The 488,414-nt window shown below is 39.2% G+C and overlaps 4 protein-coding genes across 20 annotated transcripts; 3 read left to right on the plus strand and 1 right to left on the minus strand.

The window, feature by feature from the left end:
* Positions 1 to 47,600: 47,600 nt before the first annotated feature.
* On the plus strand, positions 47,601 to 351,155 carry CERS6 (ceramide synthase 6). 5 transcript variants are annotated; one of them, XM_070580068.1, is made up of 11 exons: positions 47,601 to 48,244; positions 135,428 to 135,533; positions 147,226 to 147,356; positions 216,592 to 216,649; positions 273,068 to 273,118; positions 276,958 to 277,050; positions 293,618 to 293,746; positions 296,555 to 296,661; positions 341,547 to 341,703; positions 342,270 to 342,293; positions 344,771 to 351,155. In XM_070580068.1, exons 1-11 carry the CDS (start codon positions 48,075 to 48,077, stop codon positions 344,921 to 344,923), a joined length of 1,179 nt encoding a protein of 392 aa, XP_070436169.1. In that variant the 5' UTR covers positions 47,601 to 48,074; the 3' UTR covers positions 344,924 to 351,155. The 5 variants fall into 5 exon arrangements, with proteins under 5 accessions (XP_070436169.1, XP_070436170.1, XP_070436174.1 ...); XM_070580070.1 differs by lacking the exon at positions 47,601 to 48,244 and adding an exon at positions 86,518 to 86,654; XM_070580069.1 differs by lacking the exon at positions 342,270 to 342,293.
* Positions 351,156 to 369,550: 18,395 nt separating this feature from the next.
* On the plus strand, positions 369,551 to 435,340 carry NOSTRIN (nitric oxide synthase trafficking). Of its 9 annotated transcripts, none has more exons than XM_008544418.2 (16): positions 369,551 to 369,997; positions 381,875 to 381,960; positions 400,258 to 400,341; positions 403,226 to 403,288; positions 403,490 to 403,571; positions 405,977 to 406,039; positions 408,595 to 408,693; positions 414,290 to 414,415; positions 421,746 to 421,844; positions 421,940 to 422,065; positions 425,997 to 426,105; positions 427,000 to 427,088; positions 429,886 to 430,011; positions 430,946 to 431,060; positions 432,208 to 432,297; positions 435,129 to 435,340. In XM_008544418.2, the coding sequence occupies exons 1-16, from the start codon at positions 369,971 to 369,973 to the stop codon at positions 435,263 to 435,265; spliced, it is 1,521 nt and encodes a 506-aa protein (XP_008542640.1). In that variant the 5' UTR covers positions 369,551 to 369,970; the 3' UTR covers positions 435,266 to 435,340. The 9 variants fall into 9 exon arrangements, with proteins under 9 accessions (XP_008542640.1, XP_008542649.1, XP_008542656.1 ...); XM_008544427.2 differs by having other exon boundaries at positions 369,710 to 369,997; positions 430,949 to 431,060; XM_070581533.1 differs by having other exon boundaries at positions 369,727 to 369,997; positions 403,172 to 403,288.
* Positions 435,341 to 448,322: 12,982 nt separating this feature from the next.
* On the minus strand, positions 448,323 to 462,211 carry SPC25 (SPC25 component of NDC80 kinetochore complex). 4 transcript variants are annotated; one of them, XM_008544392.2, is made up of 8 exons: positions 462,029 to 462,166; positions 461,418 to 461,472; positions 461,067 to 461,217; positions 460,904 to 460,969; positions 455,100 to 455,246; positions 453,699 to 453,803; positions 450,359 to 450,457; positions 448,323 to 448,610 (listed from the first exon to the last, which is right to left on the minus strand). In XM_008544392.2, exons 3-8 carry the CDS (start codon positions 461,203 to 461,205, stop codon positions 448,486 to 448,488), a joined length of 681 nt encoding a protein of 226 aa, XP_008542614.1. In that variant the 5' UTR covers positions 461,206 to 461,217; positions 461,418 to 461,472; positions 462,029 to 462,166; the 3' UTR covers positions 448,323 to 448,485. The 4 variants fall into 4 exon arrangements, with proteins under 4 accessions (XP_008542614.1, XP_008542607.1, XP_008542624.1 ...); XM_008544385.2 differs by lacking the exon at positions 461,418 to 461,472 and having other exon boundaries at positions 462,029 to 462,211; XM_008544402.2 differs by lacking the exon at positions 461,418 to 461,472 and having other exon boundaries at positions 461,067 to 461,214.
* Positions 462,212 to 474,877: 12,666 nt separating this feature from the next.
* On the plus strand, positions 474,878 to 482,230 carry G6PC2 (glucose-6-phosphatase catalytic subunit 2). 2 transcript variants are annotated; one of them, XM_008544369.2, is made up of 5 exons: positions 474,878 to 475,139; positions 475,715 to 475,824; positions 477,807 to 477,918; positions 479,926 to 480,041; positions 480,837 to 482,230. In XM_008544369.2, exons 1-5 carry the CDS (start codon positions 474,922 to 474,924, stop codon positions 481,346 to 481,348), a joined length of 1,068 nt encoding a protein of 355 aa, XP_008542591.1. In that variant the 5' UTR covers positions 474,878 to 474,921; the 3' UTR covers positions 481,349 to 482,230. The 2 variants fall into 2 exon arrangements, with proteins under 2 accessions (XP_008542591.1, XP_008542597.1); XM_008544375.2 differs by lacking the exon at positions 479,926 to 480,041 and having other exon boundaries at positions 480,837 to 481,001.
* Positions 482,231 to 488,414: the final 6,184 nt, after the last annotated feature.

Genomic DNA, 488,414 nt, shown 5'->3' on the forward strand with positions numbered 1-488,414 from the left:
CTCCCTCTGAGAGTCATCATGAGGTCCTACTGTTCATATCTACATGTCATCACAAACACGCTCCTTTCAAAAATGGGGCTGAACTTAGGACTGCTGTTCTATCTAGCCTGATTTTTTTTTTTACTTGAAATTGTGTCACTGACGTTTTTCTAAAGCCTGCATATGAATTCTCACCATTCACTTTTGGTGGGAGTGGGGCGGGGTGAGCAGCGGGAGAGGACAGTTACTGTAGTGTAGTTTGTCTTATTGTGGCCCATCCAATTGGCGGCTATTTAAGGTGACTTTCTCCCCATGCTTTTACTACTAAGACAATATTTGATGAACATCCTTGCACATCAACAATGCCCTGAACAAAGAAGTTCAAGTGGAACGTACTGAAAACACTTTGCCACACCATGAGAAGGGCTCCACGATTATTCAAACTGCTAGTGTGCTATGTTTCCACTGGCTTTTTGTTGGTGATCTTTCAGTAATTTTTGGCCTTCCTATTTCTTCTTTAATACATCCTATGTTTTAGGGTCCCTTTGAGATGTTTTTATAGAGTTTTGCATAAACTCCAGGTGTATCAGTCAGGTTTCTTGATAGCAAAAACAGAAACTCATTGACTCTACAGAAAATAATTTAGTCAAAGGATATAGGGTAGCTGAAGGAACAGCCAGCAGAGCTGAAAACCCAGCTTGGAAACTACTCAGCCAGCGCCCTAGCCATAACCACGTTAGCAAACTGGCCATGCAATGACTTTGTTGTTGAACACCCATCAATACACTATGTACACTGATGCTGAACTCAGACGCTGGGCCACCGTCACTGTCTCCCCCAATTCCTCCTCTCCCCTCCCCACCCATGAAATGGACATGGCTGCTAGAGCCACTGCCTCCACAGCAGGTCCTCTCTGGCCCTGATTGTTTGGGTCACAGTCTCCTTTTAAAATCTGGTGCAGTGTGTCTCATGATTAAGCCTCGGTTAGGGCCACGATCCTAGATACAAGACAGCTGGGGAAGTGAGTCTTCAGCATTTTCAGCTCCTACTGTGGGAAATAGACTCTGTCTTCTATGAAGCTTTAAGGTGCAGAAATCTCCAAAGATGGAAAATGATACTCAGATGCTCAGCAAACAAAAATAATTGTGTGTGTCTACTACATATGACAGTGGGCCGTCAGCTTCTTGACTTTTTCTCCAATAGCCTGATTACTAGGCTTGATGGAAACCACTCTTATTTTTCTTGGGCTAAAGTTAGAAGCTATGGTGAGCCAAGGGAACCAGACAGCACATTTAATCACAGGAGAGAATTCCAGAACTTTTTTTTAAACATTGATTTATTGTATGTTTCAGATAACAATTCTTTAAATTTAAGAAGAAAATGTGTATTTTCAGATAAAATGATATGCCATCTTAAACATGCTTCAAAATCATATGGAAGGATGTTAAGAGGATGAGATATAAATGAAACAAGATTGGCCATGTGTTGATAGTGGTTGAAGCTGGGTGATGGGCATTGAGGATTCATTAAAATGTTCTCTTTAATTTTGTACCTATTTGAAAATTTCCATGAAAGAATAAAGAAGAAGAATTTGTGTAAAGTCATATTTATTCAGGGATATATTAATTTCAATCACGTTAGGAAGGCAAAGAAACCTCAAGTGGTTTTCCACCAGAGTTCAGCCAGATCATTTCCATAGGCATCATCTTATCTGTCATGATCTAAGAACCATTTGGCTTCTACTTGGAATATGATAAGATGGATTCGGTTACTCCTTAAGCTTGGTTTTTCCATATGATTAAAAAAGTAAATAAACCTTTAACTTCTAAAGGAAGCAACTACCACAGATTGGCTTTCTGTCATTCAAATTTACACCACTAAGCTACAAAATACTTAAGTCTTTCCATTCTTTTTAAAACTAGACCTTCCTTCAAAAACAGTATTCACGAAACTCATAGTTTCCTCCACCCATTTCTATTTCAATACCCATTCCAAGAATACTAATACCAAAGCAACTATTAATTGCAAGCATTCTTTATGGGGAAAATATCCAAATTTTCTAGTCTTTTCTCCATTTCAGTTCAGGTACTAATGCAGAAAGATCAATTTCTTCCTTGTCATGAGCACTGTCTTTCTAGCTCAAGAATTTTATGACCTGATACAGAGATGAACATTCTGTTTTTCTGATTCTGGATTGAAATTTGACACACACTTTTGTCAGGAGAAAATATTTTATACATATTGAAGACGGAAAAAAAATAGTTTAATCTTCTTGTGTTTTCTTTGAAGAGAGAGGGAAGTGATTTAATTTGGACAGGGATCATGCTTATAGGAATTCTGATGAAAAACATTCATCAACGAAGAGAGAAGTGAACAGATTTTTTAAATTTCAATACTATTTCTTGTCTTTATTATTTATATACTTTGCATTTGATTAATAAGAGTGTAGGTGAAGTTGAGAATGTAGGAATTTTTTAAGTAATACCATCAAAGGCTGAGATGAATCTTCAAAACTGTATGTTAACAAAAAGCAGGAAGGTAAAGGATATATGAAAATACTTTGCAAAAATATCGTCTCCATATATGATTGCCCACAATCCTATATTCACAAAGTAAAAATTGCTTCAAAGAGGCTAACCCGTACATCAGTTGCTCTCTGGAGGAAGAAGGCCAGAAAGGATGTGGTTGTCGTCCGGTATGTAGATTTCCCCTTGAGGCTGAACTGGTTTGTTTGCAAAGTCAGAGATGATAAAATTATGGAAGATCAGAATGTGAAAGAAGAGGAGAGAATTTGGAAATGTCAGAAGGTGGTAAAAGGGCCATGGAAAACCCCTGCTAACATTTTAAACCCTACATTTAAGTTAAAATGCATTTAAAGGACAAATTAACCAGTAAAAGAGGTCACCGAAAAAAATTATGCAGTTGAGACAGGTGAGGAATAGAGTAGAGCTAATCCAATCTTGACCTCCAGGACAGACAAAGATGGAGTGGCACGAAATGTAGTGCGAAGACCATGAGCTTTGGAATCAGACACATCTGACTCCAGCAGTTGCTGGCTGCAAGTTATTCAACTTCTTAAAAATCTTGGTTTACTTATCTTTAAAGCGGAGAGAATAACTTTGCCTACATTATGTGACTGTTTTGAAGATCATATGTAATGCTCAAAGCATAGCAAGAGCTCACCAGAAGTTAGCTATTTTATTCCTATTATTATTATTTCTGGCTTCTACATTGGCCTCTGTATTGTTCCTTGCCCAAGTGGGACACACTTGTGCCTTGAGGCATTTGCACAGTATGTTCCCTCTGTTTGTAGTCTTTTTCCTCCAGATGTCTCTGTGGTTCACTCTCTCAGATCTTTCACAGTTTTGTTCAAATGTCATCTGACCAAACTATTTAAAAATGCAAACAACATTCCATCCTCTTTTCTCATTCTGATCTTTCTTAACCCTACTCTATTTTTTTTCTCCGCAGTGGATATCACATTCTAATGCTGTAATATCTATCTATTTATCTATCTAGCTACATGTTCATTTTCTCCTCACTAGAATGTAAGTCCAGAAGGGCAGGATTTTTATCTGATTATTTTTACTGATGTACGCTTAGCATCCAAAACAAAGCCTGGCACATAGAAGGTGCTCAATAGATTACTATCGGGGAGGGAGTGATCAACTTTGTCACATAGTGCTATCATCAAAGTAAAATGCTACTGCACTCTCTTTTCCTATTCCATTGGCTTTTGGGGGACTTAATTTTCCTTCAAGTTTTCTCTTCATGTTTATTTTTGATCTGTTGTACCTTTATTTTTCATCAGGAATTGAGCATCATGCTATTCATCCTCTACGTGACCGTGCTCATTCACTCCTCTAGTAGACTACCATTTTACAAAAACCGTTCATTGCACTTATTGAGCTTTTGAATTGATTACTAGGAAAAAATGATTGTTGCTTTCCTATAACAACAGAATTAAGACAAGTCAATTCAACAGCAACACATCTGTCCATTGCCACCCTCCTTTCACTGCCAAGAGAACTCCAAATTTCTAACTCTAGAACTGAAAACACATCCATTTTAAAGGAATTTGGAATAGGTAGAGAAAGAGGGATGGAGGGGCTGAGATGCAATTGCAAGAGGGCAATAACAATTGCCAACCAATTTTGGATTGTTTACTATGTCCTAGAAACTATAGCTAAGACTTAAAATACATTATTTTATTTACGAACCCTTACAACAAACTTATGGTGAAGTACTATTATTATTTCAATTTTACGGACGACGAGATGAAACTTAGAGAACTTCAAGAACTCCTTTAAGGTCACACGGTTGGCAAGAGGTAGGGCCATGCTGCAAATCCCAAGCTCTCTGACCGCTGAACCCGTGCCCAACCACTGTGCTGTCCTGATGCCTTGGGGGATGGAAAGAAGAGAGTCAGATGGCCTCAAGCGGAGAACTAGGAGAAGGTATGACTCCACCTCAGACAATTTTATTACAACCAAAATGCTGGTAGTTTTGCTATCTCAGTAATTAATTCATGAATGAATGAATTCATTAATCATTAATTAATTAATCATTATTTACTGAGACTCTAACAAAGTGCAAGGCAGTGAGATGGTCTTTGAATGGGCACAAAAACCTATTAGACATGATCCCTGTCCCAAGTTGAAGAAATAAAACACAGACTTAGTAAGGTAATGATGCAAAAGAAATATTAACAGCTTAATTCATTAGCGCAAGAGTTGGCAAATTTTTTACCTAAAGGGCCAAATAGTAAATATTTTAGGCTTTGTGGGTCATATGATCTGTGTGGCAATTACTCAACTCTGCTGTTGGAGCACAAAAGTAGCCATAAATGATACATAAATGAATGAGTGTGGCTGTGTTCCAATAAGACTTTACTTATGAAAACAGTTGATGGGCTGCAGGCCACGGTTTGCCAATCTTTTTGTTAATGAAAATGCTGAGACAATACATGGTACCATTCTGAAAGAACTTTTGGGATAATAGGTGTTCTAGGAAGTTCAGAGATGGGACAAAAAGTGAGGTCAAGGAAGAATTAGGGAGGAGAGGACAGAGAAGGAAGAGGAGAATCAGGAGATAGTAGTGTCATAGAAACCTAAGGAAAGGGACAGTGTGATTCACTCAGAGACTGTGAAGACTTCAGGTGGCCCTCAAAGGATGAGTAGGATTTTTGGAAAATAGGAACCTCGTAAAGAAGGCATCAGTGAGGTATAGTTGCCCATTGAGGCTTTTTGGATCAATCTGGAAAATAAAGACTTATGGGGAAGAACATGGTTTTGTGTGGAAACAAGCTGGCTCTGAAGAGCCTGCATCTGAAAGTGAAGAGGACAAATGTGGGTGCCCACCCCTCCCTCCTCCAAGATGGTAGAAGGCCTTTTCCATCTCTCCAACTCAGGTGTGCCTGACTCGCTTTTCACCATCCCACCTGACCTCCGGTGGAGCTTTTTTTCCCTGTTGCCTTAGATTGTGACAAACATTTTTCTCTCCATGTTTGTATCTTAGAGCAGCCAACTTTACCTGGGCTGTATTTTAGACAACCTAGATTTCTTCCTATTGGTCAGTGGATTTTGTTGCCCCAAGGGTTTTCTTTTCTCCTCGAATTTTCAATTTCTCTGAAGGAAAACACAGCCAAATTAAATAATACTCCTAGGATTTTTGATCTTTTTGTAGCTACTTCATTCTCAAGCAGTTATTTTATACAATTATAGGATGTTAGCTCTAGAAAGTTTCCTAAAATCATTTAGTCTAACTCACTCATTTTATATTAAAAATTAAAAATAGGGCCCAAAGCGGGGGAAGGGATTTTCAAAGTCCTCATGATATTTACCACATGGGATGGGTTGTTTTTGCTTTTTCACTCTTTTTTTCTTTGAGGGGAAGATTGGCCTTAAGCTAACATCTGTTGACAAGCTTCCTTCTGTTTTCTTCCTTTTTCCCGCCCATAGCCCCAGTACACAGTTGTGTATAATTGTAGCTTCTTCTGGTTCTTCTATGTAAACCACTGCCACAGCATGGCTACTGGCAGATTAATGGTGTTTCTGTGCCTGGGAACCAAACCCGGGCCACTGAAGCGGGGCGTGCCAAACTTTAACTGCTAGGCCATCAGGACTGGCTCTTTTTTTACTTTTTAATATTTTTATTGGGAAATATAATACAATTATATGCTAAAATACAAAGCAAAGTATAATAATTACTGAACACACGTATAATCACTAGAATAAAAGTAGAACAATGCCGGACCTTTCCCAAATACACTCTCATACCTGCTTCATGAGGCACTAGATTGACTTTTGTTTAAATTGTGGTAAAATATAGATAACATAAAATTAACCATTTTAATCATTTTTAAGTGTTAAGTTCAGTGACATTAAGCATATTCACATTGTGGTACAATTGTCACCACTATCCTTTTCCAGAGCTTTTTCGTCATCCCAAACTAATACTTTGTACCCATTAAACAGTAACTCTTGGGATGGTCTTGATGAAGATTTCCCAGGGGCCAGCCCTGTGGCCGAGCGGTTAACTTTGTGCTCTGAGCTTCAGTGGCCTGGGGTTCACCAGTTCGAATCCTGGGTGCAGGCCTAGCACCCCTCATCAAGCCATACTGAGGTGGCGTCCCACATAGCAGAGCCAGAAGGACCTACAACTAGAATACACAGCTACGTACTGGGGGGCTTTGGTGAGGAAAAAAAAAAAAGAGGAAGATTGGCAACAGATGTTAGCTCGGGGCCTATCTTCCTCCCAAACAAACAGAAAAAAAAAAAAGAATTTTCCAGATTTCCTGGAGCTCTAATCTTTCCAAAGATAAAAAGTCTCAAGGCAACATAGTGATTTGTGCATATATCACTTGAAGGGAGAGAGGTGGGAGTAGAACATTTGAAACTACTTGTGGTTTGAGGCTATTTTGATATTTAGAGGATTTTGAACATCCATGGCAGGCTTGAAAGAGAATTAAAGCTGAAAGTGATACTGGTTTTTTTTGTTGTTGTTGGGAAAAAAAAGAAAAGAATCCAAATGCCTATCTGGGAAGTGTCCATAAAGTGCCCTTTCAGGGGCTCTCTAGACTCAGAGCACATACTGCACAACACACCCTCCCAGATCCTAAGGCTTCCCCTTGGGGTCCTGAAGTTGAAGCCACAATCCCTTAGTACCCGACTGCAAACAGACTACAGCAGAATATGCTTTACAATTTAAAAACAGCATTCTTCGCCCCGGCTTCTCAACCTGTTCTTACTCTGAGCGAAGTGATGGAATGTTCACAACTCCCCCATCTGAGAAGTTTTTCATCACAGATAGGAACTGCTATTTTTCTCTGCTAACCTTATAAATAATGGAATCTTCTCTTCTACTTACAAAGTCGAGGAGCAGAGAAAGGCCCAGACTGGGAAGAGGTTAGTGAGAACTGCAGGCAGTGCAAAAGCAAAGATCACTCAAGCTGGACTGGAGGTGTTAGGTAGAAGAGGGTGGGGGGCAAAGACCACCTTCCTCCCACACCCATTATCCCCCAGAACACGTGCTTTCAGGGGAAACCTATTACAGGGAATATCAAAGGCAGCCTGTAACCTGAATAGGAGACTATCCAAATGCATGGCCATATTCTTATAATACTATTTGTCTTAGATATAATTATACATACGTTCACGTGAATACAAAGAATCAAGACAACTATCATGTCGTTATCGTGACAACTCCATTCTGAAATATTTTCCCTCTGCGTTAATTAAACCCAGGCTACAAACTTAAGAAAAAGTGAAAAACCAAAGGCAATTGAAGGCCACACCCATGCTGGCGTGAGAGACCGTGTCCATGTGTTGTGTTATTCGGAAAACCAAAGCATCCTCTCTCAGGGAGCTGAGGTCCCAACTGTCTCCAGACTGAAGAAGTTTGATTGCATTTGATGCCTGAAGAAAATGGAACTTCTGTCACATTTTAAAAGGAGTTTCAATTCTTCTGCTGAGGTACAGAAGAGGCCTGGAGCCGCCACTATCCTCATTACTACTGGTAAATTTCAAGTTTTCTCTCTCTTTTTTTTAAAGAATTTATTCCTTTTCCTTTTTCTCCCCAAAGCCCCCCTAGTCCATAGTTGTATATTTTAGTTGTGGGTCCTTCTGTTTGTGCTATGTGGGACGCCACCTCAGCATGGCTTGATGAGCAGCGCCATGTCCGTGCTCAGGATCCGAACAGGCGAAACCCTGGGCCACCGCAGTGGAGCGCGCTAACTTAACCACTGGGCCTTGGGCTGGGCCCTTGAGTTTTCTTTGAAATGTAAACTATCTCTACCATTCTCCAGGACCCTCAGTTTCAACCTTTGTCATTACCGAGTCACCATTTCTCCTATACTGCTCATGGTCCATCAGACTCCAAGTCTTGTTGCTTTTACTTCCTAAAAGATTCTTGCATCTGCTCTCCTTTTTGTACCCACTGCCACAACATTTTCACTCATCAGACTCATTATAACAACTTCCTATTTCTCGTCTTTTTATTTTTCGTATTTATCAGACTTCTGCATTATTAAAGTTGTCTTTCTTTGGCAAAACAACCAACCCAAACCCAGAACTGTATTTTCTTTAAGCCTTTCCATTTTTAAAACTTGTTCTCAAGCCATTCTTCTCTTATCTCGCCCATATTACATCATTATTATATTGTCATTATCATTGATATTAATATTATTTTTTCTTTATGTGACTCAGATTTTGGCCATTTAAGCTAGCAAGGAATCAGTTTGGAAATACACTTTTCAAATTTGATACTGATGAATTATGGCCCCAAACCTGCTTCCTGAGAAGGAATAAAAATATATAACAAAAATCCGGAGTGTAGCAGAGGTGGTGAAAGGCATCTGCATTGCTAGAACAAGATGTTTTTTGCAGGCAAAATTATCATCATGTAGCTAACTCAAGATCTAATGGAAAGAGACAGATTCAGAGGTATTTGAGAAGACCTCTGTGTCAGAATAAGGCCTTCATGTTTTTAAACTTGAGTTCAAGTTTCTAATTCATTTTTGCAGTCACAATTTTGACATCATAGCGTTTTCCTTACTTATTTCAAAGTCTGAAAGACTTTGCCAACAGTATGAAAGGCAAAAGGCATCTATGATACTACAGTATGTTTCATGAAGAATAACAATTAAGCCATCCTCCACATATTTGATAGTCAGGCTTTGATTGCTCTGGGCCAGGTCTTTATTTTCCTGCATCCTGCATGTGAGTTTTTGACAGATATTTTTTATTTCAAGAGGCAGTCAAGTGCTGGATTTTGAATTCCATTATAGAAAATGCTTAATTCTTGACAACCAGATGATTTCTTTACATAGCAGCCAGAGTAAACCTTTTTTTTTTTTTTTTTTTGGTGAGGAAGATTGGCCCTAGGTGAACATCTGTGCTAATCGTCCTCTATTTTATATGTGAGATGCCACCACAGCATTGCTTGAGGAGTGGTGTGTAGGTCCACACCCAGGATCCGAACCCATGAACCCCCTGCTGCCAAAGCAGAGTGGGTGAACTTAACCACTATACAACTGGGCCAGCCCCCAGAGTAAACAGTTAAAAACAGAAATCTGCCCTGTCATATCTTCTTTAAGGAGAGCTTCAAGACTTTGAACTGGAACACAGGACCCTGGTGGCCTGGCTCCTCTCTACCACTTGCTGCCTTCCTCCCTCTGCTCTGGAAACCCTGGTCTTCTTTCTCCAACGGGGAGATCTCACAGCTCTCGCACACTGCTATTCTTCTTTGTATAATGTCTATTTGAACTCCAGGTATTTTAGGTGAAAATACTACTTTTTCAAAGAGACCTTTCCTGACACCTCCTTCTCCAATCTAAATCAAGGCACCATATTTATATTGTCTCATTGTAGCTTAAACTTTTCCTTCAAATCCCTTGACACAAATCGTCACTGTAGAGTACGCTGAATGATTCTTTGAGTAACGTCTATCTCCTTATATCAGCCAGATTTGATCAGAGAAATGGAACCACCCTGGGTAATACTAAAAGTGAGATTTATTATAGGGCTTAGACCTCATGAAATTGTGGGTGCTGGTGAAGAAGTCTACGGAAGGCTATCGCCTTGCCTGAGGAGGTGGGCCTGAAGTCTCCATAGGATCAGCAGGATTAGCAGTCAGGAGGAAATTCCAGGCATGAAATGGGGAAAGCAAGGACAAACAAGATCCCAAGAGGGCAACTAGAACCCACACCCATCTCACACCACCTCCGTCTTACTCTCTTCAGGCTGCTCTTATCAAAATGCCATACGCTGGGTGGCTTATAAGCCACAGAAATTTATTTCTCACTGTTTAGGAAGTTGGGAAGTGAAAGATGAAGACACCAGCAGATTCAGTGTCTCCCTACTTCTCCTAAAGAGAGAAGACACCGTCTTCTCTCTGTAACCTCATGTGGTGGAAGGAACAAGGGAACTTTCTGGAGTCTCTTTATACTAACCCCCTCCCAAAGCACTCATCTCTAAATACCATCACATTGGGGATTAGGTTTGAACGTATGAACTTTGAGGGGACACAAACATTTAGTCTGTAGTAACCCCAACCTTGATGATGTAGGAAATGTGCAAAGCAGCTAATGCTCTTCACTGTGGAGATGCACGTATGTCTGGTCCAGCACTCGGAGAAGCTGAAGGAATTGATCAGGCAGGAGCAGCTGCTGCCTGACACCACCCAGGTGAACCAGCAGATCGTGACACGAGTAAGTGCAGCCGCGCCTGGTGCCTTCCACCAACTTTCAGGGCTGCTTCTCTCCTCCCAAATCTCACGAAGATATTTCTGTGGCCAACCCTACACTAGAACCATACATGAAAGGGAATTCTGAGAAGCATAGTTTCAGCTCAGGTGAACTGACAATACAAAACTACCCACTCCCTTACTGGTCTCTAAGTTTCATGACGGCAGGGAAAATATTTGCTTTGTGCCCAGCTCCCAGAATGGTTTTCAATACACGATAAGTTCTGAACAAACTGTCATTCAAAGGGTGAAATTTTTAATGAACAGATTCTATTTTTGTCTATGAACAAAATGGATTTGTTCATCAAATCATCCTTTGAATTACAGCTTATTCAGGACTGAATTGTAAAGTGTAAACTGTAATTGTGTAAAATCACAAAATTGACACACTTTGAATACGATGCTATTTTGGCAGTGCATTTAATAAAGTTAACCACTGTTGGTAGTCCAGTAATCAGTGCCAACAAATTTGCAGCTACCTCAAATTAGTTTTGAATATAAATATGGTAAAATAAAATTAATTAATTTTAAAAGGTCACTACAGGCAATAGGCAGCTGATCCTTTTCTTAATTATAACATATTTACTTTTAAGAAATAAAAAACAAAATGCTTTGACAATTCCCTAGAACCTTCTCAAGATGTAATGGATGGCAGAGGTTACCCTTAGTCAACTGTGAAACACTGTTTGGAAGTAACCTAAACTTCTATAGTTGTGTTGAAAATCAGGAACTTTTGGTGAGAAAGTGAATCAGAGAAACAGAAACTGTCTACACTCCCGTTGTCAGATTTCCTGGGACCTCCCAAGGAGCAGTGATGTGAAAGGCGGAGTGGGTTTGTCTTTTGGACTATTGAAATCCCCAGGGATCTGGTGGTCCCCACCCAGAGCTGGCCTTTGACTTTATCTTGGGTCTTGCCAAGTCAATGTTTGACAACTTCTGGGTAACAATCATTGCTCAATTGTGCTTTGGTTTAGCAGGACACACTGAAGACAGTGAATGTACAATTTCCCACAGATGAAAACTGTAGAAAATACCTACTAGGTGGTGTGTTTATTTTAGTAACATTTAGTTTCTAATTTTAGAAAACTCCCCTAATTTTTTCTGATGTGTCAGTGCACCAAAAGAGAAGGAAGGGGAATCACGTGGCATTTTCTCAGTCTTAAGGACTTCAAAGAAATCCTGTGGCACATCCCCTTAACCAGGGGAAGGGATTCAGGGGAAAGCAGCCTAGTAATGAACACTGAGTGGTTATACCAGCGTTAGGCGAGTTTTAAACAGAGAAAGACCCTGGAACGTCATCAGCTCTCAGACTGCTGTTCTTTTAATCATTCATTCATTCCGCAAATAATTTTTTAAGTATCTACAATATACTAAGTACAGGTTAGGCCCTAGGAATATAGCAGCGAGTTAAACAGATAAAATCCCCCGCCTTTATGGAACTTAAAGCCTGGGGACTGACTCAGGAAACAACCTCACAGCTAACTGTATAATTCTCATACAGGGTGCAGGGAGAGGGCTGACAAAGGGGTCTAATTCAGGCTGGGGTTCAGAAGGTCTCCTTGAAGAAACTATATTTTATTTGCTTTCTCAGATACTTAAGAAACTGAACTGGCAAAATTAAACGGAAATGTTTAAATGGACGCCATTAGACTCTACTTTTAATTCCATCCATCCATCCATAAAATAGTTGCAAACTTTCTAAAGAAATTATAAGCAAATTGAATCTAAAATTTGTTAATGATAATAAAGTAGTACATATTCCAGAAATAAAATAATGATCAGTAGCTGAAATCTATAGGCTTGTCAATGTTGTTCATCATATTAATATATTTTTAAAAAATAATTTCAATGGCTACTGAAAAAACATTCTAGAAAAGAAAAATGCTTAGTAAATTAGAAAAAAAAAGGAAATTACTTAACCTAATGAGAGAAGGATATTTAAAAAAATTCTTCAGCAAATATATTTAATGATAAAACATTAAAATTAATTCCATTATAAGGCCGGCCCCATGGCCGAGTGGTTAGGTTCGTGTGCTCTGCTTCAGCGGCCCAGGGTTTCGCTGGTTCAGATCCTGGGCGGGGATGTGGCACCGCTCATCAAGCCATGCTGAGGCAGCATCCCACATGCCACAACTAGGAAGACCCACAAGTAGAATATACACAACTATGTACCGGGGGACTTTGGGGAGAAAAAGGAAAAATAAAATCTTTAAAAAAAAAAAATTAATTCCATAAAAGTCAGGAGACCACAACTATTCGACACTGTCCTAGAAGTCCTAGTCAATGCAATTAGAAAAGAAATAAGCAGTATAAACACTAGAAAATGTATCTGTTAGACGAAACATCGCTCAATCTGTTGTGGTTTGTATATTAAAAAGTTAACTACATTGTCCACTTCTGAAAGAAGAGACAAAATTGTCATTATTTGCAAATGATATGATAATCTTATCAAAATCCAAGGCAAAGAATGCAAAAACTATTTGAATGAATAAGATTATTCAGAATTTTTTCAGTAGGATAAAAAAATCTACATGAAAGAACTCAATAGTATTTCTTTATACCAATTTTTTTATACCAAGTTGTTCACAACAGCAGTAAAAATTATAAAAGATCCATAAGTTAATTTTTCAAAAGTTAAATTTTTATAGAGAAATTCTAAAATTTTTTGAAGGACATAATAAGAAAATTTGAATAAATAGAGATTATTTTTCAAGGATGAAAGAACACACTTTTATAAAAATATCTCCTCAAATTAAGCTATAAATTTAATAAAATCCAATAAAAATTACCGAATGATTTTTCAGCAAACTTGACAACCTGAACCCAAAATTCATGTAAAGGAATCAAAGTACATGAATAGCTAAGGCAATATTTGAATAGAAAATATAGCAGTGACATATTTCTTTTTTTTTTCTTGAGGAAGATTGGCCCTGAGGTAACATCTGTTGTCAATCTTCCTCTCCCCCCACCAAAGTCCTACTACATAGTTGTAAGGCCTATATCCTATACAACTATATCCATTATATCCTAGTTGTAAGGCCTTCCAGTTCATCCATGTGGGATGCTGCCACAGAGTGGCTTGATGAGCAGTGTGTAGGTCTGCACCCAGGATCTGAACCAGTGAACCCTGGGCTGCTGAAGTGGAGCATGTGAACTTAACCAGTATGCCACTGGGCTGGCCCAGTGACATATTTCATAAACAAAGAAAGAAGCAGTATCCAAAAGGAAAAACTGTGGTAAATTTGACATTAAAATTAAAATGTCAACATAGTTAAAGACATTGTGAACAAAGTTAAAAGAGAAGCAATCAACTGAGAAAAGTCTTTTCAGTAATAATAATAATTAGCAAAGGATTAATATTTAAGTTATATATAGAATTCCTACAAATTAATAGAAAAAAGACAACTTGATTAAAAAAAGACAAAAGATATGAACAGGCAATTCACAAAAGAGACAATCTACATGGCCACTGCATTCCTGAAATAATACCCAACCTCGTTAATATTAGGAAAACATAATTTAAAACAACTCTGAGATACTATTTTTAACCCATCACAGTGGCAAAATTTCAAAGTCTGAAAAAATCATTATTGGTAATGATTTGGAGAAAAATATACTCTGCTAGTGGGAATATAAACTGATACAGACCCTTTGAGGACTAATCTGAGACTATGTAATAAAATTGAAAGTATACATAACCTACAGTGAACTAATTCCATGACTCAGCACACCTGCTAGAAAATACTATCTGTGCCAAAAGGAGAAACATAAGGATGTTCGTGGAAGCACTGCTAATATTAGTAAATAAGTGGAAAAACCTTAATGACCATTAATAAGGAAATGGATGAATGAAATGTATTCTATCCATGAAATTCAATTCTCAGTAGCAGTTAAAAAGATCTTTAAACCTATAAATATCAACATAAATAGACATCAAAAGCAATGCTGAAAAAGAAAAGCAAGATGGAGATTGGTACATACAATATGATATTATTTATATATATTCACCATATACAAAATAATATTACATGCATTTTACGTTTATCTTTTACGTATGCATAGCATTTAAATACAAAGGCATATTATATGTGTACATAAGTATGTGTACACATATTTCTATGTGTGGAAATACGTAAAACTATGTGTAGATTAACATAAAGCTATTTGACAACAGACTGGAAGGAAACAGACAACACTTCAAACACATCAGAAGAGAGTGGTCTGAGGAAATAGCCATGGAGATAGGGTTTAAAGGAGGCTGACCTTTATCTGTGTTGTTTCTTAAACTAACAACTAAAAGACTGAGAGTCAGTGAGATGAAATGTTACCAATGTTTATTTCAGAGTGATTGAATAAGATATTTGCTATGTTACTTTTTGTAAATTTTTCTCCTTTGACTCTCTTAAAATTAAGCACAATTTTAAAAATGCACTTATAAATTCCTTCTCACACAATGTAAACATATAGGTCAAACGCCCAAAGTGTCTTTGGAATGTTCTTTTCTAAAGATCTCTGATTAGACTTATCAGGTCATCTTTCTGTTTAGGTATGGAAAGGAAAATAGAAGAGAAAGCCCCAAGGCCAAGTTCACTAGGGGAATTCCCCAAGTTCTTTAGAAAGATCTGATTCCCACGGTGGGGGGGGATCCCCAGACACTTCTCCCTACATCCCCGCAGACTCCTCCGACCGGCAGAGCATAGACATGATGCATTAGTGAGCAGAGAAGGTAAACAACAAATGAAACAGGAGATGCCAGCTCCCCTGAGGCTTAAGAAAGATGTCACTTATAGGAATATTACACTCTTTCTATGTAAGATATCAAAAAGCTGAAAAGCTCTGGTAAGGCATAATAATGGTAGAAGAGGGAAAGACAGAAGTCTACCCTTCCAGAAAGTTTTTTTGTGCTATGCCAGTCCATGCTAACATCAAACACTGGGAACAATAATAGACTACTCAACCTAGCATCCATTGCATATTGTTAGAGGATTATAGCGCCTCTTGGAGCCAAGGGAGGTTTGGGCCACTGTTATTTTTTTGAAGCTCCAGCTCATTAAAAAATGATGAAATAATAAAATAGACTTATAATGATTGTATTATACATTAAGTGTTCACAATGAACACTAGTGTTTTTAGTACATAAAATAATAAAATGTAAGTATGCTAGTCATCACAAATACAAATCACAAAAATAATATCAATTCATCGTGCACTATGGACATCTGTTCCAATGACAGAACAAAAATGTAAAGTTCTATAATGAATGTCTTCGTCTTTTAATACCGTGAGTTTCTCTGTGGCTACGTAATACCTCAATAGAAAATAAAGCTCAAAGTCTACAGTTGAGTTCCTTTGTGAACAAGGGGTCAGGCCCAATTGTCTTTCTTTTGCTATCCTTCTCCTGTCTCCTTGTTTTAAGTTCTGCTCACGGGGGACCACTTGAGAGGAATGACGGTATCTTATAAGTCAAGAGGATGAGGGGAACGAGAGCAGGACTTTAGCTAGACTAGTGGAGGAGTCACACACACTACCAGGCAAATAGATGGAAAGGTCGAGTTCGGAAAGGACGATATAAAGCAGGAGGGGCAGGAAGATGCCGTAAGTCCAGCCAAGTCAGATGCTTGGAGCAGAGACTTGTGTCTGCTCTGACTGCCCCGGGTAGAGCCTGCCCCGGGAATGATGGTGGGGTGCCAAACGAATGGGTGGACTGAACTTTAAACCCCCTTCTCCATGCAACTCATGGTCTGATCACTAGGTTTATTCTCATATTGCGCTTCTCTAAAGGCTTTTCTTCTAAGTCTTTACAACTGTCAAGTTAACATTTAATTTGAGAAATTGTTGAAAATTGCCACTTTCAGGGAATGTGCTCAGAGACAAATACATATCAAAAGCAATGCTGAAAAAGAAAACCAAGATGGAGATTGGTACATACAATATGATATTATTTATATGTATTCACCATATACAAAATAATATTGCATGCATTTTACGTTTATCTTTCCCTATGAGGCTTCCACCCCTGAAAATACATACATTGCCATCAAACTGAGCTTCTGACAAAGTCTGGAGAAGGCATGGCGAGGATCCCATTCTTAGATTAATGGAGGAGGGCCTAGAAAGAGGGAAGAGTGAAGGAACTGGGAGTTCTGGACAAATAGAGACAAAATCCCAAGCCAATGCCTGTGAGCTATGCACTGAGGATCTAGGCACTGGGCACCAGCAGGTGAGGGTGGAGCCTGACACTCAGCAAGGTTTCCCTGTGTCCTTACAGCTCAAGACCAGAGGTGGTCTGAACGTGGTGGGCCTCATGAGCAGGTGGAGGAACCATACAGTTCCCATAATGTACACATCTCTTATGAACGCATCCAAAGCAGAAAATACATCACTAGCCTCCATTAAAAGAAAAAGTGTCATTAAAAGTATCATAAAACTCTGAAGTGTCAGCGCCTACAGGGATTGTCTATGAGTAGACTATTGGATATTCTGGCCAAAGGGTCTTCACAGCCATTTTTCATTTGGCGATATTTTCTTCATCTGGAAACCCAGAATGGTACACTATTACTAAGACAGAATGGAGAAGAAAAGTCTAAGGCATTCCACTCCCAAGAGATAATTTATATAACTTATAACAAAGAAAAAGAGAATGAAAGCATAAGATGTTCTTTAGTCTTGGTCTTTTGCAAGGTCAAGAGAATTGTTTCATGCTTGCTACTTTCTTATTAGAAAGTAGAGAACATTCTCCTCCTAATGCTCCCAAATGAGAAAGGAAAAGTTGCAACTGATGCCATTACTGTGTTGGGAGGCCTGTAACGTCAAAGAAGGGAAGAGAGACCCACTTATGTCCCCAACATTTCAATTTGATGAACTTTTGTTGTCGGCCCCTTCTCACTTGGGGAAGTGGGACAGAGGAGGAAAGTGGGAGAGAGAGAGCAGGGGGAAGACCCTCCAGGGATCAGGATGAGAGAAAGCTCACCCACAAAAAGAGGAAGCCAATAATTTAATATAATCTTAAAAAGAGAATAAAACAATCTTGATCAAAACAAAACATAAAAGCAAACTATTTTAGTTAATTTGGACCCTGCTAAGAAGAAAGTCTCCCCTGACCTTTGGCTAAAAAGTCCTCTAAAAGAGCGGGCAGCTTGAAAAGGAAGGCTGTTTTTCAGGGAAGGTGGTTGTACAATCACAGAAAAGTTAGCCGCTAGTCGGAGTTTAACAGAAAAATCCCCTGAAAGTCTGAAGTTTCTCCTTCTGTGTCACTTTGAGTTGCTTTCATCTGTCCCCAACGCCATTCAGATTAATCAATGGTGAGAGGATGTGGGGCTATTTCTGTCCATTAATTTATTGATTTCTTTTCTTTTTTTTTTTTTCCCTGCTGAGGAAGATTAGCTCTGAGCTAACATCTGAGCCAATGTTCCTCTGCTTTTTACATGTGGGTTGCCACCACAGCATAATCATTTCTAATTTTTAAAAAACGTTATAAACAGGGCTGGCCCCGTGGCCGAGTGGTTAAGTTCTCGTGCTCCGCTGCAGGCGGACCAGTGTTTCGTCGGTTCGAATCCTGGGCACGGACATGGCGCTGCTCATCGGGCCACGCTGGGGCAGCGTCCCACATGCCACAACTAGAAGGACCCACAACGAAGAATGTACAACTATGTGCCGGGGGACTTTGGGGAGAAAAAGGAAAAAAATAAAAGTAAAATCTTTAAAAAACAAAACAAAACAAAACAAAAACGTTATAAACAAAAAACTAAAGCAAGTAAAGTCCAATGATAGTAAAAGGCTTAAAAATTATTTTTCAGGGCCAGCCCTGTGGCATAGTAGTTAAGTTTGGCGCACTCTATTTCAGCAGCCTTGGTTCACAGGTTTGGATCCTGGGCACAGACCCACACCACTCAGCCATGCATTTCAGAGTCAAATGCAATAATACTTATTGCTTCTAATGCAGAATGTAATTAATAACAATCTGCATTCGTTTTATTATATTTGTTTTCATTTTAAAGGTTAATATGTTCATTATAAAATAATTTAAAATATTAAAACTTGATAAACATAAAAAGACATAATAGATAATACACAGAAGACATATAAGAAAATTTTCAGAGAAATGAAAATTATTTAAATATTATTTTCTTGTAAGAAAGTAGCAAAAAAAACCCCACAACTAAAATATATACAACTATATACTGGGGGGATTTGGGGAGAAAAAGCAGAAAGAAAAAAAAAGTAGCAAAGTAGCAAAGATTCTTAAATGTGTAATGCCTAATGAAATAAAATAGGCATTCTCAAGACTTTGGCATAGGACTGTAGATTATTACCATGCTTTGAAATACAATTTGACAATATATATCAGAAGCCTTAAATACATTCACTTCCAAAACCTAACATTAATTACAAAAAAAAAAAAAAATTCAGCCATCTTAATTTACATCTCTGTCTTTCCTTTATGAATTTCTACTCCTTTGTCGTAATAGTCATGACTCTGGACATCCTGTTAGGATTCCAATAAATGTTTTCTGATTTTTTCTAGTTTCTACATTACATCACTTTTGGAGTAATGCCTATCTTTGAGCCTTCATCAAGGAAGGGTCCTTATTTTCATAGACTGCAAAGTGAGGATCATAATAGGATCTACTTCACAGCATTATGTAAATTAAATGAATTTTTATGTGGAAGGTCGGGGTTGACTGGCTGGTGGGAAGATTTCTATCAGTTCATCCTGAAACTGAAGCCCAAGCTCTTGATTGTCTGTGAGGCTGGTATGATGGAGCAAATAGGCTGTTTCCCAAATTTCCTCACACTGCAGTGAAAAGTAATCATGGACAAGTCAGGTTCTGAGCATGCTCTGCTGCTAGGAGCATGGTGGAGACCTTCTGGAGAAGAGAAACTGCAGGATGGCCAAGGCATAAAGGCTATGACTTTGAAGGGAGACATTTCTCTGTTTTTGCTAGGGGATGTTGGCATCAAAAGGCAGGGAGCAACCCACTGAGGCTGGGGCAGTGACCCCTCTGTTGGGGCTGGTGTTGTGAAGATCCTTCAGGTAGGAAGGAACTGCTGAGCTGTGAACTTAGCCATCTTCCACAAACTGTCTCAATTTTAGGTCTTATTTGCCCCACTTCTTGGACTCTTCCTAGATTCTGGGTCAGCACAGATTTGCCCCATCACCAAGGGCCTGTAAAGATATATTGTTCCTTCTCATCTATCCCAAGTGATCCCCTTTTAATTAGGGTTGGAGTTTTTCAAAAGAAACTTGAATTGACAACTAGAAGAAAAAAAATCTAACAAACTCAAAACACATAGAACGGGCTGGTTTATGGCGTTTCTATTAAGATTTTCCTTCCCCCTCTACCTCCCTTCCTCCTTTCTTTACATTATTGTTTTTACTTTTTGCCTTTTCATTTAATAAACTTGTTGGGTACTACCATGCTGGCCAGTGGGAAGTCAGGATAAATAAGAGGCTTGACTTTCTTCCCCTAATTTAGCTACAGCTGAGCCAAGCAGGGGCTTGACTGTGGCAGCTCACAGCACACCAAACCCTAGAGGCATTTTCTAGCTTCACTCCTGGATATGCAAGTCTCACTTCTGCTCATTTTAGTCCACGTCCCTCTTTGAGGTTCTCAGTATCATTCCGCCTAACATTTTTCTATGACATTTGTGCAGTAGCTCAGCAATGTACTGGCATTACTCCTAACTGCCACCAGGTTGAGTCTAATGCTGGATTCCACAGTTTATACATATATTATTTATGTTCAATAAATTTACTGTGAAGTCAATTTTGCTTTCACTATAGAAAAAGCACCCTTAAAATAAAATGTAACGTGTTTAACCATTAACCAACTACTAGATCTTGCATAACACAAACATTTGTATCCTGCTTTATAATTTACAAAGTGTGTTCACATTAATTATTTCTTTTGACGTTTCCGGTCGGTCTTTGAAGTCACTATGGCAGGTGTTCTTATTTGTTATGCTTTATAGATGGCAGAAAGGTTGGGTTATATGGCCAAGGTCACAGAGGTACTAAGCAGAAGGATAGAGATGTAAGGCTTGATCTTTTGCTTTTCTATCCCAGCAGCTTGTTTAACATTGTACTGTAATGACATGAATAGAGAAGAAACAGCAGGTGCAGGGCCTGTAAACATTGAACTAAAGCCCCAGTATTATAAATCTCTACTCAGTTATCATCCCCCTTATTGCTTTAAGGAAACTGTTGAAGTTATATTCTGGGTGTACCATTCACATTTTCCACAAACTGTATGGCTGGGAACCACAGAGCATTCACCTGTCAACTTTGCAGCTTTAGATGAAGTGTCAATTGCCATTGTCACCTTCAGTTTCTCTCTCAGTTTCGTATTCTTTCTTTTTTGTCTTATTCTGTACCATGAGAGATTGCCCCCTTACTTTATTTCCTTGAACAATAAGGATCCTAAAAATGACACACATCTAAAATGATATGTTAACACATGATTGTTTCTTCATCAGTAAAGAATAAAATTTCCCTAGTAACCAAGTTGCTACGTTCTCTTAGGAAGCTCAGCCATTGTCACTGAATGCTCAAATCTATCTTTTCTTCTTAAATCCAAACCAATTTTTTTCCTTATGGGCAACTTAAGGATTATTGTAAAATAATTTTAAAAACTAGTTAAAATGTGATTTCCTTATAACCAGCCACTCACAGACTAATTCACCACAAGCCAGAGAGATTACAAGTGAACTTAGAAAAAAAATAGTAGTCATAGCAATTTACATTTATTGAGCACTCAGTGATTCACAGACACTCTGCTAACCATTTAAAATTGCTTACAGCTCATTTCATTGTCACAAGAATTTTACACAGTAGATACCTTTGTTATCTGCATTTTCCAGGTAAAGAAACCAAGGCTTAGAGAAGTTAAGGAGGCCAAGACCAGAGCAGGCGATGGAGCTGGGGTGTGTTTAAATGTGGATCTGCCAGAAGACAGATCTAGGTCCTCCCAACTTGAAGTGTAAGCAACCTCAGTCTTTATTCTTCTAACTCATTAATAAGCATCCCGATCACACTCCTTTCATTTTTTCAGCCATCATCACTCCTCCTTTGAATGTTGCTTTATAGTAGGGAAAATCTGTGCAGGACCACTCAGGGAAAGCAGAGTCTAATAGATTCATGCTAATGACTTGCTCTGCAATGCTGGGCTTTTAGGGAGTTTTGATGTCAGTAATTTACCCTCCATATTCTCATAATCTTATGATGTGTGTGAGAAAAACACCTCACGAAAGAAAGAAACCCTATGCACATTAGCCATCACTCCCCATTCTCCTCATTAACTTAAAAATTACAAGAGGAGCTATCAAGACACAGCGTAGCTCACAGAGTCTCATGAAGAGCTGAACAACCAGACCCTAGAAAGAGCAGGCAATACAGGAGCCCTGGGAGTCTGAGCAGAAGAAATGGTGGACATTTTCTTCATGGCAATGCCAACTGATGCTCGGCACTCACATCTTCTTCCCTGTGGGTCTCTGCTCAGGTGTCAAATTCCAGGGAAGGAAACTCAAAACAGTCTGGATTGTCTTCTGCATATAATATCCCCTCTAGCGTGACCACCAGGGGACCTCTGGTCAGGGATGCAAGTCACAAAAAAACAACCAAACAACAACAACAAAAACCCAGATGTCCAACACAATGTTTGTCTGGGGGAACAATTTCAGCGAAGACACCATGCTGCATCTGGGAGTGAACGGGAGGTGAGAAAGTGACAGTACAGGAAGTCTTACCCTTTCAACAAGTCTATGCAAAGGGAACAAAGAGTAAATTGGCAGTGTGAGAGGTAGAGGTAGGAAAGGCTTTTCGTGTGTTTGTTTGTCTTAAAATATGCTACCCATGAAGATGTTTGTAGGCTGAGACACTTGGGGAGACAAAAATGAAAGTAATTAATGGAGCAAGTCACAGCAGAAGGGAGGTGAGACTGATGTTAGCAACACAGGAGGAGAGCTTAGCTTTGAAAAGTAGGAGGTACGCTTTTCTAAATGGATGGAGGTTTGCAGGGTGAGGGGAAAGGAAAAATTTTCAAACCAATGGCTGCTATTCCTCAGTGAAAGATACACAAAGTGATCTGCAGATTGAGGTGTCTGGAGAGGGGGCTTGAGGTCGGTGGAGAATGTCTGTGACATCTGCTATAGGGTCCAGTTCACTAAGGACAGCAGAGCAGAGAAGACGTCTCACCAAGCTTGAAACCACAGAATGCTTATTTTTCCTTTTTCTTTCCATTGCCTGTTTTGGTTTTTGTTGTTTTGACATTTTAATGCTTGTTGGCCTCTCTCCCAATGGGTGAACGAAGAGAGAAAATAGAAATGGGAAACCAAATGTCGCAGGTCAGACTGGGTGACCACACCTTAAAATTTCTGCTCAAGGTTGTTAGATTTTCATTGGTCTCTCGTCATCCGTGCTTCTCCATAATAATCCCTAGACTGTGGATGTTGGTTTGTTTTATCATTCTCTAGGACTTGGAGCCCCTGATTCAGAGAATGAAACAAGAGTGTGGCACATCCTCTCAAGTATAACTTTGTCACACAAGTGTGCACCAGGTCGGCAGTACCTAAGTACCAAGTACCAAGGAAGGTAGTTTATATCATTTTAAGGCAGAGTTGTCATAACAGCCAAAGAAAAGTGGCATAGAGCCCATACTTACCTTCCATACCTGCAAAGGGCATCCTTGGCAAGTCAAAATATCTCTTGATTTAAGGCCAGGTGACCCTGGGTGAGATGTCAAACAAGATCTGCCCCCTTTGAGTCCTTTAAAACTGAACCTCCACTCTTGGCTTCAGAATGGCTTGAACCCAAGCATCATAGCCCTTCTAGATAGCACAGCCAGAAGACAGAGCACCATTTTAGATTGCACTCTGTTAGAAGAAGCCACTGGACGAGGAAGGAATTAGGTCAGGCAGATCTGAGTTAGAACCCCTATCCCACCGCATCCTAACTGTGTGTCATTAGGCAAGCTACTTACTCTCTCAAATCCTATTTCTTCATAAATATGAAGACATAAGAGAGTAATTTGAAGATTAAATTAAATATGTGGATGAAAGCATTAAATAGTGAGCCTGGCGCATATTAGGTGTGCAAGAAGTGTTGGAAAAAATGCAACATGATACCTAGCTTGATTAAAAGTTGCAGGTGGGGTGATTCTTAGAATAATCTAAAAGATACTTGTGAAATTCCTCTGTGGAGACAATGCAATACAAATTCAAAGTATAAGACGTTAGCCTCTTTACCAGAAAAAACAATAGCAACAACAACTACAGAAATAACAAACAACAAACGAAAAAACCCATAGGCTCCCGGCAATTCATAGAAACAGGTTTGTGCTCCTAAAGACTGAGATTCAAATTGACAAGAATGGGGCCGCGCCATGGCTGAGGGGTTAAGGTCGTGCTCTCTTCTCCTACAGCCCAGGGTTTTGCCAGTTCGGATCCTGCGTGTGGACCTAGCACCACTCATCTAAGCCATGTTGAGGTAGAATCCCACACAGCACAACCAGAAGGACCCGCAACTAGAATATACAAGTATGTACTGGGGGGCTTTGGGAAGAAGAAGAAGAAAAAAAAAAAAGATTGGCAACAGATGTTAGCACAGGGCCAATCTTAAAAAATAAAATAAAGAATAAATAAATACATTGACAAGGTCATTGCTTTTTGATAAAGCAATGAAAGTAAATACAAAAAAAAAATTCAAATAACCCCCATCAAAACCACTTTGATTACATCAGACCACTGTTAACAAACCCTCATAACTTCTGAATGCCATTCCTGTCCTTTCCGTGCTTCTTTCACTAATGACTCCCCGTGATACTCGGCTATAGTGAACTTGAATTTCTTGTCCTGCACTTGTTTTCCCAGTTCTGCATTCTTGCTCAAGTCATTCTCTCTCTCTCTCTAATTCCTTCTCCCATGCCTACTCACAGCCCTAGCAATTTCCTCATCCTTCGAAACGTGATCAAATCTCACCTCCTGTGTAAAGCCTTCCTTCTCCATCCCTCCTCAGTGGGATCACTCTTTGCTCCAGTATCCCATGGTACTTCTCTTCTGTAGAACTAATTTGGCCAACTAGAGTGGGCCTTTGACATTCTCATAGGCTGCTCAACCTCTGAACTCTTCTCCTATTTTAGGAAGCAACTCCTGCCTCCCACTATAAGAGCTGAAGATGCTCAGATGCTTTCCCAGCCTCAGGGTGGGTGAGGCTGAGCCAATCAGATGCACTCACCACAGTTTGAAGTGGAAGCCAGTGGCGTGAAGGCACAGTTCCCATGCAGTCCTCAAGCAGTGGAGGGTGCTGCCTGTGGAGACAGCTGCGTTCTTTTTCCCAGTCAGTGACAGCAGCAATTCCAGCAGTGGTAGTAGCTGCACACACTGATTCATCTGTGCCCTTTGGAGGCAGTGGCAGGGTCTTCACCAAACTAGCTCCATGGCATGATTTGGGGCACCGCTCATGACTGATTATCTCCAGGCCTCATTCTCCAGATTTGCTGGAGATTTGAGTCTAAGAATAGGAGATTTCAGCATAGTATAAAACAGGAAACAGTCTAAAATGGAATGCAAGTCCTCTCTGAGAATTGCTCACTGCTTGTCTTCTTCAGAATCATGCCACCAACCATGTTAGCAGGCCCTCCTTCTCCTAGGTCTCTGACCACAGAGGGATTTGTGGCAATATTTTTGGATGTTCCAATGTCTAGGGGGTAACGCTGACATTTGGAAGAGGGGCAGAGACGATAGGATAATCCCACACGAAGAAGCATTGTCTGGCATCTCATACCACTTTCACAAGTCCCCTGGACATTCATGTAGGTAAAAATAAATCCTGTTTATAGTTATCTGAATTTAGAATGTGACTCTGTTTTACACATAAAAATAAAATATTTGGGGCTTTTCGAGGGAAGGTTGCATTTGGTTTGGAATCTCCCCAAGAGTCGTTCACTATGTAGGGACATCAGGTATGGATGGCAACATTGCTCAATGCAACACACAGAGGTTCAGAGCACAATGGTCACCGCTGCATTTCCTGGATCCTATGATTAGCCCAAGCATCCGACTCCTTCATTATGGGTTCTCTAGTGTCTTCTTGGCCAAGCATTTGAAAACTGAATACATATACATATTTTTATGTATTTCATAAATTACTTCCTTTTTATTTCTCTTTGTATTAGAGGTATGGGAGTACATTGAATTTTTATAAAAGATTATTTGAATTTAATTTCAGAGTAGCCAAGGTGGCAGTCTATATGACTTATAAAAATGAGCTGTTTGATCCAATAGGGTTGCAAACCCTGGCCTGAAAGCCTGCTCTTATTTTCCCACAGTCCCCTCCCACCCATTTGTTACTAAAGCTCCATTGGTGTAGAATTTAAAATATTGTTCAATTTTTTTAGATAACATATTTTCTTCCTCTTATGTATATAAACACCTTTAGAAAATGGCTCTACTCTTGCTAAGCTACAACCATAACATCTTGGGTTGATGTTGACTGAAGGTTTAAGGGCCCATTTCAAGTGCTGATAAAAGGGGGTGAGATAGGCTTTAAAACCAGCAGGCTCCTGGGAGCTCGATCCTCTGGAAACTTTATTGCATGTAAAGGGCATATGGAGACCCAGCCCACTCTCTGGTCTTACAAACCTTCCCTTCAACCCCAGAAGCCTAAAAGAATTGGAATATAAATCAGTAAGCGATTTGAAAAAGAAAAAAACGAGTCATATTATACCCTACTTTTCTGTTACAAACCATCAAATTCCACTTGGTGAACTTTTGAGCAGAATGAGCTACTCGGCAGTCACCTCCTAGTGAGAACACAGAGAGATTCTTCAGGACGAGGTGTCCTCAGCTTGAGTCTAGATTTCAGATGAAGCCCTGCTCCAGCCAACAGAGCCCAGAGGCCTCCTTACTTGTTTCAGGCCTCTTCTTGAATGATAGTAACTATGAGCATGATATTCCAGGGAGAATATTTCTTGACATTTAAAGAAATCCTAACATCTGGACTTCATCCTATTTTATTAGTGGCCTTTCAGCTGGTGATGATCTTAGTCCCTCATGTTTTTGCTGGAAACCAAAGAGCATCAGCAAAATGCCTTTTCAAAACCGTATCATCTCAGAATGCAGAGGCAGCATCTGAGGACTTTCTGAATTGAATCCACCTGTATGTACTGCAAGGCTGTATGTACTTAAAAGGTGAGCTATGATTTTAAAGAAGACTGAACTTGAATCACTTGGAAATTGTATGAATTAACATGATTTCAAAAATCAACAGCCTGAGACTTTGAGTTTATCATTCAAGAAATCCTCAACAGGAGGTCCATGGGAGTGATGCAAAATGTCCTGGAGATTTTATTCAAGAGGAGATAATGCATATCAAATTGAATCGTAAAGTCCTATACAAAGAAAAAGTATTTTAGGATATGCTACTAATTGTCATAGCCACCTAGGAAATAGGAAACAATTTAGTACAGATTCACAAACAATACAGTAAATATACTATGAAACTATATTTCCATACTGTAACAGCTACTCATTGAAAAATGAAAAAACTGGGCACTTCCTTAGGACACTACTTAATAAATGATTTTTTTTCTTATTTATTTATTTATTATTGTGGTAACATTGGTTTAGAACATTACAAAATTTCAGGTGTACATTGTTATATTTCGATTTCTGTATAGATTACATTATGTTCACCACCCAAAGACTAATTACAATGCAGTACTAGACACACATGTGCCTAATCACCCCTCTCCGTCTCCCCTCCCGCCTTCCACTCTGGTAACCACCAACCCAATCTCTGTTTCTGTGTGTTTGTTTATCATTGTTATCTTCTACTTATGAGTGAGATCATACGGTATTTGACTTTCTCCCTCTGACTGACTTCACTTAGCATAACACCCTCAAGGTCCATCCATGTTGTCACAAATGGCCAGATTTCATCATTTCTTATGGCTGAGTAGTATTCTATTGTGTGTATATACCACATCTTCTTTATCCATTCATCCCCTGATGGGCACCTAGGTTGCTTCCAAGTCTTGGCTATTGTGAATAAAGCTGCAATGAACGTAGGGGTGCATGTATCTTTATGCATTAGTGTCTTCATGTTCTTTGGATAAATACCCAGCAGTGGAATAGCTAAATCATATGGTAGTTCTATTCTTAATTTTTTGAGGAATCTCCATACTGTTTTCCATTGTGACTGCACCAGTTTGCACTCTCACCAGCAGTGTATGAGGGTTCCCTTCTCTCCACATCCTCTCCAGCACTTGTTTCCTGTCTTGTTAATTATAGCCATTCTGACAGGAGTGAGGTGATATCTTATCGTAGTTTTGATCTGCATTTCCCTGATAGTAATAACTGATTTTTAAAATGGATTCCATCTGTGTGATTTTTGAATCAATCAAATTTAAGACAAGTGGCCAAAAAAAAGTTATTTTTTGTCAAATACGCCACCTTTACACACTGGAAATATTTACTCAAGATGTGTTTCACGTGTGTAAGTCACACTGGAGGGCTTTAAAGAATCCTTTTCCACTAAGTGTCAATTATTGCTCCATTATTTTCAGATGGTTGAGTCACTTGGTACCCTCTCATCCTCGGCTGTTTATCTCATTTTCTTTTCTCAAATGTTAACCGGAAAGTGATGGGGCTTTGTCTCTGACTTTTTGTTTTCATAGCCCCCACAGCAATCTCTCTTTCTTTTTCTTCCTTGTCAGTTAAGTAACTTTGACCTCAAGGCTCTTTTTCAGTTCTCTGAACAACTTGCAGCTCCTGAGACTCTGCGGTGTGAAGATGACTTTCTCTTTGTGAGAACTACCTATGCCTTGATGTGGTACAGATACTTCCCTTCCCGGAATTCAGTGAGGCACAATAACTTGTTTGCTTGAACTCACACTTTGACTCAAACATTCATTATGTATGTTATTCTGGAGATGTTGGGAAATGCAAAGATGAGACCAGCTCGTTTCCTGGCCTCAAGAAACTTAGGTCACACTAAATAAGAAGGAAACTTGCTAAATGCTATAGAACTGCACAGCTCAAGACAATAGCCACTAGATCTTGATTATTGAGTATTTTAAATGTGGCTAGTTCAAACTGAGATGTACTGTAAGTATAAAATGCACATTGGATTTTCAAGATTTAGTACAAAAAATGCAAAGCATCTCATTAATATTTTTATATTGATTACATGTTGATGTGATAATATTTTGGATATATGGGGTTAAATAAAATATATGATTTATTTTACCTGTTTCTCTTTACTTTTTTTATGTGGCTACTAGAAAATTTATAATAACATATGTGGCTCACATTATTTCTATTGGCCAGGATTGCTATAGAAGTCTAGAGACAAGTGAGAGAGTACTTCTTCTGTGTGTGTGTGTGTGTGCGTGTGTGTGTGTGTGGTGGAGGGCACATAGAAGGGGAGATGCTAAGCAGAGAACTGCCTGAGAGGAGGTGACACTTGAGCTGAGTCTTAAAGGGTAAGCAGCCTTTGCACACGCAGAGTGGAGAAGGGACCTCAGCCAGCAGTAGAGGCAAAGCCAGGTAATGGGTAAGGCATGGTCTTTGGATCACATCTCAGCTCCTCTCTTAGAAGCTGTTTCACCTCTCTAACTCTCAGTTTCTACGTGAAAAAATTAGGGCTCGTCATACCTGTCTCATAAGAGTGATTGTGATAAGGATTATAATGAGGTAATGCATACAAAGAGATTAGTATAAGTGCTTAGAACAAGAAAAAGCACTCAATAAATGGTATCTAAATTTACCAGTATGTGCGACATCAGCAGGGTTAAAAGATGATTTAAGGGATGTTAAAATGACATTTAACCTAAAAGCCATTTTCTCGGTTACTATGCCAGGGACACCACAATTAAGGTCTTGCCTCTCTTCTCAAATCATTACTTATGAAGTCATTGCTTGTAATCTGAGTAAATCCCAAATTCCACACAATACATATTCAGGAACAGAGGAAAAAAGATACATTTTCCAGTTGATTTTCACTGTCCTTATTCCATTACTGACTTTATAATATTTTATAACCTTTTTGTTTGTGTGTGTGGGGAAAAAAGTTTAGAAATATAAACAGCCATTGTCTGTCCTTTTCCTGTTGATATCCTTGGTCATTGAAACCCTAGGAAAATATTCTATGGCCCACATTTATCTTGATCAAAACTGTGGATGGAAACTAGAGCAAATTCTGAGGATGATGGAGTTGCAATTACCTTAGTGATGCAGGAGAAACTTGGCATATCCCCAAGTTCCCATTAAAGCAGTCCTTACAGAAGGGCTTTATGACGGTCTAATACCTCACTCAAATATTCCGAGAAACTAATATCGGACCTCCACATGACACGTTACTCGGAAAGTAGTTGACTAGAGAGGTCATTGTAATTACTCAGAGAAGATAGCTCCTCTTAAAAACTGGTGCTTACCACAGGATGGTGGATTAACAATTGTGAGGGCCCCAGGTAAGACAGTGGCCCCAACAAACACATTCTAACTCCCATCCTGAGAGTCTGGCTTCAGGATTTTAAGAGTACCTCTTCCAGACAAGTGAAAACAAATTCTAAACATGATTTGATTCAAGTCAAACCCCATTGACCTCTGGCTTCTACACTGGGTTCCTCGTACATTTCAACTTCTCTTTCCCCTGGTTATCTGGTAAGAGAGCCAGAAAAGGGTGTCTGTTGAGAGCCCTCATTCACCTCTAAGTTTTGCTTAGGAATTACCTTTTTTGTTATAATAAAAGGATCTAACATTATTTAGCACTTACTGTGCTAAGCGTTAACTATTTCTTTTAATCCTCATGTCACCACCATGGATTACATACTATTACCCCAAATTTTAGTTCTCTATTGTTGCATAACAAATTACCACAACATTTAGGGGCTTACAATGACAATAACCATTTATTATCCCATGGTTTCTGTGGGTCAGGAATTCAGACAGAGCATAGTGGGTTTGATTTATCTGTACCATGAGGTCTGAGGTCTCAGCTGGAGGACCTGACCAGTGCGCTCTCGAATCATCTGAAAGCTCATTCACTCACATGTCTAGCGATTAATGCTGGCTGTCAGCTGGAGGCCTAAGTGGGGATGTTGATTGGGGCACCCACATGTGGACTTTCCATGTGGCTGGGCTTCCTCACAACAGACTGGCTGGGTTCCAAAGGCAAGCGTCTGGAGAGAGAGAGACAGAGAGACAGAAAGACAGAGGGAGAGAGAGTGCCAGGCAGAAGCCTATTGCCTATTATGACTTACCTGGAAGTCATATCACTTCTGCAGTTTCAAAGTTCAGCCCAGAGTCAAGGGGAGGGAATATAGATGCCATCTCTTGAAGAAGGAATGTCAACGTTGCTTCATTAGAACATCATGTGGGCATGTGGGATAGAATACATATTGGTGCAGCCATTTTTGCACAGCTTTTGGAAAATACCATCTGCCACGCACCTATATCTTATAGATTAAAAAACAGCCTTCCAGACAGAAAATAAATTGCTTATGATCACACAACTAGTAAAAAGAAAAGCCAACATAGAAATCTGCTGGTTTCCAGAATCCATTCTCTTTAAAAATCCATATGTTATTCTATCTACCACCCAAATTCTTTCCAGCTTTAAATTAAAAAACTTGTTTTTAAAATAATCTATTTCAAATACATAAATATTTACTTATTTAAACAGTGTGCCACAGATTTCATAAACCTGGAGCAGGGGATGGTAACATGAGGTCACAATAATTTTAAAGTCCAAGTTATAAGAGCTCAAGCCTCTAATAATTCAAATCCTTAGAACTCACTCTTTCCCCAGAAAGATTTCCCCTTCTTTCCCACTATTTCTATGATTCCTAAAGATGCTCAGCAACCCGTCTGTCCTCCAGGTCACTACATAACAGCTACGTTTTTGTTTCTTCTGCCGATGGTGGGGCTCCTGAGAATATCAGTGGCAAGGAAGCTGGGTCTTCCACTCCAGTAGCTGCTGGGGGAGGCAGGGGAAGCTGGTTTTGCACAGAGATGCGAACAATGACCCTGTCCCAACTCTGGGTCACCCTTTGTTTTGTCACCTGGGCAGAGGAGCAGCATTGCCTTTCCCAGGAAGTGGCAGGGTCTCATGAAAGCCATCCTTCAACTTCACCCCTATATCATTCTCATTTTCCTGTCGCCAATGCTAACAAAACTAAGCAAAACAACTCCCCTCACCCCACTCCCAACCCCAGTGCTATCTAGAACAAGCAATAATTCAGCCTGGATCTCCAAACTCATTCCTGCAAGGGTTAGAACGATTTATATTTTTCCTTTCCATGGAAAAACTGCAACAAAGTCTAGAGGAAGAAGCTCGACTCAATAACAGAAGAACTTACACACCAAACACAAGCTTGGAATCCAAGGGCCATACACGGGTCTTCCAATTATTGGTGACCTTGTGGTTTTTGGCAAAACAATGGGTAGACATTTCCTTTTTATGTGTATATCTCAAAGAACTAGTGACATAGTTTTCCCAAAACAAAAGAAGGGTTCACCCAAGGACAAATTCTCTGTTCAAAGCTGTGAAAAAAGTTTTCCCAGGCTTCTCTCCACTCCATGAAGGCCATGTTTTGGTCACTGCTACAGCTCTCTTTGCAAGAAGAGAAATTCTTCCTGAGACATAGCCCAGAGATGGGAGCTCACTTGTAGGAGAGGCAGCAGAAGGCTTTACATTCCAGCGCTGGCCTTCCTTTTATGGTCTAAAGATAATAGTAGTAGTAGCAGTAGCAGTAGTAGTAACGAACATGAGGAGGAGGAGGAGAGGAGGCAAGAGGGGAGAAGGAACGTATTGAATTCTTACTAAGTGCCGGGAAGTGAGTTAAATGCATTCTTCTAGTTCTGCCAATAACTAGGTGAGGTAAATACTGTTATGTGAGTATGTAAAAATACCCCATTTTTTCAGATAAGAAAACTCTGGCTTTGAGAGAGTGAGTTGTCCAAGGCCATATAGCTCGTAAGAGGCAAAGCTGGAATTTATATCCAAGTGTTCTTACTCCTGAAATCTTAGACTATTCTTATCAACGGTCTCCCACCCCAAATTAGCTGTTCGCTGTTGTTTTCCTAAGAACTCCAATTAGACCAAGCTTTATTAAACACTCACTATGTGCACAAGTCCACCTGAGGCCCTGGGAATGATAGAGATGAAATAGGAACTAGTCCCTGTGCTGAGGGGCCAGTGGTTTAATGAAGGAGAAAACACACATGGCGGGACGGCTCGCAGGGTCCTCTGGTAACACCAAGTAGAGAGGGATTCATTCTAACTCTGATGGGATCTGGGAAAAATTCCAGAAGGTGATTTTTGAGATGGGAATTCATTTACAAATACAATTTTGATAGGTAGAGAAGAAAGGGAAAGGCATTCTAAGCAGGGCAATAATATGAAGAAGAAAAATAAAATAGAAAGGCCCATTAAAATACATGGCATGAGAGGGGAAGGTTGAGTGGTCAGGGGATGGGTGCAAAGTTAGGTGGTTTGGATGAGAGCCTCAAAGATGGATTAGGGAAGAGCAATGGGAAGCCAGTTGTGATCCGCCCTGCTTTGCCCATGAAGGAGTCGGGATTTGTCCTACAGACAAGGAAAGCCACACAGAGGCTTTTATACAGAGTGGTGGCAGAATTATTTAGGGGTTTCAGCTCCCAGACAGTTCCTATGACTCCGCTAATGGAGAAGTCTTCTGGATTCACCTCGCATCCTGCCAAACCAGTTGGGTCTGCCCAGGAGGAAGGCTGGATGCATTGGACAGAAATCGACGGAAACCTTGTCTTTTATCTCCAGCTTTCTATTGTGTTTCCTTGAGTTGATTTTTGAAGCTTTGTCCTTAGGCTGGCTCTCATGGTGCTTAGATATCCTCCAATGGTGCAGGAAAAGGTAGGCTGAGATTTGTCCTTAAATTCTCAACCCAAGGCCAAATGTTGACCATGGGCAGTCATTCCTGGAGGGGGCAAAGGTTTGCAAGGGGCAAGAATGTGTGTGGGAGGAGAGCAAATCAACCCCTTGCCTGAAGGTGACCTAGGGAAGGATAGGGGGATGGGAGAAGGGTTACTTCACTGTTATGGCCTTTTCCCTGGGCCTTTTCTTTTCTTTCTTTCTTTTTTTTTTTTTTTGAGGAAGATTAGCCCTGAGCTAACTACTGTCAATCCTCCTCTTTTTGCTGAGGAAGACTGGCCCTGAGCTAATATCCATGCCCATCTTCCTCTACTTTATACGTGGGACGCCTACCACAGCATGGCTTTTGCCAAGCAGTGCCATGTCCGCATCTGGGATTCGAACCAGTGAACCCCAGGCCGCCAAAGCAGAACGTGCGCACTTAACCGCTGTGCCACCGGGCTGACCCCCCCTGGGCCTTTTCAGTAGCATTTGTTCATCTTTTTATTTTTAGCCTTAAAGAATTGTGAGAAATCCCCATTATTTAAAGCATAAGATTTACCTTTTCTAAATGATTTTGTTATTCCTTTTGGATACTGAGGAGAAGGGATCTTCTTCACTGAGGTCTTTAAAGAGTTGAGTCCTAGTTAATTAGCATTTCTGAGAATGGTCTCAAGCCAGAAAATCGATGCCTGCAATGAGCAGATTATCTCTTTACCTTGGCTAACCTAGGAAAGCCTGAGTAAATGATTCTACCTGTGCTTTCTGCTAGGTTAGAGCAGGTGAACTCAGACCTTGCAAGTAGATAAAGCAGGCTTTACTTGCCTCAACGAAAATTTCTTTTTTCAAACGGACCACAATTTACAAATGATCTAATTCCACTGAGCTGCTATGTTTCCCCTCAGGAGTTGAGTGGCTCTGGAGTGTAGCTTGAAGGTTAGTTCACTGGTGAAAAGAGTTATTGGTTTGACACTTGATTAGGGAGGTATAGAAGGCATAGAAAACCATATCCACACGTAGAAGTAAGTTAGATTAACTGAGGAGATATACATACACGCACACCTATGCAAACTGTTCACCAAGCCAGCAGGGTAAACTCCTCGGTTCTGTGGCCCAGGCAAAGAGGAGAGGAGGAGGAGAAGCACAGGTATACATCAGGACACAGGTGGGCCCAGGGGCCAGGGAGTGGGGCCTGTGCAGGGCCTTTGGCCTACCCTTCCTAAGTTTATAAAATGCCCCCAATGTGGACATTTGACTGTATCAAATGTTGGTCAACACAGGGTTAGGCCTAGAGTTCCAGAGAGCCACTGACAGCTGCAGAGGGAGAAGACATTCCTTAAGCCCTCAACGTTTGTGCCAGACTATACCACCCATTGTGCTCTATGAATTCATGTTTTTTAAACAGATTTTATAATTATCTTATGATGGCACAATTATATTGCAATGTATTTGTGTATGTTAATAATGTTAACTTGAAAAGTTTCTAAAATGCCAATTTTGTAATTCTGTAGAGTCATTTTATTATTGTTATTTATTTTAATATACTGAAAGCCTCAAAAATTGAAGTGAGCAGAGCCTCACTTGACCCCCCCTGGGCCCTGGGTATGCGGAAGCTAAGGAGGTTCCCCTACTTGTTTCCTTGGTCCCAGTCATGGAAGAAAACACCTGCAGGGCTTGGAAGCTGCGCCCATTAACATGAATTATGCATCAGTACTTAAGCTGGCCTGTTTTAGGTCCTGTTGTGCACTGAACTGCCCATCTTCCCTGATGCATTTTCTCATTCGCAAAGCATTTAAGGGTTGACCAATGAGCACTTGTTAAATCTACTCAAAATGAGAATCTATGTGGAGGAGACAGCTGAGACGAGGGTTGAGCTGAGAACATTCCAGCCCAGGAGAATTGTAACACTGCAAGTCCTGCCAAGTGCTCAACTTGGACTCAGTTTTGACTGATTCTGGTCAAACTTACCTGACTGGAGAGCTTCAGTGTGAAGGTTTGTGTGCGTGCAGGTGACTGTGGATCCATGCATGGTTGTCCTGACTAAATATATGGATTCTGGGTTGCCTACACAGCACATCCAGCTCCTTTCCTAGCTGAGGCTCCAGAACAAGTCTTTTTTTGATTATTAGAGAGAAGTAAGTTTGACATTAAAAAAAAATTTGCACTTCACTGCTTCATCAATGATTTACTGAACGGTGCTCATGTGCCAAGTGCTGCTTGAAGCATGGGGTAGAGCTGTGACTGAGGGCCAGGGGCCTCCTCTCCCACAGCCCACACGCTCGAGGTGGGAAGACAGTGACAAACTAGCAAATAAGTAAACCCACAAGATTTCAGATGACCCTGGGTGATGTGAAGACAATAAAAGGGAGGATGTGATAGAATGATTGGGCAGCAGTTTTGGTTGTGTGGTCAGAGTTGGCTACCAGAGGAAGTGACATTTGAGCTTAAGGCATTTACCCACATTTAGAGCTTTTTATTGTGTCCCAGAGCTATACAGAGCTACCTTATTCAAGAAGAATTCCAGGAGAAACAATAGTTACCTGGATAATATTCAAGTCCATTACTTAAGATAAACAGTCTTAAATATGATTAGTTATCTCTCAGTTCAACCAATATCCTCTGAGGACATCTGAATTTTACTTTCCTGGAAAGAGCAGGTTGCTAATGGGAAAAGTGTCAGGGCTGGCCGACTGCTCCTGGTGGTGAGAGCTCAGATAGAATTACCTGGTGTCAATTACAACAGTTTCTCTCTCTTCACTTTTATTGCTATAAAGAATTTTTTCTGGAAAGTTCTTTTACGTGAGAGATGATGACATCAATGAAACTGATTTTGCAAATCACCAGTGAAAATTTGTCTTACTGTTTTATTGTGACATCTAAAATCTTCCTCTCTTTGGCCACTGCTATTCCCGACAAGTAGGAGAAATACCTTCAAAGTGGATGTTGACTCAGTATCGAGTGGCCCACTGCTATTTAAAGATGCAGGGCATTTCTGAGCTTTCCATAAGGGAATAATTAAACCACTGCAGGTAACAAAGAATTAATTTTGAGGAATATTAAGCACCCTTAATTAGCACATTTGAGTTTCAGTTCCCCACAGGGAAAATATTCTCATGGCATCTTGCCATGTCAAAGCTTCTAAAACTTCTCCCTAAACTTAGAGCTGAAGTCCATTTTACAATGCAAATGAGAACAGCAAAAATCTTTTAAACCAAATCATTTGTCAGCATTTAGGAACCTCCAGGGCCTCTGGATTTTGTTAATAATTCTGTGCAACCACTGGGGAGGCCTTCTGAAAAATATATAGCTGGTAAATTCAGAGTACTCAAATCTTCTAATAACCCACCTCTATGCAGATTTTTGAACGTTTATTTTTTCTTTAATCCTGATTCTGCTGTATTTTAACTGCATTTTAAAGTTTAAGTGAATTTAGAGATCACAAAAATGCGAGACAAACAGAACCACCTTAGCCTAGATGCATCTATCATATGCAGTTAAGTGCTAAAATATCACATGCCATTGGGGCAGCAGAAAGGATTACAGTTTATTGGCCTCAAATTCAATTAAATGAGATCAATGAATTCCTTGGAATATTTATGGTATGATTTTCCTATCTAGGCATCTATGCTGCACGGAATTTAATTTAACAATGAAAGAAGGCAGATCTGTTTTGTTATTATGTAGATTTATTTTTTGTTTAATTTTAGGGGAAAGACTTTTAAAATTATGTGTACTTTCCAAATATGAGCATGTAGAGTTTAATTTAACATATGTTAGTGATTGCCAAGTAATGATTATTTTAGATTGGACATGAACATTTGCCTTAGATGCACTTCTGAAGACCAAATTAAATGATGAACAATTATTGCAAAGGAAGGTTATCTTTGAAATTCCACCCTTCTTTTTGGATCCACACATGAGAACAAACTTAAACTCTAACAACTAATGAGGGAAAGGAAGAACACAATCATTTGAGCTAGTTTCGGTTCTCAAATAGTAGAAGCCCTCAAATAGAGTGATTTCTGAGGTCTATTTTCTCACTATTAAAAATAGCACAGGGGCTGGCTGGTGGCATAGTGGGTTAAGTTCACGTGCTCCACTTCGGCGGCCTGGGGTTCACAGGTTCAGATCCCAGGCGTGGACCTAGCACTACTTGTCAAACCATGCTGCTGTGGCATCCCACATAAAATGGAGGAAGACTGGCACAGATGTTAGCTCAGCGACAATCTTCCTCAAGCACAAAGAGGACGATTGGCAACAGATGTTAGCTCAGGGCCAATCTGCACCCCTCCCTCCAAAAAAAGCACAGAAAAATGTTCAAAGTGCTAGGGAAGGACGCTAGTAACCAAAAGAAACTGCCAGTATAACCAGGTGGCCCAAGTCCTTTGATCTTGTTTTCCAGTGGGATTCTGCAGGTGGCCAGCACTATATTCTGATACGGCCCTTTGAACACTTTAGGATTTTATATAGGGTGAAGCAAAAAGTGATTTATTTCTTTGGACTTTAAAGTTTCTCTTTCTAACTTTTGAACATGCTTCTAACAGTAATTACCTCCTGCTTTTTCCTTTTCTTCTCCATCTTTTCTCTTCATTCCTTCCTCCCTCTACCTCAGAGAGAGTAGAAATTTAGCCCTGAAGATGTCCTACATATTAGTGTATTGCCCAGTGTCTTCCTCCAGCTGAAGAAGCTTCTCAGGGCAATCTTGTTTTCATTCCTTCCCTTCTCTGCATGGTGCCTTACATTATCTCCAAAATATTAAAAGTAACTTAGAGGACATTCATTTCCAAGGCAGTTTCAGACAGGAATACCTTTTCTAACATTACTTTTTTTCTTTTTTTATGCTTTTTCTCCCCAAATACCCCCACTACACAGTTGCATATTTTAGTTGTGGGTCCTTCTAGTTGTGGCAGATGAGACGCCACCTCAGCGTGGCCTGAGGAGCGGTGCCATGTCCGCGCCCAGGATCCGAACCGCCGAGACCCTGGGCCCCAGAAGTGGAGCACGCGAACTTAACCACTCAGACACTGGCCAGCCCTTCTAACATTTCTTGACCTCTGCCTGAACACTTCCCATCGCAGGAAGTGCTGCTTGATGAGGCTGCTGATTCATTTTTGGCCAGCTTTGCACATTTCTTCTATGGAGATAAAATTAGCCTTATAAGTATTTCAGCTAGCTATCCAAAGTTCTGCCTTCTGGATTCACCGAGATCCAGTGAAATCATGCCCCGCCTGACAGCCCTTCTAACATTGGAACACATATATCCAGTCTCCCACCAATCTTTTTTCCTCTAGTTTCTGCCATGGTTCCCAGGGTGACTGGGCTACAGCTGTCCTAGAGGACGACACCTGGTCCTTACACTTGACTCAAATTCCAATTTCTTGACCTCCTGAGATTTAAAATCCACCTCTACAATTTCTCAAGTTCTCTTCAGCTTACATTCTCCGGCTTTGTTTGTATAAGCTGCTTGAATCAAAACCTAGTCTCTTTATGAGATTCCACAAAATGTCACTGGTTTTAAGCAGTTTGTGTCTAATATGTTTACAGCAGCTTAGTAGCAAAAACATCCTGAGGAATCACACACCAGGATGCACAGGCTTCTGACACTCCCTCCATTCTTGTCTCTCCCTTCCTTACCTTGTCGTCTTTGCTTTCTCTGCTGAGTGCAAGCTAATTTTACTAATCTCAGAAATAAAGCCTTACTCATTCTCAGATGTGAAAGGCTCAGCCTGCCTCAAATCATCTCAGCAGAGTCTGGGACTTCCTTCCCTGAAGCACTGAAATTTTCACCACATTGTTACAATACATAATAATAATATTAGCTGCCTCCATCTAAATGTTTAACCTTTAATATTATCTCATTTAAATCTTACTTTAACTCCATGTGGTAGATAGTATTATTCCCTTTTACATGTGAAGAAACTGAGGTTTCAAGAGGTTAAGTAATTTTTCCAAGGAAAAATAGGCTATTACTGGCAAAGCTGCCACTTAAACCTACATTTTTTTTTAAACGCCAGAGTTAGCACATTTAACATGTATACTAAATGTCTCCTCAAGATTTCCATATCCCTTACCATCTTGATTGTTATTCTCTGGACAAATACCATTTTTTTATTTAAAAAAAGTATTCCTTTTAAAATGTCGCCTCCTAGATGAATACACTCCTTTAGGTGTGAAGACAAGGAATTAACTGGAGATTGCAAATACTGGCCAAGAGATGTGTTTGATTTGGCCATGCGTTGTTGTTAATTAAAAACAAGACACAACTAAACTAAAAAAGGAGACAGAGAAGGAAAAGGAGAATTTGGATGCCTGTATAATCTCCAGTCCACCCCTTTTTTTCTTTCACCTGGCCTACTCCATTCATTTTGTTACCTGTCTCTCTCCTAAAGACATTTGAGTTTGCAACGCCTACTTTTTTTTATAACATGGCATATTCTTGCCTTCCATCTTGGATTTGATAGTTACCATTGTAATTCTTCTCAAACAACTCAACAGGTCTATGGTTCCTGGTAACTCCTAACCCTGCTGTGGAATGCATGTGAATTGCCTGCCCTCTAAAACCACTGTTTGGCATGAATTAATTTAACTAATGAGTACACATAGCTAACCACCCATTTTCTACATCTAACATGGACTTTCTGTTCTCTACTTGTCTTCACATTTTAAGTTTTATTTAGGCAACAATATGCTATAAACTATAAGGTCGTTCATGATCTGTAGAATTCACGATGACTGTAGCATTTAAACATCAAAATTTTTTTCTGTCTACACAGCTGACAAATGATTCCCATGATGCCTACCTGTTAAAAAACTTTTCAGGGCGGCCAGCCTCCTGGTGCAGTGGTTGAGTTCCTGTGCCCCACTTTGTTGGTCCAGGGTTCACGGGTTTGGATTCCAGGTGCATACCTACACACTGCTTGCCAAGCCATGCTGTGGTGGCATCCTACACACAAAATAGAGGAAGATTACACAGATGTTAGTTCAGGGTGAATCTTCCTCAAGCAGAAAGAAGAAGAATGGCAATGGATGTTGGCTCAGGGCCAATCTTCCTCATTCCAAAAAAATTGTTTTTTCAGGGCTGTCTGGTCACTCTTTTTATGTCTAAATTGAAAGAAGCACTGAGTTTTCCACAAATTACTAGGCAAGTGGTTGAACATTCTGTAGGCAAGTTATGCTTCTTTATTGCTGTTCTTGCTCACAGAGGAAAGGAATGCCTGGATGACAGGGAATTTCACTCAGAGGTGTTCTTAATGCCTTTCTGTAGAAGTGATTAGTCAAATACAAAGTGCTGTGTTTGGTTCAAGGTGATGTGACTAGATATGAATCTTGTCCTTGAGTTCTAGGTCCATCTAGCCAACATAAAGATACTGTCCCTATTTTACAAATGTGAAAGCTAAGGAGATTTTTGTAGACTCCTCATGCTAATGTCTTCACTAAAAGATTTTCTAATAGCCATAGGTGTGCCAAAATGGAATGGGTCAGTTTGTTAAGTAATAAGCTCCCTGTCATCAGAGATGTTTAATCATGGTTTGGATGGGCACAGAGAATGAACTGTACTCATTGGCATATAAGGTCACTTCCAGCCCTAAAATTCTCTTCCTATATAAAGCCAATAATTTCAAGCAATGTTTTAGGTTACTCACTCTTCCCACAAGTTAGCCAGATGATTGGTTGAGTTCTCTGTTTCTCTTTGGTTATAAAAGCCTTCGTGTAGTAGAAAGTTTTCCACTCAGGCTTTCTGGCTAATAAATGAGATGCCCTAGTGCCTAAATGTTATTCACCTATACGTACACTTTGAAAATGCCACCATGGCTGACCATACCTAGATGAACACATCTATGAAGTTACAGACATGTAACTAAGGTGAGTGTGATTCCTAACTGGGCAGCCCACAGTCAGATCCCCTGGCTGTGTCTCAGTTTTCTTTGTTAGTTTCACAACACATTTGGCACGCTTAAAATGTTAGTGGGATGCTGACATAACATTAGTAGGCTAAAGAAAATTGCAAGGGAGAAGATTAACATTTAAATAGATTTTGATTATTAAAGAGAAGACAGAAAATTCAGCAGTGATTTCGTTTCGCTAGGAATACAAGAGTAATTGATGGTTGTCAGTATCAGAAAAGGTTTTCCAGAGCTAGGAACTGTCAAGGCAGAGGAGGGAAGAGAGATCTTCAGCCCTCCAACACTTGACAGTTGTAAGAAAGACTGTGGGCACAGGCAGGAGGAGCAGTCTTGCTGGAGAACTTCCAGCAAATAATAAATATTCAAGTCCTGTCTAGGTTACACTCTTTAACTTAGCCTGACTCCAATGCTGTGAGTTAAACATTTATATCCATTGCTTAAGATGGCAGGAGATGCTGAGTTTTCTGCACTGCTATGGGTGATTTGCATACTATGTGGGATGAATCTTGCCTACTTCTGGCCCAACCTCCTCCCTGGAAACTAATGAAATGAACACCAGTGTTCATTGGTGAACATTGAAAACCCAAGACACTACTACCTGGACAGTGAAAAACAAGTGTAGATTTAAGGATAGTTTTGCCAACCACAGCAAGGTTATATATTCATGAGAAATGACTGCAGAAATGAAGTTTGGCAATATTTCCATATCACTTCCAGTGAAAAACAGGTTCCTTTAAAATGAATTGAGTGTTTGAATTTGATCCTTACTTTTAGCGCTGTCCTGTATTTTAAGCAATAAGTAACTTTATTTGTATATTTTAGAAAACCTACAATAACTGAGCATGTATTGTGTACCAGACATCATACTATAGAATTACTTATATGCTATTATCATAGAACAAATACTATTCTCACTAAAATAAGTAGGAGTATTCTTTTGCCTCATATTAAAGGCCATTTGTAATTTGGCTTCTCAGCTACATTTTGTTTATTGCCCTCAGCAATCTTCCTCATTTTCTTTTGCTCATACCTTTTCAAAACCTACTCACTCTTCAAAGTCTGATTCCATTTCTGCCTCTTTCTCAAAACTTTCCTTGACCTCTTCAACACAGAATGTCTCCTGCCTCCTTTGAGCAGGAAGCCCTCTTTATCTGCAAATCTTGGGCACTTATCGTATACCGTCGTCCAGTGCCATCTTGAATGGTGCTGGTGTGTATTGCTATCTGGTTTTTCATGTGAGCACATCCTGTTCCCTAAATAGATTTTGTGTTCTTTTTGTAGAACAAGCACTATAATTTTGTGTTATGCAACTCATAGAGGAAATTCAACTAAATTTCTGGCTGTTCTCTTGCATCTAAGAAGAGGACTCAAATGTATGTAGAAGGATTAAGACCTGGGTGTGTGCCTAAAATGAGAACGCTCAGCTTTGTTGATATTCTGCAGTTGCCTGGAAAAAAGAGGGTGCATTCTCAAATTCATTTCATTCTCAGGACCCAAAGCACACTTTCCTAATGTACAGTGTAGCAGTCTCACCCCCAACCCCCAATGAAAACTTTTTTTCACTTTTTTAATCTCTTCTATTTACAGGCTAACTATTGGCTTTCTCACTGAGCTACAAACATATCTGATGAATAAATTGTATTTTGGTTTCCTGGGGCAACAACTAGATGTCTTTTCTGCATGGGGATAAGGTACCCTCCTTGGGAGGCGTGCTGTGATATGTCTTTGCTGTGACCAACCTTTCCCAAGACCTAAAGTGAGGTCTGCATAGTTTTGAAGACATGTACTCTTAGAGTAACGTTTTGTATAGCGGGACTCTTTTGGATTAAAAAAACAGCAACCCAAGCAAAAGGAGAATTTTTCATGAAGATATAAATCTGTTTCATGGAACCTAAAGATGAGAAAACAGTTGGCCCCCAGGAGCCACGTGGAACCTGGAGCTCAGATGTGTCTCTTACCATCACTTAATTCTATAGGTCTTTTTATTCTTCTCCCTCATTGCGGACTAGCTTCTGCTTTCTCTATCCATATGATGCAGCATGGGGGCCTATGGCTTCCAAGTTGGAAATCCTGGAGTCCAAGTGTACAGAGGAAGACTGCCTTGACCCGTGCCCCAATACCTGAAGGAGGACTTTAATTGCTATCTTGGGCCAGGAGTCTATCCCTGGAACAATAAAATGTGGTCGGACAAGGAATGATATTTTACTCTATTGTGTTTCTGGGGTAATCCTTTGGATGGAGGGTGGCAGGAAAGAGTTGCTGCTTGGACGAGATTTGCTGGACAGATAAAAGAGCAGAGGTTTGCTACACCATATATGTGTATAGAGGTGAAGAGTTATAGGCATTTTCTCATATGTTATCTCACTGGAGCCTCATCACAATCAGGTGACATGGACAAGACAGGTACTATTGGTACACAACTTACATGGAGGGCATTAACATGCTCTTAGAAACTAAGTAACTTGTGCAAGGTTCACAGATAAGTAGTAAATTCTGTTTCCACTGTCCAATAAAACCTAGTTTTCAAAATGTTCCTGAAATCTCACCACCTTCTCAAAGTTGACGAATAGGAGAGCAGCACTATCTTAGTCTGGCTCCTCCAAAAAAAAGAGCCGTTCTAGGGAAGTGTAATTTCAGGGAAGCAGGAATGAGGGAGGAGAAAAGTGAGACAGAGACAGAGAGAGAAGAATTATAGACCAGTGAGTTACTGAGCTGGTCACCACTTTGAAACAAGCTGATTGCTTTGCATCACAGGATATCTTCAGAGAGGCTGTTTGAAGCTATTATGTGTGTCCCAGGGGCAGGGGAGGGAAAGAAATAAAAATTTATCCACTGGCTTCCATTTGCCCATGGTCAAACTTCAAGCCGTAGGGCATTAACTTACTGACACTTCCTATTGTACATACTTGGGGACACAGCAGGACCTGCTGGACAGCAAAGAAGTTCTGGGGGGAAGAGGCAAGATACTATCAGATATAGTGTCAAGATACTATATCACATGTGAGTGACATGAGAGACCAGGGTCAGTTATGGAGGGGATCGGCCTGTACCAGAAGGCCAGGCCCCACCATGACATGGCTTCCGCCCAAAGGTGGCAAGAGATCTTAACAAACCTTCTTTCTATGGCCTCCAAGAATGCAGTTGGTGCCAAGGCATCTTCCTGGAGGGTCATCAGAAACACTGAGTAGCTGATTCCATGGTCTCAAGTGGGGATAGTGACACCTACCCCATGATGAAGACTCACTTCCCTACCACACTCCAGAATTGATCAATCCTTTCTTTATGCCCATGCTATTCTTCACATGGGTTACATAAACATTTTTTTTTAAAGATTTTATTTTTTTCCTTTTTCTCCCCAAAGCCCCCCGGTACATAGTTGTATATTCTTAGTTGTGGGTCCTTCTAGTTGTGGCATGTGGGATGCCATCTCAGCGTGGTTTGATGAGCAGTGCCATGTCCGTGCCCAGGATTCGAACTGACGAAACACTGGGCCGCCTGCAGGGGAGCACGGGAACTTAACCACTCGGCCACGAGGCCACCCCCTATATAAACATTTAACACAATTATTTATTCAGATTTTTTCCTCTCCCAAAGGAGATTTTTTATGAGGTTGGAGTAATGCTGACATTAATTCAATAGTTTATTGAGTACCTACCACATGCTGGGCACTATTTTAAGTGCTAGGGATAAGAACAGTGATGGACACAAATCTTTAACTTTTAAAGCTTACATTTTAGTGTGTGCATGGGGAGACCATAGAGAAATAAGAATATATCGTGTTTGGGGCCAGCCCCGTGGCCAAGTGGTTAAGTTCATCTGCTCCACTTCGGTGGCCCAGGGTTTCACCGGTTCGGATCCTGGTTGTGGAAATGGCATGGCTCATCAAGCCATGCTGAGGCGGCATCCCACACGCCACAACTAGAAGGACCCACAACTAAAAAAAATATACAACTATATACCGGGGGGCTTTGGGGAGAAAAAGGAAAAATAAAAATCTTAAAAAAAAGAAGAATATATTGTGTTAGATGGTGATTAATGCTTTGGAAACAAAGCAGGAAGGCTAGATAAGAAGAGTGAGGCTGGGGAGTGAGGGTTGTAGATTAACCAAGGAAGGCTTCACTGAGTGAGCGACATTATAGATAGAGCAGACATGGATATTTGGGGGGAAAAAGTTCCAGAGATAGAGAAAAGGAAGTGCAAAGGCCCTAAGGCATGCTAGGTGTTTTCCAGGAGGCCAGTGTGACCAAGGCAGAGCAAGGGAGTGGGAGATGAGAGAGGAGAGAGTAGATGACGTCAGAGAGTTAATATGGAGCTAAAGATTTTAGGACATTGAAATGACTTTGGCTTCCACTTGGGGAGGGATGGGGAAGCAGTAAGGCTTTAAACACAGAAGTGATCTTACTCACATTTCAACAGGATCACTCTGGCTGAGAATACAACGTAGAAGGACAAGAGTTGAACCTGGGAGTTGGGACGCTGCTGGGGTAACTCAGGTGAGAAATGTTGGTTGTTTGGACCAAGATGGTAGCAGAAGAGGTGGTAAGAGATGGTGTGATTCTCATTTAAGGATGGACCTGACAGTATCTGTGATGGACTAGAAAGGAGATATGAGAGAGAGAAGGAATAAAAGATGGCTACAGGTTTTTGGCCTGAGCAAGAAAACAAGAAGAAAAAATGTTAGGGGGAAGGAAATTTTGGGCAGGAAATGGTCCTTAGACATCCAAGTGGAGTTGTTGAATTGACAGTGGATCAAGGAAGAGTTCATGTCTAGAGATATAAATTTGGGAACCATCAGTGTGACGTTGAAAGCCATACAGATGGCAGTGAAAGCCATGGGACTGGATAAGGTCACCACGTGAATGACTACAGATAGAAAAGTGAAGAGAACAAAAGACTGACTCGTAGGCCACTCCAACTTTAAGGGGTTAGGATGGCAAGGAGTAACCAGGAAGGAAACTCAGAAGTGGCCAAGAGGTAGGAGGAAAACCAGAAGAAAGTGGTTTCTGGAAGTCAAGACAAGAAAGTGTTTAAAGAGGCAGGCACTGGCCAACTTGGTCAAATGCTACTTCTGATAGAGGTGCTGAGAACTGATCTTTGGGTTTAGTAGCACAGAGATCCCTGGTGACTTGGAGCAGTTCAGTGCACCAGAGAGGGGCAAATGCCAAAACAGAAATTCGTGAGAATGGAGGGGAGAGAAATGGGAAGCAACAAACATAGGCAATTCTTTAGAGATTTGCTTTAAAGGGAAGGAGTGAAAAGATAGTAATAGATAGCTGGAAGGGGAGGGAGAGTAAAGAAGTGTGTTTTAAGGCCCTGTTTTTATGCCTCTTGGAAAGGCCCAGTGGAATTTATTGGCAGAACCAAGCAGAAAATGAATGGTTGTGAGGAAAATGAACAGAACATCTTCTGGAACCAGATCTGCATAGGCCACTGAACTGATCCACCTATGGTTTCTGTATCAATGAGGAAATGTGTTGGGGGAGTGACGGTGCCTGGGTTAGGCCTTACAGGTCAAATGCCTTTAAGATTTCACATTCAAAAGGCAGAAATAATGGGCCTGTCAAGGAGCAGAGTGGATGCTCGCCACTGATCAGCGAAGCCAAAATGTAGTCCGGCTAGCGGCATTTTCTGAGAGGTTCACTTAGAGGGGCGATTTTACAAAATGCTGCAGTTGCTACCATCACCAACTTCGTCATCATCATTATCAAATAGCAATTAAATGCCTAATTTCTCCTACCATCCCATAATTAAAAATAAAGGGCCCTGTGTCCTAGCGGAGCTGGTTGTGGTGACAAGCAGTAGTATAACGAGGCTGCAGGTCAGAGATGGGGAAAGACTCGCACGGGGCAGAAGCAAATGGCTCTTGCCACTATCCTGTCCCAGTTCCTGATTTTCACCCTGTCTCTCCAAGCGCTGGCGCGGATGAGTCTTTCCCTCCTACTTCTTCCTCCTTTGCTCTCTGCGCCCCCTACTTCTCCTTTTACTGTTCTCTCTCAGGTTAGGGGTGGTTCTGAAATCGGCCCCGGCCTCTACCTGCCTCCCCACTGCCTGTGGGCACACGGGAAACGGACTGAGACCCCTGAAACTCCAGTGGGGCAGGAGCCGGCGATCTGAGCATGTGCGAGCAAGGCTTGGGTCCGGGGCGGATTTGGAAGGCTGTCGCCAGGTGGCTACCCTAATCGCAGAGCGAGAGCACAGGGAGCGCTGGGCCGGGCAGGGGTCCGAGGAACGGTGCCCCTGCGCCCAGGGCGCAGCAGCTGCGCCCTGCCCTCTGGGCGTGGGCAAGCTGGCCGCGTGTGCCTTGCTGCTTGACGCGAGGACCAGCCAATCAGGACGAGCGGCCCGGGCTGCCATGTGACAGGCGAGGCGGCCCCTTTCCCCAACGCGGCCAGAGGGAGGAGAGAACCGGGGCTCGCCGCGAGCCTTCGAGAGCAGCGGCCGCGGAGGAGGCGGCGGCGGCGGCGGTTCAGTCTTGGGCCAGCCGAGCGCGCATCCCCGGGCGCCCTGCGCGGCGGAGAGCTCGGCTGGTCGCAGGAGCTCAGGACAGGAGTGGACAAAGCAAGATGGCAGGGATCCTAGCCTGGTTCTGGAACGAGAGGTTTTGGCTCCCGCACAATGTCACCTGGGCAGACCTGAAGAACACGGAGGAAGCCACCTTCCCGCAGGCTGAGGACCTCTATCTCGCCTTCCCCCTGGCCTTCTGCATCTTCATGGTACGGCTCATCTTCGAGAGGTAAGAAGGGCTGGAGCGCTCCTCCCCTCCCCCTACACACACACCACACACACACCCCACACACACTCGCGCGCACACGCACACTCGCGTGCTCTGTGGCGCACGCACCCGCGCCCCAGCGCTCGCGCTCACGCCTCGCAACCTTTGTGTTCGGGCAGGGGTTGCTGACCCCTCAGCCACGCTGCCGTTCTGGTAGCTACGGAGGGTCTGGCTTGCCTACGGATTTCCTCCGGGGCGCCGGGGAGGGACCGCGGAGCGTTGGGGTCGCCCCCCGCACTCCTCCTTAGCCCACTCCCTCCTCCTCGCGGCGAGGGCAGGCGAACAAAGGTGAGCTACGGCCGGCCGCGGGACCAGCCGCACTCCGCGGGCTCGCCGCTCTCCTCCTGCGGGCACGCCGCGCTGCCGGGCAGGGCTTCCCCGCCGGGGCTCGCCGCCACCCACCTGACAGCCAGGAACCTTCCGGACGCGCGGCCCGGAGGGCGGAGGAACCACGCACACTTCCCATCCTTTCACCTCTCCACACGGAGTGTTGGGACTGTGCTTCAGAAGAATTCGCCAGGGACTCCTTGGCATCTGGCCGCTATTGGGTTTCCATCAGGGACACTGAGTATGAGGCTCACAGTCCTGGGAAATAGGTGACAATAGTTTGTAGGTTTCCAGTACTCCAGGTCATTGGCGGTTTCTTTAAAAGAGGATATGACAGGACGGGTGCACAACCTGCAAAATGGTGATATTAAATTGATAGATGCTTCCTATGAATAACCATAAACTTATTTTGGTACCAGAACGCGTTTAAAATTTTTTTTAAAGAATTATCATATTATGATTTGTATAATCCCCCGTTTTGTTTGGATAGCTCCATTGTGTCATGAACAAACTTGTGTGACTCCTCGTTGAGTCAGTCTTAGTCGCTAAAGTAGAGTTTGCCTGCTATGCATTCTTCGGGTGCTATTGAAACAAAACCCGGGCAGCAGCACACACTTCTGTCTTTTTCTCAGCTGCAGACCTCGCCTCCTCTCCCATTCATCAGCAAAAGCTGAATTTCTTAGATCACAAAGTAGAGTTTAGGCTACATTTCTCACTTCCTCTCCTCCTCTCTTCCCCTGCTCCCAACTCACCTTGATTTTGTTTCTTAAGCTTTTGCTCTGTTATTTTGTTTGCTGTTTCTGTTTGTCTGAAATCACTACTGAAGATGACAGAATTTGTCTTTTGTGTCATTTGTTGCTGGAAATGGCAACAGACAAAGCTCCATGGGAACAAAAAGTATCTTTTGTTTAAGGAAGGTGTATTTTTCAACGGGCAATATTGTGTTTGAGAACCAAGTCAGCTGTTGGTATGTGGAGATTGACATGCAGGAAGAAACAGATTTAAAGACCTATTTTAAAACGAGTGGAATCCAGCACTGGAACTTGCTGTGAAAAAGTGGGTGTGTTTGCAGGTTTAGAGTTGCTTCTAGAGCAAATGTTTACTTAGAGAAAATAGGAACTCATATCTAACTTGCATTCTCTCCAAAGACAGCCTCTCTGGAATAGCAGGTTGCTCTGTGTTGACACATAGTAAAGACTACACACACAGTTGCTGGATGACATCTGATCAATCCTGCCTGATCAAGTCTGGTTGTGCTCACCTTTAGTTAGCTAATGCACTTGAGAGAGCTATGCAGTCTCATGTTTTGGAAAATAAAAGCATGTCAGCTAATGACCTGTATATGGAAAGCTGCATTTTCCTGACATCCTTCTTCTCTACGCTAATTCCAGGGTGTTCACTGGGTTGGAAAAAAATAAATTTATTAGAGAATGGAGATAACTTGGTACCTAGACTCTCCCTGCTTTTAAAAACAAAACAAAAACAAAAACTAATGTAAGAGTTGGAAATTGGAAGTTCGTTTTCCCTCTTGAATATTTTTTTCTTCCTTTGCATAATCCTGTGACAGAGTTTACACAAAAGGGGTCAGCTGCTTTCAACTATCAGTCACAGCCAATGTCCTCATACTGATGTGTAGAGAGTTGGTCAGTTTTTTTCAGGCTATTGATGAAAGTAGAAGTGATTCAATGGCCTGTATGGAGAGTGAAAGTTTATGATTAGTATTCAGAATAATAATCCAATATGGCATACACCACAGGATGCTACTGACTTTTGGAAAGGTGTCTACTTTGTTTCTTCCTACAGTAGTGACAGCTCTGTCTTTAATGATTCAGACTCTCTCCATTCTCTGAAAATCCAAGTGTATAGTTCTATCCAGAATGACAAGTTCTATATGTTTCTCCTCTTCTCAAACCTAAATGACACATTCTGGCAGCCAACCTGTGGCCTTCATCTCAGTAGCATCTATCAAGGGCCTAAATCAATATAATTGAGCCAGCCAATATGGTTATCATTGGGACGAGTCACTCTCAGTATCCTTCTAACGTGTTCATGAATCTTTTTCTTTTGTGTTATTGTATAATGTATAACATGATTTAAAGAAGCCTGTGGAATCCCTTTGTAAAATGAAATGCTTTTGTAACAGGAATAATTCCCCCAGTTTTCTATTCCTTTTAGGCTTGTATTGTCATTTATTTCAAAGCTGAGAACATAGCTCATTATCCAAGATCTTTATTTCCATTAAATGGAGTCTGAAATGCCCTTGTTGAGGCTAAAATTGTGAATTTGAATGCCTTCCCCTCAGTCTTACATATTTCTGTCTATAAAGGGAAACACGAAAGAATTGACTGAATTGGGCCTTGCCCAACTGAACAGTCCTATCTTTTTGTTTTCACCCCCACTGTTGGTGTGTTGACAGTGGTAGCATTGGTGGCCAGAACAACGCCATGTTATAGTACCATATGGATAACAATATGGAGACCCAGCATGGTTGGTTAAAAATGGAGCAGCCTAAACTCCATGACTTTTGGCTGAGTCTTTGAATAGCTCAAAGCTTGGTGGTTTTTAGCATAGTCTTTATACTATACTTCGCTCTTGGTAGGGGCCTAAAGGGCCACTGTAGATATTGTTTGATTGATAAAGTATCTGTTGTTAAAAAAAAAAAGCTGGATGGTTTCCCCTAGAATGAAAATTGTAGTGTATACCATTATATTACGTTGTTGGCTTGATGACAAGGAAAAAATATTACTTAATGATATAGCCTTATCATCTATTTGATGAATTTTCTTGATTTGATGCTTGTTTAGGCTCAGTAAGCCATTCTTTAGAATTCTAATAAATGCTTCTTCCAAATTCATCTTTTCAAAAATGTGTGTTGCTATGGTATTCACAAATGTTGAATTAAAGTTCTGCTAAATTTCTGTTTGGGAATAAAAATTCTTTGAGTTATCATTATAAAGGGTAAAGTTAATGAATTTTCTTCCTTGTGGCTTTAGGAGAGAGATACAGAAGGTATTAATTGAGAATCAGAATGTTCAATTCTGGTCAAATTTACCTCAAATTGGGGCAGCTACCTAGTTTATCTCTGCCTTATTTTTGCATCTATGCAGTGAAGCAGTTGGCCTGTGCGATCTAAGGTTGCTTTCACCCTCCAATTATTTAATTCTTATAGGTTCTTTCTATACTTGAAAGTTACTAATTATTAGCTCATGAAACTTTGAAGCAGGCTAAATGTCATTTTCTGAGGTAGAAATAAGCTGTCTAAGAATAAAGAGATTTTTTTCATACAAATATTCTAGCCAATGGTTTTGTTTCTTGTATTTTTCAGTTACGATTTGAGTTAAGAGAATCATTTCAACTACTATTCTTTTGTGCTCCAAAAAGCTACAGTATTTCAGGATAACCAACAAAGAAGATTCTACAGAGAAAGCCATTGCTCACTCTCAGACCTTTTTTAGATGGACACCAGAGTAGACCCAGCACCTCTTGTGATGGCGAGATAAGAAATGAGAAGCTCATTCCCGTCCGGTTGGCTCTCAAAGTGAGAGCTGTGAGAGCTGTCGCTCTTGAGGAGGCTGACACCAGTCTTGCCTGGCTCATTCAGCCAAGTAATAACCTGCTGCCCCCAAACTTTCAAGGCACAACAGTGTCTCAGTTGTGTCGGAGGAAATGCCCGGCTGGTCGGCTTTTTCCTATGGGTTCACTTAATATTTTTGCCTTGCCGGCAGCCTTGGGTGAGGTTCTCTAAGAGAGGGGAGGGTGAGAGAGAAGATGAATGAGAATGTATTCTTGATGGTTAGAGGGGAGAGGAGAGGTGTGAGTGAATGACTGCCAGGAAAAAGTGGGGTGTCAGGTGAGTTTCATTAGTGAAGGATGTTCCTATAAGGTACCTTGTAATGAAGAGACTGGTATCATCAGATATATTTTAAAAGAGTATGCAATGGACTGAATGGTCATGTCCTCTCAAAATTCATAAGTTGCAATCCTGATGGCCAAGATGATGGTATTGGGAAGTGGGGACTTTGGAAGGTGATTAGGTCTTGAGGGTGGAGCCTTCGTGAATGGGATCATTGCCCTTCTAAAAAAGGCCCAGAGGACATCCTCGCCCCTTCCACCATGTGAGGACACAGTAAAAAGTTGACCATCTATGAACCAGGAAGATTGTCCTCACTAGACAAATCTACAGGCACCTTTATCTTGGACTTCCCAGTCTCCAGAACTGTGAGAAATAAATTTCTGTTACTTATAAGCCTCCCAGCCTGTGGTGTTATTATAGCAACCCAAATGAACCACGACACAGTATTTGAGAACAACTTGCATACAAACGCAGTTTTTCTCATTCAATCAGTCCTGGACATTTAACTTTATAAATGTACCTGTTTCACTCATTAAGTGATGGTGCGATTCAGATGAAAACTGTGGATACCTGCTTTGCCAGAGTGGTCCAGGAGGCAGGAGTTGGGGTCTAACACAGTTAGGTCACCTCCTATAATTTCTAACTGGGAGAGGAAAATTGGATTACAATGCATATTTTGTTGGAAAGCAACCTAAAATCAAAGAGATGGTATTCTCTGCAGAACTTTAGTACACCTTTCTCATCTTCCAGAATAAAAGGTTTATGTTTACAGGGTGGAGTAGTGTAGCTATTTGAAATAGGTTGATTTATGGAGAAAAGGCATTACGTTACTCTTTATAGGCAGTACCTTATAATGGTGGGGAAGGCAGTGACATAACTTTACGTGATCCCAAATGATTCAATGTCATCAAGGATTAATGAAATTAACATCTTGAGTTCACTTATGACTTTTCTGTTGAAAGGATCTGAATTCTCTCTGGACAACGTTAGATTTTTTTCTCCTGCATTCCAGTTTATGAGATATTTTGGAAGTGGTTCGTCTTCTGTAATGGGAAAGGGCAGGTGGCAGTGGAAGGAAAACGGAGTTTCAGGTGAATTTCTTCCATCATAAACCAGCGCCATGGCTTTATAAGAGATCACTGCACCCCTCAGGCTTTCTTCACCTGTTTTACTCACCTAATAACATTTTGTGGGTGAGCAATAGAATCTAGGTCCATATTGTACATGGAAGATTTTAAATGTTTATTATATGCTCTTAAATTCCTTCTTCTATCACCAGGCAAAACCAGATTTTCTAAATCTATTGGTCATCTATTTCGTACAAAGCCATGACTCTCAAAATTTTATTTTATTTTTTTTCTCTTCATTTGATCAGTTAATTTCTTAAATACTTTTGAGTCAGGATACTAAGGCTCCAGATTTTGTTTGCTGGTGTCTAGTTATGTCCTTTAATGTTTTTAGGGAGCTATTCTTTTTTCTTTTTATTTGTAAAAACAAGAGGTAAACGAGATTGCCACTTGTAGCACAAGGAGCCTACTATATTAGTGATGCCCTGAGAATAATTTTTTCTTTTTGGTGAGGAAGACTGGCCCTGAGCTAACATCTGTTGTCAATCTTCCTCTTTTTGCTTGAGGAAGATTGTCCCTGAGCTAACATCTGTGCCAGTCTTCCTTTATTTTGTGTATGGTATGCTACCACAGCATGGCCCGATGAGTGGTGTGTAGGGCTGCACCTGGGATCTGAACCTGTGAACCCTGGGCTGCCGAAGAAAAGTGTTAGAACTTAACCACTGCACCACTGGGCTGGGCTCTGCCTTGAGAATCTTTATTCCTAAGGTTTTAGTCTTTGGTATCTCCTCCCACCCTTTGAAAAGATATGATTTCATAAGCTCTTTTGCTGTCACTCTTTCCTGCCACCATAATCTTCATTGACTTCTCCAAATACCTATGCTATGGCGTGATGGAACACAAAACGGTGATTCTCACAACATCTTTTTGGGGTGGCTCATGGTTGACGTGAGCTAGGGCACATGGTCCGAAGCTGTGATTTGGAGCTCACCATTTGTTTTGTTTTCATTTGACTATTGTGAATAACTCCACTTTGTAATGAATAGCTTTTACTTTAATTTTGAAAGTAATAGTAACAACTAATATTTATTTCCTAAAATGAGTTTATTACGTTACATGGTTTACTTCATTGAATCTTCTCTGAAGCCCTGTGAGGTAGATATTAATTTTCCCAATATTTCACAGATAATTTTAATGATTGAGAATTTAGAAAATGCACCTAACTTTACACAGGATAAAATAACAAGGTAAGCATTTGAAACCAGGTTTCTTTTTTTTTTTTTAAGATTTTATTTTTTCCTTTTTCTCCCCAAAGCTCCCCCGGTACATAGTTGTATATTCTTCGTTGTGGGTCCTTCTAGTTGTGGCATGTGGGACGCCTCCTCATCGTGGTTTGACGAGCAGCGCCATGTTCGCGCCCAGGATTCGAACCAACGAAACACTGGGCGGCCTGCAGCGGAGCGCGCAAACTTAACCACTCCGCCACTGGGCCGGCCCCTGAAACTAGGTTTCTTGATCTAATAGTTTTGGTGATCTCATATTTTAAATATAAGGAGATCATATTGTTTATATATATGGTTTCATTTGCCGGTTTTTGCTATTTAATTGTATAGCATTTTCCATGTAATTAAACTTACTCAAAAATATTTTCAATGACTGTACATTATCCAAACCACGGAGATACCTTAATTCCTTTAACCAGTCCCATATTATTGTTGGACATTTAGGCTGTTTCCAGTTTGTGATATAAATCTTTCAATTCCTGATGACTTCCTAAGGAATGTTTCCTAGAAGTGGCATTTCTAAGCCCAAAAGGATGAATATTTTAGTGTTCTTGAGAGATACAAATTGCTAAATTGGTGTCCAGAAAGATTATATCTATTTGCACTTCCTTATCAGCATACAGATTATCATTTGAGGAAATTTTTGCTTTGAAAACAGACGAAAATATTACTGTTGCAATGTGTGTTTTTATGTTATTCATGATGAACTTACTTCAAATATTTATTAATCATTTGTATTTTACTTTTTATTTAGTTTTCTATTGGGTTGAGCCTCCCAACTTTTTTGGGGGAAAGTGGTGGCCTTTGCATTTTTTTTTTTTTTTTAACGCAGAATGGTCTTGTCTTGGTCTGTTTCTCTGGTCATGTGTTTATGCTCTTTTATTTCTTTCTGCTTCCTGCCTGTCCCCCACAACCTAAGTCATCATCAGGGGAAGCTTCTCGGATTCCACATAGTAGAAGAGATGCATTCAAGAGGATGAGGTAGATAATATCCTGACTGTATTGTGGAGAATGAGGCAGAGAGAAAGGGCTGGGAGGAGGTTTGAGGGATTGAGAATGAATGGGTTCTTATGAAGGAAAACTCAGAGAGAGCTTAAATTCCTTTATATTGTCTCTCTGAACGTTTGCTTAAAAGTGACTTATTAGACTAATTGTTAGGGAAATGCAAATCAAAACCACAATGAGATACTACCTCACACCCATTAAGATGGCAGCTATGAAAAAAATGTTGATGAGGATGTGGAGAAATTGGAACTCTGTGCATTATTGGTGGGAATGTAAATTGGTGCAGCTGCTATGGAAAACAGTATAGAGGTTCTTCAAAAAATTAACAATAGAATTACCACATAATCCAGTAATTCTACTTCTGGTATATGCCCAAAAGAATTGAAAATAGGCTCTCAAAGAGATATTTGTACATTTACAGTCATAGCAACATTATTCACAATAGCCCAAACAGTGGAAGCAACCTAAGTGTCCATGGACAGACGAGTGGATAAATAAAATGTAGTATATACGTGCAATAGAATATTATTCAGCCTTAAAAAGGAAGGAATTCTGACACATGTTACAACATGAAAAAACCTTGGGGATGTCATGCTAAGTGAAATAAGACAGTCACAAAAAGACAGATATTGTGATTGCACTTATATGAGGTACTTGTGTAGTCAAATTCATAGAGACAGAAACAGGAGCTGAGGGGAAAGGAAATGCAGAGTCGTTGTTTCATGGGTACAGAGTTTCAGTTTTGCAAGATGAAAAGAGTTCTGGAGATGGATGGTGGTGACGGTTGCACCAGAAAGTGAATGTACTTAATGCTACCAAACTGTACATTTAATAAAGCTTAAGATGGCAAATTTTATGTTGTGTGTGTTTCACCACAACTAAGAATAATAATAAAAAAAAGAAAGATTTACTGACTAAAAAAAATAATAAGTCACTTACTAGAAATAACCGATTCTATTTTCTAGGCTTGAGAGTTTTCTAGTTAGCAACAAACTTTCCCGTCCTCTTGATCTCAGTTCCATCGAGCACTGTTTTTTGTTTGTTTGTTTTTAAATGCTTAATCCCCTTGGGATCTAGGAGAGCCTCTCTTCTCTCCAGAATCATCTGGCCTGGTGGGTGGGAGGTGAGGGGTGATGGCAGGAAGGTTCAAGTCCAGAGAGCACTTAAGTACCCTGGGCCTTTTAGGAGGGCACTTCAACCAAACAACGTCCTTGAAGTCCGTTGGTTAATATGGCAATTTAATAATTGTGAATTGGTGTCACAGAACAGGAGAGCTCAGTGTCTCTAGGAAAGCACACTGCGCAGTCTCAGAGGATGCCCAGGATTAAAGTAAAGGCATACTAGTGAGTACACAATCCATTTAAAGCAAACCGGGATGATGGGATAAAAATTCCAGTTAGGCAGTGGCCTGGGCCACAGATAGAACCTATGGAAGCTTTGGCTGTGGAAGGAGATCAGATCTGACCCTCCTCCCTACCTTTCAATTTAATTTTACCCTCATTTTGTAAGGAAATGATTTAAACTCTTGAAAATCTAAACATGGTTTTACTCAAATGCTGCGTATTGTAAGGCAGTTGATTGCAAGCATTGGCAGGTATATATTGTTGCAAGTTTATACTCATGTGTGATCATTGTACAAAACCCTGCTTTCGGTAATTCATTCATGAGAGTATTTGGGGCAGTTTTTTGTTTTGTTTTGTTTTTAAGAACGTTCTTTTCTCACTACTGGCCTTCAAAATGGGCTCCTCTTGGACCACTCCTGCTTCCCATTCCTTCTTCGGCTATTATTACCTCTGAATTGGACTGTGGGGATTGCTTTTGGCAGGGGTGGGGTTGGAGATACACAAATGGCTTTTCATTGCAAGAAGGATGCATTCCTTTGCTAGGCAAGCTTTTTCACACAGTGACCTAGGAATAACATTTGTTTGTGATTTGCCAGTGTGGACATAAATGTCACATCTTATCTTTGAGGTTTTCAGGTTACAAAGCTATTGTTGCTGTCCTGAAGCTGTAATTGGGATTCTTTCTCTCCTTCTCCCTCCCACTCCCCCTCTCTCTCTCCCTCCCTCTCTATCTCCCCCTGTCCTCTCCCTCTTTCTCCATCTCTCCTTCCCTTCCTTCCCTATTATTGTCGGTACAGATCCTTTGCAAACAGAGGGAAGTCTTGAGAGCAGTGGAGCAGCACTGTTAAGGGTGGGGGAGGGGACAGAGAAAACCATCCAGAATCTTGTCCAGGGACACCGTTTGGCAAGTATCGGAGTAAAAGCTGCCAGCTAGTCTAAGTGGCCCTGTAGATCTTGTCTTTATAGATCACCATTCAAAGCAGAATAAAGCAACTTGGTGGTTTAAGCAGAGTGGCAGTTTTGGACACAAGAGCTTGAGTGAAGGGAAATTGAGAACCACGCAATCACTCACTTAGGCATTATGGAGATGAAGGGAATAAAAGGGCTTCGTGCGTCACTGGGTGCGGGTATCTTGCACCCGCTAGACTCAAGGGTGACAGTGCATTTAAATTATGTTACTGTCTTGTACATTTATTGTAATTAATTATAAATGTATATTCCTAACTAGAATTAAAAGGAAAACGGATGGGGTATCAGAAGGACTTTGGAACCTGGGTTTAAATCGAAACCCTGCCCTTTATCAGCTATACAGTAGTGGACAGCGTACTCTCTGAAATTTGGTGTCCTCACTTGTAAAATGGGGAATATGCCTACTGTGTGGTGTTGGAGGACTGTGTGCAAAAACATATTTAAAGGGGACGCAATAAACACTGGTGCTTAAAAATACATTTTGTATAAAAAATAATTGATACCATAGTACAGTATTTAGCACCTACTTGAGAAATAATATTGTGTTATTTAATGTGATTTGATGTGTTGGAGGTGTGTGTGGAGGGGTGGGGAGAAAGTGCAGCTTGTGGAGGGAGTAGGACCTGTTTATATTTTTGATCCTAGAACTGGAGGATTTACTTGTTCTGTTGAAGAGTAAATATTTAGAATTTTAGACGGGCATTGAAGCCCTAAACTCTTTAGTACCATGCCTATTTAGGGAGGAGAATGCTGCTAAGCCTTTTTTTCTCAACTGTTAATAGTGATGTGGATTGTAGGCCAGAGACTTGCTTGCATTTGGTGGCAGAAAACTATTTCTAATGGTGGGATTTTAGACAAGTGATGGGAAGCTGTGTACCAAATGGAGCCTGAAGCCTCCTCTGGAGGCTGTGCCTTTGGAGAGAGCCCAGGAAGATGGTCTTCCACCAGGTAGAGTTCTCTCCAGGAAGCTGCCTTTCCGTGGAGGGATGCCTTAGGCAAATATCCCGATCTATCTCCCACCACTCCGTCAGGCCCTGATGGTCCTTTTTTACTGCATGTAGTCCCAAGGGAAAATTGATTGGGTAGTCAATCACTAGTAATGGCAAATATCACATGTGCCATTTATATTGATTTAAGACCTGGACTGAATTCTGGCCATGCCACTTACTAGTCACAGATCTAGGAGCAAATTGCCTAATCTCCCTGTGCTCAGTTTTCATCAGACACTCATAAGGTAGTTGTGAGGATTAGATGAGATAATGCTTGCATGTGTTTAGGGCAATGTCTAGTTCATGGGCACGGTGATTAGTTACTCTTCAGGTTTCTTCAAGGCACACTCCCCGCCCCCCCCACCCCCCCGCACACACACACAATCACTTTCTGAGTGTTTGTTGGAATCTTGATTTCCAGAAAGGAAACTTTACCCTTGGACTTCAGAAACCTTTTGCTAGCATTACCTTTATGTCATGAACATGTAGGACAGACCGCGTTCCTGCTTTTCGCTGGTTGGGCCTGCCGGTGTAGTCCTTTGAGTTCTACTTGTCCTGTTATCCTCCTCCTCTTCTGTCTCTGTCTCCCTCTTTTTTTTCCCTCCAAGGAAAATTCTGGTTCTTTCAATTGTAGTTGGCAGAAGACAACCCTAGCTGCTTAGTGAGGAACTGGGCCCTGTCCACTTGACACTCATATAGTGCTCTTTGTTGAGATTGTATGTTAATATTTAGACAGCTCAGAAATATTTTTTCTAATATGAGCCTCCCAGAAAAAGGAAAGCCTTGAGATTGACATTTATTGATTTTTCAGAATTTTAAGCCTAGTGGATAGTGTTAATTTGATCCTTAAGTAAAAAGAAATTTAGTCTAGCGTCCTTGGGATCGTATTTATGATGATGCAGACATTCAAAATTAGCAGAAAATAATAAATATATGTATTTTTTTCTTAAGAGAAACAAATCTACACCCCCAAATTTGAACTTCCGTTGGTGTGAATGTAGCTAACTTAGCCTTGCCAAATTAGTTCAGAGAGGATTTGCACCTGCTTCAAAAACTTTAGGCACTTTTCCAGCTCTGCACAGCTTAAATATAATTTGTAAGTAGTTTGCCATGTAAATAATTTAATAAGTTTGTTAATTTTTTAAGGCATCAATAAAGGACATCTGACATTTGTGGTGGGTTGTCTTTTAAATGAGGAAGTAAGGCAGAGATGAAACCACAATGCTGTAGAATGACAAATTACCAAAAACTGCCTCTGTTTTAATTGTTATAGTTTAACAGAGTCATAGACTTTCTACTTAGAAAGGAAATTGAAAACTCATTCTTTCAAAAATATATAGTCCATCATGCGTCAGACACCAGCGATGTACCAAAGTGGGGATAATGGTGGGAGAGTCTGCCCTGGGTGCGTGGAGTAAGGGGGTGTGTTACCTGTAGGTTAAAAAACAACAACGAAATTGACTAAAAGTTGGTGTGCTTTTTGTTAGCACCATGTGAAGCCGATTCTAAATATAGAATTGTTAGAGGGAAAAGAATACGCCTTCTCAGCAGGGCACACTGCTTCTTCCACCACCCCTCCCCCGACCTCCTGGGATACCACTGCCAGACGCCTTTTCAGGGCACAGATGTTCTGAAAACCGCACTTTGAGAAATACTTAGTGCTAAGAGTCTCCACCTCCCATTCTATATATTAGGACTCTGAAGCCTATAGCGTTGAAGTGACTTGCCCTGTGCCACCTACCGGTCCTGGCAGAGTCTGGTTGCTGTGGAACACTGCTGTGAAGAGCTAATGTAGAGGGACCAACTGGCCCCTGTTTATCTGGGACTGTCTGGGAAACGCTCAGTCCAGGAAAAACTGGAACAGTTGGTTAGCCCACCTGATTGTTCACCCTGTTAAACCCACATTGGTCTGGTCACCAGCCAGGGATGTTTTCTCAATAAATATGGCTACTCTGCCTCTAAGGTGAATGAGGGTGGTTGTGGAAAGAAGCTTCCTGGGAGATGGAGATGAGTTGCCTGCCCCTGTCAATGTACTATATCTCATGGCTTTTCTTAAAGGTGATTGAAGGGCTCCCCATTAAGTGTGGGTTGGAGCTCCTGAGGGCGGAACTCATTCTGTAGATACCCAAGGCCAGTTCTTGGCGTGGTAATTCCTCCTGAGCACGTTTGTCCTGTGTTACTGAGACCATAGACACCGTTTGGTTTTCCTTCCACTTTCTCCCAGTGCGTGTTAAGCATCCACCCTTACATGGCTGCTTGCAGAACTGTAAAGGGACTGGGGAGCGAACAAGAATAGAAATACAGATGGTGGTTGTTACCCAGTTATTTCTGAGGAGTGTTCAGGTGGTCAAGTGGTTTTCAGTGTATGTATTTTATGTTCATGGTTTTGTTGAGTTTTACAATGTGTAAAGCTTACTTTTGCTAGTGTTAGGTACCTGTGGTCTGTGTGAAAGAACTGGGCTCCTGAAATAAACATTGCAGCAGACTATATCTTTGAGGTGAACAAGAGAAGAGTTAGGAAGTTCCAGGGCCCTGACGCTGCCTCCCTCAGAGGCAGGCTGTAGCTACGGGTCGCTAAGCAGGCAGCCAGGCTTGCCAATGTCAGTACCAGGGCCGTGCCCCACCCCGCCACACCTTGTCTGTCCAAACCTTGGCACAGAGTCAAGCCATATAGGATCGGGCAGAAGGCAACTAGTCACCAGTTTAAGACCATGGCTTATCACTCCTTTTAACTACTGGCTCCTTTTTGCTTAGTGCTTCCACGTCTGTTTACCTCTGCCTGTTGTTCAGACTCTACTCTGTCTTCAAATGCAAAGTAGCCTAGGTGAACTGAATCTTCTGATTGGCTGACACCCTTACCGTTTGGCCCTGAGCCCTGGTCACCAGCTGTTCTGTTATTCCTCACGTTTCCCAGGGCAATAGTGAGTTTGGGCCAAATCCACTTAGAAGGATAGTCAATAAGAGCAGTCACCTCACACCTGGCTAACTTTAATTTTTTAGTGTTTAAGAAATACGTAATAAATAATATGGAATAAACATTCTTTCTGTTTTCAAAAGTGACTTCGTGGTTTTAGACTTTTTTCCTGATAAAAATAAAAAGAAATACATTTGGTTAATAAGTTCCACAATTGTAAAACAAAAGTTTATTGTTTGTGAAACAGTTTTTCCCTTTTTCAGGGTTGAACCTGAGATAAAAATGTTGCATTAAAAGCAGAACCAAACCTGGTGAGCCCTTCTCTCCATCAGTCCCCATTCCATTTTCCAGCCAATGTCTAATTCTTTACTCAGGGGTCAAATCTAAGGAATTCAGTCCTTTCAAATTGTCTAAAGCTTTTCTGAATTGGATGCACTTAGCTGCTGGAAACTTCTAACTGCCCTATTTTAAAAGCCAGCCTAAAAGAGTTAGGAAGCTGCTCTGAATGGGAACTGCTAAAGTAAATAGTGTATGATGATACGTTTTGAAAGTTGACACAGATTATACTTAACTTTGCAGGTGAAACTAAATGCAGTCTTTTGGTCCTGAGGCTCAGTGTTTAGATTTGTAGAGAGACTAAGAGTGAGAGCTAGAGAGAGAGAGAGAGAGAGACTGACTCTCTGCAATGTGTGAACAACAAAGGGGAGTATGGAACCCTGAGTTTGGCTTAAAATTCCATCTTGGTGGACCCTCATGGGTATTTGCTATAAACCCAACACTCAAATGTGTAGTCCTCACTTGCTTAACAAACATTTATATGGCATTGTTAGAAAAGTGCTTTATTTTTCTAAGGTAAACTTTGTATTCTGTATGTGTAGCATACATAGAGAAACATGCACAAAAGTAAACTTAAACATATTGCTCGTTGATTTATCACAACAAAGTGAATACACCCAGGTATTCACTAATCAGAACCCAGATCAGGAAACAGAACATTCCTAGCACCCCAGAACCTTCCCCCTTATTAGTTTTTACTCATTTTTATAAATTAAGGAAGAATTATTTGCAATGTGAAGATGAAAGCCAACTTTAACTCCTAAGCTATACAGTAGAACCTTTTATTCCACTTAAGGTCGTTGGTTCCTTATGGAGGAAAACATAAGCTCTGGTACTTGGAACTGTCTTTCTTCTCTTTGTGTTAAGTTTGTGCACATGCTTGGATATGCATGTGTGTGTTTATATACAAAATTTTATTAGTATGGGGCTATAAAATTTAATAAATTAAAGAAATTATTTAGAAAGGAATGGGAAAAGGATGTGAGAAAGTGAATGAGAGAAAGAACCATAGTCAAAACGCCCATTTTCTTTCCCATCTTATTTAATTAGTGAGAATGTTTTATAAGGATAGGCATTAATAAAGGGACAAAAATACAATGTCTTTACATCTTTTTTTAATTTTAAACAAATTAAGGATGTTAAGCAGGGGGTGGGTTTATAGGTTTGTTGAAACGCTTCTGTATCCTGTTCCTTGAATGTAGATCTGAGAAGATGCATAGTTTGGGACAAGGGAATAGTAGCTATCATATACTTTGGATTTGAAGAAGTCGTGTATTTTGAAGACTAAGTATTTGTGATATAGAAATACTGTATTAGTTGTGAAAATAGTATCTTAAAGGCTTACTGTGTTTCATAGTCTTAAAATTATACTCACCTTAAAAACGTATCTTTTAATCAAAATTTTTCTTATTTAAGAAAAGTTTTCTTCTGTTTCATCTTTGGATATGTCTTCTGTTCCATTTGTTCTTGTCTCTTCAGGCATACCAATTATATGTATGTTAGATTTCTTTAGTCTGCCTTTCATTTCCATCATCTTTTCTATACTCATTTTAATAATTTTTTTATGTAGTTTTATTAATTTTCCTCAAGTCTGTCTACCAGCTGTCTTTTTCACTCATGTTTATTCTGTTGCTGTTAATGGTGCTTTAATCTTTCTTTTTTTTATCTTTCCCTTCTCTTCTACTGCTATCTCTGTTTTCGATTTCTTTTTTTCAGTTTTATAATCACTTTTCTGAATCGTACTCTCTCTTTGACATTTTTTTTTAAATGATCATGTGCCCTGCAATTTCTTTAAAATTTTTAAAGATTTTATTTATTTTTATTTTTTTCCTTTTTCTCCCCAAAGCCCCCGGAACATAGTTGTGTATTTTCGGTTGTGGGTCCTTGTAGTTGTGGTATGTGGGACACTGCCTCAGTGTGGCTTGATGAGCAGTGCCATGTCTGCGCCCAGGATCCAAACCAGCGAAACCCTGGGCCGCCAAAGCCAGCCCCTCTTTAAAATTTTTGTTTGAAGTCTTCCTGTGTTCCTGTGTGTAATTCTTTCTCATTTGCTTTTTGTTTCTTATTCTTTTGCAGTTTTTATGCATGGGTTGTACTGGTTCCTCCCCATGCCTTTTAGTCCCAAAACACAGAAAATATTGGATCACTTTCTGCTTATTTCTGTAGAGAGGCTACCTTAAAATCATCTTGTTAAAATCTCCTATTGTTTTTGGACTCATAGCATAATAGAATGGTTTCCTTTAAAAATAATGTTTCATTGGGGCCAGCCCCATGGCCGAGTGGTCAAGTTCGCGCGCTCCGCTTTGGCGGCCCAGGGTTTCGCTGGTTTGGATCCTGGGTGCAGACATGGCACCGCTCATCAGGCCATGCTGAGGTGGTGTCCCACATGCCACAACTAGAAGGACCCACAACTAAAGTATACAACTATGTACTTGGGGGATTTGGGGAGAAAAAGCAGAAAAAAAAAAGATTGGCAACAGTTGTTAGCTCAGGTGCCAATCTTTAAAAAAAAATAACAATGTTTTCATTGATAAAATCTTCAGTATGCCATGACTACTATTTCATATGAGTCTTAAATGTTCAAATGACACTAGAGTTGAGGTATAAATTTTCCAGGGCTTTTTTGATAGCTGTGAGGGATGTGGTATACAATATTCTTCCAAATTATGCGTGCTAGTGATAGTGAGTTTTTCACATTAGTTTTAAATGAAGCTTCTGATTTTTTTCCCCCCAGTTGTCTTGGAGATGTAAGAAGACAATATACGTTGACTCTTTGGGTGCAGTATTATCTCAGCAGTAACCATTTGTTAATTTCTAATGAATTAATTTTAATTTGTACATTTAAAATATTTCAGTGTCTAACATGATTAATTATGCTACAAACAACCAGTATTCAAATTATTTTAAACATTTAAAATTATAAAACCTCTTCTTTCATTTTTAAAGTCATTAAAAAATTTACCTAGTGTTCTGTGTCTATAATCTCATTGGGAAATTCCCTATGCAAAAAAACCACAACAATTTTCCATTTTCACTGTTTCTTTAATCCCACTTTCTTCCCTAGATGTGACCAATATTAGCAGTTGATATGTATATTCTTCCAGAACTTTTTCAGTTCATTTACCCTCCCCACACACACAGAAATATGAAGTTTGTTTAAAACATAAATGATAAACTCTTTAAGTCCTGCTCTGAAACTTTTTTCCACAGTTAGCATTATGTCTTGAAGATTTTCCAAGATCAGTGATGTAGACCCACATTATTCTTTTCCATATGATGGCACAGAATTCTATTGTTTGCACGTTTCTTCGTCCATTTAACTGTCTGTGCATGCTATTAGAAACAATGCTATAACATCATTCTTGTACAGACTTCTCTGTACTCAGGCATATTTCGCTAAACTAACGTGTAGAAGTAGAATTGCTGGGTCGGTGGATGTACCAACTAAAATTTTAATAAATACTGCTAAAGCCTTTTAAGAAAAATTATAGCAGTTTATTCCTCCCCCTCAATACTGAATGAGAAAGCCTCCCCACCCTTACTTAACCTGCTGCAGATTTGATGTAATTTGGACAAACTGTCCTGATCTATAAAGAAAACAGCTGTTTTAACATGATGACTTGTGCAAAGAACAGCAGGTTGGGGCTCTGGCTAGGAAGGAAATTTAATAATATCTGCCATGAAAAGACATTTTACCACTCTTTCTGTACCTGAGAAATGGGAATAATAATCATAAAATACAATGAGAAATTCATTCAAATTTATAATTTTGGACTTTATGACATTTACTGCAACCATTTGTTTAACAAACATGTATCTCATATATTTACATCCTTTCCAACTCATTGCCTTACGCTTCCTTAGCTAACGGGAATGGTGAATGTTTTGTTATATGTTCTTTTATGACAAATAAAAGTCAGTTATAGGTATATTAAATGTTATTACCTTGCGTAAGACATCTTGAATGAGGGAAATCTCTCCTTGTTTGAGGTTTCCTAATAATTTATTATCTGAGTAGTTACTTTATGATTAAGCTATTCTGAAGGTAGAAAAAACAAGTCACCAAGTAACAAGTAACCAAGATTCAACAAGTAACTAAGTATCTAGAACTCAAGAGAAGATTTTAAATCTAGAACTAGGTTATTCTTCAGTACAGCTGACTCCCAACCCTGTCCTGCTTCCCAGTCATCATATTATCTCATCATGCCTTTCTGTTTAGGGAAAAGTTATGTTCTTATACCTACAGAATGGCATATATTAAAAAGTTTTTCCTTTTATGACAATGTTCAAATGTACAGAAAAGCTAAAAAAAGTGCCACCTCAATTCAACGATTGCTAACATTTTATCTTGTTTTTCTTCTTCTGTGTGTGCAAAGTAAATTGTAGATATTGTGACACATCACTCTTAAGTTCTTGCACATACATCTATCCTCTAAGAATAAAGACATTCTAGGTTGGATTTTTGAAGGTAACTCTTTGAAAATGAATTTAACCGTGTGAAATTTATTAAGTGTTTTCTTTCTTTTCAAAATGTATTGCTTCAAAACTGTAGAAAACTTGTTGTTTATGGATTTGGTAAAATTATAAGGTAAAGGAAGATCATATATTTAGATTCAATGATTACTTTTAATGGATATTTAAAAAATAAGGCTAGAAGTGATACTCAAATGAAAAATGAGTGGGTGATTATATGCAGTATTTTGCCTGGTATTTCATGGCAGTTGTGTCCAAGAGTTTGAGCAGGAAAACCATAAGATCAGAAGAAGTAGCTAAGTAGTTATTCATTAGGAATATTTCTTGGCTTTAGAAAATCAACGTAAAGCACATTGGCTTATAAATCAAGTTGTTAGACTCATTTGCTTCAGGCAAACGTTTCTCAAGATTACTGGCTCCTGCCCCTGATAGTGTGTGGTGGGAGTGTTCACACTTCTGTGGGTCATGTTTGGTCTCTCAGCTTGGTGGCTTCAAGGCTCCACATCAGACATTTGGCAGACAGCTACCATCTCTGAACGCAAGCCTAGACTCACCATTCCTGTTGGTTAAGTGAGCCTAAGGCAGAGTAGGAAATGGGGTAAATATATGAGATAGAAGTTTGTTAAAAAAATGGTCAAAGTAGATGTCACAGGGTTAAAATTATAAACTAAAATAAACTTGTATTTTATTGTTATTATTTCCATTTCTCAGGGAGAGAAAGAAAGAATAGCAAAAGAAGTTAGCTCATCTCCCCCAAGCCAATTCTTGGACAGAAAAAGGATCTCACTGCATAAACTGCTCCTTTCTAGAATCCTCTTTTTCTTATCATTCTACTGTCATCACCTTGCCCTGTGTAATTCTTGGGAAGGAAACTGATTTAAAAAAAATCAATACATTCTTATTGTGGAAAAACTGTCAAATGGTAAAATATGGTATTCACTGAAAAGGACAACTCCTTCCTTAGATATGACCATTTGCAGCTGTTTTCTGGAACTTTTTCTCTGCATATCCAAACATACATATTTCTCTAAAGTGTTATTTACTACAAACTGTGTATGCTTTTTTGTACTTTGTTTTTTACTTAAATAGTTGTGTAGAATTTTAACATATGTATAGTATATATATTACATACAATGTATTTGTCATAATTTAGTTAACCAATCCCCTATCAGTGTATCTTTAGTTCATTTCTAATCATATGCTATTAAAAGCAATGCCACAATGGCTATTCAGTTTTAGAAGACAAGGTTTTAAAACTGAGTTAAATCTTTATAAAGATTCTATGCACAAATAAAGAAATTAGTTATTTTTCATATATATTGTGAATATTTGCGCATGTTTTTTATTTGTCTTTAATTTGACTTTAATTATGATTTTTTCTGGACTGAAGATTTTAATTTTTATGTGGTCTGATTAATCAAGGTTATCCCTTTAGAGTACTTTCTCGAGATAGTTTCCTTGGAGAATAACCCTCCTCTTACCCGCCTGAGGCTCTGAGCCTGCTGCCCACATTCTGAGAGCTGAGCAATGAAATGGACCTTAAGGTCCTATTTGGTTTGCAGATTATCACTTAGTTCCCTGTTGGACACTGTGCTTAGTGTCCCCCAGAGGTCAGTCAGATCCTCTGGGACTCAGCCTCTCCAGGTGTAGACCACCCCACTCTGCTGGGGCTGGGAGAGCAGTCACCTTGCTTCAAGGACCAAATCAGGAGGTCTGCCTGTTCTTAGACAGTCTTTGGACCAGTCCTTCTGCTCACTGACTTCCAGAGGTGTCTAGTGCCTAAAGTTCTTGAACATTTCGGACATTCTTTACTCCAAAGCCTCGCTACTCAAAGTGTGGACCCCAGACCAGCAGCCTCCATCCGTATCACCAGGGAGCTTGTTAGAAATGCAACACTTCAGGCCTAACCCCAGACCTACTGAATCAGAGGCTACACTCTCTCAGGATTGCCAAGTGGTTCTGGTTCTTGTGCACATAAGAGTGAGATGTCTTTCTTTGACTTCCGCTGTTGGCAGGCGGTTAGGCTTCAACTGTCTCCATTTGGCTGGATCAGGTACCACTCAGTCTTCTGCTTTCCATCTTTCAAAATTTTGGGTGATATCTCTTATCTGTTCGTATTGTCTTTTGTCCTTTTGGAATTTTACCTCATTTATTCTTTATAGTGATTTTATTGGGGTTTCAAGAGGACTTAGAGATTAAAAACATACTTTATTTACCATGTTTAATGAAAAATCTCTCTCCTAGTATTTTATTTTATTTTTTAATGTTTAAATCTTTGATCCATCTTGAATTTATCTTGGTGTTGGAAAAGAGAACTCTGGATTTGTTTTTTTCCCCTTAATGGGCTACCCACTTGTGCTGACGTGATTTATTAAATACTCTATATTTTCCTCTTTGATTTGAAATGCTACCTCCATCATATACTAAATGTCCACTGAATTTTGGCTATTTTAATTATTGTAACTTTATAATATCTTTTATTATTTGGTAGTACTAATTCCTCTTCAGCTTTAGAAGACAAGGTTTTAAAACTGAGTTAAACAATTTCTGTATTTCCCATTAATTTTAATCTTTATTTTTATTCATTCCATTTTTATGTTTACTTATTCAAATGATAGGGTTATCACCATGTTTTTATTTCTAAGTAGATTTTTAAAATATAAGTAGATATGCTTTTTCATATGTGTGTGTGTGTATATATGTAATTTTTAAAATAGACTTTATTTTCCTTTCTCGCATGTGACAAATTTGAAGCCATTCCTAGGAGAATCTATTCCTCCCTATCTTTTGAGAAGGGAACGTGTAAGCACTGTTAAATGCAGTGGAAGGCTTTATGGTATGAACATGGTGTGACAGGCAGCTAGTGTGCTGTGATTACCCCGACCCAAACGGAGGTGTTAAATGCTCCCTCAGATCTTCACTAGTGGGTCAGCCCAAAGCATGGATCAAGCATTTGAATTCTACCACCACCATTTATTGGAGCTGTGACACTGGATAAGTTAAAGAATGTCTTTGATCCTGTGAGATGGAGATCTTATTAACCTTTCAGATAGTGAGGATTGTATGTAATGCAGTAAAATGCTTAACTAAATCCCTGGCCCATAGTAGGTACTCAGCTGATGGGTTCTGCTTTGTTAAACTTGTAAGAGAAGTCGATACGGATGCATCTTTCAGAATGTTTTAATCAGTGAGGGCAATGAATTGCTCACTCAGCTATGCCAGTAGAAGAGAAGTTTCTATGGGAATCTTCCCCATAGTCTTTGTCTTAGAGTAGGTAATCGAGTTTCAATTGTCCATCCTAATGGAGGAGAGAAATGACATGAGTAACAGTAGATAGGATCTTAAGCCTTTAAACATATCTGAGAATTCATTTGGCAGTTACTTTTGCAGAGAACAATAATAGAATTTCATAGCTGGAAGAGAACTTTGAGATTACAACACCCTTTAATTTTACGGTTGAGAAAGCAGATCTAGAGGGTTAATGACTCACCCAGGATCACATAGTGGTGTGATCTTAGTGGTAGATGTAGAATCAGAAAACAGATATGTTAACTCTCTGTCCTGTGTTTTTCATTAACCTTTTAAGATTACATTTGCTTAGGTACGCATCCAAAGCCACCTATGTGCCTGAGGACTGATGTCTGGGCCCTCAGCCAAGTGTGGGATAAAGGGTGCGTGAGCTTGGAGGGACGGAAACAGTTTTGAGCTTTTGTTCTCTGAGTTTTTTCAGAGCCAGATACTCTCCTCTGACTCACAGGCACAGCTTCAACTGTGTGATGTTGGGGTGTGGGCCAGTAAATTTAGGGTGAGAAGCTAGGACTGGGGAAAGTCATCCTTAACAGAGTAGATATACATCAAAGTCAGAATATAAGGGAAAGTGGGAACCCTCAGCTAAGCCTGCATTGGTTGGGGACATAGTGCCTGTATTAGAAGTCCTGGGTAGGGTGTGGATTCCATGCCAAAAAGACAGGCAAGAATAAGGACCACATATATCATAGGCAAAAGCAAGTGGTTAGAAGGCCAGGCTCACTGATGGTATGTAGCAGAAAGCATGTAGGAATGAAACATCACTTCAGCAGAAGCTGAGCACTAACCTGAATCCCACTTTGAGAGGTGCCTGAAGTGGGGATCCTGTCTTGGGATAGCTCGTGGTTTGAAAGAGAGAGAGTTATAAGCCATCAACATCAAGCAACTTTGTAATTGATCAACTATTTTTTTAAAGATTGGCACCTGAGCTAACATTTGCCAATCTTTTTTTTTTTTCTCCTACTTCTCCCCAAAGCTCCCCAGCACATAGTTGTATCTTCCAGTTGTCGGTCCTTCTGGCTGTGCATGTGGGATGCCACCTCAGCGTGGCCTGACGAGCAGTGCCATGTCTGCGCCCAGGATGTAAGCAGGTGAAACCCCAGGCTGCCAAAATGTAGTGCGTGAACTTAACCACTCAGCCATGGGGCCGGCCTCTGACCAACTATTTTTGCCTTTACTCAGGAGTTTTTTGATAGGCTGGTCAGGTGGGATCAACTGTAGCTGGTTGGAGTTTCTAGATGTAAATGCTGAATGGAGTGAATAAGTTAACTCCTAAGTAATTCCTGACCCATCGTCATTAGCTCTTGGTCCAAAGCTGGCTTTCATATAGCTGGATATCATACAGCTCTCTAACTCCCATAGCTTTGCTTCATAGTCTCACAAACTAATTTTGCTTTTGACTTTAGTGTTGAGAAATAAATGCTTAGTGTGTTATATAAGTAGGAATAACATTGAAATCATGGCCAAGATGAAAGACCAGTTGTTTCCCCCAAATATGGGTTTACTTATTGAGCTAATAAGCCATTCATATGTAAATAGGAACGTTTATTGTCTTGGGTCTTCATGAGTTTGAAATAGTACCAGCATGAATACATTTGATTTAGAAGTAGTTTTGGTTTAGAGGTTATTTCCTATTAGAAAACAAGAATTTAAGCTTAGGTTGAATTTTTGAATAAGCTTAGAGGAATCATTGACAGCAGTTTTCTTTCTTTCTTTCTTTTTTTTTTTTTGGAAGATTAGCCCTGAACTAACTACTGCCAATCTTCCTCTTTTTTTTTTTTTCCTGCTGAGGAAGACTGGCCCTGAGCTAACATCCATGCCCATCTTCCTGTGTTTTATATGTGGGACACCTACCACAGCATGGCTTTTGCCAAGCGGTGCCATGTCCACACCCCGGATCCGAACCAGTGAACCCTGGGCCGCCGAGAAGCAGAAACTTCAAATGTAATTGCTGCTCCACCAGGCCAGCCCCGAAAACATTTTTCAAAGACACTCAAAAATTCTTTTATGGAGGCCTTAGAGATCCCATAAATATTAACAATTTTGATCTGTAGAATTCATAGTTGGAGCATACAAGTGTTGAAATAAATTATGGCATTTAAATTTGAATCATAGTGTTTTAGGGAAAAAAATTAAATGAGGTTTTAAGTTTGGACTTAGAGAATCTTTTGTTAGGTTTATGTTGACAATTGAAATGAATGAAAATGAATGTTAATTTCTCATTTGCTCTCTGGATTTAAATAATTAGTTATGGTGGATTAAATCAATGGACTTGGAAGTCAGTGGGAGAGAAGCCACTAAAAGACAAATGAGTGAGCCTGTGCAGTTGTTGAAGTTGTTGGCTCAAGGGGCTTTGCTGCTGCACCTCCCGAAGCTGAAGTAACCCCTGAAATAATCCCCCACCATGTGCCTCTAACCTAGTTCAGAAATGTTGGCTTCCCAGAAGATTCACAGTACATGTTGTGCCTTTAGCTTTCTTCTGCACGATGAGTCATATTCTGAGTAGTCTTCCTTCTGTTCTGCTGTAGTGCATAATTCATGCAAAAAATCTGATTTCAGCTGTGTCAACTTCAAAGGGTTGCAATCAGGCATATATGGAAGGATTTGTTCCGAGAAGAGTTTGTGTTTTTCATTTATACAACAGGAGACTCAAGACTATCTTTGGTCACTTTAGTGGCAAGGAGCCGAAGCCAGCTTTTCAGTTTGCCAGCCTTATTTAAGCCTTCTGTTTTCCTTGGATCTCAAGAAGCTCTCGGGGATGAAGGCTATGTATATTTGATGTAATTATCGGGTTTATCTTTGTAAGAGCTAATCTTTGAATTGAAATAAAAACAAAACTGCCCGATGATTGGAATAGCTGCTGACAAAATTTCCAGATATTATGAAGTTTTTTGATGTTTTCATCTGTTGTAAACCCCACCATAGCCTAATAGATGATGGGATCATGTCTGTTTTATAAACACTTAACGTGATGGTCTGGACAGTATAAGAAGTCTGAAGGCAAAAGTAAAGGAAAACGGTAATAGGTTAAAAAATGCCCAGTTCCCTGGAGCAGTAGTGTGGCTGCAGTCTTGCAATAGCTGGAGTGGTCGTGGTGTCAGGATCAGTAGCATTTATTGCAGGTGTGCTAGGTGCCAGGCACTGTTCTTAGAGCCTTACGTGGATTAGCTCATGTAATCCTCACATAAACTCTGTGAAGTAGGTACGACTTTCACTTCTATTTTATGGATGTGGAAATGAGGCTTATGGAGGTTCAATAATTCATCCAAGATCGTGTAGCTAATGTTTCTTTTACGAAGACCGCTTAGAGCATTACGCTTGGCATCAACGGTGGAGGCTCTGTTAGTTACTGGTTGGCTGATCTTGGACTGGTAGCTGGTTACTTAGAGTTCTCTGAGCTTCAGCTTCATCCTCTGCAAAATGTTGCGGGGACTGGAGAACCTGTCTCGTAGGGTTATTGTGGCAGCTAAATTACATAATGTATCTGGAGGTGTTCTGTAAACTGAAAATTGTTATCCAATATAAGATGGAGGTATTGTGATTATCAAGAAAGGCCAAGGGGCCGGCCCAGTGGTGCAGCGGTTAAGTTCGCACATTCTGCTTCAGCAGCCCGGGGTTCGCCGGTTCGGATCCTGGGTGTGGACATTGCACGCTTGGCATGCCATGCTGTGGTAGGCGTCCCACATATAAAGTAGAGGAAGATGGGCATGGATGTTAGCTCAGGGCCAGTATTCCTCAGCAATAAGAGGGAGATTGGCAGCAGTTAGCTCAGGGCTAATCTTCCTCAAAAAAAAAAAGAAAAGAAAGAAAGAAAAAGAAAGGCCAAGCCCTTTGGAGAGGGAAACTTTGATTTTTTTTTTTTTCACTGAGAAAACAGACTTCTTTGTATGTTGGTTCAGAGTTGGCACTGGATGTGAGTCTTCCTCTTGTCTTAGGGAACACATGAAGGTCTCATCCTTGCATGGTAGAGAGGCAGGGATCAAAAGGTGAGAGTCTTAACCAGCCCTTAGAGTATTATGAACACGTGGAGCTCCCTGAGACACGCTTAACTAAATAATTGGTTCCAGTCAACTTAGAGAAAGGAAGACTTGTTTCCATAGTGACGGACTTCTAGAACCATGGCTTTCAAACTTCATTGGGCATCAGAGTTGCCTGGAACGCTTGTGAGAACAGATGGCTGGGTCCCACCCCTAGAATTTCTGATTCCGTAGATTTGGATTAGAATTGCATTTCTGACAGTTTTGTTAGTAATGCTGGTACCACTGACCCAGGGAAGACACTCTGAGAACCACTGGTCCAGAATATGTCCGTGCATTCAAAATATTGTTTAAAGCTATAAGTTAGGCCCTGCTTATTAAAAACACAATCAGGAGAAAATCCTACATGTCATTTAACACAACAGAAGTGCTGCTGTTTTCAGTACTAGGCTTTTTACAAATCTTAAGAGGCAGAGAAGAAAACAACTCTCTGCTTTAACCACATCAGTAAGGTGATAGGTTCCTTTGCAGACTCATAATCGTTAATCTTCCTGAATGGAGCAATCTCCTTAACAGCTGAAATGCTTAACTACTTTTTGATGATGTTTTGGGGGAGAATTTGTACTCACGTATTTTTCAAGGTAAGTGTATGTAAGGGCTTTTTTCCTTCAGATAAGAACAGGGGCTTTGGTGTCTTTTAACCCCAAATATCTCTCTTTTGAGGCGTTTCCATTTAAGGACTCATAAATTGGTATTTCTGGCCACGGTGGAGAGTCATCAGAAGCTGCCCTGGCTCCAGCTTTAGGGGACGTGAAAAGAGGGCTATTTTCCACAGATACATCCTTGGGGGGGCTGAAATAATGCTTCGTGACTGCTCACAGTGGAATAGAATGTATTTTCTTATGGCAATAAACAAATGAACAACTAGGCGTATTGGAAGTTAATGAGAAAAGAAGATGTAGAGAATGATAGGCAGGCTCTCATTAGGTGGTTTTCTATTTCAGCTGTTTGCCTCATAATACAGTTAAGGCTTATGAAACTGGAGGAAATGAACATATCCTTTGGTGCCATTTAAAAATCTTGACCCATAAGCATGAACCAAAACCACAAAAAAATGACACACTGTCTTGCTTAAAAAAAAAAGAATAGATTTGATTTTTTGAGCAGTTTTATATTTACACGAACGTGAATGGAAAGTACAGAGTTCCCATATATCTCCTCATCCTCCCCTCACCCCCTTGCAGTTTTCCCTATTATTAGCATCTTCTAGTACTGTACTTTTGTTATAATTGATGAGCCAGTATTGATACATTATTATTAACTAAAGTCATAGTCTATATTAGGGTTCACTCTTTGTTTCGTACATTCTGTACCTTTTGACAAAGGTGTAATGACATGTGTCTCCCATTATGGTATCATAGAGAGCACTTTCATTGCCCTGAAAATGCCCTGTACTCCATCTCCACCTGTTCGTCCCTCCCTCACCCTGAATCCTTAGCATCAGTGGTCTGTTTTCTGTCTTCATAGTTTTGCCTTTTCCAGAATGTCATGTAGCTGGAACTAAACAGTGTATAGCCTTATTTCACTTACCAATATGCATTTGTTTCCTCCTTTTTTTTTTGTAAACTTTAAAAAAGTTTTTATTTGGAAATAATTTCAAGTTGTAAGAACAGCACAGGGAACACCTGTGTGGTGCTCCTCATGCAGGTTCACCTAAATTGTCTTCTGTTGGCTTCGTCTCCTGCTTTATGTATGTATATGTGTATTACTCATTTTTTTCCTGAACCTAATCACCTCTTAAGAATAAGGACACTCTCCTAAACAATAAGTACAGTTATCAAACAAACAAACAAACCCTCATCTCTATCCAATCCACTGTCTGTATTCCAGTCTATGAATTAACCTCACTCTGGCCTTAGTGTCCATGCATTTTTTTCTCTAGCACAGTATCCAGTCTAGGATGATATAGTGATTTTGTTTTTTCCAGCTTTTTTGAGATATAATTGACTTATAACATGTTTAGTTTTATAAGAAACTACCAAACGGTCTTCCCAAGTGGCTGTACCATTTTGTATTCCCACTGGCGATCGATGAGAGTTTCTGTACCACATCCTCACCTGCATTAGCAGCGCCAGTGTTATTAGTGTTTCGGATTTTAGCCATTCTAATAGGTGTGTAGTGGTCTCTCATTGTTTTAATTTGCAATTCTTTAATGACATATGTTGATGACAGTCTTTTCATGTGCTCATTTGTGATCTATCTATCATTTTTGGTGAGGTGTCTGTTCACATCTTTTGTCCATTCTTTAATTGGGTTGTTTTCTGATTGTTGAGTTTTAAGAATTTATTGTACATCTCGCATACCAATTTTTTGTCAGATACGTGTTTTGCAAACATTTCCTCTCTGTCTGTGGCTTGTCATTTCATTCTCTTAACAGTGTCTTTTGCAGAGCAGAGGTTTTTTAATGTTAACGAAGTCCATTGTGTTTTTGATATTGTATCTAAAAAGTCACTACTAAACTAAAGGTCACCTAAATTTTCTCATATGATTTCTTCTAGAAGTTTTGTAATTTCTGCATTTTACATTTAAGTCTATGATCCATTTTGAGTTAATTTTTGTTATAAGTGTCAGGTCTGTGTCTAGATTCATTTTTTCCCCTTGCATGTGGATGTCCAGTTCCAGAACCATTGGTTGAAAAGATATCTCTTCTCTGTTGTATTGGCTTTGCTCCTTTGTCAAAGATCAGTGTACTCTATTTGTGGGGATCTATTTCTGGGCTCTCTACCGCCTTGATTTTTAACTGCAAATTTGTAGCAGTTGCTTTGGGTCTCTCCTCCTGTCCATCCTCCTTATAGTGCAGGTCAGTATTTATATCCATTATTGGTGACAGTCCCTGCTTGTTTGTGTAGTTAGCATTTCTCTCCTCCGAACACTCCTTGTGATGTAGTGAAAGGAAGAACTGGTATTTTACTTCTCTTTGTCTTTATCCACTTATTTGTCACTAGCTTTCATTGTTAAAGTCAAACCTATTCTAGTAAATGAATTTAATAAATTCTATACAGTTCACTAGTGATTTTTTCAGTGTGGTTTCCAGGAATGAACTGCATCATAAAAGTGAGGGATGCCTATATCGATAAAGTTCTTTTTGTCTGTCTGTTGCCTCATTTGTAAAATAGAAATAGTACTCCTCTTACAGAGAGCAGAGTTATTGTTGATGTTTTTAAAAATCAGATCACAAAATATATGTGAAAACACATGACATAGGGGAGGGCAGGGTTCAGTTCTTTACTTTTCTCTGTCCTCATTTTATACTTTCTCCTAGAAAGATCAATCTGTTGTTCTAGTTTTAATTATAACTGAAAACTTAGCATTGCAGACCCTGATCCATGTGTTTTAGACAGTTGATGAATTTCCATTGCAGAAGGTCCTACCCCCTTGCATGATCATCTCTTCCTCCTCCTCCCTTCCTCCCACTCCTTTTCCTGTCCACTCCTCTCCTCACCTCTCCTCTCCTCTCCCTATCTCCTTAAAAAGTGACTATTGGAGAGGAGGTGGGGTGCCTGTAAGGCTGTAATTTCACAGTGAGAATGTCTAGGTACAAAATATTGATTGGAAGGACATCTATCAGGGATAAACCCCAAAACATTATTTCATCCTTATAACGTAAGATGCAGTGATAGACATGATCCACTTAATACTGTTGCTAATCTTTGTAAGTCTATAAAATTTTAAGAGGCTTATCTGTCTATGTTTTATACAGCCTTATCCTTGCTTTAGGCTTGCTTACTCAAAATCTACATTTAGTTGCTTCTGAAAATGTTTTTTTCTCAAGCTTCTTGTATGGGTTTTCTCTTCCCCAGCATTTTCTAAACCACCTAAATTGTAACTTTAGTGAGAATCCCAAGCCATTCTTAAAGCCTATGAAATCTTCTGTGTACATAGGGAACTTAGCACCTTTTCCAAACATGTATCTTAGATCTATTTGATATTTATATCAAATATATATATTAATAAGCTGTTGCATTAATGTTGTCTCTCTTAGATGGTAAGTTCAAAAAAGGCAGGGGTATGCTGATATATTTTGTAAATCATTGACAGACACAGCTTAATACTTTGGACATGGTTGTATGAGTAATGAGGGAATAGCCTCTGTAAGTAAATATGTTAATCGAGGGGTTAGAGATTAGGAGAGGCAAGATTAGGAGACTGGTTGAAATTAATATAGCTATCTAGTTTTCTTTTGATTATTGTATACATGGGATACTTTTTTCGTCCTTTGCTTTCTTTTTTATAAGTAAGGTCTTGGCTTTTTTGTGTTCTTTTTTTTGCTGGGAAAGATTTGCTCTGAGCTAACATCTGTTGCCAGTCTTCCTGTCTTTCTTTGCCCCCCAAGCCCCAGTACATAGTTGTATATTTTAGTTGTGAGTCCTTCTTTGTGAGCCACTGCCGCAGCATGGCTACTAACAGATGGGTGGTGTGGTTTTGCACCTGGGAACTGAATCTGGGCCACCAAAGTGGAGTGTACTAGACTTTAACCTCCAGGCCATCAGGGCTGGCTCCATCCTTTACTTTTAGCTATCTAGGTCTTTGTATTTAAAATGAGTTTCTTGTGGGCAGCATATAATTGGTTCTTATTATTTTGAAAAATTCTGACAGTCTTTGTATTTACATGGGTGTTTTAGATCCTTTACATTTAATATAATTATTGATATGATTGGATTTGGATATGCTATTTTATTGTTTGTTTTCTGTGTGTCCCCTCTATTATTTGTTCCTCTTTCCCTCCTTTCCTGTCTTCTTTTGGATAATTTGAATCTATCCTTTTAATATTCCATTTTCATTTATCTATTGGCTTTTTGGATCTGTCTCTTTGAAAAAAATTTTTTTTGCTGGATGCTTGAGGGTTACAATCTACATACCTAAACTTTCATAGTCTGCTTAGAGTTAGTATTGTACTACTTCAAGTAAAATGTACAAACCTTACGAAAACATAGGTTTCTTTATCCTCCCCCACTCACTTTTATGTTATAGTGATGATATGAATTATATCTGTATATATTGAAAGCCCTACTAAATGATGGCATAATTTTGCTTCCAACAATTGTATACATTTTAAAGAACTTGGGAAAAGTAGCCTTTTGTATTTTCCCAGATTTTTACCATTTCCGTTGTTGTTCTTTTTTTTTTTTTTTTTTTTTTTTTAAAGATTTTATTTTTTCCTTTTTCTCCCCAAAGCCCCCCGGTACATAGTTGTGTATTCTTCGTTGTGGGTTCTTCTAGTTGTGGCATGTGGGACGCTGCCTCAGCGTGGTCTGACGAGCAGTGCCATGTCCGCGCCCAGGATTTGAACCGACGAAACACTGGGCCGCCTGCAGCGGAGCGCGCGAACTTAACCACTCGGCCACGGGGCCAGCCCCTCCGTTGTTGTTCTTGATGAAGATCCAGGTTTCTTTCTGGTGTCATTTGCCTACAGCCTAAAGCACTTCCTTTAGCATTTCTTTTAGAGTAGATCTGACAAAAATGAATTCTCATAGTTTTCCTTTGTCTAAAAATGTCATTATTTAGTTTTCTTTCCTGGAGGACATTATCAATGGATATGGAATTCTAGGTTGGCCGTTTTTTCCTTTTGGCACTTTAAAGATATTGTTCCACTGTCTTCTGGTCTCTCTAGTTTCTGATGAGAAATCTCAGTCATTCAATTTATTGTTGCCCTGTTTATAATGTGTCATTTTTCTCTAGCTGCTGTGACTGTGTTTTCTTTATCTTTGCTTTTAAGCAGTTGATTATGATGTGTCTAAGGGTGGTTATCTTTGAGCTTATTCTATTTAGAGTTTATGAGCTTGCATTGATAAATTTGTCTTTTAACAGTTGAGAAGTGTTTGGTCATTATTTTTTCAAATAGTTTCTCTGCCAATCTTTTTCTCCTCTTTTTCTGGAAGTCCAGTGACACGAATACTACAAGTTTTTAATATTCTCCTACAGGCTCTCCCGAGGCTCTGCTTATTTTTCTGAAAATTCTTTTCTCTTTGTTCTTCAGATTGGATAATTTCGCTAACTCTTCAAGCTCACTCACTCTTTCCTCTGTCATCTCTGTCCTTCTGTTGAGCCTTCCAGTGAATTTTTTATTTCAGATATATTTTTTATTTCTACAGTTTCCACTTGCTTATTTTTCTGGTTTTTATTTCTCTGCTGAGAAAGTCTATCTTTCCATTCATTCCATATCTTTATGGAGGATATTTTAATATGTATCCTATGGGTCATCTCAGGGTTGGAATCTGATTGTTTTTTCTCTTAATGTTGCTCATATTTTTCTAGTTCTTTGTATATGAAATGCTGTTGTTGGATTGTATCCTGGACATTGTATATGTTATGCTATGTAGATTTGGGGTCCTATTGTAATCTTCTGAACAACATTGTTTTTTGTAGGCAATGAAAGCAGTTAGATTCAGACTGCATTTCTGTCTCACCTTCTGTGAGTGATCGTTCTAATATTAGTTCACTTTTCAAAGCCTTTGCTATTCAACTTGCTTTCTGTCCCATGCATGTGCCTCTAGTCTGAGACTTGGGTGCTGGTTTCAGTCTTAGTTCAGTTCTTGGAGCCTTTGTGATGCTGCTTTGAGTCTGTCCCATGAATGCACAGCTCAGGGTGAGGCTGGGAATTGTGTTAGTTTATGTAGAGAATTGCAGGATTCCCTTTGCCACCTTCTCTCCATGATTCCCTCCATACTCTGCCCTGCAAGGGTGCTTTTCCCAGGTGCCTCTGGCCAGAAAGACAGGGTTTCATTTGGAGATTTACCTGCTCACGCTGTGGCACTACTGCTCTGTTGCTCTCTGTGGAGCTCTGTGACAGGGTCCTGCTCCAGCACAAAGCTGAGAGAATAGAATAAAATAAAATGAAATAACCTGGCAATTCACCTCCTTTAGATAGCTTCTCTAAGTTTTGACTCTTCTCCACAATTTACATTTTTTGTTCACTTTTCAGAGTCCTCAGGCAGTTGCCTTTTGTGTTGTGTCCAGAGCTGTTATTAGTAAAAAGCAAGAGAGAAAGGCAGTAGTGGGCTTACCCCATCATAGAGGAACTGGGGCTCCCAGCTTCTTTTTGTTTGTGCTTCACCAAGGATCTCTGCACCTCGAAGGGGAGAATATATGATGGTAGTGAACACGATGCCAATATATTTTGCAAAAGAGCTTGCAAAAAAATCTATATTTTGCTAATAAATGATGGTTTGGCATCACGGTAATGTAAATCTGTAATTTCCTTTCTTCAACTGTTTTATAAGATATGGGTTGTATTAATACTCTGTGCAGGGGGGTAACGTTTTCTGAGAGGGAAATTTGAAGTCCAAAAGGAATAGGGGGATATAGAAGCAAACAGTGTTGAAGAGGTGAGGATAGAGGCTTCTAGTCTGCGGGGAGTTCCTCATCACCCTGAGCTTGGAGTCTGACCGACTCCAGCTAATTGCCACTATCACCCTCTCTTCTCAAATGGCTGTTGGAAAGAAAGCAGGGCTAACACTTGTAGCAAAGAAGATTATAAGGAGGAAAAGAAGATTAGGTCTAAAAGTATTTAAAATTAAGGTGTGATTCTACCTTCCTTGAAATAGGACTTTGAGCCCACATTTGGCTGTATTTCAGCAAGAAAATGGTCTTTTAGTGTTTACTTTGAACTTAATTTAGAGGGACAACTTGGCTTCTTTATATTTGACTTTAGAATGTGGTAAAAGCAACTCCTATAATCCTATCACTTTCATTCATATATTAACTGTATTCTATTTGTTCTCCTTATTTAACTTTATTGTGTTTTTTTTTAAAATCATGAAAGTGCTAAATTCTTATTTTAAATATTTCAAATAAGAAGAAAGTATATGAAGCAAAAAAGTGAAAACTTACCCCCTGGGGGTAAGTATTGTTAATAGTGTTTCAGGAATTTGCTGGTTTCTTTTATTGGGATGGGGGACATAGTTGAAATTATTCTATATTAAAAAAACTTTTGTCCTGTCACTTAAGATGATTTTATATAGCCTAAACATTTTCACCATTTTTTCGTATCATTTAAAGACCTTTCCTTAAATGTAATTTTGTTTTAATTTTTAAAAATTATTTATAGGAAACTATTGAAGGATAGAAGGTGAGTGTTAAAATTTCCTCTTATCTGTCTTCTCATTTCCACTCCCTAGTGGGAGCCATTAACAATACTATTCCTTTTTGTGTGTTTCAGAAATGTTTTATGTATAAAAATATATTTATTATTCTATAAAGCAGCTTATACTTTATCCATTTTTTCTTTTTCTGAATATGTAAATATTATTAGAACATAAATATTTCCGCATTTGTTAAAGACTCCTTGCAAACATAATTTTTAATGACTGCAAAATTTATATTCTCTTGAAATTGCTTTCCATTTTCCTTACAGTACTTTTAAAATGAAGGGATGGTGTTTTTAAATAAGTCGTAAGAGCCTCTCAGACCCATCTTATCTGAAACATCTGATCTCTTCTAGCCATTTTAATAAGATAACTTGTGAAAACACCTGGTCTGGACCTTGGAATGAAGTCATTAGATAAGTTTATTCTTTTGCCTCCTTTTTTTTTTTTAACTCTCAGCTACCAGGTGAGGGCGGCTGCAGATCAACAAGGATAAGCATCAATTTGAGATGAATGCTGGTAACCAATATGCATGACGGTCTTATTGTGAACAGAGCGCTTGGTATTAAATGGCTGTTGTCAAAGCGATAAGATAAGGCTCCTGCATTTTACAAGACACTCAGGATAAATACTTAAACCTCTCATCGTGTAACATACAGAAGAGATTAAATTGATATATTGAGAAAAGAAAACAAGTTGAGGAAAGGATCTAGAAAAAAATCAATTAATTTGTTACTAGCAAGAGAGTGGTGTCAGGACTGCTCAAACTAAGGATGAATCCTGCCTCTGACCTCCAGCTCTCCTCTTCCAGGCGGAACTGCCTCATCTCTACAATGAGAATATGATTAGTTATTTTCTAGGGTTTTGTGAGGAATCAGTGAGAGCTCAGTGAATGTTTTCCGTCATCCTTTACCTTCTATGCTCTGATGCCTCATCACTTTTCCATTGCAGCAATTCGGCCATTGTAGTTAAACTGTTATCTACTGTTTGCTCTTTATCAGTCCCTCCTGGCTGGGAGGTAAACTCTGGAGAGTGCGCAGACATGGGTCTATCTTATTTCCCAGCAAATTCTCAGTGCTTATCTTTTTTTTGTAGAGCTCAATGGTTAAGTGCCTGAACTCTGGACTCAGACAACCTCAGCTCTCACATTTATTAGCTCTTTGACCCTGGGCTGGTTACTCAGTTTTCTTATCTGTAAAATGAGGACAAAAATGTTGTCTATCTCTTTGGGTTATTATGAGGATCAAATATGTTAATATTTAAATTAGAACATGTGCCTGACACACTAAATGCGTGTTAAACAAAATACACAATAGTTGCTCAACATCTGTTAAATGAGAGAAGAAAAGGTCTTTATTGGCCGTCTCCAGTGAGCTGGGTGGAAGACAGTTTTGCAGATGCTGTGTCCCCTGGAATATTGTCATTTTTTGCTTCGGTTCAGTCATGGCTGTGGCACATAGTGTGGCGCTTGGGATAACTGAACTCTCATGAATAAAGTGTCCTCATTTGGAGCAAACTGACCCAGAAATGTAGTCTTATACTTGTTATGGTCTGACTCTCAGATGTCTGAATTATATTTAGTCAAAGCCAATTCTAGTATTTTATTGATAGAACAGTAAAAATTAATTGCTTTTATTTTACTCCTCTCTACTTTCAAAGTGTTTTATTTTAAGACAAAACAATAACAAATCACCTGGGCTTTTCATGTTCAAGTGCTTAACTCAGCAGGGGTCAGAAAGATTACTGAGAGTTGCAAAAATGCAGAGTGTGCTTTTCCGCTGTCAGATTGTCCCTGTCCCCCAGGTCCACTGTGTGCTTCAGGGTCTATGTATGGAAGCAAAAGCATGTCTGTTAAAATGATCAGACAACAAAGACAGCAAAATAAGCAGAACAAAACCTTCCAGAGGGACCAAAGGGCCAGTCCTTATAGGTCTTGAATCTGGTTGCAATGTCTAAAAATAGTTTTGTGTTTTGGAGTATGATATCAAGAGCACTGAAATTTGAAATTGAGAAAATTAAAAAGAATTCTTCTCCCAAAGTAATTTTGACTATGTCCTACTCATTAATTATGACAATATATGCTTTGTAGTTTCCAGTGTGTTCTCACATACAGTATCTTAATCTTTGAGGGGGGACCTTATTGTTTCCATTTTGATTTTGCCCTCTGCATTCATCCAGTGCCATGGTTATGTTACTTTATTTATTTACATTCACCTGCTACAAAAATTCAATATATACAAAAGATATTTGGCAAATCTTAAGTCTCCATCCCTCTGTGTCCCCCAACCACCCAGTTTGTCTTCCTGAGGCCACCATTTTTTATGTATATCCTTTCATTGGTATACTTTGCATTTATAAACATACACATACATTCTTCCTCTTGTCCCCACCACCCTTCATGAAAACTAATACCATATTCTCTGTTGAGAACCATGCTCTTTTCACTTATCATGTATCATAAAGATTGTCCCGTGTTGGTGCACACAGACCTGCCACATTCTTTATGCCAATTGCTTAGTGTTCCACTGATTTAATAAATCTCCCACTAGAGGACACTTAAGTTGCTTCCATTCTTTTGCTATATAAAAACTACTGCCGTAGATAATCTTATACATACATCATTTGACACATGTGCCTTGGTATTAGTATAGTGGTTTTAAACATTATTTGGTTGACAGAAGACTTGGGAGCTGTAATGTTCTTTGCAGAACAGCACTATGAAATAGTAAGATATTATATAAAATAACTAAGGATTTGTGCTAGAGTAGAGATTGTCTTATCCTAGACTAGTATAGTGAAATGGTTGCAGGTGCTCCAGGTTTAAGGTAAAAATGTTAAGAAAGCCCCTTGACCCCATGGGAGGGGGTCCTAGTCTGTTGGGTCCCCATACTATCGTCCACACCCGGGACACTCCTCCACAGTGTGTGTTGAATTGATAGTGGGCACATCACTTTATTTCTCCACATCTTACCTGCCTGCTCACAGGGTGGCTCTTGGAGTCCTATGAAATATAAAAAAAATTTCTTTGTATACTTGAAAGGACTGAGTGTAAGATATTGTTATTTGTATAGTACTTAGTTATATCGTGTTTCTCATCTTATTTGTTCCTAGTAGCAGCCCTAGATTTTAGAGGAATCTAGCATGATCAGAAAACACATGTTTCACATAGAAATTTTCTAGATTAGCTTGAGGTTTCCAGTTAAATTCTGAAAGGAAAACTTTATTTTCAGCTTCATGGCTGCAAGGTGGAGTTTGGACCCAACCCAGACTTTTTCTGACAGTTTGCAAGCATCATTTTCAACATTGATTAATGTACATTAGATGGTGATATTTTTAAACTATTAGGTGTTTTCCTCTGCTAAGAATCCTCAAATGTGTGTGTGTGTGTGTGTTGACCTTCTTACTGCTATTTGCACTTATTACCTCTCAGGCTGAGAGCTGTTAACTCATGCCATCAATATGCCTGCCTCTAAAGGTCTCCTGTCCCCACTCTGCCATTTCTAATCCAGTGTAGACAGAGAAATCAGACCTGGATATTCATAATTATGTGTAACGTATAAATACACTGCTGTGAATCATGGTCTAAAGAGCACATGGGTTGCCTGGAAAGCTTCCTCTGAAGAAAGCCAGTTAGAATACTTTTTAAAGGAAATAAAGTATAGTAGACAGAGCAGATATTCTAAGTATGGAGACGGTGACTGAGTTGTTTGTTAGAAACAGTTGTATCTAGTCATAGTAGAAGTCATTTACTTGGATTTAAAAATTCAACAAATGTTGACTGAATACCTTTTATGTACCATGAGGCAGTTAGTAAACCATGAACAAATAAAATGTGTGAGGTGTTGGTAAGTACCATAAAAACAAATAAATAAGGAGGGAAGGAAGGAAAGAAAGAAAGAAGGAAGGAAAGAAAATAAAGGAAGATAGATACCTGAATACATGCCTGAGAGGAATGGGAGGACTGTAGGTAAGCTTTTATGTAGGTGGTCAGGAGAGAACTCTCTAGTAAGGTGACCTTTGAGCAGAGACCTGAAGGAGGTGGGGGAGCCAAAAGTAAGTGCAATGGCCCTGAGGCATTGCTTGACCTGATCCACACAAAGGGGGTCAGTGTGGGTGCAGCAGGGTGAGCCATGTGGAGAGCAGGAGGAGGTGCATGTGGCTGCAGGGCTGACTGGGTAGGGCCTTGGAGACCCCTGTGAGGCCATTGGCTCTTGCTCTGAGTCACATGGGAAGGCATGACTAGGTTTTGAGCAGCCATGACCAGAGCTCACAGACTGGCTGCGGTAATGGAGCTCAGATGCCAGGAAAGCAGTTAGGAGAAGACTCATGAAATCCAGAGGACAGATGACGGTGGCTTCGAAATATCGGAATCTAAGGATGCTTGAGTAAGTGGAGGAGAGCCGCTAGGGAGGCCCTTGTGAATAATGATGGAAAACTGCAATTGATTTTAAATGGAAGGCTCCTGGTGCCATGCAGGCCTCCTGTGCCCTTCCTGCCCCAGGAAGTACTTCCCAATGGGCTAGTCTGCTAGCCACTGTTTTCACTTCGTCGTTTCTTCCCTAGCAGAGGAAACCTCAGAATAAAAATATTTAAATTTTATTTATAGGCTTCCATTTTATAAACATCACAATTCTGAAAATAGTCATATTGCTGAAAGACTGGCCAGCATTTGAAACCCCTTTCTAAGATTCTCAATAACCTCCTTTCAAAATTTAGGGCATTTTTTCCTTTCTAATTGCCCTCCACCTTGACTCCTCAAAGCTCCTCTTCTGCTTCCATGATTCTGCAGCTTTTTAGGTCATCCTATTGCTATGTTTTCAGTCTTTCTTTTTTCCCTCACCCTCAATGTGTGTGTCCACTAAGGTCACGCCCTCTACCTTTTGCTCTTCTGTTTTTTAAGTAGTCTCTGGGTGAATTCGTTACCTCTTTAGGTTAAACCATCCTTGGGCAGGGGTCACGGATCCCCACCTCCGGCTCTGACATGTCAGCTCTATGTTGGTCTATATTTTATCAAAACTTGCTCCTTGTCCCCATTTCTCTTATTGGTACTTCCATTCTTCTTGTCTCAAAACAGAGCCCAGCCTGATACATTTTTCTGCTCCGTTTCTTTCCAATCTGTTTTCAAATCTTAGCCTTTTTTTGGAGTGTCTTTCAGGTTTATACTTTCTTCTCTCATAATAGATGCTACATAGCCCCAGTGTTACCATTTTATTTCTGGATTCCAGCCACAGCCTGTGAGTGGCTAATTTTGCTTCCAGCCTCCCTCAGCTCTAGTCCTTCTGACATAACAGTGGTATTTCAGTCAACAAATATTTACTGAATGCTTATTGTATGCCAGGCACTGTTGTAGGCACTGGGGATATAAAACAGGCAGTTAGCCTACCCTTTAGGAGCTCACATTCTAGAGTGAGGAGCAGACAGTGAAGTAAGTATTGTAGAGGAGGAAGACGTTTCCTCTACCCACTCTAGGTCCTTCTGGCCAGACAACGAATTAAATTCACATGGGACAGAATAACAGGTGAAAATTAAACAAAGCATTATAACATGTATACATGGGAGACACTCAGGAAAACAGAGCAACAGACCAAAAGGGCAGAGGTTCCCATCTTAAATACCACCCTCAGCTAAAGACAACGGAGGATGTTGGGGGTGGGAGGAGTCACTTATGGGAGATTACCAGAAAAGCACAGTAAACAAGAGTAAGGTTGCAGATTTAAGTCCTTGCCTTGTGCATTGATAAGAGTTTCTAGAGATAAGGTCATCCCCGCTTCTTCCTGGTTCAGAGAGGGAGATACCTTTACAGATGGAGATTACCTTTACAAATGTAAACGTGTCTTGCAAAGGGTAACTTCTACTTTTGAGAGTTTCTCTCATGTCTGCAGTTTTTGAAAGTAACCAGCCCAAAATAATCCTCTTACCAAAGAGATGTATCTTGGGGTGGCCAATTCCAATCCCCCATAGTATGTAGAGAAATACAGTCCACTCTCTGTATCCACAGATTTTGTGTTGGTGGTTGCTTGAATCTATGTATGCCGATGATTATGGAGGGCCTACTGACTGTATGTATTTATTGTACTACACCATTTTACATAAGGGACTTGAGCATCTACAGATTTTAGAACCAATACCCCACAGATATGGAGGGACGACAGTATATATGTTTGTTGGTGTTTGTGCTAAGAGGAGGAGAAAAAAGACAGGGGAGAGGGGTAGGGGTAGGGGTACAGAGTGTCAGATTGGGAAGAGATTTGCAGTTTAAAATGAGGTGGTTAGGAAGGTCTCACAGAGAAGGTGACAAAAAATTTTTTTATTGACATAAAATATGTATAACAAAATTTTACCATTTTAATCATTTTTGAGTGTACAATTCAGTAGTGTTAGTATATTCACATTGTTGTGCAATCATTATCACCATCTATCTCTAGATCTTTAGCCTCCCAAACTGAAACTCTGTCCCCATTAAACAATAACTTTCCATTTAGCCCTCCCCCCAGCTCCTGGTACCACCATTCTACTTTCTTCTATGTAAACTTGACTACTCTAGGTACCTCACATAAGTGGAATCATACAATGTTTGTACTTTCTTGTCTGGCTTATTTCACCTAGCATAATATCTTCAAGGTTCATCCATGCTGTAGCGTGTGTTAGAATTTCCTTCCTTTTTAAGGCTAAGCAATATTCTATTGTATGTGTGTAATACATTTTGTTTATCCATTCGTCTGCTGGTGGACATCTGGCTTGTTTCCACTTTTTGGCTCTTGTAAATAATGTTGCTATGAACATGGGTGTACAAATATCTCTTTGAGTCCCTCCTTTCATATATATCTTTGGGATATATACCTAGAAGTGGAATTGCTGAATCATATGGTAATTATGTATTTAATTTTTAGAGGAACTGCCATATTATCTTCCACAGTGGCTGAACCATTTTATATTTCCATAAGGTAACTTTTGAATGAAGACCTAAGGGGGTCTTCATAGCTAGAGAGGCAACATAGACTTGTACAATAAATGCTTGTCGATAGGTTGATTCTGTACTTGTTAGTGAGGTTGATTCTATACTTGTTAGTGAACATTTTATGGTAGTTTATATAGGCGATAAAATTAAGTAGGTCTCGATCACACCTGTTTCACTAGAGTGTCTAAATTAGCATTTTAAAAGCCGAAATCCAAAGGGCTGTCTTTATATTTGCTGTACCATTTTTTTTTTTAATTAGCTTGCCATCGTGGAGACCGAAGCATGCCAATTAAGCGCTTATCCAATTATTAGAGCTTCAGAGAAAAGCAGTGGATTAGGAATTCTTCATGTTAATGTTATGAGTTACTTAAAAAAAATTAACCACAATTTGCAAAGTTTTAAAGCATTTAAGATAAATACATTCATTTAAGTCTCACATCAAACACTGCAGGAACTGAATTCTACTCAATGTGAGTTTTCTGCTAGCTCATGTCAGTTCATGCTTTCTAACTATATACACTAACTTTAGATCCTAGGTATATGCCATTATTTTGTGTTACATTATAGGGCCTGGAAATGATTCAGTGGGTTGTTATGAGCAAGCCCTTCTGTATCAACATAATTAGATAATAAGCATCTTGCAGCCACTACCAAGAATAAAAAATTGTTAAAATTTTGCCACTTTAGGTTATCTTTTATCATAAAGGAAATAGGACATCACGGATAAAATTTACTTGGTCCTTCGTCTCCCGTCTCATTCCTCTCTCCCATCCTAAGGTCAACCACTATCATGAATTTAGTGCCTCTCCTTCTAGTCTATTTCTTATACTTTTGCATATTTAGGTATATAGTTATGAATTAAGTACACTATTATTTTATTACTATTTAAAAAGTTTACCTAAGTGTTACTGTAGTTATCTCCACAGAAACAGGACCAATAGGAGATCCATATATGTAAATAAAAAGATTTATTATAAGGAATTGTCACATGTAATTATGGAGATTGAGAAGTTTCAAGGTCTGCAGTTAGCAACCTGGAGACCCAGAGAGCCAATGGTGTAAGTTCCAGTCTAAGTTTGAGTCCAACGGTAGGAAAAGACCGATGTCACAGCTCAAAGACAGATGGAAAGAGAGAAAATTTACATAAACGATATAGTTATCGTATAACCTGCTTTTCTGAGGCTTCTTTTGACATGGATCTAAGTTATTTTTTTTTTTAAAGATTTTATTTTTTTCCTTTTTCTCCCCAAAGCCCCCCAGTACATAGTTGTACATTCTTCGTTGCGGGTCCTTCTAGTTGTGGCATGTGGGACGCTGCCTCAGCGTGGTCTGATGAGCAGTGCCGTGTCCACGCCCAGGATTCGAACCAACGAAACACTGGGCCGCCTGCAGCGGAGCGCGCGAACTTAACCACTCGGCCACGGGGCCAGCCCCCGATCTAAGTTATTTTTTAACTGCTACATAGTAATTCTGTTTTATGAGTATAGGATTTAATTTGTCCGTTTACTTTTTGATGAATAAATGTTTTTGTACATTTCATCAAGCATATAGTAAGAACTCTCTAGAAGGAGCAGCCCCCTTTGGCAGTAGGCTGTTATTGAAAGAGTATCGCACATTTACTGAGTACATTACGACTGAGTGAGACACATCAAGGTGTAAGAGGTAGGGCGCAAGTGTTCCAGACACTGAGGGACGCAGTAGGAGCACAAGGACCGGTTGCTGCCTTTGAAAGGCTCTGAATCCAGTTGATGAGTCAGACTCCAGGGATTCATGGGCTAGACTTCCAGGGACTCCAGGATAATTTGCTCCTACTTTTGCTACTTATGATGCCGTTAACCAACAGACTCTTTGTCTTAGTTCAAACTCCTCAAAAAAGAAGATCTAATTGGGCAAAAATATAGTAAATTTCACAAGGAATGTAATGTTTCATTTTAAAGCAGATTTGAGTCAATTAGAATGCTAACTTTCCCTACTGTAGAGTTTTAGTGGCTAAAAAATTAGGCTCATTTCTATTATTGACATCCTTCTCTTCAATTAAATATATTACTTAGGTTGTAATATATATTTTTCCCAATGGATTGATTTTGAAATAATTAATTTTGAAATAAATTCAAACTTACAGAAAAGTTCCCGAATGGAACAAAGAACTCCTTTACCCCCAGATTCCCCAATTGTCAACATTTTACTGTTTTTGCTCCATGGTGTGTGCTCTGTGTGTGTGTGTGTGTGTGTGTGTGTGAGTGATCATTAGTCTTTTTCTTAACCTTTTGAGAACAAGCTGCTGACATGATGTCCCGTCCCCTCTAAGCACTTCAGTATCTGTCTCCTCCAAACAGGGATGTTCTTCTATATAACCAGTACACAACACTCCAAATCAGGAAGCAAGCTTTTGTGCTACACCACCATTCACTTCACAATGTAACATTATAAACTCAACAATGGCTCTTTTCCCTTTCTGGTTCAAGATCCTGTCCAGGAATATGTACTACATTTACTTTTCATGTCTCTTTAGGCTCCTTCAGTTTGGAAAATTTCCTCAGTCTTTCTCTATCTTTTGTATCCTTGACAGCTTTAAAGAGTACAAGCCTTTAATACTGTAGGATGTAGGATCTTTCTGATATTTCCTCCTGACTAGGCTCAGTTAATGCATTCTGTGCAGAATGCCACAAAAATGATGGTGTATTCCTCCCAGGGCATCATAATGGAGTCACAAGATGCTGCTTTGTCCTACCACTCGTGATATTAACCTTAATCACATGGTCATGTTGGTGTATGCCAGGTTTATTCATATTAAATTTACTATTTTCTTCTTTGTAATTGATTAGTATTTTAAGGGAAGATTTCCCCAAATGTTGCTAACATTTTGCCCCTCACCACCCACCAGCATCCATTGACAATTCCCACCTGAATCAACCACATCTTTATGACAGTTGCTGAATGGTGCTTCCTATTTCCATCAATCTTTTTGCATTTATTAGCTGGCATTCTGCTATAAGAAAGATCCCCACCCACCCACCCACCCCAGCCATTCCTTCCTTCCTTCCATCCTTCTTTCCTTCTCTGGGAGGGTTCTTTCAGGTTCGTAGCTATTGGATATTTTAAGTTTGATATTCTTGATACCGTACCTTAAGTACTCTAGAGAATACGTACTAGGTAATTTAACACACATGTAACAAGTGGCCTGACATAGAGCTCGTGCCATCTATTCTTAGACAGTTGCCTATTTAAAAGCCTGAAGGCACTTGGTTTTGGTTTCTTATTTGCTCTCATCTGTCTTCTATGATTGACCCTGATCTACTGTGTTCTAAGTGTACGGTAGAAAAGAAAGATGCCTCCTGCCTGGGAAAACACCGAGCTGATAAATCTTTTCTCACTAACTGCTGGCCATAGTTTGGAAAACATCAATTTACAATAGGATTGTGACTTCAGTGTTAAAATAAATTCATAATTTCAGGGCAGTTAGTATGATATCTGCAAGAAATCAGCAAAATCTATGTAAAATAGCAAAGCCTTCTGAGTTGAAACAATTGAGTTGTGCTAAGTTAAAATTGACAAATGATGCATAAAAGTTCGGTTTTCTTGCATCCTCAAGCCAGCATGTTCTTTCAAATCAAATTCATTTTCTCCCTGGATAAGGCTTGAAGGAACACTTCCAACTCTGCCTCCAAGTCACCCCTTTCCTTTTAAGCTTCTGTCCTTCTTTAAGCACCATCCTTTCTGTACCCTTTCTGTAGATACCTTAGTGTCTCAAATCAGGTTACTATCAAGTGTTTTTAGATTTAGGGGCCATTTTGGTCCTTTAGGTAACTTTATATGTCTCTTACCTATCTTGGGTTGATTTCGGAGTTCACTTTTTAGGTGGTAATTTTAATGGTAATCCCTCTTTATTGCTATTAGTGCTTTGCAGACGTACTGGCTACAAAAGAATTCAGACTGACTCACTCTTGGTAGAGTCTTTCTTCATCCTCCAGGACTGATTCTCTACCCTCACCTGGCTTCTGAAAGTGCCTCTGCTGACTTGACCAAATGCTCTCTTTTACTGAACATAAAGTCAACATTTTTAAACAGTTTCACCACAAATGATATTTCTTAAATTACTTCTTATAAAATGACAACAATAAAACACATGGAGAGCAACAAACAGTTTCTCTCTTTTTATTGTAAAATCACCTAAGCTAAAAATCACCTTTAATTCTATCCCATTAGGACAATTTATTTCATTCTTGAACACATTCATGTATTTACAGCACTTATTTTCCACTTATATTTTCATATATTTATTCCAGTCTCCATATTGGAAAATAATGGGTCTATGAACCAGATAACATTTAGAACAGTGATGACCAGACCAGTGTTCTGGTCCTGCTTCCATCATTAAGTAACTCTGATTCTGGGAGAAGTACATGCTCTGGGCCTTAGGGTCTTCATGTTGGATTAAGTAATCTCAACATCTGGCTTTTATGGCCTAATTATATTTTGAATGTTGGAGGAGACTGTAGTAACAGATGATGAATTTCATATTTGTAGAGTACTCAGCTGTACTGATACAGTGTAGTGTAAAGACTGTTTTGAGGGCAGACCAAAGGCTTTCCTTCCAAGGACAACTGCGTTTAATAGATTTGTATGGTTTTAGTTTCCATACTGTTTATCTCTATTTCCTCCTGTGTTAAAAAAAGGGTAACAATAGCACCATACCCCTAAAATATAATCGCACGAAAAATTAAGAAAAGGATCTTATCTTAAATATGTAAGTAGAGTACTTGATATTTTACAATAATTGGTAGAAACAGCAATTATTTCTATAGGAAAAAATATGCATATTGGTAGATAGAAAAAAAGACATTAGCTTCACCTAATCACAGATTTATCCCTCAGCAGATTTAAGTAATTTATGTAAACATTTCCTCTTATTTTACTGTGTATCAAATGCAGATGGAGAAATTTTTTCTATTCAAAATGGATGGGATTCTTGCACAGTGAATTTACTGAAGACAAAGCCTAGAGTCTGATACTATGTGTTCAAAGAAGCATTCTTTTTAGTCCTTCTCAGGAATTCTTAAGTGGTTTAGACAGCAGTTTTCATGCCATATATTTAAATTAAGAGAACACAGAGGCTCCTTAAAGGCTAAATTGCTGGCACCCAACATGAAGAAAATGTGAAAATTGAACTTAAGCTATTGTGTGAAAATTTTTTTTTTTTTTGAAGATTTTATTTTTTTCCTTTTTCTTCCCAAAGGCCCCCGGTACATAATTGTATATTCTTAGTTGTGGGTCCTTCTAGTTGTGGCATGTGGGACGCCACCTCAGCGTGGCTTGATGAGCCACGTCTGCGCCCAGGATTCGAACCGAGGAAACACTGGGCCACCTGCAGCGGAGCACGCAAACTTAGCCACTGGGCCACGGGGCTGGTCCCTATTGTGTGAATTTTTAAAAAATAGAAATGAATGATATATAGTATATGTCTTTTAGCTAGCTTGACAGTTTTGGGGGAATAGTAGTAAGATCTTTCTTCTTTAAATTATTTTATTTTTTCAATGTAATACGTACGTGTGGCTAAAAAATTATCATACAGAGAGCTTACTTATAATAAAAAGCAATATTTTCCAGGTTTTTTTGAAGTTTTTAAACATATATAAAAATTGAAAGAATAGTATAATAAGCATCTATTCCCTTCACATATATTCAAGTTAATATCTAATTAACTTTTTGTTACATTTGCTTTCTCTCTCTCTGTATATATGTAGTGTATATATATAACACGTGTGTATGTGTACATATATGTGTTGTATATGTTTTTCTTGAATCTTTGTTTTCTTAATCTTTGTTTTCTTAATCTTAAAAATAACTTATAACTTATAGATATCATGATATTTAACCCCTAAATACTTCAACGTGTATCTCCTAAGAATAAAAACATTCTCCTCCTTCATAATCGTGATACTAGATCACAGACAAAATTAATAATCCTATAATATCATCTAATAACCAGTCCATATTAAAATTTTCCAAATTGTCTCCAAAAAGCCTTTAAGCTTTTTATTTATTATTTTTTTTAAACCTGGATCCCATCAAAATTCCCACAATGGTGATGAGAGAAGCAACCACTTTAAATTCTTTCAACTGTTTCTTCTGGAATTTACCTCCAAATCACTAAATAATATGCTTATAGAGGTACTTCTTAAATAATCAAGTGATACCTAATACGTTGACATTCTGCTCTAATAGCCGAGGATTTAACTTTTTTATGATTTCCCAACAGTCTCTTCCCCCAGCCTACCTATGTCGTTTTTATCACTATTTGTAGTTAAATCAATACTCAGTGTTTATATTATCATCCATCTGTAAGTATTGTTCTATAAAACCAAGAATTATGATACCATTTCCTTTCTTGTTTAGCTTTTTTCCTTATTCCTGGAGTCTATGATTTTTAAATTTATAGTGCTTGCTTTTTCTACCATCAGTATAGCCAACCTTTATTAAGGGCTTCAAGTGCCAGGTAATTTCTAAGTGTTTTACATGCATTGACTAATTTAATCCTCACAACAATCTGTGATATGGGGATTATTACAGGTGAGGAGCTGAGGAATAGAGATAAGCTAAGTGGATTGTCCAAGGTCGTACGTATAATTGCTAAGTGATGGAGCAGGGATTTGAAGGGAGGCCAGCTGGATAGAGGCCATGCTCTTAATCACTTTTCTATTCTCTCTCTCCACATATTCAAACAGAATATTCAGTTTCTCAAATCTCCTTTATTCTTCCTGCTTCCCTCCATCCTCCTTTCTAGTCCAGATTAATTGATTTTCTAGATCTGCTACACAGCTGTCTTCTTTTAGGTATTTTTTTTAGATATTAATTGTTGTCTTCGTTTGTCTCCTGGTTGGATCCACTGTTTCCTTGATCCTGTCCCTTCCTCTTTTCGTGGTTTACATCTGCATTTTGCTAGAGCACGTCAGTAAATAACTTCCTACAACAAGATGTTTAAAAAAGTACATCTTCTGGATCCTTGTATTTCCTCCTTTTATTTGCTTTTCTTATCTATCTGTCGTCTCCCTTTAAATTGATAGTTTGTCTAATTGGAAAATTCTGGGCTAAAAATCTTTTTCTTTTGAAATTTTGAAGGCATTGCTCTGTTTTCTTTTCGCTTCCAGTGTGGGTGATGAGAATTCTTCTACCAGTCTCATTCTCTCTCCTTTGTATGTCTTATTGGTGTTCTGAAGTTTCACAGTGTTGGACAAGACTTGGTTTTGTTTTGTTTTGTTTTTTTTAAAGATTTTATTTTTTTCCTTTTTCTCCCCAAAGCCTCCCGGTACGTAGTTGTATATTCTTCATTGTGGGTCCTTCTAGTTGTGGCATGTGGGACGCTGCCTCAGCGTGGTTTGACGAGCAGTGCTGTGTCCGCGCCCAGGATTCGAACCAACGAAACACTGGGCTGCCTGCAGTGGAGAGCGCAAACTTAACCACTCGGCCACGGGGCCAGCCCCTTGGTTTTGTTTTCCATCATGCTGAGCATCTGTGGGCTGTGTCAGTCTGAGGACTTACAACCTTTAGCTCTGGGCAACATCTGGTGTTGTTTCTTTGAAAGTGTCTTCTTTTCATAGTCCTTGTTCTTTTCTTCTGGAAATAAAACTCTTTCCAGTTTACTGGAGTTTCTTAATTAATTCTCAGTGTTTATTTCATACTTAAGAGGGTTTTTTTTATTGGAATATAATTTATATATAGTAAAATATATCATTTTATTGTACAGTTCCGTAAGTTTTGACAAATGCGCATAGTGCTATAACCACTATCACAATCAAGATTTGGGTCCACATTAGGCAAAAGGTGGAAGCAACCCGTGTGTCGCTTGGTGGGTGATTAGATAAACAAAATATAGGATATATCTACATATATCTCATACAATGGAATTTTATTAAGCCGTAAAAAGAAAGGAAATTCTGACACGTTACAACATGGATAAAACTCGAGGACATTTTGCTAAGCGAAATAAGCCAATCATAAAAGGACAAATACTATATGATTCCATTTATCTGAGGTCCCTAAAGCAGTCAAATTTATAGAGATAGAAAATAGGATAGTGGTTACCAGGGCAAAGGGAGGATGAGGAGTTATTGTTTAATAGGTAGAATTTCAATTTTGCAAGATGAAAAGAGTTTTGGAGATGGGTGGTGGTGACTGTCTTAACAGTGTGAATGGACTTAATGCTACAGAACTGTACGTTTAAAACTGGTTAAGATGCTAAAATTTTTGTTGTGTGTATTTTACTGAAGTTAAAAAAAAATGAGATAGGACAATCTCATCACCCCCACCCCGCAGTTGCTTCTCTCTCATAATTCTAAAATGACTTCATCTTTTTCGTCTACATTCTGGAATATATCCATGACTTTTTTTCCAGACCTATTAGTTTCTTGTAAAATTTCAGCAATTGTAACCATATGCTAAATTTCAAAGTGTTTTCATATTTTCTGATTGTTCCTTTTTTAAAGAACCTTGATCATATATCATGGATACAGTATCTTCTTGAATTTCTATGAGAGTATTCATTAAAAGATTTTTTTACAGTTCTCTTTTATTTTCTTCTGCTTCTTCTGGGAGGTCAATTTGTTACTGTTGGTTTATATTTTTCTCTCATTTTTATTTTGCAGTCTTTCCTCAAATGTTTAGTTCTCTTTGGTTGTCCCACATATTTGAGATTGGCACAATAAAAAGTTAATTGTCAGCTGTGTGTACAAGAATGCAGTCTGCTGACTTTTTCAAAAATAAACTTTTTATATTAGAAGAGTTTTAGATTTACAGAAAAAGTGTGAAGATAGTACAGATATTTCTACTATGTCCCAACTACTGTTTCCCCTATTGCTAATGTCTAACATTAATGTGGTACATTTGTTACAATTAATGAGGGGATATTGATACATTATTATTAACTAAAGTCCATACTTTATTCAGAATTCCTTAGCTTTTTTTGTCTAATGTCATTTTTCTTTTCCAAGATCCCATTCAAGATGCCATATTACGTTTAGGTGTCATGTTTCCTTAGGCTCCTCTTGGCTGTGACAATTTATGACTTTTCTTGTTTTTGATGAGACAGGTTTGAGGAATGTGGTGGTGAATTTAAAACCTTCAATTAGGGTTTGTCTGATTTCTCATGATTAGACTGGCCTTGTGGGTTTTGGGGAGGAAAACCACAGAGACAAAGTGCCATTCTCATCCCATTGTATCAACAGGTTGTACCACTGTTGAGGTTCACCTTGGTCACCTGGCTGAAGGAGTGTCAGCAGGGTTTCTCTGCTGTAAAGTTGGTCCCCCTTTTCATACTGTTCTCTTTGGGAAGAAGTCACTATATGCATCCACACTTAAGGAATGGGGAGGATCTATTGACAGTTAATTCCCCAAATGCTACAATTTCTTCTTAGAGGATGCTTCAGGTTTTTTTCTGGAAGGAGACACCAAGTTTTGGTCATTTTCTGGGCGTTCTGCTTACAAGGGTTGGATGGGAAAGGAACTTCTGTTCTGCATACAGAGCTTCACGTAGTGCTCGATGTCTAATCTCCCTCTACAGCACCTGTCTTTGCTAAGTCCCGAGAATGAACTTCTCTGGGGCTGATCAGCTCTTGTCTACCCTACTGCCATCTCCCTGGGAATACTCCAGGCTATGGTTTCCTTTGCTTGCCTCCAATGAGTAGCTCTCTTAATCTGTCTTACAGAAATTTGTTGTTGAAAATTTTTGCTCATAGTTCCTCCTCCCTTATCTCAATTGTTTTTTTTGTTGGTTCTATACACACCATTTTCATTCCTTTCCTATCATTTTAATGGGGTCATGGATGTCAGAAGACATGAAAATAAGAGATCAACCCACCATTTTGAAAATGAAGTCTTTTTTGAAAGTTGTGATTTTAAAACATAAGGTAGTATAATTACTACCTTTCAATATTTGTAATTTATTCTAGGAATAATAAAAATATAACATTATAATAGTTTCCTGCCAGTGGTGTAAAAATATCATTCTGATCCTCTAGATTGAAATGTGAAAAAATAAGATAGAAAGTGTTATGGAAATTGAAACTAGCCTAGTCTGTGTTGTTGGTTTTAAATTGTCTGATAGGTTGTGTGTTGTCAGGAAAAAGGAAATTTTGGAAAGGGTTTGAGAAGAGGACGAATAAGGCTGAATGGAACAATTGCATTGAGGAAGAGTTTTCCAAGTCTAAACTGGCATAGATGGAAGGAAAGGAATAAGAGAAGTATGAAGTTAAACGATTGCTGGTGGGATATAAAAATATCTACTATCTAGTCTTGTGAACTTTAATAAAGTAAGATTTTTTTGTATTTTTAAAAACTATTTATTTTGGATAATTTTAGATATACTGAAAGGTTACGCTAATAGGGTACCCTTCACGTACCTTCCCCCTTAACATTTTGCATATTCATAGTGCATTTATCAAAACTAAGAAATTAACATTGCTATAATACTATGCACTAAACTACAGACTGTACTTGTAATTCATCAGTGTTTCCACTGATGTCCTTTTTCTATTCTAGGATCCAATCTAGGGTATCACATTGTGTGATTAATTTATCTTTAAGTCAGAAAAATTTTTATTTGAGCCACATGCCTGTCAGTGAGCAATATATAGCATACATATGTTTATATTCCTGAGTTCTGTCCCTTTCAAATGCTCTTTTATGTAAATAAATTATAATTGCTCTGTATTTATAACTCACTGATTCTGAATGTAAGCTTTGGGTGGGCATTCTCAAAATGAGTTTTGTAACATTGAGGAGAAATACTTCAACCTTATCTTAAAAATTCTGATTCAGGAATTGTTTTAGTTTTAACTTTTAAAAGAATACATTTTATTTATGGTATTGTGGGTGGGACATGGACATGTATATGGTGGTGCTCTGTCAGTGTATAATGCTTCAGGGCGTTCTCATTTGTGAAAAGTAGGACTTGGTAACTAAATTAAGCAAGAGGTGGAACAACCTATTTAAAGGCTCCATGAGAGTCAGGAATTCTGAGTTCTAGTCCCAGATCTGCCATTTATTGTTGGATGCTAATATGTAAAGTTGAGGAAAGTCAGAGTTGTATTAGACAACTCTGTGCTGGAACTCACAGATGGTGTAGTCTCTGCCTTAGTCCTGTGTTTAAATCTTTTCACAATGCCTGTGACCAGATATGTTTTGGTCGAACGCTTCTAATGATGAGTGTTCTGGTTATCTAGTTATCTCTTGCTATATAATGACCCACTTCAAAACTTAGTGTCTTAAAACAACAATTTATCATTATTTCTTATGGTCCTGGGCTTGATTGGCTCAGCTGGGTTGTTCTTGGTTGGAGTCCTCATGCAGTTGGAGTCAGTGGAAGGCCCAGGCTGGAGATATGTGAAGGCTCCTTGAAGTCACACATCTGACTCCTGGGCTGGGAGAGCTGGAACAGCTGTGGGCATTTGGGACAACTCTCCTTGAGATCTCCAAATGGCTAGCAAGGGCATTCTCAGGATAGGTAAGTTTCTCACCTGGTAGTAGACTTCCCCCCAGGGCTACTGTATAGGAAGTGGGAGCTACCTGTCTTTTAAGCCTTGGGTCCAGAAACTGGTACACTATCACTTCTGATGTATCCCATTGATCAAAGCAGTCTCAGAATCTCCCAGATCCAAGCAGAGGGAACATAGACCCCCATCTCTTGAAGGGAGGAGAATCCGAGAATTCGTGACCGTCTTTAATCCTCCCACCACAATGGGAAATTCATTATCTCCTGAGGAGCCCATTGCATTTATAGAGCTCAAGATGTTTAGGTGAGATGACATCTGCTCTCATACGGAATCCATATCCTGATGAAAGTTATAAGGTAAATTAGGCCCAGAGTGCTCCAGAATTCTTTGCTCTATTAAATTACTTGGTACTCTCCCTTAGAAGCCCATTTCTTAATACACACACACACCCCCTCCCCAGTTGCCTTGGTGATACTGTTGATTCCTTAAATTGTAACACTCGGAATTCAAATCAGGTAAAGTGTAGCCCTTACCTATAAACAACTAAAGTCAAGTATAAAGTGAAGTGCATAAAGTGACCTGTAAGTGCTATGATCAGTAAAGTGGGGTTCATAGGATGAGGGGCAGTATTGCTAGACAGGAGGAGTTAGGAAGAGTTTCAGACAGAAGTAAAGCTTTTAGCTGAGTTTTAAAAGATAATGATAAGAAAAATAAAAATAATAATAGTATACAACATTTATTGAGCATTATGTGTTAACACTACTCTAAAAATTTTATGTATATTAACTCATTTAATGCTGACAATGGCCCTAGGAGGTGGGCATTATATTATCCTCATTTTACAGTGGAGAAAAACTGAAGAACTGAGAGGGTAAGTCACTTCCCTGAGGCCACACAGCTGGTACGTGGCAGGGATTCAGTCCCAGGCATTCTAGCTGCAAGAAAGTAGAAGATGGGGATGGTGGGCTCTCCAGAAGAGGGTTAATGTTCCCACAGCTGGGGCGCAGTGTGAGGGCTCTAGAGACTGGTTCTGGCTGCCAGATCTTCCAGCTTCCTCCCTAATCTACCCTCATCCCATGCTAAGAGAATTTAGGGCAGCTTCTATTCCTTTAAAAATGCTGCTTTAACTACCAGGAATGTCTTTTTACTTTCCTTTCATGCTTTTTATACTTCTTTTCTTAAGACTCTGTTTAAGGCCTTTTTGTTAATGAGATAATTCTGAAGACTCCAGTTTATGTTGATCAGTCTTTTTCCTCCCTCCCTTTTCCTTTCGTTTCTTCCACTGAACACATCATTATTGTGTGCCTACCATGTTCCAGCTCTGGGCACTCTGAATATGAGGAAGAGCAGAAAACACACTAGACCATCCAATCATTGAACAAAAAAGGGAAAACTTACAGTGGTCCAAAGTATTATGAAGGAGCAACATGAGTGAGGAAGGTTCATGATCAAGAGTTTTATGATCTTTATTACTCTGGGGTATTTGAAATTTGTTTGCATTTTATCAGTCCTGAACACACATATTTGTGTGTGCACTCATCACATTCGCACACTTGAATGCATACAGCCACACATGCTCATTACTGCCTTTTAAATTTATTTCCACCAATACTAGAATGCTTAGTATTTTGTGGGTTGTTTATACAATGGAATACCAAACAGCAATGAAAATGAATTTACTCTAGTGCACACCACATGGATAAATGTCGCAAAAATATATGGTTTCATATGTTTTCTCATGGTGTCTTCAAGCATCAGTAGGCAGTTTCAATATACAGTGGGTTCTATAATTTCAGATACCACAATTATTGATATCTAGAGAGTCAGCCCCACCTTAAAGCTTCTGAAATTCCTAGCTGCCCTTTGTGGTGAGGGCTCCAGTGTTTTGGCCAGATGGCTGCACTCAAGACTTGTCCAGAGGGAAACCCATGGCTGGGCCATCCAAGGGACCAATAGCAGCAACCTGCTCACCCAACTGGGATGGCACTGGGGAGCGTTAGGGATAAAGGTCTGTGGTGAGTCATGTAATGTGGGGCCAGAGGTCACTAGAGCCAATTGCTGAGGTCTTTGTGTTTGAACTCCCAGGTCTGGGTATTTTTAGAGAAGGCAAATTCTGCTGCTGTGGGGATTCCCAAATTGGCAAAGGGCCAGCAGAGAGGGGCAGCAGGAATCTGAGGCAATGGAACACTGGGTCAACAAGGGCGAGTCCCTGGTGAGGTGCCCGGCTCACTTGGCTTGCTGTCCCTGGACCGGTCTCCATGTTCCTGGCTGTTGTTTCTGATGCTGCTGCTGTTGAGCAGAGTATATTGTTGGAGATACTTGCTCATCCACTCTTTGCACTTACCTACCGCAAGATCACCTCCTCCCTTTCTTGGGTGGTTGAGGACTTGCTCTTCTCAAACGTCTACATTTGTTGCTACTTCCTTCCGTAGACAGTGGCTTCCCAATTCTCTTCTTTCTTTTGGGAAGAAATGACTGTAGGATACCACTGGGAAACAGTGGAACTAAAATATATTTATGTATTCCTGGCTTTGTTTTTCCCCATTTGTAAGCTTTTCAACGGATGATTTCCGAAAATGTTGAGTAAAAACTTGAAAACTGTCTTCTTTCTATAACCTTGAAGTTTTCAGTTTATAGATGGTGCTTTCGTGGAACAACATCTCTTATCTCTTATTGTTGCTTCTGTTCTTGATGTCTGGAATGTTGTTTTGAGTTTTTAGAGTCACTTAAAATTAATACACTATGTTACTTCTATAATTAAAAGATTAGGGACTTCAGAGCATGCTTTCACATTGATAGGAAAAAACCCCAAATTCATGGCAAAAGTTGAAAACCATATTTCTACGGGGGAAATACTCATTGTGTGCAGCATGCAAAGCTTTTATAGCTCTCTAGACAGACTTTGCTTCCTGTTGCTGCATCAACAGAAAGAGCTCTGGGCTTAATAGCCTCATCCCTTAGCCTTATCCCTTTTAATAAGCCATAATTTAGCCATTCCTCCTGAAACTTCTTTACTGCAGAACAGGTAATAAATTTTTTCCAGCCTTGCCAGTGAGATGATGTATGTTTTTCACCTTTCCGTACTTATTTTTTTCTGACTCAATAATTAAGAGTGTTATTTGGCACTGTGTCAGCTTGAGACATTTTCTTGGAATGTGGGCTCCGTGAGAAGCTGATCAGATTGTTCTTACTTAAAGGGCTTGTTGCCCCAAAGACTTGGATGAAAGCGGAATCCTGAGAGCATTCTAAGTGGAAATCGTGTTGTATCATTTTTGCCTCGTGGGTCTGATGGTGGCTTCTGAAGAAATGTAGCTGCTGCTGTCAGCCCTCTCCAGAGCAAGAGAGGGAAGAGACAACTGCAGGATGGACTCAGAGGCAACACTTTTATGCTTGTCCTGTGTAGGCAGAAGCTTCCTGGGCTGTAATTTTGTGATCTTTTCCTTAAGAAACGCAGCATAAAACTCACTTTGGGGTTGGAATGCTGAGTTTAAATCTTACACTTACCAGTTGGTGCCACCTTGAGCAAATAAGCCTCTCAGGGCCCACCTTTTCTCATTTGGAAAATGAGGTTAATAGTACTTAATTTCTTACCGCATGATTGTTGTAAAGACATGAAGAGTCTAATGTAATGTATGCCCTGCAGGAAGTGGTTCCACTCTGCCATGGTTCCTTCCTTCCCTTCTTCTGGAGAGGATGAGCTCTGACTTCAGACACAACTTCGATGAAATTCCTCTTGAGCTAGCTACATGCTGTATAACCTTTGGCAAGGTTTTTAACCTCCCCGAGCTGCAGTTTCCAATCTATAAAATGGAGATAAATATACATACGTTTCAATGGTGTTGAGAGGGTTTTGTGAGATAATGAATGAGGGTGATCTGGCCTAGTAACTAGGTAACTTATCCACAAACCATCTTATTTTCTTAGCAACATACTTTCCCTGTTAGTCCTATTTCCTTCTCTCTCTTCTTTATCTTCCTTTGTTTCCTACTCCCTGCCTCTGTTTACCCTTTTCTCTTTGCTCTTGATGCTGTGAGACCTTGGGTGTGAGGTGGAGCTGGAACAGCAGTTGGAGTGAGAGAGGCAATATTTCAATCATAGATCATCTTGCCATCAATTTGCAGCTTTGCCTTCTCTTCCCTTCAACCCACTGCCCCCTACAAAGTGCTAGGTCTAAAATGAAGTGAAAATAATCTGTGCTTGGTACTGCATTGTTATTCTCAAGCACAATTTTAAAACTAATGGAAAAAGATAGCAACTTATACTGTTGTCATTTTCAGTTTGACCATATCCTTTGAGGAGTCTGGAAAAAATTAAAAAGTTTTTTTAAAAAGCTTTTTGACATTTTAGTTACTAGCAGCCACAGACTATCAGGCCAGTTTTTTAAACCAATTTTTGCTCCCTCTGGCCTTAAAAATTTCCCAAAGAAATGTAGCCATCCAAGTACTTCTGGAAAGGTAGATCTGGTCCCTTATACCACCTCCCTTCCTGGGGTTGTCTCTTTTCCTTTTTCCACTGCTGCCCACTGTTATGAGATACTCTTCCCCTCTGATGGGGCTTGTTTTTCCCATATTTAATTGGATCAAACTGTTTATAATAGCTCTCTCCTTTATCGATCATATGAGATTCGGGATTGGGTAAAGCAAAAGGCATGGGTGAGACACACACCCTTAAGTCTTGGGGGACTGTCACCCGGCACACACACATGTACACGTGCACACACACATGTTACATATATATTCTTTTCTGGTGGGGAAGATTGTCCCTGAGCTAACATCTGTGCCAATCTTCCTCAATTTTGTATGTGGGAGGCTGCCACAGCATGGTTTGATGAGCAGTGTGTAGGTCTGCATCTAGAGTCAGAACCTGTGAACCCTGGGTGGCTGAAGTGGAGTGTGCGAACTTAACCGCTATGCCAACGGGCTGGCCCCGTTGTAACCTTTTAACCTGAGAATATGAGATACGATTACACATTGAAGTGGCTTTGGGGAAGATTTATTTATTTATTGGGCAAGAGTTGATTGCTTGACAGGTGTACTCTTCAAAGCTACTGAAACCGATGTTATAGGGTGGAAGAGAAGAAACTGCCTCTTGGATTAGTCATACTTCCTTTTTTTAAGAAAATAGCTCCTTAGTTAAAGAGAAAAAATAGATAGTAGAAAGTGGAAATGAGTCTGTTTCTAGTAGAAATTAATTTCTTTAACTAATGAGAAGAGGAGAACCTTCTAGAATGGTTACAGAACTAGAAGGGACGCGCAAGATCATCCAGTACTTAGTTTCATGGTTGAAGAAATTGAGTCACAGTGAAGTAAATTGCTTGGGCAAGATATCAAGCCTGACTTTGCAGCACTATCGGAACCAGACCAAAGCAGACCTGAGTTCCTGTTCTGACTCTCTACGCCGCCGTGAGTGGACTCCAGTAATGAATGCGTGCCTGCCTACACATGCATGTGTGGTGGAAAAATAATTTAAACTGCTTTGTAATTGATTTCTGACATTGGAAGCTGGACAAGAGGAATATAATGAAAATTTAGTATTTTAGACATTTTCGTTGAGTAACCTTTAAAATTATTATTTCCATGAACACGAATTTATTTACTTATTTCATTAAATATTCAATTGTCTATATTTAAGCATAGTAGTAGAGCATAGTCCACAATTTAATAATTGAGAAATGACAATTATATATTTTTTTACATTTATATTTTTAATGCAGAAAAACCTAATTATATTGCTTCAGTTCATAATGTCTGTCCAAGCCCAGGATATAAATTAATAAAGTCATTTTTTATTTTCTCCTTAAATGTAGTTTTTGATAATTGAACCACGTGATCACTGTGGGGAAAAACTTTATAATGTGAAAAATTTTTTTAATTTAATGATGGTCCTGCTTCAACATCTTTCAAAGCATTAGAATTCTAATCACCAAGGGACAGGGGGTTGATGAGGAAAGTGGGGACCACTCTAAGTTCATTGCTAAACATGTTGGTAAAATAATTATTCTCCCATTTTTCTAGGGCTTCTGGTTCTCATGCTTTTGTCTCAGAGGAAAGTAATTGGACCTGTTAAAAGGACAGCTTGACAAGTAATTTTAAGAGACATACTTTGAGCATTACTAGCAGCAGAAGGAATGCAGTATTTTAGAAGTCGGGATCAGTAGGTTCCAACTTGCTTGTGAAATTGGGCTACTATTTTTAAAAGTACAAGTTGTGCCAAGAAGAGAATCTATAATGAGGTGATTTTGTTGGAGAAATTGTACTGTAGCTGACATTACTCTCTAGCTTTCAGAGATTCTATCCCTGGTGACTTTTTTGGAGAAATACCAGCTCATAGAGGTGTCTGTCTCTTGCAGTATACAATAACAAAAAAGAATAAAGAACTTAAACCCTTTTTGCTGAATAGTCTCCAAATGGAACTGGAACTTCAGTATCCAGCAAATGTTTGTATTGACAACTTAAGCGGCATCTCGAAATTTTAAACAATGGGCCAAGTCTTCTGTTTTCAGTAGTTTAGCCTCCTTCTTGCAGGTATATTTTCCAGAATATTCAAAACCACTTACATTTTCTTTGCCTAGAGGTTTGCCAGGTGGTAATGGGTTGTGGGACCTGACCCATGGGAAGAATATAGATCTAATATATCATAAAGCTCAAAAGTGGACGACCCACCGTGGAATAAAGTCATAGGATGAGAAAGAATCCTAGAGGTCACTCAGGATCTAGATGATCTAGAGATCTTTCAGCTTCTGCTTGAATGTGTCTAACATTAGGCAGCTTAATAATAGTAATAAAATTATATATACTATATAATGTTTAATGTATAATAAACAATGTTATTTTTAAGTTGGTAATAATTACAGTAGCAGCTACCATTTTTTTGATTGTGTGACTGTTCATGTGCTGTGTACATTATTTCATTTAATCCTCCAATAGCCTTATGATATAGCAACTGTGTAGCAATTAAAGGCACATATTGTGGAGCAAGATCATCTGAATGAATCTCAGCTACATATTTGTTTGCCATGTGACCTTGGGCAAGATATTGAATTGTGCTTCAGTTTCCTCGTTGGTAAAATTAGGAATGTAATAGTACCTTACTTTTAGGATTGTTTTGAGGATTAAATGAGTTAGTTTGTGTTAGGAGCTTGGAAGCATGCCTGGCCAGAGCTGTTGTAATAACTGTTCCCATTTTGGAAATGCAGAATGTAAGCTTTAAGTTGTTAGTTGGTATGTGACCTTAGCTGGAAAGAGATGGGACTCAAAGCCGGGTCTGCCCACCTAGGAAGCCCATACATGTTCTTAACTTTTAAGCATACTGCTCCTCCTTGTCGTGGCAGCCTATTTCACTTCTAAGCAATTCTTAAAGAAGTCCCATTTTATATTCAATTGAATTCTGGCTTCTTTTAGCTTTGCACTGTTGGTCTCAGATTATCAAAATATAGTACTTTGTTCTAAAAGATGAGGAAAAGAAAAAGCATAAACTTGAACTATTTCTGCCTTTCATTACCGTTAGCTAATGAGCTTAGTGCTTGATGGTTGTTCTTTGGACTCTGGAAATCTTGTGATTTGGAGAAAAGGGAGGAACACCCAGTTTGGAAGCCTCTCATATAAGCCCAAATGAACCAGAACTGGGTCTCTTATTCAGTCACTTTCTTTTCCTGGTAAAGGTCAAGCTCAGGAGGATGATTGCCAAGGTCAGGAAGATGCTTATACAGTGGATGGGAGTGGTGGCTGTGGAAGTAAAGCTGTAGCTACAGTTTTAAGGAGAATGTCGAGACCTTGAACACCTCTTGTTGTTGGCTGTTAGGGCAAAAATAACCTCAACTTCTATGGAAAGGAAGAGACACAGATGTCTTTTTTTGGTTGTTAAAGATTCTGCAAAATTTTTCCTTGAAACTGGGATTAATTTCAAAAACCCATACTAATAAACCACAGAGATTGTGGAAGTGTGAGCAATTACTACCATCTTGATTATTTATTGGAAGAAGATCTCTAACATTTTGAGGGGAAGGTGTTCTTTCTACTTCTTATTTGGCAGGTATATACCAAATAGTGTAGCCATAAATTCCTCTGAGTCTAAAGAAAAAATTAAGATGCATGTCCTTCATGCATTGAAATGGCATGTTAGTGTACAGTGGCAATATAGCAGAGGGAGTATTCTTATGAACAGTTCTGCAGTGAATGATTTTTTGTGCTTTAATAACACATAACCACGTTAAAGGACATTAAGGGATGTGTCATAATTTAGTCATTGTTGTTCATGCTGTTATCTTTCATTTATTCTCCATTGGGAATCTAATTTAGGGCCCAGATCTGAAAATTTAGCTTTATTTTTTCTTCTCTGTGCTGTAAAGCAGAGCCACTGCTACCACATAATCCAGTTGTCTCATCTTTGGTTGTTTAGACCTGCAATACAGTAAATTCCTGGAGGGTGGGGAAGAGTTCTTTGGTTCCTCTTCTTAACAATAGCTTAGGGCTCAGTGTCTTCTGAAATTGTGGTTGAACTAATTATATGCTAAGATCATCATTAAAACACTTCCTCCGAGAATATAAAAACAGCTTTGCCTATATGTGAGAAATGATTCTTGAAATCTGTGAGATTTCTGAACAGTCCACAGGGAATGCTTAAATGACTTACTGTATACTTTGTTGGAAGCCTATGTATGTGTATTTTTTATTTTTTTATTTGTTTATTTTTGTTATGTATGTGTATTTGTCTCTCTCTCTTCCTGCCTCTTGCCTCCCCCTCCTCCCATTCTCTATCTTCTCCTGCCCTTTTATGACCGACATCTTCCAGGGCTCAAATCTGGGTACCTATACCAGAGCTCTCCAAGCTGTGTGATATAATCCCTAGGTTTCAAACAATATCCCTCTGCCTAATGTTCCAACAGCTGAATCTCTAGAGTCTTTGACTACTTAGTCTCTTTGCAGCCCCATAGTTCCAGCTGTCACTAAGTACCAACATGTTGAAAAGTGATAAATTTCTCTCCCTGAAGAACTGATGTCTTTTTTTTTTTTTTGAGGAAGATTAGCCCTGAGCTAACATCTGCCACTAAGCCTTCTCTTTTTTCCCCTCCGGGGAAGACTGGCCCTGAGCCAATGTCCATGCCCATCTTCCTCTACTTTATATGTGGGGTGCCTGCCACATCATGGCTTGACAAGTGGTGCATAGGTCCATACCTGAGATCCGAACCAGCGAACCCTAGGCCCCCAAAGCGGAACATGTGAACTTAACTGCTGTGCCACCGGGCTGGCCCCTGATGTGGTGTCTTTCTAAGTCAATTTTTTTGGTTAGCAGATGGGAATGTCTTCTGAGACTGACCATTGGTATTCTCTTCTAAGACTGACTTCTCTCCCGAATGCCATTGTTCCCCATGCCCCTTCCCAACCCCGTGTTAGGATGCACAGTCAGTTCCCAACTCTGGCTGCACAGTAAAATTCCCCAGGGAGCTCTTGACAAAGTCAGTGCTCAAGTCTGGTGCCACTTGAGTTGTCAGTATGTTTTAAAATGCTCCAGGAGATTGTAATGTGAAGCAGTGCTGGGACCACTGCAGTAGATATTCAATAAATATTTGTTAACTGATCTAACAGTAATTTTATATAGATCATAAATATGAGTTAATGTTTTGGTGTTGGTTGATATTTATAGAATGCTGGCCTCGGTAGCATTTTTCAAATAGTCTTAGTGACCGTAGATCATAAATCACAGAATCTTGGCAATACTCTTCCATAGACAGAAAAATATATTGGGAGACGAGGAGAAGATTTCTTTTCAAAGGGATATTGTCTTAAAATTTTTAAAGTAAGAAATAAACATTTATGACATACTTTCAATTACATAGTATAGATACATTTTGGAAAGAATTCCAAAATCTTTTTCTCCCTGCTACAGGAATACAATTTGTTTGCCCATGTTTATGAAAGCATTAAAATACTATATCCTGTTGCCTATGGATATACAGATTTCTATTTTCTGTTGATTACTAAATCAAGTTTGACAGAATTGGTTCAAGCTTAACTCTTCTGGGAAATCAATCTGATCTGGTAGACAAAATTTAAGAATGACAAGGCTGTACAGTCATAACATTGGAAAGCAGCAGAGGAGATCTAGATAGATGATCCGAAGCTGGGATCAGGGACCAGCCTAGGTGCTAGTATAGCCTGGTAGCTGGTAATTTATAAATTAAATGTTCCAATCTAACAGTCAGTGGTGGGGCAGTGGGGAAACTGACGCCCTTCTTTTTCTCACGTTGATTTGGTTCAAAATTGGGCTGTATTTTTCTGTTCTCTAATGGAAAGAGAGAACGCCTACCCCTGGAGGCCTGATAGATTTGTCACAAGGATTTCTGGAGATAAGGAGTACAATAGTGGCTGTGAACAACTGGCAAGCACGTGGAGGAGGAGGAGGCGGAGGAGGAGATGATGATGATGATAACGGCTTCCAGGGATACTTCCAGCAAATGACTCATGGGACTTCTCAGGTGCATTTGAAATGAGGTACTTCTAGGCAGCATGTTTCTGGTTCTTCTCCCTGAGTCAGAGGTGAGATGAGATGAGATGAGATGAGGTGAGAGATGAGATGTTGTCATGTTAAACTAATAAATGGCATTAGTTAAGGCCAGAAGTTGAAAAGAATTCTTCCCTCAGCTTGGGAGCTTCCCCCTGGAAGGTTTCCAAGGTGTAGGAGCGAAGAGATCACTCATCTCTGACAGGAACAATGGGAAGATCAAATTAAAAATGGAATAGCCTTCAGAACCCTTCAGGCCCTAAGGGGCTTCACTGAGCATAATTTTCTTTGAATGGAAATAGAAGTTTTTAATTTGTTAGAAGCAATTTTTCAAAAGTAAAAAATGAGGCATATAGAAGTTGTTCTTGCCTTTCCAGCTCCTTCAACAAAAGCCAATTTTAGTAAGTGTGTTATCTCTAAGGTTCCTGTGCTGGGGAGTGACTGATCTGAGAACACTGAAGAATTTATTGTGAGAATGATGTTTTGGGGGACTTTCCCTGGTTTGGATTCTTGTCATCAAATTCAAAATTTTCCATCTATATCTTCTGACACAGTTGCATAGCATGGGTCTTGAGTACTCAAAAGGAGCCACAGACTATGGCAATTATAATCCCAGATTTTGAGAGCTGTGTAATGGGTATAGGGAGCAGAGAGCTGGCTGCCCGAGCAGGTTTTTGTGGGGTTTCCGGTACAGTGCAGCTGCTTCATTGAGGGCAAACTATGGACTATTTTGAAATTTACAAAGTTTCTTTTAAAGCAGATGTCATTTAGAACTGCATGTTTAACATTTTTTCCTCTTTGTTACTGTGTTTACTCTTCTGAGCAAACATTTCCCTGTTATTTTTTTAAAAAATAATTTATTAGTATGCTAAAAGTGTTAGTATTCGGTGGCAGTTAAGAAGTGGTTTTCCTCTCTAATGTAGGTGAAATTTTGAGTTAAGTGGGAAAACATAGTAGCAGTGAGATATCAAGAGCTTTTATGTGTTTTCTAACTACTTGAATGAATGAAACTCAATTAAGTACATCTTAATAAATATTCAAGTATTTGTTGTATACTAGGAATAACAGCTGTGTTAGTAATGCTTTTGGCTGTAAGTAACAATACTTGATTGACATTGGCTAAATGAAAAAGGGTTTGATTATCTTCCATAACGAGAAGCACAGAGGTCAGTGGTTCTAGTTTTGATGCAATAGCTTTACACAGCCAGTGGAGATCCATGCTCTTTTTACCACTCTGCTCTGCCATTCTCATTGTTTGGTTTTTGTCTTTAAGCTTGTCACCTCTTGATACCATTATGGCTGCCACTGCTCCAATCACTACCTTTTACAACAAGGAAGAAAGAGGCTGAGAGTGAAAATAAATAGTTCTTTTATCAGGGAGGAAAATTTCTCTTAGTCCTTTTCACACCCATAGTAGCCACTAGAAAAACAGAGAAAGCAGATATTTGGAGAATAAGAATCTGATTTTCATGACTGTCTGAAATGAGTCATAATTCATAAGTAGCCTTTCCAAATAAAAGAAGTGTTTTATTTGCAAGAAAGGAGGGGTGATTGCTGGGTGGGAGACCAATACTGTGTACTATTGCAGCCTGTGCCAGCCTTTCAGAGAAGAGAGTGAGCGAGCTCTGGTCATCAAGGATCTCACTACCCGATGGTGGGGAGATGACAAGTGACCAAATGAGCATAGTGATCTGTGGAATAAGAACAGAGTCAAAAAGGTGCAAATATAATACTGTTACAGGAAGATTTAGAGGGAGGTGGAGAGGTTCAAGAAAATCTGAGGGAAGATGGCATTTGAATGGGCACTGAAGTTTTTAACAGGTGTAGTTGGGCAGCCAGTGGCCTTCAGACATCTGCAAAGCCAAAAGCCTTGGGTTTGTTTAGCAAGTGTCCCAGGAGGGTAACAGTGGTAATAGTGGAAAGCATTTGAAACCCAAACGTGCCATGGTGGTTGCTGCATTACTGCATCAGACAGCAGCAGAGAATGAAAGTGTAACTTAATGTGTTCTGAATGCCCGACTGATGTGTCCCAGGTGTGGTGCTGGGTGTTTCTCCAAATAGACAACGTTCCTCAGTGGACATGCTCATGTTTTCCCCTCTGTGTTCCGCTCGTTCACAGGCCACCCCAGACTGCATTTACAATTGGACTTTGAACTCATGTATTTCTGAGGTCTGTTTGTAATCTGTAGGTACAGGCAGTATTTTTTAAGTAGAAGGAAGTTCCAAAGGACCTTAAGTCACAGGTCCAGCTTTCTTAATATGATGTGATAATATCATGCAGTTTAATGAACTGTGGTAGGCTAAGAATGCTGGTGATTTACATTAGCTTCATTTTGAATGATGTTTAATAAACCATACCAAGTTCTTTTTGGTATAGTTAGAGCAATTATTGGGGTAGTTTTTCTGTATGAAAATTAATGAAAAGAAGTGGTGATTGTGAAAGAAATGGAGCTAAGTCTTGGTCTTGTCTAAATTCTCCGTCCAGATTGCCCATCACTGCTCCATTTTGTGGTCAAACTGAAGCCTGGAGACTCAGGTGGAGAAAGAGTTGAGAGACCCAAGTGACGTTTCAAAGAATGGTATTTTCAGAAGGAAAAGACCTATGTAATAAAAAGACAAAAAATAATATTATTGATACAGCCCTCTGGGGATTGGATTGACCATCAGCCCGGTGAATGGGAGGGCTACCAAAAACTTAGTGTTAATGTAGCTCCTGATGTGGACATTTGATTCTAGAATGAGAAAGATTTTACTCTTCTCTGAGTTAATGAGATTTTATGTATGTGTAATATATATATAAAACATATATTTTATGCATTTCTCTGTAAAAGGGACTTATTTTAACATAGTTACAATGCCATTATTACACCCAACTAAATTAATCATAATATATGTTTTCATATGTTAACATATATTTTACCATGTTATTTATATGTACATAACATATCTAGACTATATCTATGTATTTATGTCTATGTCTGTGTCTATGTAGACATTTTCCCTGTAGAAAAGATTTAGAACTTCCTAGCTGTCTTTGAATGTTGTAGGATTGTCATGTGGAAGAAAGTTTGAGATTTGTTGTCTTTATTTCTCTTGGTAGGAAAGGCCCAGTTGGTAGAGTTAAGGAGAGACATTTGGGTTCATTTCTAAGGAAGAATTTTCTGAGAGCACTGCCCAAAGTGAAACTGCTGCTTTAGGTGCAGGAGAATTCCTTCATTCCTTAAGACCAGTCTGTTCAAGTCTAGGCTAATGCAGTGGTTCTCAGGCTTCAGCGTGCGTCAGAATTACTTGGAGGGCTTGTTAAAACCCAGATTGCTAGACCCTACTCCCAGAGTTGTTGATTTAGTGGGGCTGGGCTTGGGCCCCAGAATTTGCATTTCTAACAGCTTCTCAGGTGGTGCTGGTGCTGCTGGTCTGGGAATCACAATTTGAGAAGCACAGGGCTAAAACATGCTTATCAAACTAAGAGTCATTCGTGCATAGGAATCATCTGGGGATTTTTGTTAAAGCGCAGAATCCGACGCCATTGGTCTGCGATTGGACCTGAGATTCTGCATTTTTAATGTCTCCCAGGTGATGCCAATGCCCCTGGTCCATGGTGCATGAGTCACAGGCCTAAAGAACCCATCAGGCCGGAGGAAATTTAAACATCCAGTGGGTGGTAGACCAGAAGATAGGACTCTGAGCTCCCAGGAAATAATTTTAGTTTATAAATCCCCTAAGGGGACAAAGAAAAAAATTGACTTTTGCTTAAGTTTTTTTTTTCATGGTAAAATACTCTTTTCTTAGAATTATCAGACCATAATTACTAACATTTTATGACCCTTCCCTGCAGGTCCTTAAATAAGAACTCATTTAACTCACTCTATAAGCTCTTGTCCCCTCAGGAAAATGCCTGGTTGATTGAATTCGCTACCAGAGCTTTAAATGGAAATGACCTTCATGTTCTTTTATTTAATTGAGCTCTGATGTTTACTTGCAGATTTGGTTATTTATCATAAATGTTCCCATCAAAGAATTTTGAGAGTTTAATACCATTATGTCCACTCATTCTACTTTCTCATGATGCCACTGGGATGGGGCCATGGAAGGATTACAGTAAATCAAGAGATTACTACTCTTTTAGAAAATAACATGAATCTATATCCATTGCTTGGCTAATGCAAGCTTGCATTAAGAAAACGCAATGTCTCTCGTGAGGAAATGCATTCCCTTATCAAGAGCCAAGTGCATATTTTATCTCTTTTCTCCTATTTACTCCATATGAGTAAACTATGTTTTTGCCTTTGCTGCCTTTCAGGTTTTTCTCGCTACCTCTTGTTTGAGCTGTCTTTGAATCTAATCTCATGAGCTTACATCACTTTTTAGATTTAGGTTTTCTGGCATTAAGGGGATATTCTCATAGAATCACAAACAGTTCTTAACCAACTGGTAGTACAAGATGAAGATCTCAAAAGAGAAAAGCTGATTATTAATAGCTCTTTAACCTTTTGATATGTTATTTTTCTCATACAAAGGGAAGGAGACCAGCATTTGCCTGCCTACATGCCAGGCGCTACTTTACATCAGTGTTTCATTTAATTCCTATGGTCCAGGTGGTATAATTGCATCATAGGGAAACTCCCTAACGATGGTGAAACAATGAAGCTACTATCTCACAGCTAGTAAGTGGTTAGATTCAGGATTTGAACTCTGGACGGCATATCTCCAAAGCCTCTCGCCTTCTTTTTATGTGATGAGGCTTCCTAATATGAATAGGAAATTCATTGGAGCGCAGATGTTCCCACATCATGTACCAGTGGCATGACAGCAGAAGGTTTTGCATGAGAGAGGGAGAAAATAATGTCCTGGCCAATCAGTATCTCTTTAGTTTCTTATCCAGCACCTACCAACAAACTGTATCGGCTGTGCTATAGATATCAACTGAAGATAGATTCCCGGTTGGCAGGAGTAGCTCCAGACTGAAGATTGTGAACATGTGAAGAACATTCTGTGCTGATTATTGAGCCATCATCTCTCAGCTACAAACCCACCTTTCTCATTTTGTTGGTGGTGTTGGGACTGAGGCTCTAAAAATCACATTTCTCCTTTGCCAGCTCTTTCCCTCTAGTTTCTGCCAATACACTAGAGGGAGGTGGCATGACTGGAGGAGCGAGACCAGACATGCTTATCCTGTTTACCTCCTTTCCTGAAAGTGTCACTGCAGTGGCAATTCTTCACCCATTAGAGGTTGTTTTCAGCGATTGATTCTAGTTTCTGACTTTTCCCCAGCATTCTCATGCCCCCTCAGAGGCATCAACCTCATTTGGGAACTGCCCTCTCCTTAGGGGTCTGGGTCCAGCTTTGGGTTCCTTTCCCAACTTCTACTCTCTGTTTTCCCACCCGTAGGGCTGGTGGCTGCTATTGCTTCCTCTGTGACCTCTCAGGGTTACATTTGTGTCATTTAGTACTCCTGTACCAGTGTAACTAGTTCCTTATATTAAATTCTTTGTGTTAAAGTACCTTGTAGTCTCTGTTTTCCTGACTAGATCTTCACGAATACATGCTCTCTGAGAGAAGTGTGGCATGAACACCCACTGCCTGAAAAGCACACTGCCCATTGCTGACATAAGAGAGTTGGGCAGAAGTCTTAGAAGAACCTGAGGGATTTGCAAACAAATTTGTGAGGTTCACATTTTCATAGCACAGTTCAATCCTGCAGTAGCTTGTTATGTATGAGAAAAGAATAGGTAATGGAAGCTGACTGAGAGAAGCTGTGTGTTGTAGCATCAGTTTTGCCTCCAGGTATGGGAATGACGCCTCTCTGGGCCTCACTTTCCCCACCTCTAGATCTTAGGTAATACTAATTATGAGGCCAAATGAAGTGAATAGAATTAAGAGTACTCGTAAAAAGTATGTCTTTGAATTACAGTAAACTATTGTGATGATCAAATAAATATTGTAATGCTATCATTAGACTTGACCTTTGTCTATGTGAAGGAGTTTGCTGAGACCATAGGAGTCTTTAAGTGATAATAGGGTGGGGCACTGAGAGGTGGCTGAGAGACCTGTCACTGAGTATCTGCTTTGTCTGGCATTGGGCTCAGTGCATTACACATGCTGTCATTCAATTTTTACCATTTTATAGTAGACTGATTTTGCTGTTGTTGAGGGTCAACTTTTTTTTTTTCTTCTGGGAAGATTAGCCCTGAACTAACTGCTGCCAATCCTCCTCTTTTTTGCTGAGGAAGACTGGCCCTGAGCTAACATCCCTGCCCATCTTCCTCTGCTTTATATGTGGGACTCCTACCACAGCATGGCTTGCTTGCCAAGCTGTGCCATGTCTGCACCCAGGATCCGAACCGGCAAACCCCAGGCCGCCGAAGCGGAACGTGCGCACTTAACCACTGCCCCACCTGGCCGGCCCCAGGGTCAACTTTCTTAATTATTCTCTATTCCTGCCAATGTGTGAAGGGTGCTGCCTTCGTTCTGTCTCATTTTGTCTGTTTTTCACAGTCATCCTTGTTTGTGAAACAGGCACTTGATAGGTAATTGGTATTAAATTGTGTTAAACTGTCAAATTCTTCTTGGGAATTTTAGCGTATTGGTAGATCATGAGCTTAAATGAAAACCTTTATGAAACTCCTCCACAAATTGCTGATTTTGTTTTGAAATTCCATGCAGTCCTTGTGTTATTAGTAATCCACCATCAAACTGAAGGGCACTGTCCTCATTTACCTCTACACACACCCAGAAATCCTCAATGCTAGACCAGGAGTAAAACCAGGCATCGTTCATTGATGACCAAATTTTGTGGTTTTGAGGCACCAGTGGACAATCCTTGTGGTACTGATATCTAGGCCAAAAGAAGTGTTCACAGACCCGTGGGCATGTGTAACCAACTAAAACCAGTGCAATTCTTGGAGTAGGATAAGAGGGGTCTTTATTGGCATCCACCTCTGACTGACCCCTTAGTTTTTAGTTCAAGTCACTGAAACATTGAACTCTTTTCTTCTTTTGTAGAACAGTGATAATAAAATCTGTTTGCTTATCTCTTGGGGACATTTTGAAGATTGACTGAGATAAAGTGTGAAAGCATTTGGTGAATTGTAAGGCACCTGGCAAGTGTAATAGAATTAAAGGATTAATGCATTACAGGAAGGCCTGGAACTCTCCCAAACTTAACATTTAGCTTTAGGGCCAATTTTGAGACAAATCTGTCAGTAACAAGGTCCTGTAAGACAATCTCCCCAGGGCTTGAAAGCCTGCTTCTTGCCACTCTGCTTTCCTCAGTGGGTCATCCGAGGAAGATGAGGGATGCTTAGACCTCATCACAGAGCGAGCACGAGGACAGTGACAAGCAAGGTATCTGTGAGTGCCGAGGGGTACAATTAAAGGGAATTCTGAGGCACTCTGGCAGAGCTCTTGATTTGTGCGATGTGTCAAAAGCTGACAGACTGTGCAGGAAGCAGCAGTTAGAGATGGAGTTGCCGAAATTGCAGTCAATGAGTTAAAAAGGATTAGCTGACACAGTGACAAATTCTGTAAGGGTGCAGTCATATCCCTCAATGAGAGGTCCAGATAGTATCATTCTCAATGTGCAAAGAAGAACAGATTAAAAATAAAGCCTTACTCATACATTTGAAGTATTCCCAAAAGAGTCATTGACAATTATGGTAATTTTATAAGCATCGTAATGAAAATATCAGCTTACTCCTCGTGGTAATGTCTTAAAGACTTTCCTAACTAGAAGGGTATTTTCATATATAAATATACACTATATTGTTTTTCTTCTTATAAGTTTCTTTGATGCCTTTTATTTTTCATTGTTCAAGATGACACATTTATTTGAATTTTTGAACTTCATCTCTCATGGCTAGATTCTGTGTTTCTTGAATAGTTGAACTCATGATGAAATATCTGAAGTCTAGAGTTTTTGTTTATTTTTTTTTCAGAATTCTGGAAATGAGTAGCAAGGAGAGGCAGTTTTGACGTTTCTTAGGTCGACTTGGGTTTTCCAAGGATCTCAGCTCTCAGTTTGTGGAACTTGATGGCCTCCCAGTCTCTGATTGGCCCCTCTGATGAGGCCGGGGAGGACTAGGCTGGCAGGCTCCTTTACTACAGTTATTTGTGAGATAGCTATAATTTTTGGACACTTCTTGTGAATTTTTCTTAACAACAACACAACAAAAAAGTCTCTGCCAAAGATGATTTAATAATAAAGCAGTGATTGTCCAAGGGGCTCTTCCGCTCTCTTAAAGAATAGAACAAAGTTAGATTCAGGAATGAATCCTGAAAATCCTAAAAAATAAAAATTTAAAGTTAGAAAAGAAGACAACGGATGAGGAAAGTTTTATAGGATCCAGACCATTTATTCTTGAAGAGAGAAGAATGTAGGATGACTTAACCAGTATTTTCAAATATTTGAGATTATTGACTGTACCGTCTCAGAGGGCTGAGAAAAGAGGAAATGGGTTTACATTTCAGCAAGAAAAAGTCATGCGGGAAGGACATTTTGAGTCAAGCGTGATGAAAAACTAAAATAGGACACCAAGGGAAGGTTTTCTTTTACTTTTTGTTTTGAAATAATTATAGATTCACAGGAAATTGCAAAGAAATGTACAGGGAGGTTTCATGCCCAAAGGAAGTTTTTGAATGATCTCTCTAAAGAAAAAAATCTGGCTTGCAGGAAGGAGGCTCAACCAGCTGACATAGTCAGCTCTTACTTTTCTTGGCTCTTACGTGAATTTTTGCCGTCCTTATGTTCTTCCCATAACTAGTTTCACATTACAAGTTACTGACCAGTACAGACTAGAGATCCTTCTCACGCCTCAAATGTAGGCATCCTTTGATGAACATTTAAGACTGGCCAGCAGTTATTGAATACTTTCCAAATGTTGAACACTGTGATATGAGGTTTATATTCATTCTGTCAATGCTCACACAAAATTTGCGAAGTAGTTTTTATTGTCTCTTTAAATGAGGTAACTAGGGTTCAGAAATATTAGACAGCTTTCCAACACTCCAAGTTCAGAGCAGATTCACTGGGATATGGATTTGCTCTAAAGGAATTTTTCTTTCTACTACATGGTACTATTAGAAAAAAACCATATTTTTTCCTAAGAAGAGAATTGTCGTCTGCCCACACACCATTGTGTGCCGTCTTCGCTTGTCTCTATCCCTTTCCAGTTGGTCTCAAGATGCCAGTGATTTAGAAATATTTCTCAACGTGAGACAGAGTGTACTTATGATTTTCATCCTATAGATGAGGAAATAGAGAAGTTCTGTGGCATCTCTAGGCAGAAGTAGAAGCAGTTTTTTTCTGGTGGCATCTCAGAATTCTTGGCATATTTATTTAATGTAACATTTTTCTTGAAGTAATTTCATGCAGTTTTGTATCTCTTGGTCCTCCCATTGACTTGAGTTTCATCCTTTTCTCTACTTTACAAGGTATACTGAAATGGCATTTAATTTTTATTCCACCTACTATTCTCTCCCATGTCTCAGTCACAATGGAGTCCTTTGCTTAAGAGCTCCATGGAATTAGCTGAAATGCAGCCATCTCTTGGCTCCCCATGTTTGATTTTTGTGCCATTGTGTCATTGAGGTTTTGAGTCTTACCTGGTGTAGAGACCATCCTGTGCATCTCTATTTTTAAAGATATTTATTTTTTATTTTTGGTATTAAAAGTTTTTCACTCTCATTTTAAGTTGCTGAAAATATAGAAAAAGCATAAAAAGGATGCTAAAGTAAGCCATAATCCTCTTACCTGGCAATTGGCATGATTAACCTTTTAGTATATCTTCAGCGTCTTTTATATGTCGGAAATTTATATGTATGTATATAAGTAGTCATCACATATACATTGCTTTACCTCTTGCTTCTGAGCATTTTTCTATGTTATTAAATATTCAATGAAAGCATTTAAATGTTATTTACCTTTAAAATAAAATATCAACTTTAAACACAGCAAAGAGCAATATTATTTAAGTGAAATGAGTTTATTTGGGAATAACAGAGAAAGTGCAATTTGGAACAAGCAAAATATGGTGAACCATAGGAAAGTCTAAAGAGACAAAAGGGCGGTCAGCCTTTATTAGGTTTTAGGAGGGAGTTGGGGAGGGCTGTTTTAAACAAGAGTTCATTGGAGGAGAAGGAGAGTTCAGAGTTGTGGTTTTTCATTGACTGCAAGGAGCTGACAGTTTGTTGTTACTGAGGTATGGAAACCTCTCTTCCTGCTGACTGTACAAGTTGAGATGAGTGGTACCTGCGTGAGAGTTCTCCCTTCATGGTTTCCTGACTCCATTTTATTTATTTTTATTTACTTTTTTTTATTGAGTTAATGATAGGTTACAATCTTGTGAAATTTCAGTTGTACATTAATGTTTGTCAGTCATGTTGTAGGTGCACCACTTCACCCTTTGTGCCCACCCCCCACCCCACCTTTCCCCTGGTATCCACTAAACTGTTCTTAGTCCATAATTTTAAATTCCTCATATGAGTGGAGTCATACACAGATTATCCTTCTCTAGCTGGCTTATTTCACTTAACATAATTCCCTCAAGGTCCATCCATGTTATTGCAAATGGAATGATTTTGTTCTGTTTTACAGCTGAGTAGTATTCCATTGTGTATATGTACCACATCTTCTTTATCCATTCGTCTGTTGCTGGGCACTTAGGTTGCTTCCACGTCTTGGCTATTGTAAATAATGCTGCAGTGAACATTGGGGTGCATAGGACTTTTGGGATTGCTGACTTCAAGCTCTTTGGATAAATACCCAGTAGTGGGATGGCTGGATCGTATGGTAGTTCTATTTTTAGTTTTTTGAGGAATCTCCATACTGTTTTCCACAGTGGCTGCACCAGTTTGCATTCCCACCAGCAGTGTATGAGGGTTCCTTTTTATCCACAACCTCTCCAACATTTGTTACTATTAGTTTTAGATATTTTTGTCATTCTAATGGGTGTAAGGTGATATCTTAGTGTAGTTTTGATTTGCATTTCCCTGATGATCAGCGATGATGAGCATTTTTTCATGTGCCTATTGGCCATCAGTATATCTTCTTTGGAGAAATGTCTGTTCATGTCTCCAGCCCATTTTTTGATTGGGTTGTTTGATGTTTTGTTGTTGAGTTGTGAGAGTTCTTTATATATTATGGATATTAAGCCTTTGTCAGATATATGACTTGCAAATGTTTTTTCCCAGTTAGTGGGTTGTTTTTTTGTTTCAATCCTGTTTTCATTTGCCTTGAAGAAGCTCTTTAGTCTGATGAAGTCCCATTTGTTTATTCTTTCTATTGTTTCCCTTCTCTGAGAAGGCATGGTGTCCGAAAAGATCCTTTTAATACTGATGTCAAAGAGTGTACTGCCTATGTTTTCTTCCAGAAGCCTTATGGTTTCAGGTCTCACCTTTAGGTCTTTAATCCATTTTGAGTTTATTTTGGTGAATGGTGACAAAGAATGGTCAATTTTCATTCTTTTACATGTGGCTTTCCAGTTTTCCCAGCACCATTTGTTGAAAAGACTTTCTTTTCTCCATTGTAAGCCCTCAGCTCCTTTGTCAAAGATAAGCTGTCCATAGATGTGTGGTTTTATTTCTGGGCTTTCAATTGTGTTCCATTGATCTGTGCACCTGTTTTTGTACCAGTACCATGCTGTTTTGATTACTGTAGCTTTGTAGTATGTTTTGAAGTCAGGGATTGTGAAGCCTCCCGTTTTGTTCTTTTTTCTCAGGATTGCTTTAGAAATTCGGGGTCTTTTGTTGCCCTATGTGAATTTTAGGATTCTTTGTTCTAATTCTGTAAAGAATGTCATTGGGATTCTGATTGGGATGGCATTGAATCTGTAGATTGCTTTAACTATGTTTATTCTTCCAATCCATGTACATGGAATGTCTTTCTGTCTCCTTATGTCATCATCCAATTCTCTCAGAAAGGCCTTGTAATTTTCATTATATAGGTCCTTCACTTCCTTAGTTAAATTTACCCCAAGGTATTTTATTCTTTTTGTTGTGATTGTGAATGGTATTGTGTTCTTGAGTTCTTTTTCTGTTAGTTCATTATTGGAGTATAGAAATGCTACTGATTTATGCAAATTGATTTTATATCCTGCAACTTTGCTGTAGTTGTTGATTACTTCTAACAGTTTTCCAATGGATTCTTTGGGGTTTTCTATATATAATATCATGTCGTCTGCAAACAGCGAGAGTTTCACTTCTTCCCTTCCTGTTTGGATTCCTTTTATTCCTTTTTCTTGCCTGATTGCTCTGGCCAGGACCTCCAGTACTATGTTAAATAAGAGTGGTGATAGAGGGCATCCTTGTCACATTCCTGTTTTCAGGGGGATGGCGTTCAGTTTTTGCCCATTGAGTATGATGTTGGCTATGGGTTTGTCATATATGGCCTTTATTATGTTGAGGTAGTTTCCTTCTATGCCCATTTTGTTCAGAGTTTTTATCATAAATGGCTGTTGGATCTTGTCAAATGCCTTCTCTGCATCTATTGAGATGATCATGTGGTTTTTATTCCTCAGTTTGTTGATGTGGTGTATCACGTTGATTGATTTGCAGATGTTGAACCATCCCTGCGTCCCTGGTATGAATCCCACCTGATCATGATGTATGATCCTTTTGATGAATTGCTGAATTCTGGTTGCCAAAATTTTGCTTAGAATTTTTGCATCTATGTTCATCAGTGATATTGGCCTGTAGTTCTCTTTTTTCGTGGTGTCCTTGTCTGGTTTTGGTATCAGCATGATGTTGGCCTCATAGAATGTGTTAGGAAGTGTTCCATCATCCCTAATTTTTTGGAATAGTTTGAAAAGGATAGGTATTAAATCCTCTCTGAAAGTTTGGTAGAATTCCCCAGGAAAGCCATCTGGTCCTGGGGTTTTATTCTTTGGGGTGTTTTGATTGCTATTTCAATCTCTTTCCTTCTGATTGGTCTGTTCAAATTCTCTGCCTCTTCTTGAGTGAGCTTTGGGAGATTGTAGGAGTCCAAGAATTTATCCATTTCCTCTAGGTTATCCATTCTGTTGGCATATAGTTTTTTGTAGTATTCTCTTATAATTCCTGACTCCATTTTAAATGAACTTTCCTTTATTTATTTTTACAAAAGCATATAAATGTACAAACCTAAACAATAAAGAAAGGTATGGGGGCTGGCCTGGTGGCATAGCAGTTAAGTTCGCACGTTCCGCTTTGGTGGCCCAGGGTTCGCCAGTTCGGATCCCGAGTGCAGACATGGCACCACTTGGCAAGCCATGCTGTGGTAGGTGTCCCACATATAAACCAGAGGAAGATGGGCAAGGATGTTAGCTCAGGGCCAGGTTTCCTCAGCAGAAAGAGGAGGATTGGCAGCAGATGTTAGCTCAGGGCTAATCTTCCTCAAAAAAAAAAAAAAAATGTATGAAAGGCAAATTAATCTTCTTAATACCAAAAGATTATCACCCTTAACAATTTCTCATTACTCTTCCTGGTAAAAATGTTTTTTAAGCACGCAAAAGGGATATTATCCTTGTTCTGTATCTTGTGTTTTACATTTCCCAGTATGTCTTGTAGCACAACAAATCTACCTCATTTTAACAATTTTATGGAATTCCGTTGTATGGATATGCCATATTTCATGTGTATCCTTCTGATAAATATTTGTTTCCTGTCTTTTTTGTTATTGCAAGCAATACTGGAATAAACTTTATTTTTAAAAATGCTAGCATATCTGTAGGGAAAGTTTTTAGTAGGATATGTAACTAGTAACACCCATAAGTGCTTAGGCATTTTAACAATTTGCTAAATACTGGTAAATTGCATTTCAAAGATTGCACCCAGTTCAGACACCCACCAGCAGTTTACCAGAGCACCTGTTTCCGCTTCCTCCTGTCAGTATTGGAATTTATCAAAATTTAACTTTTTGGCAAAGGTTACAGGTGAGAATGATAATATGTTTTGATACCATTTCTTTTTAACTGAGTGAGGGTAATCATCTTTCCATTTGTTTATTGGTCATTGTTGCTTATTTCTGTGACCCACCCGTTTATATCCTATATGCGTTCTTTACTAAACTTCCATGAGCACTTTGTTGGTATTCTTGTTTCTCCAAATCCTCAGCCATATTTCATATTATCAGATGCAGCCTGAAGGATGTGAAATGGTATTGTTGCATTTTCCTGATGAGATTATCTCTTTGTATCTTTATTGATATTTCTGTTTTCTCTCTGAAAATTGCCTATTTTGCATCTTTTGCCCATTTTTCTGCTGATCATCAAAAATCTTTAAAGATTTTTTAAAGAAATGCAAAAATTCAAGATGTAGAAGAAGAGTCTAGAGATTTTCCTCTTCAAAACTTTATAGCTGGTTTATTTGAAGCTCTGGAAATATTATCTAGCAAGAGTGACCCAAAATTCAGGTTAGAGATCAAGCACATTGAAGACTGGATAGTTATCCTGTGATGAAAGTTATTGCCATGGTCAATCTGAAGAATTTAATCCTTCAGACTCACCTTTGCTTGAATCTTTATTGTAGGAACATTTTGAGACTTTGACCAGAGTTTTATACTGTCAGAAAGGGTCCAGTGGCTGTTTCCTGAGAGAGTCATCGAAACAGCAAAAAAATAAGAACAATATAAGTCTATGTAATCATTAAATATCATCTTTTACAAGGATCTGTAATTTCTTGGGAGAAATATTCAAAACAGGAAATAAAGCAGATTACTTAATATACATAGTGTAATGCAATTTTGTTTAATAAAAATATGGTAAAAAAAGTTCAAAAAACGTGGTAGAGTATGTGTGTGGGAGGTAGCAGAAAAATGCTCAAATGTTAATAATGTTCATCTTTGGGTGATGGCATTCCTGGTGATTTTTAATATTGTTACAAGTGCTTTTTGTTACTTTCACACTTTCTATACAGTACACCACTTTTAAAATCCACAAAAGTTACGAAAATGAAGGCTCAGTAGAATTTTGATGGTTAATTAATAATTTCTTGAGTTCTTGGAGAGTATGGACTGTTGTACAATTTGTAATTGTCTTGGCCCTGTCCATAATTCTCTTTTACTGCTAGGTTCATTATATTTTTATGAGCTACACTTTTTTTCCACCTGGGTTTTACAGTTGCCCAACAACAAAGGAAACACAAGTAGTACAATGCTAAATTCCTCTGATAAAACATAACTGTTCTTCTTCAGATTTAATCCTATCACATGCTTTATTTTATAGTTATCATTTTAGTCTATATTGCCTCACTTTTAAAATTACCATTGTAGGGTGCGGACATGGCACCACTTGGCAAGCCATGCTGTGGTAGGCGTCCCACATATAAAGTAGAGGAAGATGGGCATGGATGTTAGCTCAGGGCCAGTCTTCCTCAGCAGGAAGAGGAGGATTGGCAGCAGTTAGTTCAGGGCTAATGTTCCTCAAAAAAAAAAAAAAATTACCATTGTATCATAAATTTCCATGGTCCACATAGTTTATATAAGTATCCTTTTAAATAGCTATGTGATATTTCATGGGGTGTTTGTGCTCTAATTTTTTAAAAATTAAACATTGGAGTCACCCTAGGATTTATTTCTTGAATCTCCTCTCTTACTTATTTGTGCTCATTTTCCAGGTGATTTAGTACAAGTCTTATGGCTTTATATGTCATCTGTGTGTTGATGACACCAAATTTCTGTCTCTAGTCCTGAACTCCAGACTATGTCAGCTGTCTACTTGACATCTCAGTAGCTTAAGAAGCCTAACCTCACACTTAGCATGCCTGAGATTGAACTTGAGATCTTCATCCCAACCCTCAAACCTACCCCTATCCTTCCAGATGCTCAGGTCAAAAGCCTGTCGTCATCATTTGTTCCTTTCGTTCTCTCTCATCCCATATTGAAACCAGTGAATCCTGTGGGTGCAACCTTCAAAGTAGTTTGAGGATCTGATCACTTTTCACTGCCTTTCTTACCACCACCCTCTTTGAGCTGCCATCATCATGTCTTACCTAGATCACTGTAGCAACCTCCCAGGCCTCGCTGCTGTTATCCTTGCTCCCCTTCAGTCTGTTCTCAACAGAGGAGCCAGTGACTCTGTTAAAATATGTCAGTCACTTAGGTTTTCTTGTCAGAGTCCTGCAGTGGCTTCATGCCTCACTCACGGTGAAAACCAAAGTCCTTCAAATAGCCCACCTGGTGTGATGATGTGGCTGCCTGCTGCTCTCCAACCCCACTTTTCTCCTCTTGCTCTAATTAACTCCCCTCTAGCCTCATTGGCCTCTGGATATGACTGCAACATCTCAGTCATACTCCTTCCTCGGGGCCTTTGCCTTGACTGCTATTCCTTCCAGAATGTTCTTGGCCCACTTATCTTCCTAGTTTATTTTCTTACCTCTTTCAGGAATCTGCTCACTTTCTCAGTGGCCTTCCCTGCTCAGTCTATTAAAAATTGCAAACTCACCTCATCCTTCTTAGCAGGCCTCATTTTTCTCTATACACTTTTACTGTTTGGTGTAACATAATCACTTTATTTATTTTTTATCATCCCCATTAGAAGGTGAGCTCCATAAAAGCAGGGATTTTGTTCACTGCTGCATCCCCACCACTTAGAGCAGGGCTGGTGCATCATAGGTGCTCAGTGAGTTGTCTGTTAGTGAATCATTAAGCTATTTACCATTTTTCCCTATTAAAATAACAATACATGAAAATCTTTACATTTATGGCTTTTTTCCTTTGTTTGACAGATTTCCTTAGATAAATACCTAAAAGTAGGATTACTCAGTGAAAGCGTATGACTGTATCACAAATATTTTAACAATGCCTCTTTAATCAGCTTATCTTTTCTTTTTTTCGGGAAAGGGAAAAACATTCTTTTTATTAATAGATTATGTTAGGATCAACTGGGTCTAAATTTTGTCTGAGCTGTCTACTTTAAGCTTTAAGACCTTGGACAGATCCTTTAACTTCTTTGAGATTTAGTTTATATTTTTGTAAAATGTGACTAATATTTACTTCAAAGAGTTGTGTTAGGCCAAAAAAAAGAGGATGAAACACTGCAAACCACTTGACACATAGTACCTGTCAGTAAATATGGCTCCTGGCTCCATACTGGCCTTCTTCCCACTAAATATTTGTCTCCTTGAAGCAGTTTTATCTTATGTAGGATTGTAGGATACACAGTCATACACATAGGCCTACTCACTCGGATATATGCACACATGTGCCTAAACACGCACCCACACATTAGCTCTCAAAATCCAATCTATACTGTTCTCTTAAGTTTTGAATTTTTAATACTTACTGTGATCCTAGCTATGGCATGCCCATTACTGATGAGTGTCGGAGTCTGTGGAAGGGCTGGTAGTCAAGCAGTGAGTTCAATCAATCACCTCTCCCCATTGTTTCTTTCTTGAATGTTCGCTTGTCCATACCTACCTTTCTTTCCAGCACAGTCTGGAGTGGGATATGTATTATTTCTCATAATTAGATTTAAGTATTTCATCTGTTATTAATTGGTTGTGATTAATTTCAAAGACCTTCTAAGTACTTTTGTATTTATCAATATATTTGCCATTTCTGATGTTCTCTGTTTCATTCCTGAAGATTTAAGTTTCCCTCTGGCTTTGCTTCCTTCCAGCCTAAAGAACTTCCTTTAGGATTCTTGAAGTGGGAGTCTGGTGACAGCAAATTCTCTTAGTTTTCCTCTCACCTTCATTCTTTGAAGACTAGTTTTGCTGGACATAGAATTTTGGGGTGACAGTTTTTTGTTTTTGTTTTTGCTTCCAGCACTTTAAGGATATTGTTTTACTGTCATTTAGCCTCCATAATGTCTGGTGAGAAGTCCATTGTCTTTCAAATTATTGTTCCCTATAAATAATATGTCATTTTTGTCTGGTGACTTTTTAATATTTTCTATTTATCTTTGATTTTCATCAGTTTGACTATGATTTGTCTAGGTTTTCTTCATTTTTTTTTTTTTTTTTTGAGGAAGCTTAGCCCTGAGCTAACTACTGCCAATCCTCCTCTTTTTGCTGAGGAAGACTGGCCCTGAGCTAACATCCATTCCCATCTTCCTCTACTTTATATGTGGGACGCCTACCACAGCATGGCTTGCCAAGTGGTGCCATGTCCACATCCGGGATCCGAACCAGTGAACCCTGGGCCGCCAAGAAGTGGAACGTGCGAACTTAACCACTGCGCCACTGGGTCGGCCCCACAGGTTTTCTTCATTTTGAACTTATCTCTTTTTGAGGTTCTTGAGGTTCTTGAATCCATATGTTTTTTCTTTTATCAGATTTGAGAAATTGTAAACTATATTTTTTCTAATATTTTCTTCTTCTTCCCTACTGTGTCTCCTTTTTTTTCCTGACACTCAAACTACCCAGGCATTAGACTTTTTGGAATTATTGCACGGGTCCTCAAAGTCTGTTTATTTTTCCTTTTTTTTCTTTCTCTTTTTCAGGTTGCGTGGTTTCTATTGACTTATCTTCGAGTTCACTGAATGTCTTTGCATGTTTTTTCCCCTAAGAGTGGACGTATTTTCTTCACTCTTTATCAACATATTACATTGTATCCTGGATTTTGACAGTTACATTTTGGAGATTCTGGATTTTTTTATATTGCTCTGGAAAGCATTGATGTTTTGTGTTAAGTGGCAATTTGCTTAGCTAGATGCAAATTGTAGCCTGTCGTGCCTGGAGTAGACAGTGGCCTCAGTCTCCTTTCAGTTCTTTAAACCTTGTCTCCTAGCTGCGTTCACTTTTCCTTGTACATACAGCATTCACGGGTCAGCCAGAATCACGCTTAGTTTATACAGAGAATTAGGGGTTGGCTTCTCTGGCTTTTTCCCTTTCATGATTTTCTGGTAACTGTCTATTTTCCCCGGGCTCCTCCCCTGGTTCCTGCAGCTAGAAAGAGAGTGTGTTTTCCTATCAAAGTTTTATCTGCTGCTGTGATTGTCTGATCTCAGAGTAGAGCTGTGAAAAAAAATAAATAAACAGACAGGGAGCTCGCTCTCTGCTGGTTTCTGCTCCAACTTTTGACTCATCTCCGAAGTCCGCTTGCTTTTATTCAGTCTCCAGAGCCCTCAGGAAGTTTTGTTTTGTTTTGTTCAGGGGAGTCGGGATGTTGTACAGAGTTTTGAAAGATGAAAAATCAATTTGCTGTGAGCTCGCTCCCCCACATCAAAAACAGAATACCCCTTGCAATTTTTTTTAATTGAAATCTTTATTGAGATCGTTATAGATTCACATGCAGTTGTTAGAAGTAATACACCAAAAGTCCACACTTTACCCAGCTTCCCCAATGATAACATTTTGTAAGCCTATAGTATAATGTCACAGCCAGGATATTGATATGGATACAATCTCTTGAACTTCTTCAGATTTCCCTAGTTGTACTTGTACTCATTTGTGTGTGTGTGTGAGATTTCATTCTATACAATTTTATCACATGTAGGTTTGTGTGTCCACCACCCAGCCTTCCAACCACACTGTTTTGAAAAATTTAGGAAATGCTAGAATTAGAAAAGACTGAAAGTCTCTGGCCATGCTCCCCAATGAAGATGACTGCATAGTTTTATGTAATTAGAAATGACATTTGCCCTGTGAACATCTATTTTTTTTATTAGTCTCCTTTCCCATATTGCAGACATGTTTGAGTGCATTCATCACTCCATGTTTTGTGTGTGCCTTTAGCCACACCACAGCCCGGGGTTTACCTCAGTGCAGAGATGTTCAATTCATGTTTAAAATACAAATCCATGTTGCACAGTAGAATTGAAAAGTAGGAATGTCTTAGGTGTTTTTTCTGCTTTTAAATGGAGACTAGTATTTTTGAAAGCTTACATCCTTATTATATTTACTTTCAAATATGTTATTCTACATGAAAATACTTCATAGATGTTTGATCTTTTGACGGTGGTGTTGCTGCTTTTGATAAAAAAGTAATTAGGTGAGCGTTTCCTGGTAGAGGTAATCATCACAGCTTGAAAGTACGTATTTCCTTTCATCCATTCTATTTGTAGGTACTCTCATCTGGCCCCTCTCTGTCTCTGTCTCTCTTTTAAGACAACCCTTTTGAAAGGCATCGTTTGTGAACTTACTTCTGTTAGAGCTAGCACTGGAAAAGAAATTGTCCAGCTTTTCTCTAATGGATCATGACAGTAGGTGATAAAATTATGGTCATTGTGCCATGAGTTTTTTTTGTTGCCTAATATGCTCTCTGAAAAAAAAAAAATATGCCAGCAGTGATTCACAAATTCTTTGGAGAATGAACACAAACAAAATTTCTATATTTTCATCTACCTTATTAGGAAGATGAAGAGAGTTTCTTCTCTCATTTGGGATTTGAAATTGTTTTCTGCCTATCTTCTGAAATTTGTTAAATCTAGGAAATTAAGTGTTTGGCTATCCATACTAGATAAGTTGAAAAGAGAACACCTAGTGAGGGGTTGGTGGAGCCTACACAAGTTCTCTCTAGGGCAGCTTTGACTTCATGGGGACAATGGGAATTATAGAAATAGCTTCTCGTATCAGAGTGATCAGTCTTCTAGCCTTTGAGTCCCAAATGAGGACCCTGAGTGGATGTGGGTATTCAAGGGGCTTAAAATGTACAGCTTCTGTGGAAAAGATAGGAAGGGCACCTACCACTGTATTTTAGCTGGTTCATTCATTCATTCATTCATTCATCAAATATTCATTGATTGCCCACAGTATGCCAGGCATGTACATAAAAATATTCTATGACATAGTAACTTATTCCAGAGAATTCAAGTGGTTTGATTTATTGTGCATACTCACCATGGGCCATTTAAAAAATGTAGAGAGCGTCAACCTTTAAATTGACTTAAATTCTGTTAAATTTGTCTGTCACTCCTTGCACCCAATCCCTACCCCCAAATCGTCAGAATTTGGAACTTAGCCTGTCTAGTAAATCAAGATGGGGAGCTGATGATAGCATTGACCTTTCTGGGAAAGAAATATGCCAACCTCTGCTTCCCTTCCCTTGGAGGCAGAGGCTTCTCACCTCTCTCACCCTCTGCAAAGTGGAGGTGGTGATAATCTGGCCTCATCTGGCCAAGGGAGGATTAGATGAGCTCATGTGCCAGGCTCCAGAGATGCAGGCTTTCCCTAAAGCCATTCCTGCCTTCCTGGAGCCCACACGCATTAGGGAGAGGGACACACATGTTCATACCAACTATCCTGTGCTAAGTGGGAGCACAGCACGCTAGAGGGCCATGGGGATGGGTAGGGGAGCTGGAAAGGTTTGGGCCCTGAGAGAAGGCCAGGTGTGGATGAGCTTGGAACATGGTGGCATTGCTTGTGTAGACTCAGTGTGGATCCATCCCGGGCCTGGGGCTTGATGATGAGTGTCACTATAGTTTATTGTCCAAATGGGGACACTTTTTTAAAAAAATTATTGTGGCAAGATATCAGACAGAGATGCTTTTTTCCTAAAGCTGGTGCCATTAATAATGATCCTGGGACAACCAGACTGTGAGGAAAAACTGAGGCAAGTGGTCATTCTACCTGATGACCCTTATCTTTTTCAGTTGCCTGTCTTGCTCTCTGGTATCTTCTTTTTTGCTTGATACTTTTAGGACTTGTTGGATATACAAGACTTGATGCAGTGTAGTTGAAGCTGAGTGGGTTGCTGGGCCCAGAGAAGTCATGGAGTGTAATGCTATGGTGTGAAACCGTACACATGGCTCACATCAAAGATTTTAGACAAAGAGACCATGTGACATTATGTTTTAACATATATATGTGTTTGTATACACGTATAATTTATGGACATGTGTAATTATTACTATAATTTTTTACATATGAAGAGATTGAGGCACAGAGGGATTAATTTCTGTAGCTAGGGTTCCACAGCCAGATAGTAACAGAGATGACTCCAACACTATCCTTTGGACACTGCTTTAAAAATCTGTTTACAGAGCGTCATGTTTATTTGATAATTTTGATTATCAAAATTTGATGAGTTTGGTGATCAAGGGGTTTGCCTTTTTCAAGATGCTATTGCACTAGTTCTTGACATTTAGAGAAGAGTTTTTAAAAAGTTGTTTGAAGCTTAAAATGAGGAGGAGAGAGGTGTGAAATGTTCTGTTGTGCAACAGATGCTAAAAAAATTTTTGAATTCTTTGTAAGTTACTAGAGGATGATATCAAAGGTGGGGAAGTTGCTTTTGAGTAGATTCTGCTGACTGAATTTCTTGGCTGTCATACTGCCCCTCCCCACGTATTGTTGTGGGGCACACAGAGGAGGTCTGTTAGCTTGTCAACAGTACTCAAAATAATGGTAGCAACAATGAAAACATATTTACTGAAGATAGCCAGTTGATCAAATTTCTTGACTCTCTCTTGCATATACCCAGGCTCTGTTGCATATTCAGAGATGAAATGATCAGCCTCTGCATTTAGACTCTTCACTCTTTAGAAGAAAGAAGACCATGTGCTAGACCAGGAGGATGTTACAAGGATGATGATAACAAATTCCAAAAGGGAATTCGAACACAGTGTTTCAGAAGTTATGGGAATCGGGAACATGAGAGAGGGCTAGGGAAAAATCCAACGGGGAAGAGTGGAAGGCAACCATTAGAAAAGTTGATTTTGGCTTTTACGCCAAATTAATTTTGCTATTTTACCTTTTTTTTTTCCCCACTTTTGCTGGACTTCATGTCTTTTCACATCCCTCGTTATACCTTGTGATGAAAAGGCAAATAACCACAAAGCAGGAAAGAAGTTCTGGATTCTCTTCTGTGGTCATTACCCATCAAACTTCATTTCTTCCCACTAGCTACAACCATAGCTCCATGATTATTGTTCATAGTGAATACCGGAGTTATTAGAAAAAGATTACACTTCTCTTTAAGAAGGTAGGAGAAGAGGCAATATACCTTAGAAAATTTTACATTAAAAAGAATTGAGAATGCAAATGTTTTGGGAAAAGTCCAGTTTCTAGAAGATTTATGTACTAGGAAAGGGTAGTTGTTCTTTCTTTCTAACTTTGTCCCAGAGGGCCCAGTGAAACAGTATTATATTGCATTTTCCATGTATGTCTTTTCTAGTTTAGGCTTGCATGTACAGTATTCCATTTCCCTGTTTGAATAAATGTCTTCTCTTTAACTTGAAATAGAACTCAGTAGGACATTATGTGGTACTATGTATGCAAACTTCATTAGTCACACTTAAAAAAAAATTCCTTCTTTGTCTGCTCTTCTTTAATCTTATCGACTATTATTAAAGAAGCTTCATGTAAGATTTACTCATGATCTGTTTTGTACATTTATCAATTGTTGCCTTTGGCCAACATTAAATTAATTTGGGTAATACTTTCGTATAATATTATGTTATTTTGTATTAGTAGAAAACATTAAATGTCACTACTGAAAAGAAATATTTATAGAACCTCATTTCCTGAACATTTAGTCTAAAACAACTCTTAAAGTTATAAATGCTTTTTCTTTTTAAAAGAGTTTTAGACATGTCACCATAGTTTTGGGGGCCTCATGCCCTCTGCCTGAACTCCTTCGATGCTTCATTCACATATCAAACACAACCAGAAATCAAGCTAAATCTTCCCATTCTTCTTGACATAGCCATTTGCTTAGGATAAAAACAGTGCGGTTGATGTCTGAAATCATTTCAGACTTTTCAGCTTATCTGAGAAATCATGCTGTTTGACATTCTTCGTTACTTCTTATGAGAAAAAAAGCAAATAACCACAAAGCAGAGAATTTTACAAATCCATGAGGAATTGGAGTTGAGTATAGCACACTTTGATTATGGAGACAAAAATGGCCAATTTTATGACTAGGGGTGATCAAAAACACACTCTACATGTGTAATCAGATGGTTAGTAAACACTTTCTCACAGTGAAAATATAACATGACTGTTGCTAGTCAGGCGTTAGTAAGGAGAGTATAAATTATATCACTTTAAAATCGTGGTTCATTTTGTTTATATATCTTACTTATGCACTTATATTTGTCTTTGGATAGTTTTTTATCGTTCAGTTTCATTGGAACTTGAGGATCAGGAGGTTTAAATGTTTTAAAAGGATTTCTTTTTTACTGTTACTGCTGGGGGACTAAAGGAGAGGAAAAAAGTTGAACCTGCTTTATAGTTACCGACATTGGAATATTGGCAATGTCCACCCATAAAATCTTATCAGCACTTTATTGGGAAAATTGAGTAACATATAACTGATAATAACTATAGAAAGAATAATTTCTGACCCTTTTTTTTTTTTTTTAAGATTTGTAGCCAAACCATGTGCTATAGCCCTCAACATTCAGGCCAATGGACCACAAATTGCCCAGCCAAATGCCATTCTGGAAAAGGTCTTCACTGCGATTACAAAGGTATGATTGTCCTTTTCTGGGATGTGAATTGTCATGACCACCATTCTCAGTCTGCAGTCATTCAATCCCTTCTCTCCTGGCTTTGAGAACTAACTTGCCCAGCCTCATGCTGGAAGGCATGCTTGTGGAAAGCATGCAAGCATTGTGATGAGACCAAAATGGGTGGAAGCTGAAGAAATGTGGGCATGTTTGAGACCTGTTTGTTTACTCTCCAGTTGATTTCGAAAGCTATCTGGGAAGAAGTCTAGATTAGATAGTTATTAGTCTCATTCCGTGCCTCTTTTAATCTGACATGACGTGAAGCACTATGTAAAACAGTTGGATGGCACTTTGCGGAGGTGAGTGGGTAGAGCTGAGGAATGTAAATAATGTATGTGTGAGAAAAAGTGCCCGTTTGCTTTTAGCACCATCCGTATGTTCTCGCAGTTGTGAGACATAGACAAATGTGCACAAAAAGGGGAATAATTGAAGGAGAGAAGAGTTGCAACGTGAAGGAGTAAAGAACAAAGGTCAGGATAGTTCTAAGTTATAGATTCACTGTGGAGAAAGTAGGAGAGGAGGTATTCACTCTTGTGAGAGTTAAAGTCCAAGCCAAGAGTGGAGAGAGGAGAGCAGGGGAGGGGAGGGAGAAGAGATGGGGAAAGGTTGCCCCACCCCCTCTCCAGCTGATAGCTCCATGAGAAAAAACGGGGAGGAAAAAGACCAAAGTCCAAAACCCAAGTCTAAGGCTGTGAGAAAATAAAGCAAATCACAGTCTCCAAATGCCTTTTCTTATATCTTTCTCTTATCTTACTCTTGCATGGACAAGAAGAAAAGAACAGAAGTGTAACATTCTATGAGAAGTATTGTGTATTTGTGTATTAAATGGTTGGTTCATTTTCCCTCTTTGGTTTTTCTGGGAGAGTTACTCATGCGTTTAAGATGTGATTTGACAATGTTAACCAAATTTTATTCCTTTTTTAGAATTTGTGTTGCTAACCATTTATTTCACTTGTCTCTTGTCTTAAAACCATTAATTCCAATATTCAAACACTTTTTAAAAAATTTTATGGTCTTTACCTCTGCCAAAATTCTCTAGGGTTTTTCCCTCTATTCTTTTAAAAATAGTATATTTTTCCTGGAAAAGTGGAATAAAGCACCAGGTGTTTTTTAGATCTCTGCTAGGAAGGAGAGAAGAGTGAGTGGCATTTGAGGAAGAGCTCTTCTGCTAGTTTTGTGGGATGATTTTAGATTGCCAAATTCCACCCTGAAGGGACACATATACTACGGTATTTAAAGGAAGAAAATAATAGGAAAAAACTTGCATTTTCATTCAACATGTCAATTTGCTGCAGTGAAACACCTTTTTCTCTCTAAAAGAGCAGATGTGTAGGGAATTGTCAGGTTAATTTTTTAACGTGATTACAACACATTTGTATTTATCTTGTGAATTACTCTAAATGCATAATAAAATGAGTTTTCTACCCAAATATTATGTCTCCCTTTAGAAATCCTGCAGTGAACATTTTATTTCCCTTGCCTTATGTTTATTATGGTTACTGGCGAAATTTCTTCTATAAAGGTAATAAAAGGATTTTGTAGCCAGGTTGACTGCTCTGGAGAATACTTGCTTCTAGCTACTTTAATGATCAGATTCTTTTAGTTTCCACAGTGATTCTTTTGAAAATTTTCACATGATTAAAGCAGAAGCCTCATGTTTTAAATATAAATGCAGCAAAGTTGGAACTGTTTTTCCTTGAATTCTTTGTAGTTCTCCAGTGTTATTTGTGATATAAGAAAGTAGCAAGTCAGTTGACTGGAATAGAAGTAGCAGGACTTGGGGCGTTTGAACAGTGTCTGTATGTGTTGGAGTGATCATTCAGCATTCTGGCCTTAACCATGCTTTCAAGTGACCTTTGATGAAGGCCATGATTATCATCTTTCAGATGTGTAGGGATGTACCCTCAAAACTTACTACTTACAGGCCTAGCTACGTAATTTGTGGGGACCAGCGCAGAATGAAAATCTGGGGACCCTTGTTCAAAAAGCATGAAAAAAAGAGCCATTAAAAACATAGAAATATAAAGCTTTTCCCTTTCTGCCATTGTCTCTCTCCTCTCTTGTCCTGTCAAGGTGTTATTTTATTTGCTATTTAATGTCATGCTCCCTGAGGCATGGGGATACTCATGGGGCAAGTACAGACCCTCACAAGTGCCTGGGGACCCCACTCTGACTTAAGGCACACACAACCCACTGGCTGGCTATTGGGCTGACATGCCATGCCTTGACCAAGGCAGAGGAGTTGAGGGTAGCTTCTCCCTTTCCATGGGCCTATTGCCCTAACCCGTGGTGGATAGGTGACCTCTAAGTGTATTGAAATCTCTGCCAGGACACACTAGGTATCCAGTTTGGGGGTGGGCAAGACGCTTATCTCCACCGAGTCACCTTCCAAATGCACTGAGGTGCTGCCTGCCCATGGTGCAGATGGCTGCCCCCATGCCCCACCTTGAGAGACCATGGGGTGTGCACACCCAACCCAGCCCTTTCTATGCTTGCACCCAGGGTAGCAGCAGTCACTAGGCAGCAGTGGGAAGGGAAAGGCTGGCAGGACCTGAGGAGCCAGGGAATTAGGTTACCCAGAACTTGTTTAGGGAAAGTGGTAGGACTGTGTGTGAGCCAAGACTCCAAGCCTCTGACACATGCTTCCGCATTCCATTGGACTTCACATTCAGAACACAATTTCCATAACAAAAGTATTAAGAATTTTAAGATAGCGGCCACAGAACTTTAAACCCCAAGTGTGGGCCCTTCTGAATGTGTGACTGCACTAGTCACATGCCCTGACTATGTAGTTCTCATCTGTGAAATTAGCTGATAAATTTGAACCCCTTTATATTCTTCAGCAGTGTTTCCTCTTGAGGTAACATCTGTGTGTCTGTCTCTCTCACTCCCTTCCCCCCCCAATTCTAAAATTTAATAAACATTTCAGAGAATCTACCCCTGTTGCAAAATAATTAGACGCATTGATTTTTTGAGTCAGTCAGACCTGAGTTGTATATTGGAACATCAGCTGTGCTGCCTCCTGCCATTGTGGCCGTAGGCTGTAAGTCTGTCGGTTAGTAAATGAGGGGGAAGCTGTTTGGGCCAGGGGTTCCCACACTTTGCATTAGGATCACCTGAGGAGTTAGAAGCAGATTGCTGCATCCTGTTTTAGAGATTCTGATTCAGCAGACTTGGGATGGGGCTCAAGAACCTGCAACTATGGGTTGTCGCACTCATTCAAATGAACAGAAAGATTGTTTTTCTTTAGTGGGTATTTCTGAGTTCACGTGTCTTAACTGATTTATCCAGAATTATCTAGGCATATATATTCTTAACATCTGAGGATTCTCCTGCCATATTATTTACATGTATCTAAAATCCCAACTACTTCGCTTTTTAAATCAAATCAGTTCCTGAGCCATTGAGCTGTCGATGCAAATAATCCATAACCAATCTATAAATGAAAATTGGGGTGAGTTTATTCTGAGCTAGATTTGAGGACTAGCTTAGCTTGGGGCCTTCCTTCCCCAAGGAAGGAAGGGCACCAAAGAAGTGGGGTGTACAGAGTGGTTATATACCCTCAAAGAGTATGTTTCACATATGATTGAAATGTTCCTTTTACAATAGTCACCAGAGATTGCTCTCTCAGCACAGCGATTGATGGACACACCAGGTAGTAGGTCTGCTGTCTTGGTGGACACAGCAGGAAGCAGATCTGTTGTCTCCAAGGGGTGGTCACAGGTGAGCTGGGTGGTCACAGTGTGGGTGCAGCAATCAATTCCTAGCCTAAGGAGAGATGCTTATCCTTAAGGAAATGCTAGTATGGGGGAAGTTGCACCTTTATCTTAAGGGCATTTGTTCTTGCCTTTGGGACATAGCAAATGCTTAAATCAGATATTCAATGCATGCTCAGTGGCCGTGTCAGGACCTTTTGGACAAACAAAGTCAGGCTGAATTAGGTTTACACCAAATGGCTTCCTCATGTACTCCAATATATCCTATTGCTTGCCATTTGTTTGTCAGAGGGAAGAATATATGTCAGCTATGAAACCAGGTTTTGTGATCCAGAGAAATCATGTCATAATCTACTTTTGGTATGTTTCACTATATTTTAGAAATTACAGGCAGATTTCCTATAATTTGTTCTCCCTCATTCTCCTCCTATGCCTGTCTCCTTTCTTTCCTTTTCCCTCCCAGTACTGATTAGAGTTAAGGTTATTAAAATTAACTTAGATATTTCTAGTATAAAAATGTCTATATAAGTCAGCATTATTTCTTTCTTTCCCTGGAAATGTTTAAAAAAAGAAACTTTATGAGGAACAATAAAAAATACCAATAATAAAACATAAACACAAAAAAAGAAAGAAAAAGGAAAATCTCACAAACTCTATTTTTGGCAAACTTGGAGATACGTTTCTCTGGATTTCAAAATATCTATAAAGGCTAACAAAAACAGCTGGGGTTGGGCGGAAGCCAAGTAGGAGGAAGTGAAAAGGATGAAGTGTGCATGGAGGGCTCAGGGGGGCTAGATTTTAGGAAAAACAGCTCCTGAAGCCAAGGGAGACAAAAGCTTTCTCCACTGTTTGCAGCGCTAGGTAGAGGAACTGGTGAGCAAGGCTGGCAGGTGCACTCCTGGACTCAGTTTAATTCAGAGAAGCAGAGGAGATACACAGAAAGCGACACGGATGGCACATTTGTAGAAAGCAGTCCACCTGGGTGGCAACTACACTACAAGAGAACTTCCCCTGCTCCCCATAACACTAGGGGCTGGTCAAGAAAATCCAACTCATTCAATGATGAGTAATGAAGAAGGAAGCCACCCAGCATCAAAGTGAAGACAAAGAAACTATACCAATGCTTATTAACAAAAATTGTCACTAGAAAAATGAGGCCACATGGCAAATGAAAATTGTGATCAAATATTTTATCATAAATTTAAAAGAAGAATGAAGCAATAACTCTGTGAAGGAAGACCACACACACAAAAAATATAAGAGCTAAAGAAAAAAATAGTTGGTCAATAGGAAGAGATGCAATGTGAGTTGGTAGGTTCAGGAAAAAAGTACTAAAACCATCACAGAAATGAAGACAAAACTGGAAAGAACATAGGAGACACTAGACACTGCAGAAAACTCAGCAAGGAACATGGGAGATAAAAATAATAAAACTGAATTAAGTGAAACAAAAAAAAAGCTACAAATAATTAGATATAAAAGCCAAAACGGTCTAGCATCTGCATAATTGGAATCACTTAAGGAAAAGCAAGGTAGAATAAATATTGAAAGATATAATTCAAGAAAATTTTGCTAAATAAGTGCAGATTTACTTTAACATGTTAGTGAAAATGTAGTAAAAATTGACGTAAGAAGTCTAACACCAAGATTTATATTAAAATTATTAGACTTGAAAAGTGAAAGAAATAACTCTTTGAGTAGCCAAGTAAAGATCGAATCACTTATTTAGGAAAAAATATCAGCATGACTTTATATGTTCTCTATAACAAAATTCAACAGAACAATATTTCCAATATTTTCAAGGAAAATGTGGACTAAGAATTTTGTGTTTAGCTAATTTTATTTTTTTACTGCTGAAGACTAACAGATTTAAACATGCAAAAATTTGGGGGATTGTTCCCAAGAGTCTTTCCTGAAGAAACTATTAACTCATTAATTTCAGCCGACCAAGAGATAACTGGGAATGTTGGTGAGTTTCTAGTATATTTAAACTGTCAAACTAAGCTGGAAGGAAATGTGAGGATTAGGATGACAGAGCAGAATCTGAACATTAAATGCTCTCACAATGTAGAAATGTACAACTAACAGTAGTTTAGAGGGAGGGAAAAGAAGGTGGGAGGCAGAGTAAATTCACTAATTGCTCCTAGTAGCTAGGAGTCAAAACATATCAGTTTAAGCAGCCAAATTGAGTAATAGAAGTGCAGCATATTTAACAATACAAGAGTAAACTCTAGGAAGATAAAATTATTGACTAATATTGGGTGGAGGAGGAAAAGGAAATACACTAGTTTTAAATATTGCTCATGTGGAATTGTTACTGGATGAAAAACAGAAGTGTATTATGGTTATATGGATAACCACTAGAATAAAAAGTACCCACAAAAAGGAAGGAAAATAAAACAATCTATATTTGGTTTGATAAAATAATTTTTTAAAATTTTTAAAAAATTATCAAAACATAAAGCAAAACATAATTAATGTGAGGGAACTATAAACAAGCTTATCAGTTATATCAGTACATAAAAATGAGTTTGACTCATCTAATAAAAAATAGTTCAGGTTTGGGTCACCGAAGTCATAAGAGATCTCTTCAGATAAAGTAATTACAAATATTGAAAATAGGAGTATGAGTAATGTTATACAAGCAAATGTAAATAATAAAGGAAGTAGGGTTTCTATTTTTATGTAAAACTGGGATTCAGGCAAAAAAGGATTAAATGAAATGAAGAATTGGCTTTTTATTGCTAAAGGATACAATTCACAATGAAGACAAAATAGTTATGAATATATATGCATTGAATAACATTGTATCCACATTCTAATAAAAAAGAATGAAAGAAGAAATAATTTAATAGTAAGAAATTTTAATTTACCTCTGTGTCATGACAGATCAAGCAGACAAAAACTATAACAGAATATAGAAATTCTAAGAAGCATAATTAATGAGTAAGATCTAAGAGGTATATTTAGAACCTTATATTCTGAACATAGAGACTATATTTTTTTTAAGTGTCTATTAAATATTTACAAAAATTGACCATTTATTATATGCAAAATGCTAATAAATTTCAAAAACAGGCACAATTTAATAATACTAGAAATCAGAAAAGAGAAAGCCTCTTGCCTTCTTAATCAACTTATGTGTAAAAATACAATTTTACAACATTTGGAAAACAGCGATGATGAAAGTGCTACTCCTATGTATTAGGCCAAAGCAGTGCTAAGATGAAAACTCACACACACATATATATATATAAATAGCTAACCACTTACTTAAACAGTAGAAGGAGAACAAAAAATTAAGGAAGGCAAGCAGAAGGAAGAAATTCATAAAGATAAATGCAGAAATTGAGTGAGGAAAACTACCAAATTGAAAATTAATCCAAAAGTAGCTTTTCTGTTTAATTTTCTTTTTTTACAGAAAGTCACCTAATCCAATAAAGGAAAAAAAGGCACAAATTCATGACATAATAATTAATTACATAGTAATCAGCAGTCACAGAAATGGAGGATAATAAAAAGGATATATTTCTATTAACATGGCAGATAAAATATAAAAACTTGGATAAAGTGTAAATTATTCCAGGAAAATATAATTTACCAACTATAATTTGTTTGATAAGTGTGTATATGTATGTGTGTATGTGTGTGTATGTGTATGTATGAAGATCAAAATCAAAAAGCTAAACTGCAAAAAGTACAAAGCTCAGATGCTCTCATAAGAAAGTTCTAACACAGCCTCTTAAGAGCAGATAATTCCAATGCTATTTTAAACTATATCAAAGCATAGAAAATTCAGAAAACCATCCAAATTCTCTTTTTATGAAGCAATAAAACATTAATATCAAAGTCTGAAAAAGATTTCACCAAAAAATAAGACTAGAGACCAATTGTACTTATTAATATTGAAAAATCGCAAATAAAAAATTAGCAAATGGAACAGAGCAGCACATTAAAAGAATTATTCATCATCACCAAATAGGGTTCGTTTTGGAATCCGAGTCCTTCCCTGTCTTCAGTGTTAAAAGATTTATTTATATAATTTATCATATTAATTGATCTAGGGAGAAAAAGTACATGATCATCTCCATGGAAGCTGAAATCTAACATAATTTTGGTTAAAATAAAATTATCTAACTAGGGATAGGTAGTTTCCTTTCCATGATAAATACGTTTGTATATCCGCCCCAGATCTGGCCTTTGCTTAGTGAGAATCATAGCAATATTTCCACTGAAGTCTGGAACAGATAAGGATGCTTGTTATAACCACTGTTCTCCATTGTGCTAAGTTGTACACTGAATTAGCAAACAGATAAGAGAAAGAAAATAAAGGCATAAAAATAAGGAAGGAAGAGGTAAAGCTATTGCTCTGTGAAGATTTCTTCATTCATTCAAGAACTATTTATTGAGTCCCTACTATATTCTAGGTATTTGTGAAAAAAGATACTAGAAATTTCCCTTGTTTATAGAGTTTACGTTCCAGTAATATGCTATTATATGACTGTATAGCAGGAAAATTAAAGGAATCAAGTGAAAAACTACCACAAACAATATGAAATGTTATTGCAAAATTAGTACCTATATATATATGCAAACTAAAGTAGTTAGAAGATAGAAGAAAATTCCTTACAATAAAAACCGAAAAGATAATATCCTAGGAATAAATATAACAAGGATGTGCAAGGCATGTGAGGAAAACTTTCAAACATTTTGGAAAGAAATAAAAGACAAATTGAGTAAAGATATTAGTTCACTCTATATTAATTTAAGAACTTGGTATAATCTCATTTAAAATACCAATAGACCATTTTTAAATTTTGAAACTAGACAAGCCAATTCTAAATTTCATAAAGAAAAGTAAATAAAGATATCTGAGTAAGCTAACTATATGTACTGGCACATGAGCAATAGAACAATGGAAGAATGCATTTGATTTCTCATGAGGAGGTGAACAATGGTACCAGGCTATCTGGGTGGCCATTTGGAAAGAAAGTTAGATTCATACCTCCCACTGTATACCAGGATATATTCCAAATGCAATCACTATTGAATGTAAAAATCAAATCTGTGAATGTATTACAATCCAGACTATAAATGGGAGAGAATTTCTTGAACATTTGGGATAGGGAAGGCTTTTCTAATTATGACCCCAATTCGGAAGCTGTAACAGAAAAGATTGATAAATTCCTGTTTTTTAAACACTTAGACAAGTGAAAAACACCATAAGCTAATTCTAAAACAAATAGACTTTGGTACAAAGTGTGCAACCTATGGTACAGGTTTAATCACCTTAATAAATGAAGAAATTCTACAAATCAGTAAATACCTACAAATCAAGGAAAAAATGTGCAATAGATATGAAAAGACTGTTCATAAAAAGGAAGTACAGATGTATTTTAAGACACATGAAAAGATGCTTCTCATAAAAAGAGAAAATCAAATTAAAAATATAATGAGGGTCTGGCCCCGTGGCCGAGTGGTTAAGTTCGCGCGCGCTGCAGGCGGCCCAGTGTTTCGTTGGTTCGAATCCTGGGCGCGGACATGGCACTGCTCATCAAACCACGCTGAGGCAGCGTCCCATATGCCACAACTAGAAGGACCCACGACGAAGAATATACAACTATGTACCGGGGGGCTTTGGGGAGAAAAATGAAAAAAATAAAATCTTTAAAAAATATAATGAGATACTACTTTCTTTTTGTGTGTCTGTGAGGAAGATTGGCCTGAACTAACATCTGTGCCAATCTTTCTCTATTTTATGTGGGATGCTACGACAGCATGGCTTTACCACGAGTGTTAGGTCCATGCTTGGAATCCGAACCTGCGAACTCTGGGCTGCCAAGGCGGAGTGGGCGAACTTAACTACTACGCTACTGGGCCGGCCCCGAGATACTACTTTTTATATATTAGACTGGAAAAAAATGGAAAAGTCTGATAACCTACTCTTTTGATGAGGCTTTGGGAAATGGGCATTCTTGCTTGTGAGAGTATATATTGGTAAAATCATTCATGAGGGTAGTTTTTTAATGTCTAAATAAATTGAAGTTGCATAGACTTTGATTTCCAATGTTTGCTTTCAACATTTTATCCCTGTATATATGCTTGTATAAAATGACCCAGGGCGAGGTTATTTATTGCAGCATTGTTTTTAGTAGCAGAAGTGTGGGAGCTTCTAAAATGTCCGTTAATCGGGGACTGGGTAAGTAAATTATGGCATATCCTTATAGTTCTACAAAAAGAGGACATTCTTTATATTTTGATATGGAAATATTCCAAGGTACATTGTAAAGTGAAAAATCCAAAGTTTAGAATGATGTGTATACTATGCAACCATTGTGTGACAAGGGGGATGTAAGAATCCATATTCAAGTTTGCCTGTGTCTGCACAAAGTAACTCGGAGAGAAACTGATTTAATAACTGGTTACCTGGTAGGAAGGGGAGAGTAGGAACTGAGAGAGCAGTAAGAACAAAGTGGGAAGGTAAGACTTTAGATAATTTAAAATCTGTGAACTATGTGAATATTTTCCCTATTCAATAAGCTTAGAAAATAAATCGAAATAAAAATGAATTCCTCTAAGAAAATGGCATAGCCAAGATATATTGTAGGTTGTGAATTTTCTCTCTCCCATATTTTTTAATTACAAGAGACACAAAAGGAGCATGTGGATGGTGTTATGACTGCTGAAAAACCACTCAAAGTACATGCCTCACTGAAAGTTGGGAAATAATTTTCACAGACATAACCTCAGCACATTTTATACCCTCAGTCATAACACCAAGGCCATTTGCTGTGTTTTCTGTATGTCTGACACCTTGAATTGCTTGAGATGCTTTAAAAAGTTGCCATATGGACATTCCACCTGTATAACTTGAAAGCTGGTCAGCCTGCCTTTCCCTACCCCATTTTTGGTTATTTCTTCTGATCATTAACCTCTCATTAATATTAAAGCAAAGGTGGAACAAATGAAGGAATAGAACTGAACTGGCTTAGGTTTGCTGTGGGGCAGGTCACCCTCACGTGATTGTTGGCAGGATGCTCTCTAAGACAGTGAAGAGACGGGAGGGGTAGGGAAGAGGAGAACTAACATTTACTGAGTTTTACGTTTGTTGTTACATTTGGTCCTCACCACAGTCCCATTTAGCTGGATAAATAACCCCCCCTTTTTTTTTTACAGGTGAGGAAACTCAGGCTCAGAGAGGTCATTAGAGGGAGGAATTGAATCTGTCTGTCATCTCCTAAGGTTATAGAAATGAGTCAGAGACAGAGAAATATCATCATATAGCAAGCATAAATAGGGTCTCTTTCCACTTCACCAAGTTTGCTTCAAGTAATGCATAGTTGTTGTAAAAGGTTGACGGGGATCCGGCCAAAAGGAATGACCAAGAAAAGGAATAGAAGAGGAATGTGTGAAGAACAGAGGAGAGGGAGAGAGAAGAGGAAGAAAGAGAAAACATGTTTCGTAGTAGAATTAGTACTTTAGTTTAATGGGAGGTATTTTGGGATTATTCCATGTTTTTTGTCTGTCCTATGTTATCCTCATTGTGATAATTGGATATAGCATTTTTTCCTGAGAAAGTGAAATATTTGACTGATGCGTCTTTGCAAATTCACCATCACCTAACTCCTTTCCTTGAAGGCTGATGAAGCTGACTCAGCCAGTTGTCTGTTCTCTTGAATCTTCGTTGCTGACAAGAAGTGCAAGCATTAGAGCAAGATTGATATTTTTTCAATATTGTTTCATAATGAATAACTTTTCTTGTCCTAAGTGGTTATGTTCATGCTGCTAATGGAAGGTCTAGGTCCTCAGCAGTAAATATAGAAATCTCAGTAGTAGATATTAATATTAAATAAAGGGAGAAAAGTCTCAAATATAGACAAGGGCAGATCTGTTGATGGTGAAGATGAAAATGGTTTTCCCGGTACTCTGTTTCATAGCATCCTGATGAAAAGCGGTTGGAAGGTCTCTCCAAGCAGCTGGACTGGGATGTCCGCAGCATACAACGCTGGTTTCGACAGAGACGCAACCAGGAGAAGCCAAGCACGCTGACGAGGTTCTGTGAGAGCATGTAAGTTGCTGTTTTTCTTTTTGATAGAAAAACCTGCCTAAGTACTCAGACCATCCTTGAGGTGAAAACAATGGCTCAGTGCAGGCTCCAGCAGCTCCTAGAAAGCTAGAAAGCATGTCATCTGTTGGAAAAATAGTCCATGAAAAACTGGAGGATTAACAGTTTGTAAGAATTTGTGATTTCCACTTTGGATGCAGTAAATGCAGTTTGTTTCCTAATGGAGTTCCTACAAAGCAGGCAGATTATAGGGGCCTACGGTGGCATTTTCAATCAGCCCCCTCTGAAACACAGCGCTGAAAGTCATTACTTTTATAGTTTGAATTTTAATAGAGGGGACTTTGCCAAGATGTTCTTTCCACTGATAAAAGCTGAGAAACTGGGATATATTGTCAGAGGGTCATGACGATGTCCTATATTCCTGGAGATTTAAGAAATGGCTATATTACATTCCTGGGTGAGTTTAATGAAGCATTACTTGAAGGTGGGGGATGGAATGAATGTCTCTACCATTTCTGAAATGTGAACTTTATGGCGTATAAATTATGTATAAATAAAGCTGTTAAAAATAATAAAAGACCCACAGAGAACTCTTCTAGCACAGTGATCTTTTGAAGTAGTGACACTCAATATGCTTATCTCTAGGAAAGTTAGAGAAAGAAATATAGAAGCATTGAGCACATCCTTAACAAAGGGAAGATTCTGCCTCGAGACCCATTACTCTGTTTGGTCTTTATCCCTTGGGATATGGCTGTGCCTTTGTCTAACAGTCCTTTCCTTTGGGACCTTTTTCCTGGCACCTGGTCATTTAAACAATAGTGCTGTCAGTGTAGCTCCCTTTATTGCAGGCTCCTTCTATTTGGGGTTAAAGTTGCACTTTTAGATTTAGCTTTCAATTATGCCAAAAAAGCATTTTAGCAATTGCAATCTAAAGCTTAGAGGGAAGCCTAATGTTATAGGAGAAGTGAGTGAGAGGCAGAATAATATCATAAATTCCTAGGGCTAGATAAACATGAGGGGCACAAACAGGGTCTTCAGGAGGTCAGATATTTATAAAATCTGGAAAAACCACCTAATAGTTGAAATCTGCAAAGCCCTTCCTATAACTTCCTGAACTTAGTGGCAGTTTATGAGACAAGGATTTATACCATCTGGGCTACTGATCAAAAGCTAGAATTGCTTCCTGGCCTGGCCCTGTCACATACGCAAAGGGCCTGGACCCCATCATTAAGCTGTGGGTCTGAGCAGGGGTGAAGTTGGGTCTAGGCACATGCCCACATGCTGAAACTCATGTGCCATCTTCCCTTCCTCCAGCTAACTTCTTTGGTAACTCAGTGCTAGCCCTTTCTATGTTATACTGAGTCTACACAAGCTTCTACTCCGGTATGCATAGGAATCAGTCACCTGGATCTCGTTAAAATGCAGATTCTGATTCAGTCTGATTCAGATTCTGATTCATTCTGGGATGGTAGCTGAGACTGCATTTTTAACAAGTTCCTAGGTGATGCCACTGGGCCATGGACCACACTTGGAATAGCAAGATGCAACACTATACCAGTGTCTGTCTTCTCCTTGAATTCTGCTGGTCTTATTTGCACACCACAATCACCAGGATGGTCATAGCTACCATCAGTTAAAAATATTTCTAAGTGGTTGCTGGAGGCATGGCAATGTGAGGGTACAATGAGGGGTGGGGGAGCGATAAAGTATTGATTGTGATCTCTTCTCCCGAGAAGCTCAGTATAATAGTGTCAAGGAGATATGACATAATATCTGAGTGTGTGTGGGTCTATATTAGATATTAAAAAACAACCAGATATGTGTGATAAATGATTGATAGGGACAGTCAGTAACTAAAGATTAAAGGAGAAAGATCAGCTCTAGGTTAGGGCACCCAGGGAAGTTGCTGGGTCTAGAACTGAATCAATACCAGTAGTCTTTGACTGTGCTGATGAACTTTGCCTTGAAACTCTCTTTCTCCCTGGCTTCCGGGTTGCCACTAGATTTTCCTGCCTTTCTGAGGTCTTTCGTTTGCATCATTTATTCTGCATTTTCCATATATCTTTAATGGGCAACTTCTCCAGATTCAGTCTTCAGCCTCTTATTTTCCTCATTCTACCTTCCATTCTCTGTGTAGACGTTATTTCTTCTCAGCAGCTTCTTCCAAAGCCATATGTCCAGTGCAGATGATTTTTCTGAGGCATCATTCTGTCTCCAGCTGGCCACTCTAATTTGCTTCCACTCCTGACTTCCTTCTTTCTCCTGTTGTTTGTTTGCCTTCATTCTATTACAGGCTGGAAACTCAAACCAGTCAGCCACTGAGCTCCATTAGTTCTTTGTAAAGCTACTGCTGTGGCCCAGATCCTTATTGTTCTCATAGGTCTCATTATTTATATCACATTCATAGACATTTTGTTTGCTACCAAAAATAAATAAATTTTCCTAAAATACTACTGTCTCCGTGTTCTGCTGCTTTAAAATCTTGATGATTCTCTGCAGCTGTAGGACAAATATTAGGCTCCTTACCCTGATAGCTGGAGTCTGGCCTTTATCTGGTTGGTATCAGTCACCCAAGTGAGCCCTTCCTTGCAGAGGGCTGTGTTTTCACTGTCTATGCTTCGTTCACTGCTGCCTTGGTTTGTGCTGTGTTCCTGGCACGGAGCACCTACATTCCTCTGCCCTGCCCATTTATCTACTACCTATCCTTCAAACCCCAGGCCCTCTTGGAACTGTGGTGTGACTGTTGGGTCTGGAGTGAGCACTGTTTCTTCTGAATTCTTAAAGTCCTTGTTGTAAGTATGAGTAATTTAATACTGAATCACATGCTTCCTTATATGGTTATTTAACTTAGCTTGTCTGTATATTTTCACCCTAATTGTATCACACATGCTCCTTGAGGGCACAAGAACCACATCTTGTTTTTCTTGCATTCTTCTCAGCCTGTAGCACACATATAGACTCTGCTGAATAAATATTTGTTAGAGGACTGTATGTTAAGATGGCATTGTTTTGGAAGGATTTGCTGATCTAAGTTGGTATCCTGCTCCCCAAAATGAAGAATGCCTAACGTACACTGACTTAGCCTAAAATTTGTCTGAAAAATTACCAAACTGTGGAAAGCTCCAAGACAATTTCAAAGACAGAAATTCAGAGGAAAGAATAGGATGGCAAAGGAGAACATTTAGGTAACACCACGAGGAGTAAAGCAGAATTATATTGGTCTTTGTATGCACATGTGTGTGTTATAGTTATTTGTTCATCAGTATGAAAAGTGATCTGGAAAAATTGTTCCTAACCAGTGATGCTCTTCACAGTCACCTGGCAAGCCTTTCAAAATACTCCTGCCCAGGACCCGTTCCAGGATGTCTGATTCATTGTGGTGTCCAGGTGGGGTCTGGACACGTATATCTTGGAAGAAACACCTTGAGAACTAATGACACACAGCCCTGGTTAAGGAGCACTAATCTCTGAAAAGCAATGACTGCTGTTCAGAAATACTAAAAATCAAATTAGAAAGCAAGACAACACAACTTTGGGTCTTGTAAATCTAGGGCTCAAATGTAAAGATTCCATAGTTTTTCTGTTATATAAATTACTATTTTAGAAAATATAGAAATCCCTTCCGGGGAATTGTATTTCGTCTTTCAGCAGCGTCAAATAGTACCAGTACGCATGCCAAACAGCGCTTGTAATCATCTGCTGGCATGTCCAATTTTTGGCGCACCCATTTAGTACAGATGGACTGAGTAGAAGTTGTTCAGCAAATAGTGTGTTGAAACATTGACGTGATATTTTTTTTTCTTCATACTTGATGTCAGTCATTCACAGCTGTGTTACTTTTGATGAATATTTCTTCTAGAAGCATTTAAATCCTTATTGGCAACTGAAATAGAGATTTTTCAAGAGAGAGTGAAGAATTTATAAAAATGGGATGTCATGTGAGACATTTTAGGAGAAATTGGTTCTAAATGGGAACCATTTAGCTAGGACGTTGTGCTTTGAGGCTGCTGAAGCTTTGTCTTCCTCCTCCAGAAATTGCATCAGGATAATATAAAAATAAATAATATCTGCAATAAAAAATATCTGCAAGATGAAACAGGAAGGGGCAGAGATAAGATGTCAGAATAAATGGCTTCTCTCTCATTTGTACCCTACCTGTGCTCAATATTTTTGAATATTATGCAGTACGTTTAATGGTGCTGGGAGTAAATATTATATATGGCTTTCATTTAAGCAGTCTCCAGTTGACTAGACAGATAAATCTCCCATATGATAACCTGAAAATATAGGACAAGGAACATTCACACTTCACAGATTAGTAGTAATTTATTTGGATTGAATTTTACTCCATATGGAGGCTTGTTGTTAGATGAGGGCCCAAGATTGTCTTTTCTTTAGGCATTCCATTTTAGAGTTGATGCTGATTAAAACTGCCATATTAAAATGCTGCCATATTTTGATGCCTCTGTTCAGTGGCAAGAGACTGACCAAAATCTGGAAACCTTTTGAAATTGTGACTTTATTTTTGCAAAGAAGCCCTGTGATCTTCTTAATTTGTGATTCCATTGACCTAATAATTCCGCAATGAGAAATGAGTGGCTTAAACACTTGCCCTCATGACACCAACTCCATTACTGTTTTTACTTCATAGCTCTTTACTTGGATAAGTCAGCAATGCTGTCTTGTGACCTCAGTAAGAAAGCAGAGCCTAGTAATTGAGAGGGAAAAGGGAGCAGGGTTGTACAGGAGAAAACAAATTGAGTCTCATATTCCTTTATTTCAGATCAACCTTTGATCTGAGGAAATTGTGTGGTGAATATAATCAACAAATTTTCATAACCCAGTCACCTGTTTGCAAAAAAAAGCAACTGAGTATTTGTAAGCTGTTTTAGAACCTTCCATATATTCCACACTCTGGTAAAGGACAAAATTTTGCCAAAGAGAAAATTCAGTTTTGATTGTTTTCTCCATTAGATCATGACGTGAGCATCATTTACAAAGTTTACTGTCCAAGATCTCCTGAAAGGTGGTGCAGTTTTGGAAGGGCAGAATGAGAAAGTATTATCATCTAGAAGAATAGCATCTTCATTTTTTCAGTACTGGGATACACGATCAGCAATGTGTCGATGCTGATCATGAGTCTGGAAAAAAAATCGTAAAATTGGAGGACAACCTCTTAGTTCTTGAGAAGTACAGGGTTGAATTGTTTTGTTGCTGTTATGATGGTGGTAGTGATTTCCCATTAATACAAAATAGTCCCTGAACTGATGAACAACTTCTGTCGTCCAAAGTACAGTAGTGGTAGACCTTATTATTGTTCAGATTTGGTTGAGTCAGTGAATGTCTTGGTGTTCAAGACTACTTTTGACTATTTTAAACGGTCTTAAATCTGTGGGTTATATTCAGGTCAGTTTTAACCTTGGGGCAGGGGTCAGCTGACTTTTCCTGTAAATGGCCAGAAAGTAAATATTTTAGACCACCCGGACCTTGTTGCAATTACAACTCTGCTGTTGTGGCACAAAAACAGCCACAGACAAAGCAAATTTGCATGGCTGGGTTCCAGTACATCTTTATTTGTGGATACTGAAATTTGAATTTGTCATATTCATGTGTCATGAAGCATTATTCTTAAAAAAAATTATTTTAACCCTTTCGAAATTTAAAATTAATTCTAAACTCATGGGCTGTATAAAAACAGATGACAGGCTGGATTTGGCCAGCAAGCCATAGTTTACAAAACCTTGCTTTAGGATTACAGTATTATCAGCAGTTCTTTCAGAGTTTCGAGAAAGAGAATGTGATCTTACAGCACCAGGCACAGTGATCCATCACTCAGTGTCGCCATATAATAGACATGTTAGGACAGTTCTGTAATTAGTGTGCGCATCTCTAATATTCCTGGAACATGGTGCCTTGATGCTATGTAGTTTCATTTCACTCAACCAGGCCCTCTTTGAAGTTGTTAGTATTCTCAAGGCAGTATAACTTTCACTACACAAATTCTGAAGATTGATGAACTGGACTACAGACAGTCTGCTCTTTGCCTTGAGTAAGCTTTTGAAATCTTTCTGCCTCCTTCTATTCCAGACCTACCATCTGTGGCAAGTGAGCTCAGGTTTTCCATTTAGATCAAGCCTCTCACATTCCTTGATGGCATATGGCTAGGCCTCTAATTCATGTGTTCTGGCTAATTAAGGAAAACAGATTTTTGCTAAAAATATCAGAGAGGCCCTACTTTGGCCAGGCTGGCTACATTTTAGGTACTGCTGGTCAGTTTTCTTTAAATCCTGAATTTCCCAAGGTTCTATCGATAATTTTTCCAATAATTTTATTCAACATGGAGTTGGATGGTGATGAGAAGGACGGAGTAGTGTATAGAGGAATGACTGAATTTACTAAAGCCTAATGTTCTTGTTTAATTCTTATCTGCCATTTTTTGAATCTATATGCCATTTCTCTTTGTCTTCTGATCTATTTTAAAGTTATTTATTTCTGATTTAGAACAAAATCATGAAAATCATTACAATCAGCTTGGATTATAGAGAATGTATAAAAGTATAAATAATGTTCATAAAATTTGAGGAAAAAACGGTCAAAAGCCTATCACCTGGAAATAAATAGTTTAACTTTTACTATTTATACAGTATTGTATTCCATAGATGTGTCCACACAAATACACATACACGCTGTGTATCTAAGCTTGGTGCCTGCGTGTCTGAGATTTTTTTATAGACCCTGTCTCATCAGAGGCCTGAAGAAGGCTGTAGAAACATTGTATTTTATGCTTTGTCTCCAGGATCTATAAGTCATTTCCCTCTGAGTGGCAGTACAGTCAGTTGTGCCATAACTTGCCGTATGCATTCCTAAAAATTGCCACCCTATGCACAATTGCACGACAAAACAGCACAACACAGGGCTTATGAGAAAAATGAGTTAGGGGCACAATACTCAAAGACTTCATCAGTGACACGTGAGGAAAAAAAGATAGGATCCTAATAAAAACAGTTTCACACATGTTAAATGGGTAAGAAATACATAAAGACTATAATAAATGTGGCACTTTACCTTGAAAAAGACCTGAAGCTTGCTTGTGAGTTGGTGTTGGTGTTGGTGTCTTAGTTTGCTAGAGCTGCCATAACAAAATACTATAGACTGGGTGGCGTAGCAGAAATTTATTCCTCACAGTTCTGGAGGCTGGAAATCCAAGATCAAGGTCTCGTGGGGTTGGTTTCCCCTGAGGCCTCTCTCCTTGGCTTGCATATGGCCACCTTCTCAGCATCCTCATGTGGTCTTTCCTTGGTGTATGCTCATCCTTGGTGTCCCTTCCTCTTCTTTTCTTTCTTTTTTTTTTAAATGATTTTATTTTTCCTTTTTCTCCCCAAAGCCCCCTGGTACATAGTTGTATATTTTAGTTGGTCCTTCTAGTTGTGGCATGTGGGACGCCACCTCAGCATGGCCTGATGAGCGGCACCATGTCTGCGCCTAGGATCTGAACCAGCGAAACCCTGGGCCGCCGAAGCAGGGAGCCCGAACTCAAACACTCGGCCACAGGGCCATACCCTCCCTTCCTCTTCTTATAAGGACACTAGTCATGTTGGAATAAGACTCCACTTTTATAACCTCTTTTAACCTCACTTACCACTTTAAAGGCCCTATTTCCAAATATAGTCATATTGGGTGGTAGGGCTTTAATGTATGAAATTGGGGTGGGAGGGACACAGTTCAGTCCATAGCAGGGTTGGAAGGGTTAGAGCTCTTAAGTTACTGTGAAGCAGTGGAAGGAGGGTGATCTGAAATCAGAAGGAAAGTTGTAACATTAGATGGATACATCTCATAACACATGTGAACTGAGGTAGCCTGGAGATGTTTGAGGGGGGTGTGTGTGTGTTTTGTGTATTCCTACGCTGCTTAGGTCAACTCAGTGCAGTTTTCTGCATTTACCTAGTGTTTCTGGCAGAGATATCACACATAAGCAAATGTGAAATTCATGCTATGCTCACCTAACATTGGAAATGTTCACAGTTTCACAACAAGCCTCATAGCAGGACTGATGATATAGGGTAGTGGTATATGGGGTGAGCTCTGGAGCCAGGCAGTGTGAGTTTGAGTCTTCTCTCTAATAAAAACCGTGGGGTATTTGGGAGAGCTGTATGGTCACCTTAAGCTTCAGTTTCTTTATCTGTGAAGTGAACATGTCAATAGTGCCTACCTCATAGGGTTGTTGTGAAGACTAAAAGAGTTAATATATGTGAAGTGTTTACAGAGGTGTCTTGCACGCAGTAAGGTAATAGTGAATCTTATCTACCTTCGACATTGTTGAATTGTCTGTTAGTCAAGTTGGTGTAACAAGAGCAGCAACGAATAGCTAGTAGTCTGTCACAACCAAGCACTGGTCATAGGGACATTCCCTAGCAGAGGTGGCTCTGGTGTTTGTCATTTGGGGAGGAGAGATCCAAGGAGATGCAAGGAGGGCAGTTTCTCAATTTAGAACAAAGCTCTTTTATTCTGTGGAACCCCAAGGAGACAGAAAACATGTGGGTTCACAGGGCTGTCAACTTGGGCTTTACTTACACATACAAAACAGATGCAAAACCCCTCTGAGTTCAGAGCCTCAGAGCCTTGGACTTGCTGCTGTGTAGCGACGTGACAGAAGTGGATGAGAAAAGGTGTCCTACTTCAGCAGGGAGCCATGCCCGCTGTGCCTCTAGAAGCCAAGGCTTTTGAAGCACCACATGAGAAATGTCAGAACACACAGTGAATATCTTTGAACCACAGAGATTTAAAATTTGCCCAGGCGATTCTGAGCACACAGCTTGTCTCTGCCAGGAGGGAGAGAAGAACAAAGCCTGGAACTCAGTGGTGCTGGCTTTAGTAAAGCCACCTCTGCTGAGGCCAGGACAGTCTGATCAGCCTTAGGAGGTCAGCATGGCTTCTGGGTACAGAAGTTCGCTGTTAAATGTAATATTTATTGGTTATTGCCTACGTGCAGGTGAAGGGGCTAAGGAGGCAATTGATCTTGAACAGATTTGAGGATGGAAATCAAATGTGCCTGGTTTATGTCCTGGCTCAAGCTATGCTACCCTTAGCAAGCAATTTAACTTTTCCAGATGCCTCTTCTGTAAAGGGGAAGTAACTCCTATTATAGGGTCATTCTAGGAATCAAATGAGAGGGTGTATGATGTACATCTCTGGCTCCCTTTCAACTGGGGTTGCAAAGTTTAGTCAGCATCAACGTCTGACCTTGTGGGACTCTCTAGGGTCAGTTGGTACTGCTTATTAGTAAAGTTGTTCAGTATCTTAGATAGGGAGCTGTAACCTGTAACACTTCCGTGATGTGGCTCCTTTCTAGGGCCGCTTCCTTGTTGCCCCAGCCATGGGGTTTTCTGGGTCCTGTACCTTAATTTGCCATCAGGAGAACTATATTTTAGGTTGAGAAGGAAGCACTTTGTTGCCTCCTCTTGAGACTCGAGTTTGGATTGCCCTCTCTTTTTCTCCTCTTTTGTTCTCCCTCCCTCCTTTGTACCACCTCCCACCTCCTGCTGTTACAGGGGCAGGTGCCTTCTGTTTCTTCCTGGCTATTCGCCCTTCTCTGCTTAGCTCATGGCGGCCGCATCCCTTGGCAAGACACAGACAAGAGGCTTAAAAGACTCCTCAACTGTTACTAATTTAACTGTAATTGTCTTAAAGTTGGTGTGATTCACATGACTCCTGATGTTTGAATATAACACCTAGTAATGTAAGGGGTGAATGTGGTTATGTGTGAGATGGTAAAGGTGGGGAGGGTAGCCACTTGGACAAAGCAACAGGATGCCTAGTCATTTCCCCTTTGGGAAGATTCGAGCAGTTCCAAGTGACTACTGGGGGACAAAGTCTTTGAGGTTTATTTATAGGCCTCCCCAAATCCAAATTTATAATCCAAATTGAATCTACCCAAGATTGGAGACTTAACTAAAAGCAATTAAGGCCAATTATTGTCATTTTAAATGCAAGTTGAGCTGTTGGCAGTGTCTATGAGGCTATCGTGATTTGGAAGAATTAAGTATTTTAGAAAAATCACTTTAAATTTGACCAGTAATTCTTATTCTGCCTGTGTATTTTCTTGTAGCAGTTGTCAGTGATGGGAGGCTGGATACTGCTCTTAGGGCTCCACTATGTAGAAAGTTAATGATACTGTTCTGCAGAGAATATGTTGTGAGTGAGACAATTGGTGCAGTGTCACCCACCTGGTGCATCATGATGCACAGGTCAAGGTTAGCAGCAGCATTGTCATTAAAGGTTAGTGTGTAAGTTTTGGCAATCTCACTTAATTCTGCAGGGTTCTGATAACTCCTGTACTCCCTTTATTTAGCCACAGATGTAATGAAATTGCATATTTTCATCTTAAATATGATATTATAAGAATAGATTTTCTTGCAGATATAGTGGACACTTAATGCTACTCAGTGAACTAGGCCCCGAGCAGGGAGGGGAAGGAGATGTTTACTGAGGTTATGTGATATTCCAGATGCTATACCTCACATCCGCCCTGTGTCATACGTTATGTATTAAAAGCTCTTCTTACTCCTGAAGAAACTGAAGCAAAGAGAGAGTAACTCACCTAGTGCCGCTCAGCCAGTAACAGAGCTGGGGTTTGCACCCAGGGTTGCCTGAATCCAGGGGCTTGTGTTATTTCAACTGCACAATGTTAGAGAAAGCTCAGGAACATTATATGTCGCCACATTCAGAGCAAATATGGAAAGGGGGCACTTTGGTGTTCTGTTTGCACATCATCGCCTCCTTTCTCTCTCCTTTTGCCTCCAGTTTATGAAAGACTGGGATTAAATTTAATTGCTTTCTTCTTGGCCCACTGATTGCACTTTTAGTCATTCTCTGCAACTGTACTTGGAGACTTATTTTCACTATTTGCATCTCTCTTTGCTATTAAACTGTCCGACACCTTGCCTTCTGACACTGTCTTATTCATCTTTTCATCCCCCACAGCTCAACACATTGCCTGGCGTTTTGTAAGACCCCAATAAATGTGTACTGTATGTATCAATTATTTGGCTTAGGGACTGGATTGAACTGCTAAGAACTAGGGAGCTAAATTTAATTGGAAGAAGTTCAAGTTTATTGTCTTTCAAATAGTCTCAGGGCAGATTGAGGTGGGGAGGGAGAAGGAAGGAAAGGCTTTCTGCAGGAGGTGACCCTGCTGAGTTTTTAAGGATGGTTACATTGGCCAGGTAGAGAAAGAAAGTGAGGGTGCCAAAGGCTGCTCCAGGGAGTCGACACTGCCTGAGGAGCTGGGGAACTGCAGTCAATATGATGGGTGAAAGGAAAGCCGAGAGGCAGGGGCAGCCCTATTCCCGGGCTAAGGCCGTGCGCATTTCTTCCCACCCACTCCTTTCTACCTGTCTAGGGCTCTCTGACCTTCTGCTCTAAAATGTCCTCACTTTGCCTGCTTTCACAAAAATCCCATGTTTACTAAATGATTGGTTCATTTCAGACTGGAACTGACTTTTGTTATCAGTGCCTCATACCAAGGTATGACTAAGTTTAAACCCTTTTATTGTTGTAGTTAAAAAAACTTGCTCGTAGAACATAAATCTCTCATTGGTAGATATGCAATAGAGATGATTTTGAGCAGGCATCTTCCTGTGTTCCTTGTGTGGTCTGTCCTCCAGCCTTGACCTTGACTTCTAAAGGGATAGTATAGTGCATAGAAATGGCATGATACCTCTCCCCTTTTCTTCACTACCCCCCATGCAAACATGCAGAAATTAGACATCCAAAGGAAAAAGAAAGAAAGCCAAATTAAATTATCTTCTCACTACTGGCTATACCAACTATGTCATATTTTACAGAAAAAAAAAATCAGTATAGGCGCCATGATAACTGGTAGTATACCATTAACTTAGCACTTTGCAATCAAGGTACAACATTAAAAAAAACCCCAAATTTGGATGTGCAGTGAAGAAGCATGAACATGCTTGTAGGCTTTTGGGGACAAGTGAATATTTGAATCAAGATTATCCAGAAAATCCAGAAAAAATCCACACACCTGCAGGACTTAATTCACTTCAATTTCCCAAAAGGTTACAGAGGGCCTTGTGTGGCAGTGGCTAGGTGCTGAGGGACTTTAAGTTAAAAAGGACAAAATTACTGTTCTCTGGGGCTCAGAGTTCAGGAGGGGAAAAAGGCACGGCAATTTAGAAGAGAGCTACAGGCACATCTAGCTCTCCCTGGGGACAGGGTTGAGTCATCGTACTGTAATGACACTTGTGGGTTAGCAAACCAGATTTGAGATAAACAAATCTAAGAATCAGTCACTATAGAGAGCTTCTTGTGAGTGTATCTTACGATGGATTTGGGGGACAGAATTATTATTGACATATGTAGGCTAAGTGGGTTATATCACAATTTTATTTGTGGAATTTTTATCTTTCAAAGGAACAGTATTTATCTACTGATGTCCATGGAATAGCAAATGACTAGCTTGTAATGGGATTCTGCCAGACCTTCCTTCAATGAAGCACATACCCATAAGCCTGTGTTTCTTATTGTTCCAGGTGCTAGGGGAGTCACTAAACGTGCAAAGTCCTTAGTTATGCTGGCCCCTATTTGGTGTCTCTTGTCCTTTGTCAAACCAGTTTTCATCCAGAGCCATCATTGATCTTTTTTTTTTTTTAGGGTTGCCAATTTTTATTTTGTCACGTAAGGATATTAAGTATACACATATGACCATTTATTAGTACAATGATTATGCCGGATTTAGGATATTTTAATAGATAAAAGTAATAATGTCAAAAATTGTATAATAACAGTTTCATTGTATTTGCAATGTGGTTTGCAGAATTCCAGCCCTAGCATCACAAAGCAGAGTACAGAGGGTGCATTTGAAGCTGAGTAACAATAACTCAATAACCAGCTCACTTGCTGGGTGTGGAGGAAACTTGATGAGCCCTAGTTGCTTTAGATTTAGGTCCCCAAATTTTGTACTCTAGGTGTGAGCATGAACTGGAGCTTGAAAACCTATCACAAGGACTCTGACTCAGTTTTGCTATCCCAATCGTTGAAAATTAAGTTGAACCCACAGTGCGAAGCACTTGGCAGCAGCAACTGTCAATCTCAGTGATCTTTCTTTTTGGTCACCCTTTCTTCTCTGTAGGTGGATGGGTGGGGGCAGGAATAGGTGAGGGCCTGCAGGGGGTAGGAACAGTGAAAGTGCTTTCTGCCTTATAGAATGTCCAACCCGGTGATCTGAAGATTGGGATACTGTTTGCAGAAAAATGGAAACCAAGTAAGACATTCTCAGTGTATGGGGAATGAGGTACATGCTGTGGTTTGGGAGATAAGGTATGAGAGGCTTAAACTTACACCTAGTTGATAGGCCCACACAGATCTCAATAAGTAGCACAATACAGAATTTCCTCCAAAGTTGTTCTTTATGTGTACTTTTCAATGGACACTCTTGTTTTTCTTTCTTTATTCATTGAGATGGTAGTTCTCATCTACTATTTTCTTTCCCATTATTGATTTTCATTGTGGAAATGTGTCCAACTTGAACGAATTTCAGTTCTAATTGATTCTAATTCTGAAATAGGACTTGAACCTGTGTGCATCATTTCCATTTGATTGATTCAAAGTAAAATCTTGTCTTATCTTGAATTGTGAAGTGTTACATGACTTTGGCTAAATCTCTGGTGTACTAAAATCTAAGAGCTTCTTTTGCTTCATGACTTTAAGTGTTCTTCTTTCTGTTTCTTCTCCATACTTATGTGGTTCAATAAACATTTTTTGAGCATTTACTACATGCTGGGTTCTGTATCAGATGTTAGATGGAAAAATAGGAACTCTTCCGTTAGTGGATAGATGACAGAATCTTTTTGTTTCACCCTCTAAACCTTAGTTCCCTTCTCTGTATGACAGGGCTAATAATCTTAAAAAATTGACAGAATTATTATAACAATTAAAAAAAACTTCTATAAAGCACCTAGGATGTTCCTAACACAGTGTAAGAGTTCAGAAAAATAGTTACTTTTGACCAATTTGAATTTCTGTGTTTTAGAGGCTGGCAAAATGAACTGAATTCCCCTACCTAGTCAAATAATATCATTCCAAGTTTGCTTAATACCCTAGGATACCACATTACCATCTATCATTTTATCTAGGCTTTATTTCTATTAAATCCCCAAATGCCTGAAGATGTAATTATTTGATAGATTTGATGAGATGACTTTTGTTGGAGGAACAAAAACTCATAATTTTAATTTCTTCTTTCCTCTCTTTAAAGAAAAGTTTCTTGGAGGTTGGAGTGAGAACATGGTTTTCTGGCTTTCTGACTTTTAAAGTGGCGTGTAATTTGAAACCACAATCCTTCACTTGTCTAGAACAGCAGGATAAAGCCCTTGTGGTAAAACTAGGAGGCTTATACCTTAGGCAAAGGGGCCGGAGCACATAGGAGCCAGCAGGCAGGGGGGTCTAGGGTCCAGCCCCACCTGCCTGTCTCTGCCACTTACCAACTCACCCAGCCTCAGTTTCTTGAAACTTAATATGGGTCAAAATAGTACATCAGATTTAAAATGGGGCCATAGAGTTGTTCTGAACATAGAAGGCACTCCCGCTTTGTAAGCACTTTAATAAATGTTGGCTGTTATCATACTAATGATCTTTAGTCATAGCTCTATAATTATCACCGAAGCAAAGCGAGACCTCCTCTGTGTGAACTTGCTTCTTGAACAAGTTTTAGCTTTTCCTAAGAATTTAGGGAGGACTTTTAAAAATCCATTCCTCTGTGGCTTGTCCTGCTAGGTGAGGGTGCTGTGCTTGTTTCTGCCCCTTGGCCTTTGCTCATGCTGTCACCAACCCCCCAACTCTACCACCCCTGTCTAGGATGCCTTTCCCTCTGCCTCATCCACTTGACAAATACCTGATCATCTGTTAAGGCTTAGTTCACCCTCATTCAGCAGACTGTGGGCATTTATTGAGTGACTAATTTATGCCAGGCTCTGTGCTTGGTGTCTGGTGGAGAACAGACCTGGAAACTAATTGTTATAACCTGGGTGGCCTTACCTGCTCTGTCACAAAGGCATCATACTCCCATTCTCTTTTTCCCAAGTAGAACTGGCAGTCCCCTCTTTTGTGTACCCCTTTAATAATAACAGTAATGGTGCATTGCTCTGACTTATATTTCTTTCTATGTGCTAGCCTACAAACTCCTTTAGGGCAAAGAGTCCGTCTTACCCTTCCTTGAAGACTCAGCACCTAGGACTAGGCCTGCATGCAGAAGGTGCCCAATAAGTGTTTTTAGAATGTGTGAACACGTGTTTTAGGGCTAATGACCTTCTAGAGATTGTTTGCCAAGTCTTTGTTTCATATATTGCCCAAATATATTTTGTGTGCCTACTGTATGCCAGGCAGTCCTGTAAGTGCTTGGGATATAGTTTATATTTCACTGAGGGAGGAGACAATAGACAAATAAGTCAAATACTGTATATAAGATATCAGTTGGTTCCAAGTGCTGTGGAGGAAAATAAAGCTGGAAAGAAAGATCAGGAGTGTGTGTTCGTGCATAGAGGCGTGAGTATGAGCATCTAGGGGTGGTTGCGAAGTCGTTCCTGAGAAGGCGGCATTGAACCAAGGCCTGAAGGAGGTGAGGGGACCTCATCCAAAGCAGAGGAGGAGCAATTGCAAATATGCTGAGAAAGACTGTACCTGGCCTGCGTGAGGTCAGGCCTGCCTGGGGTTGAGGGAGAGTGAGGAGGAGAGAAGTAGAAGGTGAGGTAAGGGGGTGGCCAGACTGTGCAGAGCTCTGTAGACCCCTAGAAAGACTTGATTTTGGTGTTTTTCTCTGAGAAAGGAACCCATTGGAGTGTTTTGAACTGAAGAGCAATGTGATCTGATGAACATTCTAACAGGTTCCCACTGGCTGCTGTGTTCACAATGGATTGTGGGAAGGTGAGAGCAGGCCCAGGAGACCAGGTGGGAAGCTGCTGCCATCATCCAGAGGAGAGTTGTTTTTTATTTTATTTATTTATTTATTTATTTGAGGAAGATTAGCCCTTAGCTAACTACTGCCAATCCTCCTGTTTTTTTGCTGAGGAAGACTGGTCCTGAGCTAACATCCATGTCCACCTTCCTCTGCTTTATATGTGGGATACCTACCACAGCATGGCTTTTGCCAAGCAGTGCCATGTCCGCACCCGGGATCTGAACTGGCAAACCCCAGGCTGCCGAGAAGCGGAACGTGTGAACTTAACCGCTGCGCCATTGGGCCGGCCCCCAGGTGAGAGTTCTTGGTGGCTTGAACTAAGGTGGTTGGTTGTAGTGGAAGTAATGAAAGGAGTTCAGGTTCAGGATTTTTCAAAACTTTAATTTTGAAAAATTTCAAACATATGAAAAAGGAAAACAGTTTAGTGAACACCCATTTATTCATCAACATTTTGACATATTTGCTTTATACCTTTTTTTGGCTGAACCATTTCAGAGTAAATTAAAGATGTCATAAGATTTTGTGTTTCAGCTTGAATCTCCAGGAAATAAGGATATTCTCCTGCATGAATAGAATACCATTATCATACCAAACTAATACATAGCTCATATTCAGATTTCCCCAATTGTCCTTCCTGGGACATCTTTTGTATCTATTTCTTTCCAGCTAGAATCCAGTCAAGATTCATTCATTATATTTGATTATGTCTCTTAAATCTCTCTCTTTCGTTTTAACTTTTTTATTTTGAAATAATTTTAAACTTACAGAAAGATTTCAAGAATCGTGTAAAGAAATCCTGTGTAAGCTTCGCCCAGATTTGCCAATTGTTGACGTTATGCTATCCTTACTTTAATATTCTTTCTGTATAAGTTTCAGATAAGCATTTATTTTGCAGATAGAGTAAACAGAATTTGCTGAGACACTGGTTGCGTTGTGTGAGAGAAAGTGAGGATTCAAGGATGACCTCCAGGTTTTTGGCCCGAGCAGTGTGAAGGAAGGAGTTGCCATTTACTGAATTGAGCAAGATGAGGGAGGAGCCGCTCCAGGAGCAAGCTTGGGCTCAACGTTGGTCCCGTCGAGTTTGAGATATCTATTAGATGCCCATGTAGGAGGGGTGTCATAGGCAGCTGGATATATGAATAGGGAGTTGAGGGACAAGGCTGCAGATATAAATGTGGCAATTGTCAGCAAAGAGGTGGTATTTAAAACCCTGAGACTGTGAGATCAGGAAGAAAATAAGGATAAGTAGAGAAAACATCTGAGGACTGAGCCTTGAGTTGTGCTGGTGTTAGAGGTGGCGGAGTTAAGAAGGAGCTAATGAAGGAGACTTCGAAGGAGGGACTAGTGGGTAGGAGGAAGCCAAGAGAAGAAGGTGTTAATAATCAACTGTGTCACGTCCTACTGATGGGTCATGTAAGTTGTGGACTGAGAAGTGACCGTTGGATGTGCTTGTTGGTGTCACAGACATCACTGGTGTCTTTGACGAGCAGTTTGGATGGAGTGCTGGGGGTGAAACCTCAATCTGAGGGCTCAAGAGAAAATAGGAGAAGAGAAATTGGAATATGGGGAACTCTCAAGCAGTTTCTTATCAAAGGGTGGTTTGGAGAAAGAGGGTAGTAATTGCAGGGGGAATGTGGAATTAAGCTTTTTTTTTTTAAGAAGGGTGAGGCCAGCCCCTTGGCACAGCGGTTAAGTGCGCACGTTCTGCTTTGGTGGCCCGGGGTTCTCAGGTTTGGATCCCGGGTGTACACATGGCACCGCTTGGCAAACTGTGCTGTGCTAGGCGTCCCACATATAAAGTAGAGGAAAATGGATGCGGATGTGAGCTCAGGGCCAGTCTTCCTCAGCAAAAAGAGGAGGATTGGCAGCAGTTGTTAGCTCAGGGCTAATCTTCCTCAAAAAAAAAAAAGTAAAAAAGAGAGAAATTATGGCATGTTTGTATGCTGATGGGAGTGATCCAGCAGAGAGGGAGAAATCGATGATGTGAGAGACGGGAGAGATGCCAAGAGCTGTATCCTTGCCTAGTCAGGAGGAGCTGGGATGTGGTGCACACATACCAGTTGCCTTAGATAGCAGTGTGGACAGTTCCTTCATGGTAACAGAAGGGAAGCCAGTGTTCCCGGGCCAGGATGCAGGTAGGTAGAGTCATGTTGCGAGCTCATGGCAAGTTAAGAGATTGCTTCTGTTGTCTCAGTGAAATAGGAAGCGCAGCGATCAGCAGACAGTAAGGAGGGAGGAGGAGGTTTTGGAATTTTCAGGAGAGAGGAGAAAGTGTGAAATTGCCTGGAAGTGTATTTATTAATTTCTCTGGATGGAGTGTGTTTATCAGCGTGTGGGGTGGCAGGCAGTGAGGGCATGGGACATCAGTAGGTTGCCTTTTCTATGAATGAAGTGTCAGTGGAGTGTGGTCACCCACAAGTCACCCTCTCCGATCCAAAAAGCTGCTGGGTTGGGCCATCCTTCCCAGTGCAGTGAACAGTTCCTTAAATTGAAAGCTTGGAAGCAGAGTTGGGAGCTTTAGGGCCCTGGCTCAGGGATTTGGTGCAGCTTTAGTGCAGACGTTTATCAGACCACGCTGTGGAACTGGTATTAACCAGTGTTATGGATTGAATGTTTGCGTCCCTCCAAATTCATATGTCAAAGCCCTTACCCGTGATGTGGTGGTATTTGGAGGTGGGGCCTTTGGGAGATAATTAGGTTTAGATGCGGCCCTGGGGTTGATGCCCCCATGATGACCTCAGTGCCCTTATCAGGAGGAAGAGACACCAGAGCTCACTCTCTCTGCTCACACAAAGAGCACACAGCTGCATGGTGGCCATCTGTGAGCCAGGAAGAGGGCCCTGAACAGGAACCGAATCTGCTGGCACCTTCATCTTGTACTCGCCAGCCTCCAGGACTGTGAGAAATAAATGTCTCTTGTTTAAGCCCCCTAGTCTGTGGCATTTTATTATAGGCGACTAGGATGACCAATAACCATTGACTCATTCTTCATCATTTCCACATTCATTGTTTGCAGGAGATATGACCAAAGAGAGGAAGGGCGAGTCACTGATGTCCTTCAGTCGGTCTGTAACTTTGGAGATACTGAGGGGACAAAAGTGAACCATACAGCCTATTTTGCATGTGGTTACCTTTATGGAAAATGTTCCCATCTTACTAAAGCACTAGTGAATCTCTGAGTTCATTCTCCTGTGAGCTGCTGAGGTAGTAAATTCTTGTTAAATTGCATGGTGTTCCATCCAAACTCCCTTCTGTCCTAAGAAATTCTGTACCACATGCTGAAGATTCTTAAGCTGCCACACGGATTTCTCATGAGCTTTGGGTGATTTGATGCATTAGATACTTTTATTTCATTTATACTCTTAATTTTAAGAAACACATCCAGATATGCCTGCAGCCAGCCAGCCAGCCAGTTTTCTAAATCTGGATATAAATAAGAGAGAAGAGGAAAAAAAAAAAAAGCAAGCAGCATTCCTTTATCTTTCCCAGTTTTTTCTCTTTCTGCTTGCACATTGTATCCTCATTAGCTGTTTTAGATTCAGGTTTCTCCCTTTTAAAATAAGGAATTCAGTAGGAAGACAATCAAATAAGCAGGCACAAAATGTAAGGGATGCATTTTCGTAAAATCCGAGGAGCGTAACTTTTTTGATGCATAGAAAGTAATCCTTTGCCTCTGATAATTATCTCAAATAAAATCCTTTTTTCCCCTAAAGTTATTAAATGTTTAATTAAATGTCTGCAAGATATAATTTAACAGCTTGACTCAAGTCAAAGATTCATATACTATACATAAAATAAAGTTTTAATAAGAACAAAGTAATTCTTCCAGTAATTTTAGCTTTTTACTATAGAAATTTTAACACATATACAAAAGAAGAATAGTGTAATGAATTTTCACGTATCCATCCTACGGCTTCAACAATGATGTACATTCTGCCATCTCCTTCTGATGATAATTCTTAAACTGAAAGTTATAAAAATTATTAAAAACTTAAAAAAATTTTTTAATGGGCAAAACGTTAATATGAGATGTGAGTACAAGATAATACGCTAATATCCTTTAGGGAGGAGCCTCCGCATTAGAGACCTAGGGCCTGCAAAGGTTTTTAAATGGCCCTGACCTTAGTTCTCATGGCCTCGGGTTCTCTGACACTTCTGGTTCAGTCCTTTCCTTGTGTGTTATGCTCTGATGATAACTAACTGCTCAGAGTTCTCTGCACATTCTGTGCTAGGGCCCTCCACACCCTATTTTTCCCTGCTTTTGACTCTCATTTCTTCACACTCCAGCTCAGGTGCTCTCTCCTCTGAGGTCTGTGCCGACCTCCCCCTGCCCCAACCCCTAGCCCTGACAGGTGTACCCACTTGGAGCTCCTGTTGGAGCCCAGCCTCTCCCCCTGTCTCTGCACTGGAGTGAAATCTAATCTGGTTCCGCTGCCCTGCAGGGCTCTCCATCATCTGCATCTTGGATGTCTACCTCTCTTACTTATCCCCTCTCCCCGCTTCTCTTATGCACTATGCTGCCATGACATCAACACCCTCTCTGCCAAGCTCATTCCTGCCTATAGGCCTTTGCACTTGCTGCCCCCTCTTTCTGGAATGTTCTGCCCTACATCTTTGTTTGGCTGGCTGGTGCTCCCCAGAGGTCCCCCCAAGAGCCCCTCCCCAATCACAACATTGCCTTTCCTCCCGAGAAGTAAACACGACATCATTTTTATGGTAATCATTTTCTTACTGTTATTTTCAGTCTTACCATTTATACATGTATTCCAAAACAACATAATTTAGCTTTATCTATTTTTGAGCTTAATGTAAATAGAATCCTACTGTATGTTTTCTTTTGTGCCTTGCCTCTTTGCTCAGCCGTGTGCTTCTAAGGTCTATCCATGCTGATCTGTGTATGTGTAACTGGCAGTAGTTCGTTTATGTTCACTGCTGTATGGTATTTCATTGTATAGACATATCACAAAACTGTATTTGTCTCTTCTACTATTGTTTTGTGTTTTGGTTGTTTCCAGTTTTGAACTGTCATAAGAAATAATGCTATGAATATTCTTGTCTACAACAGGGCACCCTGTTGTGAGTTTCTCTACTATGTAAGTAGGTGGAAAATTTGGGTGTAGACACTATAAATTAGTGTTCCAACTAGGACATTTTTGTGCAGGATAAGTGCTAGGCTTGACAGGACCCCAGGAAATAGGTATAAACTGGGATTATCCCCGGTGAACTGAGAGATGTGGACCTGCATTAGAAGTGTACTCACATCTTCAAACTTATGGATACAATTAATCTGTTTCCTAAAGGGATTGTACAAATTTCTACCCCTAATAGAAGTGTACCAGAGGCTCTCTTGCTTCACATTCTCGCCACACTTAGTATTTTCAAATTTCATATTGTTACCAATCTCGTTGTAGTTTTAATTTGCATTTCTCTCATTGATAATGAGACTGACTTGTGAAGTATCTGTTTAAATCTTCTTTTCTAATAAATATATTTGAAGATATAAACTTCTTTTTTAGCTTGGTTTTGGCTATATTCTACAATTTTTAATATTTGTATTGTATTACTATTTTACATAAAATATTTTCTATTTTCTAGCATAGTTTTTCTTTGACAATACTTATTTAGAAATGTGTTTTCGATTTCCAGATATGTGGGGATTTTCAAGATATTTTTAAATGACTTCTAGCTGATGGTAAACATCACCCTCTGTGTGGTCTTTCTCCTTAGAAGTTTGTTGAGATTGCTTTAAAATCCAGTATATGGCCAATGTTTATAAAGTTTCTGTGTATGCTTTAAAAAAATGTGAATATTGCAGTTGTGGTTATAGTGTTGTATTATTTCCACTTAGTGGAGATTTTTATCATGATCGTCAAATCTCCTGTGCTTTTGCTCATTTTTTTTTTCTGCTTATTCTGTCAGTTACTGAGGGAAAAATTTAAAATCTACACCACTATGATTATGGATTTTTCTTTTTTTTTTTGTAGTTCTGTCAATTATTACGCATTATAAATATTTTAGGCTATATTATTAGATATATGCACATTTTAAATTATAATCTTCCTGGTAAATTGAGTGTTTTATTAGTGTGAAGTGATTTGCATTATGTCTAATAGTGCTTTTTACCTTAAAGTCAATTTTGTCTCATATTAATATAGCTACACCAGTTTTATTTTAAGGGTTATTTGTATAGCATATATTTTTGCAAACTTTTATTTAACCCTTTAGTATTCTTGTGTTTTAGATTTGTTTCCTGTAGATAACATATGGTAGGATCTCGTTTTAATTCAGTTTGAAACATTTGTTCTTTTTCTTTCCACTGGAGCTTAGCTCATATACACTTGATATCTTCACTTTTAAAGGCTTTAAATCTCTGTCTTAGTTTATGCTTTCTATTGTTTTGTCTATTTTAAGTTTCTTTTTCTGTCCTTTCTTGACTTCTGGATTTATTATTATTATTATGATTCCTTTTTTCCTACTGGTTTTTAAATTATTGGCTCAATTTTTAAGTATTTGGTCATTACCTTAGAAATTACAATGGGTATACCTAAGTTATTAAAATTGAATGTTAATCAAACTTTTTTACCCTCCTCTCAGAAAAAAATGAGGTGTTTGGAATACTTTATCTCTGTGTACCCACTCCTGACTTATGTTATTTTTGTCATGCCTTTTTTTTTTTTTTTTAAAGATTTTGGTTTTCCTTTTTTTCCCCCCCAAAGTCCCCCAGTACATAGTTGTATATTTTAGTTGTGAGTCCTTCTAGTTGTGGCATGTGGGACGCCACCTCAGCATGGCCTGAGGAGTGGTGCCATGTCCGCACCCAGGATCCAAACCCGCGAAACCCTGGGCTGCTGAAGTGGAGCGCGCAAACTTAACCACTCAGCCACGGGGCCGGCCACCTGTCATGCCTTTTATTCTGTGGTTTTTTTTTTAACATCTTAATGACATTGTTAACCTTAAAGAACATACAGTTAATGTTCTTTTCGATTTGCACACATATTTACCATTTTTTTGTTCTTTATTCTTTTTTGTACTTAGACCTTCCAGTTGGAATCGCTTAATTCTTGTCTGAAGATCCTTGAGGCTTGCTAGACATGAAATCTCTTAGTTTTTGTTTTCTGAAAATGAATGTATTTTTCCCTCATTCTTGAAAGTTTTTTCTCTGAGTAGAGAATACTAGATAGGCAGTTATTTTCTGTCAGCACATTGATGATATCATTCCACTGTCTTCTTGCTTGCATTATTGCTGTAGAGAAGTAGGTGGGAAGTCTATCGCTCCTTTGAAGATAATGCCTTTTTTCCCCTCTGTATGCTTCAAAATTTTTTCTTAGTCTTTGTTTTTCTGTATTTTCGGTATGCTATGTATAAGTGTAGTTTCTTTTTTTTAATTTACTCTTCTCAAAAAATTATTCAATCTCAAGATTCTCTGGGCTTCTTAAATCAGAAGACTCTCAGCCATTACCTCTTCAAATATTGACTCTTTCTTATCCTATTTTCTTCATCCATAAATACAATTAAATATATTTTAGACCATCTCATCCTATCTTCCATGTATCTTCTCTTCCATGTTTTCCATTTTTTTGGTTTCTCTGGCTGTATACTAGATATCATCTGACCTAGCTTCTAAATCATGAATTCTCTTATTAACCCTTTCTAATTTATTATTTCCTTCTCCCCCTAGTTTTTAATTTGGTTGTAGTTTTTATTTGTACAAATTCTACAAATAAAACCCACTTGATCACTTTTTATAGTTTCCTACTCTCTGCACACACATTTTTACCTGGTCTTTTATTTCTTTATGTAGAGTAAGCACAGATGTTCTGTGATCTGTATTTGACAGTTCCAGTATTTGTGTTCTGTTACTGATTCTGATTCATGGTGCCTTTTTTCCCTTGTGTGCTTTAATTTTGTGCTACTCTTTGTTCTTAAAAAATATTGGGGTGATTCTTGAGGCCTAGGAAGAACAGGCCTTTCTCCAGAGAGTTTGTGCTTATGCTTCTGTCAAACATTTCCAGATACTCCCAGTCCAGGGTTGCCTTAAACCAAGTCCATGGTCTAAGATTACCAGGTCCACCAAGGCATAGTGAACTTAGGTTATAGTCATGGTTATGGATCTTTGACCACAACTTCTCATGGAATTGTTTTTCTTTTCTTTTCTTCTTCCATTCTTCTTAGTGCCAAGACAACCAGCCTTGCAGTTACCTAGAGTTAGGGGTAGGAATAGGGTTTCAGTGTGGTTCACACTGGTCCTATGGCTGTAATCCTTTGGGGTCCCAGCTTAACATGAGTACTGGTCCCCTCTGATATCCCCCAATTTGGGCCTTGATTCTTTCCCCTTTCCTCCAGGAGGCTGCCAAAACAGAAACCCAGGTTTACTGGCTGTGGCAGATGCCCTTGGGATGAAAAGAACTATGGTGCTCGACTTAGGTCTCTGGGTTTCCAGTTTCGCTTAGATTTTTTTCTCCTGATACCTTTTTACTACCTTGTCACTTCCGGTGTTTTTAGGGGTTTTTTTTTTTTTAATTGAGAAGTTTGGCAGGGTAGCAAGGGATTGGTCCGAATAGCCTAGCCTGCTATTTCTGGAAAAGGAAGTATTAAACAGACCTTAAATCTAATAAGTTATCATCTGCTGAAAAAAAATTATATGCTATGCATACAAAGAATTTGAATATGGTAAATAAAGGATTTTGAAAACTAGAATTTTCATACACTTTTATGTGATGTGTCATTTTATTACTGATGTGAAGTTAAACAAGGTCAGTTCAATACGACTCTCAATTTAACTGCAGCAATTTTCTAAAACTGCACACAACAACTTTCCTGATGAGCCAGTGAAATAGCCTTCTTTGCTAAGCACCCATGGTGTACAATTATGGTATTAGAGAGGTCTCGAGGGACATGGCCTTTCAAAGACATGGGACTATACAAATTTGCCTACATTGTTGTCTGGTGGCTATTAGGCAATACCTGACAAAGAGATTTTTGCCCAATATGCACCAGACAACAATGTATTCAAGGCTTGCTCTTACTAAGTTATGCACAGACAAATGTAAATTTAATCAAATTTAGCTGGTTTGGGGAATGCTGATTATATGCAGCACAGATTGATCAATTTGGTTTTGTTAAGCAGAAAATCTCTCTTAGAGGATGGGAATCTTGAGTGAAGTTTTGAACCTTAGGAATGTATGTTAGTGACAGTGTGGCATGTGAATTGGTAGAGACTGGGAGGGAGGTAGAGACAGGTACAAACAAGTATGGACGGGGACCAACAAGCGTGTTCTTTTGACAAGGATGGAGACTCCACCAGGTAAGTGTTGGGAAATGCGCCAGCTAAGAAAGATGTGAGAGAACGAAACACTTTAGTTCTGACATTCAAGAACAGCCCCGACTCTGTTTGGATGGGGGCAAAGCCCAACAGAAGCTAGTTTTTCAGCCAAACACAGAGTCTGCTCAGCCTTCTTTGCTTCTCTCCTGTTTATTTTCTCTTTTAACTTTGGGGAAAGGGCTGCAGTTTAACTACATACAGTGAACTGAGAGCTCCTGGGTGGCCTTCCCGGGTCTTAAACCAAACCAGTCATTAGGCCGTCAGAGAACAGTTCAAAAATACCAACCCTTAGTATTGTTAGGGTTGTTTGAACTTTGGGAAGAGGATAATGGGCATGAAGCAGGACTCTGAGAGGACTAGTTAGCTGAAAGTCTACAAGATCAATTTATTCGTGTAGTTATTTTTTGCTATCCCACTCTGATGTATCATTATTTGTCATCCATGGATGTGGAATGCGTTCTCTCATTCAACAAAATGAACCCTGCCTCTGTGCTTGGGGCTTGGCTATGTACTGTGAATATTCCCTCTTTGGTAATTATTTTAACAGCATTTTACTCTCATGATAGCATATAGCATTTCTTGAATACCTATTATGCAGGATCTCCACCTATATGTCATCGTATTTAATCCTCACAACACTTCCATTGGGTAGGGGGTGTGTGTGTGTATATACACAGACGTATGTGTATATATATTATGTATGTGTAGGTCTATGTATATGATCAGAATCCATATGTGACTGACCCTAACACCCATGCTTCTTCTTCCATACAGCCGCTGAGATTGTAACTTTAAAAGTCCATTTGAATGGAGTGGAATTCCTAAGTAATTTCTATCAGAACTGGCTTTATAGTTGACTTTCTCAAAAGATGTGGGTATTGGTCATTCTTCTTTTATTGCTGAGTCACAAACATAATGGGTACTCCCAGTGAGCTGCAATGAGACTGTATCTTTAAAAGAAGACTGTTTTTTAGGTCTCTCAACTTCTGTGTTTTTGCTGTTTGTTCGATATCTTTCTGTAGAAAATATCAGACCCTTTACAGTTGGTTGTCAGAAACATGTACACGGAAAAACTTCACAGTGGAATCTGTACATGTGGCATGTGTCAGAGAGACACATAGACACAGTCATACCATATTAATGTGTCTATGACCAAATTATAGGAGCACATGTACAGAGCTTCTGCGGGCCTCACCAGGACTAAATTTGGCCCCATTTCCTAATTTCTTTTTACCCAATTTCCCCACTTCACTGGGACCTCTCCCCTAACAGAGGGTCCTCTGTGCTCTTCAGTTTATCCCAACAATTGTCAAAATAGACAGTGGTGTGATAATGGTCACTGGGAGTTGGATAATGCTATTTGAATTCAAATCTATTCATATACTTCAAGGCATTATTTCATTGAAGTTGGGCGGTACTAATTAGCAATTTGTTATGGATAATTTGAGGCTAGTTCTTTCCTTTTGTCTACCTTAACATTCACAAACAAAAACAGCTGCAAGAAATTGTGTATTTTTGTTTGCTTGTTTTTGTTTTATGGCATAAAATAAAGTGGTTAAGAGCAGGTTTAGATTATTTTCCTATGGTATGGTTCGAGGAAGTAGAAAATAAGTAACTGTCTCTAGATTAATGCCTGCATTCATTGTCAGTCTTTGGAATGCTCTAAATGGAAGAGACTGACAGAGTTACCAGGACTTCAGTTCGTCTTAAGAATTTAACAAAAACAATGGTCAAATCCATCTCTGCAGTGCTACAAGAGGTGGTTGATTCTTCTAGTTGAAATGGTAGTGAGCATGCAAGTGGTCTGTGTTCTTTGACCATTTCAGGAAATACGCAACTCACTCCTTCTCTGGTGCCCAGCCATTAATAACAGTGATGTACATGTTCACAGGATGCTGAGGGAACAACACCTGCCTGAGTCTTGGTGGTGAGGTTAAGATTAGATTCTTGGTCACTCTCCTTATTGCAGTGTTATTTCATTCATTCAATAAATAGTCACCAAGCACTCCTGTGTGCTGGGCAATAGGTGCAGGGTAGACAGTGATGGACAAGACCCAGTATCAGTCCCCAAGGATCTTGGTTCTACATTCTTTGCCTGTCACTGTCTTTCCACTGAAAACTGTGGTCTAATGGTTATGTGCTCAGGCTCTGAAGTGAGACAGACCTGGATACAGGTCTTCTACTTACGGTAGATGCCGGACGTTGGCCAAGCCACTTTTGCCTCAGTGAGACCCTTTCTCCATCTGTAACATGGGTGTAGGGCAGATGAGGCAAGTAAAGGGCTTTTCACAGTGCCTGTGGCGTAGGAAGCCCTCCATGTATGGGAACTATCTCCACCATTGTGTTCATTGTTGTGATTATATTCTGGCCTCAGGGTTTGAGGGAAAGGAAAAGTGTATGAAATAAATTGGAAGAATGTGGCTGCTAGGTATACTAGAGGGAAGAACAGGAGGCTCATAAAGATACCGTTCCAGCCTACCAGGGAAGAAGGTAAGGCTGATCCTTTGCAAATGTAGGACTGTGTGTCTCCCTGTACAACTTCTTTCCCCTTCTAGGCATTATTATTATTATTTTTTTTTGTTAATGTTATGATAGATTACAACCTTGTGAGACTTCAGTTGTACATTATTGTTAGTCATGTTGTGGGTACACCTCTTCCCCCTTTGTGCCCTCCCCCCACCCCCCCTTTTCCCTGGTAACCACCGATCAGATCTCCTTGTCAATATGTTAACTTCCACCTATGAGTGGAGTCATATAGAGTTTGTCTTTCTCTGACTGGCTTATTTCGCTTAACGTAATACCCTCGAGGTCCATCCACGTTGCTGCGAATGGGCCAATTTTGTCTTTTTTTATGGCTGAGTAGTATTCCATTGTGTATATATACCGTATCAGGCATTATTTTAATTTGATGTTTTTAGGTTCAAATGTTTGGGCCGTTAGAAAGGGAAACACACAGTGTGGTTTACCCTGGATCTTTCACATAGTAAGCACAGCTGTGGCTGGGCCTGAACACCCAAAAGGGGAGAATTAGAAATGGCTCTTTGTAGAAAATACCTGTGTATTGGGCAGTCCTCCTAAATATTTAGCCTAAAGGAAAAGGTGCAGAAAGGCATTTAGGTCTTTCAATATAAGTTGTTGTGAGTGGCATAGCTTGCTAGTGGCAGGTTAAGATACTAAAAAACAAAAAACAACAACAAAAAAAAAGGGAAAAGAAAGCTTACCACATATACTGATGTCTTGTAGATATTCAAAGATAATACTGACTTAGAATTCAAGAAAATTAGGACTAAAACAACATTCTTTTCCTTTGCCCATTATAAAACACATTTTTTAAAATATTTGTATAAAGCATCCCTCATTTATTTATTTGATGAAAGCCATTCTATTGCAGTGGAAATTGAATGTTTGGGATAATTGCAAATCAAATTTTGCCTAAATATATGAATGAGGCATCCATGTACTGTTTTTCCTCCTTATGTACTTTGAGGAAACTTTTAGAAGGCTGTTTGGTCTTCCAAAATAGCAAAAACCATGTGTATTGGAAATGTTTAACTGTGGAGCTACCCAACAGTAGACATATAGAAAAATGATTATTTAGGGACCATTCCATTTTTTTCAATTTATTTTCCATACGTTTTTGCTCATTATCATTGATCTTTGAGTTGTGAAATCTAGGTTTGAGTTCGGCTATCTTCCTAATTAGTGCATGTCTGAGGAAATCAATTTCCTGAGCATATTTCCTGACTTAGAAAAGGGGAATAATGTTACATATTTCATAGTCAGATGTGAGCTTTAAATAATATAGGGTGTCAAGTGTCTTGGTACATTCTTTGGTACACTAAGGGTACTTAATAAATATTCACTGAATCTGAATCAATATGTTTTTCAAATCTGGTTTCTCCATACAGCTCATTCTGCTTTCTCGTACAGGGATATGAGACTGAAGTCTCATATTACACTTCAAGATAGCCCTCTCTGGGGATCTCATGATATTGTGTTAAAAATTACCAGGGAGGTCATGTTCTATGGTAGCTGCTGAGTATGGTAGAACACGGGGTAGTGTGACAGTATTATTTTGGTGGTGGCTGGGATACACCAATTTTGGAGATAGAGATGGAGCTGAAAATAAGAGCAGAAGAGTGCTGCTCCTTGCCGAGGGCCCGTATGTCATGAGAGTTTTCTTGGCCTCTACCTTGATGCTGAGTGATGATTGTGTTAAATGGTTTTTCTTCTCTTTCCTTTTGGCCGGAGGTAGTAGATAAATGTCAGCTCCTGGCTGTGAAAAGCTTCGTTTGCCTTACTGGAAGGGGTGTAGTTTGAGAAGAGAAGCTTCAGTGAAGGCATTTGATGTCTGTAAATGCATTTGATGTTTATCAAGGCATTTGATGCAAAGTTAGTGTGACTAATATAAAATTGTTGGAAACTTGAATTATGGGCAGGTGACGGTTTTCATGTTAGCCTATTTTTTTTAAAAAAATCTCATGTTTAAAATGCAAAAGTAGAACATAATGGGAGTATTGCATTATTATTACTGCTAAAATTTATTGAGTGTTTACTCTGGGCAAGGTACTGCTCTAAGGGCTTTATTTTTTTTAATTAAAAAATTTTTTAATTGTGTTAAAATGCACTAACATAAAATTTACTATCTTAACCATTTTCAAGTGTCCAGTTAAGTGGCATTAAGTACATTTGCATTGTTGTACAACCATCACCACCATCCATTTCCAGATCTCTTTTTATCTTGCTAAACTGAAAGTCTACACCCATTAAACACTAACTCCCCGTTCCCTGCTCTCCCCAGCCCCTGGCAACTACCACTTTACTTTCTATCTCTATGAATTTCACTACTCTAGGTACTTCATATAAGTAGAAACATACAATATTTGTCCTTTTGTGACTGGCTTATTTCACTTAGCATGATGTCCTCGAGGTTCATCCGTGTTGTAGCATGTGTCAGAATTTCCCTCCTTTTTTAAGGCTGAATAATATTGCGTTTTATGTATATACCACATTTTGTTTATCCATTGATTCTTCGATGGACACTTAGTTGCTTCCACCTCTTGGCTGTCGTGAATACTGCTGCTTTGTGCATGGGTATACAAATATCTGTTTGAGACCCTGCTTTCAATTCTTTTGGGTATATAGCCAGAAGTGGAATTGTTGAATCATGTGATAATTCTATTTTTAATTTTTCTGTGGAACTGCCATCCTGCTTTCCATAGAGGCTGTACCATTTTACGTTCCACTGGCAGTGAACACGGGTTCCCATTTTTCCACATTCTCTCTAATACTTATTTTCTTTCTCTCCTTTTTTTTTTGTTAGTAGACATCCTAATAGGTGTGAGGTTAAGGGCTGTATTTTAAATGTACTAACTCATTTAACCTGTTAGCATCATAGAGGGAAGTCATCTTATTATCTCAGTTTGAAAGAAGAGGAAACAGAGGAATAGAGAGCTGTTGGCTAGTAAGTAGTGGAGCTGAGATTTGAACCCAAGTAACGTGGTTTTGGGGCCTGAGCTCCTACTATCCTGCCATCACAGCCTCTCTCATTATACAGTCATTGCAGCAAATTAAAAACAACAGAGAAGTGTTTGTGATAACCACTGAGCTTTCCTCCCCTGTTCTAGTACCATGCATACCTTGGAATTAATCTGATAATTTGGTGTGTTACCTTCCAAATATGAGTGTATTTCTATTTTTATATATATGAATATAATTTTTAAAAGGGCTCATGCTTTACACTTTGTTCTGGTACTTCTGCCTCACTTACTGATTTATTAAAGACATCTTTCTAGGTCGGTACATATAGATACCTCATTCTGATTAATGACTGCATTTGGCAGAAACTTAGTTTGTTAATCATTGCTCTGTTGGTATAACCGTTAGAAGGAGGGCTTCAAGGAACCTTCTTACGTACATATTTCATCTTAGTTTTTGTGCAGAATAACTTCCTAAAAATGGAATATGTGGGTTAAAGCGTATACACGTTTTACGTTTGATTCTAGAGTTAAAAGCTGATTCACACGGACTATGAGTTGAATACAGACCTAGCCAGATGAAAGACCTTGGCTGCTTCAGACTTGTTAAACAAGTACAGTCCCTGGGAGAAGACTCCAGAACTGAGCAGATGACTGGAACCCGCCTGGGAGAGGTTTTAGCTGGGCAAGGCCAGCTTTAGGGAGTCCAACAAATCAGCTGAATGTTTGACCCAGGACATCTGTCCAAATTACCCAGAGCTTTCTTTCTGTGAAATTTCTTTCACCTGGACAACCAGAAGAGCTCATAGTGATGGTTAAAAGAAATAGAAGAGTGAAACCTATTTTTTTGTTGGAAGGATATGGCGTAATATGATCTTTTGGCCATTTCTAAAGTTCATGAGCTAATTTAAATAGGCTATAATATAAGTAATGTTATCAGAGAAAAATTACTATTAAATACAAATATTTGAATTAAGCTATCAAACATATATATACATATGTGTATATATGTATGTACGTATGTACATATTTTAATGCAAGCCTCTTGGAGGTGAAGTTTTAAAGTAAAATTGGTTGCTTTTTTTTTACCCTCATTATGTAAGAATATATTAAAATTACAGAATTTTGGAAAGTAAAGAAGTAAAAATGAGGGGAGTGTTTTAGTGTAATTGGCATTTTTCAATATATAACTTTATGTTTTTTAATATAGTTGTGGGATCATATTGCATTTACAGTTTTATCTCCCACTGTTTTAAAGCACTCGACTTGAAAGTGTACTGTTAGTTAATGGCCAACATTGGGTTCAGCATCCCATATTCATTAACTTGTTTAATCTTTACAATGCTCATCTGTGGTAGGTTCTGTTTTCATTCTCATTTTACAGTCAAGGAAATTGAGACTTAGAGAATCTGAGTAACTTGCCCAAAGTCTATAACCAGGAAGGTCCATCACAAAGAATGAATGGAAATGACTTTCCCAAGTTCCCCACCTATAGAGGCACGGGTGGGATTTGCATGGTGCTGCCTCTCATGGCGTTAATACCCCATGTCAATGCCCTTTCTTTCTAAATGTTTGCTTAAATAGCTGTATAATACAGCACCTAGTGGATGTCCCAAGGTTGATGATATTATTCCACTATTATCTAGGCCATTCTTAATATAGTTCTTATTTTCATAAATGTCTGGCTTAGGTGTCAGGTTCCTCTCTGTGAGTGATGAACATCTCTGTGTATATTTTTCTTCCTGTATTTTGGAGTGTCCTTGGAACAGAGTCCAGGTAATTTGATTGCTTGGTCAAAATAACCAAACTTCTACAGAGATAAAGATGACTTTTAAGTTGTTCATAGATCTTTATATTATATTGTTGATGCTATTTCCCATTGTCTCTAGAAGACAGCAGAACCCAAACAACTTCACCATCCACAGCATGAAATTTCACATTGTCCCTAGAGGAGAAATAATTTCTTCACTAGCAGCTGCGGAAAATGACTGACAGCATGAAAGTTTGATGCCCAAGTTGAGATTACTGGCATTTAAATGAAATCACACTTCTAAATAACTTGGTTAATAGTCTTACCAAGTATATGCGTGGCTTATCCTTGAAATACTCTGTGACTAATGCTTATGCAACCACTAGTCTTAACATTACTTAAAATCAGCATTATTTATTCACTAAAAACCTTCACTGAGGAAATTTTATTATTTTTCATAATAGACCTTTTTTCACAGATGCTTAAATTATGTCATTTTAACTATTGGCTATTGCACTGCCCCTGGCAAAAGATTGTATTTCCCCTTTGAGAGTGCTTGTTGGTTTAATTTTATTGTTATAAAGATTCATGAAAGCAGATTCCAGAGAAAGGTGTTAAAGTATGAAACATTTGAATTTTGGGAAGTATAACTCAAAAGAAATAGTAACCTAGGTTTTCCCAACCCTCCTTAGACTTTAGGTAAGGGGTCTATGGAGGGAGAAATATACACACTTTCTAAAGGAAGAGAATGGTCCTGTCCACAGATGCCCCATGCTGGGATACAGACTGACATCAGAGTAGAGAATACCAGGGTTAAGGCATCCATTTAAGAATAAGCCCACCTAACTCTCCACCTTGTTGTGTTGGCATCTGTCAACTGAGTTTCACATCAAACATAAGTGAAGAAAATTCTGAGGAAACTTTGGATTTAGGGGCAGGGAAATGAGATGAGAATAAAATAAATGCCCCAGATGAGAGGAATGTGTGTCTTGCCAGGCATTGTGCTAGGACTTTATTTACAAAAAGTCATGGGGCTTCAGTGGGGTGAGAGAGCAGGTTTTTAAGGATACAGTGGCTTGATGGGGGAGTTGATGTTTCAGAAAGTCCAGGAAAAATGGATTAAATTTTGACAGGCAAAAAAATCGGGACTAGGTAGAAAGAGTGTTCTGGCCAGGGAAAAGAGCATGAGCTGAGGCATAGCCCAGGAAAGCCCCGGAGAGCCTGAACTTCCCATTGGCTGGAGCTCAGGCTGTGGGAGGGGAGGGGAAGCTGGAGATGCAGGTGAGGGCTTGTGGAGAGAGTCCTGAGAGGCAGCAGCGGAGTCTAGCCAGGCGGGCAATCGCAGTGGTTAAAAGTCCTGGGCGGGAAGGGGAGTAGATACAAGTGATACATAAAGATGCACCTGACAGTAGTGTGCAGTATGGGTTGAAGACAGGCTTTCGATGTGGTCCCCTGGAGAATTACTGAGGGACTGGAAGGCTGGGGGCAGTGCGAGGGAGAGATTTCAGGGATGGTGGCAGCTCAGCTCCATGACCAGTAACTACTTGGATGCAGAGTCTGGCTTTTACCCCTCCCCAGCAGGGTGGAGGAGCAGATGTTCCACAACAGTTATGCAACTGTGTATTGGAGGAAGAGCCTGGGACGCCATCAGTGTTGTGACAAATATACTCATCCCTATAATAACACTAAAGTGGCCCATTTTGGGTGTTATTACTTATATTAGTTCCTACTGCGGCTAAGAAATTACCAAAAACTCAGTGGCTTAAAACAATCTAAGTTTATTATCTTACAGTTCTGGGGGTCCAAAGTCCAAAAGGGTTTCACTAGGATGAAATCAAGATGTCTGCAGGGGTTCTTCTGGAGGCCACGTGCATTCCTTGGCTCATCGACCCTTCTTCCACTTTTAAAGCCAGCTGCTCTTCACATTTCCCTCTGACACAGATCCTCCTGCTGCAATCTTTGTGGCCCCTTCCCTGACTTTGTTGGACTCTTGAGATTACATTGGGTTCACCCAGATAATCCAGGATAATCTAATCTCCCCGTCTCAAAGTCTCTAACTTAATCACATCATCAAAGCCTCTTTTACCATGTATATATTCACAGGTCTGGGGATTAGGATGGGGACATCTTTGGGGCCATTATTCTGCTTACCACGTAACTGTCCTCCGGCTTTATTGTCATGAGTACCTTGTGGGAATTAAAATGCCCAGTCTGTAAGTACTCTCATTTGGAACCCCAGCCTTTCTGAAGTAATCTTGTAAATGGCAGAGACCAATTATGGGGATGAGGGAGGCGTTGGCTACCTGCTCTCATGATCACAACTTTCCTCTTTCCAGCTTTTGAGTTTTTGTTTTGATGATGCTTGCCACTGGAATTTAAATGATGGTCCGTAGGTATCTGTGTGTACGTGTGGCTCTGTGCACATGAAGGTACATGGCTGTATGTCTTTTGGCAATTCTACTTAGGCTAAAATTGCCAGAAGCTGAGCTGTATACTTTACTTTTATTATCTAGTTGAGTCTTCACAAAAACCCACTGCAATAGGTCCAAGTATTTCTATTTAACAAATTAAGCCAAGGAATTGAAAAGTTAAAAGAATTGTCTATAGTAACACAGCCTGAATTTGAACACAGGTCTTTTGAATTTATGCTTTCTTTTCACTTGGCCACAATATAAAGATTTGAAATTTAAAAGTAATAGAAGAGAAAAAAATCTATAAGAAGCCAAAGAAATACGCAAACAAAAAGGTGATATAAATTCATATCTACATATTTATACCAATAAGCAGTGCATGAAAGTACTACTTTTTTTGTCCCCTTCTTATGTAGTTAAAAATTTTAAAAAAATACAAATATGTTATGTAAAATCAGTGTTTTAATTTCATTTACTCAATTACTAGTAAATTAAGTGAATTTCTTCCCTGAATTATGTATGTCTTTTGTGTTTTCTATTGGGATAGTAGTCTTTGTCTTTTCACGTATAGAAGATATTGGCCCATTCTCTGTCACTTGTTATAAGCCTTTTAGCTGTAAAGAATTTATTACAATCAGAAATTTTCTTTCCTTTTTTTTATGTTACCAAACTTTGTAGTACATCTTAACTTTTTCTTTCTTTTTTAAAAAACAGCTTTATTAAGGCATAATGATCACACCATAAAATTTACTCATTTTAAGCATACATTTCAATGATTTTTAGTAAATATACATCACCATAATTCAGTTTTAGAACATTTCCAGCAGCCCAAAAACGTCCCTTGTGGCACCAGATTTTAGAAGGAAATCATCATGATTGATCTTCTCTGACCAAAAGGAATAAGTAATAAGGAACAAGATCTTCAGTGGTTATTTTGCAGAAAATGCAGACTGACTACTTCTTATTTTGACCCTCAGTAAAAGCTGAAGTCACAATTTTTTCTTTCAGCTTTATTGAGATATAATTGACGTATAATATTTTGCCTTTATTGCTTATGCTTTGGGTGTCATATCCATGAAATCATTTCCAAGATGTCAAGGAGCTTTTCCCTGTGTTATCTTATAGGAGTTTCATGATTTCAGGTCTTATATTTAAATCTTTAATCCATTTCGAGTTAGTTTTTGTGAGTGCTATAAGATAGGGGTCCAGTTTCATTCTTTTGCGTGTGAATATCCAGTTTTCCCAAAACCATTTATTGAAAAGATTGTCTTTTCTCCATTGAGTGTTCTTGGCTCTCTTGTCAAGTATTAGTTGACTAAACTATATTATTATGCTTCCCTTTCAGAATCTGATAAAAAATTTTCCCTGGAAAAATTTATATTTATACCTATTTCCTAATTTTGCATAAAATTTCCCATGGCTCCTAGGATCCTAAACTAAGTAAGAGTCCCTTGTCTTAGTACAGAAATGTCTGTTTGTCTTGTAAACTTGAACCAGCCCTAAGTATTATCATAAATAACTTGTTACTCTGCTTTGTGTGTCAACAAGCACCAAGAATGGTGTTGCCAGGTTGCTTTCAGTTGTACTTTCAAATGTACCAACTGTCTGATATTTTTGTTTCATTGTAAAATTCTCAAACTCATTTTAGATCCTGTGCCTTTGGGATTATGTTAATATTCATGATTATTTCATTCAATATACAGATAACTTCCTGAATATTTTCCCCTTAATAAAGAAAAGAATACGCTTTGTGAAAATAGTTGCTATATTTACAAGAGTTATTTCTAAGGCAGTGGTTATAAAATTTCCTGGACGCCTTATTGTTAGTATTTTATGTAAATCACTTGATATTTGCTTGCTTCATTTAGTGACTCATTCATAATAGGAATACTTATTATATGGCAAGACAAGATGAATGGTGAAGAGTCATTCATTCAGAAATATTCACGGCATGCCTGCTCTGCGCCTGACGTTGTTCTAGTCTCTGGGGATGCAGCAGAGGACAGAGCACACGTGCTGCCCTGGTGGGTCTTCCATTCTCAGATGGCACGCTGGAGTAAAAGAGAGCAGGGTGCCATCCCAGGCTCTGGTACTCGGTTCCTATATGACCCCCGGCAAGGCATTTCCCATTGCTGATCCTTGGTGTCCTTGTTCATCAAATGAAGAAAATAATACACACTTGCAATTAAGTAGCTCATGTATATAAGTCATGCACTACAGAATATGGCTCAAAGTAAGCATTCTGTAGTCTTTGGTTATTTCTCTCATTTTGTGACAAGCCCTGTTCTATGTCCTGAAAATATAGTGAAGTAACAGTTGCTCGTATTTTAATGGGGGAAGGTGAGATATTATAATCACACATATCTTCTTTCCTTACATTCTATTTATTATTTTCTATTTAATCCTTCCCTATCCCACCTCTCCTTCTTAGTTCTCTCCTTACCCGTCTGTCCGTTTCCACACTCCTTACAGCCGTCGAGACTCTAGCTCCGCGTGCTCTCTTCTCTCACATGGTTCTACCCTCTTATCTTCTAGGTAAACAGGTCCCTCACCCGTTGCTGCACATCCCTTCTTGTTTCTCTTTCTCGTTCTCAGCTCTGCTGTTCTCCCTTCCCTCCTCGGTAAGTCCTACCTGTCCTTCAGGGTCCTACCCAGTCCTGTTGTTACCGGAAGCCTTGTCTGCTATTCTTGCTCACACAAATCTCTCTGAGGACGTTCTTCCCTCAACCCCTGTGATACTAATAATTAGCTCTACCTATTTTAGGCATTAGCCACTATTTAGACTTATTTCCTATTTGTTTCATGTGTCTTAGTTGTTTTCTCCCTAGCTAGACTGGGGAGATATATGCAGGTATGCTTAGTGAATATATAGTGGTTTGTTGATTGACTCAGGGTGGGCCTAAGGAATACATTTCCTTCCTTTGAGATTAAGAGAGTTGCCTAATGCTCTTTCCGGGCTGTAAAGATGTGGGGCTACAGCTTGCAGCTCACTCTCTAGTTCACCAAGACATCATTAATGAAGTGACCATTGCCCTCTATGGCAAGTTAGCCATCAGTCTTACAAAGAGCCCCCAGATGTGGCCCTCTTGGGCTGTCTGGTTGATCCTTTCTGGTTGGCAGAGGGAGTCCCTGCCTTTCTCAGGAGTATCCTGCTAACTAAACCTCTCACACAAGGCTTCTGGGTCAGGACTCAAAACAATCGATGTTGCCCCGCCCTCCAGGGGATGTTGGTGAGGACTGGTGGATGCCAGGAATCAGGATGCCAAGGAGAGGGCAGGCTGTCCATGCGGGAGTACCCGTATTTTCAGCTCGATTAATCATTGGTTTTAGGAAAGTTTGTGGATCCAGTTTCTCTGGCTCCCACCAGGGGAAGCATCACACAAGAGGACAAGGAGCAGATGTATTTACATGCAGCACTTCAGAATAATTCCACTTCCAACTCCTGACTGTCAGGTGGTGAGATATTTGGGAGGGCATTTCAGACTAAAGAGAGGAATTATTGTTTAGTCTGAGATTTTAGCCTGCGCTTTCTTTTCATGTGGTTTCTGCTTGAGAATTCTTAGACCAAGGTTAAATTAAATGTTGAGGCTCTTTGGGGACTGTAAAAATCATTGAATGAAAGAAAAAGCCATAAATGCCACAACTGCATCCATTCATTTCCTCCTTTACTCTTTTTTTTTCTTCTTCTTTTTTATTCCTGTGTCTCCTTACATTGGATTACTTAGAGTACCCACTTTGACTGATTTGAGGGACATAGCATTAAAATGTTAAATTTAATATGAGGCTGATGGTACTTAAGAAGAACATCTCTCATTTAACATTACTATTGCACATTCAGATATATTACAGCAAATGAATTTTTTTTTTAATCTATTTTTTTGCTGAGGAAGATTAGCCCTGAGCTAACATCTATGCCAATCTTCCTCCACTTTATATGTGGGTCGCCACCACGGCATACCTGATGAGTGGTGTAGGGCTATGCCCAGGATCCAAACCTGTGAACCCTGGCTGCCATAGTGGGGTGTGCTGAACTTAACCACTATGCCGTGGGACTGGCCTCCAGCAAATGAATTTTAATGGTGTGAATTGGTATCATCTTTACTTTTTCTTTATACAGACATTAAATAACATCTCCTAATGTTTGACTTATATGAATGTTTCCTTACAATTGGCAAAACAGTTATGCTGCTGTTTTACATAGTTACTTAAGATTCCTGAAGGTGATTAAAGGGAAGAATTTTGTATATTTTCTTTTTGGTCAACTTTGTTGTTCAATGTGAGTAGACTTAAGTGGGCTTCGTATTTTCTTTCTTAAGGGAAAGATGCCCAGTATAGCAAGACTTTTAAAATTATTATTATGAGAGCTACCAAAATTCAATATTTGTTGGTAAGTTTTCACACGTCTAGACTTGGATTGTACTCATGAGTCACAAAGAGAAGAAACTCAGTTTGTTGTAAAATGAGTGGGTTTGGTTTTGGATCTCATTGGTTCATTGATCAGAGTCATGTGAAATGAAACCTTAATAGGCCAGAGACTAGATTATGTGGGGGGAGTTTGGGATCCTGGGCCAGTTTTCCCCCCGACTTCCCCACCTCCCTCCAGAATGCATTGTTCAGGGAAATGTAGATGGATGTCCTCGGCAGAACACAATGGGAGTGGGAGAATGTGAGGTTAAAAGAAAAACATAACAATTCAGTACAATGGCTTCATTTCTCGCATTGATCCCTTCGTCTGTTGTTTCAGGGCCCTTTCTTCCGTTAGTACACAAAATTTGTAGTTAACAGTTAATGCTTTGGAGTGGTGCAACCTTTTGTTTATTTGTTTTTTTGGCTCTAATAGAAAATTTGAGTGTGAGAATTCTTTCATCAGAGCAAAAATGATGATCTACCTGGTCTCTTTAAAATGCAATGCTCTGTTCCCCACATCGTTGCTTTTTCTTAAACTCTAGTGGTTGAGTGTTGGACTCAATCTTCTAACTAATCACTGATCAGTTTCACACTACTGGAACCTTAGTTTCTACTTTTTTCACTTGCCAGATACCATAGATGGGTGAAGGTGGGGTGCCCTCAGATATGAGGCAACTACTCCAGTTTCCCTATGATGAGAAAAAAATATATTGTGGGGCCAATTGAATATATAAACTTTTGGAGATGAAATAATATCACACATATATTAGTAACATTAATTAATGATATGTTTGTTTAGAAATGTTTTTCCTATTCACTTTCTTGAAATAATTTATTCATTTGCATCTTTGACCTCAGGTTTTTTTTTTTTTTAAAGATTTTATTTTTCTCCTTTTTCTCCCCAAAGCCCCCCAGTACATAGTTGTATATTTCGTTGTGGGTCCTTCTAGTTGTGGCATGTGGGACGCTGCCTCAGCGTGGTCTGATGAGCAGTGCCATGTCCGCGCCCTGGATTCGAACCAACGAAACACTGGGCCGCCTGCAGCGGAGCGCACGAACTTAACCACTCGGCCACAGGGCCAGCCCCTGACCTCAGGTTTTTAACAACACTGGAGGGACTTTGAAGTCATCTAGCACAGTGTGCCAGACTGCATTCTCTTCACTCCCATCCACATTGCATGGACTTTCATGTTTTTGGTATCCACGTATGAAATTATTTATATAAATTTCATCCCAGGCCTTAGCACTCATTTCAGAATTTTTTTTTTTTTTTTTTTTTTGCCCTCTCTCTATAGCTGTATTCTGGAGATCCAAAATGTAACCATTTTCTGTACTGTTTTTTAAAGAGATCTTTAAAAGGCTTGTTTACAATGGCATCTAATACAAACAGCTGTGAGGTCACAACCCTATAGATAATGACTACATTTTTATTAAGTTTCTTTGCTTTCTTAAAATAGCTAATTCCTTCAGCTGACCTTCCTAAGCATCTAAAACTATCATTGATTGAGGTTGTTTCAGATTTGAGTGTCTTCATTGAAAGAATACTTCTTTGTTCAAAATAAAGTACTTTAGAGAGTATTCTGTAAATAAGAGACTGTGTAAGGACGTGAATATGTGGCAACCCTCATTTTTGGGGGAGAGAAAAGAAATCCTCAGTTTCTGTGTGGCATTGTAATTAACCAAAGGGTTTTCTTCTTTTTGCACATCTACTGGCAAAATTGATTATTTTCTTGTCACATATTCGTATACGTTTTTTGAAGATGAAAAAAGTAGTTGCAAATGTTTTATTTACTGGAAAAATAGGGAATTTAAATAGGCTAATGATTATCACATGGTGCTTGTATAACCTTAATAGTTAATATGTGGCAATCCAAGAGACCAGTGCCGTCATGGAAAGTAAAACTACAGATTTAGTGGAAAAAATAGGTCTCAAATTCCCCAATCAGTGTGGAAAGAAAAACTAATAACTTTACTTATAAGATTTCCATTAGTCACTTCTCCAATATAGATCTTTCTCTTGATCTTTGTATCTTAATTTCCATTTAAAGTGGTGTCAAGTATTTAGTGATATAACATAGGAAAATTAATACAAAATCTGAGCACTTTCTTGGGATAATCTGGTAAGTTGAGGAGGAGGAGGTACATAGGAGGAGACTCTTACTGGAAATGACCACAGCTAATTCTCCTCCCTTGAGACCTTTTGCTGGCTCTCTAGCAAGAGAAATACACGTCAGAAGAGGCTGAGGAGAGTAACTGGGCATGTTGTATTAATGTTATCTTGACATTTGTATAGCTCTGTAATTTTCAAGGAACTTTTGTGAGTGTTATTTCATTCCATCGTCACAACAACCCTGAGATGTAGACTAAGGACTTGGCAGGATTCCCACCCCTTCCTCCTCCTCCTCCTTTTCTTCCTCCTCCTGTTTTCTTTTTAACATTTAAGGAAACTGAGGCTCTGAGAGGTCAAGCGAATTGACCCACGTCACCTTGTAGAAGTTGGGAAAACAGGAAGCAAGCTGCTTCTCTGGGTAGAGGAAAAATACTGGTGCAGTTGTACTGTGTGGTTTCTTTCTTTTTTTTTTTTCTATCCCATCAAATCCTATTTCTCTTTCCCATTGCTTCTAGGGACTTGTAAAACATAGTTATGAATGTGTTTTAGAGGTGATTATCCTAGAAATGCTCCCCATGAGTCATTACTTTTTGAAGAAGGGCAGTAAATTCTTATCCTTTCTGTATTTTGCTCTCTGCATTTTTACTCTTGCCAATAATAAGAATGCAGGTACACTTAAGAGCAAAGGAGACATCAATATATTTGAAAATGAACATTGTCAGGGTAAATCCAACTCTGAACTGCCAGGGTTTATTATCTCGTTCTGAAAGACTTCTGAATAATTTAGTGACTCTTCCCCCTCTCTGCCTAAATTTCCTAAATTAAGAAACACAGTTCTCCAGACATAATTTTAGGAAAGAGATGATTTGCTGACATTCATTTGAGATCTGTGTAACATTTGTTTGAGAACTTTGTATGTGGTATTATGTATGTTTGAGGTGTTTAGATATAGTTTGAGGACCATATGAACCCTTCTAGACCGTGAAGTACCCACTTTATTAAGAACGTTGTCTGGGTCTTCACATGGGGAACCTGTTTGACAGTCTTGGGTAAATTTAATTAAAGGTCAGAAATATTATTGAATTCTGAATATAAGCACGAAGTGGAGCTGGTGATGTAGAGATGAGCTGTTTCCCTCAAAGGGAGCTAACACACTGGTAGTAGGCATCAGACAGGAACAAAAATGATTCCGGGGCAAAAGAGAAATAGAAAGTAAGTCCTTCAAGGGTTCAGAGGGGAGGTGCAGATCAGGTTGGTATTATCAGGATGAGCTCCATAGTGTGGGATGGGCTCTGGAGGAAGTGTGGTATTTTGGTGATGATAAATAGAGATTTCCATTGGAGGAAACAGCATGTGCAAAGGCTTGGAAGCAGGAATGTGTAGGGTATATTTGGGAAATGAGGACTGAGTTCAGAATGGCAGGAAGAAAATTGAGTGAGTGATTGTGGAAGTGGCACTTTCCAAGGAGTAATGAATGGGTTTGTGACTATTAGGTGAATTTTGATTTTCTTGTAGAATTAGGGAGAAAATTCTTTCCCCTTAAAAGGCTTTGGAAAGAAGAAAGAAGGAAGGAAGCTAGCTGTGTTTTGAGTTTAGAGATATTTTAACTATACGAACAAAATAATTAATACCTATGTTGACTACTGGTACATTGCTTCTACTATGTCAAACTTAATTTGACAAAGAGAGGAGTATTGTATCTTGACCTCTCTCCTTTTATCCAGAACCTTCATGCTACCAAAGACTCAGCATGTAGGAGAGACACAGAAATCTCCTCTGTCTGGCTCTTGCCCTGTTTCCCTCCGTTAACCTTCAAGATACTTCCTCTACCATTCTTCAAAGATATACTCCCAACTTCCTTACAAATTAATTTAGCAAGAGTTTTAATATTTGATAATGCTTTAATGTGTGGTTTGACCCAGGGATATTTGCATTTTTATAGCCAATCATTCCTTATCCAAGGTCTCTAGTAGTAGAATTTTAGAATCCTGACCACATACTGGTGGTGATTTCAGACCAAAACGGGCTCTGATGTCAGATTCACCTAGTTGAAGTCTGGTTGCCTCTCATGAATCTTTCTGAGACCCACTTGACAGGTTATACAGTGATGCCTACTTACCTCATTGGATTGTTACAGCATTTGTGACTTGCACATGGCAGGCTTTAATGCATCCTGGCTTCGCTTCCCCTTCCTCTTTTCCTTTCTCACCATAGACATTGTAAATGACAATGGTGTCTGCTTAGTCATGGGTGGACTTATCCACCTTTTCACCCAGCAGTTAGGAAATAACTGTACTTCTCTTCAAGAAAGAGAAACTCCAAATCCATGTTGTTGTTCCAGACCATTTTCCTATGTCACCTCAGCCTTGAAGCATTTCTACTGCTAAGCCACTTGGCATCTCACGGCTCTAAAACCTGAAGTCACCTTGATAGTATTTATCTCATGTGCCTTCCTGAGTTGTGGTTATTTGTATATTTACTCCAGCCTACTTCTTGACTGGAGGTTCTTTACATTCCTTAAAGGCATCTTTTCATTTCCTATGGTATCTAATACAATGCCTTGCACTCATTAACTCTTAGTGTTACATTGAGTTGATCTGATATTAAGTTGATATAAATGGTAGCCAAGTCCACTTCCTGTTTTTATGTGGCATTCAGCAAAGTTAACTACCACTCTATCTGTTTACCAATATATGACAAAATTTCTTCAGTGTGTCTAGAAACATCACACCCAAACAGACCTCATGGATTGATTTCCTCTGCTCTCCAGAGCAAATGCGGAATTATGACTGTGGAATTCGAGGCTTCTTTATCATTATTCACACTCACCACCCAGTACTTATTACACTGCAGCCTACGCCCCATGATTCAACCAGGCAGATTGGCTAGATATGCTCCCCTTCACAAAGGTGGATAAAAATACCCATTGTCAGCTGACATAACAGGTGGCTTTCTCTTACCATCTAGAATTCCATAAAAAATGTTGGCACAGTCTCCCACATAAGGTCATGGCCTAATCTGGGAAGCAGTTTTGAACCAGCCGCAGTACAATTGTGACTCTCAATACATCTAATCTCTTTCATTCCTTGATGTTAACTCATGATTTAAATTAAAGTTAATTTGTATTTATTGGCAGTGTTGCATGCTCATTTGCTGGTTGCTTGTTGACCTTTCTTTCTGCAGACAAAGACCGATGGTGGATTCTGATTAAACAGTTTCCTAGCACTAGCATTCACATAGTCCAGCCAGCTCATTTTATAGGGGAAGGAATTGAAACTTCTCAGGGAGACACCAGTTTCTTGGCCTTATCTTGGACCTTTTAAAAACAAATTTAATTCACAGGCCTTATATTTGCTTGCAAGTTTGAGCTTGAAAATACAGAAATAGAATGTTTTAAATGACTTCCAGAAAAGGAAGCAGAGATAAAGTAAAATTTACTACCCTTCTAAACCACAAAATCATAAATACCTTAAATGAAATGTCAAGCCAATGAAGTTGATTTAGATAGGGTTCTGGGAGGCAGGCAGTATGCTATGTACATATTTTGATAGAAATAATGAGATAAAGAAGGTGGTGATCACAGATACCAAGGGTATTGTATAATATGAACATTGGTTGATTCTTTTTTTTTCCTTTCTCTCATTTAAAAAATATAAGGAAATTGATTCTCACAACCTTTTTCAGATCCAGTGACATTAAAAATCAGCTGAGCAAAAATTAAAGAACTTAGAAGTATTTAATAAATACATCTCTGGGTACAGCTAATAGACAAGATCCATGAGTTATCTGCCTGCTATAGTACTGTATTCCCTATAATTTCAGTATCTTCTCTAAATCTCTAAGTGCTAAAATGTTATTGGCCCATTGCTAGAAGCAGTAGCTTTAGTTTAATCCAAGTCTTTATAGCTTTTAATAAATAAGAAATCACCCAGATCAACCTTCCTACGTGTATAGACTTCTTTAAGAGGAATATGCAGGCAACATTTTTGAACACCCAGAATTATGCAAAGCGCTAGTATTCAGAGTTTAAATTAAGAATTCAGATATGTTGTTTGCTCCCAGGAAGCAGAGAAGAATAACTAATAAATACCTGCACAGGTGATGTAGTCAACAGCTATAAATTAACTTGAATTCATTAATCTCATGAGTTAACATCAAGGACAGGGGAAAATCTGATCTAGTGAAGTTTAGTCTTGTGATTATTAATGTGCATCAAGGAATGACTTTGGGGTTTGACCTTGGTAGTCACTACTTGGGGCTTGGACAGTATTTGACTCCTAGTCCCAGCCTCTCAGATCTGAACAGGTCTGCATTCAGAAAGAAGTTTCCTATAATGCTGCAATGTCAGGGAAACTCTTTTGGGCACTGTACAGTCTCCAAATCAGCATGAAACATATTGCAGCTAATTTATTCCATGAATTTACATTTTGTGAAATGTATAGATTATCTACTTTTATATAGTTCAAAGGGACTGGAAAAATCATCCAATCCATGCACGTCAACATTCCCATGTAGTGAGCTGTCAACAGTGATCTTCCATTCTACTGAAGGAGAAACAGAAGCTCAGAATTCTTGCCCTCCTTTTTTTTTCAAAGATTGGCACCTGAACTATCATTGGCTGCCAATCTTTCTCGATCTTTTTTTTCCTTCTTCACAAAGCCCCCAGTACGTAGTTGTATATTCTAGTTCTGGGTCCTTCTGGCTCTGCTATGGGGGATACCACCTCAGCATGGCTTGATGAGCGGTGCCATGTCCACGCCCAGGATCCTAACTGGTGAAACTCTGGTCTGCCGAAGCAGAGCGCACAAGCTCAACCACTTGGCTCTGGGGCTGGGCTCCGTCCTGACTTCTTTATTACTCAGCTGCTGCTTCCTTGGTTCCCCTTTGAATGTTCAGGTGATCTTTGTTACACCAAGGTGTTTTTGCTGAGTATCTTAGCATTTTGAGAAAAGAGAAGTAAAATTGTGCCTGAAGGCACATTGATGGTGGGGAGAGTACAGACCCTCTCCCCATATTTGAACGTTTCCCTTTCCATCGGCCCCATTGAATCACCCTGACTTGGATGGCTACGTGTATTATCTTGGTATGCGAGGGATTCAAGAGCTACTGGGTACTCCAATGAATATCTAACACTTATGGACAACAAGTACAAGGAATGATTATCAATAGGCATGTAGCTGGATGAGCATCTGGGCACTGACTCTGAACAAGTAAAAAAAAATCAAAGAATGTTTTAGCAAAATAGTGGCTTGACTTTATGAGATTTTAGTGTTTGTGCATGTGCCAGATTTCACTGAAGCCTGTTGCTCCATGCACCGGCAGCAGCCCTCCCAGCAGCCACTCAGCACACTTTTAACATCTTTCGCCTGCAACCTGGGCCACAGGTGTAGCTCAGCTTCTTATAAGGCCCTGTTCTCTCACAGACATCAGTGAGAGACCTGATTGTGTTAGAGCTTCCATGAAGCCGTGTCTTTACAAGCAAAGCTGGGCTACAGTTGTTGGCCTAAATCCCAAAGAACCATGGTTCTTAGGAGACTAAAGCAGTAGAGGCCCAGAGTGAGGAGCCTCCTCAAAAGGCCCTTAATCCTAGAGCCAGGCAAGTTTAAGAAATGAAATTTTGGCAGGTGAGCCTCATCTGTGGGTTGGTTGTCTCTCTAGTGCATAGTCCACATCCAAGTCTGTTTCTAGGTTTTAATCTCAGCATTTTATTGACTTTGAGCCTGACGTAAGTAGTGAAACAATAAATCTGTTTATTTGTGCAGTGGAATTATGGAGAACTGTTATAAGATATAGGTTGAAATGAAAGTGAAAAAAACTTTTGTTAGAAAGAAGTCATGTGTTCAAGGGAGTCATTCTTAGACTCTTTAGAGAAGACAAAACAAAGACTTAAATATATCTGCATCACTTGGGCCATTCTTAATTAAGGTACCTTTGGTTTTAGTCCTTTCCCTTAACCCTATTTCTCCTCCAACTTGAAAGTAATAAGCCATGTATGATTATAGTAGTAGGCTTTGGCTACTTAAAATGTTACGGCTTTCCAAAACCCGCCTTTGGAGGTGACATCAGCATCACTGCAGAGTGAGTTGTTACCTTTGTGTCTCCCCTCTAAGTTACAACCATTTGGATATCCATTGACCAACAAAGGACTCCCTACATAGCACACGAAATGCCTGAGAGATACATACATCTATACATGAAGGTGGGTGGACTGGACCTCTGAGAGGCAGTGGAACTAGAGGAGCAGCCCCCTTCTCCTCCCCTGGTGGTGGCAGTCCAAAACATGGATATCCCTGGCAGTGGCAGTGGTGCCCTGATCTGAGATTTCAAGAAGTATGCCAGTGCCAGAGACCAGGGGCTGCAGAATCATCAACAGCTCTTGTGGCTTAGCCCCTACCACTCCCCTAACAGTGGCAGGTGGCACCTGTGACCTGAGGCTGCAGTAGCCACAACTGCCTGTGACCCAGTTCCTAGTGTCAGCACCCCTGACACTGGCCATACTAGCAGCAGGGGCTGCATACAAGATCCTTTTATGATAAAATCTCTGAATAAAATGGGTATAGAAGTAAAATACCTCAACATAATAAAGGCCATATATGACAAATGCACAGCCAATGTCATATTCAAAGGGAAAAAATGAAAGCTGTCCCTTTAAGAAGAGGAACCAGACAAGGATGCCCACTCTCACCACTCTTTTGTTGTTGTTTTTGTTGAGGAAGATTGGCCCTGAGCTAACATCTGTTGCCAGTCTTCTTCTTTTTGCTTCTTTTGGCCTGTCCCTGAGCTGACGCCTTTGTCAATCTTCTTCTATTTTGTATGTGGGATGCCACCACAGCATGGCTTCATGAGTGGTACATAGGTCCACACCCAGTATCTGAACCTGCAAACTCTGGGCCACTGAAGTGGAGCACGCGAACTTAACCACTACACCACTGGGCTGGCCCCTCACTCTCACCACTCTTATTCAACATTGTATTGGAAGTTCTAACTAGAGTAATTAGACAAGAAAAGGAAATAAAAGGGATCCAAATTGAAAAAGAAGAAGTAAAACTCACTGTTTGTGGACGACATGATTCTATATAGAGAAAATCCAAAGAATCCACCAAAAAACTATTAGAAATAATTAACAAATATAGTAAAGTTGCAGGTTACAAAATGAAAATACAACAATCAGTCACATTTGTATACACTAACAACAAACTGGCAGAAAGAGAAATGAAGAATACAATCCTATTTACAATAGCAACAAAAAGAATAAAATATCTCAGATAAATTTAACCAAGGAGATGAAAGACCTATACACTGAAAACTATAAGATATTATTGAAAGAAATTGAAGAAAACATAAAGAAATGGAAAGATAATCCATGCTCATGGATTGGAAGAATAAACATAGTCGAAATGTCCATATTACCTAAGGCAATCTCCAGATTCAATGCAATCCCAATCAGAATCCCAATGACATTTTTCACAGAAATAAAACAAAGACTCCTAAAGTTTATATGGAACCACAAAAGACCCCAAATAGCCAAAGCAATCCTGAGAGCCAAGAACAAGGCTGGAGGTATCACACTCCCTGATTTCAAAATATGCTACAAAGCCATAGTAATCAAAACAGCATGATACTGGCGGAAAAGCAAACACACAGATCAATGAAACAGAAATGAGAACCCAGAAATAAAACCACATTTATGGCCATTTAATTTTTGACAAAGGAGCCAAGAGCATACAATGGAGAGAAAAAAGTTTCTTCAGTAAATGGTGTTGGGAAAACTGGATAGCCATGTGCAAAAGAGTTGAAAGATCATTATCTTATGCCATACACAAAAATTAACTCAAAATGAATTAAAGACTTGCATGGAAGACCTGAAACCGTAAAACTCCCTAGAAGAAAACATAAGCAGTATGCTCTTTGATGTTGGCATTTTTTGTTGATGAGGAAGGTTGGCCCTGAGCTAATATCTGTTACCAATCCTCTTTTTGCTTGAGGAAGATTGTCACTGAGCTAACATCTATGCAAATCTTCCTCTATTTTGTATGTGGGATGCCACCACAGCATCGCTTGATGAGGGATATGTAAGTCCCCATGCGGGATCTGAACCCATGAACCCCAGGCTGCCAAAGTGGAGCATGTGAACTTAACTACTATGCCACCCAGCTGGCCCCAGCAGTATCTTTTTGGGTATCATGTCTCCTTAAGCAAAGGAAACAAAAGAAAAAATAAACAAATGGGACTACATCAAACTAAAAAGCTTCTGCACAGCACAGGAAACCAGCAACAAAATGAAAAGACAACCCACCAACTTGGAGAAAATAGTTGCAAATCATATATCTGATGAGGGATTAATAATCAAAATATATAAAGAACTCATATAACTCAAAAACAAAAAAATGAACAACTTGATCAAAAAATGGGCAGAAGATCTGAATAGATATTTTTCCAAAGAAGATATACAGATGGCCAATAGACACATGAGAAGATGTTCAACATCACTAATTTAGGAAAATGCAAATCAAAACTACAATAAGCTATCACCTCACAGCTGTCAGAATGGCTATTACTAAAAAGATGAGAAATAACTAGTGTTGGAGAGGATGTAGAGAAAAAGGAACCCTCATGTGTTGCTGGTGGGAGTGTAAATTGGTGCTGCCACTATGGAAAACAGTATGAAGATTTCTCAAATATTAAAAATAGAAATACCATATGGTCCAGCTGTTCCACTTCTGGGAATTTATCCAAAGAACATGAAAACACTAATTCAAAAAGATATATGCACCCTCTGTTCATTGCAGCATTATTCACAATAGCAAAGACTTGGAAGCAACCTAAGTGATTATCAAAGGATGAATGGGAAAAGAAGATGTGGTCTATATACACAATGGAATACTACTCAGCCATAAGAAAGATGAAATCTTGTCATTTGTGACAACATGGATGGATCATGAGGGTATTATGTTAAGTGAAATAAGTCAGACAGAGAAAGACAATTAATGTATGATTTCACTCACGTGGAAAATAAACACACAGATACGCAAAACAGATTGGTGGTTACCAGAGGGGAAGGTGGTGGGGGGAGGGTAAAAGGGGTAAATGGGTGCCTGTGTATGGTGACAGATGGAAACCAGACTTTTGGTGGTGAACACAATGCAATCTATACAGAAGTCAGAATATTGTGAAGTACACCCTAAATTTATGTAATGTTATAAACCAATCTGATCTCAATTAAAAGAAAAAAAACTCAACTCACAAAGGTCTAATTCCACAGCCATAGAAAAGAATGTTTGAAAAGATTGGTGTGGTGTGGTATGATAAGCATGCGTGTGTTTGGAGTGTTTCTAGAGCAGAGGTTGGCAAACTATGGTCAATGAAATCTGGCCTGCTGTCAGTTTCTATATGATCTGTAAGATAAGAATGGTTTTTATATTTTTAAATGGTTACATTTTAAATGGTTATATAAGTACTTACATAATATCTTTGATTTTTCCACTGGCTCACAAATCCTAAAATATTTACTGTCTGGCCCTTCTGGAAAAATTTCGCCAACCCCTAATCTAGGAAATGATGTCACAGGCATCTCTTCTGATTTTGATTATAAGAAATGTTCGTATTCTGGGGCCAGCTGGGTGGCGTAATGGTTAAGTTTGCATGCTCTGCCTCAGTGGCCTGGGATTTGCAGGTTCAGATCCCAGGGGCGGACCTATGCACTGCTCATCAAGCCATACTGTGGCAGCGTCCCACATATAAAAAAATAAAGGAAGATGGGCACAGGTCTTAGCTCAGGACTAATCTTCCTCACCAAAAAAAAAAAAAAAAACCCAGAAAAATGAAGTGTTCGTATCCTTTTGTTCCACTCTTTTAAATTACTCTTCCCCGTTATCAAAACTAGTATCTTCTAATAGAAATGTCTCATATTTTTGCAGTCTTTTCAGGGGTCAATGGAGGAGGCATGAAAGGTTTGGTGCAACATATTATATAAATCAACCAGTAGTTCTTAGAGTATATTTTAGGAGTGTACAAGAAGAGAATTACCAGAATACCCATGCCATATGAGGGAGTTGGCTCCAGGGCTCACACTGAATGAAAACATCCCCTAAATTTTTGCTTCCATCATGAAATACTTTGGGTGTCAGTTCTTTCTTCTTCAATGTTTTTGAATGCATCGGAGAGATTCTCCCAGGGAGCAGACACAATAATGACAGCCAGCCACGGTAGGCAGGCCTGCATTCAGCAAAAGATGCTGGAGTGGAACCAGGGAGCAGAGGCAATGCTGTCGGTTTGTTTTAACAGCTTTATTGAGGTATACTTGTTTACATATCATAAAATTCAGCTATTTTAAGAGTACTACTCAATGATTTTTGGTGAATTTACAGAGTTGTGTAAGCATCACCATCTAATTTGAGAACATTTCCATTACCCCAAGAAGAACAGGTGTGCCCATTTGCCATCACTCCCCATTTCCTTTTACCCCCAGCCCCAGGCAACCACTAATCTATTCTCTGTCTTAATAGATTTGCCCTTTTCTGGACATTTCATATAAATGGAATCCTCCAGTATGTGGTCTTTAGCAGCTGTCTTCTTTCACTTGGCATAATGTTTTTGAGTTTCATACATCTTGTAGCATGTATCAGTACTTTGTTTGATTGGCTATGCCTTGTTTTGTTTATTCATTCACTACTGGATTGATATTTGGATTGTTTGTGCTTTTTAGCTGTTATGAATAATGCTGCTATGAGCATTCACATACAAGTCTTATGTGACATATGTTTTCATTTCTCTTGGGTAGATACCTAAAAGAGGAATTACTGGGTCATATGGTAAATTTATGTTTAACTTTCTAAGAAATTATCAAGCTGTTTTCCAATGTGGCCGCACCTTTTCCATTTCTCCCCTTTCCTCTCCCACCTCTTCCCAGCACTCATCCTCCCCCCATCCAACCTTTCTTTTTTTGAGGAAGTTTGGTCCTGAGCTAACATCTGTTGCCAATCTTCCTCTTTTTTTTTGCTTGAGGAAGATTGCCACTCAGCTAACATCTGTGCAATCTTCCTCTATTTTTTTTAACGTGGGATTCCACCACAGTGTGGCTTGATGAGTGGTGCTAGGTCTGCCCCCAGGATCCAAACCTGTGAACCCCGGGCTGCCGAAGTGGAGCATGCAAACTTAACCACCACACCACCGGGCCGGCCCCCACTCATGCCTTTTAAAAATTTGTTTTGCTCTCAAGAGTTCCCTTTATGATGGCAAAAAAATGTTAGGAAATATAGGGGGAAAGCTTGAACATAAGAATTAGCTATAGAAGTCTCAGGAAGCACTTGGTGGCACTCTTAGATAGTAGATGGGGCAGGATGGCTTATTTGTTAAGAGCATGGTCTCTGTCACTTACAAGGCACATGAGCTCAGGCAAGTTGTTTGACCTTTCCATATCTCCTTCCACATCTCTAAAATGGGAGTAATAATAGTATCTACTTCTTGTGAGGATTAATGAATTAGAGCATGAAAGTGCTTAGAAGTCCATCTGTTGGTAATTACTCAGTAAGTGTTGGCTATTATTTATATTATTGTTGTTGTTATTGTTAAATGTTAGGTAGAGAGCAATTGTACAAAAAGCACAGGCTTTCATGTCAGACGTCCTAAATGGCATCTTAAGTTTGATTTCCTGCTCCTGTATTTACTCTGTGACCTCAGATAAACTGTGTTTGCACTCTGTGTTATAATCTCATTTGTTTTAGGGGAAATACCAGCTGCCTGGAAGAGTTGCTGTGATGTATCAAATGGAATTACAAATGGAAATGGACTTAACAGTGGCTGGAAAATAGTGGGTGGTCAATAGATTTTGTTATTTTGTGTGTGTGTGAGGAAGATTCACCCTGAGCTAACATCTGTTGCCAATCTTCCTCTTTTTTTGCTTGAGGAAGATTAGCCCTGAGCTAACATCTGTGCCAGTCTTCCTCTACTTTGTATGTGGGACACCTCCACAGCATGGCTGCTGAGCGGAGTAGGTCCGTACCCAGGATCTGAACCTGCAAACCCCAAGTTGCAGAAGCGGAGTGTGTGGAACTTTAACCACTTGGCCATGGGGCCAGCCCGAAAAGATATTTTTTGTTGCTGCTGCTAGTTTGCTGGCTTGTTTTTGATGTTAGGGAGGCAATGATTAACAGAGCAAAGGAATCCTGTAATCTTCTGTGCAGAGAGAGAGAGCACAGCACGAGTTGGAGAAAGAAGGAAAGTCTTGCAGAGATGTAATAAGTGGGGCTTCTAGAGGATGTTGGTTTTGGAGAGATGATGAAGGGTGGTTGAGGCAGGAGCAGGCTCAGATCTGATATTTCAGGGGACACACACACAGGGCTAGTGGGGTCCAAGGTAGGAATCTAAGAGTGGGATTTGATTACTGAAAGCCTTCAAGGCCAAACTCAATTCATAACAGTGTCTTCAGAGTTGTTCTTTTAGGAACCCCAATCTGCCTGTAATAAATGGGCAAAATCTTGGCGGCAGAGAGCACTTCTGGTAATACTGCAGGCTTTGACTATTTACCCCTTTAGAAAAAGGCTTGATTCTGAGAAAATCTGCATGCCATTCCTTCACTAAAGATGCTTGCCTCCCTTCCTATCCTCTTTCTTAGCACGGGTACCCCACTTATCCTGAGGGTCTACGTGAAAGAGCTTTTACAGCTCCAGGAAATAATGTTACTCTAAAGCATGCAATGGAGCAGAGAAGCAATGTGTATTTATTACATTAGCCATTAAATCCCACATATGTACAAGTGATTACAAGGAACCACTTGAGAATCAATTTGCTATATGATTGTGTATCTCTGCCTTGAATTACGTAGTATAGATATCCCAGGAAAATTGTAAATCCATTTTCTTTTGTAATTTGAATTGTTTTCCCATTAACATATGTCAGCATTTCTGAGATGCTTTGAGAGACTGATTTGCTGTAGTAACTCTGGTTGTAAATTTCTTGCCCATCACCTCCCCACATCCCCCACCTCCTCACTACCCATGCCTTTCCTCCTTTCTTTATATGTTTTCAAACTTAAAAAAAGCCTACGATCAAAACTTTGACAATGTGATAAATATTTTTGTAAGAATTATTCCCTGTTTTTGTTTTTCAAAATGTGAACATTGATATCCTTTACTATCCCTTTTGCTTGAAAAGGAAAGGGAAATATGAGTATAGTTCATTCTTAAATGTTCGATAATGTCAAGAATCCTTTAGCCCCAAGTCCTTTTCTGGTTCAGAAAGGTACCAGAATAGGCCCTGCTACCCTCAGCTCCCATCCCCATGAGCCCTTTCTCCACTATTTCATTAACATTGAGCAGAGACCTCTAGACTCTTGATGACAGCCCCCTGTCCCCTTATATTGCAGCCACTGATCCCCTAATCATTTATTTCTACTCTGTGTTACTGCTAAAGACTTCAGAGGATTTAGACATTGGGGAAACTACTGGGCCCAGTGGAACTTTCTCTTAGGTTTATATTCTGCCTAGTCCTCCACTACACCTCTCTCCCACTACTCCCTCACCCCAGCTCACCCAGAGAAGGGACCGAGTGTGATGCCATCTCCATCTTAACAAGGTTACCAGATCTGGTGTGGAAAGACTGAGTTCTCCAGGCACTTTTCCCTGGTGGCTCTAGGGCATGATGACCTTGAGATAGTTACTGTCTGGATATTGTTACAATCTGGTAGTATGGACAGAGGATGTGAATGAGTTCTTAGAATAGGTAAGACTTCCTTATATTTGCAACTCTAGCCCATCAACAAACAGCTTTGTAGATTGTCAGCTCCTTGAGGGAGAGACCATGACTTATTCATATTTATATTCCCAGTATCTAGTAATATATCTTGAAATTTAGGAAATCCTCAATATATCTTCCTTAGTGAAGGGCTGTCTGTTTGTTGGCATAATTACAAATAGAATTTCTTTGATTTGACATCTCTCCTTTTTTGTTGGGTAGACATTTTCTGAGAACTGAACAAGAATTCATTAGGCTATCAGAAAATGAGGGTGAAATTTTACCCATGAAAATTCCATTCCTCAGGAAGGCAGAGAATCCCATTCTGGCTTTATTCATATAGTTTAGAGGATAGGAGTTAGGAATAAGACATCCCACCCTTCTCTGCCACATGCAGAAGTATAAAGCTTAGAGCAGAAGTTGTGAACTAGTGACCCCAAGTTGAATCCAGCCTGTGAGTTGTGTTTTTGTTTTATTTTTAATTGAATTAATTGCCAGCATTTATAAAAAATCAGAGTTCATATAAAATATCTAAAATGTCAGATTGCAGCTTTCTCTGAAAAATGGGGAAAAGCTGGCAACACCTGAGTTTGCATGTTTTCTTGGTAGATGACTGGTCCTTATTTCTATGGGGTATTGACTTGCCACAGCCCCCAGTACTGCCTAACACATTACCAACAGAGAAACTGAGTACCAGTCATCATTCATCCCAGTACTCAGAGCTAAACCTAAGCATCTCCTTGTTTGCCTAACCTGCCTGGTCCCCACAAGATTTAAGTTTGCAACTCCTTGTTTAGGGGCTTTGGGTTTCAAGGGTTTAGACGATGACCTTGAAGTTTAGATATTTAATTTTGTGGCTATAAAGTTTCTGAATGCAAAGGAGTTTAGAAATCCATGAATAAACATAAACTCATTTTATTCATCTGTACATCTTCAGTGGTCGATTTCTCCACGTATCATCTCTTATTTATAACACCACATTACTATGGAAATTCACTTCCCAGCTCTACTAAATTTTACTCTTAACATTTTCAGAGTTGCTTGTACAATGTGCAGATTGAGTGTGGTAGCAATCTCAAGTGGTTTTGTAACATTAAATATTAAAGAACTTTAAAACTGCAAACAAGGGAAAAATAAGAAGTCAGCCAGATCCTGACACATAAATTTAATAAAGAGGCAACAGTCTCTCATTTACATGACCGACTGCTTAACCCCTATAGTAGAATGAAGATCTCCTCTACACTTGTGTCCTCTTCAAATCTAATATGAAATGTCTGTCCTACAGTCATAGTCTAGTTTAGTAATTTGTCTAGCCGTTGGCACTGGCCAACGTTGGCACTGGTCAAGTTAATCCTAAAACTTGATTGAGAAATCATTTATTGGGTGCCTGTCATATACCTGCTATATAAAATAGTAATGATAGTTAAGAGTTATTGAACACTTGCCATGTGTTGAAATGCTTTTCCAGGTACTTTACAAATATCATCTCATTTAATCTTCATTCTAAACCTTTGAAGTAGGTGTTACCTTCATTTTATAGATGAGATGATAGAGGCACAGGGAGTGCCCAAGGTCACATAGATTGTGTGAAACTGGCCAGGACATGTGAACACAGCCTCCCTAGTGCTAGTCTTGGGTGGATCTAAGACACAGATCTTTCACTCAGAGCCCAAATTCCTGCTGGTTCCTGGTCACTTAAAGGATAATTATAATTTAAGTAATCTTAATATTAGAACAATATATTATGGGTACAAACACTTCTGCCTTGGGAGGTGGAGACCAGAGAAGACTTTAGAAAGATCATGATAAATTGAGTTGGATAAAGAGAGGTCCCAGGAGGAGAGAGAGGTATGAGCAAAGTACTGAGGCATGAATGTGATTGGGCTGTTCAGCAGATGGAAGGCAGCCCTGATACCTGGGAGATGATATTTGTAGGCAATACATGGAGACAACTATCTATTTATTATTTTCAAACTTAGTTTTAAGTTAAGGTTAAAAAAAAAGAATCAACATATCAGGGATGAGATTTGTCAAGTCACCTTAAAGAGGCGATTCTAGGCTTGGCTTGGGCAACATTTGATGAGCTTCACCCAGCTAAGGAAAGGGTAGGGGCACAGAGACATTATAATTTCCCCGTTGTAGAGGACATTCTGAGATACAGGTTGGCTGAATATATAAAAGCACTGGGGAAAAAGAGTGTTGGCTTCTGGAAGAGTAAGACTCGCTCTTTGGTGAAAGTGCCTTAGGCCGTCTTAAGATCACCAACTCTTGTTCTGTTTCTGTTTTGCAATCAGTGTCCCAATTATACTCTAGATTTCTGTGTAGATTTACCTGTAGGAAGAGAAACTCTCATTCATGCGAAAGCAAATATTCTGGACTGTGTGACTTTTCTTTCTCATGATTAAATCAATCAATTGGCATGCTGGCTTAAATATTGGTCTATGGATCTCAGCGAAGGCTAGCCCACCTCTGCAAGAAAGTTGAAGGCTAGATGTGCTGGACTAGGTCAGAGACTGAGGAGATGGAGCAAAGGGAATAAATGAAACAAATATTTCCAAGGTAGAACTTTGAGATTTGATGAATGATGGAAGAGAAGAGTTGAAGGAGGAGGAATCAAGGATAGGAAACTGAGTGGATAATAATGTCTTTGACAGAGATGGAAGGTAGAAACAGAGTGGATTTCCAGGAAAAAAATAAGAAATGTTTGATTTTGAATTATGAGTTCAAGGTGCCTATGTTGGTAGAGAGGTCCACTGTTTGGGTATCCAGGGTTATGAAGCCAGTTAGAGGCAGTGGCTGCACTGCATACAGGGAGTGGGTGAGTTCACCTAGAAGGAGCATATGGAATGAAAACGAGGCTGAGGATGGAACCCTGGGTATCACTGACATCAGAGAAGAGCAAGGGAGGTCTGTGCAAGAGACAAGAGAGGCAGAGAGTATGTCATACCTGGTAAGACTAGCCAGTACAAGAGATTATGATGCTATTTTAAAGGGGGCAGCTCCGTCTCACTGTGTCCCCACGCTTATAGTGAAAAGAGGGTCGTAGCTATTTAAAATATGAGGTACTGCAGTATGAATATAGCTGATGTGTGCAACTCATTACTCTTTCAGTCAGCACGCAGCTCACATGGTGTCAGCCAATAATTTCATTGTGTGTGTTGTACCAGGGTTTGATTTTGTGAAATGGCTTATTCTTTTATGCAGGAGTGCAAGTTGACTGACTTACATTGAAAAAGACCTCAGTGATGACAGATTGTTAGTCTGATTATGTCCTTTTCTCTAAAAGAGGAACGAGCAAGAGCATCATCCTCCAAAGTAGAAGATATTAAGTCAGAAGCCTACACGCCTACATTTGTTTCTAATTGGAAGATCCTTGACATTCATGGATTTTACATTTATACATACATACATACACAAATACATAGATGGATGTGTATATATGCATACATATACATATATTTACATAATATACATATGTATATGTATATCTGTGTGTACATAAATATACACATCTACATCTAAATCTACAAATATACAGTCTTCACAGACAACTTGAGTCCATCTCTCTCTGTTTTTAATTCTTTTTTCCCCTTCTTATTGAATTCTCCTAGCAACTCTGACAAATAGATATTCTGGTCTGCATTTTCAGTTGTGGAAACTAAAGAAGTTTTATCCTAGACGTATAGGTAGGATTTAGGGACAGGTGAAGGTCTCCATCAGAATCCCTGTGGCAGGTCTGCTGCTCAGTCTCATGTCCACCTCCGAGATAATGCAGTAGAGGCTGTGGCACAAAAGTGACACCAAACAGGGCAATAGAAAGGGGCAAATTAATTTCTTCCTTAAAGTCAAAAGGACATACATTTTGAAAACCTAAGTACCATTAGTTCGCGTTTTCTTCTTTCCCATGCCATTATAGCATCAGTGCTGAACAAATGACTCTTTGTCTTCCATCTGCTTTCAGATAAGAAAAAAAATTACATAGAGACTATGAAAGCACTTGCTGTTCAAGGGACACATAACATTAGTTTGACTCTAGATAATAATATATATTTGGCTGCTTTTACCTTAACCACACACTTAAAACTGTGATATTTGCAAGTGCATGCTCCAAAGTCATGTACTAAATTTATTAACAGGGGAGCAGTCTTGGTGTTATTCCTTTCTTTATCCTTACCTAGACAAGTGTTAGTTGGAGAACGCTCATTTATCTTTGTCTGATTTCCACAAATCATGGCCATTCAAACTTAAGTATAAATGGACTTTAAGCTCACAATTTTAAGTTTGGTCTATATGCAAGGGAATTCTAGGATTAATGAGAGATATTTTGTAGGCAGAATGACCTAACAGAAGTGTTACTGGGAACATTGATTTTTGGCAGATATATTTTGAGTAGATTGTAGGGGACTGGGACTGGTGTTGGAAAGACTGATGTGAAGGGACAAATACCAGTGATGCTGAATTCTACTTTGTTGGGTGCTTGACAGGGGAAGTCAACCTCGTGAGAAAAGGATGGATCGCAATAAAGAAATGAAGAGAGAATCAAAATAATTTAATTGGTGATAGAACCTATGAACAAAGCATGAAAAAATCCAAATCAAAGTAGTTAAATCTAAGAAACTGAGCATGATAGATTTAGAACTAAGTATAAAATGCATTCAATATCTGAAACACTTCCAATGGCAATTTTAGCCCTAAAAGCATGAATATAGTGAGGGGAAAAGAGTGAAATTAGTTATGATGCTTAGAAAAGGATGCTTAGGGTGATGGCATAAAGAACAAGTCATTTAATATGTTTTTAGTGAGCATAATTCTTATTCACACTATCTTTTGTATAATGAAATATTTTGAAATACAGTGACTAATATAACAAAGACCCACTTGGCTCTATCTAATCCTGTTTTCAAGAACTAAAATACTGCAGAAGCAGCTGAAGTTCCTTATGTACCCCTTCTCTGTTCTCTACCTCTAGAGGTAATCTTTATCCTGAATTTGCTGTTTATATTTCCTTCTTTGTTTTGATGTTACATATGTGTGTATGTCTGTATATGTATATGAACATATATGTTCATGAAATATATAGCATTGTTTTGCATGTTACCAAAGCTTACATAGGTGCTTAATCTATTTTTTGAATCAATGCTTTAGTGAAAGACTGTTCTGCTCAAATCAGGTAAGATCGTGTTTGACCCGAGAATGAAAAGTGAACAGGTTTGACTTCCCTCCAACTTCAGTGACTTTGCTTTGATAAGCCTGTCGCTTCTCAAAGAGAGAAACAGCTGAGCCTTGAGCAAATGAGGAAAACTATTTGGAGTCACAGAGTTAATTATTGATGGAGGTAGAAATAATTTCAGGGAATGTTTGCTTGGAGGCTAAAACTCAAGTCTGCATAATTGGTCCACGAGATGAGTCACATCTTTCCCCCTAGCTAGAGTATCTCTTTGTACTCCTAAACTAATGAAGGTTTGAGAGCTATCTTGGGGATTTAGATTGTGTATCGGAGTTTCCAAAAAAGGAATCTTTAATCTCACCTTTATTTCATTCTTTAAGATATATGGGATGCTTTTCAAACTAGAGTCAATTTGCTTTCTCTCTAGTTGATGAGCATCTCTATTGTACTCAAGTAATAAACTTAATGTCCCAGTAACAACTTGAAAAGGAGAATATTGACCTAAAATGCATGTTACATCTTTTAAAAAATATTCTCAGATGAAACCTATCAGTTAGCTGGCTAAGACTTCAGCTCTGTCCCTCACTTTGAAATACTGCCTTCTAAATATAAAGAAAACTAATCTTTGGAGGGAGATATTTTGGCTAAAATCTTGTGGAACAGGAAGAAATATGTGTCCATCATTAATATAATTCAATGATGTCTGGTGGCTTTGCTAAACTTACTAAATGCAAAATAATTGAAGGGCCTTATTTTATTCTACAAACCAAAAATCTAACCAGTTCACCAACCACCCAAAGAAACAAATAGAAGTCTGAAACCTGTGGCTTTGTAAAAAGTTTAGGTCTTGGTTTAATTTGCGAAATTTGATGTCTATACACTAATAGACATACTGCCTCCTCAGAGAATAGGCAGTATATCAAGCATCTGCCAACTATTTTCTGAAACTTATGGTGTATTTATCTATTTCCAGTCTCGATTTTAAGGCCATGGGGCCATAAGAGGTAGACAAAGGAGATCTGATGTGAAAAATAGGGAGACTTTTTTTCTTTCACCAAGCTACCTGCAAATGTAGGGAAGTCACACAATTTTCTGGACCCAATGTTTTCATCTGTGGAACGGACATGTGGATGGATTTCTAGGCCTCAGTACCTAGCTGTTAAGAACAACCTCGAGTTTGAGGAAATAAAAACTGGAGGATGGATACCTCTGACTTACGTGCATGGAAATATACTAATGTTACAATAAAACACCCATAAGACCAAATCCTTGCCTTCAGTGGGCTGTTTTACTGCTAGGGTGAGCAGCATACATTCATGACACCAGCTCTAACCAGGACTCGAGCTAAGTCATTTCACTTTGTATGCGCTTTACATTTTGCAGGGAAAGAGAGATAGAGAAAATCCTATTTGCCCTCCTGCCTTAGCATAGAAGAGGAGCTGAAGTGGAGGAGACGGCATCTGTCAAGACTAATTCCACTGATTTTGTTTAATGTGATAGGAGAAAAAGCTGTGGAGTAATGTTATTCACAATAAGAAATGTTTTCATTTTTGTGTTAAAATTAAGAGGCAGTATTTAGAAGTAAGGAATGTGGTCTCTAGAATCAGATTCCCTGGATTTGAGTCCTAAATTCACTACTTGCTAAGTATGTTTTTAGGTAAGTTACCTAAATTTCCTCTCCTTATCTGTAAGATGGGCATGACAGTAGCATCTACCTCACAGGGTTCTCATAAGATGTAAATGACTTAATACGCACAGACGTCTTATGATGCTCCCAGCATGAAGTCAGTACTCAAGACATGCCAGCTATCATTGTTTTATCAAAATGCATAGGTGATCCTCAAAGAAAACCTAGTAAGTAGAAGTACTGTTCACTTCATAACAATAACTGTTGCTATCAAGCTTGAAACCACAATTACTTCACTTCAAGCCCTGTGGAAGTGAGTACATCAGATATAACACAGAAATCCTTTTGAAAGGTTTTTATAAGTCCAGTTGTACTTGACTGAAGAAGTGATAAAATATGAGTGTAATATGTTCATACTGTAGCTTTGCTCCCATCTTATGAAAGTCATCAGTTCTGAGTTTTTAGTAGAAAAGTAGGAATTTAAGCTACTTTGTTCTTAGAGGTAAAAAGATTTATAGGGGCCGGCCCAATGGCATAGTGATTAAGTTGGTGTGCTCCTCTTCTGCGGCCCTGGGTTCATGGGTTCGAATCCCAGACTTGTACCTACACACCTCTCGTCAAGTCATGCTGAGGCAGTGTCCCACATATAAAATAGAGGAAGATTGGCACAGATGTTAGCCCACGGCCAATCTTCCCCACCAAAAAAAAAAAAAAAAGACATGAGGCTGTCCTGGTGGAGTAGTGGTTAAGTTCACATGCTCTGCTTCAGCAGCACATAGTTTGCCAGTTCAGATCCTGGGCACAGACCTACACACTGCTTGTCAAGCCATGCTGTGGCAGGCGTCCCACATGTAAAGCAGAGGAAGATGGGCACGGATGTTAGCTCAGGGACAATTTTCCTCAAAAAAGAAAAAAAAAGATATTTTAAAGTATCAATATAATAAAGTCTGTACTAATTTATTTCAAAATAAATTCTACTAATTTATCTAAACTCCATAGTTTCACTTCATTTGTAATAATTTATAATGTATAGTGGCGTGATTTATATTAAATGTTAAATTTTATAAAAGAAAAGATATAAGCCCTACTCCTCTTCATGTATTTGATAAGAAATGAATTAATCTTTTTATTTTAGCTTAGATGATGAACAGCCAAAATGAGAAATGTCTCAAAATTAATAAATTCATTCAGAATCAAAGGAACTATGTACTATATTTTGTTCTCTAACAATGTATCCTAGTTTTGGGCTCAATAACAGTGTTTTTCACTATTTAGACATTCCAGATTGACTCTCTTTGATTCCAAATTCCTACTATATTGATTATTTAAAAGTTTCATTAGCAGTATATGGCATGTGTTTCCTCTTTCTTATTCATATTTTGCACAGTTTCTGGAAATAGTTGATAAGATTATTTGATTAAAGACTATTTTGGTTAAAATAAACTTAATAAATGAAAGGAGCACGCATACCTTTGGTAAAAATTTGGATGTCAATTTAGGAGCAATTCCTTATCAAATACTGTGTTTGCTGTCAGAAATACAAAGATAAAGAAGACTCAGTCTTACCCACTTGGAATTCACAAGCAAGTCAGAGGTTTGTGACTGTAATCAAAGATGAGGTGAGGAGGTAAGGAACACACCCTCAGAGAATTACAATGCTTTCAATGTTGCAGCATTCAGAAAAGGTGGCTGCATGGAATAACTAGCATTTGACACAAATCCCAAAGGAGGGATAGTGTTTCAGCAGATAGAGAGGAGGAGTGGGTAAGATGGAGAAAGGCCCCCTGGGTAATTACTGTTGGCTGCAGTTGACAAGCTCAGTGTTATTTTATCTTCCCTGGTATTGAAAAAAGCACCCATGCAGTCCTTCCCTATCTCTGGCTTTGCAAGCAGGCACTTTCCGGATAGAGCCTATTCTCATGATGTGGTGTCCGTTAATGTTCCCTCCATTAGAAACACCATTTTAGCTGGATATATTGTCTTCAGTTTTCAGGTGTATAAAATCATGAAGAGGCAGCATAGGGTAACGGTCAAGGCTGGATGCTGGAGCCAAACTGCCTAGTTTCCAATCCTGGCTGTCTCCCTTACTAGCTATGTGACCTTTGGCAAGTTATTAAACGACTCTGTGCTTATTTCCTCATCTGAAAAAAACTACAGTTGATGCAAATAGTACCTGCCTTGTTGTGTGGAATAGATTCACTCAATGACTTCCTACCTGTAAAGTGCTCAGAACAGCTCTTGGCACAGAGGAGGTATTCCAGAAATGTTGTACATATAACGGCCCCATGTGCCTCCCCTTCTCTTTCTAAGATGTTCTACTGAGTTAAGCTCACGGGGCTGCTATGAATGTTTTTTCCCTGTTTCTGCCTCCTCTGTAGATTAGGATCCTGGTGCCATTTGGGTGACACCTGGCAGCAAGATACAAGACCTCGACGCTCTGATTCCCTGCTTTTATGGCACATTTTATTAGTCTTGGTTTGAACAAAGAGCCCTTTCAGCCTTGTTGTATAAGGACAATAAACCAGATTCAGTGGGTGGTAGTTTTAACTAGCTTTCAATTCTAACTTTCAGGTTTGATGGATATAAAAGGTTTCCATGTCCCAACAAATGTAGTGGAACACATTGACTTCTCTAGGCAAAGACGTATGCTCTAATTTGAGACAGGGCTTTAGAGTCAGCTCTGTACTAGGTTTGTGACCTGGTTTTGCCACTTAGCAAGAGTGTGGCCTTGGGCAAGCTAATCCCCAGGCCTCTGTTTCCAATAGAGGTTCCTACCTTGCAGAGTCTATTTTTCATCTGGAGCCTTTCTGGGATTCCGTGGTGCCTCTGAGCATCCTCCACAGACAGCTTAGGATCCAGGTCCTGGTTCTGCTAACCAGGCTCCAAAATGGAATGGTTGTCCTCTCTTCTGTTTTCTGTATCCTTGCGAGTTTATACTTTAACAAAATTTGTCTTCTGCCTGTTTAGTGCTATGTTTATAAATTAGGCAGCGAGGTAAGTTCATGCATGCAATTTGCCATCTTTAACCAGGAGTCATCTTTAGGTTTTTAAAGAAATATTCTTTATTTCTCTTATTATCATAACAGCAGTCTCTTGAAATTTCTGTGTAAGAATAAATTTAATGCTTCCCTTCCCCATTCCCTGCTTTCATTAGTATAATCTGAGGACTCATTCTTTGGTTATGGTTGTTAAGTGTTTTATATTAAATTGTCCCAAAAGGATAATAGCATTTAATTGGGTAATGAAATTCAGCATAATTATTTATGTTGCTAACCATAGTCCTTTTATTCTAAAGTGCTTTTCGAATTCTTAATTTTTATTTATTTCTGGTAGGTTGGAATTGACCTAATATTTTGGTAACGGTTAATGAGTAATGTATTTTCAGAGTCTTCAAATATGTGAGACTATTTTTCATATTCCTTTACAAATGAAAGGCAGTTTGGCTGGCAATGGTTTTCTTTGATAGAGTCTTCTCTTTCTTCTGTAATTTAGTAATATAGAGGAGAAATTTAAGACCAACTGGACATTTGTTCCTTTGATGGTGTCTTATTTTCATTTGATTTGTGTGTTGACTTGTTTTTGTTTTCATGCCTGGATACTGAAGGACTTTTTTTTTTCTTTTTAATTTTAACCCTAAGATCCAAAATTTTTGACAGAATGTGGCTTTTAATTGATATATGTTTGGAATATAATTTAGCCTTCTTTTTTTCAGTTCAGATTTTTTTTTCAATTGTGTCTTTGATTATTACTTCTATTTCCATTCTTCACTTGTGTTGTTTCGGAAAAGACTATACTTAAACTTGGTTTTTCTGATTCCTCCAGATCTAGGATCTTCTTTCATTTATTGGTTCTCTTCTTCAGCCTAATGGGAAGGTTTATCTTCCATGTCAATGATTTAATTGTACACAGTGTGTGTCTACATTTTTCTCCCTCCCCTAATGTGGATAAAATATTCTGTCACTTCATTTTTAGAATCCTTGTAATGCCTCTGTACTTTACCTATAATCTCTTTTTATCTTAGCCAGTAGTCTTTTATTAATTTATAGCTTTCTACTTTTGTTTTTAGGGAACATAGCTTCTTGTATCGTATTAAAAATGCCAGTACTTTTCTAAAATTTACTTCTGATTCCTCTAGGACGTCATGTTTAGGAGATGGTTCTTCCTTTGAATCTTTAGCATGCTCTTTCCATACTTATACAGTACTTCTTAGTAGACCTGTATTGACATTTATCTATTTTCATTCCTGAATTGGAAATATCCATCTAGATCTGCTCCAGCAAGAGTGCATCAGCCCCACTCTCTGTCATCTTGTTTGCCAGCAAAAGTCCTCTTTAAGGTCTCTGACTTTTTAGCAAGTTGATGTTTATAGGCTCTGGCCCATTCTCAATGGACCAGAAGGCATGTAAGGCAGCTATCTCCAATGCCTTATTCTCTGTCACTCTATATATGGGATTATATAAGAATAGCAACCCCTAGAATGAGATTCTTCTGCTGCCTCAAAAGCATCATTCATGACAGAGAGCTATCTAGTTTTCTGACTGATACAGATTTTTTGCATTTCTGTACAAAATGGCAGAAAGTGGAGAAAGGGAGATATACAAAGATTTTCTGACTTCCTTCAAGACTCATGGCTTGTTTCTCATTGCCTCTAATTACATTTTAAAAATTTAATTTTTATTTATTTATATTTTCTTGGTGAGGAAGATTGTCCCTGAGCTAACATCTGTGCCAGTCCTCCTCTGTTTTGTATGTGGGACACCACCTCAGCATGGCATGATGAGCGTGTGTGTAGGACCATGCCCAGGATCTGAACTCACAAACCCTGGGCTGCCAAAGCGGAGCATGTGAACTTAATGACTATACCACTGGGCTGGCCCCTCTAATTACATTTTTAAATCTAATTTTATTCTTTTTTTCTGCCATAAAACTTCTTCTCTGATTCTTAAAATAGCTTGAAGGTCATTTCTTCCTTTTTGTGGTTGCATGCGTTTACTTATCCCTCTTTTTGTAGATATTTTAGTGGAAAGTTGGGAGAGGCTATATCAGGGGCTGGTAGCTGGACACCATTTAAAACTGTAGCTTGTATGAAACTACACAAATTAAAACAGTAATTTGTGCATGTGGCAAAATGCTTGAAATTTTTACTTCATGCACGTATTTTGTGGAAATAAACTCTGCCTTTTAAATATTCATCACAAGTTGTTATTTAAATGATGGAGACATTGATGTTCCTGCAATAGAACCTCTGTCTTATGAAAATTGGGTCATTTTGTTCTGAAATAAAAAGTAGATACATAAGTGATTGTAGGAATTCCAATGACCTCCATAAAATTTTTATTATACGTAAAAGCTGCCTGATCATTGCCTACTAACAAAAGGGTCTTAGAGCTGAAACAGCTGTTATAAATCATTAAACCAGGAGTTGCAAATTCAGTTGCCTTCAGGGGTCAGAAAAATAATCTGCAAATCCATGAAGTAGGTTGGTTTAATACAATAGGGAGTGGGCAGTATAATATAAACCCATTGTCCCCTTACAGAGATGGAACTGAGGTCAAGGGACATTAATAGATTTGCCCAAAGTTAGGAGAATCTATGTGTCTTAATCAGAACCAGCAGGGCCCAATACAAGATAAAATATGGAGCCCCTTGTTCAACAATTATGAAAAATTTCAAGGTAGTGACAGCAAAGCATTAAACCAAGCACGGGACCCTAGGTGGCTGCATGAGTTAGTTATATACCCTTGAAGCTGTCCCTGGTCTTAACTTCTGATCTAGAATTTGTACATCCAAACAGAAAGGAACACAGAGACTCTCACCCACAACCACCAAAAATTGATAATAGAAATAGGGTTAAAATTAAGTCCTTGATTTTGATACTGCAAGAAGTGAGCCACCTTTATTTACAAGAGGGCTTTTTGAATGAGATTTTAGAATCATTGCTCTTCTGTATTGTTTGGAACCTTTCGTTGCATCATGACTACTTACATCCGTTTTTAGTGTTCCCTCCTGAATTCAGGTTTTATGAATTATTAGTTGAAGATTTTCAACCCTGAAGTTCAAAGCTCTTCTCTAAATGTGAGTCCTGACTTAAATTCCAGAATGTTTGAAGAGTCACTTAGCCCAGGAATGAAACTCTGAGGGACATTGTGTCTTCTGTTGGGTCTTACTCAGCTCTGGGAGGCAGGACCCCACTGTTTTCTTTTCTTCTTAGCTGAAGATAGCTGTCATTTCTCCCAGAAAATTTTATCTGTAACTGGAATCATCTAAAATAACCTTTTTTTTTTTTCTACCTTATTTGAAATTTTTGCATGGCTTGCAAACACAAAAAGCAATTTGCCTCCTGACAGATTGAAGCTGACTAATCACTTTCTCCTTTGTGTTCCTTTACAATTTATAACCCATGGTGCCACTAACAACGTAACCACAGGAATCCTATTTAGTGAAATCTAGCCAGCTTTTAAAGGCGCAGCTATTAACACCCAGAAAATATAAGAAATAAAATTGGGAATTGAGTACTAGGGTAAGAGGTTTTTTTTGTTGTAGTAACTATATATATGTGATATATAATTTATATAAAGTCTTCATGTAAATAAAGTCATATTTTATAAGACCTAAACATTCAATCATTTGAAATTGAAAGGGAACTTAAAATTTTTCTCATTAAAAAAATGAAAATTCAGCAGCTAGACATACAGTGTGGAGTCATATAAGATTGTCATTAACAGTTGTATAGCTAATGGATGATTTAGATTCCTAATGGGTTCCTTTAGCAATATCCATAAATACGTTGATAACTGTTTCTTAAAAGACAAAGAAAAAAACTTACCTGATTTTAAAAATATTGACTTTTATTTTTAAACCAAATATGAACTTCAGTCAGGTTATTTACTTAATATCTGAATCAGATGAAGAATTCAAAACTATCTTATGTACCTTTGTATTGTTGAAATATATTTCCTCATGAGCAAGTAACAAGAGGGAATTCACATGTTGGAGAAAGAGAAGATGAGCAGATGGGCAAATACAGTAACTGAGTAAAAGAAAATTTGTTATGAATATAATTATTAATATTTAAAATATTTGCAGTCAACCATGCACATGAGTGTATGTGTTCAGCTGGTACTGAAATTACTTATTAAGTTTAATCTCTGGTTGTGGTGGGGGTTTGGGGGGCAAATTTAATGGACTTTTTTTACTCGCGTATTTTAGAATATGCTGTGACATATATAAACTGAATGTCATAGAAATTTTTTTGACCTTCTACAGGTGGAGATTTTCGTTTTACCTTTATGTATTTACCTATGGAGTGCGGTTCCTGAAAAAGGTAGGGTCTGTCCAGTTACTTTCTCTAATTCTTAAGTAACTGTAAGCGTATATATTATTTTTTATGTGTGATAGTAGTAATGTTTTAAATATCTAAACAGGCTTCCTAGGAATTACTTGTGCATTTTTCTTTGACTTACAAAAATATTTTCAGTCTGATCTTTATAGTAAATAATCTTTACGCATATACCGAAAATACTTTTGGGAAATAATTTGTTTTTCCAGTGAAACATGTTGCTACGTCCTCTCACCACTCTAGCTGGTTATTTATTACTTATGGACATTTGGAGCCCTATAAAATCCATCTGATGCTTTGAACGAAGTTAGAGTTTCCACGTTACACAACTTGAAAAAATAAGTTGTTGCAATGTGTGTTATCACTGTAGTCTTCACCAGTAGAAATTATATTTTAGTGTCTTGCATAGTTATTAACAGGGCAACAGCAACTGCTGGTGGAAAATTCAGTTCCTTTCATAGATTGTGTTTCCCCTACTGCTGCTTTGCTATTCCTGCATAAACTGAGGCACCTTTATCTATGAAAGTAACTCTTTGAGGCTGCCATAGTTTTCTTCCTGGTTATTTCAGTGCCTAATGGCACCACTAACAAGTTAGGCTGCTTAAATTCAAGTCTTATGAAGACTTTTCTTCTCATATTTATGCACATACTAGCAATAGTGGTTTGGCAGAAAATGGGAAATTATTTTATAGTATTAACCTTTAAAGTGATATCAATGTTATCTTTAGTACAAAAATTTTTTTCAAAATAGGGCATGTGCCAAGTGGCATGCCTTACTCTAGTAGATTTTCCTTTAAATATTGATGTGAAAATTGCAAATACTTTTTTATTATTATTTTTTTCTTTTTTCTCCCCAAAGCCCCAGTGCATAGTTGTATATCCTAGTTGTAAGTCATTCTAGTTCTTCTATGTGGGATGCTGTCACAGCATGGTTTGATGAATGGTGTGTAAGTCTGTACCCAGGATCCAAAAGAGCAAGCCCCGGGCTGCTAAAGTGGAGCATGCAAACTTAACCACTTGGCCACAGGGCGAGCCCTGCAAATATGTTATTTTTAAAGTGTGAGTTATAAGATATTCTATGCCTGTGGCAGATTCTATTATAAATAGTGGTTATTTCCCAATATCATATTTTTCTAGAGGGAATATTCTTTTTACTTCTTGTCTTTTCTCCTTTAGTAACTACACTTATTTTTCACTTAATAAGACTACTTGGCCTAGAGGCCATTTGAATAGATTTAAAGGATGAGCTTCATTCTCTAGGCTTTCTAAGTATGAAGAATTCTCAGCTGGAATAAATAAATGTGGTAGAAACTACTTATTTTGCCACCCTACTGTTATAGTTTTCAAATTTACTTATCTAGGGGAAGAAATGCAGAAAGAACAGCTGTAGAGATTTTGTGGTTACAGCTTTACTACCTTGGAAGAGGAAATAGCTTTGGGTGGAATTTCGGTTGACATGGGAGAGCTGTGCTGCCTGGGAACATCAAGTTGCTAACTGACGTCAGGGTTTGGAAATCATGTCGGATTCTGTTGGTGAAGGGTTTTGATGGTGAACAAGGAAGGGTGGTGAGGCCAGGAGCACTTTTTTGCCCTTTCCTCTAGATCTGCAAGATATTATCTTTTTTAGTTCTCATGCAGCAAGCCTGGCCATCTGTCGTCAGAACAGGAAGCACTCTGACACTTAGCTCTGCTTCACTTTGTCCCTGAACAGACTGAATGGAATGAGAATAGTTTTCATCCCCCAGTTGTCAGTGGATCTGTAGAAGGCAGTAAAAGGGTCCGTCAATAGAATGTTTGCCTGGAAATTGTTTTTTCTTAAATTATACCAGTTCCCTTTCAATTGCCTCTAGTAATAATAAATGTTTAAAAAATGAAAAAAGAACTAGATGTTGTTCTTTTTGTTGAATTAATTTGTATTTGGAGTTCCTTCCTTTAATACTATCTATGAAGGACTCAGTTGTGGTTGAAACTTATAGTTTAGTACGAGTCATAATGTGTGATGGAAAAGTACACACACAATCCATGTGACCGAACTAGCTGTGGAGGGCTTCATAAACCGTCTTGTCCGACTCTCTCATTTCACAGCTGAGAAATGAGAAATTCAGAGAGGGTAGGTGGCATTCCAAGGGTCTCACAGTTAGTTTATTAAAGGCTGAATCTGAAATGAAGCACACACTGCTGTCACCTATTCCAGTACTTTCTCCACTTCACCAGCCTGCCCTAACCTCAGCATGATTTCCAGATGACTTCCTTCTTTGGTTAAGTTAGCAAACTTGATGGAACATAGTTGTTGTTCCTATTTACAGAACTTTAAATACTTACTTTAATGGATATTTAAAGTACATTCTGTTAAATTTGTTGGAAGAGACAATATATTTGCTGGTCTAACTGAGAAAAAAAATTATTATCAAAACAAGGTAATACAGATTTTCATGATACCCTAAATGTTTTAAAATAAAGTACCAGATTAGTGGATCAATTTTAAGAAGTGAGAGGCCACAGCTGCTTCTTACTCCTCCTCGCGAAAATGTAGATTATTACATGGGCTATTAGAAAAATGCCTGGGCAGCTTCTGCCTTTAGGTCAAATGAACCTGATACATCTCCTTCTAGGGCAGATTCAGTAACTTTAAGTACCCTTTCTACCCTAAAATTCTATGATTCAGTTAAAGAGATATTTACCAAATGCAAAGCACCATGAACCTACAGTAATGGAGAGAGAACCTTAAATAATAAGAGCCAAAAAATTAATTTTCGAAAACCATAGAATTTTAGATGTAAAAGTTATCTTGCATATCATCTAAGCACCTCATTTTATAGATGAGGCTATGAGGACTCAATCTCTGGTGTAAGACTAGCTTCAGTTTTCTCTGCTATGTTGAAACATTCAGGCTTAATACTGAAGTTTTATTAAGTGCTGTTAACTTTTCCAATTTGAATTGGCTTAATCCTATAGGGAAAACATACATATTTCTCTGGGTTTACCAGGTCATAGTAAGTTTCAGTGTATAAATATGTCTGATTTAAGTCCTCTCAGCTTTGAAATATTCTTTGTATTTAGAAATAAGGCAGTTGAAAGTTTTTAAATATATATAAACTAGGTTTATCTCAGTAAACATTTGTGCTGTCCTATTCTGAGTGTTCTGAGAAGGAGACACCAAGAAGAGATTAAATGTGTAAGAGAAGGATTAGGGGAAATTCCTGTGAGAGAAAATGGGGAAGGAGTTGGGGGGAAGCTGGAAGAACCTTCAGATCACAATGTGGGTCTGAGCCTTAGTGTGGGAGAGAGGGAAGGAAGGGCAGAAGGCTGGGTGAAGCTCGAACACTGCGTGTCTGTCTAAGGAAAGTACAGTAAGTCTGCTGGGGAGTCCTGGAGCCACTGTTGACCATCAGAGGAGGCCTGTCTCCCAGAAATGGGCTTGCCTTATTATTCCTGTTGTGCTTGGTCATTGGCTGTGAGCAGCCTGTGGGCAGTGTGGCTTTCAAGCAAATGCAGCTGTGGATTCTAGAGCACAGCAGCTGGGCTCTGGGTCAGTTACACTCCCAGCAGTCCAAGCTCTAAGAGGCACATTTTCATGATTACCATGTGTGCTTTATTTTTTAAATATTCCAGCTATTCTGAGCAAAGTCAAAGGATACATCATAGCATACATCGTGACATGTTTTCATATGCAAGACAGATAGCATAGAGAAATATTTATCTATTGTACTCTTTTTTCCATTTTACCTAATATGCGTTGACTTAATCTCCATTATGTCCTAGCTCTTGTAGGTAGGTGATGTGTAAATTATCTCTGGAGCAATACACAGGCTGAGTTCCCACATAAGTTGGGTGATCGTACAAGCTGTCTTAGGGTCCCAGGGAATTACCTCTCCCCTTGTCCTCAAAATGACCCAGTTTGGGTGAAAAATTATATGGTCACCCTATGAATTGTTGTATAATAAATCATGAAATAATTGGTCCTATATTTTCAGAATTTTCAGATGTCCCATAAAGTATGTGTGTATACATTTATAGGAAATCAGTAAAACGTTTTCTGTAGTTTCATGACAAACAAGAGAATGCACCTCACTTCTAGTGATATGCTAATACTCAGGTGTGCATGTGCTGTGTGTTGTCTTTGCTTTCTCAGCTTAAACCCTCTTTGCAGATAGCACTAACTTTGACCATAGAAGTGAACCCTATCAGACATTGACCTTACAGACATATTAGTGAACTAGTAAGTAAAGTTTTTGCTAGATTAGTAGGAAATATTTAAGTAGTTGAAAGATAAGCCTGTCTCAATAGTCTGTTCCTATAATTGCCTGACACAAGTGACGTTTTGCCCATAAATATGATTGGCAGAGACAAGTACTTTTAGAGAACAAGACTCAGAATTACTTCAGATGCTCTGAAGTCCCACCACACAATGTACTCAAACAAATTAACATATTTTCCTAGGTCCTGAAAAAAACCACGTATCAAGCCTTAAAAAGCAGAGTAAGCTATTGCTGATTTATTATTACTCTTTTTTTCTCATTTGTAGATGGAAGGTTATATTGAGTGGAGTTCTTGGAATGTTTTTCCTTGAGTTCCTTTATTTATTTTTGAAAGATATAGTGTCATAGGAAGGCAATGTAGATATATGTGCAACTGTGATTTAGGTAAATATTTTTTTCTTGTAATCTACATGTTAAGCTAATGTATTTCCAACTTTTTGGCCATATGGTGCATTTCATATTACAATCCATTTTGTACACATGCATGTATATAATTAAAATAGAAGTTACTCCAAATATACCTATGCCTAACCTCTGTATCAGTCAGGGTCCCATTAGGAGACAGAAACCACAGAAGTTATTTTAGGAGTGACTGTTATATAAAGAATCATTAACAAGGGGGAACTACTTAGAATGTATTACTCAAAGTAATTGATCTGCTGGCTGTTTGCTCCCAGTCAGCGATGAGATGACCTGAATGTAAATGTAAATCAATTCACTGCTTCTTTTTTGAGAAAGTCTACCTACGAAGAAAAGTCATCTGAACCAAACAGTGTGCTTAGTGATGTAGTTAATTTACATTCTGGTGAAGCAGTAACAAACCTTTCAAGGACTGGCACTTGTCTGTACATGACACTTTGATTAGCACTAGACTGAGGTGTCAGGGAGGTAGAAATTGTAGGAAGAAGCTACCTCTCTGAGGACCAGGGGCTTATAGGAAGAGGTTGAAGTTATTAGAACCTAGACGCTCAAAGGAGGAGCCATGGAGCTGGACAAGACCTCTGAGGGGGGAAGGCTGACCAGCTGAAGTCCCTGAGGGACCACAGTGAGGCTGGTTCTGGGAATGAGGAAAACCTGCAAACTGCAAGCAGCTGTTGCCACTGGAATGAACTGTACTGCTGGGTTGAAGATGCATTGCTTGGAGGGTGGAGGAGTGATGGCAAGAACAGGAAGCAAAACAGGAAAAAGCGCATCCCATCCTCCTCTTGCAGCCTTCCAGCCTCCCCCGAGTGCTTCCTAGAAGCCCAGCGCAGCAAGGCACCAGTCCTTAGAGCCCTCTGAAGTATGGTGTGCAGAGTCCCAGTTCTGAAGTTGAGAACCAGCATCTTAATAACTAGCCCAGGCTTCCCTCTGTGCTGCATTCTGCGATGTAGTCTGACAGCTTATTGCAATTTATCTTATTACATTTAAAAAAATATGCAAGTTTCCATCTATTATGTTGACTTTATGACTAACTGTGAGGTGAAAAGCCACAGTTGAAAAGTCCCCTGGCTGAATGAACACTTTGCCCATCCCCTTAGATGGTCTGAATCTGACCTGAACTGAGGCATAGCCTTTCATTATTCATTTGGTGTACTTTTCAAAGTTCAACAAACAAAGCCACAAAGTGTTCCTTGGTGTCCTGCTTCAAGGTGTTCCCTTTTGCTTGTTGGTTAGCTTGGCATCTTTTTGAAATGAAAACAGCATTGTCATTTTTTTGCCTATTTTGATAGTAAAAATAAAATTGGTCCAGCCATTAGAATATCTCTCCATTTTAAATTTTGTTCTTTGTGTCATTTTTAAAATTTTGGAATCGCTTGGAGTATGTAAGGCATAGCACTAATTTGCTGATTGAGAGGTGGGCTCTGTTGGGAATGTGAATCCCTAAATCTCCTATAATCCCTGGACGTGAAATTTTAAAGATGGTGCTGCTGTTGCCTCCTAGTAAAGTAAGATTCCTTGTCATGACTGCTGTGATGCTAACACATAGGTAAATGAACTTTCTGGACCAGAAATTATCTGGAATGACCTTAGGAATATGTCCTTTAGTGTTTCTCCTTATCGTATCTTCCTTTTTCCCACAGCTGTCCTTTTTCTACCCATGTCTGTCCTCTTAAATGTTTTTGATTTCCCTTATACTTGTGTTGACTTGTGGCTGGCATTCTATCTGAGGAGAACATTCTGAGGCCAGTGAGAAACTAAGGATAATGTGATATAGGGAAGGCTCTGAAGAAGGGGTCAAAAGACCTGGCCTTTAATCAGTTTAGACCAACATATTATAACATTTTAAAAACTCATACTCCATAATTCAGTGAAGAATTTAGGATAGCTTATAATTATGGCAAGCTGGCACAACCTGTGTAGAAAGCAACATGGTGATACAGAATAATAACTGTAAGCGTGTTCAGATCCTGTGACTTAGCAGTTCAAGGCCTATGAATTTATCCTGAGGAAAGAATTATATAGAAGCAAAAGCTATATATGTATAAAGTTGTTTGTTACAACTTAAAAAATCTATATGCATATATATACATGCATACGTGCAAATTAAAACAGAATTTAAGAGAATCTTTATATCTAATATTAGTAGAATTGTTTAAATTATTGTTATCAAAATGACAAAATAGCATACAATCATTTAAAAATAATAACTGTGAAGTAACTATTATGTATAGGCTTAATAAAATGTTTAGTAGAGCTTTACATAAAATAAGTAAAAAACTCATTTGTACATTTTGCTATGTTACTCATATATAGAGATAAATGGAAAGTGATAGGTAAAAATGAAAAGCTTCCTTATAGAGAGGCAGAACTGTGGATAATTTTTTCAAAATGTCTTTACCACTTTCTTTGTGTGAAAAATTTAACCGTAAGCTATAGCAGTCAGAATGGAAATGACTACATAAATTTAGGTATACTGAGTAATGAAGGAGCTTGCAATTGTAACTTTTAAAAAGGAGGAAATGAAAACAAAATTGAATGCCATTTAAATAGCAAAGAGGTACAGAAGTTTCATGAAAGAAATCCAGTTGTTCAAGTTTGCCTAGCTCTTGCTGCCCTGGTCCCTGAATTTTCTCTTAGGTGTTTCCTTTACTTGATTGTAATGCCCAGAGTGACCTGGAATAGCCCTACCATAGAATTCCTAAGGAGCCTTTTTAGTCTCTGGTGGGATTCCGGTCAGATTCAAGCTCCAGTTCTGTAGCAGATTTACATGCCCTGTATTAGATAATAACTTGGGATTCTCCATTCCATAGAGCACTTTAAAAAACTTCTCTCATAATGAAAGTCCCACCTCTTCTGGAGTGGGATAATGACTTGGAAGCACGGTTGGCTTAGTGCATAGCCAGGATGAAATTTTGAATCGTGGATAATAATCATAATCATAACCATAATCATGATAGCTGTACTATATTGTGCGCTGATTATGTTGATCACTTAGCATCCATTTCTTATGTGTTGTGCAGTGTAACTCCTCATCCTTATAGATGAAGAAACTAAGGCTAACAAAGGATCAGTAATTTGCCCAAGGTCACATAGCTGGTCAGTGGAAGGGCTGAGACTTAAATCCAGGTCTTACTGGCATCGTGGCCTGCTTGTGTCCAGACCTCATTACTGACTCAGTGGACCTACTGGGCTGATCCAGATGGACCAGTTAAGAAGAAAAAGCAAAGGCTCTGTCGTATAACTGTATTTATGTTATGACTACAGAGTAAACTTAGTGATTATATTCAAAAGGCCCACAATTAAGCCCCATACTTGCTTTATTTATCTACTTCGAAGTGAAGTCACATTGGCGAAGCTGAGGATCTGTGGCTTGCTGCATTCTTAATATTTTTGGATCTCATCAGAAATTGTCTGCTAATCTTCAGACTGAATATAGATGTGCCTTTTACACAAACCAATGTAATTATGCAACACAGTTTTTCTCTTTTTCTATGATACATACTTACTTCCTACAACGTGACTAGCAAACCATTAATACACTATTCACAGTAAAGAGCTGGTTGGGACAACTCAGTATTTTCTACAGTTCAGGGAATGTTCTTTAGGTGAAATTGTTCATTGCCTGGGATAAATTAAAACTTCTGACGATAAAACCAGTTCATCAGCACTGAGGTCGTAGCTTATAGCTTTTTACTTAATGAGAAGCAATAGTTTAATTTTGGTTGTGTATAATTTTCTCTAAAGAGCATTGTCTTCACTCTGTGTTCAGGCTTTGTCTTGAGAGAATGACTTTTAAACCAACAGCTTTCTCCAGATGGTGAGGTAGAAAGATTTCAGGACTTGCAGGAGTTCATGAAGCTAAAATGGATTTTTGTGGGATGAGAAGGTGCTGTGTCGATTTCCAAGTACAGGTGGGGACTGCTGCCTTACTGAGTGATCCTTGCTCTTATATAACTATTTATGCAGGAGTTTGTGGATTTGGTGCTTGATCACAGCGTGAATCTTGTCTTTTCAGCTCACTTAATATCAACTTAGTAGAAACTCTAGAACTAAAGAAAAAACTAACTTATATTTCAGAGGCTACTAAAATAACATGGGTTTAAATGTGATGTTCCTTATTAGACAGTCCCCTAAAAGCGTAGACTTTCCTTCTCGAAAGTTTAGAACTGAACTTGACTATGAAAAACATTGGTTCTCATTTATTTGCTGTAACAAAGCTCGCGCTCCAGGCTTCCTTTGGCTGAAGGCAGTGCCTGAGAGCTGGATTGCATTAGTATTCCTCTCCTGTTTCCATAGGGAATAGAAAACTAGTCACCCTCAGAAGAGTTCAGGTAATTGGATGTGAAATATTGATCCATGTATCAAAATCTGTACCTGCACATTCACTCTGCATTAGCTGAATCATCATCTGATGCTTAAAGAAAAGTCCTTTACTGAATTCAGCAAGGAAAGTATTATTCTTATTAAGGTTTGTTTTAATAAAAGCTGAGAGCTAATGGCTTTTGCATACAGTAGTCATCATAATAAAACATTTTTCTCATCTGCAATAATGAAAAAAACCAGATGTTCTTTGCTTAAAGACAACAGCTTTCTGGGAGAAGTAATGAGATGTTCTATGTCTGCTTGTGCAACTAGCATTCTGTCTCTTCGGAGCAGACTCAGTCTTGCCTGTGTGTGTTTGGGGGCAGGGGGTGGGGCGGAGTACTTAGGACAAGTACTTGATGCAGAGCAGAACAGCAGGCATTTCGATCTGACAAGCTCATGCTCTGATTATAGCTCCATGTGTGGCTCGAGAAACTGGTTTAGAGAGCATCTGAATACTGGGCCAGCTATGATCTGCTGTAAAATGACACAAATGGTTTAGTGTTTTGTTTTGATTTTGCCCCCTTCTCCTTTATTAATGCACATGAGAATAGGCCAGGCTGCTAGGGGCTCTTGCTGACATTACTTAGGATTTAGTGAGCAAAAGCCTGGTGATACCAGTCACTTTGGAATGACTATTCCAAAGCACAGAGAAGATGGCCATTTTGTCTCAAGGAATTTAGGCTCCCACAAGGTTGTGAATAAAGAAAAGGATAAATTTTTTTTTTTCAGACAAAATGAATCTATAGTGGTAGACTTAGTTTTATGAGAGGAAGGGGTTAGATAGGAAAGAGACTGCTGAAGCAGAGAAAATCTTTTAGATCTTGATCTGGCTGGTGGTGGCGTGTGTGTGTGTATATATATAAACATAAGTCAAATTTCTAAGCACTTAGATTTGTGCACTTTATTGTACGTAACCTATACTTCAACAAAAAGAAGTTAATGATGGTTTCTGATAATTCTGTAGCTGTCGTATAAGACAGTTACTGCATGTTGTTGAGTGAAAATGTGGGCACAAGGCACTTGAGGATCAAAAGCTGTTATTTAAAGGGCATTCCATCCATGGCTCTCCAAGAGCTTCTGTCTATTACTCATGGGAGATACTGATCTCTGGTCATTTGTTCATTCTTTCATTCAGTATCTGTTGACCAGCTACTGTATGGCAGGGATTATTCTAAGCAAGACAGTCTGAATCCCTAAGCCAATGTTATTGCTCTTCCCTTCCCTAGGATCATCAGTAACATAGGAATTTAACTCAGTTTAGCTAAGATTTATTAAATATCTACTATGCCAAGATATGGTGGCAGATTCAGAAGAGGGAAGTCACGGTTGCTACCTTCAAGGATCTTATAATCTGGCACGGGAGTTACAATCTGTCTATAAGTATTTATGATATAAGACTTTGTGAGAAATGATAGAGGTACAGGAGCATGGGAAGGCGGTCCAGTTGAGGGAATTGAAGAAAACTACACAGAGAAGTAGTATTTAGTTTGAGCCTTAATAAAGAGTTAACACTGATAGGGGGTTAGTGAAAGCATTTTTAGGTGAAGAGTACAGCGTAGGAAAACTGGAAAAATACAGGGACTATGTGAGATTAAATGAAGGTGGAATTGGGAAATAAAACTGGAAATGTGTTTGGAAAGGACTTGACTGTTGCATTAAAGAGAGAGGACATTATGGCTCAAGAGGGCTTAGTTCCTCTGCATGTCCTCACTGTAAAGACACCTGGTGTTTGTGTGGAAGGGGCATCCTTCCTCCTCCCTGACCCCAATATATAGTCTCTCATCTTATTAACTCATGGCTCTGCCTCTTCCCCATGTCTTTTCTGTGTTCACTTCCCTAAATCTTCCATGTACCCAAAGTGCTGAATAAATGGAGTTGGAAATTAAGGATAATGGTGGAGAGTCATTTCAGTTATCTCCACCCTCCCAGCCTCATCTATATATGAATTACTGTGAACTTACATCCTTAGTCCTTGCCAGCAGAGCCTAACCACCCAACATTGACATTGCTGTTCCTCCATTACTGTTGTGACCCTCTGCAGAAAACATGATTGCTCAAACCATTGCTCTTTCCCCAGTGGTCCCACTTCATCCTTCTCTGCCCCAACTTCCTCACTTTCAAATTCCAGGTAGGTATCATACCTATCAGAGTGTCATCTCCTTTTAGACATTCCTTTCAATTAAGCTGATTTTAATAAGTTTAACTGATTTATTCTTATTTTATTTTTATATGATTATTTTTCAGTGAAGTATGATTGACATACAAAGAAGCTGTATCAAAACTCTTGATGAGGGGCTGGCCCAGTGGCGCAGTGGTTAAGCTTGCACATTCTGCTTCGGCAGCCTCGGGTTCACGGGTTCGGATCCCGAGTGCAGACTTGGCACCACTTGGCCAGCTATGCTGTGGCAGGCATCCCACATATAAAGCAGAGGAAGATGGGCACAGATGTTAGCTCAGGGCCAGTCTTCCTCAGCAAAAAGAGGAGGATTGGTAGCAGATGTTAGCTCAGGGCTAATCTTCCTCAAAACAAACAAACAAACAAACAAACAAATTCTTGATGAGTTTGAAGATAAGTTTATTCCCACGGAACTGTCACCATATACAATGCCCTAAACTTATCCATCACCTCTAGAAGTTTCCTCCCTCCCTCTTTTTTTTAAAGAACATTTAACATAAGATCTACCCTCTTAAAATTCTAAGTATACAATACAGTATTGTTAACTATATGCATCACGCTGTTCAGTAGAACTCTAAGACATATTTATCTTGCATAAGTAAAACTATGTATACCTCTCCAGGTCCTCCTCCCCCGACAGCCCCTGGTAACCACCATTTGACTTTTTGCTCCTATGAGTTTGACTATTTGAGATTCCTGATATAACTAGGATCACATAGGATTTGTTCTTCTATGTTAGCTTAATGTCTTCAGGTTCACCCATAGTGTAGCAAATGGCAGGATTTCCTTCTTTTTTTAAGGCTGAATAATATTCCATTGTCTATGTATACCATGTTTTCCTTATTCATTCATCTGTCAATAAATATTTGTTTCCTATTTTCTATTTCCTTTGCTATTGTGAATAATGCTGCAGTGAGCATGGATGTGCAGATATCTCTTTGAGATCCTGATTTCAATTCTTTTGGATATATACCCAGAAGTGAGATTGCTGGATCATGCAATTTTTTTTTTTTTTTCCAATGAGGAAGATTGGCCTTGAGCTAACATCTGTTGCCAATCTTCTTTTTGCTTGAGGAAGATTGTTGCTGACCTAACATCTGTGCCAATCTTCCTCTATTTTATGTGGCATGCTGCTACAGCATGGCTTGATGAACGGTGCTAGGTCTGTGCCTGGGATCCGAACCTGCGAACCCTGGGCCACCAAGGCAGAGCACGTAAAACCAACCACTACACCATAAGCCAGCCCCGTGGATCATACAATTTTTTGAGGAACCTCCATACTTTTGTTCATAGTGCCTGTACCAATTTACCTTTCTACTAACAGTTCACAAGGATTCCCTTTTCTCCACGTCCTCGCCAACACTTGTCTTTTGCTCTTTTTGATAATAACCATCCTAGCAGGTGTGAGGTGATAGCTCATTATGGTTTTGATTTACATTTCTCTGTTGATTAGTGATGTTGACCACCTTTTCATGTACCTGTTGGCCATTTATAGGTCTTCTTTGGAGAAAAGTCTATTCAGGTCTTTTGCCCATTTTTAAATTGGATTATCTGTATTTTTGCTTTTGAGTTGTAAAAATTTCCTATATTTTTGGATATTAACCTTTTATCAGATGTATGGTTTACAAATATTTTATCCCATTCTATAGGTTGCCTTTTCACTTAGCTGATTGTTTCCTCTGCTATGCAGAAGCTATTTAGTTTGGTGTAGTCCCATTTGTCTATTTCTGCTTTTGTTGCCTGTGCTGTTGGTGTCATAATCAAGAAATCATTGCCAAGGCCAATATCAAGAAGCTCTTCCCCTAGATTTTCTTTTAGGAGTTTTGCAGTTTCAGGTCTTATGTTTAAGGCTGTAATCCATTTTGAGCTGATTTCTGTGTATGGTCTAAGACAAGGGTCCAATTTTGTTCTTTTTCATGTGGATATCTAGTTTTCCCAGCATCATTAGTTGAAGAGACTATCCTTTCCCTGTTGTGTATTCTTGCTCCCCTTGATTTATTCTTAAAGCTTCAACCCTAGCTTCCCATAGAAACTGCACTGAACAGAGTCCTCAGCTTTTCCTCTAGTCATCAGCATCTCTGACAAAGGCAAACATAGGCAAAAATGGTCCACCAGCCTCTGTGCTTTTTCGCTGCTCCAACCACTCTTGTCCCAGGCAGGCTGGTACACTGCTACCACTGGGTTTACTTATGCAAGATCATTTACTTAGAATGACCTTTGTCAACTTTACCCAAAGTCTACCAACCCTGATTCTTCACAGATCCCCTCACCATAGAAAACCCATAACTTGAGGCCCATTAAATCTCTACATTAGTGCATATATTGCAAGGCTGTACTGTGTATATATGATGCACCTAACTTGGTCCCTGAGCCATGGAAGGTGTTCAGTAAATAGGAGTTATCATTGTTATTATCATAATATCATTCAGTACTTAAGTAGGAAGTGTCTTTATCTGTGTACTTTCATCTTAAATTTATTTCCATCCAGTTCTGTAATCTGCTCGAGACAGAGCTTCATACCCCAGGTCTATTTCTCAATAGTACTTGATGTCCTGCTAAGAATACAGTAGATAGTTCACAAAAACTTGAGTAATGAAATGAAAAATATGCTACTTGGCTATTTTGTAACAATTTCGTTTAAAAGGTTAGGGGAGAAGAACTTAAAAGTTAGTGACTGAAAGCATGTATAGAGATTAGCTGGGAATTCTCATTGTTTGTAGTTACCCTGTTTCCTGTTAGTATTGTACATAGGGTTGGCAGTAAAATTAAATAAAGTTACATGTTTTCTCTGAACTGGTAGATAGTATGAATTCTGGCCAAACTTTTCCTCCTATGTGATTAGAACATCCAACCAGATCTTCCCTTAGAATGTTAGTTAAGTAGTTGGTTACGAATTTTCAATATTTTTGTCTGATGTGTAAAGGAACGTGTGTGTGTATGTGTGTGTGTGTGTGCGCGTGCGTGCGTGTGCATGCATGGGCAATCTGGTTAGTAAAGTTGAGGTCACCGATACCTAGGGTCTCATTGCTAGGAGGTGACTGAAAGATGCTTCAGGATATCTAAAGGATTCTGTTACAACAGTGTTAACAGTGTAATCAGGGAACATCAAACTGATTCAGGTTCCCAAACTGAAAGATCAAATATTCTCCTCTCTCCTTTCCATTATGAGTGTCCTTGTGGTATGATGAAAATTGCAGAGTAGAGGCTAACATTTGCATTTCACTTCCTTTTCTGTCCAGAATAACAGTCAATGCCCATATGGCTCAAGGGCATTAATTGCAGTAATATTCTAGGAGTTGTCTCTATAGTGACTTGGATACTAGGGGACATTTAGTAATCACAGCATAGGTAAACATAGTCTGTTCTCCAGGCAATAGCCCTGTTGTGAGTTGTCAGCTTCTCCTTTGTGGATGTGTGTTTCTCTCCATAGCAGATCCTTGATTAGGGGGAAAAAGTAAATTATAAAATATCACAGCACAGAGTTTCTTAATAGGGTGCGTGGTGTTCAGCATAAGCAGAAAAATTATATTTGGCGTCAGCTATTCAATACACATGAGCAGAGGTAATATCTAGACTGCAATGCTGCGTGTGTGTGTGTGTGTGTGTGTGCGCGCGCGCTTGGGTGGCTGTGCAGCATCATTGGTATATGAAGTTTGAATTAAGAAGTAGCTCTGTTCACTTTGTTCCTAATCATGGCTCCTCTCACTCTCACCTCAGTTTTTTTCTTAAACTAGTGGTTGAAACTGTAAAGAGATTGATGAAGTGGTGCTTTGCTAATTATCTTAATTTCATGTGAATTATGAAAAAGGGCTGTGTAAAAACAGAATTACTAAATGCTGTGAATACAATTTGATTTGGGTCCTATTGACCTAATTTACAAGGTTCCAGGCAGGGAGATGATTTCCCACTTGTCTTTCCTTGTTAACCAGAGAATGGAACTCAGAGAATGGAGCGACCCTTCTAGTTGATTTCTATATACTGCAAAAAGTGTTGGTGAGTGTTGAGTGTCGTCAGCAGAGCCTGGCAAAATTCTGGTTACTGAACGCTCCCACAAAGAAAAACACGGTTCTATAGATTACTTATTATAATTTAAGTAGCCCTTTAGATGAGAGTGTAGAAATTGAAAATAGAGTTTAGGTTTTGATACTGGTTGCTTATTATGATCATCTCTTATCAAGATGTGACATTCATTCATTCATTCATTCATTACATAGATTTCTTGTGGAATGAAATCTGGCTCTTTAACAAATAGGTATTTTGTGATAATATTTTGTAAAAGTTGTCTCTAATGGTCAATGTTAAGTATCATGTTGGAAATGCTATTCTTTTCCTTTTATAAGTTCCTCCTGACATGCATTTGAATTGAAAACAAAAACCCTTATTATAACATTGGAGGTTTTATCCTCATGTGCTCAATGTGGCAATTCTAGGCCAAGAAATTGATAGAGTACAGAATGGACTCCTTCTGAGTAATAGAGAAATTGGCATTGTGAGAAAAAGTACTAATTTGTGGTCCCATTAACTTTAAATCTATTCTGCCTGCTAAGAAAAAGTATTTTATTTAGTAGCTAACTACAGTGAATGTATTGATAACTTGCCTATTGCTGGTTCAAACGTTTAAGCACAGATAAAATGAACTTGAGATTGGTAATAGCTTCTCATGCTGTTATTTTAAGACTTTTTTGTTATTTGTGCTGCAGTATATTTGGGATATTCTTGCTGTTTTTCACACTGTGTTCTCATAGCATTTGCTTCAGAGAAGTGATATTCTGTTAGGTTATTTCATCCTTTAAAAACGCATGACATCCTATTAATTATCAAGTTCAAAGAAAAAATGTTCTGGGAGTGGTTCTCAAACTTGAACATGCCTCAGAATCACCTGGAGGGCTTGTTAAATCACCGATGGCTGGGTCCCCCAGAGCTTCTGATTCAGTAGGTCAGCATGAGGCCTGAGAATTTGCACTTCCAAGTACCCAGGTGGAGATGGTGGTGATACTGGTCCCAGGACCTCACTTTGAGAACTACTGTGTCGTGTGGTGCCCAGAAAGGCTCGATACTCATTTACTATGTGTATTAGTTTTCTAGGGCTGCTGTAACAAATTACCACAAATTTAGTAGCTTAAAACAATACAAATCTATTCTTTTACAATTCTGGAGGTCAGAAATCCAAAATAGTTTCACCAGGCTAAAGTCAGGGTACCAGCAGCACTGGTTACTTCAGGAGGCTCCAGGGGAGAATTTGTTTCCTTGCCTTTTCAGCTCCCAGTGGCTGCCTGTATTCCTTGGTTTGGGGTCCCTTCCTCCATATTCAAAACTCATCACTGCTATGTCTGCTTTTGTTATCATACTGCCTTTTCCTTTTCTATAGTCAAATCTCCCTCTTGTAAGGACACTTGTGATTATAGTTAAGGCCCATCTGGATAAACCAGAATAATTTACCCTTCTCAAGATCCTTATCTTAATCACATCTGCAAGGTTGCTTTTGCCATAAAAGAAAACATTTACAAATTTCAGCAATTAGGACTTGGATATCTTTAGGGGCCGTTATTCAGCCTACCATACCGTGAAAATCCTCTGATCATCTCTCCTGATCTCTCAGAAGCCGTTCAGTAGTAAATGCAGAGAGAAATGCCATTTGGCACATTTAAAGTTGGAATCGTTTGTGTTGCCTCTCATATGAAACTGGAGGTAATTTGCAAGTGGTAACACGTCTATCTGCTTCTGCAATAAATGTTCATATTGTTCTATTATCTTAAAAAATCGTAGAGAAAGAATTTAATTAAACTTAATACAAAAGTTTGATTTTTATTAAGAACTGGTGTAGCACAAAATCTGAAGTTTTTCTATGGAAGGGTCACATATTCCTCATCCTTAAAGAGCTTACAGGCTAGTAGAAGACAACGACTTGCTCACAAGTACGTTTGACATCAGGCAGCACATGATGAAAGTACTGTAATGGTGGTACAAGCAGACCTCTAATATTAGAGAAGGAGGAGGGAGAATCTTTGACAAGGTGCTTAGGAAAGTCTGATCTAAGGGTGTGATGTTGAGGATGAAAGATGAAGGAGGCTTCAGATGATGACAATGCGCAAAGGAGGTGAAGGGGAGAACGGTGCTGGGAAAGAACAGGAAGTGGTAAGGCTGGAACTTGAGGGCAAGAGAAGAGGAGAACAGCAAGCATGATGATGATTAGAAGCAAATGAGGCAGATGAGCAAAGACCAGGATTGTCAGGTCAAAAATTCAGCTTCTGTTTAGTCGGGAAAGAAAGAATAGAGAGGTGACAGGCATTTGCACTAGAGCTAGAGAAGGGCCAACTGGTTGCAGTGTGAGGAATGAATTAGAAGCAGCAAAAACTGGAGGCAGGGAGACCTGTGGTGGCCACTGCAACAGTCCTGATAGCTGTTGTCCCTGGCATTGGCCCACAGACTGATGAAAACTGGCTCTCGAGTATCCGTTGTGGATTTCTGTGTCAGGTACGCCCAAAAAAGTTGGCAGAAGGTCAATTTCAGACAGGTAAAGCATTTCCTCTTTGTTACGAAGGCTAATCCAGTATTGAAGAGGTAGTGTTGAATGTTAAAAAAGAGAAAAAGCGGAGACAGACAGAATATTCTCAGTGTATTTAAAAGGGGGGAAAGAAAAAGTGAAAGTTTAAAAAAGCTCTCTCCTGTTTCTTTTCTAGAAAAATGACTGCTTATTTCCTGGCAAAAATTCTGGCTATTTCTGTTGTGATCTTTTTCTATAGGAGGAGAAAGTGCTTTTTCTTTTTTTTCATTTAGAGTCTCTAACTTAGCAGAAGGGGGAAAAATCAAGGGATACCCGAGTTTCAATGAAGATAGTGCATACTTTTTTTGGAGAAGCAAAAACTTCTCTTTATTTTATTTTTTTAATGTTATGCTTAGTATATAATACAAATAATTTTAAAATATACTTTAGTTCTGTGATATTGAGGTGAGAGAAGGCAGCTGACTTTTAGGAAATGAGAAAAGAGGGTCTTCAGCCAACAGCTGCGTGCCTCCTCAGCCCACTGCGATGTGCTATTCTGGGCTAAGTCCTGTATTGTGGCATTTAATTGATCTGCTCCCTGGCCCTCTGAGGTTTGTGTTATTTCCCCATTTAAAAGAGAAAGGAAACAGTCTCAAAGAGGTTAAGGAACTTCAAGTGGCAGAGCTGGCGTTTGGCCCCAGGTTGTGTGATTCTTTGCCTGCATTTGTCACGGTGAAATGGCCTCTCAGTAAAAATACTCCATCTCAATGTTCAGTCAAATCCTCAAAAGCCGACATATTCCCTGATATTACAGTATGTCTTACTGTGGATATTTTATGGTAGGAAAGATGGGAGAGAAATGATAAAATGCAAGAATATTTTTAGTTTTAAAGGTGTTTGATTTTTACTAAAATTATATATGCATAGAGTTTCCAGAAATTCTATTTTTATCTTTTTCAACATAGAAGAGCCTTTAACTAACTGTACTAGAAAGTGGAACATTTCACTTTGTAATGGGAAAGATCGGCTTTTTCCTGCTGGTAACAACTCTGTTTGCCCGTGGTAGACATAAATGGTATCACCCTTCCTGACCTGGCTACCTCCTACCCTTACCCAAGTCTTTGCTCAAGCTTCGACTCTCTTCCCTTCCCTTGCTCTCCTCCCTCTGTGCTATCTGTCTATTGTCTCTGCCTCCCCAACCCTGTAATATCCTGTGCCCCAAAGTGGACTCTGAAGAGCTTGATTGCTGTCCTTGTCACATGGTTACTTACCCATGTGCTTCCCCAACCTTACTGTAAGCACCTCAAAATCAGTGCCTGAAAATAAATTCTCACTAAATAGTTGTTAAACTAAATCTGTTATTTGTCCATGAGGTAAATGAGATTAAACTGATGGCTATGCCGTGTTAAGTAAAATGTCTTGAGAAATGAGACAAATTTCAAAAATAAAGAGAGAAAAAGAAATAGGAAGGTGAACATTCTTTAACTTTTAAAAAAGGAGTAGCTGTTCCGCGTACTAATTTTTTTATCTGTAGCTACTCACTTGCTGCAGGTTTAATTCTGACCTTAGGGGAATAGATGGTAAAACCCGAGAAACATCTGTCCATTTGGGTAGGATACAGAATATCCTGATTTTCTATTTTCTTTCCTGCAGGCATTGGAGTTGGTGTCTCATGAGAAGAGGGGGGGGACAGGAGTCACAAATGCCAAGAAGTGTCCAGTAGTCCCCGTAGAGAGCCAGAGTTTTCAAAAAGTACCTTCCTCTCTGTTCTCGTGTTATCCATTCACCACCAAATCATAGACAGGGCTTGTTAGTTTATTCCTGCAGCCTTCCCTCCTGCTCTGAACACTGAGAATGGCTCATCCGTTGTTAATTCCTTTGCATTTCTTTGGCCCTACCAATAAATATCAATGCCATCTTTAAATGAAATAGCCCAACTCCTGAAGCACTTAAATCACGACCAAATTAATTCGTAGAGAGATCCTGGGGCAATTTAAAGTATCTCTCCCCCTTTATCTATTTATTACATTCCAGAGGCGGTATCTGGTTGCTTTTATCTACTTCATCTGACTTCCAGTGATTTTTGAAGGAGGGTTTGCCAGAAGTCTACTTACTAGGTCTGTACTAATGGCAGCTGCATGGTGCATTAGTGTGGCCCTTCAATTATTATGACAACCTGTTTCATGGGATTGCTGTACAATTTTGAATATGCGTTTTTGTCTTTCCCGCTACCAAGTAAAGTCATCTTTGTAAAAGATGTACAAAAAATAATCAACAATTATGCATTGCCTCGTATCCCATTTTTATCAGTATCCTCTTCTTGAACCATATAGAGGTAAAAATTTTCCTTCTGCTTTTAGGATTGTGGAAATCCTGTGGATTGAGTAGAGGGAGTGGGCAGTAGTGAGGAGTAGCTTGAGGAGGTTGAGTGGTAAGAGAAAGGGAAGTGGGGATACTGGAGAGAGAATGTTTCTACAGTCAAGCGTCACTTAAGGAAGGGGATAGGTTCTGAGAAATGTATTATTAGGGGATTTTGTCATTGTGCAAACATCACAGAGTGTACTTACCCAAACCTAGGTATTATAGCCTACTAGACACCTAGGCTCCATGGTACTAATCTTTTGGGACCACTGACATATACAGTTCCTCGTTGACCGAAATGTCCTTATGCAGCGCATGACTGTATTTAACATAGTTAAACTAGTGTAGCACACAGCAAAAGGTCCTCAGGCTGTGTAATTTTAAGACAAGGCTTTTAATATCGTCTTTCAAAGGAGACTATAATCCTTCTTTGTGTTGCAGGAAAAAAAATTCTACCTGCACAAGAATGTCCTTGCTTTATGAATGGTTCCCTGATGCAATCAAGATGGGCATTATCTGTATCAGATCCATCTAGTTGAAAAATGTCCCCTATCAATAAAGCTGGAGCAGCCATTGGAAATGGTAGTTGTGGTGAGCGCACTGGGGTGCAGCCTGGGGTGTAAATCCCTTAGCGTCAGGATTTCATTTGAAAAATAGTCACTTGCAAACGGAATATTTAGTATATTCTATTGTTCTTCCGAGGGACTTACAAACTTTTAAATGGTTTTCTTTCATTCTAATGACAGTACTGTTGAAAGCGTTCTTTCATATTTACCTAACTTTCAGTGACCTGATTATGCTATTGCCCAGTTACCTTTAGAGAAATCAGACTTCATGTCCATATTGTTCACTCCATGCCTATGAATATACTACACTTATAAAGGCTGACTGTTGGACAAAGATGACTATGAATATTGTTGATATCAAATGGAAAAAGAGAACACGGTCAACTGGCCACAGAATTAAAACAGGTGTTCTAGTTATCTTCCCAACATGATTTTTCATTTACAAAGAATAAAACTGAGGGCTGGCCCGGTGGCGCAGCGGTTAAGTACACACATTCCACTTCTGCAGCCAGGGTTTGTCTGTTCGGATCCGAGTGTAGACATGGCACCGCTTGGCACGCCATGCTGTGGTAGGCGTCCCACATATAAAGTGGAGGAAGATGGGCACGGATGTGAGCTCAGGGCCAGTCTTCCTCAGCAAAAAGAGGAAGATTGGCAGCAGATGTTAGCTCAGGGCTAATCTTCCTCAAAAAAAAAAGAAACTGAATGACTATGCAAGAATGTATGTCTGTGTGTTTGTGAGACAGAGCAAGAGGGAGAGCGTGGTTCCTTTAAGATGATTGCAGTAGGCTCTCTACATGCTTGACTCCTCTCTGTGGGAGAGGATGAGGGAATAGCCAGATTTTCCAGGATATTTTTGTTGTTTCTTATTTAAAAATAAATTGGTTTTTAGTTATTTCATTTATTTATTTATTTTTTGGTGGCTTCACCCATCATTTTCCCTATTTGTAAATATTCAGGTCTGATTAAACTCAAATTACAACTAGTATAAGGGTGACTTAAAAACAAGTAGCAGTGCATTATTTTTTCCCTTTTTTTAATACCTCAACCTGTTTATTTAGCAGGTAAGGACTCAGGACTTAGAGATCATTAATGAACTGTGTGGTTTATTAAATATATTTGTGTTTCCTTTGAAAAAAAGGGACAAAAGCTCAGATAATGGGTGCATGACCTAATCCCTATGATCAAGCAATAAATTAGTAACTAAACTAACATTTAGCTCTTGAAATTAAGTTTATTTGAGTTACTCATAAATTTTCTCCTATCATTAGCTGGTATTCCATTTTTAGAGGCAACATTTTGATTAACAACCTGAATAGAGGCAAAAATCCAGAGGTCAGCTGGCAAGAGAGAGTGCAAATTTTCAAATTAATGAAGCTTCTGGCCACAGATCCACTAGTGACCCTAATGACTAGCTTCCTTGAACCAAGTTCTCTTATTTGATTAGCATCATCACTGCCTGTCAGCAAATGCAATTGCAATTTACAGTCCCTTGCAACCATTTTTTTACAAGTCTTATACAAGGTCTAATTATATGAGAGTTGTTATGAAGCTGCAGAAAAACAAAGTGAGATAATGTCAGAAAAGGAGACTTGTAAACAACAATATTCCACACAGAAATGCTTTAACAGTTAATAAATTATCAGTCACGATAGTAGCAGGGCCTTGTTTTATAAACAGCCTGATAACTAGGATATTGGCCATTCTTTCAAAAGACATTTATATGGAAACAGTATGAGGGCTTAAATATCTTAGACCTGACTCAGATTAAAGTCACCTTAAAAATCCTAAATAAGGGGCTGGCCCCGAGGCTGAGTGGTTAAGTTCTCGCGCTCCACTGCAGGCGGCCCAGTGTTTCATTGGTTCGAATCCTGGGCGCGGACATGGCGCTGCTCATCAAACCACGCTGAGGCAGCGTCCCACATGCCACAACTAGAGGAACCCACAACTAAGAATATACAGCTATGTACCGGAGGGCTTTGGGGAGAAAAAGGAAAAAAAATAAAATCTTAAAAAAAGCAAAAAAAAAAAAATCCTAAATAAATTATTTCCTTCTTTCGTCCTCCCTTTAATTCGCAGAATTAATTTATTGTTGTTCCAAAGGTTATGGAGGAGATAGTTAACATGAGTATAAATGACCACTTTGGAAGAGAAACATATTGTTTGGCCCTAACAGATTATCCTTAAGTAGAGGAAGAGAAAGTGCTACCTTCGTAAGACATGAAAACCTAGGTAAAAATAGAGCTGGGATTGCTGTACAAAATTGCATCACTGTAACATGCATTGCTGTAAAATATCACAAGTCAAACTTCTTCTCTTTAGTCATCTCAGTATGCTATATATAAGTTAGTTAGCAAGTGTAATTATTATCATTTAAGAAAAATTACAGCACAGATTAAGCATTTGCCTCCCAAGAAAACCTCTTCGTTCTTTTATAAATACAGTCATACGCCGCATGACGACATTTCAGTCAATGATGGACTGCATATCCAACAGTGGTCCTGTAAGATATAGCTGAGGTGTGTGGTAGGCTATATCATCTAAGCTGTGTAAGTACACTATAGACACAATAACAAAATCTCCTGATGGCACATTTCTTAGAACATATTCCCATCATTAAGCAACACATGACTGCATTTGTGGGTTATTGTTTTCAATTATTTCTTATGTCTTCAGTTTATCATCTACACATGACTTTTTAAATTTTCATCACTGTTATTTGGCTTTCCTAGTTTTTGTCACTAATCTAGGACATCTATTCTGTGGACTACTGCAGCAGAGAAATGCTATCTAATGCCAGCAGAGCTAACCCACTGTGACAGTAAAATTCTGCCAAAACCAATAAGCGAATTGGAACTTACAAATTCCTATCTTAGCAATATGCCCTGGGAGATGGAAAATATTTCTCTTTAATAAATAGTTAGAAAATCATCTGCACAGAAATGGTGGTCAAATAGCCCCATTTGGCATTATGTTAATGTTGGAAAGAAAGTATACTAGGGTGAGATAATTCCCATTACCAGCCATTCTGTAATCTATATCTATATCTATATCTATATATCTTCCTAATGAATTTTAAAGTTGAAAACCTTTGGTTTTAAATTACCAAGCACTTAAACTCATAAACTCAGATTCTTCATGCTTCTCAGGATTTAAAAGACATCAGAGCCTAGGGAAAGACATTACAAGGTGATATAGTAATATCATGTAAAATGTTATAAGATTTAATTGGATTTTGTTTTTACTCATTGGAATAGGGTATTGCGAAAATGAAAGCTATAGGTGCTGTTTGTCTTGAGGTTCTGTGACCTGGCTATACATTTCTAAAATACATGCTGTAGCTCACAAGGAAAGACATATAGAAGCATATGGATGAATCATGGCAGCCACATCAGTACAAAACCAGCTCTGCGTGTGCTCTGGCCATCAGTTATGGTGGAATTTTGTGTGAAAGTATATTTTATGTCATGATATTCCAAGTTCTGTTACTTGAAGATAAGTAATGATCCCAAAGCTTAGCTCATGTTTTCATAGAACACATTTTACTTTTACAAAGCACAGACAATTATTCTTATTGATAATCTCAAGAACTCTGCGGCAGATGAAATATCTGAAAGCCAGGGAAGTTAATGTGACCAAGGTCCCTTCTTCAGACAACCTGGGCACAAGCAGTGTTTTAACCTAAGCCTGCTTATCCTGAATTGGGTGTTGCATGATGCTAGACCACAGCCTTGCATATAATCCTTAATAATAAGGACCGTGTGTATTTTGGCCTCCAAGAAGAAAGTGCCATCTTTGTGGACTTCTTTTTGAGTTTTCGTCTTCTCAAGGTTGATAGGCCTTTCCTCCTAAATAGATCCCAGAGGGTTAAGAAGAGAGAGTCTGTCTTGATGGTGGCAGCCACTTATTCCAAAGCAGTCTTTGAGCCAAAGGTGATGATAGCACTCATCCTTAATTGACTTGTGTGCAAAGTGAGAAATATGCATAAGTTTTAAAGTGATAAATGCACATTCCAGAATTGCCAATAAAGAATATTCTCAGGTGTGTGGGTTTCAAATGGAGTTTGGGATTCTGAATAGTATGTCCTGCCTACATAGGATGAGTTTTCATGATAGATCCTTAACTCCTCTGGCTTTGGATTTCATCTTCCTTTGTAGCAGGTGAAGGACCTGGACCTATACCATGTAGTCTGTGTAAGTACACGCTATGGTGTTTGCACAACAACGAAATCACCTAACAATGCATTTCTCAGAACATATCCCCGTTGTTAAGTGATGCTAATGACTGTAGATACATTTTAAAAAAAAGAAACTGTCTCAACCTGGACAAACATTAAGTTTGCAGAATTACTAAAATGTAGAATTAAAAGAAAAATCAAAAGTACGTAGCGTCAAAGTTTGAAAAATAAGATCAAAGAGGCAAAATTCCAGGAGGAACTTCTAGAATTCCAAGAGTTCCTTATAGCTTAACAGTGCCAGTTATTGCACCTCTTCATCTGTTTAACCTGTTGCTGGACAGGTGACAGTATTTACTTGTACATGCTTGCATGATTTATCACAGTATAGTGAACTTAGAGAAAAATCTGTGTACTATTTATTTTTTATAGGTTAAGATAATTGAAGGAGAAATTGGAATTATTCTCATTGTGCCATTTTCATTACGTCCCAGTTTATGCTTGATCCTTGCGGCAAATGAATGTACTTTCCAAATAGAAATGTCAGGTCATTGGCAGAGGCGTGGACAGGTTGCTGATTTCCTCTGAGAAGCTATTCTGAACTTAACCATGGTGGGCAAGCTGTATCATAAACCAGTGTTTATGCTTAGTGCAGAAGGAAATTTTGATAATTAAGTACTTTCCCATTTCATCATTTCAGTAACCCATGTTAAAGTCCCAAGAGGGTATGGTTTGTCTGATGTGTTTGTAAAAGCAAACTGTTACATGTGAAATAGAGGACAAAAAGGGAAAAGCAATTGAAGAAGAAGAGGAGGACTGTCGGATGAATACTCTCATGGATGGTTCACAGGGCTCACTAGAGAAAAATAATTACACAATCTGCTTTTGGAGTCATCTGACCTCCTTTTCTGCACCCTGGTTTCTTTTGCTAGGTATTGGCTCCCTACCTAGCCTCCTGAAGACACTGAACACGTTTTTCATTCAAAAATAGGACACATGAGTTAAAAATATGTATTTTATGCTTTTTCTAAGAGCAAGAGGCATTCTGAGAGATATAGTTTGGATATCAGTGTGTTGGAATTTTGATGACATTTTGATAGTTTATAAAATAGTAGGGCAGAATTTTTGATCACCTAAAATGTATTCAGAAAACCCAAGGTATATGATCTCTGTAACTAGACACCTATTTCTCCCCTTAAAACTTTAAAAAAAAATTCCTGAGAAGCCTTACTTTTCAACTATCATTAAGGAAGGCTCTGACACCAATGTGTCGGTGGCTGATATAGTTTGTATTACTCTCCCTAGGACAATTGGCTTTTTCTTTTTCTTAACTAAGTAGATGATGTTATCCTTAAGGAATGGATCTTTAATAGTGGGGTTTTCCAATGTGGTCAGTGAGCTACGGGAGATACTCTGCATATTCTTTCAAAAATTCTTTTAAAAATAGCTGTGTGGGGCACTTTTCAGGCGGTGACTCATCAGGTGGCTGGTATCTTTGGGAGGACAGTCTGTCACATGAGGTATTCAAGGTTTGGCAAACACACACACACAAAAATCCCTGCTGTTTCCCCTACTAGGAGTTTCTCATATGCTGCAAAAACCCATGACATAATTTATCACAATTAAAAACACTCTTCGGGGGCCTGCTCAGTGGCATGTTGGTTGGGTCTGCACACTCTGCTTCAGTGGCCAGACCCACACACTGCTCATCAAGCTGTGGTGGCGTCCCACATGTAAAGTGGAGGAGGATTGGTGCAGATGTTGACTCAAAGACAATCTTCCTCAAGCAAAAAGAGGAAGATTGGCAACAGATGTTAGCTCAGGGTCAATCTTCCTCACCAAAAAAAACAAACAGAACAAAACAAAAAAAAACCCCAAAACCGAAAAAAGCCAAACAGCTCTTCATTGGTTTTCGCCCTTTTTTTTAATCTCAGGGAAAATTTCAGAACAATTGGTAGTTATTACATTGGAGAACTAACTAAAGAATGTGTGTGGAACTTGCCTTTGGTGTAGATTGTGTTTTAAAATAACAGTGCCTTTTTGGTCTTTAAAAATTCTTTTGTAGCCACCTTTATATTTGCTTGGGAAGTAAAGATATTCTTCATGTTAGAACATAGGGAGTATGGGGGTGAGGACATGAATTCCAAATCTCCACTCCCCAATCTAGAGAAACATCAGGGTGCCTCGAAGTCATTCAGCTTCATAAACAGTTATTGAAAACTTGCTAAGTGATAAACACTGTGCTGACACTAGGTATATAGAGATAAAAAGGACACCATCTCTGTTCCCAAGCAATTGACTTGACATCAGATAGGCTAGAACAGCACATTTTGTCTTGGCATGTATTTGTAAGGGCATTTTAATTCATTTCTATTCCCTTCAAATTGTAGACTTTTTTCCTTTTAGCATATTGTACATTACACCCAAATTTTACATCATCTCCTTGCCTGAAACATTACAAATGTGGATTACTCAGACCAAGCTACATAAAGTGCCACTAGACTTTGACACAGTGTCCCCCAGACCCCTGTTAGCTTTTTCTAACCCCTCTTGAAGAAGTCCAGCAGCAGCGATGTGGGGAGCCTGAGTACAGGGATCTGTTGTGGACCAAGCTGCATGAACAGAACATAACATGTTGTTTGCTCTTACATAGACCTTCCAACATGGCGTGTCATGAGAGGCAGAGCCAATAGAAATGCTCTTCTGTTGGAGCAGTTAAACATTTCTAGGGGCCATATGCTGATGCTCTGCATCTTGACATGACATGATTAGCAACTGGATGTAAGCCCTTCCTGCCCTCACTGTCACCCCATCATCACCAGCCCTGCAATCCAAAGATATGGAAGAAGCAGTTCTTTAATGAGATTAGTGCTTCATTGTCTAGAAGCAGCCAAAACCTTGCCAGAGAGCAAAGCTATTCTATAGTAAACCTTTATAATTTTGCATTGGATGTTTTGTAACTTTGAACTGATTGGTGTAGTACGTTGTATGATGCAATGCCGTAGTCAAGAGAGTGGGCTGAGCCAGTCTGCTGGACTGGAATCTTGGTTCTTCCATTTACTAGATGTATGACATGTTGCAAGTTACTTACCGTCTCTGTGCCTCAGTTTCCTTATCTGTAAAATTAGATGATAATTGGACCCACCTAAGAGCCTTATTATCAGAATTAAATGAGTGATGGCTAGTCCATAGTTAGCACTCAATATAAATAATAACATAAAGATAATAGAAATAACTCTGTAAAACAAGAGTTATTTAGCATCCTGGAGGGGATCACGGGGAAGTAGATTTGAGCTGTCCCATACAGTAGAACTTTGATGCTTCTGTTGCGTTCATTTTGGTGAGAATGTACACATTCAGAGCAATTTTCTAAGATATAGGGCATTGTTTCTGATTACTCCCTTACTCATGTCAGGTTGTAGGCAATCTTCTCCGGCCTCTGCTCTGTGCTAAACTCCTGACCCTCCAGAGCAAAGGGAACTCTTTGCTGGAGCCTAGGGCCCTGTCCACACCTGGCAAGGACCACAGTCCCCAGTATTGGGCATGCTCAGTGCCCTATTAAAGGCTCAAGTGAGAGAAAATTCAAGATCATTATGTAAATAGCTAGCATGGATTGAATGTTTGCCTCTTTGCCTGGCACTGTGTGAAAATTTGTCTGTGTATTCATTCATTTCTCACAAAACCTTATGGGACAGATAAGGAAATGGAGGCAGAGAAAAATCAAGTAATTTGTCTAAGTTTTTTTTTTTTTAAAGAATGGCACCTGAGCTAACATCTGTTGCCAATCTTTTCTTTTCTTTCTTTCTTCTTCTTCTCCCTAAAGCCCTCCAGTACATAGTTATATATTCTAGTTGTAGGTCCTTCAGGTTGTGCTGTGTGGGACGCTGCTTCAGCGTGGCCTGATGAGCGGTGCCATGTCCGTGCCCAGGTTCTGAACCAGTGAAACCCTTGGCCGCCGAAGCGGAGCGCACACACTTAACCTCTCAACCACGGTGTCGGCCCCTAAGTTCTTAAATTATGTGATAGGGCCATTGTTTGAACTTAGTCCGGCTGGTCTCAGAGCCATGCAATTGACCGGGGATCCTCAGCCTTTAGGTTGAACTGGCCCCTTCAGAAATGCTTTTGCTAATTCCATGGGGTGTGTTACCATCAGCTTCTGTTGGGGTCATTATGAGAAGAAGCCTGAGAAGCCTGTCGTTGTGGATATTATGAGAATAATATCAGAATATTCTGTGTCATACAGTGTCTTCTTTGTAAGGATTCCTAGGAGAAATTTCTCTCAGTTCTTTTTTCTTTTTTTTTAAAGATTTTTTATTTTTCCTTTTTCTCCCAAAGCTCCCCAGTACATAGTTGTGTATTTTTAGTTGTGGGTCCTTCTAGTTGTGGCATGTGGGATGCTGCCTCAGCATGGCTTGATTAGCGGTGCCATGTCAATGCCCAGGATTCAAACTGGTGAAACCCTGGGCTGCTGAAGCGGAGCGTGAGAACTTAACCACTCGGCCACGGGGCCAGTCCCTCTCTCAGTTCTTCATAACAAGAATAGATAATCCCCTAGCAAATTAGTCTGATTTTATTTCTTCGGTGTTGTAAACTTTCCCCTTTTGAGTTGATCACTATAAAGCCAAAAAATCATATTTGTAACCCACCCTTGGTTTGTTATTATGGTTTTGTCAACCTTGTCTTCAATTTATCACTATCTTTGTTTTTCTTTTTGTTTCGTTCCGTATTCAAGAAGTCATTTCTAAATTCAAATTATACATAGACATGGGAAAATGTTCAAATGGTATAAAAAATATAAAAATGAAAAATCTCTGTCCGTCTTCCCCCACACCAGTTCCTACCCTAGTTTTTTAAGTACTTCCTGTGTATGTGAAAGATATTTTCTGTATAAACAATGTATATGTGCGTTATTTTAAATAATGGAATCATGCTAATATAAAGTGTTTGTCACATTATTTTAAAATTTGTTTTAACTAGAGGAACTATTGTAGGATGTGTAAATAAAAGAAAGGTTAATACTAACCCCCAACCAGCATTTCTCATCTCTCCAAGGAGTGCAATGTTAATACACTCCTCATGGTACCTTATCTTAATTATAATACCATTTTAACATATTGTCTGGGTTGTTTTTTGTTTTTTGTTTTTTAATCTTCTGAGCTGTGAATTCTTTGTAACCCTGAATTGTGGCTTGGGAACTATGTTGTCCCTGGTGCCTGGCACAATGACTAGCACAGAATAAGCATTCAACATACAATTAAGGCTATCACTCAAATGAGAGAACATATAGATAAAGAAAGGAATGCCATTTTCTTTGTATAGGACATTCTATATAAGAGCCAAAAGGGAGCCTGTGTATTCCATTATGATACAACATCAAGAAAATAGATTATTTTCTACTTAATAGAGGAGAAAATTCAGATGGAATAAGGATGTGAAAATGGTCTGCTTGGAGTGTGCATATACTTTCTGTTACCAATGTAACAGCAAAAGCACATAGGTCCTTAAATGACTCTAGAATAGAAATGAAAATTCTGCACACGTTTACATGGCCGGCTGGGAAATTCACTCAGCCAGACATTCAGCATTCATCCATTGAGCAGCCTTTGTGTTTGGAGCACTGGGGTGGGTTCTGAGAACATATCATCAAGTCAAAATTTCTGGCCTTGAGGCATCTACAGACAAGACAACCTAGAATTTAAGCTTTAACCCCTCTGTCTCCCTCCACCCCAAATAAAAGAAAATTGAGAGAACCTTCTAAGTTTATATTACCATACCATGCCTGGACAATTCTCATCTGAGTTTTTTTTTTTTTTTTTCCTACTTTCTAACTATTTCTGCATTTTCTAGGGTCCCTGGTAATGTTTTCCTCTATAACTAGCAATGCCTTGTCACACTGAGGCTTTTCTTTCTTTTTTTTCTGAGGGATAGTGTTGGAACACAATCTAAAATCATTTGCTTAAATGGTTTTAAATTATATTCTGACCTCTGTAAGAAATATAAAACAAACATATGGTAAGAAAAAATGTGTTCATAATATATTTTGACCACTATCTGTGAGTTTTCAAATATATTCATAAGAATTGGAAATTTTTAAATAGCATGCCTTCTTTGTGAGAAAAACAATAGCAATGCTGTCTTTGTCTTTGGGTATCCATTTTCTCTAAAAATTTCACTTAGTCTGTTGCCATCACATTGTCTTTTTTTCCTTCTTTCCTTTTTTATTTTTATTTTTTTGGTGAGGAAGATTGGCCCTGAGCTAACATCCATGCCAGTCTTCCTCTATTCTGTATGTGGGATGCCCCCAAAGCATGGTTGATGAGCAGCATGTAGGTCCATGCCCAGGATCCAACCCCACAAACCCTGGGCCACTGAAGAGGAGCATGCGAGCTTAACCACTATGCTACCTGGCTGGCCCCTATTATTTCCTTTGTGTTTCAGCTTGGTTCCAAATCCTTTTGAAAGAAAAATTTGTCTCTGGCTTTTTAAAAAATAGGTAAGTTTGTTGCACTATAGAATGAAAATATTTGACCTAGAGCAATTTCAAAATTGACTGCCTCTCTCCTACAGTCCTTGCTTTGAATCTCTTGAAATTTGATGTTTAAACATAGAGGCTTGATAAAGAGAAATGTCTCCTGATTTTACTCTAACAGAACAAAGAAGGCTGCACTGTAAGTCCAGACCATAAACCTGCAGGGAGTTCGTGTCTGGAAACAAGGTTGGGGGTTGTATGCAGATAGGGCAATCTGGGTTGCTTTGTAGCATCAGCAGTTCTTGGGTACCTGTGTCCTGAGAGGATGCAAGTATGACTCAAGAGAAGAACAGAAAAGGAGAAACCAAATTAAATCCAAGTATAGTTGTATCAAAACAGTGTACATGCTAGAAAAATGCATATTTAAATTTGCTACCATTGATGTGCTTAATTACATTTTTAAATAAAATGAAGATTAAGAAATTGTTTCGATTAAGCACGTAAGATTGCCTGCTACACTATCAGCTGGAGAATTATGATGTCTATTAATTATAAATAATTTCCCAAGTACCAAATGTACCATTTGTAGACAGGCTATAAATTACAAGTTATGGGCAGTGCAGGGAAAGGAGCATAGTGGTCCACATTTTTCATCTCTAACTGACAAAACCTTTCTCCTGTCTAAGGTTTGGGGAAGACACTTTACATTTCTTATCTTCAGCTTATATGTCCTCCAGTTATTCATTAGTAGTTCAGAGAGTTATTGTTTCCGTAAAGCAAATTTAATCCTGACATTTTCACTCCTCAGATGTAAAATTAGATTTTGTCTTTCTTGCATGCATTCTGGGCAAACAGTGTAAAGTTTTCAGGGATATTTAGTTAAGAATCATCAGCACCTTTGAAAACCAGAATCCCTGTGGAGAGCCAAAAACACAAAGTAACAAGATACAGAACGTTAATATGGCCGGCTTCCCCCCGGGATGCAGTGCACACATCTGCATGGAATGCTCCATGCAGCTGTACTTGATGGAAAATGTTACATTGGCGGTGCATTTGGGCTCCTTTTATATAACTGTCTTTGTATTATGTTGCTAGGGATCAAAGGATAGTTTCTAGACTATTTTTAGCAAAGGATTTATGCAAATTGTTGACTTACAGATATATTGCTGTTTCTATTAAATAAGAGTATTCTGTTCTCTAATAAAACAGTTGGCAAAGCATTAGAAAACTGTTATAATAACTGAGTTCTCAGTAATAATTATTTTCAGCTGAGATCCTTGAGCCCTTCCATGTACCCTTGGTGTATCAGTGGTGTACCATTCACTGCCATCTCTCTTTTTAAAAATTATATACAATTTCTCATATTCCTATAAACCTGGCTTTTTTTTTTTTCCTAACTAGAATATGCTTTTTCCTACCAACTTTAAAAAATCATTTTGGAGCTGATACATTTCACATACTTTGTTATGTTTTATAGTAAATGATTTCTGGATTTCACACAATGGTTTCTTTTGGCTAGTACGAATGGAGAAGCGGGTGTTGTAAAAGCAGCAAGAGTGCTGGTGAAAGACTGGCCACAGGGTCTGAAGGGAGAAGCTGAACTAGCAAAAACTCTAGAAAGAAAGCTAGACTCAGAGAGCTGCGGTCCACCAGCCCAGGCTCCAAAGCAGGGAGAGTGTTGTAAAGTCTTTGGAGCCTCCTGCCAAACACGTTGTGGACAAATAGTAAATACTTAATAACTAAAGAAATGAAAGTTGAAATATGCCATGTATAGTGGTCAGGTGTAGCCAAAAGTATCAAAATCAGTCTGGGGATTTTTTTTTTTTTAATTATCCCAGTGATAAATGAGATCCTGAAATTGGATGAGAATGTTGAATAGTTAGGTCTTTAGTTTCTTGATAAAGGTAGCATCTGCTTCAGTTCAAATCTTTAGGCAGTTGATATTGTTTCATGTCTATTGAGCACTGTGTGGTTTTCTTCTTTGAAAAGCTCATGCTTTGTGGCTACTGATTTGTATTAATGCTTCCACACCATCATCCAGTTAAACACTGGTAGAGTTTTTTTTTTTTCCCCAGTTAAAAGTGATAGTACTTTTTAAAATGAGTTATCAGTTTGGTTGATGATTCACTGCTTTTGTACTTTTGAAATTCTGTACAATTAAGGATTATAGTTTTAAAACGATGCAAAAGATCATAGGAAAATGCAAAGGCAGCCTATTGGTCCAGGACAGCTACTGGAATGCAGAATTTTAACAACAATTACAATTTCAAATTCAACGTGTTTTCTATGTAGAGATTTTGGAAACTATATAAAGTGAGTTTATATTGATCTCTTTACTGTCATGCATGTACATATGTTGCATAGTTCATGTTGTATTGTACCTTGACTTTTCATTTATTATATAGCAAGTATTTGACCATATCTTTAAATAAAATTTGAAAACATTATTTTAGCAGTTGGATAATAAACCACTATGTGGATTCACCATAATTTACTTAAATATTCTTGTAGTGTTATATATAATGCAAACTTTAAAAAGAAATTCTCTAAATCTTTCTCCAGTATTAAAATTTATTGAAATCTTTTTATCTTTGATAGCATTTGGGTCAGTTAATAAAAAACACACACACGCAAAGAAGACTGCTTTTCAGTAACAAGTAACTACCACCACATTCCCTTCTCTCCCTGCAACTACACCCAGTCTACAGAGAGAAAGAATCCCTCTGCCTTTGCGTGGGAGTTTTGGGTGCTCCTTTCAGCCGGTTGGAGAAGTGGGATGGCCATTGTGCTTTACCCCTCTCAAAGTTGCTATTACCTCTCAGAGCCCGTTCCCCCTGCTTCTTAGCTGGACACAATGCTGCCAGCTAAACAACCCCTGCCTCCCTTGCAGCCAGGAGCCAGGACAATATTTTGGTTAATAATATACATGAGAAGGGCTGTGGAAAGAGCCTTCTGGAAAGTCTTTTCAAAGGAAAATGCCAAGCCCTTCCTTATCTCTTCCTGCTGCCTACCATGTGGATGTGATGACTGTGGCAGCTTTCTTGGACCTTAGAGACTAGTCCACACCCTAGGAGTGGCAGAGCAGTGAGCTGGGAGGAACCTAAGTCCCTGATGACTTTGTGGAACCATGGTACCAGTCCTGGATCCCTACCTTCAGACATTTTATGGAGCAAATGAATGCCTATCTTTTTTTAAGTTCCTGTTGCTTTGAGTTTTTCTGTTCTATGCAACCAAACCTAACATACACAAGTATCATTGCCAATATCTTTTCTAGCATCTGTGTATGTGATTATCTAAGAGATTTTTTTGGCAGAGGTGAGTAGAAAGGTTAGTGAAAAGATAGTTAATTTTACTAGTAAACAACCACAAATTCTACAAGTGCTTATTTCTCCTGAAGCATATGGGTCTCTTACTTAGGGTGTTTAAATTTTGGACTTCCAACAATAATTGCTTCTACTCTAGCAATTCATGAAAAAAAGTCAGAAATTAAAATATGGTGGATATGCTAAAAGTTATTCAAAAATTAACTGCCATCTACCTAAGTTCTTGCTTAGCAATAATTGTAATAAGAGGTCACCTTTACTAACTGAGCACTTTCTGTATGCCCAGCACTATTGAAGCACCTTAAATGGAAGATTTCACAAAACCCACAGCACCCACAGGTGGTGGGAACTGTTATATCCCCTTTAGCAAATGAGGAAATTATTCCCCAGCCCCCACCGTAGTAACCCTGAACCCACCTTGTTCCCTCTCCTTTTTCTTTTTTCTGTAGTATCATCACTTACTATATAATTCAGTTTCTCTGTTGGTTTTTTACTGTCTGTCTCTGTGAGGCCAGGTATCTGCTGTATCCACACACTCTTAACAGTGACCAACGCGCAGTAGTCACTCCACAAAGTCCCACCAAAATAAAACAGAGAGATCGTGTCACTTGCTCAAGAAGTTATACTCTGAATTATTATGCTGTATTCTCTTCCAAGCTGCTTACTTTTTCTAACTCTCGACATTAAGTGACTTGGAGGTTTTAAGGTAATATTCTCTTCTTCAAAAAACTTAATAGACTATTTTTTTTAACAGTTTTAGGTTGAGAGAAAAAATGAGCAGGAAGTACAGAGTTCCCCCATTCTCCTTCCCTCCCCTCAGTTTCCCCTATGATTAACATTTCGCTTTAGTATACTTTTGTTACAATTGATGAGCCATAGTTTACATTAGGGTTCACTCTTGGTATTGTGCATTCTGTGGGTTTGGACAAATTTAATGATGTGTATCCACCATTACAGTGTCACACAAAGTAGTTTCACTGACCTAAAACTTCTCTGCGCTCTGCCTGTTTGTCTCTCCACCCACCCCTAACTCCTGACAACCACTGATCTTTCTGCTGTCTCCATAGTTCTGCCTTTTCCAGAATGTCCTATACTTGGAAATTACAGTATGTAGCCTTCTCAAATTGGCTTCTTTTATTTAGCAATATGCATTAAGCTTCCTCCCACATCTTTTCATGGCTTGATAGTTCATTTCTTTTTTATCACTGAATAATACTCCATTGTCTGGATGTACCAGAGTTTGTTTATTCATTCACCTATTAATTATCTTGGTTGCTTCCACATTTTGGCCATTATGAATAAAGCTGCTATAAACATTTGTGTGCAGGTTTTTGTGTGACCAGAAGTCTTCAGTTCATTTGAGTGAATACCAAGGAGGATGATTGCTCAATCGTATAATACTCATTTTGTGTCTTTATAATGAGCCTGTGTTGAGAACCAACACTGAGAAGCAGTTTAAATTTGAGTGAGGAATGAGTGATGCTGTGTTTCCTTTTTTAGCTTCTTCTCTTGAAGTCTCCTAAAACCATATTCCAGTGCTGTGTATAAAAGACCTGAAAGATGTACATGGACTATGAATACACTATTTCACAAGGGCTCAAATCAGTTTTCATGTTGTCAGTACTTCATAATACTAATAACGCGTATCTTGTGTTTACATTGTAGCATATCACACTAATTAAAAAGTAACTTACAGACATTCAGTAATTTTTGTTGATTCTCAGCAAACATAAGAGCATGTATCATTGAAAGTTGGCAAAAATTTTCACAAATGACATGGATAAGGCTCCTCTGTTTTCTACACTATAGCATGCCATTATTTTATTTCTTCTTTTTGTTACAGATTAAAGAAGTTAAGCCACATATTGCTGGATTGGGTTTTGCTGTGTTTAACAAATGGTATAGTCCATGCTGTCCTAGTGGCATTTCGAAAAGCTTTAAGCAGAGAAAGCCCAGACTTTATATAACAGTGCACTCTGTCGAGTTCTGAAGCACAGTTGAGGATGAACAAGGAGCACAACGCATCTCAGTTCTGCTGACAGAGCTGGTTTGTAAGGAAAGTGGCTGTTGTGTTCTGGTGGCTTGGAGAGGTTTCCTGTCCTCCTTTTCTTTATCCAGCCCGGCCCTGCCTCTTGAGCACCCCAGTGCTTTCTTCCTTGACATACTCCTGCCTTCCGTTACCCAATGTGAGCTATCGATTCAACACTCTTGGTGTATTTTATTGCATGAAATAAAAGTTATCAGAGACTTGAGTGTATTTGTTTCTTTTTTCTTTGTATAAAACTCTCCTACTTCTGCTAGCTATTTGGCATTTTTTTTTATACTTTTCTGATCTAGTCTCTCCAGATAAAAGCCACCACTGTATTATTCACTCAGCCCTGATAACTCAGGGTCATCATTGATTCCTTTCTGTGTTCCAGATAAGGAAAATAGAGTAAGCAACACACAGACGCTTGGCATGTGAGCCTCTGTTAATTAAACAAGTCTCGGCGTAGTTATCTGTTTTGATGTGCTATATCCAAGATAATAGGCCAGGCCTTCAGATAGTTCTCTCGTGTGGGAGGCACTGGTGTATTTGCAGCTAAGTGGATACGTGTCATGAAAGAAATAAGCATGGGCTTCTGTGAAGCTTATGTGGGGGAAACCATAAACAGTGTGTGACTTGAGCATAAAGTTTGTATTTGTGTTTGTGTTTGGCAAAGAGCCAGAGATGTTTTATCTGAAAAAGTCGGTTAAGGTCAGGCTGTAAATTGCTTTGACATCATGAGGAGCCTGGGCTTTATTGAATAATTGGTACAGAACCATCAAATGTTTTTAAAAAGGAGAAGTGAACATGAATTCCCAAACTGTTTTCTAACTTTCTTCTAGACTTTGCATTTGTATCCCACAGACGTCTCAAAAGCTCTTCAAGGTCAAAACCAAACTCATTGTCTTCACTTCGCCTTTTTTCCTCCTCTGGCATCCCCATTCTTATTTATAGATGTCACCATCTGCAGCAACAAACCAAGTCAGAGATCTTGGGGTTGTCTTCACTTCCTCTTTATCCCCTATGGCATGGTCTGCAGCGTATTCGAATGACTCCTTCTGTGACGGGGTCCTCTGGTTCATCTCCTGTTCTCCACTTCCACCTCTAATCTTTTGTCAGATTTAGCATCATTAAACTACACTAATAATTCTTCAGTATACAGAGATTAGGTAAATTATTTTACTTTATTTAAATCTTTTTATAAGCTTAGAGTTATACCTATGCAACATGCTTTTAAGGATATTGGAAACAATATCAGTGTATTAGGAATTCATAGGATGAAATATCCCCCTGACTTTATATATCCCTTGGTGTTCCTCTCTATTATATTAGTTAAGATTAGGTTTGGAGCATACAGCAAAAAAAAAATAATGATAATAATAGTGGCTTAAAGTAAAAAAAAGTTTATTTCTCATGTAAAGTGTCTGCTGTGATGGCTCCATTATGTCATTAAGGATGCAGGGATGTTTTATGTTTCTGCTCCACTACACTAATGCAAAGCTTCCATCTTCAAGATTATATTTCCTGGTGCAAAATGGCTGCTGGAACTCCAGCTGTCACATCAATGAAACAGTCCCCCAAAAGAAGGAAAGGTCAGCAGATAAAAAGTTGCTCACCAGCTGGGTCATCTCTCATTAGCAGCCTTTATAGACATCCTACACACCATTTCCTCTTCATAGGCCTGAACAGAGACATAAAGCCCTACCTAGCTGCAAGAAGGCTAAGAAATGTCTTGTTTGTTTTTTCAGGAAGCAATGTGCTCAACTTAAAATTGGGGTTCTTATTGCTAAGGAAGAAAGCGGAGAATGATGTTGGTATAGGCCACTCACGGAGGAGGAGAAGGGCTCTGCTCAGGATAGATAAAACTCTCTTTATACTGTGCAGTGGATAAGCCTATTATTACTGGGGTTATTGGATGTCTCTTTCAAGTCTCAGGTATTTACACTCTGTGGCTACCATTCTAGAAAATATCTTTATTGAAATAAGCAGTAGAATCACCTCCCGAGTTTCACTTTCTACTCCCTTACTTGTCAAGACACATGAAGTGTCAGATACTTACAACCTGAGCACTGTTCTTCACAGAAAGGTAGGGACGTGCGGAGCAGCTAACATAGTTGGTGGCAACTGCTTTTCTATAGAATTCCTCACTTGACACGTTATGTGTTGTAGGTTTTGTGGGTTTCAGTGCCTTGCCTCAGTGCCGTGATTCTCTCCCTGAGCCCATCAGAATCACCTGGGAGCTTGTTAACAGTACACATACTGGGCACTAATCTTCCAAAGGTTCTGTCTTAGTAAGTCTGGAGTCAATCCCAAGAATCCATCAGTTAAAAAATAAATTGCCCTCATGAATTTACAGTATTTGATTAACAAAGATGATTCTCCTTATGTATTCCCCAGGAGTAAAAACCACTGCGTGAAGTCATGAGTTCTTGGGTTATTCTGAAACATATATTGGGAAATTGTCATAAGCAGTCTGGATCAACATACGTGATTTGGTGAGAAGAATGTGTAGTGTAGGAATAGCAGAATTTTTAAAGACCAGAATGATAGATATACTGGTCAAGCATATTGAAGAATTAAGTATTCATCATATGTATCTTCATTGTAAAAGCACAGCTTCAAAATCCTGATTATATTACCACTTTAATGTCTCCAATGAATTCATTTCTACATTACTTACTTTGTTGTTGTCTTCTCTTATCACAATATGTTGCAGTGGGAGTAATCTAAGGAATAAAATCAATGACTTCCATTCCCATGATGTTTTGACATAAAATTCTTGCCTCTATATAGTTTCAGTTTCATAAAACCTTGTATAATGAGCATCATGGCCATTTCATAGAGCATGGAGAATTGAAATAGAAAGTTGCACTATTTTTACAGTTGACAACATGTCAATTTAAATGAGGAAGCAGGTCCATGCAGAAAAGCAATGAATTTATCTGCTGTTTTTTTCATTTTCACTCTCTACCATGCCAGAAAATGCCAGTCTTGTGAAAGATCTGGGTCCCAGTCACCTCCCCCCATCTCATTACCCGCCTTTCAGTGCTTTTTTCAGGAAAGTCATAAATGGAATTAGCCAGGACCACAACTAAGGATGCAACTTAATACTCACGAAATGACACACAAACTGATAGATTTAGAAAGCAGTGATGAAGTTATTGCCATTAAAAGCTAAATGCTCCCCTCCCCTTGTCTGTGCCTTCTCCCCCTCTTTGTGACTGACTGACTTTATTTTACATATAAATAAAGGTAGAAACTAGAAGATAATGTAGTCAAGACAGAAAAATGTAAGTTACAATGACAGAATGATTTCCCTCAGGTTTGTACTCAAAGTCACCAGTTGAGTGACACCTTCCCTGGCCCCTGTATCAAGGTTATCTCCCCATCACACCCTCTGACATTTCATGTCGCTTTTCCTGCTGGATTTTCTCTCCTTAGCCTTCGTCATATATAACATACTGTGTATTTTTGCTATTTATCTCATTTATTGGCAATCTGCTCCATCAGAAAATAAGTTCCATGAGAGCAATGATTATCTAAACCCCCAGTGCCTAGAACATGGCCTGACCCAGAGCAGGCGCTGGATAAATGAATTTTATTGCATGATTAATAGTAAGAATATATTACTATTATGTCCCAGCATTCAGTTTGGTTTTTTGATAGCACTTATTCATGTGGCGTCATTTAAATCAGTACAATTGTAACCTGAGGAAATCCATGGTACAGCTGACCTTCTAGTTCCATCTTGTTACTATTGGAACTTCTTACAGATGCCAATTTTCGCCACATTTAGACAGTTTTTGATTACTTCCTATTTGAATAACTGTAGTTTTCCCCTCCTTGGGTATCCTCTTAGTTTTTCCAGGGACAAAATTACAATCAGTCCCATTATAAAACAGTTTGATGTTACTGTTTCTGTCTTGGATTAAATTTTGTTCACTGGAAGAGTAACTATGTATAATATAATCCTGTTGTAATACTGTTAGGTAAAATATATGTGTTATTTCTATTTGTGACCAATGGTATATGAAAACGAGGCAATTTTTTCAGAATGTATGTTCTAGAATCAGGAGGTTAACTGATGGGTTCTCACTCAGTTTATATTATAAAACATGTATTTATAGAATTGGTCACTGGTAATATTTAAACACTCCAAAATGAGATACCCTATGAAATTGGAAATATATTTATAGTGGCAAACCCCCTTCAATCAGAGTATCATAGAAACTCTTAATTGAAGGGCTAAAATACCATTGTCATTTAACTCAATGATGCATCTATTAAGGGATGATTACACCTTAGCTTGATGTGAGTCTTCTAGATAATGCTTCCCAATAATAACAGAATAGTGTGTTTTCTCAGCTCAATTAATAAAGTCATTTGTATTGGAGCAAATAAAATGTCATTATCTGTGGCTGTTTCCTATTTAAAGATAACCTCATGCTCGTTTTCTGTGTCATAGTCCCTGGAAGTGTAAACTGAAGCCATGAAGTCATTTGTATACCTTAGACTGGAAACTGGAAACTCCAGCTTAGTTCAACTTCATGGCCTTTTTCTGCATTGCCAATTTCTGGTAAAATAAATAACCTTGTTTCTCACTTGTTTGCACAGGCGAGTTCTGTAATTGATAGTGTATATGCCTGGAGAATCAGGTGTTTGGCAGGTAATGAATATAACCCCATGAGAGCATGAACCAAAACAAAGCAGGAAAGTAAACGTTGATGGGTTAATAGTGTAGACTTTAGTGAACTCAGAAATTCATCAGGTCGTTGAGGTAAACAAAACAAAGAAGCATTTCAAAAACACAACAGAAGATAAAAAGGAACCTGGTTCTATTGCCTAGAATGGTTGGTCAGTGATATACTGTGGCTACTTGGCAGTCTTGTTTTTGCTTTCAGATAAATAGATAATTTAAGATTACATTTTCGATATCATGCCAATTTCATTAATCACCAGCCTTTCTGTTCTCATTGATTTTAAAAACTCTCTTGATTCATGGAGAGGAAAGCTTTATCTGATATTCAGCAAACCACTTCTCTACTGCTGGTTCAGCCCCTTGATATAATTCAGTTGCATTAATCTATCCTACTTAGATCTTGCAGCTTCCCCTCCCCCAAAAAATGATTACACAGTTTTGGAAGATCAGAAGCTGGGAAGTCAGGAAGACAGGCTTGATTAAAATCAGAAAATGGTGATCAAAACTTAACTGCATAAAGATCAATTCCTTCTTTGTAATTAACTCAGCAACTGAAAGCATAATTTCTCTATCCTAATTAAAAGATAAATAATACATAAGGATGTCCTACTCATTTAAAGGGTATAGTTTGATCATTTGTCCTATTAGTATTGAGTAATGGTAAACTGAATTACAGGTTCTCTTCTGAATTTTAATATATGAAGGTGGATGTAAGAAAAAGGGGTAATTATTTTCTTAAATTGAAATATCATCATCAAATTTTCATCAGTGTTTAATTTAGAAAATTTTAATCTTCAATACCAAACATAATATAAACCTTGAGCCTCACAGATAGAGGACCCATTGGAAAGCAATAACTCACTTTATGACTTTTACTCAAACATTATAAAATTGGGCAAAATGAGCCTTTTATTATACTGATAATTAATAATGCTCTGATTGTGTTTAATAAGAGTGACTTAATTTTGTCAGTGATTCAAACAATTGAAATTGCAGTGAACAACTGGAATCCTTTCAAAAAGAAGAAAAAGAAGGGTCTCCCTCTGATGTTGGATTTCTGTTTGTGGGGTGTCAGAATCTGCAATATGATCAGAGCATGGCAAACCAAGATTTTGTGTTTTGGGAGAAAAAACAGTGGCAAAGACGGTGGTGAAGTTTAGGGTTTGAAGGGATCATAGAAATTACACAGTCCAGCTCCAGCTTTCACCCATGAGCAAGCAGATGGGTAAATTGACTTTCCCAATGTCACACAGCTGGTTAACGGCAGACTGAGGTCTGACAAGGGGGCTTCTGTGTCCTCTCTGCTTGTCTCTTCCCTGTCATGTGCTCTTTCAGTAATTTCAGGGATTTGGAAATTAAGGAGCTTTTATTTCTCTACTTGTGGATTCCCCTGCATTTCATAAAAGTGGTATTCTCTATTAATATAATTGAACGTTACAGGTATTTGGCTGCTTTACAAGTGTGAATATTGTATTTTCCTGCAGCATTCTTAAATAATGATAGCACAATACAATTTTTTCTTCTAACATATTCATTCATGTAAAATACATGTCTTCCATAACCGTATATGACCGTATATAGACAGAAGATTATTGGCACTTTAGGAGTTCGGGAAACATAGAACTATTTATACTTAATATGTTTGGATGCATGATCTCTATAATGTGGACTGTTACTTATAGGTTTTCAGATATAGTACACAGGCATGGTGACAAGATAACATATTAAAAAGCAAGCCAAATTTTCTGCATAAGAAAAATCAAGCCTAAAATGCCCAATATTTCTAAAAGAGAGAGAGCAAGCTATGGCTTTTCACCCTTTTCTTACATAATTTCTTTTAAATGTTCTCAGGAAGGTGATTTTTAAGTAGACAGATCTTAGCTTAAAGTAAATTCGTTTCAAAAAAATTGATGCCTTGGGGCTGGCCCAGTGGTGTAGTGGTTAAGTCCACATGCTCCACTTTGGTGGCCCGGGGTTCTCCGGTTCGGATCCTGGGTGCAGACCTGCACACTGCTTATCAAGCCATGCTGTGACAGGTGTCCCACATGTAAAGTAAAGGAAGATAAGCACAGATGTTAGCTCAAGGCCAATCTTCCTCAGCAAAAAGAGGAGGATTTGCGACAGATGTTAGCTCAGGGCTGATCTTCCTAAGAGAAAAACTGAAAAAAAATTTGATAACTTGTGTAAATCCTGAAGGTGTCTTAGGCTGTCTTGTCTCAAAGGTCAACCCTTATTCTCTTCGTACCTCTATGGAGTATCAACATCATATATCGCCACCTTGACAAAAAGAGTCTTACACTACTCAACCGATCCAACTTTATAGATTTTGGATTCTTGGGACTAATTTTGGTGTATGTTAAGGGCTGGGAAGGGTAGAGGAGGGGATGCATCAAATTGAGTATCAGGTGCAGTTTATGTCATATGGCACATGCTGATATTCAGTGGATAGATTTAAAGGAACCCATCCTTGAGAACCAGGGCTTTTTCCCAGTTTGTGTATCTGTTGGCTTATGTGTTTTGATAGGTCAGGATGAAGGCTAAGCTGCAGCAGTCATGTAGCAAAGAGACCTAGCAGCATAGTAGCTTATAGAAAAAGAAGTTCATTTCTCCTTCATGTAACACCTGCAGTGTGACTGACTTAGGCCAGTAGGGCAGCTCTGCTCCACCATCTCCAGACACATGGTACTTTTCATTTTGTTGATTTACTGTCCTTTGCACAGTAGTTCTCAAACTCTTTGGTTTCAGGGACCCCTTTATACTTGTAACAATTATACAGGATTGTTAAGAGCTTTTGTTTTTATTAGTTATGTGTATTGCTATCTATTGTATTAGAACTTTGATAAATTTTTAAAATATTTATTAATTTATTTAAAAATAAGAATAAATCGGGGCTGGCCCCGTGGCCGAGTGGTTAAGTTCACGCGCTCCGCTGCAGGTGGCCCAGTGTTTCGTTGGTTCGAATCCTGGGCGTGGACATGGCACTGCTCATCAAACCAAGCTGAGGCAGCATCCCACATGCCACAACTAGAAGGATCCACAACAAAGAATATACAACTATGTACCAGGGGGCTTTGGGGAGAAAAAGGAAAAAAAAATAAAATCTTTAAAAAAAATAAGAAGAATAAATCATTATAAGTTACATAAATAACATTTTAAGAGAAATATTTTCTAAGAAAAAAATTAGAAATTTTTATAGTTCTCTCTAATATATGGTTAGTAGAGGAGAGCTGGATTCTCATTCCCACTTCTACATTCATTCTGTTACGATGTGTCTTCTTTGGTTGAAGTATAAGAAGAAAATCTGGCCTGGCAAAGGTCTTTAGCTGGAAAAGGCAGAGATATCTTAATAGCGTTTTCCAGAAAACTGTAGCTGTTCTTCTTTGATACTACACCAAAACTTGACAAGAAGTCATTTGTTTAATGTCAGCGAACTTTCTGCACCAGTTACATTAATATCCACTCATCTCTTTCCCTTCGAATGGACTGTTCACCCATGTGTGATTTTTTAACATCATGCGTTGGTCATTTGGAAATTGTTGGTTCACCAAGTTATATAGACTTTGCAAATGTTAACACGTCATTATATATATCAAGACCATATTTGTTAATGTTCTCACTTATCTCCTCAGAATAGTTTTTAATGACTAGGAAGCTGTTGGGTGTATAGTAGCCTATATATATTTTCCGAAATACAAATATTTGCTTGAATGCTTGAATTATATCACTGGCAACAAATACTATCATTTGATTTTCTTGTAGTGAAAGGCTCACTTTGTTCATTTTCAAGACAATGTCTACAAATACTCAATTCAGAATAAGAAACCTATTTGAGAAAAATAAACAGCCAAGTTTTCACTCACATTTCATTGTTTAGTTCGCTATTTTATTTTTTCACATTTTCTCTGCTGTCGTATTATTGTTTCTCTCTGTCCTGAATAAGTGCTAAAGATAGGAATGAGAGACCTCTCTATATACGGTAATTACACTTTTGTTACTAGCTCTCCATTCCTGATGGGGGCAGGTAGCCTTTAGAAGGTTGCGTGACACCAGAAACCTGCATGAATCCCTGTGAGGAACACACAAAACCCTTCAGACAGACCTTTTGTGTTAGTTGTGAATCGGAACAGCAGTATGCAGCCCAACTCCTTGGAGTAATTCATGTTTTCATAGGATTAAAAATGAAGACTCTCTTTATGCATCCGGATGTGTCTATCAGGGGATCTTAAAATAGAATTCTCCCTTTTCTCTCTCATCTGGCTTCAGCTCCCACTTTTGCTCTCTTCCTATTTGATGAAACTGTATTTTATTCATGAAAAGCAGCTATTTGATTTGAAAATATTGTGCAGGGAGATTAATGACTCACATGATTGAAAGAAGCTTGAATTCTGGGCCTCCAATGCCATGGTCTATTCTCTTTATAGTATTTGCAAGGTTAACAATGAGCATCTCACACAGCAATGAAGGAAATGACAAGTGGGTCTAGCATTGTGCTGACATCAAGAAGGGGCCCAATAATCATGAGTTTACTTTTTCATCACTTGCCTCTTTCTGCTGATCCATTGTTCTTATTTATGAGCAATAACGTATATCCTGCTGCCTTCTATGTGCTTAGAACTCTTCCTTGAAAGTTGACAATTGGTTAGGAAAATCAATACCAAAGAATGTAAAACCACAGGGACACCTAATAGGCACTTTTTAAACATTGAGAACTAATTTACGGACTACACATTTTTCCAAGAAGCTGGAGTTCAGTGAGAGGAAGACCCACAAAAGGCAGTGCAAAACGATTTCTGAAGGTAGGACACCAAAAAGCTAACACATGAAAGATTGATGAGGAGGTAGCAAGGCAGAGGGGTAGAGATAGCATTCCAGACAAGGTGCCTGAGTATTTAGGGCATGATGATGGGGATCAATGGAACATACATGGCAAGGGGCTTGGCCTGGAGAGAGCAGGGGGTACTTCTTGGGAAGAATGGACTTCATCTTGCACGGCCACAGTGGACAGCCAACCCAGCTGAAGTCAGGACAGCCAGGCAGAGGCATTGTACCTTCTCAGTTGGAAATGAGAAGGAGGCTTTACAGGTTTTTTTTAATCCTTTGGAGACTAATGCAAGGAAAGAGATGGTTAGGAAAATGATGTCATTGGAAATGGTTCCTAAAAGATAATGAAGTCCATGTTTTTCCTTCCATCTGGCAGTTCCTCTTTTTCCCTCTACAACTATCTTCTGTTGTCCTTCTGACTTCAATTACTATGGCACTTCCTAGTGGACCCTTCCCCTCCCACCTCACCCTCCAAGACTAAGCTGGGTGTCTTTTTATGTACTACTGCTCCGCATCCTGTGTTTACCCCTGCTATGGCCTGCCATGTAACTATTTTGGTTACCCAGAAGATGGTAAGTACCCTGAGAATGGAGAATTTGTCTATTGTGTCTTCATGCCTAGTCGAGTACCTGATTCATGGTAGCCACTCAATAGATACTTGAAAGAGTGAGTGAATGGGGAGGGTGCAATAATATTAGCACAAAGATATTAGGGCCTAGGCAAAGTGGTTTAGAGGTGGTAAGGAAGAAGTTGATGGTGCTCTTCAAAGTGAGAGTAGCTGGAGTGGCTGGCAAAATGATCGATCATCACTGTAATGAATGCAAAGTTTATTCTGTTATCCACTCATTTTGTTATTTTCTCCATTCTACTTTCTCTTAATTGAGAGTTTAGAATTAAATTATTAATGATTTGTTTATACTTGAAATATCACTGTCAACATGTAAATACTCCAAAGGCGGCTATTTCCTATACTAGCTTTTAGTTTAAAGGTAATTGGAATTATTGAATAATTTGAAGATGTTAATATACTGTACATACTGTTAATGTTGCTTATAAATATAGAGCAAATGTGGGTTTTTTTAATGAGACCTGTTAAAAGAACATGAACTTGGTTCTTTTTATTATTCAAGTAAGACCTATTCTTTGCAGGAAAATTATAACTACAATTACTTGCGTAATTTAATACTGATATACAAACATTAAACAAAAAGTATAAATCACCCAAGATAATCATTATCCAGAGATAATTACTAAGTAACTTTTTGTAAATATCCTGCCAGGCATATTTCATGTGTTTGTCTATGTGAGTGTGTGTGTCTACTTTATCTATTTTAAACTTTAAGTACTCTGTATATTCTGCTTGTAGTCTGATTTTAACTTGAAGTGTGAATATAATTGTTATATCCCTTAGCCTATCTGATATTAGCACAGCTATGGAGGACCATTCCATGCACCTTTGACAGTGTCTCATGTCAGTTGCAAGCTGTGCCATATCTCTGCTCTGCTTCCTCCAAAGCTGCAAAGGTCACCTAGACACAGGAAGGTACAACCTAGAAAGTTGGAGTCAATACTGGCACTTCAACCAATGGAGGATGGGAGTTGGTGGATAAATGCCCAGCCCCCGGGTTCTGTGTTGGGACAGTTAGGAGATACATGCTACATAATTCTGCAGAGGTCCGCTGTGGAATCTAGATGCAGTTGCCTGCAGCAGTAACTAGCTCGTTCCTGAAAACGGTATTGGATTTTCTCCCTCATCTATCTCACTTTCTCCATTTTTCCAGTTCTGTTTCCTGGGATCACCTCTCAAACAGCCTGTGCTCACGTCCTCATCTCAGAGTCAGCTCTCACAGAATCGCAATTAAAAACACGCCAATGTCATATTATTGAACAATTAAATTTATTTCAATTTCTCATTACTAGAAAAAATTGTAATGGAAATCCATGTACAAATGCCTTTATATATGGGTCTAACTAAATTTTTTACAGTAAATCCTGGATCAAAGGATATGCAGATTTTAAAGACTGAATTACTCTCTTTTTTTGGCGGGGGTGAAGAAGATTGGCCCTCAGCTAACATCTATGCCAGTCTTCCTCTGTTTTGTATGTGAGATGCCCCCACAGCATGGCTTGATGAGCCGTGTGTAGGTCTGCATCTGGGGTCTGAACCTGAGAACCCTGGGCCACTGAAGCAGAGCACAAGAACTTAACCACTATGACACTAGGCCAGTCCCTGAAATTACTCTTTAGAAAGGTTATTCCAATTTGCAGAGTGTTGATTTTCCTATATACTGCTGTCCCCTGGGTATTAACATCTTTAGATATTTCCAGACTTAGGTAAATAAATTCTGTCCGCTTTTAGCCTGTAATTTTTACGTATTTTTGATCACATATATTTTTATTTAATGTGTTGCCTGTTTATATCTTCTCCCCATTTTTCTCATTGGGTATTTAAATATTTTAATCAATTTTTATGGGTTCTTTACATATTAGAGATATTACTCCTTTGTCATATGTTGTAGTTTCCTTAACTTATCTTTTGGCTAATTTTGTGCTTCTTTATACCACTCTCATTGGCTTCGTTCCCAAATTCTGCACCAGCCTGTCTCTCTCTCTACACATCTCTCTCCCCGTATGTTGACATTCTCACCATTTCCTCCTCCCTCTAAATCTTTCCACCTCATTTTCTTTCATCGTCTTCTCTTTCTTTGATCTGGTTCCTTTATCACGAATTTCTATACCAAACTTGGAACTGATCTGTCCATTCTGCTTTGCAGTGATTCTCACTGGGCTTAGAGGAGAGTCCGTGTTCGAGTTGATGGGAGAGAGGGGTTTTTAAGCTTCCTGTTCCACAGACCCTTGAGAATCATAGCCACAGTTACTGTTAGATGTGTGTGGAGTCCCTCAGTTGAGCAGAGGCAGAAAAAGTTGAGAACCACTGGCTGGAAGGTTTTAGAAAGCATGGAAATGCCACTCACATTTCTTTTCTCTTTGTTTCTATGATTAAGCCCTCATAGAGACCCTGTGACCTCAGGGCCCATCTCCAAGGAACTTCTTCTATTTATGTATGCTTGGCAGATCTGCAAATTACTTTCTAAATTGATTGCTGAATGTACTGAAGGCACATGCTTGACCAGGTCTAAAGGACCGGCATCTTTTTTAAAGCCTCATCAATATGAAAGGCTGCTATTTTTATATAATGCCTCGAGGTCAAGTCCAAATTACATTTGCACATCACGAGAGCTTTCAAAGCTAACGCAGATGCCAGGGGCCTCTAGGGAGGGGTCACCACTCTGCTTTGTAGATTCACAGTCACATGTCTACTGACCCAGGAAAGGAGGAAAAGGGGACGTCTTGCATTCTAGGGAGCACGCTAGACTGCTCACCACTGACCAGCAGCATCTTCAGGCTGAGAGACTTCTGGCTTCGTTCTTTGCATCCTAAACACAGTTTATTTATCAATTTTTAAACTCACAAAGCATGAAATATTTCTTTGCATTCTGAGTTATTTTATAATGTGTATTAAATTGAAACTGTAGATTATCATTTTGAATGGATTTGATTTATATTCATTCATTGAAATCATACAGTTGAATGTTTCTAAAAAGAATTTGCAATGTTTATATAACATTGTTGATCTAGATATTAACATAAAAATTACACACAAAAGGGGAAATAAGCAAAGATGTTGAGATAATCACAGTTGCTGTGACTGAGTTTAGAATTAGATCTCAGCTCCTCAAACCCAAGGTAAAAAGATAATGGGTAACATCCTTCTCACTTGGTAAGAGGAAGCATGCTAAACATCCCCAGAAAGGGAGTATTTTTTTTCCCTTTGAACTAAATTTAAAAGGAAAAATATCATGTGGAACTTAGACATTCAACTTAGGGTAACCTAGCAGTAACCTTTCCAATATAAATTCGTTGCAGACATGGAAGCATTTTTCTCATGTTTATGTCTTACAATAAATCCTCAATATAAGCCAAAGGTATAAGATTTCAATATAACTCAGTGAAAGTGTTTTCAAGGTAGTTTCAGTGAAAGTAGTTTCTGAGTAGTTCAGGGATCTAGCTTTCTGGTATTTTAAAACATAATCCAAGGCTCTATCTCTTTCATACTTAAACTATGCAGAGGCCAGCGTGTCTCTTAGATTGTATTCCTTGACTGTTAACTGTTTCAGCTGGACTGTGTGAAAGTGATGTAGGAGTTTGGATGGAAATAGCAAAAGATGAAATTTTGCCTCTAAGATGCTAACTCCGGGTAAAGACCCACATATTTTTCACATCTTTGATGAGGCAACAAAATGTCTTTAATACTTTATATGATTCACGTTCTTTTGTTAAATCAAAATAGTTATTAATTCAGAGAAACTACTATTCATCAGTTACAGGTACCTACTGATTCTTAGGAGATAGTATTTATATCTGTGTATTTATATTTCGATTTAATCATTTAACACTTGCCTGGTTAACTGAGCATCCTTTTCGCTGGTCTTTTGCTTCAAGCTCCATTATTCCTTTAGCTTACAGTGACTTCGTAAGCTCAGTTATCTGAAGTAGCCTAGTTGCTTTCATTTTTTTTTTAATTTTGTTTTTTTTTTTAGAGCTGTTTTATGTTCACAACAAAATTGAGGATCAGGTACAGAGTTTCTCATCTATCCCCTGCCCCCACACATACATAGCTTCTCCCATCATCAACATCCTCCCCCAGAGCGGTACATTTGTTACAGTTGGTGACCCTACATTGATACATCATAATCCCCAGAGTCCATAGTTTACATTAGGGTTGTACATTCAATGGGCTTGGACAAAATCTCCTTGATTTCTGATGACTCACCCATTGTCATGATAGGTGGCATGGAAACTGAAAGGTAGATGTTTTTTAAACTATTATTTTTAAGAAGTATGTCTATTGGAACTTAAAAAAAATAAGACCAAACCCATCTTTTTCCAGATGGTAAAGTGAAATGATCAGAGCTGATCTATTTTTGTTACTTCTGTTCACAATGAAACCTCTACAGAACAGCTGATAAAAGAAGAAACCTGATAAAAGAGCAGATTTACTGACACTTAAAAAGACTTCTCTACTTTCTCTTTTTAAAAAAATCGTAGAATACGTAGCATTCCAGTCTAATGCAGATGGTCAAAATTTGAATGAGGCCTACAGGGCGACCCCCAGCAGCATGCCTGATCTCCATCCTGGTGCTAAGTTTGGGTTTGCTCAGGGTAAGAAGAGCCACAGAAGCCTTCCATGGGACACAGTTCAGTCCGTAGCAGATGCCAAAACAACAGAAATAGTTGCTATAATCTCTGTTGATGAAGAAAAAAAGCAGGAAGTAGGCCTAAGGGGTCTGGTCAGTGACTGGTAACCATGGAGCTCTTTGACAGTGAGAGGCATGGATAGCCATCTGCACTCTTTTATAGATTAAACAGAGTTTGGAGGTCCTTTCTAACCCCAAAGTTCAATTTTTTTATGTAATAATTCATTTTGGGTAATCAATAACAAATATCCATGATATTTTTCTTCTATTATCCATTCTTTGCACACCCAGGGTACCCTGGGGAAGGTATAGTGGAGGAATCTGGCTGGCCTGGGTTCAAATCCCAGATTTTCTACTTACCAGCTGAGTAATCTTCAATTAATTATGCTGCCTCTTTGAGATTGCTTATATGTCTATAAAATAATTAATGATACTTACCTTGATGATTGTATTAGTGAGAATACAGGCTATGTAATTATATACATAGTTTAAAGAAAGACATCACAGTAGTTTAGATATGAGAGAAATGATAGAAATTTACATATTTCATAGATATAATCCAGAGGTAAGCAGACCAAGGCTGATAGGAGGCCTCTGACACCAACCTCAATAGAAACTTTGATCTCAGGGTCAAGGGTGACTGCTCCAGTTTTCGTTATCTCACTCTGAAGGGAATGGAGAAAGGGCTAGAGGAGCTCATTCACATGTACTTTTAGGGGCACCATCCCAAAGTGGCACACGTAACTTCTGCTCACATCCCTTCCACCAGAGCTTAGATGTGTGGTTATATGAAACAGGAGAGTTGGTTGAGAAGCATTGTCTCTTGCTAAATATTGTTTTACTAGCAATTTCTGCCTCAAATTGTTATTATAAAGATTGGAAATAATGCCTTAATTCATTCCTCTAACATTGAACTGTAGAATATTGCAACAAAGGGCTTGGCCAGGTGCCTTATACATGGTTAAGACCAAGAAGATGAGATCACCCTTCTAACTCTTCCCCAGCACCTTACTACTCAAAGTATGGTCCAAGCTCCAACAGCATCAGCATCAGCATCCCCTGGAAGCTTGTTAAAAACGTAGAATCTCAGCCCTAAGCCAGACCTATTGAATCACAGCCTGCATTTTAGTAGTTTAGGAAGCTCTGCGCCTGCAAGTTCTCTTTTATGGCATCTGCTGGCTATGTTATCTGGAGCATTTACAATGTTGTGAGAATTAAATGAGATAATATGTATAAAATACTTTAAGAAAAATTAAATTAAAAATTTTTTTTTATTATGTAAAGTACTTCATAACATTATTTAATTGTGATGGGGAATAATGTGAGTCTTAAGTTACTGGAATGACAAGATTTGAGAATTCTTGGACTTTTAGATTTTCCGATCTTGACAACATTCCTGATATTGTGATGCCCTGTGAAAAATACGTATCTATTTCCAGAAAATGTGCTTGAATAAATCACCACACACTATGTTAGGTACAGAATTTATCTTTTTTCAGGAAGATGATAGGCCCACCCTTCTAAAGTGAGGGTTTTCAGTGTAGTTTTTTAATTGCACCATTGTTCTTTTTTGACGTCTAAGCATTTCAGCTTTTTATGTTCTTAATTATGTTTCTATCCTTTAATTTTTGTGATGGAATACACAGATTTTGATCAAATGAATGTGGAAATAATTCTGAAAAAGATACCTGGAAAAATTGATAAATGAAATTGATTTTAAAAAGATAGCTTCATGGTATCAATTCAAATTAAAGAAGTTATCACTAATGTATTAAATTATAAGCAGCTAGTCCAGATTCATATGCCAGTGTTGAGCTATAAAAAATTAGGAGAATCACCTTCTCATGGGCTTAAGTTTTCTAATCTGTAAATTGAGAAAGATATTTGTTCTACCTGTCTCTTAGGGTTTGGGGAGGGGAGTGTATAACATGAGATCCTAGAAAAATGTAGTATCCACATTTAGAAGGGGATGTTAGTACCTGATCTTGTCAGTGTGAGAGGTTTATGTGAACATACAGTGTATGTGAAAGAACTTGTTATGAAAACGTTTGGCAAATAAGCTTCTGGCTGGGCTAGGGCCCTGGTAACTCCATCAAATTCGCCATGTCCAGGCCTTTGCTCCTGCTTCAAGTGAGCAGGTGCCCCCTGAGAGACAAAGACTCATCCACTCTTTCTGCAGGTCACTCAGGTATCAGCATGTAATAGCAGCAGGTCCAGGTACTGGACATCTACTGCACACAGGAGAAAGCTGGGTGTTAGAAGAAAACTAGTCAGCCAAGAAACTCACAGAGGAAGGAACGCTCTAAATAATGGATTTTTCAGAGTCACTGGGAGTTGTACCTTTGTTCTCCTGGCTGTGACTGGAATGGATGGCCGCAGTGGAAGAGATTCTTGCTGCATCTTTAGAGGCAAGCACATCCATGCCCTGTGGACTTGGGACTGATAAATGCAGAAAAATACTACAAGATTTGTCATAGGCCTTGCATTTAATTCTGTATTCCTTTTCATTAGCGTTCAGTAAATGAATGCTGAACTGTCAACTTGGGTGACGATGCTGGGAGGATAAATGTGTAAGACATGCCTTTCCCTCAGGGACTTTCAGCTAATTGTGGAGATAGTAAACAACATTATCAGAGAGAAAAGTAATAACTAACATTCATATTTTACTTTAAAGTAGATTTAGGTGTGTCATGCCCACGTTTAAAACTTATGCATGTATGTATGTATTTAAAAATTTATTTCTATCTGCATTTATATATTACATAGAAAAAAAGTCAAAAATTGGGCTATGTGTTAAAATGTTAATAGTGATGAAAATTCAAGTTATTTTTTATTTTTATTAGGTTCTATATTTTTTATATCTTCCTCCAATGGACACGTCGTTTATATAACTCTAAGACAACAACATATTAAACTTTGGAAGACCCTAAAGTATTTTTATATGTACTATCTCATTTGAGCCTCACAGTCGCCCTGTAAGGTAGGCAGTCATGAACATCGATGTTATGGATGAGAGAAATGGAGGGGGCTGGCGCCGTGGCCAAGTCGTTAAGTTTGCGCGCTCCGCTTTGGCAGCCCAGGGTTTCGACGGTTTGGATCCTGGACGCGGACATGGCACTGCTCATCAGGCCATGCTGCAGTGTCATCCCACATAGCAGAGCCAGAGGCACAGACAACTAAAATATACAACTATGCCCTGGGGGGCTTTAGGGAGAAGAATAAGGAAACAGAAAAGAAAAAAGATTGGCACAGATGTTAGCTCAGGGGCCAATCTTAAAAAAAGAAATAGAGGAGATAGACAGACGTACACCTCTGCACCCAGGAAGTTAAGTGTGGTGAGATTACCTGATATATACAGTGTTGAACAGGTAGCAAATGGCCAAACCAGGAAGAAGGGAGGCCAATCAGTAGTGTTTGACTGAAAGGAGAATGTAAAGATCCCTGAATACTTTTAGGTTTAGGGCGTGGAATGACTTTTTACTTTAGTGTGGCTCCCTAAACTGAGGCCTGGTTCAGTTTTTATCAGATGCAGACGCAGGATGCACAGTGGTTTCATTTGGATGTGAGAGCAGACAGTCTGAGTTTCGTTTCCAGCTCTGGCAATGCTGAGCTATTTAACCCGGGCAGTTATTTACTAACTCAGGGCCTCCATTTACCTATCTATAAAGTGAGGCAAATAACACCAGCTACTGTAAGGATAAAATGAGTTCACATTAAGATCCTCTAAAAGTATATGGGACAGTCTAAAGAGAAACAACTTTTTAATTGGTTAAATGATCTTGGAGATTATGGAGGAAAACTCTAAAAAAAGGTGTATAGATATAGAGAGGACTCAACAAATATTAGCTAATAACATCATCATCCTTATTATCCTCCTCGTCCTCATCAGTGGAGGGCTGCTGAGGATGATGACGGGGTGAAAGGACGCCTGTATGGCTTTCAGGGGAGCAACTACATTGTCCTGCTTCAGACGGCAGCAGCTTTTGCTCTTTTCTGGGATAAGGTAAGGAGGTTAGGTCAGGACAAAGATATCTAACATTAATCTTTCAATGACAATATTATTATTTTGAGATACACAAACACACAGATGGATTGAATTAATGATAGATTGATTATGTTTCTCAATAAGAGCTATACAGATGCGTGTCAAATGTGTGTAGATATATACCACACAGTGCTGAGAGCTGTAGAGGAGGGATGCAAAAAAATTACAAAGTTAATACAAAAATGTGAGAAAGCGTGTGCTGGTATTACTGGATTGTTCAAAAGTCTGTTTAAATCTGTGCCGACCCTCCCCTGCTTATTATAAGTTTTGAATTTGTGTGTACCCTTAGATGTTCTATCTGATTTTACAATGTTGTAAGGCAAGTGACTGCTGTCAAATTAAGAATGATTGTTTTGTCTTTAAAAGACCTTGACCATGAGTTGTTGGGATGGAGTGTACCGTGAGGGTTAATTCCCTCAGGCCTGGAATTAGTCTTCGCTGTCCTGTTGAAATAAGTTATATCTGCCTGTTACTGACCTTGATCAAGATGTGAAACAATTGATTAACAATGTTGCTTTGTAAACATTGGGTTGGAGGAGTTTCAGGGTATTTTGTACCAACTGTCAGCATTGTTTATGGATGATAGTGAGACTGATGATTTGCATCTGGTCTTGGTGAGACCCCTGGAGGACTCTGCTATTGAGACCAGTTACACAGCAGGAATGTGTTTATGTGACCAGCAAAGTATAAAAAATACCAACCAGGAACCAGGATTTCATCCCAGAAGTAGCCTGAAACACTACCAGTTGAGTTTAGAAGATTACCCAGAGAGAATGTATGATGGAATACTAATTGCTTTCATATCCTATTCCTAATTGTTTTAAGTCCTTCATTTCTCACACAGGTAGTTTATTGAAATCCCTAGATACTGGAGGGCAAGAACCTGTCGTAAACATCTTTTATCTTACTTCTTTTCCGCAACATGTAAAATATGTTTCTTTGTCATTTTTTCAGACCCCCTGGTTGTGGAACACAAGGCACTGCTGGTACAACTATCCCTATCAGGTAAGAAGACATTGCCACCTGGGTTTTCACACACGTGGAGTACCTTCCTTAGGGCAATCTCATGGTTTCAGGAAGGTCCCAGCAGATTGGACAGCAGCCTTGCTTTTCAGCCCCCTGCCCCGGCCCCTGCTCTTGATGCTGGACGCAGCCTAAAGAGGGAAGCAGTTTGTATTCTCAGAGGAGTTCAGAATCAAAGCTCAGTTGCTTGAGCAGATGGAGTGGAAGTGTGGAAGGTGAATTTGCTGGAGAGTAAGATACAATCAGTCCAGCAGGTGGATTCCTGTTTCTGACGGCTGATCTTCTTCTAATAACTGAGGAGAGCCTGAAGACCTGAGCACAGCACAGCATAGGATGGCCTCAGCAGCAAGTGGGCAGAGCTCAAATGTGGAGCTGGATAAGCATGGCAGGTTTGATTCGCTTTGTGGCTTAGGAGAAGCCCCCTAATATGTAAGTCTAGCACCGTTTCCATGAACACAGATACATGGGTTTGTGCCATTATATGTAGACTAAAAAAGCATCATTGAAAATGAGATTAAAATCATATCCCCAAAAGGGAGCATTTCAGATCCCTGCCCATTGACATATCTTTGCCTCTGTCCATGAATTCAGTAATGTTAGCAAGTGTTGTGCTCCCCAGATCAGTTACTATGTGAATGTCAAATCTAGGACTTTTCTAGAAATTTCTTGCTGAAAAATTTCTAGTTCAATTGGGATGTTATATAAGAGAAACAAATGCAACTAGATATTTTAGTGATAAAATAGAGAGATACATTATGATAAACAATTTGGACTTTTAAGTTTGACTGGGATTCTTTGGGATTGTCTTTTTCAAGGTATTTGGGCTTTTGTATGCGTGTATTTTGAGGTGTGTACAAGGTTAATGAGAAGCGCACACGCTCTGCATCTTCTCTGTTACACACAGCTTGGGAACAGTGGGTAAGGACTGGCACTGGAGACTCCTTGGGCAAGTTCAAGGCTAGGGACATGTTGAAATGGAATTCCAGTTTGCCTTTCCATCTGTTTCATGTAGTTTATTCAGGTTATAAAAGAATGTAAATAAGCAACATGTCTTGATTAGAGAGAGCTGAGCATTCTGGGGCTATCTGATAGAGACTAAAGCAACATTGAAACCAATCACGTATTGTACACAATTGTAATTCTCAGGTCCAACTGCTGTTTATCTTAAATACTTGGAATATTGTCATTTACAGCTCTCTTTGTGCCCTGTAATGGTATACTGAGTGGAAAAATCCATATATATCTAGCATTCTATTTATAAAAGTACATTAAAGCCTTCTAGAAACCTTAACTTGAAGGTTAGTGTTGCAGCTGTTCTAATGCACTGCATTCATGAGACAAATTCTGTCATGTGAACGACATTGAAACAAATGCCATATGAAATGTAATTCCCATTCTTCTTCGTAGCTATAAGGTAGTCTGGAATAACTTTCATGTTTATGGTTGGAGCTGAGAAATTGCTTATTTCTGAGAAAATTAGTTGCTAGAGCAGTGGCCCAAAATGTAGTTGCAGACTGTCTCACAGACAACTATAGATTCAACATAAAAGTTTGAGGGTCTGGTAGATACAGTTATGTTTAAAAATAGGAGACATCATTAGTATTAAAGGAAAGATGTCATTTGTGGGGATTCAGATCAAGATTATCTTCTACTAATAAGATATCATTGCTTATCAATGAATAATTCAGCATATAGCTCCCAAAATCTAGGACCGATTCACAATCTCTTGTGTGAATGGTGGTCATCTTTGATAAACTCCATATTGTAATAACAAAAAAATTGCCTGCTTTCTTTTTGTGTGTGGGGGGAAAAAAGTAAAAAGCATATAATCGTTATGCATGTAATTGTAGCACTTGGTGGGTAACTGTGTCTATATTAGGTTGCAGCTCAGATTTGGTTTCAAGCCTTAAAAAGCACTTTGAAAGATGAGGCATGCTTGTGAAATGAATTTATTATATCTTTAGCATATATATTAAGTAAATAAGTGAACTGAATTTTAGATGAAAGAGGTAGCGGTCTATTTCAGTTTTATTAAAGACACATTACTCTTTGTATATAAATATGTATTTCTTACATATAAATGATTTTTGTATACATATATATTTTAAGTTTAAAATAATATAAAGCTGCCTTCAGTTGGCCCTAGTATAGCTTGTCATAAAGAGCGCAGGTTGGCAACGAGAAGCCCAGCATCGCAGTCACAGGGCCTCCCTAGCTGTGAGACCTGGGATGAACCTCGCAACCTGAATTAACTGACAGCAATTTCCTGTCAACTATACAATCTAGAAAATGATAGTACTAATTTTATAGGATTTTTATGAGAGTCAAAGAGGTTAGTCAAAGAGGTTAACAGGTGGTTAAGCTTTGTCAACTGCAAAGCACTCCATGACTACAGTAGTTATTATAATAAGACATCCTCTTATGAACTCTGCAGTTTCTAGATGTGCTCTCCCTTGTCCTCACAGCCCACTGTGGCATTTTCCCAGGTGGTGATGCAGGCAGTAAGTGAATCTCATTAAAACTGAAATTTAACCTTGGCTCCAAGGGTCCTGAAGCCAGTGCCCCGCTTTCTAGACTTCATTTCTGGCATACATCTGACCCGAATATCCATCCCTCGTGGTTAATGCCTTCAAATTTTAAAAGGACAATTCAGTGGGAAATAGATTCTCTCCAGGGTGCTGCTGAACTGGATAAACACATTGATGCTCATTGTCACTCAGAGCTTATGATTGCTGGTGGGAGAGCATCCTGTCCTCTGGTGTGTTTTGTTGCCAAAGATCAATGAGGGGGACAACTGTTCTCCTTGATGCCCATACTTAAAGTTAGTAGAGTTGGTAGTTGCATGCCAGCTTCTCATGAAAGTCGTTTGTTTTGCTGCTATTGGTTTACAAAGTACTTAAATTTCAGTTGTATTTACCTACATACTATTACCTTGTATGTAGCAGTGTGGACATGTTTGTGTGATGTTTCAATGGTCTTTCATTCATTCTGGTAAAGCAAGACATTTTGTTACAACTCATTGAAATGGTTTTTTAAAACCCTGTTTGTTTTGTTTTAAAGGATTTATATGCAAAATAAACATTGCTGACTTCTACTGCCTCTCAGAGCCTCTCCCCATTTCTGGACCTTTGAGACAGGTAGAGCAGATGTCACCTCCATTTTACAATAAGTAAACTAAGGCCCAAGGTGTATACCTACTGAGCTGTGGAGCTGGGACTTGATCTCAGATTTCCTGGCTGGTGTCCAGACTGGCATCTCTTGGCAGCTTCTTTGTCCCTCTGATCTTTTAATAAATATTTTTGAATTATCTCTTTTGAAATGTGCAATGTATGGAATATTTCCTAATAATGAGAAAGCTCTGATTAATGCAGGACTTGAAAACCTTGCCTCAGTGACCCATATAGCACTCCAGTTTCTTTCCCCTACCTTCCATGTCCCTGTACTGTGGCATCTCACAGGAGTTGTTCAGAGTTATTCTTTTCGTGTATGTGTTAGAAGTTTTTTTTTCAGGTTGCCTAAGGAATCTTGCAGACGCTCCTGTCAAAGAACCATAAATGTCATCGTTAAAATGTATGGTGAATTGGGTACCAAATGTTCATACTGATTGACACTTTTTTGGTTGGAGATGAAACAAAGCTAATGCCATCAAGCTGTGGATTAGAGGCATCCTTCAAAGCCCCCTTATACACAAAGGGAATGGGGCTGGAATTTATGGAGACATAAGACCATGTCACTTTTCAGCACTGAGCTTGAGATGTTTGGGGCACAAATTGGATTTCCTATGAACTATTAATCTTTCCTTTTTTTTCTTTGATCCTCAGCCGCTCACAACTGACCTTCACTACTATTATATCCTGGAGCTGTCGTTTTATTGGTCTTTAATGTTTTCCCAGTTCACTGATATCAAAAGAAAGGTAAGAGTGGTTATGTTGTAAAGTGCTTGCTGACGTGCATCTTTAATGACCCTTGGCAGATGGGTGCAGAGCGTCAGAGACACTCACCTCTATTCTCCCAGCTGTGCTGGGTTAGCGTTACTTTGCACATTATAGCAGAAAGTTCTCTATTTTTGTTTGTGCTATTTTGTATTTTATTCCCATTGTCTCTTCACTTTTCCCTCAAAACCTAGTGTTTTTTTCTCCATGAAAATATATAGCAATGAATCCTGACAGCAATTTTCTCTCAGTCTGATTCACAAGTCCCTCTGTTCTCCAAATTAAATAAAGAAGCAAAATTGTATTTGTAGCTCCAGGGAGAAAGTAAAATCTCAATGTTCCAGCCCTACAGAAGCAATTTTTCCCCAGTTAAAGAGTTGTCTAACATCACAATATGTCATGAAAATGCATTCCTAGATGAACTGTGTTCTGGTTTTCATCCCTCCCCTGCACTGGAATAGCCTGTGCTGAGGGTACTCTTGACCTCCTGAGTGTTAAACGCACTCATTCTAGTTCTCATCCTACCAGCTTCTGGCAGAATTGGCACTTTTAGCTATTCACTGCTTGTTTTTTTTCCATGACGTTATTTTCTCCAGATTCCCATATTTGGATCATTCCTTCAAAGTCATCTTTGCTGGCCTCCATCCCAGTGCCCCATGCTCTGCATATTTGCGAAACGCCAGGGTCTGGTCCTGGATTACAGGACATCATCTCCCTGGATGAGCAAGCTTCTACTCTCTAGCAGTACCAACCATAATTTATCTACCAGTGACTCCAAAATGTTTCTCTTCTGCCCCAGATTCTCTCCGGGTCCATACTTCTACAAATCTACTTATAAATAATAGTATTATGTTCTTTTTGTTTATTTTATCATTTAATCCTCACAACTCCAAGATCCAGTTGGATCATTTTTTATTTATCTTCATTTTATAAATGAGGAAACTGAACCTCACATAAAAAGTGTCCCCTCCCAAAGATCTCCTCTTCCCATAGTCTTGTTCTCCCTCCAATAAACCTTGTAACCAATAGTCACGTAAGCTAGAGGTTTTCCTTCGCTCTTCTTTCCTCTTTGTCATTCCTTGTACCTACTTGCTTAATGTCACTGACACATTTGGTTTGAGTCCTATCTACTTTTCTTAACCTTTTACAATAGCCTCCTAAATGGTCCTCTGTCTATATAGTCATTCCTGTCTACTTGCCACCTAAGAGTTATATTTCTAAAACCTTCAAGACAAAGCCAAACTACTTAGAGTGATGTTTAGGGTTGTCAAAATGATTCAGACCCACCTCTCCAGTCTTATCACCCACCCCCTCTCTCCCCCATCCTGACACACACGTATGTCCTAACTACAGATATCTTCTCACCATTGTTCAAACTCATTTTTTCCCATGCATCTTTGTTTTTAATAAGACCTTGCCTGTGGCTAGAATAATCTCTATTCCCCCTCCTCCCAGACCAGACTAGCACAAAAGTAATCTCTTCTTTGAAGCCTTATTCAATTTCCCCGAAGTTTTTGACCATACCTTCCTCTGTGTTTAGTTTACAGGTGCCCAGTACTTACCATATTGTATTTTTTTTAACAGCATAGTGACCTGCGTCTCTCCCTTTCCTAGACATGGAGGGCAAAGAACAAGATTTATTCATCTTTATTCCTCTCATGACTATCAATGTACCTGCTTGTGGTGGGGATTAGTAAGTTTAGGGTAAATGAATAAATAGATTTAGAATGTCTTCTAACTTGCTAATGGGTATCTTCCAAGCTCCTTTGTGCACAGGACTGTGCATTATGATGGAGCACAATGCTGCAATATATCATTTCTTGGTTAGATCAGTAATCGGCTAAATTGCAAAGTGGTATCCAAATGGTAGCAGAAAAGCACTTACGAGTCTACGACCCTCGTACCTGCATCGTCTTTCCCCAGGTACGCTCCTTCCACTATCCTACAGCGGTGGCTTACTTGGCTGGCAAAAAGCTGCCTTTCCTGACCTGTGTGGCCACACAGCCTTAATGTGGTATATGTCGTCCGATTCTCAGAAGAAGCCGATGGTCACTCTGAGGGCTAGGGCTTGGGCATAGCAGATAACCCTTTGACACCCATAATTTGTGTTTCCTTTAGTCATTGCACCAAACGCTCTGGGCCAATTTCTGGACAGGTTTAAATAGTCTTCAGTGATGGTATGCCAATTAGATCACATCTGTCTTATATGAGGAACCTTCTTCATTCACGTAGTCAGTACTTGTAGACTGATTATCTCCCATGTGCCAGGGACTGTGCTAGGCTCATTGTGCATTTTACTGATTGTTTAACTCTTTAATTGTGGTAGAAATAGAAAACATAAAATTTACCGTCTTAACCACTTTTAAGTGTACAGTTCATTAGTGTTACGCACATTCACATTGTCGTGCAACCGGTTTTCAGAACTCTTTGCATCTTGCAAAACTGAAACTCTGTACCTGTTAAACAATTCCGCATTCCTCCCTCCTCCGGGCCTCTGGCAACAGCCGTTCTACTTTCTGTCTCAATGAATTCGATTACTCTAGATAGTGCATATAAGTGGAACCATCCCATATTTGTCCTTTTGTGCTTGGTTTACTTCACTTAGCATAATGTCCTCAGGTTCATCTGTGTTGTAGCGTGTGTCGGAATTTCCTTCCTTTTTAAGGCTGAATAGTATGCATTTTATTTTCTTCTGAGGAGCATTTTTTCCAGGTAGTGACAGAAAACACTTCTGTAATGAAGGAGGAGGTTTGAATATTTTTCACATTTTGTAGTTGGGAAAATTGATCTACAGGGAGCTTATACAAGTTTTTCAAGGTTGTGCAACGTGGGAATGAATTAGAGCCCAAGCTTAACAAGCAAAGTCCTGTGATTCATCTTAGATCAGACATGTCCACAATTCTTGCATTGTCTTGCCTTGCCATGCTTCTGACATTAAAGATAGTAAGCCTTTTGCAGCTCTTTGCCATTTTATTGGTTCCTCTTTTGCTTAGTGAGAAATAGAGGTGCCATCTAGAATTAAAGAGATTAATAAAATCAAGACTAACTGTCCTTGACTCCCAGGAGCCTAGTCCTAGCAAGATATTGCCTAGTCCCACACTAAAAGTCACCAAGTGCCCTCCACTTGCTTGAGTTTTCTCATCATGCATTTACCATGTCTTTTCAGTGAGTCGAGAGCACTCATAGAATCTTCTTTATTTTAAGCCAAAGGACCATTATTTTAATAGTTATCGTAAGTGGATTATTTTCAAGGGCTGAAGTGTATCATTTTGTGTGGTTTTAACATATCTTGGATCAGTGTAGAAAACTGTGAAAGGGGTAATTTTACAAGGAGGTTCATGGAATTGATCTCAGGCCTGTACCTATTGTCAGTTTTTAGAAATTAATTATATGCTTTTTCTTAGTCCACACCCATAGCTTGTTTTAGACATCTGGCACCTGTCCTTTCTTCAGCTGGTCAGAGTACGTTTGGACGTTCCAGGTGCAGCTAGCTTATTCTTGTTTCTTGCACAAAATGGGCATTTGGTCACTACCAGACATTCTCATTACTCAGTACCGGTTAGTAAGGAAGGCCTTTTCCTCTGTTGCCATCTCTCGTTAGTGAATTGTAGACTTTCCTTTTCTCCTTCACATCTTGCTGACTCTCACAGCAGGTCCCTGGTGGTTCCCTCCTCATTGGTCTATCGCTTGGAAGACCTGCCATCCCAGCCATAAGTGAAGATTTATGGAATATTTGGCTGCCAAATACACTCCCCACCTTCTGTACTGCAACTATTAGCTAAACCCTCTAAAAACAGGCTGCTTCCTAATTATAGAATAGAGGTGTTTGAAGACACCCATTGACAACACAGCATGGAAATTAACTTCTGAAGGCTATTCATAGAGTCACTAATAAAAAGGTTATAAAAATGTTTCTTTAGTTCCCCTATTAAATGACAGTGAGCTTGAACGGCCATTTTCAAATAGGGACCAGGATTTATAAACATTGGATCCAAATGCCTGCCTCAAACTGTTAGAATCAGTACCTTAAATGAGGTTTAGAAATTATTTTTTGTGACTTAATGAATTCATGAGTCTTTCTAAAGGGCTTTTATATTCACAAATTCTTCCCCTCTAGGAGCATCCTAGTATTGCCATCTTTTTCATTTTCTTAATTGCTCTCATTCCAAATAGAGTCTGGAGTTTAAAAATGAGAGGAGAACCTTTCATCCTGTGGTGACAGAGCACATTGCCTCTCTCCTGATCGTTTCCAGGGTTGGTACTCATTTGGTCAGTGACGAGATATACTATTAATCTTCCCAGAGGGAAGGGACTAGCCAAGCTGTAGTAGTTTGGTATAATGGACTTATAATTTAAATGTTCTATTATGCGCTACCAAGATATGTCAACCTTTTTGACAATTTTTCCTTCCTTCCTCCCTTTTTTCTTCTCTCCATCCCTCTCCCCTTCTCTCCCTTCTTCTCTTCCTTTCTTCCTTCCCCCTTTTGTAAAAAAGAAATTGTAAAGGTATCTTATTAAAACAACAGGTATATTCTTGGTATTCAACATCGTTTGAAACATCTTTCATTTCCCAAGTCTTAACTTTTGTTAAAATTCTGTCCTTTAGCACCTGTTCACAGTAAGTATTTCTTCTGCACATCAAAATTTTCCAAGGGAAGCTAATAAGCATAATTGTGTTGGAGCTCAGAACAGCTTGTTTGTGTCTAAGCCCTGTGTCCCTTTTAACTAAGCTGCTGTTTGGCTTGAAGGCCTGGGCCCTTGGCCAATGATCCCTGCTCGTGTTCGGAGGCCGTTGCAGGAAATCAGCCATGGCCGAGTTCCAGGGCCCAGATGGTGAATTCAGCTTGTTGCTCTTTTGGTCTTTAACCTGAGAGAAAAACTACGTTTTGTAAATGATTCTTAACAGAGAGAAGTATGATAATTAAGTTTAGCAAGACACTTTTTGACAGGCTTGTATTTGCTCTCTAGTAACTTTTGCAGAGAATAACTAGCATCCGTTGCTATGAGTGGTTTAGCTACCTTTTGGGGGCCTGTCATCCTCCAGATCTTTCCTCCTTCAATTAGCTTTAGGGTAAAAAAAAAAAGGCATGCTTTAATCTTTTTATAAGGAAGCAGTATGCATAGAATTAAGTGAAATAACGTCCATGAAACCATCTAGTACATTGCTTGACAAATAGAGCTTAAAACAGTACCTAGCTCATAATGACCCAAATGCAGTTGAATCAAAATGTAGTGCTAAAACCCAAAACAAACAAACAAAAACCTCCGAAAGTAGTGGTCACAAATTTTCGTACTTTTGGTCAATTAAAATTAACAAAAATAATTAGGAAGAGAAACTAACTTAAGGTTGCCAAACTTTTACTTTTCCTAGTAAGAAAATTTTAAAATCACCTACCACTTATTACCATCAATTCATAAAGGAAAGGACATTTTAAAGGAGAAAGGACACCTTGTAATAAATGACAATCCTTTAAATTGAGGATTATGAAAAAGTTCTTAGTTTTCTCATTTTGTTCTTGACTGGGGAAAAATTATGGGCAATATAGCTTAGAGATTAAAGGCATGGGCTCTGGAGTACGTCCACCTGCCCAGCACCATGTTTGATTTGGTGTGACCTTGGGTAAGTTACTTTTTACCTCTCTATGCCTTGGTTTCCTGATCCAAAGAATGGAGTTCATGTAACCTACCTCACGGGAGTGTCATGAGCGTGAGTAAGTAATACACGGTTATAATAGTGCAGGGCACGTAATAAAAGTTAGCTGTTGCCGCAGTTGTTAATGCAGTTCACTAGATAGTGCCAGCTCTCTATCCTCAGGCACAGGGAGGATTGTACTTCTCAGCCATGCCCCTTCTTGTGGTGGGATGGATGGCCATGTGACTGGCAGGCTGTGAGCAGAACTGACTCGAGTTGCTTTTGGCCTGGAGTATTTAATTGCTGGTATGAGACCCTCTAGAGTCTCTTTTCCCCTGTAGTACAGTGGTTGGTAGCCTTTGAGATGGAGGCTGCTCCATCAGCCTGCAGCCCTGAGTGACTGTGGTGAATAGCGTGCCCCCTTGCCCCTGCCAGCTACGTGGTGACATGCAGTGAGTAAGAAATAAACCTTTGTTTTAAACCACTGAGATTTGAAAGGCTTTGCCATGTAATCTAGCTTATCTGACTAGTACAGCTATTATTAATAATATGACTAATCATCATTTCCTAGAACAGTGTTTGGAAATAATTTGTCTAGATCAGCAGTTCTCAAGGTGTGGTCTGCAGACACTTGGAGATCCCTGAGAACCTTTCAGGAGATCTGCAAGGTCAAAACTGTCTTCATGATAATACTAAGATGTCATTTGCCTTTCTCATTATGTTGAAATTTGCACTGATGGTGCAAAGGTAATGGTGGAAAATTGCTGGCCATGACACCAAACTATGTTAGTAATCATTGTATTCTTCACTGCCACATGCTTGCAGGAAGAAGAAATGTCAGTTTCACTTGAGAATACTCTTGATGAAGCAGTGAAAAGTGATAATTTTATTAAATCTCTATTCTTGAGTATACATTTCTAAAAATGAGAAGTAGGCATAAAAACTTCTACATAACAATCTACAGTAATGTCTCAAGAAAAATCACCTGCAGTTAGTGCTTTGCATTGCAAGCTGAACTAGCTGCATTTTTTCCCCCATAGAATCTCATCTTTACTTGAAAGAATGAATGACACACTGTGGTTATTCCAACCTGTGTATTTGCTAGACATTTTCTTGAAACAAATGAACTGAGTTAGTTTGTCAAACTGTTTCAAGTAAAACAATTGACAATTTGTTGTCAATGATAAAACTGAAGCTTTCAAGGAAAAATTAGATTTTTGGAAAACTTGTGGCCACCAGCAAGAGCTTGATAGCATCTCTATACTTAAAGACTTTTCTCATGAAATTGCTAGTGATATTAATAAATATGATTTTTAAAACGTTGCATAATAAAATGTTTCATTAACTCAGCGAGCCACTATTTTCAAAGTGACTAATACCTCATGCTACAAAATCATGCATGAGAGAAAGATCCATTCAAAGGTTAAGACAGACCAAAGGATTTTATGTAACAGAATATGAAAAGTTTATTGATATGGTTTAAATTCCAGACTGCAACTAACCTTTAAGAATATCCCCCCTGTCAAGTTTTGATACAGTGTCAAAGTAGAATATCCGTAACTATCTGAAAAGACTATGAAGATACTTCTCCCTTTTCCAACTATGTGATACTGGATTTTCTTTACATACCTCAACCAAAGTAACATATGGCAACAGATTGAATGGATATGCAATTGTAAGAATCCATCTCTCTTGTCTTAACCAGACATCAAAGAGATTTCCAACCATGTAAGACAATGCCACTCTTCTCACCATTTTTTTTTAATTTTGGAAAATGTAGTTATTTTTCATAAAAGTATTTATATTAATTAATGTCATGGACTTTAAATGAATAAATGTGTTTTACAGGTTTTTTAAAATGTGGTAAATCTTGATAGATATAACCCACATACACGAGCACTTTTTGGTGTCCTCAGTAATTTTTAAGAATATAAAAGGGTCCTGAGACTAAAACATTTGAGAACTGCTTGTCGAGATTATTTTAAGTTTTTCCTATGACTCCAACTCTCAGCTAGTGCCTCAGATTGTATCAGCATGTCCTTTCTTTGCTTGAAAAGCTAAAATCATGCTAGCTGATACCTGATCATCCTGAGAGGGAGGGAGGATGATGGAGAATTCTCCCTGTGTAACCTCACACTACTTGTAGACACAGTCAGGCAGGCTACTTAGCCTCTCTTTTATAGAGGTGCCAAGTTGCTCTTTTCTCTGTCCACTTGTGATCGGAGCAGCAATATCCTGCCCTTGAAGCTTAGATTTCTTCTGAGGCAGATATGCCCGATTCTTGGGCCTCTGTCCTGTTTCTTTCTCTGTACAGTGTCTTCAGCATCTAAGAAGGGAAGAAGAGGCAGCTCATTTTAATAAGCTACCACCTGTGATCAAAGCATTTCAACCCAGTGCTCTGTGCAGGCTGCTGGGAGAACAATAGAACAGTATTGCCTGGAAAAGAAATATGTTTCATGGGGCAGTTTTATGGGATTTTATTCAAAGGCTGCCGTAACTAGTGGCTTACTCTGGAAATCACACTCCCAGGTGCCTTGCCAAGGGAGAGGCTCTTAAGCATTTTTAGATCTCACAGTCAAATGACCAACCTCTGGACAGCTCTGGGGCAGTGCAGTGGTCCATACTGCTGTCCAGGACGTGGGAGGGTGACAGCCGGGAACCTCTTCTTCCCATGTGGTGCAAAGGGCCACAGCCTTGCTGCAATACAGAGAGTTACACCCAGGACCCACCCAGTGCTGCTGGTCTAGGGCTCTGGGTCCTTGAGTCTAAGGCTTCAGGAGTCCCACCCTCTCTCAGGACATGCCACTGGCACTTGGAAGGATCCGCTTTCATCTGGGAGGGTCAGTCATTTAGCTTCCTCTGGGGAGTTTCCCACAAGTCATCCTTGCTGACTTGGGAAAACACCTACTTTGGCTTCTTATAGCTCGAACTGTCTCTCTGACTCCATGAATTCCCTCCGTTTCTGTCCCTGTAGATACAAAAAGACCCTTCTCAGATCCTTCCCTTTGGCCTCCTAAGAGGCGCCTCTTCCACTCATGGCTAACCCTGCAGCTTCCCTCTTGATCCCCCTTCTCCTCCTATCTTCTAGAAGTGGACCCTTGATGTATTCCTGAAATTTACACAATGTTATAAAGCAATGTGACCTCAGTAAAATAAAAAAACTTAACCTCTTCAAAAAAAAAAGGAAGAAATAAAAATGGACCTTGTCCTATTCTTGTGGACCTAGTTCGAGTCTCTCACTTATATGTGTTTTCAAAAGTGTCCTCTCTGCTGCCTCCTTCCTCATAGGTCCTTCCTCATGCATTGGTTTCTCAGAAGCAGCCTCGTGAAATAGTTGGGAGCCCGAGCTCTGGAGTCACACAGACCTCGGTTCAGATCTGGCTCTAGCCTGTCCTCACCGTGTGATGTTGGAAAAATTAAGTAGCATCTCTGTGCCTCAGTTTCTTTGTAAAATGGAGTTCAAACAGTACTTGCTTTAGGGAGTTGCTGTTAAGAATAGATCACAACTTCAGACAGAACCCTTGGAGCTTAAGAATTAGTAGGAAAATCACAGGACAGATAGAAGTTCACCAGGCAGTCAAAGTGGAATGGGGCTTGGAGAAAAGGCCAGAGGCCTGCATGAGGGCAAGAAGAAACTTGACAAGTGAATTCTGCAGGTAGTGTTCTGTCTGTTTGTGAAGGGGCGTGGGAGTTCAGGCAACTGAAGGAAGAGGAGTTAGAAGAGAGAGGAGAAGGCTGATGATAATAAGAAGAGTCCTCTGAACCGCTCCTGACAACTTGCAGCATCATCCCAACATGGTTGAGCCCAAGGAGACTTTTTCCATCGTCCATCTAAACCACAAAATTGAGTCCTCGATTGCCCATTGTCATTTGGGGCCTCAAGGACTTTACAATAAGTATGAGGATTATGGCTTTTGAGTCCTGGGATATTTCTTATTTTAGCTGAGCACAGGCTGCCCCCTACTGACCGTTCTGGATGTTTTCATCCTGAATGGGTTTACTTGATATTGTCAAGCGTTGCTATGGCCTTTGTCCTCAGGGCGATTGCAGAAAAAATGGAGAATAAAATCTGTAAACCTGTGCATCACTTAAGACTGTGGTGTTGAGTCTATTTAAAATGTCTCAGAAGAGACCCGTCTAGCATTAGACCCTGTACATATTGGGGCCGGCCCTGTGGCCCAGTGGTTTAAGTTCTCGCGCTCTACTTAGGCAGCCCAGGGTTTCACCAGTTGGGATCCTGGGAGCGGACATGGCGCCACTCATCAGGCCATGCTGAGGCGGCGTCCCACATGCCGCAGCTGGAAGGACCCACAACTGAAAATATACAACTATGTACTGGGGGGCTTTGGGGAGAAAAAGGAAAAATTTTTAAAAATCTAAAAAAAAAAACCTGTACAAATTAGTGTGGCTGGGCCAAGAGTAATTTTAACAGAACCCAGAAGGTATATATAAAGGCCTCCAACTCCTGGCGCTTGTAATTTGGCAAGACTTGTAGTGATGGAGAACTTGCGTAGACCCAAAGTTCAATAGGAAAAAAACCACGCGTGTATAATGAAGAAAAGTATCTGCATCATTTGAAAGCAGAGTGCATTTGGAGGGTGTGCTTTTGAGGGGAGGAGGAAAGGAAAGCATGAAGGAGAACTCCAGAGAGTCGTGAATTAGGTTCCATGCTCTGGCCAGGCACACTGAAAGGGAATTGATGGCACTATGTTACTATTTTCTATTGAACAAATAAAATTTTATTGTGTCCTTTTCTACAGTAATAAAACCAATTAAAGATTAAATATTAACTAAATAATTCATAGTGGATGAGATTATGAGTTCTTAATCTTGAAATGGTACCATAAATGTTACACAGGAAAAAGACTGGGTAAACACTGCTTATACAACAGTTCTTTATTTCATTTATATATGTTCTCAGAAGCTATAAAGTTATGGCACATCTAGCAGTAGAGAAAGTAACATTACATCTAGAAACACAGCTTTTGTTTTAAAAGCTGGTGAAGAAACTCCTTGATTTTCAAATTAGCTTGAAGTTGTAGTTAGAATTTATCATGAGAATTTTGATGGAAACACCTGCCACGACTCTTTTTTTATATAGTTTATCTGAATTTTGAGAGTAATATTTAATAAATTCAGAATAGCCTTGAAAATGAATTGTTGCATATTCTTTATCTGAAGAAAATATGCTGCTGAAGCTGGCCATGAGACTATGGAATTGCCACATCTCAGATAATATGACTGAGTTTTCCATTATGCCCTTTGACGTGGCACTAAAGCAGGTGTTAGCAAACTTTTCTATAAAGGGCCAGAGAGTAAATATTTTAATCTTGCAGGCCGTGTAGTCTCTGTTGCAACTACTCAACTCTGCTGCTGTAGCAAGCACATTGCCATAGATGATAGTTAAATAAATAGATGTGGCAGTGTTCCAATAAAACTTTATTTACAAAAACAACTGGAGGGCCAGATTTGGCCTGGGGGCCATAGTGTGCCTTTCTCTGCTCTAAAGTAGAGCAACCTGGATGTTGCTCTATATTTACTAATACATTACATATTTGGTGAACAGTGAGGATGTCAGATTTGAGAATGGCTAGTAGATATTTAAATCACATCAGTGCGTACTTTTAAAACATTTTGATAGTAACAATAGTAAATTTGAAGTCTTTAACCAATTAATTTCTCGACACTTACTGTTTTTAGAATGTTTGTATGTGACACTTATCTCCCTCAAGGACCTAAATCTATATATATTTAGTCCAAAAGGGGAAAAGAAAGTCTATTGGAAAAAAGTGTGGAAATAAATTTCACTCTAGTTTTAGTGTAAATGAGGTTTTATTCGTGGATTGAATTTTAGAAAAGGGATAATTGAATCATTCCTGCCAGGACTCCTCTGCTTTGTAATCGAACAAACGTTTCCCAAATAAATCACACTTTTTCATCCCTTTCCAACTTTTCTCATAAATATTTACCCTAGAGTGCATAGGCCATACATGGGCATGAAGGTGAATTCTAGTTACAGGTTTTGAAGAGCGCTGTTTTTTGAAACACCTTTCTTTAAATGGCACATTTAACCGGTTCTCTTTATAGTGAGCCAAAATTCAAGGCCGGTTACAAATATAATGACTGAATAAACTGTGGGAGATTGCAGATACCCAAATATTGACATTGACATTCACGTACATTATGTGAATGTTTTGTGTCCTGCACTGGTAAAAGAAAGGTATAATTTTCCTCAAATTGCCTAATATGGACAAATCAACTGATTTCCATAAATCATCCTGAATATACTTTCATTTTAGTCATTGTCTCAAGACCTAAACAGTTTTTTTGTCTCATTTCTTTGCTTTTTAAGAGGTCATATATATGTGTGTGTGTGTGTGTGTGTATAAATATATATATGCTATTAATCAGGACTTTAGCATCCTTAGCCCAAGATTAACAACCTATAATATTTTCAGATTCCCTCGATGGTATTTAACTATAATTATTCTTGGCATATATAAGCGTTGTCTGAAATCCTCCCCATCTCCATCTGTGTGTTGTTCTGGAGTGGAGATGGAGCCTGAGTGGTCACTCCCCCCTGCACGTTGCCAGGTTATGTGCTTGAAGTCCACTTCCTGCACAGCCATGATGCTCTCCAGCTTCATTCTGAGTTTTACCCCTACCTTGCAAAATCCCAAGTGATGAGATAGAAAGATTGTAATTGATCTCTAGAAGAAAGAGCATGTTACTCTGTTAAAAGTTGTACTAATTTCTATGCACCTTGAAGGATCAAATGAGGAAACTATTTTTTATAAAAATGAAACAAATAGAAACGAGAGATTTCTATTATTGCTGCAACTGCCATAAAATGAAATCAGCTTTAAATTATGCTGTTGTACTTCTGTTTCCTAGAGAGTTTGAAGATCTGTTCAATGGGTAACCTGATGCTAATTACTTGATTTCTATTCATATGTTAGACTGTAAGTTTATCAATTGTATTTATTAATTTTATTTATTAAACTAAATTTGGGAAAGCTAATATATGTTATTTGCATCTGCGAGAGAAGAGTGTTTTCTTTGTCTTACACATATATGGTATTTCATATTCTTCAACATCCATGCACATCTAAATCAGCCATCACTTAAGATTTTGGTAGTATATTCCTTTCTTAAGAAGGTTCACCACTGCTCTTCTTTACTTGCTGCAAAGATTATTCCCAAAAGAAACAGCATAAAATTATTAATACTTTATCCAGCAAATGGAAATTTAGAGAACAATTTCTTGTTGTTTCTGGTGGGTTTTCTTAATGAGAAATGAGTTAATTTTGCTTTCATGAAAACATGCACATCGAGATGAATTTCTGGTGCCTCTTGAAGACAGAATATTATTTCAAAGACTCTAGGTGGGCTGATCAATGCAAATGGAGTTCCATCATGTAGAACATCATATGTTCTTATCTTAATGAGAGCTTGATCCCTCTGGCCTTTTGCTGCTAATATTTTATTGTGCATAAAATTCCCCTGGAGAACTGAGCTAAAGATGCTGATTCTCATTCACATAGTTGGGGATGGAGCCCAAGTAGCTGAAATTTTATCTGCACCTCGGAGTTTCTGATGCGGAAGCGACACAGAACAAACTGGGATGGACTATCTTCTAGGTTCTCTAAATGTCGTCCAGAAATGTAATAAGGCAATAAGCAGCATTATCTTACCAGCTTCTGGTATTAAAATGGATGGCTCTTCCTTGAATTCTTTCATTTCAGACTTCTTCTAATTGAATTTGAGTCAAGACCACATCTAATTATTTTTTCTGCCTCTGCTAATTAGCATAGGGGAAGCCACTGGAATGAGGGCTGAGGTCGGGATAAATATCAGGCAGGAAACATAGAAGGACGCTTTGATGATGGCTGTGAACATGTCCTGAAACAATATGGCAAACTGGCAGGAGGTTGGGGACACCACTGAAGCAGGCAGCCAGACCATCCTGTTTTGAATAAGAGCTTTGGGATCTGTCTCCATCTGAAGACCAACAAGAAATCACAATGTCTCTGCCTAATTGCTGCTCCCAAGATTGCAGGAAAACATTATCAACCAAGATGCTAAATTTCCTGCAGCCAGGCCTGTGTTTCTATACACACCAGTCACTTTGAGCAGTAAGAAACATGAGGATTCGAGTTTCCTACCCTGCACTGATAAAGTTTAAATTGACTGTTTATTTAAAAACCCTTATTTGGAGCAGATTCAGTGCTTACTCAAAAAAAAAAAAATGTGTCAGGGTGAGATGTGAGTTACACACAAAATAACGACTGTATGACTTTTATTAAAGGTATTTCACTGTGTATAATGCTTTCTGAAGCAGAAATGCAAAAAACAAAAACTCCATTATTCATGCTTTTTTCATATTCATACAGATTTGACAGTATAATAAAAATTGGTCTTCTGCTGTGGGCATAACTCTGAGCCCCTCAGTAATAAATGTTTTCTAGGACCAGGGGATTTATATGCAGAAATCATCTTCACAAAGCAAACTTTGTCTGAAAAACAAGGCTTTTGTTTTTAGGGGAGCCTTGCTATATTGCCAAGGGCGTTTATTGTTTATTGACGTTTATTATCAGATACGAATTAGGAAACAATTATAAAATGGTCCTAATCCTCCAGAAGTGTTTTAATCAATTTATATTTATTCACTTAAAAATTAAATAGAGAAAAACTCTTGTTCTCTTTCAGAGAATCAAGAGCAATCATTCAAGGGTGAACAATGGGAAATGTAGAAAGTGGTGTTCTGGTTAGGTGCTCAGCTAGTTAGACTTTAAAATCTCACGGTGTATTCAGTGCCCGCAAACAGAAACTCCTAGAACTGTTGAATTAAGTGCTGTATGTCTTCATTTAATTATGTTTAGAAAACAGTTTAATATATCAGTTGATAGGTTATCTCACTTTAATTGATCCACTGTTTTGAAGTATCTATTGTCTGGTAGAACACTGTATTCGAGGTAATGGAACCTGGTAAATCTCTGGTAACAGCCTAGAGAGAAGAGGTTTCATCTTCTAGTGGAAAACATTATCAGAACAATTTTTATTATATACCTAAAGCATTTTGGTATTTTCCAACTTTAATGATTTAGGAAAATCCTAAAAACTACAAAAACATCAGAGAAAATTAGGAGAAGTAGGTAAAACTAGTCAGTTGAGTCTGTACATAATCACTCATTCAACTCAGACCGTGGTCATCATTTCCTCTGCCACTGAGCTGAGAACTAGATGGGAATGTGGTTATGGAGGAAAAAGCATAGTGGGAAGTCAAGAGGTGCAGGAGTTTGCAAGACTCAGTTCTGCAGTTCTGTGGGGAGTTAGAATTAACTGATGCAAGACAGATGATTCTTCCAACAATGATAGCCACCATCAATGCAACATGGCAGATTTGAAGACTAGGTTAACTGAAAATAAGAGAAATAGTTGCATTTCATTTTTAAAATTATCCAACCTTATTTAGGAAACTAATACATTGTTTATTCTAGTAATAAATCAATATGTATGGTTATCAATAAATGTTTGGCACTTTCCAAGGCAGAAAAAACAACCTCTGGAAAAGTTCACCAAAGTATACACAGAACCGTTTAAACATTTTTTTTAAACATACACATTTAACTTTATTTCATGATTGTCATTTAAAGCTTGATTTTATAAAACATAAAAAGATGCTCTTAAGAGCGTCTGTATCATAGGAATTTGAAAAGTAGAAATATCCATAGCTTTGTAGGTTCAAGTTATATAAGTTGAAGATCAAGTATTTGGAAATTTTTTCAACATGGAAACTATACAATCAAATAAATGGTAAAAGGACCTAATAGCAATATTTCATTACTTATGGATTATCATTACTTACGTTCAGGATCTAAACAAAGACCATTGTCTAAATGTTTTAAAACTATTTAAAAGTCTTTGAAGTTGACCTTTCAAACCCCAAACTGTATGACATCAATAGCTGCTGAATAAAGAGGGTGTGTGTGCCCACACACTTGCTCTCTTTCTCTCTCTTTCAGTTCATGATATGTTTTTCATTGTGGCTGATTTGTCTTGCCATGAATGGTCTGTAGGGGAGTAGTTCTCTTTCTCCAAGGCTTCAAGTAGATCACTGTTACAGCCAATCCTGGTATTTACATCCCAGAGAAGTTCAAGTTTACTCTGGTAGAAATATAGATTAAATGAGAGTAAAAATATTAGTAAAAGAGAGACTATATTTCTCAGCAAAAGAAATGCTAAATCGCAACAAACCATGTCTAGATGGTAAGGAGATAAATTAGTATCAGAGAAAGATGACCTTTTCGCATGGACCAGAAGTAGTTCCCTTGAAGCTGATCAAAATAAGGATGGCCAATTTACCATTAGTTTATCCAGTTTGTTTTTTCTAATGACTGTGGACAGATAATGGCTAAAATTCAGTGCTTGTTTGTGTAGGACCCATCAGAAAAGTCAACATATTAGGATTTTTATTTTAACATCCCACTGGGCATATTTCAGAGAAGGATGCAGAATCCCTAGCCACTAGTAGTCAGAGAAGTGGTCCAGTTTGACCTGCACTGTTACCCAACAGATTTTCCTAAGGTACTAATCCAAGTAGTGCCTTTCTTTGCTTGAAATCCTGTGGCAGTTTCTCCCATAGCTTCAAATTCCTTGGCTTCGTACAAAATACTCTTTATAATCTGGCCTTAGTCCTGGCATTTATCACATTCTTCATAGTCACGGGTCTCCTATGTGTCTCTCCCACTATATGGTGAACTCCAAGAGAATAGGAATTATATCTTCTTCATTTAGTATCCCCAGTGCTAGGCCCATAAAGAGCCTCAGCAAGTATTGGTTGAATGGTTGAATAGATGAATGGAAATGTTGTGATACCACTAAGCCCTAACATGGCTGTGTCTTTTCCTCCCCAAGGACTTTGGCATTATGTTCCTGCATCACCTTGTATCTATTTGCTTGATTACCTTTTCATATGTCAACAATATGGCCCGAGTAGGGACCCTGGTCCTCTGTCTCCACGATTCAGCTGATGCTCTTCTAGAGGTAAAAGTTTTCTTTCATCTTTAAGAAAACAAAATCAAGAATTCAGGAAGTCCCCGAGATCATTACTTTTGTGTTATGCTAGATGGTGCTGGGGGAAGATAGTATATTGCTGCTTTGAACTGCAGAGTGTTTCTTTGTAGGTTAAATTGGTGAAAGTGAGACTTTAAATTAATATATAAAATTTTGTACAAAAAATGTTCGTCATGTTAGCATTCTTTATTAATAGAATAATGAAAACCTTTACTATTCTACACTTAAAAAATGATTGCTTTACAATAGGAAATTCATTATTTGAATAAGTTTTGCTTCTGGTGTTATAAGTTTCACACTGGTTTATCTGGAAAGTGTATATAACTCAGTTTAGTTGTTAATGGGATATGTACATTCTGATGAAATTAATTAATAGTCATAGTTTTTATTGCCAATATACATATTACCGTAGTATTTTTACAGTGAAAAGTATATACAAATTGCATATTACATATAAAAACTATGTTTTCTATGCATGTAAGTATAAAAAGAGGAAATATTGGTTGCACTTTTATTAACTTTATAAATCATCATCATTTAGAATTATTAAAGTGGCAAAAAAAAATAGAAAACAAAAAATGCTTTTAGCATATTTCAGAAGATAAAATCCCAAGGAAAATTTTGTGATATTTACTCTTAATTATGGCCCCTGTGAAGAGACACACTCAATAATGTTATATAATTAAATGAAAATCTTTTCACTTTATACTAACAAATTTGTATAACTAGTCAAACATCAACTTACCAGAGTACAAATTCCTTGTAGAAAAGGGTTTTAGAATCTGTATTCTGATTTTTTATCCCTTTGGCCCACAGTTCTGCCTCTTTGAAGCATTTACTATCACTGTGAATATAGAATAGAGGTGCCCTCCAATAATGATGTGTTATTGCAATATAAGCACAAATCCCACACCATAAAACTGAATCTACTGTAAAGGCAATTAAGCAAGATTTGAAGTATATACGGCACTTTGTTAAACACTCTGGTCCCTATAAGGTTATGAAAAAACAAAAAAAATGGTCCTAATGGGCTAGATATGACAGATGATAGTTTGGTGCTATGATTTTTAAGTGATTCAAGCTAGACTCTATTCTGCATATTTTTTTAAAGGCAAAATATAATTAGTATAAGGGCAATCCCCTGAAAATCAGTTGCCATTTGGTTAAATCCTAAGAATAGTCGAAAGTAGACCTTTATACAACAATCTACAGTTTTGAAATCAATACTATACAATCTGCCAACTTTAATCTCTATGGAAATGGCTGGCATGATGCTCTGCTGAGCCATGGTTCGGAAAATGTTGATTGAATCATCGTCTACCACTTTTATCCAGAAAAGAAAAATAATCCAGGAATCCCAGTCATGTGGCTTAAAAGCAAATGTTCTTCATCAAATGGATTCTTTCTGATGACGTTATAAAATAGTACTCAAGAATATCCAAATAATGAGTATGCTGACTGTCAGCTCTTCAAAGTGGGATCTATGGCTTAGACATTTTAGAAAAATTAATGTTTCATGCTTTTTTTTCTTGAATGCTGGTGAGTGAATATAAACGAACAACTGTATGGTTCACTTAGCCAGAAGGAGACAGAGAGGCTTCTTCTCTTTCTTAATATAATTTGCGGTGTCACACCCAAAGTGTTCACGAAATTCAAAGTTCATAATCTTGACTTCCACTCAGTTAACAGATATTTACCCTTAGGAATGCATTTCTCTCACAGCTTCGTATTTTACATAAAGCTATTAAATTACAGCTTCTGTGGATACTGTCAACAATCCTCTCAACTTTGACTCAGCTAATTTAACTTTCCAAGTAGAAAATAATGTTATGAATTCAGAAGACATCTTCAATTTATAACCCTGTGTGGGGGTGCTTGTGAATTGTACGTGAAAATGTAAAAAAAGATGATCAAGCAAAATAATGTTTTCACTGTCACCTGTTTTTACTTAGAATCATCTGTAAAAAGTAGGTGGTAGAATATTGTATGTCAACTATACTTCAATTTTTTAAAAGTGGATGATAGAGAAAGGGATGTGATTTTTTTCCCTAGACTAATTTGTAATACAAAAAGTGGTCATTGAAATCACTATTATAAATTATTGGAATATTTCTCACAGACACTTTGAACGTTAGTGACTTTATATAGAAAATGACCCATTAATGTAATTTTGAAAATCATACTTAAATGGATTCATTGAAATAACATGATCTTGACACATTATTCATTTCTAAATTTGTGAGAATAAGCCAAGAAACTGTCTCCTGAGAATACTCCTTATGGCTGTTTAAGGAAAACCTATAATTCTAAGTAGAAAGGAGAAAAAATCCAAAAGGTCTCCATATATTTTGTATAAAGTTTGTGGCCTTAGTGTTTAGGACTCATTAAAGGTTTGAAGGATCATCTAATAGTTTCTATTTTAGATTTGTTAATGCCAAATTCCTGTTTCGGTGACTTTGGTTTGCTAATATCAACTAAAATGCAAGAATTTTCTTATTTTTCTGTTTTCCTGAAATCAACCATATAATTGAATTTTTCAGGTTCCTGAATATTTTATTAAATCTGTGACAGTCATAGTTCTACTTATGGCTAATACTGCATTGCACTCGACTTATGGGTAATTTATAAATACTGATGCATGATACATGAGATTTCAAGGTAGCAGGCAGTTTTATGCATCTGGTAAGTTATATCTTAAAGGAGGCTCATGCATATTGAAAGAAGCTTTTCGTTTATCAGTTTAACTAAATTAATATGTCGCATTCCTTCCTTTCATAGGCTGCCAAAATGGCAAATTATGCAAAGTTTCAGAAAGTTTGTGATCTTCTGTTTGTCATGTTTGCCATGGTTTTTATCACCACACGACTGGGTATATTTCCTCTCTGGTGAGTATGCCAATCTTCTTTCTGATAGAGCCACTCCTTCCAGATAGGTTTTATGAACCATTTTCCTTTCGAATTTCACTCCAAATACTAAGAGATTTAAAGAAAATGGGAGAGAGACTCAAGAAACAGCTTGATTTCTTCTTGCAGAAGAGGGTTGCATCTTTACTAATATTTTCCACAGGATAGTTAGAGAAGGATGTGGCTTCCATGGGTTCTGAAGCTACGGAAAGCCATCTGCCATTTTAAGGTCTGGTCTAGAGTATGCTTCAAAAACCTTAGCCATGAAAATCTGAATAAAGGAAATAGGGTGTTGCAACCAGTTATATATCAGAGAATCTTCTGTACCAGGGGTTCCACAAAGCATGGTCCCTGGACTGGCAACAAAAGCATCACCAGGAAACTTGGTAGAAATGCGACTTACTAGACCCCACCCCAGACTGACTGAGTCACAAACTCTGGATGTGGGGCCTGGCAATCTGTATTTTGATAAGCCTTCCTGATTATTGCGTTCCACATTAAAGTCTGAGAACCACTGTCCTATAAACTTCTCCTCATCAGCTGTATTTACAGCCAAGTCAGATAGAAAGTATAATCTAAAACTAACCTCTAACATTCTCTATGGCCCCTTAATGTCTGGATGTCTCGTTTGGTTGAGAGCTAAGAAAACAATATGACAGATTTTGATGGAATTTGACAATCCTTTGTATAGAAAATAGGTTCATTGTCATTAATATTTTTCTGGAAGGCTATTACTTGAACTAGAAAAAAAAAAATGAGCCCTCCATGTCACTTAGAGTCTACCATTGATGGCAGATTTTTTTTCCATTTTGAGAATTGATTCGAATGGGAAATTAAAGCATTGGAAATTGGAGAAAGCCAAGGAATGAAGGGATGCAATAATACCTTGCTTTTCAGCTCCAATAGAAAAATAGCAATAATAAAGATGGGGCTTTTAAGTGAGTAACGTCTATCACTGGGGTTCCATAAACAAATTAATAACACACACACACACATACACACACAAAACAGCTTCTCCTTAAGACTTGCAGCCCTTTTGGACACTTACTTATTATGAAAATAGTTTCCAAGCAGCAGCACTGTGCATTGCCAACAGGCATTTATAAAACCTTATTATAGTTTTATGTGATTGTAGATAGGAAACAAATATATATATCGAGTGTAATGTGTATGTAATTCTTTCAGGATTGGGGCTCTTTCGGTATTAGTAACAGAACTATTAGTAAGAATTTAAATAGAAGGAACTTGAGCAAAATCTTAGAATATTTCTCAAAAGACTAATAGAATGCTTTTCTTACTTAGGATTTTTGAGAACCTCAGTTTTAAAGAAATAAGCATCACTCTCAAGTATTTTGACTTGCTTACTTCTCTTTAAGGGTAGAATTAAAATGGAGATGCACTTCTTTTCCTCCCGTTTATGTGTAGAAAAGCTCTTCAGGTTTAGATAGCAATGAGTTACCTAGAACATAGACCCCATAATGTAGAAATTATGTAATGCTACTAATAAGATAACTCATAGGTCTGCCCTATGATGATGACATACTCTAACCGCTTAGAAAAATCCTTGTAACCAAATACAAAACAAGAGTTTATATTGCAAATGCTGGAGGGCTTCTGCTACCATGCCCCTGGTGCAGCCAGGTTTTTTAAAAGGCAACTTGTGGAAAGAAATATTTTACTGTAATACGAGAAATAATTTATATACCTGCTTCCATTGTAGTTGTGCATCTAGTGAATAAAATCCTTTTCACATATGTCTAGTAAGTTATGTTAGTGCCTGGATGACCTTTGTGTTGACCGTGTTTCAGTTACCGGAGTGTAATGGGTATTGTTTGTATCTAAAATTGCACTGTGAATGACAATAACAAATAATATCTTAAATATTTTCCTTAACACTATGGAATTATCCAAAAATTCCTTTTAGATTAGGGAATCCTAGAATTGGGAGGGACTCTATGGGTTACCGGCTCCAGACTCTCCTCCCACTCCCTCTGCCCAGGGTAGAAATTCTTCTACCAATTTCCCTGATCAGGAGTATTGCTTTAGATATTGAGGGAGAAAACGTTTCTTATAAGATATGGAAACCTGGGACCTTATAACTTCTCAGCTAGAGGCTCTTAATCTGGTTTAGACCTCCCCGAAACTCTTTGAAAAACGTGTATGTGTGTGTATTTTTTTCCTGAGGGGGAGGGCCCATGCTTTATCAGATTCTCAAAGAGATCTATGATTCCCTTCCTTCCTCAAAAAAGCGCCTTCTGGCAAACAGACTAAGTGTACCCTACTACTTCTAATTGAAAACTCTTAAGCATGGGACGATTTCTAGTGTATCTATAGGCTTTCTCTTCTTCAGAAAACATCTTTAATCCCTTCAATTATTCCTTCTTGTTGTTACCTTTTATTTGTTCCTCAGAATTCCACTTGTCGTGACGTTTCAAATGTGGACTGGCTAGTACAAAATATGGGAACTAAAAACCAGCCTTATTTAGACCTGCGTTTCTTCTATGCAGCTTTCCAGTGCGTTAGCTTTAAGCAGCTTTCACACAGTAGTGGTGATGATCTGATAAACATCTGAGCTGCTGCTCAATTAGATCTCTCTCATCCTAAATTTCTTTCTTTTTTTGTATTTTTATTTTGAATTATGATTTATTTGTATACCTAATAATACAAGCTACATTAATTCCAGTTAGATTTTATCATGCTGTTTTCAAATATTCTAGCCCAATTAGGATCTTCTGAACTGCATAGGCCCCCTTATCCATCATCAATTGCAGTCCAAAAATATTACATGGAAAATTCCAGAAATAAATATTTCATAAGTTTTAAATTGCACACCGTTCTGAGTAGTGAGATGAAATCTTGCACTGTCCCACTCCATCCCACCTTGGATGTGGACTATCCCTTTGTCCAGCATATCCACACTCTATATGCTACCCACCCATTAGTCGCTTAGTAGCCATCTTGGCTATCAGATCAACAGTTGAGGTACTGCAGTGCTTGTGTTCAAATAACCCTTTTTTTACTTAATAATGGCCCCAAAGTGCAAGTGTAGTGATGCTGGCAATTCGGAGAAGCCAAAGAGAAGCCATAAAGTGCTTCCTTTAAGTGAAAGGGTGAAAGTCCTTGACTTAAAGAAAGAAAAAAAATTGTATGCTGAGGTTGCTAAGATCTATGGTAACTTTTATTATAGTATATTGTTATAATTGCTCTATTTTATTATTGTTGTTGTTAATCTCTTACTGTGCCTAATTTGTAAGTTAAACTTTGTCGTAGGTATGTATTTACACATAGGAAAAAATGTAGTATATGTAGGGTTCAGTATTATCCATAGTTTCAGGCATCCACTGGGGTCTTGGAACGTATCCACAGTGGATAAGGGCGGACTACTATACATCCAGTGCAATGCTTACCCCTTCTGCTTTTATGCTACTTGCACATACACCTTTCATGCTACCCCAACTCATTGAAGAAGAAAGTTGACCCACAGGAACTCCTGGTACCCTACTGAAGAATTTCTTTAGATTGACCTCAATCTCTCAACCACCAGTCTTTGCTTATGCTTTTTCTACTTGTTACTGTCTTATAACTGCTCTGTCATCCTGCCTGCTATTTCTCCATGTTTTTTAAAGGTGCAATAAAAGACTTTGTCAAAGGTCGTATGAAAGTCAAGATTTACTGTTGTTTAAGACATCCTCTGCATATGTAGAGGCAGGATGAAAAAAAACTGTAAGGCCCATCTGCTGTGACCGACTTGAGGAGAACTTTGTTGGCTCCTGGCTCTTCATTTCTAAGTGCCCACCCCCATCTGTTTGGTAATCCATCTGCAATAGTCAGCTTACTGGTCTAAAATTCCTGACCTTTGCCTTTTACATATTGTTTATGTGTGGGCTTTTACCTTCCAAGATACTACCATTTTTTATACATTTAGTGAATATTTATTGGGCACTTACTGTATAACCAGTACTGGGCTGGGTGCTGAGAATTCAGTTAGACTAGGGCCTCTCTTGGGCTGCTGGCAGTTGAATCCCTACAGGTCCCTTCAATATTCAATATTCAGTATAATTCAGAATTATAATTTTGGGGAGCCTAGAAATATCAGAAATAAATTATTTTCTGAACATTTACTGAAGATAAATAATATAAATGGATTATCAATATTAAATAGTTTAGTTGTGTATATTAAGGAGCTCTGACAGCTAAATAAAGCATTATACTAGGTGGAATATGTGAGTGTGAAATAGTCACTGGCTACCGGAGAGAAGGTGCTAGAGGTAGATTGGACTTTACTTCTAATAAGCATTTCATAGACCTATTTCTCCTTCAATTGTGCTTCAGCTGGAAGAAGAAACAAAATTATTCTCTGTGCACTCTTATTTCTTTTAGTTTTCAATCTACTTACTTTAGAATCACCACCAATACCTTCCAGGTTCCTCCTGACTATATTTGTGCTCCCATGTGAGCCATCAGAATTTTTGTAATTCATGGGTTTAACGACACTTGGCTCATCCTCTATTATGTCTTCAGTCCTTGCCTCACAAAGACAGTATACATCACGATTAGTCTTTTCAGAACCATACACTGCTCAGACTTCTTTTTTGGCCACAAGACATCCTTCTAGAATAGAACTGTCCAATAGAAATATAATTCAGGCTTCATGGTAATTTTAAATTTTCTAGTAGCCACATTAAAAAAGTAAAAAGGAAAGGTGACATCCATTTAAATAATATTTTATTTAACTCAGTATATCCAAAATAATGTCATTTTAACATGTAATCAATATTAAAAATTATTGAGATATTTGCATTCTTTTATTGCATCCTAAATCTTTAGAGTTGGGTATGTTTTTTCACATTATTACATCTACTCAAGTCTTTGTATTTTAGCCTTTATGTTATGGATGGACAGTCAATGATTTGATCCTGTTTTGAGAGTAAGCCTATCTGTCATTGTAAGCTGTTACTATTTTCATTGATCTGCATCTGTGTTCCTCAACTCCATTTGTGTGTAATCCCTGAAGTTCCTAACAATTTCCCATATTTTATGAAGCTGTGGTTTCAATTGGCATAGAGTAGATTGTGCTTAATCTCTTTTTAGCATCTATCACGATGCCATGCTCACAATGGCTACTCAATAAATATTTGTTGAGTAAACTAGGTACTCATTCATTCTAAATGGCCTCACATCTGTTTTCTTAGTTGAGCTCTTTCAATCATTGTAAAGTAGATAAGTACAGTTTCTCCCTTATGAAACAGAGAAAACCAATTCATTTAGTCAATGATTTACCTACTCTCTCTGGACTCTGGTCTCCTGACATTGATTCAATTCAGCAAGGTCTTACTAAGTTCCAGTTGTTTTTTCTACAATACAATTCTATCTTCTTTAAGGATTGGGACATAAAACTATTGATAAGAGACATTTTTGGTAGTTGTTACATAAAAAAGAGTCATTTTAAAATGATTGTCCCTATCGTTCTGCCCCAGCCAAGACGCCATATTGTAAGCACCATCATCTCTCCTCAGGACGTTAGAATCTGGTAACAAAAAGGGCAAAGCTGCGAAAATCCTGAAAGGAAAGTAGCAGGGTGCCATCAGTAGGAAGACTGCTTGCTTTGAGTCATGGTTCTCCCCGTCACTGTGTGTCTGAAGACCAGGTGTATAACTTCTCTGCACCTGGCCTCATAAAAAATAAGAATAATAGTCATTTTTCCACCTTTCTTATCAGGAAATGTTGAGGATCAAATGAAATCCTGTTTGCAGCAGTGTTTTGTAACAATGAAATACTTTATAAATATTAAGTATTTGAAAAATATGTTGTATTACTGATAAAGATGGAAATTCCCATTATGGCCAAGTGGTCAGAAATTTTTATTGCATTTTATAACCTCCAGCCAGTCTAGATTAAGGAACCATAACCACAGATACTTTTGAAATAGAATTTTAAAATGCCCTCTCCAATTATGAGAGTCAAAATATCTTGTTTTTAATCTCTTCTGTTCTTTGTACTTAGTGAGCCTGTAGTATTGGACATGCACCAGGTTGCCTTATTCTTTAAAATCCTAAGTGACCATACCTATCCTGAGCTACTAGAGGTAACAATTACTATTCACAGAACCTCACAGAATTTCATAAAATGCGAGTATACATTAGGCTAGTTCTTTTCTGAAAGTCACACATTCACAAGTCGTTACCCAGCCAAGAATGGGCATACCATAATTGCCAGAACCTCTTCCTGTAGCCTAATGATGACTTTCTACGTCCTCATTCATGTCCCACTGAAAGCCAACCCCTTGGCTACAGGAAAGTTAGAGTCAAATATGTACCTTCAGAAATCTGCTGCTATTCAGACAGGAGCATGTGACTCAGAATTTTACTTTCTGTTGATCTCTATCCTGCAAAGTAGAAGAATTATTTGCTGATTTTGTATTTTCTGAAAGTCTCTTCAATTAAAAAGAAAAAAATTTACAGAGGAGCCTAAATCATTCTTTTACCATTTTCCATAATAAGACCTGAAATTTATCCAGATACATATGGGAGTATCATCTTCATCTCTGATTTATTTTTCAAAACATATTTTACCAAAGTAATGTGGCTTATATGCTTTTCTGAATATCTGATAAGAGTAGTCTCAGAGTTCACAAATTTGGAGGAGCTGGGGTGTTTTTTTCTAGAATCCCTTGACAGATTTTCTCTGAAATTTTCCTTGGTGCTGGTCTGTGTTAAATATATTTGAACTCAGTCATAAGAAACGATGAAATCCTGCCATTTGTGACAACATGGATGGACCTTGAGGGCATTATGCTGAGTGAAATAAGTCAGAGGGAGAAAGTCAAATACCGTATGATTTCACTCATAAGTAGAAGATAACAACAAACAAACACATAGACAGAGATTGGATTGGTGGTTACCAGAGGGGAAGGGGGGAGCGTGGAGGAGGAAAGGGGTAATTAGGCACACGTGCATGGTGATGGATGGTAGTTAGTCTTTGGGTGGTGAACATGTAATCTACACAGAAATCAAAATATGTAACGATGTACACCTGAAATTTGTATAGTGTTATAAACCAGTTATTGCAATAAAAAACAAATAAATAAATATATTTGAAAGATAAAGGATGAAACCCCAAATCTTTTAGCTATTAGGTATTTTGGCATGTTTTCCATGATACCTACATGTATTATTAGCAGTTAATACCTTCATGAGGTAGCGTAGAGTTGGATGGAAATAATGTGTGTTGAGAGGTTTTACCTCTTTTCATGTGAACATAATCATTTTAATATAATTTCAAGGATTAAAGGGCTAGACCAGGAGTCAACAAACTGTGGCCTGTAAGACAAATCAGCCCATGGTCTGTTTTATAAATAGAGTTTTATTGAAACACAACCTTGTCCATCTGTTATATATTGCTTTTGGCTGCTTTTTGCTACAAAGGCTCCAGTAGTTAAGACAGAGTATGTGGCCCACTAATCCTAAAACATTTACCAGCTGGTTCTTTACAGAAGAAGTTTGCCAGTTCCCAGGCTAGGCCATTAAGAATTAGGATGATGAGTAAAAATAAGGCAGTGGGAGGAATGATGTATTAAATGTATTCAGCTTTTGGATGTCCTCTGGAAATATTGTCTACCTTAGGCAAAAAACATGCAGGTGTTCTTAATATTGTTTGGGGGGTGGGGTGCAGAATATGCTCTCAATTAGATAAGGTTTTTCCTTTTGTGACCTGAGTCAACCAAAAACTTATCCTGGTAAGGCTCCATACACATAATTAATGTCTTTAAGTGTTTTCTCCCTCCCTCCCTATCACTGCAGAAAGTCCTTCACTGTAGGAAAGAGAAAAAAATTGAAAGGTTGTTTGCTCAAAGTATTAAAAAATATGTTTATATACCATCTATGGAAAAAATTCAGTATGGCCATTTTGTCTGTTTTAAAAATATCTGAGTGTTATAATAAAATCTAATGCCAGGACCAGAGATTTGCAAATTGTCTATTTGAACAAGAGTCTCACTTATTTGGGAGTGATGCTTTCTGAAAAATACTGTAACAGGTGAAGAACACACATCAGCTCTATTTCCATGTGCTTGTGCTACTATAGAGCTCAGTTGTATACCAGGCTAGTCTTCTCCTCCAGCACTTACCCTCACCACCCTGACTGTGGACCCTGGATCTCTCCTGCCAGCTTGCCGCTCTGTCCATGCTGAGCCCTTTTCAACAGTCCTGGGGTCAGCCTTCAGCCGGCTTGTGCCTGCCCATTGCCTCCTTCCCACTCTGGACCTGAGCCATCCCAGAAACCATCCCCTGCAGGATCCCAGTGTGCAGGGCTCTCGGGCACTGTGGGTGGAGGCCACCCTGGCTGTGTCGTTTTGTTCTCAGAACTCCATCCATGCCTGTGACTGTTGCCTCTGGGATGGCAGTGTAACCAAGGAGACAGAACCACATCATCACCAGCATGCCTGGAGTCACACTATCCTTTGTAGGAATATATCTTATCATGTATTATTATTTAACTTTTTATGTCTTTAGGACAAGGGAGCAAACACTGCAGATTCCTCATAGACAAGGAGCCATTTATTCTTTATAGATCTATTCAGTGCACTTCACTGTGAGTCTGCTGTGTGTCAGGCATAGTGTGGGTATTGGGGACATAGTTATTGCTTAGATCATGAGCCCAGGAATATCCAGCACTGCAAAACCATCAATAAATATTTGTCAAATGAATAAATGAAATTTTAGAATTTCCCATGCAGTTTGGCACAATCACAACTGGCACTTTGTAGCCCATGCCTGTCTCTTCTTATGATACAGAATAGGCCAGGCAGAGATGGTAAAGATGACAGTGACTCAGTACCTTTCAAAAGCAGGAGCATTCTAGCTACTGAATCATTTTGATCAGACTGCATTTATACAAACAGAATTGTGCAATTGTTTAATAAATACTGCCTTTGTGCACAGCAGATAATAAAGCAGAAATGCTTAATTTAGAATGCTAAATGTCAAAGCATTGGAAATATAGGAGTTAAATATATATAAGGAAAATTATAAAACAAGTAGATATACTGAAAATGGAAACTGTGACCAGGAGCCTTGTGGAGTGCATGGTGAGTGCTTGTGGCACGGTAGCTCCTGATTAGTGAGGCACAGAGAGAGGAGGTTGTCCAGAGGTTCTAAGCAATGTAGGAAGTGAGCAACTGTCCCAGAGGAGAAATAGAAAAAAAAAAAATGGAACATCTTTCCTCCATCCGTGAGATCACCTGAGAAGTGAGCAAGAGCACACCAAACACTGTCTGTCCCAGGGCGCTGGATGTTGTTCTCAGCCACGAGTGGGGACTTCTCACCCTGCTTACGTCAGTGTCAGGTTAGGTGCCCAACCTTAGATTCATAGCAAACTCCACATTTCCCAGAGCAACTCGCACCCACCCATTTAGTTGTCTTAACTCCTGTTTTTGAATGGGCAGCATAGAAACCCACACCTAATTTTCACAGACACTGATGTCTTAGACTACTTCATATCCCGCAGGATCTCAGCCAACTAAAGAGAGTTGTCATAAAATACATATTTAATTGGCTTTGTTGGTTGCTGATATATTATATTGTCATCTTTGAGTTATATAGATCCAGGAGTTATGAAGAAATGTAGTATGAAGCATTCATTGAAATATTTATTAAAACTTGTTTGAAGAAATGATTCTGAACACATTCTCTATTTTAGTGGCATATAAGAATGCCCAATTCCAAATGTTTTTAAATTCTGAGAGATGGAGAAGTACTATTTTAATTACTTAATATTTTTAGATTGTTTCCTAATTGAAATATAAATATAATAGAGTGTATTTAATGAAATGGAATAATCTATTAGCTGTAATTTTACGGCCCAGTAGTGTATGCTAATCAAATAAGGAAATATTTGGGATTATTTCCCAAAATAGCTTCCAGGGAGTGTCCTGGGTCACCTGTGTTCCAGCCTAGCCTCCTGTCTTCTCTCCTGCTATGCTCTGCAGTCATAGTTGGTGGTAAGGATGTAACTTGAAGCAGCACAAGATTATGAACCATAAAAAAAGAGTAAAATATTTTTCAGTGACTTTTTGTTATGTTTCTTGACTAATAATGAATGAACAAAACAAAATAAGGAAAATTTTCTGGTTATCATTAGGTTAACTAGAGTAATTTCCATTAATCAAGATTTTAATCCGCCGAGTTTTCCTTGTTCTTATCCCATGGACATCCAAGGACGTTTTATTTCTTGTCTGCTGCTGAAGGGCACCACCTTGATAAAGCAATGAATGCTTTAACTTGAAATGTGAACACATCCCATTTGGTCAATTCAGGAGCTAACATGAAACACTGAAGGAATTTTTCTTTGTGTACAAGTCTCTTAAATTACCTCCCTTTCCCAGAATACTACATTATGTTAAGAGCACAAGTTGTAAAGTCAGCACTTTATTAAAAAGGGTCAAAACCCTTTCCTATACGGTATCTACAATATCTTCCAGAAATAAATCAGGTGCTTCACAAAATAGGTTAAAGGTGCCGTGACAAAGTACAGAAGAAACAGAGCTTGAATGTCTCTGTCAGTAATGAATTATTCATGGAGCTTGACCCCGTTTTCTCCTCCTAGCCATAAGATTGCATTTATTTCAAATTCTGTCCCCCTCACCCCATTCAAAAATTTAATTAAATATTTGAGTCCGCTCTCTCAGTAGCGATCACATGGCATTTTCCTGAAGCGCTGTTCTGGTGCTATTGTTTGATAATCATTCATTTCCTTGTTGCCCTTCCCCACTCAAGAGTGAGTTCCAACAGGGCTGGGACCACATCTCATTCTCCTTTTGTATGCACAGTACCATGCACAAAATGCTGTAAGTGTGCTGATCCACCTTCCAGTAGATCTCTATAATTCATTCTAGGTCTTAACGCAGAATTCACTTTTATAAAGGTGTTCTCCCCAGGCAGGTAGTTTGTTTAATTATTTCAATATAGGAGAGTATCATCCTTTTTATTTTCTTTCTCCCCAAATCAGAGAGGAACATGCTGAATGCCAGAATATCACTTATTCAAGTTCCCTCTTGAGCCCACGTACTCTAACCAATTCCCCTCCCATAATTTGCCCACTCCCACATGCTAGCCCTCACAGCTAGTGTTTGGGAAAAGCTTCCTTTCAGGCATAGAGTGTAGGGGAGTGGACTTTGGGTGGTCCCCACCAGACATACTGACTTGTAACTGTTCTCTTTTTCTTTTTAACTTGATTTCTACCCGTCCTTCAAAGGTTTGTGAAAGATGATGAAAGTTTGCCTTATTCTGAAAATAACTGCATGCGCAACTAGGATCGTTGTTTGTTTTTATCTTCTGGCCTACTTTTTCTCAAAAAAAGAGGTGAAGTAAAATGGTGCTCCATTGTGTGTGTGTGAGTAGGTAGGTAGATAGATATAGATATAGATATTTTATAGATATATATTTTGATATATGTGCTCTCTCTGTATTTATCATATATATAAATATGTGTTTGTATATAAATACATATCTTATCATAGAAATATATTTATAGATATAAATATCTATAAATGTAGGGAGGCTGGCCCAGTGGCTGAGTGGTTAAGTTCGCGTGCTCCACTTTGGCAGCCCTGGGTTCACCAGTTCAGATCCTGGGTGTGGACCTATGCACCACTCATCAAGCCATGCTGTGGTGGCTTCCCACATAGAAGAACTAGAATGACCTACAACTAGGATGTACAACTATGTACTGGGGCTTTGGCGGGGGAGGGGGAAGAGGAAGTTTGGCAACAGATGTTAACTCAGGGCCAATCTTGCTCACCAAAAAAAAAAAGAAAGCATACTTAATTTTAAACAAAAGGAACTATCTATAAATGTACATTTATCTTAAGTAAATATATATATTTTATTTATATATATCATATAGTGAAACTTTGGCTTACTCTTATCAACATCAAATAAATATCCTGCCAGCTGCTCTCATGAGTTCAGGGGGCTTCTCATTTTAGTAATTAAAAAGTGGTGAAACTATTGATCCCTGCCTGCTGCAAAAGGAATAAAATTGATTGATATGTTTTCCACATAAATTGGCCTTAATGCCTTTGAGTTTTCAGATAAGACAAGGCCATTGCATTTACATGAAAACCTAACAGTTTCATTAAAACTAAATTTTGCTGGCACCTTTTGTACCTGGAGAGTCTTGATGCTACGAACAGATCTAAAATGTGCACACCATCATTTCTAACCATGATCTGGATGTGCTTCCCTGAGCGAGTATCTTGAGAACCTTGAAAACTAGCCAGTAGATTTCCAAACCACTTGAGGACAGGTCCAGACTGTTTTTCCCTGAGCAAAGAGGGAAGGGAAACTAGTTTTCCTCTTCAGATTAATGCTCTGTCCCTGTTCCGGTGTGCAGTGATGACCAGCTACTCCTTACTGTTTCTGCATCTGAGAACTTCTTGGCAGTAAAAAATGATGACTTTCCTTTTGGAGAAGGGAGAAAATTGTTTGATGGTAAGGTATGTTAATTACTTGAATTGTCATTTAACCAAATGAGTATCTTATAGTTGAAGAGCAATATATAAAGATATTTTTCTAAAGTATAAGCAACTCAGCTCCAGCACAGGAGGAAGACTAAGTACATTTATATTAAATTCTTCCAGCAATAACAAATGCCTCTGATGATTATAAAAACAGCTTGAAAGTAACTTGCAATATGGTGATGGTGGAGCGATGGTAGGGCATGACAGGGATCTTGTCCAAGAATCTGGGTTGAGACAAACACATGTGATAATCATCGTGTCTTGTGCCTAATGTAGTTTATCTTCAGAAAATTTTCTCACATCTTCTCTTTGAACTGATCAGGAAAAAAAAATCATATTGACAACAGTTTATATATTTTAAACGATGTTCAGTAAAAGGAAGGAGTACACTATATCAAATACTCCAAGGGAGACCAAGGGAGATGAGCTCACTGGTCATCTGAAATTGTATGTGAGCTCTTCTTCATCTGTAAATGAGAGAGTTAGAATAAATATCAAAGATATCTTCCAGCTCTAAAATTTCTCTTTTTTTCTAGTTTTATTGAGAAATGATTGATAGACATCAAAGTATATGTTTAAGGTGTACAGCATGATGGTTTGACATACATAGATTGTGAAGTGATTACCACAATAGGTCCAGCTAAGATCTGTCTTCTCATATAAATACAATAAAAAGCAAAGGAAGAATAAAAGAAGAAAGAAAAAAAATTTCTCCGTGTGATGAGACCTTTTAGGATTAACTCTCTTGACAGCTTTCCTATATATCATACATCAGTGTTAACTATAGTCATCATTTTGTACATTACATCCTTAGTGCTTCTTTATCTTATAAATGAAAGTTTGTACCTTTTGACCACCTTCCTCCTCCCAGCTCCCTGCCTCTGGTAACCACAAGTCTGGTCTCTTTTTCTGTGAATTTGTTTGGTTTCTTAGATACCACATGTAAGTGAGATCATACAGTATTTCTTTCTCTCTCTGACCTATTTCACTTAACATAATGCCTTCCAGGTCCATCCATCTTGTCACAAATGGTAGAATTTCCTTGTTTTTCATGGCTGAATAAAATTTCTTGATTCTGTGATTTCACAGTTACAAGTGAGTTAGTGACCTTCCAGTGAGAAATTTTTGTAAAGTGATTTCTGCAAGGGATTCTGAGCAGGGAACAGATGGGTGATGGGCAAGAGGAGATAGTAGACAGAGATGACTTGTTTAAAAAGTTTGCAGTATATAGAAGGAGAGAAATAAGATGATCATTAGATTGAATACAATATCAAATAAAGATTTTTATAGAATACTGGACATCTGTGCTTCCTTTTAGAAACAGAGGAGAAAGAATACTTGTAGCTGCTAGTGAGGTACCCATAAATTAAAGAAGAGACTGCTGCTTTTCAGAGAGTTGAAGGAGGGGATGCAAGCCTCCAGTGTTGGTTCCAGTTAGATGACTTCTCAGGCACCCATGATTCCTTGAGGCAGTGTAAAAGAAGAAATTGGTGATACTGATGATGGTGAAAGAACAGGAGGAAACTGAGCAAGCAGGGTCCCAGAGGATTAACAGCCAGATGGAAGGACAGCCTTCTAAAAGTAGGAGACTTGACCTTCTGAAGCATGAGGCAAGGAAAAAAGAGAGAGTGAAAGACTGGGATGGATGGGGGTATTATGCACATGATAGAAAGGTATATCTGACGCTCTATAGCTTTTAACAAGAAAACCACAGTCATATGTGACAAGATGTGAGAATTACATTGAGATTTGTGTGAGAGGTCCCAGGCAATGAGAACAGAGCAATAATAGGACCTCATTGCCCTCTGGGCCAATGGTCAGTGAACTGCAGTCACTTCTTGGGGACCTTGACCATTTAATCCCAATGATTCAGTTCATGTATTGTGTTGTGACTGCCCAAATTTTTGTATCTGCTCCCTGACTGGGAATGCAAAATTCCCCTGGTGTCCTTGGGGCCACAAACTAGTAACCATAACTATCTCCTGTGGTATAAGATCTAAGAGAAAATTGAAACTCAGAAAAGTTACGTGACTTGCCCAGGGCCACAGTGAGTTTTCATCATGGCCAAGAATAGAATAGATCCTCTGTTTTCTTTCATAATGTCTCTGCTTTAATTCATTGTACACAGGGAATCAAGGCAGCATGGTCTGAAGAATAAAGCCGTAGACTAGGCCAGCTTTGGCCTTATCCTTGGCTCTGCTACTAACCCTGGGATGACTCAGTAACTCTAGGCTTCAGATTCCTTACTGGTAAAAATTTTTCAATTTAATATCCTAGGTCTGAAAGAATGTACAACAGCTTCAAGGACCAATTGAAGTTAAAGGTCCTGGCTACCTGCGATTTCATTAACTGGCTTCCAGCAGTTAGAGGGGTTCCAAAGGAAGAAAAGCTCATCATTCCAAGAAAACGTTTAGTAATGAATTAACCACTTAAAAGATTAATGCCCTCTCAAATATTCGTCTCTCCTGCCATTAGTGCCTTCCTCACCAGTCTAGTGAGTTGAAGAAGAGTGCCAAAGCAATGCAAGTCAGTTGCAAAGTGAAATTGTATGTGATGCACCATATGCAAGATTTCATGAGGTCAGTGAAAGTGATGTTGGAGCTCTGCTCAGAACATACCAGAGCCATCACCAAAAGAGGAGTTGGCCGACCATTTAACAGTTGAAAAAGGGAAAATCAACAAGTATAGTAACATGATAGGTTCTTCAAAAAAGAAAGATATGAATTTCAAAGGATTGTGAGGGACCCTTGGGAAAATGTTGAAGCCCTCAAATATTCTTGCATTTTCTTTAAAATTGTCATATACCACTACCACTCAATTTTGAAGAAAATTATATAACCCTCACAATCAACACTTCACTCGTTTTTAGCTTGTTCTAAGAATTAGAACGTGGTTACAGTTATAATCTGTTTGATTAAATGGAAGATAAAATAAATTCATTTTCATGAATTTTATTTCATTTCTCAAAGTAAAGTCTCAATTGATCCTTTTATTCACTGTTTCCTGTGAAATTTACATTTCATTTTAAGTGGATTCACTTTAAGTGGCCTTTCCTTGGTGGCAATGTTCCCTTGAGTAGGAGGACCTCCTGTACTCAGAATTTAAAGTGGGTATTGTGTTTCTCTGACTTTCAAAATCCAGTCTGTATAACCTGGGAGTAGAATGAAGAAAGCAAATGAGTTGGGGTTAAGCAGGTAGAGATTGCCACACTGTTAATGGCCAGCCTCCAGCCAAGGAGGTAAAGGGAGCCTGTGTATTATCAGGGACTCTGTTGACATCCTCACCTGTGGCTTTCAGCCAGTGGAGGAAGTTCAGAGAGTCCCAGAATGGACCAGGTGAAAGGAAGGACTACAGTATTAGCAGGCTTTCTATTTCCTTCATGGTTTTAGTTTTTGTTTTCCTTTTTGAATTTGCCTCGTGTTTTCACGTTCTTTATCACAGAAGGAAACAAGGGTCCTTCCTCCTCCTCCTGTTGGGAAGGGTTTAATAGATTCGTTCTTCAGCAGGCAGAGAAGTGCTTGCGGGGGAAGATACTTGGAGGTAGAGAGTGTTACTCAGATGCAAGAGATGCATGCTTTGCCTGTGCATGGAGGCAGAACAACTGAAAAACATCATTTGACAATAATCAATTGGTTTAAATTAGTGAGTTTACATTGATTCTCTTTCATATGAGTGCTTTTCCTTTAATCAGCTTAATCCCTAATATCTCATGGGGAAGCGGAAGTTAATATCTTTCAAGGCACCCCATCCTGCTGTTTAGATGAAAGTCTTTTTCTAACCAATTTCTACATGACCTGACAGAGAATAAAGCTAATCCTCTTTTGGGATTCTCACCAATCATGTACTTTATTAACCATAAGGGTGCCAGGAGATGGTTATAGTTACTGGTTTGGGGCCCCAGGGGCACCTGGGGGATTTTGCTACTGCCTGTTTAGAGCACATATACTAATTCTGGCAATCACAACACAATATATGAACTAAGTTGTTAGTATTGTTGGTCAAGGTCCCCAGGAACTGTTTGCAGCATGCTGGTCATTGGCTCAAAGTGCAACATAGAATTTTTTACTCTTTCCATTTTGATAGCAACATCTAAATGATATGTATTAGTCTGGTCCCCTGAGAAGCAGATGTTGAGATGGAGTTAATAGTGCCAGAGGTTTATTAGGTAGTTATACCTGTCAAAGATAAAGGGAAGGAAGCAGGAGTGGGGCAGGTGGAGCTTCCAGACAGTGGTGTAGATCTCACAGTCTTGGCCAGCCCAACAGAGAGCTCCAAGAGCAATAATTGCCCATGAGAGGAGTCTTGGGTTGGGCAGAAATGGGCAGCCCTTATTAACACTGCATGTTCAGTCATTGGCTGAGAGCTGCCCAGGCCTCAGCTCAAACATAGCCTTGTCTTAAACATGGTGGCACATTCAGAAGGCCCTGCCGCAGCCAGCTAACTGCACTTGTCACAGCTGAATGGTAAGTGCTTTCTTGAAGAGAGATCTGAGCAGCACACCTCCCTGGTATAACTTAGGCCACTATACATAGGAAGCTAATACTGAACCATTCAAGTGAATAAATCCTTCAGGAACAAAAGACACACACATCAAAATGGCAGCATTTGGCAGTCTATCATTTACAAATTTCAGTAGTCAACGAGTTCATCAGATGGTATTTTGGGAACATACATTGCTTTGTTTTCTTAGGAACTTAATTTTATTCTGAAGAACAGTAATGATGAAGAACTCATCCTATATCAAACAGTTTCATTTAAAAAGTTGTTTAGCAGTGAGACAAAAACAAGAGAAAGAAGCAATTAGGTTTATATTTAGTGATCTATCTATATGCATCTGGAACACATTTCTGGAATAATTCAAAAGGGCCAATCCATTTCATGCCTCCTGCTGCTAAATGAATGTGGGAGTCAAGCTGCTATTTTCACAGTGCAAGGCATTTATTGTTGATAAAAAAAAAATCTCCCACTTACACATAATCAGTATCTAGCAAATGGCGCTGCAGAATTTCAGCTCCTTAAGCATAAAGTGGAACCATCTTTAAAAAATAAAAATTAGGCCTATGAGTTAAAAATTAAAAATCAATCAACCACGAATCAAAGCATTTAAGCACTTTCATTGTGCTCAAAAAGACCAGTTCTTTACATAAAGAGTATGTGTCCTTTAGGTTGATGCAACTGATCTTTATGTGTCACCCCTCCTCAGCTGAACAGGACAGCACCTTGATTATTCAGTCAACATAGGACTATTTAGCGCTGTGCCTGGCTCATTCAGAGCTATCAGAGTTAATGCAACTTAATGTCATCTAATGCTTTAAACAAACTTCTTCCCCATTTCCTCTTCCCCACTCCCCCCAAAAGGATATAAAACCAGTAACTAATTCAACTGTGGTTACAGTAGATTTAGGCCTATAAATTATTGTACCCACCTTAGTCATTTCTGCTTCCTAAAAGTTATATAAAAACAGTTTGCTCCTGAGGTATATTGGGGTGGTGGGTGATACCCTAATCTGTTTCTTCTATTTAGATTGAATGTGAAAACATTTATAATCAGACTTCTTCAGGCCTCTAGGAGTATGATCCTTGGACAGAAATGGTTTCAGAGTGCGGAGTATGCAATGCTAGTGAGACCTTGTCACCAACAGCACTTAAGAAATACTTTTTCTAGGCTGACAGCTCAGAAGGAAAGGAAAGGAGGTATAGGAAAGCTAAGTTGATTTCCCACTGATAGCTCACCATCACCTGGTATATCATAGAACAGAGTAAGAATGTGTCAACCCCATGCAATATGCCCGACATGGTGCCAGGGGACTGTTGGGAATGCAGACTAGGGTTGCAGACATGTCCTCCACTCAAACCCACAATCATACCAACACAATCGGAGATGAAAAGACTTTCTCCACTAGCATGGAGGTTATTTGCCATGGAAAGTAGAAGGCACTTGGAGCACCTTTGCTTATGGCTTGAGCTGACCTATAAACTAAAGTAGACATTGTACTATAATGATTTAGGTGCTTTTTCAACTAGTTTATTCTCAAAAACTACATGGAGAAGTAATTTTTTAAAAAATGGACAAGTGGATGTGTGTTAAAATTCTGTAAGGTCTTTTTTTTCTTTTGCTTTCTGAAAATAAATCTGGAAGTAGGTGTCTAAAACCTTCATAGAACCATTTTAGTCATTCAGTTTTGGGTGTTAGATCAGAGTATTCAATAAGTCATTCATAAACATAACTCTAAGGCAAGATTTCTCAACTTTAGCACTACTGACATTTGGGCCAGATAATTCTTTGCTATGGAAGAGTATCCTGTTCATTATGGGATGCTTAGCAGCATCCTTGGCCTCGGACCACTAGATGCTAGTAGCACACAGACACACACCCAGCATGACAACCAAAAATGTCACTAGACTCTGCCAGATGGCTCTTGGGGGCAAAATCAGCCCCAGGTGAGAACAACTGTTCTAAACCAGTGGTTCTCAAAATTGTTTGTAGGATGAAGACCTAGAAATAATGATGTTCTTTGTAGAACACCATGAGATAGTGTCATCTTTAAAATGCCATCATTCCGTTTCTGAATGATTTTCCTAGCAGAAAATGGCATTATAATATACAGTCTACAGAAATTTACAACCTCCAATACCCATGCCTAGAATAAAAATAAACTGTCAAATTAAGCATTATCAGCAATTTCCTTGTATATGCCTTCAATTTTCATTTTAGTAAATGACAAAGGTTTACAGAAAACTTGAGAATTTTCCTCCCTACAACTGAGGAAAGGCATATGTCAGTTTAGCTATAGAATTTCCATGCTTTTAGCTAGTTATAAGTTTCCTAAACTTTGAGCATTGACAAACTGATTTATGCCAGAACCACATACTGTTATTACTTGCTTGATGGTTTTAATAGACACCCTTCTTTTTATGTATAGAAGTTTATTTTAAAAGAAATCTTTATATTACTACTGAAATTTAAAAACAAGATTAGTTATATTTTGTAAAATACATATTCACATAAATATATGTAACTAATAAATATTCATCTCATGCCTAATAGCATCTTTATACCACACTTTGGAACCAGTGAACTAATCAAACACCCTTTCATCTATTAAAACTCTGTGGGGCCAGAAAGCTCAAATAACTCCATAATGTTTTAATTCTAAGATGCTTCTAAACCATTTTTCAAGTGTCTAGTGTATATTCAGCATAAGTATTACTCAAGGACAGAAGAAAAAAGGAAATTTTGTCCCTATGCTCATAGAATTTGTCATCCAGGATTGTACAGTTTAGAAAGGAAAGGAAAATTAGCGTTTATTGAGCCCCTGTTACCTGCATTGTACTAAGCACTTTATACTTCATTCTTAACAAAGACAGTAGTTTCATTTATGTCACGAAAATTTACTGAGTGCACACTATGTACCAAGTATTATGTTAGGGCTTAAAGAAATAAGATACACTTCTACCATTAAATTATAATTTAAATATAATCCCAACCCTTACAATATAATTATAATTTATATCCGTGCAGTAAATATTAAGACAGAAGATGTACAGGATGTTACTGGAAACTATATGAGGAACATCTAATTGGGCTAGGGCAGAGGGTAATCCAGGGATAACATTTAGAAACAGAAAATATCTTAGCTAGGTCTCCAAGGAGTTTTCCTGCTTTCCTGAGGCTCATAGAAGTAATTAACTTGCTGAAGGTCACAGGAGCACAAATGCAACCCAAAGCCTGTGCCCTTTTCATTACACAGGAATCATGATTATCTAGCTCCAAGAAAATATGTGTGTGTACTACCACTTCCCCTTAACTACGTGTAACGGACCCTGGCAATCATCGAGCCGTGATTTTCCACTGGGCCAACTCAGGCTCAAGAATCCTTTTCTTCCCCAGTGCTAGGCAACCAGTACCTAGTCCATTCTCTTAATTTTCTAATGAGAAAACTGAGTGACAGAGAAAGGTAAACAACTGCCCAAAGTCCTTTACACTCAGAGCCAGAGCTCTGACAGTCGTCTTCTGGCTAAATGGTCTTTCTACCAAATGGCACTGCTTCTCAGGAGAAGACAAAGCAGAAACACTTAGCAATCTTCTGCATACCTGCCCCTCTCCCCTAGATGAGCAGATACTCTCCTTTTCCCAGGTAGAGTATGCCCATGGCATCCGGACAGTGATGTGCCCACTATTCTGTGGGATGCTTGAGAACTTCTGCCAGTGCTAGAGTCACATGCCTCCCAAGAGTCAAATGATTGTCTGTAAACGTCTTTGTGCCAATTGTATGTGTGATTTTATTATTCAATATAATAAAATATTAAATAACACATTAATATATAAGTATAAAAACAAAATGGCTACTTCTAAAAACAATTAAAAATTAGAATGCTTTGTAAAAACTAAAAAGCAAGTATCTAAAAAGTTGCTGCTGAATTAAGTGTAGATGAGACAACTCTAAAAGACTGGGAGGAAAAATCATAAAAATCCAGAAGGCTTCTGAACTCAGATTGCTTCCAAGTGGCTGTAAGTTGTCACTCCACTTTGAAGAAACCCAAAGTAGAAATTGTAGACTTTGCATTTCAAGAATGGTATATGCAAGAAAGATCAACCAGACAACCCATATTTGAAAGGAAAACCCTTGGCCCTACATCAGGAAAAATTGATTAATGAAGGTATATATGTACTTTTTCAATTACTAAACCTATTACTCCAAATTGAATCAGATAATAATGGCAAATCAACATATATGAATGTATGAGTATATGTATGTATAGAATGTGTCATTGAACTCACATTGGCCAAGGTTGTTGGAAAGCTATTTCCCAATAGTCTGGAGGCCTACTGTTTTTCAATATAGCCTCTTAAATGAGGTAATGTAGAAATATTATTGGCCTAGGAATTAAGAGTCCTGTTCGAATTTTCATTTTGATACTAATTCACTCTTAATGAACTTGATCAAATCACCCCTCTTTTGTCTTCTTTTGCTACCTCCACTGTGAGTGTAATAAAGCCTTCCTGACAAGCTTTTTTGTGTATCAAATGAGAATGCACGTAAAAGTGCCTTGAGCACTATAGAGCACTGTTTCTAGCTCATTTAAAAATGATGGCTCATATATGTAGATGAGGACATTATCAGACACTGGCGGGCTTTAGATGGGGCTACTGAGGCAGAAGATTCTTCAGGGGAATAGGGCTTAAGTCAAGAAAAAGTCTGACTCTTTAAAATAGAACAGGAAAAATTCAGCGTTTAATTTAGCAGCAGCGTTTAGTCAGAAACAAGAATTATCTCTGTTAGCTAGCTTTTTCCTTTCAGGTTTTCAGATTGCGATGATGCATGTGTAAAGACAACCCTGCATGGCAGGCAGCAACATAAAGGCCATGACACTAGTGCCTGACCCACCCTGTAAGCTCCTTTACTCTGGCTGTGCCCTGGCCTCGGAAGCCATCCCAGAATTCTGTTATGCTACTTTGCCTCTGATCCTTGTCCAGTAAATGTGTGGATCTGACCCTATGCTTGGGTGAATTAGTATAGAATATGTGCTAAGGGGATTAGTTGGTGGCTATACCATCTCTTTTTCTCCACCACTATTTTTCTGTTCTCTGTGAAGAGCTATTGCTTCCTGTGTCTGCCTACCTTGACCTCTTCTTGACCTGATAGCATGCCAGCCTCTTAAGAAGCATGAGCAATTGTGACATAGACCAGACTGAGTAACAGGATGACAGCATCTTCCATTAGAGCTATACTTACTATGAATGCGTCTATAATCCATAAGAGGGTCTGAGGAAAAACACAATGAAAACCTTTCGAGACTGATTCAATTAAGAGCTTCCCAGGAGAGACTGAGCACCAACAATGGAAAATTCAATATTAGGCTCACAGAAAGACACTTCATCTCATAAATGTCCTTTTCTCTAATGTGTAAGGAAAAAATTCTGCAGCAACCTTTTGAAAAATATGGCATTTGGTTTTTTTTTAAAAGAACTGCTTCTTTCAGACTCTTTAATACCAACATTCATAGGAAATTCATTAGGGGGGATGTGAGATTATAAAATGAATGATTGCAGTGTCTAAAACCAATTGTTCAGACGTACAGTTGAAATCCAGCGTGAGATTATCTGTGTTTGTGACCCTACACAAGGTTGAAAAAGAGTGGCTGTCGAGTTTGATATGGTTGTGTGGGTACCAATGACTTTGTTCTTTACCCTACATTCTCATAAAGGAATATAATGTGCAACCCTTTCCAAAAACTGAATTCAATACTAGGCAGCATTTAGAGAACGAGTTGTTTTTCTTTGTCCTGTAAATAGTATTGTAATAATTGACTAGCCTGTGTATAATTTATAAAGGGCTTTTGAACTGTTTGCAGGGAAATATTCAGTAAGATCTGTTTCTCCAGCAGGATCAAACTGGGCTCACTAGGTGAATGTGAATTATTGTTAACAGGTGTGATAATGGCATTACAGTTAGATTTTTTTTTAAGAGTTTGAAATATTTATAGATTAAATAATATGGTGTCAGGAATTAGTTTCAAAATCCTCCAAGGTAGGCAAGGGGAGGGAGATATAGATGAAACACGTTGAGTATGAGTTGATGATTGTTGAGTCTGCCGATGAGTGTGTATTGAGGTGGTAGGGTCATTTGTACTATTTTCTTTCTTCTTGTGTATATATTTGAAATTTTCAATAAGAGAAGTTAAAAACCAAAATATGAAACTTAGTTGTATTTTATATACAGGATGAGAGCCTCCTACTATGAATTGTTTGACTTCGGATGGGATTCTTTCTGTGACAATTGAAGTTGGGTATGGAAGTTAAAACATTGCTTTCTGCTAACAGTTACTTGCACTGAGCTCGTTACATCTGGCCAACAAGAAGAGAGGCAAATAAAGTTTGTTCTGCCATGCAATGTTGACAGATGGTGTGAAAAATCTAAATGACAGGTGGTGGTCATTATTGAACAATAAACAAAGGCGATTTATCAGAAACCAATCAGAAAATAGCTACTTTTTGTTTCTGATGATGCATCTAAATTGTTCTTTGTTATATAATCAGTATTTTAACATCATGATAGGTGTGCCTACTAAGATGGTGTAAGTTTAGAACTTCAGAAAGTTTTAAACTCTAGTTTAAGATTAGCTATTATTCCTCAGAACAGATCTTGAATGTATTAAATTAAGCAGATAATCCATTGAGGGATGGACTTTGAAGTAAGTGTAGAACAGAACATTATAATTTAGAATTTGTATCACAGATGTTTTAATAGGTTATGAGTCAAAGAAAATTTCATGAGGTTCTGTTTTTTACCAAGCATAAGTTATCAAAAGCTTACTCAGGCTCAGAGCTAACCACCAGAGATACAAAAATGCATGTGATATCCCTGCCTCAAGGAGCTTGTGATCCAGTTCTGACATTGGTCAACTAGCTCTAGCCCACAGTGGGCAACCAGAAGTGGTAAACAGGTGCAAGGTTTTGCAGTGGGGGCACAGTACAAGTTTTGATTAATTCTGATGAGGGAATGCAAGGATGGTTTACTGGGGAAGTGATATTTGAGCTGGGCCTTGAGGAATGAATAGGTGGTAAATGGAAAGAAGGACAGGCCCTATCAGGTAACATCATGAGCAAAAGCAGAGAAGGAAGAACACAATATGAAATGGAATAGAATGTTACTCAGGGAATAGGTTCCAAGGTTAGGTCAGATGGTAAAAGTTGAGTATATATATCCATAAATTTACCATGCCTGCAACAAGGTGGTCTCACTGTGAAAGGCAAGAAAGGTAAGAACTGAGAATGTCCAAGAATACAGACCGTTCATGTCCTTTAATGCAAGCAAGTTAAGAAAATGGCAAGTGATTCTCCCACATTGTTTAAATAATTTTTTCTTTTGTTCTGATTATTTTAGGCTCTTACTTTAATTTTATCTTTGCTAAGCACAAATGGTTGACTCCTCCATTTTATAGCTTATAATACGAATAATCCCACTGTCTAGCAAGGTATGAAGAAGCGGGGAAGGACTGTGAGAGGAGAGGAGTTTGGAAGAGGCAGCATTTTGAGTGATGTGCCTTCAGCTCTCCAGGTCAAATTAGGACCTGATTTTGAAAAGTTCAATATGGCAAAAAAGAGTGAGGGAAAGATTAATGTTGTGTCCTTTTCCAGAATTTATGCATATTTGGTGCCTACAGAGGGATAATTCCATGGATTTTTCATCACATACACATTGCTTAAACAGTACTTCACACAAAGTTGGTTCTGAAGAGGTGAAAATAAATATTGATCAAGCACAGTTTGAAGAAAAAATGGAAAGCAGTTGACTTTACTTTCTTAACTTTTTCTGGATACCTTGAAATTTCTACGTGATGTGTATTACCTTCAGAATTAAAAAATATTAAACCCATTCTAATTATGGAAAAATTCCATTTATCCTACAAATATTTGAAAACTTACTATTTGCCAAACACTCTACTAGGTGATTGAGACGAGTAATGAAAATGCAAACATTTCAGTCTCCACCCTTATGAAGCTTTCAATCTAGGGAGACAGACATCAGTCACACGGTTACAATGGTGAGTGTTATGAAGACACATTGGCTGCTATGAGGATCCAACCTATTTGGAGGGTCAGAGGACGATTCCCTGAGGATTGACTCTGAAGCTGCCGTCTGAAGAATGAGTCTGGGGCAGCTGGGCTCTTCAGGGGCTCATGGTTCCACTCGGGACTTGAGAAATTGTTTTGAAGTTGTTCACAGTAATAGCCTAATTTTTTTTAAATACCCATGTTCTGGGTTATCTGAATGACCATCTCCTGACCAAATACTGCCACGTAATTTCACTGTTCACACTGTCTATTTATGATACCTTGAAACAAGGTCTAACTGGGGCACTAGTTAGAAGCCTATTACAATAACTGCCGAGGTAGGAGGTGATGGTCGTTTAGTGTTGTAATAGCAGTTGGTGACAGAAGTAAATGGGTTCCAGAGGAATTTAGGAGATTGATAGAGCATGTAGCCACTTTAGTTATGGAGAGGATGGGTAAAGGAGATGGAGGTATAAAGCGTGACACCACAATTTTGACTTAAGTAACTCAGTCAGGGTTAAAGTCATTAACTGAGGGAGGAGATGATGGTTAACAGAGTGCGCTCTGAATAAACCCAGTATGTGTTAAAACCCTGGCTCTATCCCTCTGTCTGTATGACTCTAGGTGAGTTAGGTACTCACTCGAACCTCTCCTGCAAAATTTGGGCATAAAAAAATCGTATATCTCTGGAGTTATGATGGTTAATGATGGGAGCGGCAGTAGTGGTGTTATGTACAACAGGAACCGGTTTGGCAGGGAGGAATATGAATTTGGTTTTGGAGGTGTCTCATAAATATCCAAGAGGAGATGCCAAGCAGGCAAATGGGTAGGAGCATTTTAAAATGAAACAAGACAAACAGATGGAAAACTACACTGGAGAATCATAAGCATGATTTTGACTGTGAGCTCATTTGTTTGATTAGAGCATGGTGGTAATGAGACTAAAGTTCGTACAGAAATAAGGGATATTGTCATTTGAGAACCGCAGACCCTAGCTCAGGCAGGCACGCTTTACAGGTGCCTTACTATCCACATCCACAGACCCCCTTATGTTGAATGTTACTGTGCTGTATTCAGGAGCAGCAATGGTAGTACTCTAAGCATTGGTTCCTTGGTGCAAGGGGCGTGTAAATAACCGAGAAGTCCTGGGGTTATACAGTTGGCATCTGAAAACATCAATTTCAGCCTAGTATTTATTTTGAAGGATGAGCACATTCTTGGCAGCTCTGCAGTTGTCAAGGGCCCAACTTGAGTCAGAGATTTAAGGAAAAAAATTTGAGCTTTGCCTTGACTGCCATTTGTCTTATTCTGCAGAGGAAAAAAAATGATACTGATAAAAATGCATAGCATTAGCATTTTGTTGGTATTGCAATTTGCTTCAGTTCTGGGTGTTATGGTGTTCACTTGAAACGGCTTCCAAAGTCACTTTGTATTATCTTCAGTGTGAGGTTTCATTGTCTTTATTGCCTACCATTCTAATAACTTTATTTTCAGGGGCCTAATGTTCTCATTCTTTTTTCTGTTGCGTGTCTAATGCTTTTGCTAAAACGAAAGTCTTGGCAGTAAACAGGCCGAAAACAATTATCATGGCACGAAGCACTGAAAAATTGCGCCTGTGGGTATAAATATTGCAAGGCAAGTGTGACGAGCAGCCCTACTCTGTCTGTACTTGTAAATCGGTGTCTCCAGCAGGGAAACGCTGTGGGATGCTGAAGTCAGGGCCAGGCTTACCGTCAGTTTTCTTGGGCTGGAGGCTGATCAAGTGGCCCCCGTTGTCAGCACCTAGTATTCTACTAAGAGTTCCTAAGTGCCCTGGCAGATCCAAAGCAGGTCAAATGCACACAATCATTGCACTCTTAGACCTTGTGCTTTAAAGTGGGAGGCAATAAGATCCTGATAAAATACCTAAAATTATACAGATACACAGTAAAGGAAAGTCATAGGAAGAGGCCAGGCACAGGAAACCACCGGTACCAGCAACCTGAGGTGGAAACAGCAGTGGCTTATTCCTGGAACAGAAAGAAGCTTGGTGAACAAGACAGAGAGGGGAGGAGTTGAGGTTGGAGAAGTAGGAGAGGTCCAGCTAGGGACTTCTGTGGACCTTGGGAAGTGTTTGGGATTTTATTCTAATTGCAATGGGCAGTGATTAGAACATTTAAAGCAGGTGATGGCTTCTCATGCTTACAATTATATATGAAACCTTTCGGCATCAATACAGAGCAATAGGGCAGCTCCCTGCTGCCCCGTAACACCCATCTCCTTGGGCTGGTTGCTTATTTGGGACCTTGGTTGCCTTCCCAGGTGGACTGATTTTCCCTTGTTTCAACGTCTTAGGTGAGGAAGGGATAGTTTGTGCTGGGGCCTCAACACTACTCAAGGCCAGGCCTAACCTCCCAGTTAGAGAAATGGGGGAATGCAGGTGGCAGAGTCATGTCCCTATGTGTATTTGCCTTGCTGATGGGACAGGCAACTCGAGGTAAGGTGAAGAGACAGTAAGTTACTAGCTAGAGCCTTGTAAGAGTTCTTTTCAAAAATCAACATGAAAATCTCCCTTTATACAGCCTTCTCTGGTGTTTTAAACGTAATAAGCCTAGTGACGTCTCTCAGGAAACTTGATGATATTGACCAAATCTAAAGGGGAATATTTTTATTAAGTAAAAATCTGTAATGGACATTGCTCTCTCTCTAGCAGCATGGATGTTAAGTGACCCAAGTCATCATAACTGGGTGAGGATTCACAGCACTGACCAGGACACTGGGTGCTGGATGCCTAACAGGCCAATTAAGTGTGTGCTTCAGACACAAGCAGAGTGGGCCATAAACATTTTTTTAAATACTTTTGTGTTTCAACACCAATTGACTTGATTCCACATGCCAAAAAAGAAAAAGAATTTTTAGGGGTTTTCTGACAGTGTTTTGTAGTTGGGAATCATTTTTGGTATGACTTACGTGTGGGTGGGGATAGGGCACCCTCTTTCCAGCTTTGGGCTTCACGTGGCCATAAGGACGCGCTCCCTCCTCTGCATCGAGCTTTCTTTACTATCTGAATGAATTTACAAACTCATGTTCCAGACTCTCTCTTGAAAGGACAAAATCCTGGAGGTTAGCATAAGCTTTGAGTGCCTCCAAGGTAGGTAAGCAAGGAGCTTAGAAGAGTAGGGGCCTCAAATATTTCTGAGTTGAGGCAATTTGAAGCCTCTAAAGTTGGGGATTCTGATGTTCAGGGCTCTATTGAGGAAAGTGGGGTTGGGGGAGGAGGACAAAATTTAAAACATTTCACGCAAAACCTGGTAAATATCATTCGGCCACACACAGTCATAAATGACCCATGATGGTCATGTCTACTGAGCAGAAATGGGTTAGTAAAAAGTTATTCAGAATTGTTTGTAGATTTTTTTTTAAGTGAGTTCAGATGGGAAACAGAAAACAAAAGAAAAAAATAGCCTACTGAGGCAATTCCCAAACTTGTGTGCACATTGAAATCATCTTGGGACCTTTTAAGGATTCCACCACCCACGCTGTACCCCAGACCATCTGCAGTCTCTGGAGGCCGGTCACAGGCATCGCCTCCTAATGCTCCCCAGGAAGTTCCACTGAGCAGCCAGGCTGGGCCCTTTGGGCCTGCAGAACACGCTCTTTGAAGCACACGGCACAAGGTGGGAAGTGGAGAAATCAGGTCTGTGAATTCTACAGATTAAGGGGAATTAGCTTTACAATGAAAAACCCCATTCCAATTAATAACTGATTTTGAACGTTCTCAGTGGACATGTTTTTTATATCATATACAGACTCCAAAAATTGTGTGCATGTTTATCTGTTAACCAAAAATATTTGCAAAAAAATAAAGCAGTATTTGTAGAGCCCCTGCTCTATGCTTCACCCCAGACTCTTCACCCCAACACTGGGGGCCCCAGAACAAGAGTGCACATGGAAGCCCGCCCCTCTGCCATCATCTTCACAGGGTAGTCTCAGCCTAGGGAAGAGTTGGGCACAGTAATCTGAGGGGCCCTTCTGGCCTCCTGGGATTTTTCCTCTTGGACTTGTTTCTTTAGTACCATCTGAGTGCCACGCTAAGGATACTTGCTCATAGGAGTGAACTCAAAACCAGCAACTGTGGCCCGGATCCTAGTTTCACTCCCTGTATACACCTGGGGCATTCCTGTCACTGAGGATTCGCTTCACCCCTTCCCCCTCAGAGAGTGGAACACAAACAGGTATTTTTGGACTGACTTGAAGGGGTAAAAGTTTATCTTATATAATTGCCCTTGAAAAAAGTTTTTAAATGTTTTCTCTAATTATAAGAATAATACATGCATTTGGAAAATGTAGAAAATGTCTTATTTTAAATCCCTGGACTCAGAAGTAATCCAATGTGAACATTTTGGAATATTTTCTTTTAATCACATTTTATACATGTGTATATAAAAGGTTTGTAGATACGAAAATTAGGGACATACTATATATAATTTTAGTATGATTTTTTTTCACTTTTCATTAAATTGTGAGGATTTTCCCGTGTTATTGGATATAAGGCATGATTTTAATGTATGAATAACATTCCACCATATAGATTTTCATGTTTAACCATTTATTTGTTTCTTTTTTTGCCATTAAAACAGTTGGCAAGGACATCCTTGAACTTAAATTTGTTGATAACTTATTTCTTTAAAGATAAAGATAGATAACTACAAAAGTGAATTTATGAGGAAAAAGAATCATTTAAAAATATTCTTTGTATATATGGCCCAATTTTCTATAAAGATTTCACCAGTTTACACTCTGACCAGCCACGTATGAGAATGTGGCTTTCACTTTATTTTTGACAACACAGTGGTTTATCTTTTTTATACACATTTGATGATTTGATAGTTTAAATTCTTTTAATTTGTTAATTTGAACGTGTTCGTACCCACGGAAAATCTGAAAACATACGAGTACTCACATACTCCTCACCTGCAGGTACCAGCTGTTAGCACTTGCAATACCCATTGCATTTCCTTTACACTCATTGCATTTCTCTCACATTTGCCAAACCATCTGAAAGTAGGCTGCAGGTGTCATGACATATCAGCTCAAAAACTTTGGCGTACACGTCTCTTGATTTAATTTTGTATTTATTGGGTTATGAGTACGTGGAACATTTTATCCATGTTTTCATAAGCTGTTGGTATTTGTGTTTCCTCTGCAAATGGTTCGTATCCTTTGCCTGCTTTTCCTTTGAGGATGTAGGGCTTTCCCCATCAACATCTATGATGTATGTGGGTGAAAACTGCGTCAGATGCTACCCTCATGCCACTTAAACCTCCTGAGAAGGCACTAGCCCTCTGCACTCGGGGAGCCACTGGTGTGTCAGAAATTTCCTCTGTGATTGAAAGTCTGGCCTCAGCTATTGCTGTTCCTATCAGTGAGAGTAGAAGTCTTATATTCCACTCATTGACTGTAAACCTTCTACTCATAATCAGGGATTATGGAAAGAAGTAAAGGTTGAATGGATAAGCACAATTAAACACACTCTAACTAGTAGGAGCAGAGAGTGTGTCTTGTCCTGTCAGTTAAATTTTTTTGCTTTTTAGATGAAATTCTCTAGGACATTCTCTATATTGTCTGTTGAGTGTTTGAAGATGAGTTTTACCAAATAAAACCACTATCCCTAGGGCCATGACTTTGATGTGTTTGCTGTGGAGATTTCTGCAAAAGAACTCTTTGTTACCGGAGTCCTGAGTGTACACACCCTCCCTGGGCGGCCGGCTTGGGGCCGCTTGAGTCAGATCAGGGGGGCTCTGGGTTTGCTGCATTGCAGCCTTCGCTCTCTCCAAGGGAAAATATTTGAATTTCTTTCTTCCTCAGTAAATTGTTTGAATATGAACCTGCCCTGAGTTTGCCAGCAAATTGGTCACACCAGGCAGATTCCCAGCCTGGCAATTAAAAGTGGAAGAAGGTTTCAAGTTTCAGGCCCTGAGCTTTGCACAGGTGCTTCCCTCTCCTAAGTTCTAAAGCACAACTATTTGTCTTGTGTGTTTTGTGTGTGTGTGTGTGTGTGTTTGTTTTTTAGTGAGGAAGGTGGGCCCTGAGCTAATATCTGTTGCCAATCTTCCTCTTTTTGCCTGAGGAAGATTAGCCCTGAACTAACATCTTCCTCTGTTTTGTACGTGGGACACTGCCTCAACGTGGCTTGATGATCAGTGTGTATGTCTACACCAGGGATCCAAACTCACAAACACCAGGCCACTGAAGCAGAGTACGTGAACTTAACCGCTACACCACCAGGCCAGCCCCAGTCTTGTGTCTCTCTTTTTATTAGTGTAACACTTAATCCCAGAAATGGGGTGGTATTAAATGTCATGCTAAGTTTGTGCAAGGCCTGGCCTCGATTCAAAACACATAGCCATGCAGTGCCTTAGGGATGCTGGTCTCCTGCCTTCCTCCTCCTCTCTCTCTGCCCTTCCCCATCCCTCCGTTCTCCCCTTCTTCTCTCTTTCCCTTTCTCCATTCTCTCTTCTATTTTTCCCTGCTCCTCAAGACAAGATTGTGTAGGTATTGTACTCAGTTTCTAGAAGCTGTCTCTTGGATCTTGCAAAGTACATTTCTTTCACGAAATTGTGAAATAAGAAAGTAACAGAAGGTGAGTGCAGAGGCCAGGCAGGTTTCACAGTTCTTAGTCCCATTATTAAACTCTAAATATTGGGAACTCTGACAAAAAAGCAGCTCTAAACATGCCAAGAAACCATGTTCCGGGGACAAAAGTGATCAAATGTATTTTATGATAGTACAATGTATGTTTAAGTTGACCCCTCTACCCTCTCAGAATCCCACACCCATAACAATGAATGAATCTAGAGAATGGCTTCCTTTGCTCAGATGTAAGAAAAGCATCTGTCTTTGAAGTGAGCCCTGTGAACAAGGCCATCCCAGACAGGCAGCGACTTCGACACTACTGGGGTGCCTGGAGAGCCACGCCTTCTCCCACTCACGTGAAATGTGCCAACCTGAGGGGACAGAGCAGCATCTGGTGTGACCACAAACAAGTGATCACTGTCTCCTCATCTGGAGCAGGAAACTGGGACTGAGGAGACGGCATGTGGCCAAGCAAGGCTGCCCCTCGTGGCTCTGAGACTTAGCGGAGGTGACTTTTAGGAAATCCATCTGGCTCAGTGAAAATCTGTTGTGCTCGTTGCCCCAGTTAAGACCTTTAGTGGCTTGTTAGCACTTGGCTATCTATTATCATTCTCAGATGGTTTTCTCAAATTTTAACTTCAACGAATATTTGTTTGATTATATACATGTTGCAGTTAAATATGCATTGTAGAAATTTTTAGAACATAGAAAAACACAAAGAAGGAAAAAAACATATCCCTATCCCATAGCTCTGAGATGACCACTGTTCATAGCTTGATGTCTTTGTTTCTAACATTTTAGATGCTTAAAAAGACATCTTTTTCTTTATCAGAATGGGATCATTTTGCACGTACTGTTTATAGCTTTGCTTTTCTCATTTAACGTTGTACTGTAAGCATTTTCCCATTTCATTAAATAGTCTTCTATAACAGTTTTATTGGCTACAAAGAATTCCATCTTGTGAAAAGGTCATTGTTTATTTATGAGTGCCCTATTTCTGGACATTATTTAGCATTTTTCCAGTAGTTTGCTATTATAAATAATATTTAATGAGTATCTTTATGGCTAAATCTTTTCAAAAATTCCTGATTACTTCCTTAGGACAAATGTTTGGGAAGAAATCACAGGTTCAGCAGATGTGCACATTTTGACACATATTGTAACATTATTCACCAAATAGAATATAGCAATTTATATTCAAAGCTCAGCTCTCGAACCAGATTATGAATATTTTGAGGCCCACTAATATGTATCCTCCACAGCTCCTGGCAGTGTTGGGCATACACTACAAACTTAATAAAAATAAAGTTAGGGGCCAGCCCGGTGGCACAGCGGTTAAGTTTGCACGTTCTGCTTCTCAGCAGCCCGGGATTTGCTGGTTTGGATCCTGGGTGCGGACATGGCACTGCTTGGCAAAAAGCCATGCTGTGGTAGGCATCCCACGTATAAAGTAGAGGAAGATGGTCATGGATGTTAGCTCAGGGCCAGTCTTCCTCAGCAAAAAGAGGAGGATTGGCAGTAGTTAGCTCAGGGCTCACCTTCCTCAAAAAAAAAAAAAAGTTAATTCCACTTAACTTCCTTGGTTACCAAATAATTAACCACGCTCCCCTTGCTATTTTTGCTTCCTTCTATGTTATATATGCAAAAGATAGGTGTATGTCTCTGGGCTAATATCAATGATAGCAGTGACCCTGGTGAAAAGATTTATTACCTTAAAACTGACACTAATGGCCAACATATGTAAGGTTATAGCAGTGTGTCAGGTTAAAAGAATCTAGGGGCTAGAATATGGACTGGAAGCGTCTTATTTATGACGATACTAACAACCAGTTGTTAGAAATGAGTTGGTCACCTTTCTGAAAGAGAAAAGGACTGAGGGTGTGGTTTAGGATATGGGCTGCACCACCCAGGTACTGCACTAGAATATAGGGCACGACTGGATGATGGGGAGGGCAGGGGGTGTAAACTTGCCTGTGTGAGCCAGTGCCACTTCAACAGATGAATCAGGGCTTCGTTCTCTTCATCCTCCTTTCCCACTGCTCCACACCATTCTGGAGCACTTGTTTCCATGAACTGTCATCACTGGGTAGTATTTTTAAAGAGCAGCTATGTTTCTCAAAGATGCTGTTCTGTCCCTTCTCTTGTTTCTGAGACCCTTATGTCCCCTTGCCAAGATCTCAGCAGTAGCCTTCTGCCTAGCATCCCCTCTCTTGCCTGATGGAAACCATCCCAAACACAGTTTCCATAAGATTCTTTCTAAATCAAGGCTTTAATCCAGTCCTCCCACCCCTTCATCCCCAAATCGTCCAAGATTTTCCCTTGTTTTCCACTGTAAGTTCAAACTTCTCTCCCAGCAACAATGACCTTCCACAAAATGATGCCAGCTCACACTCCTTTCACTACTGCCTTACAGGGACCCAGTTTAACTATTCTTGACTCCTTGTGCATATTCTGCTTTTCCAGCCTACACAAACCTTTGCTCAAAAGGTTCCCTTCACCTGGAACACCTATTGTATTTAAGGTATTCTACTTTAACAAATGATGTATTTGTCCGATTCTCCTACCCTTGTTTGTAAGCTCTTTGAGTATAGATACTGAGTCTTATCCATCTTAAAATCCCTCTCAGGGATACAGTTGTATTGGTGGGTGAAGGGGATGCAGATGTTAATTTTAGGAGATGTCGTTTTTTGCATTCAACGTAAGGTGAAGGTGTGCCCTGGTCATAGGAGAAAAAAATCTTAAGAATACTGATTGTGATTGACACTGGTATGTGTTCAGTGGCATCAAGCTATATATACAGTCCATGCCTCAAGCCTTGCACACAGATTGAAAATTAAAGAGAGCAACATTGTAAAACCGGTTGCTGGTAGCTTCCAGCTTTGCTGGTTTGGACAGGAATGCAAGCCAAGGGCTGGGGGCTCTCACTTCCACTGACAGTCACACCCAGCCAAGTCTGTTCCTGGCATCCTGGCTATATACAGAAGCTACTTATGGGGTTCAAGCAAGGAACTTGGCACATAGCCGGCAGCTGCAACAAACCTAAGCCGAGTGCTTACTAAGGAATCCCGTGGCCATTGTGGTCAGACTACAGTGTCCTGCCACTGAGAGCTGAGGCTCTGTGGTAGAATGTTCAGTGTGTGGTGGAGCCAGTTGGGCAGAGATTTGCTCTCACAAATATAACACTTATCCCAGGCCTTATATCTTTCATGGGTTCCTTCCTAAAGATGGGATTTTATGGGTTTTGCCTTGTTTTCTGCTTTCTTACTTTCCCCCATATTTCTAGAAGTAAAACAAATCAAAGCAAAACCCTTTCTCTTGTTTTCTTGGCCTTAGTTGTCTGGTTATTAAATTCAGAGAAACAAATATGACTCACTTGGGAAGAATGCATCTATACTAATGGGGTCTGTTAGACATGGGGAAAATAATCAGGCAAAGTAAAATTTTAGGTAAATCTGAGAACATAAGAATTTACAAAACTATTTATGTTAGAGTTTAAAGAATTTTCAGTAATCATCTTGTCTTAGGCCTTTGTAGGTGAGGAAACTTAGGCTTGAGAAAAAAGAAAAGACTGACAGCATCATAGCACCAGCGAATGCAGGAACTGAGCTTAGCATACAGTTGTTTTGACTTTAGTTCAAACATAATACCCACTTCTGTCAGTTCTTTTCTGAGTAAGCTCGCTTCCCACCCAAGACTCCCAATATGTCTATTCTACAGAAATTATTCCAATAAGTAACATTATTTCAATTCTTTTTTAAACCAGAATACTATGATTATAAATGTTTTTGTTGATCAATTGCCTTGTCACTATTCAATGCATATAATTTCAGATTTGTTATTTTTCTGTCATGGTTTTGAAGTCTGCAAAAGCAAATTTTTCCTGTCTAAATCTCTGCATTCACTCTCCTAGGGTTTTTTTTTTCTTTTTCTTGATTTATTTGTTTGTTTCCCTTGATTTTCAGCATCTTACAACTAGGTTTTATCAACTCTGACTTACTCTAGGGGCACCACTCTTTGTTAAAGACACGTTTGCTATATTTCTCTTGCCAACCAGAAGCTAATGAAGGTAATGCGTGCAGTGTCCCTCAAGACTGCAGGCCTGTAATACGTTTTCTCTTTGAAGCAACACTTCCAAAATTTTCAGGGACATTTCTGTAAGATAAAATTGAAGCTTGAATCCTGGAAATATTTAAATAAAACCAAAAAGAGATGAAAAAAGCACCAGTAACACTTCTCAGAGATTAGGTCAGTAGAATCCAGTACAGTGTGGCTCATTCTTCCATGTTTAGAAATGCCATACACCAAATCATAGCCCCACACACAGCTAACTAGAGGAGAGGTTTAACACAGCCCAGGTAGGAGTAAGAGACTAGTCCCTTCTTTCCTCTCTTCCACGCCGTCTTCTTCCACACTCCCTCCCGGCCTTCATGCAGGGGGAAAGAGTGAGCGGGGCTTGGTGTGTGGAAGAGTGGGGGGCAGAGTCAGGACAGGTGCACTGAGAGCAGGGGCATGAGGCAAGTCAGAGTTTTCCAGAGGATTTTCCAGCCAGGCATCAAACACCGGGGAGACCGTATGAAAATATGTAATCCGGAAAGCCAGAAGGAATTATGGTCAGAGTCTCAGAGCCAAGAACGCGAGATATGAGAATAAGGAAGTCAGTCAGGAAGGAGGTGGAAGGTGGGTCTGTTTACCAGGAACGAGATAATCTTTAGCTTACCTTTGGAACTTCCAGCCAGCTGCTGTGTGCTAGGTAAGTGGGCCTGCTTTTCGTAAAGGGCCAGAGGACATGCGTATATTAGTGAGGATATGTATTTTTTCTTTGAAAATATATAATAATATTTGTTCAGTTTTCAGAATTTTCTTAGTGATTTCAGGTTAACCTATTATTTGACACATTACTCTGGGAAAACTCTATTGCCTCCTTGATATAGCAGAGAAATATCACAACCAGGCTTCTAGGCAGATGAAGGTAGGGCCGACCTGATCTTCTGATATCCATAGGTCACACATAGTTTCTAAGATGACGCTGACTCTCCTCAACCTTCTAAACAAAACCGGTGGAGTTTGGCCCCTGAATAATTAAATACTGAGATTCTCCCTGAGCCAACTCTGCTGGAACCTTCTCAAGAGATTTTTAGGAAGCAGAAGGATAGCATTTTTCCTGTTTTGCCAGCCTGCCAGCCTGAACATGATGACTTCTGAACCTCCTTTTTAGCCCTTTTTTTGTTAAAAGTTTTATCAAGAATACACGTTTTCTGTTTTGATGTAACTTTTTAAGTGAGAAAGAAAGAGACCAAGAGATGATGTATTTAGATTAAAAACAATAATAAAAACCAAAATATTGTGACCTTGGATAATTAAATACTACTTTGAGATCCTGGTCCCTTGACCAAAAAGTTAGTATTATATCTGCCCTACCAACTCCACAGGTCAGTCACGAGATTCATTCTTTTTTTTTAAGATATGCTTTTTGGTGAAGAGGATTGGCCCTGAGCTAACATCTGTTGCCAATCTTCCTCTTTTTTTTTCTCTTTGCCCCAGTACACAGTTGTATATCCTAGTTGTAGGTCATTCTAGTTCTCCTATGTGGGATGCCGCCTCAGCTTGGCTTGATGAGCCGTGTGTAGGTCCATGCCCAGGATCTGAACCAGCGAACCCCAGGCCACCGAAGCAGAGCATGCGAACTCAACCACTAGGCCCCAGGGCTGGCTCCAAGATTTATTCTACTCACTTGAAAATTCTTTAATTATCTTTCAAATGTCCACATAGAAATCCCAGCACATAGGTATGAAGATGGATGCTGCATGCGGTGTTTCCTTCTCTAGGGCTGCAAGCAAGGGAATAACCATGTACCCACCACATTGCAGGCTCTTCTGACCTAAGAGCCTTTCCCACGCACAACGTGCTATTTAAATAGTTAATGAGAAAATACAAATGGCCCCAGCCGCTGGCAACTACCTGAATGAGAAGCCAAGAGATACTCCCAAGAAGCAGCTAATTAGATGAACCTCTCTGTGTTCCTGTTGTAAATAGTCACACTATAGATGAGATCTTCCTACCAGGCCACTAGACCTCCTCACTGCACCTTGTTGTCAGAGACAAGTGGGGTCCCTCAGGGACAAGTTCAGTGAACTCTAAGAATGGTCAAGCTTTTCTGCTTTAACTGAGGTAATTTATTAGACTCAGGAACTTCAAGGCTAAAACAATCTCATAAACAGAGTTCCAGACTGATACATGTTTGGCCTTTATTTTTTCTCACCACTATGAAAAATACCATTCAAATCCCTAAGAGAAGGGAAAAGGGAGAAAAAGGCAAGGAAACCCCGGGCAAGCTGTGAGCTTTTTGCCCTGCCTCAGCCCAGGAGCATTTAGCTCGTCATTGGCCTTGCTAAGAATGATCCCTACAAAGGATGTGAGCGTGTGAGCAAAAAGCAGCCCTTCAAGGGAAGAGCATGCAAGTTTGGGGAGGTTTCAGAGCCTGGTCTTCCATCTTGCCCCTGTGAGGGTGGGAGGATGGTTTTATACTCTTTTGGAAAACTAGAAGAATGATTCCCAGGAAACGCAGTCTCTCTTAGATTTCTACCTGCCCAGTAGGCATTGACCTTATTGAACCTTTTCTTGAAGTAAAGAATATTTGGAAATATCCACGTGCCCCAATCTTTTCAAAGAGAAAAGCCAAGAAAAGTGCACAGAGTCAGCTCTCTTGTTTTCTGAGCTGAATTTAGACAGAGGTCTTTGATTTTGTATCCTAAATATTTCACACATACATGACAAGGTAGTAGTGAATGGCATTATATGATGTTCAGTAATGGAGATAATTCTGTTGGGATTTAAAGGTAGAATAGGGTGGGCCAAAGCGGGAAAACCAGTTAAATAAGCCCAAACGGATCATTTAAGCAGGGAGGGCCTATGGCTACCAGATACCAGATTATGAGCGCAAGAGATAAAAATCACAGGAAAAAGAGCAAGGATGACAGGCCAGAGGGAGCACAAATGCTAAAGCAACAGAAGCGTTTGTGTACTTCCTCAGTCACAATGTGGCAATGGGTTGACTCTGTGCATGGGCCGAGGGTGCAGAACGAGGAGAGGTCTGGGAGAGCTGAGTAAAGAGTGAGCTTAGAAACAGTAGGGCCTGAGGGCCCAGACCAGTAGACAGGTGGGTTCGAATCCCAGCTCACCCCTACCTACTAGATCTGACCTTGGGAAGGTTATTGAACTCCCTGTGCTTCAGTTTCTTCATCTGTAAAATAGGGATAATAGTACCTACTTCAAAAAAAAAAAAGAAAAAGAATTTATTCCATAAGTTTATTTCATGAGAATTAAATGAGTTGGTGCATGGAAACCCTGAGCCCAGTGCCTGGCACATAGTTAATGCTCAATAAATATTAGCTAGTAGAGGTATAACTACTATATGGGGAGCTCACAGGGACGGTGAAAGGACTAACTGTTCAACACAGTGCTCAACGGATAGTAATTATCAGCAAAGAGCAGTTAGAACCAGGCTAAAGTCTATTTGAGGGGCATGTAGGCAATAAAGAGCTAAGCAGAGGGTTGAAAACAAGCAGGTTGGAATCAGGGTACATCCTGAGGGACACAGGCTTGGCTAGAGGGACTCAGGTTGGGAAATCAGGAACAGAGAAAGGCAGAGCAGGCAGTGGAGGGGTTGGGAATTCAGGCAGACGGATAATAGTTGGAGCCCCAAGAGGGCAATGACTAATTTGGAGAAAAACATCTGCCCCATTCAGGAAGTCACCAGTTACAAACCTCCTGTGATATAAGGGACTAATTTTTGAGACTGGCCAGGCTGTGACCTAAAAGTGACAATAAATGAACTGACCCCACCATGTCTTATTGGCTAGGAATATACAGAACTGATAGGTCCACTGCTAAACTAAAGATAAATGGTTCATCCACGTTCAAGGTTAGCTTCCTGTTAGAGAAATTACTTCTATGTCTGCTACAGACTTCATGAATCTATTATTCGAGATAATGAGGCGCCTATGCTGCAAGCTACCCCAGAAACCGTCCTGGCAGAGAACTTGCTGACAAACACTGCTGTGGACAAAACCGAGCTGCGGTGGGGCTGTGCTGTTAAAAGAGAATGCAGGCGTGGTTTTCAGCCTTGACTACCCAACCCTTGACCAAGTGTTTAGGCCTGGAGCTTTTATTACCTTAGAAAAACCAGGACAAAGAGGATTGCTTATAACAGTGAATTTATTTCCTGACTCTTCTTTTTCAGGTGGTAAGTGCCGGTGGTTTCTGTGCCGAGTAACTTTTCTATCAACATCTGCTTTAAAATGAGCAAAACATGCCAGTAGATTATTACTAATCTTTAGGTAGAATCTACTTTTCATTTATGTTTTGTGTAGGTCAAATGAAAATGTATGCCAGAAAAACACTCATCATGAAATACACTGAGGTCTGTCTGGTAAAGCAAAGTCAAGACCCTTCACAAGTTCTGAAGTAAAGAACACCCTAATTTTGACCACCAAGCAAATTTTAGTTTTTAATTTACCCTCACTGGCATTATCTGGTGCTCCTCAAAGTGAGGCCCTGACCTTGACTCTTTCCTAGAAAAGCAGTCTTGGCTTTCTTTGGATATTTGACATGGGTCTAATTATTGTTGTGGTTTTACAGAGATCATTCCAGAAACACACAGTCCAAGGCTCAGATGGAGCTCTTTGGTGTGGGTAGTGGGGAGAAGGGGCGCAGGCAAAGCTTGTGGTTGCTTGCTGTGTCAGGGGACCATGGTCTCATCATAAACATCCACCTGTAACTCATTCACACAAGGAGATCACCTGGGCCTCTGTCATCTTTAACATCTGAATCACTGTTAGGTGGTCCTACCTCTAAATCACCAGAGTGTTTTAAAAGTAAGATGTATAGGGCTGAAAGTGAGAAGCCTCGCCTAATTTTACATACTAAAGATAAAGAACTTAAACTTTTAGTTTAGTTTAGGCAGTCACGATAAGAATGAAGAAATTAAGCGTTGGTTATAGCTTTTCTAAATGAGACGTCAGTGAAAATTTTGGTGCACTATGCTGTATGACGTTATGAGACTTCTGGGGCTTAAGGGGAAAGCAGAAGTTACATGGATGCTGAGAAGGTGAATGAATAAGGCCTGAAATACTGTATTAAAATGAGACTACTCTGTTGCCTTTGCTTAAAGAAAGCTTGTACACTTTTCTGCATGAATGTATGCATCTCCCCCTACCCCACGAAGCCTGTATAATAATTTTGTGATAATCAAAGCATGAGCAAAAGTAACTATAGGGCATAGTCAAATTAAATTCTTACGATTCACTACACACTCATTAAAATAACCCATCAAGGCTGAGCTATTGGGATGCTAACTGGTGTGTCTGCACTTCACCAAGCAGTTGCGTTGAGCTCAGCTTTGCTGTGCAGGCATTTGTTTGTGTCGGGAATCATGTAGAAAGAAAGAACCACAGAGGGGAGCCTCTTCCTTTCATTGTTTGACAGGATTCTGAGAGGGAGGGTGTAACCTGAAGATTGAGTGATTCCTGCACTGGGACCCACACTTTGGCAGAAGGTTCTGGCAGAATAGACCTATTTGAGCATGCTTTGTGCATACATGATGTGCCATCTAGTGGTTGAGGGAGCCTAACATGAATGAAAAGGAAAAGGGTCCATTCCGGTCTCTCATACCTGCAAACTCTGCACCACTTGATTTTAGCTGCGGTAGGAGGTCTGACGCTGTAGGCTAACTATTATTTGGGGGGAAAAAATCCATTTTCTTAGAAGCCACTTGTTGAACACAAACTATTGTGGGGGGAAAAAAAACCCACTGATATTATAATAGTTGTGTAAGGCAGATGTTGCAAATTGGCAGTGTCTGGCCCACAGAGTACTTTTTTCCATTTTCTTTTATGGAGGTGTAATCGCACGTGCAGTATAGTACACGAATGTTCAGTATACGGCTTGATTCATTTTTACATTTGTAAATTCTTGCTTTTGTATAATCCATATAATCAGCATCTGGATCAAGCTGTAGAACATTCCAGCAGCCCAGCAGCCTCCCTCATGCCCCTCCCATCAATCCTCCCACAAAGACAACCACTCTTCAGAACTCTGTTACCAGAGGTTCACAAAAGACATCATTAAAGTACACACTCCTAAGGCTAACCTCCAAGAAAGGATAAAATCCTGTAATCACCATTTTAATAATTTACCCCAAAAGGGGCAGTTTCATCATCAGAAACATTCTGTGGCTAACAAAAGACCCCATTTCGTGAGTTTACTACTTTTCAGAGTCCAGGAGGCATAATGATCTCTCTTTTCCCAGTCTGAATCCTAAGATATTGTTTTTCTTACCAAGCTCCTCACTAAGACATATATCCATTTGGTGCACTGATTGTATTTTCCCAAGTGTCTCTGCAGGCAGCCAAGTCAATTTTCAAAGAAATCCCGTTACTTTTGAGCAGTATCTCAGAGGTGTCACTGATTGTCACGGCAAAGCCTATGAATTCTGCTGCTGCATTTCAGAAATTAATGGGAATGTTGTGACACCAGCGACTGCCTGACACTCTGTTCAAATTAAACCAAGCAAATTGTAATGGTGAGAAAGGCTCTCAACCTGTAATCCAGCAAAGGCTAATTTATAATGAATAGCATAATGCAATCATCATTGCTATTTCGACAGGACCTCTTTCTGTTCAAATGAAACTAAATTCTCTCTCAATGTCAAAGTGTACTACCTAGTTCTGAAGTAAAATTAGTTACTGAACAAACACACAGTCAATCAACCAACATGTCTAATGGAGCACGTTGCTTCGAGTATTTTGCAAGGTACCAGAGATAGAGAGGCATAGGGTGTGTGGGTCCCCCCTCGCTGCCACAGAGTTGAACCTTGTTTAGACCTGTTCTCCCCTGACCAGCAAACTGGTGTTTAAAGAGATGGCTCCCTCTTGGGATAATAAACAAGGCGCTAATATCGGCATAGTCCTAATTTATTCCTTCTTACAAATAACATATTTTTTTCTAGTTATTTGGGATGGATTTGGAAAATAGAAGAATGTAAAGAAGAAAATATAAAATTTCCTAACCCACCAAAGAAAGTCCATCATGGCTTTGATTAATTCCTTTCAAAGATGTATTATTCCCTTTTTTCTGTTTGTATGTGCATATATTTATTTATTTTATGGAGATGCAATGATACATATTTTTCTCTATCATAAGAAACTCTTGAAACATGTTTAATACTCTGAATGACATCATAATTTCTGGAATAAGAATGAAAACTAATTTTTTTTACCATTCTCTGTTATGGAAATTTTGATTATTTGCTGTTTTTAAAATAGTCATAGAGATTTAATGTCTATGTATTTGAAATGAAGTCTTTGACTTTCTACCATACTCAATGGCCAGAACTTCCAGAATAGTGTCAAGTAATGATGGTGACGCTGGCTGTCCGTGGTTTGTTCCTGACTATAGAGGCAATAACTCTGGTGTTTGTTAAAGATGATGACAACTGCTGATTTGAGTAGGTGAAAAATCATGCTAAGTTCTTTCAGTTCTAGTTTTTAAACATCAGCGTGAAGAATTGAACATTTGGTAATTTGGCTATGGAAATAATTAGGTTTGTACCAATTTGGCCTAGGAAGTTATGATATGTTATACTACTAGATTTCCTAATATTGGTTCTCCTCCACCAGAATGAATAATACTATAGCATGGATTAGTATACTTTTAATGAATTGTCAAGTTCAATTCCATAGTGTTGATTTTAGGATTTTAACCTCCATGTTTACTGTGCATTGTTCTTGACAGACGACTAGTGTGGCAGGGTTACAGACACACTCTATTCATCTCATTCTGGTCTATAAATGCAGTTGCTGAAATTGTGGATGGGGAACCTGCTTACATCTATTATTCATTCTCCTTTTTTCTTTACCTCTCATCCAAACTACAAATAAGTAGAGTTTTTTCATTTTGTGAATTCAAAAGTACTTTTCTTAACCTCTCTCAAAGCGCTCATTACACTCTTTTTTATATGAAGATTGTCTGTATATCAGCCTTCCGTTCTTGTATGACCAGTGTGTGTCTTAAATTCAAGAGTTTTCCATCCCTCCCCCTTAGCCACTAAGTGTTGTCCACCTAACACTGTTGTCCTGTACGGTCCCAGCAAAGCGCTCCAGTGACACATGGTGGAAATACATTTAGATGAGTTTTGTCAACACCCTTAGATCTCCAAACCAGCCCTGCAGAAAGCTAAGGAGGAAAGCAAAGAAGTAAGAGTGATCCCAAAATTCTGTGGGTACCGTGCTTCCTTGTGGCAGCAGTATGAGTCCAGAAGGTGTTAGTCAATTTTCAAAGGCTAAGGAGCAGACACAGCAGGGACGAGAGGAAAGCACTCAAATCAGCCCTCATGGATCTGCCCCAGGTGGCTGCTCCATCCTGGTTCTGATGGTGCATTACAGAGAGAACCAATTGCTTCAAATGCTTTTGCCTACCTCAAGCACACACTCTTAAAACTAAGTACATTTATTATTATATTCTAATAATTTTTTAATACATTCATTATATTCTAATAATTTTTTTAAAAACCCTTCCAATACTCATCTCAAGGCATCACTTCAAAATGATACCTTTTAGTTGTCAATTCTTTCCCAGAGGAAGGCTTATAAAATTAAGAGCCCTCCAGGGGCTCCTCTGCTAGACTCTAAATCACTTGAGGACAGGGACTAGGTCTCAAGTGTATTCTAACTCCCACTGTGCGAAGCATATGTGAACTTAACTAGTGTTTCTGGAATTAATTAATCTTTATTTCTTGCAATGTAAGATTATTGAATGGCATTCCTTACACTTATTTAAAGACCAAGAGCAACTTCAAAGACAATACAGGCCTGTAAACAAGTAGTTAGAGGTAGAATCACAACCCCAAACTTAATGGAAATTAATGAAAGAAATGCCAACAGAAGTGAAAGGGGAGCATAAGTACCCTTTTCAAGCTAGAATCAAAATGAATGTTATGCCATCAGGGGAATGGTTCAGGTGATGACTCTTCTAAGTACCTGGTCAGCCTTCAGGCCATCCTGGCAGGGAGGAAGTAGTTAGCCGATTTTGTTGACTTTGTGTTTCTGTGCAGTAACTAGAGTTCCTTTGAAGGCAAAGTGAAAAGTTGTGTTCAATGATTACTTTTCTCCTTTTCCTCAGGGTGTTAAATACGACGTTATTTGAAAGTTGGGAGATCGTTGGACCTTATCCTTCCTGGTGGGTTTTTAACCTACTGCTGTTGCTAATACAAGGCTTGAACTGCTTCTGGTCTTACTTGATCTTAAAAATAGCTTGCAAAGCTATTTCAAAAGGCAAGGTAAGATAAAACTCACCCTTTCCGATATGTCCCAGAAAATTATGGATTTTTGGCTTTTGAATCAACAAGTACATTATTCATTGTTTCAAATTTCATCAAAACTGGTATTTTTTTCTTCAGAATTTAGCATAACCTCCTAGAAATAGGAAACAAATGTTCATTTTCTTCTATTTAGTTCATTTTTTTAAGTTGTAGCATTGCTTTTCTGCTGATGATTCCCAATGATCTGCGTTTATAATTTTAGATTTAATGATAATATTTATTGTGTTCTTTCTCTCCCTCTCTCTGTCTCCCTTGGTCCTTCTCGAATTATGCTTATACTGGACAGAAATTTAATAACTTCTTTCCTTTTATGGGAAGGGTTGCTTGATGCAGTATGCCCATTTATGACTTTCCCAATAAAATTTAATTAAATCCTTTTGGTTAAAAATGGACTCATGAGGCTGATTTAAATAAAGTTTCTTGAGCCTCAACCTGTTTGTGTAGAGCAGTGACTTTTCCAGAATGTTCTCTGTGACGTTTTCTTACTTTCGCTCTTTGTTCTCTTCCTTCTGCCACCCTGGAAGGCTGGGAAATGGAACCCTTTACATGTAAGTTTCTCACACCTCTCTCTCTGTCTTTGTCCTGGATGCCACTTTAGCCTATTGGAGGGGCATTCAGATACTTTTCTTTCCATGCATATTGTTCTGTCTAATCTGTTGGCACTGTCCTGAGGCCCTAATTGAGGTATGGCTCCCACCACCTGCAAGGGAAACTAGGAACAGCTCAGTTAATGCCCTTTTGTGTGAACTTGCATTCTGCTAAATTTTGCATGATCCAACAGAGAAGGAGAGGAATTTCTCTCACTGGTGTTCAACATGTTGGCTAAAAGCCAGAAATAGACCAAGTTAAGTGGGAGAGAGAACTATGTTGGGGAGAGGATCAACATGGTCCAGAACGGAGGCCTGAGCATCAGCTCTTTGACTGGTGTGCCCTGGGCCACAGGGAAGCACTTTGCAACCTTATCCTTAGTGACATGAACAGAGCTCACCCCTTCCAGAGACGGGCTGAGGACATCTAGTCATGTACTGTGAAGCCAGTTCTCAATGTCAGCACTTATATAAATCCAAAATATTTTGACCAACTAATTCTTTAGAAGCAAAAGTTCATTTTTTTCTCTGTGGCCTCTTATTCTTTAAAATGACCATGTATTTCTATTTAAAAAATTCTCCTATCCTCATTTAGATAGAAATTAAATCAACGTGCACAATACTGTCAGTATGATAACACTGACTGAAGATGCAAGGACACTGTGGATGAGATTACTTGTGTCCTTCTTGCATTGATATTTCTACAGACATATTGTCTTCTCTCCGACTTATTTCTTCAACTTTACAAAGAGACGATCATTAATTTATTCCAGATCTCAGGCTTCAGAATATTGTAACTGCCATTGCTGCCCCCCTGGGACAGTAAGATTCATCTTGGCCATGGGTTATGGACTCTAATTTCCTATGGGTTATTTTGAGACATTATGAATTGTTCCTTTCTTTGAAGGTAACCTAAGTATAGATTTTTTTCCAAATGCAATTAAAAATAATCTTACTAAGCATGCAAATGTAAATTAACCACTCTCTGAAACTAGAGTTTTCTTTCCTATTAGCAGCTTAATTTATGACTAATGAATTTCTAAATGTAGTACAGTTTTACTATAATGCTGTCTTTGTGACCAATGTTTTTTTTTTTTAAGTTAAAATGTCTTTATAATTTAGTCATTTTGGTGTTTCAGTATCTAAGTCTTCTTGGACATGGTCCTTCTGAGTGCAGTCTCATTTCAAGGGGCATCAAAGTGAGGTTCATTTTTACATATTTACCCAGTCATCTCTGGTTAGAATGTCCCCACCAACCTGACAGTAATTCTCTCAGTAATGGTGGCTTCTCCACATGGGAGAACAGTGGATTCCAGGGTTTTCAAGTTGGGAGGTCGTGGTGGCACAGAGAGGATGTGATATGAAGAGCCCCCAGTTAATGCTGATATACCTCCCAAGGGACTTTGCCAACCTCCCCAACCTACCTTCTAGAGAATCACAGGCAACTGGATTGGGGAAACTTCCATGAAGCCAGGCCACCAGGTCCCTAATGCCACCCCCAATAGCAGATGGGTAAGCAGTGCTCACTCAAAGGTCTTTAGGCCTGTTGGGTAAAAATGCTTACCATAATTTAGACTTAGAGGGTGGGAGGTTCAAACTGTTTTGATTTTAAAAGCAGTTGAGTATTTCCTTAATTTCTCCCTAAATTACTTCCTTGCTAGACCAGATGACTTTTTTCATTCTTTACGGTGATGTGTAGATTTACATCCTGGTGCCTTATCTTGTCATCCTCATTACTTAATGAGACTGAATGGAGGATTGAAGAACCCTGAAATGGCAAGAGCCAGTTCGTGATGATCCAGTCGGTAGATTTTTCCTTGGGAAATATTTTAAACTAGACCTCACTTAACAGACTAATGCCTCCTGCTGCCATTAGTTGTTATGTAGTAAAAAAACAAAATTTCTACTGAATTCTACCAGGTAGACAGAAAAACAAATTAACTCATAAAACAATACATTACAAAGCCAAATAAGAATGATGTTTTAATCATCTGAACTAGTGAATATCTCCATTAGTGTAGTTACTTGAGAGCTGACTTTAAGTGATTCTCAAGGAGAATGTGATCATCAGAGAGTAACTTGATCCATTATACCAAATTCCTATAATGCCATTCCAGTAGTGCAGTATGCCACTTTGCCAGTAAGAGGGGATTCGTGGTCTAGAACATTCTCAGTATTGAAAGGTACTGTAAAAAGTCCAGCAAGTCCAGCCTCCGATGATGCCTAAATATACCTACATTCCTTGATAACTGACTTGGTCACCCAACTTGTAATCTCCAATGAAGGGGGACTTATTACCATGGCAATGTTCCTATCCTCTTTGATTTTTTAGCATTTGGGTCTGTTTTCCATCATGTATGATTGTGTGTGCTTCTGAGCATGCCATATCTTGATGATTCCTTAGGAGCTGGTTACACTCACCTTCTTCACTTCCACAGGTGTCCAAGGATGATCGAAGTGATATTGAGTCTAGCTCAGATGAGGAAGACTCAGAACCTCCAGGGAAGAACCCCCACACTGCGACCACCACCAATGGGACCAGTGGTACCAATGGGTATCTCCTGACCGGCCCTTGCTCCGTGGATGATTAATTACTCAAAACTAGAAGTCCCGAACAAAGTGAACTGTTTGTTCCTGGAAGTATTTAATAAGTTGCAAATGCAGTTCCTTTCATAATATCTCAGCACCAGAAACAAAAATTAGGATTATCAAAGCATTTTGAATAGCGCACTGCCATATGTTCTGTCTGTGAATGAAGAAGAATTACCATTCTCTAAATGTAGGCATGCTGTACGTGATTGACACAAGGGAACAGTATTTGCGTTTGTACTGTCTTAGAATATTATTTATTTTTTGTATTTGTTTGTAAATCTGTGGACAAAAGAGGGTTTCCTCACTCCTTTTACTCTCTGGGTACGTAACGTGAGGGAGATGCTTCATCTGCTTCTACCCCTTTCTATTGCTGTAACTCAGTGTGCTAAGAGCATCAGCTTAATTTGTCTGTTAGAGCAAGCAAAACCCAGCACACGATTCTCGTACAGCTCCAAATAGGTTTGCTTTCTTTGTGTTAGTGCCCATTATGAAATTGCCCATACAGTCTCAGTGACCGTTCTCCCAGTATAAAGTTTAAACAGGATGAGCTAGGTTTTTTGATTGTCACTCTTCATGGTTAATTAGCAGTTCACATTAAAGAGTATGGTTGTTGGAGGGCTTTTTAAAAACTGCTTTACATTAAATTGCTTTGGAATAAACTTCATTTATTGTGCACGCAGCCAAGATTTCTTCACTGAGTGTGGTAGCTAGTTGGAGATTAACCTTGTGGGCTACAGAGATTTTTTATTTTCTAGTGTGAGGTCAGTGCTCTGGCTCTGAGGAAGGCGTTTGCTTAAGGTCATAGTTAGAAGCAAAGAAATCACTGTGAATATTGGGAATTTGCCTTGTGATCTGAGAAAATCATAAAGAGAGCAGCTGATTTCAACCAGATTTTACCACTACCCCTATAATTAGCACAGTCTTCTATTATGTCATGAAGAAAAGAAGCTAAGTATATTATGGGACAGAAGAAGGGGACTTTTAAGAGTTGACAAAGGACACCTCTAGTGCTCAGCACTTTATTGGAACCAGCTTTCAAGAAAGTGCCCTATCTAGTATTTGATATTGATGTTTTTATTTCTCTGAGCAAAATAAAGTCAAGGGGAGAAAGACTGTTTTACCCTTTGCCTTTTCTCCTTAAACGTAACCCCAAATGACTCCCTGTTACTAGGAACTGAGCACTGTCGCACTCTACGTCCTTTCATTGCTTCTTTGAAGACTTGATCAGTTTCTAGGAAATTTTATTCAAACAAAGCTATTTCTGCTGGACAATGGAAATATCAGCAATGAGAAAGATGACTGGAAAATAAGTTTCCAAGTCTCCTACATGGCAGTGTTATTTATGTCCAGATAAGAAAACCATACACATAAACCAAAGATTTTATCTCTTTTCTTCCAACTTTTAGTAAGAGGGAATAAAAAGTTGTTACAAATATTTCATAAACTAAAAAGACCATCATCTAAAACACGAGTCCAAAACCACAATGCAGCGGTACAAATGTGTGAATCAGGGCGTCCTGAAGACAAGAACAAGATGCTAGAGAATGCGTGTCCTGCTCAGAGCCATTCATATTCAGTTTGATTTTTTGAAAAAACTAAAATAAAGCTTTGTGCCCACAATTTGCAACCTGTGGGTTAATAGTTAAAAAAAAATGCTCCCAAATAAAAACCTCACACTGTAATATTAAATCTTTCCCCACCTGTTTAGAAAGTGGTATGTTTCTGGTATGGTCCCTAGGAAAGGTTGAAGAGGCTTGGAAATATGTCTGCTTGTTGATTGAGAAAGCTGTGCAACTAATGCTTCTTGTAAAGCCTATGATTTTTATCTCACAAAACAGGGAAATGCCTAGGAGTATAATTTGTGGATAGTTTGAATTTGTAAGACCAATCATAAAACATCAAAAGTACTTGTTAGTCATTCGAACATCTGCTAAAAGGCAGATATATAAAAAGCAACAGTAAGCATGTCATAGCTGAAATATTTTGAGAAGGTGAAAGTTTCTTTTCTTTTTCAACTGAAATATGGACCAGAAGAGTGAAGTGTACCTTGCTTTAGTGTCTGGAGCAAGTCCTCTCGATGAGTAAAGTAAACCAGAGAACCACAGTGTATTCAAATTTGGATCATCTGACGATCTTTAGCACAGAAGAATAATTTCCAGAGGTCAGCTTGTAAATGAAAAATTTAGAAGAGTTGCATAAAATGAAGTAAATTGAGTATGTCCTTAGCAAAGACAAATCTAAATAATCTTTTCTTTTTCCTGACAGTCACTTAGAAGGAGGACTGAGAGTACTCAGAGCCCAGCTCAACACAGGCCTCTATGTATTTATGGGTTTTTATTTCATTTTTCATTTTAGGGCAAAGAGTTCTTTTTGACTAATCAAAATAGTGTTTGTAGGGCTTGTAAGGTGAAGAATAATCTGTCTCTGTCTACTGCTTTCCCATGGTGGCCTGATAAGCCTGAGAGAGAAAAATCTGTGAGATATCTTATCTTCTACCTGTGCCAGGCCATAGCTTTGGAAGTATGTTTTATCAATTCAACTGTAGGTTAGTTAGTGTTGCTTCCCGTTAGTTAACGTAGCCTGCATTAATACTTCCCTCCTCCTGGTCACATTCAAACCTTCCCAGGGTACAGAGGAAAATGTAGGAAGGGGTCTAGAAAAAGTAATATTTTGTCCTCTAATGTTATAAAAGCATTATTCCCTAATGCTTTTCTAGATCTCTTAGTGGGGAAAAAGTAGAAAATTGAGTAGAATTTGGCCTTGGGTCAATAAATAATATAAAAATGTGTGATCTATGTATGTACATGTATATTTCTCCAAAAACGTGATAAAACCGAAATGTCACTGACTCATCCTTATCCATATTCTTTTCATAAAAACCATCCACCATGAACCATAGAAACTGCTGCCTCCTTCTCAACTTCCTGTTCATGGTACCCACGTGGCAGAGAGTAGTAGAATCCTTTCAGCCTCAGCCTCGGAGCTCAATGTGGCAGAGTTCAGATCGCAGAGGGCCTAAGGTCAGCATAGAAGCCAAACACAGTGCTTGTTTCCAAATTTAGTCATATGAACGTCCAGAATAGGGGAGCATCTATCAGCATTTTGGATTATTAAACTATGTGTGAAAAAAATCGCATGCAATTGCTGCTTCATCTGGGATTTTATTAACATCCAACTCCCGCGAGGCTGCTAGACAGATGATGTCGTGAGGTACCATGAGGTAGTGAAACAGGTACCTGACAAAGATGAGCTAGGAAGGAAGGTAGGGTCTCCAAAGAAAGCAAGCAGTTGGGTGAAAGAAATAACTCTTCAGTGAGATAAGATCAGATCACCTTTAGTCAAAATGGTGGGTGAACCTCAAAATGTCCAGTTCTGTTGCCAAACTTTCCATTCTGAGTATTTCATAGAGTTTGAATTTGAGCAAACTGAATGTTTCGCCTTAGGTAGAAACAGTGTGAATCATCCACTTTGTGTATTTCAACCTTATTGCTATTTGAACTGAAGTGAAATATGAGATTTCGTTTCAGCTTACCTGAGACTTTGCAAAAGAGCTCTTCGGAGAGAACTTTATGAACATCCATGATCATTCCCACTCTGTTCATGATTTTGCATTGATATTTATTTTTGTCCATTCCTTAGAAATATTAATGCCAAAGTTGCCTGAATCTTTGAGTATTTTTTCTTAATTTGAAGTGTAAAAAGTGTACAGAATAATTCCAAAGGTGTTAAAAGAGTCTGTTTGTCAGTGTGTGTCCAGAGAGGCTTCAAGAAATCCTTTGGAAATAAAAGGTTAGATGTTTACATTTCATGTGCTATTTGAGGTCTTAAGATTCTAATTAGCTTCCTTTTTTTTATTTGTTTTTTTGGCAGACTTCTGCTTGTAGGTAAATATTAGTAGCCCTGAAATGTTTCTAACATTCAAATAAGAAAAAAATCAAGTCAAATGAGAGTCAGCCTGATGAGAAAGTGATGACAAGGCACTTTCTGTTTCTAAGTAACCTGTATGGAAAGAGAAAATGCAGTTAGCTCTGGTTATTATACTTGCTGTCTAGTATGCTGTCCATATAAGGAATACTCTCAATAATCATAAACAGTTCTTGAAGTCATGCAAAATGCAGCAAGGTACTTGTTTAAATGAAGATGTTGTTGTCCCCAGAGTCAGTTTAAGTTTCTCTTGGTAAAATGAAATTGTGCCATTTCTCACATTACCAGACAGTAATTAGCACTGGTTCACTGTAGCCACATTTTAGTTTGTCGTCGTAATAAGCCAGAAAAGGGCCCTGTGGTTTGCCTTTGTGTGCACGGTCCCCTCCCCTCCCCTAGGGGGCGCTCAGTGGATGCCGAGGAGGCCTGTCCACTCTGCTGTTGAAACTCTTCTAACATATATTCAGAGGGAGCATACCAGATGCTGGTTTTCATGGAGAAACTTGTATTAGAGAACATAAAACATCATAAGTAACTGTTAATAAGATCTGCAGACACCCAAAGGAGAACCTTAGTCTTTTTCAGGTATTTCCAACTTGAATTCAACCTGAAGCCTTTGAAAGGAAGGCGTTGCCAAATGGCCCCAAGCTCAGACCTCGTCAGAACAAAGAAATAAAAGTCTCTGCAGCCAGATGGCGTATGTTATGGTGTCTCCACAAGACTAGGCATCCTCAAGATTGCCCAGGAAGGATGAGAGGGGACTGTTAGCTACGATGTGTCTTCTTTATCTCATTCGCTCCCATTCCTTTCAGCTTACTGGAACTCTTGATAAAAGGAAGCCAGAATATTATCACTTCTCTGCTATAGATTTCCCAATAGCCTCTGGATCAGTTGCGTACCACGCTTTGTTCTCTGCCTGATTCCTTTTTTCTTAAAAAGTACTGTGCCCGTGTGTGCCTGTTTTCCTTAACACAGGTCCAGGAAAGCTGACTTCCTATTTTCGTGTATGTTGCATGGCCTGGAAACCAGGGAATTACAGCTGTCGATATGATTCCGATGTTAAGTGAAAACTTATATTTTATAGACATAATTTTTGGGGGAATCTACAGTAATTTTTTAAACTGTCATTGTAAAACTGACCTTGAAAAATTAGGAGTTTTTAAAGATCAGTTGCCAAAGAGAAATTAGCTCTGTAATAGGAACAGTTATGTGGCAATTCTGAAACTTTAACTTAGAGTTTCATTAATTTAAACATGGAAAACACCCTTCAAGTTTGATTTCCAAACGCTTCCTAAAGCCTCTAAGCTCATGATACTCATCAAGTCTGTTTGCCCATGTGCTCAGTTACCTCCACAGCCATTTGTTGTCGTGTGAGGGGGAGGTAGTTAGTTTTTGGATTTGATTTTTTTTCAACTTGCAGTGAGAATTAGGATCAGTGACAAAACCTTACTTGTTTTCCTCAGACAATTCAGTGCTTGAGCATCTCTGTCAGAAATGGAATGATGTACTGTTAGCCAATTAGAATTACTTTATGTATTGTTGTGTTTTGCTGATTTTTATATGAAAATATAATTATTCATTCTTGATCTCTGGAAGCAATCATTATTATATGAGGGTCATTTTACATTGGAAACACTTTCATAATAAAGATAAGTCTGAAGAGTACAGTGTAAATGCCCTTTTCTGTAAGCACTACCTAGCTTGTGTTGGGAATACGTCACACCTTCCTGGACAAGATTTATTTCAGGGCTTGCCTCATCCTACTAGTTTCTTGCAAGCCTCCTCAAATCCCTATAATTGCTATAATTACTGAGAAGGTAATGTTATGTTTATATGTTATAATATGTTATTTTGTCGAGAATTTGGCTAAGCTACTCCATGGTATTGCTGCCTCAGCATCTGTTGTTTGGCCAAGTATCCTACAGGGGGCTTAAATTGACACCAGCCCCTCAGGCAGAGGCATGCCCCTGGGTACAGCCTACAGAGTTCTAAGTTCCTGATATGACTTTCCCGACAGCCTTGTGATCAACAGTCTCACCCCTCCCGGGACCTGTATGCCTTATGTGCCCCTTAGATAAGACCCCTGTGGGGCTTACAAAGACCCTGCTCTTTTGGTTTGAATTGACTGATCCAGCCTTAGCCCAGGAACTCCAAAGCATTCCACCCATGGACCCTAATAAAGGCATGTACCCCAGATCCTGTGTCTCTCTCTCTCTCTGCACCCTGCCTTGACCTCCCTGTGTGGCCCCTCGAGGCATGCCATGTACCTCCTCCAGAACCTGTGAGTAATAAACCTCTCTATTCCAATTTCTCTTGTGTTCTGTTATTGGACTTTGGCTCACCATCTGGCACCCTGTGCTCCACTTACCAAAACCATAACATACTTATATGTTATATAACACACACACACACACACACACACACACACGTATACACATTGCAGGATCTCTTTGAAAATTAAGGTATAAAAACTTCAATGTTAAACTTTATGTAGTACTTCATTCTGGGGGAAAATGATTTATAGAGCTATCACTTGAAATATATCACACTGTCTGATTTTTCCAAATTATAAGAGGCACTTAGGACACACAACACACACAAAACTGTCCCTCCCTGTGTGTGTACATCTCATAGGAGCTTGGCTGACATCACCTTCTCTGAGTTTGTACCCCACCTTGCTGGATCTTCTCTCCCCCTTTCTCTGTCTTTCCTGTGTAACACTGTCTTCCCCAGCTGCCCTTCTGCTCTAAGCTTAGTCAACTGATATCTCAAGAGCCATAAAAATGACACTGGCATTCAACCAGACACCCTACCACCACCACTTCCAGTATTATGAAAAATAAAGCAGACACACTATTAAAAATCTTATAAATGTTATAACCACCCCCAACAACAGTCTGATCCAAAGCATAAGATATTCTAATAAATTAAACTACCAAAGTTTCTCTGAGGCACAAAAAGATAGGCTCTAATCAAAAGTACCACTTTGGGAAGGCGTGAACTCTTCCGGTTCTGTAAACATAGCATAGTCCAACTCTACAAGCATCTCTCCCAAATTGCCACAGTGCAGCTCACCTTCCCCTTAGCCCCTCTTCCTTATTACTGGGGCTGCCACATCCAACCCAGGCATGTATTATTTCTTCCCTCTGCACTTGTTTCACTGGGGGCAGTGGCGACAGTGAAAGATTGCAGGACAACCAAGCAGGGGTATCGTGCACCACGGTGTACCAGGATACTGGGTGGTCCCTCAGAACCAGTCACCACGGTGACTGGAGCCTGAATGCTACACCCTTCCTTGATTATCCCCAAAGCTGCTGTAGTGTGAGGAGAGGAAAGATATGTGAGTCCTAAACATTGAAGTTAGAAAATTATATAAAGCCTGTATCAGTCAGAGTCGAGGGAGGAAACAGAAGTCACTGTCAGATGGTTCATTTGAAGAAACCAATAAAAGGACTACTGTCAGAGGCCTGGGCAGGATCATAAGATCAAATACGGAGAGGCAAGGCACCCAGACGTCAGCAAGCATGGGAGGCTGTCACCACCCTGGGTTGTAACCAGAGGCCAGTGAGAGGGCGTAGCGTGGAGAAGAGCCTGCCCTGCAGGGGCTGTAAACCTGGGTGGGGAGCAAATACCCTGACATCTCTCTTTTCCTTCTTTGCAGTGCCATCCATTGGCTGAACTCAGCCAGAAAGCTGCCAGCGGGGACCCCTGGGAGATGTAGGGAGCAGGGGTCAGCCCCCCACCACGTACAGCAGAGATCTGATGGGGGCAAACAGAATAACCAGCATTTGGCTGGTGTTGCTGGAGCCTCACCTGGGGCTGGGCATGTAATAAGGGCACAATAAAAGTTTGTTGGAGAAACAAATGAACTCGCTTAGGAGAGTGCTGGTAAGATATGCGCTATCAGTGATTAACATTCCATCTGTTAGGGAGCAAGATGAGCATGAAAAAGCACTTTGTTTCCAATTCTCTGAACTCAATATTTTCCTGTGTGGGTGCCAGCTTCTCTCGCTGGTACTCAGGGCACAGATGCTGAGGGGTTTTGTGGCAGGGCTCAGGTAAAGGAAACCACCTGTGGTACCAGCATCCCAGACCCAAGGATAAAGTGGCTCAGGAGAAGAAGACACAGGTCTGAGGCTGAGAGAAGTGTCTAGAAACAAACGGAGAGGAACTGAGAAGAGTAGGTGTTGAAGAAATGGAGAATTAATGACACAGAATTGTGAATGGATGAGAGAGTCTAAGCTCTGGCACTTGTAACTAAGTTTTGAAGCAATTCTTTAGGCAAGAGATTTGTTTATTTTTTAACTTAATGAATAATGGAAATGTCTCCATAGCCAAAGATAACTTGAGCAACAAAGGCCTAGGTCCCTGGCTGCATCATTCAATCACTTTAAAATATTTATAGAAAGCCCATTAGGTGCTGGGAATTGGTATAGGCACTAAGGATGGAAGGGTGAATAAGACAGATACGGTTCATGCTTTCATAGAATTTACAATCTAGGAAGAGAGGGGAAAAACAAAACAAAGAAACCAGGAGCATTAGTTTGCTGGGGCTGCCGTAACAAAATATCACAGATGGGTGACTTAAACAACAAAAATTTATTTTCTCCAGTTCTGGAGGCCGGAAGTCCAAGATCAAGGTGTTGGCAGGGCTGATGTCCTCTGAGGCCTCTCTCCTTGGCTTGCAGACCATCCGCCCTCTGTGTCTTCACGTGGTCTTTCCTCTGTGTGTCTGTCTGTGTCCTAATCTCTTCTTTTAAGGACAACAGTCAAATTGGATTACCTAAGGGCCTCATTTTACATTAATCACCTCTTTTTTTAACCATTGATGAAATTTTTATTATATTAATCTCATTTTTCCAACAAAAGGGACAAAACAAATTTCAATGGTATCATAATTCGGCAAAAAGTTACCATCCTCTATCTTTTTGCAAAGAACACTGATTCATACACGCTAGCTACTTCGGGGGCTTTTAGGGATATGTACATAGAATACATAAATGGGAAAATACCTTAATCACCTCTTTAAAGGCCCTGTCTCCAAATACAGCCACCTCCTGCAGTACTAGGGGTTACGACTTCAACATGAATTTTGAGGGATACAACAATACAAGGTAATTTCACTTAGTGACAAAGGACAAAAGTAATAATAAAGAAACAAAGTGATTGCAGGGCTCTTCAGACTGGATGGTCACAGATGCCTCACGGACAGGTGATTTGGGCTAAGACTTGACTAACAGGAGCGGCTGGGGAGGATCTTGAGTGGTTGCAGACCAGGCAACCTAAACACCAAGGCTCCAACGTGAGGACAGGCTTTTAAGTTCAAGGAGAAGCAAGAAGGCCAAGGTGATGAAGCAAAATAAATAGGGGGGAGAATGCGGGTGATGACATTCAAATGTTAGGGAGGGATAGATCACATAGGGCCTATGTCCCATGGTAAGGAGGGCAAGTTTTAGGGCAAGAGTAATGGGAACCCTTTCAACGATTTAAGCAGGGAGTAGCATAATCTGATCAGCTGTCATCTTTAATGAGAGGAAGAATGTGGGCTAAATAATGCCCATTCTAACCACTACCAAAAAACCTGCCCCAACTTCAGGTGGGTCAGTGGTGTCTGCAGGAGTGTGGCGGGCATCACATGACAAGGCTGGGTGATGGGCATGGGGCCATTGGAAGGAATAAAGGACTAATCGGTACTGAGGATTCAACCCATAGGCAACAAAGTAAGTGCAGACAGAGAATGAGAAGGGGGAGGTTTTGCTGTAAGGATGCTGAGACCTGGGATGGGAAAAGCCTCCAGGTTCCTTCAAGAAAAGCAACTTGAAAAAATATGACAGACTGGCAGTCCTCAGCCAGGAGAGAACATTAGGCAGGAGGGCAGACTTCCCGCCTGGACGTAGTTCTGTTTGTTGTTACTGTGAGCACCCATCTTGGCGTAGTTCAAAGGCAACTCGGGGACTGTAAATTGATGGATGATCACATTTCCAAAGCACCTCTCTGGAGGAGGCGACCATCCAACAATAACAACACTCATGTTGTAGGTTCCATAACTTCTGGTTGCATCTGAGTGAGGCTGCCTCCTTTAGCATAGCACTATCAAGCACAGGGAAGGAGAGAGGAAGAAGACAATAAACCTCATAGGGCTTTCCTACTGTGTCCCAGACGCCATGCTAAGTACAGAACCATCTCAATCTAGCCATCCCCAGAAACGTAGATACACTCGATTCTGCTTATTCACAGAAGCAATGTTCTCCAAAGTCACCACGAACTGTTGCTCCTGGGGGAAGTACAGTCAGGTTGCTGTGAGCCTCAGATCATAACATTTTCATCAACTGATTCATACATAATGTTGTTTTACACACGCTTCTGTTTAAAGATATTTTATTTAATACAAGCATCACTTGTTTCATCACACTTTGCTTTATTGCGCTTCACAGATATTGCATTTTTTACACGACCCTCCACCAGCAAAAAGATTATGACCCACCGAAGGCTCAGATGATCATTAGCATTTTTTAGCAATAAAGTATTTTTTAATTAAGGTATGCATAGTGTTTCTTTAGACATAATACTGTTGCACTGCTAATAGACTACAGTATAGTGTAAACATAACTTTTTTTTAAAGATTGGCATCAGAGCTGACATCTATTACCAGTCTTTTTCTTCTCCTCCTCCTCCTCCTACTTCTTCCCAAAGCCCCCCAGTACATAGTTGTATATTCTAGTTGTGGGTCCTTCTAGTTGTGGCACGTGGGACTCCGCCTCAGCGTGGCTTGATGAGCAGTGCCATGTCTGCACCCAGGATCTGAACCAGCGAAACACCAGGCCACCGAAGCGGAGTGCATGAATTTAACAACTCGACCTTGGGGCCAGCCCCTAAACATAACTTTCATATGTACTGGGAAACCAAAGAATTCATGTGATTCACTTTATTGCAATATTTGCTTTATTGTGGTAGCCTGGAACTGAACCCACAATATCTCCAAGGTATGCCTGTATAGATTGTTAATTCATTAACATTGAACTCACTGACAACAGCTCTAGAACACATGCCTGAATAAAGCTGTATGAGCTGATTATTAAATTTTCTGAAATTTTGTAAGCTGATTATTAAACAGCCATTATTAAAAATTACACAAACCTACAATTAAAGTTCTATTTAAAATATAAGCAATACTCAGGGGTTGGCCCCGTGGCCTAGTGGTTAATTTCGGTGTTCTCTGCTTTAGTGGCCTGGGTTTAGCTCCCAGGTGCAGACCTACACCACTCATCAACGGCCATGCCATGGAGGCATCCTCATACAAATTAGAGGAAGATTGGCACAGATGTTAGCTCAGGGCAAATCTTCCTCAAGGAAAGAAAAGAAGATTGGCAACAGATGTTAGGTCAGGGTGAATCTTCCTCAGCAAAAAAAAAAAATATATATATATATATATAAATAATACTCAAAAACATCTCTTACTAATTATTTTCCTTCATTTTACTATCATCTATGCTCTTGAGGTATTTAACATTATGCTGATAGCTTGAAATCAGCCACGGTGGGAGTATTTATTCTATGGAAATAAGCAGAAGCTGCAGATCAGGGTTTATTTACCTATTTGGATGAGCCAGTTGTTAAACATTTACCAGCACACCACTGTCATCCATAACCTATAGATGCAGAAACTATGGTTCAAAGATTTTAGTAACTTATCCTCTGTCACCCAGTTAGCAAGCAGTAAAGTTGAGCTTTGACCCTAGACCTGAGTCATTCCCAAACTTATATATATCTTCCTGGTCCATTATGCTTCTTCCCATGTTTGCTTTTGTTTCCACAGACTTGGACTGTGTAGGTTTCTACTGCATTTGAACTGTCCATTGGCTTTTTTCTTATCTACTTCCTTTACTTTTCCTTAGGGATCTCAGATTTTCACTTCTGTGGTTTTCATCCTTATTTTCCCTCTTTTCAACATTATATTGTTTAGTGCTCTCGACTACATCAGGAGCCCTGTTGAGGGAAGCTCCTCAATAAATCTAATACACCAACAACTGAACTCAGTTTTCCAAGTTCACTGCATTGATCCAGTTCACAGAGGACACATCTTCTTCCCCATCCTAAACCTGGGAGCTTGCAAGGCATGCTCATGACTCAGAACAAAGTTTTAAAGGAGTCCGTTCAAGAAGTTCAATAATTCAGTACACTGCAGACTAGCAGGATGGAAGATATCTAGGTAGTGGAACTAGTTATTTTTACAGGTCTGGGTTTGAAGAAGGAGCTGAAAATATCGTAGGGGAATACTGCTGGGGGTGGGTGAGGAATAGGGTGCTGAGAGTGAAGAAGTTATAGGAAATAAAAGGGCAATTACCAGCCCTCCTTTTCTTGAGCCATAGCAGTTAATTAGATTCACCAGGATTGCATTCTTGGCTCCTGTTAGTTTTGCTGACCCAGATACTAGCAACTACCCGGTAAGCCAGTAGGCAAGCAATGTGTAGGATGTCAGGCCAGTTTAAGCCATATATCACCAAAGATGAGTTCAAAACGGTCCCCAGAGTTTTTAAAAGTACTCAGTGTTTTTTTTTTTCCTCAGTTGAGGGCACTAGATGATTCACAGAACAGAGCCCTGACATACTATACTTCCAGTGCTGCCATTTCTTGGTTATATCACAAGTCATTTCTGAGGATGTATAAAACAGTTTATCCCATGCTAGCTAAAAAGACGCAGAACCAGAATGCCAATGAATTCAATAAAATGCACATCAAAATTAAGTCAACACACGTACTGAGCACCAAATCTCATTGAGACATTATGTTATGCATTTTGAGAGAGATGAATAAGTCAAAGGCAAAGCCGCTGAACTGAACGAGCTCTCAATCCAGCTGAAGGGGCAGGGCACAGGCAGTGGTTATGTTAGTGGTCAAGCTAGCTCCAAAAGAAATAATATTTGTTCTATTATGCAGATCAAACTTTATGATAAAGGTGAAAGGTTTTTGAAAACAGTAATTTCTCTACAGATATAACCCATTATTATCATCATCGTATCAAATATATTGTTAGGATAGTAATTGCCAGAAAAGGTCGTAGGAGGGAGAGGTTGCTTCAGGATCAGAGGATAAAAGGTTTTGAGGAGGACGCCAAGAAGACTGGATAGGATTTGGATGAATCAAGTGGGAAGAGGAAGGGCGTTTGAGACAAAGGGCATAATGTGAACCAGTGAGGAACCCCCTTAGCATTGCGCACTGGCTGTTAGTGGCCTGACCCCGTCACTTCATCCTCATCCCTCCCAATGGTCTCTCTCCATCCGGCTCTCAAGTCTACAGCCTCAGAATGTGCTATGCTGTGTTATATCTCCAGTACTTTAGCCATGCTGCTCCCTCTGCCTCAAAAGACTTTTTTCCCTTCTCCATCTACTAATTCTTGTATGGCCTTCGAGACTAACTTTTGGATCACCTCCTCTCAGAAAGCCTTGGCCTCTTGGAATGTAGTGCTCTTCCTAGAGAAGAAAAGGTACAACCATTTAGCTCCATCAGAGTGCTTATCACATTACCTTTCCCACTTGATTGTAAGCATCTTGGGAGCAAAGATCTTGCTTCTTATACGTGGATCCTTAGCCACCACGTTTGCTGCATAGTAAGCACTTAATAAATGCTTGTAGAATGAATGCATATATTTATAGAAAGGAGAGCTTCAGGAAGATGAGTAAGTTTTGAAGGGAAAAGTGAGCTGACGTGAGCCCATTCATTCAGATATGTCTACCAGGTGCTGGCCCTGTGGCCGAGGGGTTAAGTTCGCACACTCCACTGCAGTGGCCCAGGGTTTCGCCAGTCCAGATCCTGGGCGTGGACATGGCACCGCTCATCAAGCCATGCTGAGGCAGCGTCCCACATGCCACAACTAGAAGAACCCACAACTAAAAATATACAACTATGTACCGGGGGGCGTTGGGGAGAAAAAGGAAAAATAAAATCTTTAAAAAAAAAAAGGAAATGTCTACCAAAAGTTGGAAGGATGGGCCTGTAACTAGGTACCATTATTCTTTCCTTTTTTTTTTCAGATAAAAAGACACATGCACAAAGAGGATAAGAACTTTGCCAAGGTCTCAGAGCCAGAAAGCAGTGATGCAAACAACTTGTTCTGAGCTCTGAGTCCTTTCTCTGTTGCCTATTGAAGCAGAACCTTGGGAAATACCCACAGTAGAGGGATATGAGGAAGAAGATAAGCCAGCAAAGAACTTGGTGACAACAAAAATAGGAAGAAATACAATGGTGTTAATGATAATAATGACCTTCTCTTTCTTTCTTTCTTTCCTTCTCTTCTCTTCCTGAACTGTTCAGTCCCAAAGCCTTGGGTGGGACAGAGCAGGGTGGATGTTGATGCCAGGTGAGGGAGTCCTGGTGGCCCAGAGTGGGGTGCTGGAGGCCAAATGGTGTTATGGAGGTGTCTTCATGGAGAGTCAGGGTTGGGTGAAGAGGGTGTCCATACAAGCAACAGCCCAGCATGAAGTATTGAGCCTGCGTAGGATGATGAGGGCATCCCTCCAGAGGAGCAGCCTGGCATGGGAAGTTGGAGCATGGAAAATCAGAGTGGCTGCAGTGGGAGATTGGTTACATGCAGGGGGATTGATCAAATTTGTCATATATTATGGATAACAGGAGACAGTTTCTCTTTGTTAGAAAAGGGAATTACAAATATGAAGAAGGAGAAAACTGAATAAACTTGGTAATATCTGGACTAAAATTGTACATATCCATGTAAACTCATGGTTTTCAACATAAAGATATCAAAATAAATATAGAGTGAGTGTATATCTGTGTATATGTGAGTGTATTTATGTATATTCCCTAGCTGTCCACCTCAAGGCCTGGAATCAGTGACTCCCCAGTGAGCAGAACTAGTGCTCCAGATCCTGGCTTCTAAATTCATCCTAAATCCATTCTCCAATAAGAACCAGGGCTCCTGGAAGAGGTGGCTGAATGCAGGGCTGCAGCAGGAAAGTACAGGCTGGGATGGAACCTCTTGTTGGGCCAGAAAGCAAGGGAGTACTCAAAGAATGATGGGAAAATGGTATGGGACACAGAACCAAGTTGAAGGGGCTCTCACTGGCCAAATCTGGGACATTTTGTACATCAAAATTAATAATAGTAACTGATCATAATGCATTGAATAAAATGGGAAACTGTGAATTCACATAAATTAATAAATGAATAAACTGAAATTTTGACGAGGAACAAGATATTTGCATAATTTCAGGGTGCATCCCCCCCCAAAATTTTTAACTGCAAGGGCAAAAGTAGTAATTTTACAGCAAAGCCTGAGAGACACCATCTTAATCAAGTAAACGCCATCAGTAATGGGACAAACGAAATCATGAGTCACTTGACTGGATGCAATAAGAAGGCAGCATCACTTCTGTGGTATTCCTGCCGAAGATGCAGACCTGAGTCGAATAGGGAACAAATATCAGACAAGTGGAAATTGAGGGGCATTCTACAAAATAATTACCCGGTAATCGTCAAATGTGTCAATGGCATAAAAGTCAAGCAGACTGAAGAACTGTTCCAGAGTGAAGGAGACCAAAGAGACATGACCACTGAATGCATGATACTGAATCGGATCCTGTTGCTATGGAGAACATAATTAGGACAATTCGTGGAACTGAAGAGTAGATGTAGCAATGAATCAATGTTAATTTCCTACTTTTGAGGGTTGTATTGTGGTTCTGTTAAAAAATGTCCTTGTTTGTAGGAATTATACACTAAAATATTAAGGTTTGAAAAAGGAAAACATTCTGTTTGCCTGAACTTGCAATTTGTCTGTAACTTTGAGATATGTTTTTAAATTAACATATTTGCTTTCAAAACTTTAATCATGTCTCAAGTGAAATTTTCAGATGTTTGGATCAGCAAGGTCTCTTTTTTAAAAATGAGAATGCCATCTTTGAGTTCCAAGAGCAAAACAGCAATACAAAATGCCTCAGCCTGTTCAAGGGAAATTTAGTGAAAGAAGAAAATGCATTGACTAAAGCTTCTTGAGAATTCTAAATTGTTTGGTGAATAGTCATGTTAGTTTTTGCAAGTTTTTGAATTATAGTAGTTGTATTTTTCAATGTTTCCTTTGTTTATTATAGACACATCTTTAATAATGCCTTGATTTCTTATGCAAAAATAAGTTAAAATGACAAAGATAAATGTAATAATAAACAACTAGTGTTTATTGAACATTTATTATGTATACTCTGCTATGAGGTACATGGTATTATTACTTCTATTTTACATATCAAGAAACTGAAATTTAAAGGAGTTAAGAAATTCCCCCCAAATTAGCATACTAATGTATAGTATAGCCAACTTTTGAACCTACATTTTTCACACTCCAAAGCCTATACTCTTAAATCCTTCAGTGCCTCCCATGGAGGCCATAAAGACGGTAATCTTAGGGAGGAGATCAGAAGCCTGGTCTTCATTCTAGATCCTCACACTCCTTCACTGTTTACTCCCAATCCAATCCATCACTAAGTCCCGCTGTTTCCATTTTAAAACTCTACCCCTTCCTCTCCATTTTAAGGCCTCACTGTTTTTCTCCTGGTTCCTGGCAACAGGCTCCCTCTTTTCCTGATTCTTATCTCAGCTCTCTTTAGAATCTCCATACTGCTTTCAGAGTGATTAGTCTAAAATGCACATCTGAATATCACCAATGTGCTTAAAATCCTACATGGGAAAAGATCCCTATGTGGTCCCAAATTACCTTTGGGTTCAAGTTAAAACACGGTACCCAAGGGGGCTGGCCTGGTGACGTAGTGGTTAAGTTCACAGACTCCGCTTTGGCGGCCCAGGTTCTCAGGTTCAGATCCCAGACGTGGAGCCACACACTGTTCTTCAAGCCATGCTGTGGTGGCGTCCCATCTACAAAAGATAGAGGAAGATTGGCACAGACGTTAGCTCAGCGACAATCTTCCTCAAGCAAAAAGAGGAAGATTGGAAACAGATGTTAGCTCAGGGCCAATCTTCCTCATCAAAAAAAAATACATACATATATATAAAAAAAAAAAAACATGGCACCCAAGAATTCCCATATCTGATCTCTGCATACATCTTCAGCCTCCTCAACTATAAGGTCCTACACAGTGTGCTCAAGACACCCTTGAAGGATTTATAATTCTCTGAATACACCAACACATATGCTCTTATGCACAGACAGTTAAATGTGTGTCCTTCAAGCATCAGTGTGATTGTCCCTTGCCAGTATTTTCTGGCATTCTCCCCTTCCTCAATCGGGCTGGGCTGGGTACGTCTTTGGAATTCCCCTCACATTTCTGTGAAGACCTCTGTTATATAATCAATCCCAATGTAAAATAACCTTCCTTCTTACACTGAGCTCCTTGAAAGAAGGGAAGGGAGTTTGTTCATCTTTGTATCTCTCATAACACCTGCATCCAAGAGGGTGCTATGTAAGACCTCACTGAAGAAGTGAATGAATGAATGAATGAATGAATCAATAGGTATCAGTGAATTATCAATTGTATAAAATGCTACAGGGAGGAAAAATGAAAGAAACAGTGATTTTTTGGAGAACCATTTCAGAAGAGTTGTGGGAGAAGCCAAGTAAGGGGTTAAATAATTTGAATAAGAAGACAACAGGTGAGGATATTTAGGAAGTACACAGAGGCCTGGTTGACTGAGCCTGAGTTCTGAGTAAACAGGCTTTATACAACTGTGTGCCGTCAGTCATAGGGGTGTGCAACAGCTTCAAAAATAAATTAGTTTATACTTTTGAATAGGTAATGCAAGCACATCATATAAAATTCCAAATGAGGAAAAGGAAATAGAATGAGGAGTCAAGCTCTCTCTCCTCTTCGTGTCCAGCCCCCAGCTCCTCAGTGCCTGCTGCAGAAGGATCCTCGATACAAAAGCATTTCAAGTGCCTTTATTTTCTAAGAATCTATCACCATAACCTGGCAATGATTTATAGGAGATAACTATAAAGCAATGATTTATAACATGGAAATATAACCAAGGTAGAAAGGGCAAATAAATCCTGCAGGTAGCACTTTATTTACATGTGCAAAAATGCCAGATTCATACTTCGCCCTGGAGACTAAAGCAACTCCATATTAGACATTCCCATGTGCATTTTAATTGACATCCTTAAGACCCGTCTTAGATGAGCTTAGAGAAATGTAAGTAATGGCACATGTATATTAACGTAGGTGATCACATGAAGATATAATGTAATTTGAACTAATCTGCATTTGTAAAATATCCTTCTTATGCTTTTTTTTGGAAGTTAAAGCCATAGATTACAGCCGTAGGGTGACTTGATTGTTAATTACTTGTCCATTAGCCTTTCATCTCCTAGGAATTATTGGAGAAAAGTAAATTTACACTAATTTGTTTTATGCAAATTAATCTATTTTATTTCATCTTTATTCTCCATTAACATCTGGAGAATTTAAATTAATACGTATGAAACTTGGGCATGCACAATGAAAATTCAACCCTAGCACACAGAATACAGGGCTGGTTTGTATTTATAAAGTAAGTTCATTACGACCATTTGGGCTTTGACTTAAAAATTAGGTAATTTTTGTGAAGTGGAAAGTGGTAAAAAGCTTATTTCGTGAAATTTTTAAAACCACAATATAATTAGTACAAACTGAGCATCAAAGTTACCTTTGATGCTACAAATTAGGCAGGCTATTAACAGTAACAATATCCGTGTGTGCCACTCCTCACTCCTGCTACAGCTTAAAACACTCATTAGCGCTTCTAAATTAGATGGGTTCTTTTTCCATCCTGAGGCTTTGGACAAAGGTACTTTTCTTTATGTATACATTAAGGCAAGGCTTTAGAAACATGTCTTCCAGCTTTGGAGAAAGAGGAAAATTCAGGAAACTAATTTCTGCAGCAACCAGAGACTAAAAATAAAAAGTAATTTAGTCAGAATGAGACTGGCTTCACACTTCCCTCCAAGGATGATTGGTGGAAGTGATGTCATGTCTTGTAAACACCGTCTGTGGCTCACACGTGCCTGAAACGGCAGCAGAGATGGCACTGGTCCTGTGTCAGCTCAAACAGGCCAAGAGCTAGGCTTCCTCCAGGACTCGGAAGTGGGAGCTGGCCTTGGGAAGACATGTCAAGACGTGTCACCCATGTTGCAGCTGGTCCTGGGGGAAGTGCTTTGAAGACGTGGTGCACCAATGGCCAGCTGCTCTGCCCAACCCGCTGACCCCTGGAACCCAGCACCCTGGCTGGGCCCTCCTGCTCACTTCATCATCGAGAACACAGGCCAGCTGCCCCAAGCCCAAGGGCCATCCATTTACATTCCTCTTGCTGTGGATGTAGTAAAAATTCTCTTGGATGTTCTGGGCAAACTTTGCAGAACTCAGCTCCAACTTTCCCCAATTTATTCTTAGCATTAGGCCACTTTTTGATTTTATCCTTGGTCCCAAGACTCTTCTTACCTCATCTGTTTATATCTTTTTAACCAACAAATCCCCAAGGATATTCTCTAAGTGGCCCCTTGGGATTCTACTGATTCCTTCTCAGTTTCCTGCTTGTCAAGGCCGTTTTCAATCAGAGTGTCAGACTCCCAAGTGCTTGTCAGCCATTTCCCATTTTAGATTTCCTGCCCAGAAGGTCACACTTATCTTCGCTCCCAGTGTTTTGAACTCTGCTTCCTGAGAGCTGATGATACAGGCCCACTCATAGGCAATAATCCCTGTCTTGTCAATGGAGAGGAAGTAGCTAAAGGGGTCACTTTCTCAGTATTGAATTCAATGAAATAAAAATAATTATTTATTGAACATTTACTTTGCTCCAGGTCCTTTGCTATAAGGAGTTCACTGAGTAGTGTGGGAGGCAGAGCATTACACTAATAATTTCAACACAATGGAATAAGTGAATCGTAAGAGATGTGTGCAATGGATAGCAATAGTACAAAGGCAAGAGTGTACTGTGTCTGGGGGAAATGACACAACTTGGACTTCAGAGATAAGTAGAAGTCAGCTAGGCCAGCATAAAAGCAGAAGGAATTCCAGTAGAAGGAACAGCATTATGCACAGTCCTGGAGATATGAACCAGCAAGGCCTGCTGTCGCCATTTCACATACTGGTTCTTCCTTTTTAAAAATTAAAGCTAGCATAATTTTTATCCTTTTTAAAAATGCTATTTTTCTTTTTGGTTTCTAAAGCAATACATGTTTGTTTCAAGTATGAAAATTATGTCGAAATTTATGGCCCGGAGAGTAAGAGTCCTCCATAATCCCAACTTTCAGAGATATGCTGTTGTCTGTCTTGTATATATGTGTCTGGATCTTTTTCCTTATACGTGTACCAAAGTGGACTCATACTCAGTCTTTTGCAACCTGTTTCTAAGTCAGTTGTTATTGCTACATGCCGTCAAGTCAGCTCTGCCTCCCGGCAACCCTCTGAATGAGTGATGTCCACAGTGTCCCGTCCTCAGCAGCCCTCCTCAGCTCCTGTAGACTCCTGCCTAGGGCTTCCTTTATGGAGTCGATCCATCTCATATTTAGTCTTTCTCTTTTCCTGCTGCCTTCTACTTTTCCCAGCATTATTATCTTTTCCAAAGAATTCTGCCTTCTTATCATGTGCTCACAATAGGACAGCCTCAGTTTTATCATTTTTGCCTCCAGCAATAGATAGTTCAGGCTTAATTTGCTCTAGGACCCACTTGTTCACCTTTCTGGCAGTCCAGAGTATCCATAGAGCTCTCCTCCAGCACCATATTTCAAATGAAACAATTTTTTCCTATCCCAGCCTTCTTCACTCACCAGCTTTCGCACCCATCCATGGTAACCGGGAATACAAGAATGTGGATAATCTTGGCCTTAGTCTCTAATGACACGTCCTTACACTTGATGATCCTTCCTAATTTTCTCATTGTTGTCCTTCCAAGCCTCGGTCTTCTCTTGATTTCTTGGCTGCAGTCTCCATTTAAACTGATGACTGAACCAAGGTAAACAAAATCTTTAACAATTTCAATGTCTTCATTGCCTACGTCAAAGTTGGGTTGTTCTTCTGTAGTCATGATTTTTGCCTTCTTGATGTCCAAATGCAGTTCTAAATCAGTACATATAATTAAATGTTTTGCACTCTGTCCTCATTTTTTGAATGTTTTGTATGCCATCGTCTGAGTTGAGTGGCAGTTTAGTGTAGTAATGAAACATGGAAGAACTGAAGTCACATAAATCCCAGCTATATAGCTACCAACTGTATGACCTTGGGGAAGTCACTTAACCACCCTGTGCCTCAATTTCCCTGTGTATATTATAGGATCAAAATAATACATATCTACCTCAAATGATTGTTATGATGATCAAATAAATTAATATTTGTAAAGCACTTAGAATAGTGCCTGACAGATGGTAAGTCCTCTAAATGTGAGCTTGTATTAACATAAGGTATTTAACCAGGACCCTATTGATGAATGTTTCTGCTGTTTCCAATTCTTTGCATGCTTAGCTAGTAAAGACACTTCCAAGGCAAGTTTTGAATAACGCTTAACCTCTATTACATTATTTCTTACTAACTTACCAACATCCAACATCTGCTTATAAGCACTTAAAAAACATGTACTTAGATTGTTGACTCTCCTTGGAGGCAGCATAAAACGGGGTGGGAGGGGTGCAGTGGAGTATGTTCTGGGCCAGACCCAAAGGAGTCCGTTGCAGGTTTTCTTTCTGCAGATAGGCCATGCCAGGAAGGTGAATGCTGAGCATAGACTGGGAAAGGAAGCAGGAAGATTCTGATCTGAGGGGTCAAACAGTAAGTCAAGCTGGAGATCTGGGCTGGAAAGAAGCCAGAGAATGAGTGCAGGCCAGAAGCCTATGGCCAGAGACAAACCAGAGGACAGAGAACTCAAAAGGATCCCTTGGGCACCAAATCTTTTAGAAAATAAGTATAATATACCTTCTTTGACATGCTTCATTATATATAGTTCTCATTAACCTATAGCTACAAATGAGGTTGTGTTAACATTAATTCCAAAACTACAAGGCTCTTCCCCTTCTTGCTCATGCAGGACCTCAGCTTCCTCTTCCCAGGCCCTCTGGGCCATTTCTGGGAGTCATGAAGCTGGGGGCGGTTCTCACACGGGCAAAGACAAATTTACTCAAGTTGGCCTGATCTGGCCTCCTTGCCAAGGTGCCTGGCCAGCCACAGCCCCAGGTGCTGGAAACACCTTAGGGAAACAGCTTGGTTACTTCCTCCTGCCCTCCCCTCCACCCAGGGGAGGCATGCCTTGCTGTGTTCTTTGGCAGAATATGTGTAGGATCAGTGGGGAGAATGACTCTATCTCCAAACCTGTATCTACACTCTCTTGTGAATATAACTCCTCTTATTTCTCCCCCTAACTTCAATCTAACTGAAGTTCCAAACATGTCCCCTGAAGCTGAATTGGGGGAAAGGAGAGGATGCCATTTATCAGCCCCACCCCCTCCAGTGTCCTCTCTGCTTTATCTCTCTAGCCACTCAAGAACAAATATTGACTGACCTTTGTAGTGGATTGAATATAAAACTAATCCTAATTCTCTGCCCCTTTCGGTATCTTTGCCCTTTGCAACGAGACACTCAGCTCCTCTCATTAAGGAGTGAAATCTCCCCCACTGCCTTGAATCTGGGCTGGCCTGTGACTGGCTTTCGTCAGCTGAATGTGGCTGATGTGACAGTGCGTCAGCTGAATGTGGCTGATGTGACAGTGCGTCAGCTCCAAGCCTGAGTTCCACTCACTCCCTGGGCTCCTCTGCCATGCCCTGAGAACAGCCTGGGTCACACTGTGGCTCATGAAAAATTGCCTCCGCTGAGAGCCAGTCACCTGCCCAGCAGAGCCCAGAAGAGCTGCCCTGCCAAGCCCGGCCAAGATCCACAGGGTGTAGATGACGTACTTTCACATAAGTGAGGCCAGAGAACCCAGAAGAACCACCCAGCTAAACCACAGACTTGTGAATTAAAATCTGTGTCATTTAAAGCCACTGGGTTGTCTGTTTACTACTCAGCATTATTGTGACAAGAGATGACTGATACAACCCCCTTTCTGATCTCCAAAATCAAAGTTTTTTGCAGATTCAAACAACTGTCTGAGAAGATCAACAAGGAGCCAAACTCTAATTCTCGGTGCAGATTCAGCCAGGACACGCACTGCCCTGACTACAGTCTGCGAGAGAACGATTGCGGCGAGATGGAGTTGCTTTAATTTGGCAGACGTCTGGGAGCATGCTGGGAGAGACACACATGAGGAGCACACGTGTAGGAATGTCCTACCAGTGTTCAATAGGCCACAAAAGGCCACAGCAAGCTTGGCAGGATGACATTTCTTGTCGAAGCTGGCAAGGGAGGCCAATCTCTCCATTTTGAACTGAGTTGGGGCTGAACTGAGACCAAGTATGGCGGGAATCAAGTGGAAGACACAGAGCTGCCCAGGACCTGGAACCAAGTTTATCTACAACCGCTGAGGGAAGGGAACCCCACGGTGGGCATCTGAGTGACTGACATGTTATCAACCGCAGTTTATAATGTCTCTACACTTCTTTCAATATATGCGGTTGCCTCATCTAATGCTCGCCCCACTCAGTGTTGTGACCCCCAGTGAAAGAGTTCCTCTGGTGAAGCTAAGGGGAGGACATTGTTAAGTATGAGAATGCGGTGCCTGACTGAGGATCCCTCCTCTCCACTCTGGTTGCAGGGCAAGCTCTCCTCCTTCATTGTCCCTCCCCACCCCCTGCCTTCATTCGTTATTTCTAAAGACTTTCAATGGAGCCTGCACACCCAGGGCAGATGAATGGAGCTTGAGCCGCCTGGGCAGCTCTGAAGTGTTCCACTGGCCTGTGCTGATGGAGCTTCTTTTGGGCTGGGAGCCTGCCCATCAGAGCAAAGCTGCCCACACAGGCCAGCAAATGGCTGTCCCAAGGCAACAGGACATTAGCTGGAAATCTAAGGATTGACAACTGGGACCACAGGTGCAGAAAAAGCAATAAAGATAAGTTGCTGGTGCTGGCCCAATCATGTAGTGGTTAAGTTTGCACGTTCCATTTCAGCGGTCCAAGGTTTGGGGGTTCGGATCCCAGGCACAGACCTATACACTGCTCATCAAACCTTACTGTGGTGGCGTCCCACATACAAAATAGAATAAGATTGGCACAGATGTTAGCTCAGTGACAGTCTTCCTCAAGCAAAAATAGGAAGATTGGCAACAGATGTTAGCTCAGGGCCAATCCTCCTCACCCAAAAAAAAAAAAAGAAAAGAGAAAGAAAAAGAAAAAATAAGCTGATGGCTTATTTCTACCTCTGTTTATCCTTTTCAGTGATTAAAAAAAAAAGAGGCCAAAAGTAGAAAAATTCTTCCTAACTTGGTAGCTTATCTCTTGGTCCTGTTGGGCTGGGAGTGAGGGTGGGCTTGAGTTAGGTCCTGAGAGGTAGTTAATGTTATGTCCTGCTCCCTGAGAGCTCCCAGGAAAATGTTCCCTGGACATTTTCCACTATAGTTATATGGGTGTGGTCCTAATTGCTTGGTAGCTTGCCCTGGGGTGATTTAGGGCAGGGGGACTGTTGACTTGGTGTGTAAAAGTTAGATAAAGAAGGTGGTTGGGGTCTGGGCTCTGGATTGCTTGTTTTGCATATGAAAGTCGTGCTCACAGGCAAGTTGTTTGCTTTCTCTAGGAGTTAGCTAACACTGGAGAGGGCAGACCCTCCTCCCCAAGTCCAAAAGGCCCCGACATGGCAAAGCACCATAAAATACAGAAAACAAAAAATATGATTATACAGTGAGTTAAGAGAATATGCATCCGTCTCTTATCAGGCCTGAGTGACTGAATTATCAGGGACACTATGGCCTCGGGGCCTTCTCAAGGCCACACAGGCAGTTTAGGACTCAGTATTCTGCCCTCTGAGGATTCACAGAAGGCATTCTCACCATCTCACCCCAGCTCTCTTGACCCAGAGCAGTGCTTGGCTTTTTCAGGAAACAAACGGGATGAAAGTCCAGGGCTGGGACTTCCTCCTCGGGGTGTTTGACAAGGACTGACGTACTCTAGGCCCTTTGAATCCCGGAAGTCCCGGACACACCCAACCTTGATTGCAGCATTCCGAATGCTGGAGAGTAGGTAAAACGACAGAAGCAGAAAACATTTCAACATGAGGGACCCACTGACAGATTGTTCGGTGAGTAGCTCAGTGTGGTTTGCGTGCCTGTGTGTGAAAGGGTGGCTGAGGGGTAGAAATATGTACTACCGGATTTTAACTTAAGAAATTTGAGACGCTCAGAAGCCAAACATGTTTAGATATTGGCTGTTGTACAGAAGTCTGCGGTTTTCTTTTGGTTCAATTTAAAACAGAGCCTTTCTAACAAATGACGGGAGGTAATTGTCATCTTTTATTCTCATATTCTTGGGAAAACTTTGAGTGGGTATAGCACCATATTTGCATGCAGATGGTGACTGTTTGGAAAACATTCTTAAAACATACACCTATGGAGCCAACATCATGTGTAGAGTGGATACACAAACACATAGAGCGTCTGTAGCCAATTTCGGGCTCTGAGAAGGAAATTAGGGTGGAAGGTTTTTGCATATTTTCCCATATCATTTAAAGTCAAGAATTGCAAGTCCTGTAGGAGGAAGGACAGATCCTCGCTCTGTCTGGCCCGTGGTGGTTGTCAGACAGGTTACCAGCATGTTTGTTTCAGTCCAGGGAGTGTTACCAAAAGTAGAAGATTGGTCAAAATTCCAAAGACATCGTGAGGTCATTAGCAGCAATAACAGAGATGTAATTTAGGAACTGAGGAACAATTCAAATAAAGAGGGGAGGAAATAAAGTAATCAAGGGTGGTCAGAGTGTTATCCAAATAAATGATGCCAAAAAGTTAAAATTGGTAACATCAGAAGCAAGGAGTTGCATTCATCCTTCAAGATTTTATTTAAAACAAAGAAACAAACAAAAAACAATGGTGGAGGTGCAGATAAACGGGGCCTGCAATAAAGTCATAAACAAAAAGGTCAACAATTATTGGTTGCATTTGTATTTGTTCGATGGATGAGAAAAGCACGGGCTTAGAGAAGAGGGCTCTGCAGTTGCTATTCCACAGAATGAGTTCGTGAATCAGACAAGCTAAATGAGATGAAGACATAATGGCCAGTAATATTAATAATAACAACGTGCTAGCAGCCTCCACCTGCTTTTACTTTTTTAAATACAAAAGTAACATATCTCATGTAAAAACAAATTCCGACAATAAGGTTATATATAGATTTTAAGAGTGAAACTTCTTCCCTTTAATTTCCTCCAACCGAATCTTCTCTCCGTTGGTAAGCACAGATAACTTTTAAAAAGTCCTTTATGGTTTATTTATTTGTTTGTTTATTTTTCACTTTTGCCTTTGCTTCCTTACTAAAATGTTAACTCCTCTCCTTTCTCACCATTCATACTTGTACGATTTTTTGCATAGGGGTGGTTCAGTGGGACATGGACAGGATAAGTGGCGGCAAAAATTTGGTACCAACAACAGGCACCAAAGAAGAAAGGCAAGACCAAGGGAAGAATGAGATAGAAGAGGGGGAAACTGAGGCCAGGTTAAGTTTAAAAAGAAAAAAAAAAAACCCACAAATGCCTAACATGCTTTTCCAAGGCTGCCTTGAGACCAGGGACCAGGAGAAACGTTTCCTTTTGAGCAGCCCCCAAGACAGGTCATCACCACATCTCTGTGTCAGCTTAATGCTCCCTCCCTAACATGCTGGAGAATTCTTTTCCCTACGCTGAATCATGGCGCCAAGGACTCTTATCCTTGTCCAAATCCTTGAAGGTCATCTCTATGCACCCAGTGCTGCCAAAAGTAGTCTGGGAGTCAAGAGGAGGCGGATATCCCTTCAGTGAGGGTTTCTAAATCTTCTCATGGCATGGAATCATTATTTATTTGCAATTGTTTCATCTTCATCAAGTATTCAAGTTGATTTCCTGATGCAGCCCTAGCTTGTGCTTGGGGAACAATGCTGTGTAAAGATGAGGCAGCAGTGTGGGAACAGAATAAAACAAGGGGATGCAAATGAATGCTTCATGAAATGCTAGGTAGTTTCATGAAGAAACCAAAAAGGTCCCACAGCTATAACCATTTGCAAAATGTCCCATTCCACGAGCCCCTAGGTTTGCACAGAACACAATTAATCATAAAGCCTTGGCTTAGCCACAATTCTTGACCTGATTTGCTCCAGTGGACCCACGTATGGAAATCAGTGTGAAAAACATGACCTCTTTATTTTCCCCAGTTTCTAACTGAAATTTAGAATTCCCTTCAATTTTGAACATAGGCAACAAACCCCAGTACTACTGCAGTGTCTGTAACTTTGTCGTCAATAAAAATCAGGTATATTTTTATATAAGATTACAGTTGTTTATAGATACCTAGAATTATTGTTTACACTCACTGTGACTTAGAAACCTGGGTAATTCTTAAGATTTATTATTTAGTATGTTAATTAAAAAGCACACATAATATCATGATTTTTTTTTAAAGATTGGCACCTGAGCTAACATCTACTGACAAGCTTTTTTTTCCTTCTTCTTCTTCTCTCAAAAGACCACCAGTACATAGTTGTATATTTTAGTTGTAGGTCCTTCTGGTTGTTCTATGTGGAACACCACCTCAGCATGGCCTGATGGGCAGTGCCATGTCTGCACCCAGGATCCAAACTGGCGAAACCCTGGGTGGCCGAAGCAGAGCGCAGAACTTAATCACTCGGCCACGGGGCCCACCTCTATGATTTTGAAATATATTTTTATAAATAGATGTTGAATAATTATACACCTTCCTTTGTGATTCTGATATTTTATTTATTTTTTTCTTATAATTTTTATTTTTTTCAGATGTAAATCATAATATATTTCGAATTCTGTGTAGATTACATCATGTTCACCACCCAAAAACTAATTATGGTCCATCCCCTCACATGTGAGCCTAATCACCCCTTTTGCCCTCCCCCCCACTTCCCCTATGGTAACCACCAATCTAACCTCCATCGCTATGTGTTTGTTTGTCATTGTTTTTATCTTCTACTTAGGAGTGAGATCATACGGTATTTTACTTTCTCCCTCTGACTTATTTCACTCAGCATAATACCCTCAAGGTCCATCCATGTTGTCACAAATGGCCAGATTTCATCATTTCTTATGGCAGCTAGTATTCCATTGTGTACATATACATTTTCTTCATCCATTCGTCCCTTGATGGGCACCTAGGTTGCTTCCAAGTCTTAGCTATTGTGTATAATGCTGCGATGAACATAGAGGTGCAAGTATCTTTATGCCTTTGCGTTTTCAAGTTTTTTGGATAAATACCCAGGAGTGGGATAGCTGGATCAAATGGTAGATCTATTCTTAATTTTCTGAGGATATTCCATACTGCTTTCCATAGTGGCTGCACCAGTTTGCACTCCCACCAGCAGTATACAAGGGTTCCCCTCTCACCACATCCTCTCCAACACATGTTGTTTCCTGTCTTGTTAGTTATAGCCAATCTGACCAGAGTGAGGTGATACCTCATTGCAGTTTTGATTTGCATTTCCCTCATAGCTAATGATGTTGAGCATCTTTTCATATGCCTGTTGGCCATCCGTATATCTTCTCTGGAGAAATCTCTGTTCAGATCTTTTGCTCATTTTTTAATTGGGTTGTTGGTTTTTTTGTTGTTGAGCTGTATGAGTTCTTTGTATATTTTGGATATTAACCCCTTATCTGATAAATGGTTTGCAAACATCTTCTCCCAATTGTTAGGTTGTCTTTTCATTTTGTTGATGGTATGCTTTGCTGTGCAGAAGCTTTTTAGTTTGATGTAGTCCCATTTGTTCATTTTTTTCTTTTGTTTCCCTTGCCCGGTCAGACATGGGACTTGAAAATATGCTGCTAAGACCGATGTCAAAGAGCGTACTGCCTATGTTTTCTTCTAGAAGTTTCATGGTTTCGGGTCTTACATTCAAGTCTTTAATCCATTTTGAGTTGCTTTTTGTGCATGATGTAAGGAAATGGTCTACTTTCATTCCTTTGCATGTGGCTGTCAAGTTTTCCCAACACCATTTATTGAAGAGACTCTCCTTTCTCCATCGTATGCTCTTGGCTCCCGTGTCGAATATTAGCTGTCCACAAATGTGTGGATTTATTTCTGGGCCCTGGATTCTGTTCCATTGATCTGTGTGTCTGTTTTTGTGCCAATACCATGCTGTTTTTGTTACTATGGCTTTGTAGTATATTTTGAAATCAGGGAGTGTGATACCTTCAGCTTTTGTTCTTTTTTCTCAGGGATCTTTTGGCTATTCAGGGTCGTTTGTTGTTCCATATGAATTTTAGGATTCTTTGTTCTATTTCTGTGAAAAATGTTGTTGGAACTTTGATAGGGATTGCATTGGATCTAGAGATTGCTTTAGGAAGTATGGGCATTTTAACAATGTTAATTCTTCCAATCCAAGAGCATGGAATATCTTTCCATTTCTTTGTGTCTTCTTCAATTTCTTTCAACAATGTTTTATAGTTTTCGGTGTACAGATCTTTCACCTCTTTGGCTAAGTTTACTCCTAGGTATTTTATTCTTTTTGTTGCAATTGTAAATGGGATTGTATTCTTAATTTCTCTTTCTGCTACTTCATTGTTAGTGTATAGAAACACAACCGATTTTTGTATGTTGATTTTGTATCCCACAACTTGACTGTATTCCTTTATTGTTTCTAAAAGTTTTTCATGGATTCTTTAGGGTTTTCTATATATAAAATCATGTCATCTGCAAAGAGTAACAGTTTCACTTCTTCGTTTCCAATGTGGATCCCTTTTATTTCTTTTTCTTGCCTGATTGCTCTGGCTAGGACTTCCAATAATATGTTAAATAACAGTGGTGACAGTGGGCATCCTTGTCTGGTTCCTGTTCTTAGAGGGATCGCTTTCAGTTTTTCTCCATTGAGAATGATATTTGCTGTGGGTTTGTCATATATGGCCTTTACTATGTTGAGGTATTTTCCTTCTATATCCATTTTATTTAGAGTTTTTATCATAAATGGATGCTGTATCTTGTCAAATGCTTTCTCTGCATCTATTGAGATGATCAAGTGATCTTTATTCTTCATTTTGTTAATGTGGTGTATTACGTTGATAGATTTGCAGATGTTGAACCATCCCTGCATCCCTGGAGTGAAACCCACTTGATCATGATGTGTGATCTTTTTAGTGTATTGTTATATGTGATTTGCTAGTATTTTGCTGAGGATTTTTGCATCGATGTTCATCAGTGATATTGGCCTGTCATTTTCTTTTTTTGTGTTGTCCTTGTCTGGTTTTGGTATCAGGATAATGTTGGCTTTGTAGAAGGAGTTAGGAAGCCTCCCCTCCTCTTCAATTTTTTTGGAAGAGTTGAGAAGAATAGGTATTAAGTCTTCTTTGAATGTTTGGTAGAATTCACCAGCGAAGCCATCTGGTCCTGGACTTTTATTTTTTTGGGAGGTTTTTGATTGCTGTTTCAATCTCCTTACTGGTGATTGGTCTATTCAAATTCTCTACTTCTTCTTGGTCCAGTTTTGGAAGGTTGTATGTTTCTAAGAATTTATCCATTTCTTCTAGATTATCCAATTTCTTGACGTATAGCTTTTCATAGTATTCTCATTATCTTTTGTATTTCTGAGGTGTCCATTGTAATTTCTCCTCTTTCATTTGTGATTTTATTTATTTGCGCCTTCTCTCTTTTTTTCTTGATGAGTCTAGCTAAGGGTTTGTCAATTTTGTGTATCTTTTCAAAGAACTAGCCCTTGGTTTCATTAGTTTTTTTCTATTTTTTTTCAGTCTCTATTTCATTTACTTTTGCTCCAATTTTTATCATTTCCTTCCTTCTGCTGATTTTGGGCTTTGTTTGTTGTTCTTTTTCTAGTCCCTTTGGATGCGCTTTTAGATTGTCTATTTGGGATTTTTCTTCTTTGTTGAGGTAGGCCTGAATTGCTATAAACTTCCCTCTTAGAACCACTTTTGTTGTATCCCACAGATTTTGGCATGTCTGTTCTTTTATTTTATACATTTGAGAGTATTATTCTCAGTAAAATAGATTTTGCCAGACTACTAAAGGGGCCCATGACACAAAAAAATTTTTAAATCTATTCTTTTAGGTTATGCTCCACTGGGCAAGATAGGCTGATGGCTGGGCCATTCAACCTCAAAGAGCTAGGTCAGCATCTATGCTCAAATTATTAGTCACCAAGGTAGCACAAAGATGGCCTAAATGCTGTGTAGGGCTTTTAACTAATCTTGAGAGTGTCAGAACTTATTTGAAGAAGGTTTTTGAAAGCTCTGTTTTTAAAAAGAAAAAGAGTTGACTCTGGGCCCTGATGCCTCCATACCTGTGAGCTTAGCTTCTAAGCCTAAAAATATGCCAGTGAAAATTACTTTCAAATCCATGTGCAATGAAATAGACAGGATCAAATTATTTCAAATGAAACAATCCAATCATTAAAAAAAAGTAGCACTTTCCTATGAATGCAATAGAAATTAAAATCAAATAACAAGTTGTAAGCAAGTTTTTGCTTTTACTGAGTCCTATAGTATCCAAGTAGGACCTGTCAAAGCGGGCCTGGGATCCACACAGTCAACTCCTTCCCTTAAATTCATCAGCTGTTGAAACAGTGCCAGGCCGTGGGGCTGCTCCTTCAGCCTAGTTCAGATGCCAACCTGAGCTTCCCATCTCAGTGTCTTAACCTGGGTCACAGGATGTTGACTGGCACTAAAACAACAGATGCTAGTGCAATGGTCCATGGTTCCTGAAGGATTCTGGTATGCTACAGAGATGAGGAGGCAGGTTGGTTCTGGCATGGATGTCCCATGGTCCACAACATGCCCAGTGTGCATCAGTGAGATGTGTGACAAGCCATTCCATATTTTCTAGGCCTCTGTTTCTTCATCTGCAAAGTAAAAGGAGGAGGGGATAAAGTAGACCATGTTCTTTAATGTTCTATATCTCATAATCTATGACAGCCTGCCATGGAGATTCAAATATTACACAGGTGCCTAATAAACACAAGTAACCCCTTAGTTAGAGGGGCAGTGCTTTGAAATCAGTAGCACGGTGCCTGGCATGTGAAGGGCACCCAGCAAAAGCTTATTTAACTAAATGTAAGTGGAATATCATGGCTTATTTAACACTATGGGGATCATCATTCTCCCCCCAAAAAATCTTTTCATACTTCCACCTAGAATAAAAATGGATTTTTCTAGAATAACTGAATCTAACCTTCTTAATCATTCAAATCGTAGAAAGTCAGAAAGAGCATCTGGGCCAATGTTGATATAGTGCATTTTATATTATACACAAGTCATCTGTCTAATCATTTCATGTGCCAATTGCCTAGATTACTAATTTTTTTGTGATGATAATATTAATACAACAGAATTTGTTTATAAGTGCTGACCAGAAACATTTTTCTAATAGCTGAATGGGAGATGTCTGTGTACCAGTTATCTACGTGAAGGGATTTTTAGGGGCTCAGAAAGATCCCAAATATTCCCCCACCAGCCTGAAATCACTTTATCAGGGAAAAAAACCCATAATGTTTTTTTCCAGTACTAACGACCCCAGCAAGAAACAGCATGTTAACATAAATTTATATGGAGATAAAAGATCAATAGTAGGTTCTTTCCTGGAATGAATATCCAGTAGGGTGTGGGGTATTTGAAAGCTCAATGGTTGGGGAAAGAACAACAAAAATTCCCCTTCTACATGACTTTGACCAGGGCAAACCCTTCTATACTGTTGCTAACACTTAAAGGTAACCAACGATCACTCTGAGTAAACCTAGTATGATTATACTGATTAGCCATTTAGAAACATATTTACTTCTGATGGATTTTCTAATTGCTTCGCTCGCCTAACATTTCTAATCACAGTTCTGTCCCTAACTAATGAGTTTATCTTCAGCTCTGGGCCTTAACTATCAAATGAGGGAACTGGACTTTAGTGGTTTCCAAACTGGGCTCCATGGAATCCCTTCAGAGAGGCCTCTCTGGTGGATGAGAATGGGGTAGGAAGGAGAAGTGGGATAGAAGAGAGAGAGCCAAAGCCGGGGTCAAGAGATGCCCCTCTTAATGCAGATAGTTCCAAGATTTTCTGATCACACACACAAAAACTGGATGAGATGGTCTCCGGGATCTGCTTTGATATTTATGCAAATCTGCTTTTCACAGCTTTTGTCTTCAAGTCTGAGTAGATAGTATAATGAAAGGTACAGAATCATTGATCCCAAAGAAGAAGTTATGCTGAAATAATGGACATAGTCTTAGCAACTCTTATTTATTCATATCACCTTTATCTCAGTCTGGATCAGGCTTTCTCAGGGAGTGCCCAGTGCATATAGGGTCAAAGGGAAAGATTCTCTCCATTGCTGTAATAAGCAAAACATCCCCCCCTTATCTGATCACGAAGTTAGCGACAATGTAACATATTGAAGAGCTTCCTGTGTGTGCCTGGGCATCCTGAAGTTTGGGGAATGGGTTTCAGGTGTATCTGAGACTCAAATCCCCCCAGCCCTCAATTTGGCAGCGTGTTGCTGAGGGGGCAGAGCTCATGGGCCAGTTCCCTCTGCCTGGGACAACTTTGTCCATTTACTACACTGTCCCAGTAGAAATGTCATTTTCTAGATGTGCTATGATGTAAGAAAAGTTAGACAGTACTAGTCTATTAAGTAACAGGAATTCATTCTTCCAAAATCTGAAACTGGCAGCCCCAGGGTCAATTGGAGCCCTAAGATGTGCTTTGTTTGAGCAGCCTCTTGCCTTAAAAAGTTGAATTTGAGTGCCTTCAGGAAAAACAGGCACTCTCCACTTTGCCACAGTCTCCCTCAACCCCCTCTAATGGCAATTGACTCTTGAATCACTGGTTTATAAACTTTCAGGGTAGTCTGGCTTCCTAGAACTGGTGCCCTGGAGGTAGTTTTTTAAAAATGTGTCTCGGAGAGTTTTGATGGTTGGATAAATTTGGGAAATGCAGCAGCCCCTGCAGCCCCAGCACATAGAAAATTCTCAACTGGCTCTGCTCATTTCCACTTTGGTTAGGGGCAAGGTTTCCCCTGCATGCTCCATCCTCACAAATGGTATCTGAGATTCCCTATTTTCTCCCCAGGACTGGTGGATGCAGACTGTCCTCCAGTGAGGACGGGGGATGGCGGGCCATCCGCCAGGACGGCTCATCTCAGAGTCTCTTCCTTCTACTCCTGGTTGTCCTGATGGGAGCTTCTTCTCGCTCCTGCTCTAAAGGCTCCAAATTCCTCCAATCCGTCTCTGCTTTGTCTTCTTCTCCCATCTCCAGCTCCTGCCTGAGAGCAGAAAAACTCATTCTGCAAGCACGAATCCAAATCTTTCTCTCTTAAACATGCTCCCCTGGTGTTTTTCTTGAATCTTTGTTTCTCTTTTGCTGTGGGCTGAAGAGAGAAGCAGACAGGACAATACATAAAAATACACAGCTTAATCGTGTGAGATATTTCTAAATAACTTGATTAAGAAAGCTACAGGACCTATAAAGAAAATCATAAAATTTTATTGAACATAAAATAAGATTTGAACAAATAAAAAGATTTACCATGTCCTTGGATGGGAAGTCTAAATACCATAAAAAAAGCCAATTTCCCCAAATTGATATATATATGTTATGCAATTCCAATTAGAATCCCAACTGGGATTTAAAAAAATTATAATTAGATAAATGTTCATATGGAAGAATAAACGCCCAAGAATAGTCAAAGAAATTACAAAAAAGAAAAAGTAGTTGTTTAAAGAGACAGCAGAAGCAAAGTGTTAATATCTCTGTAACTTAGGTAGTGAGTACATAATGGGTGTATCATTATTACTTTCTGTATCATTATTATTTTGTGAAATACAAAAACATAAAAGTGTTTCATAATTTAAAATAAAAAGTTAAGACTGTGTATGAATTAGAATTATGTTCAGCTGCATAATAAAAAAAAGAACCCAAAATAAAAATAGCTTTTAAAATCCTATTGTAGTATTTCTCTCACACATAAACCAGGTCCAAAAGCAGAGCTGAGGGTTGGTAGGGTGGTCCCCAGAGCCGTTAGGGACCCAGGCTCTTTCTGCTCCACATCTTAGCATGTGGTGTCCATCCTGAAGACCACCTATGGCATCAGCCATTATTTCTAAGTCCAAGTGTCAGGAAAGAGGGGGAAGAAATCTTCACTGAAACCCCACAGAGAACTTTCACCTACACCTCCTTGGGAAGCATTTAGTCACATGGCGACACCTGAGGAAAAGAAAGGCTGAGAAATGACTTTATTCCAGGGGCATGTGCCCTGCTAAACATTCATCTATTTTCTTCTCATGATGCCTAGGTGTGTTTTGTGGGATGTTATTTGGTATTATGGGAAGAAAATAAGAGGCTCGGGAGAATTTAGTAAAAATGTTTAGGTAACAGAGGAGTGAAAAAGAAAGCTAAACAACTTTAAAATGGTCACTAAAACTTTCCCATTGTTCCTGTAAGAGGAGGAAGGAGGGCTGACAGTGTCATGTCATTCATAGATGACAAGTTATTTTTACGGACATAAAAATGAGAAAGCTTCGTTGCCAAATAGTGATTTTAGTCTCATGACTCTCAGAGGGGAATCATGTCTTCATGACAGAGGTTACACCTGGACGACACTAGAGGTGTGTTTTGCTTGCTCTGCAGAGAGTTCAAATTTGTGAATTGTTTGCTACCATTTTTTTAAAAGTCATATTTCAGATGCAAATCCTTATTTAAGCTTTTTTGGACAAATTGGAAGATCTGGCCATCTTGAGCCACATTCTCATGGGCCAGAGCAGTGGTGGCAGCTGCCTCTCCAGCTCACTGTCCCACTGGTTGTGGGTCTATAGCCTAGGTTTGGGTCCATTCTACTCCCAAAGGGAGGGACCTGGATCAGGTCATGTCTTTAGGTCCCTTCTTCCTCTGTGGCCATAGCACCGCATACCATGTGCTACTGTGCGCACAGAAAGGTTGCCCGGCCCCTGAGGATTCATGTGTGCCAGCTGCATAATAGGCACTCAGTAAGCAACTCAGTAAGTTCTCGACTTGGTGCCCAGCTGCATGCTGGAGACATTTGAATGCTAGAAGAGGCTGGCTCCTTGTATGAACAAAGAACCACAACACGGCACTCAACGTGCATAGAATTTTCATCCTGTGTGTAAAATCTCACTGTGAAAAATGCAATTGGCTATCGCACCTCCCACATGGAAACTATAAGAGAGTGTGTTTGAGACTGTTCCATTGCCTAATTCACCTGCTCCGTGTCAGAAAAGCTGCAGAATCGGCTCATATTTACTCCTTCCATTTGGGCACTTAAAGTTTATTGTCATCAATGTCTACCTTTACAAATATAACTTTCTGAATAATATTGTGGAGTTCTAAATCAAATGACAAGCGCTTTTGATTGGTGTTCTTGCGTCTGCAGGCCAAATTCATATATAAATAAACTTATAAAGGTTTATTTATAAATTTACAAAGGTTTGGTTCAACCAAACGTTCAACTCACTATTATAACATTCTTATTACTAGAATTAATGAGATACAGAGGGGACTAGGACACATTTTATTAACATGTTATTCACTTATGTTTTCATATGTCAACCAAGAAACACTCACTTTAATGGTTCAAGGTTTGTCACAAGGCCCAGGAATATTATTTTGGAATTTGGAAGGGAGAAACAAAATAATTACTCAGTGTCTTTCAGGATGTACATTTAACCTTCCTGAGAACAATAGGGGTGTCAGGAAGCCAGACTCTAAATGCACCCCAATGCTGAATTGTTTGCATTTGGCCTAGGAAGAAACAGATAGACCAACTTTATTTTTGAAAAGTTCTCCAGGATCTTTCACATATAGGCAGAAGAGACTTAATCTTTATTTTAAGAACTCATTCAAAAGGTATGCATACCAGCTACACGATCATTTAAAATGACAGTCATCATTATAGCAGTATTCTGAATTTATAAGAGTTCTATGTGTGGAAGTGCTCATAATCCTTCTGTGCATCTTTTCTTTTTCAGTATAACAAAGTATACAAGAACCTAAAGGAGTTTTCTCAAAATGGAGAGAATTTCTGCAAGCAGGTCACATCCGTTCTTCAGCAAAGGTACAAAATGCACGTTTGCAATAAGCAGTTCTTCCTCTTTAGCTGCAACAAGCGATACGACTGGAGGAGTGATTACAAGCTGTCCTACTTTCCAGAATGCAGTGTTATATTTTGGTACTTCAGAGATTGGTTTGAAGAATGATTCTCCTCTATTGCACATTTATCACTTGGGTTCCACAAAAATCAGGAAACAACAGGAAGTAATTCTGCTTGAAAAGGCTCTTCTGATTCCTCAGAATGAGTTTATCACCTCCTCCCGGGGCCCACCATTGTCCCTGGTGGGTATGCCCATTATTGTACTTCTCACACTGATGGCAGTTATTAGTCTATGTTTGTGTCTCCTCTATGAGAGCAGGAGCTGTGTCTTACTCATCTTTGCAAGCTGAGCTCATGGAGCCTGGCCTTTTGTCTGATGAACGAATGGATAGATGAATAAAAAGTCATCATTTTCAGTATCCTCTCTTCATACTAGATGTGATCATATGTAAAGCTGCTCACTGTCTGAAATGAGCACACTGAAATGAGTCAAGAAAGTTACAAAAATTCCTGCTTAAAATTAGAGAACTCAAGGACTGAATTGGGCCATAAAGGGTTTTTTAGGCCATTTCCCTACATCTAGACATCTCTAGAATAATCAGCTCTAAAGAGACCTTCAGAAGAGATTGTTTATTCTTTTAAGGTAACCCGTTTCAAGTTCAAAATATCGCATGTGTGCCATGAGAACAAAGACGCATGGGTTAACAGCATTCTGCCTTAGTAGGTCAAGAGTAAAGCAGACCATTAACTTTATCGGGTCCAGCGAATGAGGCCAAGGAAAGATACAAGGGAGCTCAAACAGGCTTTTATAAAGAAAATGACCAGGATTGTTAAAATGGAGTTGAAAAGAAAAAATTTTAAAATAAAAAGTTACTTCTACCTTAATAGCCAAATCGCTTTGATTCTACGAGAGGAAGAAGGAAGACCAATCTGGGAGGAGATATCTTCTATAAGAAAATAGTTTTATCAGTCAGAGAAAATTATTTAAAACAAGGCCAGTTAACTATTATACAAATCCAATTCATTACCTAGATTTGATCATCTCCCTCCTGCAGATCCAAAAGAATCTGCACACACATTAGCCATCCTTGTGACCTGGGGTGCAGTTATTTGGGGGAGTCACTGCTGTGAAACTGCCTTATTTTTTTTCCCCTTGTCCAGGTCACTCCGCATCTCCATCCTTCCACAGACATACCTAATTTATATACACTCAGAACCTTCCTTTCTTATCTGGTCTCCTGAAGTTGCTCCCTAGGGCTATCATCTGCCCCAGACCTATTCATGTGCAAAACCCTCCCGCCCATATTCTAGAGTGGCAAACCAGCTCCAATGAAGAAGAAACACTTGGGTGGCTGAAGATACCTCCCTTCAGGGTTTTACCTCCTTATGGAGCAGAAATTAGAATTTGAAAATCTGAAGAATAGTACTGGTAAGCAAAATTACATGCACAACTCTGGGATAAAAACTCATAGTATAAATACAAAAAGAGGACCTAATGTTTTACCTAGACCAAAAAATTATGCTAGATAATTAGGTGGGTGATGCAATAGATGCTTTCATGAACATTTTGTAAAGGTAACCTCATACAACTAAGTCATTTCCTCTTAACCAAGGTGCTGTTTTTGAGTTGCTTTATATTCATTCCTGATAACTGTGCACTTGGCATTTGGCACTGTCTCCTCACACTTGAGCTTTAAGCTTTCCTCCCTCTGCTCAGCTGTGTGATCATGGAGGTACGCCGAAGGATGCTCAGCTGCACGAAAAGAGTCGGTATTTTGGGAGAGCTGTTTTCTAATGGACACAGACTCTCTACTAATTGATGAATATATGGCACACTGTGTTTTTTTAAACTATATTTCTACACGTCAACTGGCAAAGACAGAGATCACTTTACTTCTCAAGATTGGGTCATTTCTTTCCCATGGGGAGTGATTCTGAAGTCACTGTCTCTTCCTCTGGTGTTTGAACTGAGTTGACATAACAACCATATCAAAAGGGTGGATGGTCAGAACACAGCTGGTATTAACACTTGACTTTATTTGCCCCATTCTGTGAATTCACTAATTACTTCATTAGATATGCAAAAGATAAAAAGCTGTTTCCTAGTTTATCCAGTCATGAAAACTATCCATGACTAGTTTATCCAGTCATGAAAACTGGGTTTACTTTCCCCTTAAATGGGTGGGCTTATTACAGATGAATCGATGATACTTTCCCCTTGTATTACAAAAAATCTGGAAAGCCAGTACTCTTTAAAAGAAGCTATGCTGTTACTTAGAATTGTAGACAGGTAATGGGAAACCCCACAGGACAAGCAAAATGGTACTCTTGGAATACATACAGTGGGCATTTCCACTGAGGCATGTGACATGGAGAATCATGAAGGCAAATCCAGTGGTCAGCAAAATGAAAGATCTGGTGAGGGAGCACACGGGGCTTCTTTGAACTGTGTGCCAGCCACATAAAATAAGTTCAGTAAATACTTGTAGGTTGAATTAATAAATAAATGAAAGAGAGTTAAGAGTTTATTTTCTTATTATTCACCTACATTATTAGAACAAGGTCTTTGCTGTCCTTGGATACTAACAATTCTAGACACTTTGTTTAAGAGTCCATTGGAATGTGGTTCCACTTAACAGTTTTGTATTAGCACGTGGCTATAAAAGACAGCATCACAATCAAGTTGCGGGTCCAGATAATGTTTCATTTCCAAGCTCAGCTGCCTTCTTGCATTTCTAATGGGTGGTGATAGAAAAGTGCATTTGTTACCAAAACGCCATTTTGCCTGGATGTTCTGCAATTCATGGTCATGCTTAGCTTCTTTTATCCAATTTTATCCAATTAGTTGCTTCAGTTTCCTTTTTCGTAATAGTGAACTCAGATTTAGCCAGAGACACCCAGCAGCTCCTAAGGTGCCTGATGCCAAAGTCATCAGGTTCTATTTTAGACAAGTACATATCAGACTTTAAAAGACAAAGGCTCATTCCCAGAAACTATTTCTGAGTGTGTGGTTCTCTGCACCCTCACAGCTAACGTTTAGACAGTATTTGATGGGAAAAACAATTGATCCTCTGTAAGAAAGTTTAAAAGCAGGTTTTCAAATGGCAAGTACTGCTGCTCTAGACATTAATTAATTAATTAAAAAAATAAAAAAGAAAGTATAGTTGATCATTGTTCTATCCACGATCCATTGCAGGCACTGCCGATGAAGGAATAAAAGATTGAAGTGAAATCTCTGATAATCCTCACCTTTTCTACTCTACCCATAGCCTGGGTGATCTTAACTCCCACAGCTTCAGCTCTTGTTTGCATATTGATGACTCTCACATTTATATTACTAGACAATATGTCTTATCTGTGCTTCGAACCATGTATCAAAAAGTCTGTTGGACATTTCCACACAGGAGTCCCATGGAACCTCAAAGTCAACCTATTCAAAACAGAGTTTATCTACTTTTCCCCAAAGCTGGTACTCCTGGATTTTTTACCATGGTGTCCGAGACCATTGCCCACCCAATCAAGCCCAATACCTGGGAGCCACCCATGACCCCTTCTATCTCAACTTATGACCAACTGTTCATGTTTCTCTCTTCTAAACACCTCTTATATCTCTAGCTTTCTTTTCATTTCATCACTTCTGCCATTGTTCTGGCAAAAATCTCTTAACTTGTTCTTCAGTCCAGGGGCACTGCCTTGCAGCTGTGCAGTTTGTACAGTGCACAAAGCCACCTGGCTGAGGGGCTGAGTGGAGACAGAAATCCAATCCACTCTCAGCCCTTAAGTCTTGCACTGTGGCTCAGAGTTGTGTCCTTTCAGAGGATCTCCTTTTTCTAATCTAAGCAAAGTTGCCTCAACTAGCAAGCTGGGTAGGGCCTCGTCCATGTCTCTAATGCATCTTGCACTCTGTAGCTATGACCCTATTTAAGACCCCTCAGAGAGTTCCATGACTTTTAGTATAAAAGTTAGCCCTCATAGATTTTATAAAAGGACCTTTGCGATCTGGGCCATGCCTTCTATCCTGCTTGTCTCTCTCTCTCTCTCCATGATCCGTGCCCCTCATCATCCTACTGAACCACTTGTAGTCAACCCCCATGAGTCCCTGCCACCACTCCCATCCCTGCATTTGTACAGCTGTATCCTCAGCCTGGTAGACGCTTCTTCACCTTTGTTGCCAGGCTCCATTCAATGCATTCTTCAAGAATCAGTCATCCCACTCTGGTGGCCTTCCTTGACTCCAGCCCCCAGTCTCAAAAAAGTGCCCCTCAGAAATGTGTAGAACTAGAGCTTAGCTCTGCTATAGCTCTTCCTGACCTACACTGTTCTTCTCTGTTCACTCATCTGTCTCCTCCCCTGGAGGCTGAACTCCTTGAGGGTCTTTGTATCCCACGTGGCTAGCACAGACCCTGGCACAGAGCAGGCATTCAGTAGGTATTCCTTGAGTGAATGAATGATTAATGTATGAGTGGCTCTGTGCCTTCAGGCGCTCATAACTTTTAAGAAGCTCAAGTTAGGCTATTTCTGAAGAGCAATAAATGAATGTGTCAAAGAAATTTGCTTACATAGTATGTAGCATATTATTTTGAATAAAAATTAGAAAAGAATAATAACATCACAGAAGAGACCATTTATCCAGCACAATCTATAGATCAGGCACTGCATTAGCTGTGTCTTATACTTGGTCTCTTTTACTTTAATTCTCACAACCCGAGGGTATAAATGTACTCTCATCCATCCCTAGTTTACAGATAGGGATATGGAAAAGATGATACATTTTGATTTCTACCCAGCCCAACCCAGGCTTGTTGTGAGGGCATGTTCCAAGTAGGCAGGAGGTTTGGGGCACTGCTGTGTGAGCCCCAACATGCTCAGGTGGTTCTGGTCCAGCTCCCTTCACAGTCTTGGGGTCCTCTATGAGAAGAGACATCAGTGGTCATCAAGTCCACTGGCTTTCAAACCTGGTATCACAGAGGTCTATGGGGAGTCCTGAGTGATCACTTCAGGGGCTGGGGAGGTTAGGCGGGCAGGGCTCTGCTCCCTCTTCATTCCATTTCCCACCGAATCAGAACAACTTCGCTAGTATTTATATGAGGGAGTGGGATTCTGTATAAAATTTTGTTTCCCAGCTAAAAAGTTTTGAAAACCACCTCTCTCATCCATTTTACCTGGCTTCCCCCACCCACATAAACTCACTCAGTTCAGGAATTAACAGACAAAGAGGATCTGAAGAGCTACAACTCACATAGCTATGGGTTCCCTGGGCCAGGAGTGAGCAGTGACCCAGAGGGACTCTCAGACTGGAAACTCAAGAAGGTGTCACGAGGTCTCATCCTCCCATTCCACTCTCTTATGCTGTTCTCAGGAGCCAGAATTAAGGCAACCAATAACATTGAAGTGGGTGTTGTGGGCTAGCCAGAGAACCCAGCATCTCGAATAGCAGAGCTTCTGTGTAAAAATGTCTTTCAAATTGCTAATAACTAATTTTGAAATACAGCCTATTTGTAAGACGAACTTGTCACTGCCTTTCAAAAGAAACTGATAAAGCTTGGGTGGGAAATGTCAGCTGTTGTCAAACCAGAAGATGTTGCTGGTGGAAAGTAGGAAGCGAGATGGAGGTGATATTGTGAACAAAGATTTTCAAATTACTGAAATTCCTTCTTAATTCCTAACGAAGGGAGGGCTCTGTTACCTGCAGTTTTCAAGCCTGAGAGAGTCTTAGTTCAATTTTAATTAATTCCTCGTAGACACAGGGGACAGCTACAATTTTTGTTTTCTACTACTTTTTATCATCTCAATTTTATGAGAGCAGGGTACTCTAAAATTGCTTACATGATCACTTATATTCTTACAGTTTAATTTGTGCTCTATCTAAAATATTGAATCTGATACCACATATTGTCCATCTTTCCTTTCTTTCAAAAGTGTAATTTATTTTAACGTCTAAGACAAATGTTGGTCTTTGACTTATTGGTTGGTCTTCATTATTACTAATGAAAATTTATTGACCTGCCTCCACACACTGAGAGGAAATTGGAATATAAATAGATTAAGAGTCATTTGCATGCCATTTCCCTAGTCCAGGATCTTTAAAACTCACTGTTATATTCTGAGATTGAGTTACCCATCAAAATATATATATGTCATCAATTTCACACGTGCCAAGACAATTGCTTAGAGAAGGAATGTCAGCTCCTATTAGAGGAGGTAGCTATAGGGCTGGAACATTAAGCATAATGCTCCTACAAGCTTATTTCTGATTATTTTAATGAGGGAATGAAAATACATGTCTCAGTTTGAGATTAGCTCTGCCTCTCTTGACTCTCTTTGCATGTAGAAACCATGATAAAGCAGCTCGCTTCAAAGGACTGAGAAGAAACTGATGTCCAGGCGGGTGTGCATTGCCACTTCTGCCTTGGGAAAATGCCAAGGTCATTTCATTTCTATTTAGCGGGAATTCTGCAAGTACACATATGCTGCTTTATTCGACCATAAGCATGGATGAACCACATTGCAGTGTTTGTTCCAATTTACAAACATTCTGACTTACAAAAGTGACAGCTCTCTCCACACTTGCCAGTTGGAACACGGCTTCTTAGAGCAATTTTCTCTGGGGAGGAATTTACCTGTTAACCTCTGTTAAGGTAAAGGCCATTCAGAGCTTTTCAGTCATATGCAGTCTTTCCAGAAAGGAAGCCCGGCAGCAGTGTTCCACTCCCTGCGGATCCACACCCATCCTCCCAACCCTATTTCATTTCATTTCCTTTTGACTTGCAGAGTAATCTGCTGAGGATTTCAAAATGGTCATTAGGATTTAAAATGCAAAAGGAGATGATTGCAACCTGCTTTGCTTGGTTGATTTGAATGTCGGTTTTAAAACCCTTTAGGGTCGCCAAGATATTGAAGGCAGAGAGACGAAGGATATAGTAGTCCTGTTCAGTGAGTCTGTGTCCAACTCAGCCAGCCTCACAGCGCTACCTGGGTGACGTTTGATATCAGACGCCCCTCCTTTCCCGCTTTCCAGGCCCTTAACACCTGCCCCTCCCCACGCGGGAAACCACCTTACGACTGCACAGATGCTTTTGGAAGAGGCCCCAGGGGGCTCATTCTGTCTGTGCTGAGGCTGCTGTGGATTGCATTTCTAGCTGCTAAGCTGCCAGGAGCTGTGGGGATTCAGAACACCGCAATTAAGGGCGAAGTGAGAGGTGGTGTTAATTTTAAAAAGTACTTAGCTTTGACTTCGCCTGCAGTTCTGTCTCCAGCCTCTTCCCTACAATTTCAGAGGCAGGAGGGTGGAGTGGCTAGACAGGTAGGCTACCTGGGCTTGAATCCCAGCTCTGTCACCTTCACGCAAGACCTCAGGCAAGTTACTGACTAAACTCTCTGCCTTGCTGTTCCCCTCCATGAAACGGGTAGAGTAAGTGAGCCTACCTGATGGGCGTTATTGCAGATTAGATGATGAAATATCCCAAGAACACCTAGAATGGTGACTGGCATGTTGTAAATGCCCAATACATGTTGGATGTCACTATTTTGTGTATAGGCAGAACACAGGTCAAGCATCAGCAACATGTTACAAAGGTGATGGCAACACATTTGTCAGGAGTGCACTATTGGGACACAAACGCAATGTGCAGGATTACAGGAATTTTTAAGCTATGCACCAACCTGCTAAACTATAGGTCTGCCCTGCTGCAGATTTCTAAGATAATTGTATGCAAAGAGAAGTCTTCCAAAACAAGACATGCTGTGTGGGAATTGCATCTCTTTAGGCTGGTTTCCTACCCTGCTCAAGAGAAAGCCAGCAGAGCTACGGGGGTTCAAGAATGAAGAATGCTAGGCTCAAAACAGAAGGTCGATTGCTTCAAAGCCCCAGGACTCTTTCCCTTTCTGGCCACTAAAGCCCAATTTATTTTCTTCCTCCGGTGACTCCGGTTAAGTTAACGGTTTAAAAGAAAGAAACACTTCCTTCTGGTAGTTATCTTGTTTGTTTCTGCTTAGCCTCTGAGACGGGCTGCAAGGACGCTCTAAAAGTGAAACTGAACTCTGAGGAAGAGGCTGTGCCTGACAGCATTACCTTTCCCGTTAGGAGCCATTCGGGATAGTTCTGGAGCTGACAGATGAGCAAACTGGATTCTTTTCCATCACATCTCCCCACCTCTGTATAGTTGGGGTGTTCTGAATGTTTAGTGATCCTTTTGGATCCATAATAACAATCACATTTAAAAAATTAATATTTATTAAGAACTTGTTTGGTGCCCAGCACTGAGCTGAGCACTGTAAATCCTTCATCATATTTAATGCTCTATGAGCTCCTTCCGAAAAAGAATGGAGTGCTGGGAAGGGAAGTCCTACAAGCCCTCTGGTCAGCACTGGACCAGGAAAGGGTCTATGTGTCCAGCTATTCCATGTGTTAGAAAGCAGTGCATGCTGACCTCAGAGTTGAGCACAGCTCACACTTGTGGGAACACATTTAAATAGTTCTGCAGTTCAAAAGTCGTGAAGCAAGAACAGACTTGTAGAGGAGACCACTTAAAACTTCTAACCAAGATCTGATGGGAAGTCCATGCATTCATTTGTTCATTCAAGACATACACACCAAGTGCCTATTACATGCCACTCCCTGTTCTATGCCTAGAAACATAGCCGTGAGCAAAACCAATTCTCAACTCTCCTGGAGCCTTCATTCTAGGGGTGTTCATAGAAGCACACTAAAAATTTATGTGATATAAGATAGTGATAAATGCTAGGACATAAAGTGTGAGGGGAGAGTGACAAGGATGCTGTTTTAGATGGGATAGCCTCTGAAGTGGTGATGTTTGAACAAGACTTGTCGGGATTGACATGAAGGAGAATGCCATGTGGTTATGTAGCAGAAGGACTACCTGGATGAAGTTGCAGCAAGTGCAAAGGCCCTGAGGCAGGATGACATTTGGCCACTAAGGAGGAGTATAGTGAACAGGGGGATGATTGCTGGGAGGGGAAATCAGAGAGGGAGCCAAGGGTCAGATCATGCAGATCAATAGCAATCGTTTCAGTCTTGGAGGCCCTACTTGGCTTGGGTCACTACTACATTTTAGTCATCATAAAACCCCTTGAAGTAGCTCTGACTACTTCCTCTTAATATTGCCTAAATCCACCCCAATGAATGGCCGAGGTCTCCTGGGATTCTAGAGCATCCATGTTAATCAATGGCAATGGTCTGTCCCAGCTTGCTGCTGACCAGCACTTTCTCTCTCCATCAATCAGAACATGTTTTTAGAACAAAGAAATCCATTTTTTTAAAAAGATTTTATTTTTCCTTTTTCTCCCAAAGCCCCCCGGTATGTAGTTGTGGATCCTTCTAGTTGTGGCATGTGGGATGCTGCCTCAGCATGGCTTGATGAGCTGTGCCATGTCCTCACCCAGGATTCCAGCTGGTGAAATCCCGGGCTGCCGAAGTGGAGGGCATGAACTCAACCACTCGGCTGGAAGGCCAGCCCCAGAAACCCATTTTTAAATGCAATGAGATACTTATTTACGAGTCTCATTATTTTTTTTTTCAGACTTTCTTCTAGAAGTTTTATTATTTTTTTAAATTTTTTTATTGCAGTAATTGTATTATGACATTATATAGCTTTCAGATGTACATTGCAGTATATTTCAAATTCTGTGTAGATTACATCGTGTTCACCATCCAAACACCAATTATAGTCCATCACATCACATGTGAGCCAAATCCTGCCCTTTGCCCTCTCCCCTCTCCCCTTCCCCTATGGTAACCACCAATCCATTCTCTGTTGCTATGTGTTTGTTTGTCCTTGTTTTTATCTTCTACTTAGGAGTGAGATCATACGGTATTTTACTTTCTCCCTCTGACTTATTTCACTCAGCATAATACCCTCAAGTTTCATCCGTGTTGTCACAAATGGCTAGATTTCATCATTTCTTACGGCTGGCTAGTATTCCATTGTGTCTATATACCACATCTTCTTTATGCATTCGTCCCTTGATGGGCAACTAGGTTGCTTCCAAGTCTTTGCTCTTGTGAATAATGCTGCAATGAACATTGGAGTGCAAGTAGCTTTATGAATGTGCGTTTTCGAGTTCTCTGGATAAATACCCACTAGGGGGATAGCTGGATCATATGGTAGATCTATTCTTAATTTTCTGAGGATACTCCATACTACTTTCCATAGTGGCTGCACCAGTTTGCACTCCCATCAGCAGTATACGAGGGTTGCCTTCTCTCCACATCCTCTCCAACACGTGTTTCCTGTCTTGTTAATTATAGCCAATCTGACCAGAGTGAGGTGATACCTCATTGCAGTTTTGATTTACATTTCCCTGACAGCTAATGATATTGAGCATCTTTTCATATGCCTGTTGACCATCCATATACCTTCTCTGGAGAAATCCCTGTTCAGATCTTTTGCCCACTTTTTAATTGGGTTGTTGGTTTTTTGTTGTTGAGCTGTATGAGTTCTTTGTATATTTTGGATATTAACCCCTTATCTGATAAATGGTTTGCAAACATCTTCTCCCAATTGTTAGGTTGACTTTTCGTTTTGTTGATGGTTTCCTTTGCTGTGCAGAAGTGGTTTAGTTTGATGTAGTCTCATTTGTTCATTTTTTTCTTTTGTTTCCCTTGCCCGGTCAGACATGGGACTTGAAAATATGCTGCTAAGACCGATGTCAAAGAGCGTACTGCCTATGTTTTCTTCTAGAAGTTTCATGGTTTCGGGTCTTACATTCAAGTCTTTAATCCATTTTGAGTTGCTTTTTGTGCATGATGTAAGGAAATGGTCTACTTTCATTCTTTTGCATGTGGCTGTCAAGTTTTCCCAACACCGTTTATTGAAGAGACTCTCCTTTCTCCATTGTATGCTCTTGGCTCCCGTGTCGAATATTAGCTGTCCATAAATGTGTGGATTTATTTCTGGGCCCTGGATTCTGTTCCATTGATCTGTGTGTCTGTTTTTGTGCCAATACCATGCTGTTTTTGTTACTATGGCTTTGTAGTATACTTTGAAATCAGGGAATGTGATACCTCCAGCTTTGTTCTTTTTTCTCAGGAATCCTTTGGCCTTTCAGGGTCTTTCCTTGTTCCATATAAATTTTAAGATTCTTTGTTCTATTTCTGCGAAAAATGTTGTTGGAACTTTGATAGGGATTGCATTGAATCTATAGATTGCTTTAGGAAGTATGGACATTTTAACTATGTTAATTCCTCCAATCCAAGAGCACAGAATATCTTTCCATTTCTTTGTGTTTTCTTCAATTTTTTTCAACAACATTTTATAGTTTTCGGTGTATAGATCTTTCACCTCTTTGGTTAAGTTTGTTCCTAGGTATTTTATTCTTTTTGTTGCCATTGTAAATGGGATTGTATTCTTAATTTCTCTTTCTGCTGCTTCGTTGTTAGTATACAGAAATGCAACCGATTTTTGTATGTTGATTTTCTTTTCTTTTTTATTTCGAGGAAGATTAGCCCTGAGCTAACATCTGCCACCAATCCTCCAATTTTGCTGAGGAGGACTGGCCCTGAGCTAACATCCATGCCCTCTTCCTCTACTTTCTATGTGGGACGCCTACCACAGCATGGCTTGCCAAGTGGTGCCATGTCCACACCCAGGACCTGAACCAGAGGGCCCCGGTGCCCCCAAAGTGGAACGTGCGCACTTAACCGCTGCGTCACTGGGCTGGCCCTTGTATGTTGAGTTTGTATCCCGTGACTTGATTGTATTCATTTACTGTTTCTAAACTTTTTTTAGTGGATTCTATAGGGTTTTCTATATATAAAGTCATGTCATCTGCAAAGAGTGACAGCTTCACTTCTTTTCCAACATAGATCCCTTTTATTTCTTTTTCTTGCCTGATTGCTCTGGCTAGGACTTCCAATAATATGTTAAATAACAGTGGTGACAGTGGGCATCCTTGTCTCATTCCTGTTCTTAGAGGGATCACTTTCAGTTTTTCTCCGTTGAAAATGATATTTGCTGTGGGTTTGTCATATATGGCCTTTACTATGTTAAGGTATTTTCCTTCTATACCCATTTTATTTAGAGTTTTTATCATAAATGGATGCTGTATCTTGTCAAATGCTTTCTCTGCATCTATTGAGATGATCAAGTGATTTTTATTCTTCATTTTGTTAATGTGGTGTATCACGTTGATAGATTTGCAGGTGTTGAACCATCCCTGCATCCCTGGAGTGAAACGCACTTGATCACGATGTATGATCTTTTTAATGTATTGTATTCAACTTACTAGTATTTTGTTGAGGATTTTTGCATTGATGTTCATCAGTGATATTGGCCTGTAATTTTCTTTTTTTGTGTTGTCCTTATCTGGTTTTGGCATCAGGATAATGTTGGCTTCGTAGAAGGAGTTAGGAAGCCTCCCCTCCTCTTCAATTTTTGGCAGAGTTTGAGAATAGGTATTAAGTCTTCTTTGAATGTTTGGTAGAATTCACCAGCGAAGCCATCTGGTCCTGGACTTCTATTTTTTGGGAGGTTTTTGACTGCTGTTTCTATCTCCTTACTGGTGATTGGTCTATTCAAATTCTCTACTTCTTCTTTGTCCAGTTTTGGAAGGTTGTATGTTTCTAAGAATTTATCCATTTCTTCTAGATTATCCAATTTGTTGACATATAGCTTTTCATAGTATTCTCTTTATCTTTTGTATTTCTGAGGTGTCCATTGTAATTTCTCCTCTTTCATTTGTGATTTTATTTATTCGAGCCTTCTCTCTTTTTTTCTTGATGAGTCTAGCTAAGGGTTTGTCAATTTTGTGTATCTTTTCAAAGAACCAGCTCTTGGTTTCATTTATTTTTTTCTATTGTTATTTAGTCTTTATTTTGCTTATTTTAGCTTTGATTTTTGTTGTTTCCTTCCTTCTGCTGATTTTGGGCTTTGTTTGTTCTTCTTTTTCCCGTACCCTTAGATGCTCTTTTGGATTGTTTATTTGGGATTTTTCTTCTTTGTTGAGGTAGGCCTGAATTGCTATAAACTTCTCTGTTAGAACTGCTCTTATCCCATAGATTTTGGCATGTCATATTTTCATTTTCATTTGTCTCCAGGAATTTTTTTATTTCTCCTGTGATTTTTTCATTGACCCAATTGTTGTTCAGTAGCATTTTGTTTAATCTCCACATTTTTGTGACTTTTCTGGTTTTCTTCCTGTAGTTGATTTCTAGTTTCATACCTTTGTGGTCAGAAAAGATGCCTGGTATTATTTTGATCTTCTTAAATTTATTGAGACTTGTTTTGTGGCCTAATATGTGATCAATCCTGGAAAATATTCCATGTGCATTTGGAAAGAACGTGTATTCTGTGTTTTTTGGATGGAATGTTCTATATATATCCACTAAGTCCATCTGGTCAAATGTGCCATTTAAGGCCAGTGTTTCCTTATTGATCTTCTCTTCCAATTATCTATCCAATGGTGTAAATGGGATGTTAAAGTCCCCTACTATTATTGTGTTACTGTCTATTTCTCCTTTTATGTCTGTTAATAATTGTTTTATATATTCAGGTGCTCCTATGTTGGGTGCATAGATATTTACAAGTGTTATATCTTCTTGTTGGATTGTTCCGTGTATCATTCTGTAGTGCCCTTCTTTGTCTCTTGTTACAGTTTTTGTTTTAAAGTCTATTTTGTCTAAGTATTGCTATGCCTGATTTCTTTTCTTTGCCATTCGCATGGAATATCTTTCCATCCTTTCACTTTCAGTTTGTGAGTGTCTTTAGGTCTGAAGTGTGTCTCTTGTATGCAGCACATATATATGGGTCTTGGTTTTTTATCCAATTGGCCACCCTATGCCTTTTGATTGGAACATTTAGTCCATTGATATTTAAAGTAGCTATTGATAAATATGTATTTATTGCCATTTTGTTACTTTTTTTCTGGGTGTTTTAATAGTTCTTCTCTGTTCCTTTCTTTTTCTCTTGGTCTCTTCCCTTGTGGTTTGACGGCTTTCTTTAGTAATATGCTTTTGTCTTACTTATTTGCTTACTTATTATAGGTTTCTGATTTGTGATTACTATGAGGATCCTTTATAATATTCTATGTATATAACAGTCTATATTGAGTTGATAGGCTCTTTAGCTTGACCTCTTTTTAACAGCTCTACTTTTTCACTCCCCTTCTCCTACATTTTATGTTTTTGAAATCACATCTAATCTCTTGTTTTGTGTGTGTCTATCCATTATCCTTTTATCTTTGAAATAGGTAATTTTAGTACTTTTGTCTTTTAATCTTCATATTATCTTCACAGGTGGTTGATCTGCTACCATTACTATGTTTTTACCTTTACCAGTGATTTTACTGCCTGGTTTTTTTGGATAACTTTTTATCTTTATTTGTGGTCATCACTTTCCCACTTAAATAAGTCCTTTCAGCATTTCTTGTAGAACTGGTTTCTTGATGATAAACTCCTTTAATTTTTGCTTGTCTGGGAAGCTCTTTATCTCTCTTTCCATTCTGAATGACAACCTTGATGGATAAAGTATTCTTGGCTGTAGGTTTTTTCCTTTTAGTATTTTAAATATGTCATGCCATTCTCTTCTTGCCCGTACAGTTTTAGCTGAGATGTCCGCTGATAGCCTTATGGGCTTTCCTTTGTATGTCACTTGTTGCCTTTCTCTTACTGCTTTTAGGATTCTCTCTTTATCTTTAATTTTGGACATTTTAATTATAATGTGTCTTGGTGTGGGCTTTGGGTTTACTTTGTTTGGAGCTCTCTGTGCTTCCTGTACTTGGATGTCTGTTTCTTCCTTAGGTTAGGAAAATTTTCAGCTATTATTTCGTCAAATAAATTTTTTTCCCCTTTGTCTCTCTCTTTTCCTTCTGGGACTCCTATAATACAAGTGTTAGTGTACTTGATATTGTCCCAGAGTTCCCTTAGACTGTTCTCATTCTGTCTAATTCTTTTTCTTTTTTCTGTTCAGCTTGGGTGATTTCCTCTAGTCTTTTGTCTAGCTCACCGATCCATTCTTCTGTATCCTCTGCTCCACTACTGAGTCCCTCTAGTCAATTTTTCATTTCCAGTATTGTATTCTTCATTTCTGATTGGTTCTTTTTTATATTTTCCAGTTCTTTCTTGATGAGCTCACTGTGTTGATCTAGTCTTATCCCAATATCTGTGAGCATCCTTATGAGTTTTTGTTTGAACTCTTTGTTGGGTAGGTCACTTATTTCTGTTTCATTTAGTCCTTTTTCTGGGGTTTTGTCCTGTTCCCTTGCTTGGAATGTATTCTTTTGTCTCCTCATTATGCCTCTTTCTCTGTGCTTATATTACTGTATTAGGTGAGTCGGCCCTCCTGATCTTGGAGAAGTGGCCTTATATAAGAGATGCCTTTTCAGACCCAGCAGTGTGCTTCCCTCTCATGACCAGTCCAAATGATCAAGGAGTGACCCCTTTGTGGGCTACTTGTGTCCTTCTGTTGTGGCAGGGTTGGTCTTAATGCAGGTACCCAGGGAGTCTAGTCTTTCCTTCCCTGGCCAGCTGTTTGTAAATCCGGTATGGGAAGCCTCAGCACCGTTGGCTACAAGGTCTAACAGCACACTCCTGTTGCAGTTTTCCTGTTAATTGGGTAGATATTCAGTGTAGCTGGTTGCTAGGCTCAGGGGCCTACAGTTGGTATAGGCCTCAGGCCTACAAGGCTGTTGTCAGTTCTCTTAGGAGTACAGCTGAGTGAGGCTGGCACAAAGCAAGGGAACACTCAATTGTTTCAGGTTTTGGAAGGTGGGGCTGATCCTTTTCATGCCTATTTGTGAAGCACAGGTCTTCTGCTGCTGATAAGCTTCACCCCCCACAGGACCACACACACCATCAACACAGTCCTGGTCCATGCACACTTCCCAACCCCCTGGAGTGTACTCTGATCCCCCACTGCAGAGGCCCCCACCTCTCCACCAATGCCCCCTACAGTTCACCTTGTCCTCAAACAGGCCCTGCTCCACAGAGGTAGGCACACTCACCTGCCTGTAGAGGATCAAGACATCCAGTCAAAACAGGCTGACAAGTAGCCTGAGGGTTTGCTCTTGGGTGGGGCCAGTCCCTAGGGTGGGCTGCTTGCCCTGGCTGAACTGGATTAAATCTGCACTCTAGTGGGTGTGGCAGACCCATGGGCTAACAGGCCAGGGGAAGAATTTCAATGGTGTCTACTGGGGTCTGTGTCAGCATGCCTGGACTAGGTCACAATAGCCACCACCAATGTCTCAGTCTCTGGAGAGGTCTCTCCTCTCACAGAGATGCACCCAGAGCTCACCAGGTACATCTCTTTTCACCAAAGGACTGTCAGACTTCTCTCTGGTGATTTTAGGTTGCTGAGATGAGTGAGTTTGTGTGTGGGCCCTTAAGACCCAGGTCTCTTTGGCTTTCAGCCAATAGCTTTTCTTGGGGTATCCCTGCTACAGTTAATAGCTAGAAAAACCAGATAGTAAGACCCTCCTCTCATTTGTGCTGAGTCTGAAGGATGCTTATGGCAGTATTGGCCCTCGCTCCAAACCTCAATCCTACACGGAGGGCTGGGTACCTTAAGGTGGCTTCCACCTGGCTGGCTGAGAGACTCTGCTGCTCCTTAAGATGGCTTATTTCCTCTCCAGAAGGAATTTCTGCTTCTTCTGCCTTACTCAGGACTGTCCCTTGTTGTGGGGGTTCTTTTTGTCCAGTTTTCAGTTTTCTATTAAGGGTAATTTTTCCAAAAAACTGAACTGATTGTGTTCATGGGAGGAGATGAGTTCAGAGTCTGCTTATGCCACCATCTTGATGAGATCTCAAGCCTCATTATTTTAAAATACTTGCCTTAACCTTTCCTTATACTTTGGCAAGGTCTGATACCAAATGGGTGTTTTCTGCACCTAGGCCTTAACAAGCATCCTACAATGATCTTCTTTCTTTCAAAAAGTAGTAAAAATAACGTGGAGCACAGATGTAATAACAGGGAAAAATGAATGGAAATTTAGCCATAGATCAATAGCCCATGAGCTCCAGATTCCATCTCATAAATGAGAACTGTCTTTCTTTGTTTGGTCTATAACACTGAGTTTATGTGAAAACATGTGAATATTAAATTAGTTACTGGAGAGTTCTGGGATTCTTTCCCAAATGAAATGAAGTCATAAATAATTCTAGAGATGTTTTATAATGAAAGTAGAATGAAAAGACAAAAAATATGCAACAAAGACTCTCTGCTCCATATTAAGAAGGAAAACGTAATATAAATTGAGCTTAATTTCCTACATTTTCATTATCTTCATTGAAAAATGAGAAGATGAATAAGAATATGTCTTCATTTCAGCTACACATGAGCCTATAAGAATGACATGGTAAAATCAATTTAAGATGAGAGTGATTCTCTATCCAAAAGAACCAAGTTTTCTTTTGGAGGGCATGCCCAGACACCCTACTGAGTCTTGTCCTATATAGAAAGTAAGAGAACTTCATTTCTAAATCTGGTGTAGGTCACTGCTGTAACTTCCCATTAGAAAGCTATTGTTTAGTTAATTCCATATAATTTATCATTTTATTTCTGGCTCTTATAACGTAGAGGTAATCTGATACCAGGATAAGTAGGAATGTTGTCTATTCTTTACTAGTTAGATTAATTTGCTAGGACTGCCATAACAAGGTGTCACAGACTGGGTCACTTAAGTAACAGAAATTTCTTGTCTCACAGTTCTGGAAGTCTGAGAGGTGTTGGCCAGGCTGGTTCCCTCTGAGGGCTGTGAGGGAGAAGCTGTTCCACACCTCTCTCCAAGCTTCTGGTCATTTGCTGGCAATCTTTGACATTCCTTGTCTTGTAGATGCATCACCCCCAATTCTGCCTTCCTCTTCATATGGCATTCTCTCTGTGTGTGTGTTTGCTTTTGTCTCCAAATTTCCCCTTTTCATAAGGGCATGACTATATTGGGTTTGGGCTCAACCTAATGATGTCATCTTACCTTGATCATCTGCAAGGACCCTATTTCCAAACAAGGCCACATTCACATGCACTATTAGTTAGGACTTCAACATCTTTTGGAGGAGGACACAACTGAGCCCATAATACTGGCATACAAGAGAGTTCAATAAAAAACTCTCTCCCTTTGTAGGATCCTCTTGGATATCCTTAAGGATTACACCTAAGAACAAGAGGATCCTTACAGTAAATAAATCATCTCTTCTTTACGTAGGCATTGCATTGCCAGCACGATTCCTCCTTCGTGTGTGCGTGTGTGTGTGTTCTTTTGCCTGATTTCTGGCCAGTGCACCCTATCTAAGAACTATCCCTTTCCGAACAGGGCAAACTTGGAAATTACCTATGCCAAAGGACTTCAGAAACTGGCGAACAAGCTGAGCAAAGCATTACAGAGCACAAAGAAAAAGTACGTATATGGAAAAGTCACTCTTAAAAATAGCAAAAAGTGGGGCTGGCCCAGTGGCGTAGTGGTTAAGTTTGCAGCCTCCACTTCAGGGGCGCAGAGTTTGCAGGTTCAGATCCTGGGCGTGGGCCTACACACTGCTCGTCAAGCCATGCTGCAGCGGCATCCCACACGGAAAATGGAGGAAGACTGGAACAGATGTTGGCTCAGGGCCAAGTTCCTCACCAAACAACAAAAAAATAAAAAGTAACATATGGTCAATTCCAGCTTCCTTTTCTAAATGTGGCAGGCACATAATGTCAAGCATGGCTTCCAGTTCTTGGGTGCATACTGTGTGAGAGGCACTGTGTTAAATGCTTTCGTAGATATTTTCATTTAATCCTCACAAACGCCCTTGAAAAATCTGATTATTGTCCCTATTTACAGAAAACGACTTGAGGCTTGGAGAGTTTAAGAAACTTGCCCCAATCACACAGATAACAAGTTGCAGAGCTGAATGCATCCTGTGCCTTGTGATTCCCAAGGCCACAGTCATAATAGGCCTTGGTGATGATATTTAACTTGGCAAGCAGTGTTATTACATTGGAAGGTCTTGGAGTCAGGAAATGTGAATCCCACTTTATCTCAACTCTATGACCTTTGACAAGTAACCTGGCCTGTTTGTGCCCTGATTTCCTCCTCTGTTAGATAGAGTGAGGATACATGCTCCATTGTGTGTGCATATGTAGGGGGTGCATGTTAAATGAGATAAGGTACTTAAAGAGATTAACACATTGGGTGCTGAAAAAAATATTGGTTCACATTTTCCTCAACACATTGCAGGATTAAGGATGAAATTAATTCCTTCTTTGGGAGGAGAGAAGAAAAGTATTGGTATTCTAACAGTGGTCCATTAGTGATAATTTGCTATGAAGATTCTTGACTAATGCTTGTAGATATCACCATAAAATGGCAGTGCCATTGCAAAGGTGTCTTTTGATGGTGAAAGAGAGAGGGAAAGAAAAAAATGAAGCCTCTGGAGCTCAGATTCCTACTCCTCCTCAAGCATCATCTGTAACAGCAAATAATGGCTCTGAAATTGCTCTGAATTTGAGCTTGATTTTTAGGATAGTATTTTAGACTACAGATCACAAAAGAGCCAGCAGAACACAATGGTGGAGTGTAGATAGATGTTATTTAGACTGGCCAGGTTTAAGGTCCAGCTCCACCATTCATCGGCTCGGTGAATTAGGGCAATTCACTTTACCTCTCAGTGTGTATTTAAAATGACAGTAAAGCCTATCTCATATAATTGCAGTGAAGATTAAATGAGATAATACAAGAAGCATGTTTAGTACTTGGCAAAGAGTGAAAGCTCCATAAGTGTTCATTAGGATTTTGATTCTAATTAACCTCCTATGGAATGAAAGGTGTAGGGGTGTAGGGGCATGTCTTAATGTGTTGCAACCCTAACACCAGCACGGTACTCCCAAAAAGTTGGCATGTCCAGAATGTTTGGTTAACCAGGATTAGTACAACAATATTTAATAATAAACATTGATCAAACTTTTATCTGTACCAAAATCTGGTACTGGTATAGATAACCTGAATTATTTCTATTTTAAGAGACCAATTAAGCAAGGATCAGAGAAATCAAGTGATCCTTCCAAGGTCACGCAGGATGCAAAAAGGAGCATGTGGAGTCAGACACAGATCCCTCTGAGGCCAATGCCCCCAACTTCCTGCTCTGTTGCCCAGCTCCTCCGAGGGGCAAATGTCAGATTCTTTCCCAAGAGTGTGCCTGAGTTCCGTTTTTAAAAAATCAGCTCTTTTGAGGTTTAATTTACAAGCAATAATAAGCACTCATTTTAAGCATATGATTTGTTTGATTTTGACATGTGTATACATGATGTAGCTGCCACCAAAACCAAAACATAGATATTTTCATCACACCAAAAGATTCCTCATGCCTGTTTGCAACCCCTCCCCCACCCAGGCCCAAGCAACCACTGAGCTGCTTCCTTTCAACATGAATTAGTTTTGTCTGTTCTGGAATTTCCTATAATTGGAAGCATACAGTAGGTACTCTCTTGTGCCTGGTTTGGTGCCTGGCTTTGGATATACGGAAAAGCTGGCACCCTTCGGTCTACTTCTCCCATTCTCTGACTGCAGGGTGCAATCTAAATCACTTAGAGACAAAACCTCAGTACTGTCCTGATTTCAGTAGGGGCACCAGTCTGTCCCCTCCCCTCCATCAAAGTCTCCAGAGGCCTCTGTCCCTGAGGTTTCCTGATGTAACTGAGCTTATTGTTCTAAGGCCAACTATTTGGGCTACTGTGAGCTATGCCCCTTTTGTGGGAGAAAATAGCCTCACACTTCCTAATCCTCCCTCTGTGCTGCTAGGGACACGGCAGGGCTATCCTTTTGTTAAACTGAGATACTGTTGTCCTAACAGCCAGCAGAGAACAGGAGCTAGACCCCAACCTCAAGAGCAGTGTGCAGGCCACGAGTCCTGCCTCACATTGGTTCTCTGAGCCTTGGTTTATTGATCTGTGAGAAGAGGAGCCTGAAACGATTGTTTTTAAGGGCCTTCTACTTCTAGCATGCTATCTCCTGCCTTTTCTAAATACCTTCTCATGCTTGGCTACTCTATTTCTCCTATTTTCTACAGACATGAAATGGAAAATGAATATTGAAATGAAAAATGACCGGAAAAAAAAAGCAGTGTACGTAATGACTATAGTGCAAATAAATATGTTGGCAGGATTTGATCCCACGGAGAAATTGAAATAAGCTTAGAGATTTGAGTGCAATTGCTGAGTGCATGAATCAGATGTGCTGGTTTATTTCTCAGACTGTACCGGGAAAATGACACCGACCTTTGTGCCCCCCCTGTTTTTGCCTCCAGCTGTCTCGTCAGTGCCTGGGCCTGGGTCTCGGAGGGCATGAAATCTGCAGCGGACCTGCATCAGTGAGTGCTCCCACCTCAGCCTTGCTCCAATCCCACAGGGAGTCGTAAATACTTAAAGTGGATGTGCCACAGATACTCCACTTCAAACTTGCACTGAGTAGATATGCCATTACACATCATTTTATTTCCCCAGAAAATAATTTGGAAAGTAGATATAAATCCTAATTCTATGCCTGTGTGTCTTTTATGTTCTATTTCCAGAAAACTTGGCAAAGCAATTGAGTTGGAAGCAATAAAACCAACTCATCAAGTCCTGAGTGTACATGAGAAGAAGAGAAAATCAGTGAGTCAAAACCTTTCTTTTCTCCCCTGTTTGAGCAAGATTTCTGTCTTTAGCCCAAGAAGTAAAAGGAGATCCAAAAGGAATGCTAGGTTGCAGGAATTTATCATAAAAACAAACACAAACCCAAAGGTTTATATACAAGGATGTTTGTTAAAGCGTTGTTTATAAGAGTGAAAAACTGGAAACTTCTTCATCATCCAAACATAAATTATGATAAGCTCAAACAATGGAATACTTAAATGAAAAAGCAGGATGAGAAAATCTAACATGATGATCTCAATTTTATAAAACAAATATGTGTATATACACATAGAGAAACTTGAAACAACCTCTCCAGAATGTTAATGAGTTATCTCTACATAGTGGAATTAGAGGTTATTTTAATTTCATTTTTTGTATTCCCATTGTATTTCAGTGAATAGATATTCTTCTTGTAAACACAATTTTTTTTTTTTTTTTTTTAGATTTTATTTTTTCCTTTTTCTCCTCAAAGCCCCCCAGTGCGTAGTTGTATATTCTTCGTTGTGGGTCCTTCTAGTTGTGGCATGTGGGACGCTGCCTCAGCGTGGTTTGATGAGCAGTGCCATGTCCATGCCCAGGATTCGAACCAACGAAACACTGGGCCGCCTGCAGCAGAGCGCATGAACTTAACCACTCGGCCACGGGGCCAGCCCCCTTGTAAACACAATTTTTAAAAGAAAGCTTTTCTATGCTTATCAGTTTAGGATTATGTAAAGGCAATAATAGGAGTAATCCTCAAGTAGCCTTAAAATTGAAAAAAAACCAAAACAGTTCATTCGGGGCACCTCGTTCTCTTTATGGCATATCCTTTAGTCTTTCTGTGTACCTTTCCTTCCAGGGCAGTTTCAATTGTGCTCATTTTTCTTTTGATTTGTGTGTCATACAGTCATGAAGCACCTTAACATGTGTTTGCAGGCAACATCAAGGGGTGTTTAGCAAGTGCTGCTTAGCTCCGACAGGGGTGGGGTCCTGGTCACTATTTGAAGGCCAGGTGCACATAAGAAATTCCTAAGCAGCAAGAGGTGGTCCTTGTGAAGGGAAGGGGCATTTGGCTAAGGGGTGTCTCAAGTGACCACAGCCAGATAAAGCAGGTCCTAAAAGTAGTAAGTCAGTAGGATGAGGGGATTTGTAAAAGCACTGATGGAGAAAAAATGATACAAAAAAATTCTTATTCAAACCCATTAAACAGAGTCAGGAAATGGAATTGATGTTTGGGTGGACATACATATGTTTTTACCAGAATGGTTGTTCTACTTAAGGCTAGGGTGATGGGGGAAATTTACAGTAATTACTAGAAAGCAGCCTAATCTTCTCCCTTTGCAAACCAACTTAATAAAAACCAAACGCTGGTCTATATTTCATTAACCACAAAATATTTTTCATACCACATAATAATATGATAATTACCAGCATTTCCTTAGTACTTAACCATAAATTACGCACAGTGCTATGATCATTATCCCAGCGCTTTAGATAATTAATGTTATTATCTTCTCCCAAAATGCTCTTCCAGTTTGTAATCTTCCTTGCAGCATTGACCCTCCTTGCTGCATACCCCCCACCTCCACCCTCCCCCCTCACCGCAGCCCACTCTCTCACAAAAGATAAGAAGTTAGAATTTTTTTTTACAGTAAGCTTCTTCCACATTTCAGCCACATACACAGAGTCAAAAGTTATTTTCACTGTGTTTGTTACAATAAACTGTATATTCCAGATTTAATCAATTGGAAAACTAAAAATGCGGTGTTGATAAATCTCAGAGTGGTTGGGGGATGGCTGACCTGTGGGTCTGAAAAAAAGGTCTGTAGTCTAGGAAAAAAGGTTCTGCTGCAACTTACATCTGATCTCTTCAGAGGGTTGCCTACATCCATTTTTATCATTATTATTACTGTCCCTTTGGCTGCTTAAAAGCAGGAAATAAAGTTAATTATGATTAAGAATTCAATCTCTTTGAAATTAAGGCAATATTCACTTCAGGGGCAATGAGACACTTAGTAAAATTAGCACGGCTAGGACTGTTTCTGATTCTCGTGGTGTTAAAGTCTGGTCCACATGGATTGATGCTGAAGAGGAAATGCGGGGACTGGAAATGATACCAAATTATGCAAGATTCTCTTCCACACAGGTTGTACACATTTATGTTGTTTTTACGTAGTTACATATTAGAAACAAATATGTTCCAAATGCATTCAGGCTAAATCCTGTCAAGAGATTCTTGACATGGGGAAAAGATAGCTTGGCTACTTTTCTCGAGAAATGTCCACTGTACGATTTTGAAATTCCTATGAATTGTGATAGTCATGAAGCCAGAATTAATAAGCCGGCACCATGACTCAACAAGAAGACAGCAAAAAAATTTTTTTTCTTCTTTTTGTCTTCGATAGCTTGATAACGAAGTTGAAAAGACAGCAAATCTTGTCCTTAGCAACTGGACTCAACAAATTAAGGCAAGTAAACACAAACCTCATCTGTGTAAACTCAGATTTTAGGATGGAAGCTTTTTGCTTCTGCGCAAATATGATGCTGTGCTTTAGTGCTGCTATTTCTAAGTGCGAACAAAGAGAAAAATGCTTCCTCACCTGAGTTATTAGACAGATATGTCTTTCAACTAAACCAATAGAAGAGCAGAGCTCTACTTATGATTATTATTTATAGCAAACACTTACATAGCATTTATTGTGTGCCAGGTGCTATATACTTATATATTTAATCATCACAACAACCCAAGGAGGTATGTGACCTTGCATTGTCCCGTTTTACAGATGGGTGGGGAAACTGAGACACAGAGAGGTAAATGATTTGCCTAAGGCTACAAAGCTGGTTAATGGTTAAACCAACAATTGTTCCAAGTCTTTGGGCTCCAGGATCATTGCTCTTCACTATTATCCTACACTGACTGCCTCTCTGTATAATTTGTAACTCAGGGCAAGCGACAAATACTATCTGAGTTTGGTCTTGTCATTTGCAGAGGGACGTTCGTGATCTCTGTCTCCCTGGTGAGAGGAGCACTCTGAGGGGTGGGTGGCAATATGTAAAGGGAAGTATATATTGATTCCACAAGTATGTATGGGCCTCTTCTTGTGCTCCACTCTGTACTAAGACACGGTTCTTCTTTTCAAGTAACTTAAAATTTAGTTGGCTAGACAACATATGGGCAGGAAATAGTGAATGAATCCTAGGAGAGAAATTATGATCTGGTGTGAGAAGCTAAAACATATCATTACAGGTTCTTGAGCAGAGAGAATAACAGACAGAACCTGTATGTACAGAAGATTATTCTAGAACAATATAGTTTAGGAGGAATCCATTTCAAGTGGAAAGGTCTAGAAGCCAGTGGAGAAAGAATATGCTAAGAAAATCCAATAATCCCTTTTGGGAGGACTTGTGCTCCAAAGGTTGACATTTGCCTTTTTTTCTCCAAAGTGTTAGTCCCAAAGATAACTTTCCCGAATAGTCAGCCACTAGAGTCAAATAACCAGAGACGCCCTCAGAAACAGGCAGCCCCACCTCAGCCCTCAATCTTGCCTCTGAAGCTTCTGCTGAAACCCAGGACTCCATAAGACCAGGACATTAATAAGAAATGTTTGAGAGAAAGAAATTTCTATACCCACAATAGCAGTACTGGTAAAAAGATGCCATCCAGAATCACCTTTATAATAAATATTAAAGAGTCCCAGAAACAGTATCCAGTCATTTGTTCTTAGTTTTGCTCTTGATTTTATGAGCTTTCTTAAACAGGATTTGTTTTTAAAAATCCATTCTCTAAATATTCAGCTTTCACATAAAATTCAATGTAATGGACCAAAAGAGAGAAATCATGCTTAGCAACTGAAATTGCTTTCAAGAACAAAAATCATCTTTTATTATTTCCCAGTTTCCACTAAGTAATAATTCTAAATAAAATGATTTTATTTTTTATGAAGAGTGACAGAGAAATTAGAGAATATCAAAATTCTCGAGCTATAATAATTTTCTCCCCAGTTACAATTCAAGGGATTTTGGCATGTCAGTAATGAAGTTCAGTCTGTTTTAAAGACACAAATGAAAAGCCTCAAAGGACTAAATGTTCTCGCCTCATGCTCTCATTTATCAGCGGGCATGTGACCAAGTGAAGGTGGAGGAAGAGGGTCTCTGAGCTTCTTGTTCCCTCAATTCCCTTTTGTAGAGGCTCCCTGTTTAGAGACCTTCAAAAGGCTTTGCCTCTGATTCCTAAGGAAAGAGAGACCTGAGCTTTCCCTTCCTTATCTGGTTTTACAGTCCTTGCAACCTTGAGGTGGAAAACCAAACAGTCTTTCAACCAACTCAGTTCCTGAACAGGCTGAATCCAACTCAAACCAAACTGTTTCTTTATTTTATCTCTGGAGCATCATCTTCTGCCAAGTTAGAACTGTGTAGGATAGGAAATGATCGCCTGAATCATAAGGCACTCTGAGATTTGAGGCATCAGCAAGGTTGAACACTTCTTCCTTCCTGTCGCCCCCCCCACCCCTTGCACCCACCCCCCCATAAACGGAGGGCATTCCATGTGATGCCAGCCAAGCACCTAGCTCTCAAGCCTGGGCATCAAGGAGCAAAATTTCCCCTTTGCTGTAAGTCTTAAGAGAGCATTTTAAAACAACCTCAGTTGTGGCCCAGGTTGATTTAAAAGAATGATGCAGGCAGTTGTCCATGTTTGTTGTGATATTTTTTGTGGCAAAGCCATTTCCTTCCATTATGCTAGCTATAACAGTGTTTTGGAGGCTTGCAGGCCTTTGGTGATTTAATAAAATGTTTAACCTTCTTGAATGTACTCAATATAACGGAAAAACGCACAGTAGTTCTCAGGGCAAAATGTTAGCTGCTCTGATATTTTAGATAGATTTTGAAGTGAGGGCAGAAAAGAACTAAAAGTACACAGTCATTCAAGCTAGCACATGAGCTTGACTTGTGCCAGAACAGAAGAGTGTTCTCTTGACGTCAGTTTCTGCTCCTTTCTAATTTTTTTGTATGTTTTACACTTTAGGCCAAGAAGAAATTAATGGTGAGTACCAAGAAGCATGAAGCACTTTTCCATCTTGTAGAAAGCTCCAAGCAAACTGTAACGGAAAAGGAGAAGCAGAAGGTAACCTGTCATGGTCAGCTGGGTGCATGTGGCTTGGAGACGGGTGGGCTTTCTGCCCTTAGCTATGAATGCAAGAGAACTGGCTGATTCCCGCCTCTCTGTGGGGTCTCTGCAGAGATGGAGTGTGGCAGAGTATGAGAAGGGATTCTAAATTATTCCTGGTCCACATATATTTTTAAAAAGCATTTTTGACAGATGATAAATTAGACCAATGGTGTCCAAATGTTTTAATAGGGAGCCCTGTTAAATTTCTCAGCTCACACCCCAAATAAGTAAAAAAATCTATACACATATATGGAATATAATATCTTTATGTATGTTGTGTATTATATATAGTACATTATATATTATATTAATATGAACATTGTAAAACATAAAAAAGTACAAGTGCTTCAAGGATGAGATAAAGATGCAATAATATTTTAAGTAATTAGCTAATCATGATGTTTTCATATAATCATTAAGTGACATTTCCAGGCAAAATATACATTTGGAGTAAAGTTCAGCCTTAACCATAGTAAATATAAATTCATATTTCTAATAGTCTTCTTGATAATTTTAAGTTTTTTGGTCAGCTTCGTGTCAGATCTCGCTAGATCATCCCGGTGTTTGCCTCTTCCTGTGGGAGATGATGCCCTCATAATCAAGAGCAGGAGAACCATCCGCTCCCACACTTTCCTGTGGCTTCCTGCGCTCACGTTGTTAGTATCAATGTCAATCCACAGCTTCTAAGGAGAAATCTTTTTAAGGCAGTTGTTAATTTTGTGCGTATTGACCTAATGAAGCTAGATAATACATCTGTAAATCGACATGATCCAGACACATGCCGATGGCCATTGTCTCAGGATGGTGAAAGTGAAGACATTTGTGAGAGCCCACATCAGTTTCTGATGTTGTAAAATTCCCACTCTTCCTCCAGGACACTTCAGAATCCGCAACTGGCCGTGTATGGGCACCAACGTCAATTCATGTATTTAACAAGAGTAAGCTTGATAACTGCTTTTAGACAAAAATGAACACAAATCATTGTGGAGTGCAAGCAGAAAATCAAAATCAAATATTTTCTGCTTGCACCCCAGTAGATTATCTTGCACACTTCTTGTGGTATGTGCCCCAGATTGGAAACCTCTGAAATAGTCAATATCTTTCCCCAAAAGATGGAGTCCCCTTAAGGAAATGCAGGCAGCACGACTGCAACCCAAAACATTCTTAAAAGAAAAATAAAATTGTCATTGCAAGTAACACTATCATTGCTCCTGAAGAAACTATTAGTTGAATAACTTAAATTCATTGTTAGCAAGATTTTACAAGGTTCTTATTTCTTCACATGTCAGTCTTCACAGTTTGAAATGATCATAACAAGTATTGAATAATGAGAGAGCTTTGGAGGAGGCAAACCCCCAGTGCGTTAAAATGCTAAGCACCAGGACCTGTCATAGGCATACGGAGCCCTCATTAGAAGCTATTCTTTATTGATGTCAAGCAATAACAAAGAAAAAGCATGGGCAGCTAAGTGGTGAATTTCCTCTTCCTTCCTTCATTTGCAGCTTCCTGGGAGGTTGAAGTCCATGGTCAACCCCTGCCCTCCTGCAGCTGATCCTATAACCATAGCCCTTGGCTATCATTACGTCACAGACCCCTACCACCTTCATTGCTTTACTGGCAGCCTTTTTTTTTTTTTAAGTCTTAAAGCTAAATGCCTGAAGCAGCATTCATTTTTGCATCTCATATAGAGGCACCCCTGATCTCCAACCTGAGCTGAGTGTGTTCTGTACTGCTCAGCAATTCTTTCTGTTTTCCTGCTCAGCAGTCCTTGTTCCCACCAGAAGCTTGTCTAAATCTCCATTCTTCTCGCACCTCCATCCTCACCACCTACTCTCAGCAGACTGTCTTGCCTGCTGCCTCATAGAGTAAATAGAAATCAGCACAGCCTCCTGCCTCCTGGAGTCGTATGTGCAATGAGATAGGCCAGTTCTTCACCGTGTGCTCCGACTCCCATCCCATCCTGCCTCTCAGAGACCCTTCTCTCTATTAGTCCCCTCTCTCCTGTATCTTGGACATCTCCCTCTCTGAGTTGCTTCACACCAGTCTTTTCAACTGCCTCCTATCTTAGGAGGGTAGGGAGAGTCAGGGAGACACCTTTCCATGGCCCTATTCCTGTTCCTTTCCAGATATTACCTCTCATTTTTTTTTACCTCTCCTTCTTTTTACAGTAAGATTTATTGAAAGGGTTGTCTGTGCTCTGTCTCCACTTCCTCATCTCCTATTTACTCCTCAAACCACCCAATCAAACCTTCCCCATCATTCTCCTAAGAGTGTTCTTGCCATTGAAAACAATGCCATCCTTGTGGCTAAAACCAATGGATAGTTTCCAATTCTTATCTTATTTAACTTCTTGGAAGCATTAAACATTATAGACTTCCCCTTCTAAAAACACTCTCTTCTTTTAATTCTCTTATTCAGCAACATCTTACTCTTTTGGTTTTCCTTTCTGGCAATGTTTTCTTAGACTCTTTTATGGACTTCCCTTTTTCTGCCTGGCCTTTATCTATTGCTGTTCCTGATAATTTCTCTCCTGGGCCTCATTCTTTTTATTCAGCATTGTATCTCCATTGTCCAACACAGAACTCTCAATATCAAGTACTCAATAAATATACTCTCAAGGCTTCGACAACCCTATCTATGCTGACAATACCAAGTTTGTATCTCGAGCCCAAACCAGTCTCTAAACTGTTTTCTGGCACCTCAAACTCAATACCCCAAATCAAAACCATCACTTCCCTCCACCAAAAACATTCTTTATTTCTGTGTTTTCTATATCCTTGAATGTGACCACCCACCATATCCTCCTGATTCCAACTCCTAAATTAAATTCTTCTTGAATTTATCTACTTAAGTCTGTCTCCACTGCCACTCCCCTCTCCCGGGCCACCACAAATGGGTCTCCTGGCTCTCAGGGTTGCCTCCTCCTGTCTATTTCCCATGTACCAGCCAGGCTTGAATCTAAACCTTGAATCTGAGGATATCATTCACCTTTTGAAAGACTTCAAGAACTTCCCAGTGACCTCAGAATAAAGCACAAATGCCTTTACATGGCCCTTATTTGACCCTGACTCCCTGACTTGACCTTTGCTGTTGTTCAGCATCATCTCTAGCTATTCTCTTTCTCAATCTGTGCTCCAACCTTACCCCAAATTTTTTCATTATCATTCCATGCTATTTTGCCTCACCAATTCCTACTTTCATTTTAGTTTTATTCCTACAGGGATCATTTCTGTGAGCACTTACTATGTGCCAAGTCTTGGCTTCAACGTTATTTTAATTCCAAGGTTAGTTTAGATACCTGTCATGGTGAATACTTATATCACCATGGGATCTATTACACAGGATAGTAATGGCCTGTGTGGGTCCCTGACTAGAGAGGGAACCTATCTTTTTCCCCTTACTAGTCCAAAAGCCTTGTACATGACACATTGTGTCACTCAATAAGTGTTTGATGAATGAATGAATGAATGAATGAGAGGTTTGTTCCAAGAGAAAGAAAAGAAGAAAGAAAAAGAATTCAGTGTTTGACAGATTTTAGTAATGGTTTCTGAGAAGTTCCTTAAACAAGAATGTAAGAGTCTAGGTGCTTTTTATTTTTTTATTTTCTTTTATTTTTTTATTTATTTATTTTTTTTAAGATTTTATTTTTTCCTTTTTCTCCCCAAAGCCCCCCGGTACATAGTTGTGTATTCTTCGTTGTGGGTTCTTCTAGTTGTGGCATGTGGGACGCTGCCTCAGCGTGGTCTGATGAGCAGTGCCATGTCCGCGCCCAGGATTCGAACTAACGAAACACTGGGCCGCCTGCAGCGGAGCGCGCGAACTTAACCACTCGGCCACGGGGCCAGCCCCTCTAGGTGCTTTTTAAATATCTATTTGGGCCTATTTGCTGAGCATAAACTTTTAGTCAATAGCTGTATAGTGCAGGCTAATGAATGTGAGTGGTAATCTCAAAAGTGACTCAGATCTCATTGCTAGGGGGGTCTGAGCATTGTCAATAAGAATCTAAGGACAATGATTTAGCAAAGTATAGCCATGGCACACTTTCAGCCCTTTCACTATATTATTATCAGGTTAAAATTCACGTGCTCATGTTTCTATAGATAAACGTGGTTCATTACACTTAATGTGCAAAACCAAGTGTGTCCTGTGTACGTCATACATCAGAGCCCAGGGACAGTTGAATGGCTAGCATATCAACTGGAATAATGGAGTGAGTGGTATTAATATTCAGTATTTTGGATGAATGTTCTTCATAACTGAAATGTTAGTCAAAATGTCCTTAAACATAAAGAGGATCATTCTTAAAAGCTTGTCTCTGTCCTTGAAACTCCTAAACTGCTTAAGTCAGAGGGATCCTCCACGTTCCTTAAACTGTGGTTTGAGGACCATTTGCATCAGAATCATCTGAGGAGGTGGTGAAAATTCAGATTTTCCGATCCCTCTACAGAACTATTGAATCAATATTTCTACTTGGGGGACCCTCAAAATCTGCAATTTTATAAGCACACCAGTTATTCCTGAGCCTACTAAAGTTTGAGAATCATCCATGTAATCCTACTTCCTTCTCTCTCAAAGATGTGAAATTACTTGTCCGAGCATTTTGCAAATCAATTGCAGCTACCCTTGTCCAGAGAGTTTTGTATTATTTTGGTTTTCCAGAAGATTTCACCGTCAGAATGGCCAATCTTGGTGATGGGCAAGAGGGGGCTCTTTGTGAAGGAGCAGATCGCTGGGGAGCAGGATGAAAGGATAGCACCCGTCAAGCTGCCCATAAGTTGCAGTGAACATGGGCACGCGTCTCAGGCTCTTCACTAGTAATGATAATGCTCACTAATCTTTGGGTGCTACACCAGCTGTCAGGCAGAGGGCCACAAGCTTTACCTGCATCACCTGCTTGAATCCTCAAAGCAATCCAGTGAAGTAGGAACATCACCATGCCCCTCACAGAGGAGAAAAAACTGTGGTTCATGAAGGTGAAGTAACTCACCTGCAGTCAGAACCAGGACTCTAACCCTGAAGTCTGATTCCAAAGTTATACTGCAGAGTTCATATAGTGAAAGTGGAGGGAGGTTGCTGGGCAGGATGGTAGCCGGCCGAATCCGAGTTCTAAAACTTAAATGATGGTGCAAGTCTTCATCTGGGCTGGTAAGAAATGCAGGGGCCTGAAGGATTTGCTGCATAAGACTACACGAATCACTGATGGATTACAGTCTTGAGTTGGAGATTTTTCATCTGTGCTTGCTTCTCCTCACCTGTCATTGGCCTCCTCCTTGATTTGACAAACGTGGGTACATTGCATATTTAAAGACCTCAATTTCCTCATGTGAAAAATTGAAGGAATCTTACTGAAAGGCCCTTAGGTTTTCTTTCAGCTCTGATATCCATTTTTTTCTGAGGAAGGTCTTTGGTTTTGTCATCTATAGTTACTGTTTATGACTTTAGTTTGGAGATGAGAAATATATCATTTGGCTGCATATAATTCCTAATATGAAATTATACAAGGCTTTCATAAATGTGTTAATCAACATGTGACACTGATGTTTTACTTTAGCTCCTCAATAAACTGAAAAAATCGACTGAGAGGTTGACAAAAGAAGATGAAAATTACTACGAAAAAAACATGGCCGGCTGTTCTACCAGACTGAAATGGGAGAACACACTAGAAAACTGCTACCAGGTAAGTTAGCCATTCACATTTTGTTCTGCTTCCATGGAGCTCTGTGTGGCCTTGAAAATGGAGGTTAGATCTACAGTTACTTGGTCTGATGATCCCCGTCCTTAGCTGTGACACTCCCTTCTATTGTGAGTTTAGACAAACCACATTACTTCTCATTATTTTTCTCCATGGATGCAATTACCAGTGAATCTTTATTAAGCATCATTGGCCAGGATTTCTGCTCCTAATTCTCAATGGACACAATAGCACTCAGCTAACATTACAAAGTGCCGTCGAAGTAAAGTATAAGTTAAGGCTTAAGTGTTGGGTACTCAGAAATGAGTTGTAGGCCTGAGAGCGGATTCATACAGTAATCACCTATGGAGTTCCTTTGTATGTCAGGCGTTGTGTTGGGCACTGGAGATATAGCAATGAATAAATGCCATCTCAACTCTTGAGATGTGCAGAGTTTAGTGGTAAAGAAGACATATAAAGCATTGCAAATCGTCCAATAAAAATAAGCAAAAGGTATGAACAAGGACATCACAAAAGAGAAAATCAAAATCACTAATGAACATATGAAAAGATGCTCAATCATTTGGCAAAAATTAAAAATTGACAATATTAAGTGTTGCCGGGGATGTTGGGAAACAAGAATTCTAGTATCCTTCTAGTGAGAATAATTTAGTGATATGGAGTGTTACTGAGATGTGCATGCACCCACAACATGGCAGTTCCTCTTTTAGGCAAGTATCCTGAAGAAAAATTTATAACTGTATACCAAGGGGTATGTATACGAATGTTTATTGAAGAATTGTTTATAATTGCATGGTGAGAAAAAGTTATACACAGTCTTCGTACCTATAAATAGAGGAATTAATCTTAAAATGTGCTCTAATTTAGGACGTAGACTAATATATAGCAATAAAACATGAATTAAAACCATATTTAAACAGGAATTAACCTCAAAAACATGATGTTGAAGAAATACTATTTATACAATTGATGTAAATTAAAACATTTAAAAAACTCACACCCCAAACTATACTGAGTTTATCTATGTGTTTGTAAACTTAAACACATAGACTGGGTCTATGTTGGATGAGGGCAGTGGAGCTCATGGTGGGAATTCAACAGGGCTGCCACATACAGCCACGCAGCTTGTGGATAGCTCCTGGCAGAGCAGCACAAAAAGCCCGGGCTCAAAACTTATTTCAACTATCTCTGAATAGCTTAGCTCTCTTTTGTAAGTCAATCTAAATATGACCAAATTAAATAATTTTCAATTCTGGGTGGTAAGAACATGAATGTTTTTATTTTCTCCACATGTTTTAAGTTAAAAAAAAGTTTAGAGGCCAGGCTGGTGTCATAGTGGCCAAGTTTGCACACTCCACTTTGGTGGCCTGGTGTTTACCAGTTTGGATCCCGGGTGTGGACCTACACACTACTAATCAAGCCAGGCAGTGATGGTGTCCCACATACAAAATAGAGAAACATTGGCACAGATGTTAGCTCGGTGACAATCTTCCTCAAGCAAGAAGAGGAAGATTGGCAAAAGATGTTAGCTCAGGGCCAATCGTCCTCACCAAAAAAATTTAAAAAATAAATAATAATAATGTTTAAGGCAAGGTGTGATTGCAAAAAGAAGCAATCATGATGCAATTTGATAAGCACTGTAATGTGGGTATGAGCAATATGGCTAATATGTAACAAGTGCTGGGTATGAGCAGGCACTGTGTTAAGTACAATTAACCTACATTTGTGCACTATGTATTCACCACAATATTCTGAAGAGGTAATACTTTTATTCTCAATTCATAGTGAGGAAATTGAGACTGAGAGAGATGAAGTAACTTACCCAGGTTCTGGGATTCAACATTGGCAGTCTGATGCCACGAGCTTTACCTCTGTGCTATGCTTCTGCCCTAACGAGAGCTGGGCGAGGGAAGGCCACATGGTAAGCAGAAATTGAAGGGCTGTACTGAGTCTCTTGCTGTTCCACTTTCAACGTAGGATAGATTCAGAGTTAGGGAAGAAGGGGGATATTAAAAGAGAAGTGAAAACTTGGGTCAAAGAAGAGAAAAAATGAGAAGAAACCCTTCTTTAATTTATCCCTTCAAACATAGGGCCCTGGTACGTACCTTGCTTATGCCGAATAGGTTTTAGATGAAGATGATGACAAAAGGCCAAGGGCTTAAATTTCAGCTTTGTCCATGTGAAACCTGACTCTCCAAACTGACCTCTTATTTTTCCTGCCCCCTAGAATTTCTCAGTGAAGCTCTGGCCTTTCCACAGAGGCTGGCATCCTAGGACAGCCCTATTGGGAAATGGGAGAGAAATTGCTGCTCCCACTCCATCCTCCAGGCCCCCCTCAAGGGCTGTGAGAAAACTATTTAACCTTAGTTTCTCTGTCCTTCTCATCCTTCTATCTATGTCACAGCAATAGACGACAACTGTGGTTCTTACCTAGTATGGCTGCCAGGATTCCTGGTGTAGCTGACATCCAGCTGGCCTTCAGTACGTATTAGATATTGCTATTGCTAACTAACCTTACTATCAGAGGCTCTTCCTAGGTCTCTCCTTTCTTTTTCTCTGTTTCCTTTTCTCCTGTTAGGGTCCTCCTCTGCCTTCTCCCTCCACCCCATCCCCCTTTCAGCAGTCCCAACTTTTATAGTGAAATATCTTGAAAATTATCTTCTTTGCTTATAAAGTCTTCGTGATGGTGACAAGAGATATATTTATTTACATTTCAAAAGATCTCCTTTCAACTCAGCTTTAAAAATGTTTAAGACCCTAGGTGTTTTATTAGAATGAAGGTCACATGGAGAGTCTACTGGAAGTCGGACTCTCCATAAGGAAAAGAAGTACTTCCTTTCACCCTTCTTGTATCCTGGCTTACTGCTACCACCAGGCTGGAGGCCACCGGTATTTCACTCCCCCTCCATTTTAGCTCATGCAGTTCCTTTTATCCCACCTTCCTTAGAGCTCTCCTCTGCCTCCTGAGTGCCAAACCAAGCCCATTCGACCCACTTGAGATTACTTCTGTCAAGTCATCCTTGCCTCACCCCAACCAGTAATGAGTCCTTTACTTTGTATTTCCCTGGCTTGTATATACTCAATCCATACCAACAAGTCATTGACTCACATATTACACTATGCACTATGCTCTCTGTTGTTTACAAACTCAGGAGTAAAATGTTATATTCATGAAGACACATAACAAAAGTGGGCTGAATTGGATTAAAGGGAATTCTATTTTAAGTGTGAGAGGTGGAAATGGGACAACCAGGATCATTCGGTTTTATTTTTTCTCCATTCTCCCACCATTCTTCTATAAAGATGAGAGTTCATTTTAACTTCCTATGAAGTGTTCTCTTACCCCTTCTTACTCTCCAGGTTGGATTTACAAATTCTTTCAGAGAACATTCATTGAACTATGTTCATGGTAGTTTACTAGATACCATGAGAAAAATTTTAAAGTCTCAAGTGTGGCTATCAAGTAATGAAACCAATTACATAAACCACATGTCAAAATTAGTCTTATTATTTCATAATCATACTATATTCAAGTCATATTTCCTACCTTCCAAGAAGAGACAATTCAGTTGGTAGAAATAATCTGTAATATATTTTGAAAAATAATAACCACACTACCAAGAATTACCAAGAATCAAATGCTTGGTATTGATAGTACTTACTCAAGGAATTATTTTAGAAATCCATTTGCAATAAGTATCAAGAGCCTTAAAAAATGTTACCATTCTCAACCAGTGTTCCTCATCTGAACCACAGAACACAGAAAATAATTTGAGTGACAGTTTCCTCAGTTCTCCCAAGGATGGTAGTGACTAGTACCACTGTAGATGCAGAGGAGAGATGGTGACTCATAGCATTGAGTGCCTTGAGGACAGTGGGTGCCTTGGGACATTAGGTCTTAATTCTCTCCTAGAATCTCAGTTGAAAAACTATAATCTCCTTTCTATAAATCCACCTTGAGGAAATTAACTGAAAAAAACCCCACAGATTTCAATTCAAAATACATCAAAAATAAAAGAGAGAAAATTAAAATGGTCAACATTAAGGGAATGACTAAATGAATTGATACATTCTAGACAGTGGACTATTAATTAAAACGGTGTTTTGGAGACTAACAGCATGGGAAACTGCTTATGTATAATGTTAAGTGGAAAAAAATAGGATACAAATTTGAATAATTGAGAGATAACTAGAAAGATAAAACCATTCATAACCACATACCTTGATGAAATGAAATACATCAAAATGTTGACAGCAGTCATCTCTGGGCGTAAGAACTGGAAAAGATTTTAAGATTTTTTTGTGTGTGGCCCATTAAGGCCCTAGGATAACGTCCCAAAGCACCTAGGGAGCTCGTTAAAATTCTGATTCCTGAGTGCCTCCCTAGATGGAGTGAGTCAGAACCTCTGAATGATTTCAGGAAGGGGTCTAGGTGATTGCTAGACATACTAAAGCTTGAGAGTTCCTGCTCTAGAAAGAGCGTGATATATCTTTGTCCAGTTTTATGAATGCAATCTAGATGAAAACAAAGTCCCTCCACGCTCCTCCTGTAGTACAAACCAAAGGCGAGGACAGCAGGAACTGGAAAGAATGAATGAAGGATGTGAATGATCACAGTGCCTGGGCCCCACACAAGCTCTAAATCCGCTATTCCTGATAGCTCTTGAACACGCTTTGCTCGTGTGTGCTGTTGTGAAAGCACAGGAGGACAGTCTGAGCTCCTCCAGAGGATTTTGCTTCTCTACCACCTCTTTTATACAAAAAGAACAAGATAATAGATAGTAATAATTCATTAAATTAGATATGGATTTCCCTTTTGCACAGTGAAATTTATCTCAGCGTCTTTTCATGAGCAAACATAGATCATTTTAATGATTTCCCTGAAATGTAATTAAATTCTGTTAAACATTACCATCTCCACCAAGGGACACTGTTTATTCTAGTCTCAGACTGAGGCTAGTGGCTCAGCACTTGTCCAAGTAAAGCAACAGCTGCCCACTAAGGATACACTGTGCTCCCAAAGCCTGGCTTTTCTTTTCTCTCCCGTCCTTTGCTCATAGTGCTAAACTAGAACAGCTGCTTTCTAGATCTTTTTCTGTGGTGTAAAGACAGTTTTTGGAGACTGTCCCACTTGAGGTCCAAGTCACTGAGCAGAGTTTGTTTTACATATTTGTTAGGAGGCATATGATTTCTGCCCTTTGAAAAAGCACTGTGTTTAATAGGATACTCTTCTGGGTCTTTAATGCTTTATCTGGGTGACAGGGCACATGGCCACATGCAAATGGCTGGCGCCATGATTTTGGAAAAGATCCAGAAGACCAGCAGCAGAAACAAAGGCATTTGGCTCCCACTGGCTTACAAAAATTGTGTGGGTTTTGACTCCACAAAGAAGGTGGCCATGGAGAAGCAGAGCTTCGGGCTCTCTGATTCAAATAGCAGGATGCTTGGCACAGAATCAAAATTTGCCTGTGACTGACATGCATGTTCATAGTTACTGCCTGAGCTTTTTACTGTGTGTATTTGTAGCAGCATTAAAATGACTATATACTGATAAACAAAATGTGGTATTTACCTACAATGGAATATTATTCAGCCTTAAGGAGGAAGGAGATTCTGACAGATGCTACAACAAGGACGAAACTGGAAGACTTTATGCTGAGTGGAATAAGCCAGACACAAAAGGACAAATATTGTATGAATCCTTTTATGTGAGACACCTAGAGTAGCCAAATTCATAGAGAGAGAAAGTAGAATGGTGGTTACTAGGGGCTGGGGAGAGGGGGCAGTGGGGGTTATTGAGTTATTGTTTATTATGGGTGCAGAGTTTCAGTTTTGGAAAGTGAAAAAAGTTCTGGAGACGGATGATGGTGATGGTTGCACAGCAATGTAAATACACTTAATGACACCAAACTGTACACTTAAAAATGGTTAAAATGGAAAATTTTTTGTTATATAAATTTTATCATAAATAAAAAACATAAATTTTAAAAAGTTTTAAATGACTATATACCGTAGATGGAATAACAACAGAATGTGGATGCAGTCTACTCAGGGACGTAAAGGAACGCCGTGCTGCATCAGGCTGGCAGGCCCTGCGGGTGTGCCAAGAGAGGCAGGAAGGGAGAAGTCAAGGACCTTTGGGATCCCCCCACCCCCACCCTACCACAGGCCTTGAGATGTAGTCCACCCTTCTTACTTTCTATGGTAACGTCTCCCGCCAGTTTGCTCAAAGCCTTCCTCGTGAGAGACTACTGCTGAGCGCTCTTTACAGTGTGGGATGGAGTCTGGTGGGATGGCAGGTATGACAGCAACCAAGCTGGCCTCTGGATAAAGGAAGAATGCCCAGGCCTGTCCTTATAAAAATCGGATGAGACATGTTGTTTGGGACACCTGCCACCTCTGTCAAAGCCTAAAGTCCTCTGGGCACATGCTTAGCAGCCTCCCGCGACCCCCATGTGGCCTAGGAATCCCGCCTGTGTATTCCACCTGACCTCCACCTGACCTTCTCACGTGATGCCCAGCTGCCAAACGTCCCGCTCTCCTTCCAACAACCTGTCAGCAGCCCAGCCGGCAGCGAGAGGCAAGAGTCTAACGACTGACTTATCTAAAATGTTAATGGCTAACAAAGCAAACATGACCTCCCTCCTATCTTGTTTACCCTTCCTATCAGCAAGTTAAGAAACTCCAAGGGTGGAATTTTTGTTATCCCACACAAAATGAGGAGGCTATGTTCCCACCTTCAAACCGTGGTCCCTGACCCCCAGGCCTAATTTTAGGCCAGGATTGTGAATTGATCGGACTTTGGAGTTGTGCTCTCATCAAATAGTTTCCTTAAGCAGAGAATTTGTCTCATCATCTTTGCCCCTGCAGAGACTAGCAGAATGCCTTGTATGCACTATAAACAATTCTAAAAATATTCAATGTCTGAATGCATTTCCAAGACATAGACATGGATTTTACTGGGCACCACTCTCTTTCTCCAGACCTCATGGATGCGTTTCAAATGATTCCTTTTCTCCTCCTTCTTTGTGAATGTCAGGTAACCCCGTGGCATCTGCCTGTATGCCTTTTGGACCAAAAAAGCCGGGGGAAAGTGTGTGAGTTAAATCAATCCTAATAGAGGGTAAATAGGACAGACCCCAAATCACATTCCTGTCCTGGGAATCTCCCCTCACTGCAGTTTGGATATGACATTATCAAGAGGCACAGACATGACAGTTTGCTCAGACTTTCTTTGGGTGTGTCAGTGCTTGCTGGGTGACTTCAATTTTGCATAACAACTAGCTGATCTTATGTCATTTTTTATCCTTTCTAGAGCATCCTGGAACTGGAGAAGGAAAGAATTCAACTTTTGTGCAATAACTTAAACCAGTACAGCCAACATATTTCTGTTTTTGGCCAAACCCTGACCACGGTGAGTAGTAAAGATTTCTCCATTTCTGGTAGGTGTGGTCAGAACTGGCGGGAAACAGATTTTCAGCAACCTTGTTCTGCTTCTTGGCATTGCAGTACCACACACAGATTCACTGTGCCATCAGCAAGATAGATGTTGAAAAAGATATCCAGGCTCTCGTGGAAGAAACTGCAGTCTCATCTACAGAAAATAAATCTGAGTTCCTGTTAACTGATTACTTTGTAAGTATGGAATGAGAGAAAGTTCCATTAATGGGGAATCTCCGTCGTGCACTGAGGGATTTATTTTGAAAAACATTGAGAGCAATTGTAAAGGAAATAGCTCTTGTTTTTTACATGAAAATATTAATTTTTTTCATAGTCTGTATAAATAAGAAAAACAGTGTGTAGTTTAGAAACTAGGCAATGGAAACATGTCTTTGGTATTCTCTGGAAGGGAAGAAAGTCAAGCAAGGCTTTAGGCTGAATCTTTATACTCAGTCTTCTGTAAGAGCAATGCCAGGCAGACAAGTTTCATGATCTATAAATTTGTTGTTGTTACATGCTGTCAAGTTGGCTCTGACTCCTGGTGACGCTCTGAATGAGTGGTGGACACAATGTCCTGTCCTCCACAGCCCCTGTCAGGACCTGTAGACTCGTGCCCATGGTTTCCTTTATGGAGTCCATTCAGCTGATATTTGATCTTCCTCTTTTCCTGCTGCCTTTAACTTTTCCCAGCATTATTGTCTTTTCCAAAGAATCTTGCCTTCTCATCATGTGGCCAAAGTAGGACACCCTCAGTTTTTATCATTTTTGCCTCCAGCAATAGTTCAGGATTAATTTGCTCTAGGACCTACTTGTTCGTCTTTCTGGCTGTCCAGGGTATCTGTAGAGCTCTCCTCTCATTTCAAATGAGATTTGTAAATAATCACTGTATATCATATTGGTTGTCTATTGCTGCATAACAAATTACCCCCAAATTTAATGGATTAAAACAAATGTCTATTATCTCACAGCTTCTGTAGGTCAGGAATCCAAGTGTGGCTTAACGGGGTGCCTCTGAGTCCCTCTCAAGGCTGCCACCAAGGTGTCAGCCAGGACTGCAGACATCTCAAGGCTCTACTGGGAGACGGCCTGCTTCTAAGCTTACTCACGTGGCTCATGGTGGGCCTCTGGGCCTCGCTGACTTGGCTGGAGATCTCAGTTCCTCGCCATGTGAGTCTCTCCACCTATGGAGAGCTCACAACATCCAGCCTGCTTCCCCTGGAACTAGTGATCCAAGAGAGACAGAGCCAGAGTGCCAAGAGGGAAGAGTAGTCTTCTATAAGCTAATCTCAGAAGTGACATCTCATCATATCCTGTTTGTTAGAAGCGAGTCAATAAGTGCAGCTCACACTCGAGTGGAGGGGAATGCACAAAGGCATGAAACCTAGGAGAGGTTTTATTTCCCAGATTCCTTATGGTTCTTGCTTTTGAAAAACTTGTGCCAAATTACAAAAGCTTATTTCAAGGGCATTTGGATGATTCTACTGTCCTGTAACCTTCCTTGCCAAAAACTGATCAGTGTCCCTGGTTAGAGCCCAGCCATCTTGCCTCCCTGCTATCTTGGGGTAAGTTCTTCATCTTCTGGGTCATGCCTCAAAGATTTTGTCCTCTGCTCCCCTGTTGTTTGTCTTAATTGTAGTGTTCTAGGAGTTGATCATTATACCAAAATCTGCAGGAAGAATTCGTGATCTCTCCTCCCTGGGCCCTCTGTCGTATTTCTTTCAGACCTTCAAGGTCCAGATTGGGGTGCTCATTCCTTGCTGTGTTTAGACCTGACCTGCTGGTCATTTTCTCCTATAGGATTAAAAGTATAGCCAAAGTCAACATCCCAGGACTCCTGCTCAGGGAACAAGAGATGGGGGGAGAGGGAGAGGCAGTTAGATCTGGGCACAGCAATGAGTCCTGACCAGCTTTCCCCTTCCCCACCCTCCAAACAGCAGTGAGTGGCCAGCTATTTCTTCAACTGAATCTTTTTTTCCTACCCTGGCAAAGGCAAAACAAATTAGCACTAGTGATGTCTCTTCGAAGCAGAAATGAAAGTAGAGATGGGAGTGGAAAGGAAGACTTGATTACATGGGGAAAGTACTTTTTTTTTTCTTCCAAATAGTGTAGGTGATCCCTGAGATGGGAAAATGTGCAATAAAATATATTTATCACTTCCTTATAAAAATCCCTCTATTGACTAACCTGTCAATAAAATAAGGGTCATTCTCCTTGAAAATTTGACTAAACTTCTATTGAAATTTAAGCAGTCACAACTTATCTTTCATTGACGTGCCCGTGGAAACTTTTGGTTTCTACGAAACCAGACTAACTACATATCTGTTGTCTAAGAGAATGGACTGTATCTCCAAATGAGTGAATAGGATTTTCTTAATATCCTCGAAGCAACACACGTCTGAAATCTGACTTTATAGTCATTGGCAGTAAGTGTAGACTGGCTTTTATCTAGTGCCACATAATTTACATGGACTAGGGTAAGACAGGAGAACAATCTGAGTGTAAATATTGGAGGGTATGACCAGGGTGAAAATATCAGTAAGGTTAGTGTAAAGGCCATGTTCAAAAGATTGTGTCCGCAGTTTTATATGCCTCCTCCAGTATCGATCTTCTTCCAAATAAGTCTTTGGATGAGAAGGACGAATTTAAGAAAGTTAAAGGATGGCAGTATACTTGATCCTTAAGTTGACCCCATAGTCAGCTATCCCTGAAAATACATTTTAAACAGTAGGTGTCCCCAAACAAACCAAAAAAGTTGGGGTCTGGTTTGGAAGCCAAAGTATGATGTGCATTCTTCCAACAAGGACGACTGAGGGTTGGGAATTGGCATCCTTGCAGTTTATTGAGAGCTCACCTGGGGTGGGATGTCAGCTTGGGCCTCAGCCCTGGGCAGGCATGTGAAAGAGTGGATTCGGGTAGAGAATTGGGGTTCACAGGGGTTGGGTTTCAGGAATAATCACTAGCTGTTTCGTCTTGGAAATTCATTTATTTCTCTGAGTGTCACAGGTAAAATGGAGAAAACAAAACCAATCCCACAAAATTGTTGTAAGAATCCCACGTAATAAAGAAGATAAGGAAATCTTTTATGATATATAATACATGATACATAAACAAAATATTTTTATCCATACATTATATTTTTATAATGGCCATTCGCTTTGCTCTAAATCCTCACCCCTCCCTTTCTTCATGGCTATCTAAAGCTAATCTCTCCCTCAATATTCAGGATCCTAGTGTTTCTCCTTTCTTATCAGTCCTGACTCCTCCACTTTCACCTTCAGTCATTAGTTTTCCCTCTTTCTTCACCAGTTTCTGTCCCTCTGCTACACCCACGTTCAGCCACCTCCCGACCCGACCCGACTCCATCCTAATCTTTTTTTCATTCAACCCTGGAAATAATGTATGTAAAAGCTGAGATATCATTAATGACTTCTCACAGCCTACTTAGTAAAATCCCTATTTCGGCCTGAAACTCTCGCCTAAACCAGTTAGACAACTTTTTCTTCCACTATGTTTGCTCAAGCAACAGGTCTGTTTACTGTTCCTGGTACCTTTCACGCAGTCCTCCCTGTGTCCTTTGCTTGTGCCATTTCTCGTGCCTGGAGTACCCTTTGCCCTACTTCCCTTTGACCGAAAAATCCTGGTTAAGTTTTCAAACCTCTTTGAAGCTTTCACAGCCCTGCCTTGGTGAGCCACACATTCCTGTCTGCACCATTCCTGAATGCACGTGGCCCTCACTTGCTACGTCTCCCACTGTTACACTTCAAGGTCTAACTAAATTATAAACCCATTGTGGGAAGAGCATATGTGTTTTAGCTCAGGTGTCCCCAGCAGCCAGCCAGCACAGACCACCATAAACATCTGTTCCACTCCTGGGGCTGTCCTAGCTTGAGGCACCCGCGTGATGCTACATTTGGATTGTCAGAGGATGGTTTCTTAGAAAGCAGGTCTAGAACAGTTAGAACAAGCTGTATAAAACCAAAGGCTACCCTGCTTTTATTTTTTTTACTTTTTTTCTTCAGTGAAGTTAAAATTAGGTCCAGTCGGTGAAAGTCTCAGTGTGATTAGGAGTAGCTACTCTTCCTTTTTCACCCTTAAATTGTTAAACATCCTTTTTTTTTCCCTAAAGGAGGAAGAGCCTAACAATGCAATGAGTAAAGAGCGACAAGAGTCTTCTATAAAATCGAAACTGTTAAGACTGCAGAGAGATATTGAAAAAGCCTCGAGAGACCAGGAAGGTGTGTAATGACTCTGTGGATGGCCCAGGAAGGGGGAGGATTCTACTGGGAGGTTCCATTCAGAGTTAGGGTGATCCTGCTTTTGCTCATTGGGAGGGGATCATCTCATTTAGAGAACCATATGTCAAACCTAATTTATGTGAATTAAGAAAAATAAAAAAGAAGAAAAGAGAGAGCAAAAAGTGGAAAATGACATTTGGTCTGTCTGTGAGAGCTATATAAGTACTATACCACCATTTCCAGAAATGTAGCATTTTACTGTGTTTCTGAAATTGGCTGGAATGAGGGACAATCCATCTGTTTCAAAACATGGTAAACCTCTTGTGCACAGGGCTTTTGGTTTCTCATTTCTTTTTAAACTTACTTTCTGAACGATGTGAAAAATCACTAAAATCAAATCCTACACTTAGAAGTTAGGCATGCTAGAATGTACAGCAGCACTAAAACGATACAGATAATAAAAACGACTCCACACTTCTGATTCTCATATGTGTGGCTTCTTTTATGTGGAACAGAACAACCTATTGCAATGTAATACTTGATCGAAAATCCAAGAGAGCAAAATGATTACAAATGTAAATACCACAGCAAAGGAGAGCTTACCATTACGGTAAATGTCAGGAATCCTCCGTGGAATGGGTCAGCAAGGAGGATTCATAAGCTCATCTTGAAAAATAACAGTCAAGACACTTTAAACACCAGTATTTCTCAGATTTCATTAAATAAAAGTGAAGGTCACCCATTTAGTAAAATTTAGTAACAACTACATACGGAAACTGCCCTAATGGTTTAGGAAATTCTTCTGGGCTCAGGGCCCTCTGAGCGTGACCTCTTCTCAGCTGTGTCCCCTTAGGACAGGCTGAACAGTGACTGAGAGCATGACTTCATTTTCAGGCCTGGGACGGATGCTGAGAGCATACTCGAGTGACTCCTCCTTCTCCGATGCGGACAGTCAGAGATCAACAGCGGCCTTAATGGACGAGGTACATATTTGCAGAGTGCAGTTTCCTAGATTTAATGATGAAAGAGTTATTTTTAGAATGCTTGTTTTCTGGCCCATTTGACCTCTGTTTGCCTTTCCTTTCTCATGACACAGAACGATCTAGTCAGAGAGCTTGTACGGTCAGCTCCTGGACAAATAGTTTGAGAGATCTGGGAAAATCTAACTACTTGGAAATGTTCACTTGAGTATCCTCCCAGGAAGAGAATTGTGCCTAAAATAGAATTCCCCAAAATAGAATCATTCTTTCAGGATCTGGAAACCATGTGTACTTTAACCCAGTTAAGAAAAGTGACCAAAAACACAGGGTCTGCATTCAGAAAGGTCTGTATTTAGATCTAGCTCTGCTGTTCACAGGGACCTGGGACGGCTTTAGTTTTCTGGAAAGTAAAATGGCAATATTGGTACCTACCTCAAGGGTTTTTGTGCCAATGAAATATTATCTAGAATATGCCAGCACCATGTGCAGATGAGAGCTCAAAAACTGGTAACTGTTATTAAAATGGTGTTTTCCATTCATTCCTCAGCTAACATCAGGGTCTTCTGAGAATAACAGGAGAAAGAGATGTGACCACACAGAAGGAAGAGGGTAGTCTGGGTGTGAGGTGAAAGCTTTTGGGGAAGCAAGGAGCAGCTTTAGAGGCTGAGGTTGTTTTGAGGGGAGGTGGGTGTTCTGTGGGGATTGATGGACAAGGTGGCCACTTCAGAGGTACTCGCATCAACAGGGGAATTAGCAAAGGTCCATGCATTTTATAGAGGAATAAAAGCAAACAGATATACATCACCTATGTGTGCAAGATAAGGGTTTTCTGCTGTGATCAGAGTGAGAGGAAGTTGATTGGGGTTAATCTAAGAAAACTTCAGGAAGAAATACAATTTTTAGCCATGTTTTGAAGGATACAGGAAACTAACCTGGGCCTGCTTTCCTTCCCTTCATATAGCCTAACAATTCTCTTCTGACAGTAGGTACCTAATGATTCTGTCCAAATGGGCAATTTCAATCATTCTTTGGTGAAAGTAGGCAGATGCAGCCAGATATATTTTATCTATTTTTTAGCAAAGGCTTCCTTTATTGGTGGCACTGTTGCAGAAACAAACCTAATGCTTCTTGGGAAAAGAAAGGCCTGAATTCTGTTCACTTGGGAACAGAGGTATAACACATCTGCAATGACACACAGCTACAATTTTTATGAAATGATAAAACAGACGATAGGATGTTTTCTGTGACAGCACAAAATGTTTCATTAACTAATTTGATGCAAATAATATTTGCCATAATAAAGTCATATAGAGCATTTTATGATGGCATTAAGTTATGTTTATTTCCTTGGTTATTCTTGCATAGAACTTTGTCATTGTCATTACCAGCATAGAACATGTATTAGGATCATCAGGGTACATACTGGCCAGATTCACACAGTGGAGGATGCAAGGCGGGAGAGGATCTGACTTCTGAACTCCTGGTGCTTACGATCTAGTGATGGAACAAATATAAACCTTCAAAAGGTGGATGCCAAATATCCATGTAACTTCATTGCACACCTCTGCACTTAGTAGAATGAAACTTGTGATACTGGTAGATTTCATGTTACCCAGGTTTCTTGCAGGAGGAAACTCTCTTTCATTTAAAGACTTCCTAATTCATTGTCTCTTCGTCCTTGAAGCATCACATTTGAAGCGAGAATCTTGGCAAGGCATGTTTGAGAAACTCTTGTGGAAACTGGAGGTATTTAAGATAGACATTGTCTTCAGATAGTGGAAGGAGTGCCACATAGAAAAGGAAAGAGACTTGCTCCGTGATGCTCTCAAATGCAGACTAGGTCTAGTGGCAGAAGGTAGGGGGAACTTTTGATTTCACCTTAGATAAAACTGCCCCACAATGCAGTGGATTGTTCAAGGCGTTAGAGCTCTTCCCCATCAGTTGGAGGTGTCTGGTCCATGGCTGTGACCCCCTGGCAGGGATGTTAGGATTAGGGATCCCCATGCTTCAGGTGTGGAAAACAGAGAGAGAAGGGAGGAGGAGATTGAATGAGCAGGCCCCTTCCAATGTTTAGATTCTGTTATTTGATTTATCCTGACTGAACACAGTCTGAGAAAGAAATCATTATAAACTTTCTAGCTCAAGGTTAAATTGAGAACAGGAAAAGACTAGGAGTGTATCTTTAGCTTCACTCTTTGTTTTTGTACTCAAATATCCCAGAATATTGTTTCCAGTTTCCAGAAGTGTTACTGCAAACTTTCTAGGTAATATAAGACCTTGCCTCTTCAAGAAAAACCATAACATCAACAACAACAACAACAACAACAACAACAAAAACCTCACTTCATATCACTTTAGTTTGATTCTGTTGATATAAGGTCAGTTCTGTTCACAATGTTGAGCGCCTAGGGCTCAATTGCCTTTCTGCAAGGCCCTCCAAAAGTCACCTTCTGCAATCAACACTTGTTATTCCCTTTCTCATTCCTCAGCAGAAAACTGAGTAAAGCTATTCATTGCCACAATGTACTGAGTAATGTATCTGTCAAGGTTCCCGGCTTACCCTGTTTACAAGAGCCCAGAATAAGACTTACTCAACAACTAAGGCTTTCCTCTAGACTGCTTAAATGGTTCATTTTTTTCTCTCTTCAGCATTTTCCGTGCATATCTGCACAGGAGTTGAATGTGTACTTTTCTAGACCTCTTTGTCATTTTGGAAGTTATCCTAGTATATCCCTTTACCCACCCAGTTGTGCCTCATTTTCTGGAAATTTACTCACATGGCCAAATGATGTATCCACAGACAAATTTGAAACTAGACCTTTTGCAAGCAAACTCCTATAAACTGTCATCAGTGTTAGCAGAACTTGAGAAAAGACCTCAACCCAGCCATCCCTGTAGTAACTCCATCTTCAAGTGGAAAGAAAAGGTAAAATTTTAAGAGATTGATTGTAATTTCTTGACTTGGCTTGCTGGATGGAATGGCTTAAAGAGCATCAGGGCAAAAAAGCTGTTATGAATTGTATGTGCCATGTGTCCCAAATCCCACTTGCAGAATTTTAAGATAAATTTATTTTTTTCCTTTTAAGCACAGTAACAAGAGCTAAATACAAATGAATATTTCTTTGTAGACTAAGTTAATATAAGTTAAAAACACTTTAGATTCTTTCTTCTTCCTCTTCATACTTTGACTTTATCCTTTGAACATGAAATTTGTATTAAATCAAAATTTTAGTATTCACACAGACCTAAATTGTAAGATTTTGTGACATGCGTTACTCTCATCCATTTAACACAGTATATAATGTAGGTAATGCATGAGTACAATTTTTAAAATTCACACACACGTATTTTCCCAGGGTTACACTCTTTAGGAATTGATGGTGAGCATGTGAATATACTGGGTAGCTATTGCTTGTAGCTGTTTTCCATTTCCTATCAGAAGGGGGAGCTATAACCATCTTGCGATGAAGAGACAGTTTTCTTTCTAAGAAACTCAAGAGTTCTAAAACGATCTCATTTAGACAAAATCATGATAATTTCACTTGCATTAAAGCCAATTAAAGTTGAATTTGTAGAAATAGTGTTGAAAATGTTATTATTTGACCTTGAGGTGCAGGTCAGAATTGCAAACACAGGCTATAAAATATGGTAATTTTCTAATTCTGAAAATATTACAGCTTCAGAAGCAAGAAAGCTCTAGAGTAGGATTTAGAAATATGTTGAATAATTTATTTATATCCTCCTCCAAAAAGTTAAAAAACAAGTTCCTGAGGAAAATAGCTGCAGCAGAATCACTTTTCATAAATACTTTTGATGACAGTGTTGTTAAAATGACTTTTTTTTTTTAACTATTTGAACAGCAGCAGACACATAGTTATGTAAAAATATCTCGGCCTTTTCTGATGAAGAGATTAGGGAATGTCGTGAGCAGGGCGTCTTCTGAAGGGCAGAGAATTCCAAGTTCTTCATCTACAGGTAATCCCACGCCCAGAATAATTTTGGGCTGGGTCCTTTCGGTAAAGCACATGGCTACATTCACGTTTTATTTTTAGAGCCACATTGACATATATTGGCTCAGAGAAATTTGCATTTCCATTAGAATTGATTAATCTGTTAGAATTTGTGGCTTTCTGTGCAAATGTAATCCAAAAGGCGGGGAGGAGTGAAGAAGAGTGGTGGGAGGGGAAAAGAATTTTACAGTATGAAAAGTTGCCTCAGGTGACTGATACCCATGTTGTTCAGACAGACTGTGATTTGCTGCCCCTACAGTCACCCCTAAACCATCGTGAAAAACTCTGCAGCTCTGTCTCTACAACCTTCTCCAAACTTCCATGGAAATCCCGTCCTCTCCGAGAGAAAAACACAGTGACCCCAAGGCCTACCCAACACCTTTATCCAGCTGTCTGACTTTAGTCATTTGTCCATCCACGCCACTGCCCTTCACCTTTCAACACACACACACACACACACACACGCACACACGCACACGTCATTGTCCCTCACTGTTCAACTATGGTCACCAGAACCTTGATTCTCTAGTTTCTTGACTAGAAATTGGCAAAAAAGAGTTTCAGTAAAACTCAGAACATTATGGTCAGATGGTATATTAAAGGTTTACCATTGCATTGTTTGAAAAACAGTTCTGTAAATACCTAAGGTTGATGGTAAGAAGCACATGCTCCGAGTGTCCACTATACCTAAATGGCAAAACCGATGTATGTCTCCTAAAACGTGCATACAACTGCCACAGATATTAGCTAACTGGTGTGGACTAAACTCACGTGGGAAACAATTTTAAGTTATTGTCTTTGTTATTTATTACTACAAGACAATAACTTTACTACAATAACTTTTTTCTGCATACTTATTATTTTCTATATTATAGTATGGTTTTTGGTTATATAATATACACAGTCCATACACATCACAGGTACATCATAAATGGTTATTGAATCAAGGAATGGTTATGGAATCGATTACATAAAATTATAAACTTTCCTTTGAGAAGATGTCAATATATTCAAATTCTGAACCACACTGTTAAATAACTAAAGAGCTTCTGATCACATTCATTGTGCCTACTGACACCACATTAGTAATTACAACTTCATCCAACTTTCAGCCTCCGGTGCAGCCCAGCTCGGCAATGGTCTCTGTAAGGCCTTATATTCTTTTCAAGCCAGGCAGGATGATGAATTGAATTTGGAAAAAGGTAAGAATCATTCTCAAATAGTTTAATTGCTTTGCCATGTTGGAAGCCTTAACTTGAATAAAACTCCTATCTTACTATGGCAGCCTTAAAAGTTCCTGCCATGTCTAATCAGTTCAGCTTCATAATCACCCTTCTTAGAAGATGGACATAAAGCACATCAAAAATTAAAGCTCATTGGGGCTGGCCCCGTGGCCAAGTGGTTAAGTCTGTGCGCTCCGCTGCAGGCGGCCCAGTGTTTCGTTGGTTCGAATCCTGGGCACGGACATGGCACTGCTCATCAAACCACGCTGAGGCAGCATCCCACATGCTACAACTAGAAGGACCCACAACGAAGAATATACAACTATGTACTGGGGGGCTTTGGGGAGAAAAAGGAAAAAATAAAATCTTTAAAAAAAAAAAATTAAAGCTCATATAATAATAATAGCTAACATTTAAATCAGCGTTTATTGTGTGCCAGGCATTGTTGCAAGCACACTGTCCAATTTAATATTCATAAGAACCCTTTGAAGCAGATATTGTTATATATTCCCATTTTATTGCTGAGGAAACTGAGGCACAGAAGTACTTTGGCTAAAGTCACAGGCAGCAGCAGCACGAGCTCTGAACTCGGAAACTCCGTCATGCTCTTACTCGCAGCGTTATACTGGGGTAGAAGGTCAGTAAAGGAAAGTCATTAGAGATGCGGCCCCATCTTCTTCTTTTTCAGAAAGCTAAACACACAGGAATGGGAAGCGAACTCCTCTCATGGCTTAGCGTAAGAGCAAGTTCTATAGCCCAGGTCAGGGGGCTCCCAGCTTAATGTTTCTCCCACTTATTTCTTAGAAAAGTGTTTTATGACCATTCTACAGAATCAGAGCCTCTTCTTTGTGTCAGAGATTTTTGTTTAACATGAAAAGGTATTATGTAATGGGTTATGTGGCCTCAACAGTGTTGAATAAGAAAACGTCACCAGCCTCGACTTTTTTTGTGTGTCCAGCTAGCAACCACATTTGGAGGTTAAAGCTAAGGCGGAGATCTGGAAATGAAAAGGTTGGTGAGAAAGAGTTGTGTCTTAGGAAATAGCTTGTTATCCATGACCGGCACGTGGTGCTCAGGGCCAACAGAAAGTCAAGATGCATTGTGCAGCCAAACAACACGGACGCCACGTATTTGCTACTGGTTAGTGGGTACCTCCTTTCAGTTTGCCAGCAAGATTTCTCCAGGCAATTCCTTTTCCTTCCAGTTCAGAAATTAGTAAAGACAAGAAAAAAGGAAATAGAAAACAGATCCTCTCCTGCATTCATCTTAAATCAATGTTGCCTTCATTTGAAGGCTTTCAGTGTTGTAGAAGTCACCTCGTTACTCATGTCATCCTAAGGGATCCTATGGCAGTAAGTGGGTAAATGAAATGCTGTATTCCCACTTTCCATATGAATAAAAAACACATTTCCCAGATGCCACCTAGGACCCAGGGTGCTGAGTTTGAGTTGGGTGACTATGTAAGTGCTTTCTTCAGATGAAATGAGACCCTGGAGGCCTAGGGAAGCTGGCAATAAGGTTTTAAATTATTTGTTTGAATTCCTGTCAGTAAATTGTGTCAATCTACTGACCTGAGAGAACTCCGTAGAGGGAGGTCTGAGACTGAGAATGATCTCCTACACGAAGAAGCAGTGATCTCTGACTAGCAGAGATGGAAGGGAGTTTAACAGTCCCCTTTGCCTTAGAAAGAAAATTACTGGGGAAAAGAAAGAAAGAAAGAAAGACTGAAAAATTACCTCAGAAATGATGCTAAAGGCAAAGTAGCTCATGGATCCCCAAGGAAGCACATGTCTCCACTTTGATGTGCGGGGAGCAGCCAGAGAGAAAGGACTCTTACACAGAGAGGTGCTTAGCCAGAGGATGTGGGACACCAAGTTAAGCTTCAGGGTTATTAATATCAGAATAGTATTTTAAAAAAATAGAGAATTGGAGAAGAGCCTGGTGTTTCTTAGGCATTCTAGTTATTGGAATCATTACTTTAGAAAAGTATTGTCTTGGGGCCAGCCCAGTGGTGTAGTGGTTATGCTCGCATGCTCCGCTGCAGTGGCCTGGGGTTCAAGGGTTCAGATCCTGGGCACGGACCCACACACTGCTCATCAAGCCATGCTGTGGTGGTGTCCCACATATGAAAAATAAAGGAACATTGGCACAGATATTAGCTCAGGGACAATCTTCCTCAAGCAAAAAGAGGAAGATTGGCAATAGATGTTAGTTCAGGGCCAATCTTCCTCACCAAAAAAAAAGGCGGGGTGTTATCTTCACATTGATATTTTATTAAAGTTATCTAATTTGTTGAATGGGGAGTTATATTTCTGTGCAAAGCTGTGAGTTGGAACTTTGGACTAGAAGCTGGCATGTGTCATGGAGAGAAGCTGTCTTGATCTAAAGAAAAGTCTCATAGCCAAGATGTACTCAAAGTAGTCAACATACCAAATTCTCATGGCCACCAACATGTGAAACTCTTAAAGCACAGACACCAAGAAAGAGTTTGGTGACGACCCATCAGCTATATCCAAAATGAGCCAGGTAGCACAAGAAGGGCATATGATCCAACATAATTCTGTTTTCAATCAAACTATTTTATAGCATAACTCGGTTGTCCATTATTTTACTCTTTTTAGCATTCTCTGCCTTACGCTTGCTTCATACAGAAGCGTTCGGTAAATTTTACTTCATCTGGATCATGTGCAGGCAATGCTACTAAGTAAATCTGAACACAGAATCTCCTTAAAACTGTCTTACCAAGCAGGCTCAGGCATGTGCTCAAACTGCAGAGACCCATTTGTCTAACTGAATGTGTGTTTTCACAGGTGACATTGTGACTATATACAAGAAAAAAGAAGAAGGATGGTGGTTTGGATCTTTAAACGGAAAAAAAGGCCATTTTCCTGCTGCTTATGTGGAGGAGCTCCCTTCAAATGCTGGTAACGCGGCTTCTCAGGCATGAAACAGGCTTCTGAAAGCACCACCTTACACCCTCTGTAAACCATACAATGTGCAAATAAAGATGAATGCTGCGGTCTCTGCAAGTTTATCTTTTAAATGGGTGATGGAGTCCCACCTGCATGTCGCAGAACTCTGCGTCCTTGGTTACTTCCTTGAAACAGAGTCAAAATATGGGAGGTGGGGAAGAGGCTCTGCAACCCCTGGAGTTTTTGATTCTGAGAGACCCTAGAGGTGACCCAATCCAGCCCCTGTGTCACACAGAGAGAGACTGAGTCCACAGCAGCTTAAGCCATTTTCCTGAAGTCACATAGTTTTCCAGCAGCACAAGAGAGATTAAGACTTAGGTGATCCTTTCCTCTGACTTGGGTGGCAACAGGCCACAGCAGGCCTGCGAGGGGTCAAGCAGGGCCCTAGAAATGAGGCCAAACACAGGTTAAGTTCAAGAAGAAGAGCTCAGCAGAGACAGGCAGGCAAGACAGACTCAGGTTAGGAGATGGTAGAATAAAGGATCAGGAGATGCGGCCACGATCCCACGTGATCAGAAGAGAAGGTGGTAGATAAGAGACAGATACCAGGGCAGAGGAGCAGGGTAGAATGGAGTTCCATGCTGAGCCAACGACCGTCTGAGGCAGTGGCTTTTTATATACCCTCTGCCTGCAACCAGAATTGCTCTTAGAGTGAGTCTGAGTGTGAGCTGGAGATGGCTGGGGATCTGAGAATGAGAGCAAGGTGGGTAGGAAAGGGTTAGGAAGGAGATAGTGCCTGAAATTTCCTACCTCCTTGCTCGTTTGGAAACTTCATATACTAATTCAGAATCAAAGAATTCTGCACTTCCCGACTAGGTCATTAGGAAAGGAATACCCTAAGCAGCTTCCTAGTAAAATGACCTTTAAATGCTAATGAGTCTCTAGTTTGGATGGAAAGTTCTAGAAACCAACATTCACTATCAAAATGGAATATTTACAGAGAAGAAGATTTATACTGCTTCCTCAAATGCCCTGTAATGGGAAAAGTTTGGGAATGAGAGAAGGTAGTCCCCAACCTCTTCCCAAGGGGAACATTTTAGAATGGACAAAAGTGGTCAGCAACATCTTTCAGAAAATGGCCTAAGGTAGCCTGGAGATCACTCACTCCATTGAATGGAAGGTCAGGATGTTGACAGAAACATCTGGGCATGTTTACTTTGGGGCCAAATAGAGAGTCTGGCATTAAAGGAGTAATTAAAATCCATTCCCTTACTCTCCTGTTCCCTAACTCCTTTTTTTTTTTTTTTAATTTGTCAAATTTTATACTTTCAACCAGGAAATTTTCAAACCGACGTACATGTATTTTTTATACTTTGTACCATTACACTCCTATAGCAGGATATAACTAACACATAGAGATATTATAGATAAAGCCGTCAGACCTGAAGGAACTCAAGTAAAATTTGTTATGGGAGGCATACCTTACAGCCTAGAAGAACAGATCAGAAGTTTTAATGTCATCCTTAATGGTGTATTAACAAAGCCTTTCTGCATGTAGAAAGTTGGCTGAATAAGAGGCCATTAGACCATGAACAGAGATTTCAAATTTATGTTTCCTTTCCATCTTACTTCTTTCCATTAAGCCTTGATGGATAAAAAATGGTGTAGCAATTGACTGCAGCCTACACTGGATCATTTATACAGAGAAAGTGATGATAATAGTGGTAGGACCTGAAACTCTTTGGAAGTAATTATCAAAGCAAGGCACTGCCTCTTTCTTCATAAATCAGTTTTAAAACTGAAAACATAAATGGTCTTCTTGTTTTGGAATGTTGCTGCAAATTCTTTTTGCATCTCTGATATATAATTTTAAACTTCAAAGAAATACAACCATTAAACTAGATAAAAGCCAAATATAATTGGGTATAACAGACTTGTTGAATATCTTGGTAGTAGGGCAAGAATTTTCTGCTGGGACAGATGGGAATGGTGCCCTTTAGATGTAAGTAAAAATTAAGTGCATATTGTGAAGATTAATGATGTCCCAAAGTCTTCCATATAGAATAACTTTTAATATTAATACTTTTAAACTCTTAATTGGGCTTTCATAATTATATTTCACTAAGCAGTTTCACACATCAGGAAGCAACACTAACTGTTTTAGCAACACTAACAACCTGAAATATAGGCAGTAGAGCCAGACTTTCACCAAAAACATCAGAAGGCATTATTCTACTTATTTCCTGTCTAGTAGACTAAAAGATGATGTATCATCACATTATCAACCACAAAGATCTATTAATTTCATTTTTTAGCCTTTTCAATTACCCATAATAGTTAATATTCATAGTGAATATTAAGATCCATCAAAAAATAACATAATATTCAGTTTGGGGTAAAGTAAATTTTATTGTACCGTATGATAAAGCTTTAACTGATTAGTAATTTGAGCATAGATTACCTTTGTTTCTCCCTCCAAGAAAAAATCCTCCTCTCCCAAAGATGCGATGGCCTTGGGGGGAAATCAGCCTGATTCAGAGCAAGAGAAGTGCATTATAATCAAACTAACAACATGTCCTGTTATCCTTGCAATGTTACATAGAAAGAGTGTGTGACCCAGGGAAGACGGGGGCAGTGGGTGTGGGGGGCATGAGAAGGTGAGACTTGGACCTGGACCAGAAGGTAGGGACATGGCGGAGAAGATCAGGAACATTTTGTAGAGAGTATGCAGCTACATGAAAGTGTCAGAGATTCCTGCATGCTGTGATCCACAGTGGAGGGGCTGGGTCCCCGCCTCCCGCAGGGCAGTCACAGGGACAGGAGTAAGAAAACAGCAAGCTAGAGAATCCAGGCTGTGCTTATGCAGATGGAAGCTCAGCTCAGGGAAACTATGTGGACGTGTGGATGCCTGCGGCCTGGGAACGCCTAAGGGAGAGATCCCAGTGGATACTAACCTGATCGGCGTCACAGGAATGTGGAGGAAAATAGCTTTAACCTGAGGTAGGAGTAAATAGACTTGCACAGAATTAGAGTGAAAATCTCTTTCTCAAAGGAACTATGGGATAGGAGAAGCCAAACCCAGGAGTGAAAGCAGACTGAACTGGCTGGACAAAGACCTTGGTTCTAAGGCTCAGGACTAATGACAGAGATCTAGGGACAATGAAGGGAATCATACCAGGGAGTGTCCAGAAGGGACTGGGGCCAGGCTAGCCAGGTATATGAGGTGGCAAAGATGTTACTGATCTCAGTTTCAACTGGCTTGTAAGTTGAGTTTTCCTCACCCTGGGGCAAATGGTAAGTACTTACTCCAGGGATTTTTCCAAGTGTGGTACCTGGACCAGCAGCACCGATATAAACTAGTACTATGTTAGAAATGAAAATTATCAGCCCCCACTTTACACTCAGTCAGAGACCTAGCCATCTGTGGTTCAACAAGCACTCTGGGTGATTCTAATGCAAGTTGCCTGTTGAGAACCACCAGCTTACTTCAATGAATCCTGAGAATGTTGTCTAAACTACATCAGACACACTGGGAAAAGAGCACTGTTGGAGAAAAACTATACACCCAGGGAGCCAACTCTAAAAAAGGAACATCCTTCCTTTTGATCCAGTAAGTTTTTAAAGATGAGTAGTGTTGGGGACCTCGCTGGAGAAGTCTTTCTCCCTTGCAGGGCTGCCCTAGCTAGCGGTCCCTTTTCTTTTTCTTTTTCATGCTCTTCCTTGGCCCAGGGAAGAAGGAATACTTTGGCCTTCATTACACTCTCTCCAAAAAGAACCTTTCTTCTCTTTCTGAGCCACTTACTTGATAATCTCCCTGACAAAAGAACGCATGGTATGCGCCATATCTTGACACTTGAGAATGAGAAGCAAACAGCTCTCCCCACTTCAGTCCATTCCTCTCTACTGCTTATTCGACCCCTCAGCTCCCATCCTCCCATTCGCTCCCTTCTTCTCCACCTTCTCCGTTCTCTGACCATCCTGTTCAGACCTGGTAGACTAGTCCTGCTCAGTTAGGCTCCACGTTACCCAGCTGGGTCTACCTTCTCTGCTCCAGCTGGTCAGACGAAGAAACGTATTATCTACAATTTAGGAGAGAGGAAGAAGAAAGCACCTGTTTACCTAGAATCTAAACTCTGTTCCCCATTTCTGATTTACCATTAATACAACCAATGCTCTTCCCCATTTGGCTCCCTGAGTCTAATCTTTTGAGCAGGAGAAGCAACTACAAATAACTTTAGAGGCCAGGGAGGTAAAATGAATAAATGAAATGGGTCGAATGTCACACTTTAGGAGACAGTGGCAATGGATCGAACTAGAGAAAATATGCCCCACCTAAAGGTGTATTAAAAGTATATAATAGGTAAAGTAAATTTTATTGTACAGTATAAGGCCTGAAATATTGAGCTCTACACTTGTAGGCCAAAATGTTATGATCTTCACTCTCTCCTACATTAATTGGTATTCCTCCACTTCTATAAGGCTTGATGGTGTCCTAATATACTTATCAGAATATTTGATTAATCAGAACATTTTTAACCACACTAGATAAGCTGAACTTGCTGAAATAAACCATAGGATTGTATTGAGGTTCATGACTGAATTTTATGCTTTGGAATTTAACTTCGCTCCAATTTTTTTTTTCAGATCATACTGAATTTTTCTTTTAAACTGATTAATGAATAGCCACAGTATGTAAAGGATAGACACCTAGAATCTCGGGGTCAGGAAGGGACTTCAGAGATTATATAGCCCAATTCATCTATTCACCCACTCATTTATTTGTGCATTTACTCAGCCACTTACCCAGTGAACATTTTAATGGGGAGCTATGTGCCAGATAATGGGCCAAGTAATAAAGATTCAAAAACTAAGTAAACCTAGCCCTACCCTCAAAGAGTTCATGATCTAGTGGAAAAGACAAAAATGGAAACAATATATTGCAATACAATGTAAAACAGTTTGCATGTACAAAATTATGGTTTAATGGCATTATTTTCCATTTCTTTTAAAGCTTTTTTGAGGTATAATTTACACACAACAAAATTACCCTTTTGATTACAGTTGTTGAGTTTGATAAATGTATAGTCTGGCAATGACCATCGCATTCAAGTGTTAAAACACTTTCAGCACCCCTGGAAGTTTCCTCTTTGCAGTCAATCCCTGCCCTGACCCACAACCCCAGGCAACCACTGATCTGCGTCCTGAAGACTTTGTCTTTTCCAGGGTTTTGAATGAATGGAATCATAGTCATCATTTGTATAATAGTTTCTTTCAGTTAGCATGATGTTTTTGAGTTTCATCCAGTTTTTGCATGGATCAGGAATTCTTTCCTTTTTACTGCTAAGTAGTATTCCCTGGTGTATATGTATTCACACTTCAATTGATGAACATCTGAGTTGTTTCCTTTTTTTTTCTTTTCAGTGAGAAAGATCAGCCCTGAGCTAACATCTGTTGCCAATCTTCCTCTATTTTGTATGTGGGACACCACCACTGTATGGCCCAATGAGTGGTACATAGGTCCATGCCCGGGATCCAAACCTGCGAATCCTGGGCTACCGAAGCGGAGCGCACAAACTTAACGCTATGCCACTGGGCCAGTCCCAATGGGTTGTTTCTATTTTCTTGGTCATAATGAACAATGTTCTTATAAACACTCATGAACAAATTTTTGGGTGACACATTCTCATTTCTCTCAGGTAGATATCTAGAAGAATTGTAAAATGCATATCTAACTTAAAAAAAAGTACAAATTGTTTTCCAAAGTAGCTATATCATTTTGAATTTCCACCAGCAATGTATGAGATTTCAGATGCTGCATATCCTCCTCCATACTTGATATTATCAGTCTTTTAAATTTTAGCCATTTTAGCAGGTGTATTTTAATTTCAGTGTAATTCTTATTTATATTTCCCTAGCGTCAAGCAATGCTGAGCATCTGTCCATGTACTTGTTGGCGATGAATTCACTGTTCTCATCCACCCTATACCGTAGTAGGTTTTCATGAATAAACATGTCTCAAGTTGTTGCTTACCGTGAAGTGGTTGTATTAATAATTTGTTCAGTTTTATATTTGTTTTCTTTAGGGACAGAATAACCCAGCCGCCTCACACCACCATTTTCTGGAGTAGGGACTTTCAACCAGACTTTAAAGGGTGAATAGAAGGTACCATATTGAGTGGTTGGAACATTATGGATCTGTCACTTAGATATTAGGTCCTAAAAACAATGAGCCCTTTTCCTCAAAGAGCCCTCAGTCTCTCTTTTGTAAGGGACGCAGACCAGGAAACAAATGCAATACACTGTGATAAATACTAATAATAGGGGTGTGTCAAGAAGGTTATGAGAACATTTAGGAGGGGCATAAATCAGGATGAAGGAAGTCAGGGAACGGCTGAGCTGAGTGTAATTAGGGGAGGAGGGGGTGAGTACTGCAGGCAGATTAGAAGGTGCTGTCCCTGACAACTGGAAAACACACATATACAAACAGTGATCATGTACTAGGCCACAAAGCAAGTCTCTAGAAATTGTCTCACCACAATGTAAGTCATAAATTATTAAGGGGCCAGGCCCATGGCCTAGTGATTTAAGTTCAGCGTGCTCTGCTTGGGCAGCCTGGTTTCAGTTCCTGCAGGGAAGCTACACCACTCATCAGCAGCCATGTTGTGGCAGTGAGCCATGTACAAAATAGAGGAAGACTGGCACAGAGGTTAGCTCAGGCTGAATCTTGCTCACCAAAAAAAAAAAAAAAGAAGAAGAAGGGTGTCTACAAATGGGACAAATGTACACTACAGGGGGCATAGGGACACACATAAACAAACAAACAAACAAATAAAAGGAAGCTTCAAAAAATTATTTAAAAAAAGATAATTGAAAAAAACCCAATGCATTTGGAGAACACATACATGTGTGTGCCTGCATGCATATGACCATACGTGCATGTACACACACACAAACTTCCAAATAACCCATGACCAAAGAAATCTCAATGAAAATTAGAAGATGTTAGAAATAAAAAGTAAGAAAGTTACTACATGTTAAAACCTGTAGTTCCAGGAAAGCAGCTAAAAAAGTGCTATAGGGAAAAGGAGAAAGGCTAAAATTAATGAACTAAGCATCTTAATTATGAATTTACAAAAACAACAGCAGAATCAACCCAAAGAAAGTAACAGAAACGAAAAGAGCAGAAATTAATGAACTATAAAACAAAATAAAAGACTGAACAAAGCTTTGAAAGGATTAATAAATTGAGCAAACCTCTGTGAGATGAAGAGAAAAAGGCATAATAAATGTTATTTCTAAGGAAAAAGCAGACACACTACAGATGCAGAAGATAACTAAAAGCTAAAATTAGGTACTCAACAACTTTACTAATTTGCAAAAAAGGTAAGCAAGAGAGACAAATTTCTCAAAAAATATGCATTACCAAAATTCAACTCACAAAGAAATAGAATAACTGAATAATCTAATAACTATCAAAAAATTTAATGAGTAGTTTTAAAAAATTCCCCTTCAAAGAAAACACAGTCCCAGATAGTTTTATATGTGAGTTCAAAAACAGATAATCTTATTCAAACTTTTTTTAGGAAACAGAAAGAAAGGGGGACACAACTATTTTCAAGGGTCTAGGACCTAGGATAACCTTGATGACAAAATCAGACAAAGTTAATACACAAAGGAAAATTATAAGCCATCTCGTTTATGGCTATAGATGTAAAAATTTTAAATATTCACAAACTGAATCCAACACTATTTAAAAAAAACGAATGCACATGAGCCGACCCGGTGGTGTAGTGGGTAAGTTCGAGTGCTCTGCTTCAGCAGCCCAGAGTTCGTGGGTTCAGATCCCAGGCGCAGACCTGGCACCGCTCATCAAGCCACACTGTGGTGGCATCCCACAGATAATAGAGGAAGATTGGCACAGATGTTAGCTCAGCGCCAATCTTCCTCACACACACAAAACAGATTGTACATCATGGCTAAGTTGGATCTGTTCCAGGAAGGCAAGATTAATATTTTTTAAAAAGCCTATTAATATAAATTACCACATTAGCAGATTCAAGATGAAAATCTATGTAGATGCAAAAAAACATGATAAAATTCAACAAACATTCACGGTAATTACTTTTAGTTAACTGAGAATAGAAGAAAACTTTCTTGGCCTGATCAACAAAAAAAGGGAAATAGCAAGTTTGGGAAACTACACATAGTGCTGTATGGCCGGATGAGATAACTGATGCTCAAAAAGGTTAAATGACTTGCCCAAGATTGTGTATCAATTTTAATAGTAGAGCAAAGATTGGACCAGATCTTAATTCTCAAGTTTGTCCACAAAACATGTTGATGCTGGTATTCTGGCTGAATTATGGAATTATGGTTGAACAGAATTTTTCACAAAACAAGTTAGAGTACTCAAGATTTACCATTATACAGGTCATATTTATTTGAATTTTAAATAGCGTCCTTTTCCAAATTCATAAATCTACTAAGTTGAGTAAAATAACTTCTTCCTTGAAGTTTTTCCATTTGTTAGACCTTATCCCCAGCTGCTACTTCCAGCTTTCTCAGTTGCCAAGGGAAGAGGAGAACATGTCTAATCTCTAAACATTCTTCACATCATACCACACTGTACATTGTTCATACTTTTCACCACCACATATTTACAATACCAAGAAAGGAGCTGATATTAAATTGCTCCAGTTTACTTACTTAGCTGGTGGACAATTTTTCTACTTAGAAAAAGCCCTTGTCTTTATTCAGAAAGAATCTTGCTCTCTTTCAGCTTGTCATTAAGTCAAGAATTGCCAGTAGAGCCATTTTTACTTTCTAGGAATGGCTGAACACTTGAGCAACATGCCTGAGAATAAGTCAGCTCCTCTTCAAAGGTGTAATTTTTTTTTTTTTAAGATTGGCACCTGAGCTAACAACTGTTGCCAATCTTTTTTTTTTAATTTTTTATTCTTCTTCCCAAAGCCCCCAGTACATGATCGCATATTCTAGTTGTGAGTGCCTCTGGTTGTGCTATGTGAGACGCCACCTCAGCATGGCTTGATGAGTGGTGCTAGGTCCACACTCAGGATCTGAACGAGTGAAACCCTGGGCCTCCAAAGCAGAGCATGCGAACTTAACCACTTGGCCACAGGGACGGCCCCACAAAGGTATAATTTTGATTTCCCATTAAATAATTTTCTATTGAGTCTAGAAATGTGTTTACCATTAAGAAATATTTCCTAAGCTTCTACTATGTGCCAGACACTACTCTATGTGATAGCCAAATAGGCAATCTATTGTCATGGTAGACAAACTGAAACATAACTAATGGTCTCTGTTCAGGAATTCTCTGAATTGGAAGAGAAGCAACACTTTTTAGTCCTCACTAGCCTGGAAATCAGAACTTCAAATCTATTAGTAGAATACTTTAGCAGATTTTGTGCTGCTTTGTTTTTTTTAACTTAAATAGTGGTTGAATTTAGAGATCTCATTGTTCCATTTTATTAAAAAAATGTGGACCTGATTAGTTGACCCCATTTAGATTCCATTTCAATGTTTTACTATTTGTGCATATTTTTTTTTTCCATTTAAGAAAATCTCTTATCTTGTATCTTGTGCTTTATTTCCGTATCAGGCAGATTTTAAATGCTTCAAATTATTTCATTTTTACAACATACCATCTTAAATACAATGTATAAAAAGAGCAAGTTTAATAGGATAGGTCAAATTGCCTTTCGTGTGTATTTCCATCATCCAAAGTACAATTTTCAGAATGTATCAACTTTAAGTTTTAAGCTAATACATTAATAATATCACCTCTAGAATATTCCTAGGTTGGCACAAAGTAAACCTCAAAATTAGGACGTTTGTATGTGATTGACCAGATGAAGACTTACAAGTCAGTAGCCCTGCATCAACCGTTTCCAGAAAAACCTGGGTTGATGACTGTAGTCTACACGACCAGAGGCTGTTTTCAGTGAGCCCTCTGGGCTCTAAAGGCCAGGCACCCTGCTCAGTGTTTCCCTGAGATCTGTGGCTGCTTCGTCATCTTAGTGAAGTTATTTCCTAAGGATCTAAACATAATCTTCTGCTTTCAAAACAGTTTACCTTTTTCCTCTTAGTCATTATACTTCTATAGAGACACAAAGGCTAAATTATATTACAGAAGTTCAAGTTTGCTTGGAATCTTTGTTAAGAACTTTGTCTTCATACTCCCCCCACAGTACAGCATGGAAAGCCATAAGGTGTAGTCAAGGTGAAGCTCGTGGATTCGGTGCCAGCCTGGCCACCTAGGTTTGCATCCCAACTCTAACACTTACCAGCTGGGTGACTTGAAGTTACTGAAACCCTGTACCTTGGATTCTTTACCTGTAGGACAAGGTTATGGATAGTAGCTACCTCACAGGTTGCTGAGGGACTATAAATAAGTAGTACGTGTAAAGGCTTAGAACAGTGCTGGGCACGTAAGAAAGACTAAAAAAGTATTAATTATTATTCTAAAGTGGCCAGTCCTAACCAATTCCAATTATGGAGTGAATTTACTTCCCAGCTGAGAAATCTCTATCAAGTTCTATGGCTGAAGGCCCTTTTTGGTATGATTGTGCATTTTTCTTTGTACATTTGACTTTGGATCCCAGCAGCAAAGCTGGTTCTTACACTGCGCTTTTGTGATTCTCCTGCTACATGGTCTTGTTTCCAGATCTTGCCCCAACTCCACCACCAGTTACAAGTTAAGAATGGCTGTCGTTGAGGAGAAATGGACCCTAAGTGGGGAGCTCCCCATTTATTCTCTCATCCCCAATCTTCATTTCTCTAACTTGCAGGTGAAAAGGATCCTTCAGAATTTCTTACTAAAGCAAGCCACGTCAATGGCTGGTGCCTTCTCACTTTGTGGTTCAAAACATTGTATCATCAAGAGTTTGTGGTATGAGACATGGTCTTTCTCTAGTTTCAGTGAATGAAGATCTTAAGTTTGATGTTTGTTCCTTGGATATATTTCAACAGGGATTTCAGTAAATATGTACTGACTCTAGCAGTCATCTGTTATTTTTTGATGCCAAACATCTAGTCTCTTTCTATTTAGAGAACTGTAACATCCCCACTCTTAACTCAGTTGCTGAGGTTAATCTACCTCCACAACTGGGTTTCATGGGGATCTAGTCTAATCCAAGGCATGTACTTACCCCCCAATCCACAGTGATTGGTTCAGGGATTGGGATGAGCTTGAAATTGCTGAGCTCCACCACATGGAGACTCAACCCAGAAGAAAGAGCTAAGAATCCTACAAGAAATAGCTGATAGAATCTGAGCTCCAAATCAAGCTACATCCACAAAAACCAAAGTTGGGTTTTGATATGGTTTTATGTATTCATTTAAATGTAGGTATGTCAAACAATAAGGCCAAATGCGAAGGTCTGCCTAGGAAAGCTGGATAGTTTACTCACTCTCCTCCCCGTTAAAATATTCCCTTCCTAAACGTGGATTCTGTTCTGGAAGCCGCCAGGAAGATCAAACCGCAGACTTTGGCCTCTGAGGAAAAGTGATTGTGTCAAACAGCCCAGCTCAGGGACGACCCAGGGGCACTCGGCTGTGTTCACGGGGTGCGTCATCTTCCCACTCGAGTCCCCGAAGAGTTAGAAACCCACTCACACCGCATTCTCAGTATAGATCATTAACGTGTTTAGTGTTGTAGTCTGTTGAGGCCCAGCAAGGCCAGGCCTCCCAAACAAGGTGATAAAATCTAAGAAACCGATGGAGGCTATTTCAGCTGAAATCTGGACAATAGGAGGCCTAAAGTTGGACTGCTGCACCTCATTACAACGTCTATGGTGTTTGGATGCTGTTATTGAAATGATTTTTATTTTCGTGTTTTCAGAGATCTAAGAAAATTTGATGATTGACTGGAAGAGTAAGGATATAAGGTTTTTGGTCTGTTTTCTGTTGATGACTTGCTATGTAATGTTCAAGTGATATATAAAGGAGTTGTGCTGCTGAGGGCTTGGTGACAGTAAATTCTAAAGTGAAATCTGTTTTTTCTTTGTCTTCCATTCTAACCTCAGAGGGTTGCTTTTCTAGAAGAAATGATCATCTCTGGCTCTGATAAACTTATGCATCAGAAATTGTCATACAAGTTTTTCTGATAAAACTAACAATAAAAATATTTACCATAAAAAAAAATATATATTCCTTTCCTATTCTAACTAGACAACTGGCCTGAACTTTTTTCCAGACTTCAGGGAGAAGACAGAAGGAACTAGAGGCACGGAGGCCAATGTTTCACGGCTTTTAGGTTCCACGATATCCTGAAATAGTATTATGTGACTTCCATTACAGCCAACATACCTAAATAAAACCAAACTCACAAGGAAAGAATGGTGACAAAAACGCAACCCTAGAAGTGGATACTTGCGTTGTGGTCTGTGTTGGAGACTCCAAAAATGGCAAACTTACATCCAGACCATAAATATTACAAAATGGAAACTGGTTGTAAATTTCCCACATTTGGATTTTCAAAATTAGATCCTTTTCTAGATGTCTTAGTAGAATACTGCCAATCTTCTTCTGATATGAAGGTTTGTCCTTTATTTTAACTGAAGATCCACCTTGGTGTGAGATAAAAATATTCTTTCCTTTATGATATTAGGATGACTATTCATTTTGTGAAGCACATTTCAAAAACTGCCCAACTCTAGGCTTGTCCCACCCTCCTCGTTATTTTTAATATGACTAGTCTGTGACGTTCAAAAGCTTGGAAATCACTGAGACACAGTGCAGATTGCACAAATCCCCATTCCCGGGCTAGCCATAAACTACCCATGCCTGCCATTAAATATATATATATATACAAATATATACATATTTTTTATACTATCTTTCTTTCTTTTTTTGCTGAACAAGAGTCACCCTGAGCTAACATCTGTGCCAATCTTCCTCTGCTTGGTATGTGGGTCGCTGCCACAGCCTGGCTGCTGACAAGTGATGTAGTCCTGCCCCCAGAAACCAAACCCGGGCCACTGAAGCAGAGCGCGCCAAACTTACCAACTAGGCCACAGGGCTAGCCCCGCTATCTTTCATTTTAAAAAGAACATATTTAACTTTATAAAGTTTCTGTCCTAAGATTTTAATTAAAATAATTTAAAGAAAACAGCACACAGAAATGTTACAAAAATACAAAAAGATTACAGACAAATAATGAATAATGAAAATTCTTTTTAAAAGAGATACACGATAGGAAAGAAAAATAAACAATTTTTATATACTATTTACATTAATTATAAACCATAGCAGTAAAAGCTTTCCGAACGTTGGCAAGAAAAGCCGAAAAATTGTTGGTCCTCCTTAGTTTCTCCTGAAATTCTGCCAGGCACTCCAGATGAGGAGCACTATCTGACACTAGAAGGGAGGGAAACAGAAGACAATTAGAATGAGATTTTTTATGGAAGAGAAGCATTTCTAATTTAAATACTCTCATCTGAGTCAACTCATTTCATTTTAACGAACTGCTTTGAGCATAGAATGATATAGACACTTGATTTTCATATCCTAACTTTCTTTGGACCTTTCCTTTCTTTAATCTCTAAATATTCAAATGTTAAGTACTATAATCTTGCTTTAAAATTTAAACAGATGGTAGTCAAGGGACTGAAGATCTTAGTGATACAGAACAGAATGCCATTTTCCATCACCTCTTCTATACATTTTGTTTTAACCACTTAAACTGTTTAACAGTCAGGGGTTTTTTCGTTTGTTTTAACTAAGTCAGTTTTCCTTGCAAAACTTTAGTCTGACTTCTAGTTTATGACCATTGGATCAAAAAAAGAACAACTTTCAATAGCAACTCTTAATAACGTACAACTATGGAGAGAAATATCTCAAGTTTTACAAGTGAAATGGAGGTCATTAGCTATTCCAAAAGTGGTGTTTACAGGGCTTACTAAGCAAATGAGACTCAAAGTCACAAAGACCAGTATGGCCCTCATATGTAGTCATACCAGCTGGTACATACTGGGAGCAGGTCTCCAGTGAGGGTGGTCAAAGGAAAAGAATGATCCAGCCTTTCCTACTATCGGTCTTGTCCTTTGTCCAAGGGGAAGAAATTGGCCCCTATCAGATTTCCAGCTCTTTGGTAGAGATTGCTTAGACTACAAGGCCCAGGACCAAAGCAGAGAAAGAATGGCAAAGAGCACCTGGTTCAAAATTTATACTGTGGATTCTATCAAATATTATGAGACTATCTAACAATAGAGGAGATCCAATTTGGAGAAAATTGAAATGCTAGGTAAGAGGTTTTTTGGGTTTGCTTTTTAAAATTTAGCACTCATTAGATAGAAGATATTTACCTAGAGAGAAAAAAATTTGTACCTGAATTAGATTCCTAAAATATAAGTTCCATCAGAATATGAATTGAGTCACGAGGGCACCTTAGAGAGTGACAGCAGTTCTCCTGAGTGCTATCATAAATGCTTCAAGATGAGAACAGAGGTACAAAGAGCTCAGAACCATTTTTATGAATTCCAATAAATTAAGGATTACTTTAAACGGGGCATTAGAAGAATAAAAAAAGAGATAAATATATTTCCATTCTCTTCTTGTTCACCAACCATATGCATTCCCCATACACTAAAGACCTCTGACCTGCTGCAGAATCAGCAACTAAGCTAAATTATCAATACGTAGGATTTTCAGGACAGGATAATTTTTTTTTTAATTTATTTTTTGGAAAACAACTTATCACATTCTGATGATTTAACATTTAATTTTAAAATCACCTACTTGGACAAATTATAATATTCACATTTAAGCAGTCATATCCCTTATAGCTTTAGCCTTGTTTTAAGTTCCCTAGAAGGTTAATTCACACTTGCACATGAAATTCAGGGATCTTTTGTCTTTCAGACTTTTCAGCCACTGTGGTACTGTGCCATCCTGAAGAGAAGTTATTTATTAAGGCCCCTAGACACTATCTATAAATCAAAACTATACTCACAGCCTTTAGAAGACAATGTCTCAAGAAGCAAGACTGAAAAAGAGAGCAATAGCTTGTGGGACCATTACTTTCCTTCGTATAACTTTATATTCTGATTCAAATAACATTTTGGGACACCAATCTTAAATACCAGTTAGGAGATAGGAGCACATACCTTCATAGTCCCTTGCTTCATTTAGGTGCAGGGAAAACATAAATGGGCTCTCAGGATGCTTAGGGTCAATATTAGTGAATATAAACTGCAATTTATCACCTGAAAAAAGAGATTAAATTATTTAGCATGAGAATATTTCATTGTGCTAAGCTTTCAATGGAGAAGAGCTTTCTTACTTCCGTCTCTGATCAATATCTACACTGCTAAGTATATATATTCACTTAACCAATGTCTCCAAAGGTCCAAGTTACAAATTAGTTTTAAAATGCATTGTGGTTTAAATGTGGCACCAAAAGCACAACAAAAGAAAAAAATACATATAAATTGATCTTCATCAAAATTAAAAAGTTTTGCCCTTCAAAGGACACTACCAAGAGTGAAAAGATAACCCACAGAATGAGAGAAAATATTTGCAAATTATATATCTGAGTTTAATATATAGGAAATATAAATACTCCTACAATTGAACAACAAAAACAACCCAATTCAAAAATGGACAAAGGACTTGAATAGATATTTCTCCAAAGAACAGATACAAACAGCCAATAAGTACACGAAAAGATGCTCAACATCGCTAATCACTAAGGAAATGCAAACCAAAACAACAATGAGATACCACTTCACACCTACAAGGATGGCTGTAACAAAACAAAACAAAAAAAGGAAAGAAAAGAAAAGAGTAGTGTTGGTGAAGACGTGGAGAGTTTAGGATCCTTGTACATTGTTGGGGGGAATGTAAAATGGTGCTACAGCTGTGGAAAACAGTTTGGCATCCTCAAAAAAGTTTAAATAAAGAATTACAATATGACCCAGAAATTCTATTGAATTGAAGATAGAGACTGAGATAACTATACGCCGATGTTCATAGTAGTAGCATTCACGGCAGCCACAGGTGATAACCCAGTGTCCACCAACAGATGAATGGATAAACAAAATCTGTATACATACAACGGAATATTATTCAGTCATAAAAAAGAACGGAATTTTGATATACACTACAACATGGATGAGCCTTGAAAATATTATGCTAAGTGAAATAAGTCAGACACAAAAGGAAAAATATTATATGATTCCACTTATATGAAATACCTAGACTAGGCAAATTCGTAGAGAGAGAAAGTAGATCAGAGGTTATCAAGGGCTGTGGAGAGGGGAGAATGAGGAGTTATTATTTAATGGGCACAGTTTCTGTTTATGGTGATGAAAAATTCTGGAAATAGATAGTGGCGATGGTTGCATAACACTGTGAATGTAATTAACGCCACTGAATTGCACAATAAAAAATAGTTAAAATGGCAAATTCTATGTTATATATATTTTGCCGTGAATAAATAAAATGTATTGTCAAACAAATTTAATTTGACTTTTTCTACATGGTTGTCTGGACTTAAAGCCTATTTTCCAAAAGACCTCCAAATGCTCACAAAGAAGTAAATGCCTGGTAGAAATTCAAACTGGCAGCCACAAAGTAGAAATTCACCTGTATTTTAGTTTTTATGCAAAACTAAATAGGAAATCTTATAAAAAATGCTTTTAATTATAAAAAGAAGTCTTCAGAAACTTTGAAAAGTTGTCTTGCATTTAAATTCAAGATGAAACAATCACGTCAGTACACCAGATTTTTTAAACTGTTAATAGCAATGGGAGAGATGCATGCCAAGAAAAGAAGACTTTATAAGATATTCAGTTAGGCAAAATGAAGGGTTTAATTTGTATTATTTCTTCTTTAAAACATTATTTCCTGACTTTGAGGGCTATGAGAAAGTTCTACTTTAAATCCAAAAAACATTTTAATGCTTTAAAACTGGTTTTGAAACAAAACTAAACAAAACAAAAAGCATCTCAGGATGACAGTGAATATATACCAAGAGTCCAACGGATCAAAACTTCTCCTCTAATCAAAAGGTTAATATTTTTTATTAAAAACTCATTCCAACAGATAGGAAAAAGACCAAGACTAATAGATATATGAATAAAAGGCCCAAACAATCAAAGAAAGAAATATAATCAGGAAAGAAATGGTCACCTATTAATAATCAAAGAAATGCATTCCTAAAGTGCCAGTTACATCTAGTCAATTGCCAAAAATAAAACTTTTTATTTATATTTTGATATTTATATTTAGAACAAAAATTTTAAAAACTATAATTCTGGCAAGACTACAATGAAATGGGTACTCTTTACGTTGTAGACAGGTGTCATAAGAGTTAACACAGCAAGACTGAGACCGTCATCTCTGGAACCTCAGAAAGGCCTGCTTGCAAGGTTGGTCCTTGGCTGGTGTGTCAGAGGCCCCCAGACCACCCAGGTGTGAAGATTCACCAGGAGGACTCATAGGACTCAGCATACGGTTGTACTCTGGGCTACGATTTCTTACAGAGAAATGATACAGTAAAATCAGCAAAGGGGAAAGACATAGGGTGAAGTCCAGGGAAAACCAGCACAAGCTTCCAGAGTCTAATGAGCATTTCTGGTAGACAACGCTTCACATGCACTATCACAATTTGATGCTGAAGAAATTAAGCATGTCCTCTGTGGGTCCACTGAGTTAGGACTCCTGAAAATTGTGCCTGAAAAGCTTGTTTTCTCTGGACTTTGCCCCATGTGCCTTTTTCGGGGGCGGGGGGGGGGGGGGTGGTTGCTGATTTTGTTTTGTATCCTTTTACTTCAATAAGTCTTAGTCATGAACAGGACTACATGCTGAGTCCTATAAATCTTTCCAGTGAATCACCAAACCTGAGGGTGATCTTGGGGACTCCCAGCACAACAGGTATTGCTGTAAATTAGCACATACACATGTAACTAACATACAAATATTCACATGCTTTAACCCAGTAGTCTGTTTCCGGGAATTCCATGGGAATTATACAAAAGAAATGAAGACGTCTATGTTCACTGTAGTATTTCTAAAACTGAAATAGTGGCAGAATCCAAAAGTTAGGTTAGAAGCAACACATGTGTTAAATAATAGATAAAAAATTAAATAAATTATGCTATATTAATGGAATGAATTATCATATCACCATTTTAAAATTATCATTTTGAAGGCTATAGCAACAGAGAAATGCTAATCATACAATGACAGTAAGAACAAGAAACAAAAATTATTTGCATTTTGGCAACTATGCCTAAAATACATTTATCAAAATACTGGATGATAAATAACGAAGACATCAGTAATTATGTAAGGGTGATAAGCATTCTGTAACTTTTTCCTATTTTCTAAAAAGTTAACAACGCGATCATTATTTTAGTTGAAAATATTTTTTAAATTGTCCTCTACTTAAGAAAACACATACTTTTCTAATCTCCTATGTTTTACCTACATTAATATACTTACCATAAATTTTCCGAATTTCTAGTCCAAGTCGATCTTTATACAAGTCTGCAGATTTCTGTAGCCTTTTCAACCTCTCTTCATTAGCTTTGTTAGCAGTGGAAATAGCTATGATTAAAAAACACACAGAATATCAAACATTTTAAACAACACTCAATCAATGCTCATGTAATTCATTTTTTTTAAAGTTGAAAACAACTATAAAAATAATGCCAGGCACATGATCTGCTTACATTTATTCAGTTTCTATCTCTACCAATTAGCAAAAGGGGCTTCTGTGCATTCAAGTTGGAAAGAAAAACTGCATGAGAAAACATGAACAGGTAGTGAGAGAAGTAAGTTTTGTCTTATGTTATTATGCAGTAGCACAAATAAATAGGCCAAGGATGTGCATGGCTAGCAGAGAAACAGAAAGACTTCCTTTATATTATTTTGCTTTTTCTGCGTAGCCAAGTGTAGAAGACAACATGAGTGGAGCCATATTGAAACAGAGCTGGAGCAGCCACTTCAGAGGAATGCCTTGCCTGTCTCGTTTTCTCTATCTTCCAAACTGGATCAAACCACCACCATTTCAAGAAGTCAGTAAGGACAAGAATATCCTCTTTGTAAGGACTGGTGAAATTGGACTTTGCTGATGACTAAATCTCAAGCCAATCAATGAAGTACGAACCTAGCTAACAGACAAACAGAAAGATTTCCTTTATACTATTCTGCTTTTTCTGGCTAGCCAGGAATATATCAATTGCTTTACTGGAAAAATATTCCATTCTTTTAAACAGAAGTATTTCTTACAAGAAGTCAGCTTTATTTCATGCTAGTTTAGATTTTTTTTAAGTTAGCATAATATTCCCTAAGTAATACCTAGCAGATGAGAAGAATAATGTAGACTTGCATGCAAACTCTGTAAGAAAAAGCATTAACAAAACAAACTGCTATTTTCAAGAGATTTGAGAATTGATTACTTCCTTTGTGGATGAACGAGGCTCCTTTCGAAAGGGAGTACTTATTTGAATATGAAAGTTTTTTAGACAAAGAGGCTTTGCAGCCATAAGGAGCTTGTTTAATAGCTCCTGGCAGAGAATGAGTGATCAATAAATCTGTTCCATAAATTACACTATGGCTTCTCCTAGGCAAATCTTATTTAGTGAAACTGTCTCCCACTCTGATTAATTAAACTCTCATATCAATCTCATTATTCTCTGGTTTTAATAGAAATCAAAAGAACCTTTAAGTAAAACAAAAGAAAATAAAACCCACTTAGCTAACTTCAGACACTGTGCAGAGATGAGTGGTAGACTATGCCCCTGAGATACTGGAGAGAAGGAGAGATACACATAATAATTGTGAACCGTCACCACTGTGAAATTTAGATTAATGTTTTAAATGTGTACACTGGAAACTTACTCTCCTTCTTCCTGGCATATTCTTCCTTAAGATCCTGGATATTTGTAGTCAGTACTTCCAATTCCTGCTTCTTGCTTTTTACTTCAGCAATCAACTTTAACAAGTTATCTTTTTTTTCTTGAATGAGCTTATTCTGCCTGCAGATCTCTGTAAGAAGCACAAAGTTTTACCTAGAATACATATGCTTTGCTCTGTGACATGTATCTAAGAAAAGACCAACATACTGACTTTCATAAGATAATAAAGAATGGTTTAATTGATAAGTGTTTCCGAATGATTCAACATTGTAAAAGAACAAAAAAAATCCTATTCTTTCCTATTTATCTTTGAAAATAAGAGACAAAAATGCTTTTTAAAATGAGAATAGCAAATTAAACCAAGACACAGAAAATCAGAAGGTCACGACCTTTGCAGCTCTCCCCTTCAAATAAGTACATAAATAAACACCCCACCAAAGACGACAAGCTCTGGAAGATGGCTTTATAGCGCCTTGAAGAAACAGCTAATTCTACTGCTATATAAATGATCCTGGAACATGACAAAAAGAGAGAAAGAAGGGAAGGAAGAAGAGAGGGAGGCAAGGAGGAAGGAAGGGGGAAATCTCATTTACACTGGTAAGAAACAAAACATTCAAGAATAATCCAGATCAAGAAATATGTAAGCTCTGTATGCGAAAAAATGCAAAACTCATCTGAGACATATATGTGACCTGGATATATGAGGGACATTTTATGCTTCTCAATATTATAAAGATGCTGACATATCCCAAATTCACTTCTGTTTAGTGCAGCCCTAAGAGAAATGGGAGGAAAGGGAAAGGGAGGGTCTAACAAAAGTAATTACAAAATTTATCTGACGAATACACAGGTGAGGACAGTTAAGAAAATATGGTAAAAAAAACTAACAAGGAAAGAGACTTGCCCTATTAGATTTAATATCCCAGATTGTGACACTATTAATACAATAGCGGTATGATAGTTGAAGAACTGACATACAGCTGAGTTAAACAAAAAAACCATTCCCAAATGTTGGTACTTTTAGGAAATTAATGATAAGCAAAATATCATAAGTTAACAGGTAGATTGTTCCCTAAACAGTGCTAAAATTCAAAATAAATTCCATATTTATTAAATATTTAAATATAAAACGAAATCTTACAAAACCTAAAAGGCAGTATCTGTGAATATAAAATTGACTCCATGGGGAAAGATCTTTTTACTCAAAGGCAAAAAGAAATCAGAGAAAGGCATGTACTGGCTACTTAAAATTAACATGCAGGTGAAAAAATTCATATTTGATTCAAATAAACATAAAACTCTATTATATCTAGGTACTTTGTTCAACACCTTATATTTATAGAGATTTACTTACGTTTCACAATAGTACTATTATGTAGGTCTTAGTCTCTTGTTTAAAAGAAGGGGGAAAAGACAGCAGTTGAGCCACTGGCCCAAAGCTTTCTTTGCTAGGATGCAACCAATAGTTATGACCTAGATGCAAAGGCCGTGCTTCTGACCATTAAACTCTCCTCCCCCAACAATGGGTTACTATTCTTAATCTAAAATATAAATATAAAATTAAAATATAAATTCCTAAGAAAAAAACAAAGGAATACACAGAGGAAACACAGAATGCAGATGGTTGATGAATATGAAAGATAATTTAACCTCAGCAGCAATCATAGAAATGCAAATAAAGCAACAACATACCAATTTTCATTTATTACAATAATGTTTACAAGAATAGCTAGCGTTGAAAAGAATGCAAAATACTAGAGTCCTGGTGGAAGATATTTTTGACATTGAAAAATAAAATTCTTTAGGAAATTCATGTCCTTTGATTCAGTAATTTCATTTTTACAAAGTTACCCTAAGAAAACAAGATGTGTGCAAATATTTACATACAAAAATTATTTTCAGTGTTACTTATAATGGTGAAAAGCTGAAAACATCTTAAATGTCAAACAAGTAAATTATTAAAAAAATATGGTGTGTCAAGAAGGTAGAATATATTTTTAAAGAATTTAGTAATGTGGGAAAATACTCTCAAAGTAGATAAAGGAAAAAAATCACACAAAGCTATACAGACACTAGGAACAAAATTATCTTTAAAAAAACTACATAGCACAGAAGAAATAAAAACTAGAAAGTCACTTTGATGTGGTTCTCAACATTATAGGTAATATTTTTTGTTTACTTTTCTGTATTTCCAATAATTTGGACACGATTATATATTATATCAAGTATAACTTAAAAATAAACAACTTAGAATTACTAGGAAGAAAAATTCTACTTTTTAAAGGAAATTAAGTAGACTCATACTACAAAAGAGATGCAGATTTAAAGTCAAAAGGTCTCACTTGCAATCAGCCGCCTCAGTTATTACCCAAGGACCTTGGTCAAACCACAACTTCGACTGTTTTCCTCATTTGTAAAACATGGATAACAATAGCTGCCCCATTTATTTGCCTCACAGAGCATCCAGTAATAATGTAAAAAGTTTTAAACTCCTAAGTGATACATAAATCCCACGTCTGTGTCTCTATTCTAACATTTGAAGAACTGTGTGGATTTGTCCCAAGATAAATCTAAGGGCCCTTGGTATTGCGTGGCTATTATTTTAAGAGTATATAGTCAGCTGTCTCATTCTCCAGGGCCAATAGTTCAAACTTTCACTACTACTCAGCATAGGAGCCCTCCCTTGTGCTTTCTTGCCACTGAGAAAGGTCAGTGAGGTACACTGGAAGGAGCATAGACATTTTGGCTACAATCCTAGATCTTCTATCTACAAAATGTATGACCTCAGGCAAGTCTCCTAACCTCAGTGAGCCTCAATTTCTTCATCTGCAAAACAGGGATACTGTCTGTCTTGTACAGATTTCAGGATTTAAGATCACTGAAGAGCGTGGCCCACAGCAGATACTTCTCACTTGCAATAGATGATCTTCCTCCTTGTGATAAATGGAAGGAACACATGTCCCAGGCGGGCCAGAATTTTTGGCTAATTTGTTCTCTATCTTCCTAGAAGAGCACCTGACAGAGTAGCCGCTTAACAAATACGTGGGGAGTGAATGAGCTCCCTCAATCTTCCCTACTCCCACAACGTACCTTTATCAGCAGCTTCTCTCCTGCCAGAGTAACAGCTGCTCCTTTTCAAATCCAAGGCTAATCTATAACCCAGATTCCTTTCCCTCTATCCTAATTATCTCCTGCTTTTTTCAACATGTGCTTCTCCTCCAACTTCTTTCCTGCAGCAAATGACCATGCTCATTTTAGGGTGGACCCTTAGAAATGAAAGGAAAAGTTCACCCATATCACTCTGTCCCAGTGTAGCTGCCATCTCTTCCATTTAAGCTTCCACACTACTTCTTCATCTCCTAACTCCAATGGGACCTCTGCCAACACTCCACTAAAACCGGCTCACTGTAGGTCATTTTCTTCCAAATGACTACATACAGAGAGCCTTTCAGCTTTATCTTACTGGATATACCTGTGACTTCCCAGTGTTGACGACACCCTCTGTCTTGGTTCCTTCCTATTCCAGTTTCTGTCTTTTCTCTTACTTCTATGCTCTCCAGTTTCTAATTCTGCCTTTCCTGGTCCTTTCCATTTACCTCCCTCTCAGATTACAGGCAGGCAACGATTGAGCGTGAGCAAGGCCTCTTGAGTCAATCTGACGATCTGGAAAAAAGTCTCACTCTCTCTGAGTGAGTAATCTCATCGGTGAAATGAGAATAACAATAAGAAGACCTTCTTTGGAGAACTGATATGAAAATGGAGACAAGAGATGGTATATATAAAGTTCAGCACAGTACCTGGCATATAGTAAAAACAATAAATATTAACTACTATCCTAGGCTATTTCCTTTCACTCTACACATTCTTCCATAGCTTCAACCCGCAAATACAATGAAGACTCCCAAATCTCTATGTTCAGCAAAGACCACTTTGCTGGCTGGCCTCCAGATCCACTGCCTACCAGACATCTCCACCTGCAAAGCCCACGGCACAGTAACTTGGCATATTCACTCAACACATGTAAAATTGAACCCATCTACGTTTCCCTCCCACCCCTGAAAACATGCTCCATCTCTTCTAACCCCTCACTTAGTAAATGCATCACCACTGACCTAGTCCAAGTTAGAAGGAATCATCCCAGCCACATCACAAGCCCACATCCAGGCCATCAGTCGTGAGCCTACCTCCTCAGTGCTGTCACTGGCCCAAACCATCCTCACTGTTTGCCTGAACTACTGCACTAGCTTGTTCCTCTAACTGGTCTCTTTATGGCCCACCATCTCACTTCCCTGGTTATTGTGCATGACACTGTCAGTGCTTTTTCTGAAATACAAATCCCATACCATTTTCCAGGTTAAAATCCCGTAGCAACTCCTTAGTCTCCTGAAGAACAAAGCCCAAATTCCTCTGCCCAACATACAATGTAGTTCATCATTTGACCAGCCACTCCCCATTCACACTGCACTCGAGTCATCCCAGAACTCCACAAACTCTCATGTTTCTGCCGCATTCCTATGCTGTTCCCCTCTTCTAGAATATAGCACTGAACCTGATGAACTTCCCTAACCCTCCTCTATGTGACCTTCTCTAGGGTAGCGAGCTTAAAGTTTGGCGTGCTCTGCTCTGGCAGCCTGGGTTCAGTTCCCGGGCACAGAACCACACGACTCGTCTGTCAGCAGCCATGCTGTGGCAGCAGCTCACATAAAAAAAAGAGGAAAATTGGCAACAGATGTTAGCTCTGAGCGAATCTTCCCCAGCAAAAAAAAAGGGGGGGCAGAGTTTGAGACACATAGTAGTAAAAACTGAGTTTCAAACTTAATTTTCTAATCCCTAGGGATTCTATAAACCAAGAGTATTTAAAGGACCCAAACTCAATATCACTCATACACACACATGTGCACACATGCACGCACAAACAAAAGTGGTTTTCCTTCCTGCTATGGTTACAGAGGGAAGAAGAGAGGCAGTAATAGGCTATGGAAGCTTCAGGGCAGCTTAGAAAGTAAACATGGGTAAAAGTCTAGCATAACAGTCAACCAGGGGTTACCAAATCAAATGCCCTCAGGGGTCAGACAATGAGTAAAGTGGGCAAAGCAAAGCAAAAGAAACTATCAGGGACTGTGGCAAATTAGAGAACACATGCCCCATGCAAAGCCATTCTAATTTATTAGTGTTTAAAACATGGTGCTGCTAATTTTAGTATCTGCAGTGGAATTTGGCCTGTGGCCACAAATCTGTGGTTTGCATGCAAGAATTCAATAAAAACTGCTGATCCACTCTGGACAACCCAGAATGGCAGAAATGAGAAGGCAAGAAGAGTAGTAAAAATATGGATAAAAACTGTCAGAGTTACTAACCATACTCCCACAAAGCTGAGAGAACTCCAGCTTTTCGAACCCAAGTCTGTGATTTCCAATGGGAAAACAAACTCATTAAAAAAAAATACTGGCATTTACACATCAGCAAAGATGAATCTCACAAGGAGAATAACACTGAGTGAAGAAGGGATGGAATACAAAAATGATGCCACTTATATAACATTCAAAAACACAATACTAAACAAAATATTGATAGGTTAGTTCTGGAAGGTGGGAGAAAAGGAAGGTATAACATGGGATGTTCTATTTCTTAATCTGGGTTGTGGATACATAAATGTTTATTATTTTTGTAATCTATGTAGATATATACACACACACATACACACAAAATATTGTTTCATTTGTATGAGGGATTTCATAAAGATGTTTAATCTAAAAAAAACTCTGTGGTCTACAGCTTGTCACATACGATTTTGATATTCCAGAAACAACTCAACCATTCGTTCTTCTTCCTTTAATTTCACAGACAGCTTTTCTGAAAGATAAATTGAAATTTAAGTTTCAATTCAGGTGAAATAACACAAACAAACAAGAACAACAGAAACAGCATGTTACAAGTTAACTTTAGGTACCTGCAAATGCTTTAATGGAGTCCTTGTAGGCATCTCTTAGTCCCACCATCTGACAGGAGGTGTCACTGACCGTGTTTTTGAATTTATTCCAAAATTCATTTATGCTTTTATCAAATAGTGCCAGTTCGTCCTCTACCATTTTGTAAAACTGCTACAAACAGAACACACACTGTATTTTTTAAGTTATTAAAATTGTATCAACCACATATCCCAATCACATATATCTCGGCAGTATGACTTTTGCTAGAAAATGGTTAGCAACTTACTTTTAACTCTAGATATCCCAAAGCAGATCAAGCCACCTGGACTTAACTATGGTTAAGGCTCAGGAAGAATTCAGGAAACTCTTACCTCCTGGGAATCCTTAGGAAGGTAATTGCACAGGACACTTACAAGCTCTATGACCCTGGGGAAATGACATTAACTCCGTTTTCCCACAAGTAAAACTGGTGACTTCTAAAGCCCCTTCAACTCTGACTCTTTCAATTCCAGCCCGGATCGTCAGGTCCCAGATGGCCGGCCCCCTCCCACACGGTATGACCCCACACATCTACCCTGCTTCTCCCGCTCATTCCAGATCAGGAAAGGCAGCAGTAAAAGGGAGACGGAAGTGGGAGTTTAGTGGGTTTAGTCTAGGACCTGTACAAGTCACCTCCACTCCTGGGCCTCAGTGTTCTCTGTAAAAGGATGTCCTTTAAGACTCAGGTCCCACCGGTTCTCTGTAACGCTAAAACCTTCCCGATGACCTAAAATCTTCCCAGAGGGGCCACAGACATCTCGTTCGGTGTAACACAAAACCCCTCAGCCTCGCCGCTGCCCACCCCGCGAGGCCTAGACGCCCAAACAGCAAGACGTGCATTTCGCAGCTGTCGCCCGCGAAAACACATATTCACCCCCAAACCCACTTTCCCCTATCGCGACAGGCGGTTCGGGGAGCTCAGCCCAGCTCCCACCTCCCTCACCTTCTCCGGCAGGCCTGAGCCCCGCCGCCTTCCCCACACGAGACCTGAACAGATCTGAGTTAACAATTCGCCTCTAGACCCAGCTCCCGCAGCCGCGCCAACTTTCGTATTTCAAACCCAGGGCGCCTTCCTCCTCCCGCCTGCAGGCGCCCATTCGCCTCCTGATTGGCTGATAGCAAAGTCTCTCCATGAAGGGATTGGTTGATCTAGCCCTCTGGGATTCTCGTGAAAAAGACAGGGAAAAGGGCATTCTGGGATTTGTAGTTCTTTCTGAGAGACTACCGACTCTCATCTTGGCTTCGGAAAGTATTAGTACCTGAAAGACTAGCCAGCCGTTCGTCAGGACAGGTCATTCATCAGTTTCAAATAAAGGTTCTGCAGCAAATATAAATATTGGACTTTAATTGTATTCTGTGGCCAAGTATATACCCTCTTCTTTGATACTACCCGTAGCTTAAAAAAGCTAATTAAAAATAATAACGCGAATAAAAATACTATTTAATTTGTCTCATCATTCAATAACTCTTCACTGGGAAATGGCTGCAATATAACTGTTTATTGGCTTCTAATATTAACACTTCCAAAATTTCCTGATTCTCTGTTTTTGACCATGTAAATTAAAACAGAAACATCAAAAGGCAGTACCTAGTACTAGTAGTCTCTGCCCCAGTAGAAACTCAGTGACAGAAAACTTTGAATAGTCAAGATTCTTGGTACCTGCCCTCTCTGACTGGCTGTGTTGCAGATAAAAGCGAAAAGGAGAAGGGGAAGTCAGAGGTAATTCACTTTTTAGCCCAGATGTTTGAGAGAATGGTGATACCGCTGGCAGAATGGAAGTTGGCTTCACCGTATAGCTGGTGTGTGGGGGAGGGGTGTTGCCAGGAGACAGAGGTAGAATGAGTTATAATTTTAATATGTTGAGTTTGAGAGGCTATTGTTGGAGATATTAATCAAATGTTAATGTCCTGTAGGCAGTTTACTTCTCTAATTAATTACACAGTGGCTACCTGCTCCAGCTCTGCAATAAGACAGCCCGGGTTTGAAATCTAGCCTCCTTCGTTTACTGTGTGTGACTGTGGGCAACTTGCTTGGTCTCTCGGACCTCAGTTTCCTCTTCTGTAAAGTGAAGGTAATAATAATATCTTCTTCGCATACCCAGTGTGAGGACTAAAAGAGTGAATAAATGCAAGAGCCTTCGAATAGGTCCCTATAACGTAAATACTCAAAATGATTTCTTGTTTTTATGATTTATATCCTACTTACTTCCTATGCGATAGCTTGTCATATTAAAACACGTATAAATAAGACTTTAAATAGAACAAAATTTAAGTTAGCAAAGAAATAGAAAAACTGTTGCAATTGAATACCAACTTTAGCTGAGGGGATTCATATAGCCCCCATTACAAGACAATCACACTACTCGTAGAATCCTGATTTTAAGGAAACATGTGTTCTGCTGTCTGGATAATGACATCACTTCCACCCCAATCCAGGTTGAATTAATTAATCAGTTAGGTGTGGTTATTTAGCATTATCCATTTAATGATCTGTCAATGTTTCACAAATACAATAACTTCAATTTCAGCATAATGGATACTATTTTTTGTTTACTCTTTATTTGGATACTAAATTTTTAACAGTCAGAAAACAGTTTCAGTAATTTTTTTTGGTCATTACTAGTTCGAGATAATCAATTTTTTCCCTCAGCTTGCAATAATGCTTGGACCATCTCTCTAATGCATTCCTGATGGAATCTGGCAGAGCATAACTGATGCATGAGCAAAACGGAAAAAGAGTTCCATAGCAAGGCTTTGAGATATTCATGACTGACACAGGCTGCAACTATATCTCAGACAAAAGTGAACATCTTGTAGCAGACTCATTTTTCTGCCCTCTTTAGTGGACTATTTTTGTTACGTTCACTCCAACTATGAGTGGGCAGAAACATCCAGATGGTCCTCACGGGAGCAAGTTCCTCATAATAAATCTCTCCCTCTCTCTCTCTCTCTCTCTGTACACACACACACGTATCGTTTCTGTTTCTCTGGAGACAGTAACACGTGTATATACCACATTCTGCTTATCCATTCGTCTATTGATAGACATTTGGATTGCTTCCACCTTTTGGTCATTATGAATAATGCTGCTTATGAACATGAGTGTACAGAAAATGTTGGTTTTTATTTATAATAATTAAATTTTGATCTTATTGTGGTGGGCAGAATAGTTGATGCCACTGAGCTAAGGTACCTACATGAATGTGAAATTTTGTGCCTTCTACCTCTCTACTAGTCGTTTCTCAGATTCCTCTTCTCTTCCCTAATCTCTAAATGTAGATGGTTCCCAAAGTCCTTGACTCTTTTTCCCGCTGACTTATTTCCCAGGGTAATCTTATCCCGTCTCACAGATGTCTCTCAGATTCAGTCCTGCCTTGCCCAGTTTTCTGCATTCCGGTCACATACTTCCAGCCACCTGCTGGTCATATCACATGGATTCCCCACTAGCGATATTTCAAAAAACAAAATTATCATTTTCTTGTTAAATATTCCTTTTCTTTTAATAGCACTGGCGTTCTCCTAGTCCTCAAGTTTAGAATCTTGGAGTCTTTCATGACTTTCATAGTAACTGGTTGCCAACACTATAGATTCATCTATATCTCCCTTCCCCCTCCCCTTTTTTGATCTTCTAGATCTCTGTTCAGGCCTTTACCGCCTGGTTCTTGCCTCCAGACTCTTGCTCTCCCACTCTGTTTTGCCCACCATTGCCACTATAATCTCAGAATGCACTTTTGTTATATTGCTTCCCTGTTCAGAACAGTTTCAGGGTTCCTCCACTATTTTAAAAACATGGCCCAGGGGCTGGCCTGGTGGCATAGTGGTTAAATTTACATGCTCTACTTGGTGGCCCAGGGATTCACGGGTTCAGATCCCGGGCGTGGACCTGCACACCACTCCTCAAACCGTGCTGTGGCAGCATTCCACATACAAAAAATAGAGTAAGACTGGCACAGATGTTAGCTCAGGGGCAATCTTCCTCCAGCAAAAAGAGGAAGATTGGGAACAGATGTTAGCTCAGTGGCAATCTTCCTCATTCACATGAAAACACACACACACAAAAACATAGCCCGTACTCCTTAGTGGCATTCAAGTCAAATCTTTGAGTGACTTGGTCTCAATTTACCATTTTACCCTTGTTGTTTAATTGTTTACTTTAAACTGTTTATATTCCAGCAGAAATAAATAATCAACCCTGCACTACGTTAGTTCCTTGATTTTGTTCATACAGTTCCTATTTTTAAAAATTTTATTACAATTTTTAAAATTTCTAACATACATAAAATTTCTAACGTAGACAAAAATAAGTAGAATAATATAATGAACCTGTCATTTACCCATCATTGAACCCTAGCTACCATCAACCACTGAGCAATCCTGTTATATCCACATTCCATCCACTACCCCAGACAACACGTCATTTCACTCATAAATATCTCAGGACATCTTTCTGAAAGTTAGACTCATTTTATTTTATTTTGAGGAACATTAGCCCTGAGCTAACTGCTGCCAATCCTCCTCTTTTTGCTGAGGAAGACTGGCCCTGAGCTAACATCCATGCCCATCTTCCTCTACTTTATATGTGGGACATCTACCACAGCATGGCTTTTGCCAAGCGGTGCCATGTCCGCACCTGGGATCTGAACCAGCGAACCCCGGGCATCCGAGAAGCAGCATGTGCGAACTTAACCGCTATGCCATGGGGCCAGCCCCTAGACTCATTTTAATATAACCACAATACCATTATCATATTAAAAACATTAACATTAACTGATTAACATGTTACATTTAAAAACTATTTTTTAAATACAATTTTTTACATTTATAAGACAAGTGAAAATTTCAACAATTTTAATTTTTTGATTGTCTCATAAATGTCAAAAATGGAAATTTCTTTTACAGTTTTTTAATGCAATATATTTCAGCTGGAGTATTTTCTCCATTTCATCCTGCAGCTTTGCATTTCTAAATTCTACTCATCTATCGAGTTCTAGTCATTTGCCACCTCCTCCACAAAGGCTTCCCAATCTCATAAACTTAAAGTCATAGCTGACTTTCCTCTTGTCCACTCACTCCATCTGTCAGCCCCTAAGGGCACAGTGGTGTTGTTTATGTAAATATCTTATCTTCCGTATGAAACCACAAGCCCCTTGAGGTATGAGTTATCCCTGTCCTATCAGTGCCTGTAAGAATCAACGTCTTACACTAGGGCTTCTCCAAAGTGTGGTTCCCCACCCAGCAGCATCACCCTCATCTAGGAACTTGTTAGAAATGCAAATTCTCAAGCCGCTCTCCGTTCCTACTGAATTAAAAACTCTGGAGCGGGTCCCAGTAATCAGTGTTTTCACAAGTCCTCCAGGTGATTCTGATGCATGCTAAAATTTGAGAAACTGCCTTAAATACAGTAAGCACTCTTAATGCCACCTATAAAATATGAACCCAGCTATAAAATATCTTAACTGTACTGTGAAGGAAATTAATAGTACTGCTCAAGGGGCAACTCTGTTGGGTCCTTTGGTGATCCAAGGAAACGTTTATGGATGTAGGTCATGATCATTTCTAGAGAAGAATGCATGCATAAGACTGATGGGGGGGGGGGGTACGTGGAACAGCTGTAGCCAGGTCACTTATAATAGTGTTATTGTGGAATGCCAATATTCCTGGGAGGCTAGCCAGAATGGAGGTAATTATTTTCTGAAAGTCACTAGGGTCTAAACTCAGTCTGAAATAAATCCATTTTACATTGTAAGGTGACACTAGAGAGATCTCAAATACAATTTATTTTAAAGAAGGCAGATAAGCTTGTGGTAAAAGGATAATGACCACGCCCAGAGACATTAAAGGTCAATGCCTCCAAAATATATTTTTGTTTACTGCCACTGCACAGGTGACACAAGCTAAAGTCAAATATCCCTAAATGATGTTGAATTGCAGTGAGCACTATATCTCAGAGATTAATGGTTCATCATATGATAAAAATATATCTTGTGGTTATATAATATCTAGAATGGCAAAACATACTGAAGAAATTCTAGCCTCTCTCCTACAGACTGCAATTTAAAACAGGCTGAGTTTATTGCAAATCAAAACCTCAGTAAAATCTAAATGAAGCCAAATAAGAAAGTTCTAGAAAGAAGTGGAGTTATTCAACTATTGGAATTAACTAAAAACAAGGCAACAGTACAGGGTTTGGAGACTGACTGTAGTATTAAAAGATTTTTAAAAGGTCATTAAGAGGAAGGAAGTCATTAGGACAAGCAAATCATGCTGGGGAGACTTGAGTACTGAAGATAACTCTGAAGAAAATGAGCAACTGAGGGATCCTGGGCATAGCCAACATGGACAGTGGATGGGATTCCAGTGCGCCTTACGCTATCCTTCACTTGTCCGGGTCAGGGATCCCACTGAGAATCTTGTGAGAGCTGTGGCTGCTTCCAAGAAATGTGCACATGCACTAACATTTTGCATACAATTTCAGAAAGTGCAATGACCTCTAAATAAATCAAATTCAGGTTATGGACTCCTGGCCTACTGCCTAAGGAGATTTGGCTAATATTAGATGCAAAAGCATGCTCTCTTAAAGATTCCTTCGGCTCAAAAGTACTTTGGCACAGCAGAGTTCTAGTCTTTGAACAGAACATGGAGCAATCAAAAGCAGAGTTCTATCACAGGAGGAAGAAAAGGTGTTGATTCTGAAGGGAATGGTGGTTGAGTGTGCAATTTTCTGAAGACCCTCATTATGCAAAGGACATCTAGCTTGATTCCAAGATGCAGTGGTGATAAATTCAGATTTGGCTCAGCTCTCTCGGACTTCTCTTTGCTCTCAGGCTACAGGAGAAGGTTGAAGTTTGTGATCAACTCAAAGACTTAGATCCATAAGTATTTAGTGTGAGAAAGAAGGAGGATGGAACAGAGGGAAGGAGGGGGAAAAAGAGAGAGAGAGGAAGAAGAAGAGAGAAAAGAGAGACAGAGGAAGAGGCAGAGATGTCAGAGTGCAAAGGAGAAGCAAGAGAAGAATTGTATAAGACTGAAATTGTATCACTTTGCCCTACTTCCATTCTGATAAAGAATCTTGCAATTGGAGATCAGCTCCACTTTTACAAACTATTTGGCAAAATAAGAATAACTAATGTTAATTACAGGAAATATTTTTTGAGTGTTTACCATGGGCCTTAGATTAAAAAAGAGAATGAAAGGGCTGACCCCAGGGCCAAAGTGGTTAAGTTTGCTCACTCTACTTTGGTGGCCCAGGGTTTGTGGGTTCAGATCCCAGGCATGGACCTACTTACCACTCATCAAGTCATACTGTGGCGGCATCCCACATACAAAATAGAGGAAGATTGCCACAGATATTAGGTCAGCAACAATCTTCCTCAGGCAGAAAGAGGAAGATTGACAACAGATATTAGCCTAGGGCCAATCTTCTTCACCAAAAAAAAGAGGAGGAGAGAGAGAAAGAGAGAATGAAAAGGAAATTCTAAAAGGAGAGATGCAAGAACACACCAATCCTGCATCCATGAGAAAGAGTGGAGTAGTGCAGATCTCAAATGAAGTAATCGAGGAAAAAATGCCTTAGGGTAAAAGTTGAGAAAGTAGTATAAGGAAGGGTCAACCACATACAGGATGCACAGAAGGAGTAGGACACCTTATATCAAGGGAGAGATGAATTAAGATGGAGCTTCTAAAATTTGATGTGCATAAGAACCACGTAGGAAGCTGACTAAAAAACACATTTCTGGAGCATTTTCCCTAAGAGTCTGATTCTGTGATCTGCAGTAGTCCTGGGAAAATGCATGCAGGTGGGGAGACCACAGTGGTCCACAGACCACACTTTGAGAAAGCCAACCTTAAAAGGAGGCTGAGGGTGGAGGCAGATGTACCCTCTTGTGGATCATGGTCTGTGTAGCTTAAACTTGGCTCTGCTGCACCATTTGGTGAACTGATTTGAGACAAACCTTAACCCTAACTTTAAACTTTTAACTTTTTTGGCTTTAAAAGGACTCAGCTTATCAAGCAGGCTCTAGTATTGGAGGGAAAAGCTCCACGTAAAGATTATTAGTACCAGACAGAACCAACTCCTGCATCTCCCTCAGGCCGTGACCCCCAGAGGGTAAGTACTGGGGCGCATTCCCACCCCAAGCCACAGCAACTCTGGCGGCAGAGAGCAAACTGAGGAGGACTAAGGAAATGCTTATAAAAAGATGTCCCACAGGAACAAACTCATAAAACACGTATAAGTGCTATAGAGGTGGAAGTGAATAATTCCCAAGTCTGATGGGCCAAGTAAGTGTTGTTTTCTTTTTTATCGTTTGTTTCATTTTAAAATTTTTGTATGAGTTGCTTTTTAAATTTGTTTTTATTTTACAATTATGTAATATATTTAAGCGGTTTCAAAGTCAAATCTAGAAAATAAGTATATTTAAAGAAGTCTAGCTTTTCCTGTTCCCTCCACTCTGTTCCCTTCTTTCCTTATAGATAAACTTAAATCATTTTTTATTGTTTATTCTTCTATTCTCTTTAAACATAAGCAGATGTGTATATATATATTATGCTTTTCTTAAATAAACATTATATATAATTTTCTCCACCTTAAAAGAAGCTTTCTTGACCTCTCCACTTTATAACATTATCTCTGTGGAAAAATGTATTTTGATTATAGAGTAAATAAATAACATATATGTGTATATATATATATATATTGGTAAGGAAGATTGGTCCTGAGCTAACATCTGTGGCAATCTTCCTCTATTTTTTATGTGGGATGCCGCTACAGCATGGCTTGATGCTGTGTGCAGGTTCGCACCCAGGATCTGAATTCTTGAACCCTGGGCTGCTGAAGCAGAGTGTGCAAATTTAACTGCTACGCCACGAGGCTGGCCCCCAACATATATTTTTTTAAACAGAGCCACTTTGTAAGTTAACACTCACATCAAGTTTTGTTCAAAAATTCATTCATTCAAGAAACATTTACTGAATAACTGCCATAGGCCCAGGGACATTTCCAAGTTTTGTGGGATCTAAAGCTCCTCTAATATTGAGACTTCTCTTTAATAAAAAGAATATAAAATTATTAATATGCTCTACAACTCCCAGCAGCTCCCAGCAATAACCTGAATGACAGGGCCTCGTGCACACTTCACTAGCTTCATGGGAAAACAGCTCCACCCGGGCCTGGGTGAGCAGCTGCGCTAGTGCCTGGTCCACAAAGCAAACAGGATCCCTTATTTATTTTATTTTTTTTTTTGAGGAAGATCACCCCTGAGCTAACATCTGCTGCCAATCCTCCTCTTTTTTCTTTTCTTTCTTTTTTTTTTTTTTTTGCTGAGAAAGACTGGCCCTGAGCGAACATCCATCTTCCTTTATTTTATATGTGGGATGCCTACCACAGCATGGCTTGCCAAGTGGTGCCGTGTCCACACCCGGGATCCAAACCGGCGAACCCCGGGCCACCGAAGCAGAACATGTGAACTTAACCGCTGCACCATCAGGCCGGCCCCAGGATCCCTTATTTTATGGAACTTGTACTGTGGTTCAGGAGAGATAGATTAAACATATAAACTCAAAACAAATATATGACAAAATTGTAACTGAATCCCAGTTATGGGCTGAATTGTGTCCCCCCAAATTCATATGTTCAAGTCCTAACCCTCAGTATCTCAGAATGTGACTATTTGGAGACAGAGTCTTTAAAGAGGTAATTAGCTTAAAATGAGGTCATTAGGGTGGGACCTAATCCAATACAACTGGTGTCCTTGTAAGAAGAGATTGGGACACATCCATATAGAAGGAAGATCGTGTGAAGACACAAGGAGAAACTGGCCAGCAAGCCAAGAGGCCTCAGAAGAAACCAACTCTGTCGACACCTTAATCTCAGAATTGTAGCCTTCAGAATTATGAGAAGATAAACTTCTGTTGTTTAAACCACCCAGTCTAGTACTTTGTATGTCAGCCCCAGCAGACGAATACAATTCCTTAAAAGAAAAGAGTGTTTGAGAGAAAGCACTGTTAAAGGAATGGTGAGGATGCTGGGCAGAGAAGGTGTCCACGAGGAAGCACAAGGATATAAAAAGACTAAAAATGATGAACTATGGAGAATAAACAGATTTAGCAGATCCTGTTAAAAGACAAAAGGAATTAAGGTGCTTTGGCTTCAGTTAATTATCCCACAGTCTACGGAACCAGATAGTCCTCAGGAGACAGTCAGTCTTTCTAAATTAACTACCTAAGATGAAAAGCTAATGCGCAGCCAGCTTCATCACAGTCCACAGACTCTGAAGCCTTGAATGAGCAAGAAGTTGAATTTTTAATCGTAAGACAAAACGTATTTGATACCATTCTCACCTTGATTTAAGGACAAGACATTTCTGAAGAAAATGAATATTATGAAATATGTAGCTCAAATACATCTTAGAAAAAGAATAAAGCAAAGTAATGTCCTTCCTCATGGCTCATTACAAAGATTATGGAAATTAGAGAAACTGAATATGCAAAACGAGAAAGCTAGAAGCACGGACTCTGATTAGTCAAGGCTAGTATCTCATATAGAGTACCTCAATAAATTGATTTGTCTTTGGTAAGCTAGTGTGTAGCCTCACTTTTAACTCAATGAATGATAAGAATTATAAATCACAGGTTAGACAAGAGATTCCCTTATTTCTTCATGGGATGCCACGTAAAGTACTTCCGACATATGCTAATTCCGTTTGGCTTGTGAGAGATTCAACATACAAATGGACAACGGCCAAACCAAACATGACAGTAGAATTCTGACTCACAAACTCTGAAGCAAAACTCCCAGAATGATCAGGACTTGGTCAATGACTGCCAGTTTCCCTATTTTTTGCCCCTGCTTCCAACTCAGGACCAACTAAAGAAAGCCAACTATGCTCCCCAAACCAATCACATAAGACACTCTGCTTCTAGTTAAGCCATCTCCAGCTTGTCCATGCCAACAACTTCTAATCAGAGCGTATCTAAAGGCTCCCTTGTTTTCACCATAAAGCTTTCCTTCACCCCTGCCCACTTTTGAGTCTTTGTCAAACACAAGTGATTGTGGCCAACTCTTACTGTGGCAAGTTCAGAATAAATAGCCTCTGTTCTCATTTGGGTGGCCTTCACTCACTTCCATACTTGGCTGTCCCCAGAGAAGAAAATATGTGCAGGGTCCCAAGGCCATCAGTAGAGGATGGGATTCAGAGCCACCTCCGAGCCCTGAGATGCCCATCTTAGTGTCACTTGATATTTCCTCCAGGGAAGATGTCAGCGACTGGGAAGGTAACATAGCCACTGCACCCCCATAACAACTGTGTCTCTGCTGTCAAAGGATGGGATAAGCCATTCAACAGAATTTGAAGTGGTGATTCTGTCTGTGAAGTTCTCCTAGTGATATGGCAGCTGGCCAGATAAGCTTCTGTGTCAACCATTTGTCTCTCAGGACTACACGAAAAAGCTTTTTAGTTGGAGTGATGATACAGATGAATTCCATTCTCGTCTGGGTAAACGCATTTGAACTAAGGTGATTATAGCCTCAGCTTTTATTCATTTTGCAATTGTTTTAAATCTCACCTACGTTGGCCTTGACCAACCTGGACACAGCCTAGACTAAGAAGCAGCTTTGCTCTGGAAATAAAATTTAGTCCCCAAACAGGGCTCCTGCACTAAAGAAATGAGCTGGGGCAGGTTATCTGTACATTTTCTCATCACTATAACAAAGATTACTGGACCACCATGAAGTTAAAATTGGATAATAAGAGAGTGTTTTTAAAGGTAAATAATTGGAAGAACATAAATGCAAGGCGTTCTAAAGCACAACTGAGTTTTCAGCACAATTGATTTTACCCCAACACATATATCATTCGGATCAGATTAGCACACCAGTGGGAGAACAGAGGGTGGGTGTAATTCATGGACTGCTTGTGGGCAGAGCAAACTATGGGAGAGCCAGTGCTGGCTGACTACTTCCTGGTTCTCCTACTAAAAAGATAAGAATGATAAAGGAGATTGGTAAAGCTCTCACCCTGGATAGAGATTAATATGCATTTCCTGGTAGTCATTTAAAGTCGCTTTCTGAAAAATGACCTGGTGTCGCTTGTGATCCCACTTTGTGACTGTCAAACTAGAGTTCTCATCCACAGAATCCAGGCTGTATTTTAATTTCCTTCCAGGTGAACATCACAAAAACTTCAGTGAAGACAGCTGCCATCAGCATGCCCTGTTTTATCAGGAGTACATTTCGATTGTCTCCATTGCTTCACCTCTTCTGGCCCACAATCAAGTTCGTATATAAACTGTCACCAGCTGGATAATTTCTCATTAGAGTTTTCTTTAATTCTAGAGATAGGCTTTCTGAAGTCTTGACAAAAAGATAAATCATTAGTGTAAAAATCGAATTTAACAGGAAAATCCATTTATATCCAATAACTTACATATTAAAAGTATTTAAACTTCTTAACGCTTGACTTTTGGGAGGGGGAGGAGCTTAAGGCTGAAAGAACAAGTAATATATGAATTACTTTATCACAACAATTCCCAACCCCAACTTCACATTGGAATCGCTTGGAAACTATTTTTAAAATAGCAGTGCCTGAGTCCCCTCACCAGATATTTAACTTGCCTGGGAAGGACAAAAGTATGACATTTAAAAAAAGCACCTCAAAAGATTTTAATGGTCAGTCAAAACATTTCCTCCAGGGGAGGCAAAAGAGGCTGGGAAGGTACCTATAAACACTGGATCCCCATAACAATGGTGCTGTTAAATGATGGGGCAGGACTCCAAGAGAAATTCAAGGAGATATTCACAGCTGGTGAAGAAAGTTCCTATGAAGGAGGCTATGATTAGCAAAGACAACTATGAATGGGAAGATAACAAGTAAGGTTACCTACCTCCACCCTCCACTACCTGGTGGGGCTTAAGTGCTTTCACAGGAATCCTCCAATCCTCAAAGACATAATTTAGCTCTAAATCCAGCATCTGGCTTCTGACTTGGATCCATAGGTCTCTTTCAGCTGCCCTTCTGTTTATTCCCATTCTACACGTTTGCTTCGGTGGTTCCCACGTCCGTCTACCGAACACTCTGTTTTCAATAGACCATTTTCCTGATTGGTCAAAAGCCCTTCAGAGTCTATTCCCATCTTTCTGTCACATGAGCAACTCCCCAGTGCTCTCAATTGTATTCTCCGCTCAGTAAAAATATGACTCTGTCCTAACATTGTTCTATCTTCCACGTATTTCCTTCTCTGTTGCATATATATCATATCATTCCCTTTGCTAACAAAGAAATATCACAATATTTTTATTTAAAAGTCTGCAATAAGAAAATAATCTGTCATATCATATAAATTTTTCATGCCCAGATATTTACTCATCTGTTTTCCTCGAAGACCTAATAAAATAGTCAAAGAGCCACAGTCTATTTTAAATTAAAATGCATGGCTTTAAGGGCTATTTGACATGCAGTAATTATTTGCATAGTCTTCTAGCCAAGCATAGAAATTGCTAATGTCTCTGCCCTTGAGGGAAATGAACTGTGCAAAAAATTTAGAGCAAACATGATCCAACTGTTCACACAAAAGGGAGGTTGCATAAGAAATTCATTGTGTCTCAACCCAAATTTTCCCTCGACTTGCCACAAATTAGCATGTACTTCACCTCTTTGGCACCAATTAAAATCATAAACAGATGAGCTTTTTAGCAGAGGAGGGCCGATGTGCCCTCTCCACAGATGGTCAGTATCACATGTTGCAGTAATGGCTGGACACGCCACAGGGGTACCGTATAAAAACAGACTGAGAGCACTGCAGCTCCAATTGCTCCATGTTTAGAATTGCCTCTCTTTCAAGATGGATTTCCTTCATAGGAATGGAGTGCTCATCATTCAGCATTTGCAGAAGGACTACCGAGCTTACTACAATTTTCTAAATTTTATGTCCAGTGTTGGAGACCCCCGGAATATCTTTTCTATTTATTTTCCTCTTTGGTTTCAACTTAATCAGACAGTTGGAACCAAGATGATATGGGTAGCAGTCGTTGGGGATTGGTTCAATCTTATTTTTAAATGGTAAGACTTCTGTTTTGTTTCATTTTTCCTAAAGCTTATTCTTGAATTTGTAGATTTGGCTTAATGATCACACTTCAAATGCATGTAGTTTTACTTGGAAAATCTTTGAAACATATCAGCTAACTTGAAACATTGATTCATAAATAGAACTTACAAAAGCATAGAAATGTATAGTTTATCTGATTTATAAGTAAATTCCAAAACCCTGTAACACATATGCTGTGATTAACCAAGAAGTTAGTTAAATAAGCAGCACCATAAAGAACAGATCGAGGATTCCAGGGACCACTTTGATATTCCCAGGCTAAGTACCCAAAGCACCCACAGGATTTCCCCTGCAAGGAAAAAAGTCCCTGTTTTATTGGAAACTAGGATGCCCAAACTCCAAATGACTGTGTCATCCTCCATAATGAGGGACAGACAAGAATCCAAGTTCTTTCTAAGTCTCTTAACCATGAGATTTCTCCATCAACCCTCTGCTTGAGTCATTTTTAGAGATGAGAATAGCTAGTCTCCAATTCAGTAATAGTTGTGTATTTAAATACAAATGCATATTTATATTTCCTTAAATACAGGATATTATTTGGTCATCGGCCCTACTGGTGGGTCCAAGAAACTCAGATTTACCCAAATCACTCAAGTCCATGCCTTGAACAGTTCCCCACTACATGCGAAACAGGTCCAGGTAAGCAACTATAGCAGCCTCGAGTTACTAAAGACATTAGAGAGTCATTATGTATGATTATCATCTAATAACTGTATGATACTATATAGCGTATTAAAGAAAATGTCGTGGGTGAGGATGCCAAAAGTTCATAAGCACAAAAATTGCTAATGAGAAAGGAAAGAAGTTTTACGAAGAATCAAATTTCACTTTGTTATTTGTAAAAGGGTAAGTTAGGAGAATACTACCCAAATGATTTCATATTTGACATTTATTTCCTGGAAGAACGTAATGCTTTGATACTAAAACAGACAAAAAACAGCTAGAACCAATTCCCAAAGAACTATATTAAAATCCCAGAAATGTAGATTTATCTGCTGCTGAGCAACTTTCAAAGTTATTATAGGTTTTCTGAGAATCTCATGAATGAAGGAAGAATAGACAAGTTTTCTGTATGAAAGGTAAGGACTTCCTGGTGTTACTATTGCCAGTAAAGATTATCTCTAATCCTAGAATGATTTCTTCAAAATTTCTTTTTTTCTCTCATGTATATAGTATGTAAGTAGATTTCTTGGACCCTTTCCTTTTTTATTATAAGTAAGATTCTGTATGAGTGTAAAATCTTTACTTATGGAAGTTGTTTATTGAAATACATATATAAAGGAAAATTTTGAAGGTTTTTTGAAATATATATATAAAGAAAAATTACGTTATTTTAATTTGTAAGACTGTTTTATGGTACCTCACCACAGTTTGTCACATAGCATAAACTTCTTGCCATTTGACATCTTGAAACTAACCCTGATATATAGTGAATGTGTAAGTTCTCAATGAATTTTCTGAACATCTTTCTTTTTTGCTCCCATAAGAGCACACATCCGTCTGTTATATTATGTACCACACTGTACCATTGTTAATTCTTTATATGTCTGGTTCCCCCAATAGACTGTGGGTTCCATCAGGTCAGGGATGGTGTGTACTTTATCTTTGTGAAACTAGTTTGTGATGGACGGATGGATGGATTGGAGGATGGATAGATGGATAAACTTTGAGACAACTGAAATGCTACCTTGGTTTATCCCAGTATTTCCCAGCATGTGTTCTATCTTATGAGACCTTTTTCGGAAAAAAAAAAAAAGAAAAGAAAAAGAAAAAAAAATACTGCATTCTATATTCACTCCTTGGAAATTTACAACTCATTTAAGTATATAAAAGGTTCTGAAAATTCCCACGTAATAAATAGATTTGAAAGAAACAGATCTATGAGAAATAGATTTGTCTTTGTTTAATTTAGAGTTTTTCAAGAAGAGACTGGTATTTAACCTGAATGAATCTCCACTTGGTGAAAACTCAGAGAGAATATTAAAGTAAAGTGATAAACAAAAAAACCAAGCAGCGTGGGAAAGCTATTCTGAGAGTAGAACAGCTATGTGTCTGCAGACTTCTTCTCCCAGAATTGTTGCCCCCTTTCCCGCTTCTCTTTGTCCATTTAATAGCAAAGATTCCCATTGCGGTGGCCGGCCACAAGATGGGCATACAGGTAGCTGCTAGTACCTAGTAGTCAGTTGGTAAATCAGACATGGTAATGACATCCTTCAGATGCTTAAGTTTTCAGCCCAAAGAAAATAAACTGATTCAAGATCCAACACAAGTACTTTCATTTTCTCGTCAATTAGAAACAATTAGATATGAAGAATGAGTACGGATGTGGCAGATTTTGGTGCAACACCCTGAGTTCTTAATTAGCCTTGAATGTTGTAATTTCTGGAATTTGATGAACTTGAAAAATCTAGAAAAAAGCTTTTGAACTAGTGTTTTCAGGCTCAATCTGACTCAATTTTCTTTATTTCTACCTATGTCTAAACACTACCTATAATCTGTGCCCTCTGGTGTTTTCTGAGTTATTTGTAATTTTCATGGCTAATATGCTATTCTGCTGTCCATTTCTGATAGTGATACTCTATTAACTACCATTCAAATGGATTGACATTTTGTTTTATCAGGAAGTCCCTCTGGCCATGCAATGGGCTCATCATGCGTCTGGTATGTCATGGTGACGGCTGCCCTGAGCCACACTGTCAGTCAGGGGGATAAGTCATCGACCACTCTGCACAGGTGAGCTTTTCTCCAGTTTCTGTAGCACTGTAATACGACAGTTTTGAACACAAAAAGTCTTTTTAAAAATTCATTTTAGCCTATTTTTCGTTGTTGAAATGTGCTTATTCTACTCTATCATATCCAAAATAGCAAAATGAATAGAAAATTAATATTTTGCTTTATGATAATGTCATAATTAGCTCACAGCTATTACTGGAAATGTTTAATTGATTGATGATTTGCTAAATGTGCCTTTGGGTTTCCATAGTACAATAATCACTTTGGTAGCTCATAAATAAGTCATCTAAAATTATGTAAGGAAATGTTTTTGCATGTACATTCCCTTGCTTTAAGATTAACTAGAAATTTTGAGAATCATCATTCCCCTTGAACGCATCAGTTAATTTAGTATAATTATGCTTCCTTCTTTGAATAGCCAATACTTGTGACATCAATAACATGCATTCTAGCTTTAAAGACTATGCAACCTTTTTAAAAAACTAAAAACGTTCTAGAAGCAAACTCAAAAGTGAAAATCAGTAGACTTAATGTTAGTAGATTTGTAATGTTTAGAAAAGCCTAGAATTTTAAATTAAGATTACTTAAAATTTTTATAGGAATTGGACTGTTTCCTTTTGTTTCCTGAAATATTTTAACTATCATTAAAACTATCCTGAGCACAACTTTAGTCATAAATTTTTAGGCTACCTGAGATAAGATTTGTCAGCTAATTGCTTAAAAAATATTATAACATATACCATTAGATAAAAGTTCTTTTAAAATAAAAAATTCTGAGATCCACCATATATTCCACTTTTTAGAGTAGTATTGGGTAATATAAGAAACAAATGACCAAAAGAATTTAGGCATCTCTAAGGTTTATTCTAATAAGACTGCAGCCTATATGCCTTAATGTATTCATTATCCAACCGAAAACAACAACAGCAGTAGAAGGTTGTTGTAAATTAAAGAAATTAGCATTTTCCATCCAGAGACAATTTCTCAAAGTAGGAATCAAGATAAGCTTCACCTTTTCTCTGTAGTTCATTTCTTCCTCCAATTTCCAAACCTAGAAAAATATTTCTTTCTTCTAAAAAATTTTTTTCTTAACTCATTTTCAATTGTTATAACTGCAAGATTTACTTCATCCATCAAAATTTAGTGAGTGCCTACACTGTACCTTAATATTACCAAATCCTCGTTGACTGTTATTCCATATTCATAACCCCAGCTTACTGCCTCTTTGAAAGTCTCATTTCTCTCTGTTCCTTAATCTTTCAATAACCAAAATTTGGTCCGGTTATCTGGAATAAACCATTCAGAACCTCCAAGGATTCCTAGAACTCAATATTGCTAATTCTTTTTATTAAAATGATGAGATTATTTGGATTTTATTATTTTTATGATTTTTGCATGTTGCTGCTTCTAATCCATATTATATAACCTATAGGTCAATTCCCTTGTTCCTTATTTTCTATATGTCAAAAAACAAGGAACCAGGACTCGAGAGTCTGTGAAATTAAACCTAGTGAGAACCGGCCCTTGATGGAATGCCTGTGTGCTTTTCATCACAGTGGCAGCTGCCTCTCCAGTGAGTTTTCTTCAAGCAAAGAAAGCTTGAGAGAGGAGGGTAAAGAGGAGGCACATATGACAGGGAGCAAAAATATGTGTAATTCATTCTTGATCATTCTGGATATTAGTAATGCCCCCAAACTTGAATTTCCCCTACATCATTAAAATAACTCTCAGGATGTCAATTTGGTTTCCTTGTATAGCATTTATTAAAATCTCAGGATATAGCACTGGTTAAGCTTAATGCATTGATAAATGTAGAAACCTCTATTAAAGCTTTTCAAATTCTATGGAGCACATGGAGACAACATTTTAAAAAAAGACTCTAGAATCATGATGTTATATCACAGCTAGGAGAGTCCTCTGGGAAAGATCATTTGGTGTCACCCCCCTGTTTTTATGAGTGATACAATTTCTTTGCTTTTTATGTTTGTATCTATTCTTCCATCGTAGACTGACCTGGTCATTTCTTTGGAGTCTTTTTTGGTTGATTCAAATCAGTGTCTGCATCTCCAGAGTATTCATAGCAACACATTTTCCTCATCAAGTTATTCTTGGAGTGATTGGTGGTAAATATGATCACTTACCTTTAGTTGGGTCATTGGAAAGCTTTAGTGTCAGTTCATGTTGTCAGATTCTTCCTGGTAATCACTTCCCCAATCTCAGGTAATTCTGTCAAGGCACTGATACTTAATGCTACCATGGGAGCTTAAGTGGTTCAACACACCTCTCAAATCCTCCATGTCTGCAATGGCACAGTCTCACTTGTGAGCATAAACACCCAACCTCTTACTGAGGCGGGCTTCTCTGAAGTGACTAGAGCTAAGTCCAACTCTCAAACCACCACTTCACACAGCCTGCTTGTGTCTTGGTTTGGGGGACTTAAAAACGGCCTTCCATCCTGCACACCATGCCACTCTCTCTGAAACATCTGGAGTGATTATTACATGGCTATGTACTTCATTTAACGGCTGCTTTGTATGCCCGAAGCAGCATTCACCGTGACTGAGTCTCTGCAGTTCAGCCCCACATGCCTTTCAAAGGCTTTCTCAGGTAATTGGCTATGGCAGTTGGAATATCAATTGCAGGCACCTAGATCAGTGCTCTGCCTGTAAAGTAGGTTGTCACTCAGTGCTGTGGACCCCTGAAAGATCTACCTGTGCTAATGCAGATGATGAAAAGACCATGGGGCAACTGTGTGTTTTTAGTTATTGCCTAAAAAAAAGGCTTTGGAAAATGGATAGAACGTGGGTGTCTAAAGCCCTTTATCAAACTATGGCTAAATTCTTTAATTCAGAGAAGAATGATTCCCGAGGGGCTCAAGGGCAAATAATCATCTTCAGTGTCTCTTTCCTAATCCCCAGGCATGCTTGTGGCAGAGGCCTTTGAACACACTCCAGGCATCCAAACAGCCAGCCTGAGCACATACTTGAAGACCAACCTCTTCCTTTTCCTGTTTGCACTCGGCTTTTACCTGCTTCTCAGACTACTTGACATTGACCTGCTGTGGTCTGTGCCCATAGCCAAGAAGTGGTGTGCCAACCCCGACTGGATCCACATTGACACCACACCTTTTGCTGGACTTGTGAGAAACCTTGGGGTCCTCTTTGGCTTGGGCTTTGCCATCAACTCAGAGATGTTCCTTCAGAGCTGCCGAGGGGAAAACCGCTACAAGCTGAGCTTCCGGCTGCTCTGCGCAGCGGCCTCACTGACCATACTGCAGCTCTACCATTTCATCAAGATACCCACTCACTCGGAGCATTTATTTTATGTGCTGTCGTTCTGTAAAAGTGCCTGCATCCCACTCGCTGTGGTTGCTGTCATTCCCTATTGTATTCATATGTTAATGAAACCAAGTGAAAAGAAGATTAATTAGAGCTGTGCACAGAGTTATTGCTCTGTGGTCCCAGGATGACCCTCATCCTCCATCCTCCAGTAGAACCGCAGAGCAGGGAGAGACTGGAGGCTTCCAAGCGGAGGTCACAAAATGGCAGCCACAGGCCCCACCCCACGTGTGTTTAGTTTGGCCTTCACAGTGGTCTTCTTTTTGTCTTTATTTCTATTTTAAATTAGTTGGCAACATTTAAAAACCAGAATATTTGACATAAAAATCTGAATTTCTGTATCGTTTTGAAAAATCTGTCAACATGGCAATAGGGAGGTCTGCATTCCCATCTGGAATCAATCAACTATTGCTGATTGTGCCCAAAAGGAGGCCTGTACTCCATTTTATCACAGTCTTCAGCACCCAGACAGGGGTCCCAGTATCAGACACCTTTATCATCTTAAGGTCAGGCTGCTTCTGGCTCCTGTGGAAATCGTAATGGAGACCTTAGTCAAATCCAATCCCCTCAGTTTTCAGAGAAGACAATGGAGGTTCACTCAGGTGAAAGAGCTTGCTGTTGTCACACCACCATCAAAACAGGAATTAGAACCCAAGTCTTCTGACATGTATTTCCATTACACTATGTTTTGTTTCTTTATTTTCAAGAGGTAAAAATCTGTAAGAGTGAATGCTTTTATGTAGATTGTATGATAATTGCCATGTAAGTTAGCTATTTTTCCAGAAAAGACATTAAAATGCCACATTCTACTCGACTTGGGTCTTTATGGAGCCAGCAATGGCTCTAGATATGGACACATATCCAGAGGAAAGGAAACAGGCCAGGCTACTCTCTAGACTTGAACTTCTGCCTAACCCCTGGTCTCTGTTTTACAGTAGTGATTTCCAAAATTTCAATAAATTCTGCTGAAGATACTCTGCTTAGAACATTATTTACCCAAAAAGGCTTATCTCTTCACTATGACATCCCCATACTTTTTTTTGAGAAGCCAATCTTTCAAAACCAGGGAAATCAAGTGACTTCTTCAAGGTCATGCTCCAACCCAGGAAAACTATTAAATGCTTGTATCTGTTAGCTGGGTTGATCTCTATGTATACTGAACTGTGATGAAAATCAACAGCTTTACTTTAGAAAATTATTACTGATGGAATATTAATATTATACTAAGAATTTCTCAGTAAGGGTTTTTTTTCCTCATTGGACCCAGTAATTCTGGACTTTAAGTTAATAACTGTGCCATTTCAATCAAGTACATTTTGAGTCAGATTTTGCTACATATCTTAGTGACCTGTGATCCATCTCAATGTTTTATGTAACTCTTCTCAAGAATATCAATACATGAATTATTTTAGATGATGACATGTTAAGTAACCCATAAATATTTATGAAAACAAAACAGTTGAAACGAATGCCATTTGACAAGATATTAGTTGAGGATAACAAAACCTCTAAAATCAAAGTAATTATTGGCTGCCTTCTAAGTGTATTTATAGACTATATACTGTTGCTTTTACAAAACACACTTAATAACTTTCTTTTTAAAAGGTTACTGAACTTGATTTCAGCGGTTGGGTGATTCCTAAGCAAAAAGCTAAGGTATGAAGAAAGATTATCTTGAGAATGAAATTTGTCTCATGTTGATGTGACATTTGGGGTAAGGAGAGAAGAATGATTCTTAAAGTGATGACCCTGGTTCATTTGTTCAAGCCCGTCACCCAGTGTTGTGTTTAGAAGGTCATTTCAATCATTTAACATGTTATGATGCATTGGCCCCATCACATAATCTTTTGCAGTTGTCAGAGATCTCATTCCTGTCTAAGTGCCCTTTGCCAAAGTTTCTTTTGAGAGTAATAATAGTCTTGAAGAATTCTCCATCCCCTTACAGTCTCAGCTTCCTCTTACCAAGGCCTGAGGAATCTGGGCCGTTAATAGCCGGAGCATTGTGTCACAATGCTTGACTCTACCATAAATGCCTCCTTGGTTCCCAGAGAGAAGCTCTCTTCAGCCACCCCACAGTGAGTGCTGTCTGTTGGGTGATACATGATCCTCAGAAAGGGACTAGGATGAGGTGTGGGCTCATTTTCTGTAATTGATCACCAACAACTCTTTCCCTATCTGCTGCAAGGCCCTAGAGTCCCTGTGTGATGAGATCTCCCTTTCTACTCTAGTGGAAGTCTCCTGGAGGGATCCATATGGTGGCAAATTGCTTTTGCAATTGAAACGGCCTAGGCAGCAAGAGGAACACCTTCTCACAGCCTTGGAGAAAATGCCTGCCTTTAATAATGATGGAAAAGACTCTTCGGCTTCCAATTTATTTGCCAAAAGTAAGTAGAATTGAGCTCATTTGACTTACTGTTACTTTGTCCATATATTCAAAATGCCTGCACATCTACATATTCAGGAGAAAAATGTTGATATCATGAGCTTTCAGAATGAGAAAATCTAGACAAGTGACTTGAGAAACTATCCAATCAAACATATATTTGAAAAGAAATGGAAAGAAATTTATTATTGCTGAAACTAGCTGTCAAAAGGAGTGTTGAATTTCTTTTCTTTGACAACCTATTGCTTGGACATCTGCCTTGGAAGGTTAAATTGGTGCCTTCTCTTGACCTATTTCAATATAAAAGAAGAGTGATTAAAAAATTTATTGTAAGATGTCCTTGAAACTCAGTTATATTTCTAAATGCTTTATATTTATTCAAAACCTGTAAATAAATTAAAGATCAAATTATACATACACATACGAAAAAACCTTGGTATAAGAGAAAGTCAAAAGACTTGGTTTTTGAAATGTGATTCATTTCTCAAGTATATTAAAACTACATATTCCAGCACTCTTTAATTAAACTTTTTACAACAATGGAAATGTTCTCTATCTCTGTTGTCCAATATAGTAGCCACTAGCCACGTGTGGCTATTGAACTGTTGAAATGCAGTGAATGCAACTGAGGAATTGCATTCTTAAATTTTATTTACTTTTAATTAATTTAAATTTAAATAGTCATGTGCGTCTAGTGGCTACTAAAATTAGACAGCACAGATCAAGTCCCACAGTGCTTTTCCCTGAAAAACAAAGTATTTTTTTATGTTGTCATCTGTACCACATTCTTGTGAGACAACGTGACTCAGTATTAACTGCTTTGTTTTATGCGAAGAAACTGAGACATGAGTGATTTGTTGGCAGAACATAAACAAGGGATGTTTACCCCTGACCAAGAATCTTTTGATCAACCCACAGATGTTATTTACTAGATGAAAAAAAATAATAGTTAGTGTTAACAAGGTATAAGACAGGTGTGATAACAGGTAAATCCCATCATAATCTTTACACCCTTAAAAGAAAACTTTAACTCACGTGGTAACTGACACTAAGCATTTCTGATGCTTGAAGGATTAAAGTGACTTTGAAAAGTTAACAGACTCGGCAGCATTTTCAAGGGACATCCTCCGTGGACCGGGGATTCTGTGCAGCTCTCTTCTCTCCTCCTCTGTCCTGTGAGCTCTAGCCGCCTTGGTCTCCCCAAACTCTTAGCTCATTGCCTCAAATCATAGAGTCTGGATTCCCCCTCCCCTCGCCGTGTCGTGAAAATGGGTGAGGCTTTACCCAATATTCATGACCGCATTCTGGATGCTTAGATGATTTCCTGATGAAGTTTTCCTGCTTGTCTGGGTCTACCAGACCTGTATGCTAGACACCAGCACTTCTGTCGATATTCAGAAACTGTTCAAAAAAGGGTCACTGGTGTCCAGTTGCATCTGAGGATTCTCCCCTCATTGACCGACTGTTCTAGCCACTCTGGAAATTGCTGCTTTCTGGATGAACACCTGGACTTCAATGTTGCCAAGAAACTAATGTCAACCTTCAAAAACAGAGGCAAAACGTTTATTTGGGATCAAAGAATTGCTACTCAGGGAGCACAGTTTCAGGTAGAAACCCATACATTGTCCCACTGGGGAGTAAAAGTCGAGGGCTTTTAAAGGCAAAGAATGGGAGGTTGTATTACTAGGAATTTTAATTGGAGTGGGAAGCAGAGAACTAGTGTTGGCTGAACATTGATTGACTATTGATTCTATCTTCAGAAAGTCCGCAGTCCTTGTTGTTTATGACCAGGATGTCTGTTCTCCTGCTGACTTCCCAAACAATTGCTTATAAAACAATTTGGGCTTTGGCCCAGTCCAAGGTTTGAGACAGGAAGGCAGTTTCTCTGGAAAGGCAGCTCCGGCTCCATTTAAAATGGCTCCACTATAGTCAATTATGACACTGTGGTGGCATGTCTAACATCTCTTCTCCCCTTTACCTTTAATGCTTTTCGACGGTGATTCCACGTGGAAGGTAATGTGGTGCTATTTGTTGATTTTTTTTAAAAAGAAGATTTTATTTTGTTTTTCTTTAAAAAAATGTTAACAGCAGGAAAGGTCTGTAAGAAACAACAGCTCCAGAAACCTCTGCCAAATGACAGCAACTCGAGGGAAAATTCTAAGAATTACAAGTGCTTCATTTTAGCTCTGCAAAGGACAAATGCAGTTTATGTCAAATTTGAGGCTGAGTTGGTGTGGAGTGCTAATTACTGTCTTTGCTCTTTGATGGAAATCACGGTAATGACTTGGAAGAAATCACATCTCACTTCTTTTGGCAGAACAGAAGTGATTGCTCTCAAGGAGGGAGGAAATTCAGTGATTGAGGTTATGAAGGTTAGCGTAAAGCTGATTAATTATTTTCTGTTTTGAATTTTTAAATTTCTTAGAATCTTTTCTTCTCTTCTAGCATTTTTCCGTGTGATTCTGAAAAGAATCTGTCTTCAGTTCATGAACCGTGACATTTCCCCCGGGGAACGCTATGTTCAGAAGGAGCTGCTGGAACAGGGAAGGCAATCAGCGAAGGGCAGCAGCTGTGGCCCTGCCGAGTGGAGTTTGTGGCGCAGACCAGGACTGCCCAGAGCACTAAGGTCCACCTCCAGTGCTGGCCCGAGTGAGAGCAGAAACTGCTTCCCTGGGACAATCTGCCTACTGTGCAGGAGGAGCAGGCCATATGTGTGGCTGGAAAAGAAACCCAGGACTAATTAAGATGAAGAGCTGCTTTCCTCCTCTAGCTCTCAGCCACCCTTGCACTTCAATTAGGCCAATCACACTCTAACTTCTTTTCAAAGAACCGACTTTTTCCTGGATTCAGTCTGTCTTATGAATAGTACTGGCCAGACTGTCATCCTTGCTCACTCATCCTGCCATTAATGGAAGAGTTTTCTAAAGGTGGGCATTGCATTCACTCATCACTACCTTTGCCCTCAGCTCACCCTTGCCCTCAAGCTCAATAATTCTGCATTAAAAGCATCTGATCCTCGAGATCTCTTTTTTCTACAGAATCATTCCAAACCCTCCCTTTTTTACAATTCTTTGAATGAAAGAAATGGTAAAGGCCTTCTAGCTTTCTAGATGAAGATTGCATTGACTTAACAAAGGAAGAGTAAATGTTCCTGTCTGAGTTTGTGAGATTTTATTGTGCATCTTATTCTTTTAGCATTGGAATGTTGATGCCCTGCTCATGCTGTCAACCAAGAGGCCGTGCCACACATCCCTATGTGGATTCCAAAGGGTATCGGAACATGAGAGGCAGGTGCTAGCAAATTCAAAGACAGATAGATATACAACATACTTCCTGGAGTTTGGCAGTAAGCAGCCCGGACTGGAGTCACCAGACTTGCACTCTAGTCTCTCACTGCATCTAACCACTGTGACGCGGCGAGGCCATTTAACGTTGGTGGCCTCAGTTGCATAATTTCTCAAATGAGGGCCTTAAAATGGGCTTAGAACGGAAGGTTTATTCCAGCTTCAACATTCTGAGGATCTCATTCAATAAAATTGGAAAAAGAACCAGAGCATATTAAATTTTACTTACATGCAATGAACAAAGCTGTAAATTCTAAAGAGTACTCCATTTTGTAATTCGCTACATTAATAAACAATTTTAGATTTATGTAATACATTTCAGTCTTTAAAACATTCTATTCCAATTAGGATCTGATTTTTATAGCTATGAAAAGAGATGCATGGAGACTTGAAATAATTTAACTGATGTAATGGCGCAAAATTATTAACATGAGAATATTCATAGGCTTCCTGTTCATCTATCTTACAAAAGAGATCCTGTAATTAAATTACCAGCTCCATTTTCCCTTCCTCAACATCCTAAAGGGGAAATTCTTCTTGCTGGAAGAAAGAAGTGGGTATACATAATAAGAAGCTGAGTGAGGAGAAGGGAAGTTTGCTTTGTGGAAGGGGGGTTGGAGATGCTTAACCAACTGTGCTGTGTGATGAAAGTGACTAGAAGTTTGAAATAGCATTTTAGTAGGTTTGTTTTGGGCTAACTGTGGATCACTCAAAGACGTAAAGATAAAATTTACTTTTTAATTCTATATGGCTGTTGAAGTGTGCTTCTTGAATGCAACACAACTCTAAAACCAAATTATATGATGCCAAGATTTTTGAGAACAACCCTGCTAAATGAAAATTAGAGATCCAGTTCCAAATAGCTTCTAAAATCTTCTCTGGCTCAAACAGGACCTATTCTGTCCGTGCTTTTCTCTTCTCTCTAATCCCGCTATCCATCCACCTGACAAACACTGATTAATTGCCTTTAGGTGCTAGAGATGCAAGGATGAGTTCAGTATAGGCCTTTCACTGGGGAGATGCCCATGAGTTCTGGGCTCCCTTGTTGCAGGTCTGGTTGGAGTCCAGGAATATCTCTGGCCTGTGGGCTTGGAAGGATTGGATTGAGACTCTATCTAGCTACAAGTTAGCTGGTAACATTATTCCCCATCTCATACAACCTTCGCTGTTTCAAACTCATCCTCTCCTTGAGTCACTTTCTTTCCAACTCTGGTTATAACCTGCCGATGGAATCCAGACCATTCCCAGTCTAACACCAGTTTTATCATGTGAGAGGATAGGAAAGCATAATCATGAAATGCTAAGTTCCTAAGTGAATGCCTCCTTCACTTAAAGCATAATAAAGCAGGACACATGGAATGTTCCCAGAAAACCACAAGAATGGGCCAAAAGGACTTCCATCCAGTGATATCTGCTTTTCATAGCAATGAC

This window comes from Equus przewalskii, chromosome 17, assembly GCF_037783145.1.
Source record: "Equus przewalskii isolate Varuska chromosome 17, EquPr2, whole genome shotgun sequence".
In the NCBI taxonomy this organism is placed as follows: domain Eukaryota; kingdom Metazoa; phylum Chordata; class Mammalia; order Perissodactyla; family Equidae; genus Equus; species Equus przewalskii.

Bases quoted from the DNA above. Each gene is read 5' to 3' on its own strand.
- CERS6 (XM_070580068.1), top strand. From the start codon at position 48,075: ATGGCAGGGATCCTAGCCTGGTTCTGGAACGAGAGGTTTTGGCTCCCG. The intron at 273,119-276,957 runs GTAAGAAGACAT...TTTGATCCTCAG, and splicing joins GGTACAACTATCCCTATCAG to CCGCTCACAACTGACCTTCA. The intron at 293,747-296,554 runs GTAAAAGTTTTC...TTCCTTTCATAG, and splicing joins CAGCTGATGCTCTTCTAGAG to GCTGCCAAAATGGCAAATTA.
- SPC25 (XM_008544385.2), bottom strand. From the start codon at position 461,205: ATGGTAGAGGACGAACTGGCACTATTTGATAAAAGCATAAATGAATTT. The intron at 460,970-461,066 runs GTACCTAAAGTT...TTTATCTTTCAG, and splicing joins CTCCATTAAAGCATTTGCAG to AAAAGCTGTCTGTGAAATTA. The intron at 453,804-455,099 runs GTAAGTTTCCAG...TTTTAATCATAG, and splicing joins ATATGCCAGGAAGAAGGAGA to CTATTTCCACTGCTAACAAA.
- G6PC2 (XM_008544369.2), top strand. From the start codon at position 474,922: ATGGATTTCCTTCATAGGAATGGAGTGCTCATCATTCAGCATTTGCAG. The intron at 475,825-477,806 runs GTAAGCAACTAT...TTGTTTTATCAG, and splicing joins TACATGCGAAACAGGTCCAG to GAAGTCCCTCTGGCCATGCA. The intron at 477,919-479,925 runs GTGAGCTTTTCT...CTTCCATCGTAG, and splicing joins TCATCGACCACTCTGCACAG to ACTGACCTGGTCATTTCTTT.
- NOSTRIN (XM_070581533.1), top strand. From the start codon at position 369,971: ATGAGGGACCCACTGACAGATTGTTCG. The intron at 369,998-381,874 runs GTGAGTAGCTCA...TTTCTTTTTCAG, and splicing joins ACCCACTGACAGATTGTTCG to TATAACAAAGTATACAAGAA. The intron at 381,961-400,257 runs GTACAAAATGCA...CTTTCCGAACAG, and splicing joins ACATCCGTTCTTCAGCAAAG to GGCAAACTTGGAAATTACCT.